Source organism: Schistocerca nitens, chromosome 2, assembly GCF_023898315.1.
Source record: "Schistocerca nitens isolate TAMUIC-IGC-003100 chromosome 2, iqSchNite1.1, whole genome shotgun sequence".
Classification (NCBI taxonomy): Eukaryota; Metazoa; Arthropoda; class Insecta; order Orthoptera; family Acrididae; genus Schistocerca; species Schistocerca nitens.
Window position 1 is genome coordinate 644,951,857 of NC_064615.1, and position 576,716 is coordinate 645,528,572.

Sequence of the window (576,716 nt, forward strand, 5' to 3'; positions counted from 1 at the left end):
GACCTGGATAAACTGAAAGAACCAGAGGTTGTAGACAGTTTCAGGGAGAGCATAAGGGAACAATTGACAGGAATGGGGGAAAGAAATACAGTAGAAGAAGAATGGGTAGCTCTGAGGGATGAAGTAGTGAAGGCAGCAGACGATCAAGTAGGTAAAAAGACGAGGGCTAATAGACATCCTTGGGTAACAGAAGAAATATTGAATTTAATTGATGAAAGGAGAAAATATAAAAATTCAGTAAATGAAGCAGGTAGAAAGGAATACAAACGTCCCAAAAATGAGATCGACAGGAAGTGCAAAATGGCTAAGCAGGAATGGCTGGAGGACAAATGTAAGGATGTAGAGGCTTGTCTCACTAGGGGTAAGATAGATACTGCCTACAGGAAAATTAAAGAGACCTTTGGAGAGAAGAGAACCACTTATATGAATGTCAAGAGCTCAGATGGCAACCCAGTTCTAAGCAAAGAAGGGAAGGCAGAAAGGTGGAAGGAGTATATAGGGGGTTTATACAAGGGTGATGTACTTGAGGACAATATTATGGAAATGGAAGAGGATGCAGATGAAAATGAAATGGGAGATAAGATACTGCGTGAAGAGCTTGACAGAGCACTGAAAGACCTGAGTCGAAACAAGGCCCCGGGAGTAGACAACATTCCATTAGAACTACTGATGGCCTTGGGAGAGCCAGTCATGATAAAACTCTACCATCTAGTAAGCAAGATGTATGAGACCAACGAAATACCCACAGACTTCAAGAAGAATATAATAATTCCAATCCCAAAGAAAGCAGGTGTTCACAGATGTGAAAATTACCGAACTATCAGTTTAATAAGTCACGGCTGCAAAATACTAACGCGAATTCTTTACAGACGAATGGAAAAACTGGTAGAAGCGGACCTCGGAGAAGATCAGTTTGGATTCCGTAGAAATGTTGGAACACGTGAGGCAATACTAACCTTACGACTTATCTTAGAAGAAAGATTAAGAAAAGGCAAACCTACGTTTCCAGCATTTGTAGGCTTAGAGAAAGCTTTTGACAACGTTACCTGGAATACTCTCTTTCAAATTCTGAAGGTGGCAGGGGTAAAATACAGGGAGCGAAAGGCTATTTACAATTTGTACAGATACCAGATGGCAGTTATAAGAGTCGAGGGGCATGGAAGGGAAGCAGTGGTTGGGAAGGAAGTGAGACAGGGTTGTAGCCTCTCCCCGATGTTATTCAATCTGTATATTGAGCAAGCAGTAAAGGAAACAAAAGAAAAATTTGGAGTAGGTATTAAAATTCATGGAGAAGAAGTAAAAACTTTGAGATTCGCCGATGACATTGTAATTCTGTCAGAGACAGCAAAGGACTTGGAAGAGCAGTTGAACGGAATGGACAGTGTCTTGAAAGGATGATATAAGATGAACATCAACAAAAGCAAAACGAGGATAATGGAATGTAGTCAAATTAAATCGGGTGATGCTGAGGTGATTAGATTAGGAAATGAGACACTTAAAGTAGTAAAGGAGTTTTGCTATTTAGGGAGCAAAATAACTGTTGATGGTCGAAGTAGAGAGGATATAAAATGTAGACTGGCAATGGCAAGGAAATCGTTTCTGAAGAAGAGAAATTTGTTAACATCGAGTATATATTTAAGTGTCAGGAAGTCGTTTCTGAAAGTATTTGTATTGAGTGTAGCCATGCATGGAAGTGAAACATGGACGATAACCAGTTTGGACAAGAAGAGAATAGAAGCTTTCTAAATGTGGTGCTACAGAAGAATGCTGAAGATAAGGTGGGTAGATCAGGTAACTAATGAGGAGGTATTGAATAGGGTTGGGGAGAAGAGAAGTTTGTGGCACAACTTGACTAGAAGAAGGGATCGGTTGGTAGGACATGTTTTGAGGCAACAAGGGATCACAAATTTAGCATTGGAGGGCAGCGTGGAGGGTAAAAATCGTAGAGGGAGACCAAGAGATCAATACACTAAGCAGATTCAGAAGGATGTATGTTGCAGTAGGTCCTGGGAGATGAAGAAGCTTGCACAGGATAGAGTAGCATGGAGAGCTGCATCAAACCAGTCTCAGGTCTGAAGCCCACAACAACAACAATAATATTCTTGAAAAGCACCACCCACCACTTGTACTAAACCTTCAGAAATTCTCAAATTAGCCGGTGAATCCGTAGATGGTGGTATAAGGGGCGTACAGTATAAGAGGCCACGCTTTTCTACCCGAGTTTTGCGATAAGTAAGCCACTCCTTCCTCGATCTGACTTGGCCACGTAGGAATTCTTCATACCTGTTATGTGATGGTCTCGTAGTTTTATGTCCCCTTGCAGAGCGCTTTCGGATTCTGGAATTTCAAATGTACTGTCTATTTTTTACCTAATGAAGTCGGAAGATGTTTTTGTGTGTAAATAATTTCTGCACAGGATGCTATTATGGTGCATTTATTCAAGAAACACTTTAAAATGAACTTGTTCACACTGATAATTACCTATTATCGGCACGAGTGCATGGTCTACCGCATGACTAGATCGAAACGCATCATTTCGACGACAACCGACTTTGGCGCACAGTCTGTAACTGAAGCATAAATTGGTATAGTTAATATAACAGTGTACATCTTCGGCTATGCCAAAGTTATTCATTTATTTACTAATATCAACGTTTCCTGGCATTGTAAAATTGCTGAAAGATACAGTTTATGACTCGTAGACTCCCCGTAATTTCAGAGCGGCAAAATTCAGCTTTCGTCAGCAAATATTTATTAATAACAATTAAATCATGCCAGAATAATCGTACTTTCCCTACGTATCTCCTTGCTGACGTCACGAGCGATTTCAGCATCTGCACCGCATTCCACTGGCCCTGAACGCGACAGATGGCCAACTGCCTCTGGGAACATTGCAGTGCTTATGCATTCACGTCACGTATGTGAAATGGCAAAACTGGAAATAAAGTAAAATGCTGTCTTACCTGTAAATTACATCCTGAACAGTAATTAACGAAAGTATGGAGTTTACAAGCCACTTGCGGGCTAGTGATGAACTCAGTACCTTCACTTAGCCCCACATGCATTTGTAGTTATAGAACGTATAGTCGTGAAGTAACGTCGGAATTATTGGACGACATTCCACTAGCGGATCGTCGACGAATGTGGTTCTAGCACGTTGGACGACCCGTTCATCTCGTTTTAAGTACCAAAACACAGATAGGGCAGATGTGAAGAGATTTCTTTAATTTACAGGGTACCATAAAAAGCAAACTGTGAATACTTATCGACGTCGGAAACCACCATCCAATTATGCTATAGAACATAAAAATTACATGATGAGACACCCGCCTTTGCAGCAGTCATGTCAGTCTTCTCCGCTGGAGATCGTGGTAATCAGCTGCAGTCAGTGAATCACAAGCAACCAGCCCAATGGCGAAAACTTCCGCTTACAGTCCATCAGCGTGCTGCCTCGCGTAGGCAGGGTCCTCAATAATTTGACACCTCTGCAAACACGTTGAATGACGTTTCTGGACATGCGTCTTTTCCTCAGCTTGTTTCATAAGATTCATTCGACAATCTTTCGATGATCGTCTGTGTTCTGCTGTTACACCTTACAGAGAAGTAATTCACAACAGTAATGATTCCTAATATTTGTTCAACGAAATATACTAGTAACACTGCATTAGTGAGTTTAAAAACAGCATCTTCATTGTCTCTGCAGAGCGCGACCGAGGATTGTCATGAAGAACGAAACACATGACAGCTATTTTATGTGGGCTGCACGACATCAGGCGAAATTACCATCAGGCCCTCGTACTTGGCAGGAAACACTGTTTTGAAGCCATCTTTACGTTTTCACAGTGCGCTCAGAATTGAAAAGAGCAGCAGGCCACGATCGACGGGCATACTAGAGAATTACCAAACACGTCTGTGGAAAACGTCATGGGATTTTCACAGTTGTTTCCATTCGCTACCGATCGGAACTTAATTTCCGAACGTCCCTCGTATTTAAACATACTTCCCTCACCGAGATCCTCTCATAGTGATTTGAGCTTTAATTTATTCACAAGACTTTAACAATTCAAACAGTGGCAAGTCTTGCCCTTTAATTGTTTAAATACTCTTTTGATCGCCTATTACATTTCGTTCGCAAGCTGAGTTGTATTTCATAAATTTTCTAACACTGGCGTGCCTCACGTGTCTGTTCCTTCCTAAATCTCTCCATGTAAGACTATCCGACGTTGTACTATTTCTGTGGCTACAGACTATATGAACTTTAAGTTATGAATCAGTAACCGATGTCGCTGGCGAAGAAGAAACACTCTTTTAAGTTACGCTGATGAAAAAGAAGTCAAATTTAATAAACTGAAACAATATTGTGTTTATATAAAGTACTGAAAATGATTCCCGTTTTGTCAGTGTTCTACAGACTTGTTGGTGTCCGCTACGAGTGGGAATTCCAGTGAAGTTTGATAGCACGTACCAGTAAAACGTGAAATTTATAGGACCGTCGACCAGGTCAACTGAATCATCCGTACGAGGATGAGGATAATGTTTCATCACAAAAAGATCAAAACTGATTATTAATATAAGCTTCGTATGAACTGCAAGGCCAATGAAGTCGAATTCACTATTTTCTGTTAAAGCAAAACTCTAAGTCAACTGGAGATCAGAAACCTTAGGACTTAAAAGGAATTGACAAGCCACTGTCCAGTGCTTGGCTATGAGCAGGTCGTATTTCAGAATTCTTTTCATTTTCAAACCCTTTCGTGAATGCCGTATGGTAAGAAAGACTACCGATACAACTCCTTATGACTTTGAATCCAATTATGGTCTCCTGGTCACTACGCTTGGTATGATTTGGAGGAAGTAATATTTTTCCATATACGTACTGGGATTGCGCTCTCAGAAATTTGTAGGGCTCTACGTGATACATCGCTCCTTTCTCGTAATGTCTCCAAATGTATAAGCTATGGACAAATATGCGGCTGTTCTATGTGTCTCAAGAACCTATGCAAATAATCAAATATAGTAAAGCACTCCAATAACATTGTTTTGATCAAATATTGTATTTGGGAAAAATTTGACCATTTCGGAAGATGGTATAGCATTGTCAAGGTGATCGAAAACACAGTCTTTCTCTTAGGGGCCCCGAAGGGTAGCCGCGTGGTCTAAACGTCTTGTCACGGTTTTCGTGGTTCTACCCGCCTCCCCCCGTCCCCCTCCCCCTTAGGAGGTTAGAGTCCTCCCTCGGGCATGGGTGTGTGTGCTGTCGTTAGCGTAAGTTAGTTTAATTAGAGTGTAAGCCTAGGGACCGATAACCTCAGCAGTTTCGTCCCATAGAACCTTCCCACATATTAATTAAAATTAATTTCTTTTAGATCGCTTTCTTAGCCTTCCTGTTATGTTAACGACGTAATGGATCCTTGTAACCGAACAGTTTTTCAAATAATTACGATTGTTGTCCAGAAAGGAAGGTCCGATCGGTCGCTAAATGGAAACCACAGTGAAAACCAGACACGTTTTATTTGCAACAGTTAGATATACCTTCCACCTACTTCTCTACATAGTCGCCGCTCCAGCTTCGAGTTTTGTCGTAGTGCTGTATAAACTTTCCAAAATCCTCGTCATAGAAAGAGCGGCCTTAGCTTTCGGACAGTTATCTGCACTGGTCTGCAGTTCGTTGTCTGTGGAAAATTTTTGTCTTCATAGGCAACGGTTCTTGTGAGCAGAGATGAGACTCAGGGGGAGCCAATTACGGACTGTATCGTGGGCGATCAAACACTTCTCATCGGAAATGCTGCAGGAGCGTCTTCATTTCCCCTGCAGTGTGCAGCCGAGAATTGGCATGAAGAAGGAACTGCTCGACAGTTGTGTTATGTGGGCTGCATGACACAGGCGAAATCTCTAACCAGGCCCTCATACTTGGCGGGACTCTACTACCTACGCATCTTAACGTGCTCGCTGTTCACTCAGAACTGAAAAGAGCAACGCGACACGATCGACGGGCATGCTAGAGACACTGCCCAACACATCTGTGCAAAGCTTTGCCGGATTTTCTCAGTGGTTTCTATTTCGCGACCGATCGGAACTTACTTTCTGGACAACCGTCGTATTTGAGTATGGTCTTCCAAATTCGACAGTTACAAAACGATAATATAACCTGATGCTGGTTTGTACGATCACATATGAGTCACGTTCTATGACCTCTTCGTGGCTTGTTCACTTGTTCAACTACTGGTAGCCAGATAATGGTACTCTCTTTCTGATGTCACACATGGTCGGCCTCCCCAGGTCTTCGGGATACAGTCTCGGTCTGTATCCGAGGAACGACAGAACGATTTACATTAAGCCAGTGGTCCACATGAGTTTGTGACTGTCCTGCTTCCATTCTTCCTGCTCTTCCACCGCAGAGAACCTGCAAGGCGTCTTCTCAGTGCCATGGTTCATCGTCTGGGACAGTGTACACAGCGATTGTGAATATGGGGCTACCCGCAAGCACTAATCCGTTTGATAGATGTCCAGATATCATTGTTGACGTGGTTGTCCGTTACCCGGAAGCCATGTTCCGTGCAGAACATTATCGTACGGTTATCTGTAGGCAGTCTGTATGATTATATCGTAAATGTGACACAGCACGGGAAGCTTTTAAATTTGGACACCAGCGTAGTTCTTTGTTATTCATGGCACATGCGGTGTGCGACAATGTGTGCTGTGAGGAGGAGAGAGCATAATTGAGCCATTAAACGCTGTGGGCTTCGTTTACGATGTTGCTGTTGTTGTGGTCTTCAGTCCAGAGACTGATTTGATGCAGCTCTCCGTGCTACTCTAACATGTACAAGCTTCTTCATCTCCCAGTACCTTTTGCAACGTAAATCCTTCTGAATCTGTTTTGTGTATTCATCTCTTGGTCTCCCTCTATGAATTTTACCCCCCCACGCTGGCCTCCAAATCTAAGTTGGTGATCCGTTGATGCCTCAGAATATGCCCTACTAACCTATCCCTTCTTCTAGTCAAGTTATGCTACAAATTTCTGTTCTCTCCAATTCTATTCAACACCCCTTCATTAGACATGTGATCTACCCATCTAATCTTCAGCATTCTTCTGTAGCACCACATTTCAAATGCTTTTATTCTCTTCTTGTCTAAACTATTTATCGTCCACGTTTCGCTTCCATACGTGGCTACACTACATACAAATATTTTCAGAAAAGACTTCCTGACACTTAAATCTATACTCAATGTTAACAAATTTCTCTTCTTCAGAAACGCTTTCCTTATCATTGCCAGTCTACATTTTATATCCTCTCTACGTCGATCATCGTCAGTTATTTTTCTCCCCAAGTAGGAAAACTCATTTACTACTATGGTTTATGATATTGCACAAAAATTGATTGTTTGTCACTGTGAATCTAAGTCAGTTTGGATACTCAAGTGGCTTTAACAGCTTATTGTGCTATTGATTCTATTTGATTAAGCCTGTGACTAACTCGTGTTCGATCAAGACTTTGTTGTTGATTTTATGTGAACGAGATATTGTTATTGTTTGAGAAGTTATTCGGACATGAGTGAGGCTAGCTAGGTAGCGTTGTTGGTAATTGGTGTTTTAGTTGTCTGGTAATGGCAGTAATAGTAGACAAATGTTTAGTTAGATGTCACACTTACTGATGCTGATTAAGGTTTAGTATTGTTTGACACTGTAGTCCTACAGCTATTATTCCTGGTTATGACTGAGCGCCAGACAGTGTAAATTGTTATGTTGTTGCCCGATTCAGCCACATAGAGAAAGATGGAATTTGTTCTGGATTTGAAATATTTCTGTTATTGTTGCAAGGACAAATGTGCTGTTGTTTAATTTAGCACTACTTAGAGAATTTTGGATAGTTAATAGAGTAACTATTATGTTGTGCCCTATGTCTGCATACTCCCAGCCCGAAACCCACTCCACTTCAGTTTAGGCTAAAGTTCCATATGCGTCTATTTAAATGGGACAGCTGCTTTTCGATTTAAAATTACATCGACTAATTCTCGTCTCGAAAGAAAACAATATACGGACCTCACAGATACTTTTGATTAAAGTATGTACTATCTTTTCAAAATGACGCACGATACAAGGTGATGGGTGAATTTAGAATCTGATCAACACGAGGCAAGCATGCTATTTCTGGCCGACATGTCTCGTTACAGACCCCCCATTGTACTTCGCATATGATCATGTTCCCCGAATACACAACAAAAGTGCACACTTTTTGCACTGTAAAACTGCAGTGCCACGTGTTAACGTGGTGATAAGTGATACAGCCCGTTGTTTTCGATGCTGATAGCGGGAGAGAACTCGCAGATTTGCGTTTTTGCAATGTAAAGTGCGGCACTGATGAACGGCCACGCTTACCCGGTAACGCTCGTGCGGTAATGCTTTTATGTGGCGCAGGGGCCGCGCGGCCGGACGGGTAATGATGCGACCCCGGCTTGCGAGGGCACCCGCGCGCCGTTAATTGCACGCTTCTCCCGTAAATCTGGTCCGGCACTTAACCCGCCAGTGCGGTGCAGATACGCGGAGGTAACGCGGCCACGGCTGCGGCTTCGCAATGGCCCGGCTGCAGGGCGGGATTGGACGTTTGCTCTCAGCGATGAAAAGGGACCCCGACAAGTGCAAGTCGTTCGGTTCGAGTTAAGCGCACCACACACAAACGTTCAGATATGAGAGGCGTTCAATAAGTAATGCAACACGTTTTTTATCTGAGAGTTTCACTTGGAAAATAATGCGGAATATTTTGTGGAACATTGTGCAATATTCCAGCATCAGCCACTATAGTTTCAGGAAGTTCTGTTCTATGTAGCATTCAGTAGTGTTCTGAACACCAGCACCGAAGGGCCTACTCCGCACCAGGGATCTATACTATCACCGAGGAATATAGATCTCCCCAGTAGATCAAAACTGGTCATCCAAAAATAAAAAGTAGTAACTGATACGTGACCACGACTGTTTTTACTAAGTAAATTCAAATGGCGTCTGTAGGTGAGGAGCGTTCCAAGCAGAGAGCTGTTATTGAGTTCGTTTTGGCGGAAAACCAGAGTGTCGTAGATATTCAAAGGCGCTTGCAGAATGTCGACGCAGACCTGTCAGTGAACAAAAGCACGTTGAGTCGTTGGCCGAGGCATCTGTCATCATCGCTGACACACTTTTCCAGCAGTAGGGATACTTAAAGGTGTGTGGCAGCTGGGTTCCTCGACGCCTAACACAAGATCATAAAGAGCAACGAAGGACCATCTGTGGGAGGAAGAGGCGATTAGTTCTTACGTCCCGTCGAGTACGAGTTCATTAGAGACGGAGCACAAGCTCGGATTAGGGAAGGATGGGGAAGGAAATCGGCCGTGCCCCTTCAAAGAAACCATACCCTGCATTTGCCTGAACCGATTTAGGGAAATCAAGGAAAACCTAAATCAGGATGTCAGGACACTGATTTGAATCGTCGCCCTCACGAATGCAACAACTGTGGGAATTGCTTGCTCGTTACGAGGCTAATCGTAATATTTTGTCCAACATCGTCTTAGCCGGTAAAACATGGGTTCATCAATTCGAATCGGAAAGAAAAGGGGACTCCAGAGAATGGAGCCACACCGACTCCCCTTCGAAGAAAAAGTTCAGAGCCTCATCTTCAGTCGATAAACTCATGGACACTACCTTCTATGACTCTGGAGGGGTTACTGTGTTTTCTGGAGGTGTTATTGTGTTTGATGTCCTCCCTCGTGGTGCTACGAGCAACTCTGAGTAAAATGAAGAAATGACTTCATAGTGTTCTTCGCCACAAAAATGCAAACGAAATTTCCCTTCTCTATGATAGCGGATGGCCTCAAGTCGGCTCACCCGAGAGGAGACCACAAAACATCACTGGGCTGTTATTTCCTATCCACCCTACAGCCTGGATCTCTCACCTTCCGACTTCCATCTGTTTGGCCCAGTGAAGGCTACAATCCGCGCGAAGCAGTACCTAGATAATGGGGAGTTTGTTGATGGAGCAAGACATTGACTCCGATGTCGACCAGTACAATTGTAACATGCGGGCATAAAGACCCTCCCAGTACGGGGACGTAAAGCTATCACATTGAACGGCGAGTAAGTTGCAAAGTAGGATTTTGTTGCCAGAAGAATGGGGAATAATATGGTGCATTCGAATTCTGAATAACACTAACTTGCTTTCAGAAAATACGTGTTGCATTACATATTGAACGCTCCTCGTACATATAACCACTAATGCAAACACACACATACACACACACACACACACACACACACACACACAAACAAACACAATTTATTGCTTTTTTTTGGAACAATATTGTCGAACGAAGAAAATAGAAATACACTGAAATGGAGCATGTTACACCAGTCTCATATTTGTTATACTTTTTTCGAGATGTTCATTACATTACGGTGCCCCACTGAAACTGTTACCAAAGGTACGAGCATTCAGACTAGGTTTCCGAATATGCGTGTGGCTCGAAGCATGAGATAGTTCCGCTGTTACTCTCTGCCTAGAGGGTGTGTCTCCCATGCGTCGTCATGCACAGTTTCTCTCACATTTCAGCAGGTATTTGTAATTTCCTTCTTGGAATTCGTAACTGGAGTCAGCAGCGGAAACAAATACTACTCATTACTCCTCTCATGCGACGACCAGTTTCCACGGAAAGCGTCGGTTTATTTCTTGTCACAATTTTAAGTGCCCATTCGACAGAGCGGTCCCAGATTAATCTAGTGCGATATTCGTTTTATCGATATGAATGGAGGGGGACATCAAAATACGAAGAATAGCCTAGTACTCCAGCAACGAATGAGCAGCGCCCCTGTATGACCCTATAAAGTGGCACGGGCCACGGCAGTGCTGTCACTGCTAGGGTGCTGGTTATTATTCGTGTTTTACTGTTCCTGTTAATACATATCCCTGAAACGAGTAAAAAACTAGACCAATTTTGGGCTGCTCTGTCGAACGAGTATGTGAAGTTCCGATTTAAAAAATATCATTTTCCTTGTAACGGGAAGCAAACCGTCGCTTTCCGTCTACGCTGAGCGTGGTATGAAGGACGTGGAGAGTAATATTTGTTTAAGCTGACCCCAGCTACTCTTAGCGAAAACGAAACTGCAAATATCTGCCGAAACAAAAGAGAAAATGAGCCTGACGACTCCCTGTATAAGGCGGCGATCAATAAGTCTGAGGTCGTTGCTGTACCTTTCATGCAACATAGCGCGACACCGATGCTGTCATATAAGCACCGACATACAGGCAAGGGATTAGTGTAGCATTGGTGTCTTTCTGACTTACCTGCGGTAAATGGGGAATAGTGAACCATGTTGACTTTATTACCAAATGCATCCATACAATGCCAACGTGCTGTTACTATTTTCCTGGTTGCCGAAGAACAAACACCATTATACATATGAAGAAAGTGTATGGGGCACCAAGTCTGTCGAAAATCGGGAAAAGTGGTGTTCCTGTTTCATGATAATTCACTTCCCCCTGTCGCAAATTTCGTGACGTAGAAGTTACGCCATCTCAAGCGAGAGACACTGGAGCACCCGCCCTACGGTTCCTTAAGAACGGCCTTGATGGGTCAACGATTCCTGCCGGACGATGATGTGCAGCAGGCAGTTACGGACTTATTCAGGCAGCTGAACACGGTGTTGTGCCTTCGACTTAGGGCGTCGTTGGTATGATTACCTGAATGGTCACGGTGATTTTACCTGATTGGCATACCGATTCTGGACTGTTCGGTCTTCGAACGGAAACGTTTCGATCACCCCACTTCATTACGCAAAACATGGTAGTATTGAACTTCCAGTATCCGGCGGCGCTGTTACGGCTCTACAAGGGGGCATAAAACTACGAGAGCATCTTCACATAACAGGTAGGAAGAATTCCTACATGGCGGCTCACTGAGTCAGATCAAGGAAGGAGTCGCAGAACTCGGGTAGGAAAGCGTGGCCTGTTATACAGCACGCCCCTTTATACCACCATCAACGGATTCATCGGCTAATTTGAGCATTTCTGGAGGTTTGGTAAGAGTGGTGGGGATGGGTGAGAAGTTCTTTCAAGAATATTATCTAGAATGGGTAACTGATAAAAAATTTCCCATTTATTATCCCATAATTAGCTTCTAAACTAAATACAAATCTTCAAAGGTTCTATAATGACGACGAATTTTTATAAATAGGCTTTGGCTTTCGAACTAGCAATCACGATGTTGTAGTGGCCCAGGTTGAGGTCTCTAATGTGGTCGGGATGAAGAGTGTGTCGTGCAGAGGAACAGGCCAGTGGGCGCGCTGGTCGCTAATGACACAAGATTTGCGGAAGAAGAATTTATTCATTACAGTTTACAATCGTGTATTCTACTCAGTAATGGCATCTATGCCGTCGCCAGTGCAATGTCGTGGCCTTGGAAATTGTTAACGCTATCTCAGCGAACTGCGCCGGTCATCACCAGCGTTGTACGGCTCACGTAATGACGATGTCGTGTAGGTGGCAGGTCTGGGAGGCGAATGGCTTAGCCCATGTGACAGGCTAGCTTGACCAGGACGGAGACTGCGAATTATCTGAGCACTTTCGTTAACGTCGAAGGGGGTGTGCTCGTGTAATAGTCTCTGAGCAGCTCTGCATGGTGTGGAGATGGTCCGCAGTATAACCTTCGTACCAAGGAAGGCCGGGGATGTCTCTGATTGCCTACAGGTACCTCCGGGGGCAGCAGAGGTTAATGCACCCTCAAAATATCGTGGCAGGTTTATAGTGCGACAAACACCATGAGTGCACCTCAGGAAGCAATATGCGGAAGTCTTCAGTTCTTCTCATCAGTGGTTGCGAGGTTGGCAGCTTACAGCGACCAGACAGGTAGCATTCTCGGAGGCGGAGGATATCGTGGTGAACAGTAGCAGCCAATCACAGGCTCGTGATCGTAAGTGGTGTACTGTAAAATAAATATTGCGTATTTTGTTGTTACTGCTTTGAAACAGTGATGTTATATCGGGCTTACGATGAGCGAATGTGGTCTACTTTTCTGGGCTAATCAGTGGTCTTCACCTCTCTCTGTTTCACAAGAATGGCTTTCAGGGAATCAGTTCGTTCTTTTTTCAGCCGTATCAGCAGGCAGACAGGTGTCCTCGTGAAACTTTTACTCTCTCTTACGAAATCCTTCTCAGCTGTTACTGTGACGTGATTGTTTCAGCTCGCTTAGTACAGTTGTTGAGTTAGCAAATCAAGATTCTCGCTCGCCCGGAGTGAGGCAATCTCTTTTCCACAGCGTCTACTTTGTACCTATTTTTCGTTTTGTTTGCAAGAGATCGTTGACCTACTTCTCCTGGCTTGGAGCTTGCTGGAGATGAGGACATGTTGGCATGTGTCTATAATATATTTCTGCTGTGCAACAGTGTAAATAAATCAAGAAATCTCATTATCTGCAGTACATTTGTTTCCTATTGACCAGTCTCCTTGATGATACCACTTGTAGGTGACGTGTACGTTGTATTCCGCTCAAATATGGTTGTTGTGACTCGTGTCAGCTTGCCCCTTGTCTAAAGACTCGGCTGAGCCTTCGTCTCGCACCTTGCGGAGATGAACAAATGCACGACCAAATGCTAACGGTAAGGTCGTAGGGTAGGGGAGCAGACCGTCACACTAAGCACGGTAAATAACTCGCTGTAATAAATTGGTTTCTCAAGCAGTCGTGCAGTAGGAATTTTTCTAAGAGTTTTGCGAAAAGTTAAAGTACTGAGCGGCTCCTAGCTGCCACACACGAAGCAGCTGGTTCTTCGTTACCGAATTCACACATTTAGCAGTGCGATGTCGCAGTCTTTCAAGAGTGTCAGGTATATTGGGGATAAAAATGCGGTATTTACATAGCCCCACAGATGAGAGTCACAGGAGGCCTCCGGCGATGAAGTTCGTCTTGTGCTCCTCGTCTTCCAATCCAACGTCCTGGAATGGTGTCAGTCAGGTAACGTCGCCGGTGGCTTCCCAGGCCTCCACACCAAACACCCTGTGACATTTGTCCGTGCGATTACGTAACAGATGCGTTTCTATCCACCCTATGCCTGACATTCTTGAAAGTCCACGACATCGCATTGCTGAAGCTGTGAATTCGGAAACGAGAGACCAGCTCCTTTGTGTTTTGCAGGAAATGAGCCACCGTTCTAATACTTGTCGTGTAACACAAGGTGCTAACATTGAACACTTAAGAATTTGAACTTTTCTCTTTCCAGGAACGTGGTAATTGAGTTTTTATCTTTCATAGTTTCGAAACAATAAATGTTTGAAATCTTTTCCTTCTTTTTGAATAGCCCTATATAAACCTCAGAAGAATATTATTTAACCTATTTAAGTTGGATGTAAATGACTCAGGAATATTATTTAACCTATTTAAGTTGGATGTAAATGACTCAGTCTAGTTCTACAAAAGGTTGTGTGAATGAAACTTAAAACATAATGCCTACAATGCTTCAATTAAAATGCCCACAATGCTTCAATTAAAACAGCAAAGAGCAAAATTAATCCTGAGTATAAAACTATATTATAAAACGTTAGTACAAGTAATATTCTTAAATTACAAAATGGGCTCAAATGCAATAGGATTTACTGTTATATAATTTGACAGAAATCTTTAGCAACGAAAGTTAACCAAATTGGACCCGGCAACTATCTGAATGAAATCACATTTAGTTCAAAACTAAAACACATAAGAAACGCTGCGGCACAGCGGATAATTCAGAATAACAGTTCACACAGTCCACAATGTATGCGCTTATCAAGCATGTCCTACCAGTACTGATGACAAAGGTTTCGTATTCCCGCCTTGCCAGTGAATTATGAAGAAACAATTATTAGATCAAGTTTGAATGGATGTCTTCAACCAATTATGAGCGACGTGCTTTTCGGGCACGTAAGTAGGTGCAGAAGCCAATTATACAGACGATCCGCCGGACGCTGTGACCGAGCGGTTCTAATCGCTTCAGCCCGGAACCGTGCGACCACTACGGTCGCAGGTTCGAATGCTGCCTCGGGTATGGACGTGTGTGACGTTCTTAGGTTAGTTAGGTTTAAGTAGTTCTCTGATGTTAAGTCCCAAACAGCTCTGAGCCATTTGAACCATACAGACGCTCCAGACGATACTCAGTCTTGGCTAATGCCAATAATGTCAATGTCTCACAGAAATTCCAACATTTGTCCTTTGATTGCCATCCTGTACGTATCGTTGGTAAACGACTGAGAGCGAGCTTACGCGCATCGTCGTTAACAGAGCCTCGTGCTCCTTGGCGGGACTCCAGGGAGGCGATTGCTTAGCTATACACGGATCACGTAGTATATCAATAATTTACAATATTTAGAACATGATAGGATTCAGTCTGTATAACAGTTAAGTGTGACGTTCAATGCCCATAGCTGGCGTTCTTACTTATCATGTGACAGCTTTATTGTAATAATGAAAGCGTTTACGAGAAAACGAACTTTTTTCATAATTTCCAGTAATTTTTTTCATTTAGTGTGCTGATGTAAATTCCATAAATTTTTAGTACAATCACTATTAAAGTGTTAATGTGCGCCCCTCACTGGCGTTATCACCAGCGTGTACGTCGGCTTTTGATATCACACTTCGATAAATTATTCTGTTATTTCGTAGTATTCTGGGATAGCCACCAGACGATATGTTGTGAAATCTTCCATCTGCGGTGCCCTCATCCTTTGTCATCCCTCCAACCGTCACAGTGCCTACCCCACCACTCCAAAAATCCCAGCAAACAGCTCTCTGCACGGTCTGCTCCAGCCACGCACCCAGCCAGGCCACCTCTCGTGTTTACAGAAGACACCCGCTGACAGCGCGGCAAACGAGCGTCTCCTCACAAGCACGGAACCCACCCTCTCAGCTGAAGGACTCATCATCAGTGAACAAGACGGCTATAAGCCAGTACGTGTAACGCTGCAAAACACTTATTTCCGAACTTCATACGTGCAACAAAATCGAGAGCCGTAAGATCCTCTGTCTTTTACAAATTAAAATATATGTTACAGCGTAGACTTTCTCGAACGGAGTTCATTTCAATGAAATTCTTTCGGGTGTGTTACCACGCCGTATATGTCACCCTCATGAAGGCTACCTGCAGTAGAAGCTTAAACGTCGATAGTTTTCTCACATACGACGTGTCAGACAACCAGAGAAATAAAAACTATCCCTCCTCTTAGACCACTCTGCAGGACTTCATATGCTCTTTTCGGAATTATTGTGCTACATAACGAGTGCTCGTAGATGGTGTGCGTCGAATTTCTCCAACAAGTCCATTTCGAGCCCTAACGTGCGTGAGTACATCCAGGAGCTGACGTCAGTTTCGAAATATCTTATCATAGACGTTTAAAGCTCCTTGTCCACAGACAAACGAAATTCGTGTTGCACTGCTGTCAGCCTAGTCACTTCTGACAGAAGCAGCAAGAATCAGACCTAAAAGAGTAGCATGATTCTGTTGCCTAATGGCACATTTCCACTTGCTACCAGAATATTCAGTGGTCTCTGTGGTGGCTTTACAGCGGGCGTGCACGCGATACACGCCATGTAACGCCGAAAATGCTGCCACGCCAATTCAGAAAAGTTACACTTGCTCTCTGTTAACTTACAAACGTTTGCCGAAGGGATGTACTAGTATCAGACGTTGACCCCTATATCTTTTGCGCTCTTACAGATACAAATGTAAAGAAATTGAGTCACCACTTATTATCGTGAGCTCAGCGATTTTAGTAATTTACATATACCTAAAAATTTTGAGTGTGTTCTGTAAGATATTTAAATAGAATTTTGCGTTGCACGAAAGATATTAGAGTAAATATGAATTATTTTACCATTATTCTTCCGATATTCTGTTGAGAATGCAAAATTAATTGAGTATATACACTGTCCAACGGAAAACGTGAAAGATCCATAAGATGTGGTCGGATATCAATGTAACTTCGTAGACACACACCGTCGACGTTTGTTCAAATGATCAGAACTGTAATTCTCTACGACATATAGAAAAGCCACCAGACAAATTTAGTGTTATTCGTGTTTAGTGTTGTTAGCACGCCCGTTAGGATACATAACGGATGTGAATGCCGTCAGATACTGACTGATAACTGTCTACATCTACATCTACATCTACATGATTACTCTGCAATTCACATTTAAGTGCTTGGCAGAGGGTTCATCGAACCACAATCATACTATCTCTCTACCATTCCACTCCCGAACAGCGCGCGGGAAAAACGAACACCTAAACCTTTCTGTTCGAGCTCTGATGTCTCTTATTTTATTTTGATGATCATTCCGACCTATGTAGGTTGGGCTCAACAAAATATTTTCGCATTCGGAAGAGAAAGTTGGTGACTGAAATTTCGTAAATAGATCTCGCCGCGACTAAAAACGTCTTTGCTTTAATGACTTCCATCCCAACTCGCGTATCATATCTGCCACACTCTCTCCCCTATTACATGATAATAGAAAACGAGCTGCCCTTTTTTGCACCCTTTCGATGTCCTCCGTCAATCCCACCTGGTAAGAAGTAACTGTAACTGTGAAGGACACGAAGATGCCTCGTGTTCTTGTTATTTAATAAAATTGCTACTAAATAGCCATATACTGTTATTTTGCTTAACATTTTAAAGTTACATTTACATTTTACATTTTTGCATATTCATTTATCGATTTCACTCTTTTACTACACTGTTCTACGTGATATCGTTCACAGGCTTCGTTACACAGTTCACATACACATGTTGAGGTTGGGTCGTGATAAGTTTTGTTTTTGCAAATAAGGTGATGAAAGCCGTGAATTGAAAATCTGGTTACGACATGTCGCAGCTCTAAGTTTGGTGCTGTCCATGAGCGGTTAGTCATTGCTTCGGTGCCACAGAAGTCAGGCCATACTTTTTCACGTTTTTCCTCCATGATCCACAGTTTATTTCTGGAAGCCCTGGTGTGTGGCATCATATATCGAAGTTTGATGTCTTCAATTATGAATGTCTCTCTCGCTAGCAAGTACACAAGTCAAGATCATGTTGTCTTTGAGAGACATAGTGCTCTTTTTAAATAAGTCGATTTTACCTTTTCTAGTGTTTCTAGATTTTTTTCTGTCAGGTAGTCCCGTATAACTTCCATGCCATAGGCCAGGATTGGTAAGAATTGGGCATTGAATAATTTCATGGCTGTTTCTAGACTGAATAGGCGGATGTTTTTGATGTCCTGAAATGCTCTTATTGCTTGGGCTTCACGTTCTGTTGTATGTTTTGTGAAGCATTTGGCTGTTGGTTGCAATGTCAACCCTAGGTATTTAAAGTCTGATGAGATTATAATTTTTTGACCTCTGATGTTGATTTCCGCATTCTTGGATGTTTTGCTTCCTTTTCTGAAAATCACCATTTTTGTCTTTGTTATGTCTATATGTAGTTTGTGTTCGCTGCAGCATTTCTCAGTTTTCTCAATATTTTTCTGCAGGTTCTGTATATCTGTTGAACCTACGGCTATGTCGTCAGTATATGCATTTACGTATACATCTTCTTCATTTTCTCCAATTCGCAGTACTTCTTCAGTGGCAAGAATGAACAGCAAAGGGCTCATTGGGTCACCCTGTAAGACTCCGTTCGATTGCAGAATGAGGTTCGAAAAAGAGAGGTTGTCTGATAACGTGATTAAGTTGTATTCGAGAACTGACTTGATTATTCTTGCCCATACACTATCTTCTGCCATTGTGTTTTCCAGTTTTCGGACTATGAGTTCTCTTTCCAGTAGGTCAAAGGCTTTGGTAGAGTCTATGAACACTGTGTAGAACGAAACTTCCTGGCAGATTAAAACTATGTGCCGGACCGAGACTCGAACTCGGGACCTTTGCCTTTCGTGGGCAAGAGCTCTACCTCTCCCATAGCCTTTCTTTCAGGAGTGCTAGTTCTTCAAGGTTCGCAGGGGAGCTTCTGTTAAGTTTGGAAGGAAGGAGACGAGGTACTGGCAGAAGTAAAGCTGTGAGGAGGGGGCGTGAGTCGTGCATGGGTAGCGCAGTTGGTAGAGCACTTGCCCGGGAAAGGCAAAGGTCCCGAATTCGAGTCTCGGTCCGGCACACAGTTTTAATCTGCCATGAAGTTTCATATCAGCGCACACTCCGCTGCAGAGTAAAAATCTCGTTCTGGAAACTGTGTAGAACATTTGTTTCTTTTGTAGCACTTTATTGGTGTTGTTTAGAAGAAGACAGTATTATTAGTATTATTGGCACCTGATATAATTTGATAGATGCCTCATTATGAGTCTCCATCTGGCCAGCAGGTCGAAATTCATGCGGTATTCGTATGTAACAGTGGCCCTATCTTTGGTTGCATGGGAACGTGAGGCCAGGCATACTCGTCTTCAAGGTTCCGGCTGACTACATCTGGCCACCACAGGGGAGGATCAACGCAATATGCACAAATAACGTCCTGAATTCATCAGATCTGCGCATGACATATGGAGAGCAAGTAACGGACAACCTGCATAGTTTTGCGTCACCCTGGATATTCGTCCGTGGCTCTCAAGGACAGCATTACGGAATAAATTATCATCCCAGGTGGAGGCTACCGCGAATACCATAACATAGACGACTCTGTTTGTTATGGTGCCGTACGGAAAAGTATACGCTGTTGATGAATTGTGTCACTTCGTGTTCAGAGAAGAATATCGGTTCCGCAACAACCCGAATGACCATCTTCGGCGAGTATGATGGAGACATGAGGAGAAGTCCCATTGGTTCATTGTTTTGGAGAGTCACAATGGTGCTGTTCTGACGTCATGGTGTGAGGAGCCAAGGGTCAGTCTAGACTATGCCCCGTAAATGATGCTGGGAACGCAACAGTACAGGATGAGTTCAAATGGTTCAAATGGCTCTGAGCTCTATGGGACTTAACTTCTGAGGTCATCAGTCGCCTAGAACTTAGAACTAATTAAACCTAACCAACCTAAGGACATTACACACACGCATGCCCGAGCCAGGATTCGAACCTGCGACCGTAGCGGTCGCTCGGCTCCAGACTGTAGCGCCTAGAACCGCAAGGCCATTCCGGCCAGCACAGGATGAGTAATTAGAAATAAAATAGCCTTTTACTGTAGGAAGTTTCGTCACTTTTTTATTAGATAAGAAAGTCATGAAATCATTATGGAGCGAGAAGCTATTTCATTTGTAATTACTAATACCAAGATCTATCTTCGACAGCTCGGACGCCAATTCGGTCCCACTGCCAGTATCCAGGATATCAAGGGTAAGCTACAGCAGTTGTGGGCAAGCCTGCCTCAGGAGAGGGTACATCGGCTTTACAAACTCCTTTCCAACCGAATCAGTGCATGCTTTCAGCCCAAAGTTGATGCAGCCACGTAATCATAAGTGCGCTCATATTGCCAAGCTCTTTGCATATTTGAATGGATTTTATAATTGTTGAAATATCATAATACATCGTCTCAACTAGTGAAGTTTCATTTCATTTCCCCATCCCCTTCTGGGTAGCCGTTTTATTTGACAGCTGGTGTATGTGTTTACATACAACGTTTCATATACTTCATAGACATGCAGGTAAGGATATGTAATGTAAACATGACTGAAACAGTAACACAAAGAGGCAGTGTGGCAGTTAACCAAAATGTAGTTCATACAATACGTACAATACACCTTACTAAGTGATATTAATCCATCTGATGAAGGAGATTCACCACGTAGTGGAAATGAAAATTATATGTGGCTGCATACAGTAAATTGTACTATGAACTTATGTTGTGTGTATTGTGCATTAAACCGCGGGACTAGAAAGGACGGAGAGGCTTCGTCCTGCCGTAGCATTCAGTGGATCACAATCCGACAACAGGCTACAGCAGTTCACGCACCCCACTGCTGCCTCACGCCGAACCCAGGATTATTGTGTGGTTCGGCCCCCAGTGAACCAGAGAAGCCCCCCCCCCCCCCCCCCTCCCCCCGGGAACGTTTCATACCAGACGAGTGTAACTCCAAATGTTTGCGTGGTAGAGTAAATATGGTGTTCGGCTACGTAGTGACAGTGCTTGCGCAGCAATCCCAGACACAGAAATAAGGGAAACCAGCACGCATTCGTCGAGATAGATGGGAAACCGCCTTAAAAACCATCCACAGGCTGGCCGGCACACCGGACCTCGACACTACTCCGCCGGGCGGATTCGTGCCGGGGACCGGCACGCTTTCCCGCTCGGGAAGCAGCGTTCTAGCCGGGCGGGCGAACTGATATTATTTTCGTTTCTTTCGAATTTGGGCCATCCAATATAACGCATTCATTCAAAAATTTATCGAACCAATTGCATGTCTGCGAAGACGCTCCATACAGTCCTATCTTGGTTGTCAGACAACAACCAGATTTAGTGATCGTCTTAGAATCTAAGACACACATTTCAGCAAAGAATGGTAGTAAATCCGAGAATTACCTTCTTACAAATACGAAACTGGTAATAGGGTCGTGTCGACCTATGCTACTCCAAATATTTACTAGCGACATTATATGCTCTCAGTTTTGTGGTTTAAGATACCAGGTGACAATTGATCCAACCCCGACTGTTTCTAGATGACTGATGTATGGCGAACCAACCTTTAAGATATATGTTAAGTGCTGTGCACTACTTCGTACACAACGGTAAGGAGAGGTGGGTTACAGAATGCTGCAGCAGCTGTCATCGTAGGAAAACTGCACAGGAGCTGAATGATTAGCGAAGAAGTAAATACAATAAATGCAAACTTTGCTTTACGAATGAACATACTGCAATTAATCTTCATATATCCATATTGAAATTGGATGATGGTGGGACATCAGCTGGTATAATAAATTATTTGCCAAATAAATATTAAATCTTAAGTACAGCTGGAGAAGTTTCATTTTTAATAAATATACTGCAATTAAGTCCAGCTAATACAACAGCAACAAGGGCATTACAGGGAGAAACTCTCTTAAGTTACGCATAAGTGATACCGACAGGATTGTGACTTGGCTGTGTCTGGATGGGCGACTTCATTGCGACTGCACTGCTCCTCGTTGCGAATGGGCTGTGTGGATGCCGCCGACCATCCTGTATGACGGTGGCGAGGGCGCTCCTGGTACAGAGCCGCTGGACGGCGCGGCTCAGTGGGGGTGCACCATTGGGGCCGACGGATCCACCACGACCGCTATCGGCGTCTGGCGTAAACTCGCGTTCCCATTATCAACCGTGGGGTGGGTGGTGACAACTGATGTGGTATCGATTGTGGTGGTATCGATTAAGATGGTATCGACATGTGATTACACATTATGTACACACACTACTGGCCATTAAATATGCTACACCACGAAGATGACGTGGAACAGACGAAAAATTTAATCGACAGGAAGAAGATCCTGTGAAATGGAGATGATTAGCTTTTCAGAGTATTCACACAATGTCGGCGCCGGTGGCGACACCTACAACGTGCTGACATGAGGAAAGTTTACAACCGATTTCTCATACACAAACAGCAGTTGACCGGCGTTACCTGGTGAAACGTTGTTGTGATGCCTCGTGTATGGAGGAGGAATGCGTACCATCAGGTTTCCGACTTTGATAAAGGTCGGATTGTAGCCTATCGCGGTAGCGGTTTGTCGTATCGCGAAATTGCTGCTCGCGTTGGTCGAGATCCAATGACTGTTAACAGAATTTGGAATCGGTGGGTTCAGGAGGGGAATACGTTACGCCGTGCTTGATTCCAACGGCCTCGTATCACTAGCAGTCGAGATCACAGGCATCTTATCCGCATGGCTGTAACTGATGGTGCAGCCACGACTCGATCCCTGAGTCAACTGATGAGGACGTTTTCAAGACAACAATCATCTGCAGGAACAGTTCGACGACGTTTGCAGCAGCATGGACTATCAGCTCGGAGACCATGGCTGCGGTTACCCTTGACGCTGCATCATAGACAGGAGCGCCTGCGATGGTGCACTCAACGACAAACCTGGCTGCACGAATCGCAGAACGTCATTTTTTCGGATGAATCCCGGTTCTGTTTACAGCATCGTGATATTCGCATCCGTGTTTGGCGACATCGCGGTGAACGCACATCGTAAGCGTGTATTCGTCATCGCCATACTGACGTACCACCCGGCGTGATGGTATGGGGTGCCATCGGTTACACGTCTCGGTCACCTCTTGTTCGCAGTGACGGGACTTTGCACAGTTGACGTTACATTTCAGATGTGTTACGACCTGTGGCTCTACCCTTGATTCGATATCTGCGAAACCCTACATTTCAGCAGGATAATGCACGACCACATGTTGCAGGTCCTGTACGGGCCTTTCTGGATTAAGAAAATGTTCGATTGCTGCCCTGTCCAGCACATTCTCCAGATCTCTCACCAACTGAAAACGTCTGGTCAATGGTGGCCGAGTAACTGGCTCGTCACAATACGCCAGTCACTACTCTTTATGAACTGTGGTATCGTGTTGAAGCTGCATGGAAACTGTACCTGTACACACCATCGAAGCTCTGTTTGACTCAATGCCCAGGCGTATCAAGGCCCTTATTACGGCCAGAATTGGTTGTTCTGGGTACTGATTTCTCAGGATCTGTGCACCCAAATTGCGTGAAAATGTAATCACATGTCAGTTCTAGTATAATATATTTGTCCAATGAATACGTGTTTTTCATCTGCATTTCTTCTTGGTGTAGCAATTTTAATGGCCAGTAGTGTTTTATACACCTATTCGCATTCCATGATCAATGTTTCACGTTCGAAGTATCGGTCAACAGTTACTCGACAGAAAAACTGAAAGTGCTATGGATGTGGTAACCGCTTTCCATACTGCGTTAGGATAGTGTATGTGTGTACGAATTATGTTAATTTTTAAATTAATTCATAATAACAGCGTTCATTATTATTTCAGTTGATGTATTTGCTCGCTTTGAAATTGGTATGAGCTATTATTTGATTTGTTAGTAAAATGACGTAATGTGAGGGAGATTGTGTGGTGGCGAATGAGAGAGAGTAGGTGGCGCAGCTCGCGTGCGGCCGATCGGCTGGCGGCGGCGGCGGCGGCGGAGGTTGAGCGCGGTCGGCTTGCGGCGTCAGAGCGCTGGGCGTCGCTGCTCGGTAATTGCCGCAATGCGGCTGGCGGGCGCCGCGACGCCGCGCGCCGGGCCTGGCGGGGCCGCGCGGCGCCGGCAGCGCCGTCACTTTGCAGCCGGGGCCCTCGCTGCCAGCCTCATCCCGTCTGACAAACTGCGCCGCTACTCAAAACTACGTGCTGCACGGCCACCCGCCTTCGCAAAACACAATTATCCCTATTTTCCTTTTGCGCGACGCAGCGTGAGTCATCGCATTTGCGTCAGCCGCTGTCGGTGCTCTTCATTTATTTTATTTACGATTTCACCGTCAACATGGCTTCTGATTTTCCTGCACTTCATTTATTTGGTCAGTCTGGAAGGTTACTCCTTTGTGTACCTATTGCTGTCATTAGGGCTAGAATCCATATGATGGCATTGCGCGCAGCGAACGTCGAATGTAAACAGCGGAGAGAAAGTGCAGGAGTGGATTACCAAATTTGTCTTTCTATATAACAGCAGAGCTAGATTTCAACTACTACATAGCCACCTTCCGTGATAAAAAATAAAAAAAAAACGAAAGAAAACATGAGAACCACCGACAAGTATGACATAGCTGACATGCGCAAACATAAGCACCACACAGTTACATACCATATAGAGCAGGTGACATTACTCAGAAGTACCACATAGTGAACGATGTCAGTATAGATCGTAGAGGAGTCTAACACGAACTGAAGTCGTTCCTTCCACGGTTGAACACAAAGGAAAAGTGACGTCAGACCCATGGGATGCTCACTACCGAGGTGGCGGCGGAAAGTTAGATTAATGTAAAGCTATATGATTTTTAAAACTTTTAAAAAATTGTACTGAGCAATAGAACACAAGTAATGGTTAAACACGGATAGAAAATCGCTTGTGTGGAGCAACTAGCGTAATCCGCTCAATGACAGTATGCAGGATAGTATGTCACGTATTTCTCCATTACAAACTAATTGAAGAGGATCCCTTTACAGTATGATACAACGTGAAAATACAATGTTAAAATAATGCACCAAAATAATAAAAATTTAAACGAAACGAAAACCGTAAAATAAACTAGGGGTTATCCCCTTCTGGACGTAAGCTAACAATGTACGCATCGTAATAATACATCAGGCCCATCTCTGGCGTTACATTATAAACATGTAGAACATAGTAACATTACAGTGTTGGCCACTCGCGAACCCAGAGATCCCGCGCATTTTAATATATCCACGTTATCACTAAACCCAGTTGTTCTAACACATTTGATTCCCCACAAATCTGTTAAATTCCTTTGTTTTGCTTAGTTGTTATTTTTTATGCGCCACTAGCTGACCTCTTTTTTCCGCACAATCAGCTTAACAGCTCATGCACCCAAGATGTTGACACGGATACTGTACAGAAGAAAGGAAAAGAAAATTGAGGATGTGTTAGATGACGATCAGTTTGGCTTTAGGACAGGGAAAGGCACCAGAGAGGCACCTTTGACGTTGCGATTGCTAATGGAAGCAAGACTAAAGAAGAAACGTTCATAGGATTTTTCTGCATGGAAAAACCGTTCGACAATATGAAGCTGTGCAAAATGTTCTAACCGGTCGCGGTGGCCGAGCGGTTCTAGGCGCTACAGTCTGTAACCGCGACCGCTACGGTCGCAGGTACGAATCTTGCCTCGGTCATGGATGTGTGTTATGTCCGTGGGTTAGTTAGGATTAAGTAGTTCTAAGTTCTAGGGGACTGATGACCTTAGAAGTTAAGTCCCATAGTGCTCAGTGCCAAAATGTTCGAAATTCTCACTAAAATATGGGTAAGCTATAGAGAATGACCTTTAATGTACACTAATGACAAGACCCAAGAGGGAACAGTAATAGTGGAAGAACAAGAACGAAGGGCTTGGATTAAAAATTGTATAAGATACGAATGTAGCCTTTCGCCACTTCTGTTCAGTCCATATATCGAAGAAGCAAAGACGGAAATGTAAGAAGTGTTCTAGAGTGGGATTAAAATTCAAGGTGAAAGGATATCAATGGTGAGATTCGCTGATCCCATTGTTATCCTCAGTGAAAGTGAAGAATTACAGGATCTGCTGAACTCAATGAACATGCTAATGAATACAGAATATGGTTTGGGAGTAAAGCGAGGAAAGATGAAAGTAATGAGATGTAGGAGAGAAGAGATCAGTGAGATACGTATCATCAGGACTGATGGCCACAAAGTAAATGAAGGTAAGAAATTCTATTCCCTAGGCAGCAAAATAACCCATGATGGATGCAGCAAGAAGGGCACAAAAGCAGACTACAATTGGAAAAAAGGGAATTTCTGCCCAAGATAAGTCTTCTAGTAACGAATAAAGATATTAGTTTGAGGTATGAATTTCTCAGAATGTACATTTTGAGCACAGCATTGTGTGGTAGTGAAACGTGGACTGTGGGAAAACTGGAACAGAAGCGGACTGCAGCATTTGAGATGTTGTGCTACAGAAGAATGCTGAAAATTAGATGGACTGATAAGGAGAATCGGCGAGGAGACTAATATATGGAAAACACTGACAAGAAGAAGGGACATGATGGTATGACATACATTAAGACATCACGGAATAACTTCCAAGCCGGCCGGAGTGGCCGAGCGGTTCTAGGCGCTACAGTCTGGAACCGCGCGACCGCTACGGTCGCAGGTTCGAATTCTGCCTCGGGCATGGATGTGTGTGATATCCTTAGGTTAGTTAGGTTCAAGTAGTCCTAAGTTCTAGGGTACTGATGACCTCAGAAGTTAAGTCCCATAGTGCTCAGAGACATTTGAACCAATAACTTCCATGGTACTAGAGGGAGCTGCTGAGTGTAAAAACTGTAGAGGAAGACAGAGATTGGAATACATCCAGAAAATAATGGAGGACGTAGTTCACTAGTACTACTGTGAGATGAAGAGGTTGCCACGGGAGAGGAATTCATGGAGAGGTGCATCAAATCAGTCTTTGGACTGAAGGTTACAACAGCAACATTGTGTACCAGCGTGCGTACATTGCTTCACCTACCTATTAGCCAAATGTCAGGGCCACAGAAGCAGATGAAGCAGGAATGCCAAGAATCGCTCTTCCTTTCTTGGATAATAATACTCACATCCAGCTCATCTGGTGGACGATTCTGTCGCGGAAGCTGTGCACCTCATTATCTAGCTCATCGGGCCTACACTCTGCAGAGAATGCCGAGTCGAATTGGAGCGTCGAGCAACACAAAACAGAAATCCTAGTTTCATCAAGTACGATTACGATGGAAATTTCTCAATAAAGTGGAGCCATAAACTACACTCCTGGAAATTGAAATAAGAACACCGTGAATTCATTGTCCCAGGAAGGGGAAACTTTATTGACACATTCCTGGGGTCAGATACATCACATGATCACAATGACAGAACCACAGGCACATAGACACAGGCAACAGAGCATGCACAATGTCGGCACTAGTACAGTGTATATCCACCTTTCGCAGCAATGCAGGCTGCTATTCTCCCATGGAGACGATCGTAGAGATGCTGGATGTAGTCCTGTGGAACGGCTTGACATGCCATTTCCACCTGGCGCCTCAGTTGGACCAGCGTTCGTGCTGGACGTGCAGACCGCGTGAGACGACGCTTCATCCAGTCCCAAACATGCTCAATGGGGGACAGATCCGGAGATCTTGCTGGCCAGGGTAGTTGACTTACACCTTCTAGAGCACGGTGGGTGGCACGAGATACATGCGGACGTGCATTGTCCTGTTGGAACAGCAAGTTCCCTTGCCGGTCTAGGAATGGTAGAACGATGGGTTCGATGACGGTTTGGATGTACCGTGCACTATTCAGTGTCCCCTCGACGATCACCAGTGGTGTACGGCCAGTGTAGGAGATCGCTCCCCACACCATGATGCCGGGTGTTGGCCCTGTGTGCCTCGGTCGTATGCAGTCCTGATTGTGGCGCTCACCTGCACGGCGCCAAACACGCATACGACCATCATTGGCACCAAGGCAGAAGCGACTCTCATCGCTGAAGACGACACGTCTCCATTCGTCCCTCCATTCACGCCTGTCGCGACACCACTGGAGGCGGGCTGCACGATGTTGGGGCGTGAGCGGAAGACGGCCTAACGGTGTGCGGGACCGTAGCCCAGCTTCATGGAGACGGTTGCGAATGGTCCTCGCCGATACCCCAGGAGCAACAGTGTCCCTAATTTGCTGGGAAGTGGCGGTGCGGTCCCCTACGGCACTGCGTAGGATCCTACGGTCTTGGCGTGCATCCGTGCGTCGCTGCGGTCCGGTCCCAGGTCGACGGGCACGTGCACCTTCCGCCGACCACTGGCGACAACATCGATGTACTGTGGAGACCTCACGCCCCACGTGTTGAGCAATTCGGCGGTACGTCCACCCGGCCTCCCGCATGCCCACTATACGCCCTCGCTCAAAGTCCGTCAACTGCACATACGGTTCACGTCCACGCTGTCGCGGCATGCTACCAGTGTTAAAGACTGCGATGGAGCTCCGTATGCCACGGCAAACTGGCTGACACTGACGGCGGCGGTGCACAAATGCTGCGCAGCTAGCGCCATTCGACGGCCAACACCGCGGTTCCTGGTGTGTCCGCTGTGCCGTGCGTGTGATCATTGCTTGTACAGCCCTCTCGCAGTGTCCGGAGCAAGTATGGTGGGTCTGACACACCGGTGTCAATGTGTTCTTTTTTCCATTTCCAGGAGTGTAATTTACGCATAAAAGGATTCCTACTCAAAATAGTAGAAAGCGACATTCTCATCCGAGTTTATTCGAGTATTTCTTGTGTGACAGCATTTCACAAATGCATCGTATTCTTTTAATACATATTATACTTCTAACATGGTATTGTGCTTGTGTAGTCTTAATATGTATTTTGCACAAGTTTTCTGGAAGTCTGCATAAACGAATGTATTTCGTTTTTCACAGGATGAAGCGAATAATACTGATATTAGCTCCGGCAATTTTATTCTGTTATTCAGCCGCAGACCGTACAGTACATCAAACACAGACGATCCAACACATTATGCCTATTTGCTTAATATCGTCTTGTTCCACCTTCGAAAGGTAATACAGCGGCTATTCTGCGTGTAATGGCTCAAGGAGCGAGGAAAAAGTTTCCGTTCGAAGCCGCATCGTCCAGAACCCACATACCAGGCAGGCAAAATCACCGTGACCTTTGCGGTAATCCACCCACCGACGCACCAGGTTGAAGGTATCTGTTTAAAAAAACACTTTGTCCTGCTGTGTGAAGAAGTCCGTTACTGCCTGCTGCACATCGTCGTCCTGCAGGAATCGTTGCCCCTAAAAGGCATTTTTAAGGGACCCAAAGCATGGTGATCGCTTGGGGATAGATCAGGACTACAAGGACAGTGCTCGAGTGTCTTCCACTAGAGTTGATGTAACTTCCGCATTATCATGAAGCAGCAGTGCCCGTATTCGAGCACCATTCCGAAACAGTGGTATTTGATAGAAACGCTGCCCCATTGACATTCTTCGCTATTCGAGGGATGTCTACTAACTTTTGTACTGGATCGGTCTTCTGGTATCGTCGTGAACACAGACTTATTTTTCAAGACTGTGCCTCACACGCTTTGTGTGTGTGTGTGTGTGTGTGTGTGTGTGTGTGTGTGTGTGTGTGTGTGTGATTTCATTTTAGTAAATACTGACAGACTGGTAATAATCAATACCACCAGGATGTCCTGCATCTACATCGTCTACTACACAAGCCACCTTGCGGTGTGCGACGGAGGATACTTTGTGAATCATTGGCACTTCCAACCTTTCCTGTTGTAGTTGCGAATAGTTCGCGTGATAAACGATTGCCGGGAAACCTCGTTTTTTGCAATATAGACATAGGAGGAAGCAATATACACTCCTGGAAATTGAAATAAGAACACCGTGAATTCATTGTCCCAGGAAGGGGAAACTTTATTGACACATTCTTGGGGTCAGATACATCTCATGATCACACTGACAGAACCATAGTCACATAGACACAGGCAACAGAGCATGCACAATGTCGGCACTAGTAGAGTGTATATCCACCTTTCGCAGCAATGCAGGCTGCTATTCTCCCATGGAGACGATCGTAGATGTGCTGGATGTAGTCCTGTGGAACGGATTGCCATGCCATTTCCACCTGGCGCCTCAGTTGGACCAGCGTTCGTGCTGGACGTGCAGACCGCGTGAGACGACGCTTCATCCAGTCCCAAACATGCTCAATGGGGGACAGATCCGGAGATCTTGCTGGCCAGGGTAGTTGACTTACACTTTCTAGAGCACGGTGGGTGGCACGAGATACATGCGGACGTGCATTGTCCTGTTGGAACAGCAAGTTCCCTTGCCGGTCTAGGAATGGTAGAACGATGGGTTCGATGACGGTTTGGATGTACCGTGCATTATTCAGTGTCCCCTCGACGATCACCAGTGGTGTACGGCCAGTGTAGGAGATCGCTCCCCACACCATGATGCCGGGTGTTGGCCCTGTGTGCCTCGGTCGTATGCAGTCCTGATTGTGGCGCTCACCTGCACGGCGCCAAACACGCATACGACCATCATTGGCACCAAGGCAGAAGCGACTCTCATCGCTGAAGACGACACGTCTCCATTCGTCCCTCCATTCACGCCTGTCGCGACACCACTGGAGGCGGGCTGCACGATGTTGGGGCGTGAGCGGAAGACGGCCTAACGGTGTGCGGGACCGTAGCCCAGCTTCATGGAGACGGTTGCGAATGGTCCTCGCCGATACCCCAGGAGCAACAGTGTCCCTAATTTGCTGGGAAGTGGCGGTGCGGTCCCCTACGGCACTGCGTAGGATCCTACGGTCTTGGCGTGCATCCGTGCGTCGCTGCGGTCCGGTCCCAGGTCGACGGGCACGTGCACCTTCCGCCGACCACTGGCGACAACATCGATGTACTGTGGAGACTTCACGCCCCACGTGTTGAGCAATTCGGCGGTACGTCCACCCGGCCTCCCGCATGCCCACTATACGCCCTCGCTCAAAGTCCGTCAACTGCACATACGGTTCACGTCCACGCTGTCACGGCATGCTACCAGTGTTAAAGACTGCGATGGAGCTCCGTATGCCACGGCAAACTGGCTGACACTGACGGCGGCGGTGCACAAATGCTGCGCAGCTAGCGCCATTCGACGGCCAACACCGCGGTTCCTGGTGTGTCCGCTGTGCCGTGCGTGTGATCATTGCTTGTACAGCGCTCTCGCAGTGTCCGGAGCAAGTATGGTGGGTCTGACACACCGGTGTCAATGTGTTCCTTTTTCTATTCCCAGGAGTGTATTTGTTGACTTTTAGGAATGTACGCTCTCTGAACGTGGACAGTAAACCGCATCATGAAGCAGAGCGCCTCACGTGTAACGTCTGCCACTGGAGTTGTTTGATCAGCTCTGTGACGCTATCTTGCTTCCTAAACTTACAAGTAACGACAAGCGCTGAGCTTCTTCGTGTCTTTTGTATTTTCACTATGAATCCGAACTGGTATGGATCCCCGAATGACGAGAAACATTCAAATATTGTTCGAACGACGGTTTTATAAACCACCTCCTTTTTTGATGGGTTATATTTCCTGAGGATCCTTCCAATGAATCTCAGTGCAGCATCTACCTTTTCAGTGGTTATTTTTATGTCGGCGTTTCACTTTAAATCGCTCCGTACACATACTCCTACTTACTGTATCGAAGTAACTGCTTACTGTGATTGTCCTGCAATCGTGTAATCACACAATAGAGGGCCTTTCTGTTCACGTGTACGCAATATACTGAATTAGTTTATGTTGACGGTCAGTTGCCATTCCCCGCACGAAGTGACAGCTCTGAGCAGGTCTTCCTGCACTTTGCTGGAATTTCCTATATTTGTGACTTCTCTGAGTGCAACAGCATCACACGCGGAAAGCCTCATGGGTCTTCCAATGTTCTCTTCTGTGTCTTTCATATTGTGAAAAATAATGCACAGTTAACACTCCTTTTGGATACGCCTGAAGATTTCCCTCCATTGAGAATGACATACTGTATGTTGTCTACTAGTCAAAATCGGAGAGATTAGAGCCCACACAGGGGCATACCGACAATCCTTCTTTCAATGAACAATACGAGACTGGAATAGAAGGGAGAACCGGTAGAGGTACTCAAGGTACCCTCCGCCACACACCGTCAGGTGGCTTGCCGAGTATGGATATAGATGTAGAAACTTTTCTGTCTAGTCACACAGTTGTCTTACATTCCGTAAGCTCGTATTTTTCTCATTAGGTGCAATGCGGAACTGTATCGAATGGCACACGAGAGTCGAGGAGCACATCTGGGCGCCGGTACATCCTGTCCTCTGGGTCTCGTGGGGTTTCACACGACCGTTGTTTCTGGAAAGATAGATGATATCCAGCGATCATAGGCCTTGCAGACCACGCGCAGATTCCATAAACTGCCTCATTTCCTTCCTGTTTTGTGCCCGGTTCCTCCAGGTGTCTTCAATCACCATGGCTGCTAGGTCCTACGCCAGGTCCTCCATCCAGCGCTGCCTTGGTCGTCCAATGGGGCGTTTGGTGTTTGGTTTCCCCTCTAGTGCCATTTTCGCCTGTGTTCCATCTGCCAGACGTGCTACATGACACACCCATTGTATTCTTTTGTTCTTTACCTTCCGTGCGATAGTTGGTTGTCTCATCTCCGTTATCTAAAACTGGTCCCCATATCTGCCTCACTACTCTTCTTTCAAACAGTAATTGTTTTTCCCTTTATCGCTTAGTCATGCTCCATGTTTCTGAGCCGTACATTGCTGCTGGGCATATCACTGTGTTGTAGATTTTCATCTCACTGTTCGCTGAGATAGATTTAGAGCCGAGCGTCTCTCTGAGGGAATACATGCATTTCATTCCCACTGCTATTCTTTCCTTGATGACCATTTTTATGTTTTTGCCCGTGGTAAACCAAGATCCCAAGTATTTGAACTGCTGTGCTCTCTTGAACCTCTTGCCCTCTATCTAAAGAAATTCTTCCTGCTCTTGTCTTCTTCCTAATTGCATGACCTCTGTTTTGTCTTGATTCTCTTTGAGCCCTATCTTCTGTGCATAATTGTGCAATGTCATAATAAGGGAGCATAAAACGTTTTACAACTGAACAATGTCAGAGACAGACCTGTGATTTCGTGCGTCTGTTCGATGACGCTTGTTGAAAACTGGAATGACCCGCGCTTTTTTTCCAGTCATCAGGAAAGCTTCGCCTAGACCTATAGTACACTGCTGCTGAAACAGGCAAAGTTCTTTGCCATGCTCAGTGTGGAATCGCGTTTATATCTCGTCACGTCCAGCGGCCTTCACTCTGGGGAGCAATTTCAGTTGCTTTTCTAACCCGTGGTCACTTATTTCGATATATGTAATTTTGTCATTCCGGTGAAGATTTAAAAGAGGCACTTCCGTGCGATATTCTTCTGTGAAGCAGGTTTAGAAAAAGGAGTTTAGTATTTCGGCCTTTCCTGCGTCGACCTCCTCTTCAGCTCCATTACGATCACAGAGTGTCTGGACGGATGGACTCGATCCGTTTAGTGATTTAACAAAGAAAACATCTTAAGATTCTGTGTAATGTCAGTAGACAGAATTGTACTTTAGAATTCGTGACATGCTTCACGCATGAGTTTCCTTGCGCAAATTTTCGCTTCGTTTAGGTTTTATTGGTTTTTGAGGCTGTGGCTACGTTTAAAATCGTAGTGAAGTTCTCTTTCCTTTCGTAGCATCATCCTAATATGGCTGTCGCACACGTCGGGTCTTTTACATCCCTCACAACATTTCTCGGTAAATACCTTCCTAAATCGTATTGAACAGTGCACTGGAACTTTGCCCATTGGTAACGCTGTTCGTGTCGGAGATGAAAGTTTCGTGTCGACTGTTTAGGTAATGGTTCAAATGGCTCTGAGCACTATGGGACTCAACTGCTGAGGTCATTATTCCCCTAGAACTTAGAACTAGTTAAACCTAACTAACCTAAGGACATCACAAACATCCATGCCCGAGGCAGGATTCGAACCTGCGACCGTAGCGGTCCTGCGGTTCCAGACTGCAACGCCTTTAACCGCACGGCCACTTCGCCGGCGTTTAGGTAATCTGATATCTGTTTCCTGGTGCTCTTTCCAAGCGGAAACATTGCTTTGTTTTCTTTTTACAGACGTATTCACTGATGCTATAACTGATTTATGATCATCGATACCCTGTTCTAGGTTGACTATGCCGAAAAGATGGAGACTATTTGTCACTAGCAGATCTGAGATGTTACCTTCACAAGTCGGTTCTCTAATTAGGCGCAGTTAAGAAGTTGCTCTCGAATCACACCAACACGGCCATAGAGTAAGCTACAAAAATTCGTCCATATACTTGCTGTCTTACTGGAATAATTTGAACAAAGCGAAGACTGAAGTTTCAGTGAATGTTTGGAAAGCAAAAGCGATTCGCTACCTAATGAGATCTCGCACTACACATATCCTGTGAAACTAATTACAAAATTCTGTTCCTCTACCATAAATTGTTATCAGACATTCTCTTGTAAGGCCAGTAAAACAAAAGATATAATAACGTAGTTCACTGAAAAGAAACTCAGTGCGACAGAGATTACAATTTTCAATTTGGTGATCGCTAAAAATACTGAAATAAAAGGAGACTTTAATACGTTACCTCGTGACAGTACAGTCACTTACGTTCTTTCGTTACAGTACACAGCCATAAACTGATATTATTTGCCTTGGCTTTTAAGGAAGCTAGACCACCTAATAAGTGACGATTCGTTTCCTGCCTCCAAACTGAAAGGTTTACTCTCTGTTATTCTTCTTTTACCTGACACAATTATATACCGTACATCACCAACATCACCAGAAGTATCGACTTTCCCTGTATCACCACTACCATTAAGGCAAATAATGAAATATCCAGTAACATTCGATTTATTCGCAAATTAACTAAAAATTGTTTAAATACCTTTACACATACTGTCCTGTTATGAGAAAAATATCGCTTCCGTTCATGTATGGATAGTATATTTCCTTCAAAAAAGTAGAGAAATGACGAGAAGTCACTCTAGAAATACACACAACTTTTATTCATGTCAAAAAAGCTTCGAACAGAATGAAGAGAAAAAAACTATGGGACATAATGACTAAACCTAGCTAGCCTGTACATCTTACTGAAGTTGTAAGTTTATACAAAGAAACAAAAAAATAATTACAAAAATGATAATATAAATTGATGTTTATAAAACTGAAGAACTCACTACCAAATAAAAGATTTAAACAAGACTGTAGGCTGTTACCAAACTTATTTATTGTATATGCCGCTTGCAACTGTTATAATTGCAGATATTTTTATAGGTGACTCAGGACAGTATACGAAACAACATTACATAACTATTTACTTTATTTGTAGACAAAAATTATAACTACTCGGTGTAGTATTATTTAGGTTGGTTAGTACCTCCGAGTACATCTGGCCTGCTTTGCCCTGGGCAGCAGGTCAGTTGTTGAAGTGTGGATGTAAAACGAATACTCTAGACTGACAAGTGTAGTCCAGTTGGTGATGCAATTCCGACGGTGCAGCAAACATCAGGTAGCAAATTATTTGGCGTGTTTGTTGTAAAATTGTTAGAGACAGATAAAAAACAACCAACACATTGATATGTGTATATTTTAGAGCACCACATGTAAAAAAGTCAGGCTTTTCTCGATGCTATAATGCGTCTCTTCAAATGAGTTTATGAATTTCTATTACTTCATACCCTGGGCGTCTTCCATAGTTAGGGACCGTAACGTCACTACCGGGTGAGCTATGTAGGCCATAGTTTTTGTCTAGCAGAACCAGTGCTAGCGCGTAAGGTTGTGTATATATATATTACATATGTAAATAGGCGCTGTTTTGTGTTTAATGGGCGTCTTCTCCATGAGGTAAGTCAAATAATGTCTGTGGCTTAGCTCTTTCAGCATGCAGACAGTTGTATGCAGCCATGGTTTATATATTTTAACAGTATTGGTTTCCTTCTCCAGATGATTTTTTATGCTGTTGACCTTACCTGTATTTTTAAAAAAGTCACATTTGATCTTACCATATGAGAGTTCTCTTATATTACCATCACTGGCTTTATTTCCATCACTGGGTAGGTAATGTTACCACATTACTGTAAACCTTCACAACTTAGCCTTTTGACTGTTTCTCTCATATGGCTACTAATAATAATCTTGTATACGACCTAAGTCGTTTCCGTTTGAGGTACAAACTGGATCATCATCATTGTTCCGTATTTTAGCGTTACAGATGCACTTGCCCCATTCCGTCCTGGATGTAATTTTATATATTTGATTCCTCGTTTCACGGGATGATAATGAACTAATTTTATGCATTTGATTCCTCATTTGATGGGATGATAATACACAAATAGGTCGATAATTATTAAATTTTATATGTCATACTATGGGAGATCGTACACACTTTATTTACCATTCTCCCCCCCCCCCCCCCCTTGAATTTCTGTTTATGGTAATCATATATGTAGTGGTCTTCGTAATTTTACTTGATCGTCTGAAGGTGCCTCTCAATACAGGTGAAACGCGCCGAAAATGAAAAGACTGATAAATCCATCTTTATTGCAACCACGACAGCATTCTCTCTACAAACTTACCTGTCCTTATACCTGTTACACCCTCTATAAATGGTTTGCTTCAGAAGTGGAGACAAAAAGTAAATCTGGGTATACAGATTAACAGAAATATATATGTTAGTATACTTATGTAGGCAGATGAAGCAATAATTCTGGAAAAATGTTAAGGTGAGTTACAAGAAGCAGTGAATAAAGTACATCATTTAGAGAAAAAAGACTATAATTTCCTTATGTCAACAAAGGAAACTAAAACAATGGCTCATCGTGGGCAATACCTCGCCCACTGAAAAATAGTAATAGATAACAAAATACATGAACAGGTCCTCATTTTAAACTTTTTAGAATGCTACGTAGGCTATCATATGGACAATACTATACAAAAGAAGATTAATAAATATCGATCAACATGCAGTAAACAAAAGATGCCAAAGAAAATACGGAAACAATATTAAAATTTCATAAAATCATGTCTACAGCTGTATTGTTGTATGCAAGTGGGTCAATGATCCCAAAAAACGTGATAAAAATAAAGCACTAACAGCAGAAATGATATTTCCAAGAAAAGTAAGAGGTGTTACCAGCGGAGTCAACTAGGTAATTAAAATAGTTATGAAATGATCGGAGAGAATAAAACATTTTGGAAAATTCACCTACAAAGAATGAGTGTACAGAGAATTCCATGTCAGGCCATGCTTCACCATCCAAGAGAAAGGTGGGACCCACGAATAGTTAGAATGATATGGCACTGAAAATGGAAGACACAACAGGAGCAGATAGAAGCCTTAACCTTGAATTGAAAAAGAGAAAGAAGGAAGCATCGAACGGAGATGCATCGCAATGATCAAAACAACAATCCATTATTAACCGCAGAACTACGTATGGAATTGTTTTAGAAAAGAGAAACATAAAAGGAAACAATCATAGGTATTGATCTTTATCGTAACGGATAAAGGCGTAGTAAAGCGATAACAGTTCCTTTAAGCTGGTTGCCACACGCTTGAGTAATGCGGGTTGCCCATTCGGAAGGCGACTCCCACGTGGCTAAGCCATGTCTCCGCAATATCCTTTCTTTCAGGAGTGCTAGTTCTGCAAGTTTGGCAGGAGAGCTTCTGTAAAGTTTGGAAGGTAGGAGACGAGATACTGGCAGAAGTAAAGCTGTGAGGACCAGGCCTGAGTCGTGCTTCGGTAGCTCAGATGGTAGAGCCCTTGCCCGCGAAAGGCAAAGGTCCCGAGTTCGAGTCTCGGTCGGGCACACAGTTTTAATCTGCCAGGAAGTTTCATGAATACAGTTTATGCTAGGGAACAAAAATCAGGCGATTATTGTGGCAAAATCAGGTTTTCGCGACACAGTTCAATCACTATTTATTGTCGTTGTCCTTTTCTTTCACACGATGAAATTAGCACTGGTGAGACGGTTTACAGTCTTACTTTAATAATAATTTGACTCCGAGCCCCCAATAGCAATAAATTACTCAATCAATTCGAACAGAACCTCAAGTCCCACTCTTTGATCTAACAGTTTTGGCGCGAAATCACAGTACGCCACATGTTTACTTATGACGATGCATACCTCGTAAATCGTACTCACACAAATAATCGTAGCACTTCCTGTTCACCAAATATATGCTTGCACGCTTCACTACTAAACAATACTCTTTGTCGAAATAAATCGTCAAGAAATGGAATTCTCAAATGACCACATGGGCCACCCTCAAGTGGGGCTCACTCGCCACCCACCCTCCAAAACGACTGACCAACGACTCACCCCTGGTCAAGATGGCCGCTCGCTTGTATAGGCTCGGATGTCCACCCCCTGGCTGTGCAAGTACCAATCTCACCATTTAAGGTTACAAATTTTAATACATACATCCCTCGATAGATATAAGTACTCCATCGAACTGCGCTAAAAAGTACAAATTATCTACTATGTTACATTAATTTGTAGGGTTATCCAATAGCCCATAAATCAAGCTTTAGTTTTTGAAAAGTCTCGCCACTTAGCCCAAATTTGTTTGTTTACATCTGCGCTGCAAAGACTTAACATAGAACTGCATATAGCACCGTTTTTAGACGTAATCTGTAGCGATCTACACATTCCGCTGCTCAAAATCTTCATATCTATAATAATTAATTAATTATAGGTGATAAATGTTAATAATAATTTGCAAACCATGAACACTATTGCAAGTTAAGTGTATAGTATAACTTAACTAGTTTAAAATACGTGTGATGCCACATAAAATATTATATAGTGCTGTTCTTTTCGTTATGAATTTTCTATTGAATTTTGTTAAGAATTTTCCCTCAAACTTTGTTTATTGCTCTTGATGGGCGCAATTATTTATGAAACTTAACATATGACTACGGCACTCGATCCGCTATGACGAGAGGTTTTTTAAGAGTGCTTGCTCATCCCTGTAAGTTGTTGTTTACTATTTTTATTAATCTTTCAGTATTCGTGATATTAACCGATTTTGAGGTTACTATAACTTTTCCGTCACGTGGCCTGAAATAAAGATCGATCTTTCAGAAGGTGCATTTTGCTGACCACAATCCACTGCCGCATCGTTCTTCGTGAGCCTGCGAAAGGCAAAGGTCCGGCACACAGTTTTAATCTGCCAGGAAGTTTCAATTCTATAGCGTTTCAGGACGGTAATTTCAGAGACTGAACAAATGTGGCGGATTCGAGAATGTAGAATTTTGAACGACTGTAACTATATGCTATGGCGAAAGTTAAGGGATTTCACGTTTCGTCATTGCCGAGAGATGGATATAGTTCGTTCGTAGACTGGAGGCAAGGAATACTTATTATGGGGAAGTGACCTATGCTGCGAGAACACCACAACTGCCGTACGGGCAAACTAAGTATCAGTATCCCATCCAGCAACTGAGAGCAGCATGCAGTGATTTAGGTAGATTTTGTTCTTGTTAGTTGCTCGAGTAACTAATTTCTGTGTTCCTTTAAGGTTAACCAATTTAGTGGAAAGAGTAAAAGACCCGGTCGTGCCTGCACATTGTGTAGCAATTGATGTAAAAGGCTCCCTGCAAAAGGATCGTTACAACTTCATAAAACAGCCTGTAGTTGATCCTTGCGAAGTAGCTGTATAGCACTCCAGTCTGAAAAGATACAACATCACCGTTGCCATTAGGCGTCGAAAAGCTCCATACCCAAGTGATCTCACTGATATATACTCGTACTCGCTCAAACATATTCACATATTCACTCATTATTTGCCGACAGATGGTCTCTGCTAATGTTTCCATGGCCACCTCCGCTTTCAGTTTCGATTGAACATGTGTTATCTTCATATGTCATGCATTAATCATAGCATCAATACTCAAGTTGCTTCCCTGTTTTCTCAATGCAGTCTTATATTAACCATGTCTTTAGCTATAAATAATATTCCTTGCCACAGTCTATTACTGATATTCCATCAAAATACTATTAGCTTCAGTATAAAATAAACAGTCAATCCAGAGAGCAACATTCATTTATTCATTAATTGTGGGAAACGGCTTCGGTCCATGCGACTATCTCCAGAAGCTTCTTGATGACGCCTGGAGCCGGCTGATGGAGCTGTTGTGCATATAAAAGATGCCAGTCGACAACGGCTCACTTCTCGGCTATTTCTGTTATACTGTTAAATACGACTGTTGTTGATCCATTATGAAATTAATATTTTCAGTTTTGTTAAATAATTGTAAACAAGAGTAAATATTTCAGTTAATTAGCCCAACACCGATAACAGATACAAAGGCCTAATATGACATAGTCTGAGTGTGGCTTATTGTATTGTCTTTAATGTGCAGAATCATATTACGATAATACACGAAGCCTTATAATTCACCATTTTTATGATGTACTCTACGAGGATATATGTAGCAAAGTCATTGCAGCAATGTTTAGAATAAACGTTTAATATACTATTTCAAGTAAAAATAATAATAATAATAATCTGGAATTTCGATGTCAAATATTACGATGGTGAATGTACATCGTAACTACAGTATAACAAGCTTATTCCGTGAGAATATTGTGAATCTGAGAAAATAAATTACTATCACCAGCTCTACACATCAAACTGATTCTAATGAAACAGTTTGGAAATGGAGATACGAGAATATTTCTGCATGTATGTCTACGAGAAGTTTCCTTATCTATATTAAGCGAACGTGAAAGGAGACACGTTCTCTTTTTCTAACTCTGGCAATAGATAAATGATGGAGTCCTACTTTTAATGAAAACTGACTGTAACAAAAAGGGACTCTGAGAACCACTGTTGTTACTAAGTCCTCAGACGACAAAAAATATACACATTATATTTCTGGCGTAGTCAGCATGACAGAAAAGTTCACAATACATTTTTCTAGAACTTATCTTGATTTTTTCGTGAATATTTCAGTGTTATGTGACCAATAATGAGAGAAATTTCATCAAGACATCGAACTGATGGAAAGGCTTTATCAGGTACAGCGAAACACCAATGTGATAAGAGACAACATACTTGAAACTTCGCCGACGAGCCAGTCCAGTTCAGAAAATCTATTTAATTGCCTTATGAGATGAGAGAATGGGACACACCATTTCTGTTTATGAGCATGTTCTCACATTCCTTTTTAATAGTAAAAAAATACTTTACTTGTCATTTCCCATACATGTACTCGGCTCATTTTCTAGTTTTAAATGATGTCATTTGCTGTGAGAAAATTCTGTATGACAGAAAAGCTGAGGACTAATATGTATTCATTAATTGTTTCTTGTAGATCCCCGAATAAGGTTGCTTGTCACGAGGTACTACATTACAATTAGTCCTGGAGTTGGTGAGGGACAAGTTGAATCACATCTGCTGAAAAGCAAGAGTGTTCCCTGATGTACTGGTTGTTCATGGCAGCATTTGCATTCCTCCCCCCCACCCTTCCCCCCCACCCTCCACCTCCTTAGGCGTCTTCTGTCCTCTGACTGGTCTGATGTGTGTTGTGTTGTTGTTGTTGTTGCAACACAACACAACACACATCAGACCAGTCAGAATTCCTCTCATGTATCAAATCTTCACCTCTACGTCCTCAGTTATTTATTGTATGTATTACAATGCTTTCCTCTACAGGTTTTACCTCTACAATTTCCTCTAATACCACGGAAGTAATTCTTCCAGATCTTAACACATGTCCTGTCATCCAGTTCCATCTTCTTTGTATGTGTTTTCCATACGTTCCTTTCTTCGTCGATTCTGCTAAGAACGTCCTCATTCCTTACCTTATCAGTCCACTTAATTTTCTATATTCTTCTGTAGCACTACACTTCAAATGGTTCGATTCTCTTCTGTTACTGTTTTCCGATCCTCGATTATAGAATTCTGTCTGGCTGTGGACTGATTTTGCTCTGTCTCTGGCTTTACTGAGTAGGACTTGGAAATTTTTCTGGATACACCAAGTATACTATCTGCTATTCAACAGATTGTTGAATCGACTTGGGAAAAAAAGAAAAAGCAGCACTGCTTGATTGACCCAAACAAGGGTTCGTTTGATAGGACAAATCCTGAGGCATCAAGGATTCGTCACTGTGGTTATGGAGGAAGGCTTGTAGGGTAAAAATTGCAGAGGATGACCATAGATTTGGCTAAAATAAGCCAATTAAAGTGGAAATTGGTTGCAGTACTATGCAGAGATGAACTGACTTGCACAGGGTTGACTAGGGTGTAGAGCTGCATCAAACGATTCTTTGGACTGGTCACCACAAAAACCAGCACAGTGATTTGGAACTACCTTTCGAAACATTGTAGTTCTTGTCTACTGATATAATCATTTGTCCCTCGTGTAACCAGCAGGGAGTTCACCAATCTTTTTCAGTCACATTTTGAACAATTCTTGCGAGTTTCTTATATTTAACTGTACGACGACAATATACATAAGCAGTTTAATTCATGATAATATAATAGCAATAACAATAATATAATCTTCCTGATTGAAGTTTTCGCTATCTTATTTGATTTTCTGTAGATAATGATGATTTTCTGAATCGCTGTAACCGTAGCATCGACCTGAAAGTAATTACAAAGCTGTTTTCCTAAAATTCCATTTCGCAATGCTCCTGCAATGGCATGAATGCTTACTAATGCTAACATTTCAGGACAATAGATTGTTTATTTGCATATGTTGGCACGATGTACGTGGAAGTCGGTATCGAATATGAGGGTGCGGAAAGATACTGGACCCCAGAAAGTAAACTTCGTACACAAAAAATTTTGTTTCATTTTCCTGAGTTGTCGACAATTTAAAAGAGAAACTTGAAATGAAATTTAATGTCAATTTAAAAAAAAATAATTTGCTTGCAAGGCCCCACAAAACTTACGGCAGTTAGAGAAACTGAGACATAGAACATTCAATCAAGTAATTAGAATTGCCAAAACAGTGTTCAAGGTAATTCGACAAAGTTTTAAAGTGAAACAATTTTCAATGGAAAATTAGATTTATTTTACCGTGAATGCAATTAAAAGATAGGATTAAACATCAATGATTGAAAATAATAACAGAATTATAATCTTTTCTTCTGTAATAAGGCCACTGATTTAAAACTTCGTTCAAGGTGGGCTTCTCATACTTTACCGTGTTATTTACAATTTACAAAGTCCACTCATGGTAGTGGGCCACTTTACTGCAACATACAGACACCATACGTCTAACTGCATTAAGGAATACCCAGTCCATGAGACTCTGAACATGAAATTCTTGCCAAATATAATAACGGACTAAGAAATACTCGGTACACCACTGCGCATGAGAATGATAACGTATGTGTATTACCAACATGTACACAAGAAAAGTTCAGGTAAGGCCACAGATAAAACTTGGCGAAAGGCCTCAAAATCTATGAGTTCGGGAGAAGTAACAAAATAAAAGGATGGCTCACCACATGAAAAATGCATTATTAAGCCATTGATAGTCTCCTACACTGTGACACTAATTTTATTTCGCCACAGCGTGGCCCAGGACATTACAATAGAACGGGTCTCCAATGAAGAAACTATTAATTCAGCTGTAACGAATGAAGGTTCACCAGATTAAAAAAAAATGGTTCAAATGGCTCTGAACACTATGGGACTTAACTGCTGAGGTCATCTATCCCCTAGAACTTAGAACTACTTAAACCTAACTAACCTAAGGACAGCACACACACCCATGCCCAAGGCAGGATTCGAACCTACGACCGTAGCGGTCACGCGGTTCCAGACTGTAGCGCCTAGAACCGCTCGGCCACACCGGCCGGCTCACCAGATTTAACATAGTCCAGTTACGTGGATGAAAATACAGTGAATCATCAGTGAAATACGCCAAGTAACCTGCGATCTGGAGCCCATGCGGTGGTAACCTCCCGTCCATTGCCGCGTACCACACGAAAGGACGATCACTGCTGAATTACTGCACCACCTCAAGGTCCGTCACAGCCCAGGCCATATGGTGTATAAATATTGGGTACGATCTGTCCGTCACACGACGGACCGCTCCAATCATCAAGCAACGAACACCAGGCCACATACCGAGCAAGACTGCCTCCCGAATTTTCTTAGCCGCATCTTCGCGTGCATCCCAGCGGGCACCATAAAATCCGTCACCGAAAGACAAAGTAAGAAAGTCTGTGGCCACCCCCGTCACTCATCGGTGTAATGAAATCCATGCACATATCGTGAATATGATTAGCTTCAGCTTCTGAAATGGAAATAAGTGCTGGAGAAGGACTCGAGCCCGTATTTCCCGCTCTTTATGAGCAGTCGCCTTAACCACTTCGGCTATCCGACAACACCTCCAATGCCCCTCGAAGTCTATAGTCACAGTCCATTCACTCACACGTTCACGAAACCAAGCACAGGAAGACAAATCTTAATTTGTTTCTCCATTTTAGCACTTCTTTGAGTGATTATATCATTTATGGCGACAGTACCTTTGTTTGTGAAATAACTGCTTTTATTACAATACAGTGACCTTCAAATATGCATGCATGTCTGTAGGAGTCTGTGTTGTAATGAACGCAGTTACTGGACAAACACGTACACTGTCGCAATTAAAGATGTCGTCGATATGAGTCTGTCCAAGTTCAGCTTGTACTCGCATCCGAAAATGATCATCATTAACCGAAATTTATGACGTGATGTAGAACATTGTGATCCATAACTGGAGTGAAGAAAAAAGAAGTTTCCTAGAGCATTGTGGATTATTGCTGCACCCATGTCACAACTCGTGAAACGAAAAATCCTTACTAGAAATATTTATACCGATACAACATAAATTCGACTTCGGAAATTGTAACACAATTTGATTTGATGATAGACAGGTGTGTGTCTCACACTCCCACAATGTGGATGGCAGACCTCATCTTTACTCGATCTGCTGTGAGACCATGAAAACCCGAATGATTTTGAATGTGGCAACACAGAAGGACAACGATGCGACTTACTACAAACTCACAATATCGTCCAATGAGCAATTAAGATGTATAAAGTTGGCGTAATCTCACAGGAAACTGCGTGGTTTCTTATCTGATTGCACTGGGCAGTGTATTGCAAAGCTTACTCAGGAACAACTTCGAAACGGAGTGTAAAGTTTAAATGAAGAGCCAATGAGCCCAGTCGAAGTTTCAGACTGCATTTTCTGCATGCGGCTAAGACCAAATACGGCAAAACGATCAGTCTCTAGATACTGGTTTGTCATATCATTTTGTCTTGTTCAAGGTGTCTTATTACGACAAGCAGGGTATGTGTAACCACTGACTGCAATTTGATCACACGCGGCGTGGTGGCATTTAACCACTCAGTGTAACAATATGGTCGTTTGTAGTGCTTCAACATCGGACCGCAGGTGCAGACCTCTCTGCGTAGACCTATCAAAACTGCTACTATGAGCAGTGCTGGTAGCACTCCACTATTGCATCGACTGCCATTCTTCAGTAACATAGCAAGTAGCAACGAAAAATGGCCATAAGAACTCAATCGCTGGCAGGCTGAGGGGCAATATGTAGTATTTCAGGACGAGGCCGGTTTCATTTCGTCCTGTAACGTAGACTGGGTAGATGTTTAACGCCACCGTGGTAACTACAAGCTGGAGGTTTACATTGTAGAGATGGTTGGTTGGTTGGTTTTGGGGAAGGAGACCAGACAGCGTGGTCATCGGTCGCATCGGATTAGGGAAGGATGGGGAAGGAAGTCGGCCGTGCCCTTTCAGAGGAACCATCCCGGCATTTGCCTGGGGTGATTACATTGTAGAGAGTCTAAGCGGACAAAGCAAGTGATTGTCTGGGAGAGTGCTGGATACAACACAGTATTTGGCTCGTTGTACTGAAGAGCAATATGAACAGGTAGCTGGAGGAGTGTGAATTTAGGTACTGTATTTCTCTGAGGCAACTGGGCGTCCCATACGCCATCATGTGCAGAGTAATGTGATAGTCTTATTCACGAAACGACAGATACAACTTCTCCTCAGCATTTAAACACTGTTAGGTAAAAGTACCCTGGCGCAAATGTCAATACGAACTCCACCACTGGATGTTACGAGCCGCGCGGGATTAGCCGAGCGGTCTGGGGCGCTGCAGTCATGGACTGTGCGGCTGGTCCCGGCGGAGGTTCGAGTCCTCCCTCGGGCATGGGTGAGTGTGTTTGTCCTTAGGATAATTTAGGTGTGTAAGGTTAGGGACTGATGACCTTAGCAGTTAAGTCCCATAAGATGTCACACACATTTGAACTTTTTTTGAGTTTTTACGAGAGATGTGGCTCTGAGCACTATGGGACTTAACATCTATGGTCATCAGTCCCCTAGAACTGAGAACTACTTAAACCTAACTTACCTAAGGACATCACACAACATCCAGTCATCACGAGGCAGAGAAAAATCCCTGACCCCGCCGAGAATCGAACCCGGGAACCCGGGCGCGGGAAGCGAGAACGCTACCGCACGACCACGAGCTGCGGACTACGAGAGATGTACCTGTCAGTATAAAAGGAGGAAGAAAAGCAGTGACTTAGAAAGTGAACTGTTCACTGGTTGTCACCTGCGACATTTCAGAATTTCTAAAGGTGGTGAAGTTGACTGTAAAAAATACGATTCTGAAGTGGAAACGTGAAAGAATGACCGCAACTAAACCAAGACGAGAAAGACCTCATGCACTAGTAGACAATCACCGGTGAGCATTCTGGAGGGTGGATAAAAAATGTTACATGAAATCACCGGATGGAATCGTGTTCTGGGAAATGCTATCAGCAGTTCAGCTGCCGCAATGACTGTAGGAAGTGAAAAAGAATCTTGTACAGTGGTTGTGCAGGCGCATCATATTCCACACGTTCCTGTACTCAACATCACGCGATCCTTAAGGTGGTATAAAGAACGACCGCACTGGAGAGTGGGTGACCGGGAACGAATAATTTCGAGTGCTGAATCATGGTATACCCGACTGCGAGGGAAGGATTTGAGTTTCGCAAATTCATGCAGAGTGCCGTGAACTGCTCTCCCCTTCTTCTACTTACGGAAATACTAAATGCGTAAGGATATGAACGTATTTTAAAGCATTGTGCACTGCGTACAGTAGGGGAACACTTCGGACGTGAAGATTGTTTCAGAATGACAATGGATCCTGTCATAAAGCAGCAATGTTTTGTGCACAATAACATTCCCACTATATCTAATTTTAACCTGTCCATTTCCCTTTTTAAATTTTCTAACCTACCTGCCCGATTAAGGGACCTGACATTCCACGCTCCGATCCGTAGAACGCCAGTTTTCTTTCTCCTGATAACGACGCCCTCTTGAGTAGTCCCCGGCCGGAGATCCGAATGGGGGACTATTTTACCTTCGGAATATTTTACCCAAGAGGACGCCATCATCATTAACCATACAGTAAAGCTGCATGTCCTCGGGAAAAATTACGGCTGTAGTTTCCCCTTGCTTTCAACCGTTCGTAGTACCAGCACAGCAAGGCCGTTTTGGTTAGTGTTACAAGGCCAGATCAGTCAATCATCCAGACTGTTGCCCCTGCAACTACTGAAAAGGCTGCTGCCCTTCTTCAGGAACCACGCGTTTTTATGGCCTCTCAACATATACCCCTCCGTTGTGGTTGCACCTACGGTACGGCTATCTGTATTTCTGAGGCACGCAAGCCTCCCCACCAACGGCAAGGTCCATGGTTCATGGGGGGTGTAAGTAGGCTGTTTATGTTCTCTTATTGGCAATGTTACGTAGCGCTCTGTATGAAAATCACTGGCTTTGCTGTGTGCAGTCTGTAGCTAGTTTGCATTGTTGTCTGCCATTGTAGTGTTGGGCAGCGGCAGCTGGATGTGAGCAGCGCGTAGCGTTGCGCAGTTGGACGTGAGCCGCCAGCAGTGGTGGATGTGGGGAAAGAAATGGCGGAGTTTTGAAATTTGTAAGACTGGATGTCATGAACTGCTATATATATTATGACTTTTGATGATATTAATGTAAATACATTGTTTGTTCTCTATTAAAATCTTTCATTAGCTAACTATCCCTATCAGTAGTTAGTGCCTTCCGTAGTTTGAATCTTTTATTTCGCTGGCAGTAGTGGCGCTCGCTGTATTGAAGTAGTTCGAGTAACCAAGATTTTTGTAAGGTAAGCGATTTGTGAAATGTATAGGTTAATGTTAGTCAGGGCCATTTTTTGTAGGGATTTTTGAAAGTCAGATTGCGTTGCGCTAAAATTATTGTGTGTCAGTTTAAACACAGTCATGTATAATACACTCCTGGAAATTGAAATAAGAACACCGTGAATTCATTGTCCCAGGAAGGGGAAACTTCATTGACACATTCCTGGGGTCAGATACATCACATGATCACACTGACAGAACCACAGGCACATAGACACAGGCAACAGAGCATGCACAATGTCGGCACTAGTACAGTGTATATCCACCTTTCGCAGCAATGCAGGCTGCTATTCTCCCATGGAGACGATCGTAGAGATGCTGGATGTAGTCCTGTGGAACGGCTTGCCATGCCATTTCCACCTGGCGCCTCAGTTGGACCAGCGTTCGTGCTGGACGTGCAGACCGCGTGAGACGACGCTTCATCCAGTCCCAAACATGCTCAATGGGGGACAGATCCGGAGATCTTACTGGCCAGGGTAGTTGACTTACACCTTCTAGAGCACGTTGGGTGGCACGGGATACATGCGGACGTGCATTGTCCTGTTGGAACAGCAAGTTCCCTTGCCGGTTTAGGAATGGTAGAACGATGGGTTCGATGACGGTTTGGATGTACCGTGCACTATTCAGTGTCCCCTCGACGATCACCAGTGGTGTACGGCCAGTGTAGGAGATCGCTCCCCACACCATGATGCCGGGCGTTGGCCCTGTGTGCCTCAGTCGTATGCAGTCCTGATTGTGGCGCTCACCTGCACGGCGCCAAACACGCATACGACCATCATTGGCACCAAGGCAGAAGCGACTCTCATCGCTGAAGACGACACGTCTCCATTCGTCCCTCCATTCACGCCTGTCGCGACACCACTGGAGGCGGGCTGCACGATGTTGGGGCGTGAGCGGAAGACGGCCTAACGGTGTGCGGGACCGTAGCCCAGCTTCATGGAGACGGTTGTGAATGGTCCTCGCCGATACCCCAGGAGCAACAGTGTCCCTAATTTGCTGGGAAGTGGCGGTGCGGTCCCCTACGGCACTGCGTAGGATCCTACGGTCTTGGCGTGCATCCGTGCGTCGCTGCGGTCCAGTCCCAGGTCGACGGGCACGTGCACCTTCCGCCGACCACTGGCGACAACATCGATGTACTGTGGAGACCTCACGCCCCACGTGTTGAGCAATTCGGCGGTACGTCCACCCGGCCTCCCGCATGCCCACTATACGCCCTCGCTCAAAGTCCGTCAACTGCACATACGGTTCACGTCCACGCTGTCGCGGCATGCTACCAGTGTTAAAGACTGCGATGGAGCTCCGTATGCCACGGCAAACTGGCTGACACTGACGGCGGCGGTGCACAAATGCTGCGCAGCTAGCGCCATTCGACGGCCAACACCGCGGTTCCTGGTGTGTCCGCTGTGCCGTGCGTGTGATCATTGCTTTTACAGCCCTCTCGCAGTGTCCGGAGCAAGTATGGTGGGTCTGACACACCGGTGTAAATGTGTTCTTTTTTCCATTTCCAGGAGTGTAGTTCTAAGGGGACGTTTCAGGGGAAATTCATTTTGAGACCACGAAAAGATTAATGAAAATCGTTGTTTGTAGCACACCTCTGTATGAGTTGGAAGAATTGACAATTTGGTGTTAGAGGAGATCGTAGATGAGTCGAATGCTTCGATCGAGTCGATTGAACAAGCAACGAAGACGCCCCGCAACGAACCACAGAGGGAAAAATGTCTACTGAAGAGCATAATGAAACAAAGGTGAAGAGTGGTTGGGCAGATACTACGACATTGAAAACAATAGTGAAGGTATGGCATAGGGGAAGACCCGCAGTGGCAGCCCGAGACACAGCGGATGGGAAAACATATGGAAAAAACAAAAACACTACATGCCACCGAGCCTGAAACGGCGTAATAAAGCCGTTGGGATTGAAAACAGTCTCAAGCCGTCTCAGAATAGATTAGTACATTTCTTGTATGGTTTTAAAGGCAATCTTATTCCTTTCCTTCAGCAAAATAGTGAGAAGTTCAGGTAACGACGATGGAGGTGGCTGAGGATCACGCAGCCTTCTCTACAAAGTAGATCACAAAGGCTCAATAATATAGATAACTGATTACAGTGGTATCGAAGGGAGATGATAAAATTAATCTTAGTTCTCACAAAACCAGCCCTGGACGACGCGAGCTGTGTAAGCACAGGTCCTGTCATCTTGGGACACAGAATCAGCTTTGGGGTACAAACATTGTACCACAACACAGACCTCATCAGCCAAATTTGTCACACAGTCCTTAACAGTAATGTGACTTTTCAGAGTACGAATCGAATAGCACGGCATAGCTGCCAGAGTCATTACCGAATCCACACCGTGTAACGCTCTTGGGATATCAAATCTGCCAAAAGTTGGATACAGTGCGCAGCAAGACTCATTTGACCAAATGACTTCCTTCAGTTGCACAACAGTCCAGGTTTTATGGCTTAGGCACCACATTATCTTGATACGTGCATCTGCGTCTCTAATGTGTGGTTTTGGAATTCCGGTTCCCTCTGCAATTTACTGCTTCTGAAGGTCTCTTCGTTTTGTTTCGGTGCCGACATGGTTTGCGACCGTGACATTCAATTCTGCATCCAATTCTGCATTCATAGCGGATGATGTCTGCTCTTGAAACACCAAACACTTCGGCTCCGTTGGTTACTGCAGCAACCGCCACATGAACACCAACAATTTTCACACGTTGGAACTCACTTGGGTACGACATAATGCACTTCCAGCTACACAGAACACTCTGTTCTGACAACAACATATTGAGGCCATTGCAAAGACGTCCTTCGTGGTAAAATACAACAGCGCAACTTGAAGGCTTGGCCAGCATCTGTATTTATGTTGAAACACGCACTTCTCGCGGTTTTTCCGTATACACAGTGTTTCAGAAGTGATGGTCAGTATTCAGGGACATGACAGGAATGATCATTCTAAACAAAAAAGTCAAGTAAACATGCACAAGATCTATGAGCAGTTCCTGATGTTCGGTACTGTGAAGCAGTTCTCTTCTATTCCTAGCTCTTTGGTTTCCATATTTTGTGAATTGGTAGTACGGATCAAAACAAGAAAAAATAACCAGTAAACATGTTATCTAAAATGCATACCTTAACAGCTATTAGCACCTGTTCATCTTCGGTACTTTGGAACACGATTCTTCTAATGAACAAGGCTCATAACGTTTAAGGTATGCATTTTAGAGCACATATTTACTGGACTTTTTTTTCTTGTTTTGATCCATACTACCGCTTCCGAAATTCATAAAAGCAAAGAGCTTACAGTAGAAGAGATTTGTTTCACAATATTGAAGATCAAGAATATCTGATAGCTCTTAAGGTATGCCTTTTAGAACCCATGTTTACTTGAGTTCTTTGTTCCGAATAATCATTCCTGTCATATTCCTGAATACTGACCATCCCTTTTCAAACACCCTGTATTTGTTCAACTATTGTATGGGCACATAAGTCAGATCGTCGATGATGAGGAATGCAGTAATTATGCTGTATTAGAATGGATATTTCGCACGTAATAGGGAGCTGTATTGTAACCTACCTTAGAGCTGAGAACATAGGAGATCGCTGCAGTTGTCATCTTCAGTAAAACGTTTGCAATCGCAATGACGTGATTATAAAAGCAACTTTTTGTAAATTGTTGGAAGTGATCTTGATCGCCCGGAGAAATTTATGCACGAGGAAGCAAAATCTTGTAATTGTCTTTTCTTGCTGCAACTGTTTTGGTGTCGCGCCGCAAAGACTAATATGCAAAACTTATTACATATCAAAAGATTCATAATTATTCTGTAAGTACTTTTAAGGTAAATTTCCGCGATGGATGCCGAAACGGTATGAATATTTAATCAGTGCACGCAATCTTCTGCTATTTAACAATTTGCAACTATATTATCGTATCATTTCGCCCAGAGTAATGAATCAGTTATTGAATGTAGGTGGAAAATCTACATAAGAAACTTATTGCATTCCAATAATGTTAAGGTAGAACTAAATTGAAGATATCAAATATAAAAATTCATAAATATTAAGAAAATCCTGTTCGGTATCAACAAGAACGTTATTTTAATGTTCCACGAACTGTAGAACATGGAATATATTTTTAAAAATCTAATTCAGCTTTGATAACTTCTATAACATTTCTTCATGAAAGTCCATATTTGATGACGTTACTGGATTTATTCCGCTTCTTCCATGCTTTCTGTTTTTAAAGTTGAGTCGTATAAGATGAATCAAATGCGTTTCCAGAGCTTCATTTTTTTGGGTTGGTTCGAAAAAGCGTAACATGAGACTAGCTTCCTACTGGATGAACACTGACAACTTCCCAAAAGTATCTTCAAATCGGTTGGTAGAAACGACGTTTAACAGCGTAGGAGTGACGTAAGGCAGTCCTCATCTCTTCAGTTCGTCACAGTAATAAGCAGTGAGACCAAGTGGGCTGCAGAATTCATAGTTCTATGATTACGTTTATTGTTGTGTTGCTTTCAGAGTTTTAGAAGCTCAAATGCCTGTAGAGGACATCTTTCCGACGAAATTACACACCTTTTTTGCTTTTCTGTTGCATAAAACGGCGTTACCCTTCTTTTATTGATGTATTTAGCAATCAAGATTGACTATAAATGTAACCACTTACATTACAGCTTGGTTGTGTTCTTCAGACAGCACTACGGTAGTCGTGCCACGCAGTGTGGTCAGAAACAGTCAGAAAACTCTTTAATGGTGTTGCAGGGTAGGGTGTGTTGAGAAATAATAAAAATTTCCATACGTTGCTCTGTTTCGGAGTTAATTTGCGCTGAAGTTAGCCAATCGGGCCATTGCGCGCAGATTCAAGTAACCAGCCAGGTTAAAAATAGTGTCAGTTATTCTCATACCATCGATGATATCGCAATAGATTGGTGAATCTTTGGCCCGGGTTTGATCCTTACTACCGTCCCATGTCCAGTTTTTGTATCAGTCTGTTGTTCGGTTTTACAAAACCGAACGAAGTACACTTTTGGCAACACCTTTGATGGCGGGCTGCATCAATCTGCGCTCGTAAGGGCCTGACTGACTAACTTCAACGGCAGTTAGCGCGGAAACTGTGGAACGGAACTAACTTTTTTCTTAACAATTATTTCTCAGCACAACCTGTTCTGCAATCCCTTACAAGCTTTTCCGACTGTTTCTGACAATCCTGTGTATTCAATAAACCATTAAGGAAGTGCACCAATTCTGCTGTCATATTTATGATGTTCTGGGAAATAGTGTCACAGTCGGTGCACAGAGGACTGATATCCCGTAAACAATGTTACAACCAAAAGAATCCAAGATAAATAATGACTGTCAAAGTCGCATTATTTCTTGTGGGGTTCAGTGGTGTCAGAGATGCACTTCAGTATATCGGCTGTTAATAATTGTCATAAATATGTGAGAATTCTGTAATAAAAAGAAAACCCTGATTTCTGGAGGAATCAGCTCACCTTATTGTCATACCTAGTGGATTGCCGATGATAGTGATGTATTTACTGGACACATATTGCCCTTTCGAAGGCCACTTGCAAGTGGCCTGAACAAAAAAAATGGCTCTGAGCACTATGGGACTCAACTGCTGTGGTCATTAGTCCTCTAGAACTTAGAACTACTTAAACCTATCTAACCTAAGGACATCACACACATCCATGCCCGAGGCAGGATTCGAACCTGCGACCGTAGCAGTCGCACGGTTCCGGACTGCGCGCCTAGAACCGCGAGACCACCGCGGCCGGCAAGTGGCCTGAACGATGGTTTCATAAACAACATAACGACGCCCTAATGTACCTGCAAACGTTTTACTAAAATAACTAAGAGGCGATAACCAAAACAGTAACTCCGGAATAAGCAATAGATAGCTTGACACCTTTTGAAATGTCATATCTCAGACTTTTAAGAAGAGCAGAACACCTCCGTTGCAGTATTTCCAACTGTGGGATGATGAGCATTTCAGTGACGTTCTTGCACTGCTAAAAGAACCCGTCACGCCAAGTGCAGCGTATCTTTGGAATTTCCTACATGCTCCACTGATCCTTTCTGATTGCGATTTCAAAGATACTGATAACACTCAAGTGACGGCGAAACTAAAGCCATGTCAGGTATATCCTCTGAAGATTAATTACGTTACTTTTGCATCTTTAGCACATAAAATACATACATACAGGCATACTCCTCGATATTTAACGATTACCACTGGTTCAAGTAGTTGATTTCTGGTTTGCACTCAAGTAACAGAGGGTATTTTTGCCTATTTAAACTCAATGCATCATCAGTTCAAAATGTTCCAGGGCTGATTTTATTCCTGCCGTATAAGCGACGTCAGCGCAGTAACTACGGTGACAGATTAAACTAACAACTGTAAACAGCAGATGTCCATTTCAGCCGTCTGTTGAGAGCAACTAGTGGTAAATGGCTGGCGTCCGACCGGTACACTGGTGAGTGCTGAGTAACTGTCCATGGAGACCTAAGCTAAGGTCATCCGTCTGCTATTCAACACTCTGGACAGAAGATGTATACTTGATCTGTCTGCATGCAGAGTAAATTTTGTGCGCAAATGTGAGGAAGTGTTCGGTTTACGTAGCAAGTCTCTGAGACGGAACATGGAAACATGTGCGGTATTCACCTAGTGGGATGTGGGAAACGGCGTAAAAACGACATGTAGGCTGTCCAGCACAGCTTCCATTGGCTGATAATACGCCGGCTGGAGGCTACATGGTAAGGGCATACCTCCCCATCCTGTAAGCAGTGGTGTTAATACGCGTGGCTACCCAGGTGAGTCGACAATATTTTCTTAGCGCTGTTGTGTCAGAAATAACAATGGAGCAAGGAGATGACCATGTATAAATAACATGTTCAAGACATTTTCCAGAATTTTTGCGCAATGGGTGCTCAAAGTGTGCCTCCCACATATTTAACTCCCGAAAAAGAAACGACGATGCGTAAGCGCCTGTTACGAAGTGACAAATGAATACCGCCGTTTTCTTCAGAAAAAAATCATCGCAGCTACTGAATATTCATTTGATCAAAAAGAACCTACTGCAAAGCAAGGAAGTGGAGACTGTCTCTCTGCTGGTTCGCGAAGACCGAAGAAGATGACAATTTAAAGCTGAAAATTATCCCAAAGAAATACTTTACTTTTAGTATCATAAGTTTATATGAACGTATGTGCGCTATTTTCCAGTTTGGGTAGAGTATGTAGAGCACCTGATAATATAAATCTACCATCTTTTCTTTTGACTATGTTTTATTGGCCCCTTGCCTGCCATCGGGCCTCAGCGCCTATCCGTGATCTTTAATATCTTCTCTATCAATAACTTTTAATAATTTGTGGTCCGCCAGCGGTAGCTGAATGGTGCTGTCATCATCATTTCGGTCAGAGAGCCGGTTGGCCTCTGTAATAAAAAACTAAGTGGAAGGATCAAACACCGAACTTGAACAGGATGTCTTGCGACGTCCGCAACGACCAAACACAACGATCAATAAAGAACAAAATGAAAAAAAAAATGGTCAGCGTGACGGATTGTCAAACCTCAGGGCCCGGGTTCGATACCTTGCTCGGTCGGGGAATTTTCTCCGCACAGGGACTGGGTGTTGTGCTGTCATCATCATCATCCTATCATACTCATCGACTGCAGGTCGCCGACGTGGCGTCAGATTGATAGAGCGGCACCCGGCGAACGGTCTGCCCGACAGGGGGCACTAGCAATACGATTAAATAAATAATTCGTCAAGTTAGTCACAATTTTGGAAAACATTATAAAAATTTATGTACAATTTTGTGCTAACGTGTTGATGCTCGTTGCCTCCCGTATGGGCCTCACAGGGCCTTGCGGTTAGAAGCAGTTTTTCAACAACCAGATGTCTGTCTGCGCAGCGTCTGGTAAATCATTTACTATTGTTGACTAGCGCTGTTATTCTTTCAGTATTCAACAGTTATCCTTGTGGTAAGCACAAGTTGATTTTGCTGCATTACTTCACAACAGTTGTCTATTCTACAAACTGAAAACGTTACGGAGAAGACGACTATCAGATGAGGAGATTAGAGAGTTGGTGCAGCAGAGCAATCCTCCGATTCTTAACACCCACATACTGAATGTGAATCTTGCAGTGATGATGATAATGAGTTCAATGTAGCTGAAAACTAAAAACTACAACAAAGTTATGATCATGAAAAAACACTTTATGAAGACGGAGAGGAACAGTTTAGTGCAAATTCTTTTGACAGTGACATAATTTTTTTTTCTCATAATGAGAATGAAATATGGGCTATGGTTCCTCAAGCTGGAATTTCTAGTAAGTGAAGCAAAACGGCTGTACTGAAAGAAGACCATGTATCTACAAGTTATTCGATTGGGAACTGTGATAGTGAAGAATCTTGTTTTATGTTGTTCTTAGGTGAATTCCTCAATGATAAAGCGTGTATGTGAAACAACAAGTATGATAAAATCTTTTACGAGGACTGGGTAAATATAGATATGCACGAAATGAGAAAGTTTCTTGAAGTTTACAGGTCAAGAAATGAAGATATTAGTCGGCTTTGGAGTGTTCAGAATGACCGACTGCTGTTAATTGGAAAAATGTCTGCCACTCTCAGGGTTTTGGGCTTTGACAACGCATAAGCGCGATGTGAACATAGGTGGAGTGACAAACTGGAACTAATGAGAAAATATTTTGAAATGTACAAATCTTTAACATATTGCAGCGTGTCAGCAACTGTGAAATGTACAACAATTAAACAATTTTTTCAGCAACTGAAGGCTGAAAAAATTGTTTAATTGTTTAATTTTGAAATGTGAGTAATTACCTTTAGGCACTTCGACATTCCACGATGCCTGACCATGGAGAAGAGGTAGTCACATACAGAGGCCACTCTCCACTTCGGCAATACCTCAGATCAAAATCTGGTACGGAATAAAGTTATGAGCCGTTTGTGACACTGCAAAAATGCTACTGATGGAAGAGGAAATTGTATTTGGGGAACGAGGAAGCAACTAGAACCGTTCAACTTGACGAGAATGTTGTGAAAACCCTGGTGACTGAAATTGAAATGTTTGGACTTAATACCACGTGTGATAATTTTTTAACATCTCCCGATTTAGATCATTACTTTTTCTCGAAAGATCTGACACTAGTCGGTGATATTCGAAAAATAAAAGTTAACCCGACTGCCGTTTTAATTACACCTAAAGGACATGAAATATACTCTACATTATTTGGTTTCCAACCAGATGCAATGATAGCGTCTTATGTTCCTAAGTGAAACAAAGATGTAACCGTCATCAGCTCTTCTGAAGACCAAGCAACGTGGCATTATCACAAGTAAAGAAGTCTGAATTTACAATGACATACACTGCCACAAACGGCGGTGTTGGCACCATGGAGCAGAAGACACAATGCTACAGTGTGAAGAGAAAAACTAGGCGCTGGCCATTGCTGGTTTTCTCCATAATGATCGATGTAAGTCTATATAATATGGATGATGCTGGCTACGGATAAAGAAATGAGTCGTCGGATTTTCCTCATCAATCTGGGAAAGCAACTAGCACTTGCAAGGAAGTCAATGAATTCATTAGTAGTACCAGATTCAGGAAGGGTAGTGAGACTACCAGCTAAGAAAAGGTGAAAACGTGCATATTTTGTAGAGAAGAAAGATCGATAAAGTGAAACTACTTGCTGTAAGTACACCAAACCTATGTTCTCGCAACATTTTGCTATTGTCTGCAGACACTATGCAAATTTCCAATAAGAAAAAAAGCTACGAGTAAATGTATAAAAATTGTGTTTTTAAAACGTAACATTTAAAAACAGAAAATTATTTTAAAAGAATTTATGCCTCAAAAGTGGTTCACGTTATAAGAAGTCAAGGTAGAGTCACTTTATATCAATTTAAACAACATAGGGCTTAGAGACCCGACTGGTAGACAACGCTATACAGATTTTCTGTTAACCACAGCATTAATCCAGTCTCGAATATTTTTCGAGTGGTAGTGTTTGTTAGAATAGTTTTTTTTTTTTTAATGGGAAACTTCCAGATCTTCCACCAGGCATTGAACTTCTGCAGGTTTTCGCGTATTTTGTTACAATTTTTAAGAGATACAGATTCTCTGGAACACACAAAAACATCTTCCAGGAGCACACGCACGGAGTATAGCGCACCAAGACATTTATGTATATAATGAACAAACTTTCTGGTGGGAGATTTTCCTGAAACATATGCATGCACTACCTGATTCCATACCATAGTAACATTCAGAGGCTCTTGTAGTTTACAGGGCCCTCGTAACATACAGTATTCCCAAAGTCAGAGACGACACGGATCAGTAACTATCACCAATTGCACGTTGTCTTATTACCAACAAAACGAGCTCTGCGTCCAGGCCGTGAGGACCCAAGGGATGTCTTCTTTATTGCAGCCTCATCCTCCGCTTTGCGACGTCATGCAGAAGCTATGTGAAGGATCATGTGATCACTGCACCTCTCTCCCGGCCTTTCTACAGACTGTGCAGACCGTGAGGCCGCTGCTACTTGATGAAGTAGCTCCGCAATTGGCACCACAAGGTTGACTGCATCCCCGTAATAGTCCTTCCACATGCTAAAATATTCGTCATTATCATGAACTGAACACAAGTCATCTACTTGTCAGCCATCCACGCTGACCACTCAGCTTCAGAGTTGGACAGCTACTATCACTCCACGTTGTAAAGCCTGTTTCTCTACCATACGTATTTCCTCGTATTCAAATTTTTCAAGAGTTAATACGATCTAGATCCGTGTACTTTTCCGCAACTTTGTGCGAGCTGACAACGTTGCCGTGGCTACTGCAGAACGGGAGCGTTGCCAAATGGCCGGTGGCGCGTCATTGGAAAGCGCGCAGAGCGGCGCGGCGCCTTGGCGAAGAGTGCAGCGGCGGGTGCCAGCCGGCGGCGGCGGCGGCAGCGGTGGGCGGTGCCGGCCGCGAGAGGCGGTGGAGGCGGAGGAGGCGGTGGGCGGGCGCCTGCGCCGCCATTGACGCCGGCGGCTGCGGCAGGGCGTAGCCGGGCCTGCGCCGGCGCCGCCGCACGTGGCCCAGGTCACGCACCGCCCCCGCCCACTGGCTCGCTGCCGCAGACGCCGCCGCCGCCGCTACCCGGGGGACGACCCAGCCCAGGCGTCTTAAAGTTAGGCCAGTGCAAGAGTGTGTTTCTTCGTCACAAAGTACTGGTGGTGCTGCTTAAAGTAAACAATTGTTGTAATTGCAATATCCCACTACGCAATTCATCGCCTATTCCATCATATCACAGATAGATAAGCGTTCTGTATTTGAATGTATCGTTCATAGTCTACCACAGGGACCTACTTTGGGTCCTCTGTAGTTTCTAATGACAACTACATGATTTTCTACTTTCAGCGACAAAAACGTAAATTTGGCCTTCGTTATGTGATACAAGTGTAGGCGTAACAATTATGATGAGTCCCCAGACTGCGGAAAAACTTTTAATTTTTTTAAGTAGTGTCAAAAAGTTTGTAATTATTTCAACAAAACTCCACACTTATAGTCCATCTGTGTTTTCAACATATCTGTAAGTAATTATACAGGACTTATCAGGAGGAAAGTTACGTGCTTTGAGGAATGACAGTGTTAGTGATTCTGAACAAAAACATGTTCTTACCAGTTTCCGAGGAAACTTATGAAAACAGTGGGGAGCAGAACAGATGTAGGATGTTTGTCAGTGGAACACTGTGATGTAATATTTTATTTCATTGTGTGCATTGCCCCGAAAATGATGTTTTTAAAGTCCACCGTCAACTGCTCCACATTTTGCAGATCTTTTAGACACCTGTTGCTTTGCTAATCTGAACTTATCGATACGGTGCCTTACTTTAGCACCCTTCTTAAAATACAAGCGAGGAGTTCCTCGTTTTCTGAGCTTGTGGACTTCGCTTTTAACAAAGCCCCACAAACAGTCTTCTAATGAAGTGTAAAGTATTCGCATATGAGTGCTGATGAAGGAGGATAGACGACTGGCGTTAGTTATTTTCAAACAGCTGTGTTTCGGATATGATTAAGAAAAGGTATTGTTCATTTGAGGCTCTTTGTTCTGAATCACCAATAATATCACCCCTCAAAGCATTTGCCTTTCCTCTTGACCCAGGAGATATACAAGTGCTATTTTTTTCTTTCAGTCTCCGATCAGTTCCAAAATTAAAAACACAGTGAAAGTCCAGTGAAAATTTGTTCTGATGTGGCGAGCAGTGACTCTAGTTTGCCCGTCTATCGTGTCACGTTGTATTCCTCACGTCTGAGCTCAGTGAGCACGTAAAAACATCTAAAAAGTATTACCTCCTGCCGAGTGTAAAGTCATGCAGATGGGTTTTGCCCGATTTCATGCTGTTCCTTCTTCATGACAATTCTCGACTGCATAGTGCAAGTGCACCAAAGATACTCCCGCATTGTTTCCGATGGATGGTGATAACTCATCATACAGTCTGAACTTGGCTCCCTTTGATTTTCACCTCTTCGCTCACATGAACCGAAATGAAGTCAGCATTTTAGTTCAGGAAATGGGCTGTAGACCAGCGTAGGGAATTAGCGGAAATCACAGACGGCTGCCTTCTATGGTGTGGACATGGGAGAGTTTGTAATAAGCTACGACAAACGTCTAGGTCGGAGCGGCAACTATGTGCAGAAGTAGCTTCAAGGTGTAGTTAAATGTTGTAGACAAAACACTCCTGGTTTCACTGTGGTTTCCATTTCGTCATTGATCTGAAAACAAAAGCCCTATGTACATGTGTCTTTTTGTCTCTCTCTCTCTCTCTCTCTCTCTCTCTCTCTCTCTGTGTGTGTGTGTGTGTGTGTGTGTGTGTGTGTGTGTAAAAATGGCTGATCGGTATTTTAGGGAGTGTCCATGGGTGATGCGGTTATGCTGTTGAATGTCACAACGAAGTAGTAAGACCATAAAATTGTAACTAAACGGGTGAAAACGAAGATCGACCTTTGGTCCAAGGTCTATAGCAGCTAGTCACAGATTGACAACATGGTGTGTAACTGAAAGAAAACAAAAAGAAAGGTTATTTAGCGTCGGAACTGTTCATGAAGTTAAAATATGTACTGAACTTGAAATCTGTTCTTATACGTATTTATTAATGTCCTTTTGCCTCACGTTAGTTGCTTACTCTCCAACAAGTAATATCAGTGAGGATTATTGTACCAGCAGCAAAAATTAAGCTCTCCAATGGGCTTAAGAGCTGACTGCATGGGTTTAACGTGAGTGTAGAAAGCAAGCAAATATAATGGATCCTTTGTATCAACAAAGTTTTGGTTTCAGAGCTTCCAGTGTTCAGTTCTTCCTGTTCATGAATGACTACTAAAACATCAGACGAACATAATTTTTTTTTAAATCTTACGTTATAACATTTCATAGACAGTTACTCATTTGTTTTGAATTTATACAAGAGTACATCTACTATCTCTTTTCACATTTGTAAGCTTCGTCTCGGTAACAAGGACTAAATCCCCTGGAATTTAAGGCAGCTCAGCCCTCGACAAGCGTTTTTCCTGGAATAAAAGAGGCAAATTAATCTTAAACCATTTTCAAAGTAATATTTCGCTAGTTTTTTTTTTAATTTTCTGTACATTTACTACTCGGTTTCTGTTCAGTCCATATTTTTCATGAAAACTGGAAGTTGTGAAAATTAATAATTGTGACACGAGAGGAAATAAATGATAATGTGGCACAACATTCATTAAACATATGTAATTTTTCAAAATAAAACGCACTCCGGAACTTCTAGGTTTAAAAAAAAATTGTAGAGCAGAATTTGTGTATAACCAGACAAATGACAGTAAGCGAAACTAACTAAATTTCTGTTTCTTATACGTCGTGTGGCAAGTGGGATTGCTCTTAATGGAGGATAACAGAAGAAGCTGTACTAATGATATTCGACACGAATACTGAGTGAAATTTTATAACACCATGCAATGTTCGCTAAAGTTTGGGATATTTAATGATATGAATATAGAGCGAAAATGTATAATACTATTTCACGTTCACTAATACTTGGGATATTCAAATCGTGACCTATGAAGCACAAGGTGCTAATAGTAAAAAACTATCCTGGTTACTAGACTTCTTTTCAGCTACAGTATTTACTCATATTCAGCATTATATCATCTGCTTCAAAGAAAAGTTACTGTCAACGAAAAAGCTCGTTCCATGTCGCCATGTGGCACTCTGTTCCTGCTGCAGTGGGGTTGTAGAAGCCGTATAAAGAACTCCCTACGCCTGGTAACGAGCTGGGCAACAACCTCCTACAAGTCCTCCCCCGCTCTTCTTCCTATTTGGTGATACCAGACACGTCGCTAAAATGTAAAATTTGCTTTATTCATACCACTATTACACAGTGTCCACACTGACTTGACTCCCGAACACCATGCATCGACCAACAAAGCTGAAAGTCGACTCTCGACTTTATTGAAGAAGCTGGTTCGACGTATACATAAAAGAGATGAAAAATTAAAGAATCTTATTAATTTTTATACTAAAATATTACCAAAAGAAATCAGTAATTAATATTCCAGCACTAAACGACAACAGTGACAATATTATTCAAGTGAAAGGTACTTCAGACAGTCATGTCTATTGCTGTCAACAAAATTGGTCACAGTGCTAGGTAACTATAAAGTTCACTTATTTCCGATGTCTTCACAGCAATGATTTCGGCGAGATGTTGCCTACCTGATCTGATACCGTTCCCAGCTAAATTTTACGGAAGGAATTTTATAACTGACAGAATCAGAGATTTACAATGAGTTACGGAGATCAGAAATCACTAGTTCAAATACAGTATTTTTTATGAATGACGCATTTCCATAAAAAGTGGCAGCTTACGTAAATGCAATTCTAATCCATTGCTAAGGTTTAAAACCAGTTAATAAAATTTACTTCCAGCAAAGTTTTAAAGATACGGAAGTCATTTGACAGTATGATGGCGGTCCTTTAGTTTAAGTGGTGCAGCAATCGGCAGACAGCTTCAGATTCGAACTTAGCAGATACCCATCTAATTCATGCAGCCTAGGGGCTACAAGATGGATTTGCCCGTAATTCTGGATGAAGTGTCGGGAAGGGCACAGGGTGAAATGCCAATGACAGCAGCGACAAGTGAAGCCAGGTCCTGTGTCATCCTTCGCTGTACCACAATGAAGAACTGTGGGCTGCTACTGCCGTCCCGTATCTCCCCCACACTCAGTGGCGGGCCTCCTGCCTATTTCTTTCTCACCAAGGACCCACTCTTACGCCTCTTCCACTATTCGCTGCCCCCACCAAGAAACGCCCTCATTGGTGGTCTTTCACCCCATACTCGTTAGATACTGGCGTAGATCAGAATAGCAGAAAAATTAGTATTAACTATGTTTATCTAAAATTAAAGTCTTGTTGTTGTTGTTGTGGTCTTCAGTCCTGAGACTGGTTTGATGCAGCTCTCCATGCTACTCTGTCCCGTGCAAAAATTCTTCTTCTACCAGTACTTAATGCAACCTACATCCTTCTGAATCTGCTTAATGTACTCATCTCTAGGTCTCCTTATACGATTTTTACCCTCCACGCTGCCCTCCAATGCGAAATTTGTGATCCTTTGATGCCTCAGAACATGCCCTACCAACCGGTTCCTTCTTCTTGTCAAGTTGTGCCACAAACTCCTCTTCTCCACTATTCTATTCAATACCTCCTCATTAGTTACGTGATCTACCCATCTAATCTACAGCATTCTTCTGTAGCACCACATTTCGAAAGCTTCTATTCTCTTCCTGTCCAAACTATTTGTTGTCCACGTTTCACTTCCATACATGGCGACACTCCATACAAATACTTTCAGAAACGACTTTCTGACATTTGAATCTATACTCGATGTTAACAAATTCCCCTTCTTCTGAAATGCTTTCGTTGCCATTGCCAGTCTACATTTTATATCCTCTCTACTTCGAACATCATCAGTTATTTTGCTCCCCAAATAGCAAAACTCATTTACTACTTGAAGCGTCTCATTTCCTAATCTAATACCCTCAGCATCACCCGACTTAATTCGACTACATTCCATTATCATCGTTTTGCTTTTGTTGATGTTCATCTTATATCCTCCTTTCAAGAAACTGTCCATTCCGTTCAATTGCTCTTCCAAGTCCTTTGCTGTCTCTGACAGAATTACAATGTCATCGGCGAACCTCATTTATTTCTTCTCCCTGGATTTTAATACCTATTCCAAATTATTCTTTTGTTTCCTTTACTGCTTGCTCAATATACAGATTGAATAACATCGGGGAGAGGCTACAACCCTGTCTCACTCCCTTCCCAACCACTGCTTCCCTTTCATGCCCCTCGACTCTTATAACTGCCATCTGGTTTCTGTACAAATTGTAAATAGCCTTTCGCTCCCTGTATTTTACCCCTGCCACCTTCAGAATTTGAAAGAGAGTATTCCAGTCAACATTGTCAAAAGCTTTCTCTAAGTCTAAAAATGCTAGAAACGCAGGTTTGCCTATCCTTAATCTTTCTTCTAAGATAAGTCGTAGGGACAATATTGCCTCACGTGTTCCAACATTTCTACGGAATCCAAACTGATCCTCACCGAGGTCGACTTCTACCAGTTTTCCCATTCGCCTATAAAGAATTCGCGTTAGTATTTTGTAGCTCTGACTTATAAAAGTGATAGTTCGGTAATTTTCACATCTGTCAACATCTGCTTTCTTTGGGATTGGAATTGTGATATTCTTCTTGAAGTCTGAAGGTATTTCGCCTGTCTCATACATCTTGCTCACCAGATAGTAGAGTTTTGTCAAGACTGGCTCTCCCAAGGCCATCAGTAGTGCTAATGGAATGTTGTCTACTCCCGGGGCCTTGTTTCGACTAAGGGCTTTCAGTGTTCTGTCAAACTCTTCACGCAGTATCGTATCTCCCATATCATCTTCATCTACAATCTCTTCCATTTCCCTAATATTGTCTTCAAGTACATCGCCCTTGTATAGACCCTCTATATACTCCTTCCACCATTCTGCTTTCCCTTCTTTGCTTAGAACTGGGTTTCCATCTGAGCTCTTGATATTCATACAAGTGGTTCTCTTTTCTCAAAAGGTCTCTTTAGTTTTCCTGTAGGCAGTATCGATCTTACCCCTAGTGAGATAAGCCTCTACATCTTTACGTTTGTCCTATAGCCATCCCTGCTTAGCAGTTTTGCACTTTCTGTCGATCTCATTTTTGAGACGTATATATTCCTTTTTGCCTGCTTCATTTACTGCATTTTTATATTTTCTCCTTTCATCAATTAAATTCAATATTTCTTCTGTTACCCAAGGATTTCTACTAGCCCTCGTCTTTTCACCTACTTGATCGTCTGCTGCCTTCACTACTTCATTCCTCAGAGCTACCCATTCTTCTTCTACTGTATTTCTTTCCCCCATTCCTGTCAATTGTTCCCTTATGTTCTCCCTGAAACTCTCTACAACCTCTGGTTCTTTCAGTTTATCCAGGTCCCATCTCCCTAAATTCCCACCTCTTTACAGTTTCTTCAATTTTAATCTACAGTTCATAACCAGTCGATTGTGGTGAGAGTCCACTCCTGCCCCTGGAAATGTCTTACAATTTAAAACCTGGTTCCTAAATCTCTGTCTAACCATTATGCAGTCTATCTGATACCTTTTAGTATCTCCAGGCTTCTTCCATGTATACAACCTTTTTTCATGATTCTTGAACCAAGTGTTAGCTATGATTAATTTATGCTCTGTGCAAAATTCTACCAAACGGCTTCCTCTTTCATTTCTTACCCCCAATCCATATTCACCTACTATTTTTCCTTCTCTCCCTTTTCCTACTCTCGAATCCAGTCACCCACGACTATTAAATTTTCGTCTCCCTTCACTACCTGAACAATTTCTTTTATCTCATCACACATTTCATCAATTTCTTCATCATCTGCAGAGCTAATTGGCATATCAACTTGTACTACTGCAGTAGGCGTGGACTTCGTGCCTATCTTGGCCACAATAATGCGTTGACTATGCTGTTTGTAGTAGCTAACCCGCACTCCTATTTTTTATTCATTATTAAACCTACTCCTGCATTACCCCTATTTGATTTTGTATTTATAACCATGTATTCACCTGACCAAAAGTCTTGTTCCTCCTGCCACCGAACTTCACTAATTCCTACTATATCTAACTTCAACCTATCCATTTCCATTTTTAAATTTTCTAACCTGCCCGATTAAGGGATCTGACCTTCCATACTCCGATCCGTAGAACGCCAGTTTTCTTTCTCCTGATAACGACGTTCTTCTGAGTAGTGCCCGCCATGAGATCCGAATGGGGGACTATTTTACCTCCGGAATATTTTACCCAAGAGGTCGCCATCACCATTTAACCATACGGTAAAGCTGCATGCCCTCGGGAAAAATTACGGCTGTAGTTTCCCCTTGCTTTCAGCCGTTTGCAGTACCAGCACAGCAAGGCCGTTTTGGTTAGTGTTAGAAGGCCAGATCAGTCAATCATCCAGACTGTTGCTCCTGAAACTACTGAAAAGGCTGCTGCCCCTCGTCAGGAACCACACGTTTGTCTGACCTCACAACAGATACCCTTCCGTTGTGGTTGCACCTACGGTACGGCCATCTATATCGCTGAGGCACGGATGCCTCCCCACCAACGGGAAGGTCCGTGGTTCATGGTGGGGGGGGGGGATTAAAGTCTTATTTAGTACTAAATATAATAACATAACAGTTTATACAATACCGTGAAGGCTTCTGCTTGAATTTGCTTCTCAAGTTTTTCTACACTTATTCTAAGCCGTCATTATTTGCAGACTTCAGCTGATTATCTCTGTATTTCATAAAGGTCAGGAAAAAAAAATATTGATTCAAATATAGCTGAACCTTTACTACCACATAAAACAATCGTGTCCTGACGTTAAGAGCGTTTTCATCAAAGAACATATTTTTATATGCTAGACTCGCTTGTGCAAAGGTTTAAAGAAATATTAAATTGAGATTCATGATCTTCTGTTCGTAAAGATCCGTTCACAAGACTTAACAAATAAATTTGAAATTTTATTTTTCACCACCTATATACAATGGTGTCCAAAAATAAAACACCAAAAGAAAATTTTGCAAGGTTGCGCTTCTTTTACCACAAAACAGTATTAAAAGGTGACAGTAACGCAGAAACAATGTAAAGAATACAGAACCCAAACAACTGCATGATGCGTAACGGTAGACAAAAATGTTCTTCGCCTCTTCCTCATTAACGGTATTGCACACAAATTCTGACAACTGGTTAATGTGCTGGATGTGGCACCTGTGGCACGGATGCAGGCCTGACAACCACGATGCATGCTGTGAATGGTGTCATTAGTCTCATGATGCAGTAACGATCATTCTTCCTGTAGAACTGCTCGCGGTCTTGGAGAGTGGTTGGTAGATGCTGATGGGATGCAAGCTTTGCTCTATGGGAATCAAATCGGGAGAGCGAGCAGGCCACACAATCTGTGCAGTATGTTCTGTCCCCAGTAAAACGTCAACCCTCTGTACTCTATGAAGTCGGGAATTATCGTCCATCAATACGACGTCTCTGCCCCACAGCACCTCGCAACAACCGCAAATGAAGTCCCAAAATCTCGTCACGATACTTGACAGCAGTTAAACCTCTCCAGACTAAATCGGGACTCATCTGTGAATAAAACATTGGCCCACTGTTGAACCGTCCAAGTGGCTTGTTGATGACTCCACTATTGACGTTTCCTTCTTTAAAGACGCATCAGAGGTAGACATACAGTATGTCTCCGACAGTAAAGGCCACTCTGCCGAAGCCTTCTGCACACCGTTTGCCTCGATACTACACATGTAGCTGATTCTGCACGCTCACATGCCAGTTGACGTAAAGTAATAAGGCGGTGCTGTCGTGCCTTTACAGCCAAATAACGGTCTTCTCTTCTGAAGTCACACGTGGTTTGCCCTGCCCTGATCTTCTTGATACAGTTTCGGTTTCTATAAACTATCGCCACATCCGAGAAATAACTGAACGATTCACATTACGCCATCGGGTCTCAGCAGTTTGCGACTGCCCTGCATCTTTCCTTTCTATGGCCCTCCACTGCAGAGAGTCTGGTAGGCATCTTCTCTGTGCCATACTGCACCATCTGTGACTCGGTACACGGCGATTGTGGATGTGGGACGGCCCGCAAAACACTACCTTGTTTCATAGGCACACTGACGTCATCGTTAGCATGGTTGTCTGTTGACTGCAATGCTATCTTCCGTACAGAACGCGATTGCATGAACATCTAGTTGACAGTATGACTATATCGTAAATTAGACACAGGAGGAGGAAACAGCGGTTTGTCGCTTTAATTTTCGACGACAGTGTATTTGTAAACTCGTACGAACTAAGCTCCAAGAGGATATGGTGTGGAGTAATAATAGGTATTTGAAACTAAAAAAGTAGCTGTACTATGGAAGAAAATCTATAACACAGACACTCTATTCGGAAGTGTGCTTTACACGTCTCTGAAGTTGAGCGTCTTGCTGGATTTTTGTTGATACATATTGTACACTGCGCGAGATAACGGGCGACTTGTGGAGCCCTGGAAATATTATAAGTTCGAAGTCGTGTGGCCGCGGGGGGAGGGGGGGGGGGTGCGTTCCCTCGGCGGGCCGCCCCCCTGCAGCAACCACGTGATGTTGAACGTTAGCTGAGCATGAGGGGTAGCCCCAGAGCGTGGTCTATCGGCCGCGTGGCTGGGAATTCCATGGTGACACTGTGTCGATGAAAGAGACTTGTATGCCGAGAGTGCCAAGGATGGCGGACTCTATGAAACCATCATCTACATCTACATGTCTACAGGTACATGGATACTCTGCAAATCACATTTAAGTGCCTGGCAAAGGGTTCATCATCGAACCACCTTCACTATTCTCTGTTATTCCAATCTCGTATAGCGCACGGAAAGAATAAACACCTATATCTTTCCGTACGAGCTCTCATCATGGCAGACATTTCACAGTTCGTTTAGAAATTAATAGTAGCCAGATGAATCATGATGTCTCAAAAAGAAACATGTACATTACCATTATTTGCATAACTATTCTGATGGTGTAATAAGATTTTCAATATCTTTATTAGTTTAAAGTTTAGTATCTGATTGTAAATTATACAAGTAACACCCAGCAACGAATTTCCGAAATCTACTCTCTTCATCCGATTTCTTCGATCGATGTAGCTTTAGAAATCTATTAGTGTAAACCTAAATTGGTAAGAATTACAGGCATATAACTTGAATAGCCCCCCCATGAACCATAGACCTTGCCGTTGGTGGGGAGGCTTGCGTGCCTCAGCGATACAGATGGCCATACCGTAGGTGCAACCACAACGGAGGGGCATCTGTTGAGAGGCCAGACAAACATGTGGTTCCTGAAGAGGGGCAGCAGCCTTTTCAGTAGTCGCAGGGGCAACAGTCTGGATGATTGACTGATCTGGCCTTGTAACATTAACCAAAACGGCCTTGCTGTGCTGGTACTGCGAACGGCTGAAAGCAAGGGGAAACTACAGCCGTAATTTTTCCCGAGGACATGCAGCTCTACTGTATGATTAAATGATGATGGCGTCCTCTTGGGTAAAATATTCCGGAGGTAAAATAGTCCCCCATTCGGATCTCCGGGCGGGGACTACTCAAGAGGACGTCGTTATCAGGAGAAAGAAAACTGGCGTTCTACGGATCGGAGCGTGGAATGTCAGATCACTTAATCGGGCAGGTAGATTAGAAAATTTAAAAAGGGAAATGGATAGGTTAAAGTTAGATATAGTGGGAATTAGTGAAGTTCGGTGGCAGGAGGAACAAGACTTTTGGTCAGGTGATTACAGAGTTATAAATACAAAATCAAATAGGGGTAATGCAGGAGTAGGTTTAATAATGAATAAAAGAATAGGAGTGCGGGTTAGCTACTACAAACAGCATAGTGAACGCATTATTGTGGCCAAGATAGACACAAAGCCCATGCCTACTACAGTAGTACAAGTTTATATGCCAACTAGCTCTGCAGATGATGAAGAAGTAGATGAAATGTATAACGAGATAAAAGAAATTATTCAGGTAGTGAAGGGAGACGAAAATTTAATAGTCATGGGTGACTGGAATTCGTCAGTAGGAAAAGGGAGAGAAGGAAACATAGTAGGTGAATATGGATTGGGGGGAAGGAATGAAAGAGGAAGCCGCCTTGTAGAATTTTGCACAGAGCATAACTTAATCATAGCTAACACTTGGTTCAAGAATCATGAAAGGAGGCTGTATACATGGAAGAAGCCTGGAGATACTGACAGGTTTCAGATAGATTATATAATGGTAAGACAGAGATTTAGGAACCAGGTTTTAAATTGTAAGACATTTCCAGGGGCAGATGTGGATTCTGAGCACAATCTATTGGTTATGAACTGCAGATTGAAACTGAAGAAACTGCAAAAAGGTGGGAATTTAAGGAGATGGGATCTGGATAAACTGAAAGAACCAGAGGTTGTAGAGAGTTTCAGGGAGAGCATAAGGGAACAATTGACAGGAATGGGGGAAAGAAATACAGTAGAAGAAGAATGGGTAGCTCTGAGGGATGAAGTGGTGAAGGCAGCAGACGATCAAGTAGGTAAAAAGACGAGGGCTAATAGAAATCCTTGGGTAACAGAAGAAATATTGAATTTAATTGATGAAAGGAGAAAATATAAAAATGCAGTAAATGAAGCAGGCAAAAGGGAATACAAACGTCTCAAAAATGAAATCGACAGGAAGTGCAAAATGGCTAAGCAGGGATGGCTAGGGTACAAATGTAAGGATGTAGAGGCTTGTCTCACTAGGGGTAAGATAGATACTGCCTACAGGAAAATTAAAGAGACCTTTGGAGAAAAGAGAACCACTTCTATGAATATCAAGAGCTCAGATGGAAACCCAGTTCTAAGCAAAGAAGTGAAAGCAGAAAGGTGGAAGGAGTATATAGAGGGTTTATACAAGGGAGATGTACTTGAGGAAAATATTATGGAAATGGAAGAGGATGTAGATGAAGATGAAATGGGAGATAAGATACTGCGTGAAGAGTTTGACAGAGCACTGAAAGACATGAGTCGAAACAAGGCCCCGGGAGTAGACAACATTCCATTAGAACTACTGATGGCCTCGGGAGAGCCAGTCCTGACAAAACTCTACCATCTGGTGAGCAAGATGTATGAGACAGGCGAAATACCCTCAGACTTCAAGAAGAATATAATAATTCCAATCCCAAAGAAAGCAGGTGTTGACAGATGTGAAAATTACCGAACTATCAGTTTAATAAGTCACAGCTGCAAAATACTAACGCGAATTCTTTACAGACGAATGGAAAAACTGGTAGAAGCCGACCTCGGGGATGATCAGTTTGGATTCCGTAGAAATGTTGGAACACGCGAGGCAATACTGACCTTACGACTTATCTTGGAAGAAAGAGTAAGAAAAGGCAAACCTACGTTTCTAGCATTTGTAGACTTAGAGAAAGCTTTTGACAATGTTGACTGGAATACTCTCTTTCAAATTCTGAAGGTGGCAGGGGTAAAATACAGGGAGCGAAAGGCTATTTACAATTTGTACAGAAACCAGATGGCAGTTATAAGAGTCGAGGGGCATGAAAGGGAAGCAGTGGTTGGGAAGGGAGTGAGACAGGGTTGTAGCCTCTCCCCGATGTTATTCAATCTGTATATTGAGCAAGCAGTAAAGGAAACAAAAGAAAAATTCGGAGTAGGTATTAAAATTCATGGAGAAGAAGTAAAAACTTTGAGGTTCGCCGATGACATTGTAATTCTGTCAGAGACAGCAAAGGACTTGGAAGAGCAGTTGAACGGAATGGACAGTGTCTTGAAAGGAGGATATAAGATGAACACCAACAAAAGCAAAACGAGGATAATGGAATGTAGTCAAATTAAGTCGGGTGATGCTGAGGGAATTAGATTAGGAAATGAGACACTTAAAGTAGTAAAGGAGTTTTGCTATTTAGGGAGTAAAATAACCGATGATGGTCGAAGTAGAGAGGATATAAAATGTAGACTGGCAATGGCAAGGAAAGCGTTTCTCAAGAAGAGAAATTTGTTAACATCGAGTATAGATTTAAGTGTCAGGAAGTCGTTTCTGAAAGTATTTGTATGGAGTGTAGCCATGTATGGAAGTGAAACATGGACGATAACCAGTTTGGACAAGAATCGAATAGAAGCTTTCGAAATGTGGTGCTACAGAAGAATGCTGAAGATAAGGTGGGTAGATCACGTAACTAATGAGGAGGTATTGAATAGGATTGGGGAGAAGAGAAGTTTGTGGCACAACTTGACTAGAAGAAGGGATCGGTTGGTAGGACATGTTTTGAGGCATCAAGGGATCACAAATTTAGCATTGGAGGGCAGCGTGGAGGGTAAAAATCGTAGAGGGAGACCAAGAGATCAATACACTAAGCAGATTCAGAAGGATGTAGGTTGCAGTAGGTACTGGGAGATGAAGAAGCTTGCACAGGATAGAGTAGCATGGAGAGCTGCATCAAACCAGTCTCAGGACTGAAGACCACAACAACAACAACTTGAATAGTACATGAGTTATTGGAGGTCAAAGTGGCCGATTACTATCGATCGCGTCAGGCTATAAGTACTCCACAGTTACACGGAAAAACGGTAGCAGCAAGCTTATAAATATATTTATTCATGTATGTCTTTGTTTATATCCGATATATACTATTCATGAAGAAATTGGTCAAATATTTACTGTGTTTTAGAAAGCACAGAGACATTAGGCTACTGGCCTACTTTTGCCTAATATTTAATTTGTTTATGTATTTAATAATGTGGGCTAGAGCGAGTTTATGGTCCAGCCGTAGGAATAATTATTTAATTTCAAGTTATTAAAATGTAAATCCAGTATTTCGAATGTGTTTTAATATGTTTGTGAGTGGCGTCGGCTTCAAGACATGGCAGGAGCACTCTAGCCAATCACAGCGTTCGTTAATGGAGAGACTGTGTGGAAGTGGGGGAGGAACCTGGAGTGTGGCACAGGACAAGGGAAGTGCTGGACGCGACGGCGCGACTGACGCACAGTCATGAGGGAGACTTGGAGAGCGTGGAGCGGTTTGCACGTGTTCGCGAGACATAGAAATACTTCAGAGTGCCGATTTGTGAACTTTTGAGATTTCCAAGGTTTCTACAGTGAAGACGTAGTATGCGTTTAGAAGTGAACATCTGACGAGCTTTGTTGTCGTTCATAATTAATTACGTGCATTAGGAATCTATTGTTTCCCTGTTATTCAACTTAAATTTTATTTAATTGCTGGATCATCGACACCGATTAGTGTTTTACATTAATAAAGGGCATTCTTAATGGTACTTCTGCTATCGTAACCATCATTTAAAGTTGTTAAAATAGTACCTGCAGAATTTTATTTAATTACCATCTTTCATTTATAAATTTCTACGTTACATTCGCAATTGCCGAATAATAGGCACCTTTGACCATTCGAACCATGTGTATATTCATATTTTATACTGTAGACTCAGCATTATTTGGCTTGTAATGCGGAAACCACGAATCCCAGTCCCTAGACAACGAAACCAGCCAAAACTCTTAATATTTCAACTTTGAGTCGGAGGGTACATAGTTGAGGGCCACTCATCACATTTTCTTTTTGGAAACCCCACAACTGTAAATACATGTTGTACGTTTAACGTGATCGGATCATCCTTTTCATGCTCTCCACTAATTGATCAAGATGTCGCTACTCAAAGCAGTAGCTCTCTTCGATGGCGGCCCTACAAGGGGCAACCAGTGCGTTGGAAAAGTACTTGCGACGGTGCTATCCGCAAGCACAGCCGTGCGCGTTAAAGCACCCGTTTCAGGGACGGGGAGGCACTCTAGTGCCCCGGTTCGAATCCGTCCAGCGTGTTAACGGTTAGAGCTCGTGTGTCGAACAGCTTGGACGTGTTCTTGAATAGGAGATTGATGACCTCTAATCCCCTTATACCTAAAGCCAGCAGTGGCGACGATGCAGTAAAATTTTCAGCTAGTCCCAGATACACTCAGTAGTATTATCTCAGCAGATAACGCAGACCATTCCAGTCATTAAGATTTCCGATATCTGAGGAACACATCATTTTCATGAATGAAGAGTTACTGTTGGTACCTACACTGCAAACTCGGGCAATAGATTAGAAGGCCCTGCTCCAGTACTGTACAGACCTCTTGTAACATTAGTGTCTCATATTACTAAGAGAAGTTGGTTCCTTTGACCACATTTTTGTGGAGGCCGATAAAGAATCTCATTAGGAAGAGCGGAGAACCACTGGAGCTGGGCGGTTCTCGCAGAAATAAGGCTGCTGCCTGATTCATACTTTTGTTGGCAGTGCTGGCGTCTCTCCTAGACGCGAGCGGAAGGCGCTGTCCCGTCGCACCCATTTCCAGAGAAGAACTGAGCGCGTCATTTTCATCTGTTATGTTCGGACATCCCATGTCGAGGAATTGAGATGCTACGTGACCGGCCTGAAAAGGTCTGTTTTCGCTCCAGAATTTAGTGTACTCATTCGAGCTGAGTCGCAGCGCCACCGAATTTGCCGCAAAGAAGCCGATCAGTCGATGTGGATTTGCTCCATCGCAGTACCAACCTCTTATTTGTTAAGGTGCGTTATGTACGCCAAGAGCGGGAAGTTTCTGCAGCGCTCTCCTGATTATTTTCATCGAATAAGCGATGCTCACGTATGTCACATTGGCACCGTCAGTGATTTGTCCCCACCATACGGTATTTTCGAAAGGTACGCGGTTGAGGGCCGTAAATTAAGATTCTATGTCAGTCTGGTCTTGACCAACGTGATGGGCCTTGATTGCCGCCAGCCGTAATGGTCACTCGTCTGCTGGCCGAGTTTTGGATCTAATGACGACACGATTCCCCTATTTTGTAGAAATGTAAGGGTCGCAACTGCTGTAGCGTGATCCATTTTCTGGGCAGCTTCGTTACTTGTATATTTCGTTATGAAGCTCATGTTTATTTTGGTTATAATATTTGGGATCTTGTTGTTGTTGTTGTGGTCTTCAGTCCTGAGACTGGTTTGATGCAGCTTTCCATGCTACCCTATCCTGTGCAAGCTTCTTCATCTCCCAGTACCTACTGCAACCTACATCCTTCTGAATCTGCTTAGTGTATTGATCTCTTGGTCTCCCTCTACGATTTTTACCCTCCACGCTGCCCTCCAATGCTAAATTTGTGATCCCTTGATGCCTCAAAACATGTCCTACCAACCGATCCCTTCTTCTAGTCAAGTTGTGCCACAAACTTCTCTTCTCCCCAATCCTATTCAATATCTCCTCATTAGTTACGTGATCTACCCACCTTATCTTCATCATTCTTCTGTAGCACCACATTTCAAAAGCTTCTATTCTCTTCTTGTCCATACTGGTTATCGTCCACGTTTCAATTCCATACAAGGCTACACTCCATACAAATACTTTCAGAAACGACTTCCTGACACTTAAATCTATACTCGATGTTAACAAATTTCTCTTCTTCAGAAACGTTTTCCTTGGCATTGCCAGTATACATTTTATATCCTCTCTACTTCGACCATCATCAGTTATTTTACTCCCTAAATAGCAAAACTCCTTTACTACTTTAAGTGTCTCATTTCCTAATCTAATTCCCTCAGCATCACCCGATTTAATTTGACTACATTCCATTATCCTCGTTTTGCTTTTGTTGATGTTCATCTTATATCCTCCTTTCAAGACACTGTCCATTCCGTTCAACTGCTCTTCCAAGTCTTTTGCTGTCTCTGACAGAATTACAATGTCATCGGCGAACCTCAATGTTTTTACTTCTTCTCCATGAATTTTAATACCTACTCCGAATTTTTCTTTTGTTTCCTTTACTGCTTGCTCAATATACAGATTGAATAACATCGGGGAGAGGCTACAACCCTGCCTCACTCCTTTCCCAACCACTGCTTCCCTTTCATGCCCCTCGACTCTTATAACTGCCATCTGGTTTCTGTACAAATTGTAAATAGCCTTTCGCTCCCTGTATTTTACCCCTGCCACCTTCAGAATTTGAAAGAGAGTATTCCAGTTAACGTTGTCAAAAGCTTTCTCCAAGTCTACAAATGCTAGAAACGTAGGTTTGCCTTTTCTTAATCTTCCTTCTAAGATAAGTCGTAAGGTTAGTATTGCCTCACGTGTTCCAACATCGTTAAATTTGACTCCGCGAACCTTCCAGATAAGCAGACCTTGTTGCACATCCTTCACATAGTCTTCCACATTTTGTGGTATCTCCCAACATTGTTAGCGTTATTCTGTAACTTGATATTAATTTTGGAGGACTTTGTTCCCTGTTAACTTTTTTGTGATTTTTCTGTCATTAAAGCAAATAAATATCTGTTAATATCGATTTTGACTTAAATTCCAACTTCCTTTACATCGTCTTGAAACCTGTCCATGATGAAGCACCCTATTAATAACAAATATAACCTGGTGCATACCTGAACTTGTTATCATTGTGCATGAGAGCCAAACACAAAGACCCTTTACAGTCAGTGCACACCGTTATCTGTATGAAATAAAAGACACGATTATAAATATACGTTTACATGAAAATGCATGTTATTACTAATTGCACTATTATCTAACAGTCAATCCAATCGCCGTTATTATCGATTATAGATTGTCACCTTTTTGGCATGTTTTTTACGGTATTTTCTGCCTATTCTCTCGGTAACGATCTCCATATCGTCCTGATTTTATATGACAGCTTCTTCAAGGTATATACTGGCTTTCTCTTGAGCTTCATCGTAATATATGACCAAACATTTGCGACTGGATTTGCATCCCGAGACACTGCAGCGCAATCCATCGTGGAAACCCCATTGTCTTGTTTTCACGCTGTACGGAGACGGCTGCGATGTTTCGGATCATTGTCCTATAGAAGCACCCAGTTTTCCGCGTTAGAACCAAGTAAGATTTGGTTTTTGCTTTAAAAGACGCACAATATCATTGACCTGAGTTTTTGTTGTCGCGCACGGTATCCCTCTCTCCGGAAAATCATTCACGTTTCTAACCTCTGAGAATATTTTTACCCACTTCGCAACGAATGTCTTTGACGTTCTAAGAATTTTAGCAGCAGCTTCATATGATTGTATGATTTACAAGGAACACTGCCTCGTAACGCTTCAGATATTTTGCATTCATTTTAAATTGTAACCAACAAAATAAAACCTTCAACTGTCAAACGGTTTATCTACACACTGAGTGAGATCAGTACCAGAGATATCGCTGCGGACGTTACATTTGAAATTATGGCGTACACTTTGTTGTGGAACTGACTGTATATTAAGAATTCAGAGAAAAGAACGAGCATTGCACTAGCTCGCCCTGTATGATCAAAGATTTGTTTTATAAAGAGCATTGCACTTAATCTCGTCGCTTGAGATCGTGAACCAGGACTCAACTTCCACTTCAGTTGGTCCATTACACAATCCGAAACATGAACTGAGCCACCTCCTTCATGAAGGCGTGAGGTGCCATGCTTCAAACGTGCTTTGGAAGCTGTCGCTTACACACTACGATGATATCAGGCGTCAGGCGAATTGTCCACTCGTAGAGCCCACACCATTGACCCAGATCCCGTTCCAGATATTCCATCGCCCATCTTCTTTGTGAATAACGGGGGGCTGCACATTTGTACTGCTCTCTGTAATCGACGTTTAGAGTCGAGAGTGATGGCAGCCAACTTTGGAAACTGGTGCATACAGTTAGGGTCGACACATCCCGACCAGTTAAAAAAAAAGTAAAATAAAAACAACAGGGTTAGCTTAGGATTCAAATGGAGGGAGTTTGTACAAATTTGGGACTCAATTTAAGTTTTATTTAATTTAACGTGACAATATTTTTGATGACAAAAAAATGGATCTGAGCACTATGGGACTCAACTGCTGAGGTCATTAGTCCCCTAGAACTTAGAACTAGTTAAACCTAACTAACCTAAGGACATCACAAACATCCATGCCCGAGGCAGGATTCGAACCTGCGAACGTAGCGGTCTTGCGGTTCCAGAGTGCAGCGCCTTTAACCGCACGGCCACTTCGGCCGGCCCTTTTGATGACAACATAAATACACTTTCAATAAAACAAAATATTTCTGCAGCCCGTAAACAACGTCAAACAGTGATCCACACAATCGGTAAATTAAAAAGTTGAATCCAACCTTAGCCATAACATACACTACTGGGCAACAAGTTATCAATTTACAATGACTTACATAATCAGTTACTTCATCTGAAGCAGTAAAACATAAGATGAAAAGCTAACTCTCAGACCTAGTATCATAACACACAACAAAAATCTGTTTATTCACATACAACTATCAACGAGAAGAACTGTCGACAGTTATGCTCACAGCTTACTTTAAACAAAGCACTTTAGGGTTAATAGAATTAACCTGGGTCACAGTATGTAGTTAACAAGTTGATCTACTCTCACTCATAGTGCAATCGCCCGCACTCCTGTGTGCAATTAACAAACAATCAGAACTTGTCACTCGACAACACAATGGTACAAACTCTGTGAGTAACAAACACACCCAGTGCACCACTTGTATAGCTCACTGTGCACTGTATCAACCATTAAAACACCTGCGTGAAACAGCTGCGAGAGCACTCGGGCAATGCTCCTTTTGATTTGCAGAAGCCCCTTTCTCCGCCTCCACTGGGATCGCTGTCGGTCTGGCCGGAAAAGGAGCAACCACTGCACGAGGCTTTTGTGTCCACACAGGGACGACAGCCCGCGCTGATAGCACTGCAGAGCACCAGTTTCGTAGGCTATCGCTCTCGGCTCCGCTGGGAACATGTTTGTCTCCGTGTAGGAACTGACTTCAACATCTTCAGGCGCAGCCCGCCGTCACGGATACTTTGGCCTCCACTCCAGTGCGACCAGTGACGAAAAACCGCGGGACTGTCCGCTGTTTCCACTGCGGTGACGGTGCTGGCCTATGGAAAATGTTGGTGGTTCGTCTTGCCGCAGCTGACTGGCCATTCCGCCGGACGTGCGTGCTACCAGCGTGCCACCAGCTACCACAGCATCATGGACGCTTGCTGCGTTCTATCAGGATAATCAGTGTGCCATGATTATGATGGTGTCATTGACCAGGAAGAAGAGGCTCGTTTTTAATGTTTTGTGACTCAAGACAGTTGATTAATGTTTGAATTATGTTACTATGGTGTTTTGCAAATTAGCGGGAAACATCCATCACCAACAACCACCCTCTCCATTAAGTGATAATGCTTACGAATTACAGAAGCCCCTATTATCCGCCGGGCGGGGTAGCCACGCGGACTCAGGCGCCTTGTCACGGTCCGTGCGGCTGCCCCGTCGGAGATTCGAGTCCTCCCTCGGGTACGGATGTGTATGTTGTCCATAGCGTAAGTTAATTTAAATTAGATTAAGTAGTGTGTAGGCTTAGGGACCGATGACCTCAGCAGTTTGGTCCCGTAAGACCTATCCAAATTTCCCTATTATCCCATTCTGTAGACGCAGAGTTCTCTTCTGAGCTGCAGTGAGACTGTGACATTCACTTTTACCTCCATTACACAGATGGCTGTGTAATGTATTTTGATCAAAATTGAAATAAAGCTCTCCAGTCGATAAAAACAAATTGTGAAAGTCACCTTGGTAGGAAAAATTTTCTGAGTGACACAAGTTCCATGAAAGACACGGTTAATGTGGAAATCTTAACTTATTCGTAAACACGACTCTCGAGTCGGTCTCCAGGAATAACAGTGCTAACATTTACACTCTCTGATCAAAAGCGTCCGGAAAAACGCTCTGTAATGCAGAATTGACGACTAGATGCCACGAGAAGTGGACTCGCCAATATAAAAGGAGGAGGGTGGATTGTCAGGAGAGAGAAGCGTTAACACCCGACTTTGAACGTGGACTAATTATTTGATGTCACCTGATAGCAAAGTCATCAAACAAATTTCAAATCTAAAAGAGCCCAGGTCGAATGTTAGTGATATGATTGTGAAGTATAAACGCGAATGAACAACAGTTTAAAAAAGACCAGACGGATCTTATGTACTGACAAGCAGGTATAACCGAACATTGCTGAGTATGGAGTAACAAAAAAAAATCACGTGAAATCAGCGGAAGGAATCACTCGTGAGTTCCATAGCGTCATCAGCAGTACAGCTGTGTGTAGGGAGTTAAAACTATGGGAAACAATGGTCGACCAGCTCCTCATAAGTCACACATTTTCGTAGTCGGTGCTAAGCGACGCTTGAGGAGGTGGAAGAAGCGGCGCCGTTGGACATAGGATGACTGTAAACGAGTGGTTCGAGTGTTTAGGTTCGGCGAATGGCTGCAGAATTTTACCTGCCATCGCGTGTACTACGGAGTAGGCGGTATTGCAGTATAGGAATAATTTTCGTAGTTAAGGTGTGGTCCTCTTATCAACTTAAGGAAGTGCTAAATGCAGAAGGATATGAACACATTTTACAAAAAAAATTTTCAAATGTGTGTGAAATCTTATGGGACTTAACTGCTAAGGTCATCAGTCCCCAATCTTACACACTACTTGACCTAAATTATCCTAAGGACGAACACACACACCCATGCCCGAGGGAGGGCTGGAACCTCCACCGGGATCAGCCGCACAGTCCGTGACTGCAGCGCCTTAGACTGGAATACATTTTACAGCATTGTGTACTGGGTACACCTGAAGAATGATCGGGTATTTGTATCAACGTGACAATACACACTGTCATAAAGCAGCAACGGCGACACAATCGTTTTCCGATAGTAATATTAAATGGTGTGCTCTGATCAGAGTACCAACCAGAACCCAAAGGATCACCTCTGGGGCGGTATAGATATCGACTTCACTCCAGACCCCAGCACCGAATATCACTATCTTCTCTCGTTTCGGCTCTTGAGGAAAACTGAACTGCCATTCCTCCAGAGATCTTGAGACGTCCCGTTGAATCTGTTCCCAGCAGAGGTCAAACTGTCATGAACATGAAAGGTGCGAGAAGAGCATTCTAATGTCCACTAAAAGGTGTCCTGATACTTTTGATACATTAGAAGCTTAATCCAAGATCACAACAGACACGTAATGGAAATAATTTAGAAATTGCAGTTATTGCCGGTTTCTACTCGCATTTGACCGATTTTTGATTATGAATAAATGTTTGGTATAGTAGGTGTAATTTTATTTGTTAATTCTTGCTAAACCAAACTCTAGCAGCAGCTGAGTAATCCGTTATTGGTAAAACCGATTTCGCAATCTAAAGTTGCATTATCAGGTACATTCTGAATAGAAAAAGAGATATTGGAGGAAAAATTTAAAAACAAGTTTTTGACAAGAGCTCCAGTGGAACCAGTACATAACTTCCATGATGTTTCGATGCTAGGCGATTCAATCTGGAACCGCGTTACTGCTACGGTCGCAGGTTCGAATCCTGCCTCGGGCTTGCATGTGTGTGATGTCCTTAGGTTTAAGTAGTTTTTGGTTCTAGGGGACTGATGACCTCAGACGTCCCATAGTACTCAGAGCCATTTGAACCATATATGAAATGAGCAATAATCCTGAAGAGAATAGGGTCCGCAATAAGCAAATTATTCACAATCAAATCATTTACAGCCGAATGTAGAGAATGTTGGACGCCCCCATCACTCTCATTCATATTGTATAAAAACGTCCTTAAAAAGGAATGTAGTCAAAATAAGAATGGCGGAATGACGTAGGCAGCCATGGCAAATGCCTCAAGTTCTATAAGAAATGTGCAGAGCAATACAATAAAGATATATCAACCAGACTGATCACTGGATAAAAGTCATAAAAGTCTGCTGTAACATGCTCACCACAAGAAAAATTACCGTATTACCATGTGACGCCATGAAATGGACAGTACTATAAAAGTACTAAAATAGTATAAACTATAGCGAAACATAGGAACCCATAATGAACGTTAGACACATGCAAAATGCAAATGTCATAGAATGGAAGAAAAATCCATCCTGCCTCGCCGCCTCCGCGCTTCCCTGTCAACCTGACACTTGACAGTGCGGTCATTATACGAGGGCCGTTCAGAAAGTAACCTCCGGTTGATTTAAAAAAATACACCAAGTTAAATAAAAATATTTTAATATATACATCTTACAACTACATCTTTGCACTATTTTTCTACATAGTCTCCATAGCGATTGAGGCACTTATCGTATCTCTTCACAAGCTTTGAAATTCCTTCTGCATAAAAATCACCCGCTTGTGCCTGGAGCCAACCTGTGACCGCATCTTTGAGCTCTTCGTCGTCATCAAACCGCTGTGACCCGAGCCATTTCTTCAAATGCATGAAGAGGTGATAATCACTTGGCGCCAGGTCTGGGCTGTAAGGTGGATGGTTGATAACGTCCCACTTGAAGGACTCAAGAAGGGCCGTTGTTCTGCGAGCAGAGTGAGGACGGGCGTTATCGTGCAAAAAAACGATACCGGAAGTCAGCATACCACGGCGTTTGTTCTGTATAGCCCGTCGTAACTTTTTTATTGTTTCACAGTACACGTCTTGATTAATGGTCGTACCACGTTCCATGAATTCAACCAACAACACCCCTTTGGCATCCCAAAACACCGTTGCCATCAGTTTTCTGGCAGAAAAATCTTGCGAGGCTTTTCTTGGTTTGGTAGGCGAATTTGAATGTGCCCACATCTTTGATTGTTCTTTTGTCTCAGGGTTCACGTACTTAATCCAGGTTTCGTCACCGGTCACGATTCTGTTTAACAATGGTTCTCCTTCGTCCTCATAACGTGACAGAAAGTCTAATGCAGAGGCCATTCTTTGAGTTTTGTGGTGGTCGGTAAGAATTTTGGGCACCCATCGTGCACAGAACTTACGGTAACCCAATCTTGCTGTCACTATCTCGTACAAGAGAGTCTTAGAAATCTGTGGAAAACCAGTAGACAACTCCGACATTGAGAAACGTCGATTTTCACGAACTTTTGCATCAACTGTCTGAACGAGTTCGTCAGTCACCAATGATGGTCTGCCACTCCTCTCTTCATCATGAACGTTTTCTCGTCTACTTTTAAATAAACGTACCCATTCACAGACAACTCCTTCACTCATAACTCTTGGTCCGTACACGGCACAAAGCTCACGATGAATAGCTGCTGCAGAATATCCTTTAGCTGTAAAAAACCTTATGACAGCACGCACTTCACATTTAGCGGGGTTTTCTATTGCAGCACACATTTCAAACTGCCACAAAAACTAAACTAGCGCAGGTACGACGTTCACTCGACCACGGCTTGATGCCGACTGACCTGTTGAGTGCGTGAACGCACAGATGGCGTCGCTACTCCCCCCACAACCCGCACTGTGACCAATCGGAGGTTACTTTCTGAACCGCCCTCGTACATCTGGTATCGTCCTGTGCTTGTTCTCGCCAAGATATGGCGGATGCATACTTGCAGACATAGGGTTTTTATCCTTCTGCTTCTTTTGTTTGACATTCTTTTTATCTTCCACCCGTCTTATTTTCATTATTGTTTCGTTATTTCACTACAGCTTATATGATTTTATTAGTTTTGTAGTACTGTCCATTCCATGGCCCTACACGAAATTATGGCTATTTAGTCCGGATGAGCATGTAACAACAGACTTTATTTTATTAATTCCCTAGTCTGGTTGACGTATTTTTATTACATTATTCTCCATGGTTTTTTCAGAACACGGTGCAATTGCTATGTTTGTTTCCTTCATTCCGCAATTCTAATTTGACTACCGCTCCTTGTAAAGACGATTTAATACAACTTCACTGAGAGAGTCATCCGATGATCCCTCCAGTTTCTGTATATGACTGACCTGAATGTGAGTACTTTGCTTATTGCGTACCCGATTCTCTTTAGCCTTACGTCCATTTCATATATTTAGTTTTTTCACATCCTCGAAGTTACATATTGATTTCAGTGGACCATTTGCCAAAGATTTTTTTCTTTTAATTTTTGCTCCAGTTTCCGGTTTTCTACTCAGATGTACCCTATGATGCAAGCTTAGGCTGCGAAAACGATTGTCTCAATAAAGGATTACTCAACAGCTACTGCGGGTTTTCTTAATAAGAATGCTCTCTTGGAGCTGTGGTTTCCCACAGGATAGAGTGTGTTTATTTCTTAAGCAATGATTTTCCAATAGTGATAATAACCTGTTGTATCATGATAAAAAGAAACACTCTTTAGAGATTAAAATAAGACGCTGAAGACCACTCTATATCGACCACTGGAATCTGATAATATGTGTCCTAAATTGATGTGATCAAAATAGCAAAGCCGCGACATAACGGTCCCGAGAGGAGCCATATTTAGCGATAAGATCTGGCCAGACGTATATATTACGTAAAGAATAGCAATGAGGCAAAGCTTTCCGTGAAAGGCGATCATTAGCGTTCAAGGGCCTCGCAACGGATCTTAATCATTAGAAAGTACTTAATATTCACAGCTATCCGTTCCATGCATATAGATTCTTCAGCTGATGCCGTTAGTTATCCTTGCTGTCTATAACCTAGCAGTGGCGATGTTTCAATAAGTAGCAGTTGGCTGAGAAGCGAAGCGCGTCATTTTACACCGTTCTTGCAATGTCAGCGAGAGTACAGTTTCACTACTAGAATTTGCGGTTTCTTATTGAGCAGTGAACTTGAGCTACCTCTGAGATATTATTAGCTTATGTGAAGTGTCAGTGTCCGAAACACCGATAAAACAGGTGTTATATTAAAGTATGGATTGCTTGCTTGCTGATCATAATGCAATACTAGTATGGCTGTACCTCTCTCTCTCTAACACACACACACACACACACACACACACACACACACACCACACACACACACACACACACCCGCGCGCGCGCGCTTTGTTTTACTATTCATGGTAATTTCACCAGTTCTGTGACAGCCTGCACTATGGTAATTCTTCGTCTGTTTCACTTCTCCTCAGCCTTTAAGTGTACCATTGCTCTGCGATAAGTTTCAAAAACATCTAACAAGTCATTGGCGGTGGAAGAGTACTACGACTACTGACATGTTCTTACCGTCACTGAGCCGTACGTTATAGCCGTATAGCCACGGTTCGCGCGGCTCCCCCCCCCCTCCCCCCCCCCCCCCCGATCGGAGGTTCGAGGCCTCCCTCGGGCATGGGTGGATGTGTTGTCCTTACCGTAAGTTAGTTTAAGTTAGATTAAGTAGTGTGTAAGCCTAGGGACCGATGACATCAGCAGTGTGGTCCCATAGTAACTTACCACAAATTTCCAATTTACCGTCACTGAAAGGAAAACACGACCAATTTCCTTTAAAACCTAACAGCAGCATAGCGTCCGCGTAGCTCAAAAGCGCATCTCTAGTATTCTATTCGTCCGCCGTCACTGAATTGCTCTGGTAAAACTCAATTGCTCTGCTCTGGTGAAACGCGATGCATCGTAGAAAAACAGAGAGAGGTCAGGAAATAGTAGCACACTAATTTTTTAATGAAAACGGTACCTTAGTTCAGCGATCAGTTTCATTTCTTTGATAGTCTGTCGTTATTATTTAAAGCTTGTATTGGCTCTTCTGTTGTGAAGTACACCCAGATGCCATACCATGTGGTCCTACAATCTCTCCTGATGAGGATATTCTTATTTCATCATTTCGTACTTTAATTAAAAAAAAAAAAGCCTTCCGTACCAAATGCTTCCTGATGTCTCTTCGTATGATTTCCACGGCCGGTGTTGCACTACTCTTAACTATTGCATTTAGATTTTCACTCTTTGGAATTTCTGCCTCGGTTACTTGTCGATACCGACTACAAACAGAGCTTTCGATAACTTCCTTCCTTTGTCTTTCGCCTATCATCTGGAATTCCACGCAAGACACTATTTCATTTTTTTAAAACTTGGTTTGTAGTGAGCCCACTCACTGATATCCTGTCTATGGCTTTTCATCTCATTTAATTAATGTTTAGTAATCCCTAAGCTGCACCTCTCTCTCTCCGTTAGTGAACAACCATCATTTGTTACATAGTAAAGACAAAAACAGTGCTGGTAATTACTTTCCTTATATGTCTCCTACCTGATGGCGTAGAAGCAGATAGAGTAGTGTGTAAATGTCCCTTAAGACCTAAGAACCAACATGACTAACGGTACCGGAATACAGAAGGCAATGGAAATCACTGCAGTAATCATTGGAAGTACTGACAGGCCATCTATAAGAATCTCATGATTACCAATTCCTTCTCAAAAATAATTTTGATGATAAAATCAGTGCCTCTTTTAAGTCTCCGTGCGCAGACTGACATGAAGGGAATTATCAGGAGGTCGAAGACTAAGACATACGTTCTACGAATTTGGGGGCGTGGAATGATACAAATTAAATGTTGTTCGAAAACTGGAGAGTCTAGAAAGAGAGATGAACAAACCGGAAATAGTCACGTGGAAAATGGACAGAGATTTCTGGTGAGGTTATTATAGTTTAGTAACCATAATGTTAATGAATGGTGGAACATGTGTTAACGTTGCTATGAATACAACCATGGATAACAGAGTGAGCTATTATGAGCAATACAGTGGCGTTATTCTTCTCCGGTCTGTAACTAAGCCAGTACCAACAACCGTTATAGAGGCTTACGTGTCCACGTTGGAAGCTGATTACAATGAAACGGAAGGAATTACACTACAAAACAGCTGAAAACATATGCGTACGGTAACGAAATTATGATATCTTTACGTGACTGACATGCTACTGTAACTGAGAAAATAGGACGTAGAGTTAATAATTAATATCCACAGGCGGAGGGAGATGAGTAAATAATACGAAGAGAGGAGGATTTCGATTATAAATTTAATTCTGGACTGCAGACCACACCAAGGTACTGGCATAAGCTCGTGGTATTAGCATAGCATAGATGAATTGCTGGCAGGAAGTCTAGAATGTAGAGAGAAAGGAACATACAATTGACAGAATACTAATGATCTAGGAAGAGTGGGACGGAAATTCTCTGAGACAGTGAACAATGGACACAGTAAGTGCGTCTAGAGTAGTTCAGTAACAGTTTTCTATGCCGTATGTTGTCTTGGTGATAAAGTGTGACTGAAGAAGAACAAGACTGTTAATATTTGAAGACATTTTCCTTAGTTGTTGTATATGTTGATCAAGGAGATAAGAACAAATACTATCCTTCTCTGGCAACTGAAAAGAGGAATAAACATGAAAGCACTCTACATTTGTACGTAGAAAGAGAATTTAAATGTGCTGCTAGGAAAGGCTACGTCTCTCATAGCAAAATGTGACTAGATAGACACTTAAGTTTTATATTATAGACCAGTGATAAACTGTATTAATGATAATACATTTGTCTGCTCGAACAAGCTAATCTCCAAAACCACCGACGAGTGAGGTGGCGAATTGGTTAGCATACTGGACGCGCAATTGGGAGGACGATGGTTCAAACCTGCGCCCGCAAAACTTTATGTAGGTTCCATGGTTCCCCTAAATCGCTTTAGGCAAATACCAAGATGGTTCTTTTGAAAGGGCACGGATGATTTCCTTCCCCAACCTTTTCTAACCCGATGGGACTGATGACATCGCTGTTTGGTCCCCTTCCCCAAATCGTAAACCAACCAACCAATCTTCAAAACTACTAGACGAATTGGTTCAAATGGCTCTGATCACTATTGGACATAACTTCTGAGGTCATGAGTCCCCTAGAACTTAGAACTACTTCAACCTAACTAACGTAAGGACATCACACACATCCATGCCTGCGGCAGGATTCCATCCTGTGACCGTAGCGGTCGTGCGGTTCCAGACGGTTGCGCCTAGAACCGCTCGGCCACCACGGCCGGCTACTAGACGAATTTTCGTGGAGTCTGCACAGGTAATTTGAGCGTAGCTTGAGGCAACACATATGCTTTTCTTCACCAGAAACGGACCACGGAAAAATAAGATATCGTATGTTATCCAAGAGCATTGTGTCTGCCTGCTTTTCTGAACACGCTAAACTCCTAAACTATTACACGAGTTTTCATGGGTTTTCAGAGGTAACTTGAGCGTAGTTTGGGGCAACATATAGACAAGAAATATGTAGACAAAAAAACATTCATTGCAGCATGAGTCCGGAAATGTATTGTTTGCAAGATACGGCCTTCGAAACGGTGATACTTTGAGGAAAGTTTTCCTTACCGCAGGTAGTGCCGTAAAGGAAGATATTAACAGGAAAGTAAATTCCGAGACGAGGAGTACAATGAATATTGTGTTTGACGTTTTCCACGTTGTCACATCAAGAACTGGCAGAAGTACACTACACGTACGGTAAAATGGTTCAAATGCTTCAAATGGCCCTGAGCACTATGAGACTTAACTTCTGAGGTCATCAGTCCCCTAGAACTTAGAACTACTTAAACCTAACTAACCTAAGGACATCACACACATCCATGCCCGAGGCAGGATTCGAACCTGCGACCGTAGCGGTCACGCGGTTCCTAGAACCGCTCGGCCACACCGGCCGGCACGTACTGCAAAGCGGACGGAATTGCTGTGCCGATTCGTCGTTTGTAACAGGAAGATAGCAAAGATGTCCGGGTTGGAAGACAGTTGAACGGTTCCTCCGCCGTTCCTACATTCATGGGAAGTTCTTGGTTTGCACAGAGCACGACCAGGACCTTCAACGCTATACGCCGAGGAGGGAATTCCGGATTCTGTGCACACGACTCCTACAAGCATACGAAATTTACCGTTGCAACTAAATGTTCCTCATCCGACACTCGGGAGACTGCTGAGAGAGCAACAGTTCATACATGTAGGAAGGAACTTTGCACCGTACTTCTGGACAACATAGGCACTGCAATATCATATTTATCCACCGAAACCGGACAAGCCACTTACAGTTAAAAATGTCTCCCCTGTTTGGGGACTTACATACAGGATGGAAGAGTGCAGGACGTATACACATAGTTGGCGACTTACTGAATTTTGCGTGTGACCATGAGACACGCTCGGAAGTCTAACGGTAAGGCGACCGCTCGATTTCCGGTGTGGCACAAATTTTCACTGTGTCGTTCCATTACACAGGTGACAGTTGTCCATACTCACAGCTGCGAATACATTTAATTTATTTCATAATGGCTGTAGCCGCTGCAGAGCCTGTTCCTTCGGTTATTCATGCATGTCTGAAGGAACACTGCATCAGACTTCTGAACAACACAGGCACTATAATATCGCATCGCGCAACGTGACGTCCACCCATGACCCTTCAACGTATGAAATCATACGTATGGAAGCTGATCTGGCTTTTGTTGTATGAGGTGGCATGTGTTGAAGACACAGTCCTATGGTGTCAACATGAACCGCAACTTACTGTGGTACATCCTGATACGGCGCATTCATCAACAACACGTTATTGAGCAGTTCTTGATAATGAGGCCTATTTAATGCTTTTGGTAGTATGTATGATGACATTAACTTATTTGCCAATAATGGCAGTCAATACGTTGGTTCAACAGTGCTGAGACCCTCTTATAGCAGTTTCAGGGGGATTTTTATCAACCCATGCATATTAATTACGATAACACTCAACATTATCTGTTGTGAATCCTGTCAGGACACTAAATGATGGATGTGCAGCAGTGCATAGACAGTGTTCATATCGGTAACTAAACTTCTGCTCGCCTCTCCCACAGTCAAGGTTCAGATATAGATTTTTCTTTTTTTTCAGATCCGAATCTGTTGGAAATTTTGCCTTATTTTCATGAGAACTACTCAGTGATTTCTATGCCACCTGGATGTTGAACTTCAGCCATTCTATCGTGCCAGACACAGATGCTCACATTTTGTTTCTTCCCACTACAGCATGGCTGCTAGGAAATGTCACTAGAACACGAAAAGAAAATACTTTTCAATTCCTCTCCTTCATAAGCCTATTACTTCATATACTGACATAAAGTTCAAAACAAGATATCAGTGTGCAATTCTTTGTCACATGCAGACCGATGGAAATTTGTTTGCCAAACTACAATATGGCGGACGATGCAAAGCACGTGTATTTGCAGACACGCTGCAGTTCTATATTCAGAGACCAGATTTCTACATCCAGGTTGTATAGAGAGCACTGGTACTACTATAATGAATCTCAGTGATAATGTAGAATAATTTTGTTTAAATAACAAGCAAAGATATTGCCAATGAAATACACTGTGTTGACTAAAGGCTAGGCCATGTTGAGTGTCCATAGATCCTATGCTGTATCTGTGTCGTGAACGTTACCAGGGAACATTTTCTAATAACTAATCAGCAAAAATAGCTTTTCAGAGGAAGTTTTGGATTAAAAAGTTACAATACAGAATTTCAGAGCTACTGTGTAACCGAATGGGTAGTTCGGAAAACGGTGATGTCCACGTCTTTCTCAAATTTCATTTACCAAAGATAACTGATCAGTTTATCTAAACGCAACATTTGGTATAACAGGGGACTGTATCCCACGAAGAGAAGTGCTCGTTACAACGGTATCCAGTCAGAGAAGAGGTCATGTCCATATAAACAAGCGTATAGTGGATCTGTTCCAACAAAAGAAGAACAAACTAGACGATATAAGGAAAATCCTACAATACATACCTGAAGAGCACAAATGATTTTATAACAGCATCTGTCAGTGGCTAACAGAGGATGGACAAGATAATGATGAAGCATATCCACCATTGCCCACTTTGCAGTATTTTCCCTGTAGTTATACTATGGGTATATTACGAACAAACCTGTACAATCGTAACACGTTATTTCATTGCTCTAATGAATATCAATAATATAAACTTACATAACACAACCCTTCCGCTGCCATCAGAACGCTAGATGACTCTTCAACTTCATCAGTTTCCAAAAGGGGTCGTCCACAGTATATATGGATTCGATTACTGACTAGTGTCGATGGCTGGAGTATATTGTAAAAGTTTGTACTCTTTCACGCTGGAGGCAAATCCTTCATGGCAATTTCATGACACTATTCGTAAACCTGTTGATGTGTCTGCTCAAAAATTAACTTTCTGGGTCATGAGCCCATTGGGGGAGAGTAAAAAGGAATCGAAAGAATTCAAATCGTTGAGACATTCAAAACGAGAGAATTACATCATTACAGACAATCGACATTTGGTGTAAGTAAACAACTAAATATAGAGGTTTATAACCATGCTAAATACTGTGTTTTAGTTTCAAATCAACTGATTTTAACTATATGGAAACAAGTTTATCTGGCAAATGCAATACAACAAAATAACTATATGAAACAAGCAACATTGCATATTTTTGATTCAGATGTAATACTTTCACAAATAATCTACCTCAAAACAAAAGTTTTAAATGATTTTATTATATAATTGGTTGTAACCTACAATTCACAATAATAAAGGAACTTATGACGACTACTTATGATTGTTACTTTGAAACACATTTCCAATAATGGCAAAGCCAGAATGTTGGGCCTATCTTCAAACATGGAAGTTTAAAGCCCGTTTTTGATTAAAATCAGTTCTGGAAATGACATTTCTCCACAAATGTTTGTGATCATAAGTTACAGGTACTTTCTTAGAAGGATATTTGGAAAATAATTGTTCACATTATACAGGTAATGTTTAGTATGAAATAAGGTACGCAATAAATCGTTTTTCTGCGAAATCGTACTCATTTCAAACTATCGAATTCCCGAATTCTTTTTTTCTGACCAGTATCTTACAAAATAATCACAGCTGTATCTTTTACAGGTTTAAAGGCACACCGAACTAAAACATCTAGATGATAAAAATCCCTGTTTTTTTTGTTTTGTTTTAAAATGGAGAAATACTTGTTGCAGAGGCGCGTCCCGGGCCCCGTATGACTCAGGCGCCACGCCGCCCTATATCTGGCAGCGTCGCAGTCGATGAGTCACGGGCAAACTGCAGCGCCGTTGCGTCATCGCGGCGAGGCAGCGCGACCTGCTGAATCACCTGCAGCGCACATACGAACACAAACTCACTCAGCACACGAAATTTCCTCCCAGTCTCCTGCACGTGACTGCGATTCCTGAAGTGAACAGTGACATTAACCAGCCCCTAAATATTATGAAGAATGACTATCCATTACATTACACTAGATCCCTGTGTCCAGCATTTCATACACATAATAACCGACTGCAAATCAGATGGAAATAACCCAGAAACTATCCATTATCCTTGATAAGATATTATCAATTTTTAAAACAGAAATTCCGGAATGTACTTATCAGTACTAAGCTTTTGTATAACCTGGAGTCGCCCTCTTAATATAACGCCTGGTTCACGTGATCATATATAAGGCAGGAGGGGTAGCTCTACAGATTCATACATTCATAAACATGGGACTCTCAATCTAAATGCTACTCGTACTGAGTCGTTTGCACTCGATCGTATAGCATATGTACAAGTCAACAGTCAAAGTCGTTGTAAGGCACGGAGTACATGACATGTACTCAGTGTTATTATGACTCTTCTAAATACCAATTATGGCAAAACTTTTCTTCCTATTGTGCAAGGTACCTGAGATAGACGAGTTATCCTCTGACTTCAAGTAAAATAGAATAAGCCTTAAATCAAAGAAGGCACGGCTGATAGGCGTCAATATTACCGAACCGTTAGATTACTAACATTACTGTATAATACATGTCAGCGTAACGTACTGTCATTTTGTATTCTACAAAATTTTTGGAACATATGGGGCCATACTCAGCCTACAATTAATCTTAAAAGCAGAGCCGTACTGGAGTGATGCTGCGCCAGTCACAAAAATGCCAAACCTGTGCCTTTCCCCGTAAAACTACATTACTGCATTGTTTCTACAAAGCTTTAGCTATTTTTATAACTCAAAAGTACGTCGTTATTGTACTGCTTGTGAAAATGCTATAAGTTGACTCTAATATGATACATAATAAAGAACTGATATAACGATTCTACTAGATGATGTTGTCACACAACATGGTACGGATAAAGCATAACAGGGAACCGTTGTCATTTAGGGATGGTTCAAATGACTCTGAGCACTATGGGACTTAACTTCTCAGGTCATCAGTCCCCTGGAACTTAGAACCACTTAAACCTAACTAACCTAAGGACATCACACACATCCATGCCCAAGGTAGGATTCGAACCGTCGACCGTAGCGGTTGGGCGGTTCCAGACTGAAGCACCTAGAACCGCTCGGCCACCAGCGGCCAGCGTAATTTAGGAAAAACATAAATTCATCAGTAGGAATGGGGCCATATACATTGCGCTGTGTCAACAAAAGAATTTGAAAATTACGTGCCCGCATCTCGTGGTCGTGCGGTAGTGTTCTCGCCCGGGTTCCCGGGTTCGATTCCCGGCGGGGTCAGGGATTTTCTCTGCCTCGTGATGGCTGGGTGTTGTGTGATGTCCTTAGGTTAGTTAGGTTGAAGTAGTTCTAAGTTCTAGGGGACTGATGACCATAGATGTTAAGTCCCATAGTGCTCAGAGCCATTTGAACCATTTTTGAAAATTACGCCTACCTGCAACAGGAAACAGTTGCGAAAGCAAAGGATCTGCAGGTATCCATACAATTGCTTGATGACTCTCATGTTGCACACGTTACTATCACAGCCCGTTCTCACAGAGGTGTTCAAGATGTACAAGTCAGAAAAGATGCAAACCAGATTTTCCTCATTGTGAGAAAACAGAAGGAATATTTTAAGTTGGCACATGAGTGCAATTTTGTTAACAGATTTGCAGGCTGTCAGTTCTCTTATTTGTAAGTGTATTTTTACCTCGCAGTGGCTTCCCATCCTCGAGTAGGCTGCCTTGATTGCCTGCAACTAATCTTCTGAGTTGTCCACCCATCCTCTTCTGAATATGGCACAGGCACTCCAGTTTTCCAACAGTGCAGTCTTTTCCATAGGGCTGACTTTAACCACATTCTTGAAAGCACTTGACTCTCCATATTCAAAATACAGCCTCAGGCTCTGGAGCGCCCTCCCTCTATAACTCGTGGCTACTTAGCCATCAGCATCAGCTACAGTGACTGAGGCCTCCACAGTGGATCAGGCGCCATCACCGTCATCCAGATCGGTAGTGATGTATCGCTTTACAGTATACTTTTATTTATCATTGGCTTTTCTAACGTAATGTAGCACTTTTACTTTTGTTATTAAGTGCAAACTCTGATGATGGCACGTAATTAAAAGGCCAAACCCTCAGAAAATAAGATCGGCTGCGATCAACACTGTTTTTTAATAATATTATGACAATAAAGATCGCTGTTCTCCAACAATGTTATATAAAATTAAGAAGTGAACAGAGCATGAAAATGGCAGTTTAGGGGGAAGTAAAAAAAAAGTGATGCAACTAATATCAAAGATATAGCAGTTACTGCGACAGTTCCTGGATAAAGAGGGGGCAACCTTCATTGCATAGAGTTTCAATAGTGGTTAGTGTTGCCACTGGAAAAGTAGTAGACTTACAGGTGATGTCTAAATATTATTCTGCATTTTTCTTGCACAAGATATATAATAATGCATGTAAGGAAACAGAATGGCAAGGAGCTCACAAAGCTCTTTGTAGCAGGAATCACGTAGGCTCCAGTGGTGGAATGGAAGTTGCTGCTATAAAACTCATTTCCCACAGGTCGTTGTGAAAGTATGAGGTAAGATACATGAAGCATTTTGAAGATGGTGGCTCTACTGCTTTCAAGATTGTCGTTGAAAGTCACCCCTACGAAAAAGACTGCACTATTGGAAAACTGCAGTGCTTGGACCATATTCAGAAGAGGATGGGTGGACAACTCAGAAGATTTGTTGCAGGCAATAAAGTCAACCTAGTAGAGGATGGGAAGCCACTGCGAGATAAAAATAGATTAACAAAGAAGAGAACTGATAGCCTGCAAATCTATTATGGCGCTGCAGTTAGAAATAATTTCACAGATTTGGACAGCATGAGGAAGGCAGTATGGGTCATTTGGTTTAATCACGTGTCAACAGACACATCAAAAGGGCCTATATTCTAATGAATGGTGCAAATTTCTAAAAAGCAAGGAATGTGGGGAAGCTTACAGCCATGAAAATAACCTTCCTTATGAGGTTTCAGTGCCCATTAAACCAACTTTTCGAGCACTGGGTTCACCAGAACTGCTAGAAAAATGTCTATATGGCAAAATACAGAACACAAATGAAAGTTTCAATTCTCTTATTTAGAAGAGATGTCCAAAGACTGTATTTGTTTCCAAGCTGGTAGTGAAGCTTTGGAAGCTCCAGCAGTATTTAATAATGGGAATGTAGCAGGACTTCACATTGTTAGCAAGTTGGGCTTTACCCCTGAAGTATTTACTAAGCAGACACTGCAGATAATCGACTAGCAACGAATCGCGAAGGGCGAAGACTTCACTGCAGGATATAGTTGCAGTGGATGATGAAGAGCAACCAGAATATGGATATCAGCAGTTTTTGGTAACTTGTGATAAAACATTTTAATTAATTTCATCCGAACTTCGAAACGATTTTTCTGCAAGGTAAGGTTTTCTCCTTTCAGGAACACATGCAGGGTGTACATAAAGCCGGGAACACTTTCAATTATTTACTGCACAAGAACTAAACATTGAACAGATGTCATACATATTTCATTTTGAAGCGAAACTCTCAAACGTTTTTTACAAACATTCGATATGCGAACCACGAGTGACCCGGTAGGTAGATGTCAATACGGAAATGGAATTCTTAGTATACCCGTCCTAGCATGGCATCGTTGACTGTGGCAGTCGCTTCCCGTAATCTCTCCCGTAGCTCTGCTACATCATGTGGTAGAGGCAGTACATACACCAGATCTTTAATATGCCCCCACAGAAAAAAGTCACACAGAGTGACATCTGGTGATCGGGGAGGCCATTTCATGAAACAGCTGTCCCCTTCTGTAGTGCGGCACCTGCACTCGCCATGTTTACGACTAGCGTTGACTATCGGCAAATTACCAAACCTGCGACCGCAGCGCTTGAAAGTATTCCCAGACATTATGTGTACCCAGTATATCGGATACTTTTACATGGAAGAAATATTTAATAGGGAAAATAATCTAATCTAGACATTATAAACAGTTTTATGACTGATAATATACGGGAAATTTGTCCCTAAAAACGTTCAAATACAAAATATCACATAAAATAATAGAAATAATTTACCGAAAACTTTATGCACTTAATTGTACATTCATTAGTGTAGGTTACTTTCGCATAGAAAAAAATTTGCCAAATTGCCTTGGAAATAATGGAGAAATGTACCTTAAAATAATAATGCAACAATAATTAAAAATTCATTCACAGAATTAAAATTTATTAACAACTGTGCAAAAATTATTTAAGGCATATTGGATCCCTATACATAAGTATGCAAATTTTCAGCGAGGTTGTACAAAAAACGACAGAGGTGTGGATTCTTTTTAAAAAAATATTTATTCTTCAAATACATCATACAGGATAAACCTCTATCTAATACATTAGTGAGTCCTAATTTGTACTTATTACAATTACACTTACTGCAGCTTATTTGTTCTAGAATGTGGTGTTGTTCCTGTTTCCACTATGGGCATTATTTGCTGTGTCTTTGGGTTACTAGTGTTTTACTTATCTACTACTTACTGCTTGTCTACTCTACCTGCAGCTTTACAGGTGTGCCAGCGTTTATAACCTGCATTGTTGGCCGTGCCCACCGAGCTAAGCCCAGTCGGCATGCCCCTGTCACCGGGCTGTCCCAAAATAGTGAATCGCTGCAGTACTATGCTAATGGAATTATCCTATCTTATCCTACGTCCAACCTAAAACTAAATTCCACAGTCATGTCCGGTGAGTGTCTGAATCGGTTAGAATGTACACCCTCCTCCCCTAATCCTAGACGTGGTGGATCCCAGCTGTGAAGTGGCTGTCCAGGTCCACACCTCGGCGGAACAGGATAGGTGTACGGAGTCTAAATCAGGTATGATCTATTAATGATTGTTCCTTAGCAATTCCTTTATAACTTTGCTTGATATTTCATTGGAAAGTTTATTCAAGATATCGAAGTGGTCCTGTTGCCTGAGCAGGTGGTACGTTTCGTAATTTGGTAGATGTTGTCTCAAATATGCCGTTACATCGCCGAAGAGGTGACACTCATACACCACTTGGTCCTGGGAGCCTAGTGTGGCCCCACAGTCACGCGTTCGTGTAGCCGGGTCCATGTCCAGTAAGGAAGCGCAGCAGTGCTCTTGATGGCTTAAGTATTGTAGCCGTAATCGCTCCATGATGATGGGCAGCAATTTGTATATTCTACGACCCGTTTCATCGTTGTCCCACTGTTCCTGCCATAGCACCTCCCCCCCCCCACCCCCACCCCCTACATCTAATTTCTGATTTGTTCCCCACATGAATCCCCATTAGTTCGATTATTTTGTACTGCTCCTTTTTTACCCAATACCACACCGTCTGTTCCATAATCTTTCTTCAATATAATGCTCCCCTTGGAGTAGTCCTTTATGTCCCTACAGAGCGCAGGAGCATATTTCGCTGCACTCTTCTTAAGTCTATGGCAGGCATGAACCTCGTAAGCCTGTGGGCCCAGACTCTTGACCCATATCCTACAATAGATGTCAGAATGCTATTTTGGTAGAGTTTTATTAACTCTGGTGGCAGTGGAATCGTTTGTGACCAATCGCAATCAAATTATTGAGCGTTTCTAGAGATCTTTGCGTCACGGTGTAAATATGTGATGTATAGTTCCACCTCTCATCGACGACTACATCTAAGTATCGGGCCTCATGGCGCCGAAGAACTGGTGAGCCGTCTATTCTTACTGTCAAGTTCCTGACAAGTTGTCCCTTTAGTAGTAAATATGTGGACTCGCTTGATGAAATTTTCATTTCGATAGTATCGCACCATGTAATCTGAATAGATATGGCCCTTGCAATTATTGGCTCCAAGTCTTTGCGGCTACGACCGCCAACCTACAGGAGGGGGTCATCTGCGTAGGCTATTCCGTATAGCACATCGTCGCTGTTCTGCAAGTTATCCAAGAGGGGTTCCATGTTAATGTCCCAAAAGAGTGGCCCCTGGGCAGAGCCCTGTGGACACCCCTTTGTGATCTTTTTACTGATTCTCCCGCTAAAGGACGGTAGCCAGACCTCCCTATCCTCAAAATAGCTCTTACGACAGTCGTATAGCGGCCCTGGACACTCCTTCTCCCGCAGGTTGTCACAGGTTGTCAAAGACACCACTGATATCCACCATGATGCCGAAAACGTATTTGTGTGAGGTTGAGGCACAGACCTCCGCAGCCTGGGCGATGGCGTCAGACGCCGATCTTCCCTACCGAAAACCGAACTGCCTGTCACTCATCCCACACAGCACGCGGTGTGCTGAAATTCTGTCTGCTAGCAACCTCTCAAAAAGTTTCCCCAGCACGTCCAGTAAACAAAATGGCCTGTATGATTTAGCTTCCTTTGGATATTTATCTCGGCCTTTCTTGATTATCACTACGTTGGCTTTTTTTCCAAATGGGCGAAAATTTCCTGAACCTCAAGCACTCATTGTATAACTTAGGTGCCACCAGCTGGTGGGGGGCAGAAATTGCACCACCTCCGCTGTGATGCCGTCTGGGCCAGAAGCTTTGCCCTTCCTCAGGGCCTTTATCTGGGCAGCCACCTCCTATTCAGAGAAGGGATATACTATATTACTGTTCCTGTAATCCTGTTGATCTTCTCTTCTAATTCACTGTCGCACTTCAGAGTCATCTTCCTCTCCATCGTCAGGCAACACGACTCGGAGGAGGACCTCGTTAGTCTCCTGCCAAGTTTCCGTCATCCGGCCCCCGTCCCTGACGGCAGACAACGGCATGGGTGATCTAATTTTTTCCCATACTAACTTTGATGGGATGCCCCACGGGTCTGTAGCCAATTGGCTTTTAAAATATTTCCCCCAGCTTTCTAGCCTGACTGCCCCTAGCTCCTGTTGGAACTGCTCTTTCGCCTCCCTGTATATTTGCAGCCAGCATTGCTTTCCTTCCCTGAGACACTTCGCTGGTAGTACCTTCTCACCCTCCTTACAGACTGGCGCATCTGTCCGAATTCGGCTGACCATGGTGACGGGGAAGCCGCAACGGCTCTCCTCCTCGTTGGCATGGCTGCTTTCACAGCCCTGATCACTGCCTTCACCAGCTCCTTAGCGCATCCCTCCACATTGTCGTCACATCCTGGCAATGTCGGTATGTCACACTCCCTCGCCAAGTGGTCCCAATCGGTCTTGTTATAGTTGAGCTGTGTCTGGTAATCATGACTGCAGCCCTCGGTTCCACTTCACTGTGGATTACTTGTCAGTTGGCTGCTGCGAAGGGGATTCGCCCAGCTTGGGAGTATGGCTTCTGCAAACAGAGCACATCCAGTCTCCTCTCCTCCACCACTCTTCGGAGTTCCTGCATGACTAGCTTACTATTATGTGTGTTAATCTGTCCTACGTTTAAATGGCTCACGCGCAAAATGTGTTCTAATGTGTGACTATGGCCAGTTTTTGCTCCAGTCGTGCGGTAGTCTTCCATTTGTTATGACAGATTGCTTGTAAAATACATCTAAATCAAATTTTTCGTTACGTCTTTGGAAAACTTTTTTCATTAAGTCTCGCAGGGCTTCGAAGTCTGTGGGCATATTCATCGTCTTTAGCTGTATTCTGTCCACAGCCTCCATCACCGAGAAGTGACGTCCCTACCGAACTCATAATCAACACGCACCTCATGTCCCAGAGCTGTAGCGAGGAGAGCTGGTTTCTCCAGGCACGCTAATTGTATTGCATGTTCTAGGTTTGGGTATACCCTTTTGGGGTCTACACCCAAACCTCTCTGGGTAGATGAATTTATAGATAAACTCGTACTGCTAACAGTGTTAACCTGCACTTTCTTTTTACTGATCGTATCATTTTGTTTTATCGTCGGGAGACATCCTACCACAGGATGCCCTTTCGGTTGTTCTAGAACTTCAAACGACATTAGTCCCCGGTCTGAGGGAGAGGGAGCAACTGTCCGAACACAAGCGTCCGTTTGCACACATGCATCTTTCATTTTCACTCTTTCAGTTTGTGTCTTGGTGAATCTTTTTATAAATTCCCTGAATCTGCTGGCCCTTAATGCATCCCTTAACCTGTTGCTTGGGAACTTTCTTTTAGGCTTCCTGTATATAGGATTAGCCTCAGCTATATTCGGTTCTTGCAGTGAGCCTCTGCTCTAGCATACTATAGGTAGTGCAGTTTCTTCAAATGGTTCAAATGGCTCTGAGCACTATGAGACTTAACTGCTGAGGTCATCAGACCCCTAGAACCTTTTTTTTTGTCATCAGTCTAATGACTGGTTTGATGCGGCCCGCCACGAATTCCTTTCCTGTGCTAACCTCTTCATCTCAGAGTAGCACTTGCAACCTACGCCCTCAATTATTTGCTTTGCGTATTCCAATCTCTGTCTTCCTCTGCAGTTTTTGCCCTCTACAGCTCCCTCTAGTACCATGGAAGTCATTCCCTCATGTCTTAGCAGATGTCCTATCATCCTGTCCCTTCTCCTTATCAGTGTTTTCCACATATTCCTTTCCTCTCCGATTCTGCGTAGAACCTCCTCATTCCTTACCTTATCAGTCCACCTAATTTTCAACATTCGTCTATAGCACCACATCTCAAATGCTTCGATTCTCTTCTGTTCCGGTTTTCCCACAGTCCATGTTTCACTACCATACAATGCTGTACTCCAGACGTACATCCTCAGAAATTTCTTCCTCAAATTAAGGCCGGTGTTTGATATTAGTAGACTTCTCTTGGCCAGAAATGCCTTTTTTGCCATAGCGAGTCTGCTTTTGATGTTTTCCTTGCTCCGTCCGTCACTGGTTATTTTACTGCCTAGGTAGCAGAATTCCTTAACTTCATTGACTTCGTGACCATCAATCCTGATGTTAAGTTTCTCGCTGTTCTCATTTCTACTACTTCTCATTACCTTCGTCTTTCTCCGATTTACTCTCAGACCATACTGTGTACTCATTAGACTGTTCATTCCGTTCAGCAGTTCATTTAATTCTTCTTCACTTTCACTCAGGATAGCAATGTCATCAGCGAATCGTATCATTGATATCCTTTCACCTTGTATTTTAATTCCGCTCCTGAACCTTTCTTTTATTTTCATCATTGCTTCCTAGAACTTATAACTACTTAAACCTAACTAACCTAAGGACATCACACACATCCATGCTAGAGGCAGGATTCGAACCTGCGACCGTAGCGGTCGTGCGGTTCCAGACTGTAGCGCCTAGAACCGCTCGGCCACTCCGGCCGGCTGCAGTTTCTTCCTGTGGTGTTACAGCTTCTCTTACCTCTCGGCATGCATGGGATACATGTCACGGTTCTGCCGCAGGTTTTTCTCGTGTGATCTTCGGCCCCACACCTGGAGTAAGCCGGCTTTCTCTCGCAGTGTTTATGAACATTATACAAGCCGCCACAATTGTAGTACCGGGGAACTACTAAATAGACCCTAACTTTAATCGCATGGAAACCCATGTAAACTCTACCCAAAGTGGTAAGCCAGCGCCACTTATTCCTCGAGACCTCGGCAACGTGAGACACGATATCGAGTTCCCGTGGATTTACAAAGATCAAGACTGAAACCAACCTCCTTACCACTGCTGGTTTCTCTTCTCCAAAATTGACTCTGTGCTAGGCTTAAGAGGTCGTGGTTTTTGTACTACCTTCCCATTCTCATTGAAAGCACTCAACTTAAGTTTAAACTTCAAAAAGCACGGCATACCTTTGATCAGGTCTTAAGATAGATATGGAGTGATTTTCTATAGGGACTTCAGTACACATTTTTTGACTGATTATCCAAAGACAGAATGTTAAATGGACTTACTCGAGTCTTTCAAACTTTTACAGACTATATACGAGTATTCCAAGTAAATTTCATGGTAACAGAGGCACGGTCACAGACAAAATCTTCATTGATTATTTTCTACCTGAATGACACCGTATGAGTAAAATGGCTGTCAAATCATGATGCACGTGCATGGGTAATAATTCTGAAAGCAATCAAGATACAGCCATATCCTAAGGTAGTGAACAATGGATTCAGAGATACGACGAGTGCACTTCCAATGCAGATATTTAAAGCGAATGCCGATGAAGAAACTTGACAAAAAGTGTATAATATAGACAGTTGGAACGACAAATATACAAAACATGTCTCCAAATATTTATAACATCCTGTGATAGATGTATAGATGTTTCCTATTTCAAAAGTAGTCACACATGCAGTGCCAATAAGAAACCAATTTTTATAACTGGTAGCATTAGTATATTACGAAGAAGGAAACGGGATCTGTACGATATGAAGATTGGTTAAAGAATTTCACCACCGACAATATTGCAAAGTGTCGAGAAATATTGCTGAGGGATGTCATCAGATAGGCTTTTCTTTTTTACATCAGTCTTCTGACTGGTTTGATGCAACCCGCCCTGTGCAATCTTCTCATTTTAGAGTAGCCCTTGCAACCTACATCCTCAATTATTTGTTGAATGTATTACAATCATTGTCTTCCTCTACACTTTTGAAACTTTACAGCTACCTCTAGTACCATGGATGTTATTTCCTGTTGTCTTAACAAATGTCCTGTCATCCTGTTCTTCTTCTTGTCAGTGTTTTCAGTATATTTCTTTTCTCGTCGATTATGGAGAATCTTCTCATTCCTTAATTTGTCAGTCCATCTAATTTGCAACATTCTTCAGCAGCACCACATCATAGGAACTTCACAGTTATCTTCCTTGTAATTATGATTTCTTTTCAACCTCTGTGATCGCTCCTTTTAGAGATGTAGATTGCTCTTCAACTGAACTGCCTATTGATCTATTCATTATCAAAGTATCTAAAACCTCAGAGAACTTCATACTTATCACTTAATTCCGTAGTATTTCCACATACTATTTCCTTGCGCTTTAATTCTTCCTGAATGGCCTCTTAAACTTCGAGCTTCACACAGGCTAGAATGAATTAGACCACGAATATAGAAAGCTCTCAGAATAAAGTAAAAAAAAAATAGTGTAGCGCTAACGAACTCTGTCTAGATTTCGCAACCCAAAGAGGGGCGCTTGCCCATAAAGTCTGGCTCCCTGGTGCTAGAATCTTGCTGATGCAGCATGGTACTAGACCCCAGCCAGCCACAATACCTCTGGCTGTAATTTTATACGCCACAGCGCAACTGTGATCCTATGATCACGCACTTACCATAGGGGGGGGGGGGGGATTCTGTCATAACCTACCCGGGCACAGTTTTTATAAATATTATCCGCTGAGCCCATTATAGAAGCTTGTCTTCGGTTAACAGCTGATGCCATGTCATTCTCGACACCGGCCATTGGCCCCATGTGGCCAACAGCTCCAGCTGTGTGTAATAGCATCATCAGTCAGCCAGTGGCCTACGTGATGGTTCCAGGCCTCGACCTGGTGCCGCCAAGAAAAGATCTCTGCTGGGGTGGTTGTCTACATCTGGTGCTTTGGGCGCCTGCCTCAGAGAGGTCCTGGCTCTGGTTCCTGTGCACCCACAAGCTTGCATGACAGCTGGGAGTAAACAGTTGTCTAGTGTACAACATTGTCTGCCAGACCCCTGAAACAGCCTTGTGTCTACAGGAAGACTGCACCAGTCGCTGCTATTCCAATGAGTGGGCACCTTCGCCTGGCGTAATTACGCTGTTGCGAGCCAAGCACACCACTCTCTGTTGTACCAAGGCGGCCACAGCTTCCTGGGATGACCGTGCGCTCCACTAAGATGTAACCATCATCCTCACTGCGGGAAATTTGCAAAATAAGGAATGATATCGACGATATTGCCTGACATTATTAGTCATCTTTATGTGATTTAATATTATCAGGCGATCTTTATGTAATTTGTTAAAATTAAGAAAGAAATTTACATAAGACAGTTAAAATATGATGACTAGCAACATTTGGTTGTATGTAACAATCATCTTCAGATCATGCATATATTGAATGCAAGCTGAACACAAAATGGATGTACCAGTAATAATCGTCGTGCAATGACATACATTTGTGTAGGATGTAACATGAACAAGCGATCTAGGCATTAAAAGCGTTTCGTATTTTTTTTAAAAAATTTTAATAAATCGTATTCCTAAGCGAGCTCGTCTCTTTCCACACTCATTGTGGTACTGGTAAAAAAACCATCGTCCCTCACACACTATCCTGGGCAGTAATGGGCATTTCATGGTCCTCACACATACAATCCTATTAGATTTTATATCAGAAGGAAAGCTCTGCCATTCAGATTAATGTGTTGGGCATTGCTGTCGACTCTGATGTAATCATTTGATGTGGCAAGAACCATGTTAACACAGATAGTGGGTCCCACCATTGTAAAGTGGCGGAGAGCACAAGCAGTTAATAACACTGTAAGCTATTTCCATTGTCACCACAGTTCAATGAGTAGGGTTATGTCATGCAAGAAAATAAGTCAGACCTTATGTTGTTGTGATTCCAGCCACGTCATGGGAAAATCCACATGATGACATGTTACTGAGCCAAGAGGATTGAGAACCACAGAGTGGCATTTGATGGTGGACATGTAGGCAAGGTATAAGTCAATATGTGAAGATAACTGGATGAAATGAACCACCTACACATTCCATTGCAAAGGATAACAGAGGCCTGTAGACCACATACATGTTTGCTATTAACATTTAAGGACCAATTGGGCAAGTGCTAGTAGGATATACATATATACAGGCAACAGTAGATCAACTTTAACTTTACACTTCTACAAACTTAAGTCCATCACTGCTTGGTGCTTGGACGAAAAATGTCTCTAAAATCTCAGCAATCACAACCTCAGCAGAATCACAAAATATATAGATAGTCTATTAACTTGGCAAGGAAATTCAACACCAGTATCTCTCTTCACCTCTACACTTTTCTAACAGTCGCCCAACATCACCACAACCCAAGTCCGTCATTGCTTGGTGCTCAAAAGAAAAACCAGTCTCTAAACTCTCGTCAGTCACCAACCACAGCAGAATCATGAAATTCGAAGAATGTCTATTATCTTGGGAAAGAATATAAATACCTACTTGTCTCTTTACCTCTATACTTTTTTATAAAAATCGCTTACTTTCTTAGTGTAACAACAAAGAACAACAGGCCTCGAATGTACACTTTCACACCCCTGGAATGCCTCCTCACTCAAACAATCACCTGGCACACAAGACACAACAATTCCATTAACGTTTTTCTGAAGCACTGGATTTCAATCTCTCATTAAGAAACAGAAGTGTCCTCACATCTTCAAATTTCAACACAGTCTATTGTTCATGGCTTATGTTCATCACATTTTCAGCATGCAATTCAGCTGCAGAGAGCATTTGTCGATCAGTGACTGCAGGCACTTCACACATTAATTATCCCATGGATCGACTGATCATACTTCCATACTGTGTGTTCCATCAATCCATCATCCCAACGTCCACCTCTGCCTACTACATCTGTTTTGACCAAAGCAGATACTATTCCAACCTTCTCTACCTCTTCTATAATCTCCATTTCCATTGTGATTAGGTTTTTCCTCCAGATTTCTCCCCCTTCCGTTGCCAAATATATCATCTCATGAAACTTATCATTCACAATCAAATTTCCTGCTTCTCTTTGCCCTCGTATTAGGATAAACAAACTGAATACCATTCCGACGACAACCATTCCCTCACTAGTGACATGGAAACTCTTGTAATAAGTTTTGAAAACCCTTTAAGTCATTTTTCACACACCCAGTAATAAGAGTTTGGCATAAAATTGAAGTAAGATTCATATGACAAATGTGAATTAACTAAGCCGTACTCTAAAGACTTTATATAAACTCTTTTTTAACGACATCTGTTCAAAGCAAAGCTCTGCTGAAACCAGAATGACAAGAATTTTTGATTACAACTACAGACTGCTTTGCTTAACTCTGCGTTGTTCTCCCGCAGACCAGTATTCAGACAAGAAGAAATACCTACATTCTTCATATGGCTATTTTTAGTAACGTATACATAGACACAGCAGAAGATATCTTCCAAGTAACCAAATACAAATTCAATATTATCAACAGTAGGCCAAGCTTACCTTAGAGCAGAGCCGGCCACGGTGTGCCAAACTTCACGCGCGCAGTGTGTGCCGGCTGCTTGCGCACCAAGGCCCGGCCTTTCACTCGGCTTAGTTCCGTCGTTCTCTAAAGCTTCCGGAACAGTACGACATTTCATTTAGCACTGCTGTGTAGCCTTTTGCTGTCGGCATAACTTTCCGAGTTTTGGCAGAAACGTGGTGTCAGCGCTCTTTACCCTTCTCTGTTTGTTCATGATATGAATGACGTTCACAGGTCCAGTAGCTGTTTGCACAAAAAGAGGCAATGTAGTGATCTATCGTCACAATGCTTTAAAATGAATAGGAATGACAGAAGAGAGGCAAGATAACTCACTTCGCATAAATTATGTGTAATGCTTATTTGCTACAAAACGGCATTACAGTACCATGCAGAAAGAATTTCAACTTTAAGAGCAAAAAATTACGACGATCGACGGATGGAATTCATTGTTCTGTTCATCAAGAAGCACTTCTGGCTACATTTGCAGATATGGGTCACATGAAGAAACTGGTGGTACGAATAGTAAAATTTCTGAAGTCACATCCATTATTTGTTTTCAGTTGCAACAGTTTTCAGTGGAAATGAATGAGAAGTTTGAAGAGTTCATATATTACTGCATAGTCCGGTGGTTTGGCCAGTCGGCATGCCTGGAAAGATTTTTCGATTTAAATCACGCTATTGTTGAATTTATGAATGAAAGTCGAATGCAGGAACGAAAGTTAGAACATCCTAAATGGAAAGCAGACTTTGCATTTTAAGTATACTTTACTGCAACTACCCACAGTTAAACTTCGCAAGGTAACTGCTTCCTTATTTGACTGGGATGCATTTAAAAAGAAAATCATGTAGTCGAAGGGATACATCCTGATAAAGACAATCCGGTTCCTTAAGATCACTGGCGGTACAGAAAGCGCGAGGTTTGAAGAATTCGTTGTGACCCCACTAGAATTATAACGATAGTTTTATGAAGGTTTTGAGGACGCTTTCAGTCTTACATCTGGTTTTGAGGTATTTTTGAGACAGTTTGCTTTCTCAGTTGAAAGCACCCTTGTGTATGTACAGATGTAGCTCAGTGATCTACAAGGTAATTCCAGTTTTATTTATAAATAATTTTACGTTAAAACTGTCCAGGATGTCTACATTGCTTTTTTCGGGTACACTTTCCAAGTCTCGATTATGAGTTTGCAAAAGTGCTACAATATTTCGTTGACTTAGTTGTGAGAAAAACCTTTTTTCGGTTATGAAACTAAGTCACGATAACGTGGAAACTTCCCTTCGAAATTCTGTAAAATTATCTACGTTTGTCTGAATGCCGACAGTCTGTACCAGATGAAAATCATATTGTGTCATCAGTGCGCCGAAAGTAGTTAATTAGTACTGAAAACATGTTTTTTGTGACCTAAGTTGTTGAGAAATGTCAAATATAAAACTGAGTCTTATGCAGTACAACTGTACCACCGTTTAAATGCGGGGTGTTCAGTGTTTTCGCCCCTTCCCCCTCCAGGGCTCAGGCAGCACGGCGTTGCGGTGGGGGACATTTGAAGCTAGACTGAGGGCTGAGCGCTTTGGCACCTGAGTCTGGACTTGGGCCGCGAGCCGAAATATTGTCCACTTCTGTCTGAGAGTGTATACACTGCTCTCACAGGTAGTGATACAATAAAAACTGGTATTTCAGTGATACTGAGCATGTAAACATATAATGCCAAAGAGAGCCATTTATTAAATCCATATCAGCATCATATTACACAAGCCACTTGACAGAGTGTGACGGAGGGTTTTTCTGGTGCCAGTAACTGATCCCTCCAACCCTGCACGACTTGTGAATTGCGTATGGAAAGAAAGATTGACTGCAAGGGTCTGTATTGTGGTCATTCCGTGAGACGCAGGAGGACAAATTAATATGGTTTGCGACCCTGCCCAGAAGGCACTTTCTCGAAATATCGGTAGTAAACCTCTGCGTGGCGCACAACCCATCTCTTGTAGCGTCGCCACTGGCAGTTGTTGAGCATCTCCGTAACACTCGCGCCTATGAAACGTGACGTAAGACGCCGATCTTTGGTGGAACTTCTCTATCCTCTCTGTCAAACCTGGTAAGGATCCCAGACCGATGACCAATACTCAAGAACCAGTCGAAAAAACGTCTTGTAAGACATTTCCTTCGTATGTGCGTTACATTTCCTTAAGACTCTTCCAATGAATCTCACTTTGGCATTTGCTTTTTCTACTATCTGTTTTATTTGGTCATTCCACTTAAGGTCACTCTGGATAGTTACCCCTATATACTTTACTGTTTCTAGCAGCTTGTCATTAGTTGTGTAGTTATACAGTAGCGGACTTTTTTGTCAATGAAGCGCAATATGTCACCTTTATTTACGTTCGGAGTCAACTGCCAGAGCCTGTGCCATTCATCAAACCTCTGGGGCTCATTCGATACTTATATTCTGGCGTTGCTACTTTCTTATAGACAGCCGCATCATCTGAGAACAGTATTAAAGATCTTCCGACAATTGCTATTAGATCGTTTGTGAACAGTAACGGTCCTACCACACTTCCTTAGCGTACTCCGGAAATTAGCTTTACATCTGTCCATTTTGTTCCGTTAAGAGCGTGGCGCTGAAATCTGTCTCCAAGGAAGTCTTCAATCCAGTCTTAAATATCGTCCGACACTCGGGAAACTCTTTTTCTTCTTCTTTTTCTTTTCGATAAACGGCAGTGTGATGAATCTCATGGAGGAAAGCGAGCTGAGTTTCGCAAGATTTTTATGTCGGAAAGAGTAAAATTCGCGACTTATCACAAGCATGACATTAATCGTTGGTGATGGTCTTTTTATCAATTGACGATGGTTTTCTTACACATTGAGAAGGGCTGAAAACTTTTTCCACCCATGCCAACTGTTATTCTGTGGCATTCTGTAACCTATGACGTAGCGTTTATATTTGCACCGGAAGATATAACTTGAGAGTAGCGAAACCGGCCGTGTGAGTTTACAAGTGATCTGAACGAACACAGCTACAGCCGGCCATTGGAAATTTCATTCAGTTTCTTTTTAATAGTTTTAACATCTTCAGTAAACCTGTTCACTGCATGAATTGTTAAGCAATGATGTATCACGAAATTTGGTACAGATCCGAGTGGAGGGTCTGAATCAGAGGCTCAGATGGTTCTGCGACCGTGTTGGCTGCAGATTCCTCCACTTGCGCCATAGGCTGGTGGGGTTTCTGGTTCCTCTAAAGAGGTCAGGTGTCCACTACCCACAGGAGGCGGCTACACGGGTAGCAGGAGCTGTGTGGCGAGGACTGGGCGGTTTTTTAGGTTAGACAATCTCGGGAAAGATCAAAAAGGGTTTCAGTCTCAAAGGGTACACGGCAAAGAATCGTCGAGAATCGACCAAGCAACAGTCGGTATTGTAGTCGTAAATAGTTGTAGTTGTGTTGGAAAAGTACCAGAGCTTCAAGCGCTGATAGGAAGCACTGAAATGAAACCGTTATAGGAACAGAAACCTGGCTAAAGCCGGACAAAAATTCTGCCGAAATTTTTACAGAGGCGCAAACCGTGTTCAGAAAGGATAGATTGAATAAAGTAGGTGGTGGTGCCTTTGTGTCTGTTGGTAGTAGTTTATCTTGTAGTGAAGTTGAAACAGATAGTTTCTGTGAATTACTATGGGTAGAGGTTATACTCAACAGCGGTACTAAAATAATAATTGGCTCCTTCTACCGACCTCCCGACTCAGATGATATAATAGCTGAACAGTTCAAAGAAAACTTGAAAGTCATTAGAAATAAGTACCCCACTCATACAGTTATAATTGGTGGAGACTTCAATCTACCCCTCGATTAGTTGGCGAAAATCCATGGTCAAAGCCAGTGGTAGACAGAAAACATCTTCCGAAAAAATATTAAACGCTTTCTCTGAGAATTACTTTGAACAATTAGTTCGTAAGCCCACATGAATTGCAAATGGTTGAGAAAACACACTTGACCTCCTAGCCACAAATAATCCTGATCTAATAGAGAGCGTCATGACGGACACAGGGATTAGTGAAGACAAGGTCATTGTAGCGAGACTCAAAAGCATATCAACCAAAGCCACTAAAAACAAACCCAAAATATATCTATTTAAAACAACAGATAAAAATTCGCTTGATACCTTCCTAAGAGAGAGTCTCCATTCCTTCCAAGCTAATTATGTAAGTGTAGACCAGATATGGCTCAAATTCAAAGATACAGTATCGACAGCAATAGGTAGATTCATACCGCATAAGTTAATAAGAGACGGGACTGATCAACCACGGTACACAAAACACGTCACAACACTGTTGCAGGAGCAACGAAAAAAGCATTCCAAATTCAGAAGAACGAAAAATCGCCAAGACTGGCTAAGTTTCGCGGGAGCTCGAAATTTAGTGCGGACGTCAATGCGAAATGTTTTTAATAGTTTCTACAATGAAACATTGTTTCAAAATATCCTAGACAACCCGAAGAGATTCTGGTCGTATGTAAAGTACACCAGTGGCAAATAACAGTCAATACCGCCACTGCTCGATAGCTATGGAAATGTTACCGATGATGGTGTCACTAAAGCGGGGTTACTAAATACAGTTTTCCGTAATTCCTTCAAGAAAGAAGACGAAGTAAATATTCCATAATTCGAAACCAGAACAGCTGCTAGCATGAATGACATAAAAGTAGATATCTTTGGTGTTGAGAACAACTCAAAACACTAGAGAAAAGCAGGATGGTATACCAATCAGGTTCCTTTCAGAGTATGCAGACACAATGGTGCCTTTCTTAGTAATCATATAAAACCGCTCAGTTGACGAAGGGTCTGTTCCTAAAGACTCGAAAGTAGCACAGGTCACACCAATATTCAAGAAAGGAAATAGGAGTAACCCATTGAATTACAGTCCATATCACTGACGCCAATTTGCCGCAGGATTTTGGAGCATATACTGTACGCTAACATTATGAATCACCTTGAAGAAAATGGCTTATTGATACGTAACCAACACGGATTCAGAAAATATCATCGTTGTTCAACACAACTAGCTCTTTATTCCCATGAAGTAATGAGTGCTGTCGACAAGAGATCTCAGATCGATTCGATATTCCTAGATTTCCAGAAGGCTTTTGATACCGTTCCTCACAAGTGACTATTAATGAAATTGAGTGCATACTTGTATGTGTGTGACTGGATTCATGATTTCCTATCAGAGAGGTCACAGCACGTAGTGATAGACGGTAAATCATCGAGTAGAACAGAAGTTATATCTGGCTTTCCGCAAGGTAGTGTCATAGGCCCTCTGCTGTTCCTGATTTATATATATGACCTAGGTGATAACCTGAGCAGTCATCTTATATTGTTTGCAGATGACGCTGTAATTTACCGTCTAGTAAAATCATCAGACTATCAATTCCAATTACAAAATGATCTAGAGAGAAATTCTGAATGGTGCGAAAAGTGGCAATTAGCACAAAGAGAAGTGCGAGGTAATCCACATGGGTACTAAAAGAAATCCGATAAATCTTGGGTATACGATAAATGGCACAAATGTAAGGGCTGTCAATTCGACTAGATACCTAGGAATTACAATTACGTGCAACTTAAATTGGAAAGACCACATAGATAATATTGTGGGGAAGGCGAAACAAAGAATGCGCTTTGTTGGCAGAACACTTAGAAGATGCGTCAAACTCACAAGAGGGACAGCGACATTACATTTGTCCGTCCTCTGCTGGAATATTGCTGCTCGGCGTGGGATTCTTACCAGGTAGGATAGACGGAGGACATCGAAAAAGTGCAAAGAAGGGCAGCTCGTTTCGTGTTATCGCGCAATAGCGGTGATAGTGTCACTGATATGATACGCGGGTTGGGGTGGCAGTCACTGAAACAAAGGCGGTTTTCTTTGCAGCGAGATCTATTTAGGAAATTTCAGTCACCAACTTTCTCTTCCGAATGCGAAAATATTTTGTTGACACCCACCTACGTAGGGAGAAATGATCATCACAATAAAATAGTAGTAATGAGAGCTCGAACGTAAAGATTTAGGTGTTCCTTCTTCCCAAGCGCCATTCGAGAGTAGAATTGCAGAGAAGCAGTTTGAAAAACCCTCTGCCAGGCACTTAAGTGTGAATTGCAGAGTAATCATTTAAATGTAGTTGTAGATGTAGATTAATTTACATTCGGAATCCATGATAACGTCGCTAGATTTTACCGAATTCTTTACTGCAATAAATACGCCGCCACCATTGGTGAATACCGGATCCTTACTATAGTGTTCCGATCCTAACCTAGGATTTAGTTCCTATTCACTTCCGATTTCAAACAACTTTCTGTTCCTAATACTATCTTTGCACTGTAATCTTCAGTAAGCGATACTTACTAATGCAATGTGATTCGAATATAGACTGGTGCAAAAAAATGAGTACACCAGGAAAGACGACATCGATTCTGATCCAATGACGGCATATGCCACGTAGTAGATGTGCTGATAATGTTTTCAACGTCGCCGCCCGCAAGAGATAGCTACCACAATGCCATCTATGTCCACGCTTTTATAGGGAACACTCACAGCCATAAGGGCTATTGGGGTGCAAACGTGTGAAGCAAGCAGGCAACCGTGTCACGGAGAAGGACTTTTGCTCCATACAGCCAACTCGGCGGGTGTGAAAGGGGTCAAACTCTGGCCTTCCTAGTGGCGGAATATTCTTTCGGAACACTGCCACACAAGTTGGAGGTGCTGCTTCAGTTATGCAACGATGCTGGTGTCAATGGTCACGTGAACATTGTCACACATGTAGACGAGGTTCTGGAACGACCAAGCCGCGCAGACGCTCGCCATGATCGTCGTATTGTAACGGCAGCATTGGCAGAGCGTACAGCTACCACAGTAAAGGTAAGAGGGCTTGGAAGCCTAGACGTGACAACACGAACTGTCGGGAACACAGTACTAGCAATGGAACTTCGAGCATACACACCTCTAGCAAATAGAGATCCTGGAAACCAGCTCGCTCTATTCCATTTATGAGATTCATAGCACTGTAGACAACGGTGTTCGGGCTGATGCCGTGTTGTTTGACTTCAGGAAGCATTTGAAATAGCCCCGCACTGCCTTGTAGTGAAACAAGTAAGAGTTTATCGACCAAGTTAACGACTGGATTCCAGACTTCCTTGCAGAAAGAACTCAACTCGTCGCTCTTAACGGAACAAAATCGACAGACGTAAAGGTATATTTCCGGAGTATCCCAAGCAAATGTGATACAACCGTTATTGTCTACAATGTATGTAAATGATCCAGTTGAAAGCGCCTGATGCTCTCTAAGACTGTTCGCAGGTGAAGTGGTTTTCTGTAACGAGGTAACAACACCAGAAGAGAGTATAGATGTGCAGAATATCCTACAGAGGATTGATTAATAGTGCAGGTTCTGGCAGTTGACCCAAGAGGTGAATAAATGCAACATATTTGACATACACAGCAAAGGGTATTCACCATTGTGCACTACACCATTGATGACAATGTGACAGAAATAGTATCTACCGTAAAATATCTAGTAGAAATTATTCAGAGAGGCCTTAAGTAGTGGACCAGATATACCAAATAGTAAGAAAACCAGATGCCTGACTGAGCTTCATAGGAAGACTCTTAAGACAATGTAGCTCACCCGATATGAATGTGTTTTAGAAGGCGCTTGCTCGACCGTTTCTTGAGTGTTGTTCATTAATCTTGGATCCTTAACAGGTAGGACTGATAGAGAAGATCCAAAGAAGAGCGATGCGTTTCGTCCCCGCATCGTTTGGTCTGCGCACATAGTAACAGAAAAGCTCAACAAACTACAGTGGCAGGCGTTACAAGAGAGGCGTAGTGAACTACGGAGAGTTTTGCTATTGAAATTTCGAGAGAGCACTTTCCAGGAAGAGTAGGACAACATATTACTTCCTCCAACATCCGTCTCGCGTAATGATCATGAAGAGAAAACTCGAGGAATTTGAGCCAGTACAAAGGCTTACCGGCAGTCATGCTTCCCACGTGCTGTTCGGGAGTGGAGTGAGCTAGTGAAGATCCGTTAGTGGTACCAGAAGTGCCCTCCACCACGCGTTATTAGGAGTTTTCGGAGTATAATGTGGGTGTAGATGACGATGTAGATGTACGCCGCTGCCAGCCGGATGCCTGACAATGGCTTTACGTCTGCGAGACAACACAGCCACTCCTACTCCAATGATGCAGCTCGCCACTATGACATGCTGAGGTGGCTACTAAAATGTGGGGCGTTAACACACTCAGCCAATACGCTACTGTACGGATGATTTGCAGAACAAAATTGGTTATTATTAACTGAGTGACAAGCAGACTGCACTTGGTATACCTACTTACCACTACTGTAGTTAGTCACTCAAAAAATTCCTAAAATAGATTAAAAGGCGACAATATCATTTCGAGCTGTGTAAGACAGATAGTTAAGTGTTCTCAAGCTAGATGTAGCTTTTACAACATTTTCTTTTTGCAGCAAAAATTCAGTCTAAGACTCTTCCATTCTTCATCAACAGTTGCAATATAGCGAATTTTAATGTCCATTCTACATTAAAACGATGATACTGAATGAAGTTTGCATTTCGATGGAAAACAGTCAATACTCAAGAATAACACTAAAAAAGTTTGATACTAACAACAAATGGGTTAGCTTAAACCCTCAGTTAGAATGAAGTACTAAATTTATCGACTGTGGTAGCAAAATGCAAAAATCAGCGTGAATTATCTACAGACCAGTTGAATTAGTGAATTAGTTGATATTCATATTATGCTGTCGACGGGTGGTGTGCAGGTTTCCACGACAGAATGTTTCAAGATGTTGTTGACATTGCATGGAACATGAAAGCACAGTGTTCTTTTAAGTCATTCGTACTTCTATTACTTGTCAGTAGGACTTAACTGATCTAAGAGTTATCGACTTTGGCTCCAGTCACTGTTTAGGTATTGAATAAAAATCATTAGGTACTGCAGGTGAAAACCTCTTACACACAGAGCATCTAAATATGGCTGTAAAGCAGCCTCTCAACAGGTTCACCCTATTTACCTCAGAATAGAATCGTTCCTTGTAGATGGAAGAGTCATAAAAGATTAACGGCATTAGAATGCGGAAGGTAATGGAAACCACTGCACTCATGGCTCAAAATTGTATCCACACGACTATTAATCTTTTAAAATGCGCTCTTGATGACCATATCCATTGTAACATGCACCAGAGGCAAACCATCGTCAACTCAGGATCCTTGGATGGAGCTGCCAAGAAGGATGTTGCAAGGGTGTTAAAGAATAAAGCACATGTTATTCGAATCAATGGTGGGTTTGAACGCCAACCTAAAGCACCTATTCCGTGTATCCTTTATTTAGTTTTTTCGAATACCAGTTGTCAAGAGTTCTGCATATTTACCTCCATCAGTAAAAATGTCTTTAAAGCTATAATACGTCAGTCTGGATTACTAAAGAAGTGAATTTATTGAAAATATGACTGAGAAGACATAATATGGCGCAATGCCATGTTATAATGTATTTTCAGTAGACATGAGAATAATATTCTACTTTTGTGCTCATATATTGAAATTTGCTATTAAAATAAAACAAAAGAGCTGTAGCAAATGGAAGATCGACACTGAGTTGATAACTACATGTTTACTGCATCACTGAATCACATAATAATTTAGTAACACAATATTTATTATAATCAATCACATCATCATACATAACTGATAAAATGCTTTTCATGAACCATTCGCAATAGCTATTTAAACAGATAATGGAGTGCAGTTATTGATCTGAATAATGTACTGGAAGAGGAGAAACATACGCTTGTAACGAAACTTTAAACTTCAGTGCCAAATGATTTTCGATGAAGAGCTGTGAAAATACTTAAAAAAACAAATCGGTTGTTTACATTGTCTTTAATTCTTCAGTTTTACAATGTGAACATTTTTCAATTAGAGAGAAACCGCTCTTTACAAGTAAATACCATTTAGCTGGATTGCATCTGACACATCCCAGTTCAGCGACAGATAAATAATAGCCAAACCCTTCATCATTCCCTTTAGTGGAATGTTTGTTAATTATTGCACAGTGGCACATCTCTTCTTGTAGTATCTCTTTGTATAACTAAATTATAACTATATTGCATTACTTCGGTCATCACAGAAGGTTTAAGCTTGGATAACTAGTAAATTCTTTTTGTTCTACTCATTCCTTCTGACTAGTTTTCGGCTTATTGGACTATCTTCAGGGAACAACTGAAAAGTGTTGGCTAGGTACACTAGTTCTTAGGTAACCAAATATGATAAACAAAAACACAACCCACTCACACAGGATGTTCAGCACCAAACTTCTTTCTCAACGTTGTCGATTACACTTCAAGCAACGGAAAATCTAAAGTGCAATAATCAATCCAACTTCGCAATATTACAGTTGTGTAGATTGTATGGTTACAACATTAAAGTTTGTGAGGTCACGATATTGGTTGAGAAACTGTTGAAACGATTGCTTTTCATTTATGTTATGCAACAAACACATACTTCACCAACAAGAAGCTCATAGCTCCTAAAATGTGTGTACTTCCTAGACTACGCAAGGAAGGCCAACCTTTACGACCTCTCATGCCAATCTGCATGGCACCAAACTACAAAATTACCACAGACTTACATTTCCGTATCAAAACAAAGACAGAATTGAAATATACATTTGTAACTGTAAATTGAGTGGATCTTATTAACAGAACTAAAGACCTCCCTATTCCACATACTGCAAAACTAGTATCTTTTGATGTTGTCAGCTTATTTACAAATGTACAAATCACAGAATGCCTCGATATTTTGAGAGACCTACTATACAGAGCAACCTCAATCTTATACAAGCAGAAGATGTAATACTGGTAACACAGACTTGTTTACAACAAATTTTTTGTGAGTTCGAAAGCACTCTATACAAATAGCTAAAAGGCTTGGAAGTGGGGTCTCTCCTCAGTTTTCGTTTAGCACAAATCTTCATGAACCATTCCAAGAAATGGATCCTATATAACAAACAGTTCAGTGATAATATAAAACGTTTGTACATATATGTAGGTAAAGTACTGTTTGTGGACTGGTACCAAAAAACTATGGAACACATTCCTAGAACATCCTAACTTGCAACATGCATTTCACCATGGATATTGGTGAAAAATTAGTTAACTTCTTAGGCATCAACACGTATATCACTAGCAATATACTTAGCTTCAAAATTTACAGGTAATTTACAAGTAGGAAAATATGGATATTTGTGATAAGATCTTATGGGACCAAACTGCTGAGGTTATCGGTCCCTAAGCTTACACACTACTTATTGTAACTTAAACTAACTTATCCAAAGGTTAACACACACATTCATGTCCGAGGGAGGGCTCGAACCTCCGACGGGGGAAGCCGTACGAACCATGACATGACGTCTCAGGCCACGGGGCTGTGCCATGTGGCAATCCACAAGTAGAGACACAGTAAGAACCTTATGTTCACAACACTCAATAACACATAGACATGGTGTCCTCCATTCAGTGATGCATCATCTTACATCCATACTAATGTTGGCAGAGAATTTTCAAACAATGGTCATATCACTGACGTAAGTTGGAATATTGTACGAAACAAAGAAGAAAAACGTTGCCCTAGAGTATGCCCCCACCCAGCAGTAGATGTCATACCTAAATTCATTTCGCGAACTATGCCAAATTAGGAAAAGTATTCGAAAAATTATCCAAAAGTCTAAAATCCAGCAACTATAAAACTTCATTATATGTAAGAGGCACTACAGTTCATATTTTATTTAACAGCAAGGGAAAAACTGAATTATTAAGTAACAGTGGAGATTACAAAATCACTTACAACGATTTGAACAAACTGTATATTGGTGAAACAGGCAGGGTTATAGCAATTAGGTTTGAGAGACGACAAATTACTCTCTCAACGATTTGTCATAAATATTTTGTATGAAATAAACATTTTCGTTACAACGTTACGCAACTGGTGAGAGGCACCAGAAAGTTAACTGCCTGAGCGAGCGTTGATGAAGCTAGAAGCATGAGGAATTATTATGGTTATTAGTTCTTGGAAACGGCGTCTTTGAGGTTGAAAGCAAGTGGTGGCGAGCCATCCCTCATTAAATCTTGTTGGGCAGGCCCATGACCGCATAGTGGCCGACAGAGCACCCCGTAGTCGAGACGGGTTTCCAACTGGACAATGTCCGCTTTACCTGCTAGAAGCATGATGAATTATTATGGTTATTAGTTCTTAGAAACGGTGTCTTTGAGGTTGAAAGCAAGTGGTGGCGAGCCATCCCTCATTAAATCTTGTTGGGCAGGTCCATGACCGCATAGTGGCCGACAGAGCACCCCGTAGTCGAGACGGGTTTCCAGCTGGACAATGTCCGCTTTACCTGCATCGGCGCCAGCCAAAAGTTGGGCTGGGGGCGACGGACTGAAGGGACGCGTCTACACACTGGGGTTGTAAATAGGGCATTGTGGATTGCGCCGCGCCTAATAAAAGCTTACAAGTTTTCGTGTTCGCCGAAAACAGCAAATGGGATTGTGACCCACTCCCATCAGCCGCCTTGGTCGTTAAGGAAACGCTGGTTTCTGGGAAACATTTACAGATAGAATCTTTATTACATCACATAGGTAGGACTAGCTTGCTCCAAGACACAGGCAATTAGGGTAAACAAAATTGTTAAGGCTTTCGTGGCCACTTGTTGTCAAACTGCCTATCGGCTTCTGTCTCGGGTTCTTCGGCCGACGTTCATCTAATAATTTTACTGACACGAGTGGCTGCCATTATCAATGCTTCACCTTCTATTGCTGGTGGTGGACTGGAGCCAGGCTCGCGGCCGCGGACTGTATGTACCTGGCGCGCCAACGTCCGAAGTCTTCTCCGCGGTCATTTCCGGTGCGGTTCTCCTCTTGTTACCCGTGACCGTCGTTCGCTGCAGTACGGGAAGCCAGGATCCGTTTACCTTAAAGCTTACCTCTTTATTGTTGAAGCTGTTCCCATGTTTTTGTATTTCTCCAGCTTCTATGAACAAGCACGTGTGATACTGCTTCTCTACAAAATGGTTCAAATGGCTCTGAGCACCATGGGACTTAAGTGCTGAGGTCATCAGTCCCCTAGAACTTAGAACTACCGGGTGATCAAAAAGTCAGTATAAATTTGAAAACTGAATAAGTCACGGCATAATGTAGATAGAGAGGTACAAATTGACACACATGCTTGGAATGACATGTGGTTTTATTAGAACCAAAAAAATACAAAAGTTCAAAAACTGTCCGACAGATGGCGCTTCATCTGATCTGAATAGCAATAATTAGCATAACAAAGTAAGACAAAGCAAAGATGATGTTCTCTACAGGAAATGCTCAATATGTCCACCATCATTCCTCAACAGTAGCTATAGTCGAGGAATAACGTTGTGAACAACACTGTAAAGCATGTACGGACTTATGGTGAAGCACTGGCGTCGGATGTTGCCTTTCAGCATCCCTAGAGATGTAGTCGATCACGATACACTTGCAACTTCAGGTAACCCCAAAGCCAACAATCGCACGGGCTGAGGTCTGGGGACCTCGGAGGCCAAGCATGACGAAAGTGGCGGCTGAGCACACGGTCATCACCAAACGACGGTGGAGCGCCATCCTGCATAAACATCGTACCTTCCAGCAGGTGTTTATCAGCCAGGGTGGGGATGATGCGATTCTGTAACAAATCGGCGTACCTCTCACCCGTCACGGTAGCAGTTACAAAACCAGAATCACGATTTCCTCGAAGAAAAAAGGCCCGATAACCCGTAGATGTGGTAAGTCCAACTCATACCGCGACTTTCTCGTCGTGCAATGGAGTTTCCACGACAGTTCTAGCATTTTCGGTAGCCCAAATTCTGCAGTTGTGGGCGTTGACAGACCCTCGGGGCGTGAAATGAGCTTCGTCGGTCCACAACACGTTACTCAACTAATCGTCATCTTCCGCCATCTTTTGAAACCCCCACACCGCAAATGCCCTCCGCTTCACTAAATCGCTAGGTAACAGTTCACGATTCCAATGGATCTTGTACGGATAGCATCGGAGGGTACGCCTCAGTGCCAACCAAACAGCAGTGTATGGAATGCCGGTGAGACGTGCGACTGCACGAGCGCTGACTTCCCCGTGCATAGACGAACCCTTTACAGTCTCCATTTCTTCCTGAACTGTCTCAGCAGCATTAAGCCTTGTGCTCGGTCGGTCACTACGGGTTTTACCGTCTAAACAACCCGTGGCTTCGAATGGCTTCGAACTTCGAAATCATTCTCGCCACAGCTGCATTTGTCAACGGACCTTTACCCGTTCGAATCCCCTTCCTATGGCGATAGGATCGTAACGCTGGTTGGTTGGTTGTTTGGGGAAGGAGACCAGACAGCGTGGTCATCGGTCTCATCGAATTAGGGAAGGACGGGGAAGGAAGTCAGCCGTGCCCTTTCAGAGGAACCATCCCGGCATTTGCCTGGAGTGATTTAGGGAAATCACGGAAAACCTAAATCAGGATGGCCGGACGCGGGATTGAACCGTCGTCCTCCCGAATGCGAGTCCAGTGTCTAACCACTGCGCCACCTCGGTCGGTTCGTAACGCTGAACTAGCACATTCCCCATTCTGATAATATAGCTTCACTATAAGCGCCTTTTCAGGTAACGTCAACATGCTGCGACTGCTGGAGCATCTGATTATCTCTCTCATCACAGCTCCTTTCATACACGATTGTCATGCGCAGTCACTGACGTTTTGCTGTCCAGCGCCATCTGTCTGACATTTTGTGAACTTTGTTTTTTTTTGTTTTTGTTCTAGTAAAATCCCATGTCATTCCAAACACGTGTGTCAATTTTTACCTCTCTATCTACTTTATTCCGTGGTTTATAAAGTTTTCAAATTTATACTGACTTTTTGATCACCCGGTACTTAAACCTAACTAACCTAAGGACATCACACACATACATGCCCGAGGCAGGATTCGAACCTGCGGTCGCGCGGTTCCAGACTGTAGCGCCTAGAACCGCTCGGCCACTCCGGCCGGCACTTCTCTACAGCCAGAACTTCCGTCTCGGCTAATTTAATTTCGTGGTCGGTCTCTCTCAGTGCGTGCTCTGCCACGGCCGATTTCTTCACCTGCCCCAGCCAGCAATGTCGCTTATGTTCTTTGATCCTGGTGTTGATTGATCGTCCAGTCATTCCGACATAAACTTTTCCACGTGTGCATGGTATACGGTATATTCCCGACATTGCAAATGGGTCCCTTTTCTCCTTTGCCGATCTGAGACACTCTTTGATCTTCCCTGTCGGTTGCCGGCCGAAGTGGCCGCGCGGTTCTGGCGCTGCAGTCTGGAACCGCGAGACCGCTACGGTCGCAGGTTCGAATCCTGCCTCGGTCATGGATGTGTGTGATGTCCTTAGGTTAGTTAGGTTTAACTAGTTCTAAGATCTAGGGGACTAATGACCTCAGCAGTTGAGTCCCATAGTGCTCAGAGCCATTTCCCTGTCGGTTTGAAAATCGTCTTCACGCCATCTTTGCGCAATATACGGCCGATTCTATCCGTCACTCTGGGAATGTATGGCAATAAGGCCGTACCCGAAATTTCTTTCTCTGATTCCTTACTTCGCCGAGTTTTTGGCTCTGTTACACTTCTGATATAATTGGTGGAGTACCCATTGCTCCTCAGAACACTTTCCAGGTGTTGAATTTCGCGTCTGAGGTATTGCGGCCCACATATTCGTCCTGCTAGCGTCACGAACTTATTAATCATGCCTCTTTTCTGGCTCGGGTGGTGGTTTGGTAGTTTATGCAGGTATCGGTCCATGTGTGTCGGTTTTCTATACACGCTGTGTCTCAGGTTTTCGCCATCCCTTGTGACTAGCAATCTAAAAATAGCGATTTCTTGATCTTTTCTACTTCCATGGTAAATTTTATGTTTGTATAGAGGCTGTTCAAGTCCTTACGAAGTCAGCGAGCTGTTCTTCATCATGGCTCTACCAAACGAAAGTATCATCGGCGTATCTACACCACACCCTAGGGTTGCAAATCGCCAAGTCAGTGCCTGCGCTTCGAATTGTTCCATGAAGAAGTTGGCCACCATTAGACTAAGACGACTACCCATGGCGACGCCTTCCAGCTGTTCGTAGATCGCCATTCCACGTGAAACAGCTCGTGGTGAGACATGCATGGAAGAGCTTTTTGATGTCTTGCGGGAAAATGGAACCGATGTGCTCCAGAGCGGTTCTGAGTGGCACTTTCGTAAACAAAGAAATAACATCAAAGCTGACCAGGATGTCGTTTGGTGCAAGGAGAAAAGGGACCCACTTGCAATGTCGGGATTATACCGTATATCATGCACATGCGGAAAAGTTTATGTCGGAATGACTGGACGATCAATCAACACCAGGATCAAAGAACACAAGCGACATTTGCAGGCTGGGGCAGGTGGAAAAATCGGCCGTGGCAGAGCACGCACTGTGTGAGACCGACCACGTAATAAAATTCGCCGACACGGAAGTTTTGGCTGTAGAGAAACACTATCACAGGCATTTGTTCAGAGAAGCTGTAGAAATACAAAACCACTCGAAAAGCTTCAACAAGAAAGAGGAAAGCCTTAAGGTAAACGGATCCTGGCTTCCCGTACTGCAGCGAATGACCGTCGCAGGTAGCAAGAGGAGAACCGCAACGGAAATGACCGCGGAGAAGCCCTCGGATGTTGGCGCGCCAGGTACATATAGTCTGCGGCCGTGAGCCCGGCTCCAGGTCACCAACAGGAATAGAAGGTGAAGCTTTGACAATACCAGCCACTCGTGCTGGCGAAACGTCAGTAGAATTATTAGATGAACGTTGGCCGAAGAACCCGAGACAGAAGCCAATAGGCAGTTTGTCAGTTAAGATAAAGATCTCTAAGATTGTATCTGTTCGCTTGTTGCTGTGGGAAGTGACGTGACTTCAGAGAAGAACACATTCTCCCACCGCGAAAACTTAAAAAAGTCAGTAATTGGCTGTTACTTTTTTTTAAGAGAAGCAGGTCTCTTAAGTCTTGCGCTGGTTGGTCGCGCTGGCGTTTAGGAGGTGAAATTTAGCGCCTCTAAAGCTCTGTGGTTGACTCAGGACTGAATGGAGGGCGTTGTCGTTCGTGTACTGTGCGGAAAAACGGGAATTTTTATCTGAAGAGGTGCGAGGCATTCTGGCTCGGGAATTCGTTCTGCGGGGCACTCTGGCTCTGGACTTTGGTCTGTAAGCAACTTCTGGTCGAAGCTCTTGTAGGTGTAGTTGGTAATTGGGACTGTCCTAAGACTAAGTCAACCTGCGAGAAGTCAGACTGGGGAGCCTATGGTGAAGTTTTCACTGTACGGACATTGTGACTTCAATCGTCTCGGACTACTCGTTTGCCGAGGGCATACTTATTCGAAATGGTTTACCAGTCTCGACGTTCCGCATCCTTGGGCGCTCTGCTGTATTAGTGAGCCTAATTGGTCCTTGGCACGACCAGCGAACGGGTGTATCACACACTAAAATCTTCCGTGATTTCAGGGCACTAATAGGGAGTAGATTGCTATCCGTCTGCCACTTTCTCTCAGCTGCACCCGCATAGCCTAATGTAGATTGAACAGTCAAACCCTGCTCAGCGTCAGAACAATTAAATATCGCGTTATTCGCATTTTTTTTAGGACCAGTGCATTTAACTCATCTTTGCCACCCAGAATTCTTGTCCATAGAAGTCTTAAATCACCTGTTAGTTGTTTACTATCTTCCAAAATAATCTGTTTAGGTTTAATTAGGCCTGTCTTTGTTTCTTTTGTTTTATGTGTGTTTCTAAAAATTAATGGTGTCAGTAGACTAAATTTAGCCTACGTTCTCAATCAAATCATCACTTGAACATAGTCAGCCCAAGTGTTAACTTTCAATGTGTACGACTCTGCTAGGATATCATGCATTTTTGTGCCAGCTGCCAAGAGTAAACATTCCATTTAGCGGACCCTGTCAGAAAAATTTTCGTAACTATTCCATTTAGCGTACCCTGTCAGAAGGATAAAATTTCGTAACCATTCCATTTAGCGTACCCTGCCAGGATAACTTTAGTTTCAGCATTCCCTGTCAAATGTTATCTTGCAATTTAGCGTACCCTGTCAGGATTCTAATCAATCACTTTTAATTTAAACTGCCCCCAAACAGTGGTATCTTGCATTTAGCGTATCCTGCCAGGATATATATATATATATATATATATATATATATATATATATATATAGTTTTCGCTAACTTGCAATCAGTGTCCCCTGCCATTATCTCTTACTTGATTAATGTTATCTTTCAGGCTGTCTGAATACAAATGCAGCAGGAGATTAAGTAAGTCAGACTCCACCATTGCCAAATATGTGATGAAGGAAGGTCATAGGTACCAAGTCCCAACAGAAGTTCTAACCATGGCCAACAAAGGGAGAAAACTAAGCTTGTCAGACGCATAAGAGGTAAACAAACATTTAACTCAAAGTCCCTAGCTAGTTATAATTGATCAATTACAGCTGAGCACATTCAAGGGATGCAATCAACCGGCCCCATATTCACAGACCATCACAGTGACACATGCAGCTAAGCAATATTGCAACCCAATAGAGATTCATGGTCCTTATCTTGCTTACCTGACATTCATGTTATATTGTAACAATGTAACTTGTAATATTGTCATATTGTGTACCATAATCATGTACTGTGTTTGAAACTGTCCATTGCTTAAACTGTAATTTACAATGGGAAACATTTTTATTGCACAAATTAAGTGGCTAGTATTCATTAAGACAGGTATAAGCCAATGTCACAACCTCACAGTCTTTAACGTTATAACCATATAACCTCCAATACTGTAATATTATGTGCATGAATCATTCATTGCGTTTAATGAGGTCCATTGCATAAAGTGTAATTTACAACATCAAAAAATATATTTGGTGTATAAAATTCTGTGCAAGTGGATCATATCTTTGTTTGTAAAGTTTGTTTACCTAATAACTGGTGTCACTTGCAAACGCTGGTCGGTTGTTTCCTCAATATAACAGAATAAACAAAAAACTAGTTCGAAGTAAACAAGAATCAGTAGAACAAGAGCAGTTTCCTTTTTATTAAACCTTAAGTGTGGAATTGCTCTACCAAGAAGTGACAGAAGATTCCTTATATATCATTACAGAATATTCACAACTGCACATAGAGCACATGTTATTACCACTGCAAACAAACCACCACAGACTACAAACTGCAAAGTTATTACAATAATAAATATCTATTTGTAACTAGTGTATTTTTCGTACAAGCACAGTACATATTTCATATATTTTGTTCCCTTCTAGCATACACTCTACTTTTCAGTATAGTTTACCTTTTTAAATAATTGATTATACAAATATTATCCATAAATACTAAAGTGTTCGAACCCAAATGACAATATTTATGCAAACAGTATCTTGCAGTTCTAAAAGATGGTGTTAATGCTTATGGTTACAGAACAGTGGCACATAGTTTGATATATCCCATATAGGATTATGAACTAAAAATAATCAACTGGCAAACAGAAATTATGCTGTGCTTTTGTGCTTCAAAACTCTTTGACATGAAGTGTATGTTACCATTTCGACGTAACCGTGTTGTTACAAAGTCAACAGCTGTTTGAAGAAGTGATTAATAAATATCTTACACAATTTTTCTCGATCACTGTTCCATTCTCTCACAAGAGAAATGTGGTATGTTGAGTATCTACTCTTAGCACTCAGAATTTCCATTTATATAGAATAATAATATATTAATAAGCTATTCAGTGCTACTGTATCATAATTTTCTAGAACTAGTCTTTTATCATACTGAAATGAGTATTATTTCATAACTTGATTATTGATTACATTCTTAGTATATACATCTCTGGTTACTTGCTTGTACTCCAATTTTATCTTTTGCTTCATTTCACTCTCAGTTAATCTAACCATAGATTTGTCATTTAAATTTTCAATATTTCTGTACTTTAAATGAAGCCTTTACTTTCATCTCTGTGCTTCTATAGTTTTTCTCAAAACAAAACTTTTGGTCCAGTCAAAGCCCGGTTTGTAATCCATTTATTATCTCCTACTTCATAAGTCCATCCACCTAGCATATGACCCATATACATGTTAATTTCACCATTGTCAATATATACTACACTGTTTGTTTCAAAATACATAACAACTTTTCCCAGTTTATCTAACATATCATACAATTTGAGTCTTACATTTAATGTACTGAATTTTGCTATTAAAATATTTGTAGATGTATTGTTTTCTACATTATAATCTTGAAATTGTACTTCACCTGTACCATATGCTCATTAATAAAGTATGTATCTATATTATCTAATCAATCACCCAACAGCATGTCATAGCCTTTTTGTAAATCTCCAACATATCAAGTTTTACTCTTATTTTGATGTCCTACTTTTTCCCATATCAAATTCAGACGTATCTTAGCAACAGCTCGTTTTCCTAGGTTTACTTTTACTCTATAAATATCACAGTCAATAGCTATTTTTTCTTTCCTATAACTTATATACAGCTTATTAGTTACTAAATTATGGGAACTAGTTTCAAATTTTATTTTGACTAAGTCTTTAAAATAGTTCATAAACACCATGTTGGTTTTATTCCTAGAATTCCAAACATTGTAGACATCTATAATTTTATATGTTTTCTTTATAATTTTATTAGATTTATCAGCTGTACAAGTTCCAATAATACTTGTTTTATTAACATTGTGATCATCTTTATTTATTCTTTCTTCTGCACATTGTACACAGAAAGGAAACAACAGTTTTTAATTTTTATCAGTTCTTATTCTTGCAGGAAAATCAGGATGATACAATCATCTAGGTGCCACTACTTCAAATTTTATAATCCCATAACATTTTTTATAATAATGTCTTGGTTCACATATTTTTGTTGTGTGTCACTCAGGGTAATAATCATAATATTGTACTGTTGGATAAACACTATATACATCGATATATTTCATTTTTGTGTTTCACTGCCTTCTTTACCTCTTAATTTTGTTGTATCTCTTGGATTCAATGGTTCAAGAACTTCAGGTAGGTGTTTTAACTTAGTTTTCTATACACTGCTGACTTAATCTAACAACTTTGTCATGTACCTAATAAATTACATCCTGAATTACGTATTTATGTACTTCTTGTTAATGTCTTTTGATATAAACCATGTATTGACTATCGGTTTTCGTTGTTAATCTTTTCAGTTTTAAAATAGTTTTATAAATATGCCAAAAACAGTCATGGTATGCATAAACAGTACTGGCTTTCTTGTCAAAACTGTCTACTTCTGCTGCAGTTCTATTTACTTCTTCACCATTTAGAGCAGATTGAATATTATCATTATATAAACTATTTAACCAAACTATTAATTATTTACTACAATTTTCCTTCTCTCCTTCATCTAAGATTGTAATTCTTATACTATGTAACTGTTTAGATCTGTATATAGCCAAGCAAACTCCATGAATTTTTAAATAACAGAATGGATCTATATTAGCTATGTCTAGGAATTATTTTTCTTGGCTCTAAACAACCTCTTATTAATATATCTATATCAGAATTACAGTACTCATTAAATTCTTTATTCATATGCACACATAATTTTTGACTATGCCATCTGAGAAACATTTCCATATCTTTCATTTTCATAATATTAACAGAATAATATTTGGTATCAGAAATCGGTCTAATGCCACTATCGTTTTGCTCTATATAGAATAAACGACTTTTCTTTAATTCTCTAGTGGCAACTTCTGCCAACAAGTGCTACAGCAACAACAAATGTATTGGGAAGAGGTAGAAGGCACTGTATTAAGACTTGGTTCAAAAAATGGCTCTGAGCACTATGCGACTTAACTTCTGAGGTCATCAGTCGCCTAGAACTTAGAACTAATTAAACCTAACTAACCTAAGGACATCACACACATCCATGCCCGAGGCAGGATTCGAACCTGCGACCGTAGCAGTCGCGCGGTTCCTGACTGAGCGCCTAGAAATTAAGACTTGTACAAGATTTCTAAGTGATTTCTTGTTTCCAACTACAGTGCCCCCATTCTTCTCGATCTGCATCACAGGGTCCCACAATGCTGAGGACACCATTTCACCGTCTGCAAAACGGCTTGGTGCGGAATGGCTGCCTCAGCGACCTTGTGTACGCACTGCTCTGTGTCAGTCTTGTACGGCATTGGAGTTGTGTTGTCGTCAGGATGCCAGTAGTTGACTCAGCAGTCTGTGTCCCTGCTGACTCAGCGCCGTTCGGTGTGAGCTGCAGGACACCAGCTGCATGCTTCTCGCTGGTGTGGCTAAGGTCGCAGCAACAAGAGCCTGTGATCCGAAGTTCAAATCTGTGGCCCTCGCCTTCGAATGCATCCAGCATGTGTTGGAAGCCAACACGACTGCCTGCAGTAGCGAGTCGTGAAGTGGCCTGCCGCTGGCTGGCTACAAACCCCACGTTGGCCTCAGAGGGTCGAACCAGTGGCCTTCCGTGGACTGGAACGCTGGCGCTCCATCTGCTTCTATGTGTAGCTGGTGGTGTGACACGCCCCACCATTCAGGAGAGCTGCCATACTTGAATGACTCTCATTAGAAACTCATACCTATTTATATATGGCTGTGCGCCTCTGTTTTGTCGTATGCGCCACTTCTCTCACGTACTCCAAACACACTAGGTTGGCCAGTGGGTCCCTTCTGCCTGTGATTTGCGACGTACAAAACCGCTACATATACTATTTCAGGAATTTGACGATCCTGTGGCCTCTATTCTACTTCGCAAATGTTGGTATGCGTAACTCACTGCATTCTGGCCCGCACCTGGCTGTAGCTTGTGCTCAGAACATTGCACAAATTTAACTTTCCCTATCCTAAACAGCGGTGCCGCAACATTATCCCCCTCTTCCGAAAGACCTGGTCCCTGGGTCGTTCCCTAACTAGCTCTTAACTTGTTTAGGTCGGGACCTATGGCATATTCTCTTACTATTAGAAAACTTAAATGTGGTCTAGTGCTCCTTAAAACCATGACATGAAACAAAACGTAAAAATTTCCTACTGGACGACCACTGCTCGATCAACCCATTACCTACTCATCTCACGCCCTAGGTATCCAATCCACTGGGACTTGGTCTACCCTTCGTTCCCTCTAGGAATTCGCTCTCCACATAATTAGAAAGAAAACAATATAACAAAGTTAAGGCTCCGACGACACTTGGCACAGAGGTGCTCAAAATGGTCGTTATTTGCCGTTGCATTTCCCTGTACTGAGCGACATGTTGTGCAAACTGCTCAGCTGATATGCACCCCTCTTGGTCTAAAATTAGCTGGTTTACGGATCTCAACAGACCTGGCTCCAGAGTTTGATTTAACAAGGTCTGATTCTACCTTGGAAAAAACTCTAAAGTGGCTTCTGGCCAGTACAGCTGTGGCTCCATAACATTCAATTGCGTGACTCCTGAAATTGGAACTGGTAGGTGAAAGGTTGGTCCTATTATGTTAAACTTATTTCCATTGATTAAAATTCCGCTCCCCTCGAGCTCTATTCATTTCGCTTCTCCAAATACTCCCCACTCAAAACTACTTGGTACTACTATCAAATTCTTGTAGGTGGAGAAGATCCAATGCATCCCGACCCGTTGCAAGCTCAATTTTGGTTCCACGGTGTCCCTTGGAGAGTCTATTACTTTCCCCCTGGCATAACTGCACCGTGTTTGTGTCCGAATTGGTACTTACCACCCTGGCTGGACATACCGTTACCTTCCCTCTATGGCAGCTTCGTAATGCCTCCTTTGCCATCTCGGCGTACCAGTTCCTAGCTGCCGAGATCAGCAATACCTCTTTAGTTTTCACTTCCAAAAACTTGCACAACGCGCCCCACTTCACTGGATATGGGTGGACCGTGTAACACAGAAATCTCGTGTTCTGCCCCATAACCGGGAATTGGACCAAAATATACACTCGTGCGCGGTCGGTTGTTACCCTTACTGTTGCAACATGGTAGAAAAACGGCAAATTTGGCTCGCTGGGCTCCATTACTAAATATAACCCTGACGGTAGATCCTTCTGCGTCTTGCGCAACACGCGTAAATATTGGTCTTGCGGAAACAAATCGGTATTTATCTGGCCTTGCAGAGCGTGATGAAGCGCTTCTTGCAGATTCGTTATTACTCCCTGCACATCCCACACACTGTCAGCTACTCCTTACAAAAGTGTGGTTAACACCGCCCTGCTATCTAGTACTTCTAGATGCCCATGTAGAGTTCCCAGGTTACGATTTATTACGTCTTCCGACGCCTTAGCGCATTCCACTACCTGCCCTGCTAATGAGCGGAGCAACCGTGTGTCATTCAGGACTTCCCCTTCCAACGTTCCTATCTGAGCTGCATGACAAGCTTCCGTTGCCCTACTCTCCTCTGCGAGTTGCCTCACTGCTTCCACCGTGTTGTTCAGTTATTTTATATCGCTTTGGTCTGCGGTTCCAAAAACTGTCTTCAAAAATTTTACCCCTGCATTCAGCTGTCTTCGTTTCTGTCTTACCCGTGGCACCGCTTCCTCCATCCGTCCTACCTGCTTCTGTAGTGTCTTATAAGCCTCATGCAATTTTTATACTCCCTTGCAACCTCCTTCAGCATTTCCTTAACCGCTGTCTATATTGCTCCATACTACTTGAAAATACAATAATGTCATCCAAATAGACCAGACACTGCCGTGGTTTCAGACCTCTCAAGAGACTGTCTAGCAACCTCTGAAACGTCGCCAGAGCGTTTTTCAAACCGAATGGCACTCTAATGTATTTGTAAAGGACTCCAGGAGTAGAGAAAGCAGTTTTGGGACGATCCTCTGAAAGCCGCCTCTAACTAATGATAACCATTTGCAAATCCATCGTAGAAAAGTACTGGCACTGTCCTAAGTGACCCAAAGTCTCCCATGTGTCTGGATTGGGGTATGAGTCCGTTACTGTCTTATTATTGAGGTATCGATAGTCACAGTAGAACCTGTATTTCTTAATTCCATCCATATATTTTTTAGGCACAACGACAATGTCCACTCCACAGCAATTATTACTATGCTCTATAATACCGTCCGCAAGCTGCTGATCAATGAAATCCTCCACAATCGGCTGCAAATACCTCGGTATTCTGTTTGGTTTGCGGTAGACAAGTGCTGCATTCCCTGTTGGTATTCTTTGTTGAATTAATGGAGTGGCTGGTGACGGCCCTTGTGGAAAACAACAAATCCTTAAATTCCAACAATAATTCTTCCATATGCTCTCTTTCTCCTCCTTTCAACTGCTTAATTTTGTCACGCTATGCAGTTCTATCGGCAGTTATTGAAAGCTTCGCCTAGCTCTAGAACGCCAGTCTTCGTCATCTGGCATATCCAAATTGGTTACTAAAATTCCTTTCCTCAAATTCGAGTCTACAGCGCTAAAATTATCCACGTTCACGAGGACTACTCATCCGTCGTTCCGCTCCTGTACGCATACAACACTACGTTTCACAACACAACCCAATGGACGAAAAACTTCATTATCCTCCAATGGTTCAATAACCCAAAGCGACTTCCCGATGCAATAGACACACTCATGCGAATTAAGCCTTAATACTAATGTACGCGGTCCAATTGCTTTGTTCATTATGTAGAACGCCTGCATTGACAACAGTTTCCCCTAGTTTAAATAACATTCCACCGAGCTCCACAGTTCGTTGTCCAAGGTCAATTTTGGCATGATGTTGATGCAAGAAATCTGCTCCTACGATCATGTCATAGCCCTCTCTTACCCCTGGTAATACCTCCACGTATGCATTAAATCGGGCTTTATCTATTCGAAAGTCATCTGTCACTGACCCCAAAGCCGTGATCTCCGCGTCCTCCACTCCATGCAACCTATAACGTGGTGGGTCTAGTTTCCTTCGTCCCATTATATTCCTAGTAGCCACTGACACTTGAGTCTCTGTGTCCAACAAAATCTTAAACTCTTTAATTCCTATGGATCCTACAACTGAACATTCTACCTCTGTATATGTATTCGTAGCATTTAAATTAAACGGGGGCTCCCTTAGATGGGTCTTGGGTCCCCTCTGCCGTTTAACCCTTGTCCATCGCTCCTATCTTCACTTCTCCTTCCTCCCTGCTGCCGAATGTCACTCCTTTCTTAATTCCTCAGTGACTGGGTACTTTGCCTCTGCACATGTCCCGTACGACCACACTTAAAACATTTCCCACCTGCTGTAAACACTGTTTGCCTCTCGCGTCCCCTTGTTGCCACGTTTATTTCCTCCCATTGAATTGCCAGCTGAATGTCCGAATACAAATATTTCGGAGTCCCTTCACGCACTTTCCGTCACATAAGCACCGCTAATCCTCTTTGCTTGGCCTCCTGCAACAGAACACTATTCGCTTCATGCTCTGACCCAACTCGTAAATATACTCATTAATTTCCCTTATCCTGTCCGCAAATTTCTCCATCATCTCCCCCTGTCTCTCTGTCATTGTACCTAACCCCTCCTTAAGTACCAAGCACTATTCTGTTTTTTGTACCTTTGTAAAAGCCCTTCTTTTAACTGTTTAAACGGTCCTGCCTTCCTTAAGGCCGCAGAACACCTTACATATGTTTCATTTCACCCAATTAATCTAATCATGGCTATATGTAGCAACTGCTTATCAGACCAACCATTCATCACCGCTGAAGTCTCTATGTCCCCCACAAACGAACGCACATCGTCAGATGCCTTGCCAGAAAACCCAGTAATCAAATGCACAGCAGCTGCATCAATCTCCGGCAGCGTAGGCAACAACGACTGATCAGATGCGGTTTCCCGCCCACTTCTAGATGTTAATTCATTTCTCAACTGCGTATTTTCTGCTGTCAATTGTGCTACGTTTTCCAACAAAATCCGAACTAATTTAGGTTCCGACACACCTCGTGTCCCTGACTTTGCCATTGTGTTCCTTTCCTTCCCAGTTAGTCCCGAAACAAAACATTTAAGTACAAGAATAACCTGACTCCCTACACATCAATATCACCATACTCGGTAACATCATACTCAAACAAATACAAAAGTAATTAAATGCTACGAAAAAAATCTTACTGCCCCAAATACAGTAACACCTATTCTAACTAAAAAATAATAATATTCTTACGCAAAACATCTAAAATAGCTTGACATGAGCCATACTCTAAAACATACAAAGGCAAGCAAACGTCCAATACTCAAAAGAAAACTGGTCAAATCTCACCACATCTAGTGAATGTAATGCAGGCAGAGGGCTCGAACGTTGTACTACTGGGCAGATGACGTACACTGTTCTGACACCAAATGTAGCAGGGAGAGGTAGAAGGAACCATATTAAGACTCGTCCGAGCTTTCCAAGTGATTTATTGCCTCCAACTACAGTGCCCCTGTTCCTCTCCATCTGTGTCACTGGGTCCTGCAAATGCTGAGGACACCACATTGCTGTCCATGAAACAGCTTGGTGTGGATTGGCTGCCTCAGCGACCTGTGCAAGCACTTCTGTGTGTTGGCCTTGTACAGTAGCGTAGTTGTGGAGCTGTCAGGATTCTCGCAGTTGACTCAGTCATCTGCGTCCCTGCCGACTTAACGGTGCTCGGTGTGAGCCGCAGGCGGCTAGCTGTGTGCTGCTCGCCAGCGTTGTTAAGGTCGCAGTGACAACAAGTGCATCATTAGAAACCTGCAACTATTGATCGCCACTGTGTGCCTCTGTTTTGCCATACATGCTGCTTTTCATCACGTACTCATAACATGCTAGGTTGGCCAGTAGGACCCTTATGCCTGAGATTTGTGACATGCAAAACCCCTACGTATACTCTTTCAGCAATTTGATGGCCCTGTGGCTTCTATTCTACTTCACAACTGTTGGTATGCGTAACTCACTGCAATCTGGGCCACACATGGCTTTAACCTACAGTCGGAATATTACACAAAACTAACTTTCCCTATCCTAAACCGTGATGCTGCCACAGTTCTTTCAAATCACATGCTTCTGGGAAGCTACTAAATGGATATTTTATAAAACCCCTTTTATCTTCAATAACATCAGTTTAGTCGCTGTGTAGAGCATATATGGCTTTCTTGTGTTTCTATCAAAGCACTACAGAATAAATTCTGAATTACAGCCGTTAGCATAATGAGATATAAATGTATAATTTCTGTTTTCTCATATATCTTTCACCTACAGATTTCATCTTTTGTTTTAAATTTATATACCCTACCACCATTAAAATTGTGAACTATTATGAGATTAGGAATATGTGTTCCTGTTTCTTGTAGAGCTTTACCATCAAATCACATGTACTTTTCAATGAAGGTACAAGGAATTCTCTTTCGGAATTGTTTCTTTCCAATACTTAAATTTTTTTCCTGTGACTATCTATAATACTGCATTTCGAATACTTAACAATGTAATGATTTCCCAGTCGTTATTAAGATAACAAAAATTGTCACCACCTTTCTGACAACCTCTGAATATATATTCTTCACCAGATATTCTTTCACATACACTACCTTTTTGTATTTTACAGTGCATGTAACATTTACGATTTATAAATTCCAGTTCTAGATCATTGTTTCTAAGTATTTCAAAGCTATATTTGTTTCCTTCAGATCTCCAAGAAATCCTTTTATAAGGTGATGTTTATGCATTCTTCTGTTACAATTTTCACGATATATCCTACTTTACACAAACTTCTGTTCTGTAATATACATTTTTTTTCTATTTTGCATTTATATTCATTCTTCTTGTTATATGTTTTACTGAATTTATCACACAAATATGTTGAGCCTAAGAATGCTGACACACTATTAATTACATCAAAATGGTAATAATTTTAATACATATCCATTTTCATTCCTTCCTCAGAAACATGATAAATAACTGAATAGTTATTTTCAGTGCATATAACATATATTTCAATATTGTATAGTTCCTTAACATTTAATATCTTCTTTGTTGTATTCATATAATTGTTTTAATAATATGAAGGTTAACTGCTTTTATAAATTGTACTTATCTCCTTCACTAATTTTTTTAAATTTTACCAGTACTTAGGGTCTCTGCATAACATAAAATCAGTGTGATATGTATATGATACCATTATTGCACTAGGACAACACAGTTTATCAATATCATTAATTTTAGTGATCCCTCTTTTAATCTTTTTATCATCAGCTACATTTATTATCTTGGCTGTCTTTTGAAACTGCTAACATTTGAATATCAAATGTAATATTTGCTTTATCAATATACTCATCTGGAGTTTATGTATCTGTGATGTTATTGCACAAAACTTGAACAAATTGTTTTGTATTATTTGACCTTTATGTACTGTGGAAATTGGATACAGCATTTTTGCATTACCTGTTGTTACATTCAACTTACCTTATTCTCTGAAGTTAGTTTTATATTTAGCTACTTGTACCACAGAATTAAGTCCTTTTGTTATATAACCAGTTTTCTCACTAATGGTATTGTGTCTATTAATATTAGCATCGTAAAGACAATTTTTTGGTTCAACAGATCAAGCTTTCAATTTTTTATTACATTTAGATATTATTCCTGCAAGCTCAAATAAATCGTTTTTTGATAGTTTGTTCTCTTTTACTTGCTAAATCAGTTTACTACTTTGATGGATGTATTTGATCTTGTCTCACAATTTTTTCTTGTTTTGGTGATCGAGTTTTTTCAAAAACATTATCATCAGAAGTGTAAAAATAATTTATTTTAGGTTCACAGTTTGGCCTTGTCTTAGACTTTTGGAATAATTCATGATTAAATTGGAAATATGGAAATTCTTGTAAAATAACTGAATTAATTATAATTGCTTTAATTTTAATAGTCTCTAATATGAATATCATTAGGTCTAGCTTTGAGTTCAACTACTCTCATATTATTTAGAGTCCCTTAGTATAGGTACATCATGTAGGATAATTAAACTAACTATATAATCTTTACTTGCTTTCTTGTAATTAGTTATATTATTTCTCCAACAATAATAAATTAGTTGGGCAATTGTGAAGCGATCCATTTTATACTTCAATTTAATAAAAAAAGCTATCAAGTGATTGTAAAAGGGGATATCCTGATATTTCTTATTTTTACATTTGTTATATGTATTTGAATGTTTCTCTTTACATGGAGGATTTGACTAAAATCGATCTAAATACTTAATTACTTGACAGTCAACATATGTTTGTGTTATCAGTCTCAGACCGTTGTCCATCATTTTCCTTCAACAGCAATACCTTAGAATCTTCTTCACTTAGAATTCATTTTAAATGATTTTTATAATAATTTACAGACTCATGTTTCCCAGCCTCCAACACACTTACCTACCCACCCTTCCCCCCAGCCCCCCAAAACACAGCCTAACACACACACACACACACACACACACACACACACACACACACACACACAAATACTCTTTCTCTCTCTCACACACACACACACTCTAATACACACACACACAAACACACACATTCACACACACACACACACACACACACACACACACACACACACACACACACACACACACACACACACACACACACACAAGGAACTCGTTTTCAGTTGTATGCTGTTATGTGAGTGTTGACAGCATATTGTGCTATAGCTACCTATTGTGTATTTCTGAAAAGTAATATTATCAATAAATTTTTCAAGTCTAAGTATTTACATATCTGTCACCATCTGAAGACTGCACACAGTGTGGAGTCTGATTCAGTTGTCACTGCTTTGGAAGTCACATGATGGCTTCCATTTATATACATATACTTTCTATTATGAAAAAATAAAATTTTCTAGTTTATGCAGTCTATCTTTAAATATAATTTTTTATCTCAGAAACTAATGACGATGGTCTACGAAAATCAATACCAAATAATGATAAATTAGCTGTTCCTGCTCTGAGTATATTTTCTCGTGAATTCAATAGATTCATACAAAGTATTATCCTTTAAAAACATGAGGATTCATTAATGTGCTAAACACAGTGTTTATTCCAGTAGGCAATCTAGAAAAACGCCTGTTTCTAGTGCCATCCATTTTATTTCTAAAGCTACATTACTCCACCTGTGCACAGAAAAAGTCATTTAAGAATATACATGTTTTACCTGAGTATATGATAACTACACCATTTAATTTAAAATCTCCTCATGATCCTGCTACTATGGATATCCTGGTATTCATTATAATGTATTCAAATTCATTTTATCATATTTTCAACAAATAATACAATTTCAATACTTGCATTAGATTTTGTCAGAATAATAGCTATGAAAGAACAGCATGAGGTCAGATGTAGGCATAACAATAAGTTGAAAAAGCTTATGTCACGAATTCCAAAGGTGAATGACAATGTATCTAACACTAAGCATAAATTCTCCAAGCATTTAGTAAATTCAACTAACATCATTTTCAGTGATAAAGAAGTAAGTTTGCTGAATAAATGGCTTCAACATGATATCACCCCACTTCTGAGTGAAAATAGTATTAAAGAGTCAATAGTAGGCACCAAAATAGCCTGTGATACTGCAAAACTAACTCAGAATGATCAGATTGCCATAGGCCACAAAGTTAACGATTTTATCACCAAACAAATAGAGAAAGCAAATGATAATAATAGTATAAAGCACGATGACATTACAACACTTAAAAGTGTTAACAAGAGACTAAGTGACAATAAAGCTTTAGTAGTAAAAGCAGATAAAAGCAAATTATTAAATATCTAAATTAAATTCAGATTCCTGATACTGCTGGGTTTGCATCACTTGACATCACAAACCTCTACACAAACATACTGGTCATAGAGACAACAGAAATAATTAAAAACAATTTACTTAAACATGAAAATTTGGCATTACCAGAAATATATGAATTCATTGATCTATTAACACTAGTACTATCACACAACTATTTTTCTTTTCATAACAAAATGTACCAGCAGAAACAGGGCCTGGCTATAGGTAGCTGCCTTGCCAGTTTGTTTGCTGATATTTTCATCAATAACTTCGAATGTAAATTTTTTAAAGAAAACCCCCAGATAGTAAACAAAATAATTTATTACAAAAGGTATGTTGATGATATAATAATCTAATTTGATGTCACAGCAGAAGAAATCGATAACCTTGCAAAAGCAATGAATAAAATGCATGAGAACATCATCTTCACTGTAGAACAACAAACAGAATTGGGTTTAAATTTTCTGGATCTCCACATAAGTAGCACCAACAACAAACACAAATTTCAAGTATACAGGAAACGAATATACACATATAACACATTTAATATATCATCCTGCCACCTGGATAAACGTAAGATGGCTTCATACACAGTAATTCTAAACAGAATGCACAAAATACCACTAGAACCAACTGACCAAGTAGAAGAACTAAACACCATCAAAGCACTTGCTTACAATAATGGTTACAATCCAAAATTAATAGATGAACTAAACTCTAAGATAAATCCCCACATAACCAAATACAATAAAAACAGCATTAAAGAATACCACATTAAAGCCAAAAGAGAAACATCTAAGCTTGCCATTTGTAGGAAAACTATCATATAAAATAGCAAACCTGTTCTGATGAACAAATATCAGAATCTGCTACTATACAAACAACAAAATAAAGGACAAAGCTATCCATAACATTAAAAATAATACCAAAACGTACAGTCAATCAGGAATATACATACTTAACTGCAACTCATGTCCAAAAACATACATAGGCCAAACAGGGAGCAACTTCAACATACTGTTTCGAGAACATATGGATTCTCCTCGGTTAAAAAACTTAATTAAATCCACATTTGCCCAACATGTAGACGAAGAAGAACATCAAGTAACAGACATATCCCATAACATACAAGTTCTCCACCTAGTCAACAAAGGAAAAAGAATGAACCTCCTAGAAGAAATCGAAATTTATTCACATAAACATGTATCCCCTTCTGACATATTTAACGACCAAACAGTTACCAAACCGAATATTTCTGAAGAACTTCGACACTCTACTTATCAAACAATTTACTGAGCATGCTCTGGAAATAACATAATTTAATATAAACCCAACAAATGCGTGTAATAATATACAACATAAAATTCTTAATTCCATCTTTGTTATATTGTAAATATATGAATTGCTGCTTTGTATAAATATGTTATTTTAGTTTATTATCTTCAATACTGCCTAAGTATCGAAAAATCCGAAATTGTATACATCGTATTTAGAATACGTCTATCACCCAAGTCAATGTTTAGTAAGCAGTAGCTTATCTAGAACCTCAAAACTTTCGTAAAATATAACTCTGTCCATAGATAAACTGCTTGTATGTGAACAAAAACTGTTAGTCGACAACATGGTGGATAACGCAGTGCGCCCATGCAAAATACATGACAAAAAGTGTTTGTGTTGTTACAATAAAGAAGAAAGGTCAAGAGAAAAACAAGGAGAGGAGAATGTAAGTAAAATGAACAACTGATAGTGTGTAACTTTAAACTCGCGAAATTGAAGTAAATGATTGGAATCATTGCTTTTGCACAGGCCAGCTGCAGCATCCAAACTGCTGTCGACATTGTTCCACTGTAGAAACTGAAGATACATGTAATTTGCCAGCTGAAGGTGGGTGCAAACCCGAACTGCATATTGGCATAAATAAAACGCATTAAAAAAGTGACTGGTCGCTTCATTTTTTATAGTAAAATATAATCATTCAAATGATACAGATGGAAGAATTGGAATTATGTTTGTTATAGATGGCCATGTTGTTGTCGATAATTCTTAACCATACAAATATTGAATTGCATCAGTTCGCTTTAGAGATAGTTCTAAATGTTAGCCTAGGATATATTACTGCTGTATTCCACGCATATTCTAAAAATATTTCAAGATATATATCATAAGCAAAGCTTCAAATAAATTTGTTTGATATTTTGGATTACTATCATCAGTTCCAAATAGTGAATCTCATCTTTCTCTACATGTATTTTTACTGGATCATTAGTCTTATTCGGAAAAATTAATGATCTATTATATCACCTTTCCCTTATAAATCACATACATATCAGTGAGTAGAGCTTTTATATTTATATACTCTTATTTTACTTGTGATTAAAGGATCAGGGGTATTGCTGTCATGAACAAACTTAATAAAAGTATATTTTTGCCTTACACAAAATACAGCTTCTGCTACTTCTAATACTTTTTGTTTGATCCTTTATAAGCCACTTTATACATTTTTGTTATACCATTCATACCAATTTGTACAGTAGTTAACAAATGCATCTCTTACACCAGATCTGGGTCTGTTCATACCATTTACAGTATCTTTACTCAATTCACACATTATCTCAAGATTGTGTGCTAGCTGAAATAACATTGATGATTCTCTTAATACATTATCACTCACTTGAGTACGTTTTGCATCACCCTGAATGAGTAACAATAATCATTCAAATATTTTTTGCTTTACTGCACTCATCAACAATTTTACAAACAATGATAAAAGAAGGATCTACATTTATAACACTTAAAATATTCTTATATATATCATTACAATAGTTGGCGATGAAAAAATTGCAAATTACATCCTTCAGTTTGGAGATCACGAAAGATAATTAAAATAATTAGTGTTTTCCGAAATGAATGATAATGCTGTGGGAATAATACAAGGAATAACAAGGAAATACCACATACTGCAGAACAAACGGAAGAGTACAATTTTAAACCAATATTCGTTCTTTTAAAATTGTTTGATGATGAATATGAATATACACTCCTAGAAATGGAAAAAAGAACACATTGACACCGGTGTGTCAGACCCACCATACTTGCTCCGGACACTGTGAGAGGGCTGTACAAGCAATGATCACACGCACGGCACAGCGGACACACCAGGAACCGCGGTGTTGGCCGTCGAATGGCGCTAGCTGCGCACCATTTGTGCACCGCCGCCGTCAGTGTCAGCCAGTTTGCCGTGGCATACAGAGCTCCATCGCAGTCTTTAACACTGGTAGCATGCCGCGACAGCGTGGACATGAACCGTATGTGCAGTTGACGGACTTTGAGCGAGGGCGTATAGTGGGCATGCGGGAGGCCGGGTGGACGTACCGCCGAATTGCTCAACACGTGGGGCGTGAGGTCTCCACAGTACATCGATGTTGTCGCCAGTGGTCGGCGGAAGGTGCACGTGCCCGTCGACCTGGGACCGGACCGCAGCGATGCTCGGATGCACGCCAAGACCGTAGGATCCTATGCAGTGCCGTAGGGGACCGCACCGCCACTTCCCAGCAAATTAGGGACACTGTTGCTCCTGGGGTATCGGCGAGGACCATTCGCAACCGTCTCCATGAAGCTGGGCTACGGTCCCGCACACCGTTAGGCCGTCTTCCGCTCACGCCCCAACATCGTGCAGCCCGCCTCCAGTGGTGTCGCGACAGGCGTGAATGGAGGGACGAATGGAGACGTGTCGTCTTCAGCGATGAGAGTCGCTTCTGCCTTGGTGCCAATGATGGTCGTATGCGTGTTTGGCGCCGTGCAGGTGAGCGCCACAATCAGGACTGCATACGACCGAGGCACACAGGGCCAACACCCGGCATCATGGTGTGGGGAGCGATCTCCTACACTGGCCGTATACCACTGGTGATCGTCGAGGGGACACTGAATAGTGCATGGTACATCCAAACCGTCATCGAACCCATCGTTCTACCATTCCTAGACCGGCAAGGGAACTTGCTGTTCCAACAGGACAATGCACGTCCGCATGTATCCCGTGCCACCCAACGTGCTCTAGAAGGTGTAAGTCAACTACCCTGGCCAGCAAGATCTCCGGATCTGTCCCCCATTGAGCATGTTTGGGACTGGATGAAGCGTCGTCTCACGCGGTCTGCACCTCCAGCACGAACGCGGGTCCAACTGAGGCGCCAGGTGGAAATGGCATGGCAAGCCGTTCCACAGGACTACATCCAGCATCTCTACGATCGTCTCCATGGGAGAATAGAGCACCTGCATTGCTGCGAAAGGTGGATATACACTGTACTAGTGCCAACATTGTGCATGCTCTGTTGCCTGTGTCTATGTGCCTGTGGTTCTGTCAGTGTGATCATGTGATGTATCTGACCCCAGGAATGTGTCAATAAAGTTTCCCCTTCCTGGGACAATGAATTCACGGTGTTCTTATTTCAATTTCCAGGAGTGTATTTATTATATCACTGTAGGAAAATTAAAATATTTACAGAAACAGCTTTACAGAATGGAAGATAGACATCCAAATTGTGATGAAATGTTAAGACTTCATTATAATACTCATTAAGTATATTTATACCAAGGAATGACACAATTATTTGGTAGAATTATTTTATTATTTTTATAATGATACACACAAGAATTTATTAATGTATAATCACTCTTAATCAAAATTGAGTCATCTTACAAATTTTGAACAGTTCTACACACTGAACAAGAAGAATGATCTTCTATAGATTTATCACACATTCAATATGAAACATATGTTTACATTTGATTTTGACACACTGATAAGTTTGATCAATTACCACAATGAACAAGTGGCCGCTGAAGCATCCTTCAGCCTTTGCCATCAGCTACCTTTAGTCTTTCCTACAAATTCTTAAGGTTTCATAATTCATTGTATGGAAGATTCTGATAAATTTGGACAGCTTACAATACTTTCCCAATTAACTTAATTTTTAAATTATATTACAAAATCCCTAGATAATACTTGATTACTTGATATATATTATCCCAACTAACTTTATCTTGGAATTCTCAGATAAAATCACCAGATGATATCTGATACATTGATTATATGTAATGAATGTGATTTAGCTTGGACCTCTCTTATAAAATCTTCAGACAGTTTATGATACTTTTGATATTGTTCCAGTTCTATTTATCATTAAATTCCCTCACAAAATTTTCAGATAATGTCCAGTCAAAATCAGTAAGTGGACTTTTCTTTATTGTATAATTAGTAAGTGTATCTCCATATGTTTCTTTTGTTAATTACAATTCCTTCAATTGTTAAAATTCAAGTTTTTGCACACTAGATGAATGTTTTGAACACATTATTGTTCTTTCACTGTTATTTCATTATTTCTGTTACTGTCAACATTATTACAGTCCTTGTTGTTGTTAATAAGGTCAATAAGAAGTTGTTTTCTCAATTCAGAATAACCTTATATTCATAGTTGGTTTGCTCTACCTTTTAATTTGCTAACTTTTAACCTCTTCATTTATAAAGGTTATTATTATAATATGGAAAATATTTAAACTATTTATTTCAAGGAAAGAGATATTTGAAGAGACTGAGCGAGGTATCGCAGTGGTTAGACACTGGACTCGCATTCGGGAGGACGACGGTTCAATCCCACGTCCGACCATCCTGATTTAGGGTTTCCGTGATTTCCCTAAATCGCTTCAGGCAAATGCCAGGATGGTTCCTTTGAAAGGGCACAGCCGACTTCCTTCCCTAATCCGATGAGACCGATGCCCTCGCTGTCTGGTCTCCTTCCCCAAACCAACCAACCAACCAACCAACCATATTTGAAGAGAAGATTGTACTGATCACTAATGCTATTGTTTATTTTACTTATTATGGTTTAAAATGAAAAAGAGCATTTACTACTCTCTTTTTAAAACATTACAACCTGCAATATACTGAAATAAGGAGACAAGGAGAAATCAATGTTAAATTTTACTGAAGGAATAATTGAGAATAGAGTGAAACATAAATTTTAGCTCTATTCTGTATATCGTACATAAAAAATATATTTTGCTTCACTATTTAGTTTGTATAAATTATGAATATTCTTATGAATGTGGATTGATCGTTATCAGGATAAAATAAAAATAGAAAACATGAAATTCTTCATATTCTACAATGCATTTATATACAGATATTTTTCATTAAAAATTAAAAATTTAATAAAAATTGTTTCCATTAAATGTAACCAAATCCAAGTACATCTGCTAAAGCTGTTACTAGATCAGAAGTACCATTAGAGAACATATTTCAGAATAACAATAGAATTGTTTGTAACAATAAAGTATTGCTTGTGATAATTGATAAAGAGAATAAGCCATCGTTTAAACCAAAGGTTGTGGCTGAAATTTAGGAATTGAAGAATACAGGAGAAGCAATTTGATGTCATGAGAGAGAGAAATACAGAAATTTTATAAATATTTATGGAGTGGCATTTTTCTGCCACTTTCGAACATGCAGCCACACATTATATTTATTAATGAAGCAGGTTTGCATTCATTACAAAATGAAAAATGAGGTTAAATAAAGAATTTCAAGATTGGGTTTGTGAAGAAGTTTTACCATCAATTATAAAATGTGATCAGTTTAAACAATAACAAACAACTGAAAATATACAGTAGCAAACTGAAGATCTATAGATTGATAAAGAAATGTCTATTTGTGCTGAAGACAAGGAAAGAAGAAATTGAGAAATTAAAAAATTAAAAAGACAAGACAAATTTCTTGTAAAACTAATTTTCGAAATGCAAACAGGTGTCATTGTTCCTAACATAAACGCTGATTTCAAAAAAAGTTTGTTATTCTACAGTTTTTTAATATTGACATTGAGTATGATTACTATGTGATTAGATGTCAAAGAAGAAAGTTAAAAATATCTTAAATGTACTTTTGGAAACATATCGAAATTGTGAAGAGATAAGATGAATAGGATATAACCCAAAGTCAATTAACTTGTATAACAAACAAAAGAATAATTCTATCAGAATATTAATTGTTACAGAAATTACTTTTCATTATATGATAATCACTGAATAAAAATGGTTCAAATGGCTCTGAAAACTATGGGACTCAACTGCTGTGGTCATTAGTCCCCTAGAACTTAGAACTACTTAAACCGAACTAACCTAAGGACATCACACACATCCATGCCCGAGGCAGGATTCGAACCTGCGACCGTAGCAGTCGCACGGTTCCGGAATGCGCGCCCAGAACCGCGAGACCACCGCGGCCTGCATAATCACTGAACAATGACTTTTACTAGATGTAGGAAATCTGTCATAAAATAAATTTGTCCTTACTAATCCCACTATAATATCAATTATTGAATCCCAGGAATAGAGTATATACTTCATTGCCTTTATTACTTAAAATGTTCTTAATAACGTATATTTCAAGATATTTTGTCTTCTGTAGTTAATAATCATAAAAATTTACTTATAGTTTTTCTCTATCCAATGCCTTTAATTCATATTCAAGTGAATTAGAATGACTAACACCTACAATTTAAAAAATTCCTGTTGACTGATTAGTGTGTATCCTTTATCAAAAATTCCTTTGAGTTTAATAGTTGCATCCTTATCCCCTGTATTAATTTTTGATTTATCATTAGATACAAATAATCTGATAAATAACTTGACTTCATTTCTATTGTTGAATGCTTTTCATTATTGTAGTCAGCAACCAATTTCTCAAGTATGAGTAGTTTAGTCTATTTATTATTAACCTGAAGAGCAAATTCTTCCAAATTTTTTACTTAAGTCCTCTTGTAAATCTTGCTATAATAGATGTTATTAATTCAGCAGAGGTTGAAAGTGAATGATACTATACTTTTTCATAAGTCTTGAAAATATTTATTATAAAATTCTTTACCATTCTAATGTTCTTGGGCATTTTTGCTTTAAAATATTTCAAAAGATTCTGCAATATTTTGCCAGTTTTATCTTCACTGGAATAGCAGAAGATAATTCTGAAAAAACGTTGATTGCAGTTGATATTTATCTGAATTCATTGTAAAAGTCCTTTTAAGTTGTCAGAATCCTTTCTACTAGACCAGCTTCCTATAAAACATCTTTACCGAAAGAAAAAACATTAATTCTTTCATAAATTTTTCATATTGGTTTACGTAATTCATCAATAACTTTTTAATGAATATTATCACCTAGTATTTCTTTAACAAATTTTCTTCTTCTATTTTCAGATGTTGTAGAAATTCCTTTCTTCCTGTTTTGTTGATGTTCTATTTGGTCGATACGAGTCAGTAAATCTTTTTTTTTTTTACATTTTAGACAGCACATATGATTGCCTGAAAACCAATTAAAGTTATAAACAACAAAAATTATTTACTCAGGTACTGGAAAAATTGTAACTTTATCTTTTAATTATAAAGTTAGAATATTGCATTTATGCAATATTGTTATTGATTGGTGAGCAGCAGCTATTTGCTAAAGGTTTTCAAACACACATATTGATATATCAAAATAATTAAATGAGAAATTTTATTTTTACCAATAACAACAACAGTCTTATGTTTTAATACATAATCAAAATTATGTGTTTCTTAATCCTGACAACTCACAAAATAAATTCATTTATTTTTTATCAAAAATCTACTTTTCAATGTCGTAATTAATTTAATACATGATTAAGAGTTGTATTGAGGTTATTTCTCTTTTTATAGAAGTATTCTCTAGCACAATCATAAACTGTACTTCCTGTATTGAATTGTGTTAGAAGATTTTCTTATTCAGCTTTTGTAGCGACACTTTTTAGTTATGTTTGTTGATAGAGTTTCTTAGCTGTGTTAGAAAACTTGCATACCTGTATTCAAGTTTCTTGAAGACTGTTTAACTCGTTTTCTAAATATTGTTTGTTAACTACATCACAGCCATTTACAGGATCTCATATGTCTAACAGTCTTCTTACTATAAAATAAATATAACTTTTGGATGCTTTAAAAAGTCATGTAATTTACTTTGAAACTACTGAATTGCATTCTCTACGTATGCATCAACTAATGATTTTAATTTTGCATTTATATTTTGAACATCACTTTGATTGTTATTTAAATGGTTAGTGAACTTTTTTTGTTTTTGAGTTTATTTCCTTTTTTTATTTTATTAATGTCTTCAATATTCATTCCAGTTCCTTTTCTACTTTTTTAGTGTTTTTCACATTTGTCTTATTTTGGAACATATCTATTACTAGATTAAAAATTAAATTTCTGAAAGTTTAAGCTGTCTGTAGACTCTGTGTTATAAATACATGACATTAGTCTTAAGACAAATATACGCAAATGGCTACCAATTAGATCATTAAAATTTTGTATTCGTTGTCTATTATAGTACAACTCACGTGATCCCAGACATCAAACCAATTCTCCAGCAAATTAGCGCCAAATAAATCAAATGCAATTTTTTATTTATAAGAAATGTAATGTGTGCTAACATGATCAGATGTATCATAGTTTACAATGCCAGATTTATTTTCTCTGAGATGATAGGGTAATTCAGCAGTCATAAAAATATAATGAGGGCATAAATATTACATTTTTAGGAAGTTTTACTATATCAATATTACATAATGCATTAGGATACACATAGATTACTTTCAAACATTTTTTTCATGGCCTTTCTTCTGTATTGCTATATTACATCTTTTTTGGTTTTTCTATTTCTGCATCCCCTTCTGTCCCCTGTATTACTGCTTTTGCATTACCAGTTGCTCCACTGGCTAATGAACCCAAAGTTGCTAGATATGCTGACGATGCCAAAAGTAATGGAATACAAGTCACCACATGTTTTGTAGGTCCTGAACATTCTTTCTTTTTTGTTAGATATTCAATCATTTTTAGGATAGGAATATCTAGTGTCATGAGTAAACTAGCACCAGTTTTTTTATCACTCTGACAAGCTCTGGAAGCTTCATTTCTATCTCTCTTTCTTTTTTGGGCGTCAGTAAAAAAATAATCAATGCTATGTAACTGATTATCATTTAGTTTACAGTTAATAGAGTTTGGTTTAATTTTGCTACTAGGTAGCAAAGTGTAAACAGTAATAAAATTATTCATTTATACAGCTAAAAATTTTGTATTGATTTGAAAAAATTAATATTTTAAAACCTGATAAAATTACCTTATTTTAAAAAATTTATAATCCACACACATTTTCATCAAGATGCTGTTCACCCATATTGTTACAGTATAAAGTGAGCACTGGTACACCAGTCAGAACCGACAGATAAGAGAAGGCTGTGAGAAGAGATAAGGCAATCACACATTGACCGACCTCTCTCCAGGACGACAACGCGACGGCAGTGGCCTCTAGGTGAAGACGACATAAGTGCTGCGCCCAGCTAGTTGCAGCCCAGTTCGATTGCAGCTACAACAGTAGCCACTTCGTTAGCCAACTCATCATAGCCTCTCCTTTAGTAATTTCTATGTAGCACAGGTAGAGATCAGTGATCACTGCAGTTCAGTTGACATACTTTCGTTAGTAGCGGTCGCTAGGACCAGAAGTGTTACTTGTGTTTGTCAGTTCTCATCAATACACATTGTTTGATTGTTTGTCTAGAAAATCGAATATGCAGAATTCCTGGACACAACAACACGGTGACGAGATGTATGAATAACATGGTTCTGATGGTATAGGAGCAATGACATGGTAACAACCTGTTAGCACATCGAACACGGAGCCACCAGCTGCAATAGATTATCTCTGTTTTGTTTTTTGTGGACTTTTCTGTTTATCTGGCGCCTTAATTCTATCTTGTCTTTTGTTTGCAGGGGTGTGTTTGCACGATTTAACAGTGTCTCTTATAGTGTTTTTTTTCTATTCATAGTTTTCAGGTGGGCATTGCAGAAATTTTCTTTGCTTGTGAGCTTATTTTTGTTGCTTGCATTGTCTGTTTATTGCATTTGCCGATTCCAAAATGAGCAACCCACCTATGCCCCTCCCTGCTCAGGTGCCTCAGCTGCAAGCGATAGATACCATGCAGCTAACACAGATATTTCACTTTCAGGTGCAGCAGATTGCATCCCTTCTAAAAACAGTAAAGCAGCTACTGGTCAACCAAGCAACAAATGAAGTGTGACCACGCGATCAACATGCAACAACTGTAGCTCCAAGTGCCACACCACCTTTTCGCGAGTTTAACGAAAAACAAGAGGAATGGTTCGAGTGGTTGCAATAGCCCACATCATTGCTCACAAAGTATTAGGTACTGTGAAACTACATTCCTACTTGTCACTGGGAGGAAGTGCTGTCTTTCGCCTCATTCAGAAATCGGTCCCCGACACAACTCCGAATGAACTTACCTACGATTAGGTTGTAGGTTCTCCTACTAACTATTATGACCGACAAGTGAATGTGATGGCAGCTAGATACCATTTCTTTCGTTACAAGAAAATGTCCGATCAAACTTGTCGCGAGTGGGTAACAGATTTGTAACGTATGATGAGAAACTGCAAATTCAAATCTGCTTGTCATTCTTTATATCAGATGTTATGTTGCGTGGTGTGACCATATAACCGATGTCAAACTTAGCGAACAGCTTTCGAAACAGTCTGGTCCATCATTTTATCACATAGTGCAAATTCTTGCTGCCGTAACAGCCGATAAATTTGAGAGGCCATCAAATTGTTGGGTTGATTCGTCCCTTGCTCACAATCCGCCCAGTAGGCAGCAACAGCAGGCTCACTCAGCCACGTAAACAGTTCTCTAAACAGGCGGTTGCATCAGTGAACAGAATTCAGTCATGCTCTCGGTTCTATTCATCGCACAAACGCCAAGACTGCCAGTCCAGACAGGCACAGTGCTACGCCTGTGTCAAGATAGGTCACATACGACCATACCATTGCAATGGAACAAACGTAAGAATACGGCCACTTACAAAAATTTACTTACAAGGCCTATGTAATCAGTGTAGGGCATTGAAGGCCTGTTGCAGGCATTAGCAAAACTATCAATCAAACAATTTCTTCAGTGCTACACTAGTCCTACGAACATTTTATTCATTTGCGTCTTAGTGGAAAACGTCTGAAATCTCAGTTGGACATGGGTGCCTCTGTTACATTACTGAATTGTAATACATATGAGCTGTTAAGCTCCCCACGCCTGTCTAAAACTAGCATGCACCTGATGAATTATAATGGACAAGACATTCTCGTTTTCGGAAAATGTATGTGGCCTGCCATGTATCGTTCGCATATGTCAAGTGTGACTTTCACTGTACTATAATCACAGGACTGTGAGAACACATTTGCCTTTGATTCGTTTGATTTCTCTGCCTTCAAATTCATGATAATGTGTTGTCAGTTACTGCATTCAATGCCAGAAACAAGTGTAGCTATCTTGCAGAATGAATTCCCTGAACTCTTTTCTGAAGTTTTAGTTGTCCATATTACTAAGAAAGACAATGCTGAGCCGAAATTTCACCGAACCAGAAGTGTTCCCATTGCATTACGTGACAGAGTGGCTGCTGAAATTTAATAATTGCGGGATAGCCGTGCTATCGCGCCAATGCAAGCTAGTCAGTGGGCAAGTCCATTGGTTTTGCTCCCTAAACTTTCAGGTCTCACTCGTCTCTGAGTTAACTTTGAGTCTACAATCAATCCACAAACTGTGATTGCTACTTATCCATAGCCACTCCCAGAGGATCTCATGGACAGATCAGGCACTGGTTGCTACATTTCAAAAATTTATTTGCGCAACACATATTTTCAAATACCACTAGATGAAGAATCTCAAACCGTGTGTGTTGTGAACACTCATTTGGGCTTGTTTAAATATTTGCGATTGCCATTTGGTAGTGCTTGCGCACCCGCCATTTTCCAATGGTAAATGGAACAGCTGACTGCTTAAGTACTAAACTGTTTATTGGTCATGTCACAAACAGTGAAGGTGTACATTCCTTTCAGTCACATTTGTTAGTCATACATGACTTGCTAGTTCCCCACAGTGTCATAGAACTGCAATCAGTATTAGGGAAAATGAACTATTATATTCGTTTTATACCGAATTCTGCACAAACCGATGCTTCATTCCATCGCTTGCGTCACAAGAACATCCCCTTTGTTTGGACAGATGAGTGTCAAGAAGGTTTTCAAAAACTTAAATATACATTGCTCAGTGATCGATGGTTGTTTTACTTTGATCCCCACAAACCGTTTGTGTTGCAAGTTGACTCTTCCTCTTACAGAATCGACGCAGCGATTTTCAAAGATTTGATGATAAAGACGGACCTATTGCTTTCGCATCAAAAGTCCAAAGCACAGCGTAACTATTCACAAACAGAGAAAGAGGCATTGCGTATTGTGTATGGTGTCACCAAATTCCACCACTATTTGTGTGAAAGAAAATTCTACTTAGTAACGGATCACAAGCCATTGCAGTTCTTGTTTCATCCGATGAGGCCAGTTCCTGTACAAACTGCCCAAAAACTGCAACGATGGGCTGTGTTGTTGTCTCAATGCAGTACGAGACTTTGTATCGTCCAACAGCTCAACATTGTACTGCACACGCACTTTCACGTCTTCCGATTGGCCCTGATACAGACATTGACTCTTCTGCTGCATCTTGTTGTCACATCGATGTACACGATTCTGAATTGCTTCAATCCTCTCCTATGAGCTACAGAAAAATTGCACAGGCCACGGAAGCTGATGTAGATTTCAATATTTTGCTAAAATACATTCGTATATCTTGGACTCGCTCATTGCACAGCACAAAGAACTCCGTAACGCGCAGGTGCTTTGCACGTTGGCACAGCGGACAGTCACGTGTGTTGATCCCCACAGCTTTTCAAAAAGAAATGTTGGAGTTACTTCACCAAGGGCACTGGTGCATTGTTAGTACTAAACAGTTAGCCCAATGACACTGTACTTGGCAAGATATGGACACCCAAATAGAACAGATGACGTCACAGTGATACACATATGTGGAAAATCAGTCCGCTCCGCCACAAAAAATTTTTTTTGCTTGGCGGAAGTCGCAATCGTAATGGCAACGTGTGCACATAGAGCTTGCAGGACCTTTTTGAAACATTCATTGGTTGATTGCAAGTTTCCTTTCTGCTGTGCTAATGAACTCGACAACATCACGTAGCACAGTGCAGGTGTTGTCCTCAATTTTTGGCCTCGAAGGTTTGCTTGAAGTCATAGTGTCGGCAAACGGACCTCAGTTCACGTCAAATGAATTTGAAACATTCTGTGAACGCAATGGCATACAGCATCTAACTAGTGCACCGTTCTATCTACAGTCAAACGGCGAGGCGGAACGTTTTGTCAGAACCTTCAAGCAGCAGATGGCCGAACTTCGCACCGCACACCCCAGGGATCAAGCAGTGCTACTGTCTCTCGCTTCCTATCGATCGAATCCACGATATGGACCATCGCCGGCTGAATTGGTTCACGGCCGCCGCCATCGGAAACTGCTCCACCTGCTCCACGATCTTCAGCATCCGGCACTTATGTCGTCTTCACCTAGAGGCCGCTGCTGCCGCGTTGTCGTGCTGGAGGGAGGTCGGTCTGCGTGTGATGGGCTGACCTCTTCTCACAGCCTTCTCTTCTCTGTCGTTCCTGTAGTCCCGGCGCTGACTTTACGCCATAATATTCCTCCCCCCAAAGCGACTGACCGTCGTCGTTCATGGAGCACGACAAGAAGAGGGGTTGGGGGGGGGGGGGGGGGGCGGGCGGGAGGCAGAAGCGTGAATGGTCTGATGGACCGGAAGCTGCGGCTGGTGTAAAAGTCCACCTCCTGAGGCCCATTCCAAGATCTAGAAGGTGTCGGCTTTCAAAAGAATTGGCATTCATACTCCATCTGGCATTCCATCATTATATTTTCCTTTGTTTTCCTATTTCGATTAAAGCAAATGCCACGAAGAGGACATAGAAAACTTCCTACTCATTTATTTCACAATCAGAGCTCATGCTCTGATTCTAATGACCTCGTCGTTGAAAATATCACGAAAGTTACAGCAGTATATTTCTGGTGACACAAGCGTTGTTTGTTATTGTGGTCTTCAGTCCTGAGACTGGTTTGATGCAGCTCTCCATGCTACTCTATCCTGTGCAAGTTTCTTCATCTATGGTTCAAATGGCTCTGAGCACTATGGGACTCAACTGCTGAGGTCATTAGTCCCCTAGAACTTAGAACTAGTTAAACCTAACTAACCTAAGGACATCACAAACATCCATGCCCGAGGCAGGATTCGAACTTGCGACCGTAGCGGTCCTGCGGTTCCAGACTGCAGCGCTTTTAACCGCACGGCCACCTCGGCCGGCTTTTCTTCATCTCCCAGTACCTACAGCAACCTACATCCTTCTGAATCTGCTTAGTGTATTCATCTCTTGGTCTCCCTCTACCATTTTTACCCTCCATGCTGCCCTCCAGTACTAAATTGGTGATCCCTTGATGCCTCAGAACATGTCCTACCAACCGATCCCTTCTTCTAGTCAAGTTGTGCCACAAACTCCTCTTTTCCCCAATTCTATTCAATACCTCCTCATTAGTTATGTGATCTACCCATCTAATCTTCAGAATTCTTCTGTAGCACCACATTTCGAAAGCTTCGATTCTCTTCTTGTCTAAACTATTTATCGTCCATGTTTCACTTCCATACATGGCTACACTCCATACAAATATTTTGAGAAATGACTTCCTGACACTTAAATCAATACTCGATGTTAACAAATTTCTCTTCTTCAGAACCGCTTTCCTTGCCATTGCCAGTCTACATTTTATATCTTCTCTACTTCGACCATCGTCAGTTATTTTGCTCCCCAAATAGCAAAATTCCTTTACTACTTTAAGTGTCTCATTTCCTAATCTAATTCCCTGAGCATCACCCGACTTAATTCGACTAAATTCCATTCCACAAGCGTATTCTGCATTAAAATGGCACTGAAAAGTTCAAGTGGCCGAGACATCATTAGCTCCCAGAAACATCGTCACCCTTATCAACAGCATTATCAGCATATGGCAAGCCATGCACTTTCTCCCTCTCCCTCCACTCACCAACCATCACCTTACCTGGAATCAGACCATAGTATTGAGCAGTTAATTGCAATGTAGTGACATAGCAGCTGTCTTAGCTGTGCTCACTAGGATCCACGTCACCCGATTGTTTCCTTCTATGTTCAGAAGCATTTATCTAAAAAATTACGTTAAGTGTGTAACTTGTAGTATTTCTACACCTAAGATACGTGACACACACACACACACACACACACACACACAACACACACACACACACACACACACACACACACTCAAATGTTATGTCACAAATTTGAGGTTAAGCAGTACCTGTGAACGTCCATATTTCGATCTCTGTAACGCACTTACAGCAAAACACAACATCTTAATTGTTCTTGTCAAGTGGCATAACGGCGTCTCCAAGTCTAAAAGACTGCAAAAATGTTCCAGTACATCAAAAAATGAATATATATATATATATATAAGAAGTGAGGAGAAAATAATATTTTGAATAGGAACCCATGTCCAGAAACGTATCAATTCCAATCTACAATAATTTCAGGTCAGATGTTTACCTCATTTACTTCTCACATATAGTGTTTCACAGCTACGGGGTCTGCGTGGTGTCTGTTGCGGAACAGACACCACGCTTTAAAAAAATCAGTTACTTGAGGAATCGATTTAGGAGCAACGCCGTACAGTTATCATGTAAGAATTTGAAAGAAAACATAATGAAATATCCATTCATCACTTAAAACATTTGTTTGTATTAACACTTAAACATTACGTATTTACATTACACGGAAACGAAACAGAACTCAGCATGCCGTAGGTACAGAACAGTACTCATGCATTATAGCAGTAGCTCGATGTAGTGATCACCAAAGTTGTAACATTGTACCTACGAAGCATGTTATGATACATACTCTCCATCCCACATGGTATCTCTTCAGTTTCTAGCGCATCGGCCAGAATTCGTGCCAGCAGATATATATCGGAGTTGCACAGGCATTGAGTAGGTGTTGCAGCAAGACAGATATTATGTGACATCATGTGACTGTCTGAGTTAGTACGCGCGATGCTGTCTACCCTATTGCATAAGGGGACAAACAACTCTGAGTCTTTTCTTTGTCCTTCAGCGGAAGTGGACGGGATGAGACACAAATTGGTATATGTGATGTGTGTGTGTGTACAGACAAACAAATGATTACAGTTTCAGAAAAAATGGATGAATTGTTTAAGAGAAAGAGCATCACAAATTGAGCAAGTAAATTACGCGTCGGTCCACCTCTGGCCCTTATGTACGGAGTTAGTCGATAAGGCATTGCTTGATAGTGTTGTTGGATGTCCTCGCGAGTGATATCGCGGTAAATTGTGTCCACTTGGCGCATTAGATATTCAAAAGCCTGAGTTGAATGGAGGGGAGCTGCCCATAATGCTCCTAATGTTCTCAGCTGGGGACAGGTCTGGCAACGGTGGTGATAAAAGTAGGATTTGACAAACACGGGGACGGGCAGTAGAAACTCTCGTCGCGTGTGGATGACCATTATCGTACTGAAATGCAAGCCGAGAATTGCTTGCCACGAAGAGCAACAAAACGGGGCTTACAATATCGCCGATGTACCACTGTGGCGTAAGGATGTTGCGGATGACAACTAAAGAGATTCTGATACCCAAAGAATTATCGCACCAGACATCATTCCTGGTGGTCTGACCGTAGGTCGAGCGGGAGTCAAGAAGGAATCTTACCTCTGTCTGGGGCGCCTTCAGATAACTCACTAACTGGGGTACAATTGTCTTCGGTGATGAGCCACGCTTCAAACTAAGTGCAAATGACTACCGAATTTATATCTGATGACGATCTGGACAGCGGTAGGATACAATCTGCCTCGCCAGCCATGCGGCCTAACAATCAGAAGCGGCGGTCTGGGGTGCCACATCCTGTCTTAGCTGTACCTATCTCTTTGGTCGTCTCCTGTGGCACACTTATAGCACAGTGGTACGTTGCCAAAATCCACGCCTTGTTTTTTTGCCCTTCATGTCAATCCATCCTGCGCTTATATTTCAGCGGCGAGAGTTTCTACAGCTTGTCTTCGTACTTGCCAAACCCTACTTTGTAGAAAAAGGTCTCTGGATCTCTCCTTTGTTGAGAACGTTTGAAGCACTATGGGCAGGGCCCTCCACCCAGCTCGGGATTTCGACGCTCTAACGCGCTCTCATAAAGCAGTTTCCGCTAGTTTATCATTTATCTGTACATTTTCTCATGCTTGACACGCATTTAGAACAGCAAAACGATTGGAAAGGATACCATCAGCTAATGATTTTTGTTGATACGTCAAACTGCGATTGTCCGTATCAGTTACATGACCACTGGAAGTGTTGAGCTGTTGAAATTTCCCAAAATCAACATTTCACCCAGTATTATTTCAGTCGGAAACCTAGGAAGGATTCAGATAAATGGAGTAAATTTCTCACTACTTATCTAAGTACCTGATTGCTCGAAATAGCACACTAAACGTTGGTAGCACACTTTCTTATAGATAAGAAACGAGGATTGCTATGGTTTCAGAGCTCCTGCGCAGAATGAATGTAGTCTCAGAGTGTTCAACCCAGCAGATGTTAGGTCAGGCGGCTGTGGCAACTGCAGGATCGCATGCACTGCACCAGTTATCCGCTACGGCGGTGAACTTCCGTGGCACTCCCGAACTCGCACATGTCTGGCACTCGCGTGCTCTGTCCCGTTAAAGTTTCGGATACCACACGTGCACCAGGGCTGTAGGGCAACAAAACGGCAATTGCGCGACTATAACAGTCTACTTTTTCGCCGTTGCGTACGTTGTGTTCCGTCCTCAGTCCTAAAGTAGGTTTAATGGCGTTCTCCACGCTATTTTATGCATTCCGTCCAACCTCTTTCGTTTCTGCATTATTTATGCAACATTCATCGCCTTCTATAACGCCACTTTTTCTTCAGTCACCCAACTGACGATTCCTTGATTCTGCAGTTGTGCCCTATCTACTGATTCCTTTTTTTGGTCAAGCTGAGAAAAAATTTTTCTTTTTAGTAGTTCGATTAAATGCCTCCTTTTCAATTATGGGATCCACTGGGTAAACTTTTGTTGATATTCACCTTAGCTTCTAATTAAGGCGAGGTTCTTTCCGTTCAACTGATTTTCCGAGCACTTTGCTGTCTCCGACAGAGTTACAGTGTCATCGAGAAATCTCAGAGCTTTTAATTATTCTATCTGAACTTTAATTCACTTTCCCAACCTCTCCTTGGTTTCCTGTATTTGCTCAGTTAATGTACAGACTGAATGATATCCGGGAGAAGCTACAACTGTGTTTCATTCCAGTCTCATCTTAACAGTCGCACCTAACCGTGTTGAGCAATTTTCTCCGCAATATTAGTTTCTGAGTTTACATACGTTTACCACTATGACACTAATGTTATTTTAAAACGTTGAGGAATATGGAACATCGATCTCGACCGAATCTACTGCGAAAGCAATCACATAATTTAAAGGCAGGCGTACATTTATATACATCCACACAGATGTTAAGATAGGAGTGCTACTTGAAAAACGCACGTCATCGAAATCAGCTGATCATGTGACATAAATGACGGCGATTGTGTAACAACCGAGTCTGAAACTGGAATTCTCTTATATGAATTTTTGGGTGTGGCACTGGATATGAAAGAAATTTCTTGAGTAATATGTCCCTCGGACTGGACTGTACCGTCTCTCATAGAATTAGCTACTGTATTCTACGCCAAATGACTGAAATTTGGTAGCTTACAAAAGATCAAATGACAGAAACGAAGATGCGTCCAAAACTAGTTAATGTGCTAGCATACGACACTAAAGGGATAGATTCTAGTGCATATAATGCCAACAAATAAGGGGTAAAGTGTAGACAATTGAGAACATGTAGTGGAGCAAAATACGCAGAAATGAAGACTGAAGCGCCGTTTGAAATGAAGCGTAAATAGTAGCACACTTCCAGTTTGATGACTGTTGTCCTGTGCGGCTCTGGAATTCCGTATCTTTAAGATCTACAGAGATAGACATCAATTTGTTTCCTAATTATAGCATTTTCTTCTATCTTTCACCAAAAATTTTTCTCTAATAAGCAACACAATATTACCTTCAGCTAGCTTTCACTATATTGTACCTCGGGATGCTGTACAGCTATTACGCCGTGGATCTCCTTGGGCCGTGTGAATTGAGGTGTGCGTCTGCAGACCTTAGCAGCAAGTCAGTCTGGTTAACACTAAGTCGACATCTCATCTGAGGTGACTGTGAAAATCAACATCAGACAGGTAAAGAGAATATCACTTCTGCAGGGCACGGAATGTCGTCAAAATGTTATGCTTTTAAGGTCCTGCCATCAGTGTGGAAGAACCATCGTCTTTTAGTATCATGCTATTCACTCGTACGCCCATTTCGTAGCTGTAAAGGTCTTTTCTAGGAAACAAATGTCTCAAATTACTCAAAGAAGGGTAACTAAAAACACTAATCGGACTCATTATAAGGACTTGTTGAAAACGCTAGGGATTTTAAGTACGCCATATGAGTACATTGGCAATCAGTTAAGCACTATAAAAATGGCATTGATAATAACTGCCAAAAATAGGTCTGTCCACGATTACTGAACAAGACATAAACTGTACTTACAAATAAGTAAAGAAGTCATAAATCTGAAGACTGTTACGAACACCACAGTGCTTTATCAGACGTGGTCGTCCTGGAGGTGGTACTGTACGTCGCTCCCATCCTCCGAACTTTCAACTGGCTTACCCATCCAGTTACAGGAGGGCCTACAGCGGTATACCGAATCACGACGCAACATCCACAAACAATGACATAGGTGAAAGTAGTGATAAGTGCAGGCAAAAATTCTAGGACTGGTCGGGGATAGAATCCGTGGATTTGGAAGCTCGCATTTTTTCGCTGAGCCAACGAGGCTGAACTTACACTTGCCAAAAAGCAATAGACATGAAATTCAAAACAGCATTTTCTACCAAGGAATAATTTCCCAATTAGACTAAAAGGATAACTAAAACAGATTTATTTAAAAAGACAATTAAAAAGTACCTGTCAAGCAGTACCTTCTACACTCCTGGAAATTGAAATAAGAACACCGTGAATTCATTGTCCCAGGAAGGGGAAACTTTATTGACACATTCCTGGGGTCAGATACATCACATGATCACACTGACAGAACCACAGGCACATAGACACAGGCAACAGAGCATGCACAATGTCGGCACTAGTACAGTGTATATCCACCTTTCGCAGCAATGCAGGCTGCTATTCTCCCATGGAGACGGTCGTAGAGATGCTGGATGTAGTCCTGTGGAACGGCTTGCCATGCCATTTCCACCTGGCGCCTCAGTTGGACCAGCGTTCGTGCTGGATGTGCAGACCGCGTGAGACGACGCTTCATCCAGTCCCAAACATGCTCAATGGGGGACAGATCCGGAGATCTTGCTGGCCAGGGTAGTTGACTTACACCTTCTAGAGCACGTTGGGTGGCACGGGATACATGCGGACGTGCATTGTCCTGTTGGAACAGCAAGTTCAAAAATGGTTCAAATGGCTCTGAGCACTATGGGACTCAACTGCTGTGGTCATAAGTCCCCTAGAACTTAGAACTACTTAAACCTAACTAACCTAAGGACATCACACACATCCATGCCCGAGGCAGGATTCGAACCTGCGACCGCAGCGGTCGTGCGGTTCCAGACTGTAGCGCCTTTAACCGCTCGGCCACTCCGGCCGGCACAGCAAGTTCCCTTGCCGGTCTAGGAATGGTAGAACGATGGGTTCGATGACGGTTTGGATGTACCATGCACTATTCAGTGTCCCCTCGACGATCACCAGTGGTGTACGGCCAGTGTAGGAGATCGCTCCCCACACCATGATGCCGGGTGTTGGCCCTGTGTGCCTCGGTCGTATGCAGTCCTGATTGTGGCGCTCACCTGCACGGCGCCAAACACGCATACGACCATCATTGGCACCAAGGCAAAAGCGACTCTCATCGCTGAAGACGACACGTCTCCATTCGTCCCTCCATTCACGCCTGTCGCGACACCACTGGAGGCGGGCTGCACGATGTTGGGGCGTGAGCGGAAGACGGCCTAACGGTGTGCGGGACCGTAGCCCAGCTTCATGGAGACGGTTGCGAATGGTCCTCGCCGATACCCCAGGAGCAACAGTGTCCCTAATTTGCTGGGAAGTGGCGGTGCGGTCCCCTACGGCACTGCGTAGGATCCTACGGTCTTGGCGTGTATCCGTGCGTCGCTGCGGTCCGGTCCCAGGTCGACGGGCACGTGCACCTTCCGCCGACCACTGGCGACAACATCGATGTACTGTGGAGACCTCACGCCCCACGTGTTGAGCAATTCGGCGGTACGTCCACCCGGCCTCCCGCATGCCCACTATACGCCCTCGCTCAAAGTCCGTCAACTGCACATACGGTTCACGTCCACGCTGTCGCGGCATGCTACCAGTGTTAAAGACTGCGATGGAGCTCCGTATGCCACGGCAAACTGGCTGACACTGACGGCGGCGGTGCACAAATGCTGCGCAGCTAGCGCCATTCGACGGCCAACACCGCGGTTCCTGGTGTGTCCGCTGTGCCGTGCGTGTGATCATTGCTTGTACAGCCCTCTCGCAGTGTCCGGAGCAAGTATGGTGGGTCTGACACACCGGTGTCAATGTGTTCTTTTTTCCATTTCCAGGAGTGTATATGCCGAAGGATTGCTTAGAAGGAACTGCTTGAGTGCGAGGTCTGAAAACGCAAGTGATGTTTACGGCATTCAACGACCCGCGTATTGTGGATCATGCAACCACAATATTGGCTGCTAATGACAACAGGGGGTGGGACTGAAACAATCCAATTGTGAGCACAGCATGAGGCTACGGAGCGTAGTTGACCCGCTTAGTCGACTAGTAACTCACAACCGTGCTACAGTGCTAGTGGTGTGGGTCCAAAGTAATGGCGACGATGAACGAAGCAAACATTGCATTATATCTACAACAACAGTTGCCAAAGCTGACATTCCGTCAGAAAGTAACCAAAGGAATTTCACAAAGTGTGAAACAAGTGGCGGATGAAATATTAGCGTTTCTACAAACTGAGTCAGTGGAAAGTGTGGTGTTGTATACGTTCGACTGCAAACAGTGTACATGAGGAATCCAATGATGACGATAAGTGACAGTGAAACGGGTATCGTACTAAATATAATTACGTACAAGGAAGATCATCCGCAGCACAGTAAAAAGCAATTATGAAACGATTTAGAATAAGTCCGCAGCAGTATGACCCGTTAAAGGATAAGAAAAAATATGAATATTCAAGGAAGGCCAAGGCGTACTTGTTACAAAGACTGGTGTTTGCGCGTTTCAAGGATGCTCGATGCGATTTACAGGATTTGCGTGATAGCGACCTATTACGTCATGCAAATCAAATTGCGGATGCTCGATACAATTAACACGATGTGCATGATAGTAACCTACTACGTCATGCAAATCAAATTGCGCGCGACATCGTTTTAATGATTTCAAGGGAAGCATTGTATGGTCGCAAAACTTCCGACAGAATTGTAAAACGGATCATATGACATTTCAAAGAAATCGTCAACTTCACGATGCACAGCAAGCTGCGGAAACAGCCCGAAAATTTGTAGACGAGATAAGCAAACTAATGCTATAGTTCAGTAAGGAAGCTGTTTTCAACACCAACAGTAGGCATTTGTATAGGAAATGTCTATGAATGTAACCATGTAAATCAGAGGTGCCAAGAGAGTTGTATCAGGATGAACTCAAGTCAGTACCTCAACGCATTCGTATACTATTATGCCTATTGTTAATCTATTTTCGTCACAGCAAGCAAGATTGGGAAAATGAGCGTATCAGAACTACAACTGTGGTATGAGCTTCTTTTTTACCATTAGCTGGTCAAATTAACTTGCTTCTGCTTCATTCCTGGTCTGCGTATAAAAATCATCCCCCTTTAAGGCGAACTCTTCGTCATGAGAAGTATGTGACATTGCAGTTCATACCACTGGAGTAATTCACCGTCCGGATGTTCGTTTTTTTCGGTGCCTATAATACATATTAGCGCACTATCTGTAGCTACGTCTCAAAGGATAGCCAGTTTGACCACAAACTTCATGACAGACTGTTTCGCATTCGGTTCCATCAGCTCTCATTACCCTGTTACACCAATGCGGATCTATATGCATACTTCAATAGTGGATTCCTAGCAGAACATTCCTGCACGGTTTGTAACTCCCAAGGGGTTGATGGTGCAAAACTTTGTGATCACTGTGGCGCTCCATTTTTCATTCGGTGTTCATGGTGACAGTTAGTGGTTTGTTTGAAACATTCCTTGAATGTCTACAATGCCCGTTTTCTGAAATATAATATATACAGCCACATAAGGTTATTCTTTGCACCTCTCAGACACTGATTTTCTGTCACCCTCCAGATGCACATGGTGAGTCAATAGCAGCTAACATTTCTCCTAACATAATTGTTAACACAACACTTTTAAATGAGCCTTACTAAAGTTCAAATTTACGATCTCACTCTGAAGGGATTCCTTGTTAGATAACACAGAACAAGAGTTTGCTAAAAGTGTTTCAGCAGTAAATAATAATCTAACATCTCGCTCATTTCTCATAACCTTTTTTCCTTAGTTTTCTTATCTGGAAAATTTAATTTCCTAAGTTCTCCGGTCATCTTACTATAAGTGGAGATCAACAGAATTTTTCAAGTACACTAAATCTTTGCTTTGGTCCCGATGTCAGCGACAGTGAATATATTGTCATGTTATGAAATAGTGTGTTTGTTTGCACTGACTACTAGTGACAAATGAATTAGTAGTGAAGCATTACCACTTTACATTATGAAAAACCTTCTTTTATGTCAGCATTGTACCCTACGGATAAACTGAGTGAGATTTCTGTCAAGCGAGCATCTTCATGTCGTGGATGAATATCACATCAATTTAAAGGAAGAATCCTTTGCATTAGATAATTATTATCAAGAACAGTATGGATGATAATCACTTCATGTTAATAATAACAATAATTACGATTTGACGCCTAAGAGTCCATTCATCCGTGGTCGCTTTGCTCTCCGTGAACGAAAACTCGTTACAGTAGCTTTTGCTTTTGGTGATTTCTGTGATCCCGTTCTTGACACCATTAGTGGTTTTCTAATGAATTCTCAGTGTGGGCAATGTGTGACCTAAACTTTTAGTCTGACTTGCTTCAGTGGTGTATGGGTCAGTCATATGCCAGGTTTCTGATGTCCACCCGTTTACTAAAGAACTGGCCCTTAGAACATCAAGTTGTAGCAATCTTAAAAACAAATGCTTCGAAAGACACAAACCTTTAGGAACGCCAAATTAAAGAATTCAATAAGTATAACATTTTTAACAATCAATCCAGCATAAAATAACAAACTTATCAGCTGAATTAAAAGATACAATAAATTGCATAGTCGAATTTTCCTTTCGAATAACCACACTACTTTATCCCAGGAGGCAACTGCATTTCAGATAGTCTGGCAACCAGCCAATGCCAGAAACACACAAAGCAAGCAACTGACAACGCATTGAAGAGAGAACGAGGCCAAACGAGTAAACACCCACAATTCAGCTAACAAGTAACCCACTGCGATAACTCCAGACATGCTCTGGCGTCGAGGAAACACCGCTTGAATAGCTTTGCTGGTAACGCAACAGCCGCCTGGAAGCTCGAACACACCCTGCCGAACAAACTCTTCAGCCGCCGTGAACACACTGTAAATTCCCTTGAAACCACAATCGACAGTGCCACCAACAGGTTACAGTCACCCAAACAGCTGGCTTGACTAGGTATGGCATCCGCGGCTGCCACGGCCGCAGATCGTCATACCACTTGCTCCGGCAGTCACTCGCGGCATCTCCATCATTGGCCTACCACGCACACAGCTCTTGCTGTCCAGTCCCACTCTGTTTACACGTTGACTTGCATCCGTGCAGTTTCGACCTCACCTTGGCCAGGAGGCTGATGGCCATTTCTAGCAGAAATGCCAACAGACCAAAAGACTCCGAAACGTTCGTTATTAACTTCTGGCGTAGCCTCACTAGAATAATGCAAACCTGAGAATGCTTTTGTTTTTCGAGCCATCAATTTCTGACTGGTTAGATAAGGCCCGTCACGAATTCCTCTCGTTTGCTAGCCTTTTCATCTCAAACTAGCACTTCCAACCTACATCCTGAATTATTTGCTGACTGTGTCCTGATCTTTGTCGTACTATACAGTTTTTAGTCTCTACAGTTACCTGTAGAGCCATGGAAGCTATTCCCAGATATCGTGTCATCTGGTCTCTTTTCTTGTCAATGTTTTCAATATATTCCTTTCCTCGTCGACTCTGCGGAAAACTTTCTCATTTCTTACTTTATCAGTCCACTTAATTTTCAAAACTCTCTTGTAGTACCACATCGCATATGCTTCCATTCTCTTCTGTATCGGTTTTCCCAAAGTCCATATTCACTACCATACGATGCTGTGCTACAAACGCACAGTGTCAGAAATGTCTTTCTCAAATTATGGCCTATGCTTGATACTAGTAGACTTCTCTTGGCCAGGAACGCCTTTTTGCCAGTGCTACTCTGCTTTTGATGTACTCATTACTTTGTCCGTCATGGCTTATTTTGCTCCCTAGGTAGCACAATTCCTTAACTTCATCTACTCGTACTTCGTGACCACCAATCTTGATGTTAAGTTTGTCGCTGTTCTCATTTTATGCTGATTATCATTACTTTCGTCTCTGTTCGGTTCACTCTCGATCCTTAGTCTGTACTCATTAAACCGTTCATTCCCTTCAACAGGTCCTGTAATACTTCTTCACTTTCACTAAGGATAGCAATGTCATCAACGAATGTTAACATTGATATCCTTTCACTCTGAATTTTAATCCACACCTGAACCTTTCTTTCACTTCCGTCATTGCTTCTTCGACGTATATGTTACCGGCTAAACCCGATGTTAGGACGAACTACTTTCGCCTAGGTCACAATCGTTCATTCTGTTACTGATGGGATAAAACAGTTTAGCATAGGTCGAATCGGTTTATCCTAGTTAGAATTTACATGCTTTAGAGTGAGCTGTTACGTCCTAGTCTGAACTAATTTCACCTAGTTTGTATCTTCTATAAGCTTTTTAAAGTAAACTGAATAAAGGAATAGAAATAATATTGTCAGTGTGATTCATTAAAGTTATTTATTAACTAATCAGTAATTTCACATCCATGACTAGATCAGCTTACATATATCCATCCACAGAAATCACCTTACCTGCAATTTGCTTAGTTACTTATATATATATGCAAAGTTTACTTTGAAGGCACGTAAAATTGCAGAGTACTTTGTTTTTCTTACAATTGCAATTGTTTGTTGTACAGTTTTTCATGCAGCTGCATTTCACGAAGCCTTGCCCTGATTCAACAGAATGTTTTGTTTCTTCAGTCCTTAAAGATATTTCAATATCCTGGTTAATATCTCCCACTGCTAAAAACTTCTGAACGCAGACGTCGAAAGTAGTTTTAAAAAATAAAAAAGAAGTTAAAGAAATATGTTTTAATATTATGTTACAAAAAATTACGGAAAATTTTAATAAAATTATACCTGCAATAATGTTTTTGAAGTACGTGATGTTTGGTGCCAACTTTGTTGAGGCCCTCATCAGTCTTTTGAAGTATTACTCCAATTATGTTTCGAAGGTCACCTCTGCCTTTATCTACATCTAGAATAGGTATGGTTACGTTGTCTCCAATGTCAGCTGGTGGGTGGGATTTGTCAGAGGAAGCTTTCATTCTTTTAGCTTGTTGTTAAAAATATTCTGACGCAATTTTTCTAGGATTTTGAATGTCTTTTGTGTCAATTTTCACAATGTTATCATCATCACTGTCTTCGTACTGTTCAGTATTGCTGTCATCCTCGATTCCCTTCTTTAGGTCATCTTCATCCTCAATATCATTTATGATTTCTTGAGGCAACGAGGAAGTGGAAAGTCCCACTCTAGGTTCGATTACGAATAATACTTTGTAAGGTGACTATTTTATGCCAGAGGGGTAAGCTCAATTTTTCATGAATTGGATATACCTTAATCATTCCAACCACTTCATCGAATTGTTGTTCTTTGACCAAGAACTTATCATATTTTCAATTTGTTGGTCGGCACGTTCAACAGAACCCTGACTTCGGCTGTGTCTTTGTTGTCCATGCACAATTTTCAGTTCTGACCAACGCTTTGAGAGTTCACTTATAACATTATTCACAAATACCCTGCCATTATCAGATTGAAGAATGCACGGCGCCCCTACAGGTAGGAATGTATCATTCAAATGATAAGCCACTTCTTCAGCCCCCTTTGATGTCAACGCACGAAGGAGAACAAATGTTGTGATGTGGTCCTGGTAAACTAGAATAAATTTTAAATTCCCGTCTGGTTGTGTTTGGATATCAATCAAATTGACTTTTCATCTGCTATTCATTTCCGAATGGAGAATTGCCTCTGAAACTAACATTCTTTTCTTTTTTGCCTTCACACAATGACACACATTGATGAATAGAGGCATATCATTTCCTTTGTGATGTTGGCATATTTTTTTATGTCTCAGTTAACATTCCGTCGCGACCACCATGACCCACAGCTACATGAGCTGCATCAACCACATCATAAAGTTCATCCGCTGGAACAAAGTATTTTATATTCCCTTCACACCGTGCAATGAGTTTTTTCACATGTCCAGTTTTCAAAACAGCAAATCGTTTCAGTCGCCTTTTTTGTAATGATGTCCTTTTCTCCAACCTTTTCGCGTCTTCTACTTGTTTAACCAAATACGCATATTAATCTACTGATAACAGATTATAATGAGAAGACTCTTTGCTTTCACTCTGCAAAATTTGCTCCAGAAACGTTTCTCTCCACAGCTTTTGATTTGCTTCTCTACTATACGAAGGATAATCCACGATGAAACGCCTCACAATAATTATACTAGCATTACAATATAATCTTTAAAACGCAACCAGCAACGTAACACGTGCACTCGTCGATGCAAAATACCGTTATAAACAAATAAAAATGCGACCGAAGAGCGGTTGAGAGACGCGAGGGGCGAGCCAGAGATGATACGTTGATTCTCCGTTCGTACAGGTAGCGACATGCGTTCCGACTAGGCAAAAGTAGTTCAGACTAGGACGTACCAGTTTATCCTAAAGACTGTAAATTCTAAATAGGATAAACCGATTCGACCTAGGCTAAACTGTTTTATCCTATCGGTAACAGGATGAACGAGTTTGATCTAGGCGAAACTAATTCATCCTAAAATCGGGTTTGGCCGATAACATATACATTGAACGGCTGGAGCGAAACTCTACATCCCTGTCTAAGACCTTTTCCAATCCTTCACTTTGTTCTTGGACTTCCACTCTCATTGTCCTCCTCTTGGTTCTTGTACTTACTGTATGTTTCCCGTCTGACCCTCCAGCTCACCGCTACTTTTCTCAGGATTTTCTTGCACCATTATCAAACACGTTTTCCAGGTCGAGAAATACTGTGAATGTGCCTTGATTTTTCTTCATTCTCGCGTTCGTTAACAATTATTAACCGCAACGTCAGAAATGCCTCCCTGATGCCTTTACTTTTCCTAAAGCCAAATCGATCGTGACCTAAGACATCCTCAATTATCTTTTGCATTCTTCTATAAGTTATTCGTGTCAGCAATTTGGATGCATGAGCTGCTAAACTGGTTGTGCTACACTTCTCGCACTTGCAATCTTGGGAATTGAATGGATGACGTTTATCCGAAAGTCTTGTGATAGATCGCTAGTTTCATACATTCTACACTCGAGCTTGAATAATCGCTTTATTGCCACTTCCGACGGTGATTTTTAGAAATTACGACTGAATGTTATCGATCCCTTCGGCTTTATTTGATTTTAAATTTTCCAGAGCTCTTATAAATTCTGATTCTAATAGTGGGTCCCCTATTCTTCCCTATAGACTTTTGTTTCTTCTATTACTTCGTGAGATAAGTTCTCCCCATCATAGAGGACCTCGATGTACTTTATCCCTGTATCTGCTCTCTCCTCTGCATTGAACAGTGGAATTCCCATCGAACGCTTAATGCTACAACAGCCGAAGATTGTATTGAGTTCTCTGTTTGCTGAGTCAGTCCTTCTGGCAACCATTTCATGGTCGATTTATTCACATTTTTCATGCAGCCATTTAGTTTCCGTGCACTTCCTATTTATTTCATTCCTAAGTGACTTGCATTTCTGTATTCCTGAATTTCCCCGAACATATTTATAGTCCCTCCTTTCGTCTAACATTTGGTGTATTTCTCCTGTTATCCACGGTTTTCCGCAATTACTTTCCTTGTACCTAAGTTTTTATCTCCGACTCCTGTGATTACGCTTTTTATAGACGTCCATCCATTTCAACTGAAGCATCATTTGAGGTATGCATTAATGTAGTATCTGAAGGCTCAGAAAACTCCGAGCGTATCTCTACATTTCTTAGTAATTCTGTATCCCTCTTCTTTGCCCAGTGCTTCTTCCTAGGTCTCTTAAACTTCAGCCTACTACTCACGATTAACAAATTGTGATCTGAATCTACATCTGCCTCTGGGCACGCCTTACAATCCAATATCTCGTTTCTAAATCTCTCCCTGACCATGATGTAATATAACTGAAATTTTACTGTATTTCCCGGACTTTTCCTCTTGTGATTCTTGAGCAGAGTATTTTCTCTTACCCACTGACTTTATTGCAGAACTCAGTTAACCATACTCCTCTCTCATTCCTACTACCAAGCCCACATTCTCGGGTAACACTTTGTTCTCGTCGTTCCTCTATAAATGCATTCCAAACGCCATGACTGTCACAATTTCATCTCCCTTTACATACTGAATTACCTGGCGAAACCGTGCGACTGCTACGGTCGCAGGTTCGAATCCTGCCTCGGGCATGGATGTGTGTGATGTCCTTAGGTTAGTTAGGTTTAAGTAGTTCTAAGTTCTAGGGGACTGATGACCACAGCAGTTGAGTCCCATAGTGCTCAGAGCCATTTGAACCATTTTTTTGAACCTGTCGAATAACCACATACTCTCTCTGTCCATTCATATTCTGCTAGTGACGTCGGAACGTCGGCATGTATATCTGAACTATTGTTGTTGGTGTTCATTTGCTGTAGATTCTGTTGAGGACAACCCTATCATTGAACCGATTACAGTAGCTCCCTATCTATTTTACCTGCAGCTATATCTAGATTGAGCCAAACCATTTCTCTTTTCAGATTTTATAGCTTCCCTATTACGTTCAAACTTCTGACATTCCTCGCCGACTCGTAGAACGTTATCCTTTCATTGGTTATCCAATCTTTTCCTCATGGTCATTCTCCCTTGGCAGTTCCCTCCCACATGTCCGAGTGGGGTAGTTCGTAATCCTTTGCTAATAGAGAGATCATCATGACACTTTTTCCTTTACAGGGCACATGTTTTGTGGATACACATGATGTGTCTTTAATACGGCATCCTCATGGCGTTTTCCATTGCAGATTCTTCGCGTTTTAGAGGGAGTTTTCCACCCCTAAGTGTAGAAGACTTTGAGCTTAGCTGTTCCTTCGTTGTAATAACTGGACCCTGTTAAACTTTTGCGTCTGCAAATTCCTTAGCAAGACCTTTACAGACGTAACGAATCGTAGAAGGTTCCGTAAATTGGGAGACGACGGCCTTACTGACATTAAGAAACGTTTAACAAAATGTTTCAGCGCGGGTCGAATTGTGGTCAGCTACCTACCTCCATTACAATCGCGCACCTCCCTCCTGTGGGCGATTTGGATGTTGGCCTTAGTCCGCTTGCAGTTGTCCCTAAGTACACCAGGGTCCCTGACTTCCGGTAAGACGTCACTGGTGGACCATAAATTGGAAATGGGGTAGTTATAACATAAGTTTAACTGGCTCCATTTAAAGATATTCATGGGCAGCAGAGTTGAAGGCGAAACAATTGCAAGGCAAGGACTGATCCCACCTAGTCTGATCCTTATGGTGATATGGTGTTTGCGTGGCGTTTAAATTCCTATCTACTCTCTTAGAGAAGAAGGGCTGCGAATAATATGAATTTGTGGTTACATACCGAATAGGACTTCGAAAACGCCGGCTGAAGTGGCCGAGAGATTCTAGGCGCTACAGTCGCAGGTTCGAATCCTGCCTCGCGCATTGATGTGTGTGATGTCCTTAGGTTAGCTAGGTTTAAGCAGTTCTAATTTCTAGGGGACTGATGACCTCAGAAGTTAAGTCCCATAGTGCTCAGAGCCATTTGAACCATTTTGAACTTCCGAAACAAAAATTCTGAAACTAATTAGACCAACAGACGGCAGCATTAACTGTGACCATAGTCTTCGAAGAACCAAAGCTGTAAAAGATTTTCTTTAGACATTTAATATTTATGGTTTCAGTTATCCCTCTCATAGGCTCTAACCATGAAAAACGAGAAGAGCCATCTATCTCAATGAATATGGACCTACTCTCTTCGTTCGATGTAGGAACGGGAACCAAATAGTCAAATTTACGCTCCATGAATCTGGACTATCTGAGCGATGCGAATAGCCCTTGTGTGTTAGCATAGGTTTTACTCATGTTACACATAGCGCTGTTCCTAACCAATTGCTTAATATCATCATCCATACCCTTCCAACTGAAATAATATTTTGTTTTATTTCTAGTCTTGAAAATCGCTAAATGGTCACCCACTACTGACTCAGGTTAGTAATTAAATATGACGATTACCAGTTCCTTAGAAAGCACTATCTTCTCCTTGCCATCCATCGTCTTCATCCACCTATAACAATACTCAAGACCACTGACATAGATTTCTCAGTGTGTCTAATAAATGGATGGTAAAAGTCCGGTAAACCAAGTACCGGGGCGTACCTAACGCTAGCTTCAAATTTTTGAACACCTCCTGTTGTGACTCAGACCACTGACACCTACACCCTTTTCTTTGCAACTCATTTAGCGGGACTGCCATCTGCGCATAGTCTGGAATCAAGTTACAAAAAAAATTTCACCATCCCTATAAATTTTGCAACCTCTTTAATGCTTTTGGGTAGAGTAAACGTCATGACATGCTTCGCACAAGACTGATTTTCTTGCACACCTCGGCTAAAAACTGTGCGACCGAGAAAAGATATTCCTTCGTGTGAAAAACTACCCTGATATTCTTATGTGTTCATCACTCATTTTACTGGAAATTACTCATTCACTAAGTAATGATACAAGAATTTAAATTTTATTGTATTAACTATAACGGGAGATCAAAATATTACCGTTCGAAGGCTGTCCCGTCCAGAACCTACATGCCGATCAGGAAAATCACCATGTGAATTGAGGTAATCATCTCACCAATGCGCCAGGTTGAAGGCATTACTTTGGTAAAACACCGTGTTCTGCTCCATGTGGAAGTCTATAAATTCCTGCTGCATGTCCTCATCCTAGAGGAATCGTCCACCCTTGAAGTCCTTTATAAGAGGAGGAAGGTGTGATAGTTTCAAAGGAAGAGATTAGGACTACTGGGCAGATGCTTGAGTGACTCCTACTCGCGTTGCCGTAACTTTTGCTTTAAGGCATTTACGATATGGTGTCATGTATTATCATGAACTTCTCGCACCAATCTACTACAGTAATGTCCGCCCCCGGTAGCTCAGTGGTCAGCGCGACAGACTGTCACTCCTAAGAGCCCGGGTTCGATTCCCGGCTGGTTCGGAGATCTCCGCTCAGGGACTGGGAGTTGTGTTGTCCTAATCATCTTCATTTCATCCCCATCGACGCACAGGTCGCCGAAGTCGCGTCAACTCGAAAGACCTGCACCCGGCGAACGGTCTACCCGACGGGAGGCCCTAGCCACATGACATTATTATTATACTACAGTAGTTTTCGGCAGACACTCTACCCCATACACATTAATCCTTCTCCAATGGATGTCTACCATCATTTGTCTTTCGGCAGCCAATAACAGGATAACAGTACCATGGTTGTTTTTTGACGCATTCGCTAAAGTCGTCGTCTTACTTCACATTTCCGCACTTACTTCAAGGACGTTGAAAAGACACGAATGACAGACTGTTCCCTTGCCTGCATGTTGATGCTTATATACGCACTTCGAAGTCGCGCAACACCTTCAAATGGAAACATTTTGGTCGCACTGTAAAACAAAACAAGAACGACATACCATGAAGGAATTACCGGAATTGGACGGAACTCCGTATATGTGATATCCTTTGGAGGCAAACAAATGATTACAGTTTCAGAAAAAAATGATGATTTTTCAATTTACAAATTGAGCAGTACAGTAGCTCGTTGCTCCACCTCTGGACATTATGCAAGCAGTTACTCTTCTTGACATTGATTCATAGAGTTGCTGCATGTCCTGAGGAGGCAAATCGTGCCAAATTCTGTCAAATTGGCGCGTTAGATCGTCAAAATACCAAATTGGCTCAAAAATGGTTGAAATGGCTCTGAGCACTATGGGACTAAACATCTGAGGTCATCAATCCCCTAGAACTTAGATCTACTTAAACCTAACTAACCTAAGGACATCACACACATCCATGACGAGGCAGGATTCGAACCTGCGACCGTAGCGGTCACGCGGTTCCAGACTGAAGCGCCTAGAATCGCTCGGCCACATCGGCCGGCAGAATACCGAGCTGGTTGGAGGTCCTTCCCATAATGTTGCAAACTTTCTCAACTGAGGAGAGATCCGGCGACATTGGTGGCCAAAGTGCAGTTTGGCAAGCATTAAGACAAACAGCAGAAACTCTCGTTGTATGCAGACGGGCATTATGATCTTGCTTAAATATACGCCCACGATGGCTTGCCATGAACGGCTACAAAACGGGACGTAGAATGTCGTCATTGTACCACTGTGCTGTAAGATCTTCCGCGAACGACAACGAAGTGTGTCATACTGTGAATGGAAACGGCACACGAGGCCACCAGCTTGGCGGGCGACAGCGAGGTTGGTATCCCGTAAATGTCATCACAGGTCAGCGGGGCTCATTTCGAAGAGAGACTAGTCAGTCACATGTGTCTAGCATTTGACCTTGTTAGTTAAGCCAAAGGTACGTGTTAAAACATCTGGAAACCGTTGAGAACCTCGTACAACTGTTTCACTTGTTCGTCACATAAACGATTTAATGATGTACACTCTAGGGTTTTCTACAACATCACCTGCAACATGCTTGATTACCCACTGCGATCTACGCTCACAACAGGCAGAACTTTGACTACTAAAATATTTACACGAAATTTTATTACCAGCTCAGTTTAATAATGGCCCCACCCATAAGGCGAAATAAAAATCAAAATGAAAATTCCACGTAAAGTCTTGTATTCGCATCTTTACGTGCAGACTGCCTTTCAACTGCAGAAGGGAGAAATTAGCAATAAGGCATTGATAGGAAGTAAAACACAGACTTTAATTTGAGGTAGACATTTGGCACAATGTGAGTTTAAAGCACAGCAATTCATGGTAGTGAAACGTGGACAGTAACGAAGCTGGCAAAGAAGAAATGAAAGCATATGAGATGTGGTGCTACACAAGAATGTTGAAAATTAAGTGGACTGATGACGTAAGGAAAGAGGAGGTTCTAAGCAGAATCGGTGAAGAAACGAACACACGGAAAACAATGACAAAAATAAGGGACAGGATGATAGGACATGTGTTAAGATATCAGGGAACCTCCGTGACACTACAAGCTGTAGAGGGTAAAAACTACAGAAGAAGACAGAGATTGGAATATGTCCAACAAATAACTGAGGACGTACGGTGCAAGTGCTTCTTTGAGATAAAGAGAATGGTACAGGAGAGGAATTCGCGACGGGCCGCTTCGTCGTAAGACATGATAAAAAAAGTCTGTTATTCCCCAGGAAATTCACAAGTCACCTTGAAACGGTTATACCAACTCTCATCAATAATTGACACTCCATTTTTATAGTTCACTGAAGTGCGAATTGATCTGCAGGTTTAATTCCTTCTGGAATTGTCTGAGTAATCCCATCCGCCCGAAGCGTCACTTACCCAAGCATTGGGGAGATGGGTGCGAGTGTAAACCACTACGTTTGGATCACACTGTCGTGGGTCTGTTAATGCTTCTCGTCTCCCGATCCTCATGTCAAATAACCCTTTCCTCTCTACATTGTCTAGCCAAGTGACCGGTGCTACATCAACGGTAACACATAAATGATTAGTGCTACCCCCGCTTTGTTTCAGTACTGTTGCCCTTAGCCCCGGGATCTGAACCCTCTCGTCTTCGCTTCGCGTCGCACAACATAATGCTCGAATGCTGTTAGCTCACCTTCTCTAGCTCAGTAATACTCAGCGAGCGAGGCCAAAATATTTGCCTGGAGAGATCTGCAGGTTTAATTCCTTCTGGAATTGTCTGAGTAATCCCATCCGCCCGAAGCGTTTCCACACCAGCCGGAACCTCGGTTACATAGTGAGAAAGTTACTCTTCCTCACCCCGTACTGGGTAATAATATGTATCTCTCAGTTCATGTATAAGCCCGTCGGGCATATAACAAATACAGACCTTTTTTATAGAAATGATCTGTACAATTCCCTACTGCCATAGCCTCATCAATATTACAACTGAATCAGACTGTAGCTGAGGATACAGCCACCATAGCAATTCATTATAATCAAATTGAGATACCTTACACTTAAGTGTTCCTTAATCGCAATCAAGAACCATAAAAGTTTTTGTATTCGTATTCGTCGAAGAGTACTAACAACCCTCAGACCCTCTGAAGAAGGTGAATAATAGATGAGATAGTCTAGTAAAACTACTAAAGAAACACGACTGAGCCGGTCTCAATTGTAGTAGTAAAATTTAGTGACTAACAGTAATATACTATTTACATCAAGCAAATTCTACAGTATGTGGCGGATACCTAGGCTAAGCTCAGAAAATTCTCCACTCTTTCACCATATTCAGAATCTTCTCTTCTCTTACTTGCGCTAACTCTCCCGGTTCCAATATCTAATCCTTAATATGGTGAAGCAGGAGATGTTAGGGCTGGATTGAGCGGTAAGTGATCATAGTTTTAAAACTTTTCTTTTATAACAAGCCAACCCTTTTTACTACAAACGACCTTAAGAAACTTGTAACAGAAATGTGTAAATTCAAACAACCTGAATAACAACAAATGTTCTCTAATAGACTAAGGCCTTCTGAATCAAGAAAAACGACAGGAATCATTACACTAAATTAGAATTTAAAATCAGGTAACAGGCACCAGAAACACTAATCAGAACAAGGAAAACAACTAACACAGTAAATTTACACTAGGGTATTCTCGCTGGCAGTGGCCTGGCGAAGTCGCAACGATTTAGCAACGACTCCGCTCGCATGGCTTTTCAGACTGCGCAACTGAATGACGTCTTGTGACGGCCCACTCTCGCCATGCTTCCACAATCTTTGAGCGCCTGACATAGGGAAATGGAAAACTCCTACGTACCACATAGTCTGATGGGGGGCACCTTAAAGCACACAATTTAAACGTATTATTGGCGTTAAATAGAACCAAATCATTTCCCTTTAAAGGTATTAGTTTTAACAAAACAGTACCATTAAACGGTCAAGACCACAGCAAAACAAGTTCACAAGAGTAAATATGCAAAAGTAATTCTCTGGTTCCATCTTAGTAGCAATAAGAAACTGTCTCCCTCAGGCATGACTTAGTCTGGGATATATAGACTCTATCGACCGTCCTTCGAGACCTTTACCAGTAAGATACTGAAGTGATAAATAGTACAATTGGACCGGTCAAGTTAAACGTGGAACGACCTTGCCCTTTACCTTGTTAGTGTCTTTATTCACGGCACCAACATTTTTAAGAAAGATCTGTTCCCCTAGGTTCAATGACGTGGGACTCTCCCGGCGTTATAGAGGTGAGCTCTTCTCTCACGACTCATTCTTAAATGTTTAATTGACTGTTTCCAAATATCTCGAATTTGTACAGTATTCACCCTACCCAGCAGCAAACATTTAAGGACCACTGATTGGAGAAGGGTAAAATAGGCTTGAAAGAAAGTTTTAGATTGCCCAGGGCAGCCATGTGCACTTCATGGACAGCGGTGTCAATCATATAGCTCAGACAACACAAAGTCGTGTCCCATTAAGTGTTGTCGTTTTGAAGAAACTCGATGAGAGTTGCACGGAAATTTCGGTTAACGCCCTGCGCAAATGAGGAATACGGGTAGTGAAGTGTCCCCGTCTCGAAACAGATGTTTTTAACGCCACTGATGTGTAAGCGGTTGCATTATCCGACAATAGGGTCGTACATCATTCGAACATTCCAAAAACATCATTAAAATATTTGATAGTTATCGGCGAGTTGATGTTCCTCACAGGGAAAAGTGAACAAAAAGCATATATGTGTCTACGAACACGAGCGCGAAGCGGTTCCCATCTTCTACCCTAGGAAACGAACCGATAAATCTATTTCCCTGTTAGTCCTGTGCATTATGACCTCTACAACGTTGGAGGATATTAAACCTTGCTGCGTGTTCAACGCTGGTTTACTAAGACAATATGTCTTACAGGACTTTATCAACTCTGCTTCTCCATCCCCTTTCGAATAAAAGTCTCGTAGATCTGCATCCTGGTCTTAAAATTACCCAAATGTTCTTCCACAGGTGGCTCATAATAATACTTAAATTATCACAGTGTCAGTTCTAATGGCAAGACAATTTCATTTTCGTAGTGTCCCCGGTCCGGACAGCCCAAGATTCACCTTCAGAACATGAGGCTTGAATGTGTCCCCCTTCTCGAACGCACTTTAATGATAACCAACTTGGGGTTAGCGTCTAGTTGCTGGGCAACGTCCTTTAAAGGAAGAGCAAGCACCGTGAAACCAGGGCACACCTTTCATCTGCTTCGATGCCAGTCACCTGTGAATCTTCAAAAAATGGTTCAAATGGCTCTGAGCACTATGGGACTTAACTTCTGAGGTCATCAGTCCCCTAGAACTTAGAACTACTTAAACCTAACTAACCTAAGGACAACACACACAACCATGCCCGAGGCAGGATTTGAACCTGCGACCGTAGCGGTCGCACGGTTCCAGGCTGTAGCGCCTAGAACCGATCGGCCAACCTGTCCGGCTGTGAATCTTCATCTTCCTGCCTTTCTCCCTCATTGTATTTACTCAAAATGTGGCTCATACCATCCGTCAACACTCTCCACCCCACAAATATATTAACCCTAAAATAATAAGTGGATTCTCGCAGTACCCACCTGGCTACACACACTGCTCACCTTGGCCATTTGAGCATCCAACTAAGGACTTCGTTATCAGTTTCCAAATGAAAGGTCTGGTGCTCTAAATATATTTTAAACTTCTCTAAGGCAAATAAAACAGCCAAGGCCTCACGTTTTCACCGAATCTTAGCTTCCAAGAAGCATAAGCCACTAGCCTCCGCCCGTTATGTATTCCTAACGCACAACGGCCTCTCCAGTTGTCAAAGTGTCCTTTTGGACAAGGAACTCCTTTTCGAATTCGGGCATCGCCAGCATGAGTGCGCTTGCCAGAGTCATTTTTAGACTTTCAGATTATGCCTGCTGGGAGAGAGCCCACTTCAATTTTCCCCATTTTTCTTAAGCTTATTAAGGACAAGAGGGGCTGTTAATTGAGAAAAAAGGGGGTCGAACATTCGGAAGATTATTCAACACTGAAGTAGATAAGCGGAAGACAGTCGGCAGAACAATAGAACAAACTGCTCCGAAAAAAAGCCAACATTTCCTAAAGTCCATTTAAATCGGACAAATTAGGTTTGTATCAATGCTTAAGCATGTTTATTTTAGCTAAAGGTACTGCAAAACGAACTGAAGTTTCTTTACATCCCTCTCATATGTGTATGCGTTTTCGTTTTCTCTTGTGCTATTCCTAACACAATCTTTCTTCTCTTATTTTGGACGAAGAAAGTGAAGAGTGCAGCTAAAGGTCTCTTAAAACTTGTTATAATGTTGCTCTACGTTTAGGAAAAGCTGTGGAGCCGTTTAAGAAAGGGTAATCGGTAAAGACCAATTTCCTTGGGCATTAATAACCACTTCAGGTGTATTTAGTTTTTAATTATTGGCTCACTACTGGTTTCGTGGCACTAAAAACACCTATTCAGATGTAAATCTGAATAACAAATCCAGAAGGAATAACAACCATGATATATATACTGGTTTGGTAAATTATTAAGATTTAAAGAAAATTTATGAATATTAAAAACTTTTACATAAGAATATCAAAATTTTAGTATTCACATGACTAAAACATTACAGCGGAAAAGCTCGGAACCTTTTTACCAAAATTCCTTGTGCGTCAGAATGAAACACCGCTTGAATATATCTCAGGGTTGCTGTTTCTTCTGGATTTGTTATACAGATGTTCACCTGAAAATGTGACTTTAGTGCCACGGAATTGGTAGTGATCGAGTAATAAGGGAAGTAAATACAGCTGAAGCGGTTATTAATACCCAAGTTGATTACTCATGGCAATGGTTGCTCTACCTATGAGGTTGTCTGCGAAAGAATATTTTGTTGGACGAAGCACAATGAATCCTACATTAGCTCCAGCGTATAGCAGAATATCACTTCCCAGTTTTACAGTATATCAACGGGTCAATGACATTGTAGGAATGTGCATGAAAAATTGGTAGCCAGAATTGAAAACCTCTTTGCGTACCCCACCCACTGCATTTGAGTCCACGGATATTGGTAACACTACTCAGTTTGCCATTTGTTTGCCTGGCGGGACGACGCCCTACATGCAACAGGACAGCTCATTAACGTGCTACAGTGCTGAATGTTTTAGAAGCTGAAGGAATTGGACTCACTGGGGAAAAGTAGTTTTCCGTAATCAGCAATGCGCAGTAAAGTAAAAGGGTTTATTGGTCTAGCGCGGAAAATGTTTAACATGTTGAATTTTCCTTCAGTTCATTGTTTCGCACACCATGAGGCTCTTTCTACAAAAGTTATCGGTCTTCAAGACGTGTTGAATGTAGCGACGCGTCTCGTGGACTAAATTCGTTTGCAAAGCCTCATTCACCGTCATTTCAAAGAATTTTTGAATAGGAGTATCTAGATATCCCCTATCTTGCTGAGGTAGGCTGGTAGAGTAAAGCAAATGTGACTTAATGAGTTTGACGATAACGCCACGCCGTAGTTCAGTTTTTAGAGGACAGTGAATGTCCTGAACCACTTTTGCGTGAGCCCGAATAGACAGTTGATTTCGGATTTATTAGCAGACATTATGGGGGAATCTCCAAAGAGAAAATAATCTTATCAATCATATGGTCAGCAAAATTAAAGCTTTCCAACACAAACTTCAGATCCTCAAAAATAAATCTTCAAAGGGAAGTATTCTTCCATTTCCTGAGCTAGGTAAGCTGTATGTAAATCTTACGTTTAATAAGGCAGACTAATTTTTAAAAGTGCGTTATTCAAAATGGTATTAAGGTTTTGTTTGACAGTATCTGTGAGGGGAGGAGCACGCTTTGAAAATACGTCGAAATGCTACAGTTCACTGAAAATGAGTTCACCGACCGATACCAGGTAAAGTAGCGGTATGTTACTAACAGCATAATAAAGTCGATTTTGTTAAATGTACAAGTGTAACACTACGCTAAAATTAGAAGTTCACAGTACCTGTTTATTGAAACATATCGCCTTTTAGCGCTTCAAAGTAACTTTATACATTACTGACATTTACTAACACTTGGTTTTGTTTTTGTTCCGGGATATCATTAATTTGTAGCCAACAGTTGAAGTGTTTGTAAAGCCCTTTTCGATAGCAATTAAAAGTGCACCTCCAGATTTTCATTTCATGCTAGTCGATTTGCAAACCGATGAGCACCGAGAACATTTATTTTACAATACTAAAGGTTTGCCCTAATTTTACAGGAATTTCCTAAGCTGTACTGAGAAGCAATGAAGATTACTTCTATTTTTTGTTACAGATTTATATCTCAAAGGCTTCTTTATGTTGTGTCTCTTATGAAAACTAGATGGCGTGCAGGTATTTCTGACTGTAATTTAAAAAATGCTCTTATAATTTCTGTCAGCCGATTCCTTGTTCCAGATCATAGCATCGTAGTTGCAATTACAAAAAAAAAGGAGGAAATACAAGAAATAATTTTCTGTTGAAACCAAATTTGAATTATTATTATTATTATATTTATTGTTTATATCTCTCTCGCATCGGTAATCCTGTAAAATAGAACCAAGTTCTCTGCCGCTGCGCATAAACATTTGACAATAAGCAAGGAAGCAGAGGTTACATTTGGGAAAGGTCGAGACTGGCGGAGCGATCGAGACAAGCGTAAGGAAAGAGAGAAAGAGAGAGAGAGAGAGAGAGAGAGAGAGAGAGAGACAGCACTCTTGGGCAAAGTTGTGGAGTGGGGGTTTTCACGGCCGTCAACGTAGCAGGCTCGTCTTCTACACTCTGCACTACACGATGAGCTAATGCAACCATCATGAGGAAACCTGCACAATAGAATTGCTTTATTATCTGTCAGTCTGTCCGACTGTTGTGAATCCTTTTTCTCAGGAACGGGTAGAAGTATCAAGTTCAAATTTATAGCCGGCAGCTGTGGCCGAGCGATTCTGGGCGCTTCAGTCCGGAACCGCACGACTGCTACGACCGCAGGTTCGAAACCTGCCTCGGGCATGGATGTGTGTGATGTCCTTAGGTTAGTTAGGTTTAAGTAGTTCTAAGTTCAAGGGGACTGATGACCTCAGATGTTAAGTCCCATAGTGCTCAGAGCCATTTGAACCATTTCAAATTTATATCAATGAAGTCTGTGCTTCCTGGGCAATGTAAAAATTTTAAGCATCTAAGTCAATGCGATGTGAAGCTTAGCCCATTTATGTCAATATTTTGAAACCCGCAAACTCAGCCATCAAGACACTTTCCGTTGACCTAAAATCATAAAATTTGGGAAGAAGCAACGTTTCATGCTACAAGTAAAGTAAATAATCGGAAAACTGTTAAATTGTAAGTATTTCACACAAAAATATTTTTTTGACATTTGAACAATCATTGCATTCATCATTCGTCAAAAGCGTAACAGAGGAACGTTGCTGCATTGTGAGCGTACAAACTGCGGCAGGAGATTGGAGAGGCAGTTTCCCGCCGCAGAGCAGGTGGCTCGCGGTTGCTACAGGGCCGTGCCGAGGGACCAGCGAGTACGCGGAGTTGGAAAAACCCGAGTGGACGCATGGGCGCATGGGCGGATATGGGCATGTTTGCGCTCTTGGAGAAATTTATATGCCACAGAAAAATTGATGAAAACATAACTAAGTGAGACACGGAGGTGCGAGTTGACACTCATGTACAGAAAAATATGTCAAGCTAAATTATCTAGACGCGCCACAAAAATATGTAATATTTTAAACGTTATTGTTATCTAAAAATTGTAAATTTATGAAAGTTCAAAAGCTAATATCTCGGCAATTCTTTAGCCGATGAATATGAGCAAAAAGTCTTCGGATGCGGCTAGTAGAGCTGCATTGATCAATCACAGCCGATTTACAATAATCTGTAACATTTTTGAATGAGATGTCGGAATATGAGATTCGACTGAGAGAAATTGTATTTCTAATAATTAATCAATTTAAAGAGACGAAACTATCGGCATAATTCTAAAGTTTAAAGAGGTAGATGAGTAATTAAGCGCCGCGCGGGATTAGCCAAACGGTCTAGGGCTCTGCAGTCATGGACTGTGCGGCTGGTCCCGGCGGAGGTTCGAGTCCTCCCTCGGGCATGGATGTGTGTGTTTGTCCTTAGGATAATTTAGATTAAGTAGTGTGTAAGCTTAGGGACTGATGACCTTAGCAGTCAAGTCCCGTAACATTTCACACACACTTGACATTTTTTTTGGGGTAACTAAGTATGTATTTTTATTTGATTATTATGTTAAGTATCAAAAATCCGGGAAAACTAATATCACGCCACAAGAACATTATTTGTGGAAAAGCGGAGGCAGATACGGAAAACTGACCCTTAAATTGTTATTGCCCGGAAAATTTAAAAAATTTTCCCCATATCATATATGTTTTTGTGTTTAGTTTTAGAATATTCGTAATTTTTGAAACTTCCTGGCAGATTAAAACTGTGTGCCGGACCGAGACTCGAACTCGGGACCTTTGCCTTTCGCGGGCAAGTTCTCTACCAACTGAGCTACCCAAGCACGACTCACGCCCCGTCCTCACAGCTTTACTTCCGCCAGTACCTCGTCTCCTACCTTCCAAACTTTACAGAAGCTCTCCTGCGAACCTTGCAGAACTAGCACTACTGAAAGAAAGGATATTGCGGAGACATGGATTAGCCACAGCCTAGGGGATGTTTGGAAGGTAGGAGACGAGGTACTGGCGGAAGTAAAGCTGTGAGGACGGTGCGTGAGTCGTGCTTGGGTAACTCAGTTGGTAGAGCACTTGCCCGCGAAAAGCAAAGGTCCCGAGTTCGAGTCTCGGTCCGGCACACAGTTTTAATCTGCCAGGAAGTTTCATATCAGCGCACACTCCGCTGCAGAGTGAAAATCTCATTCTGGAAATATCTCCTAGGCTGTGGCTATGCCATGTCTCCGCAATATCCTTTCTTTCAGGAGTGCTAGTTCTGCAAGGTTCGCAGCAGAGCCTCTGTAAAGTTGGGAAGGTAGGAGACGAGGTACTGGCGGAAGTAAAGCTGTGAGGACGGGGCGTGAGTCGTGCTTGGGTAGCTCATTTGGTAGAGCACTTGCCCGCGAAAGGCAAAGGTCCCGAGTTCGAGTCTCGGTCCGGCACACAGTTTTAATCTTCCAGGAAGTTTCATATCAGCGCACACTCCTCTGCAGAGTGAAAATCTCATTCTGAAAATTCGTAATTTTTGTCAAACATTGATTTGAGTTAAGCAGTCGTTTCGATGGTGCATAGTACGGGCATTTTCGGTGACTGAACAATTGGTTCTGAGCGACGCTAAGAGCCGGACGTGCCGCATATCTGGGGGTAGCAGTGGGTTGGTAGCCACATTGAAATATAATGGTTTAGAGCAGCAGACAAGAGGATATTTTGTGAATTGTGAACAGAATGTCGAGTGGCATGATTGGGACATATGAAATTTATAGTTCAAATGGTTCAAATGGCTCTGAGCACTATGGGACTTAACATCTGAGGTCATCAGTCCCCTAGAACTTAGAACTACCTAAACCTAACTAACCTAAGGACATCACACACATCCATGCCGGAGGCAGGATTCGAACCTGCGACCGTAGCAGTCGCGCGGTTTCGGACTGCAGCGCCTAAACCGCGTGGCCACCGCGGTCGGCTGAAATTTATAGTGAAATGTTGCAGCATCAGTTGTTAAAGGCCGTCCTTATGTAAAATCCCTCAGATTGCATTTGACTGTTTAGTGAATACATTGGAGAAAAATAAACCACTTGCTCAAATTACAAATCAACGTCAGTGGCTCAATATTTCAAATTTCACCGCAGTACCTGCCTGCACTATATTTTTATATTTTATTTCATCTAAAAAAATGAGTTTACGACAGGTATGGTCTGGCGCCCTGTGACCAAAAATGTAGCCAAACATTGAGACCAGCCAAATCTCTGGGCCTCTCAATAAGGTTTGTTTTTCTTTATTGAATTTCGATTTCCCCCGAAGGGGGCGGCTGGCAGCAACTTAGTATGCCGCTCTTCAGCCTACAGACTTTGTTTTAAAAAGGAGAAGATAATATATAATAAAAAACAGGTGACAAAATCGGCGACAAAGGGTAACATGGCGAAAAAATCGTGGAACTTAAAACAGAGAACAAAGGGATGATGATGCGAATAAAATACATATGAAGCAGACAGGTAAAATAATAGACAGACAATTAAAAAACACGGCGACGGTCTGGTTTCTGTTCGCAAAAGACATAAAATTCACACCCTGCGACAGCATGGTTTCTGTTCGCAACATGGGAAAAGACGAAACGACGAAACAACACTGAACAGTCACTGGAACACTGCACTAAAATATTGCATACCACAGCCGAGAGCAGGTGGGGGGAAACTGGTCAGATGGGAAAATAAAAAAGGGGGGAAGGTGAGGAAAAAGGAAGGATGAGGGGGAAAAGGAGCCAATGGAGAATGAGGACCCATCAGAGAGGTGGGGGGGGGGGGGGGGGGTGCTGGGCAGACGGGACAGGGAGTGGGGAAGGCCGAGGAAGGGAAGACCAAAGGATTCGGGGGGGGGGAGGTAGGTAGATGTTAGGCGGGGAGAAACACAGGATGGAAGGGGGGAAAGGAGGGAGGGTGAGGATCAGAGTTGATAGGAGTGATAAATGGAAGGAGAGAGGGCATCATCTGGGAAGGGGAGTTGATGGAAGCCACCTTGGGAAAGGAGATGAAGGGTGTACAGATGGAGGGTAGGGGGGACAATAGTGAAGACGTGGCAGGAGGTGGGGATGGGAGAGGAGAGGAGCACCCAGGGGGTGAGGGGGATCAAGGCGGCAGGAGGTGTAGAGTATGTTGATATGTTCGAGGTATAGGAGCAGATGGGGTAAAGGAATTAGGTCATAGAGGATCTGCATGGGGGACGGGAATCATATACGGAAGGTGAGGTGGAGTGCATGATGCTCAAGGATCTGGAGGGACTTATAGAATTTGGGGGGGGGGGGGGGGGCAGATATCCAGGCGGGACTGGGATAACAGAGGGCGGGACAGATTAAGGATTTGTAGGTGTGGAGGATGGTAGAGGGGTGCAACACCCATGTCCAGCCAGAGAGGAGTTTGAGGAGTCGGAGGCAGTTGTGGGCTTTGGATTGGATGGAGTGGAGATGATGGATCCAGGTGAGGTGACGGTCAATGGTGAGGCCAAGGTAGGTGGTGGGGGTGAGGTGGACAGGACAGGCGCAGACGTTAAGGGAGAAATCCAGGAGCTGGAAGGAGCGAGGGGTACGACCTACAATAATTGCCTGGGTATTGGAAGGATTGATTTTCAGGAGCCACTGGTTACACTAAGCGACAAAAAGGTCAAGGTGATTCTGGAGAAGGCGTTGGGACCATTGGAGGGTAGGAGCAAGCGCGAGGAATGCGGTGTCATCGGCATATTGCAAGAGGTGTTTGGAGGGGGGGGGGGGGAGAGGTTGGGGCATATCTGCCTTGTACAGGAGGTAGAGGAGAGGGGGAGGACAGAACCCTGGGACATACCTGCAGAGTGTTACAAGGTGTGGGAATTGGCATTATGGATGGTAACATAGGAGGGGCGGCGGGAGACGAAGGAGGGCTTCAGATGGATGTAGTTGACAGGAAGGGCGTAGGTTCGGAGTTTAAACAGGAGACCGGGATGCCGGACACGGTCGTAGGCCTTTTCGAGGTCGAGGGAGACAAAAATGGCGGAGCGACGAGAGTTAAGCCGAAGGGAGAGGAGATGAGTGAGGCTGAGTAGTTGGGCAATGGCAGAGAAGGAAGGTCGAAAGCCACATTTGGTGTCAGGGAGGAAGTGGTTTTGGTGGAGGAGGTGGTGGATGCGACGGATAAGGATGGATTCCAAGAGCTTGCTGAACACCGATGTGAGACAGATAGGACGATAGGAAGAGGCATCAGATGGAGGCTTGTTGGGTTTGGCGAACATCAGGATACGGGAGGTTTTCCACAGGTCGGACTAGAAGCCAGTGGCAAGGATGATATTGTAGAGGGTGGCAAGGACTGAAAGGAAGGAGGGAGGGCATTGTTTGAGGTGGCGGTAGGTAATGCGGTCGTGGCCGGGAGCAGTGTTGCGTTTAGTGTGGACTGTGAGGCGCGAGAATCGGGAATCTCAAAAACGTCGGTGTTGAAAGTGCTACATCAACATCGACTGCACCCGTACCATATTTCTATGCACCAGGAATTGCCTGGCGACGACTGTGAACGTCGCGTACAGTTCTGACACCGGGCACAAGAGAAATTACTGGACAATGACAGATTTTTTGCACTCGTTCTATTTAGCGACGAAGCGTCATTCACCAACAGCGGTAACGTAAACCGCCATAATATGCACTACTGGGCAACGGGAAATCCACGACAAGTGGAACATCAGCGACCTTGGCGGGTTAATGTATGGTGCGGCATTATGGGAGTAAGGATAATTGGCCCCCATTTTATCGATGGCAATCTAAATGGTGCAATGTATGCTGATTTCCTACGTAATGTTCTACCGATGTTACTACAAGATGTTTCACTGCATGACAGAATGGCGATGTACTTCCAACATGACGGATGTCTGGCACATAGCTCGCGTACGGTTGAAGCGGTATTGAATAGCATATTTTATGACAGGTGGATTGATCGTCGAAGCACCATACCATGGCCGCACGTTTACCGGATCTGACGTCACCGGATTTCTTTCTGTGGGAAAAGTTGAAGGATATTTGCTATCGTGATTCACCGACAACGCCTGACAACATACGGCAGCGCATTGTCAATGCATGTGCGAACATTTCGGAAACCCAACTACTCGCTGTTGAGAGGAATGTCGTTACACGAATTGCCAAATGCGTAGAGGTTGACGGGCATCAGTTTGAGCATTTATTACGTTAGTGTGGTATTTACAGGTAATCACGATGTAACAGCATGCGTTCTCAGAAATGATAAGTTCACAAAGGTACATGTATCACATTGGAACAACCGAAATAAAATGTTCAAACGTACCTACGTTCTGTATTTTAATTTAAAAAACCTACCTGTTACCAACTGTTCGTCTAAAATTGTGAGCCACATGTTTGTGACTATTACAGCGTCATCTATCACAAAGCGAAAAAAGTGGTCCAGGTAAAAAATTCATATTTCGTTACGTAATACACGAATATGTAATAAAAATGGGGGTTCCTATTTAAAAAAAACAGTTGATATCCGTTTGACCTATGGTAGCGCCATCTAGCGGGCCCAACATAGCGCCATCTGGTTTCCCCCTTCAAGGTAGACAAGTTTTGTTCTTTGTAGTTTTTACGTTTGACGCTTATTTCGTGAGATATTTGGCCCGGTCACGATCAATGGACCACCCTATATATATATATATATATATATATATATATATATATATATATATATATATATATATATATATATATATATATATATATATATATATATATATATTCGTAACAAACTCTTTAAACTTCAATGTGTAGTTCCCAGTACTGTTGTAACATTGGGACTCGTCAGCATTTACATTATGCTGATAGCACGCAAATATAAAATTTAAGTTATAGCCATGTTTACTGGGTGTTGTGTGATGTCCTTAGGTTAAGTAGTTGTAAGTTCTAGGGGACTGATGACCTCCGATGTTAAGTCCCATAGTGCTCAGAGCCATTTGAACCATTTTTAGTATCTTCCCAGTATCGATTCGATAACAGACAGAAATCGTTGAGGTTCTCCATTTTCAGGATTATACATATATCAGACACGTAATTGTACGGTGTGTTCAATACGAGTATCCTTGCTGATTTTGACTAATAATTCTACCAAGGGATTAGGCGATTTCGTAAGTAATTCAGCGATACACTCAACCTGCCCAGTCATACTCTTCGCCTATTTTACATCTTATTGCAATGATATCACGGCCATTACGGAATTAGAGAATTAACTCATTTTCGTAAGGTTTGAAGCTCCTCTTATTGTTTTCCGTGTTTGTGTTTTACAACTGGATTTTTTGAAAATTAGCAGTATGCACAAACAACTACTCTATTTTTGTATTTACCCAGACATGTTTCGACACCTGTGTGTGATCTGCGGGTCAAATTTTTATTTCTTAGAATTACATCGTTCAATGAACGGCATTATTATACACATGGTTCTGTGCTCTTTTTGTCACTTTTTGACAGCATGTCATCTGTAAAATTTTTTCCTCCTGTTGCGTGTCTGGTTGGTGTCTCGATCAAGGGCTGTTCGGTGCACTGTTTCCACACAGTTTTTCACACAATTTTCGCTCACTACTTCACTTCACATGCACTTACAGAAAATGTGGCGAAACCTGATCTGAGCAGACACTACTGATTCCATTCCTTGGAAATGAAGAATGGAGTCATTGATCGATACACCAACCAGACAACGGATACAGGGATCAGAGGACACAGGGTTGTCATAGCGAGATTGAATATTGTAACCAACAAAGCCTCCGAAAATAAAAGAAAAATATACCTGTTCAAAAAAAAGATAAAAAATCACTTGACGCCTTCCTGACAGACAATCTCCTCTCCTTCCAAATTAATAATGTAAGTGTAGACCAGATGTGGCTTGAAATCGAAGAAATAGTATCGGCAGCAGTTGAGAGATTTATACCAAATAAATTAATAAACGATGGAGCTGATCCTTCTTGATACACAAAACGGGTCAGAACACTATTGCAGAAACAACGAAAGAAACATGCCAAATTTAAACAGAGGCAAAATCCCTAAGAAAAGCGATCTTTATTGAAGCTCGAAATTTAGCGCGGACTTCAATGCGAGATACTTACAACAGCTTCCACAACGAAACTTTGTCTCGAAACCTGGTAGAAAATCCAAAGAGATTCTGGTAGTATGTGAAGTATGTTAACGGCAAGAAAAAATCTATTCCGTCTCTTCGCGATGGCAATGGCGATTCTATCGAAGACAGTGCTGCCAAAGCAGAGTTGCTAAACACAGCCTTCCGAAACGCCATTAAAAAAGAAGACGAAGTAAATATTCCAGAATTCGGATCAAGAACAGCTGCCAACATGAGTAACGTAGAAGTAAATATCCTCGGAGAGTGAGGCAACTTAAATCACTGAATAAAAAGAATTAGGTCCCTTTCAGAGTATGCTGATGCATTAGCTCCATATTCAACAATCATATACAATCGTTCTCTCGACGAAAGATCCGTACCCAAAGACTGGAAAGTTGCACACGTCACACCAATATTCAAGAAAGGTAGTAGGTGAAATCCACTTAATTACAGGCCCATATCACTAACGTCGATATGCAGCAGGATTTTGGAACATATACTGTGTTAGAACATTATGAATTACCTCGAAGAAAATTGTCTATTGACACACAGTCAACATGGGTTTAGAAAACATCGTTTTTGTGAAATACAACTAGCTCCTTATTCGAATGAAGTGTTGAGTGCTATTGACAAGGGATTTCAGATGGATTCCGTATTTCCGGATTTCTGGAAGGCTTTTGATACTGTACCAAACAAGAAGCTTGTAGTGAAATTGCGTGCTTATCGAATATCGTCTAAGTTATGTGAGTGGATTTGTGATTTCCTGTCAGAGAGGTCACAGTTCGTAGTAATTAACGGAAAGTCATCGAGTAAAACAGAAGTGATTTCTGGCGTTCCCGAAGGTAGTGTTATAGGCACTTTGCTGTTCCTTATCTATATAAACTATATGGGAGGCAATGTGAGCAGCCGTCTTAGGTTGTTTGCAGATGAATCTGTCGTTTATCGACTAATAAAGTCATCAGAAGACTAAAACAAATTGCAAAACGATTTGGAAAAGGTATCTGAATGGTGCGAAAATTGGGAATTGACACTAAATAACGAACAGTGTGAGGTCATTCACATGAGTGCTAAAAAGTGTTCGTTAAACTTCGGTTAAACGACAAATCATTCAAATCTAAAGGCCCTAAATTCATCTAAATACCTAGAACTTACAATTACGAACAACTTAAATTGGAAGGAACACATAGAAATTATTGTGGGGAAGGCTAACTAAAGACTGCGTTTTATTGTCAGGACACTTAGAAAATGTAACAGATCTACTAAGGAGACTGTCTACACTACGCTTGTCCGTCCTCTTTTAGAATACTGTTGCGCGATGTGGGATCCTTACCAGGTAGGACTAACGGAGTACATCGAAAAAGTTCAAAGAAGGGCAGCACGTTTTGTATTATCGAAAAATATGGGAGACTGTGTCACTGAATTGATACAGGATTTGGGCTGGACATCATTAAAAGAGAGCTGTTTTTCTTTGCAACGGAATCTTCTCACGAAATTCCAATCACCAAATTTCTCCTCTTAATGTGAAAATATTTTGTTGACACCGACCTACATAGGGAGAAACGATGACCACGATAAAATAAGGGAAATCAGAGCTCTTGCGGAAAGATATAGGTGTTCGTTCTTTGCGCGCTGTGAGATTGGAATAACAGAATTTTGAAGGTGGTTCGATGAACCCTATGCCAGGCACTTAAATATGTGTTGCAGAGTGTCGATGTAGAAGTAGATGTATACACACGCAACAGGACGAAAAAATTTTGAAGAAGACATGCTGTCAAAAAAACGACGAAAAATAGCACTAAAACCGATGTATAATAATGCAGTTCATTTAACGGTGTTTGTTTTAAGAAGTAAAAAAATTGATCCACAAAAGGGGACACATAGGTGTCGAAACAAGTATTTACAAAAACAAACTAATTGTGTTTGCGTAAGCCTGATTTTCTAAACAACCCAATTTTAGAGAATTAAGTTTATTTAAGCACTGAGGCGTAATATCTTGTGAACAGAAATACGGAAGTGGTTGTTTTGCTAAAGAGAACTATTATATAAACAAATATTTATTCAAAGAGGAGCAATTTCATTATTTAAAAATCTTTGGAAATTTGTGGTTGAAGTATACACATATGCACGATTAGACATTCGTCTCTACGGCCTTATGAGTATTAGTTCGAGCCTGCGTGTGGTCCGGCTCCGTTGCAATAGGCCATCATTGTATTGTAATTGTAATTTACTAATATTTTCTCCCCCAAAAACCGGAGACGACTCCACTGATACATGCTAGAGTGTGCTACCAGTGTAAGTGGCGACGCATGTCTAACGCAATAAATAAACTAAAATAAGCTTTTCAGGAGTGCGGCGTGCAACAGCAGCGTTATGGAGTGCCGAGGCTGCAGCTGCACACCGCTACCATTTGATCACTAAGGCGACTACATCATACAAGTAAAGTTATTAAACATAGGCACAGCTAGATAGTACTAAAAGCTTAGATCCATTCAAAGGCACTCTTAATTAAGAAGAGACATGTCTTTGTAAAGCACATTAACATTTAACGTAACATTCAAGTAACATTAATTCCAACTGTAACGTTTCAAGTTTAATCACAATTTAAATTTCTCTCCCTTCATTTTTCTCTCGCCATACAAAAAGCCGCACTCACGTCCGCCAGCTGCAGCTCCTGTGGGCCAATGGACAGTCAAGCACCTCCCGAAGATGGTGTGTCGTTTCGACTGCGCTTGCCCCGGTATCCATGCTCTTGATCTCGAGTACATACTTCGGTTCATGATTGAACAGGCCCATTCCGTCACCCTTGTCACATACCTTTTGGCCATACTGAAACAGAACAGGGGTCGTATTTGCGACAGTAAGGAAATGGAAGAGTTGTATAAAAAATATTCTCTTTACTAATGCCATCGCTGTCAGCTCATCCCTCCCACAACCAATCCCTGCTACCAGAATATGGAAGAGGATATAGTGGGGCTGGGTTGAGCAGTGAGTGAACATACTTTTAAAACTTATTTGTCAACATGTCAGACATTTTATGATACTACCAGTCTTTCAAGAAACTTAGGATACCAACGTGTTAAAATCCACCTAGTGGCAGAATAAAAAGAAATTTTCGGTTGTAGACTAAAACCTTCTCAATCAAGGCAAAACGCGGGAAATTTGACAATTAATTAAACCTAAAATCGAGATAAAAGGCCCCGAAGGTACTAACCGTAATATCAAAAAGAAATAACATTATAAAATTATGCTGGGACAACCCACGGGATGACAAAAAATTGAAAACACATCACAAATTCAAAAATGTTAACTGAATCTTCCGTTGGTTCTTTGTAGAACAAAATCATAATAAATGAAAATCACCAGTTTGCTTTTGTTCTACAGTACTATAGAACAAAGGCGAACTGGTACTTTTTATTTATTATAATGCTGTACTGTAAAACAAATGCAAACTGGTGTTTTTCATTTATTAATTCAAAAATGAATTGACAGCACACTGGTTAGAGCACCAAACTAAATACAATCCAGCTACGACAATGAGAACATACGTATGAAAATTTGCTCTGAACAATCCTGTCCACTTCCAAATAACACAGTGACAAGAAATCATAAATATAAGAGGATTTGAGAAGTTTCATTACAATTAGCAATTACAAAAGTGCGGAAGATCGTTCAGAAATAACTTCCCAAAACGGTTCTATGCCTTGCACTCGAAACCGGCGTTAAGGGCACCAACATTTAGCAGAAAATGCAAGGTTCGAAACTCACTCATTCCAAAGGGAACCAGAGCGATAACTGAGTTACATTAGATAGGAAACACCAAACTATAACAAAGATTTTCTTTACTTAAACGTGGTTAAGTTACTTCACAAGAGATAAAATAAAATAATCCGATGGTTCATTGAGTATTACTGTACAACTGGTCGAAACGATTACCATGCAAGTATTCAGAATTAGGCGCAATCTATTAATAAAAACTTAACAGCCACACAATAATAAATAATCTCTCTTTTGCATGACGTGCACGATACCAGTCGAACAACATGCACCAGAAATCAGCGAGGCGCTGTATGACGACGCACTCACACAGCTCGAGACGCCCAAGAATTCCCAGGTACAGACAGCTGTATAGCAAACAGCACCTCGGGGACAGCATACTCTTCTTCTTTTCGTTCACCGACTAGACCACAGTCACTCAGCAAGGCCGTATCCAAAGGGAGTCCGCCATCCCAATCTGCAATCTGCTCACCTGAGTGATATCAACTATGAAAACCAGTTCCAATACGGAATGGGGGGGGGGGGGGGGTGTAGCTGTGGAAGAGATATGTCATGACAGCACATTACAAAGTCCCTTGGTCAGTGCCTCTGGGCACGCCTTACAATCCAATATCTCGTTTCTAAATCTCTCCCTGACCATGATGTAATATAACTGAAATTTTACTGTATTTCCCGGACTTTTCCTCTTGTGATTCTTGAGCAGAGTATTTTCTCTTACCCACTGACTTTATTGCAGAACTCAGTTAACCATACTCCTCTCTCATTCCTACTACCAAGCCCACATTCTCGGGTAACACTTTGTTCTCGTCGTTCCTCTATAAATGCATTCCAAACGCCATGACTGTCACAATTTCATCTCCCTTTACATACTGAATTACCTGGCGAAACCGTGCGACTGCTACGGTCGCAGGTTCGAATCCTGCCTCGGGCATGGATGTGTGTGATGTCCTTAGGTTAGTTAGGTTTACGTAGTTCTAAGTCTAGGGACACAGATGTTAAGTCCTATAGTGCTTAGAGCCATTTGAACCATTTGAACATAGTTCCTTCGTTTCTAAAAGATTTTTCAGTGGACTGCTTGAATTCGTCCGAGCTGGCAGCACCCTTCGTCTCCCCCTCCTCCTTTCGTCCAAAATCTATTTACATTGTTGCAATACTATAATAAGTTAAGCCTGCTATTTCATGCTCAATTAAATCTTCAAATATGTACTCAATCAAGGAGTATCAAATGACTGAACATACACTTGTAAAGGAAAAACACACAATCTCACAATTTGTTGAGATGCTTTATATTTCATTTTAAAACAATGTAAAACAAACCGTTTTTCCAAATTCTATACTGACTTCGGTTAGATCTGCGTGTTGATCCGCTGAGCTATCAATCCCTGCATTCAGGAGGCGAGGTTCCCTGAATCCATCCGCAGGCAACCTTGAAAATAGTTTTCAGTTGTTTCCCACTTTCAGTTTAAGGAAATGGCGAGGTTGGTCCATTACTATAGACCACAGCCAATTTCTTCTGAACACCTTTCTTTCGTCACAGATTACAATTCCCTTGCAAGTGCAGCCCTTCTGCTGAAATGGAAAGAACTGCATCTCAGGTGAGCGAAGCATCTCTTCGGAGACTTTCGGCAATAAAATTCGTGTGCTAAATAACTGGTAATCCAAACGTTCTTCATTTAGGCTCTTGCTGGGATATTCTTTAATGCAGAAAATGATCTTTTTTACATTGCAAGAAGTGACACATGCATACTTAAATAAGGTTCGAATGTTTCAAATGGCTCTAAGCACTATGGTACTTAACATCTGAGGTCATCAGTCCCCTAGACCTAGAACTACTTAAACCTAACTAACCTAAGGTCATCACACACATCCATGCCCGAAGCAGGATTCGAACCTGTGACCGTAGCAGCAACGCGGTTCCCGACTGAAGCGCCTAGAACCGCTCGGACACAGAGGCTGGCACTTAAATGAGGAAATTCGGGAAGGTCTAAGGTGGAATAAATCGAAATCGTTAGCATTTTCGCCACACAAAATTATTCTAACTTCTCTATTCTAAAAGCCCTGTCGGTAATAATCACGGTGTCGCAAAAGACTAGCGCTCGTGTGCTCCTGATCACTTCCTCAACTCAAATCCAAACTGAAAGAGAAAGGGTGTAAAATGATCTTCGATGGTGAAGGGAGATTGGAACATGACTACTTCTTAGTAGTTTGTCATTATACAGCAATACTAAGTGAAGGGATTATATCTCAGCTTGATGAAAACTCCGAGACCAATTTCGAATAAAATGGTAAATTGTTCTTTAAGGAAATTTCCAGAATAAATGAGTTGTTGTAGGGGCCCAATTTAAAAAACGGATCTCCCCTTCGGAAAAACCCTGATTACGTCCTTGCACCCAGGCGTCCGGCCAAATCAGTTCTTTCCGGCTGCCCAGTCGTACTCCCAGTTGTGCCCAATGTGTCCAGTTGGTCTCGCACGCCGGCTTCTGGCCAGCACTGGGGACGTGGTGCGACCACTGACACCACTCTCATCGAGTCGTACTGCCGCAGCCGCAACTATATTCTCTTGATGGAGTGGCATCAACCTTCCTACAAAGGAAGTGGATAGGGAGAGGGAGAGGGAGCGGGAGAGGGAGATGGAGAGGGGGGGGGACACTGCACTCGTCGGCTGTCTCTTGCTCCCTGTCCACCTGTCCACCGTTGTTATTCCCGGCACTCGCTCGCTGTGCCTCCGTCATTCAAGTACCACATACTGAGCCCAGCGCTGCCCTGTCCACCTGTTCTTAAATTTTGCATGGCTTGCATCCACGGCCAAACAGGTTACCTCAGCCACCATGAGATCTGCAGCGTCACTCTTCAGTCGAGATAACCAGAGTCGTTGAATTATCGACAAATCACAGCAAAAAGAAGCAAAAGTTTTCATCACGCATCAGTCTCACCATTAACTGCAGCAAAATAGTTAAAATTCTCAGCTGTCTGAAGCCCCGCAAATGAAGTTCGTATGGGCACTAAAAATCATTGTCAAGTATTCTAAGTTTAACTAAAAGCTAAAATACGAGTCTGTGCTCATCAAAATTAATCTGAATCCAGCGACTGGCACCTGACGTAAGTTAAAATGTTCGCCGGCCAGATTATATAGACTGCCGCCAAGTATACCCGCCCACTTAGTATGAATCGCTAAAGACATAAACCTCGAATAACGAGTGGTTACCAAGAAAAGATTGCGTGCATGTTGCTGCTCACTCCAAATATATTTCATGGCGTCACTCTCTACTGAATTCATCTTAAATACTAATGAGCACCATTCAAAATTAAGGCACTCTGCAAACAGAAACATTAGAATTGTTCCAAAATTACAAAGATCATTTTGAAGCCTATCATTTCAAATGCAACACAGTATGAATTACAGGTTTTTATAAAACTTCCTCAACACATTTACACATGGTTTTACAAGGTGAAATACTTAGGTCAAATTTCAAAATACGGATGGTCAGATTGAAAGCAGTGTAACTTTCCACCCTCTCTGTACATACTACTTCACGCAAATGTTTTAATTTTTTATAAGCACCTCCAAAGTGATCTGACATAACTTTTATTAACTGACACATACATAATAATTACTTCAAGTTATCTAATAGTTAATTGTAGGTAGACATTATGTAGTATAATTAGGTGAGACAATAGGTAGTTCCTGCTGCATCCATATCATGCGTAGGTTGTGGAGGATGTATTGGTGTGGCACATTTGCATATTGTTGTGCCGCAAAATGATGCACTCAGCACGGCTGGGAAAATTAAGATATTTCCCACGGGTGCTGCGACGAGCTGCAGCAGTGGTCAAGCCAACAGAGCAAGATGTGTAGCAAGACAACCCGATGCGACGAAAACCGCTGTTCAAGCACCGAGACTGCAGCAAAACAAGCACGGTCTGTAAGCCAGATAAATATTTATCATTGCCAGTTAGAGATATCGCAGTCTGCCTATAAGCTACGTGGAGTGATCTATGACGGTCTGCTGTCTTCGCATCCACTAACCTACAAGTTCCATGGGTACAAGGTTTTGTTCTGTGGACTCAGACGCTCATAGCCACGGCGGTGTGTTCATGCAGAGTCCAATGCTGAGCAGCTGGGGCTCTGCAACCGGATGCCTTCCTGGTGGCCACTGTTTCGTGACTTGGGACCCACAGCCGTTCGTCCGCTCCTATTTGTGCCAGGGGAACCACCAGCCGCGTGAACTGTTCCCGCGGTCGAGATCATGCACACCCTGGCCGTCTACTTCCGAGGCTGCTAGCGACCACTAGTTACTGTCCAGGCTCTGCGAGGTCAGCAGCCTTGCACTGACGCTGGTGCTGACACCGCTGCTTATCTCACTGCCACGTGCGTTCAGGTACGAGCCACGTCCTGGCCAGCAGCTATGTAAGCGGGCGTGTGTTACAGACGACCAGCGACCGCTGGCAGTTTTGAGTGACGTCACAGAATCTCACATATAATCCACACTTCCATTTTAATATTGTTGTTGTTGTGGTCTTCAGTCCTGAGACTGGTTTGATGCAGCTCTCCATGCTACTCTATCCTGTGCAAGCTTCTTCATCTCCCAGTACCTACTGCAACCTACATCCTTCTCAGTTTGCTTAGTGTATTCATCTCTTGGTCTCCCTCTACGATTTTTACCCTCCACGCTGCCCTACAATACTAAATTGGTGATCCCTTGATGCCTCAGAACATGTCCTACCAACCGATCCCTTCTTCTAGTCGTGTTGTGCCACAAACTTCTCTTCTCCCCAATCGTATTCAATACCTCCTCATAAGTTACACGATCTACCCATCTAATCTTCAGCATTCTTCTGTAGCACCACATTTTGAAAGCTTCTTTTCTCTTCTTGTCCAAACTATTTATCGTCCGTGTTTCACTTCCATACATGGCTACAGTCCATACAAATACTTTCAGAAATGACTTCCTGACATTTAAATCTATACTCGATGTTAACAAATTTCTCTTCTTCAGAAATGCTTTCCTTGCGATTGCCAGTCTACATTTTATATCCTCTCTATTTCGACCATCATCAGTTATTTTGCTCCCCAAATAGCAAAACTCCTTCACTACTTTAAGTGTCTCATTTCCTAATCTAATTCCCTCAGCATCACCCGACTTAATTCGATTACATTCCATTATCCTCGTTTTGCTTTTGTTGATGTTCATGTTATATCCTCCTTTCAAGACACTATCCATTCCGTTCAACTGCTCTTCCAAGTCCTTTGCTGTCTCTGACAGAATTACAATGTCATCGGCAAACCTCAAAGTTATTATTTCTTCTCCATGGATTTTAACAGCTACTCCCAATTTTTCTTTTGTTTCCTTCACTGCTTGCTCAATATACAGATTGAATAACATCGGGGAGAGGCTACAACCATGTCTCACTCCCTTCCCAACCACTGCTTCCCTTTCATGCCCCTCGACTCCTATAACTGCCATCTGGTTTCTGTACAAATTGTAAATAGCCTTTCGCTCCCTGTATTTTACGCCACCACCTTCAGAATTTGAAAGAGAGTATTCCAGTCAACATTGTCAAAAGCTTTCTCTAAGTATACAAATGCTAGCAATTTTAATATTATGACTGCGAAAGTAATTCTTACGTTTTCAGAACGAAAACCACTGAACCGATTTCGATGAAATTTGGCATGGAGGTGCATCAGAGGCTGCTATAGATAGGTGTATTATATGTTTGTTTGATTATTAACATTTTTAAGTACAGTACGCGTGAGTGGGAGCCAAACGACTCTGGTTCGATGGTCGACAGTTTATAGTTTATTCCGTGAAAAGGAAATTCAACGTTACTGCTTGCTACTTCATCTGGCAAAGCTGGAGTTTTTGTGGAGATACACCAATAAAATCCACCGGTTCGCCCGACAAATTTAAAACTGTTAGGATACGCCTTGAAAACGTAAGTCTGATTAACGCTTAGATCAAAGAGAACTCGAGTTGCGATAGTTGCTCGACCGCAACAAACTCCGATGCAATCTCAGGTCCGCCACACCTTAAGAAGACGCAGAAGGTCAGGCCGCTTTAAGAAGTAAGAGACTGTAGAACAGTCAAAAACCCGTCACATTTTAGGCGCTAATCGTCACGCGTCTCTTATAGCTTCCGAGTCACTTGAACTCACAACTGCGGCGCCATTTAAAAACTGTTCGACAAATAAAGAGGCCTCGTACCTATTATGTGGAACGTGGTAGGCTTTTGGTGAGGCTGGATTTGAAAACGATCTTTAAACAGACTATGTTAATCATAAATTAATCATCTTGGGGAAATGGATAAAAAATGTAGGCATCACAACGCACTAAAACGGAAGGAATAAACGGTTGGTATGTGTTGCTCTGGTGACAAAATCTTACATCCTGTACTAGGTGAGCCAGCCAGTAGAACAACTATAAACTCTACATCTGTACGAATGTAATGAATTGAGACATCTTTTAAACACAATTATAAATATACACTCCTGGAAATGGAAAAAAGAACACATTGACACCGGTGTGTCAGACCCACCATACTTGCTCCGGACACTGCGAGAGGGCTGTACAAGCAATGATCACACGCACGGCACAGCGGACACACCAGGAACCGCGGTGTTGGCCGTCGAATGGCGCTAGCTGCGCAGCATTTGTGCACCGCCGCCGTCAGTGTCAGCCAGTTTACCGTGGCATACGGAGCTCCATCGCAGTCTTTAACACTGGTAGCATGCCGCGACAGCGTGGACGTGAACCGTATGTGCAGTTGACGGACGAGGGCGTATAGTGGGCGTGCGGGAGGCCGGGTGGACGTACCGCCGAATTGCTCAACACGTGGGGCGTGAGGTCTCCACAGTACATCGATGTTGTCGCCAGTGGTCGGCGGAAGGTGCACGTGCCCGTCGACCTGGGACCGGACCGCAGCGACGCACGGATGCACGCCAAGACCGTAGGATCCTACGCAGTGCCGTAGGGGACCGCACCGCCACTTCCCAGCAAATTAGGGACACTGTTGCTCCTGGGGTATCGGCGAGGACCATTCGCAACCGTCTCCATGAAGCTGGGCTACGGTCCCGCACACCGTTAGGCCGTCTTCCGCTCACGCCCCAACATCGTGCAGCCCGCCTCCAGTGGTGTCGCGACAGGCGTGAATGGAGGGACGAATGGAGACGTGTCGTCTTCAGCGATGAGAGTCGCGTCTGCCTTGGTGCCAATGATGGTCGTATGCGTGTTTGGCGCCGTGCAGATGAGCGCCACAATCAGGACTGCATACGACCGAGGCACACAGGGCCAACACCCGGCATCATGGTGTGGGGAGCGATCTCCTACACTGGCCGTACACCACTGGAGATCGTCGAGGGGACACTGAATAGTGCACGGTACATCCAAACCGTCATCGAACCCATCGTTCTACCATTCCTAGACCGGCAAGGGAACTTGCTGTTCCAACAGGACAATGCACGTCCGCATGTATCCCGTGCCACCCAACGTGCTCTAGAAGGTGTAAGTCAACTAACCTGGCCAGCAAGATCTCCGGATCTGTCCCCCATTGAGCATGTTTGGGACTGGATGAAGCGTCGTCTCACGCGGTCTGCACGTCCAGCACGAACGCTGGTCCAACTGAGGCGCCAGGTGGAAATGGCATGGCAAGCCGTTCCACAGGACTACATCCAGCGTCTGTACGATCGTCTCCATGGGAGAATAGCAGCCTGCATTGCTGCGAAAGGTGGATATACACTGTACTAGTGCCGACATTGTGCATGCTCTGTTGCCTGTGTCTATGTGCCTGTGGTTCTGTCAGTGTGATCATGTGATGTATCTGACCCCAGGAATGTGTCAATAAAGTTTCCCCTTCCTGGGACAATGAATTCACGGTGTTCTTATTTCAATTTCCAGGAGTGTATAATGCATGTTTTCAGATTCGACGTACAGCAAAATAAGAGTAGCACACTCAATATGTACCGACATATCAGTGCTGTATAATTTTTTATACATACATCTTTACACCGTTATATACAGACATTTATACATTACTAGCTTACTTGCTCGTCATCAATCATCACAATGAAAATACTGATATGACAGCTCAGCCACCGTTAACAGCTAGTGAATTACAGTTGTCTCTTTTATGTTTCTCTGACGCCTCATTTGGTATCAAGCTGACACTCTCTCACCACAGCACTGCTCACCCTCGCCCTGGGATGGTGATTCACCAACATTCTGACCACAACCTGTCCAATACCACCACCCACCACAACATCTTGCCAACCCGGCCATAGCAGCTGGCGTTAAATGTTCCTCTGTGGCACTGTTACATCTAGTGTCATGATTGATTATTAGCATCTGCGTCTGGGACAACGAACATGTCTTCGACAGCAACGTGAAGTCCGTCGGTATGTATGTGGTGAGTGACTGTTTATTTTGGCCGTTTCCACTGTAACCTCTGCGTATAAACTTTTATTCGTCAGAATCGGCATGTTAATTCATTAGTGGATTACTAGATATGACAGTATACATAGCCATCTTGAGATATGTGAAACCGTGCAGGGTCGTTTTCTTTTGTTTATGGTCACGACGCATAGTCGAGTCATTCAAAAGAACCTTAGAATGGAGTTCGCAAAACTGCAGGACCCTTCAGCCCTATCACAATTTAAGGGCAAATGTGAGGTACATGGATTTCGTTCAGTGAGGTGCCAGTATTGTAACGTAGCAATACCATGTATTCAGGATGTGCCATCTACGTGTATTATATCCTGAAGATATGGCCATAAAGCACATCAGTGCTCTCAGTCGCATCGGGTTATGATGTGTCGTAAGGGATAGTAAATTTTTCCTTGTATGCCTGTCTGTGTGTTTATGTTTGATATACTTCATTTATATTGTGTTCTTGTGAGGTTGCACAAATACTAGGTGTAAATGTAATTGTTGTTTTATATACAGTATTAGAAAGTGAACAGAGATGATGTTCTGATATTATTTGGTATAGTTGGTGCCGTATGGAACGAGCAACTTATTTTCGTCTCAGCGTGGGATATGGCTCACTGAGTTTAAATATGTGATACTCGTCAGGTGCTACTCTGGTGGAAGTTTATGTTGTAAAAAGTGTTATGCTAGTAGTATATTTAAGTTTATCAACTGAAGACATAGAATCTGAAAATGAGACTACGATCATTCTGTGGCACTTTATCTTAAAGGCCCGTCTTGATCACACAAACTTTTATCTTCACTACTACCGGTTCCTGCTACTGCTATCTTCAGTTCCTAAAATATTATGATGTAGGTATCAACGTCAAATTATACAAGGAGGAACATTGTACTTGCTTGCAATATACTCACATGATACCTACATATATAATTTGACTTCGATACCTACATCAGAATATTTTGTTACCTGAAGGTGATAGTAGCCGAAACATTCATATCTAAGTATCCATCTCGTCATTTTATTTTCTTCTCTAGTTGTCTGTTGGGTTTCATGTAATTACTAGAGGGTGAACAGGTTGTTTCAGATGCCTCAGGGCGAATTTTATCGGCAGAAGTTCGTTCTTAAGGAAGCACTGTGGATACAAATGAGAACGGAAAATATCAGTAATGTTCAGGTACAGTGTTAGTAGTTTCCCGCTTGACACGTTCACGTCGTTTAAATATCTGACCGTAAGGCTGCAAAGTGATTTGAGATGAAACGAGCATGCAAGAACTGTTGTAGGGAAGGCGAATGGTCGACTTCGATTAAGTGGGAGAATTTTAGGAAATTGTGGTTGATCTATGGTGGAAACCGCATGTAGGACGCTGGTGCGAACTATTCTTGAGTACTGCTCGAGTGTTTTGGATCTATACCAGGTCGGATTAAAGGAAGACATCAAAGCGATTCAGAGGTGGGCTGCTAGATTTGATACCTGTAGGTTCGGACAACGCATAAGTGTTACGGAGATGCTTCAGAAACAGAAACTAGAATCCCTGGAGGTAAGGAGCGTTGTTTACGAGCAACACTATCGATAAAATTTAGAGAACCCACATTTGAAGCCCTGTGGTGGACGATTCTAATGCCGCCAACATGCACAGCGCGTAAGAACCACGAAGATAAGATATGAGAAATTAGGGCTTACGCGGAGGCATATACACATTCGCTTTCCCCTCGCTCTGTTTGTGAGTGGAACGGGAAAGGAAAGGTAGAGGGTACCCTTCACTACGTGCCGTACGGTGGGTTTTGGAGTATCTTCTGTGGGTGTAGATGTAGATGTAGAATATGTCTAAGCAAGCACGAGTTCTGAATGAAGACCAAGAAAGGAAACTAGACTAGCGTACAGCGGCTTCAGAGGAAGTGGAGAAAAGAGAGAAAGAATGGAACGCTTGTTTGTTCAGGAGTAAAGCGTGCTAGGGTACTGGGGAACCGTGAGGTATTAAGAAAAAAGAGTGCTTGTGTGGGAGCAGACGGTGCATACAGGTGTCAGGAATAGAAGGCTGTGAAAGGACATAAGCCATTGTCTAGTTTATATCTCGATTCCATACCCCCACAATACGTCACACTAACGTTTGCCTAGATAAAGCTGTCAACAATTTCAGGGATGTGGAAAAATGGGACCACTGCCTAGACACACCAACCACCCCTACAGCTGGCCAACCCGGTCATTACATCTATGTTTTATAAAATCATCTGTAATTTTGTATATACGTGCTGGATTTGATTTGTAGCTTATTACATTGCCTGCTGAGATTATCAGCTTTCACTTGGTATTATGTATGATGTGATTATTCCAGTGGTTTAAATGTTATTAACGTCTACTGATCAGCATAATATTTATAAGTAAAACCCGTTTTAGCTTTTTCGAAACAAGAAAATTACTTCATGAAATACACTACTAACCATAATAATTCTAACACCATTTCAGTAGCATTCTGTAAATATAAACGACGCACCAAGTTTACTACATGCTTGAATACCTATATGATTGGCTTTCAGTGCAACAACATTCTATCTATAACGTAAGATAACGCAGGGGATTTTTCATTCAGAAAACAGATTCGAATGTTGATTATTTGCAAGGAAATCGTGTTATGCCTCGTCACAGAAGGAGTAACATTTCACAAGCATCTGTTGGAATTCGAGAGCAGGAGGTTTGTAGTTCCACGATACGCAGTCCACATTAGTTTTTATCCCATGACTATCATGAGATAACGGAATCGGTGGGTTTGGGAGGGCACACTCAACGCCATGCAGGATGTCTGTGGTCCCACAGGACTAGCACCCAAAAAGACAGTGCAGGATCGTACAGTTACATCACGCACTTCGATTGAGAAAATGGGTTTGTTCATGGCAAGACAAGTATCAATGCAGATGGTGTGACGATGCCTGAAGCATTAAAAACTGGGCACAGCAGTAGAAATGCGTCTTTTTTTCATACGAACCCCTGTTTTGCATACAGCAACATGATCGGCGTATTAGTGAAGGCTACGAGGAGACTAAGAGTTGCCAGATATAATTTGTCATTGTCATACGTGCAGAGCACCTTGCGTGGTGGTATGTGGTACCACACTTTACACAACACAGTCTCTGCTCGTTTGCATAGCCAGTAGCTTGGACAGCAGCAGCTACATTTCTGACACTTTAAGACCATTGCCTGCGTCCTATCTTCGAGGTCTTCGTGGTTCTGTCTTTGAACAGGGCAATGCAAGTCTGCATGTTGTTCCTGCTGTCTCGACGTAGATGGTGTTCGATTATTTCTCTGGCCAGAACGTTCTCCAGCTCTAATATCCAATGACAGTGTATTATCCTGGGTTGATGAAAGACTGGCACGCTACAACTCGCTAACTGCTACAACTCATAAACTCTTTTATAGAATTGAAGCACCATCGAATGACGTACACACATCTGTCATCCAAGATCATTTTAAATCTTTGGCCAAAAGCCACTGTTGCTGTCAGGGGAGTATTAAATTTCGTACCCTGTATTCGCCAGAGCACCTAAAAATTCAATCACGCATTCACCCATTTATAGTTTGTGTGCACAATATGTAATATTTCGTTATGTTACGTCATTTACAACCTGTACGTAGTTCGAGATTTGCTATGAGTCTGAGTGCTGCGTCATCCGAGTGCAGTCTGCCATGTAGCCAGATCTCTCCTCCTCTCTGCCCTCTCACTTTCCCCTGTGATTTCAGCAATGAGTCATGTAATATCGCCAGATTTCCCCCCTGCCCCGACTCCTCTAACGTCACAGGTCAATTGCCCTGTGTATTAATTAGAGGAAATTTCAAAAAGTGGTGGGAAATTCTAAATATCCCAATTATACTGTAGTATTTTTCCTACACCTCTGACGTCACAGGGCACTTCTGCTTTTAGTCTAATGATCTTGTTGGCGGGAAACTCAAAAAATCCAAGATGGGCAATTTTTCCTTTGCTGGAAGATTTAAAAAATCCAACATGCCATTGAACTGGTTTACGTTAAAATGAATGTTCTGTTGGAACAACTGTCTGGAGTATTGCAGTAGCTCTTGATTCTTTCCAGTACATTTTCAACTGTAAGGGAATACCGGTTGCATCCATTCGAGTCTGAGCACTTCTTCTTTGGGCTTAAATTATTATGAGTTTCTGTAAGTTCTTTTGTGTGTTGTTTATTACCAATATTTTGCTATAGCCTATGCTTGGTTTTCTTAAAATTTCCAGCACCTTTTAGTCACCTCTTCAGAAACCCTACCCTCGGAACTGCCAAATGTATTGGAGACTCCTTCTATCACTGCAGGAATGTGACGGGAATATGCCCTATAATTGTCAACAGTTGGCTGTAAATGTGAGAATCTGTACTAGAAAATCTTTCTCTTAGACCTGTCGCTGAATGACCATACAAAAACTGTGATAGTTTCCTGTCTTATTTATCAAATTTCTTACAAATCTGTTCTATAACATTATAAGATACATTTGGTACTAGTACTGATCCAACAAATTACAGTATTCTTGTCAGTCACTAACTCATGCTGTGATGAATTCGAAGTTATACATCACTTCGATGAAGTTGCATGCTGAACACTAGCAATACACATTTTGTGAAGGAAATAAATTAGAGTTATCAGGCTTTCAACCGTACACATTCAACTACTTTCTAAAGTTAACTGAATATTGTCATGTCTCCATGCTCGTGTGTTAACTTTATCTTGCAATACACAACATTTAACATCTCCTACAAAGAGTACTACCTTACCCAGTCACACAGTCATTAGTACATGACGTTTAGCTCCAACCTTCGATATGTTATAGTAAAATTGCAACATATTGCATTTTAGCAAACTGCACACGTTACAATTAAAATCGTAAAAAAATTTTGTCTATAAGGGTGAGATTCTAGCGGCGCTATGTGCACATTTCTCGAGTCACATGCTCGACAGTTATTGTGAGCACTCCTGATGAAGAAGTGTTCCGTTCTACTTCGTGACGTTAGTACAATTTCTAGAGCACACTGTTAATTTCAGATCTCAAACGCCACTGCCTGTATAAGAACATGCCTGCCAGTAAGCTCACTTTCATCGTATTGGCCAGTGATATGAGTATTGATAATATCCACCTGCTTCACATAAAATATTTTTAAGTCTTAACTTGGTCTGAAATATCTAAGAGTAGCCTTCATTAATTAGGTATTATTCATACCCCTTGTTTCATTTACTTCTTGTGTATAATTATGTGTGGAACTTTCATAGTTACTGTGATTTTGGGTCTGTGGTGGAAATGGTGACATTCGGCCATCACTATGTGCACATTTCTCTTGCTTGACATTTATTGCAAGTTGGGATGAAACTTCGCTAAGAATTTCAAATGAGGTATTATTCTTAGCTACCACTCCCGAGTCCCAAAATAAGTAGTTCTTACACACTTTCCCATACGTGGTTTCCACCTCATTTTCTATTTCTCTCGTGTGTTCGCAATGACAACATGAGTAACTTCATTTTGACGTTTCCCATTGTCGTTGACTGACTGCATGCCTTCGGATCTTTGCACAAACGAATTAACATTGCTCGCAATTTTCAGCATCTGATTTATCCTACTTCTTAAAGTGCTACAACCTGTGCTCTTAAGCGTGTTCGTTCCAGTATCACAGCAAGTTTCTAATGATACCAACTCCCTGCTTATGGCTGTACCAACAGTTGCCAACAGCTTCATAGGCCTAAGGACGTTTCCTTTCCTTCCAAACTTCCCAGCTCAGTTATCTGACCATCTCTCTTACACTTTCAAGTGGATATGTTGACCTGTTACCATCCTAGTGGCCCATCTCTAAATTGGTTAGTTAAATATTATATGGCCTACTTAGAAACATCTGACAAAAGGGGTGAGTCTCTGTGATTGGTGTCAATAGGTTTTAGTACACCTTTCCTTAACAGATGCACAAGGCTTTCCCAGAGTCCTCCCAATAAATCTAACTCCTCCATCTGCAATCACAACTACTTATTTTCATCTTATTTCGAATCGCATCTAAGTACATTCTCCACAAGCCATCACACATCGTATCAGAGTCACTGCTAGTGATTCTCTTGTCTATTTCACTCGAAAATGGACTGAGGACAGAACTTTTGTGTGCTTCCTCTTGATTCCTCTTGGCTTCACAGTCCTTACACGAGCCGTATGTTTGTAGCAGTAAATCGCTCTGCAGTTTGTCGTAAATATCGATTCTCTAATCCTTCTCAAAAATGTTTCACGAAAATAACGTCTTCTTCCCTCGAAGGATTACCATTTCAGTTTAAACAGAATTTCTATAATATTCATGTGATTGTCAAACCTCAGATGACAAATCTAGCAGTACGCCTCTGAATTTCTTCGATGTCTTCCTTTAATCCGACTTAATAACGTCCTACAACTTTTTCGTTTTCTGTACATCCGTCAGAGTCTGCGGAAAACGTTTGAATTCGAATATACTGGAGGCAGACGTACTGGTTCCAAAACCACTCGTTTCAGTCTCATTCCTTCATGGTATCCTTCTCAGAGACGTATGATGTCTACATTTCGCGAAATTTCCAGGCGACATACATCATCCCATACTACTTATGGGCAACACTTTCTCATCGTGCTTATGTACGTTCAGTTTCATCGCTTGGGTGTTTGCATTACCATGTCCGAACTGAGACATGAATTCTGGGTCAAGCAGACTTCTCAGTTATGAAAATTTTACATACGTGCTCACCATGTAATCTCACCGTTAACACACCTTTCCAGCAAATGGAAGCCCCACCACCGCCGATCGATTCCTATCACAAAAACGAATTGCAGCTACAGGAATAGGTTTCACTGGTCTATTATTCACTATAAATGCCGACACTGACAAAAAATGCTAATTATCTCTCTTTAGCGCTACTAGCCCTATTGTTCGCCTAGAACTCCCTTCGAATGCAACTACTGACAAATTTCTATCACACCAAAGTCTACCTACGGCAAACAATCTTTGTTAGTTAAAGAAACATATCGCCGCATAACGTGCAGAATACATATTTTCGCTGCACTGTAATGTAACTGCTTTAACATGTAGAGACTGTTAATTAACCTCTGGAAAAGATCGCGATTTCCCGCTACAAGATTTATTTGGGAGGACAGGTGGGTAGTCCTGTTATCAACCTGGTGTCGTGTATCTCCTGAATGTTGTTAAAACAGCTCTAATACTTCGCGTACAAGCTTCTCGCTAGAAACTTGAATTTCTATACATTCTGATGCCTAAAAGTAGATCAGAAACAGTATCATTTTAAAAATATCGTAAGTACTTTATGAAAAGGTTAGAAACAGAATCTGGGAAATAGAATGCACTTCAGTGTTGATAAGTCACCCAGTTACAACGCGTTCCTCCTCCAGCAGCAAAGTATACTGCTATCCAGATCTAAGCAGGATTAAGTGAGAAATCACATCTTCTTAGAAATGCAACTGCATTGCTTCCTGAAGTGCAGAGGCAGTAGCCGCGAGCAGTGTCACTGTGGCCAAGGCTTCTCATAGTTAAATATGCTTGTGACTTCATCAAAGTTCTTAGACTGTAACAATAACGAGGATGAAGCAACAAGCATCCGCCAATTTTGTAACTGTGTGAGGAGTTGCACTGTATTGTGTATTGTGGGTGACGTCAGATGTTCTGCAATAGTCGGGTGCAAGGGCTGGTCGTCAGTTTGTTACCGGCTGGCTGGACTCGGCAGGTGTCAGCAATGGCGGCAACTGAGACCCTGGTTGATGCGTTTTGCCTATACAGCTGGTGTCTGTTGGTTAGCGGCTCTTACCAGCATGCTGCCCTGTTGGTGTGGCCCTTCAGTGATTGCGGTGGCACAGCGTCCAGAGACCTTGCGGGTGGACCACGGGGGAGCACTCCTCCAGGTGTTTAGATAAAGATAGAAACGATCCTGTCCTGTACCAATGGTGATGATAACCGCACGAGTGTGCTGGGAATTTGGGGTAATAGGATGAGGGAAATTATTTAAAATTAGGACAATTGGGTTATCCCATTTGAAACTGAGTTCTTGGATTTGACAAGTGACCTTTTACGTCAGGAAAAAGTCCAGTGACCTTCTCGGATTCTACACTCATAATACGTAATTTGGCAACCATACTGATTCAGGTTCGCCATCTTGGATTCTTACAACATGGAGCAGGGGAAACCAGGAAATCTCACAAACATCTGGACCGCACCTGTATCCCCAGATATGCCACACACGCTGCTCCCATATCCACAGGTCCACCATCTGGGATCGCCATCATCTCAATAGGACAATAGCTCATCTTGGATTTTTTATATTTTCCGCCATTAGGACAACTGCCCATCTTGCATTCTTTCAATTTATCACCAATGTGGCAAATGGTTTCTAAGCACAAGTGTCTTCTGACGTTAGAGCTTTGAGGAAGAACAAGTGGTCTATTTTCAATATTCGACAATGTTTTGTTAATTTCTCCCCAATTTATACATAGGTCAAATGGCCTGCGATGTCAGAGGTGAGAGGGGTGAAGTGGGCAAGAAACCTGGCAAAATTGCATGAATCTTTGATGAAATCATATATGATCATGAAGGAAGAGGGGAGAAATAGAGGGAACAATGCAGACTGCCTCAGACCATCAGAGTCCCCTATTAATATGGTATTAAAATTATGCCTTGCAATCTCGTTCTTCTGTACAGTACATGTGAGCACTGATGTCTGAAACATTGCGGATTACTTTTTTTAATGAAATATTTCTAAAGTCTGGTGTGTACTGAAAGCTTTTGTGACACCCATAAGATGTAAAAAGGTTACAGCTCACTCTAGTGTAGCGCTGCTTTAAGAAGGAAAGACTGCTGTAGATCTCAGAAATTCAAACATCAGCAACCACAGTCAAACTCTACGATAAATGTAATGTCGTATGTTGCTAAATATTCTCAAGACATTGAGAAGCAGTTATTTTTACACATTTTTGTAACATTCATCAGGCTGCTAATATGCAATTACTCCAAAGACAGTTGGAATGGCTGTTTATGGTTCAGTGGGTATTAGTCTTCATGATATGACAACACGAAAAAGATTGCCTTGTGGGTAACCGTCGATAACAGTTTGAAAACCAGACGTCGTAGGAAAAGGCTCGTTGTAATTGATGTGTCGCTCACACGACACAGGGAGAACAGTGATCAAAGTTAAGGAAAGAAACGTCTGCCTAGACGATAATAACAAAATCACAATTACAGTGTTTCACAGGCGTGAAGACTCGACAGTATGGTGATTCCAGTTCTGGCAAGCAACATAGGTAGGATCTTCTTAGACAAATACACTTCACCGGAAAATATTCTGAGTCTGATGAAGTTGTCCCGAGTAACGCCAGTATAAGAACAGAAAAATCTATCCTGGATATAGTTTGATTGCTCCAAGGGAAACAACGAATTCTAAATTCAGCAGCGTCGGTTCCTACAACGGACTTCGGGAGTGTCATAAGACGACGGGGTGAGTAGCTCCTGCCCAGAGGCTAGGGGAGGCTATCGAAGCCGGAAGAACTGGCCTGTGGCGGAATAATCGCGGCATTCTTTTCTGAATACCTATGCGGCGACACGAATAGGTCTCTTAGAAGGGGTTGCCTCCGCTAGCTCTGTTACAGCCGCTTGGTGTCCGTCCGTTACTAAGACAGGGTGAACTCGTGACGCTGTGGCGTGCAGGGGCCATGTAGGCTGCACGCGCGCCAGAGGTGCACGAAGGGTTATCGGTTGCTTTTGCAAGGATGTCCGACATAGCACTAATGTAGGTACAGGAGTCCAGTAGTTCAGATTCGGTTCTGCCCACGATTTAAGAAAGAAAACAGAGTTGAAGGTACTGAAACAGTTTGACAACCATAGGCAGCAAAGTGTACATATAGTTCAGAATGGTAATCTTTCTAGGACAATACTGTAAGGTGTTACGAATAAAAAATAAAGACGTGGTGTGCCTTGATCATTTACTACACTTCAAATACGAAAACGCCTCGGCAACTAGAGTGCCAACAGACTGCATAACTTGTTCCAGCTTAAGCTCCCAAAGACGATTAACGCAAAAGCGGTCTAAGTTATCGCCGGCCGCGGTAGCCGTGCGGTTCTAGGCGCTCCATTCCGGAGCCGCGCTGCTGCTACGGTCGCAGGTTCGAATCCTGCCTCGGGCATGGGTGTGTGTGATGTCCTTAGGTTAGTTAGGTTTAAGTAGTTTTAAGTTCTAGGGGACTGATGACCACAGCAGTTGAGTCCAATAGTGCTCAGAGCCATTTGCATCATTTTTGGTCTAAGTTATCGAGGAAATGCCTTTTATTTTCTGGACTTGAAGGCATTCATCATTCTTAGTTCCTTACTAACAGGTTACTGTCTTAGCTATATTCAGTAATCTTGGCAGTATTTTCGAAAGAACTTAGTTTGTATCTTTGATACTGCTATTGCACACACAAGCCTTTGAGCCAAGAAGTTTGCTATGCATCTTTCAGCCGAGGTTGGCAATAAAACATAATAGTGAAACTCTCTCGCTGGTGACAGCGCGATAAAATGTCCGACCTGTCAACGTAGCCACTCATTTTCTGAGAGGCGGCATGTGAGCACAGAGTCTGGCCCGTTTGAAGCTGGTACGTCCTCTGAACGTATCGCAGAGTATTGCGTTTACGTTTCAACTGTGTTTCCTTATCGCTCATGTGCTGCAGGCGTGTTTTGTTCACTCTGCAATAAATTCCCAATTTCTTTATACTTTCTTTGTGCACTGAACCACACGTTCGTGGATCAATCAGCTACGACACAACTTTCTTTTACAAATGGTATAGAGATATTTTGCTTATTATTTTGCCCTAAATTGCTAATGTATCTGTTCGATTTCATGATACAGCTACATGTACATGATTACTCTGCAATTCACAGTAAAATTCATTGCAGAGGGTTCATTGAAGCACATTCAAGCCATTTATCTACCTTCCCATTCTCGAACATCGCACGAAAAGAGCGAACACTTACATCTTTGTGCACTGAACCACGTGTTCGTAAGTCAGTTAGCTATGCAACAAATCAAGTAAATTGTTTACTGTTTCTTTCACTCTTTACAATGTTACACATGTGATTTCCTTTCTATTTTGCTATAAACTGCCGATTTAGGTGTTAGATTTACTTACACATGATGAATAGCACATTCAGACAGAAAATAAATTTTGCACACACCACACTTCAAGAACATTTAGGAAATTTACAAATGGCTCTGAGCACTATGGGACTTAACAGCTATGGTCATCAGTCCCCTAGAACTTAGAACTACTTAAACCTAACTAACCTAAGGACATCACACAACACCCAGCCATCACGAGGCAGAGAAAATCCCTGACCCCACCGGGAATCGAACCCGGGAACCCGGGCGTGGGAAGCGAGAACGCTATCGCACGACCACGAGATGCGGGCAGGAAATTTACACAAATATTGACTGCATACGTACCAAATTTGTGTTACTTACACAGAACACCGTGCTCTACTTGTTAAATTATTCACTACTGCTTCATTTATTACATGGAGATAATTATTAAGCTGTCAATATAACCATTAAATATCATACTCTCCATTCCAATATATGATACAGTCTATAACTAAAAGTGATACATTGTTTCCTACATCCTAGCTACCAGCCACACAGATAGTGTACTGCGGGTTGCCTCTCTCCCCACTCCCCAGCAACACAACGCTGAGAGACACACCTCCTGCAATAAACTCGTTGCTGAAAAAGAAGTTTCTAAACAAAACCAAAAAAAGTAGTACGCCAAACGCGGACGAGCCAGAAAGCTACGTCTGTGACCAAAGCTGTGGCTAGTACACGAAAGGAAAGGAAGTTGAGGAGACTGATTCTGAACCGACGTCTCTTTGAATAATGACGACAGCAAGAATGTTATCGATCCCTTGGAAGAATCCACCTTAGAGCCAACTGTAATGACTTATACAGCACATGTAAGTGAAATACGTTATATGTTGGCTAAATTTCAGGGGGGGGGGGGGAGTAATTCATACAGCTGCATATGTAAATGTGACGTCCAAAGGTGTTTGAAAATGTGGAAATTACACCTGTTCAGTCTGTGAACTGGGATGAAATAGTTTTAAAATAGATGAAGAGGATATTTTTCTTATTAATAACAGTGGTCCAATAGGGAAATTGCCAATTCGTCATATTGCTACTGGAGTGGGAAATATCAAGCGAGGACTCTGCTTTGTGTTTATCAGTTCTGTCGAAATTCATAAAATAAAATAAGACAATGATTCTCTTTCTTGCAACTCTTCTTTTTGTATTAGTATCGGCATATGAAATATGATTGTAAACAGTTGATAAACATTGCTGGTTGATTCTACACTATTAAAATTATGACAAAAAATAAATAAATTTCTGTTATTGACGCTGACGTTCATTTTATCACTGCAAATATCCTAGAAATATAAAGCCTTACACAGAGAAATCCGAGTTATGCATATGTATCCTTGAGTGTCTTCTACATCTAATTTTTAAGTCTTCAACCTTCTATCTTCAGTGTACACAACAATATCACGTGTGTACCATATTTTAAACCAGTCGTATCGTGTTTCAGAGTTTCACTTCAAAGAATGATACTCTTTCTTTAAGTGTACATCTGTACCTTTAAAAAATTAAATACAGTGTTATTTTAAAACAGCTTATGATCTCTAAGAATAATATCTTTTATTAAAAGTTACTCTTTTCCTTTCAAAACACTGGAAAACTTTTTGATTTCGTATTATACACTCCTGGAAATGGAAAAAAGAACACATTGACACCGGTGTGTCAGACCCACCATACTTGCTCCGGACACTGCGAGAGGGCTGTACAAGCAATGATCACACGCACGGCACAGCGGACACACCAGGAACCGCGGTGTTGGCCGTCGAATGGCGCTAGCTGCGCAGCATTTGTGCACCGCCGCCGTCAGTGTCAGCCAGTTTACCGTGGCATACGGAGCTCCATCGCAGTCTTTAACACTGGTAGCATGCCGCGACAGCGTGGACGTGAACCGTATGTGCAGTTGACGGACTTTGAGCGAGGGCGTATAGTGGGCATGCGGGAGGCCGGATGGACGTACCGCCGAATTGCCCAACACGTGGGGCGTGAGGTCTCCACAGTACATCGATGTTGTCGCCAGTGGTCGGCGGAAGGTGCACGTGCCCGTCGACCTGGGACCGGACCGCAGCAACGCACGGATGCACGCCAAGACCGTAGGATCCTACGCAGTGCCGTAGGGGACCGCACCGCCACTTCCCAGCAAATTAGGGACACTGTTGCTCCTGGGGTATCGGCGAGGACCATTCGCAACCGTCTTCATGAAGCTGGGCTACGGTCCCGCACACCGTTAGGCCGTCTTCCGCTCACGCCCCAACATCGTGCAGCCCGCCTCCAGTGGTGTCGCGACAGGCGTGAATGGAGGGACGAATGGAGACGTGTCGTCTTCAGCGATGAGAGTCGCTTCTGCCTTGGTGCCAATGATGGTCGTATGCGTGTTTGGCGCCGTGCAGGTGAGCGCCACAATCAGGACTGCATACGACCGAGGCACACAGGGCCAACACCCGGCATCATGATGTGGGGAGCGATCTCCTACACTGGCCGTACACCACTGGTGATCGTCGAGGGGACACTGAATAGTGCACGGTACATCCAAACCGTCATCGAACCCATCGTTCTACCATTCCTAGACCGGCAAGGGAACTTGCTGTTCCAACAGGACAATGCACGTCCGCATGTATCCCGTGCCACCCAACGTGCTCTAGAAGGTGTAAGTCAACTACCCTGGCCAGCAAGATCTCCGGATCTGTCCCCCATTGAGCATGTTTGGGACTGGATGAAGCGTCGTCTCACGCGGTCGGCACGTCCAGCACGAACGCTGGTCCAACTGAGGCGCCAGGTGGAAATGGCATGGCAAGCCGTTCCACAGGACTACATCCAGCATCTCTACGATCGTCTCCATGGGATAATAGCAGCGTGCATTGCTGCGAAAGGTGGATATACACTGTACTAGTGCCGACATTGTGCATGCTCTGTTGCCTGTGTCTATGTGCCTGTGGTTCTGTCAGTGTGATCATGTGATGTATCTGGCCCCAGGAATGTGTCAATAAAGTTTCCCCTTCCTGGGACAATGAATTCACGGTGTTCGTATTTCAATTTCCAGGAGTGTATTTAGATCACCTTGCCTTAAGGCATTTTTCCGATGAGAGTCGTGTAATTAAGAACAGCAGCAGAAACATGTATCTGGACCTTCCTTTTCATATCTGGAGGGTGTGTCTTGCCCTTGCTACAAGTATTATTACATAATGCCCCAGCCCATCGCCATCAAGGGAATCTGTGATAACAGAACTTGACGGTACTCGACGGCAACCGATACAGTCCAAGTAGTGACTATGATCTGTATATTTGCGGCTGCACTGATGATAAATATGAAAACAATCTTTTCCTAAAAGACACACCACAAAATGATGGTTGGCTGTGACTCAGTTGTCGCTACTGCAGTAATTGAGCTGAATAGTATAGTTCCTGAACTGCAAAACCATCAGGAGTCAGATTTATCAAAATTCTGTGGATCTTCACAATAAAGCTGTTATAGTAACTGCTGCATTTCTTCATATGTTCGGTCACGAAGATGAAATGTGATGTAACTCGCGAAATATTCATCCAGGCAAAACTGTATGACATAAAACTAACCAAAGACAGTTTAAATTCTTTGTAAATTTTTCTTAATTAGTACTTACGAGACTGCATCGGACTTCACCTGCGTCTTTGATAGTCTGTTCCTAGATAGTAGATGCAGTCTGTTTTTTGTCCCACATGATAGCATCATTCCTTGTGTAATACATGGTTTACTTTTAGACTTCTGTTTGATTTGAATTAGCTTTAGAGAAAAACAATTTTCAAAAGAGGAAGTAATTTTATGAATGAGTGCTTTCTATTTTCCATTTGGGTTAGAAGTATTGTAAACCTCTATTCAATTCTTCTCTTTAAGCAATCTCCTAAAATTCTCAATTTTCGATTGATTTATTATCCATCTGTACTCAGATTTAATAGATTTTTTTTTATCCTGGTAAGTTTCAACCCTTGACACAAGGTGCTGCACGTCATGATCAGATAATCCATTCACAATTAGTTTTGTGATATGACGTTTTCCTAGATTTCTCTACAAAAATATTATTAATAGCAGTATCTGAGCATTTACGTACCCAAAGTTCACAGTAGGAATTAAATTGAATGAAAGTGTTACTGTTTGAAATAATTCTTCCCAGACAGAGATTTTCAATAAATCCACATGACAATTACTAGAAAGCACTATATCCTTTTTTCTGTGGGATGGGACAACAGAGCTTCCATGTTTTTTGGTCAAGAGTTTAAAGTTTCCTGAAGGTGGTCTGTGTATACTTCGGGACACCAGCAGAAAACACAGCTAGGCAGATATGTAAGTACTCATGTTACATACTTTTCACCCATTTCCGTAATTTTTCTGCTTTTCTGCGTATTTCATTCATTCACGCAAAATCCACCCCACTGTTCCCGACGTCGCATCGGCGCCATGATTCAACCAATCTCAAAGCTCTATTACCAATTTTTTTTATCGTTGCTATTAAAGTACACCCTGTCCATCTTCTGTTTTATAACTGCGACACCCTAGTGCTGATCATAGGGAAATATTCTAGGCTGCCTCTATTTGTTAATAACAAACTACATTAAGTCACATCTACAACCAACGTCTATCTGTTAATAACAATTTAACAATACGTCATTCGCTGCACCAGCAGATGTCACAACCACGCAGGTGTATAAGTATCCTCATTCTTTCCAAATGTCTCACACATTTTAATATTTTCCACACATCTACGCATTTTACACAATTAAGTAAGTTCCGTGGTCTCAATACCATGTCTCAGCGTCACGGCACGTAAACGTCATTATGCTATCAGTCAATCACAATTCTACATGGTCCCGATTTATGTTTTGCCGCCATTACATTACTGGTGTGTGCAATGTCATGGCGTATATGTTAGAGACAATCCCAGTGAAAAGCATGTCGCCTGCAGGTTAGCCCACACCTCGAAATCCAGCATATGGGGCATAGCTACAAATACTGCGCTAGTAATAGCATAAAAAGCGCATAATATCGTAAGTGTAATGTTCTCCAGCAGGGTGGTTGACACAACAGGTACAGATGCTACACCGGTTCTGGCCGGGGGATCTCACACTTGCGATAATAACGCCAGACAGACCCAAACGCATCTGCGGAAATGTCAAAGACTGCTACATATATATACCTATAGTAGAACCAACTGTCTCTGCATTCGCAAGTCTAGCGAACCAAGTGAGATTCTATTACGATTTTGAACTCTTTTTAGAGTGAACGTAGCCGCCACCAAATTTCTGGTTGCAAATAGGAGAGTTCCGAGTTCCACATGTCTGCACAACACTAAGCCAGACCATTTCCCCAGGCGTGGAAGAGAAATCTGAACTGCTTAAACAATATACTGGCGTGATTGTCTCGAATGCGAGCGACGTGATGGGTCGCACACAATCATTTAGGAAGGGAGATTCTCCCCACAGAAAACCAGTCGTAACTCACCGACGCCTTTTCTGATAAACATTGCTAACAGTTTAAGCGCTAAGCTCCTCCTTTATCCCCAGACCTATGAGAAACAAGCACGTCTTCCTTCGACAACCACCGTGCTTTTAAAACTTGCGTGGATACTCTATTTCCAGCAAGGCAGAACACCCCAGTGGAGTGAAGACATACAATTATAATTCCGATATTTAAGGACAATAAACCTTGAAATGTTATTTTCACATGAGACATTATTACAAATATTGTGTAAAATGGGGTGAAAACAGTCATGGGGTGGCTATTAATATCGTGTCGGACCTCCTTTTGCTCGGCGAAGTGCGCCAACTCGATGTGGCACGGACTCAAGAAGTCATTTGATGACCACTGCATAAATATTGAGCCATGCTGCGTCTACAGCCGTCCACAATCTCGAAAGTGTTGACGGTGCTGCATTTTGTGTACGAACTGACCTCTAGATTTGGTCCCACAAATATTCGAAGGGGTTCTTGTCGGGTGATCTGGATGATCAAATCATTCGCTCCACTTATCCATAATGATCTTCAAACCGATCACGAATGTTCGTGGTCCGGTGAGATGGCGCATTACTACCTATGAAAACTCCATCGCTGTTTGGGGACATGAATGGCTGTACATAGTATCTTGCCAGCCGAACTTAACCATATCCAGATAATGATTGCTTCAGTTGGAATAGAGGCCCCATTCCATTCTATGTAAACACAGCCCGCATCACTATGGAGCCATCACCAGCTTGCACAGCACCTTCACAGTATAAGGTGGTAAATCTTATTCGCAAAAATCTCCTAAAACTTGCATATGGTGTTTTCCTCCTATAAGACACTGCTGCATAATCTTTTCAGGTTAATCTGTTTAAGGATCTTACTTTTATGACAGGGTTTGCGATAATGATGTTTTCCATCTATTAACGCAAACCTAATATGGACCTCAGACGCACTAGTAAATCCCATAATGTTGTCTCAGGCTTGGTCGCCACACTACGTAGCAGTGAGTCTTTTGTTGCTTGTAACACAGCCCTTACGTCCTGGTACTAGTGGTTTCCGTCAGCACGCTGGTATTACGTGAAATCAAATAGGACAATACAATTTTGGTTCAAATGGCTCTGAGCACTATGGGACTTAACTTCTGAGGTCATCAGTCCACTAGAACTTAGAACTACTTAAACATAACTACACCTACATCTACATACATACTCCGAAATCCACCGTACGGTGCGTGGCGGAGGGTACCTCGTATTACAACTAGCATCTTCTCTCTCTGTTCCACTCCCAAACAGAACGAGGGAAAAACGACTGCCTATATGCCTCTGTAAGAGCCCTAATCTCTCTTATCTTATCTTTGTGGTCTTTCCGTGAAATATGAGTTGGCGGCAGTAAAATTGTACTGCAGTCAGCTTCAAATGCTGGTTCTCTAAATTTCCTCAGTAGCGATTCACGAAAAGAACGCCTCCTTTCGTCCAGAGACTCCCACCCGATATCCTGAAGCATTTCCGTAGCACTCGCGTGATGATCAAACCTACCAGTAACAAATCTAGCAGCCCGCCTCTGAATTGCTTCTATGTCCTCCCTCAATCCGACCTGATAGGGATCCCAAACGCCCGAGCAGTACTCAAGAATAGGTCGTATTAGTGTTTTATAAGCGGTCTCCTTTACAGATGAACCACACCTTCCCAAAATTCTACCAATGAACCGAAGACGACTATCCGCCTTCCCCACAACTGCCATTACATGTTTGTCCCACTTCATATCGCTCTACAATGTTACGCCCAAATATTTAATCGACGTGACTGTGTCAAGCGCTACACTACTAATGGAGTATTCGAACATTACGGGATTCTTTTTCCTATTCATCTGCATTCATTTACATTTATCTATATTTAGAGTTAGCTGCCATTCTTTACACCAATCACAAATCCTGTCCAAGTCATCTTGTATCCTCCTACAGTCACTCAACGACGACACGTTCCCGCACACCACTGCTTCATCAGCAAACAGCCGCACATTGCTATCCACCCTATCCAAAAGATCATTTATGTAGATAGAAAACAACAGCGGACCTACCACACTTCCCTGGGGCACTCCAGATGATACCATCACCTCCGATGAACACTCACCATCGAGGACAACGTACTGGGTTCTATTACTTAAGAAGTTTTCGAGCCACTCACATATTTGTGAACCAATCCCATATGCTCGTACCTTAGTTAGGAGTCTGCAGTGGGGCACCGAGTCAAAAGCTTTCCGGACGTCAAGGAATATGGCATCCGTCTGATACCCTTCATCCATGGTTCGCAAGATATCATGTGAAAAAAGGGCGAGTTGCGTTTCGCAGGAGCGATGCTTTCTAAAGCCGTGCTAATGCATGGACAGCAACTTCTCTGTCTCACGGAAATTCATTATATTCGGACTGAGAATATGTTCGAGGATTCTGCAACAAACCGATGTGAAGCATATTGGTCTGTAATTTTGAGGATCCGTCCTTCTACCCTTCTTATACACAGGCGTCAACTGCGCTTTTTTTTCCAGTAGCTAGCTACTTTACGTTGGACAAGAGGTTCGCAATAAATTCGAGCTAAGTAAGGAGCCAATGCAGTAGAGTAGTGTGTGATGTACTTACGTTACTTAGGTTTAAGTAGTTCTAAGTTCTAGGGGACTGATGACCGCAGATGTTAAGTCCCATAGTGCTCAGAGCCATTTGAACCATCTCCTAGCCTTCTTGAACGACTTTTTAACTTTCGTAACCATAATCGTAATGACAACATCATGATCACTAATCCCTGTCTCAATACTGACACCGTCGATGAGATCTGGTCTGTTCGTGTCTACCAGATCTAAAATATTTCCATTACGCGTTGGCTGTCGATTTAGCTGCTCAAGACAGTTTTCAGATAATGTGTTCTGTACCACCTGTAATGAATCCATAGACATCCCAGTCTATACTACTTAGGTTGAAGTCGCCTCCGACTAATATAGCATGATCCGGGTACTTATGCCATACGGAGTGTAAACTCCCTTTGAATGATTCTAGAACTGTCACGGTGGAACCTGGTGGCCGGTAATAACATCCAACATTTAACTTTATTTCTCCTAGCCCTGTTAAATGTGTCCAGATAACTTCACAATCACACTCTACTTCGACCTCAGTAGACACAATATTTTTGTCAACTGCAATGAAGACACCACTTCTTACGGTGTCTAATCTGTCTTTCCTATACACGTTCCAACCCTCACTAAATATTTCAGAACTTCCTACCTCAGGGTTCAGCCAGGTCTCAGTCCCGAGAATAACTTGCGCAGCACACGCTTCCTGGAGGGCAGTAAATTCAGGAACTTTATTCCGAACACTGAAAATTTACTGCTAATATCTTAATAGCTGAAGTGTCTTTACACTGAGCGCGTCTTGATTTCCCTGCCTGCACGTCGACTGGTGAGTGTTCATCAGGACACCTCGCACTACTGCCTAGCCTAAAAATACCCCATGTGCACCCCAGAAATACTCTGCTACCCGAGTAGCCGCTTCCTTTGTGTAGTGCACCCCTGACATATCTAGGGGCGTCCTACAATTCCCCACCCAATAGCGCAAGTCTAGAAATCTGCAGCCGAGACCGTCACAGAGTCGACGAAGCCTCTGCTTGAGACCCTCCACTCGGCTCCAAACCAAAGGACCCCTATCCACTCTGGGAACGATGCTGCAAATAGAGAGCTCTGCTTGCACCCCGCGTGCGAGGCCAGCGGTCTTCACCAAATCCGCCAGCCGCCTATACGAACTGAGGATCGCCTCAGAACTCCAGCGACAGGCATCATTGGTGCCGACGTGAGCAACTACTTGCAGACGACTGCACCCCGTACGCTCGATAGCCGCAGGCAAAGCCGCATCCACATCTTGGATGAGACCCCCCGGCAGACAAACCGAGTGCACGTTGGAATTCTTTCCACCCCTGTACGCTACTTCCCTAAAGCCGTCGGCACACGGACCGTGCATCCGGTCGTTGAGCGTTGTGCGTGCTGAGTTTCTGACGTCATAGCGTGGAATAGCACGCTCGGGAGTCTTTCCGAACGTGCGGGGCAATATCTGGTATGTCAGATATTCTGAGCGTGCGTCTGAGCGTTGATCAATGAGACGTCATAACGCCACTCCGTCACAAGCACGCCGTCTCCCTTCAGTACAGAGTTGTGAGGCGCCATATTGGCATTCATTTCAAGCCTATATGTATATATGCCGTTTCTGAGCACCAGCAAATTGAGAATCACTGCAAAACCCTTTGTTAACTGTATGATTCATTCCACTAAAATAATGAGAAACATCATGTTCGTGACAAAAGAATTATTGTAACTTGCCTATTATGAGAGTAGGCTATTTGAAGGCAGCTACACACTGAAGATCCATACAAAACGCATTGTTCTTGGTACAATTTGTTATAATTAAATTTCAGTTAGTAACATATCTACGATTAAGGTTTTCAGCAAGCGGTAAGATACTATGATTAGATACAAAAGGTGTGTTGTTTGTTTAACAAGCCGGCACGGTAGCTCAGCGTGTTCGGTCAGAGGATTAGCTACCCTCTGTAACAAAAAAACTGAGTGAATGTATCAACAAAGAACCTAAACGGGTGTCATCGGACATCCGCCCGAACAAATTCAACGAACAATATAGGACAAAGTGAGATAGAAAAAAGCGTAATGAGTAGCGTCACTGTCCTGAAACGTGTTATTCTTTTGGCGCGGTGGTTCGCGGCTTGACACAACCAAATATTTCTTGCTAACATTCGTGTTTTTATTTGGTTCTGATATTTTATTATTGGTTTAATATACGTATATACTATAATATTTGATGTTATGTAAATACAAGTTAACCTTTTTTTGAGGGGTGACTTTGTTCGATTGGCTTCATCTAAAGGACAGCTTGCGCTACTTGTGTAAAGATATTTTTCTCCTTTTTCTTTTACGCTTCATAATTCACATGTTGCAAAGATTCTGCTACTGGGTAGGAACAATGATCAAGTAAGACTGACCTTGGGGTTATACTAAAATATGGGAATGATGAAGTAATGTTTATCTTATGCGGAGAAGTATTCCAAATTTTTAACGCACTGTTTGTAATGGAACTTTTATAATCCTGTGTCCTTATTGATTGGACATGGTACTTTCCTTTTCGTGGACGATGGAGGAAATGTGCGTTTTAATAGAGCTGACTTGGGGATTTTACGCGAGCCCATTGAGTAAACAGTGTGATTTACGAACTAGAAACATCCCTCGACTGCCGCTGGAGTGAGATGCGATCGCGTATACCACGTTGGGGCCCACGTACGGTATGCACAAGTCGCATCGTTCCTGAGCGTTCAGCAGCACGTTGAACTTGACACGCTCAACGTTAACGTTCGACAGCACGGCCCGTGTGCCGACGGCTTAAGGGGCTCCATCACCCGCCTAACTTTGGAGCTCCCAATAACCAGCAAGCCTTTGCCCCCGTGTGCCTGCTCGGGCCCTGCTGAAGGAGCGGCCACCTGCCCACTGACAGGACGAACGGGCGAGGCCAGCCGGCCACCCTCCACATTGACCCTCCGCCTCGTGCGACGCGAACGCGTTACAGTCCGCCACTCACCCTGAGGTGGGAGCGGCCCCCACGCGCCGGGTACATTACAAGGTGCCTCGGCGGCTGAGTCAGCGGACGCAGCAAGCGACTCCTGGGTTGTCTCAAGCGACGCGCCAGACCCTCCGCCGTCGCTGCACCTCGAGGCAGCAGCCTGAAGGCGGCTGACCGTGGCCAACAGCACGCTCAGCTGCTCGCGAACCGCGGCCAGTTCCTCCTGCGCCCGCACACAGCACGCACACACACTATCCATCCTACTGCTAATATCTGGACGTATAGAGTTGCGACAATTAAAACAGCAAAATGCGACTGCACAGTTGCGTGACCAGCGCCAGATTGAGCTGCGATATATGAACAATTACTTATGAACCAAGCAATCAAATGACCACGACTACGCCACTATACAGATATTACAATGCGATCCTACCCCTGTCTTAGTACAAATGATGACAACCACCTACGCCATGTTACACTCTACTGCTACTAAAATTTGATACTACCCCTTTCTAATTCGAAAATACGCAAAGATCCGAAACGCATAGAGTAATTTGAATTAAACCTGCGGAACTAATACAAAAACTGAATACACCACTAGTTTCTGCTACTGCTGCTCGCACACGTCACTCTGCAAGCACAGATGAAACTTCACTGGCCTCTGTCTGCTACTAACCTAAGGACATCACACACACCCATGCCCGAGGCAGGATTCAAACCTGCGACCGTTGTGGTCGCGCAGTTCCAGACAATAGCGCTTGGAACCGCTTGGCCACACCTGCCGGCAATACACTTTTCACTAAAACTTTACTGAGATGTGGTATTCATAGCCGCAGTAAATTTCGTCTAAGACAAAAGAAATTTTGGACCGGTAGACCGATTCCACATTTTTCTCGAAAGATCACGAAAATCCTAAACACAATATCAAACATAAATAATTAGAGATGCATTGGCCAATCATAGATTTTTATTTGCAACACATTATTGACATTAGCACTAGGTGGTGGTACCGTTACACATTTGGAACAACTATGTTTTTACCAGTAATAGCTGCGAATGCATAATAAAGCGTGATTCACAGCCATTATTCTGTAGGAAGTAACGAGGCCAGACGAAATGATTTCAGTCATCTGGCAGAGTAACTTTCAATTATACAATCAGAACGGATACGAAACAGTTACCAGCATCGCGGTTTTTCTGTAGTCGATTCCCATGTAAAAATTATAGCCACACAGCACTTAGTTTTATAAACCATTATACATCCAGATTGTCTTTTTGCATCCTCCCATTACCGAATGAACCGTTACGACTACAGTCTTCCACAGCATGTACACTCCCAGCTAAAAATTAGACACTTTTCTTTTTTTGAGTCATAGATCTTCTGACTGGTTTCCACGAGTTCCTCTCCTGTGCCAACCTCTTCGTCACATGCAACATCCGCCCTCAATTATTTCTTTGATATGTCCCAATCTCTGTCTTCCTCTACAGTTTTTACCCTCTAAAACTCCCTCTACAACCGTGGAAGTCATTATTCCCTGATATCATAACAGATGGCCTATCTTCCTGTCCCTTCTCCTTGCAAGTGTTTTCCATATATTCTTTTTTCTTCGATTCTGCGGAGAACCTCTACATTGCGTACCTTATCAGACTACCTAATTTTCAACGTACTTCTGCAGCACCACGTCTCAAATGCCTTTAATCTCCTCTGTTCCAAGTTTCCCACTGTCCATGTGTCACTGCCATACAACGCCGAGCTTCAAATGTACATTCTCAGAAATTCCTTCCTCAAAGTAAGACCTATGTTTAATATTAATAGACTCCACTTGGCCATGAATGCCCTTTTTGCCAGTGCTAGCCTGCTTTTTATGTCGTCCTTGCTCCGTCCGCCATGAGTTACTTTGCTGCCTAGGTAGCAGAATTCCTCAACCTTTTCTACTTCAAGATAACCAAATATAATGTTAAGTTTCTTGCTGCTCCCATTTCTGCTACTTCTCATTACTTTAATCTTTCTCCTATTTACTCTCAGACCATATTCTATACTCATTAGGCTATTCGTTGAGTTCAACAGATCCTGTAAATCTTCTTCACTGTCACTGAGAATAGCAATGTCATCGGCGAATCTTATGAGTGTTATCCTTTCCCCTTTAATTTTAATTCCACTCTTGAACCTTTTTTTTATTTGCGTCATAGCTTCTTCAACGTATAGATTAAAGACGAGGGGCGAAAGACAACATCCTTGTTTTACACACTTTTTAATTGCTCCTTCTTGGTTCGTGTGCGTGTTGTATATTATCCTTCTTTCCCTATACTTTAGACCTATTTTTCCAGGATTTCGAACATCTTGCACCATTGTACACTGTCGAACGCTTTTCCCAGGTCGACAAATCCTATGAACGTGTCTTCATTTTTTTTATCAGTCTTGATTCCACTACCAACCGCAATGACGGAACTGCCTCCATAGCAACTGTCTATACCCAAACTGATGGTCATCTAACGAGACTCAATTTTCTTTTCCATGTTTCTGTATATTATTCTTGTCAGCGACTTGGATACATGAACTGTTAGGCTGGTTGTGAGGTAATTTTCGCACTGGTCGGCTCTTGCAATCTTGGGAGTTGAGGGGATGGTATTTTCCCGAAAGTCTAAAAAAAAAAAGTGTTTGAAATCTTGTGGGACTTAACTGCTAAGGTCATCAGTCCTTAAGCTTACACACTACTTAACCTAAATTATCCTAGGGACAAACACACACCCATGGCCGAGGGAGGACTCGAACCTCCGCCGGGACCAGCCGCACAGTCCAGGACTGCAGCGCCTTAAACCGCTCGGATAATTCCGCGCGGCTCCGAAAGTCTGAGAGTATGTCGCCAGGCTCATACTTTCTACATATCAAAGCGAATAACCATTTTGTTGCCGCTTTTGCGTCCCTTACTCACTGTTTCACTGGAATTTGTTTAGAATTTGCAATATGCTGAGTCAGACCTTCCAACAGTCATTTCTCTTAAGATTTCTTCACATTTTTATGAAGCCACTTCGCTTTAGCTTCCCTGCACTTCCATTCTTTCATTTATAAGTGACTTGTGCTTCTTTATACCTGAATATCACCGAAAAATTTTTATTTTCTTCTTTTTTGATCGATTAAAGTATTTCTTCTGTAACCCAAAGTTTGTTTGCAATTACCTTCCTTGTACCTACGGCTTTCTTTCCAACTTCTGTGACTGCCCTTTTTAGAGATGTGCACACCTCTTCAGCTGAACTGTCCTGAGCTACTCATTATCGCTGTATATATAGCCTCAGACAACTTCAAGCATATCTCTTCATCTCTTAGAACTTTCGTATCCCACTTCTTTGCGCTTTCATTCTTCCTGGGTAGTCTCTTAAATTTCAACCTACTCTTCATCATTACCAAATTGTGATCTCAATCAATATCTGCATTGGTTACTGCTTAGAATTCAATACACCTGAATTCGGAATCTCTGCCTGATTATGACGTAATCTAACTGAACTCTTCCTATATCTCTCGGCCTCCTCCTGTGATTCTTGAACAGAGTACTCGCTTTTACCATCTGACATAAATCAGATCTCAATAAGACTTTTTCCTCTGTCGTTCCTGCTACCCAGCCCATATACTCCCGTAGCCGATTTTCCACTCCTTCAGTTACAACCGCATTCCAATCTCCCATTTCCACCGCCCTTTAAGAGCTGAATCATTCGTTCAGTATCCTCATCTACTTTCTCTGTCTCTTCGTCTTTTGCTTGCGACGTCGTCGTGTGTATCTGAAGTATTGATTTCTGAGTTGGTTTATTTTCGATTCTGATGAGAACAACCCTACCAGTGAACTGTTCACAGTAACTCACTCTCTGTCCTATCTTCTTTTTCACAAGGAATCATAGTCCCATTATTCAGTTTCCTGCTGCTGCTGATATTACCCTGTACTCGTCTGACCAGAAACCCTTATCTTCTTTCCATTTCACTTCACTGACCCCGACTATATCTAGATTGAGCCTCTGCATTTCCCTTTTCAGATATTCTAGCTTCCCTACCACGTTCAAACTTCTGACATTCCACGCCCCGACTCGCAGAACGTTATCCTTTCGGCGGTTATTAAGTCTTTTCTTTCTCATTGTCATCTCCCCGTTGGCAGTCCTCTCCCGGAGATCAGACTGGGAGATTATTTCGTAATTTTTTGCATAATGAGAAATCGTCGTGACCCTTTTTCACTAACAGGCTTCTGCATCCTCATGCTGTTGATTATTGCTGATTTTTCCGTCTTTTAGGGGAATTTTTCAACCCTAAGTGCATTACGACCGGACTACGCCGTCGCTAATAAACACAGTTAACAACTAACGCTATGGAGCAAACAACGATGCGACACACACGAAGACACGAACGAGACAGAGGAAAGATTGTTCCGAATTTAGTGACGGTTTAGTGAGCCGATAAACTTACAACTTTCCCGCTCTAACGCCCCTAGATCACGAGTGCAACCCACGTAGCACCTACCTTTTCTAGCTTTAGGAATCATAACCAAAGAAAGCCGTGATAAAAAGCATGTAAGTCAGTATTACTAGCGCAGTAGACAAACTGCAGAACGATCTAAGGCCTACAAATAAATAACCTTTAATAGATAAAAGTTCCCTTGACGCACATTGTCTTCTTTAAGTGTCGGGAGAGTACAGTTTGTTCTTTATCTCTGCCAGCAAGACAGTCAAACCCTTTAGAGATGCGTGATTGTTCTTTGCGTTCTCATATTTACAGTCACTAGAATATTTTTGTATCATTAATACTATCAAACATGAACTTCTGTGAAAATATACTAGTTCGTTTAGGATGAATAGACAGTCATCGCACCTAGAGATAGTTCACAGTAGAAATGCCAGCATAACTGTTTGGTAGCTCGTGTAATCAATTTCCAGGTAAAATAAGTAAAAGAATAGGGATATAGATTACAGCAGCATAATTAATAACCGGATGTGATTACGTGGAATCTGTGCACAGTCACACAAGACAACAGTATTAAATTCTCCGGAAAATCCTAGTTTAGACAGCACGTCAGTTTGTCTTAGTATTCGCAAAAGTTTAAGAGAAACACTATAATGTATCTTAACATAATAATATGACCACCGACTGCAAATGCTTTCTTATTATAATGACTATTGGCTCTAGTAGCAAAAAAATAATTGGCTAAAGGTCATGATGGCACTACCAATGACGTGATATTGTGGTCCCACCTTCTAAATGTGACTGGGCTTCCAATACAATTACACTATATTGTGTATGGTGCCAAGAGGATATAGCAGGACCAATGGGATGGAATGCGTGTCCAGCAACGATAAGCAACATGCACTCAAGAAGGCAGCACTTTCGATTATATCCTCTAAGTGCAAATATAATTACATCCTGCGGACTGTGTCTAGGTGTGATTACTGTCTATTCATCCTAAGTGAACTAGTGTGGGGTGTAATATTTTCACAGAGGTTTCTGTTTAATAGTGTTAACAATATAAGAAATTCTAGTGAAAAAATGGAAAGAACAATTACGCATGTCTAAGGAGTCTGACTGTCTTGCTGGAAAAGACATAGAAAAAATTATACTATTGTGATACTTAAAGGAGATAACTTGTGTCGAGGGCACTTAGACCATTATCTATTAAAGGCTTTTTATATAGAATCCTAAGATCGTTTTTTAGTTTGTCTGCTGCACGAGTAATGCTAAATTAGAAGTTTAACTTGACTTTTTCTGGTTATGATTCCTAAAATTAGAACACGTAAATGTTATCTTTTTAGCTGGATGTGTACATTTTGTGGAAGACTGAGGTTTTAGTGGATTATTTGATAATGAGAAGATCCAATACATCGATAGTCTTCTTTCCATAAAGACAGTCAGGATATGTGATGGTTTATAAAACTATGCGGTGCATAAAAATAGTTCTGACTTGTAAGCTGATCACGCAAAAGAAACAACACCTGCAGCTGTTTCGTAGCCGATCTGATGGTGGAATTCAGAGTTACTTTTTCGAGTGACTAACATCATTTCATCTACCCTCGATGCTTCGAATAGAACAGAGACTGGGAATCGTGTTTCATTGTGTACTCGTCGCTATGGCTAGCGGTAACATAATCCTTCCAGATTTATTACGATTCCACCATACAGTGCTAGTGTCTGTACAGTACTGTAAGTAAATACCGATTCGCCATACAGTGCTAGTGTCTGTACAGTGTTGTAAGTAAATACCTATGATTGGCTTCCTAATCTATAATTATGTATAACATGCATAGCATCTTTAGGATTTTCGTGGTGATACGACAAAATAAGGGATTTCATCGAAAGTCAGAGACACTTACTGGATTTGATTAATGGATGGGATATAATTATCATGAGAACAAATTCCATAGATATCAGTTTTACTGACAGTCCAGTAGTTGCATATGTTTATTTCAGAACAAATATTAGACACAGTTTTATTGAGCTTTTTTAAATGCTCCCCAGAAATCTGGGTCAAGATCATCACGTGAACATGAGGTCTCTCTTCTTAAGACACCTTACGGGACCTTGTGCTACTCACAAAAACAGTGCTAGAGACGAACACGTCAGTCGATCCCTAACTTCCTTTTTTATCTTCCATGAAACGTACTCTGACTATGAATGTTACTGCTTAATAGTGTTTTCGGGAAAAGATCGTTGTGGAATTTGACTGCTACCAAGTCCTGCCTTACGTCATCTGTTCTTTTGGGAAAGGTCTTCCATTTAGTAAGAGTTGCGTTGCATGCTACAAAATATTAATTGCGATTAAGTGTGCCCAAAAAATTATGAATCGACATTAAAGGATTTCCTTGTGTGCCTGAAACCCATACTAGGTTGGTTAATAGCTGTGGAATATCATTACAGCAAATCCTAACTTAAACATATGATCCCTAAACAAATTACACATCGGAGTCCTAGAAGTGGAAAATATCACATGCACGTATAATGTTACGAAGGCGAACCAAAGAGTACGTTTTATTTGTAGAACACTTAGAAGATCTGACATGATTACTAAAGAGACTGTCTATACTAAAACTGTGTATCCTCTACTAGAGGATTCTTTGTGGTATTGGATTCATACCAGATAGGAGTGACGGAGGACAGAGAAAGTTCTAAGAAGGACTGTTCGTTTTGTACCATCTCAAAGTAGGGGGGGGGGGGGGGGGGGGAGAGTGTCGCGGATGTCACACGCGAATTGAGGTGGCAATTATTAGAACAAAGTTGTTTTCCCGTTGCGGAAGAACTTTTGTTGATACCCACCTACACAGGAGAAATTATCATTGGCATAATAAAGAGAAATCAGAGCTCCCACGAATAAATGTAAGTGTTTATCTTTCCCGCACGCTGTTCGACAGTGAATGGTAGAGAAATCGTCTTGGGTTACAGGATAAAAACCCTGCAGGACACTTCAGTGTGAATCCCGTGTAGATATATCTGTAGAGCCATATTTGTACTACACATTTCATTTTAATCATTCCATACATATTTTGTGTTAGACATGACATTTTAAATATTTCGACTAAGGACCCAAAAATCTTTCAGTTACAACTTCCTAAGCAAGACTGTAACGTTAGACCCTAGTACTCCATTCAACATTTTGTACAAACTGTTGATGAAATTACATTGATATGTCTTCTTTAGTGAGCCAATGAAGATAGGAGCGAGGCCGATAGTGTCCCGTCATATTTTTGTAAACAAATTTCAGACAATCGATAACGGCTTTTTTTGCACGAAAATGAGCTGCAGAGTACTGAGTCTGTGAAACTATGCATTATACTTTCGTGCAATGTTGTCCAACACTGAACATAACTTCCACATTTTGACACTGATCTGAAAACGCTGCCACGCTGTTCGTTCCATTCAAGTGTGCTATACCCTGAAATACCTCTAACGGTTCATGTAGCTTATTGTACTTGTGGTACCACAAGAATATCCTTCCCTTCGCTATTGCATTCGCTAGTCTCACGTGAGAAACGTAACTGTCCGTTCCAAACACTCTGACATACTTTTCGCAATCATTTAGTAAGATTTATGTAGGCGGAATTAACACGTTGTCCGACTATTCTCGAATCTTACCCTACCGAAGCACAACGGTAAGATTATTCGTTATGCAAGGTGTATCGCTTGTAGCGTCTGACACTGCACTTTGATGTGCGTCTTAACGCCAGGTTTCTGATTACTCAATGACACCGTGACCGGACCCGAAATTATTCGATAGGTCTTCCCTAAAACTCTTCTTAAATCTAACAGGTAATGATGCTAGACTGACGACCAAAACTCGAGGATTCGCCAAACGAGAGTTCGTAAGCAATTTCTTTATCAGGTTTAATCCATTTACTTAAGACTCTTGCAAAGAATCTCATACTTACATCTGGTTTTTACAACAACCAACTTTATTCTTAACTATTTTACGGTAGCTGCTGTTTCTAGTGATTAACTTTTGTTACTGTAATCTAAGAGTAATGGAACTCTCCATCTACTAATATGCAATACGTTACATTATTTACCAAGAGGGTCAACTGCCAGTCTCACCAGCAGATTTCCTGATTCTCGTTAGAGCCTTCTGGGATCGCTGGTACCCAACAGACAGAAAAGTTAGTAGAAAGCCTCACAGAGCCTCCAACGTTATCTACTACAGTTTTAATGTGGAGGGTATTACGTAGTTTTTGTAACAAACGCATAGGGGTGACGGATCAAGTCATGAGGATCTACTGTTGCAGACAAAATGTTTGCTAACGCTTCTGGGAGACGCTGGGCGTCTATTATAAGGAGCGACCAAAAAGTTTCCGTTCGAATGCCGTACAGTCCAGAATTGGTATGCCAATCACACAAAATTTTCGTGAACATTGGAGCATTCATCTCACTCCCGCACCAGACTGAAGATACCTATGTGGTTAAACACCGTGTCAGGCTACATGAAGAAATCCGTAACAGCCTGCTGTACATCCTCGTCCGACAGGAACTGTCAGTCCTCCATCGTCTTTTCTTAGAGCCTAGGCTGATAATCACACGGGGAGAGATGAGGTCTATTGCCAGGTGCTCGAGTGTGTTACACCTGAGTTGGCGTAACTTCCGTGTTACGACATTGGCGTTACGGGGACGTCCGTTATCGTGAAGCAGCAGCACCCCTTGGCGCACCAGTCCACAGCAGTGGTTTTCGACTGACATGCTACCCCATGCAGATTCTTCATTCTCCGATGGAAGTCTACCGGTGTTTATCCTTCGCCGACCAGCCTGTTTGGACGCATTTTCTAATAACGACGCCGTAGCTGAAGTTTCCGCATTTACTGCACTCATGTCGGAAAGACAGCGTTGCCACCCTAACCCCTTGTCTGTATGCTGGTGCCTGTACGCACGCATCAGCGTCGCGCCATGGTGCATATACGCTGCAGCAACACCCTCAGATGGAAACTTTTTGATCGTCCCGTATATTATTGGGTATCTTCCTGGCAGATGGCAGGACGTGGCCATTCTGTGGCGATCGTATGCAATTTAAGTTACCTAGGATCCAGGCTTGAATTCCGCGTTAAAAGGGGTGTAGACCCGACAAAATTAAAATGCTTGCTTCGTCTGTAGAAAATCTTTCTCCGCTTGGAGACGTCATTCTCGAGGTTTTCTTGTTTAAATTCACTCTGTCAACCGTCAATTTACTAACGTAGGTGGTAAGCAGACGGACGACACCTGATTAGTAGACCTTCTAGTTAAGTGGAATATGGTCGTCACAGGACCGGCGAAGTCAGTAAAAAGACGACTAGCGTCGCCGTAAAGCGTCAGCGAACATTTTTTTCTGTAATAAACGATGCTCCCAAGAAGTGATCTATCACTCATAGACGTTTGATGGAACGAAACAGCCTGTATAGTGTAAACAGAAATGCCACCATAACATTTCCTCAGTCTGCTTAGGAAATTACTTTTAAAATAATAGATTTTATCCCATTATGTTGAGGACGTGTTCTGTCTGTTAGGAAGTCCTGAAAGCGGAGAAAGGGAGGATGGTCTGGGTTTATCTTCGTCGACGGCCATGACGCCATTAGAGACGGAGTCCAAGTGGCGTAAGGTAAGGATGCAGAAGACACCTCTTAATCACAGACGAATAAGAGCCCAGTGCGTTTTCACCGCACACCTCATTCGCTCCTCCGAACACAGTAACAAACCTGGTAAGTTCAATTGGTTCAAATGGCTCTGAGCACTATGGGACTTAACATCTGAGGTCATTAGTCCCCTAGACTTAGAACTACTTAAACCTAACTAACCTAAGGACATCACACACATCCATGCCCGAGGCAGGATTCCAACCTGCGACCGTAGCAGTCGCGCGGTTCCGGACTGAAGTGCCTAGAACCACTCGGCCACCGGGGCCGGCTTTACAGGACGCCCACGTAGAATGCCTTACAGAAGTCAGCGGTGCTATCACAGACCGCAGCTGAAGATAACTCACAGAGAGTGAAAGGAACGAAAGTGACACAGACGTCGACACCCGAAGTCTCCTCCCTTCTCCTCTTCCCCATCCACTCAGCCCGTGACGTCGTCGTCGTCGCCGCGCGGCATAAAGCCCGCCTTGGAGCTTGGGCGGCGTCGCCGACAGGTGGCAGCAGCGGTCGGCGGGTGCGCGCGACGGCGCATGCGCGAGCCCGGAATTCGCCCCCGCGCACCCCCACCGCACCCCCCCGCGCCGCGCACCGAGGGCTCGGCTCAGCGCGCCAGCCACAGCTGCCCTCAGTTATGGCGGACTCCTGCTTCCAGCTTCCCGCTCCATATTAGCTACCAGCTACTTTACTACTCGTACTCACACCATACTACTCTACTGTCGCCGCGCCGCTCCGCGCCGCGCCGCCCGCCCAGCGCAGCCAGTGGAAGTGCAGCCGGGCCCCTGCTGAGTACGTCTCGCCGGTCCCCGCTGTCTCTCGATCAAGGTAGGAGGGCCGGCCGCCGCCGCCGCCAGCCAGCCAGCCAGCCAGCGCTTATCGACTCGGGTGCCCGCCCGCGCGTCTCGCCCGGAGTCGACGTCGCTTGCCGCCAGCCAGCTGCTGCCAGCACAGGGGCACACAAACAAGCTCTCCGCGCAACAAGCACCGCCGACTTACCCGCCTAGCAGTGCACTCGCTAGCGCTAAACTGCCGTCTCCCACTCTTCTCCTCCAACGAGAGTCTCATTTCTCCCCGACAAGTCTCTGTACCCGAATGAAACTGCAAGGCGAATTTAATCACAACCATCTAATGTTGTTGCTTCCAACCACATTTCTGTCCTCAACATATCTCCATAAAAGGACATGACGAACCTCTCTGGACAGCACCTTGCACTTTAGGCTTCCTAATAACATTTCGGTCAAGTAAAATAACTATCCTTCTTCACTGCTGTTAACAAATTTCCTCTAGTCTGATCTCAGCTCCTCTTCTCTTTTCACTGAGAGTAGTTGCAATGATTGACAACACCCCTAATCGCAGTAGGAGGAGAACACACGACTCTTTATATTCCTGTACGTTTACAGGGACAATACGCAATCTCTTTGCAATTTGGCCAGATCACTGGTCCGATAAGAAGCAAATTCTCAGACTGTACACGCAAAGCTCACCACGCACACGTAAACGACCTTAATTTACCAAAAAAATTCAATGTCATGTATGCTTCCACATCATGAACCTCCTTTCAGCTTCTCCCACCAAATCTGACGTCAACAAGCAACTGTCACATATCACTGAGTCTCTTTCCTCGCTAAGAATGGGTTACGCCTTATTCGTAGTGCGTTTGAGGTCTCAAACTGACTTTGTACGACATTGCTGTTTAGAGTAATAACAAAGAATAAACGTATGGCTTTCGCTCATGACTAGTATGAACTTTGTAGCAGTTTGGTCATTCGCTGGGTAAATTATATCCTATTTGCTTTTCTAATGCTGTCATGGCGACAGGGGAGAGTGTTACGTGTTGTAGCGAAGCGAATGCCAGACCACACCGCGTGGCTCGGCCGTGCGCGCAACTCCTGGGGCGCAGGTATGCGCGTTTTAATCTCAGCCAATCAAACCGGGCCGCGCCAGACAGTCGTAATCCCTCGTCACATGGGCGGCCGGCCGCTGCCAGCTGAGCCGGCGATTCCTGTCAAAGCTCTGTGCTTGTAAAGCTGCAGGCAGGTCACCTATGTGTACGACGTACCTTTATTGTCTCTGTACAGTCGCAAGTCCCGAGACAAATTCCAAATGGCTCTGAGCACTATGGGACTTAACATCTGAGGTCATCAGTTGCCAAATTACAGACTTCCTAATTCCTAACTAGTGATTAAGAGAGTACTTTTGAGGCTGTAGTTCGAAATAGCTAGAGATACGTAAAACTAATGTCCCCAGGATTCTCGAATAATGATGAATTCAAAGGGGTGTCGGAAGGGGATATGTACTCTTTCTATGCAGTAGTTTTAGATGTGACATGCTCCACTCATTCTTTGTCCCTGATGATTGTTCAACTGTTTTCGAAAATACAGGTAAAATACCGGAAATGCACAATACAGGGTTGCTTGTTTTATTGTGCTGGAACACATTTACTCTTACGTGTGAAGTAACCGTGCTACTGTCTATTCCCGTAATATATCATTTTGACACCATATAGAAATAATATTCAAGTGATCTCCCAGCTAATAAACGAAAATCCACTCAAAAATCAAGTGAGTTGCTGAATTTTCCATACGAAGGTGTTTAAATCCCTATGATTAATGTATTATTTCTAGCCACATGCTAACTTTTAAGTCTAAGAATAGTAATGTACTTATAAGATGAGGTGATTCCACACTGATGTGTAGAACTATCGTGCTACTTGAATATTTCAACACATCTCACTTACCTACAACATTAAGCACCTTTTGAGATGATCATCACATCTAGAAATGGAATGAAAAAAAAAACGAAGAAGAATTTTTGTACTACCTTTGCCATGCAATTTGCTAGTAATTCATTCTATTCTAGATAGAGCTCCAAGTTTCAACTGTCATATTGCTCTTATTGCTTCTGTGCAGCGCTTAGGCTCAAAGTTTTCAGCTCCACTACTTTAGCAAATCTCTTAGAAAAAGCTTCAGCAATGGCTAAATTTGCATTTTCAATACGCCCTGCCCAAAAGATCGATAGGATGAGTAAGAACAGTGGAATATATTTCTTCTGTTCCTGTTTTGTACCGACAAACTGCACCGGTATACACTCCTAGAGTAATTAAAATTCATCTGAACCTTTACATTCACATCTTTTTAATGCAATTAAAATGAAAACTGCAGCGTAAAACAACTGTTTCCGTGCAAAAATGCCCTCGGTGAATATTTTTACCTACAGCATGTTTCTGTGAATCCGGGGTCCAGAAGATCAGAGGCAAATTCTCAGCAAACGTTTGAAGTATCGCTTTCTTCGCAACTGCACTGCACCTAAGTTTAATTGCTATTTCCGATATACATTTCGCAGATTCAACATCCAGTCTCGCATGTCAAGAGGGTTAGAGGAGCAGGTGCTAAAGGAATATTGCATGTGTCCGCTGATGAAATTCCGTTTCATCGTGTCCATTGTGGTACTGGGTTTACAAAAAACCGTGATTTACCAGGGAGAGACAGCTTCACTTTGAATGCAATGGCGTTTAAAATGATTAAAGCAGAAAAAACATCTTGGTTCGGCAATGAAAGGACACCGTCACCTTCGCCTTCAACTGAACTTGGAATATAGAAAACAAAATGCCAAATTCACAGATATCTGAGGAGGTTTTGAACATAGTTTTGGAGAAACTAAGACAGAATACAATTTCACTGTAGAAACAAAATCTTCAGATCAACAGCAGCAAGAAATGAAATATATGATATAGTATCATTCATATTTTAAGTCTATATAGTTACCTATTGCGTTGATTAGCACCCTGTAATCAGTAATGCAATAAATAAAATGTACACTACCTGTCACTAAAGTGACTTATCGGCGGCAATTTCCGCAAGCAACCGTTAGTCCCAGCCACAAAAATTAGTTAAGCAACTATAGAGAGGATCTGCAGTACAGTTACCGTTTATCACTTTGTTAATTGCAGAAGATACTTTAAACTAACTAGTTATTTCAAGAAGTGGTTTGTCCATTGTTATTCATTTCATCTTTCGTCCTTTCCTTCTTCATGGTACTCGTACGCCGTCTGAAGTAGTATGCTTGCACCAACAACCCTGAAAATATATTTTTAGCTACAACAGCTAAAGTAGACCAAACGAATGAAGCGAAGAGATAATAGCAAGTACGCACGGCAAAAGATATTTGTAGAACACCTGTGCTACGAAAGGATCAGCTGACAGAGAAATCTGTTAGGCTGTCAGTTACATCACTCAAAGAAATTACACCAAGAGCAAAATTTGTACAACTGTTGGCCTAGGCGCTTCAGTCCGGAACCGCGCGACTGCTACGGTCGCAGGTTCGAATCCTGTCTCGGGCATGGACGTTTTTGATGTCCTTAGATTAGTTAGGTTTAAGTAGTTCTACGTTCTAGGGGACTGATGACCTCAGCTGTTAAATCCCATAGTGCTCAGAGCCATTTGAACCATTTTTGTTGGCGTAGGTTAATATAAGAACATGTAGAACAGATTTTTGATGTATACTGCTGTGCTAGATATACAGAGATAAGAAACTATAGAGCAAAATAAAGAACTATCGTAAAACAGAAAATAAGTATATATAAATCGTATTACTGCAGCTGGAGGAAGAAATTTGTTCTGAAGCAATCTCTCACGGCCGTGGATATCTACTTCTAACGACTACTAAACACGAATCCACAATACAGTACTAAAATGGCTTGAAAATGAGTTTTTGAGTATCATTTCCTACGACTTTTGAAGCAAAGAAATTTACTTTTATATTGTAGTGATGAAGCCAAACAGAAATGCTTTGTGTTCGGGTATTGCTGCTCACCCAACCACAACCCCACCTCAAGAGAATATTCCATTCTCAAAAATTCATTTTTTCGCTAATTTACAGTACTCCAAAAGTAAATTTTTCAAAGGGTTTCTATTGCTCAGTTGCTGGGACTAAAGAAAATTACACAACTGTATACCCTACGACGTACAGCAGGGGTGTGCTGCAAATACATCCATACATGGTGAGTAAGCTACAAATTTTATGGCAGGGAGTAATTTTTGTACCCGTATTACAGTTTCCTACCCGAATCGAGCGAGAGAAGAGTGATTCTTTGTAGTTCTCTGTGTATTTTCTTTTCAGGCTTCTTTTAGCATTACAATAAAAGCTTTAGCTGTGTTGGTTTTGTGAACCATGACATTATCGAAGACTCCGTCTGGTAACCATATCTTGGAATTATTTCCTAATGTTTTTGATATTCTTCCTTCAGGTGTCAGCTAGAGGAAATTTCTCAACATCTTCTTGTGGCTGTGAAGACAAGGCGCAGCCTTTTTTTATTCCAATACATTTGTTTTATTTCACTTCGTGGATTTATTATATTTAAACGGTCTCGACCTAAATGTGTCGTCATGCGGGCCATACCTTGTTTCAAAAGTAGCACTTCAGTATGTCCTCAAGCGCTCATCGTCGTCACTTAAAATCAGACATTCTCCTTCCCTGCTTTGTTTTGACAGTCTTCAGTTCCGGTCATGCGTCTGCCGGTGGCGGCCTCTCCGGCACCGCGAGGTGCTCCTGTCGGCACCGCAGAGCGCCGCGACCAGTAATTACTGGTAATGCGGCGGCTGATGTGCACCAGTGACGTCACGCCGGCACGGCCGCTCGTTACCAGCTGATGCGCCCTCCGCTTATCGCCGCTTCCTAACGACGTCGCACCGGCCCTCCACTCGACGCATGCACTCGTCATATCAGCCGAGCACAGAGACCACCTCGAGGTGCCGTCTGCGCACGCAACGCACCGTAACGGAATTCCGCCCAGGATATCGATACAGCGAGGTGCTACGATCTTGTTCGAGAACGCTCATGCCAAAAAATGTTTACCTGAGACCACTTGTAGGTCTTCAGAACGCTAAACAAGTCTACCTCTACACTTATAACTGTCTTTATGCAAGAAGGTCCCGCTAAACGGTGTATTCTGTTTGGCAGTTGGTTTCAGTAACCTTTATCTACATCTACATCCATATACAAACTCCACAAGCCACCGTACGGTGCATAGTGGAGGGTACCCTGCAACACCACTAGTCTTTTCCTTTACTGTTCCACTCGCAGCGAGCGGTGAAAAACGACTGTCTATATGCCTCGTTATGAGTCCTAATTTCTCTCACCTTACCTTGTTCGTCCTTACGCGAAACATATGTCGACGGCAGTAGGAATCGCTCTGCAATCAGCTTTAGAGGCCAATTCTCTAGATTTTTCTCAATAGCGCTTCTCGAAAAGAAAGTCTACTTCCCCCTCCTCCTCCTCTCTCCCCTACCCCACCTCAAGGGATTCCCATTTGAATTCCTGAAGCATCACCTTAACACTTGGTTGTTGCTCGAACCTACTGGTAGAAAATCTAGCAACCCCCTCTGAATTGCTTCGATGTCTTCCTTAATCAGACGTCTTTAAACCCATCTCTGTAAATAGTTTTTTTACTGTCTTATTTGCTAATGAGAAAAGTGTAACTCTCAGTATGTTCTTATCAGGCAATGTAAAACGATTTATACATTTTTCAAGAATGGCGTGACACATAGTGTTACAATATTTTTCAGTCCTGTTTATTTTTTTAAAAAAATTCAGTGTTGTGTTTTGTTGTTTTCGTAGCCATCAATTCGCAAACCAGTTCGACGCAGTATTCTCCGCCAGCCTACCTTGTACAAGTTATTTCATATCCGGACGGCTACTGCAATTTTTTGAACCAGCTTGGCGCTTTAAATTCTTGGTCTCCCACTACAGTTTAGCCATCCACACCTTCCCCCATTACAAAATTAGCTACTCGTTGATGACTGGGGATGTGTCGAATGAATTTACCCCCTTTTATAGTCACGTTGTGCCATAAAGATCTTTTTTAAATGACGTTTTCCGGTACCTCCTCATTAGTTACACGACCTACCCATCTAATCCTCACCATTCTTCTGTAACACATTTCAAAAGCTTCTATTCCATTCCTCTCTGTACTATTCACTGTCCAACTGTTACTTCCAAACAATCTAAACAGTTCCAGAAAACACTTCCTAAAACATAAATTTCGATTTGTGCTAACAAAGATATCTTTTTCAAGAAAGCTTTTCGTGCTGTTAGCAGTCCACATTTAAAGTCCTCTATACTTTTACCATTGTCAGTTATTTTTCTCCGACATAACAATTACTTGACTAGTACTTTTCTACTTTCAGATCTTTATTTTCAATTTTAATTCCCATTGCATCTCCTTATTAAGGCCATCACACTTCCCTATCTTGTTATAGCTTAATTAGTCTGAAAACATCTTTTCAGTGCCCTGTACGCACCCTTCTAGTGATCTTCCAAGACCTCTACCGTATCTGATGAAATTGTATCTCATCGGCAAACCTTCTTGCTAAATTAATATTTTTTCAAAGTGCTTCTTCGTTTCCTTTACCGTATGCTTTCCATTACTGTGTGGTACAGATCGCGTGACATGGAGGACAGGCCACAATCCTGTGTCCCACCCTTCAAAGCTATCGTCCCCCTCTGTGTCATTCGATTCTAAGAACTGCACTCTGCTTTCTCTACAGCTTGTAGACAATCTTTGGTCGTTTTATCCCTGATAAACTAAAAATCCCAAAGGTCGTACTCCAGTCGACATGGTAAAAAGCAATGGCGTGAGTTATTTCGCCTCGGTAACAAGCGCTTGGATATGAACTACTTTAAAGCTTAGATTGCTACCGCTTCCATCCGAACACTAGATGAAAAACAGATTGAAATTTGTGATTTTGGGGGTTTCCACGGTGCCTTATTGTTCAGTGGTTAACAGTTAATGTGCGAGGCAGAATAGAGAAACCATAATCCATTCTTGGACCCCACCTCGTCGCTGTCATCCAGTAATATGAGACAATAATGCCTGTGCGTAAGATAACTCGTTTACAGCACAAATGTGCTTTTCTAAAATACAAATTTTGTGTGACTTTTAAGGTCCCTCCTGGTATAGCGCAACGAATAACTGGAAGATGCACCCTCCTCGTTCCGTTTAATTAATCTCATATTCACTGTACAATGAGAGACGAAGGAATACTGTAAGTTAAGCCCATCATTGAACAGACTTGTAACAACGAAGTAAGAGCAACTGAAGTGAAATTGAACTTATAATAAATCGGAACAAGCAAGGCAAAAAACTATTCTTCAAATATTGTAACGATAATTTGTCGTACTACCTCAAACTAATCGTTTTACGTCCTCACTTTCGAACGTTACAGCAGGATACTTTTTTAATTTTTAATGTAATTCTTCTCATTCACATATAAGCGTGGCCTTAAACTTGGAGAGTTGAACGGAGCTTCTACACAGGCTGTATCTCCAAAGATGAAGCACTATCAGCGAATATTCTTAAAAGTTTGCTGATAATTGCTCTTAGTCTTTAAAGGGACAAGAATCAATCAATTTATCACCTGCGCAATCACTGTGTGCTCATCTCCGCAAGGGAATTAATTGCAAATTAAACTGCAACCTGCTTTCAGGACTAAGAGCTTAATCGCCCGTTCGCTAAGCTACGCCACAATCGTTCGTGTCAGTAATTACTTCCGACCTTGGTTTAGGTGGCTACTTCAGCAACATCGTTGTCTGTTACATTCCTCTGCCACAGGCAATAGACGGGAAGTAAGTATTTTGTGTGATTCACGAAACGATTTGTTTAATGATTTTGATTGTTTTGGATATCGCTCTTCAAACCATTGTAGTGGGAAGTTAAAATTAACAAGCATCATTCCTACATAAAAATAGAGTCTGTAGTGTAACATCCCATCGACATTTAGAGCATTAGAGATGGAACGCAAAACTGAGGTGTGCAAGGACAGTGAAAGGATTATCAGCATTTGAGAATACGGGAAGGAAAGGGCAGCTGTAATCGTGATGGTGTGACGCGGATTTGAGCTCAAGCTCAGTGTCTTAAAACCTGCGAAACTTTGTTCAAAACTCGTCAGTTCTTGGTATAGATAAATGAAAGGTAAACTCAAATTATATCAAAATTTTAGAGTACAATGTCACCAGTGGTCTACTTTACAGAAAGCTGAGCATCCATTTCCAGTTATTATTGTATTCTTTCGAAAATTTCTAAATATTGATGTGAAATAAATCGACACTTTCTCTTCACATGTTCCAAGACGAGTCCTATGTCCTCGAAGACTTTCATGTACTCAACCATGCGAAGTAATTTTTTGGCTAATTAACATTATGCTAGTACTTTCAGTACGGACTACTGTTAGAACTACAACGAATTATTTTTTATACAAAGCAGCATTTCTATGATTTCCTTTAGTGGACGTAGTTCGTATTAACAAGGAATATCGATCCTAGTATTTCTTTCTGATTTCAGTTTCCTTTGCATATCTAGTTTTCACTTTATTATTATTGACAAGTGTGATGTCCCGCAATGAATGCGTGTCAGCTGAAAACTAACACATGCTTCCAAGGTTCAGAACACATTCTGTTGACCTGTACACAAAGTCCTTCTCAGCAGCCGAAACGCAGCTAGTAGTTGAAATTTTGGTGAGTGGACTACGATACTATCTCTATGAATCTATGTTGCTTCCCATTCCCGAACAGTCACAGACATTTGTCTATTAAACTGTAACGTGCTCCTCTTACATAATTACTGCTCACTATCAGTCACAGTGAACAGATTTATGACGGTGTGGGCCGAAGTTATCACAGTAAAATTCTACACCTTTTTTTAAATAAATTTTGCGCAGAAAACCAAACTTAGTGTTTTCTCACGGGGAAAAATACAGATCAGTGGGAATATGTGAACAACAGTGTGGATGTTATGAGGATATCGTAAAAATAAAGATTATTCAAAAAAATCAGAAATAATAGCAGCAGCATAACTGTTCACGTAAAACGGGCTTTACATCTTACGTTATCGCCTACAGAGTTTTAATGGTAATATGATACATACATCGTGTCTCACATTTTATGTGGTGTTCTAGCAGATATTTGTAATTTCCTTTTTGCATCGTGTATCTGGAGTCAGTCAAAACAAATGCTTCTCATAACGTCTTTCATGGGAAGCCCATTGTCGACGAAAACCATGGGTTTGTTTCTTGTTACAAACGAAATGATTTTTCAAACAGAATCTTACATGCCTTTTCGATAATCGGTCCGAGAGTAGTCACGTGCGATATTCGTTTTATCGATATGTCGTAACAGGGGCAGTAAATCTCGAAGAGTGGGCAGTGCTCCAGCAGCGACAGCAATGCCCTGGACCACGCTGGTCGCTGTATCCAAGCGTGCAGCGCTACTGAGGCGCAGCAACATTGCTATTTTTCGTGTTTTACTGTTCCTGTTAAAACATATAGTAGATGAAAAAAGTATCACACTGGACTAATCTGTGACCACTCTGTTTAATAGCCACGCAGAATTCCTGTTTAAAAATAGCTCTGTTTGTAATGGGAAACAAACCAACAATTCCTGATGAAGCTGTGCGTGACATGAAAGACGAGCAGTAATAGTATCGGTTGATTCCAACCTCCCACCTCACGTTACAAAACGAAATCGAAAATATCTGCTGCAACAATACAAAAAATGCAGCAGACGACTCTTAATAGAGACACCAGGTACACATTATTCCTTATAGAAGAGAGCAACAACGATAATACATCAGATTTTTATAGAAAGGTAGGTTATATACTACTCATAAATCTCTAAAACTTACTAATGTGTACCTTAGTATCATTAGCATTAATTATGTTCCGAAAATAATGCCTGCACATCACAGAATGAAGATTGAGAAGCTAGCAGTAGCTAACACACGATGAATTACTTCATTTCCAACATACAAATCCATTTGCGATGTCAACGTACACAATCGGCAGAGTTCTCACGGTCTTTCTCATTTTCAACAGGAGGTAAATTCTTTATTCTTCCTTCCTTATTTACGACTGAAATCTAGTATTGAAGAAACGTCAATGGCCAGGAAATGATGAGAAATAACACAACACCAGTCACACCTATTGAAAAAGTCAATATGATAAATCAGTGTTCTCCCACCGCCTCGAATCCCAAAGAGTTCTTTCTTTCCAGCAACGTTCTTGCAGGGTTGGTCGGCGTGAACTGAGCACTTTCGTTCAACGGTCAAGCAGCTACTCATAAACCGGACATTACTTACACAGTTGCCAGGTATTGTCTCATGTAAGCCGTTACAATTTTATCAAGATTACGAAAAACTTTTGTGCAGCCATGAATTACACTACTGGATCACGATTTCCGTACATCTGAACGAGTCTGAACATCGCCTGGTGAAAACTAACTTGTTGGCTTCGTGTGACGTGCAGCATAATTTGCTGGTGCTGGGTCATGTTGCTAACTGTGAGGACGCGCGGGAACCTTTCGCGGCGTGTGGTAGCCACTGCAGTGGGTCGTCGCGAAACTGTGTCCAGGTGTTTGCTCCCCGCAATCGAAGAGGTGCTGGGAAAAAGCATTATGTGTAGTGACGGAGAAAACATTCATTTGTGGTCTAAAATAAAAAAAAGTTGTTATTGAGTTAATAGCGCAAAATTCTGTTTCTTTTAAGGGTTGCTTCTGCACGTAAGCTTCGCGTTAGACTATGCAAATACGACGGTACCGTTTTTACCTGCTCTCACTAGACATAATCTGTTTCTGTTCCACGAATGCACCTTTTTCTTATTATGTAATGTAAGAAAAGAGTGAGTGTATAGTAACCTCTAGCATAAAACCGTACGTGTAACCAATCCATGAACTTCCATCGACTGCATTTCACTTTCTTCGCGATAGCTTGCTTCATCTCATAATGACAGAGAGCTATTATTTTTTATTTTATGTCTATCGAACGCTAATTTAAGAAGAGGATAAAGATTACACAATGTTGATAACATCAGCTGATATCTGACATGGGCTCAGGATGAAGTTTCTAAATCTATACGCCCTCAGTGCAGCACTACATCGATGTGTTATATGAACCATTGGAAGGTACAGAAGGTATGATTACACAGAAGACAGCTAAAAAATAATTTGAAGGATTATGTACGTAACGGCGAGGTACTAGAAAGCATTTTGTCGTAAGTTCCTATGGGACCAAACTGGAGAGGTCATCGGTCCCTCGGATTACACACTACTTAATCTAATTTAAACTAACTTATGCTAAGGACATCACACACACCCATGCCTGAGGGAGGACTCGAAACTCCGACGCGAGGAGCCACGCGAACCGTGGCCAGATGCCCAAGACCGCATGGCTACCCCGCGCGGCAGAAAGCATTTGTGAGGAACGAAGTGTGTGGGAGCCCATACGAGAAGCAAAGGTCATTTATTACGTAGACAGTGAGCACTTAATCTAGCCAGGGAATCAATAAATGAATGGAGAAACTGTAATTATTTAAAATAGGTTAAAGAGGTTTGCATGTGTGGTCTCAGCCTGAAGACTGACTGGCAGCGTTAACGCCTGTCTGTTACCTCTTCTCTCTTCATTTCCTCATATGGGCCTACTCTTACCCCCTATCTAATACCTGGAGTGTTTTAGTGTAGATATTCCCTTTATCCTCTCACCTTACATAATTCCATTAGATTAACTAGAAATCTGTTGTGTCGATAGAGAGGCAAATTAAATTAATTTCTTCCCTCTTTCGTTGATAGTGGAAACATTTGTTTACCTTTTCTCCTAATAATAAACTGATTTGTGACGCTTGCTGTTTTTAAGAACTTTTCCATGCTTCTCCAGCGCCATAACTGAAACGCCACGTTACCGGGACGTGCAAGACCTAGCTCCAGACGAAGCACTTGATAAATCTCTTTTTGATATCCACATTTAGACCTCTGGATGTATGCAGCATCTTTAAATTGTAATAGGTTTAATTTTCCTGATCATTTTTGGTCATTAAAGAGCAGAATTTGCCATATGAAGCGATTTTACTTCCTAAGTACTCAAAAGAATTCACTTATCTGGTTGATACATCATTAAACTCAAATGTTTACTGCGAAGTGTTGACTATTACAATCCACAATTTGGTTCTTCTTTGCAATAATTATCGTGTTATACTTTCTCTTTAAGAAATTTGCTTAATCTTGCTAACATTTTTTGTAGCTTTTCTACATTTCATCCGTGACAGCCATGTCGTCATCAAATCGTGTCGTTTTGGTTTCTACTGCGTCAGTTTATATCACTTTCGTATCATGTTCACATTTCTCAATGTCTTTCATAATATACAGGCCGGACAACGCTGATAACAAGTTACATCCCTGAACTACTACTTTCTGTACGTAAGTCTCTTTCATTACGCCATTTGTATATATGTGCCTCTTTGGTTCTTATACAATTCGTATACTATATCTATAATATTTTATATAGTAAAATTTGGAGTAATAATTAAAGTTCACGTAGAATAAATAAAGAGTTTGAGGTTTATCGATGACGTAATTTTGTGAGAGACAGCAAAGGATTGGAAGAGTAGCTGCACGGGATAGAAAGCGTCTTGAAAGCAGGGTATAAATTGAACATCAACAAAAGTAAAACATGGACGATGGATTGTAATCGAATTAAGTCAGGTGATGCTGAGGGAATTAGATTAGTAAAGGAGACAGTGAAAGTAGTAGATGAGTTTTCCGATTTGTGCATTAAAATAGCCGATGATTACCGAAGTAGAGAGAATATAAAATGTAGACTTGCAATGGGAAAAAACGATTTCCTGAAAAGAGAGATTTGTTAACATCCAATATAGATTCAAGTGTTAGTAAGTGTTTCCTGAAAATATTTGTATGGAGTGTAGCCATATATGGAAGCAAAAATTGGACGATAAGCAGTTTACACAAGTAGAGAACAGAAGCTTTCGAAACGTAGTGCTACAGAAAAATGCGAAAGATTACGTGGGTAGCTTACGTAACGAATGAGGAAGTACTGAATAGAGCTTAGAAGAAAAGAAATTTGTCGCACAACCTGACCAGAAGAAGGAATCGGTTGGTAGCACGCATTCACACCAGTGAGAGCAAGAGATGAATACTGTGAGCAGATTTAGAAAGATGTAAGCGGCAGCACTTATTCGGAGATCAACAGGCTTGCACAGGATAGTCTTCCAACTGAGGATCACAATAACAAAAGAAACTATTCGTCTATGTCAGTACCAGGGATAATCGTCGTAGGAAGTAGAATCACCTCAGGATGACGAACAATCATCCGATGTAAGAAGCAGAAGTGCACGGTAAATCATCATAGTCCAGTTCAAATTATCGAGTTTTTTTAGAGCATCTGTGAATACAGTAAACAATGATTTCCTTATGTCTGGGACTTCATCTGTAATGAACTGCTGCAGGAGAAAGATGGAATGAAAAAAAAAATCCGAATACTGATAAGAAAATTACGTTATTCCATTCGGCATGTTTAATGACATGTAGGTTCGATAGAATTTAAAGAGACGTGGCGTGTGTCGCTTAAGGGGGGCCTTTAATACCTGTGCTTTGGCCGCTGCTACTGATGGAGCCGGCAACCCGCAGGGTGGTTGTTGTGGCGGGGGGGGGGGGGGGGGGGGTCTTCGTGCCTGGCTTTAAGTTATTACGGGCTGGCCGACGGGCCGCTGCGGTTTGAGTGGCCGGCGTTATCGCGCGGTTAAAGCTGGCCGTCGCTATGGAGACCAGGGCATTACAGCTTCCGCAGCACGGCACAACAGACAACAGCCGGATGCCGCCTCACCAGTACAGAACGGGCGTCTCTTTTGTCCCACTATGCTTCCGAAGACGCCTTGTCATCAGCAACCAAAGCCCTGCACGAGACTTTCTCTTCTGAGCGTCCGTTAGAGCAATAAATAATCAGAGCATTACAGAAACAACTGGACACATGACAATATGTAAACGTACAGGGAATACCGCTGTACATTTTCACATTTTGTGATGCATTTCTGTAGTCCTGATCCCATTTTTCATCCCTTTTGGCCTGTACTATATACACTGCTGGCCACCGTAAATGCAACACGAAGAAAGACAAGAGGTAGCACAACAAAATTTATTTTGTAGATAACATGTTGACCAAGTATCAAATGATTACGTTTACAGACGTCTGTGACATGTGGTTCCTGCCAGAATCAGTAGCCAGAGTAGCCGCCATTGTTGGAGATCACCGCTGCCACACGTCTCGGCATTGAGTCAAAGAGACGTTGGATGTGTTCCTGGGGTACAGCAGCCCAAGCAGCTTCCACACGTTGCCAAAGATCATCTGGTGTGGCAGCTGGGGATGTAATCTGGCTCACTCGTTGAGCAATCATGGACCACACGTTTTCTATCGGCGAAAGATTCGGAGAGCGAGCCGGCCAGGGAAGCAATTCAATCTGGTTATTGACGAAGAACCTTTGGACAATGCGTGCCACGTGTGGTCGCGCATTATCCTGTTGAAATATGGCTGTGGCCGAGCCCTGAAGGTAAGGAAGGGCAACTGGCTCCAGCACCTCGGATATGTAGCGCCGGCTATTTCAAGTACCGGCAATGCGTACTAGAGGCGTGCGAGAGTAATATCCAATACCGCCCCATACCATAATACCCGGTGCAAGACCAGTGTGGCGGTGCATAATGCAGCTGTCCAGCATCCTCTCTCCACGGTGTCTCCACACTCGAATCCGACCATCGTGGTGCTGCAGACAGAAGCGTGCCTCGTCAGTAAAGACAACGTCATTCCATTCTGCCGTCCACATCCGTCATCACTCCATTGGCGACGGAGACGTCTGTGGTTCTGCGTCAATGGTAGACGAAGCAATGGACGTCTTGCGGACAGACCACTCTGCTGTAAACGGCGTCGAATGGTACGCGGAGACACTGGATGATGCGTTACAGACGCAATGTGCTGTGCTATGGTTCGGGATGTCACTGAGCGATCCGTGACTGCCATGCGCACAATTTGCCTATCAGCACGTGCAGTGGTGCACCGAGGTGAATGCGATCGACCACGTCAGTCCGTCGTACCCTCCTGCATCCAACGGTCACATATCCGCATTACAGTTGTTTGGTTTCGTCCAACACGACTAGCGATTTCTCTGTATGATAATCCACAATCTCGGTAAGCCACTATCCTTCCTCTGTCGAACTCGGATACTTGATCAAAAGATGTTCGCTGTTATCTACGAGGCATAACTGATCGTCTTGTGAAACAACCACAAGGTAAACATACGTGCCGAACGTACACTCGTCGAAATCGCCAAGCCTTAAATGGCGCTATGAGGTGGCGCCACAGGCGTGCGTGATGTGCGTCTGCGCTGAAATTCTAATCAGTTGCATATCTCATCGCTGCAAACTCATGGTGTAAATTTCACTTGATTCTGATGCTTCCTTCAGGGTGTTGCATTTACGGTGGCCAGCAGTGTACTTTACAGGGGCACTTCACGAAGTCTCTAAAACCTCGACTGCCTGCTGAGGACTTCTAAGTGTTTTAAAAGTGACTTCCGTGTACTCAACACTATTTCATACCAGGGAACCATGTAGTGTTCCTAAAATATTGACAACGGTGTTTGTCTGCTGAGACATTTGCATGAACAGCAGCCTATGCGTTTGATACCTGTTGTGCCAGCCAATATGAAGTTGCCTCAAAGAAGGCGTAATATGTTATTACCAACATATTAAACAATAAATAGTGTTTTTCAGTCAAGACTTTTCATTTCGTCAACATATTTAACCTTCTCCATCATCCCTGGGTGTTTGTAACATCATTACGAATCACCTTACATTAAACTGAATGTTTGTTTGTTCGTGTTCTATGCTTTTCCATAGCAGTCATCAGTTAGCGATGAAACCTTGGTGAGCTGTTGTGTGTGAAGCTGAGAAGGTATCTGAGGGGCGGGGATAAAGCTATTTACCACCTATAAGGGTAGAGATTAAAAAATGATGACACGAAGGTAGACTCAGAAACATCTGTGGAAATTTTAATCAAAGTCTGTGTATGCGTGACTCATTACGTGTATAATAATATGTACACAAAAATTGAAGGGGTAATATACACCAACCACCCATACAGGTGGGCGTGAGAAGACGTGACATATAAAAATATTCGATGGCAACTACTATTTGAATCAGATCCACAAAATTCTGGGTGGATAAACTTATTGGTGACAGTCACGATGATGGGGTAAGGAGTGAGTTTAGTGGGGGCTGCTAAGACGGTGACAGATCACCATATCTCTTTAACACCTGCAGGAATTTGTACCAAATTTGACACGCTTATCTTTTGCTGTCTGTTACAGTAACATATCCCTAGCAACACTATGGCTGAGGGGTCCGGTGAAAATGTGTGACATAAAATCGAAACTCAACAAAGCCTGGAGCAATCAAATTTATTATGTAAATGATTCCACCTTTGTGTAAAAAGGCTGGCCGGTGTGGCCGAGCGGTTCTAGGCGCTTCAGTCTGGAGCCGCGCGACCGCTACGGTCGCAGGTTCGAATCCTGCCTCGGGCATGGATGTGTGTGATGTCCTTAGGTTAGTTAGGTTTGACTAGTTCTAAAATCTAGGGGACTGATGACCTCAGATGTTAAGTCCCAAAGTGCTCAGAGCCATTTGAACCATTTTTGTGTAAAAATACTGTGTGCGTAAGATATCCATACAACCGCTACGTGTGGGGGGTGACAATAAGAGGTGACGATGAGAAGGGGTGACATGTAGAAACGTTCTAAAGCGATCTGTTGTTGTTCCTTTCCTGTAGTTAGTTGGTTTAGAACACTTCAAAAGTACGAAGTGCCATCTGTCCCTTAATTGAGATGTTCAGTGCAACAGCCAAATCATGAGAATGAGCACTGCAGCGAACAAATAATACTGTCGGCGTGCCTTGTGGCCAATGATCGTGCCTCACGGCTCAATATCACGGAGACAGTTTTATCGCCCTCCATAGAGTCATGTGGTGTTAAACAGCGGAGAATGAGACAGTTATCAGCGAAAGTACGTTATCGAGGAACGGCATTCAGTTACTGACATAAATTCTTGTTTCCTCAGAATTCCGACCAAATTTCAGGGCTAAATTCGGTAGATAAACGGATAAAATACGTGTACGAAGATGCCTGGAATATGGTACATGTATGTGAAATATTTCTGCAAGTGTGAAACATGTGGCACTATGTACATGGGTGAAGCCACAGGAAAAAGTTAGTTATCTCATAAAAACCCGCAGTACCTTATTCAGAGCGTTGCAGAGATACAGTGGTTGATCAGAAGCCGTGGGAGACCAGTGAATGTAGCATTGGCCGCCAGTTGTTTAAAGACTACGTGATGTGCTTGTCATTGTACAGTCCTTCTAGAAACAGTTCCCCAATGCTCCACAATGAAATCAGTGGTGATTTGACTCGCAGTAGAGAGCTCCATGTGGCCCTACGAAGGTGACGTGTCTTCAGTGCGTCACCCCCTTTTGGTCGTAAAGTGCAGCGTTTCACGCGTGTGGAAACACTGTGTCTGAGATACTGAAGACTCACCCTAGACATAGCTGAACTCTGAAACTCTACTATATTGGTAGTACACTGTGGCCCACACATCTTGCAGGAGTTTTTTATCCCACGTTGAAAGTCGGTTAACTGGCGACGTACGACCGTGATTACTGCCCACATATCTGTCACAGGCTGCTCACACCATAGTCGGCAATTAACCGCAATATTAGTGCTCCGTTGACAGTACACTATCAAGTAGGGCAACCCTTCACCTGGCTTTCTGTAGTTCACTTTACTACCAACAGTGAGGAGACGGGCTGCGCTTACGAAATGAAGGCACAATGGGTATGCCAACAGTGTTCCAGGAATATTTTTCATTTCTTATAGGTGAACTCTCCGCAATATTACTTCATTTGTAGCCTCATACGAATAGTTCGCAGAGTCATCAATTTACACAAAACGAAGGGAAAAATTTTGTTGGGGCACTAATCCACTTCTTGAAAATGATGAATTCCTCAGATTTTGAATTGTTTCCCTAAAACGGAGTCGAAAACAATTGGACGTTCCTATGATAGGTTGATAAAATATTATTGCTTCTGATAAGCGTGTGGCATAAATTAATTCTTCTAGGTGTAATCACAGATAAATATGCATACTTTGAGACCAGGCGAAAACGCATACCTTGAAACAGTTTCTTACGTACTGTATCTCCAGTGTTGCATAATGAGACCGACCATGTGGAACTTCATGCATCGCTATAAACATAACGCATTTCGACCATTTGCTAATGTTTGCAGTCAATATTTTTTCGTGGCTAACTGAAAACTTTTGTCTGCCGGTAAAGCTCGAACAACGGGGTAATCTACGCTGAAACCCGAATACGTACAAACCGCACGACACTTCTCACTTACTAAGGTAAGTTCTTTAATATGCCCGGAAGAGTCCTACAGCACATTTACATTTTATTGCATTAAAATACGAGGGTCGGAACTTTAATAGTGGCAACTATTTATTTATAGCTCGTAAAAAATAGATACGTGTTTCAAAGTGTTAGTGACCTCCAAAGTAGTCACCAGCACTGTGTATAATCCGTTGCCAGCGCTGTGGAAGTCGTAGGACACTCAGCAGTTCCAGTTGTGTTGACAGTACGAGAGGCGCGGTCTATTGCCCGGCGAATTTGTAGCAGTTCTGAAGCGAATGACGTGAAGTATTTCCTTCAGTTTAGAAGTCGAGTTGAACTCACGAGGGCTTAAGTTAGGGAAGTGCAGTAGATGGTATAGTACTTAGCAGCCCCATCGAGACAAACAAATCAGTAACAGCTTGCACTGTACGTTCTTGAGCATTGTCCTGCAAAATAATGGTCAGGTCCTGCAGAAAGTCACCACTTCTATCTCTAAGCTGGTCGTAGTTTATGTTCCAAAAATGAACAGCATAGAGACAGAAGTGATGACACTTTCGGCAGGACCAGACCATTATTTTGCAGGACAATACTCAAGTACGGACAGTGCAAACTGTTACTGATTTGTTTGTCTCGATGGGGCTGCTAAGTGCTATACAACCTACTGCACTCCCCTGACTTAAGCCCTCGTAACTTCAACTCGATTTCTAAATTGAAGGAAACCCTTCACGGCATTCGCTTCATAACTGCTACAAATTCGTCGGGAAATAGACCGCGCCGCTCGAACTGTCAATACAACAGGCACTGCTAAGATTATCCTACGACTTCCACATCGCTGGCAACGGATTATACACAATGCTGGTGACTACATTAAAGGTCAGTAAAACTTTCAAACACGTACCTATTTTGTATGAGCTGTAAATAAATAGTTGATACTATTAAAGATCCAACTCTTCGTAGTTTACAAAAATAGTACTTAAAAACAAAGAACTACCGCAAGGATGCTTACGGACACATTTTGATACCGCAAACGAGCCCAACAACTCTCTGATATTTTTGATACAGCCTGTAATGATATCGGAAAACTATTCTTTAATATTAGTAGAGGAGATATAGAAACCGAGAGGAATATAAAGATTATAAGGCTACTGCTTTAATATTACATCAAGAACGCTCTTGCATCAACACTCGTACTATAAATAGTGAATGTGTAATTCACACTGTACTGAATGCGATCACTGAACTTGAAAAAAATGTAGAGTTAATGCTGAAAACTATAATTGTTTCTGTACGGTTTGCTTGCGAACCTAAAAGAGAAATGATCAAGTGTGTTGGACTCTTACGAAACAGGACTACAGGCGAAAATCGAGCTTACACATAACATGGCAGCACAAATGGTCACAGGTTCTTTAGAGTCGCGAGAGAGGGTCACTGAAATGCTGAAAATTTTGCGCGGGTGCACACTTGAAGGGAGACTTCAACTATTCCTCGATTTGAGAAGGACTATTAAGTAAAGAAAGTATGAACATACCAGAGAGCTTTACATAATACTCCTGCAAGGACCACTAGACAAGCAGCGCGCAAGAAACCCTAATACGTTGTGCAATGTTTACCTCCTCGGCCATGTACTCCAACGTGGATTGTAGAGTATCAGTGAAGATGCAGAAATGGGTGAGCTCGAGTTTCGGTCCGTCACAGAGTTTCAACTTTTCATAACGGTTCACTTTCACAGAGATATTGCACAGAATGGAGGTAAAGAGCCAAACTAATTAGAATAATAAATTGCTTTTCATTTCTAGTTCCGTTCCTAAACAAAAATATTTTTTTATGAAAGTAGTGCTCTCACGACTGTTCGGAATTTTAAATTATGCTAACACTTTTCTCAGCCATACTAAAGCATTTATTTTCAAGATTTTCATAATACGGTGACCAGATTCCATTCATTTACCGAAAGTAACATCCAGATACAAATTAAGCAAAGTGAAAGGTAATTGAGACCTTTCTCTTTGTTTCCAATTACATGCTTACTTTCTTCGGCGTATTTTTCGTTTCCTTCTCATCTGACTCTTAATGTCATTTCGCATGTTATGTGGTACCCTTTTTACACCTTTCGCACGCTTCGCAACCTACTACATACCGCGATAATAAATATGGTTTCTCGATTTAAGATAAAGACGTAACGAACAAGGGATAGTACCTAAATTTAATACAGGAGAATATTGCAGAACACACAATCATGATATTACAGTACTGAAGTCTTCTGATGGCCTTCTAAGCCAAAATAGTTTAACAAATTAAACTAATAACGTAGAACGTACATAATATTGTGCTTTACATTTATAACAACATTTCAGAGGCATGACACTCCTCGTACAGGAGACATACTTGTAATAGTTGTAGAGAACATGTTAGTATTTTCATTCTTATCATAATCTTTGTCCTGCCTGTCTGTTTCTCTACTTTTCAGGTAGATGAACGTGTACAGTATCTGTGGTAAAGAAATAGGAGAAAAAATAGTTTGTCTGAACAAGAGGGATACCGCATTCTAGTCTCCTGTATTCTAAATTAGCTTCAGCAGGTTTAACTTCAGGTACTTTCTCCCACAGACACTCTCATTATAACCCACTGCAGTGTTCAGACCAACCTTCGGATATATAGCACCTTTACATTTTCTCCCTTGGGTCTCACTCGTTTAATGCTGACTTTTAGTCCAGTTGGACAACAAAAATCGCAAACATAGAGAAATACAGTTCACGTAGTGGTAATCAGCAGATAAACGCTAAGTCAACAGGATTCGATTATCCGTCAAAGAGTAAAATAATTGTAATATGCACGAAACACACTTTTTTCTACATGGGTAACATGTTTCACGAGATTAGGGTTAACATTTGGCTCATTCTTCCGCAGTCATAACACAGGGTATCGTATTTACAGACAAATATACATATAACTTCGTATCATCAACTATATTGAATACTACCTAACGATAGTATCTTGGAATATTTAATGGACACATTGATCTTGTTACATAATCAGACGCGTACCTCAGTTCGATATCACACAAAATATTTCTTGTACTTGGGACACAAAGTTTTTCCTTCTTAACAGACTCGAATTTTCCCTGCTGAGAACGCATGATAACTTTTTCAGGGATTTAATGACCATTGTCTGATAGTATTGAGTATCTGTATCTCCTCTGTGCTAGTAAGCGATATTTATCGTTACTGCAAGGGCTAAAACAGCAGTGTAACGGTAGAAAGAAAAAGTTTTTAAAATCGGAATCGTAACTCTTTTTGCATCATTTGTAGTTACAGAGTGCCTTAATTTCTCGAACGCATTGTAATTTCAGCAGAGTCGAACATAGTTACAGTAACCGACAATGTGACAACGTGAGATCTGTCTACGTCTCTAACATATAGAAGACTATTGCGTTGGTTTCATTTCGTGAATAGTTCCACACCCCCCCCCCCCAGTCCTATCAAGGTTTTCGTGAGATCTGTCTACGTCTCTAACATATAGAAGACTATTGCGTTGGTTTCATTTCGTGAATAGTTCCACACCCCCCCAGTCCTATCAAGGTTTTCGCGAGATCTTCCACAGTCATTAAGTGGATGCTGAAACAAGGAATCCTCCCTCAAAGATTCCCAGTTGGGATTCCCTCTGCCCAGCACCCAGCATTTTGGGATACTTCGCTGGAAAGGACGAAGACCTTCATCAGAGAGCTCAGCTCTCACAAGCTAAGAATGAAATACGGAAAAAATAATAAAAAAACAAATAAAGGAAATTCATTTTTTTGGCATGTGTTTCTATTAGGGATTATGTACAAGAGAGAAAAGGGCCTATATATACAGCATCAGGTAGCAATGAAAAGAATGCATTGCTTAAAACAATGAATTCGTGTCCGAGAGGAACAACAATAAAATATCAGTTGGAATGTTCTTGCTTAGGTTTTCTGTGGTTTCCCCAGAACATCTCAGAAGTATATCGAGGTCATTTTTTAAACGAACTCATGTCAGTTTTCACACCATTTTCACATCTCCCCCAGCCCCTCCCTCTACCACCCCGCCACTAGGAAGCAGTAGTCTTCACAACCACTTTATAGTTTTTTACACACCGTATTAGTGGTTCATTTCTCGCTCAACTAAATTCGAGCTGCAACAGAAAATTTCTGTGCACTTTTAGAGTGAAAAAGCAAGATGTTAAAGCGATTGTAGTACACGTTAGTAAAAGATTAGAATTTAGAGGTTCGAAAATACATACCCAAATCATTATAGTATGATGAAATATAAAGAATCCCTGGAAATTACAACATAGTTTCTCCATGGATTGAAGTGGACAGCGTCATTGCAAGCAATGAGAATAACTGAATATTACACACTACCTTGCATTCTCTGAAAAACTTTGAATAAACAGCCATTGAGGAGAGATTTTCAAGTCAGCCATGGAAATCTAAAATATCTGCGGAATAATCTTCTAGTATCCGTCCTCGCTGGTACTGAGAAACCTTAGGCACCCAGAAACATCACAACTGTTAGAGCTAGGAGGGAAACACGAATAGCTCTGAATCAAATACTTTTAATTAGTAGCAAAGAAGAGGCATCCGCAACTGATCGCCAGTGACAATCGAGCAGATGCAAAACACAGCGGTTGAAACCGTAGCAACGCTTGCAATCTCCTGCGTCATTCATAGAGGGCAGTGCCGGAGTCGCTGCAAATCGCCGGTGATAAGACCGAAGCAGCTCAAAACGGTATGTCTCAAAATCATTACATCATGCTCTCTAATCGTGTAAGAAATCCGCTCTTTTCAAAGGTCACTTTCTATTTATTACTATTTTTGTTTTAAAACTAGCGCAAGATACATCACATTGAACTCCATTTTTTTCACTGCTCCAGTGTAGTTCTAAACAAGTTTCCGTCAATATTTGTACAACTAATTTTGAGAAAAATGAGCTCTCTGTTAAATAATAACTCCATTAAATGTCCTGTACATACGCTCTGGAATCGTATTTGATTATCGTAGCAGATGGTAAGGTCTAATTGTGTTTGTATTCTTCCTGACATTCCTTAACATATTCAAAATGACTAAGTTTTGGGATCTTTAATTGTTGTTTTTCTTTTAGGCGTTTGTTTCATGACTCTTAACTCCGCTGTTGACATAATGTTAAACACTTGCAAATATCTGTAAAATTAGTGTAAAATTATTATCACAGATATTTTGCTGAATCGAAGTTTCTCTTAACAGACGCAGTTGGTATTTAAGTTTTTCTTTTTTCCATTCTTCGGTTCAGTTTCAGTTTGTACGCCACAGGTTGAGAGACTCGCAAGGGCTATAAAATAGTATTAAACATTTTTCAAAACCTTCAAGTGAAAATATTAATGATTTGTTATATCTAGTTTTATAGAGAAATGGCGCCTGTGTTGACATTCTTGACGTAGTGTTTGAAGGTAGCATAAATCGCTGTGCATGAGTATTTCATATAACATATCACGTCCGATAGCGGCAGACATTATAGCAGAACAACCTACACGTCGTCAACGTCAAAATCCGTCTTATGATAACTTGCGAGGTATACCTGTGGGGTGCGCACACTAGCTCTATGAAATTTGGAAACTGTTGATGTATTCATATATAAATACTAGCTGACATGCCCGGCGTAACCCGCGGATCGTCTTTGTAGTGGAGTATCGAAAAAAATTTATTTCCTTGTGTTCATGAAAACATCTTTGCAATTTTTAAATACTCGTACAAAGAAACATGCATAATGTTCAGTATCCAAATTAAGAAACATGATCACGTGTGGCCGCGCGGAGTGGCTGCGCGGTTAGAGGCGCAATGTCACTGATTGTGCCGCCGCTCCCGCCAGAGGTTCGAGTCATCCATCGGGCATGGGTGTGTGTGCTGCTCTTAGCGTAAGTTAGTTTAAGTAGCGTGTTAAGTCTAGGGACTGATGACCTCAGCAGTTTGGTACCTTAGCAATTCACATTTTTTTTATCCCTGATGTTTCTGCATGCTGGACGCAGCTACTTCGCGTGTCTACAACGCAATTTTGTAAAAGTCTCTATGGCAACGTCTCTTCATGGCTTTATAGACGGCTATCGGTTTCACCTACAGCCGTTTGCGCTTCGCAGTTGAAAGTTGTAAAAAGCGTTGCTATGTGTCAGGGATTACCTTAAGTTGACCAGACAGTAGGAGTGTCTTAGTAGTTCATTTGCAGCATTTTTTCACGTACCTCAGTGTTTATGAAGTCATATCTCTTGAACTATGTGTCGTATAACGACATATTTGTGTAGTTACATTCGGCGGTATACAGTCTGTTAAGTAAGAGCATGGTCGGCCTTGCACACAGATAGTAAAAGATATCACCTAAATTCTTTCAGTCCCATAGAGGGAAACTTTGTCCTTCATGCAATGTCATAAAACATTAGTTTACTTTCAATTCTTGACTGAGATACGCAAGACGAGGCATGAGTGCAACTCACGTATCGCGTTTTCTGACTTTACTTCTCTGTACCCACACAAATGTCCAAAAATGAGTCACACCCCGGCTTCTAAATGTCTTGGCAAGTAAAAGTCATGTGTACCAAAGTGGATAACACACTGCAAATGGGTTAAAAACATGTATGACTCTGACAATGCCCCACTCAAGGCTCTTCTTGTGTATCTCAGTCCAACATTACAAGTAAACTGATGCTTTATGTACATTACATAAAGGATAATGGTTCCCTCTATTGGAATGTTAAAGAGTTATGGTGCTATCTTTTACCATTTGTGTGTAATGCCGACCACACTCTTACGTAACAGACTGTCGATGGATACTGTGAGCGAAATATGTTGCGAATAGAGTTAATAGCAAAGAAGTATTAAATTTAAAGGTCATACATGACGCACAGTTTTTCACACAGCTCAGTGTTTATGGCGTCATACCTTCTTATCTACGGGTGATACAATGATGTAGCAGGTATATTCAGTGGAATATGTGGATACTGTCTACAAAATTTGTTCCGAATATAATTAGTATAACAAGAGTGATAAGTTTAGAAGTCATGCTCAATGCGCCATTTTTCACGGACTTCATTGTTTTGACGTCCTATCTCCACAGCGATTGTTGCCTGACAATAAGGATGTGGAATACACACACACACACACACACATACACACACAAACACGCTTATTGTAAAGAATGTGATGTCTGAGAAAGGAGTTCAGTATTTAGCAACAAAACATTTTTTCCATTGGCCCAATAACGTAAAATGTCTGACAGGTATCGAAGCAAGTTTTAAATCTAACTTAAAATAATTTCTCCTGGCAACGCACACTACTCCTTTGACGAATTTGTATTTGAAACTAGGTAGCCAGTAAAATAAAAGCCTTTTTTTAAGTGTAGTTGCACGAGTATGACTAAAAAACAATGTTTTCATTAGTGATTACACAGGTAGTGAATACATAGCCTGCAAACTGACTCGTTACACATTATTTCGATAGAAAAATCGTTCGAATGGTCTATGGAGCACTGTACAACATAATTAAAGGAACACTTTGTCGGAACTCTGTGACGCGTAAGTCTGAAATTTGACTCAAAGGTGCGTATAACATTCCTTTCTAATGGTGCAAAAGCGTGGCGCCTTGCGACGTCATGCTCCGGCTACACGACGCTTAAAACAGTAAGGTGTCGACGCATGCGGAAAAAAGGGCCACATTTCAGACTTATGCGTCGCAACTGGTGGAAATTACGGGGTTTCGAAAAGGTAATTCTTTAATTCTGTTGCGCAGTATAACTTAATGAACTCCTAAGTGAAAAATACCTTCTGTAAACAAGCGTTGCTAAACTGTTCTACACGGTATCTTTTCAGCCCATGTGTAGTCAAACATAAGATGCAGAGTATATTCTTAGCAGTTTGGAAACCTGGAAGAGGAAATAGCAGAAAGCAGCTTGCAATCTGGTAGTAAGTTACATCTAGACAGCTTTGTCGGTACAACATTAATGCAGTTTAGTTTTCAATTGATGACTCAATGTAGACTGACGTTTCTCAAAGTGATCGCACCTGGAGGTTGCAGATATGTGACTCCACGTTTGCTGAACAGATAACTGAATGACGGTGACAACATCAGGTATAGTTTCATCTCATCGACTAAACCAACCGAAGTTTTGGCAAGGTTTGTGGTCAATAAAATCGCTCTATCGTTTGATGTCGGAAGATGAATCTCATTTTAACACTTTCCAAATTTTTAAACACCACCTAATCACCCAATAACCATCCAAAGCTATCTGTCGCATCTTATTCATCCTGCACATGACTTTCATTATTCGATGTACAGTCCATCAATGTGATTAAACATATCCTTTCGGATATTTTAGAACCCGTGACTATTAATTGAATGTAAATATATAAAAGTGCAACCAGTCGCTTTTTTGAATATTTCTTTATTATTCCATGAACCGGTTTACGAACCTTTTCAGGTTCATCTTCAGTTGCTTTTCTGAAAGTTACATCTCTTTTTCTAGCACAATCCTAGACGCTGCCTTGCGAGAGTATGGCCGGCTTTTTTCGTTAGTGTCCATCTGTCTGTTCCATTTTGATGGCTGGTTGGTACATCACTTCGCACTTTTAGACAATCTGTATTCCTTTAAGCTGTGACAGCGAAACTTTGCTAGCACACAGCATATACTATACGCCCTAAGTAGACGATTTGTCGTTTGGTCCTCAAATCGGCTCACCTTGGAAGTCATATTTGAAGACGAAAGTCGGTCGTTGTCTGATAGTGGCCAGCTAATCCTACACCAAGATAAATAAATATTGTAGGGTACTCAAATTGTGTGTTTTCATTTATTAGATTTACCAGTGATGCATTGATTCATGGAGTGGTAACTGCAAAAATGATCCATTTCAAGGCACAAATAGTCAACAATCTCTTGCCGCGATCAGTGAGCAAATATATTCTCATTTGTACGTAGCTGTTAATCTAGCATTCGTCAGGAACGATGTGTTTTATGTTATGTGTCGAGACTTCATCAAAGATGTCTTTTAATCTATGAAATTTAGCGACACAACTCTTTGTCATTGCCTCCTTTCCAAACCATTTGAAAGTCGTTTTGTTTTCGATTAGGATAAATTGGTCACTGTCCGACAGTGATCATCGTACATCTAGATAAATTAGTTTTGTAGACCATCCACACATTACGTTTTCGATCGTCACAATTTCAGAAAAACTCTACCAATAATGCACTGATTCATGTAGTGGTGTGTCAAAATCTACATCTACATGACTACGCTGCGCTCCATACTTAAGTTCCTGGCAGAGGTTTTTAGTTTGAGAGTCACACTATTTCTATACAGTTCCACTCTTGAAGAGCGCTCGGAGAAACCGACACTCACATCGTTCCTTACGAGCTCTGATTTCTCGTACTTTATTACGGTGATCGTCTCGCAACACAGGATTGCTACAACGGAATATTTTCGCATTCCCAAAAGTTGTGACTGAAATTTCCTGGAAAGGTCACGCTACAACGAAAAACGCCTTTGTTTTAATGACTGCCACCTCAACTCACGTATAATGACCATTACAATCTCTCTCCTGTTTCTCTATAATACAAAAATGACCTTAACTTCTTTGAACTTTTTCGATGTCCTCTGTCAATCCTATTTGATAAGAATCCTATACCGCAGAGCAATATTCTACATAGGACGGACAGTTTTAGCGTAAGTAGCCTCTTTAGTGAGTATGTTGCACCTTCTTAGTGTTCTGCCAGTAATATACACTCTTCGGATCACCTTCCCCATAACGTTATCTATGACACAGATTCGCTTTAAGTCGTTCGCAATTGTAATTCCTAAGTATTTAATTGAACTGACAGCCTTTAGATTTGTGTGATACGACGTACTACCGAATTTTAATGGATTCCATTTTGTACGCATATGCATGACATTTTGCTTTTCACTATGTACGATCAATTGCCAATTTTCTCATCATACAGGTATCATGTGTAAATAATTTTGCAGTTGGTTTTGATATTCTGATGCAAACAATCTATGAGGTCTCCTCAGTTTGTGTCCTAATTCATTTACAGAGATTAGGAACAAGGGAAGGCCTTTAACATTTCCTTGGGGAATGCCAGATGTCACTTCTGTTGTACTCATATAGTCTTTACCTGAATAAAACGTCAACAGTAGAATGTGCTTATATTGTTACCTCAAAAGAAAAAAAAAACAAAAAAAAAAAGAAAACAATAGCAATCCATTTCCAAACATTAGTGACATATTTGACCCATCTGGAACAAAGTTTCCGTGAGTGACGCTGATAATCAGAATTCTTAAACCTTGTAGTGTACATCTCTGAAATTCGCACAATAACTGTACACCAGCGCCACAGTGACCCTCAGTTATTTGCTGGTGAAATTTGCCGAGTATAGAATACTTTGTAATGAACTTGGTCTCGCAAAAATAAAACGCATTTTATGTAATCTCTGTCGTCCAAAGTTCGAGATGAAGTGGAAACAGCCGTGGAAGCTTTTAGAAGATGAAACTTGAAAGTGATCCGGATTTAACGATTTTATTTGCAGTTTTATTAGATGAAGATACTATTCACTAAATAAAATGCACGTAAAATACAAATGTTTTGAGGTATTCTCAATTACTCCTAAATCGATTCATTTACTATTTACACACTCTTGAAATACGGACTATAATGTTATCGGCAACTTTCCAGCCTCTTCTGTTAGGGACAGTTGTTTTGCAACGATAATCATTCTTACCGTGAACGAGTATATTTTCATCAGCGCTGTCTGAAATTCGGCAGATTAATCACTTTCGCCACTGTTCGCAATTGCTGCAGGAGCATCAGCTTCACAATCACTATCATCAGGAAAGTCATTTGCGTGAATTTCACGACTGAGGTACTCTTACAACGTTTTCCGGTACTACTTACCATTAGTACAATGTCATTCCTACGTGCCATTTTCACACAGATGTACTTCACACTCATCGACATATCAGTTACACAGGATCATAGTGACTCTTCGAAAAATATTTGTGTCACATTAATTAAACAACAAAGTCGGACAATTTCGAACGTCCGTCCACTACTGGGTGTCACTCGGCGCTGAATTTACGTTACTGTCAGCGGGCTGTGTACGTGCAGTGTCACGTGCACAGTAAAAACAGAAAACTCCAGGGTCACAGCAATACTGGTGTACTCTTTTATGGTTAACTTTTTATGGCTTAACCTTGGACAAAACGTACGATTTGTATTTTCAGTAGTTGAAACTGCCCTTCTTTTGCTGGCCGGAGTGGCCGAGCGGTTCTAGGCGCTACAGTCTGGAACCACGCGACCATTTTACGGTCGCAGGTTCGAATCCTGCTCGGGCATGGATGTATCTGATGGCCTTAGGTTAGTTAGGTTTAAGTAGTTCTAAGTTCTAGGGGACTGATGACCTCAGACGTTAGGTCCCATAGTGCTCAGAGCCATTTGAACCATTTTTAGCCCTTCTTTTCGGGCCACAGACTGCCAACAATGACTTCCCGCACGCAAGTGAGCGAGTATCTTCTCATTCGCTTGGAGATGTTAATCTAGGATTCACCGGGAATGATGTTGTGTTGGACTGACACTGTTTCCTCGTGTAAACATAGCGTCACGGCGCAGAAAAAAAAATAAAACTTTTATTTCGCCGCTCGTTAAAAGCCCACCTGTCTCCGTCGATGGCGAACGTGTCGCGGCGAAATTACTGGCGAAAAGGTAAACGGATATATATGATCGCCGCAGAGAAAAGTCGCTGTAAACCGCTTGCGGCCTTCGTGCAAAATTCACTTTTACGATGACGCTCGTGGGTAACAAACGGCACACGAGCAGCGGGCGACTATGCCCCGTGGCGACGCAACTACCTGCGTATTTGTCGTGCGGTCCATGTTTTACGAAGGCTGTGCAGGCCGCTCGGTGGCTTTATGGGCGCCACGGCCGTTTCATTTGCCACCAAAAGAAAAACATGTATGGCCCCCGGCTGGTGTTATTAGGCCAACAGCAGTATTAAGAAAAAGAGGGGAGGAAAGCAAAATACGTGGTGGAGTTTCTCTGCGAACTTTAGCGAGTATTAATGCGGCGTACGAGGTAATGAAAGAATTTTGTTGGCCTGCGACGTCTAAAATGCAACACTCAAGGGAGAGGGAAGGAATTGTGTGACGGTAGCCACTGACACATAGAATGCGCGGGTAACCGTTTTACGATTACTGCGTAGTTGGCTGGGTGTGCCGGCGGCACGACATTCTCCCGTTATTTTCTCCATTCACGTGTTCATTTCGGCGCGTCGGCGTAATTAATGGCGAGTTGCTGTGACCGAAAAAGAAGTTAGAGCAGTTGCGCCAGAGGTGTAAAATTGGAAAAAGGAAGGCAGGTAGTATAGCAACGGTACCACGTCTCAGATTTATCGCCTCGTACTGTTCGCCTGGCAGCAACTTCAACGTCGCGGCAGCAGAAGCACAAAATTCACCTTGTACCAGGATAAAGGGGGTGGGGGGCCAGTGGGGCGGGGGTGGATGCAGGGGAGAAAGACGAGGGGGGCGACGGCTCGTTTTTATTTTCGGCATTAAAAGAGTGTTCGCAATTCTTCCGGGCGGCGGCGTATTTCACTGTCAGGGCTGTAAACAGGCTAAGCCTGCTCCCGGCGCCGAAGTTGGCGCCAGCTCATTCCGTCCTTATTCCTTCCTTGTCCGCCGGCAATAGCCGCTCTATTGAGTTTCCCAAACTTTAAACCTTTGCGTTGACACGAATCTTGGCAAAGTTCCGTTATAAATCCGTAGCTCGCCTGTATCAAAATCCGTTTCTCACTCATTACTTAATAATGTTACCACTCCGACTTACAATCTAACCTTCGCGGACACTCTTCTATAACTAGTTTCCTTGTAGCGCTTCTAGTAGAAAAAGTAAGTTGACAGCTATAAATTATTACAGGGTACAGAAAGTGGCCTATGGCAGCGCTACCGATTCCAGTTGTAGAAGCTGTGCTCTCTTACATGCCCATAGGCGGCCAACTTGAGTAAGTGCCAAGAGCGGATTCATTTTCTGTGCTGTATAGAGATAAATATAAGTATTACTAATTTCTTTTTCTGTATGACATCAGATACACTACGCCTATATCATGATTTCTTATTGGAAGATAATTTTACACTGAGGTGACAAAAGTCATTGGACAGCGATATGGACATTTACAGATGGTGGTAGTACCGCGTACACAAGCTATAAAAGGGCAGTGCGTTGGCGGATCTGTCGTTTGTACTCAGGTCATTCAAGTGAAAGGGTTTCCGACTAGGTGATTATGGCCGCATGACTTTGAACGTGGAACGCTAGTTGGAGCTAGACGCTAGGTACATTTCATATTGGACATCGTTAGGGATGTCATTATTCCAAGATCCACAGTGCCAACAAAGTGCTTGAGAATACCAGATTTCAGGAATTACCTCTCACCACGGACAACGCAGTGGTCGACGGCCTTCACTTAACGACCGAGAGCAGCGGCGTTTGCATGTAGTTGTCAGAGCTAACAGACAAGCAACACTGCTTGAGATAACCGCAGAAATCAATGTAGGATGTACGACGAGCGTATCCGTTAAGACAGAGCGGCGAATTAGGCTATGGCAGTAGACGACCGACGCTATTGTCTTTGGTAACAGCACGACAGCACCTGCAGTGCGTCTCCTGGGCTCGTGACCATATCGGTTGGATCCTAGACGATTGAAAAACCATGACCTGGTCTATTGAGTCCCGATTTCAGTTGGTAAGAGCCGATGCTAGGGTTCGGGTGAGGCGCTGACTTCACGAAACCATGGGCCCAAGATGTGAACGAGTCACTGTGCAAGCTGGTGGTTGCTCCTTGAAGATGTGGGCTGAATTTAAATGGAATGCGCTGGGAACTTGGTCCAACTGAACTTATCATTGACCAGCTGCAGCGATTCATGGATTTCATGTTCCCAAACAACGATGGAAGTTTTATGGATGACAATGCGCTGTTACTCCGAGCCACAACTGTTCGTAATTGGTTTGAAGAACATTCTGGGAAATTCGAGCGAATGAGTTGGCCACCAAAACCGCCCGACGTGAATCCCATCGAACATTTATGGGAAGTAATCTAGAGGTCATTTTGTGGACAAAATCTTGCACTGACCGCACTTCCGCAGTTGTGGACGGATATACAGGCAGCATGACTCAATTTTTCAGCACATGATTTCCAAAGAATTGTTGAATCCATGTCGTGTCGAGTAATGACTTCCAAAGAATTGTTGACTCTAGGCCGCGTCGAGTAGCTGCACTACACCGAGCGCAATGAGGCCCAACACGGTATTACGAGCTATCCCACGGCTTTTGCCATCTCAGTGTAATCTTATCCATCAGCATTTGATTGAAAAAGTCAGAAATATGCGTATCTTCTGTTAGCTGACCCTCGTTTATGAACGTCATACGATGAATATGTGTCTACTGAATAGCACAACGTTTCATAATCTGGCCACAATTGCTTTAGATGTGTGTATTGGTTTAGAAGCCTTTCACCGTTTCGTCCCTTGTCTCCTGACGGTACTTTTGATGCCGAAGTACTTTTGATGCATGTGGTGCATCAAACGAAAGTATTGTTTCGTCAAACTAGAATCAAGTCCAATTCCGAAATCAGTGTCTTTACTGCATGAAAACACGAAGTACTAAAGCGACTTTTGTAGCGAATAGTAACGCACAGCCAGAAAAAAACTAACCTCCTTAACGGAGACGTCAGCTATGCAAACATTACAAACATAAGACATAACGAAAACCTGATAAAGCTCCACTTAGGCGGCTGAATCTGCCCTCAGCGGTCTCCCAGCCACTCATGCCATACGAGTTTATTTCATATCTCTACAAAATGTTAAAAATAGATATGTGTATGAGCCGACTGATTCAAAAATAGATATGTGTATGGGCCGACTGGTTCCAATTGTGAGTCGTTGAAACTGCAGTCATCGCATGCTGAGCTTTATTTACTTATTTCGTATTACGACATACACAGTTTTATGTTTCTGCAGACTGAAAGCAAACAAATATTTGTTTACAAAATAAGAGAGTATACTTGTGATGTGTTACGACAGTGAAAGGAACCTGTAACCACTGGAGACAGTGCCACAAGTTCCTCCAAAACATCGTAGCACAACACACACAAATGTCATACTAACGAATGTAAATCCACCTTATGATGGAGGTTTAAACCTTTGAAACGAGTCGTGGAGATAAATAAACAGTGAATGGTAACAGTCAACTTGTTGTTTCATTTATGAAAGCAAGTTGCCAATCTTTGCCCTACTTTGAAAGCTTATCAAGTTCCGACTGATTATTTGTGCAGATTCTTTCATTGTAGGTATCTGCATCATGTGTGAGATTACTATTAAAATTATTTGCAAGTTCATTAATACGAGGGTTCTCCAGAAAGTAAGTTCCGATCGGTCGGGAAATGGAAATCACTGGGAAAATCCGATAAAGCTTTGCACAGATGTGTTGGGCAGTGTCTCTAGTATGCCCGTCCCGTCGATCGTGTCGCGTCGCTCTTATCAGTTTTCAGTGAAGGAAGAGCACGTAAAGATGCGTAGGGAATAGCGCCTCCCGCCAAGTATGAGGGCCTGGTTAGAGATTTCGCCTGTGTTATGCAGCCCACATAACACAACTGTCGAGCAGTTCCTACTTCATGCCAATTCTCAGCCGCACACTGTAGGGGCAATAAAGACACTCCTGCAGCGTTTCCGATGAGAACTGTTCGATCACCCACAATACAGTCCTTAATTGGCTCCCCCTGAGTCTCATCTCTGCTCACAAGATCCTTTGGCTATGAGGACAAAATTTTTCCACAGACAACGAGCTGCAAACCAGTGCAGATAACTGGCCGAAAGCAGAGGCGGCTGTTTTCTATGACGAGGATATTGGAAAGTTGGTACAACACTACAACAAAACTCGAAGTTGAAGCGGCGACTATGTAGAGAAGTAGGTGAATCTAACTGTTGCAAATAAAACGTTTCTGGTTTCCACTGTGCTTTCCATTTCGCGACTGTACTCGTATACAACATGAACAGGAAGGGTCCCTACACACTTCCCTGGGAGACAAATGAAGCTATTTTTTCATCTGTCTGTAAGTTCCCATCCAGGATAACAAGCTACGTACCTCCTACCAAAAGCCCTCAGTATAGCCACAAATTTTACTTGATACGCCACACGACCGTATCTTTGATAATAAGCTAACATGTTGTGGTACTGAGTCAAATGATTTAAAAAAATCGAGGAATACTGCATCTACCTCATTGCCTTGATCCGTGGCTTTCAGTACGCCATGTGATGAAATTGTGAGTTGGGTGTCGTATTATCGATGTTCTCGAAATCCACACTGGTTGGCATAAGGAGATCATTCTGTTCGAGACACTTCATCGCGTTTGATCTCGGAATATGTTCTACAATTCTACAACAAACTGATATCGAGAATACTGGGCACTAGTTTTCTGGATGACTTCTGCTAGCCATATTGGAAACGGGCGTGACTTGAGCTTTCTTCCAACTAATTAGAACGGTTCTTTGTTCAAGGGCTCGACGATAAGTTATGGTTAAAGCAGAAGTCGACTCAGCCATAAATTCTGTATGAAGCCTGACGTGAATTTCATTGGGCCTTGGAGCTTTATTCACCTTTTGCGATATCAGATGTTTACCAACAACACTCACACTAATATAAAATCACTCAACTTTCAATTGGTGCGGGAATTAAATTGGGATAATACCCCTGGATTTTAGTTTGTAAATAATAGTATGAAAACGGAGCTCATTGTTTCTGCTTTTGCTTTGTTATTTCAGTTTCAGTCGCTGTCACGTCTGTAGTGCCTATTCACTAACTTCGGTACCACCAGCAGTTCCTACATACGATGAAAGATTCTTTGAATTTTGTGACAGAGTTTTAGATAATATTCTCCTTCGGTAGTCACTTAAGGCTTCATGAATTGTCCTCTTGGTTATTCTGCCACAGTTATCATAAAAGGCATCATGCATTGTCCTCTTGACAGCCGATAGCGTCTCGTTCAGTATCTCCGTAAATCCTCAAATAGGCCCGGGGTACTTGTCGCTATTAAATCCAGAGAATTCCCGTAGTGAATAGGCTTCACAACAATCTGCTTTAGGTAGTCCTCAAATGATGCACTTGATAATGTTTCGCGGGACGCCTTGTCACAACGACCACTAACAAAATTGGAATTTTACCTATTGATAGACGATTAAAGTCTCCTCTAACAATGACAGTGTGATTGGGGAACTTACGTTGTAGTGAACTTACGTTTTCCTTAAAATTTATGGTTACATCTGGAGGTGAGTATGCGGTCGATAAAGGGATCCGATGGTATTGCTGATACTGAGTCTTGCCCAGACAATGACACATGCAGTTTCAAAAAAATGGTTCAAATGGCTCTAAGCACTATGCGACTTAACTTCTGAGGTGATCAGTCGCCTAGAACTTAGAACTACTTAAACCTTACTAACCTAAGGACATCACACACATCCATGCCCGAGGCAGGATTCGAACCTGCGACCGCAGCGGTTGCCCGGTTCCACACTGTGGCACCTAGAACCGCACGGCCACTCCGGACGGCTCGACGCAGTTTCAGTTTCTGTCTCGGTCGATGTGAGTCTCTCCTCCACCGCGATAAATTTACATCTTCATTTTATTGTTAGACTATTTTTCGTCATACGCTTAAATTTTCCCCAAAAATTTCCTTTACACCAATTTCAGGCATTAATCAGCTTTCTGTACCAAGTATCATGTGAGCTCTACTGCTTTTTCGGACGCTTATAACATTCGTACTTTGTTACGAACAATTTGACAGGTAATCTCTTGGATTTTAATACTCTCGTCAGTAGGAGAATTTTCTCTGTATCTTATATTAATTCTGAAGTATCAGTTACGTCAGTATCGTCTGTAAATCCTTTTATTTATTTATCAATAAAAATATTTACAAGCGATCTTGGCGTACAAGATATTACATGAGAACAGAAGAACGCAGATCGTCCCCGGCAGCTGACACATTGTCAAATCTTTGTATCCCATAATGACGCTTCCAGGTCCACTGCAGCTATCGTTATCTGAAATGAATGGACCCTAAGCTAAATGATATTAAGTGCGTAATAAGATGAACTACATAGGTGCCGCTACAGACCTATTCATGTCTCAAACATTTATGATGTACCTGTATATATGCAGACTGAAGCGTCGAATGAAAATTTGTTTTGAGAAAACAGATGCAGTATTATCGTTGTTGCAGCTCTAACTTAAACTTGTCACTTAATTCTTTCTTTTTCTTCTTTTTCCTGGCCCATTCTCGTGTGTGCACGGTGTCTTCATGTTAATCTAAATCTGATGATATTAGTGGCAAAGGGTGGCGCGATGTCGTTCTTGTCGCCCACGCCCCTTCCCAGGGTTGGAATTTGTGTACCCCATCCGTGTGCGTCTAGTGTTAAACCACGTGAAAGTGCGTGAACGTTTTGAAAACATTTCTGAAAAGTGTAACTGAAGCGGGACTTGGGTACCAACCCAGTATTCATTCCGTCGGATGTGGGAAACCACCCGGAAACCACATCCAGGGAGACCGGCACAAAGACCCCGGTTATTTCGCCGGGCGTGTTCAATCCGGGGCCGGTGCACCTACCTGAATCCTGGAAGTGGCGTGACAACGTGCGCTGCTATCCCGACGGGTATTTCAGGCTTAATTAACTTGACGAAACATATCTGTATTAAATCCAGAATAGAATAGAGGGAATTTTCACGATATATGGCACACGTCACCTCTGACCAGTTTTAGCACACTAATGATTCCTTGTTAGAAGATGTTAAGGGGTTAATAGATATTGAGAAACAAGATAGTGATCTGATCGTTTTACCATAAGAGCTATTCAGCACCGCATAATGCAACAGTTACTGTAGAAGTAAATTTATCAACGTTTAACTTTGCACAAACGTCTTGAAGTGTCCTGAAGCCTAAATCAGAAATAGTTCATATAAAGGTGATAAGTGTTGTATTATACAAAAATTGCATGGGACACATGATAATAATGTCTGCCAGATCAGTTAAAGTTGGGTCGAATGCCAATCGATACAATTTAACAATTATCAATAAAGCTAAACAAGTCAACTTCGACATAGATATTGAGAGTCACAACAAATGTAATTTACAAACCTTAAACGATGACAATATGGGAAGACAAAAAGCATATTGTTGATGAAGTACGACCTGTGTGGAAACAGAAGATTGCGTACTTAGTCCCAGTATTAACACTGAACACCCAAACGATTTCAAAGTAAGCTGTGACAAAGCTACAGGACTTGAAACTGTATACTGCGTTCTGCTTTCAAGTGCAAAAGGCAGCTGAGCTAAACACATGCAGAATAGTTTGTCGACTCCTCGAATATCATACTTCGCCTTCCTCCTTTTCAGACAGTGTAGTTCATATAAGCGATCATTTATTGTTTAGATAGTTACCAGTACTACGTAAAACTGAGCAAAACATGAAGTAACTACAACTGTGAATAAGATAACGTATTAAAAACGCTATACAGTGTGGTAAGACAACTGTCAAACATATTTCTAGGTATAACAGTAGAGCCAATTATGCAGGGTGGGACAAATACAAGAGCCCGAACGTGTGGGTACGATTGGACGTGAATTTGTGGCTGCATTAAGGCAGGAGGAAAGGACCTACAGTTACTTCCAATAGGATGCAGAAACTGCTAATACAGCAGGCCGAACCTCGGAGCACATTTTCACTGCCTCCACGCCCGACAGAGTTGTTAGCAGAGGTCAGTCTGATCGCGGCCCTGGCTGGCCACCCATGTCACCAGATCTGTCAGTGTGCGATTACTTTGTGTGGGGAGCCGTCAAGTGTAAGGTGTATCGCAACTCTCACAGACTTCAAGAACACCAGCAGAACATTTCTGATGAGACTGAAGCAAATCGAGCAGTCCAGCTTCGATCCACCTTCAGCAACTTACTGACCAGGACGCAAAACTGCCAAGAGATGAATTGTGGTCACTTTTAACATCTACTATAATCGGGCTAGTACTCTATTTCCTTTCCTCTGCTGTATCCTGAAACTCTATTCTACGGGCCACTTTAATTTCCTCCATCCTGTTCTGGTACTGATAACAGCAGATTGCAGGACATACAGGTGAGACAGAAGTTAAAAGAATAGGGACTGGGAGGAAATGACTTAATTCCTTTCACTCCTCTAGGAGTATAGGGTATGCAGGAGAACTCGCCATCCACCTGTGTCTTTGGTCAGTTCTGCCCAGGTCTTGCCAACTCCACTTCCTTCCCCTCCCGCCGTCCTCTTCGATGTCGCTCTAGGCCTGGCTCTCTTCATTGTACTTTGGGGATTCCATCCCAGTGCTTTCTTTTCAATTGCTTCATCTGGCTTGCTCGATATATGCCACGGCCATAACCACTTTCTCTCACACTTCTTTTTTTCTACAGCTGTCTGATTTGTTTTTCCCCGGGCACACTCATTTCTTACTTTTTTTTTATTGCCACCATATCTTCCTTCAGCGCCGGAGACTCCTACTTATCAAACTCTGTAACTGTGATGTTACCTATTTATCTACTTTCGAACTTTCACTGCCGTGCAGAAGGGCAGCTTTGGCATTTTTAATACGAATTTTAGTTTTTCATGTGATGTTTCTGTTTCTCCATATTGGGTAAAGTTACCTGAAGGAGCATTTTTTTCTTATTTATGCTGTTCTTCACACCTTCTCCAACGCCAACTTCTTTCACCATACTACCCAGATACAGCAATGAATATAAATCTCCACTTGCTGTTCCCGTACAAGCAGCTGAACTTCCTCGTCCCCAGAATTTATTTTCATTTCCTTTGTTTCACCCATGTTTATCTTGATCACAGCAGTCTCTGCTTTCCTTTCAGTGAATTTAATTTAGCTTTCATATCTGTCAGCCTTTGTGCTAATAAAACTACGTCGTCTGCGATATCCACGTTCGTGGATCCCCCATTGAATTCATCGTCTCCTAACCAATGTGACTCTTGTCGTAACTGAATCGAGGACAAGTAAGAAGATCGTTGGTGACAAAATACAGTCCTGCCAGATTCCAGGTTTTACCTCTATTGGATCTGTGAGATTTTCCTTTGTGGAGCACACAATATTTGTGGTCATCATACAGATCTCTGATGATATTTAGGATCTTCTATGGTAATCCATACTTTCGTAACACCTGCCACAGCACTTAACGTTTCACAGAATCTAACGCGTTTTCATAATCCGTGAATTCCAGGTACATTGTTGTCTGGAATTCTTTGCTTTGCTCTAGTAATGATTGTAAAGGTATTCATAAGATCAATACAACAGTGTTATGACCGAAAACCGGCCTGCTCTCTACGCAGTCGATTTTCAACTGAAGCTTTAATCGTGTTTAAAATAACTCTGGTGAGCACCTTGCCGGGCACTGACAGCAAGTAATACCGCGACAGTTGCTACAATCGGACAAATTTCCTTTCCTTGGGAGCTTTACCACCAGTCTACTATTCCAATCCTTTGCGGATTTCTCTTGGAACGAAATATGCTTCAGCAAGCGTTGGAGAATTTTAATAGTATTTTCAATATCTGCTTTTAACAGCTACGGTGCTATGTTGTTTAGGCCTGGAGCCTATGCATTCTTAGGTTTCTCAAAGTACTCCTAATTTCGCCCATCGTGGGACACTGCAGAGTTATATCTTCATCTGCTTCGACTTCCTCTGGAAAATCCCTCAACTGTTCCTCTTGACTGTCTTTACGATTTAACAACTCCTTGAAATGCTCGTCCCACCTCTGTACGAGGAAACAAAGGAATCTAAAAGAAGAGGATACCTCTTTGGGTAATAGCGATGGAGACATAAGGAGATTGAGAGAAAGTTTGAATATCTGTGAGAAGACTAGAGTCATTCCTGCTGTTGTAATCTGAAAAAAATAACTTCCTACGAGACTTGGAGAGTTAGTGTAACGTAAAATACCGGAAGAAAGTCGGTCGGGTTCTATAAGGCAACAGAATTCCCTCTGGTTTCTTTTCAAGAGGTACGGTAAGTGTGCCGGCCGGAGTGTCCGAGCGGTTCTAGGCGCTACAGTCTGCAACCGCGCGACCGCTACGGTCGCAGTTTCGAATCCTGCCTCGGGCATGGATGTGTGTGATGTCCTTAGGTTAGTTAGGTAGTTCTAAGTTCTAGGGGACTGATGACCTCAGAAGTTAAGTCCCATAGTGCTCAGAGGCATTTGAACCATACGGTAAGTGTGAGTTACATGAATGGATTTTTTTATACTGCTCACTGGGAAAATGGTGATTATATCATTGGTATCCTTCAGTTAGAACTACTCCAGTAGAGTTGTGCGGTTTATATTCACAGGTTTCATTGGTATTTCCTGCGGAGATGGCTCGTGCTAATCTTGTCAGCTGTGTTGTCCCTAGTCGTTGGTGTGGAACAACGAGAGTACACTAGCTGCGGAAAAAAAGGACACAAAGCAAACAAACGAATGCGCTATTTTCATTAGGCTGTTAGCCGCGCACTTGCCGACGGCTGCGGGGACGATTTTAATAACAATAAACATAACAGAGAGTTAGGGAAGCAGGGTTAGCGCGCAGGAGGCACCAGTAGCGCCAGCGCCGGCGCCGGCGCCACAGCGGCCGCGCCGCCCAAAATAAGGTGTTGGTGTCGCCCTAATTACGCAATTAAAACTTGGAATTGCTTCACGCTCATTTAAACTTGCTTGCGTGGAGCGTAGGACGGCAGTAGTACCGCCGGCCGGCTGCAGTTTATTCGATGTGGGGGGGTGGGGGGGGGTGAGGGAGGAGGGGGAGGGGAGGGGGAGACAGGACAGAAGACTTTGCCTTCGCGAAGTGGCCGGCGGCGCAAACCCTGTACCCTACTGTCCCCGAACGTAGAGGTACTCCACCACAGCGGCCGATGATACGTCACGGAACACAGCGATGGAACTGACTCTTCGTGTTCGTGAGCGTACGCTTGCGTTGTGACAGAGAGGTAGAATGTGGAGAAATGGGCGAAGGAGGTAGACGGATAGAGGTAGATAGTTAGAGAGAGAGAGAGACGGTGCTCCCAGCATGGAGGGACGCGAGCCGAGAGGGAGTCGTAAATTAACGGCACTTTATGACACCAAGCGCAATTACTGCCGCGTCGCGTCATCTCGCCGGTACCGTTCTGTACTCGTGTTCCGCCCTCGAATGCGTCGAGGGAGGAGGGAATGGATCAAGGGGTGCGGCTGGAGGCGATCGTGGCGTTGCCTCCAGTGTGTGTAACGAATGGTTCAGAGAGAGAGAGAGAGAGAGAGAGAGAGAGAGAAACAAGGAGAGTGCCTACAACACAACTAGTAATAAAACGTTTGTTCAGAAAATATTCTGAAGAGAGGGCAGTATGTGTATTGTATCGTTTCAATAAGGGCCGTAGATTCTGCTAGCGTTTGATCAGCGAATTAGTGATTTAATAAATTCGGTGTAGACAGGAAATTACGGTTAACGAGCCCAATGCTGATGGTTCACAGAGCGTGCCTTACTTTGTTATTTAGACGTTCGAACCGAAAGTAGCTCACAGCCTTACTCGCCATCCTCCTGTACTTTTATCCGTCCTTCACAATGTCCTCTCCCGCTGCCAGAAAACGTATCTCTTCCTGAATTCCATCTTTATTCTGATCTGCCTAGCAGTCTTCCTTCTTATGATATCTGCCAGTAAACACTTTTTTTCTGGTTCCTCCTTATGGTACCGATGGAAGAGGTGCACTGACAAGACACTGCAGCCGTGTTCGGGCAGACAGAGGTTCAAGTTCCCCTTCCTACCCACTACGATCTTAAACTTTACACTAACGGCCTCCACGACGGAATATTAAATTCTAAGCACCTCCCTTTCTTCCCACTTACTGGGTAATTTTGATACATGGAGGCAAACTGCAGAAACTGTCTGAGAGGACAAGGAGCAGAAAATACAATATGGACGTATTATCGGTAATTCGTTCCAAGTAAGGTGGAAATAAAAGATCTTTGACCGTATAGTGTTTCAGCTCGACACACCACTCTCAAGAGCCACTGGTTACCAGTCACCGCCCACGCACTAAGGCTGACCTGAGGCTGATGGCTTGCAGCCATATGGATAATGGGAATTCTCCGTAGCCCAGAGGTGAGCGTCGTGAAGGTTGACTATACCGCCACTCGTACAGGTACCCTCATTCCTGGAATAACAGATAACAGAAATCTCAGTAGCGTGGTGGCCGTCGCAACCAATGCGAATGCGTACACTATAACGCCTCCACTCGTTGTAAGTGATACAGATAGTGATAACTGTGGAGAATGTCCCGCACAGTGGTCTGGCCTATTTCATTTAGGTGGCACCTGTCTGGTAGTGGTATAGGGGTCGTACTCTACAGCGTTCCAACACCTTTTATGTCCACCATCAGGTGAGTGTTCCTCCTTTGGAACGTATGTACAGCCACATGCCCATATGAACTCTTTTTACCCTTATCCTCTCAGGAATCCTTTCCTGTAGTTCGTCACCATTTAGCGCAGTCATCCTGTAAATGTGTGAGGTTCACCCACTCCTTCTGTCTGGCCATAATGACCACTGCTAGATCTTATCATTCCACACATTCTGAATCTCTTTCTTCTTCGTTCTGCTCTACCGAACCGAAAAATTTCCTCATATCTTTATCTTATAACGTCGTTACTATCGTTTGTATTTTCTTTTTCATTATAAAAGTCTCTCATCCATATGATAATATGGAAGAGATGACGGTTTCTACATTCTTATTCCTATTTTTTAGGGATAATCTTATGACAAAAAAATTTCTAGAGTTGTGGAAAATGTTGTATGGTCAAGCATTGTGACGTTTTCGAGAACGAAGCGCTGCTTTATAAAAACCAACATGGGTTCCGCGAACAGGGACGCTATAAAACTCATATCGCTCTGTTCCTCCATGATATCCACAGCGCCATAAACAAAGACTCTCAGGTTGATGCCGGGTTCCTTGAATTCAGGAAGGATTTGACACCATCCCGCACTGCCATTTAGTGAAAAAAGTACTAGCTTATCGAGCGTCGGATCAGATTTGCGACTGCACTGAAAACTTCCTTACAGATAGAAATCAACACGTGTCACTTACCGGAACAAAATCGGCAGATCTAAAAGTAATTTCGGTAGTGCCCTAAGGCAGTGCGATATGACCGTTATTGTTTAAAAGGTACACTGATCAGCCAGAACATTATGACTACTATCGATATAAAGCCGTCCAGGCGATAGCAGCCTCACTTGGCGAGGAATGACTGCTAGTCAGACACACGCACCGTGCGTGTAGTATAAGTGAGCCTACTTTCCGTGTATAAAATGAGGAAAGCGCGATCTATCTGAGTTTGACCGAGGGAAGATGGTGATGGATAGCCCGGAGGCTCTTTACGAGCGTTTCATAAACTGCATGATTGTCCAGTGTTCGAGGAGTGCTGTGGTGAGTGTCTTCAACACGTGGCGAAACCAAGGTGAAACCATGTCCAGACATTGTGGGGTTCGGAGGCTCCCTTCATTAAAAATATCGGACATCGTAGGCTGGGCAGACTTATAAAACAGGACAGGCGGTGAAATGTAGCAGAACTAACGTCAGACTTCAGAGCTGGGCAGAATATAAGTGCGTCCGAGCACACAGGGTACCGAACAGTCATAACGATAGCCTCTGCATCCGACAACCCATGAATGTGCCAATGTTTCACCCACGATATCGGCAGTAGCGATTTATATGGGCACACGACCGTCGGCACTGGACGTTGGCGCAGTGGCAGAACGTTGCATGGTCTAATGAATCCCGACAGCTTCTTCTTCATGCCAATGTGAGAGCGCGAATCCGTGGTCTTCCAGGGGAACAGCTCCTTGACACGTATACTGCGGGAAGGAGACAAGCTGGCGGCAGCTCCACTATGCTCTGGTGAACATTCACGTGGGCATCCTTTGCTCCAGCTCGTGCAAGGTGACATGACAGCCAGGGAGTATCGTACGCTGGTTGCAGACCACATACATCACTTCATGACGATCTTGTTTTCTGATGGTAATGGCATTTTTCAACAAGATACTGCGCTATGCCACAAGGCCAAGAATGTGATGGAATGGTTTTAGGAACACAGTGGCGCGTTCCAATTGATGTGCTGCCCCCCTCCACCCCCTCCCCAACTCGCCAGATCTGAACCTGATCGAACACATCTAGGATGCGATTGAACGTGGTGTCAGATGTTATCGCCCCCTCCTCGGAATTTACGGGAATTAGGTAGCTTGTGTGAGCAGGTGTGGTGCCAACTCCTTTCAGCGCCCTACTAAGACCTCAGTGCTTCCATGCCACGATGCGTCGTCATTGTTCTTTGTGCCAAAGGTGGATATACCACTTGTTAGGTAGATGGTGATGATGTTCTGGCAAGTAACAAGCATTGCAAGCCCCTTAAAACTGTTCACAGATTATGCGGTTGTCTATAAGAAAGTGCCACCGGCTGAAGATACTATCGATTGGCAGAAAGACCTACAGAGGATTGCTGGATGGTGCAGTCTCTGGAAGTTGATCCCGAAAAATGGATGTAACATACTGTGCATACATAGGAAAAGAATTCGACTACTGTACAACTACACCATTGATAAAAAATTGATGAAAAACGTGTCTGCCATAAAATATCTAGGAGTAAGTACAAGGAGCGTCCTTAACTGAACGGCGGCATCAACTAATAGATAACAATTTATTACGCAAATAATGGAAACATCACTCTTTTAGGGGAGGAAGGTAAGGTTTAATAGCCCAGTAGAAGACTAGGTAGTTTGAGACGAAGCACCCGTTCGGAAAGGATAAGGATGAGGAATGAAATCGGCTGTGTCTTTTTCATAGCAATCATCCCGACATTAGCGTTAATCTGTATGGGGCAACTACGTAATATCTGAATCAGGATAGTTCTATCGGTATATGAACCCCGGTCCTCCCGAAAGTGAGTCAGTCTCTTAAACATCGCCCACATCGCTCGAAAGAGCTTCATAATCAGAGAGAATTTATTCTTACTAGTTCATCGAAGAAATTATCCATACAGAAAAGTCTACAGTTGAAAATACAATGAATTACGAAATAATGCTGCGACTGACGTTGACCAAACGTGATCATTTTCCACTGAGTAGTAAACGAAATCATACTGACGGCACCATGTGAGATGAGGTACTGAATTAATAAATGAGCTACGAGACGAAATACAATACTTGGAACTGTCTTATAAATAGAGAATCATCTCACTCAGAAACGTATAACGTTGAGAAAAACAAGTTGAGTCCCTTACTGAAGTTACCTTTGAAAATGTACACCTAAATATTAGCCCAGAATCGGTGTAGCTTCTTTCGTTACCATGTTTTTATGCAGTATATTAATTATGAATGTCCTAGCGTCGCTTAAGGGACAGTAGGGTCACCAGCCAATAATTGTGAGATCAGGTATGAGCATGAAAAAGTTTATCTGCAACTTGATCTAACACTTTCATATCATTGCCCCACTTCTCAGTTTAAAGAAATGTCGGTTCAAGTACAAATTATTTCCATTATATGTAAACTGCGCAAACTCATCAGATGAGTGCAGCCCTTAGTAATGCAGCATTGGTTCGTTATATTGCCGAATATTACAAACATAAAGACCTTAAATGAGGGAACTGTCTGTGCTCTGTCATAATTTTCTTTGTGGGTCGCTATACTGCAGTGCGTAACAAAAATAAATATCTCAACTTTTAATTAATTAGCGTATGGTGCTGTTGAACTTTTGAAACATTAACGTGACACGATTAAATCTGTACCTTTTTCATTTGTCCTGTAATGAATATTTTAAAAAATTAATTAATTTTTCAGAATTTTTCTTTGTCTCTCCCTGTATCTTTCTACTTATGTATCTGTCTACAACATACATACATACACACGTCAATCAGACACAATGACCAGCGCATGTGCGTAAACGCGCGCACACACACACACACACACACACACACGTATATATATACATCCATATTTTTTTTTGTTTTTGTTTGGGACAGTGGCCAACACAAATGACAAACACAGCCATGCCTCCTTCTCCACCCCCCCCATACATACCCAGTTACATACGTATATATATATATATATATATATATATATATATATATATATATATATATATATATATATATATATATCATTCATTTTTTTTTGTTTGGGACAGTGACCAACACAAATGACAAACACAGCCGTGCCTCCTTTCCCCCCCCCCCCATACATACCCAGTTCTGAGCAAAGAGCTTGGACTGCTTCCCTTGGTCACAAGGGAAATGTCAGAACCGGTAATCCCCTCCCAATCAACACAGTTCTGACTCTCCCTGCCACCTTATCAGTTCACTTAGTTATTCGCTGAAAAGAAGTGATATTTTGTAATTGACCTGACCTCAAACAGGCTGCATTACCCGATGGACCTGCGATTGTAATTGCTTTCTCAGTTTTACAGTATCTGATAACACCTCCATAACTGGAAGACGAAAGGCTGGGCGGAGAAATATGTCTTCGTCCGCGGCCTAATTCCCGTAAGACAAATATCAGCAAAATTAAAACCTGTCTATCTTATGTTTCTTGGTTGAAATTTTTCGGAAAAAAGGGTGGACGACGATTTTCTTTGAAATAAGCTGTAAATTGTAAAAGCTGAGGACCACAAAGCGAGCTTTAAAAATGCACCTGATTCGTAATGTGTTTGAATATAGGACTAAGGTAATTTTCGGACGGGAACAGCAGCTCTACACGGGACAAAATTCAGTGATTTAAATATTTTGCAGGTAAATAACGAAATATGGGAATTTTTGTTTATACCTGTCTAGTGTGTCTTACTGTGTGATATAGGAGTTTGATAATGCCAATGGTGTTCTGTTTGTCAGAGGGGCACGTTACACCCGTTGTAACCTTGTGTCGACACAGCTTTCCCTCTAATTACCACTTATTTCCTTTAGTTTTTCAAACCCTTTCTATCATAGAAACCGCTTCTTCAGATTGTCTACGCTAAAATTGACATTTTGGATCTCAGCTAGTTTTTAAATCACGGAGAGAGATGGCGTGGTGGTTAGCGCACTGGACTGGCATTCGGAAGGACGAGGTTTCAAACCCGCGTCCAGATATCCTGATTTAGGTTTTTCGAGATTTCCTTAAATCACTTCAGGCAAGTGCCAGGATGTTTCCTCTGAATGGGCACGCCCGACTTCCTTCCCCATCGTTCCCTAATCCGATGGGACCGATGACCACTCTGTTTGGTCCCCTCCCACAAATCAACCAACCAATGTATTTAAAATCGTCACTTTCTTCAAAGCGTTTAAGCTCAAGTCATCGTTTGAGACATAAGTAGAGGCTGTTGACACTGCAAGCGAGATCAGCATTATTTTGGTGTATAAACATAAATTTCAGATCCGAAAGTTGGAACTGTATCCATAGAGCGTGCGTCAGTAACAACTTTCGATTTACTTCCAGCACCGCTTCCGACAGCTAAAAGTTCGGATTCTTGCTATCGCTATCCTTCAAATTCGGGAATTCCGTAGAAAGACAGCTACTCGGTAGCAACGATTATTCTCTTACTTCCACATTAACACAGCCCAAGAGTTCGTCAGTCCGATCTTTAGCCCTAACGCTTCTGAGTTCATCCTCAACAACTGAATAGTCTCCCTTAAGCTCCTGTCAAAGTGGCCTCACCTTCCCTTCGTTACGAGGCACTCATATGTTACACGCAATTTATGGTGAATTTCAGTAGCGCTAGGTCTTCTTGCTTTTAGTAATCTAATCACAGGTATTTATCTCAGCTGGTAGAATTGTTACCGCAGCACTCATTTTATCGCACAGACCATCAAAGGAGACAACCATGAACAGACGACACTCTAAAGGTTACGCCACCAATTCTACTGTGCATATGTGCACCAATTAATAATATTAGTTGATTTTAGACCGTGGTTGACACCTAATTTCAAGTTGAATTTTGTATTTAGTAAATACTGTTGGTACTAAGGTAGCATTCCACAAATCCCATTATCTATGTTTAGACTCCAGCTTTGTCGTGAATGGAAAACATTGTTTGTATTGACGTTTGGAAATAGGCTGTGCTTGTTTCCAAAAGCTTTGCTTACTTTAGCTTCCGAAACAACACTTAACGACATGTTCTAAAAAATCCAACTGCCAATAGCAATGTTTGAATATGGGACTATGGTAATTTTAGGACGAGAACAGCAGCTCTATACGGGAAAAATTCAGTGATGTAACTATTTTTCAAATAGGCCAATAAATAACCGAATATGGGAATTTGTGTCCATACCTGACTAATGCGTGTCCCGTGATACAGACGCACGTTAATGTCAATGATGGTCTGTTTGTCAGAGGGGCACGTTACGCCCTTTGTAACCTTTTGATGTTACGGGATGTGTGCTAGGTTCTACGTCGACGCGGAGATTCATCTCAGCTTTCCATCCAGTTACCACACGTCAGCATCAATACAGACACAATACTTCTTCGAACAAGTACTCATCACAATTATCCATACGATACAGCTAAGCCCTCAATCAAAGATAAACTACCTCAAATAAGAAGTAATGCGGGCATTGTCCCTGATGTTCAAGATACTGAGAGTGATACAGGTATGTCCCGTAACAATAAAAGCCTGGATATCGTGGTAATACACCACATCATTGTCGGCACAAGTTTCAGCTCTTCCTGTAGTTTTTCTTTGTGTTACTTCCTAATGCATCTTCAATGGGTTTATTTTGAATCAGGTGTCTATCATGTCTGTGGTGTCACCGCCAGACACCACACTTGCTAGATGGTAGCCTTTAAATCGGCCGCGGTCCGTTAGTATACGTCGGACCCGCGTGTCGCCACTGTCAGTGACTGCAGACCGAGCGCCGCCACACGGCAGGTCTAGAGAGACGTCCAAGCACTCGCCCCAGTTGTACAGCCGACTTTGCTAGCAATGGTTCACTGACAAATTACGCTCTCATTTGCCGAGACGATAGTTAGCATAGCCTTCAGCTACGTCATTTGCTACGACCTAGCAAGGCGCCATTATCATTTGTTATTTATCTTGGGATGCATGTACAGTCAGACCGATGTTCACCAATTATGGATTAAAGTTAAGTATTCCAGCAGCTACGTACTTTTCTTGATAGTATAATTACTTTACCTTGTTCCAGACCTCACGCCAGTCTGCGTGAGCTTAAACGCGTGCCTTTCGGTCTCCCGTCCATTGTGGATTGGTTGTCTTGGCAGTCCACAACAATGTCCATTTATTTTTACATGGGTTTGTAAGTGCCCCGAAGGTATCCCTCATTTCTTATTTCTCACTTTGTTCTCCCATTCATATGCTGTTCCGTGCTCTTCTAGATGAATATTCATTATGGACACTGAAGAAAGATGTAAGTAATGAGGATTAGCAGACACGGCATTAGCGATAAACTGAACATCTAAACTGGGGACCACGAGCTAGACGAAGTTAGGAATTCTGCAGACTAGGTAGCAAAATAACGTATGATGAATGAAACAAAGGGGACATGAAAAGCGGACTACACTACACAAACAAAGCATTCCTGGAATGAGTAGTCTACGGGTATCAAGAAATAACCTTCATTACAGGAAGAATGTTCTATGAATGTACGTCTGGAACACTGCGTTTTATGGCGGTGAATTATGGGTTGCGGAAAACTGCAAATGAAAAGAATCTAAGTGTTTTAATTCAGTAACCTAGAAGGATGTTGCAAATCAGGTGAATTTATAACACAAGGAAAGAGGGCACAACAATGCAGGCATGTATATTGGGGGTTGGCAGGATAAGAGGGGAAGGGTATCGTGTGGCGTAGTAACTATTTCAGAGAAAGAGTGGCTTGACTGTAGATTCAATTGGATGTAAGTTGCAGTGATTAGATGGAGATGAAGCAGCTTGCACAGCATAGACTAGCATCGACAGGTACATCAGTCCACTATTAGAACTCAACACCGCAGCAGCAACAACGGCATGTTGCGTCTCTTGTGTAAGCAAACACGGTAAACAGTCTATGACACACAATAGGCTGCGTGGGCGCTTACTGGAATCAGCAGCAGTAGTTAGAACTGTTCAGATGTGTTGGATGCTGACGTGCTACAGCAGTCTACGGTCGCTGCGTGGTGCTGTACATTGTAGCCGCTTTATTAAGGAGGACTAATTGCAGGCCGACACTACCTGCATCACGCCCCGACGCCAATGACGCCCCCACGGAACCTGTCGCCTATCGCTTCTCCTTCGTTTGTGATTTACCTGTTCCTTGCAGTTCATCCAGCCAAAGAATTTATTATTATTTCCACGCCTGGTTGTTAGATGTTAGGCCGATTAACATTCCTCCCTCATCAACAAAGGAATTATGCTCTGAACTGTTAACCTCCGACAGCGTTTGTACTGTTACTATTTTGGTTTGTAGAACCCCCCTGGAGAGACGTGCGTGCTAAAGCGCCGCTTTCGGGCGGAGAGGTTCGACGGTCCCGGATCGAATCCGCCCTGAGGATTAACGATGAGGGTCGATCTACCGGATACCATGAATGTGGTTTTTAGGGGTTCCTCTAATCCCACTTGGTAAATACCGGGCTGGTATCCAAATTCCGCCTCAGTTACTCGATTCGCAAACATTTAGAAAACTTCGCTCACTTTCGCTTGAATAACAAGACACGCAGGTGGTTGGGGTACCTACATAACTTCCTGGTGGTAACGGGGTGGTGACAGGAAGGGCGTCCGACCAGCCCTTAAACTAACCATGCCAAATCCGTTATGCATATCCTGAGCCGATGCGCGGAAAGACATAGGAAAAAAAGAGATTCTTGTGATTTGTAACGGAGAGGGATAATGCTTTACTGGGGCATCCATCGTAGGAACATACACAGACGGAAAAGAACAGTAAACAAATTTAGAGGTTTACAATTCGCTCAATATTTGTTGTTGATTCTGTGCTTACAGAATACAAGAAACGATCACATTTATAGGTCAATACACAAGCAGTTCTGAGGTATCGACCAGTGCTGAAGCACCCATACTAGTACGTGTTGTGGCTTCCATCGGTAGCAATGCAGGTGCTGACTCTGCATCCAGGTGATCGTACAGATAGCGAATACTGTCCTGCGGTGCATTACGCCATACCTGCTCGAACTGTATAGGTAGTTTTGTAAGAGTTGTTGGTTTACGAGTCGCACGAGTCACTTCTCGTACCGTCATATCCCACATGTGCTCGACTCGAAACAAGTCCAGGGATTGTGCAGGCCAAAGAAGTAGCTGCACGTCTTGCAGAGCACGTTCAGCTTCACCGGCTGTGTATGGGCGAGCATTATCCTGTTGGAACAAAACCTCACCTTCCTGTTATAAGAACGGAAAAAGAAATGGTCTAAATACATTCTGCACGAACCGAGCGCTGGTTAACGTCCCTCCAGAAACGTCATAGGTAACACAAGAGTCGTAACGTCAGTGTCTCGAACGAATGTGCTCTACGAGACTGCGCTCACCAAGTGTACGTAGTATTCGCAAAACGACCATCAAGTGAGTGCGGGCAAAATTGTTGACATCACTGGACACCACGGCTCAACATTCGATCTTTCAAGTGATCCTCTGGCGGCACCAGTTTAGCCGTGCACATCGATGCTGCGTCGTGAGTGGAAAAATTTCTAAAGATGTTCGTGCCCGTAGTCCCAGTGCTAATAACCGGTTCGTGTTGAAACGTCTGGAATCGCAGCCCATCTTAACTGTGTTGTGGTAACCGTACGATCTACCACTGCTGCCGTTACTATACGACGATCCTGGCGGGAGACTGTGCTGCCTAGTAGTCCAGAACCTTGTCTACTGGTGTGGGAGTGTCCACGTGACCACCGATACTAGCGTCGTTTCGTAATTGACGCAGCACGTCCAACTTGTGTGGCAGTTCTCCGAAAGGCCATCCCGCCACTCGCAAGGCCACAATTTGACCGCTTTCAGACTAGCTTAGTTGGCTGCAGCAAGCACTAGTGCGTTTTCGAGTCATTATTGCCTGCTTGCTTCACACGTTTATACCATACTGAGCCTTCTGGCTGCGAGTATTCCTTATCAAAGGGTAGCCACAGATGCCGCTCTGGTAGCTATGTCATCACGGTACGTGTTGGCAGACGACGCACAAACCATTATCAATACGTGTGCTACCACAGGTGGTATATGCGTGTGTCAGATCAAAATCGACGTCGTCTTTCCAGGGGTACTAATTTTCTTTTCAAGTAGTGGTTGATGAAAGTATTGCTATTCTTATTTTCCTACAATACTATTTGTGTACTACGTTAGAATTTGGCCTCAGATATTGACGGCACGCAAAAGCCGTACGCCGATTCTGTGAGACACGTAAACCTGAGGAGAATATGGTGAAGAGATACACAATGCAACATATTTTGTCTCTTGATCGTATACTATGCGCTATTATGTTGCAATATTTCTCGTACTTGTATCATATTTCTGTCACATATAGAAACAGTGAATATTGCTTCATTCCGATATATCTGATGCCGACTTACGGCCGAAACTAAACTGATATGTGATGTATAATACATTAAAAATAACTACTATCGTCACTGAACGTATCAGAAAAAACTCGTCCTGTCGACGCTACCTAAGCGCCACCATTTTATTTGTGCCTATACTTACACCTGAACTCCGAAAGCAACCTAGAGGTGGGTTTCGCTCGGTATTTCTGAACCAGTTTCTCCGCTTCTCATTTAACCCACCCACCGTGAGTGCGAACAAATACTGTCGTTACTACCCTAAATACAGAGCTACGTCTTCAGGGTAAGAACCTCAGACTCGAAAAATTTAAAGAACCACGGAGCTTCCACCAGGCTGTTAGTTTAAATAAGTAATGTATTAGTCACCACCAACTAGTGAGGATTTGGGCACACCGCCCTCGTAGCTAGTACAACACAAAAATCTTTTTTTTTTAAATTTGGAAATTTGTGGTAAGGTTTTATGGGACCAAACTTCTGAGATCATCGGTCCCTAAGCCTACACACTACTTAATTTAACTTACACTGACTTACGCTATGGACAGCACACACACTGATGCCCGAGGGAGGACGCGAACCTCCGACGGGGCGAGCCGCACGGACCGTAACAAGGCGCTTCACACCACATGGCTAGCCCGCGCGGCAAAAATCATACGCTACGCACAGTTACGCAGAGTATATTTCTCAATGGATGTGCCCTTGGAATTTATATTGAAAGTGCATACTGTTGTGTATACGTGGTTTGTGGATGTTTATTCCGAGGCTGTGTCCATTGACAAACATCCTATGCGTAACTGTACGGCATGTTATTTCTGTTATCAGTAATACCTACCAGGATAATTTGTCCACCTATATTGTGCTAGGAAGAACTATACACGCTAGGAACACTTCAAGTGGTTAGTAAAGTACACAATTAAACTGACTGCCTGGCGCAAACTTCGTCTTTTTTCAAAATTTTACTCAATACACGACCAAATATTTCCACTTTTGTTTCTGTGGTCATAACGCAACTTACAGTTTGCCGAAAGTTGTGTTACTTGCTCACACTGTAACGTACGTTCTCAAAAATGGACAACGACTTCTTGTACCGTTTCTTACAGAGTTTGGTTGCGAATTTTTGTGTCACTCTACCGCTTAGTCAAGAAATACGGGACGAAGAGCGCACCTCTTCTTTGAATCACCTCCAACTTAGCAAGTCTCATATAATCAACCAGTCTTCATGACCTGATCCAAAGACGGCTTCGTGAGACACGTCCTTCGTTTATCGATAAAAATCCCTTCAAATTATTCCAGTAAATCAGAGACTGGCATTATCAAGACTCTTCCTGTGAACGCGATAAATTATTCTGTTTGTTACATAATTGGCCTACCCACTGTCGGTAGGGGAAATGGTGTTTGAACCACCTAGAGACTCTATGCAGTTTTTTTCTGGACCCTTCCCCTCGAAAGCTAGTGTGATTTCCAGTCAACACTTTCCCTGATTGGAACATCTATGTAATAGAACGACAGACACGGTACTTATAGTAGGTGGTTGTTAGCAGACAGTGCTTGCGATTGCTTCAAAACGCTTCGGTAGCGGAAAAAAAGCAATCAATATTTAAGTTTGCTTAGCAGGTAGAGTACTATCAAGAACTGTGTGAAGACACAGAGCCTGAAATATCACGGTACACTTATTGTCCTCTAGGGAGATAATCACAGAACATTTCACCGCTCATTAAATAAATAAACCAAATATAAAAATATCTTATGTAATAAAAGTGACGTATGTTAGGCTCACATATGACCTGACAACATCAGCAATCTCCACAGCTAAATCTGTGTGTTCTTACCTTAAATCGATCCGAACATAGAGTCCTAGGAACTTGACAAGTGTAATAGTTTCCAGCGACTGATCGCAGATTGCACAATCAGCTTTTTATCCAGTTACGCTGAATGCATTACATTTATTTACATAAGGATGATTTTCCAATTCTTGCACCCGGTTCTGAAAATCTTCTACTGCTCCTGCAATTTGTATCATCTTCCTCCCAGGGTTAATTATCTTCTATTAGTTCTGTAAATCTGAACGACTCTCGAACGACGTGACTTAGCTGTATACAAATGCAATGACGTTGAATATTCTTTGGAGAGCATAAAACGTTTTCTACCATGTCATTTTATGCATAGTGTGAACAATAGCGACGCTATTAAACGTTATTGAAGTATACTGGAAGCTTCTTTCTCTGTAGACTATCTCCACCCATTAAGTTGATAAACGGCTGCCTGTTTCTTTTTACTTTTTGCCACACTGGTATCATGCCCGTCGTGAGAGGCCGTATAATTTATTTTTGTGACATCATAAAATTGTTGTAGATCTTTCGGACATTTTACTTTTATTTCTAACTGGTTTCCAGCACGGTGCATGAAGCAGTGTGTTGCACAATACCATAACGTTACGAAATCACCCTCGAAACCAGCAAGAAGCTGAATTATAATATCCAAAACGTGTGTAAAAATTCTGTGAAGGCAGAAAAATAAACTACACAAACAAACTAAAATGGGCATGTAGCCCGATACCGGTATCGCTAAACTAAAACTAAACAAGCGTCAAGCAACATTAATCATCTACATAAATGTTGTTTATCAACTTCATGAAGGCTGTAGGACAGTGAATACAAATTCCTCCATTAAGAATGTCGTGTTTCCTTTCACGTATAAGTCTTCAGTTCAGTCACACAATTGTTCCAATTTTTCATGCGCACGTGCTTTGTTGTCTACACAAAGCTGGTGATCTGTATCGAAAGCCTTCCAGAAATAAGAAAGGAAAGAAATCGATACGGTGTCCACTCCCTGCATTCCGTTGGACCTGGTAGACGAACATAGCAAACTGAGTTCCATATTAACGGAAAGTGTCTTTCTACACAGCGGTTTTTCTCTCTCTTCGAAAACATCACCATGCCCGCGAACAAAATATATTCACTAAATCTACAGCAAATTGTTGTGAACTGAATATAGTCAGAAGCACCCGAGCACATCTGTATGGAGCGAATGAACTGAACAATAAGTTGTAATAAGCAATACCTTTCCACGCTATTTTCACGTGTGATCGCAACAGACCAAAAGTTGTGTTGCACAATTGTGCTCTGCGTGTGCCCAGCGCGTGACCGACATGATCGAACCGGCTCGGGAACTGACAGTCATCTGAAAGGGAACGTTAAGAAATGTAAGAGGCAACTGAAAAAAACTTCACAAACCAAGATAGCCAAGAAGCATTTTATTGGATGACCGGTTTTGACAGAGCTATGCAGTCAGCGTCCGATTCGCAACAGGATGAACAACAGTTGACAAGTAAGTATTTTAGGGTCGTGATATAATCACTTGATAAACTGACTTGTTACATAACCTATGGAATTATAAGATGCTTTACGCTTTTGAATTTTTTCAGTACGTTATTCATCAGTGTTACAAGTCGCTTCACATTGCATATGTACACCGCACTACTACGGAGATCTATATATTTCGGAATGTCCAGTGTAGAAGTATTATGCACAAACATAAAGATATCCATATTGCGCAAACTGCAAGTGTTCATGTTCACTACCAGCTGGTCACTAAAACTGAGAGAAGTAGTGTAAACGCAACGACAACGTCCACCAGGTAATACTGTGGCGGCTGGTTAGATTGTCGTCTTGTATATAGCGTAAAGAAGATACACAATTTCGCCTAATTGGTAATACATTATGAAGGATGATTTTTATTTACATTATAATACAATTCGAATCAGAAAAATGTAGGAGTTTCTACACGTAATCGACTTATGTAATTACGATAATTTTGTAGGATACAATATGTTGAACATACGCTAGAGAACAATGTTGCATTAGTAATTTGCCAAATGTAGAGAATATTTAAAACAAAAATTCTTCAGAAATGGTGACTTTATGGTCCACTATATGCGATGTTCATAATTTACATTTGAATGCCTATAGCTGTGTTCCTCACTTTTCATCATGATGGCTATAGAATATATGTTTATTAATTTTTTTTATTTGATAAAAGCAGTGCTATACATAAAATGCTATAAATAGATCACCATTAAAAGTAGAATGATAACCTTACACAATTTAACTGTAGAATTACAATGTTCATCTGTGTCTTGTTCGTCGCCCGATGTCTAGGTACACAGCGGGCATGTGAGTGGAAAGAAGGTTCATTATGTTCCATCGCTTCAAATGGAATTAAAATTTTGTTTAGTTTAACTTTGAAGTTATAAAGGAAAAATGTAAATGTAAGTAAGACATCGAAATACAGAAAATGTTTGTCAACTATGTCATGTCACCCAGTATCTAGGCTAAAGAACAAGTCTAGAAGAAACCATACCACTTCATCTCTCAACCAGTATATACTGCTTAACGGTTTCATTATATCTATTGACGAACATCTGAAGAAGAACATCTACACTTACCTATAGTATAATGTCGACTACGTACGTATTTATGTTGGTCAGTCGACGCCTAGATGAACTGAGTAAATTAAAAAAAAAATAATAAGGTCATATTTTTTAAAGACTGACATTGTTATACACATTAAAGAAATTTTAAGCATCTTACACCTAAAACAACAGTCCATCTATTACGCAAAAGTTTTGAAAAACTATAAAAGTTTCAGTAAAAACGTAACATACAATTTAACGTCAACACCATATAAATTTTGTCTTTAACTGAACTCACCTAAATGTCGTGTGACGAAATTAAATAGATATTGACATTATTCCACAGGCAAATACAGGTGTTCGTCTTCAAACGTTCGTCATTATTTGCTATGAAGTCGTTTAGATGCGTATTTTGGTTAGGAGATGACTTAGTCTGGTTTCTCCTAGGCTTGTTCTTTATCCCAGATACTGGATAACATATACGTTTGATGATTTATAATCTTATACGGTACATGTCACGTCAGCTATTTGCTTATAAGCACTCCATAGATGCTAGGATTTCTGCTCTTAACATTAATATAGGACGATTTTTACTTGGTGACACCCCACTCCTTTTTCACCAGGATGTTGGGTGATATGTAGTCTTATCTTTAGTGACAGACAAATTTGCATGGCGTATGTTACCACCAGCTGGTTGTTTCCAAACAGTCAGAGGCGCTGGATGTGTTCGCTCCTCACCTGTCATGTGAGGTTTTGTCACTGAGTGGCCCTCATAGTCAACAGTATATCTGATAACATAAGATTCTCTTCGAAATGACGTCAGACTGAATTCGTCTTCGTTGTATGTCTTACGATAGAAGCCTACCGCCTATATAACGCGCCACGAAGTCGGTAATACGTTCTCTCGATCTTGTACAGTTTATACATACCTGTGCTTTTCAATATTTGTGTTTTCTTAATTCCACTTTGGCATCAAGTGACATATTACGAAGTCTGTTGTAATAAGGTAAACACAGATGTTAAAAATACATCAGAAGCGTCCCTTCTGTCTGCAAGATGTTTTATTTGTCTATAAGATGTAAATTAGGGTAGCAGTTGTTTATTTCTCTTAATGTAAATCATGTCGAGGAACGACAAAGAGCGCTTACAACACAATTAATTATTGAAAACATACAATTTAATAATTGTGGATTATTGATTTAGATATACAAAAGTATTAAACAGTTTTCGAGAACCTGTAAGTTCGGACAATATATCTCTTTTTTAACCTAACATTGTTCTATATTTCGATGTATTACTTAATTTATATTTTTTATATGAATGCTGAGTACGATTAAACATCATTTTAACTCCATTTGATGAAATACACTCCTGGAAATTGAAATAAGAACACCGTGAATTCATTGTCCCAGGAAGGGGAAACTTTATTGACACATTCCTGGGGTCAGATACATCACATGATCACACTGACAGAACCACAGGCACATAGACACAGGCAACAGAGCATGCACAATGTCGGCACTAGTACAGTGTATATCCACCTTTCGCAGCAATGCAGGCTGCTATTCTCCCATGGAGACGATCGTAGAGATGCTGGATGTAGTCCTGTGGAACGGCTTGCCATGCCATTTCCACCTGGCGCCTCAGTTGGACCAGCGTTCGTGCTGGACGTGCAGACCGCGTGAGACGACGCTTCATCCAGTCCCAAACATGCTCAATGGGGGACAGATCCGGAGATCTTGCTGGCCAGGGTAGTTGACTTACACCTTCTAGAGCACGTTGGGTGGCACGGGATACATGCGGACGTGCATTGTCCTTTTGGAACAGCAAGTTCCCTTGCCGGTCTAGGAATGGTAGAACGATGGGTTCGATGACGGTTTGGATGTACCGTGCACTATTCAGTGTCCCCTCGACGATCACCAGTGGTGTACGGCCAGTGTAGGAGATTGCTCCCCACACCATGATGCCGGGTGTTGGCCCTGTGTGCCTCGGTCGTATGCAGTCCTGATTGTGGCGCTCACCTGCACGGCGCCAAACACGCATACGACCATCATTGGCACCAAGGCAGAAGCGACTCTCATCGCTGAAGACGACACGTCTCCATTCGTCCCTCCATTCACGCCTGTCGCGACACCACTGGAGGCGGGCTGCACGATGTTGGGGCGTGAGCGGAAGACGGCCTAACGGTGTGCGGGACCGTAGCCCAGCTTCATGGAGACGGTTGCGAATGGTCCTCGCCGATACCCCAGGAGCAACAGTGTCCCTAATTTGCTGGGAAGTGGCGGTGCGGTCCCCTACGGCACTGCGTAGGATCCTACGGTCTTGGCGTGCATCCGTGCGTCGCTGCGGTCCGGTCCCAAGTCGACGGGCACGTGCACCTTCCGCCGACCACTGGCGACAACATCGACGTACTGTAGAGACCTCACGCCCCACGTGTTGAGCAATTCGGCGGTACGTCCACCCGGCCTCCCGCATACCCACTATACGCCCTCGCTCAAAGTCCGTCAACTGCACATACGGTTCACGTCCACGCTGTCGCGGCATGCTACCAGTGTTTGCGATGGAGCTCCGTATGCCACGGCAAACTGGCTGACACTGACGGCGGCGGTGCACAAATGCTGCGCAGCTAGCGCCATTCGACGGCCAACACCGCGGTTCCTGGTGTGTCCGCTGTGCCGTGCGTGTGATCATTGCTTGTACAGCCCTCTCGCAGTGTCCGGAGCAAGTATGGTGGGTCTGACACACCGGTGTCAATGTGTTCCTTTTTCCATTTCCAGGAGTGTAGATCATAATGAACCTTGTTTTCAGTCATATCCCCGTTGAGTACCTATACATCGGACGACGAATGCGATGTAGATGAACACTGTAATCCCATGGACCAAATTATTGCCATTATACATTTAACTGTGATCTGTTTATAATGCTGTACGTCTAAAACTGTTTGTACAAAATTTCAAAAAATAAATAAGTAATATATTCTCTGGCCATTATTATTAAAAATTTGGAACACAACTATAGACATTCACATGTAAATTATAAACATCATGCAACGTGCACCATTATGTACATCAAGCCTGAAGAAACGGTTTATACTGTTGAAGGTAGGAAGTAATATCATACTGGTGTTAATATTTAGGTAGTGTAATGTAAAGTTTTGTCGTACTGATATCTTGCTCATTCAAGCCAGTTTCTGTTTCTGCCATGTTTTAAAGTACAAATGTAGGTCATATAAGCAGTTAAAAAAAAATTGTCACGACGCGAAGGTTCAAGAAGAATAACTCTTAAGACAGAGTTGACATTGACTACGGCTAGGTGTGACATTCAAGCTCTAGTACACTTATCTGTCGTAGTCAAGGCCCGTTATGTGGTGCGTTTAGTTAGTTTGCGTAAACAGAAATTTATGTTCATACGGCTTCAGGTCTCTTATAGGTGTTCCGCGGTCCCACTAGGTTTCATCCATGCACCCCTTTTAGCGTGCTGCCTGTTTCTATCTTGACGATGAACGATGGTAATTGGCTGTTTGGCACACTATGACTGTTTGAAAAACCTGTGAGTACACAACTCGCAATGAATATATGGCGCTTTCTCTTCTATTCTCAGACCGTTGGAAATAAGTAGTGTGTTAATTTCTTGTACACATCACCTGAAGATGCATCTCTATTGATGCGGAACCGGTAATGACTTTTTAATAAAAGTATTGTCACAAACAGGGCATTTTTTAGCTGCGGTTGCCCGACATTTAAAATAATATGTTCAAGCCTGTCGGTGAGGGTCAAGGGAAGTCACAGACTGCAATGAACCAAGTAGTTTCAAGTGGTTCGTAACATGAAGTGACGGTAAGAGCTGCCCTCAGTCGTTTCAGTGTTTCTAGAAGTAAGCTACAAAGGAGAAAAACCAACATTTTTTGTAGGTCCTATTTTGAACAAAACTAAATCCATTGTGAAGGATGTAAGGGCGATACATGAACTTTGGACAGACAATGAGGATTCATTGAATTACAATTAGTTTTTTTTCAGTTTGAAAATTATGGAAGTATTGTTTCGCTACCTTGTGTAGTGTGAAAAATCAAAAACTTTTTCATTCGTAAAATTTACGTTTCTACTGTAAGCCTTTATTTAAAATATTTATTGTGCCGTAGTTTTGACACATAAACAGATTATATGTGCTTTTGAGCCACAATAACCCGTTTTTACCTAAAAACCTACGTTTTGTATTGTGGCCTGTACTAAGCGGTACATTAATTGACAACAAATTAAGAGAATTGTTTGTTGCTGCGTGTCATTTTGGTCAAAACTCCTTTTTATACCATTTACACCAGAATAATGGTTCAAATAAAGGTTTAATGCAATTATAACTCATTTAAAACTAACGAAAAAAGTTTTTATACCAATTTTTGCTTAAGCGGCCAATACTACCCGCCGTCCTTTACTGTTGCGAAATGCGCTAAAGCCTGTAGAGGATCGAGAATAGTTGCAGAAACTGGCAGCTGACTCCAAAACTAAATAAATATAACGTGTTTGGCATAAAAAGGCAATGATTTCGTTTAGTCCCCGATTACATTGTAAGCTAAGAAACGGCAACAACCATGACATATCTAGCAAAAAAGATTTGCAACGATCTAAAGTGGGAAGACGACGTAAAACTAATTGTAGGGAACGCAAATGTCAAGCTTAGAATCATTGGGAGAATCTGAAGGAAATTTTATCGTCTGCCAAAGAAGTTGCTTAGGAAACACTTGTTAGGAAAACTTCAATAAGTTGGAGTAATAGGAAAAATACAGAAGACAAGAAGAAAGGGGTGTTTCTTCACGGGTTGGCTACTGGCGCTGGGACGGAGTTGCTATCCAAGCTAGTGCTCACATGTTCTATGACAGATCTGAGGATCTTACTGGCCTGGAGAGGACCTCAGAATAACGCAGACGGTTAGAGAGCGCACGCAGTGTGTGGAGGTGCAATGTCTTGTTGAGAAATGGTTCCTTGGTACTGTCGCATGGGGGATAACACATGAGGACGCAGGATGTCCGTGATGCACCGTTGTGCTGTCAGAGTGCCCCTAATCACTACCAGCCGTGACCTGAGGTCGTATACAATGGCACCAGGAGTGAACACTGCTGTACTGATCCAAAATATCTGAATAATAGGACGCCTCCTCAGATCACCGTCGAGCGCGCCGACGATGTTCATCCAGGGTAGTGCAGGGCCACAGTTCAACGATGAACACAGTTCAACGGAATTCATCGCCTTCCATGTGTCCAGGTCACGGCACCAGTCCAAAGAAAGAAGTTTGTGTTGTGGTATTACCGACAGCATATACATGAAGTGGCAAGTTTCTAATCCAGCTGCTGCTACTCTACGACCAATAGTAAGGCTTGACACAGGTTGTTGCAGGGAGTCCATCACTTGTCCTTGCATGCAAATGTAATTATTAAGGGGGTTGGGATGTGCTTAGTGCATAATATGGCGATGCTTCCTTGTGGTGGTTGTACGTTGTCGGACGAAACCGTGACAATGAGTATTCTCATGCATTCTTCTGACAGGCCAATGTCGCATCCGAATGTTCCAGAAATGTGGGTATTACACGATTTGACCAGCCAACCAGATGGAGAAAGACAATGTGGCTCTTTCTGATTCTATTCAAAGGTTTTAAGTAACACTACCCAGATCACTACCCATATTTGTGCATTGAAATGTATCATTGGCAACAGGGAAAATTTGTGCCAGACCGAGACTCGAACCCGGATCTCCCGCTTAGCGCTAGTGGTACCCTCAACGGCCTTGGCCATCCGAGCACAAATCCCATCCCACCCAAATTAGCAACCTGTTGCACACTACTAGCGTAGCGCCACTTACTCATAAACCCCTCACTCGCCATTTTGGATTCCAGCAAGTATCAGGCTTAGTGTGTCCACACTGAAAGAATGGATCATTGGTCGCAAAAAATTACACACAGACACACACGCGCACACACACACACACACACACACACACACACACACACACACACCTAAACAGGACTGGGAAGGGAATATTGGTACAGTTGATTTATGAAAGTATAGGGGGTGGATCTCAGCCCACACATGGTCAAATGCTTGTGGTCATGGGTAGGAAACGTAAGACTTTTTTAGGATAAATCCAGAAAATAGGTTCCCCTGCATAAAGAGTATCTCCAGCAGTTTAAAAAATACTGAAACAGTCACTCATAAGATGGAGTTTAACACTCCAAATATCACACATACCAGATATCATAAAGAGAAACAAACCATTGAAAAGAGTAACATGGGGCATTTCGCAGACTTAACAACCCACCATCAAACCATGCAATCAATAAAAAGTATAATACAGCTACTAGAGGTTGAGCTCCAATCTTTGAAGTGCACAGTAGTTTGGGTTACTGAGCACTGGTGTAGAAACACGGAAATCCAACATGTAGAATTATCATTGTATGAAAGGGCAGACTCTTACTGCAGAACTGCTTCAAGGGGTGGAGGATCTTGCATTTATATCAGAGAAGAAATACATTTTAAATAAAGACATGACCTCAGTAATGTAAGTGAAGAAAAACACTTTATTGAATTAACAGGGCTTGATATCACCAAGAAATTAATCATTTTGTGTGTGTATAGACATCCCAGTGGTAGTGTAGTCACTTTTTTCAATAAATTAACACAAGTTATAGATAAATTGTCAAGTACAAAGGTCAGCATAATTCTGTTTGAGAACATTAACATCATATTAACATCATAAATTAATCCAGCAGCGCCCTCATAAATAATCTTCAAAGTTTTGGCATTTCCCTATTGGTCAATAGTGCAACAAGGGTTACTACAATGACTGCATCAGTAACTGGCCATGTGGCCAAAAATATGGAGAGGGAAAAATGTGATGTTTCTGTAAAAGATCTCAGACTATCAGACCATTTCTGTCAAATAACAGTAAAATCAGGCATCGAATCATTCCCTAAACTACAAGCCTACAAATGACATCTATCACAAATCAAAATAAAAGATTTTTCGAACTAGCAAAATTTCAAACTAGCAAAACAAAGCTGAGATGAACTGTATAAGGAAACCAATGTGAATATGAAATATGCACAAAATATGAACTCAATTTTCAAACTCCAGTTGTCGAGCTCATTGTAAAGATCTGTCCAAAACACGGGGGATTTTAAGTGCTCCGTGTGAATACATTGACCAGTCAGTTGTACACATAAAAAATAACATTGGTAATTATGCACAAACAGCTCTGTCCATGGCCATGGAACAAGAGCTAGACTCAACTTACATTTACTAAGTAAAAATAAACATTAAACTTAAAACAGCATTTGCACAAAGGAATAAAACTGTACAACAAATTACCAAAGGAGATTAAAGAAATTGCAGAAATTCACTTATTTAAAAAGGCAGCTAAAAAGTATTTGTTATGCAATACATTTTACACATTGACAGGTTACTTAGATAAAACAGGGTAGGATTTGGTAAAAAAATTAATACAAATAAATAATAATAATGATTATAAAACATCCAACGTTCCACATAACATCTCCACACTGTGTTTCTTTCCTTCTTTTTTTCCTTTTCTAGGAAAACTTACCCCCAAGTTATGCATAGCACAATACTAACATCTGTTCCTCTTTCTGAGCTCAGCGTCTCACTCATTATAGAACGACGCTGACTCAGTTTTTCAGGATAGCAAATGGGATGTTGAGGTACAGAAAATTCGCCAGAGATCACCAGAGGGTGTGTGTTTGTGTAGGAAGTGAGTGAAGAAGTGTTATGAAACAATGTGTGTAGCATGTGTGTAGTGACATTATTTCATAAGTTATTTGTAAAAATAGTATTGTCCACCAGGAGTAAATCTAATGATTGTCTCTCAGTAGAAGTCTGTAAAGGTTTGTGTATACGAATTAGATTACTTCAAATTGTTCTAAACTTGGAAATACTTTGACATGTCCTATATCCTTATAAAAAGAGATCTACGGATGAATAAAGCTACTACTGCTACTACTACCGCTACCACTACTAAAACTTGTACCGCACATATTCCGGAGAGGAAAGTGATACTGATGTGCTGTTTTCACAGAACTGACCGGTAGTCAGGGGCTCGTAATGATAGCCAATACACAGATTGTAATAATACTTAGAAAGTGTATTTTTTAAGCTGACATGCAGTTTTTAAATCTAACAATGCCTGTTGATACTAAAAGATTCAAAGTAGGATGTCAGTGGTGTTGGTTGCAGGATTCTGGTGCGGGACCTTTAAGATATACTGTAGCCTATTTTGAAAAGTTCCCTTCACCGCCACTTGTGTAATACCTTCCGTAGCACACACGAAAGAACAACACAAGGGCGTACACTAGTTACGTGGATTATGACCAGTAAGCAGACAGCTGACCATCACAGGTTATGTTCAAAATGACCACCAGCAGCGGCAGTACACCAGTCCTGCCTGGTATGGAACGACTGCTGCACCGGTGCTACCATTTCAGCTGATACGCCGGATTAGGCTACAATAATACGTCACTGCCTCTCATTGGGTGTAGTTGGTATGTTCTTGTAGACAGCGACTTTCAGATTTCTTCACAAAAAACAAATTCCACAGGCCTCAGATCCTGGGAACAGGCTTGCAAAGGTACAGGTCCTCTGCGCCCAGTCCAACGATTTCGAATCAATTCATGAAGACACGCTCAGTAATTCGTGCGCTATGTGCTAGAAAGCCAGTTTGTTGTTACCAAAGGTTCCTTCTAGCCTGCAGAGGACCGTCTTATAGCATCCGTAGCATAGGTGGAAGTTGGTCTGTTTAGAGGCTCCAATATTTGAGTCTTGGTGCTGATAGTTCACTGTTCCACATCTAACGTTCACACTTCATGGACGCTGTCTTTTCACCTGGCAAAGCCGACGGTGATTGTCAACAGAATAATAATGCACGTTTTGGATATTTACCTGGCCAACATAGAGATATGTGACTTCGTCACTAAACAAGGTACATGATACATCTGGAGTATTCTGTCGTAGTGCAGAAGTTCACACAATTCTCACAACCGTTTCCATTCATCTCCTGATGGAGGGAGATGTTATAGGAATGGAAGCTATGTCGATAAAGAATGCTCAAGTCACGTACCTGATCCACCTCATTTCCTAGTGGGCTTGCACAGGAACTAACGTGCGGATCAACTACAGCAGCAGCAAGAGCATTAATTTACTCCCTCTTATGTCGTCACTTGTTTCCTTCTGTTACATTGTCTAGGTGTTGCACTACCACTTATATGTGACTGCTTGTAGAGGTTGATAAACAATTAGACAGATGGTTGACGTCCTTTGGGATATTTTGCCGCATTCACCGTACAAAAACGAACTGCATTCATTCTGCACTCTTCATACACTATGAGCACTTCAGCGTTTCCTGCATTCGTAAATCCCATAGTTCACTCACAACTACTGCTTCGACTGTCACACACTAATTGAAACGGAAATCGCAATGCACTCAAGTAACACACAGACACGCTGTAAGCGAACGTAACAACATCATACCTAGCAACTACGCAGGCTGAATGACACAAACAAGTGCCGGTGTGAAAACTTTTCAAACTACGATACCTCGTATGCGACTCACACTAGAATCCTGCGACAAACACCACTGACATTCTAATTTACCCTACGTTTAGTCTGTTGGTGTCAATAGGCATTGTTCCGTTTATACAAATGTATGTTTGCACAAAAAATACATTTTCTATATATTACTACAATATGCGTACTGACTAAAAGTACCAACCCTTGACTACCAATTTGCAGTGCAAGTTTTACGTGATTCATCCTGTATATACCTCCAAATTCTGTCAAATTTTGATAACGCTGCCTCTTACAGGTACGTGCCGTCCCCGACCTCCTTGTCCTTCACAACGATCGCTCAACATCCGATGCTGTTTAGGCCCCTTACATACGCTACTAAGCCTCCTAATAACGCAAAACTAACTCACTCTGGTTCAAATACTAAAAATCACAGATAATTGTGACCGTTCATTTACGTAACTGCAGATGCCGTGTACGTCTACCAATCTACACGTATATCAGGTCGTATCTCCTGGCAGATTTTTTTTCTTTTTTTTTTTTGTCAGGTGGTATACAATGAAAGAACTCTATAAAAAGGTCACACAAATGAGAAGTCTCCTTAATGTTCCGGAAAAGGCAACCAACAGGTTCCATCACGATCATTTATTTATGCTTGCAAGGCGTTTGCTCTTTCCAGAATGAAATTTTCACTCTGCAGCGGAGTGTGCGCTGATATGAAACTTCCTGGCAGATTAAAACTGTCTACCGAACCGAGACTCAAACTCAGGACCTTTGCCTTTTGCGGGCAAGTGCTCTACCAATTGAGCTATCCAAGCACGACTCACACCCTGTCCTCACACCTTTAATTCCGCCAGTACCTCGTTTCCTACCTTCCAAACTTCGCAGAAGTTACCCTGCATACCTTGCAGAGCTAGCACTCCTGGAAGAAAGGATATTGCGGAGACATGGATTAGCCACACCCTGGGGGATGTTTCCAGAATGAATGCAGAATGCAGGAGAGGTTCTGCGAAATTTGAGAGATAGGAGACGAGGTACTGGCGGAATTAAAGGTGTGAGGACGGGACGTGAGTCGTGCTTGGTTAGCTCAGTTGATTGAGCACTTGCCCGCGAAAGGCAAATGTCCCGAGTTCGAGCCTCGGTCCGGCACACAGTTTTAATCTGCCAAGAAGTTTCGTTTGCTGTTTGTTGCCATTAGGTCCTTCTCTTACATCTGACAGGGAATATCTTATTTTTTACATTGCAGGTACCACGATACATATGTTGCAAGAGGTATGGAATCCATTGTTTGGATATAATTTTGTAGTAAGGTCTTATGGGACCAAACTGCTGAAGTCATCGGTCTCTAAGCTTACACATTATTTAATCCAACCTAAACCAATTTACGCTAAGGACGGCACACATACCCATGCCCGAGGGTGGTCTCGAACCTCCGGCGGGTGGAGCCGTGTAAAGACGCCCTAGACCACGCGTCTACACTGCGGGGCTTGGAAATAATAATAACATGAACATTGGAAACAGAAAAAGAAACACGGCTTATTTTCATTAGTTTAACTGTGGGCATGGTTTGCAGCGAACGGTAGAGCAAAGAGATAAATGGTCGAATATGTTAATTCGATAAGGAAATGTTATGAATGTTGCAGAAGACGTCTCTCAGCTATTCATAACCGCCGGTTATTGAACCCTGGGCAGCATAGCTGCTTTAGAGGGGCACAGAAGAAATGTGAAGGAATTTGCCTGCACCTTGTTTTATGACTGGTCATGGTTAGGATACTAGAGAAGTGAGATCGTGTATTGCAATTATGATTAGAATATCCGGGAAAACTCACTAGCGTACACGGACATCTTGCAATTTTCCACATATCGTATCTTCTTTTATTATGATAACAAGGAACTTGTTCCTTACTCGCACACAGAGCACTTTATCCAACACGGATTGCCTGCAAATTGGACGTTTCATATCAAATTTTTATCTCCATGCAGCTATCGTTACAAGATCCGGAAAACAAAGTGCGAAAAGTGAGAGGAAAATGAAGGTTACGGATGGAGATCGGGCAAGCAGTTAAGTGGGGGACGCGGACCACAATCCACGAGGGTGTTTCTGCTTTCTCTACTCCTCCCACGGCCGCCGTATGTAAGAAGATGCGCGAATTCCCCGCCGCCTCCGTGTACAACGCTGCAAGCCAAGCAGCCGCTCGTGTGCCATAAATTATGGGCGGAACATGAGGTAACGTTAATTACAGTCCTCACGTGCAGCTTGTTACTCGCGCTGAAATATCTGGCAATTATAACTTCCTTAATTTATTACCCCACGTGAGGGATTGTTGGTTAGCCTAAACTTCACGCGCTTCTGCAGAAGATGTTGCCTAAAACATGGTCACCACGCGAGTCATGAGCGGAAACTGGTGTACGAATGCGGACAACAAAGACTGCTGCAATTGTCGCTAACGACATTATTAATTTCGAAATTTGCATTACATTCATTATTTACTGAAATTTGATGCATGGAAAAGAACATATAAAATGTATGAAATGTAAAATAAATGAATTTTGAAGGGGGAAATTTTGCATTCATATGTTTCACCATCACGTCAGCCAGTAACTAAATACGAGGGCATTGGTGTTTCGTCCCATGACTTCACACTCGGTGCAGAAATCGATTCTTCTACGCTAAGATAATTACATAACTACCACTTCGAACACAAGTTATCCGTATTAGTAGATTTTATATGTTTGGCAGTGTGTGGTGTTATACTGTACGAAAACAGAAATTCCCTGGGGCATAGATGTGTGTGATGTCCTTAGGTTAGTTAGGTTTAAGTAGTTCTAAGTTCTAGGGGACTGATGACCTCAGAAGATAAGTCCCATAGTGCTCAGAGCCATTTGAACCATTTTTTAAAAACAGAAATTTTAATTAGAAAGATAGACAATGGAATATCGACAGTATTAAAAGGAAATATTGCTATGCACCGTAAACATGACACGTTGGGTTGCAGACGAGCACGATGAAAAGCCTGTTACAAACAAGTTTTCGGCCAAAGCCTTCTTCAGCAATAGAAGCGCCGTCGCATTCACACAGCTTTGTCTGAATGTGTCAGCGTTTCCCTTTCCTGAAGAAGACTTTCGCCGGAAGTTTACACGTAACAGTCTTTTCATCGTGTCCGCCTGCAATCGAATGTGTAATATTCACATGAGTGGCAATCTATCCTTTTCATAGTATGGTTAATTAGGAAGAGAGCAAGATTGTTATCGATATATCACTCTTGTTTTCTAACAAAACAGAAATGTGCTAGAAATTATCCCACTAAAAAGGGATGGAGAGAAACTGGTGTCACAAAAAATTAATTTACTTTACTGCTTACGGAGCGTCAGTTTGTCGGCCACCAAACTACAAAATGCGTTCAAACGACTAATTAACCAATAAACAGGATTTTCAATTTTTCATTGTCTTACTGGTAGATGCTCTGCAGCTTACCCGTCTCCACATCAAATACGTACCACGAGCTGCTTGGCTTTTTTGTCAACATCATTCGACTACTCTTAACGTACTCCTTTGCTTCTTCTTTCCGTGGTGCTATTGCTTTCGCCATCCACAGACACCTGTGACGGCCCTTTAGTATACACTGAAATTCCGGATCATTTCCCAATATTATTTTGCTCTCTGCCATACATCGAATGTAGAGATCAGCTTTTTCCCTCAACAGAGAGTTTTTGTTGTTTTCCTGTGTAGTGTATTTCATATACACTCTTTTCTTTTCAGTTGCTATTTAGTTTTTAACATTTTATACATGTTTTTTCTTTCTTCTTCCGTACTCGGTGTTAAAGTGCTAACTTTCTCTCCACAATTTGTTACAAGTATACAATTTCCAAACGCCTTTATTAATGGTGTGTGATATAACAGTTGTTCACAAGGGAGGTTCCTTAAAATGGAATACTGTATTCTAGAGTGCTTTCTACCTTCTCCTGTCACCTTTCTAAATAACACTGATCTGTTATGTAGTGCACGCTTCTAGCTTTTAGCAAATGCTCCTGCTGCTAATCGTAGGTTCATCTTTTTTTACGACCTTAAAGTAAATAAAGTTTCAAATAATCTGTTCTCTTCATGTACCTAACGTGATTTCCACCCCATCAGCAGAAAAGAACATCATTCATCCATTACGTTCTTAACGATGCTTCAAGATTCCTTGTCTTCTAGCGCAGGCTATACGCTATCGGGTCAAAAGTATTTGGGCATCTATTAGTGTACATTAGTCTTCTGTGTGTTCAATTTTTGACTTTATGTCAACCTCAACACTACTCCGGCCACTTTCAGTGATGCATGCCTACAGAGGAGTGACATTCCATCATTCCTCAAGAGCCGGAATCCGAGAAGGTACCGACGATGGACGCTGTGGTCTGGAGCGAAGTTGAAGTTCTGACTCATCCCAGAGGTGTTCCATGAATTCAGTTTGGGACTACGGGCAAGCCAGTCCATCTCAGGGATGCTGTTTCCACAAACCATTGCCTCACAGATGCTGCTTTATGATAGAACTCGTTGTCATGCTGATACAAATAATTATTGCCTCTTAACTGTTCCTGTGCTATATGCAGTACTCAATGATGTAAATTTTGCTCTCGTCCTTCCGCATTTAGTCTTTTCTTGAGCGCAATAAGAGGACCACCCGGTAGTCACGAAAACATCCCCGTAACGTGACGTATGTAGCCGACTGTGGGCAGTGCACGTGACGGCGGACAATATTCTCCATGAATTCATCACTCCAAACCATTCCGTTCCAGTTATCCACCGTCGGGTTATCCCTTATCATCACTTAGCTTTGAAATTTGTAGCTTATGTGGAGCTGCTTGACCACTGGATACCATTATGTCTAAGTCCATACGTGCACTGTTCTATCAGGACTGCTGGTAGAAATTTAGAACTCACCAGCGAGCTTTTCAGCAGATATCATGCAATTTTTACAACCACCCTACTCAATGTTCGTCGGTCCCTGTAAATCAGTACATGAGGTCAGCCTCAACTTTGCTTAGATATGGTTGTTCCTTAAAGTTTCCACTTTTCAGCCGTATCAGCAATAGTGGACGTGAGTAGCTTTAGAAGCGTTTAAATGCCCACTGATGGATTTCCTACTCAGGCGACCTCCAATGAATAGTTCACATTCAAAGCCACTTGGCTCTCCTCATCGACCCATTCTGTTGGTATTGCTTCTCTGCTACGCCACACTACTCTCCGCGTCCTATTATACTGCCCTCCCCCCCCCCCCCTTCCTTTCGTGACATCTGTGGTCAATTTCGCATTAAAAGTGAGCTGTATACTTTGACCAGATACTGTATATCTTTCCTTCATTGTCTTTTCCAAACCCTAAATAATAATGGGGGCTCCAAACGACATATCTGCAATAAATTTCAACCGTTCATGTCTGTTCTCGGCTCATTGTTTCTTTCCTTAGGCATTTTGGCACTCTGTCTGTAAGGCAGTAGAGCTGTTTCCTGCCAAACGCTTTAACGGATAACTACTGCATAAGAAAGAAGAGGTATTTGTGTGTGAACATGCTGCATCCTGGAAGGAATACTTCCACAAAAATGGGAGAGGTGGTGTTCAAGAGATGATACCTTATATGGTATATATTTGTTACGCCTGTTTTTAGAGTCTGACAACAAGCAGGTAATGCATTTCCTTTAAAAAAAATTGAACAAATAGATACTTCGAAATGACAGGAACACATTATGTAATTCTCACAGAATCCTACATCAGTATCTACAGTCTACCATTATTTCGTACTCAAAGTCCTAAATGCATTTAAACATTCTTTCTACGTTTTTCATTTTTATGGTTCGCCCACTTTTTTTTCTTTACGTCTTTCTCGTTCACATTTTTGTTAATTGGGTATCTGCGCTTCAGTTATTACAGGATAAATCAGTAATATATTTTAATGTGTTGTCCTGATCGTAGTACTGATACATGTGTATGTTTTTTATAAGGTTTGAGATGGTGAAGAATACGGAGAAGCGATCCTGATTTTGGTTACATACTTTATTTGCGTAGATCATGAGTTGATAAAATGATATTTCTTGCCTTGATTGTGCCAGCAATCATCTTCACATCTAAAATAAGCAAAAATAAATATTTTTCAAAGAAATATCAACTTACTCACGATATTTGCAGTATAAAAAGAAAGATAAGTGCAGGCAACATACCATACAATATCGTCAGAGAGTCTAACATGTCACGTGTAGTACGGTCAAGCATTGAGTCTGCAGAGCTATTGTGTGTTTTGTGATTCTGCTACTTAAGGCGAAGACAGACGTACATCTGCTTGAGATTAACACTGTACGCAAAATTACATAAAGAAATTTATGATACTAAAACAAAGTCAACCAAAATACACCAGAAAAACTTTTGGTAGACTAACTTAGTTTTGTGAAAGAGTTCAACAACTGAAAATAATAAAATGTAGAGATAGTATGTGAGAAGACTGTTGTCTGTATCTTTCCTAACTGCATCACAGAACACACAGAACTTGTAATGCCTCAGTACTTGAGTATACAACATGTGACGTGTTACACTCTGTAACTATGTTTTATGGTATTTTCTACGTCACTTTTTTCCTTCTTATACTGCGTTCGTTGCAAGTTTGTAGAAGGTTTTTTCGAACAATAGGTTTTTTTCTTCATTTTAGATCTGAAGATGACTGATAACACAAACGAAACTTGTCACTCATTATATTAAGTCGCAAATGTGACGAAGAGAATATATATGTTTATGTTACCAAGTGTCAGTCCTGATGTAAGAAAAAGCGTGAAGCCCATAATCTCGCTGTGTTACATAAACATACAAATAAATAAAATACCAAAATGGCGATGTACATCTGAGACGCAAACATCGACGGGAAACATGTCTACATATTATGCCTCCATCTAATCAGTTTAATTGAGACTTTGGTTACCATTTTCTGTATTGCGTGGTACGATCCACAAATGTATTAAGTTCAAAATTGGCAACGAAAGCACAGGGCAATTTCGTCACACAGAAGCATACATCACCTAAGTTGTCACCACATTTCACGTTTTAATAACTTTAAAACCTTTTCATAAATACTCTGACAGAGGTCATAAGAAATAAATCTTTCGTAAACTTCACCAAATAGGAACAAAAATCTTTCTATCGTAGTGCAGCAAACCACTAACGGATAGAAAATGAGGCCACAGCCAGAAAAAAAAAGAATGAAAAATGTAACAACCATCGGAAGATGGATTTATAAAAAATCCGGAACCGGTCATGCTTTGATCCATATAAACGTTGTTAAGCCATACTTGTGACTGGTTGCTGTGTCAATTATAAACCTTGTGCACGTATATGATAATACTTTGGTAACTGTTATCAGGAATCACTATTAATATTGGAAAACAACTAAGCCCATTTCTAAGGTGTATTCCACGATTATTTAGTCAACGTACCTTTCCACTTCTATAGTAATTAGAGGAATTCATTTTAGAGAAAATATAGATCATAAAGTTTGTACATACAATGCACAACACAATTAAGGGATCACATTTCGAAAACCTGTAATTGTCGCCCATTATGACGCAGAAGTTTGAAAATTGGCTCAAAGGTGCCACAATCGTCCCCTATGATGGTGCAAAAGCGTTCCGCCATGCGACATCAGCCTGAGGGTCAGTGACGCTTCAAACAGTGAATCTGTCGACACGTGCGAAGAAACATGTAGAGCTCAGAACTTCACATGACATGAAACGTGGTTAATGATGTCACCACAGTTGAACCCAGCGCTACCGAAGACGTGTCACACGATGTGAAGGTCGCCGTACCTCTCGTATCTACATTGAATCTTTTCCTTTTTTTTGTCTCTGCGGTGGAGGCCAGAACCACGAAGCCCTGCGTGAAAATTACGCGGTTTTCTTTTGAGTGGCCGACGTAAACATTTCAGATACACTGCCGTACAGAATCGACAGGAAAAGGCTGCAAGGTGAGGCATAAAAGGCTTCAATAAGACCTCATTTTTCCTTATTGCATTAATTCAGACATTTCGCTGTCGAAAACGACGGTTCGCAGCGCAATCTGCAACAGGACAATGTTCTTGATGACCGTAGCCGTTGCTTTACACCCACAGGTGTTGCGTCTTCTCTAAAGACATTGTGAGACTGCATTCCCACTGAACTTGGGCACTCCCCTTTGGAGTGGAGCGCGACCGCAACTTTTGCTGGCTGGCTGGCTGCAGCCGCCAGGGACCGTTCAGAACCATCAGACGAAATATGATCGTGACCTGAAACAGGAAAATGGCATGATTTCAACACTGGGATTCGCGATTCTTACACTCATCACAGAGGCTTCAAATGAAAGATTGAAACGTAGGTGAGAGGGGATGTCACGACCTTCCCATCCTGTGACATGTCCAATATGGCGTTAAGCAGAATTGTGGTGAAATCTGGTGACAATGTGAGATCATTAACCCAAAGCTCTGGCTTTTTTTCCGCATGTCTCGACGCCTTGACTGTTTGAACCGTCAACTAGCCCGAGGCTGACATAACAGGGCGTCTCGCTTTTGCACCTTTACAAAGGAAGGTGGTAGGCACCTTTGAGCAAAATTTCAATCTTACGCATCGCAGTGGGAGCCACTTTCGAAAAAGTAATCATTTAATTTTGTTGCGCAGTGTAGATTCCTAGCACCTAAAGAACGTATTTTTAATACTGTCCGCAGAAATATCTCTCTGGTGGTATTTCCTGCTTTAAAATTCGGAAATCAAGATTACTTGTCAACACAGACCCATGATTTGGCGACAGAGAGTTACATTTTGTACAGACTGATGGTCTCTTGCCCGGCTCGTGTAATCTTATTTGATCGCGAATGTCTTTTAATCTCCTGCTGAAACTCGCCCCAGCGAGACGTTCTGTCGATTCCCAACAAATCCGAGATTAGTGAGAATTATTTCCAGCGGAGGAGAGCACGCTGCTTGCTTCCTTGGCCGTCTAACCTCCCCCACAAACCCTCGTCCCCTATCCCCCGCCAACCTCCCTCTGCTGCGTTATATTCCCTCCCTCTGTTCAAACAGCTCGCGACACTCATATTTCAGAGGAAAACTTGCCGGATAATTTCATTTCTTGCAATACAGGGCGTGAGAAATGGAGAGCCGCGGCAGATATAAAACCTTCTCGTCCGCATAAATAACGAAAGGAAGATAAGTTTATCTCAAATAATGGCGCCGTTTATTATTTTAATTGCAAGTGTGCACCTTTTTTTCGCTCCTTTCAGATGGGAAATTTCGCACAGTGAGCGCTTACATTCGTTGTGGCCGCCATGGCAAGAGCACTTTACACAACGCGCGGGTGGAATTTAAGACCTCTCTTCCACGGGGCGACAACTCCCTTTGAGGAATAACGACCAATATATAAATGAGCTCACAGCTATCTCGGGCAGTAAAGAGGTTTTATGACATACGCTACGCGTTTTAATCCACCTGCGCCTCATGAAAGATAACACGATTGCATTACCTCAGAGAATTTTTGCAAGGAAGTTTCTCCCATCCGGACACGTACAGGCAGACTTTTTCTCCGGAAGTACTTGCGCCGATACCAGTCGGCCGCCTTGTCCAATCACGCGGCCCGCTCCCATCTAATAGGTAAATTTCATTTAGAAGTCTAATAAGAAACAACTTTATAATGTTTGAATAACGTAGCTCCAAGTTGCTAACACTCCATTAGAATTCATTGAGGAAACTTGCCCGCAACAACGAGACGTGAACTTGCAGAATTAAGGTTTTAGGGCCTTTTAAGAGCTCTCCCGAGTAAGGGGCGAGAGTGCATACTGCTACGAGGGAGTGCTTCAGTAGATTATACCCGGGATTTTGCCTTTATTGCTTCCATAGTCCGCAGCGTTCCAGCGGCGTGGCCATCGGAGGATGGAAAAAAAAGAAAAAAAGAGTCAGGACGGCGCATCGCGATGAAATATTAAAGGCCGCAATTCCGCGCCGCCGCATGCTGTTGCTGACAATGAATGCATCCATTATTAGGTATATATGACCCATCACTGTGGGACAGTTCTGAAATGGTGCTTTCCCGCTCTCCAATTAGGGAATTTCCGGCCGTCACGTGATTAAGCCGGGTGCAGCAATGATTGATTGGAACCACGGGTCACCGTATATCGCAGGCGTGTGCGATGGGCGCTAGGTTCCGATACTCGTACACTTAAGTCTGGAATGAAATCTCTTGCATCTTTCTGCGTGGGTGACACTTGATACATGGAACTAGGGCAGGAAAAGAATACCGCGAATGATGGCGGACGCTATTTCAAAATTTCTAAAAGTTACCCTCCACCTTCTCACTTTCTTTTGAATATGAGAGAAAGCAGAGGAGATTAATACCTGCATCTACTTCAGATATAAATTTAAGAAGCCACAACAGTTTACTATATACCTCTAATGCTTCAAATGTTTTAGCTAAAAAGTGCTTTCTATAAATACACACCGAATTAAAATTTTCAGATTAATTTTGACGGTTAAAATTAATTACCTACACCATGTTCAAAGGCTTTTCCGTTATTATTTGTATCCTCTTGCACATTATAAATTCATTGCCCATCTGTCTATTATACGCTAAATTATTTAATTAGACAAACCAGAAGTGGCCACTCATAAAGTATCAGAGAGAGATTTCAATCTCTTGCAAGTATTCAATGTAAAATTGCCAAATCGACAACGTTTACTCGAACTAGTACGTAAAATAAACAGCGAAAAGGTCGAAGGTTATTTTAGTAATTCGGATGAAATCTTTCACGGTCCTTCTAATATTGCGATGTGTACCTATTTAAATAAATAATATGTCAGAGAGCACGTTGCATCGTATTTTAAATACGGTTTACTTCGTAATTTTTGAAGGAATGTGACCGATTTCGCAGATGTACGTCCGCCAGTACCTCTCCCCGACTTTTCAAACTGCACAGAAGCCCTGCTGCATACCTTGCCGGACTAGCAACCGAGGAAGAAAGCATGTTACAGAGAAATGACTGATCAAGAATCGAGGGGACTGATAGAAATCTGATTTGTCACCAAGCAGAGTAGGTGAACCGTTTTTGTACCTTCCTAACAGCTTTTAACTTAGTGCCCTTCCAGCAGTCGAACCCAGAACCCTAGGGCGGATCGTCAGTCATACGAGGATTGCCTAGCCAGCAAAATCAGTGCCCACTACAGGCAATATTCTGGGTTGGAATATCAGTCCGATATACAGTTTTGCTCTGTCAGGGAGTTTCAAAACCCCACCCCACCGCTGCAAAATGATATGCGAGGGTTGGAAATAAATAGTGGCAACTATTTATTCACAACCGATACGAAAGAGTTACATGTTTGCACCTGTTACTGTCCTTCAAAACAGTCACCAGAATTGTGTGGAACCCGTTGCCAGCCATTTGGAAGGCGTATTACATCGTTAGCAAAGCCCGTTCTGTTGATGGTGAGAAAGGAGCGTTCTACTACCTGCCGAACCTCTGGAACAGTTTTGAAGCGAATGCCACGAAGTGGTTCCTTCATCTTCGGAATCAAATCAAAGTCGCAAGGACTTACGTCCGGGGATTATGATGGATGGTACAGTACTTCCCAGTCCCATCGACCGAACAGAGCAGCCACAGCTTGCGCTGTATGCGCCCGCACATTGTCGTGCAAAATGATGGTGGGTTGCGCAGAAAGTGTCGCCGCTTCTTTCGCAAAGCTGGTCGAAGGTGATGCTCCAAGAAAAGCTTTGCGAAAGAAGCGGCGACACTTTCTGAGAAGCCCACCATCATTAAGCACGACAATGCGCGGGCGCATACAGTGCAAGCTGTGGCTGCTCTGTTCGGTCGATGGGACTGGGAAGTACTGTACCATCCACTATACTCCCCGGCCTGAAGTCCTTGTGACTTTGATTTGATTCCGAAAATGAAGGAACCACTTCCTGGCATTCGCTTCAGAACTGATACTGAGATTCGACAGGCAGTAGACCGCTCCATTCGCACCATCAACAGAACAGGCTTTGCTAACGAGGACGTCTGGAGCCCGTCTTCTCACGACCGTACATTCTCGTGACCAGCGCTGCCAGTAATCATGTACGGTAGCTACATTCCTGCCATGTCCTTTTGCAATATCGCAGAAGAACCACCAGTTTTTTGCAGCCCTACTACACGACCTCCTTCAAACTCAGCGGGAAGTTGATAGTGTGGCTTTGTCGCCTTAAAGGCATTCTTGACCAACATCAACTCACCACATCCAATCTCAAGGACAACTAATGGTCACGAGAGTTCCAGCGTGTATTTAAAGCAAGCCTGATTCACATCCTTACAGTGGCGCCTCTAGCGCCCCTCTTATGTGACTGATGGGAAATTTAAACAGACATCTTTCAGATGTAGAAACACGCGTACCATCTGTCGTTTATGTCGGCCAACTCCTCCTTGGTGTTTCGATTTTTTTTTCCGTATATGTACAGAGGCTATGACAGATTATATGTCACTTTCAACAGTGATAATTTTGACGTGTCCCTTGCTCTCAACGTGGGCAATTCTATCTATAAAATGGTGAGTTCACAGAGTTAATTCAAGAAATACAGAGAATCACCTCAGAATTCTCGAACTTCTATACCGATAATTTTAAGTACACGAACATGGGTCGCATAAGCGTATCTACGACGGTTTTTTGTTGTTGTTTTTTTTTGGGGGGGAGGGGGGTAATCAGTCTTCTGACTGCTTTAATGCGGCCCGCAAGAATTCTTATCCTGTGCCAACCTCTTTATCTCAAAGTAGTACTTTTTGCAACCCATGTCCTCAATTATTTATTGGATGTATTCCAGTCTCTGTCTTCCTCTACAGTTCTTACACTCTAAAGTTCCTCGAGTACCGTGGGAGTCATTCCTTCATGTCTTAACAGATGTCCAATGATCCTGACCGTTCTCCTTATCAGCGTTTTTCACATATTACTTTCCTTTCCGATTCTGCGCAGAACCTCCTCATTCCTTACCTTATCAGTCCATTTAATTTTCAACATTCGTCTGTAGCACCACATCTCAAATGCTTCGATTCTCTACAAATTTACGACGGTTGGCGATCTCAAAACGTCGTCGGTACACCTGGTGGCGCGATTACTAGCGGTTCGTATCTGTAAGTTTGGATGTTTAGTGTTATTTATATTAACTGGTACCCGCGTCCTAACGAGGAAACTTTGTTCTGGTTCCCACTGTCCTCAGTCGGTGCAGTGAACCTAAAGTGAGCTGCTGTTTGTGTACTTGGCATCTACTCAACGTAATTCGTAGTCAACTGTTGTACCAAACGTAGTATGTTATGGAACAATTCTATGCATATGTACATGTAAAACGTTGTGTACTGTGAATTATCATGCGTAGAACATGGAACACTTCACGTGAAATGAACATGCAGACCTGCACTTGACCTTTGATGCTGCAAGAACTACGGAAGGAACGTGGCCTTTGTTCGCAGAACGCTATCCGGAAAAATGAATACCAAATCAGAGAACATTTTCTGTTGTGGCTCGTCGTCTCCATGAAAGGTGCAAATTAGATGGAGATTACCATGTTCGATGTCGACCATAGAGTGTACGCAATCCTGGTTTCGAGGAACGAGTACTACAAATGTTCGACTACCATCTTTCAGATAGCGTACGCTCCGTTGCTCATGCTCTAAATACTAGTTCTAAAAGTTTTTGGAGAACTCTGCGTGATCATCACGAGCTTTTTTAAGGTGCAGGACCTTCCATCCACTTATTTTCCAACCCAGAACGAATTTTCCGTATGGTTTTTGCAGGAAAGAAAGCTAACTCCCTACTTTGCAAACATTGTTCTGTGGACTGATGAATCGACTTTCATCCGCGAAGAAATGTTTAACAGTCGAAACTCCCATGCACGGTCCCGTGAAAATCCTCAAGGTACTGCTACCACTATATTCAGGAACGGTTTTCTATTAATATTTAGGCTGGAATTATTCACAACCAAGTGGTGGGGGCTTACATTCTTCCACACCGTCTAACTGATCGTGTTTATCGCGTATTTCTCGAACACATACTTTCCTGTCATCGTCTCCTAACCAGAAGACGAATGTTCTCCCTATTTCACAAATCGATGGAGAAGATTCTTGGACAGACAATACCCTGGGCGCTGGATTGGGCGTAATGGACCTGCCCGCTGGCCTGCAAGATCCCCACATCTCACACCTCATGATTTTTATCATTGTAGCCACTTGAAGGCTGTTGTGCATCAGAATCATCTAACCACTGTAGAAAAACTCGTAGCTCGAATTGCTGTTGCTGCAGGAGACGCCCGCGATCACGCCAGTGAAACATTACCCGATGTTCACAGTTCCGTGGTGCGACGGTTTGAGTTATTTTATCAAGTCAACAGCGTATACATCGAGTATTTATTGCAGTAATCACAACGTACAGTGATGTTTCCACTAGAAAAAGCAAATGAGCTTTGGCGGTGTGTACCGCCTTAGCTGTGAGTCCGAAACCATTTCAAAATGATTGCTGTATCCATCCTATCATTCCACAAAAATGATGCACTTATTTCTGAAACTACCGGTATAATTTGTCTTAACTCCCGTACGAGAATAATGGGATTACTAGAGGTACTGTGCGAGTGGGTCCACCCAACTACCGCCTGTGCCATCTAGCCTACCGTACAACCAGCGCGGCGTCTGGGCTCTGACGACTCGGCGCGCCCCGGTCCCCCTGCGCCTGGCCCGCCCCGTCACACGGCCACCCTCCGGCCTCCGCCTGTCATCAAAACACTCAGACACTCTGCCGGCTCCTAATCACGGCCGCTTGTTATGCGCCCGCTTTGAAAAACGGAAAAATGATACTGGTGATTCGCCGCCAGCGGACGACCTAAGTGTGAAGGAGAGAGAAGAAAAGAGGGAGCGAGGCGGAAGGAGGGAGACAAAGAAGGGAAGCGAAGGAAACTCGCATCAAGCAGACGGTAGCGGGAGAGGAAAAGCTGTTTGTGGGAACGGACGACTGCGAGTCCACAGCTGTTCCCAGTCCTCCCCGAGCTGGGAGAGAGAACCGAAATATTCGCGAGGCGAGCTACGAAGTAGCCTGAATCTCGGAGTGCTAATACAATTAATGCAGCTGAAGAGGGCTCGGATCCTGGTGCTATTGGGCGTTTATATTTTGAACATTATCTTGTGTTTTACAAGCTATCTCTTCATGTACTCGAATTTACGCAAAAAGTGTTCAGCAAAGTCAGTTGATCAACTTCCAGATGGTACTATGAGCAGAATTTTGAATCGTTCTGCTGCCAGCAAGAGCTAACTTAATGATGTTCTGTTTGCACTTAGGCAGTTGATACCATACACATAATGCAGACACCCAGTATTTAACAAATTGTTCAAATGGCTCTGAGCACTATGGGACTTAATATCTGAGGTCATCAGTCCCCTAGAACTTACAAGGGAACCTCCCCATCGCACCCCCCTCAGATTTAGTTTTAAATTGACACAGTGGATAGGCCTTGAAAAACTGAACACAGATCAATCGAGAAAACAGGAAGAAGTTGTGTGGAACTATGAAAAAATAAACAAAATATACAAACTGAGTAGTCCAAGTGCAACATATCCAACATATAGGACTCTGTCACACGAAGAACGCCGTGGTCCCGTGGTTAGAGTGAGCAACTGCGAAACAAGACGTCCTTGGTTCGAGTCCTCCCTCGAGCAAAAATTTTACTTACTTTATTTTCGCAAAGTTACGATCTGACCGTTCATTCATTGACGTCTCTGTTCACTGTAATAAGTTTAGTGTCTGTGTTTTGCGACCGCACCACAAAACCGTGTGATTAGTAGACGAAAGGACGTGCCTCTCCAATAGGAACCGAAAACATTTGATCGCAAATTCATAGGTCAACCGATTCCTCCGCAGGAAAACACGTCTGAAATATTCTATACGACACTGGTGACGGCATGTGCGTCACATTACAGGAATATGTTGTCGACCCACCTAACTTGCACACTTGGCGAATGGGTAAAAAGATTCTTCTACCGTGCCCGATTTGGGTTTTCTTGTGGATGTGATAATCACTCCTAAAAAGTGATGAAAACATTGAGTTTGTCGCATAAACGGCAACAAATGAATGCAACAGTTTCACAGTCGCACAGTTTTCCCTGTGCTCTGTCAAAACAAAAGTTTTTAACGTTTTCAAGTTTTTCCGTGTGTATACCGTCAAATCCTGCATGTGTCCAAGCAAATCTGAACATGTCCTGGAATTTTGGAGAGCAAAGTTGATCATGTCTGAGTGCATGAACTTTGATAATTGTCGGAAAATAAAAAATTAAAACTTTTCATTCGAGGGAGGGTTGAACCAGGGACCTTCCGTTCCGTAGCTGCTCGCGGTAACCACGGGACCACGGTGCTCCTCAGTGAACAGGTACCTTAATGTGACACATCTTGCACACGGACTACTCAGTTTGTATATTTTGCTTATTTTTTTCATAGTTCCATACAACTTCTTCCTGTTTTCTCGAGTGATCTATGTTCAGTTTTTCATGGCCTATCCCTGTGCCAACTTATAGCTAAATCTGAGGGGGGTGCGATGGGTAGGTTCCCTTGTTAGAACTACTTAAACCTGAGGACATCACACACATCCATTCCCGAGGCAGGATTCGAACCTGCGACCATAAAGGTCGCGCGGCCCCAGACTGCAGCGCCTCGAAGCGCTCGGCCACACCGGCCGGCCCAGTATTTAACAGCGCCGCTTTTTGTCACTGAAATACGTTGTTGGGCCGAACGTGTAGTTAGCAGTGTGGAAACCTAGGTAGGACTTACTTGCAACAAGCATCAAGTCCGGTAAATACAGCATCTATTCCATGCAACACAACATAGCGTAAGTCGTACCATTCACATCATTTAGTGTTACAGTTGTAGATACTGAACGTCCGTTGATTCGTCTCACACCAACACCATGTTTCGTAGAGCTGAAGTCACCACCTATGTGATTCATGTAAAATATTAGAATCTTTATTTACAAAAACAGTACTTTTGTCAAATGCCTGAAACACTTTAAAACATTTTCCCGATCATCGCTTCAAAATAAAACTTCACGTGACAGTGTCATTATCCGCGTCGACACCAAATTATTTAACTGCACTATCCAGCAATCGCGAGACCTTATTCGCAGTACGTTTCACGCAACGCAGCGTATGGCCAGTCATGTCTTTATACCCTGCAACTGCCTACTGAAGATCCCCCTTTCCATTCCTAATCACACATCACGCGTCCGCTATTCGTTTTCGCTTGTCACGAATTCCAACATTCAAACTAGCAACAAGTAATAATCCAAGCGCTCACGCATCACGCACATAGTATTGTAGGACAAGATCTCATCGAATACTCACAATAGCTATATGTGGTCAGAATTATCCATTCCCCATGAACTCTTTCCTGCAATGTCACGTGCGAAATTCAACAATGACTATAACGTATAGCGATGGAATACCACATCAGAACGCACTGTCGGAAAATTGACAGTTTTTAATGCGTTTTTCACTGCCACTGTAAATGATACTACAAGGATGTGCAAGCATTCAAAAAATGGTTCAAATGGCCTTGAGGACTGTGGGACTTAACTTCTAAGGTCATCAGTCCCCTAGAACTTAGAATTACTTAAACCTAACCAATCTAAGACATCACATACACATCCATGCCGAGGCAGGATTCGAACCTGCGACCGCAGTGGTAACGCGGTTCCAGACTGTAGCGCCTAGAACCGCTCGGCCACAGAGGCTGGCTTTGATTATCACTATCTTCCTATCCTTCCAGCAAGCAGGGTGCGGTGTTTATAAACAGTTCGCTTCCTTTAGCTCTGTCTTGATATAGATCTTATATTAATATTGTTTCCAAGTTTACTTCTCTAGTCATCAGATCTGCCATAATATGATCCATCCATCTTCTTCTGGATCGTCCTAGGACCTTTCCCCTGCACACTTCTATCTCCAAGTATTGTTTCGTCAGGAGATTACCCTTCATTCTCTTTACATTTCCAAACCACGTGGGCCTTGCAGTACTCTGCCTCTTAGTTGGTCAGATCCACTTCCATCTCTCCTCTGATGTGTTTATCCCTAACTTCATCTCTTTTTAATCTTGTGCAAGGCTGATCGCAGGAACTTCATTTCACATGCTTACAGGTTGCTAAAATCAGCCTTGTTAATTACAAAGCAATCGAAGCTGTATGTCATAATCGCCAGGAGATCCACATTAAACGTGATCTGTTTGGCTCTCACAGGAACTCCCTTCTCAAGTTTCCGCACTTGATTTAAAAAATGAGATCCGTCTCCTACTCTGTACTTGTACTTCTCACTTTTACTTCTAGTCTAAAAGTTACATTCCTTGATACTGTACTTTCTAGGTAATTAGAAACTTTCACACTTTCAATTTTCCCTCCGGGTAGTCAGGTAGCCCCGTGTAGATGTCCTGCTCATAATCGTTGCTACAGCTTTACCAAACCTGCACGTTGGAATAATATCATAAACTCAATGAAAGGCAAGTTCGTGTTGCATTTACCTTCTCTTATTTTCAGAAAATATTCACTTTCTCCTACTACATCCTTCTTTACACCTTCAGATGTTGCAATTAGATACGCACAACCCAAAATAACGTGACCTGAAGCCAGGAGATCATTCATTGAATTCTACAAAAAATGGTTCAAATGGCTCTGAGCACTATGGGACTTAACTGCTGAGGTCATTAGTCCCCTAGAACTTAGAACTAGTTAAACCTAACTAACCTAAGGACATCACAAACATCCATGCCCGAGGCAGGATGCGAACCTGCGACCGTAGCGGTCTTGCGGTTCCAGACTGCAGCGCCTTTAACCGCACGGCCACTTCGGCCGGCTGAATTCTACACTAATTAACTAAAATATTATGATCATCTGATTAATAGCGTGTTGATTCACTTCCGGAACACAATATAGCAGCGTTTCTCCGTGTCATGGATTCGGTAATTCTTGACAGATTTTTGTGTGTGTGAAATCTTATGGGACTTAACTGCTAAGGTCATCAGTCCCTAAGCTTACACACAACTTAACCTAAATTATCCTAAGGACAAACACACACACCCATGCCCGAGGGAGGACTCGAAGCCGCGCGGGATTAGCCGAGCGGACTAGGGCGCTGCAGTCATGGACTGTGCGGCTGATCCCGGTGGAGGTTCGAGTCCTCCCTCGGGCATGAGTGTGTGTGTTTGTCCTTAGGATAATTTTGGTAAAGTAGTGTGTAAGCTTAGGGAGTGATGACCTAAACAGTTAAGTCCCATAAGATTTCGCACACACTTGAACTTGAGGACTCGAACCTCCGCCGGGACCTTGACAGATTTCCCAAGGTATGTGGCACAGGATGCCTACACACAGAGCGCTAAACGGAGGTGTGTGTATCTTCTGAACGAACACCGAACAGCGTAAAGACTTCCGGTAAAAGATCGTCATTTATTTACAGTGTACAGTCTGAAGGTGCGGTCGTACGAAAGTATCCTCCGCAGGGTCCGTCCTGTTTCATTCTACCTGTATTCTCAATTTTTTAAAGATAAATTAATTTTTAAAACTGTTCCTGATTTTCGAGACCGTTTCCTACTACTAAATATAGCCAAATCAATGTTCCGTAGCTAAATAGTTGATTTGGCGGATTTACTGAAGAGTCAAAGTAGTTAGAACCAAAACCGATTGAGTTCTAAATCCAAGGTAGTTCAAACGCTTACATAACTTTAACAGCAGATACATGCCATCTAAATTTTCAGTGCTTTTCTTCAACTTCTAACATACCAAATTTTAGAAAACACGTTCTGAACTTCTCATTCTGTATTCAATCATCAGATTAGAGTATCTATAACACCAAAAGCAATATCCAAACAGTAATGATGACAATAATAACAATATTAATAATTACAGCATGTAAGATACATAAATAATAATTAGAACCAGGTATCTTTAATTTTAATGCTAGCATTAGTATACTTTAAGCAAGGACAGATAGTTTCATTACAGGTTCCTTGGACTGGGCTATTGGATTAGGAAATACATGCACCAGTATAACTTTTTTTGTACATACAAACAAAAGTAGGGAAATATTACTACTGTTTCGGTGGGTAGACTATTTACCACCTTCTATTTTTAAATATTTGCATAAATATTTACAAAGTACAATTCCATACAATTACAAACAAAACTGAAATTATTTCTCAATGTCAATAATCTTTACCAACAGCCGTACACTTTAAAATATTTTATTTTATTCTGAAAGCAACCAGGTTCGGCAATTCATTTTGCCATCTTCAGGCCCCATACGCATGGGAGCTGAACAGATTTTACTCGCATTTACTGAACTATCAGTATTGAAGAAACTAGGCGTGAATGCTAGAGAACCATCAGTTTCTTAAATCATGGTTGCAAAGTACCAAGACGATTCTATACAGAAGAACGGAAGAACTGGTAGAAGCCGACCTCGTCGAAGTTCAGTTTCATTTCTGGTGAAATGTAGGAATCTTAGAAGATAGTTCGAAGAAGGGCATACCTATAGCATTTGTAGAATTAAAAAAGGCTCTTAGCACTGTTTACTGCACTACAGTCTTCAAAATTTTGAAGTTGTCAAATATAGAATACGGGATCAAAACGCTATTTACAACTTCTACAGGACCAGACAGCAGTTACAGTAGTTGAGCGGCAAGAAAAGCAGGCAGCATTGGAGAAGAAAGTGAGACGGTGATGTAAGCTATCCTAAACGTTATTCAATGTGTACACTGAGCGAGCAGTTCAGAAAAGTAAAGAAAATTAAAGTTAAGAAAGAAGAAATGAGAGGTTTGACGTTTGTCGATGACATGATAATGTTTTTAGAAACGGCAAAAGACTTGGCAGAAAAGTTGAACGGAACGGATATTATCTTGAAATGAGGTATAAGGTGAATGTCAGCAAAAGTATAGTCACGTTAGTTGCGGCTGACAGAATTAGCTCATGAGATGAGATACGAAGAGTAGTCGATGAGGTTTGTCACATGGGCAAGATATCTGATAAAGGCCTAAATAGAGACGTAATATACTGCAGACTGACTACAGCAAGAAAAAACATTTCTGAAAAAGAGGAATTTGCTAACATCGAATATCAATTTAAGAGTTGTGAAGCGGTATTTGGTGGTACTTCTCTCGAATAAAGAGAACGGAAGTGAAATGCCGTCGTTCAGTAGTGCAGAAAAAGGGGAGCAGAAGCTTTTGAAATGTGGTGTTACAGAAAACTGTTCAAAATTAAACGGGTAGGTCAAATAACTAACGATGAAGTGCTGAATAGAACTGGGAAAGAAGAAAATTATGGCTGAAAGTGACTGAATGACGGGATGAGTTGATAGGACACATTATGGCATCAAGGAATTGTCAGGATAGTAATGGAAGGAAGTGGGTCGATTGGGTGGGTAAGGGGGGGGTGGGGGGAGATGAAAGCAAATGGTGCAAATGACTCTGAGCACTATGGGACTCAACTGCTGAGGTCATCAGTCACTTAGAACTACTTAATCCTAACTAACCTAAGGACATCACACACATCCATGCCCGAGGCAGGATTCGAACCTGCGACCGTAGCGGTCACGCGGTTCCAGACTGTAGAGCCTAGAACCGCTCGGCCACTCCGCCCGGCAGATGAAAGCAACAATTGTAGAAGAAGTCCACGGCTCGAATAAGCAAGCGGGTTCAAATGGATGCAGATTACAGTAGTTACGCAGAAATGAAGAGGCTTTCATAGGATACACGAGCATGGAGAGCTGCTTCCAACCAGACATCGTACTAAAGAGCATAACAACAACAACAACTCTGACGAAAACAGCTATTACTAAAGCGGTCCCAAAATACTTCCGTTTTCATTTTATCCTCGATTCCGTTAACAACAGTTACTGAGTTTCTTCGAAGATGATTGCTTCGTACTGATAATGAATGGTTTCACTAAATATACTGTTTAGTTATTCACTTGCCTTGACTGAGTGAATCCATCATGCAAATATTTTAGAGATATCCCAAGCAGTGCTGCCACTATAGTAGTCCATAATTGCGGAAGTGTTGTCGGTGCAGGATTTTGTGCACGAACTGACATCTCGATTATGTCCAATGAACGTCGGCCGATCTTGGTGGCCATATAATTCGATCGAAATGTCCAGAATAAGCTGCGAACCAATCGCGAACAACTGTGGTCCAGTGACAGGGCGCATTGTCATCCGTAAAATTTCCTTCGTTTTTTGGGATCATGAAGACAATAAATTGCTGCAAATGGTCTCAAAGTAACCGAATATAACCACTTCCAGTAATTGACCGTTTCAGTTTGACCAGATGCTCCAGTCTATTCCATGTAAACAAAGTCCACAGCATCATGGAGCCACCACCAGCTTGCACAGTGCCTTGTTGACAACTTGGGCCCATGGCTCCGTGGGGTCTGTGCCACACTCGATCCCTACCAACTGAAATCGGGACTCATTTCACAAGGCCATTATTTTCGAGTGGCCTATGGTCCAACCAATACGGTAAATGGAAATGAAATGAGCGATTGGTGTCATTGGCCGGAAGGCCCCTTGCGGTGCAGGTCCGGCCACCTTGGTGCACGTCTTATTACATTCGACGCCACATTGGGCGACCTGGGCTCTGGATGGGGATGAAATGATGAAGACAACACAACACCTAGTCCCTGAACGGAGAAAATCCCCGACCCAGACGGGAATCGAACCCGGGCCCGTAGCACGGCAGTCCATCACGCTGACCACTCAGTTATCGGGGCGGACACCAATATGGTCACGAGCCCACGAGAGGTGCTGCAGGGGATGTCGTGCTGTTAGCGAAGGCATTCGTGTCGGTAGTCTGCTGCCATAGGCCATTAACGCCACAGTCCGTCGCACTGTCCTAATGGGTACTTTGTCGTACATCCCGCACTGATTTCTGCGTTCATCTCACACACTGTTGCTTGCTTGTTAGCAGTGACAATTCTACGCAAATGCCGTTGCTCTTGGTCGTCAAGTGAAGGATGTCGGCCACTGCGTTGTCTGCGGTGAGAGGTAATTCTTGGCACACTCTCGACGTTGTGAATCTCGAAATGTTGAATTCCCTAACGATTTCCGAAATGGAATGTCCCACGCTTCTGTCTCCAACAACCATACCGCGTTCAAAAGCTGTTAATACCAGTCATGTGGCCATAAACACGTCGGAAACTGTTCACATGAATCATCTGAGTACAAACGACAGCTACACATTTCCTACCTTACATACGAGATAACAGCGACGCCAGTATACGTACATATCGCTATCCTATGACTTGTCACCTCAATTAGTTGTCATGCTCCTTCAACTGCGCTGCGACGGAGGCACCATTTGATCGTTACTAATGATGAGCGCTTCTAGGCGCTTCAATCTGGAACCGCGCGACCGCTACGGTCACAGGTTCGAATCCTGCCTCGGGCATGGATGTGTGTGATGTGCTTAGGTTAGTTAGGTTTAAGTAGTTCTAAGTTCAAGGGGACTGATGACCACAGAAGTTAAGTCCCATAGTGCTCAGAGCCATTTGAACCATTTACTGATGAGTGGTGTCTGCACCAATAACGTCTGTGCTCCATTCGGGAACTTAATTTGATATCCTCTGAGTGCTATCAAATATATCCTATAAATTCCTGGGGGCTTCAGTAGTTGCGAGAGCACTAGGTAGTAGAGTCAATTCTTGGGTGCAGAACGTGAGAAAATGTAATTCCAATGTATTAAAAAGAGTCTAAGTGTATGGAATGAAATGAGAAATTGTTCACCGAAAGAATTTGATGTGTTTTCATACAGAAAAAGGCATAAAACTCCACCCCGGCACGATGCTTTATTCATCCCTAATCAGTCGCCCTTTTGTTTGCTCACGTGATAATGTTTACACTTTCAGCGCTGTACGAGCGCATGAGCCGCATGCAAACATTGTGTTTAGTACAGCAGCACGATATGGAGCGTGTGCGTGTATGAAAGTATCTGTGTCGGTACGTGTGTGTGTATCTATGTGTGTGCACACAGAGAGGAGAGCTGGTGTTTACATCGCCTATTCCACTTGCGGTCGTAGCCACTTACGGCGATTTCTTCAAGCACGTCGTTTTTTATTTCCTTCCACACGTGTTTCCCTTTTTTATTAATTTTTTAGTATTTCCAAATAAGTCTTCAAATAATCCTTCATAAAATGGTGTTTTCGTCACGAAGAGGTAAGCGCGATGTTTAATAAAGTAAGCTGAACACACGGCGCTTAGAATTTTACGCAGCACTGCTAAGTGGTAATGAATGGAAGACGAGTACGAGAAGTGTATTATATCCTGTTCACACACCGGGCAGAACTAAATGAAGACTAACGTAACAAAATTTTTATTTCAGCTTGCTACCAAGTGGTGCACCATCCAAGTAATCTCAAAGAGGGCGCTTGTGGAACTTTTGTGCAATCGTTTCTTAATCAAGCAGTCCACGCATGAGCCATATTAAGTTTATATTAACGAAAAAAGTCATAATTTTCATAACTCGAATCTATACTGCACCTCTAGTAGCCGATCAAGATAGAGGTGTCATATAAATACGTCATTTTTGCATTGTAATGCTATTAGTAAATCAATTAATAAAGTGGTTAGAAAATAGTTTTATAAATGTATTTAACAATTAAGTATTTTCGTCATCAGAACATTCAACGCCAATAATAATATATTTCATTCGTAATATAAAATTCAAAGTGGCGATACAGTGTATGATGCGTACAGGGTAATTTGAGAGATATCGAGCAGCAGCAGGGTGTCCTAGCCACTGGAATATTTTGATGCTATTCGTAAGAATTTCATATATAATTGTGACATTGTTGTGTTTGCAGAATAGGTATATGTTTCACAGTTCGAATTTTGAATGTGGTAGAGCACGTGCTAAGAACTCTGCATAAAATGCATGATAACGCCCTTGATTTGACAAAAGGAATGCAACACAATTTCTTGATGAATATGTCCGTGGACCAAACGTTAAAAATAGTAAAGGAATTCTGTTAGCTACCATTCGAGACGTAAGAATCATTGGCATTAGAACTTTGTTTTATGACACTGCCTTTTACACTTACGTATCGTGTCATGCAACGTGCAGGTGTGACACATTTTGGAAATTCAGCTTGACAATCTGAAGGTGCAGTAGCTCGTCTGAACCGAAACATCAGATGACAAAGACCAAGAAATGGGCGGCTGTGTATACGGCACTCGGAGCCTACAATTCCCCCCACCCCCGCCCCCTCCCAACCCAACCACCAACACCAATCGCTACGATGTTTATTCCCGCCCAATGCCAGGCCCTTTTGTGGTACGAGAAACACCCTGTGTAGCGTTGTCAGCTTAGCCTACAGCTGCCTTAGATGTTAAGAATTCCTAGCCAAATATATCGCAAACTAAGAGCAGTTTATCTTTATGGCTGACAACATAAATGATTAGTTTATTGTGGAGTTAGAAACATTGCGATTTTACCAATTTATCCTCCAGGATAATTCCCACTGTGTATTCGTCAGGAAGGAACGTTGTAGACGAAAAATTCACATGAAAGACTTGAAGCGAGGCTAGTTGCTGTGGTGATTCTAGTGAACACGGGTTCGCAATTTCACTTCATCATTAGCCTTGTCTCTACTTGGGTAACAGTGGCCATACAAAATTGAGCTGCTGTGAGGGATTAATTTCTCGCAGGTAATGTCATCGTGTAACAAACCATCTACATTGGTCTCATAATCTGAATTATATGGACAATACCAGAGTTGAACTGGGGAGAGGAACTGCAACTCGTCAGCTACCACCAAAGACTTTTCTAAGCCTCATAACTACTAACAACGGCGTCGTTGAAATGTACGCACAGACCATGCTAGATCGTTCTCAATGATATGTGGCAACCAGGGGTACCTGGGACCCTTATACACTGTTTTGTTGTAGCTTGTGAATGAGAACTATTCTGACGAAATAAATTCGGCAACAGGGAATATCTTGGCATCAGCTGTTCTAGGTACAGAAATACGACCTAATGGTGACGTATGAAAATTTGTGCCGGACCGGTACTCGAACCCGGATTTCCGACTTAACGTGAGAAGTCACCTCAAATGCTGCGGATATCCCTAAACGTCTCCCGTACTGACCCAAACTTCCGCATGTGACACTGTCTGCATCCCCGAACCACAGTCTCCTTCATGAATTCGGTCCGACATAAATTTTCATTTGTCTCTAATAGCTGGTATATAACACAGCTGATGCTAAAATATTCGCAGTTAGCGAATTTGAGTCGAATTAATTTCGGACGGCTCTCAGTCGTCGTTAATGTATGATTATCAAGACATGCAAGCAAAGAATTATTAGGATTTTCTGCACTCTATAGTTTTTTCTTAGTTGACTACATACGGCTGTTTAATGTTGAAAAAGTGTTTGTGATTAATAACTTTATTACGATCGCCATTAGCGGATGAAAGCCTCATACGTATACTGCACAGCAGAACAACCTTGGTGGACATAGACTTGTTACAATTTATTATTTTTCATCCAAAAAGTATAGTAAGCAGCCGAAAATGACGGTCCTTACACTAAAAGGAATTAAAGAAGTCATGCTACTTAAAAGCGAGCAGGAGTCACAATCAAAACTTCTGCTAGTGAACAACGCATACTTGTTTTTGAAGGCATGTTGCCATTTTTGCTTCATTTTAACTCGTCTGTAACCATGTCCTCTAGAGAGATTGTTAAGTGTCCTCTGCACTTCCTCTAATGGCTTTGGTTTGACCAAGATGGATGTCGGCTGTAAGGCCATCGTAGTGCGCCTTTTAATGGACTGTCCAACAAAGCAATTTCAGCTTTTCGTCGTTTATACGAGAAAATCACCTTTCGCATGTGGTTCCTTATAGTTAATACTTTGGCATTGTAGTTATGTTGTTGTATGGGATGCAAATTCGCCTCCGCAGTTGAACTGTCATCGTGGCTAATTACAATGCGGATGACTCGGTTTCGAGTCCCACTGTTGCCAGAGATTTTTCCTTAGTGAAGGACTAGAAAGTTGTGCAGTCAGCCTATACACGACAACTGAGTAGCTACTTCATAGAGTGGAAGTGATACCAGTCTGCTAAATCCGACAACGGCCGAGAGTGCTGTGTGCTGACCACCACTCCCCTATACTACATCCATACGACACCATTGACAGAGAATGACACTGCGGTCTGTCGGTCCCGCATGTCACATTTATGGCCAAAACGGCGGTGTTTATCTCATTATGGGATACAACTTCTGGCTAGCTGCTTTGTTATCTTGACGGACAATGTTAAAATATAATAGACTTTACGAAGTCCAAAATGATTTTAGTATTGAATCGATGTATGACATTGTAGACCTTGATGATGGTCACTGACTGAAACAGGTCGCAATAAAGTGAATACTGATAGAGCAGCGTGCCATGAGTTTTGATCGTTTTTAATTTTTAATTTGTTTTGAATTTGTATCTCCGGTGCCAAACCTTCCGTAACGACAATGAGGAGCCTTCAACAGGTAATGCAACACATTTTGTTTTTAAAGCAGGATGGTTTTATTCAGCATGTCAATACACCATACTATTCCCCACTCCTTTGGCTACAAAACTTTTGTTTTCAATAGAGTCTCCTTTAAATGTAGAGCCTTACGTCACCTTACTGGGAGGGCCTATATGGCCCGCATGGTACTACTCTATCGATCGAAGTCGGAGCAAACGTCTTGCTGCATCAATAACCTCCCCGTCATCCACGTTATGTTTCCTGCGGGGTGCATTCTTCATTGGACTAAACAGATGGGAGTTGTAAGGAGCGAGGTTAGGCTGTAGGGTGGATGAGGAAGAACAGTCCAATGACGTTTTGTGAGCTACCGTCGGGTACGCGGACTTGTGAGTCCTTGCGTTGTCATGGAGAAGGAAAAGTCCGTCTGCATTTTTGTGTTGACGATCACACTGAAGTCGTTTCTTCGACTTCCTGAGGGTAGCACAATACAGTTTCGGTTTCATCGTTTCATCATGAAGGGGGACGTCAAGCAAGCCCCTTCAGAGTACCAGAAGACCGCAGCCCTGACTTTAGCAGCTGAGGGTGCGGCTTTGAACTTTTCCTTCGGAGTGGAGGTGGTGTGGTACCACTCCACGGATTGCCATTTTGTTTCCGGTTCTAAGTGATTAACCCAGGTTTCATCGTCTGTGACGACTTTCTACAAAAAACTGTCACTGTCAGCTTCGCAGTGCGCAATCAATTGCACAGAAATAGTCCTTCGTTGTTCTTTATGTCTTCTGTTAGGCGGTGAGAAACTCAGCGGGCATACAGCTTTGACTACCCCAACTGGTGGACGAGTGTGTCAGCACTACCAACAGAGACGTCCCATTGAGCAGACAGGTGTCGATTGTGATCCGATGATCACCTCTAATGAGAGTGTCCTCACGTTCCGACGTCGGAGGAATGACAGCTGTGTGCAGTCGGACGACACGCGGAAGATGAACAGTATGGCGGGACCTTGTTTCGATAAAGGCAGACGCCTCGACCAACGACTACCCGTTCTTTTGTTCACTGCCAAATCTCCGTAGAAATTCTGCAAGTGTCTATGAATATATGCAATGCAGCTGTATGCCAGGAACGCTCCTCTGTTACAGACCTCGGTTTGAAGGCCAGGTATAGCACCGCCACTGACTGGAACTTCATGGAATTACAAGGGCTGAAGAGAAAATTCTATCTACGCACTAGCGGTATACGCTTCACAGATTCTCGTCGACAAATACCAGCGTATCTCCTGTCTCGGCCACAGAGGGTATCTACAATGAAGATGACGTGGAGGTGCCGCCAGGATTAAGTAGCATTTTGGAGGTTAAGAGGGTGGGGAGGGGGAGAGGGGGGGGGGGGAGGGAGAGGAGCCTCGAGCGTCTGGTGGCGCAAGTTGGATGAATGGCCGCAAACGGCGCAATTACACGCCGGCGTGGCGCCGCCGCCACACGCCAGGTGAGCCGCCACGTCACGGCTGCACTTGGCAGCGCCGGACGGCGCCGCGTAACCACACCTACTGTAACTACAGATGCTGTACGCACGGGGGACTTCCTTTCTGGGGCGCAGCCGTCAGGGTTCCGTGAAGCGCGTTAACCGACTGCCAGCCCATTCCCGGCCTCTTTAGTTCACTACAGTAGCTACAAGCAGAAAACCGGCTGTTCCCTTCCTCACTTGCTACGAAAGCAAAGCGGACTTAATCAGAATTTAACCGAAGTGCATGCTTTCTCGATAAAGAAAAGAGGAATCGATACTAACTGAGACTAAAGAGACGAATGCAACAACCGTTGAGTACCTACATGATGAAAAATATTGATGTAACTAAACCTTTAGTACGTTTGCGGTTGGTATTTCAACCACGACGCCTAAGGTTCAAATTCTCTGTCACCTGATGTCTGTGAAAGACCCTATCGCATTCAGCAACTGCACGGGAAAGACCTGTGGGCATCAAAGCAACCACAATAAGCTGACATTATTTTCTCAACAAATGGAAGCATTCTTACTTTCTGGTTTATAAAGTAACCGCATAGCATTCTCAGTTTTCAGTGTAAGGACTGCTTCATAATTTTTCTGGTAAGCCTTTACGTTCACAAAATGGCTCTGAGCACTATGGGACTCAACTGCTGTGGTCGTAAGTCCCCTAGAACTTATAACTACTTAAACCTAACTAACCTAAGGACATCACACACATCCATGCCCGAAGCAGGATTCGAACCTGCAGCCGTAGCGGTCGCGCGGTTCCAGACTGTAGCGCCTAGAACCGCTCGGCCACCTCGGCCGGCTTTTACGTTCACAAAATTAAGTCTATTTATTACTCTGATTTTATATTGTAATACAGATATGCTGGCTGTGAGCTGGCTCCAATTTCACTCCGACTACGGCTGGTCACCTTCAAATGAATTTTTTGTCACGTGTGTGCAAGAAGACAATTTTCAAAAATGGTTTAAATGGCTCTGAGAACTATCGGACTTAACTGCTGTGGTCATCAGTCCCCTAGAACTTAGAACTACTTAAAACTAACTAACCTAATGACATCATACACATCCATGCCCGAGGCAAGATTCGAACCTACGACCGTAGCGGTCACGCGGCTCCAGACTGTAGCGCCTAGCCGAGCGGGATTAGCCGAGCGGTCCAAGGCGCTGCAGTCATGGACTGTGTGGCTGATCACGGCGGAGGTTCGACTCCTCCCTCGGGCATGGATGTGTGTGTTTGTCATTAGGATAATGTAGGTTAAGTTTTGTGTAAACTTACGGTCTGATGTCCTTAGCAGTTAAGTCCCATAAGATTTCACACACATTTGAACATTTTTTTGTAGCGCCTAGAACCGCTCTGTCACTCCGGCCGGCTTAACCTCAATTTTCATTCTGTTTACTAACAACTACAGTTGTGAAAAAATACTTCTGCACAAGCTATATTATGTTATGTGTTACCTCAGTATCTACTTGAAGCTTCTGTTAAATAGTTTCTAAGCTACACAACCGCTCTCAGATATTATAGGCAATTCTACACAAGCTGACTCCCACACTGATATAACAATGTTAACTTTTTGTGAACAGTGAGCTGCATAGAGGAGGGAAAACCGAAGAAGGAGTTTTCAGTCCACGGACTGGATCGAATTTTTATGGGAAGTCTGTAAATTTATAAAATTAAATCGATTTATTATAGTATTGTAGTGTGCTACACCACAGATACGTTAACAATAGCTTATCTTTAGCTGCATACAGGCGTTGATATAAATCAATGGGGACAATTGTAAATGTGTGCACCGACCGGGAACCGAATCCTGGATTTCCTGCTTTCATGGCAGGCACATTTTCAACTGTCCCTCTGACTTATATCAACGCCTGTATGCAGCTAAGGGTATTCATTTCATTGTAATTTCATTCTAACGAGCTGCATGATCACCGATGGTACATGTTCTTTCGGACATGTCCGAAAGAACAGATACCATCTTAATATATGTATAGTTAAAGCTCACCGGCCATTTAATCATCTTCTTCTGTGCGGATGCACTAATAGTGCCCGAACTCTTACAGGAATCGGCAGTAAATCCGCGAGTAATGAGTATGCTGGGCAGAAGGCGTAGTATACCGTTAGCAGCAGACATTGTTCTGTTGATGGTGCGAATGTAGCGGTCTAAAGTTATGGTGATTCTCGTGTACGACTGTGATGGTGTTATCCTATCGCATTATGTCCCTCCGCGGCAGACCGTCGATACACAGTATTACTGTCCGTTTTTGGAGCATCACCTGCGACCAGCTTTGCGAAAGAAGCAGCGGTAATTTCTGCGCAACCCACCCATCATTTCGCACGACAATGCGCGGGCACATACAGCGCAAGCTGTGGCTGCTCTGTTCGGTCGATGGGTCTGCGAAGTACAGTAACATCTACCATACTCCCCGGACTTTAACTCCTTGTGAGTTTGATTTTATTACCAAGATGATGAAACCACTTCGTGGCATTCATTTCAGAACTGTTCCAGAGATTCGACAGGCAGTAGACCGCCCCATTCGCACCATCAACAGAACAGACTCTGCTAACGGTGTACTACGCCTTACACATCACTGGCAACGGGTTCTACACAACGCTGGTGACTACTCTGAAGGACAGTAACAGGTGCAAACATGTAACTCTTTTGTATCGGTTGTGAAGAAATAGTCGCCACTATTTAAGTTCCAACCCTCGTAAAAAGTTAGAAAAGGAAATTTATTCAGTGTTTATTGCGATTTAGTGACAATTTTTAAAGGAAGTAGTAAATCTTTAAGATTTTATAAATATATTTTTGAGGGGGGGGAGTCAGCACTTCAACTCGAGATCGACTCGCCACTGAGCTCCTCTAAGCACTCCATCACCCTCGTGGCCATCCGCTATCGCGCATTATCTTGTTGAAAAATATGCAACTGCCGTCGGGAAACATGATCGCCATGAATGGGTGTACGTGTTCTGCAACCAGTTTACTATAATCGTTTTCCATCATGGTGCCTTGCACGAGCTCCGCTGGACACTTGGATGTCCACGTGAATATTCCCCAGAGCATAAGAGAGTCGCAGCGAGCTTGTTTCCGTTCCGCAGTACAGGTGTCAAAGAGCTGTTTCCCTGGGAGACGACGGACTCGCACACTTCCATTGGCGTGATGAAGAAGGTATCGGGAATCATCAGACAATGGAATGGTCTACCGCTGCGCCAACGTCCAGTCCCGATGTCCAGACGCCTGTTTCAGTCGTACTTGCCGATGTCGTGGTGTTAACATTGCTACATGCTTCGATCGTCCGATGCGGAGGCTCTTTGTTAGGAGTGTTCGGTGCAATGTGTGTTCAGACCCACTTGTATTCTGCTCGGTACTGAAGTAATGGCCGGCCTGAGTGGCCGTGCGGTTCTAGGCGCTACAGTCTGGAGCCACGTGACCGCTACGGTAGCAGGTTCGAATCCTGTCTCCGGCGTGGATGTGTGTGATGTCCTTAGGTTAGTTAGGTTCAAGTAGTTCTAAGTTCTAGGGGACTGATGACCACCGCAGTTAAGTCCCATAGTGCTCAGAGCCGTTTGAACCTGAAGTAGTGTTAGCTCCGCCCTACTTCGTCGCATGTTCTGTTTTACAAGTCTTCCAGCCTACGACGACCGACATCTGAAATGAGCGTGTCCGCCCGACAACACGACGTCTGGACGCCGTTTGACGCTGGGTTCGCCACGTTTTGAAGACACACTCACCACAGCACTCCTCGAACACCCGACAACCTTGCGGTTTCCGAAACGCTCATTCCGAGCCTCCGGGTCATCACAAGCTGCCCTCGGTGAAACTCAGGTGGATCGCGCACACGGACAGCACGCTCACTGATATTTCATTCAACGTACGTGTGACTGACTAGCGTCATGTGACGCTGCTATCGCGTGGACGGGTTTATATCGATAGTACTTCGGTGGTCATAATGTTCTGGCTGATCAATGTAAGCGACGATATATTATGCCAAGTATCTTTTGTCACACTCATCCAACAAATAATGTGACATAACAGTTTTATTTGAGGCTTGGTCTGCAGGATGCGAATTAACTATTTTCGCAAATCAGGTCACTTGGGTCATCAGCCGATTAGCAGTGGTGTTTTAACAGAGTTGTTCTGAAACAATGTTTTGAGAAGGTTCTACCCAAAGATGATGATGAGGAGGAGGCCTATCGAAACGTTCTTTCACCATAACATTTTTCCTTGGCTCATAACATGAGAATATTTCATCAATGAAATTAGATGAATTAAGTAACACTCTCATATAATACACTCCTGGAAATGGAAAACAGAACACATTGACACCGGTGTGTCAGACCCACCATACTTGCTCCGGACACTGCAAGAGGGCTGTACAAGCAATGATCACACGCACGGCACAGCGGACACACCAGGAACCGCGGTGTTGGCCGTCGAATGGCGCTAGCTGCGCAGCATTTGTGCACCGCCGCCGTCAGTGTCAGCCAGTTTGCCGTGGCATACGGAGCTCCATCGCACTCTTTAACACTGGTAGCATGCCGCGACAGCGTGGACGTGAACCGTATGTGCAGTTGACGGACTTTGAGCGAGGGCGTATAGTGGGCATGCGGGAGGCCGGGTGGACGTACCGCCGAATTGCTCAACACGTGGGGCGTGAGGTCTCCACAGTACATCGATGTTGTCGCCAGTGGTCGGCGGAAGGTGCACGTGCCCGTCGACCTGGGACCGGACCGCAGCGACGCACGGATGCACGCCAAGACCGTAGGATCCTACGCAGTGCCGTAGGGGACCGCACCGCCACTTCCCAGCAAATTAGGGACACTGTTGCTCCTGGGGTATCGGCGAGGACCATTCGCAACCGTCTCCATGAAGCTGGGCTACGGTCCCGCACACCGTTAGGCCGTCTTCCGCTCAAGCCCCAACATCGTGCAGCCCGCCTCCAGTGGTGTCGCGACAGGCGTGAATGGAGGGACGAATGGAGACGTGTCGTCTTCAGCGATGAGAGTCGCTTCTGCCTTGGTGCCAATTATGGTCGTATGCGTGTTTGGCGCCGTGCAGGTGAGCGCCACAATCAGGACTGCATACGACCGAGGCACACAGGGCCAACACCCGGCATCATGGTGTGGGGAGCGATCTCCTACACTGGCCGTGCACCACTGGTGATCGTCGAGGGGACACTGAATAGTGCACGGTACATCCAAACCGTCATCGAACCCATCGTTCTACCATTCCTAGACCGGCAAGGGAACTTGCTGTTCCAACAGGACAATGCACGTCCGCATGTATCCCGTGCCACCCAACGTGCTCTAGAAGGTGTAAGTCAACTACCCTGGCCAGCAAGATCTCCGGATCTGTCCCCCATTGAGCATGTTTGGGACTGGATGAAGCGTCGTCTCACGCGGTCTGCACGTCCAGCACGAACGCTGGTCCAACTGAGGCGCCAGGTGGAAATGGCATGGCAAGCCGTTCCACAGGACTACATCCAGCATCTCTACGATCGTCTCCATGGGAGAATAGCAGCCTGAATTGCTGCGAAAGGTGGATATACACTGTACTAGTGCCGACATTGTGCATGCTCTGTTGCCTGTGTCTATGTGCCTGTGGTTCTGTCAGTGTGATCATGTGATGTATCTGACCCCAGGAATGTGTCAATAAAGTTTCCCCTTCCTGGGACAATGAATTCACGGTGTTCTTATTTCAATTTCCAGGAGTGTATTACAAACATCAAAAAATAATTAATTTTGTGAAGCCGAAGGGAACTTATGGGTCAAAATAAGTATTGTTTTTCTCTGGATCTGTCAGTTGAATAGGAGACTGTGAAATATGCCTGTAGCTTCGATGAATTTTCGAATGACTCTGCAGAGAGGACTTAAGAGTGTTTTCGCAAGTTTTGGAATAAGATTGCGCCTAATTCATCCAAGTTCCCACAAAAGGAGCAAGCGTAAATACGATGAACCTTCAGGCTCTACTGACCTCCAGGAACTACGACCATACACATGTAGCTAATGTAAAGGACAACGAAACAAAAGTAACACAGACGTAAAAAGTAACTAAACTTCTCATTGTTTCCAAAGGAATCGCCGTAACTGTCAATACATTTATCCAACAATGAAACAAGACAATCAACGCCTTCATAGAAAACATTTGCGGTAGCCCACGGAAACATGATTGAACCCAGGCGTGCGTCTTTTCATTCGAAGCTTATCAACGGCCACGAATGTCTTTCTTCAGCGCAGCAAGAACGTGGAAAATGCATGGGTAGGGATCGAGACTGTATGGAGTATGTGTAAGGGCTTCCCAGCGAAACCTCTGCAGCGTAGTTGAAACAACCCCCGCAGCATATGAGCGGGCATTATCTTGCAACAGAATGTTGCTGACGGGCCCAGATGTTGCCAAGTTGGTTTGGGCTATGCTGCAGAAGTTCCGCTGGGAAGCGGTTACTCATCCTCCATGCAGTTCCGATCTCTCCCCATGCGATTAGCATGTTCTTGGTACGCTAAAGAAAGACATTCGTGGTCGTTCATTAGCTTCTGACGAAGAGGCGTACGTCTGGGTACATTCCTGGTTCCGTGATTAACCGCAGACATTTCTTCATGAGGGCAGTGACCGTCTTGTCTCACAGGGAGAAAAACGTGTAGACAGTTAAGGTGATTATTTTTTAAATAATAAACAGTTTCGTTACTTTTACTCCATCTATTTCGACTTTCTTTAGCTGTTCATTGTAGATTCCGACCTTGTAGTCCTTTCTAAAGTAGCTTAATTGTGCACTGTCGTCCCTCTGTGTACAAGAACCCCGTTCAGTCTGCTAAGCTCACTCGAGGAAAGAAATTTCAGAAGTTGAAGGAGGTTCAGTTGGTTAGTAAGCTGGTAGAACACAGGCCTAACGCTACTGGGGAAGGTGCGTATCTTTTTCCAGCGTGAGTGTGCTGGAGTGCTATTGTTCTTTTGCCTTCAATGATGTCTCAAAATACGTGTTTTTGGCAGTTGTACCTAACATTTCGTGAAAGCCGTCAAAATACACGTACACGGTAGTAAAAATTGTGTTGAATAACGCACTTGATTAAGCAAACGTTTTTAAGCATGCAAGATTCTTCTTAGCAACTGAAAGTAACGACACATGTTTCACTCCCATACTTCAAATTATTCGTTTGTGGAATCCTCGCTAGGGGGTGACACTTACGTTTTCATATTCTAGTGAACGCTAACGACACATTCACGTTGTTACATGGTTGTATTACTATGGATACAATTGCTGATACCAGAAACCGTGGAGTATTTCAACACTTCCGTCGATTAATGACGCATCAAACCATTATAGGGAGATATAGAGAAGGGAATTTGGGAGTGTGAGTTCAGACGCTCTGTAGATTCCCTCTGGTGTAAGGAATGAAACGTAGAAATCGGTTACAGAAGAATATGACTCCCTTAAACATTTCATGGTGTATCCTAGAGAATAATTTCTATCTGTTTGAAAAATATCACTGGGTAGCAACATTTCTAGAAACGTTCACTGTCGTTATTTCAATCTGTGCGGATAACTTAATGAACATTTAAAATTTTTGTACATTGTACTGAAATATATTTTAATTTATGCTTTGGTCTGGCTCAACCTTAAAGCTTCATCTGGTACAGAGGTACATTCTCTTCAGCTCAGTGCGTTATTCTCCCCCTTTTTTCGTATTTTCACGAAATGGAAAATTGCATTTACTGACGTTGATGAATTCAGTATTTCCTTCTAACTCCAAATTTACTTCGTGATTTTTCGCTGCGCGGCAGTGAAATGACATGAACAGAGCCGTGCTGGGCCGTGGACAAGCCGCCCCGTCACCAGAATTATTTCGCGGCAGCATTTACTCGCGGACCGTAAACAGGATCGGCAAATTGGGTAAAACTGACAGCGCAGGTAACGCCCGTGTTTGATCCCCGCCGGTACACGACAAACCTTTTTCGCAGATTATGCAGGGATTACGGACGGACGCCGCGCACACCAAACCAATACGCAAGGATCGCGTATTTAGTTTATCGCGCACCGGCCGAGCTTTAGCCGCAAAACATTATTCCGCGTACTGCCAAATTAACGGCTTAAGCCCCGCTGACAATTTCGGCGTGACCCCTCCCACGTGAAGTGGCAAATCCGCCGTGAAACAGTGCCAAGCGCACAGTCGGCACACACAACTGCGTGCACACGCCCCTAGCGCGTAAGGAGCGGCGTCGGATTATGGCAAGCGTGCTGTCGTAGCAGTCCACAGCGTCCAAGAGTCTTCTCACAGTAACTCACACTTTACTTTTCTGCAACGTATCTGGGCCGAAGCTTACAGCAGTCCCAGGTATGCCTATTCTCATAGATTTTCTGGTAGCATCCAGGATTAAATCCAAGCGAACAGTGGATACGAGGTACCCTTCGCGTATATCGTCTTGAAATTACGTATGTAGCTGCCCTTTGTACAGTATTAATCAGTTGCGACCAAAGATCTTACAATACTCTGCTGAAAATACAGTGTAGCTGAAAGCGTAGTCCTGTCACATATTGTCTGTACATAGAGCACAGAGTGCCGTAACAAATTTTATAACCAATTTTAACTAATTAATAGCAAATCAAAAGTGAAATTCGTAGGCAACATGTCTGAACTATTTATATTAGAACAGGAGTTTGACAGGGAGATGGCCTATCCCCGTTACTGATCAATCTGTATCGGTGAAAGTTATCAGAAACTGGGAGTTACTATTGGCAGGCAGGCTGTAGGTAAATAAGGTACATTTACGTTGCTTGGCCTTCTTAGACGACCAAGAAATTTACTTCAACTATTGAAAAGAAGCGGTTTACTCCCTATGTCAATTTTATGAAACTGCAGTTAACACTGAATTCCAAGTTTCATATATGTAGATGGAAAGAACTCCTTGGCATTTAAATGGACAACCACATATCGCAAAAACATCTCGGATACACAGATTTAGATACCTTCAGAAAATCATCCAGCCATCAAATGGAATCTTGAAACAAATAAATAAAGACAATCTAAATTACAAAAAGCTACAGACTAACCCGGCACAGCAACAACAGTCAAGAAATCAAATATCCCTGGACGAGACGCCATCATACTACAACATAGTATCAAACTGCAAGCACTGAGCACATCAGTAACCTCTATAACTGGAGGAAGATTGGTAATTCACGAACAGAAGAGCAAAAAAAATTCATGATAAAAATGTTTGGATTATTCTGGATTGGTGGAATTTGAACGAAAAGTAATTCTGAAGCATTACGTCAACATATTAAGAAGCTCTATGATATTTAGAGGAAAAAATATCTTCAGTTTACATTTTCAGAATATCAGGCTGTCGAAACAACACTCAATCTTGTATCTCATCTGAAGTTAAGAACAATTGGCTGCTTGAAATTGAAAGAAAGTTCAGGAAAATAGCATCACAGGTGAAAAGGTGCAGGATAGAGTTGTATTCAGTATATTTTGTCGAGAATCATTAATCTGCTGACTGACGGAGCACTGGAACCAACAGAATGTGCACAGAAGAATGCAAAAGTGACATCGTTGGGACATGAAGGGATTTTGGGAGAAAAATAAAGGAAGTTCGTCAGCCGAATAAGTTGGATCACTCTCCTCAGCTGGGCATAACGATGAAAGTGTTTAGTTAAGCTACTATGCGTAAAAATTGCTCTTCTTAATTTAGTTGAAGGTTACCAGTGACTGTAATTAATAGTTTAACTGACTTATTTGCGGGGCGTTTCATACAATGAAAATTCGTTCTCTGGTGCTTAAATGACTGAGGTAATTCGTTTACCTAAATAACGCTACTGTTAATACAATGCTTCCAACAGATTAGGAGCGGAATCTGAACACATTCTGTGCAGTTAGTGTTGCTCTGTTACTTGGCTACTTCTCACAGCTGCATTTTTTCGGAATTTCTTCACAATCTGACACTCTTAGAGCTTTTAATTGATTTACACATTCTTCATTATTGATGATGGTATGAATTTGTCCCAGCCCATTAAATGGATTACCATGCGTTATATTAACATTTACAATAGCCAAGTTACAACCCAGTTCGGTGGCGTTGTCTTCACAATAACAAGTTTCAGGCTGTATATATGAGGGCCTTATTGATATATGTCGTTTCACGTACATTGTCTTTCTACGCCTGCATATATATATGAAACTCACTTTTAAGTTGTTAGTGGAGGGTACTTACCGCAGTACCATATACTAGGGTTCCAATCGTATATGTAGCGTGAGCAGACTAACTTCTTAAATCCTTCTAATCACGATGTAAGTAGCAAGACATGGATTTTGGAATCACTATGGAAGCGATATGTCGGCAGGCGAAGTGTATTTTTAAATTTATCACAAAATACTGGTGCTTGAAACTTGGTACGAAGGTTTCGCTGAATAATTTTTCGTCTGTCTTCAACCGTCTGCCAGTCCAATGTTTTCAGTATTTCCGTGACGTTCCCGGTGAGTCAAACTAAACGGTGACTGAATGTGCTGCCGTGTTTGAATACGTTCAGTATTCTCTGTTAATCCCATCTGATGTGGGTCCCACATATTTGAGCAATATTCTAAAATGAGAATCACAAGTGATCTGAAAGCAGTTCGCTGTGTATACTAGGTGCATTTTCTCAGTAACCTGCCAATGAACAGGAATCTTCGGCCTATTTTGCCTACTACTCTCCCTATCTGGTCAGTTCACTTCACCACAAGCTGTTAAACTCAAATATTGGTATGAGTGGCTCGTTCCATTTCCGACTCATTGATGCTGTAGCTACAACGTACTATTGTTCCGCGTCCTGTGAAGCGTAGAAGTTTATTTTTATGTACACTGACAATATTTTCACAACTTTCAAGTCTTATCCAGATTTGGCTAGATATGTGTGGAGTTTCAAATAATACCACGCGATTATAACTAAACTACAGCTACACTCAGAGCTCCAGTATGTGCTGTAATTATTGTATGGCAGAGAATTTTAGAAGATATTCTGTTGCGAGAATGTGGAACAGATTTACGCTGGAAAAAAAAATGAGTTCCAGTTTTGGCAACCCGGCGCAAAACTGCTATTGCGAATGCAAGAAAGACGTATAGAAATGTTTCCATATATAATGGATTATGAATTCGACGTGGTCAGAGAAGGTCCCAAAAATGAGAAAGGCATAATCTTGATTTCATTATGAACCACCGTTTACACTGTTTGTTGAATAAGAGCTCTGGAGATGTCGACAAGAGATTGCACAGCGCCAGATTTGCATATATGGGGCAAAATTGGGACCAGTTTTCCTCCATCGTAAATTGGTTCCGCATTACCATATTCACCGCGTTTCGCTGTCAAACGATACTTACGGCCGCAGTGTATCTTCGTAAGTTGGTAAAATTCAATTATAACCATCCGGTACTTTATTTTACTTAACTGCGCCATATGAAAAACGTCTGAGGTCACTGTTAATGTTATCTGACACGTCATTAACTTACAACTTGAACAACATGTGTCCCAACACACATCTCTGGGGCACAACTGATCTTACTTCCATTTCCGTCAATAATTCTCCAGCAAAGTTAAAGCCAGCGTCTTCGTTACCAAGAAATCCTCAGATCAGTCACAAATTTTATTTGATAACACATATGATCATCGTTTCCTTTGTAAGCGTTGGTATGATACCGAGTCAAATGCTTTTCAGATATGGACTACTGCATCTATCTGATTGCTACGATCAGTAGCTCTCAGGATGACACGTGGGAAAAGCACAACCTGCGTTTCTCATCTCCGATGTTTTCGGATTCCATGCTAGTTGGGATGAAGGAGTTCATTCTGTTACAGATACGCTATCGTGTCAGAAGAGTCTACCACGGATGGGCTTCAATGAGATGGGATGGCGGTTTTGTTTATCACTTGTGCTACACGTCTTGTCTTGTCTTGTGACCCATGCTTTCTGCTAACCACTTTGCACAATTTTCTGTCACGGAATCTACGGTGTGTCATGGATAAAGTGAGAGCTAGTTTAGCTGTCAGAATTTAGAGTCTAACCTGCTTTCCATCTGGTCGTGGACCATTACTGAATTCAGCTGTTTCTCAGCGCCTCTGACACTACGTAGTATCTGTACCTCTCACTTTTGCAGTCATGCGAGAATTAAACTGGGGCAGTACTTCTACATCTACCTTGGTAAAATAACACTTCAAAACAAAGTTCAACACTTTTGAATTTGCTTTGTTATCCTCAATTCCGGTTCCTCGAGTGCCTGGGCACTAACTTTAGTGCCATTGACAGCCTTCACATACAACGGGAATTTCTTTGTATTCTGCGAGAGATGGTTCGATAAGATTTTGTTTTGTTCACGTATTGTCCTCTGGAAAGCCAAATCTCTTCCATCTCTTCCAGTAAGCGTCTCTGTCTGTCTGTCTGTCTGTCTCTCTCTCTCTCTCTTCTGCTCTGTGCTCTGATGTACATCTATTACGGGGTAATCGCTGTTTCTTTAGAACTTTATTTGAAGGTATTGCATGCCACCGAGGCTCCTGCCATCATGAACTGTTCCACTAAGTACACTTCTGTCTAGTCCTTGGTCAACAATTCCATAATCTCGAGTCATTGCTTATCCCCAAGCTCCTGCGTACAGGAACATACACTCCTGGAAATGGAAAAAAAGAACACATTGACACCGGTGTGTCAGACCCACCACACTTGCTCCGGACACTGCGAGAGGGCTGTACAAGCAATGATCACACGCACGGCACAGCGGACACACCAGGACCCGCGGTGTTGGCCGTCGAATGGCGCTAGCTGCGCAGCATTTGTGCACCGCCGCCGTCAGTGTCAGCCAGTTTGCCGTGGCATACGGAGCTCCATCGCAGTCTTTAACACTGGTAGCATGCCGCGACAGCGTGGACGTGAACCGTATGTGCAGTTGACGGACTTTGAGCGAGGGCGTATAGTGGGCATGCGGGAGGCCGGGTGGACGTACCGCCGAATTGCTCAACACGTGGGGCGTGAGGTCTCCACAGTACATCGATGTTGTCGCCAGTGGTCGGCGGAAGATGCACGTGCCCGTCGACCTGGGACCGGACCGCAGCGACGCACGGATTCACGCCAAGACCGTAGAATCCTACGCAGTGCCGTAGGGGACCGCACCGCCACTTCCCAGCAAATTAGGGACACTGTTGCTCCTGGGGTATCGGCGAGGACCATTCGCAACCGTCTCCATGAAGCTGGGCTACGGTCCCGCACACCGTTAGGCCGTCTTCCGCTCACGCCCCAACATCGTGCAGCCCGCCTCCAGTGGTGTCGCGACAGGCGTGAATGGAGGGACGAATGGAGACGTGTCGTCTTCAGCGATGAGAGTCGCTTCTGCCTTGGTGCCAATTATGGTCGTATGCGTGTTTGGCGCCGTGCAGGTGAGCGCCACAATCAGGACTGCATACGACCGAGGCACACAGGGCCAACACCCGGCATCATGGTGTGGGGAGCGATCTCCTACACTGGCCGTACACCACTGGTGATCGTCGAGGGGACACTGAATAGTGCACGGTACATCCAAACCGTCATCGAACCTATCGTTCTACCATTCCTAGACCGGCAAGGGAACTTGCTGTTCCAACAGGACAATGCACGTCCGCATGTATCCCGTGCCACCCGACGTGCTCTAGAAGGTGTAAGTCAACTACCCTGGCCAGCAAGATCTCCGGATCTGTCCCTCATTGAGAATGTTTGGGACTGGATGAAGCGTCGTCTCACGCAGTCTGCACGTCCAGCACGAACGCTGGTCCAACTGAGGCGCCAGGTGGAAATGGCATGGCAAGCCGTTCCACAGGACTACATCCAGCATCTCTACGATCGTCTCCATGGGAGAATAGCAGCCTGCATTGCTGCGAAAAGTGGATATACACTGTACTAGTGCCGACATTGTGCATGCTCTGTTGCCTGTGTCTATGTGCCTGTGGTTCTGTCAGTGTGATCATGTGATGTATGTGACCCCAGGAATGTGTCAATAAAGTTTTCCCTTCCTGGGACAATGAATTCACGGTGTTCTTATTTCAATTTCCAGGAGTGTATTTTGAGTTCCTCTTAGATTCGTATTACATGACGGCCTAGGCAACTCACTTATCGAACACAAAAATCTCTGTATTTGATTTAGTTCCTGTTCTTGCTTTGGTAATCGGTCTTGCTACAATTAACTCATGGCGTTGATATCAGTGTCGACATGGACATGCTGTTTGAAACGATCAAATCATAATTCCAGTAACATACAAGTTCGAAATTTTTTGTTGCCTAGACAGCTGCATGAACGTCCGGTCGTTTAGAGATCCTGTATGCCTTTTCAGAGAAAAGCAATCCAGAAAACGATCCATCTTTTCTTCGATAACACAATACAATTAATACTCAAAACACAGCATAATAATATTTTATATTACAATTTGATTTTTTCTGTATTAAGAAAGTACCAATTTTGGATTCATTAAATTGACACTCTTGTGATAATTTCACTCAGATTTAATTTACAGAGTCTGCATACTGCTGCCAGGTGTTTAGACATATTATCAGAATATCGATAGCTAAATTCAATTGAGTTCAGACAAAATGTAATGCACCTTGTGCCCGTCGCAACAAAGTTTATGAAATTACTTTAAAGCAGAAGAACATTATTTATTCGTATGACGTGATTTCCGGTAGAGCTGAGAGTCACATCTACTCCCACTTTATTCTTTCTCCATCAATAATAAGAAATTTTAGCGAAAAATCACTCATTCAGAGAAGCAGGAAGAGAGTCATAGACCCCACAGTGAAACACTTGTCGAGGAAGCAATGTGTCCTTCAGAGATTTTGCAACTAATCATAGTTTGCATAGTTAATCCGTTTACGTCTCGAACAATATCGCTCCGTCATTACAAAGCTGCAGTCTCTGTGAAGCATGCGCTTCAGGCTCTATTAGTGAGAGGATTAACTCTGACGCCAAACATTCTGTCGGTTGTTTGCATTTTCACGGAACCATTACTGATTGAGAGATGCTCCAGTACTTGCTACTCACGGAACAAATTTCGTTAGTCAGTCTGTAGCACGTTCGACACCAGCTTCAGTCAGAACACTTTAGTAAAGCTGAGATGAGTGTCATTACAGAGGTGATAATTCAGCAGCTACGCAACAATCACAGCATGGTTTTTCCAATAGACTAATCCCCTTTCATTATGGCTACTGCCATTGCGTCATCCATAGACCGTTACGTATCGAAAAAAATGGTTCAAAAGGCTCTGAGCACTATGGGACTCAACTGCTGAGGTCATTAGTCCCCTAGAACTTAGAACTAGTTAAACCTAACTAACCTAAGGACATCACAAACACCCATGCCCGAGGCAGGATTCGAACCTGCGACCGTAGCGGTCTTGCGGTTCCAGACTGCAGCGCCTTTAACCGCACGGCCACTTCGGCCGGCGTTACGTATCGGTTTCAGAAATGTATGTATGTATGTATGTATGTATGTATGTATGTATGTATGTATGTATGTATGTACGAGATCTAATAAAAGAACAGTGATCGATGCGGACTGTAATTAATGCAGTACGGTCAGTAAGTTACAGTCTAAATGATCACTGCGGATTGCGGGTAGTTTTCATGTTACGCAGATGACTGGCAATATTAGGTAATTTTCTTGTCATTATGAAGATCGTTCAGAAGATCTTCAGAAGAGAGTCCTTCGTCAGCATACCTTTTAGTGTGGGCCGCATTTCCCAGAACTGGGCGCAGTTTGGTTCTCGGGAGAAGGTCTTAATGCTCGCAAAGTATTCAGGCAAAATTCCGTGGACTAAGTGACCAATATATTCCCAGAACGTGTCTGAAAAATGTTCTTATGGTTAGTGAGTATACTTGTGTTAGTGCAACAAGAAGTCTTGCCAGGGGGGAAAGCAGAGACTGTACAGTTTGTGAAAGAGAAAACAAGTCCTCTTTACAAATAATATGCAGTCTAAAAGGTCATTTATTGAAAGGTCGAAGTTAAACCTCTTTAATTCTATTAAATGAAGACTTTGTGAGGCTCGTTGCAGAACCTCGTAACGGACAGAGAACAGGTTTTTGGCGTTCTGTAAAACATGCCGCAACAATCGTGGCTTTTCCATCACTTCAACTTAACATAAAAAACGAGTGTTATATTTTAGTCCAGTTAAATGTAGTTACCCACAACTCTGGTATTTTAAGCTAGGAAAAGTTACTTGTGATGGGAGATTGGAATTCGATAGTAGGAAAAGAAAGAGAAGGAAAAATAGAAGGTGAATATTGACTCGGGGAAAGGAATGAAAGAGGAACCCACCTGGCAAAATTTGGCACACAGCAAAATTTATTCATCGCTGATACTTGTTTAAGAATCATAAAAGAAAACTGTATACGTGGAAGAGACCTGGAGATACCAGAAGATTTCATATTCATTATATAATAATAAGACACAGATTTAGGAATCAGATTCTGAACTGTCAGACATTTCCAGGCTCAGGTGTGGACTCTGACCACAATTTATGGGTTTTGAAACTGAAGAACTTGGAAAAAGGTAGGAAATTAAGGAGTTATTACCTGGAAAAGTTGAAAGAACCAGAGGTTATTGAGAGTTGCAGCAGGAGCATTAGGGAGCGAATGGCAAAAAGAGGGGAAGGGAATACAGTGGATGAAGAATCGGTATCTTTGAGAGATGAAATAGTACAGGCAGCAGAAAATAAAATAGGTAAAGAAAACAAGACCTAATAGAAATCCTTGAATAACACAAGAGATATTGAATTTAATTGATGAAAGGAGAAAATATAAAAAAATGCAGCAAATGAAGCAGGCGAGAGGGAATACAAACGTTCAAACACGGAGCTTGACTGGAAGTGTAAATTGGCTAAACAGGAATGGCTACAGGAAATATGTAAGAATTTAACAGCATTTTTCACTACGGAAAAGACAGATGCCGCCTACAGGAAATTTAAAGAGGCCTTTGGGGAAAAGAGAAGCTGCTGAATGAATACTAAGAGCTCAGATGGGAAACCAGAGTTAAGTAAAGAAGAGAAAGCTGAAAGGTGAAAGGAGTACATAGAGGGTCTATACAAGGCAGGTAAAACTGAAGGCAGTATTATGTAAAGGGAAGTGCACCCAGTTGAAGATGAGATGGGAGATACGACACTGCGAGAAGAGTTTGAATGAAATGGCGCTGAGCACTATGGGACTTAACATCTGAGGTCATGAGGTCATCAATCCCCTAGAACTTAGAACTACTTAAACTTAACTAACCTAAGGACATCACACACATCCATGCCCGAGGCAGGATTCGAACCTGCGACCGAAGCGGTCACGCGGCTCCAGACTGAAGCGCCTAGAACCGCACGGTCACACAGGCCGGCCGAAGAGTTTGTCACAGCACTGAATGGTCTAAGGCAAAACAAGGCTCCTGGAGTAGACGATATTGTATGAGAACTACTGATAGCCTTGGGAGAGCCAGCCATGACAAAACGCTTCCATCAGGTGTGCAAGATGTACAAAGGGCGTTCAAAACGTTTTGCACAGTAGTCTCTAATTTTTTTATTTATTGCAGAAGGAGAATGAAATTTTCGTGAATATACTTGGAACATGTTAACAGACTCTTCCGTCGGTTCTTGGTAGAACAACATTATAATATTTTATACTTGGAACATTTAGCTATACACTGAGCCTACTCGGTGTAGCCTCCAACACCTGTGACCCATCTTTCTTTCCATGATGGAAATGCGCTTTGGTAAAATTCTGGGGACTGACTTTTACACCATCGCTTGATGCAGGAAATAAGGTCTTTCTCACTATCAAATGTTTTACCGCACAGGTGGGCCTTCAGACGACCAAAGAGATAAAAATCAGACGGAGCCCAGTCTGGACTGTAGGGAGGATGCGGAACAATTCCAAACCATTTTCCCGATTTTCTCCTGCGTCATAAGGACTGTATGGGGTTTGGTACTGTCATGGTGTACTCTGACGAGCTGATCTTGAAGCTGTGGTCTGTGGGTCTTGATGGCACATCGCAGCTTGTCCAGTGACAAACAGTAACGATCCCGGGTAATTGTGGAGCCAGGTTCCCAAAATGTAATTGAAAATTACACCACACCGTTCCCAGAAGAAGGAGGACATCACTTTTCGGCGTACTGTTCCGAGGTGAACACGGATGATACCGCTCCATGGATTGGGTTTTGCTCTCAGGTTCGATTAGAAACAACCTTGATTCACCCTGGGTAATGACGCAGTCAGAACACTGTTTCCACTCTTCAGTAAAGGTCTTCATGAGACCCTCGCCCACATTCTTCCTTATCGTTTTCATTTCTCTTGTCAATGATCTAGGCACCCAAAAATGATTCAAATGGCTCTGAGCACTATGGGACTTAACTGCTGTGGTCATCAGTCCCCTAGAACTTAGAACTACTTCAACCTAACTAGCCTAAGGATATCACACACATCCGTGCCCGAGGCAGGATTCGAACCTGCAACCGTAGCGGTCGCACGGTTCCAGACTGTAGCACCTAAAACCGCTCGGCCACTCCCGCCGGCTAGGCACCCAACGTGCACAGACTTTTCTGTACGCTAGTGACTGTACCAGTGATACATCACTACTCAATGACAAGCGAGTCATTTCAGCAAACTGTCGTGTCGTCACACATCTGTCATTATGGATGATTTTATCAGTGGTCTCCCTATTCACATCACTCACTGCCGTCGATGTATCGTGGATTGTTCAGTTGAGAGAAATCACCTTCTTTAATCCTCTACGTGGCCGTGCTGTTCTAGGCGCTATAGTCTGGAACCGAGCGACCGCTACGATCGCAGGTTCGAATTCTGCTTCGGGCATGGATGTGTGTGATGTCTTAGGTTAGTTAGGTTTAATTAGTTCTAAGTTCTAGGCGACTGATGACCTCAGAAGTTAAGTCGCATAGTGCTCAGAGCCATTTAATCCTCTGCAACCACCGCCGGATACTGCTGCGATCCCCATAAGCAGAGGAACGGTATCAGTGACCGTTGTCGTAACCTGACCTCTACTTGACAGTCTATTATGGCTCACCTGTAAATAAAAGATAATACTTTTATATACCAACTTATAGCTAAATGTTCCAAGTATGTTCACAAAATATTTATTTCTCCTCCTGCAAAAAAAAAAAAAAAAAAAAAGAGACGACTATGCCAAACTTTTAGAACGCCCCCTGTATGAGGCGAAATACCCTCAGACTTTAAGAAGAGTATAATGATTCCAATTCGAAAGAAATCAATTGCTGACAGATGTGAAAATCACCGAAATATTAGCTTAACAAGTCATTGTTGCAAAAAAATAACACGATTTCTTTACAGAAGAACAAAAAAAAATTGGTAGAAGCCGATCTCGCGAAAGATCAGTTTGCATTCCGGAGAAATGTAGGAAAACGCGAGTCAATTCTGTCCCTACGACTTATTTTAGACGATAGGTAAAGGAAAGGCCAACCTACATTTACAGCATCTGACAATGTTGACTGTAATACTCTCTTTGAAATTGTGAAGACAACAGGGTAAAATACATAAAGCGAAAAACTACTTACAACTTCTACGCAAAACATACGGCAGTTATAAGAATGGAGCGGCATGAAAGGGACGCTGTCATTGAGAAGGGAGCGAGACAGAGTTGTAGCCTATCCCCTATGTTACTCAACTTGTACAATGAAGGAGCACTAAACGAAAGAAAAAAACTGGAATAGAAATTAACGTTCAGGGAAAAGAAATAAACACTTTAGGTTTGCCGGCGTAATTTTCATTGTGTCAGGGACGGCAAAGGCTTTAAGAGAGCATTTGAATGGAATGGACATTGTCTCGAAAGGAGGGTATAAGATGAACGTCAACAAAAGCAAACCAAAGATAATGGAAAGCAGTCAAATTACATCAGATGATGCTGTGGAAATGAGGTTATGAAACGAGACACTTGAAGCAATTGAAGAGTTTTGCAATTTAGGCAGCAAAGTTACTGATGACGGCCGAAGTAGAGAAAATGTAAAATGTAGACTGCAATGGCAAGAAAAATCATTACTGCAGGAAAGAAATTTGTTAACATCGAATATAGATTTAAGTGGTAGAAAGTAATTTCTGGAAGTATTTGTCTGGAGCGTAGCCATGTATGGAAGTGAAACATATACGATGAACAGTTTAAACAAAAATACACTCCTGGAAATTGAAATAAGAACACCGTGAATTCATTGTCCCAGGAAGGGGAAACTTTATTGACACATTCCTGGGGTCAGATACATCACATGATCACACTGACAGAACCACAGGCACATAGACACAGGCAACAGAGCATGCACAATGTCGGCACTAGTACAGTGTATATCCACTTTTCGCAGCATTGCAGGCTGCTATTCTCCCATGGAGACGATCGTAGAGATGCTGGATGTAGTCCTGTGGAACGGCTTGCCATGCCATTTCCACCTGGCGCCTCAGTTGGACCAGCGTTCGTGCTGGACGTGCAGACCGCGTGAGACACCGCTTCATCCAGTCCAAAACATGCTCAATGGGGGACAGATCCGGAGATCTTGCTGGCCAGGGTAGTTGACTTACACCTTCTAGAGCACGTTGGGTGGCACGGGATACATGCGGACGTGCATTGTCCTGTTGGAACAGCAAGTTCCCTTGCCGGTCTAGGAATGGTAGAACGATGGGTTCGATGACGGTTTGGATGTACCGTGCACTATTCAGTGTCCCCTCGACGATCACCAGTGGTGTACGGCCAGTGTAGGAGATCGCTCCCCACACCATGATGCCGGGTGTTGGCCCTGTGTGCCTCGGTCGTATGCAGTCCTGATTGTGGCGCTCACCTGCACGGCGCCAAACACGCATACGACCATAATTGGCACCAAGGCAGAAGCGACTCTCATCGCTGAAGACGACACGTCTCCATTCGTCCCTCCATTCACGCCTGTCGCGACACCACTGGAGGCGGGCTGCACGATGTTGGGGCGTGAGCGGAAGACGGCCTAACGGTGTGCGGGACCATAGCCCAGCTTCATGGAGACGGTTGCGAATGGTCCTCGCCGATACCCCAGGAGCAACAGTGTCCCTAATTTGCTGGGAAGTGGCGGTGCGGTCCCCTACGGCACTGCGTAGGATAATACGGTCTTGGCGTGCATCCGTGCGTCGCTGCGGTCCGGTCCCAGGTCGACGGGCACGTGCACCTTCCGCCGACCACTGGCGACAACATCGATGTACTGTGGAGACCTCACGCCCCACGTGTTGAGCAATTCGGCGGTACGTCCACCCGGCGTCCCTCATGCCCACTATACGCCCTCGCTCAAAGTCCGTCAACTGCACATACGGTTCACGTCCACGCTGTCGCGGCGTGCTACCAGTGTTAAAGACTGCGATGGAGCTCCGTATGCCACGGCAAACTGGCTGACACTGACGGCGGCGGTGCACAAATGCTGCGCAGCTAGCGCCATTCGACGGCCAACACCGCGGGTCCTGGTGTGTCCGCTGTGCCGTGCGTGCGATCATTGCTTGTACAGCCCTCTCGCAGTGTCCGGAGCAAGTATGGTGGGTCTGACACACCGGTGTCAATGTGTTCCTTTTTCCATTTCCAGGTGTGTAGAATAGAAGCTTCCGAAATGTGATGCTACAAAATAATGACGAAGATTAGATGGGTAAATCGTGTAACTAATGAGGAGGTTATGAATGAAATTTGGTGAGAGAAGAAATTTATCGCACAACTTGACCAAAAGAAGGGATGGGTTGCAGGATATATTCTGAGACGTCAAGGGATTACCAACAGGGTATTATTGGAAGGAAGTATGGGGGGTGGGGGTAAAAATAGTAGAAGAGGACCAAGAGATAAATACAGCAAGCAGATTCAGAAAGATGTAGGCTGCATTAGTTTTTCGGAGATGAAGAAGCTCGCACAGTGTAGAGTAATATGGAGAACTGAGTCGAACCAATTTTTGGGCTGAAGACGACAACAGCATTGGGAATGATAAATGTGATTTAATATAACTGTTTCTTCATTCGTTTCATCCTTGGCGAAAACAGCACGTTTTAATTAAACGCCATATAATTACAAACCTTAATTACCCTCTAGTAAAATGGTGATGGTGTGATTAGCAGTTTCCTAATGTCTCTACATGTTCAGTCAGAACGTTGATTACGACGGTAACTCGCAGCACGTGTTGAACGTTTGTGGTGTTTTGTGTTGAGACAGTTAAGAAATGCAACCAATAGCAAAAATTAAAACTAGTCACAAAACAAGTGCGACCGAATTGTTAACGTTTGAATTAAATTTGTCTCTTTAAATAGCTCGAGTCAAATAATACATTTAGAGATCATCACTGAAGCAACGAAATAAATAGACAAAATCCCGTTTCCATTAGTAATTCTATCAATAAAGAAGAGTCGTGATAGGAAAAATCTCTGTGGAACGCCAGCATCCCATATTCTGCGTATATTGCATAAAACGTGGAGTTTACACTCATCGTCTTCGTCAAAAGACTCACGCATCCTTGGCGATAAGTTTTGCTACTGGCATGAAGTTATGTGACGGTCAGTTCTGTATCACGTGACGCTACTCCGGTCAGTAAAACTTTTCTCAGTCACGTTATCTGCATTATTCGTTGATTTATGTCGCTATTCTGTCATTACTGGTGCTACTTTTACGTCATGGTGCCGATTATTATTGTTTATTATCTTGTTTTCAACTATTACACCTTGTCACTTTGCGAGACACCGAAACTGATTTTTAGATTAACCGATTATCATAATTCCCTGAATATAACATTTCAGCGTTGCGCTAAAGGCGATGTCTTCATCATCATATTATTATTATTAATTTTGCTATGACCTATTAAGCCAAAGAAGTTTTTTTTTTTTTTTGTTGGACAAGTTTGACCGGACTCGGTATTCTGTGTGTTAGCTGATTCATCACAGTCCTTGAGTGAAACCGATACCTGGGTGCGAACGTGTCAGACAAGAGGGCCTATTGCAGTCCGATTCAGAAGAAAAGAAAAGAAAAAATAGTAAATGATTGTGCAGCGTGTGCCTGGAGGAATGGTCAGTATTCAGGGATATGAAACGAAGGGTTATTCCATGCAAAAATTTCTAGTAAACCAGGGCTTTAAAAATACAAATCTTGATAGTTATTAGCACTTCTTCATCTTCAGTGCTCTGAAACGAATCTCTTCTAATGCAAACCCTTTGCTTTCCGTATTTTGATAGATTATAGTATGGACCAAAACAAGAATAAATGTCCAGTAAATACGGGCTCTAAAGTGCGTACCTTAAGAGTTGTAAGCAAATCTACATCTACGTGATTACTCTGCTAGTGTCAATTAAATGCCTGGCAGCGGGTTCAATGAACCACCTTCAAGCTGTCTCGCTACCGTTCCACACACGAACGGCGCGCGGGAAAAACAAGCACTTAAATTTTTCTGTGCGAGGCCTGATTTCTCATATTTTATTGTGCTGATCATTTTTCCCTATGATGGTGGGTGTCAACAGAATGTTTACGCCATAGGAGGAGAAAAATGGCGATTGAAATTTCATGAGAAAATCACAGCGCAATGAAAAACACCTTTCTTTTAATGATTCCCACTCCAATTAACGATTCATGTCTGTGGCACTATCTCCGCTATTTCGCGATAATACAAAACGAGCCACCCTTCTTTGAACTTTTTCGAAGTCATCCGCCAGTCCCACCTGATGCGGATCCCACACCGCACAGCAATACTCCAAAATATGTCGGACAAGTGTAGTGTAAGAAGTCTCTTTAGTAGATCTGCCAATGAATCGCAGTCTTTGGTTTGCTCTATCCACAACATTATCTGTGTGGTAGTTCCAATTTAGGTTATTTGTAAGTTTAGTCCCTAAGTATTTAGTTGAATTTACAGCCTTCAGATTTGTGTGACTTATCGGGTAATCGAAATTTAGCGGATTTCTTTTAGTACTCACGTGAATATCTTCACACTTTTCGTTATTCAAGGACAATTGCCAATTTTTGCACCGTACAGATATCTTATCTAAATCATTTTGCAATTCGTTTTGATCATATGCTGACTTTACCAGACGGTAAATGACAGCATCATCTGCTAATAATCTAAGAGGGCTACTTAGATTGTCTCCTATGTTGTTACTATAGATCAGGAACAATAGAGGGCCTATAACACTTCCTAGACGAACGCCGGATATTACTTCTCTTTTACTCGATGACTTTCCGTCTACTACTACGAACTGTGACCTTTCTGACAGGGAATCACAAGTCCAGTCGCACGAATGAGATGATATTCCATAGGCATGCAGCTTGGTTAGAAGACGCTTGTGACGAACGGTGTCGAAAGCCTTCTGGAAATCTAAAAATATGGAATCAATTTGACATCCCCTGTTGATAGCATTCATTAGTTCATGAGTATAAAGAGCTAGTTGTGCTCCGCAAGAACGATATTTTCTGAATCCGTGCTATATGTCAATAAATCGTTTCCACTAATGTGAAATACATTTCTTCTATTCAATAGGTGCTTATAGCTCTTCAAGAATGCATTTTAGAGCCCTTGTTTTCTAGACAGTGTTTTGCTTTGGTTCGTACTACCTCGTCCCAAATTTTTGAAAACAAAGAGCTTGCAGTAGAAGTATCGAAGATGAAGAAGTGTACATAGCTCTTAGGATATGCAGTTTTGAGCCCATGTTTACCAGGCATTTTGGTTTCGAATGAGCGTTCCTATCATATTTCTGAATATTGACCGGTCCTCCTGCGACACCCTGTATACAGAAGGAAATTATCAGCAATCACAGAAGTCCATTACTTCTAGTACGCCCTGCTACTCATTGGATAAAAGTCGCTGAAGCAATTGAGCAGAATTCGAAGTTTTTCATTTTTTAATGAAACACTGAACTGTATGTTAGACACAGCAGCACTTTTTGTTTTGGCGTTTTTCGATTCTGAACATTTGGTTACCCCTCGACGTATGATAGTGGAATTTCAAAATTTTTCGGCAACGAAATTAACGGGGAATTAATTAACAACAGGCGCCGAAGGCGTCCGCGTCTGCATAATAAGAGTCCAAATTCCACCGAGATTACGGCCGGTGTATATATACTGCGAAGCTTATGGCGCGCGCAGTTTTAGTGGCTGCGCTCATTGTACCATTTCAGCCGGCATCCAGCCAGCTGGAAAATTAACTATCACACAACAATGGGCTACAGTATGATAATGAGAATGCGGCAGGTAAGCCCGTGTGGCGAGTGTATGTATCGGGAGGGGTAATTAACAATAATTACACGGTAAAGTCGGATCACAGCGGGCGTTTTGCGAAACTCCCCGTCTGCCACACTCCACAGCGCTCGGTTGTAGCTCAGCGCCGAAACCGATGGCAGGCCACAGGGTTCAAATGGTTCAAATGGCTCTGAGCACTATGCGACTTAACTTCTGAGGTCATCAGTCGCCTAGAACTTAGAACTAATTAAACCTAACTAACCTAAGGACATTACACACATCCATGCCCGAGGCAGGATTCGAACCTGCGACCGAAGCAGTCGCTCGGTTCCAGACTGCAGCGCCTAGAACCGCTCGGTTACGACGGCCGGCTCAGGCCACAGGGCTCTGGGTTGCCTGAACCTGTGTGTCTAGTTATTAAATGTTTTCTCTTTGAGATAAGATACTGACATTAGTAGCTTAACATCTGTTTCTCTCAGTCTGTTAATGGGCAGTATCACAAACAACGAAGTTTTAATTCTAGAAAAGCATAATAATTTCGCAGAGAAAATAAACAGCGAGGAAAAAAAGGAAACGCCAGCAGAGACAAAACTTTCCTTCCGATAAAGTAAATCAGATTTTGTTTATAAGACAATAACTTACAAAGTGTGATGAATGTTCGAAAGCTTTGTACACACACTCATGCACTCACGCACGCTCGCGCGTTCTCACACACACACGCATACTTACGTAGCTCTTTGGCAATAACGGTGTGTCTCCACTGGCATTCGAAATTCCGATGCAAATCAATCAAGTGCTGAAAAGTGGTTGTTCTTAAAGCACTCCGTCTTCAGGCCACAAGTGGCCCATTGGGACCTCCCGACCGCTGTGTTATCCTCAGGTGAGGATGTGGATAGGAGTGGCGTGTGGTCAGCACACTGCTCTCCCGGTCGTTATGGTGGTTTTCTTTGACCGGAGCCGTTTCTGTTCGGTCGAGTAGCTCCTGAATTGGCATCACGAGGCTGAGTGCACCCCGAAAAATGGCAACAGGGCATGGCGGCCCGGATGGTCACCCATCCAAGTGCCGGACTCGCCCGACAGCGCTTAACCTCGGTGATCTGACGGGAACCGATGTATCCACTGCGGTAAGGCCGTTGCATGTCCTTCTTAAAGGTGACACAAAATGTTACTTATTTCTTGGAATATTAATTGAGGGCAGATATTATCTGTGTTAGCGACTGGATCCCGCCAGTTATGCCACGAGCTCACATGATTCTGATGTCACAACCCCTGGTACGCTTGAAGATCAGTTGAATGTGACATAGGGATCCATTTTTTACGGTATGGCAGTGTCTGTATTTTACAGCGTCTGTATAGTTCAATACAGTATCCCTTTGGACATGCACGCATGGAAGTTTGGGCTGACGGCGAGTCGTGCGCAGATACCTAAAGAGATTAAGGAGAGATATCGTGCGAAAAGGGAAATCCGGGTTCTACCCCCGATCCGGCACTCTACGAAACAGTTGCACTTGTATTTCTATTACCATTGTGCGTTTTATATTCTCTCTAATTCTGACCATCATCAGTTAATTTTCTGCCTAAATAACAAAACTCGCCTGCTACGGTGGTCGTCTTATATTCTAATCTAACTCATTCAAAATCACATGATTTGATATGAGTACTCTCCATTGCTCTTCTTTTGCTTTTGTTGGTATTTGCCTCCTAACCTCGTTTCGAAGTACTATTCACTCCATTGGTCTGAAATCCCTTGTCATGTACAGACAGAATTACAATGTCATCGGAAACCCTTAAAGTCTTTCACTTCAGCTCCATGAAATTCAAGTCATTATCCAAATTTGCTGTTACTGCTTACCTCATGTACAAGATGAACAACACAACAAATAGGCTACAGCCATGTTCACTCATTTCTCTGTGCCATTGTCCTGAATGAAGTTCCAAACCTTTCTGCAGTGTCTCATGAAGTGAGGGCAAGCAGTACTGTTGATGGTCATCCTCGTTTCGGTTGGGGACGTTAAGCTCGGCGCGCTGCTTGGCGCTCTCATACAGGAGTAAGTTATGTGCCGGCACTGGGCTCCACCCTCTCTTTTTTCCCACAATCTCCAATACGATCATTACACTGCACTACACACACACACACACACACCATTACAATCTTAAACGCCCGCTAAACCCCCTGGGCAGAACAGGTAATAGGGTTGTGGAAAGGGCCAAGGGTTGAAGTCAGTTTCTGCTTCTAATTGTCCTTTATTGTAATTTAGTAACTCTTTCACCGCTGACGGCCGCAAACAAGAAACCTTAACAAGATAAAAATACAGTTAAGATAGCAATAAAATAACTCAAAAAAGAGCATACGCAAGGTGCAATACAAATAGCTGAGGGCCACAATTAATTTCCAGAATTTTAGAATATATTACCATTGGCCTTTAAAGGCAGAAGGCTAACTAGAAATCTTAAAAGTATTAAACATTCAATTAAGATAGCAATAAAATAATTTAAAACCCAAAAGGCAAAATATACAAGGTGCAACACAAATGTCTGAGGGCCACAATTAATTTCCAAAACTTCAGAATATATTACCATAGACCTTTAAAGGCAGAAGGCCAGCATGTTTAACAACAAGAAATTTTAAAAATTAACAAGATAAAAATCCAGTTAAGATAGCAATAAAATAATTTAAAGAAACAACATATGCAAGGTGCAATACCAGTGGCTGAGGGCCACAATCAAACTTCAAAATTTATTAGCATAATCTTTAAAGGCAGAAGGCCGTAGTGTTTAAGCTTCAAAGATAAATTAAAAAAACAATTTTGCAAAATTTTAAGAAACAAACAGTATCCACGAGCCTAAAATTTAAAATAGCTGACAACAGATAACTAAACACAGGTGGCACTCAGAAGGCCTCCAGGGAGGTCGGTCTGCCCTCGTTCACTCAGGTGACAGGTGGTGAGCCCAACTGTACTTGACCTTTCGGAACACAACCAGGGGGCAGCCACGGACTGACGACACAACAACTTGCTTCCCCTCAATCAGTACCTGAGAACCCCAACCGGCAATGTTACAAACGCCATAATCCACAATGGAGTACGTATTAGCTGTCAAAATTACACACCATGTTGGACAGCGACAACAGGTGAGGAAAGGTCGCTGCCTGAAATTACGTTAGTGCCCAGGGCAGGTAACCAGAGCACTAACGGCCACAAGACAGAAAATTTCACTGATGCACTCAAATCGCAGTCGACCAAAATAGTTAATTGCACCGCATGGCGGCTAAATCTCAGCGGTAGAACCACTCGGTGTTGCTCACCGGAAAACCTCCCCAACAGCAAACCACTGAAGCGAACCACCACAACATGAATAGACGTGGCTTGGGTAGTTGAAACCACTACTTAATTTCGATGTCCTGAATCGGCGAACCACGAAGCTCGTAGCGATCGGACAGCTCCACACACGCTGCCACAATCTGCAGGGACTGCCAGTGGCCCAGGCCGACTGCACCGCACGGAGAACTTCCCTCGTCTGCAACAACCGACCAACTCACTCCAGACCCCCTCTTATTTTTTCCTTTATTGAGTTTCGATTCCCCCTTCAGGGGGCGGGCTGGCAACAGCTTACTACGCCGCTCTTCAGCCTACAGAATTTGTTTTAAAAAGATGAAGATAATAAAAAATTACAGTTGGCGGTAAAATCGGTGACTTAAAGGTAAAATGGCAGAAAATTCTGGAACTTAAAACATAAAACACAGGGTTGATGATGCTAAGAAAATACACAGGAGGCAGAAAAATAACAGACAGACAATTAAAAAACACTGCGACGGTCTGGTTTCTGTTCGCAAGAAATATAAAATGCACACCCAGCGACAGCATGATTTCTGTTCGCAACACTGTGGATAGACGCACAACACTGAACACTCACTTAAACACTGCACTAAAAAGTTGGCAGAAATATGACATACCACAGCCTGGAGCAGGTGGGGGGGAAACTGGACAGATGATGGGAAAATAAAAAAGTCGGGGGGGGGGGGGAAGGAGAGGAAAAGTGAAGGAGGGGAGGGGGGAAAAGAGACAATGGAGAATGGGGGGTGCTGAGCCGACGTGCCAGGGAGTGGGGAAGGCAGAGGAGGGGAATACAAAAGGACTTGGGGGGGGAGAAGGGAGATAGGGAGATGTTGGGCGGGGAGAAAACACAGGATGGAAGGGGGGAGGAAGAGGGAGCCCAGGGAAAGGACAGAGGAAAGGAGGGGGGTGAGGATCAGAGTTGATAGGAGGGATAAATGGAGGGAGAGAGGGCATCATCCGGGAGGGGGAGTTGATGGAAGCCACCTTGGGAAAGGAGATGTAGGGTGTAGAGATGGAGGGCAGGGGGGATGCAACAGTGAAGACGTGGCAGGGGGCGGGGATGGGAGAGAAGAGGAGTCACCAGGGGGTGAGGGGATTCAAGGCGGCGGGAGGTGTAGAGGATGCAGAGATGTTCGAGGAATAGGAGCAGATGGGGGAAGGGAATGAGATCATAGAGGATCCGCGTGGAGGACGGGAGGCGTATACGGAAGGCGAGGCGGAGTGCATGATGCTCAAGGATCTGGAGGGACTTGTAGAATTTGGGGGGGGGGGGGGGTGCTCCAGACCCCCTTGCCGGAAACTATATGCACCAAACCAAAGATGGTACACGGCCCAAATATCGATACACATCACTGCTGTCACACGTAGAAGGAAGAAAAACCACGACGTAGCCACGACAAAGGCTGGAAACCAAACACAGATAGGCAGCGAAGTTCACGAAAATGCATACTTGTAAGGGAGCACGGCTCACAATCATGTACAATTAACAGATACACTTACACACACAGCTCACATACTTCACGAAGGAAAGGTGCTTACGGGCGCAGAGGATAAGGAAAACGTATCTAATTGCCGCTGAACATTCCCATTGGGCTGCCACAGCCATTCATACCGTACAGCTTTACTTTACTCAGAAAAAAGTGCAACCTATGTTGTGCAACACTCTTTAATTGTAGTTCGTTTGAGACAGAAAAAGCATATAGCAACGGAGAAAACTGTATTTACCACGTTAAGGGAATCAGATGGAATATTATCTAGTGTTACGTTTTTGCCCTCTACTGCCCAGGGATTTTAACAATTCTGTCCTGTCAAACGATTTCAGTCGTGCAGTACCAAGGAATATTCATTTAACTACTTTTGAATGCATTACGGGAACAGCAGTGATCAATGCCTTATAAATAATTACTATTAAAAACAGTCTTGATCACGATTTATTTAACAAGGTGACCGGTTTCGACCACTACTGTGGTCATCTTCAGACCATTGAGTAGGAACCTCTTTCTGTTGGAGAATCACTACTCCAACAGAAAGAGGTTCCTACTCAATGGTCTGAAGATGACCACAGTAGTGGTCGAAACCGGTCACCTTGTTAAATAAATCGTGATCAAGACTGTTTTTAATAGTAAATATTCATTTACTCTGCTACAAAAACAGGCCGTTGTCTCTTTTACATCTAGGCTACATATAGGGCACTGTCTTTTTAGCCAATCATCTTTTGAGCGACAAACCACTTACGGTGAGCTATTTTCTAATCCAGTGCCAAGTTTTGCTCCCTTACGCTTCGGTGTCTGTTTGTCATCTGGGCTATCAGAGGTTTTATCCAACGTAGCCCAGGCTGTAGAACGAGTTCTACAATACTAGCCGTAGCAATATTGCGAAAGGCATTTAATTTTCGATCGTGGATACCGGCTGCAGTAAAAATGCTTATCGACAAATCACGCGTTGACGTGCCACTTGGGTTTGGGGAGATGAGCCTACGCCAAATCGAACCACCTTGCGCACTGACGACGAGGGCTGGTGAACCGGTTTCCGCAGTAGTCGGTTCTAGGCGAGTTCTCACAACCAACTAGCCACCTAGATAAATATCGAGCTGGTGCCCAAGCTCGGTCTTAGACAGAGACTAGTGCTTTATCTGAAAACTACCTTAAGCAGTTAAACAGAGAACCGACTCGTGGCGATAACACATTAGACCTTCTGGTGACAAACAGACCCGAACTATTTGAAACAGTTAACGCAGAACAGGGAATCAGCGATCATAAAGCGGTTACGGCATCGATGATTTCAGCCGTAAATAGAAATATTAAAAAAGGTAGGAAGATTTTTCTGTTTATCAAAAGTGACAAAAAGCAAATTACAGAGTACCTGACGGCTCAACACAAAAGTTTTGTCTCAAGTACAGATAGTGTTGAGGATCAGTGGACAAAGTTCAAAACCATCGTACAATATGCGTTAGATGAGTATGTGCCAAGCAAGATCGTAAGAGTTGGAAAAGAGCCACCGTGGTACAACAACCGAGTTAGAAAACTGCTGCGGAAGCAAAGGGAACTTCACAGCAAACATAAACATAGCCAAAGCCTTGCAGACAAACAAAAATTACGCGAAGCGAAATGTAGTGTGAGGAGGGCTATGCGAGAGGCGTTCAATGAATTCGAAAGTAAAGTTCTATGTACTGACTTGGCAGAAAATCCTAAGAAATACTGGTCTTATGTCAAAGCGGTAGGTGGATCAAAACAAAATGTACAGACACTCTGTGACCAAAATGGTACTGAAACAGAGGATGACAGACTAAAGGCCGAAATACTAAATGTCTTTTTCCAAAGCTGTTTCACAGAGGAAGACTGCACTGTAGTTCCTTCTCTAGATTGTCGCACAGATGACAAAATGGTAGATATCGAAACAGACGACAGAGGGATAGAGAAACAATTAAAATCGCTCAAAAGAGGAAAGGCCGCTGGACCTGATGGGATACCAGTTCTATTTTACACAGAGTACGCGAAGGAACTTGCCCCCCTTCTTTCAGCGGTGTACCGTAGGTCTCTAGAAGAGCGTAGCGTTCCAAAGGATTGGAAAAGGGCACAGGTCATCCCCGTTTTCAAGAAGGGACGTCGAACAGATGTGCAGAACTATAGACCTATATCTCTAACGTCGATCAGTTGTAGAATTTTGGAACACGTATTATGTTCGAGTATAATGACTTTCCTGGAGACTAGAAATCTACTCTGTAGGAATCAGCATGGGTTTCGAAAAAGACGGTCGTGTGAAACCCGGCTCGCGCTATTCGTCCACGAAACTCAGAGGGCCATAGACACGGTTTCACAGGTAGATGCCGTGTTTCTTGACTTCCGCAAGGCGTTCGATACAGTTCCCCACAATCGTTTAATGAACAAAGTAAGAGTATATGGACTATCAGACCAATTGTGTGATTGGATTGAGGAGTTCCTAGATAACAGAACGCAGCATGTCATTCTCAATGGAGAGAAGTCTTCCGAAGTAAGAGTGATTTCAGGTGTGCCACAGGGTAGTGTCATGGGACCGTTGCTGTTCACAATGTACATAAATGACCTGGTGGATGACATCGGAAGTTCACTGAGGCTTTTTGCAGATGATGCTGTGGTGTATCGAGAGGTTGTAACAATGGAAAATTGTACTGAAATGCAGGAGGATCTGCAGCGAATTGACGCATGGTGCAGGGAATAGCAATTAAATCTCAATGTAGACAAGAGTAATGTGCTGCGAATACATAGAAAGATAGATCCCTTATCATTTAGCTACAAAATAGCAGGTCAGCAACTGGGAGCAGTTAATTCCATAAATTATCTGGGAGTACGCATTAGGAGTGATTTAAAATGGAATGACCACATAAAGTTGATCGTCGGAAAAGCAGATGCCAGACTGAGATTCATTGGAAGAATCCTAAGGAAATGCAATCCGAAAACAAAGGAAGTAGGTTACAATACGCTTGTTCGCCCACATCTTGAATACTGCTCAGCGGTGTGGGATCCGTACCAGATAGGGTTGATAGAAGAGATAGAGAAGATCCAACGGATAGCAGCGCGCTTCGTTACAGGATCATTTAGTAATCACGAAAGCGTTACGGAGATGATAGGTAAACTCCAGTGGAAGACTCTGCAGGAGAGACGCTCAGTAGCTCGGTACGGGCTTTTGTTAAAGTTTCGAGAACATACCTTCACCGAAGAGTCCAGCAGTATATTGCTCCCTCCTACGTATATCTCGCGAAGAGACCATGAGGATAAAATCAGAGAGATTAGAGCCTATACAGAAGCATACCGACAATCCTTCTTTCCACGAACAATACGAGACTGGAATGGAAGGGAGGACCGATAGAGGTACTCAGGGTACCCTCCGCCACACACCGTCAGGTGGCTTGCGGAGTGTGGATGTAGATGTAGATGTACTCAAAAGATTTAAAAAATTTGTCACATTTGAAAATGAGATGATGACTGACTGATAGGGTACATGAACTCCGTCCCTGCGGAAGTGGTGACATAAGGGATGGCTTCCGGCCACCATGTGACTCTAAACGGAGGTGATAAAAGTCATGGAATACGTGCTGACATCGTGCTGGGTTTCCTATCGCCCGGCGTACTGCAGCAATTTGACGTGGCCTGCACTCCACAAGTCGTTGGAAGCTTTCTGCAGAAATATTGAGCTATGCTGCCTCTACAGCCATCCACAACTGCGAAAGTGTTGCCGTTGCAGGCTTTATTCACAACCTGACGTCTCGTTTGAGACCCATGTCGGGCGATCTAGGTAGCCAAGTCATTCTCTCGAATTGTACAGAATGTTCTTCAAACCAGTCGCGAACAGTTGGGGCACTGTCATCCATAAAATGGGTACCTGAAATCGATGAATGGCTGTAAATGGTCTCCATGTAGCCGAACATAACAACTTCCAGTCAACGAAAAGTTCAGTTTGACCAGAGAACCCAGTCCACATCGTTGTGAAGCCACCACCAGCTTGCACAGCGCCTTGCTGACAACTTGGCTTCATGGCTACGTGGCGTCTGTGACAGACAGGAACCCCACCACCAGCTCTTACCAGGTGAAATCGGGAATCATCTGACTAGGCCATTGCTTTCCAGTCGTCGAGGTTCCAGTCGATACTGTCACGATCACGGGAGAGGCGCTGCAGGTCATGACGCGCTCTTAGCAATGGCACTCACGCCGGTCGTCTGCTGTCATAGTCTATTAACGCCACTTTTCGCCGCATTGTCCTAACGAATATGTTCGTCGTACGTCCCACATTCATTTCTGCAGTTATTTCATGCCGTGTTGCTTCTCCGTTAGCGCTGACAACTCTACACAACCTAGGCTGCTCTCGGCCGTTAAGTGAAGGCCGTCGGCCACTGCTTTGTCTGCGGTGGGACATAATTCCTGAAAGTTGTGTTCTCGCCACACTCTGGACACTTTGGATCTCGGTATACTGAATTTCGTGTTTCCGAAATGGACTGTCTCATTCCTCGTTCAGTGTCTGTTAATTCCCATCGTGCGGCCATAATCACGTCAGACACCCTTTCATATGAATCACCCGAGTACAAAAGTCAGCTCCGCCAATGCACTGCCATTCTATACTTGTGCACTTGACACTAATGCCGTCTGTACATATGCATATCATTATCCTATGACTTTCGTCACCTCAGTGTAACCTATTCCTCAACTCATATAAGAATGCTGGCCTCCTGGAGCAACGGGAAAAGACTAGAAATAAAAGCAATTATTTTCTTCGTACTTCTCGACTATGGTTGTTGCTTTTCAAGTAGCGTTCGAGGTGCACTGCTATTATTCAGTATAGTTTTCCCACTACCTAATGCCACGTCAGCTACCTTCAAGAACATAGAGGCGCTTTTCATAGAAAATAGCCTATTTTTGGTCATGACTTCGGCGATTGTAGCCTCCTTTTCTTTTCTCTCCCTTTTTTATTTGCGCCCTAAATTCCTAACTAGCAACGACCGCAGGAAGAAGGGGACTCCGCTTAACATCCTTTTTAAAAGTTTTATCTTGAAACATGCTCACATTAGAAACTGTCAACTTCATTTGTTGCATGAGAAGAACCCCTTGACAGCTCCCTAATCCCAACCCACTTTTTGAACGTATTTTGTCTGCGAAACACACAATACCCTTGTCCGTCGTTTCTGGAGTAGAGCCGCGTCATGTGTGATCCTCACCAGATAGAAATGACGCTGAATGTCGAAAAGGATCAGGGAAGGGAAGCGCGTCTTGCACTGTTGTGAAGTCGGGCATAAAGTGTCACGGTCATGATACGCGAATTGAGGCGGCAATAATAAAATAGACGGCAGTTTTTTTGGGCGTGGACAGTCACTGTTATGACACTTGATTTGAGGCGGCAATAATTACGTCAACGGAGGTTTTCGTTGCGGCGAGAACTATTCGCTTAATTTCAATCACCAGTTTCTCCTCCAAATCCCGACATATTGTTGAATCCCACCTACACAGGGAGAAATGACCGCTGTAATGAAATAAGAGAAAATAGACTTCGCACGCAAAGAATTGGGTGTTTATTTATCTCAAGTGCTATTCGCGTGTCAGACGGTCGATAAATGGTGGTTCTATGAATGTTCTGCCAGTCACTAAAGTCTGAATTGCAGAGTAGTCATGTAGATGTAGATGTGGATGTAGATGTTCAGGAGTAGTAATGAGACCACGGGAGGGACGGAGCGAGCTACGCAAATCACAAATTAATGCTGGGTGGCTCTCAGGCGGCGGCCGCAGCGCCGCAATCATTGATGACTCTCGTGGGAGGCGGTGCACGCGGCCGGGCCGCCGCCGGCGCTCCCACGGCGCTCAGCCACCCTCCGCCACTCACCCACCAGCCCGCCCGCCCACGCGCTCACTTGCTGACCGGTCCTCCTCAAACACTCACCCACCCCTCCGTCCGGCTGCCGGCTGCAAGCCGCGCCTCTGGATGCTTTCTGGGAACTATCGGGCTCGATCGACGCGTTTTCTTCTTCGAACTTCATCGGCAAAGTGAACGCTGAAACTGCAGTTTGCAAGAGGTAGAGCGCTTAACGGCAGCGCTATTCGTCCTTTTTATCCTTTTTTTTATTTTACTAGCCTTCCTGGTGAGATGGGCACATCTGCATGTAAATCGAAGAACACACTCCGGATATTTCATGTTTTGGTACCACGACTGGTAAATTTCTACGACATAGCGACAGGTTTTGTGCGTAGTGTGACTGCAGCATGACGTTCTAATATTACTGTCCCGACTTCTAAACAGTTCTACCACACAGTGTTTCGTCAGCTGCCTACTTACTTGGACGGTCTCATAGGTAACCAAAAATTACATCAACACCACTATCGTCTAAATTTAACAATAGCAGCATTACATAACATGTGCACGTTATCTGTAACGAAGTACTATCTAACAAAACTCTGCAACAATATTCAATCAGAGAATGACAAGGTTTCAAAGTGATACGAAGACTAACAATTTGCTTTAAATGTGCAGAAATGTGTAATTAGATACTCCACGAAATGGGAAAAGCAGTATTTTGTAATTACAATATGAATGAGTGACAATTAGAATCCGATTTTACAATTAGAATAAAAAAGTGTAAAATGTTGCGTCTACAGAGACAGAAAGATCTACCATTGTATGATTACACGACTGCAGAACAGTCGCTTGAAGCAGTTACTTCCATAAAAAAATCTGGAAGTACGGTTAGGGAGCGATTTGAAATGTAACGACCAGTTACAACTAATCGCAGGAAAGACAGGTGCAAGAGGGAGACTCATTGACAGGATTCTCGGGAAATGTAGCCCGTCAACAAAGGAGGTAGGTTACAAAAGTCTCGTTCGAAAAATACTTCAGTATAAGCAGTCACTATGGCATGAAGTAGGTTTCATAGAGGAAATAAACAACATCCAAAGCAGAGCAGCACGTTTCGTTATAGGTTTATTTCGTTAGTACGAAAGCATGGCAGGCGGCGCAAGAGAGGTGTTCTGCATCACAGCGAGGTTTATTGTTGAAATTCTAGGAGCACGCGTTTCTAGAAGAGTCAACAAATGTATTGCTTTTTCCTAAGAATGCACCGCAAATAGACTACGTAGATAAAATCAGAGAGATTCGAGTCTTATCGACAGTGGTCCTTCCGGTGAACCAATTGCGTCCGGAACAGCAAAGAGGCTAACTGACAGTGGTGAAGTTCACTCCACCGCATAGAGGAAGGCAGTTTGAGGAGTACGTGGAAGGTGTAGATGTAGACACTTGAGTATAATAATTCGGAGGGATATGAGATGGAATAACGACATAGACTCATTAGAGGGTAAGCTATGTTGCAGACTTGGATTCATTGGAAGGATACTGGGACTGTGGCATCAGTCTACACGAAGTTGACTGCAACAAACGTCTGTGAATATTTTAGAATATCGCCCAACTATGTAGAACCCATACCACATAGGCCTAATGTGGATACTGGTCGTATGCAAAGAAGGGCACCACGAATGGTCATTTCTTTGTTTGAATCATGTGAAAATTTCACTGAAACTCTGAAAACCCTGGATTGACTAGAATTTGGCAATAAATAAAAGTTATCCTACTAAACATTATACACAAAATATCAAGAACGAGTATGTAGTAAAAATTCTACATATATTCTTCGGATGCCTGTGTATCGCTCCCTAATGGATAGCGAAGGCAAGATTAGACTAATTACAAAACGCACAGAGCCATATAAGCTGTCATTCTTCCAGTGCTCCATACACTATTGAAACAGGATGAACTCGCAACATGTGGTACCATGGTACGCACCCCTTGCCTTGCACTTAAACAGTAACTCAATGACCATTTATTCTATTATATACAGGGTGTTACAAAAAGGTACGGCCAAACTTTCAGGAAACATTCCTCACACACAAATAAAGAAAAGATGTTATGTGGATATGTGTCCGGAAACGCTTAGTTTCCATGTTAGAGCTCATTTTAGTTTCGTTCTTCCACCAACGCTCAATGGAGCACGTTATCATGAATTCATACGGGATACTCTACCTGTGTTGCTAGAACATGTGCCTTTACAAGTACGACACAACATGTGGTTCATGCACGATGGAGCTCCTGAACATTTCACTCGAAGTGTTCGTACGCTTCTCAACAACAGATTCGGTGACCGATGGATTGGTAGAGACGGACCAATTCCATGGCCTCCACGCTCTCCTGACTTCAACCCTCTTGACTTTCATTTATGGAGGCATTTGAAAGCTCTTGTCTACGCAACCCCGGTACCAAATGTAGAGACTCTTCCTGCTCGTATTGTGGACGGCTGTGATACAATACGCCATTCTCCAGGGCTGCATCAGCGCATCAGGGATTCCATGCGACGGAGGGTGGATGCATGTATCCTCGCTAACGGGGGACATTTTGAACATTTCCTGTGACAAAGTGTTTGACGTCACGCTGGTACGTTCTGTTGCTGTGTGTTTCCATTCCATGGTTAATGTGATTTGAAGAGAAGTAATAAAATGAGCTCAAACATGGAAAGCAAGCGTTTCCGGACACATGTCCACATAACATATTTTCTTTCTTTGAGTGTGAGGAATGTTTCGTGAAAGTTTGGCCCTACCTTTTTGTAACACCCTGTATATTAAGCAGTGTGTATCTTTGTATGTCGAGGATATCCTCCCAAGCACATTGACCGATTTCAACCAAATTTGGGCGAGGAGAGGAAGGTATAGTCACAGAGAGTGGATGGAAGAAATTGACAATGAGAAGGGCCGGAGGAGATGAGGAGACACAGAGAGCGGGGAGGAGGAGACTGACAGATAGAGGTGGGAGAGTGAGGTAGACAGACAAAGGAATAGAGGGACGCAGGGAGGGAGAGGACGGGATGTGTTTAATTTATGTGTCGAACGCATATGCAGGCGAAGCCGCAGGGAAGAGCGTATTTCTTTAATAAATCTCTACTTGCATATAAATACACACCCTGAAAACCAGACACAAGCTGTATTCTGAAGAGTTCATGATCAAACTCTATTTTTAGCGTATTTATTCGTCTGAACTTCGTTCTATCATGTCAAGATTAGTACAATTTGCTGAGGCTACAATGACAGTAATTAACCCTCCATTATGGAAACAGTGATCGGAGTATTATTTCACAGTTTAATGTGTCGGTATAATGTTTTGACACCAGACGAAGTTGATGGCCATGTAATGTGGTGATGTGATTTGTTGTTTTAGGGTGCTAAACGGAAAGATAATCCGCGTCTATGAGTGATAAGTTGATTTTATCAGGAGCGAATCACGTACCTCAGTCGACAACGCTCGACAGTCTCAAGAAAACTGAGTGCGCGGCAATGATTGAGAAAATGAATGATAATTAACACTCGATTTTGATATGCCTGGGAACCACGAGTGGATTGAGTTCATGATACCGTGATGGAAGATAGTGCCAGTCAGATCCATGTGCATCTGGGGTGAATATCCAGGCTCAGGACTCGGGCCTGTATATCTTGTGTTTCGCGGGTCGTTGCCTCACAGTTCGACACGAAAGCCCAGTCAGCTGTGAGCCCTGCGCATACTCTCTGTCCTTCCGATCACTTACATCTTCGAGTTCTCCCACCGCAGCAATAGCACCACTACAACAAAACGAAGGTTGGTTTACCCAATCCAGGAGGTGTTGTTTGGTTTGTGGGGCGCTCAACACTGCGGTCATCAGCGCCCTTTCAAAGTCCCAATTCTTTACACAGTCCATTATTTTACACTTTACAATCTAGCCATTGTCACGAATGATGATGAAATTATGAGGACGAAACAAACACCCAGTCCCCGGGCGGAGAAAATCCCCAATCCGGCCGGGAATCGAGACCAGGACCCCGTGATCCAGTGGCAGCAGCGCTAGCCATTTTTTATATCAAAAATTTATCTAAGGAACAAAGTTACACATTCCAAATACGTACTAAGTGCATGTTCTAACCATGCAGTGATCTAAACAAAAACAGTTTGTCCTTTTAAATTATGCTGATGTTGAAGAAATACAACGGAAGATTGTGTTACTGACTAAATTACAAGAAAGATTTAATGTGAACATCAAGAAAAGTTTCTTAAAGACATTCAAACTTCTTCAGACATGAATAAATAAAAAACTGCACTTTGAATTACTCGTACATGTGCTCCAATCGTTACAGAAGCATATATAGCACTTTATGAAGGATATCACCCATTTTTTGAGATAATTTTTAATATATTAATGTACACAAGGAAATCGTCCCCATGAGAGACAGGTTAGGGGAAGAAAATGATCTTTAACCTTCTCAGCTCAGTCAGACTAGCTATGAATACTTCACACAATTGTAAGTCACCAAAGTTATGCACAATATGGAAGATTTATGCCCATCGCTCATATAAACAATTTAATAATCATATTAGACACTCTCTTAAATACTTGAGAATGGCGGAAAACAGATGTTATAGAGTTGACTAGCCTTCCAACTACACTTTGTGGACATTAATGGAATTTTAATTATATGAATTGATCAGACCTATACAATAGATCTTTCACTGGAAAACTGACTTACACATCACAGTGCAAAAATGAACAGGGCAGTTTGCTAGCCATTGAATATTACATTATATCAGAAACAATCCTGTAGTTTTAACCAGTCGATAAAGATATTTCCATAAAAACTGTCAATTTTCATATTTATACTATAAGCCAATAATGCAGCTTTAACGTTTTGTGTTTTGACACAGTTAGACACACAATCTCACTGTCACGTAAGTTCTGTACATTAGCTTATATAATTTCAAAATCTACTTTCTGAAGTAGAAAGAGCACACACAAAAAATTTACAGTACAAATTTAAATAATATTCTTAAGGTAACTACAATACATCACTGTCAACACAGTCCTCTTTTTTATATTAACCAATGCCCATTCTTTCAGATATAACTCTTAACATATTACCAAACTGTTTCTTGTGATTCGAATACCTACTAATTTTGAGGTATTCACACAGCATATGTATCATAAACTCTATGGTGCTGTCGGAACCTAGTTTGTTAATGACGTAACTAACAAAATTTCCCAGCAACCAGTGCACGGCCTGTGTAGCAATGACAACAATATATTCTCAGGGGATGTACTTGTAATCAGAGCTATTTGGTCTCGGATCCACTTCCAACTATATATGTGACGGCTGCAAGTGTAACTATGAATTATTGTGTCAACTACATGGCATTGTTGACATAAATTTGTTTCACAGAGTCCGATTGCATACAGTCTTTCATTGGTGCCAACTATTTTGTTAACTGTCTTGTACCATTAGACGTGAGCACATTAGAACTAACGTTGTTCCAAATCTCAGTCCAATCAGTGTTTGGAAACTGTCGTTCTATTTTGTTCCTTCCTTTGCTTTTCTTTCGTTCCAAGATTATGGCTCTTGATGTTAAGTGTCGTGACTGTCTTATTTCGCACTTACATAACTGAACTCAACATAGAAAACCCTCACATGCTGTAAACGACTGTTGATATTCTGCAAGTCAATCGGGGGAAGCTGCCTTCGAGGTTTAATGATCTCCAAAAGTTGGCTGGTTATGCTTTCTCGCAAGTCTCTTATTAAGTTAACTTACATTTTGGTAAAAAGTGCAGGGGCTTTATCCGTTACATCAGTTAATCCTAGTACACCATTTTTAGGATCTAATGTGGCTACTTTAGCAGGTACTCTGAACACTTCACCTATCACAAAAAGTTTGATTTTGGACATTATTCTCCTCGCTATCATTCTCGGTATTGGAAACAGCTGGGTCGCTGACCTTAGCAAGGGTGCATGAGTTGATATTCTTTGTCCTTTGAACTTCGTTCATACATCGTGTTAAATTCGCTATATGGCTCCTTGTACTTCATCTGCTGCAACTGTCTAATTTACGTCATTTTCATGGGGCATGCTGTCAGGGTGATCCCAAGCGTTTTATATTGTCGGACTAATTTTGCCCACTCAACATTGATATTATCAAAACCTCTGAGATTTAGCATCTTACTTTTTTTTCGTTTGCATTGACTCCAGATGCTCTACAGTACGTATCAAACACTGTTGCTAGCGTGGTTACCTCTTCATATTTCCTTATACTGTCCCCTATATCGTCAGCATTGCCTCTTGTAACTGTTTTATGTGCTGATAATGTTAAGCCTTTTAATCTAGCATAGACGTGTCGGAGGAAAGGTTCCAGTGAAATGGTGAAGATCGACATGGACAGAGGACTTCCTTGAGGAACACCTCGTGTTATTTTTATCGGCCTGAATTGTTGACAATTCACCGCTATTTTTGCCATTTATTCCAGTTGCCGTATTCTGAATCAAGTGTACGGCCCTATGGTTGAAACGTATTTTCTTCAACGCCTGTAGAAGACATTCGTGATTTACTACATCGAAGGCTTTACAAAAATCTAAAAAAATAAAGCTCGCTTTGTTTGTTACAGAAGTTATTGCAGTGATATCCCTGAATTCTGCTAGATTCTGAAAAATGGTTCTGCCTTGCGCGCAGTTCTGATGTTTACTAATAATTTTACCTGTATAGCATTAAATTCTCTTGTTTACTGTTCTAGCTATTCATTTATAACCAGAATTCAGCAGTGAAATTGGACGAAAATTATTAAAATCTTTGTTTCCATTAGTTTTTGGCACAAGAAAAATTTTACCCTCTTTAAACTCAGCCGGAAGCATTTTACCCTGAATAACTCAATTTCCAATGTCCTTGATTTCCGCACCCACTCTTGGCCAGTAATGCATGTAAAATTCTGCTGGCAGACCATCCGGTCTTGGGGTTTTTTTGGTGGTGACGCATACAGAGTCTTATACACGACCTCTCCACTGTTATTTTCGATGTCATATTCTGTCAGCTGGGGGTCTAGGATGTCAAGGAATTCTTCCAAGGATGCATCAGTACTTTGATTTACAGAATATAGCTCGCAATAATAGCGATAAATCTCGTCCATGATATCCTTCCGGGTTCTGAGAATCGTACCGTTTTTTGTTCGAATTTCAGCAATAAAAGTTCTTCTTCCACTTTTCGTATGATTCACTAAATGTTACAGGGAAGTAGTTTCGACTTCTGACACCGAATTTGCCTTCGATTTTAGTTTCAACCCTTCCATTTGATTTCTCTTGATATTAAGTAACTTGGCTTTTACTATTTTGAAGCCTGCTATCCGAAATGAGGAACCTGCTGAGACCTAATCATATAGATCTCTCAAAACGGAATAGTATTATTCTATAGTGCATTTCATTTCTCTTGCGGTCTGGGCACTGTATTGAATAAGGACCTTCCTCAACTTTGGCTTCGCTATTTTAACCCACCAGTCCATAATAGTGGCATATCTATTACGAGCACGCAGACATATTGCCCTTGGTGCTTTAATCAGGTCTTCTAAATCCTGATTTACTAATAAGGAAATGTTCAAATTCTACTGATTGTTGAATCAGTTCGGCGAAGTGGCTGTCTTGTTAGATTAATGCAAGCTAAGACACTTGAATGGCTTCTACTTTTGTCACGGAAGTTTCAAGATTTGTAGATATATTTAACTCTCAATCCTGCTACGAGATGTTGCCACAACGTAAGTGAACTCAGCAATGGAGGGGTATTTGATTTCCTTTATATCCTTTACTTCTAAACCAATAACTAGTTGTTTTAGTTCACTTGAGAAATTAAAATTAGGTAACTGATCTTTTAGTTTAAAACACAATTAAAATTGCCTCCAAGTAATAAATATCTTGGCATTTTCTTTAACAAGTATATCAGTTCATCTTTGAAGAAACGTGCCCTGTCAGCTCCGTGAGAACTTCCTGAAGGGGCACACAAGTTGATGACAGTCACATCAAAAATATTTAGTCCTATTCCCCTTACGCATTCCAGTCGTTCCCCTCACTTACTGGAATCCCTTCCCTCACCAAAACAGCTTTCCAACACTTGTTTCGTAAGACACATTTATTAACTGGTTTGACCGGAATTACTAAATCCAACATTAGAACTTCTTGTAACAGGGCAATAACAGTCGCGGTTTCGTACAAAAATTCCTTAAGTGCCGATAATTTCAAACCGGACGTAATTTTATTTATGTTTATAGTGGTGACAGAATAAGATTTCGTCATTGCACTGTCACTATGTAGTTGTTTTGATGAAGTAATTTAGTTTCCTGTTGTTCAGGGTTCAGTAGAATTATAACAGTTTTCTCGGGAGGGGATAACACTACAATCAGTTTATTAGTTACTGTCCCGTTTTTTTCTACCTCTGAGGTTTTCTCTTGTATCGCTAGGAGACTGATTTCCTTGTAAACTTTGTGAATTATCCTCCAGCGATTCGTATAGGACCGTTTCGTACTGAACATTCTTTGGGCTTGGGTCGCCCTTTCCAGATTTTCCCTTCCCTTGGTTACGAGCTGCCTTCACATTAGGTTGCGTTTTTATTTTACTTCGCGGCTCATCTCGAGCAGCAGCAGACGCTTTCGTAATTTCTGTTGCTGGCGCCTGGCCTGCTGCGTTGACCATGATTTCAGTTTGGCCACCACTTCATCGTTCTTTACTACTATCACTTACTTCCTGGTCGAGGGAAACAAATGGAGACGGCAGTTTTGCAACCTCTCCCTGAATTTGTTTACTAACAGATAGCTGCTGATCTTTGCAATCAGCTACTTCACCTGTTGTTTCTTGCAAATTATTACTGACTACACCCCCTTCATTTTCTGGTACGTATGTTTATTAACTTTCTGTTCTTCAGTTTTCATTCGCATTCTGCCTTACGGTTCCTCTGTCTCCTCATCGCACTGTTTTTGCTTCCGAATTGAGGGAGTTGTACAGGACAGCTGATCCTCTGAACAACTATCAGTTGCTTCAGAGGTCGATTTATCGGTTGCACTTCAGCTTCACGAGTAGCGGTAACAGGGTTTCCTTTCGTAGTTAACGGGGGTAACAGACAGTTATCTTGAAGGAGCTCTTCCGGGCTTTTCTTTGGTAACAGATCTTTTAAGGTAAGTTTCTGATGCTGTGTTAAATTACTTTTAAGAACAACATTTCTCCGTGGACATTCCTTTCTGATGTGGCCGGTTTCGTTACGTATATGACATGTAGCTTCCTGATACACAATTTGTGCCTTATACCCACAAACAGTTATGTGAATATTAGTCTTAACGTCCATCTCTACACAGCGGAACCCGTTGAAATATCACACTTTAAAGCGAGGTGACCATCTTTCAATTGATTTACCGACCCTGTAAATGGACCGCCACAAGTCGTCGTAGATATCTTTTGCTAATTGCTGATAAACGCACTATTTCACTCCCATTTACGGAGCTTGTTAGCACTTGATGTTAGGTTGGCGCCATTACAAAATATTGTATTGTAGTAATCGCTGCTGCTTGCTGGATCGCTGCGGTGTCTCGTTGCTGATGCTGGCTCTAAATTTGGTTGTCTAGGGTAAACACATGAGGTTCCGTGTTTTTCATGTGCTTTTGATGATAAAGAACGAGCGAAACCAACACGTATGTAAACATCAACCATTTATTACTTTGGTGGCCATATTGATTCCACTGTCCACCAAAGACCATAACACAACACAAAGTAGTACTTCCTTTACATGTTCTTTGACTTGTTTTGCCAAACAATAACACAGAAACACACTTCACCAAAGTGACATTCCGACTGCTCTACTGCCTCCGACTGGTCTCTCGACCCTCCTCGCTGCTTGTATTTATAACATTGTCAAAGAACTACTAAAAAGAGATATAGTTTATAAGTCACATGTACATCTGTTATCATAATTTGTGCAGAAAAGTTATTAATTTGCATCGAGTGACATAATTTAACATGTTATTAAAATGACAGACAGATTTGTTGACTTGACAGAATAATTCTTTGTTACAAAAAGGTCGTTTTTTAGAAGTTTGTCAATTGACTTCTCTAATTTGCATAAATAAGTAAGTAACGTGAATTATGAAGAATTACATTGGTTTTCTTCTAAAATAGGATTGATTACGTGAATACTGAGTGAAAACGCTCCTAGTGAACAAATAGGTTTCACTGGGTGATTTTTATTTAAGGAGATCCAAAATACCTAAGTTGGCCACTATTTTTCGTACTTCATATTCATTATTTAAGATAAACTTAGTGTTTTTACATGATGACATTTGCTGTATCAGTGATCAAGTGATATTAACTTTTGTGTGGGTTAATTATTTAGTATAATTTAATGGGTTGACTGTTTATGGATACATGTTGTGCAATCATTGTTAACATACACAATAACTTTTCTATAATCATAAATACTCGTTAAACTGGTTGAATTTGGAAGGGATCGCATACTTCATTAAAGTAAAGCCTTTGATATGTTCTGTTACAATACCCCCCTCGGGTAATATCATTTACAGAATGTTAATGATATTAGCCGACTAGGACAAATGTGTCAATTACTATGCATAATGTGTATGTATACAACAACCATTACACCGTTTCAAAATGACTTTTTCCTGAAAATATTTTAGTTGTGTTGTTTCAAATGCACTTTGTGTTATGTCAATCAGTATGACAGCATAATAAAAATATTTAGTAATACATGAAAGTAAAAATAAAATGTTAATCTTTGCTCCCAGTGAGCCACATGGAAAATGATCAAAAACAGACACAAATATATCACATGCGATTTTAAGATATATAAAAAAAATAAATATGTAAATTATTTCAAAGTCAGCTCTCATTGCGTCACAGATTAGTCAAGATAATTGAAGGAACATAAATATATTACATAGATGGACAGGTCATATGTCCATAAGAAAATATTGCCTGTCTGCTCTTTTTGAGTCACATAAAGAAAATGAAAACCCAGAACATAATTATAAGTATGGACATGATATATAAACACAAACACTAGAGAAGTCACATGTATGAATATAATATGCCTTTTTTTTAAAAAAAAAGAAAATATTAAAAAAAAATTTGTCTCCCATTGAGACACATATTCAAGATAGTACAAGAACATATGAATACTAAAATTGGACACTTAAATTGGTCACAACATAACACAAACATCAAATTTGGTAAACATCTGATTGGCTGTAGAAAATTGTCCACAAATCTTATGTCTAAGAAAACAATAGTAACACAATGATGGGTCTTGCACAACAATTTTTTCATTGTCTTTTATATTTGGTGCAAGTATGTCCCATATTCAACAATACAAAAAGAAAGTAATAAATGTTGGTCACCTTCTTGCCCATTGCAAGTAAAGAAGATATCACAATATTTAATATTCAATGGTGACAATAAAAATATAAAAACATTCTCTCAGAAATCTGGAACTTTTCCAGGGTCTGTAGTATGAGTGGTAGTTGCTATTTGACACACCCAGTAAAAATCTTTGCTGATAACATGCTTTATAGAAAATGGGTAAGTAACTGTATTCAAAAATGGAAATGTGCTTAATCATGTTTATATGGTTTCAATTCAGTGATGTTTCTTAATCCACATAACCTTCTTGATCCGGGAAAGATAAGTCTATACGCATTAGGATGTGGGCTTTCTTTTATTTCAAATGGACAAATGTCAATGTTTACTTTAACATATAGATAACCTAGCTCAACATCTTTGTCTACTTCAGTATTTTCAAACAATAGATCATTTTCAATTCCTTTAGTTCCTAAGTCTAATTCCTCTTTCCTACACTTAGACACATCCCTCTCTGTTTGCAAAGCATTGACATTTAAACATAAACCTTTGTTTTCATCTGTTCCTTTTAACACTGTGTTGTCACTTAACAACCTACTGTTTTCACCCCCTTTTTTATAAAGTCCACTACGGATTCTTGTCCACCATGTAGGATACAAGGTTGCACTTACCTTTGCTAATTCTTTCCAAAAGACATCTTTGTTTATACAGTTTCCATAGTTGTTCCACAAAACTTCTAAAAACTTTTCCCCTTTTTCTTGAAAACACACATTTACATTCCATCCCTTTATATTTTCTTTAATATTATTCTTATTACCATTCTCATAGATTAGCATTTCATAGTTCCCAATAGGCAATAGCTTGTCCTCAGATACACATTCCCTAGTCTGCATTTCACTTAAATTAACCTCATTATTTCCCATGTTTGTCACATCACTTACCTTTACCACATCACTTTTCAATTCTACAAATACTTTTATTTCTTCCTCCACACTCTCATCAATAACATCACTTGATTTAGGATCATTATTTAAATGTCCCTCTATTACTTCTTCCTCCTCCTCAACAACAACCCCATCTGCAGTTTCCCCCCTATGTATCTGAATCTCAGCAATTGAGTCTTTGGCTCCATTAAACACTTCGTCATCCCCCTTCTTATCAAATAAACCCCCCAAAATAGATTCTACTTGTGGTGTGTCTGACTTGTTATTCACACCAGTATCCTTTTCAGCCCAACTATGGAACTCTGCAATACCTTCAACTTCTGCACTTTCACCAACTACCTGTGCTTGAACACAGTTTTTATTAACTGTATCACTTTTACTCATAGTATCCCAAAACCTTTTATTAAATTCTAATTTATTCATTCTAACAACTTCAGTATTTTCATGGTATTTACTCTTTACATTGTATCCTCTCCTTTTCCAGTTTCGGTTATGTGTTGTCCTGTCATAATATTGTCTAGCCCCAAAACTACGGACATCTAGTGGGACTGTCCACCGTTTCCCGGCTGGTTTCCTCGGTCTGTCCGTTTGTAGCTGTCGTTTTGTTCACTAGTTTCAACAAACCCCCTTCTATCTTGTTCTCTTCCCCAATACCTATTTCTATCATTCCTGTTATCTCTCCTCCATCCTCCCTCCTGCGTATTGTTTCTGAAATCATTTTCATATCTCCTATCTCCCCTATTTGGAGCATTATTTCCAGAATTTTCAAAGTCTCTCCTCCAATAATAATCTCTATTTACATTCCTGTTCCACCCCCCATACTGGTTGTTGCCAGAGCCAAAACTTTGGTTATTTTCTCTTTCCAAGGCCCTATCTAATCTATCTACAAATTTCAGGAACTCTTCCATTGAATCGTCTGGTCCATGGACCAATTCCCACTGCAGTCTCTCTGGTAATCTTCTTTTTAAAACATCAATTTGTGTCATAATATCAAAAGAATTATTTAAGTGAGCAAGTTTTTTCAATTGATCTCTGCAAAATTTTTGCATTCCCCCAACTTTCCCTCTATACACTGGTCCATTTAGAAATTCTGACTTTAATCTGGCTTGTATGGCCTGTGACCAAAATTTACAAATAAATTTGGCTTCAAACTCTTCAAACGTATTCCAAGAATCATTATTCTCATTTGCCCAGGATAGGGCCTCCCCTTCTAGAAACCGTTTTACTAACTTAATTTTTATGTTATCTGACATTCCTACAACAAACATATCTTTACATTGGTGAATAAAGTCAATAGGGTGCAGATTTTCACCAGGAAAGCATTTCACTTGGATGTGTCCATACATTGTATTTTGATTGTAAAACATTTGTTTTGACATCAATGCATCTTCCAATTGTGAATATTTAGTGTGCATATTTTCTACTTTTGTATCTACATTAGTGGTGTACAGATTGTATTCTTGTTTAAGGTTTTCTGATGTTTTGTCTATTCTCTGATCTAATCTTTTAGTTTCAGTATCTACTCTGTTGTAGATGACAGCAATGCTGTCTGTGTTCGCTTGTATGTTTTCATTTAAACTTTCAACTTTAACTTGAAATTCTTTTCTGAAGTGTATCAACTGTTCGCTAGTGTTCTTGCTGAGGGTAGTTTTAATTTCCTCACACTTCTCATTGAGATGAGTACTTAATAGATCAAAATCCAAACTTAACTTATCCAGTCTATCTGTGTTTTCTTCACTTGATTGTTTAAAATCCAAACTTAACTTATTCAGTCTATCTGTGTTTTCTTCAAGTTTCAAACTTACTTGTTCACTTAATTGTTGAAAATCCAAACTTACTTTCTCACTTGATTGTTTAGAATCCAAACTTAACTTATTCAGTCTATCTGTGTTTTCTTCAAGTTTCAAACTTACTTGTTCACTTAATTGTTGAAAATCCAAACTTACTTTCTCACTTGATTGTTTAGAATCCAAACTTAACTTATTCAGTCTATCTGTGTTTTCATGTTTCAAACTTACTTGTTCACTTAATTGTTTAAGTTGCGAGTTTATTTGCGTTGCAAACCCTGCTAGCCACTCTGTTAAGTTTAATTGTTCACCATCCCCTGGTTCAATTTTTACATTTCCTACGATATCATCACTCTCAGGTAGAGACATTTTCACTAATAATTATTTTAAATGACAACAACAAAATACCTTGCTTTATGCTATGATGTCGTGATCGGTGTTCTTGTTGGCTTTCTTCACTTCTATTCAGTTTTATCGAAGCTGAAGTCTTGATTGATGAAATCCATTGACATAATCCAGACGTTAATCTTCCGAGCGGTGTGATGATAGTTCTTCGTAGTCGCACAAACACACTTTATTTATTTATTTTTGACATATTTTCACTGTTGCCACAATGCACAAATAAAATTTTTTGGAGTGCTAAGCACTTACGAAATTTATCGCTGCACTATTATCATCGATGCACTTAAAGATCCCGGACGAGCCCCCACTTTTGTAAATGGACCGCCACAAGTCGTCGTAGATATCTTTTGCTAATTGCTGATAAACGCACTATTTCACTCCCATTTACGGAGCTTGTTAGCACTTGATGTTAGGTTGGCGCCATTACAAAATATTGTATTGTAGTAATCGCTGCTGCTTGCTGGATCGCTGCGGTGTCTCGTTGCTGATGCTGGCTCTAAATTTGGTTGTCTAGGGTAAACACATGAGGTTCCGTGTTTTTCATGTGCTTTTGATGATAAAGAACGAGCGAAACCAACACGTATGTAAACATCAACCATTTATTACTTTGGTGGCCATATTGATTCCACTGTCCACCAAAGACCATAACACAACACAAAGTAGTACTTCCTTTACATGTTCTTTGACTTGTTTTGCCAAACAATAACACAGAAACACACTTCACCAAAGTGACATTCCGACTGCTCTACTGCCTCCGACTGGTCTCTCGACCCTCCTCGCTGCTTGTATTTATAACATTGTCAAAGAACTACTAAAAAGAGATATAGTTTATAAGTCACATGTACATCTGTTATCATAATTTGTGCAGAAAAGTTATTAATTTGCATCGAGTGACATAATTTAACATGTTATTAAAATGACAGACAGATTTGTTGACTTGACAGAATAATTCTTTGTTACAAAAAGGTCGTTTTTTAGAAGTTTGTCAATTGACTTCTCTAATTTGCATAAATAAGTAAGTAACGTGAATTATGAAGAATTACATTGGTTTTCTTCTAAAATAGGATTGATTACGTGAATACTGAGTGAAAACGCTCCTAGTGAACAAATAGGTTTCACTGGGTGATTTTTATTTAAGGAGATCCAAAATACCTAAGTTGGCCACTATTTTTCGTACTTCATATTCATTATTTAAGATAAACTTAGTGTTTTTACATGATGACATTTGCTGTATCAGTGATCAAGTGATATTAACTTTTGTGTGGGTTAGTTATTTAGTATAATTTAATGGGTTGACTGTTTATGGATACATGTTGTGCAATCATTGTTAACATACACAATAACTTTTCTATAATCATAAATACTCGTTAAACTGGTTGAATTTGGAAGGGATCGCATACTTCATTAAAGTAAAGCCTTTGATATGTTCTGTTACAACCCCGTAGTTGGAAAGAGCTTCCTTAATCTTATAATTTTTAATTTCAATAGGAAAATTCAACATACGAACGGTTTTGTAATCAATTTCAGCTCTATAGTTGGAAACCTTACTTTTATAACCATTTCATCGTTCCACTTTCGCAACACTTTATCAACAGTCGCAGCACTGAATAACTTGATAAAGACACAGTATTTTTCCTGATCCAGTTGCCATATATGGACGCTTTCAGAATTACCTGCGTAATCCAGACATCTATTTCCAGCGATGTCTGCTGAACACGACGGGATTCCTTGTCAAAGTAAAATACCAGAGTATTCTTCCTGAGATTTGTCGCTATTGTAATCCAGCGACGAAATGTCGGTTAGACGCCCGAAATTCCAATTAACAGAAGCACGACCAGAAGGAGCGATCAGATCACAAGGAATATGAACGAACACGGAGATTAACGCACGGGCAGCAGTCGGCGAAGCACGGGTACAGCGATGTAAACACAGAAGTGCAGCGAGTGGTCACTCGCTAGAGCGGCTGAAACGGAACTACGCCACTATACCACAAGTTGCAGACAATCCAGGGTGTATATTTACTTTTTTATATACGAAAGAAGAAAACATTACTACCATTTCAGATGTTTTTTTCGGCCATAAGTAATGGTTCTCGCTACTGTAAGAGATTTTGATGTGTTAGGTATTTCACACAATCGCGTATTCTTCATCAAACACTCAAGACAAAACATCAGTGAAAAAAATGAGTTCACTAAGGAGGAAGTGCAATGAAAGAGACGGAGACCGGTTTCTTGGTCAGAAAGTGATTGCTATAATTCTGTATGACACGCATAAAAACGTTATGTTTTGCAGTTTGAGGAAGAACAAAAGAGTCAGTGTATTTTAACCTCAGAAAAATGCTGTGTCAATCAGTTCCTTGTTACGTCTAATAACGTAGATATGACGTGAGGCGTGTCTCATTCTGGAAGGTAATATACGGGGTGAGTCACCTAACATTACCGCTGGATATATTTCGTAAACCACATCAAATACTGACGAATCGATTCCACAGACCGAACGTGAGGAGAGGGGCTAGTGTAATTGGTTAATACAAACCATAAAAAAATGCACGGAAGTATGTTTTTTAACACAAACCTACGTTTTTTTAAATGGAACCCCGTTAGTTTTGTTAGCACATCTGAACATATAAACAAATACGTAATAAGTGCCGTTTGTTGCATTGTAAAATGTTAATTACATCCGGAGATATTGTAACCTAAAGTTGACGCTTGAGTACCACTCCTCCGCTGTTCGATCGTGTGTATCGGAGAGCTCCGAATTACGTAGGGATCCAAATGGAACGGTGATGGACCATAGGTACAGAAGAGACTGGAACAGCACATTACGTCCACATGCTAACATCTTTTTTATTGGTCTATTTCACTGACGCACATGTACATTACCATGCGGGGTGAGGTACACGTACACACGTGGTTTCCGTTTTCAATTACGGAGTGGAATAGAGTGTGTCGCAACATGTCAGGCCAATAGATGTTCAATGTGGTGGCTATCATTTGCTGCACACAACTGCAATCTCTGGCGTAATGAATGTCGTACACGCCGCAGTACATCTGGTGTAATGTCGCATCAGGCTGCCACAATACGTTGTTTCATTTCCTCTGGGGTTGTAGGCACATCACGGTACACATTCTCCTTTAACGTACCCCACAGAAAGAAGTCCGGAGGTGTAAGATCAGGAGAACGGGCTGGCCAATTTATGCGTCCTCCACGTCCTATGAAACGCCCGTCGAACATCCCGTCAAGGGTCAGCCTAGTGTTAATTGCGGAATGTGCAGGTGCACCATCATGCTGATAACACATACATCGACGCGTTTCCAGTGGGACATTTTCGAGCAACGTTGGCAGATCATTCTCTAGAAACGCGATGTATGTTGCAGCCGTTTGGGCCCCTGCAATGAAGTGAGGACCAATGAGGTGGTCGCCAATGATTCCGCACCATACATTTACAGTCCACGGTCGCTGTCGCTCTACCTGTCTGAGCCAGCGAGGATTGTCCACGGACCAGTAATGCATGTTCCGTAGATTCACTGCCCCGTGGTTTGCGAAACCCGCTTTATCGCTAAACAGGTAGAACTGAAACGCATTCTCTGTTAATGCCCATTGACAGAATTTCACTCGATGATTAATGTCATCACCATGTAATTGCTGATGTAGCGACACATGAAACGGGTGAAAGCGGTGACGATGCAGTATGCGCATGACACTACTTTGACTCAGCCCCCCGGCTCTCGCAATGTCGCGTGTACTCATGTGTGGGTTCATGGCAACAGCAGCTAACACCCCAACTGCACCCGCTTCTCCTGTGACGGGCCTGTTACGGACCCGTTTGCGTGCTACGACCATACCTGTTGCATACAGTTGGCGGTAGATGTTTTGCAATGTGCGTCACGTTGGATGCTGTCTGTCCGGGTACCGTTCTGCATACACCCTGCGGGCTTCAGCTGAATTTCGTCGACACTCGCCATAGATGAGTATCATCTCCGCCTTTTCAGAGTTCGAATACACCATGGTCGCCGACCGTGGTCTGTGTTTGTTACAACACGCAACTGAACGTCGGAGGTTTCAAGCGTCAACTTTAGGTTACAATATCTCCGGATGTAATTAACATTCTACAATACAACAAACGGCACTGATTACGTATTTGTTTATATGTTTAGATGTGCTAACAAAACTAACGTGGTTCCATTTAAAAAACGCAGGTTTGTGTTAAAAAACATACTTCCGAGCATTTTTGTATGGTTTGTATTAACCAATTACACTAGCCCCTCTCCTCACGTTCGGTCTGTGGAATCGGTTCGTCAGATATAGTCTTGTAATTTTATTAATTTTTTAATTATACCCATATTTGTACCTTCAACTAATTGTTTTTGTAACTGTATTAACTTTTCACTATTTTTTTGTGTCTGTAGCTCTAACCATTACTTAATTTTAGTTACTGCTAATACTTTTTTCATTTTCTCAGTTTATTCTCCTCCGTTCTGAATTAGTTCTATTGCAATTATTAGTCTCTCCTTTAGTTCATTAATCACCCATCTCTTCGGTTTAAATTGTTCATAACAAAAATCACTATCAGTATCACTTTAGCAAATTTCAATCTAATTGTAGCTTCCTACGATAATCACTACCAGCATCACTTTAGTAAATTTCAATTTAATTCTAGCTTCCTACGATAATCTATTAATTATTAAGCTTACTTCTCTCTGCTGGCAGCATCGGCCTCTTAAATCACTCCCTTTTCCCTTATTTCCACCCTAAGCTGTTTCAAATACGCTAATTACATTTCTCCTCGTACGACAGAGGATACACAGTGACACACAGCCGTCACTGTTTTGGTCATATTCTCCTTGCACCGAATACCACTAATCCATTTTCTATACTCCCGCAACCTCAGGAAATCTCTAGCAGTCGCCTTTCTTTCGGCACTCGCGGTGTCACACACAGGGCGCGCAAAATCTCGGACACCCCTGTGTTATGTCACTTGGCGGAAGCAGCGGCCAGTGCCCCTCGCGGCAGGTAGTGCCTAACAAAGGGACAAACCAGTCTGCCACCCTACTTCAGGCTGCTCAGCGGAACGCGTCAGAGCTTTTAGCAGCTCACTGCAACATCCAGTCTTTACCTGCACATTACAAAGAACTTAGCCTCCTCTTCAACCAACTAAACTACCACGTAATCCTCTTATCCGAAACGTGGTTGAAACCACACATATCCTCTGCATCTATTCATCTCCCAGGGTACACATTTCTTAGGGCAGACAGATCAAAAAAGCGAGGTGGCGGCGTCGGCGCGTATATACGAACAGATCTCAAAGCGAAAGTCTTATGTACGTCAAATCCTGCTGAAGAAAAAGAGGCTGAATTCATGTTCATTGAAATAAATATACAAAGTCGGAAATTCTTGACTGGCGTCGTGTACAAGCCGCCAAAAATAAGCTCAATGAGTTCCTTCCAGTCGGAATTACATTCACTTCAGTGTCAATACGAACATGTCATCGTAATGGGTGACTTGAACATAGACCTGCTAAGAGACACTCCCTCCGCAATAAACCTAAGAAGACTGTTTAGTTGCAATAGCATGAACATTCTTCCATTACAACCTACACACCATACGGCGCACAGTCATACTCTTATAGACGTAATCGCAACGAAACAGACTGACAAAGTAAGAGATGTTGGTCAAACATCGGCCCCTGGCCTCTCAGCACATGATGTAATATTCCTGGCCTACTCTGTGCAGCCCCCAAGGATCAAATCGCGTTACATAACTTGTAGGAACATGAAACGTATTGACCTTGACGCTCTAACAGCCGATTGCTCAGAAATCTCATGGCATCAAATAACCAGAAAACCCACAATCGACGGCAAAATTAATGAACTTGGTGATAAACTCACTGCCCTCTATGACAAACATGCACCTGTGCGCACAATCCGTGTAAGAAAATCTCCTGCTCCATGGCTGACAGCTGAATTACGTCAAATGATGACTAATAGGGATGCTGCCCACAGGCGTTTTAAGGCAGATCCGAAACCCGAGCGTTTCGAAGAATATAGAAAGCTACGGAACAGAGTGAAACAATGCATTCGCAATGCTAAAATCAGGCACGCTCGCTCCCTTGTATGCAGCGATCTGACGCCCACGACTCTATGGAAGAATCTCCGTAGTTTGGGGGTCGGAAAGGCAAAATCGGAAACCACTTTTCATGTGTCAGCTAACGAATTAAATGAATTCTTCTCTGCACCTCTGAATACCAGCACAGCTGATAATTACCGTCCACAAGAATCCCTAAACAGGATAACTAACAACGATACCTTCCATCTAAAACATGTAACAACAAATACGGCAAGAAAAGCAATAATGAGAATCTCTTCTGATGCAATAGGCAACGACAGTATCGGTATAACCATGATTAAGAATGTTGCCGATATCTTAGTGCCTGTCTTAACTGACATATTTAATTTTTCCCTCGTGAACGGAATATATCCCACTGCATGGAAAAGAAGCCTAATTCGACCCATCCCTAAGATCGAAAACCCGCAACTGCCTAGTGATTACCGACCAATTAGCATACTGCCTGCTGTTTCCAAAGCACTTGAATATATTGTTCATGACCAAATCACTGAACACTTGCATGAATTCAGCCTATATGACAAATTTCAATCCGGTTTCCGTAAACATCACAGCACAAACACTGCTCTAATTAAAGTAACTGATGACCTGAAATATGCCATCGACAATCGAAAGGCAACAATATTGACGCTACTGGACTTCAGCAAAGCTTTTGACACTGTTAACTTTGACATAATGCTCAGAAAAATGCAACAGCTTAATTTCTCTGAAAGTGCAATGAGATGGTTTGAAAGCTACTTAAAAGACAGACAGCAATGTGTTGTCTGCGTAAATGAAAAATCTTCCTGGAAACATGTTTCCTCGGGAGTGCCACAAGGATCAGTCCTAGGACCACTTTTGTTTTCTTTATATGTCAACGATATTTCATCGGTTCTGTCCTCCTGTAAATATCATTTCTATGCCGACGACCTCCAGCTCTACCTAAGCGTCAGACCTGAAGATGTAAACACTGCAATCGCTCAGATGAACGATGATCTGTCTTCAGTAGTGACATGGGCGAAAAACCTGGGGCTTAAACTAAATGCAAAAAAGACGCAAGTAATCTTAATAGCCCATCAGAAATTAATAAGTTCAGATTTCCGCGAACGGCTACCTCCTATTCTGCTCGACGGTACTCCAATACCATATCAGAAAACAGTGAAGAACTTGGGTGTAACTTTGGATGAGCATCTCAACTGGGCGGAGAATACAGTCGCAGTGTGCCGAAAGACGTCTGCTTGTCTCTATGCTCTCAAAAAGTTTCGGAACATATTTCCACAGGACTTGAAACGCCAGCTCGTGCAAGCACTCGTTCTACCGAACCTCCACTATTGTGATGTGATTCAACAAGGCATGAGCAGTGAAAACAAAAGACGGCTAGAGCTAACCATGAATGCCTGTGTGCGTTACACCTGCAACATTCGCCGATACGATCATGTTAGTGCTTCATACTCCCAGCTAGGGTGGCTGCGGCCGGACAAATTGCGCGACTACCACACTCTATGTCTACTCCACCGACTCCTCGAGGCGCAAACACCCCAGTACCTTGCTTCAGAGATTAAAAACCTGTCATGTCATCACAATCGAAACACGAGGTCACTCTTATTTGGTATCCTAACTGTGCCCACTCACAAAACAAAAACTTTTGCAAACTCCTTCTCAGTTGCCGCTGTCCGCCTCTGGAACAAACTGCCCCTTACCTTGCGCAAAATTCAATCTCGTGCTGCTTTTAAGAAGAAGTTGAAGCATTTCCTACTATCATCCTCATAAAGTTCTCCACAAAATTAATGTACAAGGACAATCCCCTCATCTGTCAAATGGCAAAGCTAGCGTCTCCTATGTTGCTCCTGAGATGCCTTCCTCTTCATCTATCTCTATTAGCCACGCAATATTCTTTTCCTTTATATTTCCTTAATTATGTTTCATCATGTCTCTCTATTCTTCTCCTCCCTTCACCATGAGTCTCCCTCATACTCCCTGCTGCCAGCACTCCTATCTCAAATCTGTCTGTTCAATAATGTCTAATTATAACAGTACTTGTGATCTAAGATTATAAACTCTATATGTATGTATTTTTTCCAGGTGTACCTTTCAAATTGTTTATTTCACTTTTTGTACTAGATGTAGTTTAACATGCCTACTAAAACATATGAATGTAAAATAAGTAGAATGTCTGGTTAGATGTAAGAGGGGGCCTGATGGCCCTAATCTTGCCAGGTTAAATAAATCAATAAATAAATAAATAAATAAAATAAATTATTTGGTGTGGTTTACGAAATATATCCAGCGGTAACGTTAGGTGATTCACCCTGTATATCCGCTACACCTATACCGGCATGAAGCGTGATTTTCCTGACTTTATACTACTTGGTTTTAGCATACAAGTATTGTGTACCTCACTACCTGAACTGATCCTCTGTAATGTACTTTCCTTTTTCAACCTTTGTAATCTACCTGACTAAAGCAGCTAAAGACCTAGAAGATATATTCGAATGTCGTTGTGACTCTGTACATGTACACTGAGATGGCGGGTGGGGAAATGAAAACAGCTGCAATTCTCTATGAGAGGTAGAACGGCCAACAGTGTGCATTAATGTTGTTCGTGCTTAGTGTTGCTACTGTGCGTGGTAGCGTAGGTAAGTGAAGGACATAGTGACCCCACGTACTCATTTGAGACAGCCTTATCGGCAACGGACACACTTGGAAAAGAGGCTCATTACGTATCTCTTTTTGGCCGGCTGGATCGTACTACGTCCGGATGTGGATAGCATTGGAATGTGGCGGTGGTCCGATGTTGGACCGGACGGGGTCGTGAGGGCACTTATAAGCGTCGTTAAGATTATGGTCGACAACACAGGAAGAATCGCCATATTAGTTACTAAGCACATTGTAACACTTTTACATCTGCGCTTGCTTGTCTTAGACGGTGAGTGTTCATCTCAGCAAAAGGTATCGTCAGGAACGCCCTAGTGAAGTGTGATAAGACCGCCCTTGGCCACTATACGCATAACTTAGTATATGTCGGATAGAGCTAGCAGGCATCTGCGACTGTCTCCTGATGACAGGTGTCGCATTTTAGTGACTACCGAGGGCTACAGCATTAGTTAGACAGTATTTCTATTTGGAGTGGTGAGTGACAGGTTTCTCTAAATGTGTAACAGTGTAAGATAAAGCAGAATGAACAGGGCAATCAATCTTGTAATGTTCTAATATACTGTTAGTGAAGTGCTACTTGACACAGTATTGTCCAGTAAATATGTAGGCATAATGTTTCAAATGGCTATGAAATGGTACGAACATATAAGGTCGGTACTACGGAAGTGAAATCGTCTGTTTGGCAGAATTGTAGGTAACTGTAATTTATCTATAAATGAGGCCACGTACAGAAAACTTTTGCGACCCGTTCTTGTGTACTCCTCGAGTGTGTGGGTTCCGCACCAGTTCGGATTGAAGGAACACAGCAAAGCACCTCAGATATGTAGTACTAGAATTGTTATCGATAGGTTCAGTCGAAAAGCGAGTATTAAGGAGATGCTCCGTGGACTTAAATGGAAATCACTGGAGTGGAGAAGACGTTCTATTATCGAAAGAGTATTGAGAAATTTTAGAGAAGTGGCACTTGGGACAGACTGCAGAACGAATCTGCTACCATCGAGGAGCATATCCCTTAAGGATCGCTAAGACTAGGTAAGAGAAATCGCCTGTCATTATGGCCGAGTGGTTCTAGGCGCTTCAGTCTGGAACCGCGTGACCGCTACGGTCGCACGTTCGAATCCTGCCTCGGTCATGGATGTGTGTGATGTCTTTAGGTTAGTTAGGTGAAAGTAGTTCTACGTTCTAGGGGACTAATGACCTCAGATGTTAAGTCCCATAGTGCTCAGAGCCATTTGAACCGATTTTTAAGAGAAATCAAAGCTGGTACGGAGGAGCATAGACAGTCTTTGTACCCTCGCTGCATTTCTGACTGCAATAGAGAAGGAAATTACTAGCAGTGTGTAACCTCCCCCTCACTTATCGACCTTAATGACAGTGAAAGCAATCGTCACCGAAGTTAATTTGTCAGTAAAGAGGGAGGAAGGGGTTACATCTAAATGAAAGGAAAAATGCAAATGAAACTGGTGGAAATTAATTTTGAAAAGGGGTAAAGTTAATAAAGAAAGTAAATGTGCGGCCGTTACGTTAACAATTAACTACGGGTAATTAGATATTTGAGATTTGGGGAAAATTACGGTCGCCAGTCCTATGGACAACTACCACAATAACTGAGGAAGAAAGGTTATTGCACTTATAATTAGCACTAAAAGCGTGGCAACTGAAGGTTGACACGTGTAGTGTGAAAACTGAAAGTTTGTCAGAAGTAATAAATTTCACTACACTCTGACTTAATTTAGCAAAAGAATTAAATAAACCGGAAAATCGAAAGTTAATTTAGTGACTGAAGTACGGAGCTTTCTTTCTGAGTCACATCGTATTTCAGTAAAATACGGTTAGTCTTCGACTACCTCAACAATCATTTCAAAAGCTACTTGAATCTACGCAATTTAGAAATAAGAGATTTAACTTTGATCTTGAACTAAATGATTCTGAACAATTAACAACAGTAAAATTTAGTACGTACCAAGCTGAGCTGCAGTCACAGGTAAGCTAAAATACGGTAACAAAACTCGCACTCTTAATTTGTGCTTGTGTAATCTAAATATTGTAGCCAACTATGGATACCTTAACTGAACTTTGAAATTAAAGCAGTGAAATCGAATGCTATTACTTTAATGCTGGAGTTTGAATTTCAACGACACTCGGATTCATTCCGGAAAAGGAGGGACCCTGCTTGGTAATGCAATTGGGACAATGGGCAACAAAGGTTCATGCAAAGTTGCTGTAATTTTTTATGCAACAATTTTAAAAGCTGAGATCTGCCATACAGTTCTAAAGCTTTACGTGCTTCCAGTCTTCCTTGTTGGTTGATTGAAGGTTTGAAGTCGTCGGTCGAGGAGGTGGCGACAGTCACTCATTGTGGGCCGTCGCTGTTGCAGAAGCTGGATGTTGGCGCGCCTTCTTCTCGACACTGTCACCAGGCGAAACGGGCTCTTGATGTGCGCCAGCTAATGCTTCCCGCCCGCGACACCGTGTCAGAAACTAACATAGCAAGTCGAGCGCAATTACATGCTACCCAACCCCGAACGCGACAGAGTTAACACTCTCAAAGATCGTAAACACTTTGGTTCTCCACACGACCTATCCATGTAATCGTTCGATAGCATAGTTTTCCCTAGGCAAGACCCAGCGTAAAAATACAAATAATATTTACAAAACAACCAATTATACATCGTCATAAATGCATATATATATATATACAAATAGTAAAACAATTACAATATATAAAGACACAGAAATGTTATATCTTCAAGTAACAAAATAAGGAAAAAGATTTGCAGTGCAATAGATGGAAATAGGAGGATATGCATTTCCGGCCTTATAAGTGGTACAAGGTACCCTCCAGTATTTACGATATTGTGGTTATGTATGTACACCGGTGTGCACAAGTTGAGGACGAGAGCAGCTTTCGCTTGATGTGTCTCTGTAAGTAACATACATAGAAAGAACTGCTGAAGTGTAATACAGTCAGTAACTGGGAGAAATATGCAATGAGACGATCGGAAACGACACATTGATTCAAAGACAATAATTCTTCTGAAGTCACCGCGATACATGGTGGTCTGTGGATACGAAAAAAGGCGGGATATAGTCATTAATAGGGTGCGTGATGACCAGTGAATACAGTGCGTGTTCTGCAACGCGCTACCCCTCTGGCCACAATGGTAAGGAGTTTGTATGGTAAACTATTCGATTCCTCCGCCAAAGCGTTTGACAATTGATCGATTGTCATTGGTAACGTGTAGTGGTGCATTGCTCGATGCGACTGACGTCGGAGGAACTGGTATGGCCGTCTATTTGCCGAAAGTTCTCTCCCTCCAAGAGATCCTCCACCTGTGCAGTTCGATGCGGTTATGCGTTGTAATCTATCAAAATTATGTCAGACCTGAATTCACTCCTGTAAAAACGCACATGCGAAAGGAGTAACTTGCCACAGTAGCATTGACACATCTGTGTAATGTGTTCAAAGATTTGAAGGTCAGTACACCAACACAACATTATGCCTCCCCACAACGTAACGTCTGGGCCACCAACACTGTCATGTCCGACAGTTCTGGACGTACATTGGCATGGTAAGAGGTGGGGTGACGTAATGCATCCAAGGAACATTGTCGGATATATTTGTTTTGGTGGACCAGGTGTTTTGGCGTAGTGAGGTCTAACGTTGTCTGAGCGTACCTCCGAAACTTTGGACAAGACAACTGACCTGTCAACGATATTGTGCATTGTACTTTTCTCCCATGAGCGTCATTTATGGAGTGCATTCGGACCTGATTTCATTTATATGGGCAATAATGCGCGACGGTATCGAGGAGCGCAGGTAGAGCAGTTCTCGAAACGAGAAGAGATGGATTTGTCTGCCAGTCACCCTGATTTAAATCGCTTCAAGCACTTTTTGAATACGTTGGAAAGACTTTTACATCTACATCTACATATATACTACGCTAGCCACCAAGCGGTATGTGGCGGAGGGCACAAATCGCGCTAAAGTCATATTTCTCCCCCTCTGTTTCACTCGCGGATAGCGCGAGGGAAAAACGACTTTCTGAACGCCTCAGTACGAGCTCTAATTTCCCTTATCTTTGAATGGTGATCAATGCGCGACAGTTGGTGATAATAATATATGCCCTACATCCTCGGTGAAGATCGGATTTAGGAGTTTAGTGAGCTTCCCTTCCGTTTAGCGCGTCGTCTATCTGCAAGTGTGTCCCACTTCAAACTTTCTATGACATTTGTAGCGCTCTCTCGATGGCTAAACGTACTAGTCACGAATCTTGCTTCTCTTCTTTGGACCCACTCAATCTCTTGAATCAGACCCAACTGGTAAGGGTCCCATACAGACGAACAATACTCCAAGACTGGACGAACTAACGTATTGTAAGGAATTTCCTTTGTTGAAGGACTGCATCGCTTTAGGATTCTACCAATAAACCGCAATCTAGAGTTCGCCTTGGCCGTTACTTGTGTAATCTGATCATTCCATTTGTGATCTTTTCGAATAGTCACACCCAGATACTAGACGGATGTTACCGCTTCCAAAGAATGGGCATTAATTTTGTACTCGTACGTTAATGGGGATTTTCGCCCTGTTATACGCAGTGGGTTACACTTACTAATATTGAGAGATTACTACCAGTCATTACACGACGCATTTATTTTATGCAAATCCTCCTTGATTTGTTCACAACTTTCGTGTGACACTACTTTCCTGTAGACTACAGCATCATCGGCAAACAGTCTTATGTAGCTGCCAATACCATCAACCATATCGTTTATGTAAATCGTAAAAAGGTGCTGACCTATTACGCTGCCCTTGAGCACACCTGAAGTTACCATTATTTCTGTTGAAGTCACCCCATTCAGGATGACATACTGCTCTCTGTCTGTTAGAAAACTTTCTATCCAACCGCATATGTCATCAGACAGACCGTAAGTGCGCACTTTTGGAGCAAGGGACAGTGCGGAACTGAGTCGAACGCCTTTCGAAAGTCGAGAAAAATTGCATGAACCTGATAGCCGGTATCTAGAGCCTGTTGTATATCATGCACAAAAATGGCCAGCTGTGTCTCGCATGACCGCTGTCTCCTAAAACCGTGCTGGTTTCTGCAGATGAGCTTCTCGGAGTCTAGAAAGGTCATTGTCTGAACACAAAATATGTTCCATGATTCTACAAGAAATCGATGTCAGTGAAATTGGCCGGTAATTATGTGCATCCCATTTTCTCCCATTTTTATAGATTGCTATGACCTGGGCCTTCTTCCAGTCGCGTGGAACTTTCCGCTGTTCCAATGATATCTGATAGATAATAGATAATAATGGTGCTATATTTGTAGCATAGTCAACAAGTCAACATATAATCTTATGGGGATACCGTCTGGGCCAGGTGCCTTCCTGGTGTCTGTTTTACAACTAAACATTATGTCAGCCATCCTTGCGTTTGTTCTCTACCGTAAACGAGTTTTTCAAAGCTAGATCTAGAATTTCGGCCTTTTATTTATCATCATCCGTTACATTACCCGTACTGTCAGCAAGAGAAGGTATTGAATTAGTTGTAGCGTTCATAGATTTTACGTACGACCAAAATTTTTTGAGGTTATTTTTAGAATCTGCAGATAAAATATTGCTTTCAATTTCGTTAGAATAATCTCTCATTGACCTATTGACAGCTGGTTTCATTTCGCATAATTTCTGTTTGTCAGCGGGAAAGTGACTACGTTTAAAACGACTGTGCAAAATTCTCTGCTTTCCCAGCAACTTACTAATATGTTTGTTATACCAAGTTGCATCCGTTCCCTCCCCTACATTTTTGCTAGGCACATACTTCTCTAGCAAATGGTGGACAATCCCTTTAATTTCCGACCAAAGGTGCTCAATATCTTTGTGTCCCACGGTGAATGCTTGGAGATGACTATGAAGATATTCCTTACTGACACCTTTATTTGCTTTCTCAAACAAGAAAACTCTACGCTGTTTCTTTGGTTTTTTTGCAACTTCCACTGACATGCAAGCCACAACGACATTATGGTCGCTAATACCTTCTTCTAGATTAACTTCCTCCCATCCCGAGTTGGTTTTCTAACCAATTGCTCAAGGTGTTGCAGCACGTGCACGTGCAGCAAGAACCATCCTACAGCTCCCAACCGTGCAGGTAGCGGAAAGGACAGCACTAGCTCAAGAACGATGTGGCCAGTTTGAGAGCACGTTGCTGAGCATAGATTGTCGTCCGTGGTGATCGAACACCGTATTAAGAACCATGTCCCACATTTTGTAATGTCCGGGTGACCATCATGAATCACGGTGACTCCAGTGTAATTATTGTTATTGAATAAAAGTGTCGTTTCTATTCCTCTCACTGCGTTGCCGTGTGTACTACACTGTAGCAATTATTTCTATGTACGGTCCAAGTTTCATCAAGCTACGTTACTTAACAGTGACACATAACGTGAAAGTTGCTTTCGTCCATAAGTTTTGCACATCGCTGACGAGGTAGACGTTCACGATGTGATAGTGAGGCCGCATTGGTGGTATTCCGCTAAGTTCGCTGTGACTCAGCATACCATGGTTAGGCTCAGAACGCAGCGCGGTACCAACTGCATGAATGGCCGGCCGTTGAAGCTGACGCCACCCGGCTGCCGCCGCTGTGTGTAGCTGTAGGCTGGGCGTGCTGTCTGTAAGCGACGCGGCGCAGTGTGGGCGGCGCTTGTCCTGCGAGCAGGCAACGCCGGCCCGCAATTATCGGCTCGTTATGCTAATGAGCGACCGACTGTCGGACCGTCAGGTAATGGCTCAGTAAATAGCGGCGGTACCGCAGCGCAGAACAGGCCGGTGTGCCCGCGTCACGCGCGGCCACGGACGAGCTCTGCCGCGGCCGGAGATCGGACAGCCGTTGCGCAGCCAACGGCTGTCGCTGCCTGCACGCAAACAGCTGCAGAGAAGACACAGCCAGAGCCCGACTAAGGAGCCAGAATACCTGTTGGAACAAACTGATGTCTGCTCAGTGTGGTACACTTGCTTTGTATCAGACGAGTATCGGTATCTAAATTAGTCGAATAAATTAAAAAATAAAAGGTCAAATGTTTTTGAAATTATTTGTCTAAAAGTAAGAAACGAAACAGGTTACAGGATCATTTCTACATATGCATCCACGCACACACACCACAAGGCATTGTACGGTGCGTGGCAGAGGGTACCCCGTACCACTACTAGTCTTTCCTTTTCCTGTTCCACTCGTCGATAAAGCGAGAAAAAAACTACTATCTATATGGCTCCGTGTGAGCCCTAAATTCTCGTATTTTATCTTCGTTGTTCTTACGAGAAACGTATACTGGCGGCAGTAGGGTCTTCCTGCAGTCAGCTTCAAACGCCGGTTTCTCAATAGCGTTCCTCCAAGAGAACATCGCCTTCCCTCCAGGAATTCCCATTTGAGCTCCCGAAGCATCTCAGCAACACTTGCGCGTCTTCGAATCTACCGGTAACAAATCGAGCCTACCAATTGCTTCGATGTCTTCCTTTAATCCGACGTGGTGCGGATCTCAAACACTCGAGCTGTACTCAAGACTAGGTCGCACTAGCATCGTATACCCCCGGTCTCCTTTACACATGAACCACATTTTCCTAAAATTCACTCAATATACCGAGTTCAACCATTCGTCTTCTATACGACAATACAAGCTCGTTCCATTTCATTATATCTCTGTAACGTTACGCTCAGATATTTAAACGACGCGGTTGTGTCAAGCAGAACGCTACTAGGGCTATATCCACATCAACTTACATTTTTCTACCAGCTGCAATTCATTATACCTACTAGAAAATTTTGTCTAAGTCATATTGTATCCTCCAACAGTCACTCATTTTCGGCACCTTCCCGCAGTTCACAGTATCATCAGCAAACAACTGCAGATTGCTGCCCACCTGTTCGCCACATCATTTATATATACAGAAAATAACAGCAGTCCCATCACACTTCCTGGAGTACTCCTGACGATACTCTTCTCTCTAATGAACATTCGCCGTCGAGGACAACATACTGGCTTCTCTCACTTAAGAAGTCTCAACACGCCTTTGAATTACGCTCCAAATCATATACAGTAGCCGAGATACACATACGTTAGTGATGTAAGGAGCTCACTTTGTGAGATTCCACCAGGCAAACATCCTCTTACTACTCATTAAATTTCTAAGATACTAGGTTAAACATTGAACTTTTAGTTCTCATTTGCTGAACTTAGTTTCGAGTATCATTTAAAGGAGAGTCAAATGTCTCTAATCTACACTGTGCAAGACAATTAAAGGATCAGTTTGTCGAAACCTCGTAATTATTTCCCATTGCGAATTATAAGTTTGAAATTTGGCACTTGTGGGTGGCAGAAGAAACCATTTCAGACACACCATCGCTCATAACCGAGACGAAAAGGCCGTAGCGGTGGCATAAAGGATATCAGTCAAACCACCCCTTTCCTTGAGGCGTTGATTCCAACACATTTCGCGATCGAGAATGACATTTCGCAGTGTGATGAGCACCGGCACGACGCTCTTTGAAACATCTGACGCTGTAGACACTACCCAAGGATATTGCGCTCAGTAACCATACTGAACGTGATCGCATCCCTTTCAAGTGCGGTACGACAGCAGATTTTGCTCTGGTGTACAGGGTGGAACCACTAGACACCATTAAAATGTAGTCAACGAAATTTGAATGCAATCCAAAGCAGTAAAGGGTGCTTTTGCATTCTCAGCCCTCTTGCTCCGCGCCCATCTGTGGCGTGATTACAGATGGCTGTGATATTCACACGCCCCTGAATAAAACGGCAAAGGCTTCTTCTCATATTCCCGAGTTCGACGAAACCCTCGGTGCCACCCACTCACCTTTGTTGGGCAGTTTAAAAACGTACCTGAATCTGGACACCCTGTGATGGACCCCTAGGCCGTTGCAGCCAGGCAACCCCTTTTAACTCCCCTCTGATTCAGGATATCCTAATAGCTAGCACAATAGCAGTAGCATAGCCTGTCTGCAGGCGCCTAGAACTCCCATCACGAGTTCTGTCAGTGCAGGTACATATTTAAAGTGCGGATGGCACCGAGGTTGCTGCCGAACTGTGTGGTCTGAGATGGTTCTTTTGGCGTTTTATTCACGTGTATGTCAATGTCGCAACCCTCCGTGACCACGCTTCAGGAGCACGAGACACAGGCGGGCTGAAAAAGGGTAAGTACCCGTTGCTGCTTCTGATCGCGTTCAAATTTCATCGAATTGTTTTGAAAGGGACAGAGTGGTTCCACCTTGTACACCAGAGAAAAATTGTGGTCACTCACCAAACGGATCCGATCACATTCAATGGGACTGATGGCCCACGATGTCGTCGGAGAAGTGTTTAAGCTCCGGTAGGTGTCAACAATGTCAAACACGCTCGTCACTGTTGCTTGTCACAATTCAAATTGTCGTTTTTCACTGCGATATGTGTGGGAATCAACACCCCAAGACATGTGGTGGTCTCGTTGACGAACTTTATGCCACCCCCAAGGACCTATCCGTAACGATTCAGAGCGGCTGTGACTTTTAAAAGTTTTACTCGGCCACTCATAACAGAACTGCGTGATTTGAACGCTGAGCGCCGTGGCTCTGTCCACCATCAGAGAGGCGTCAGTGTTGGTAATTGGAACTGTGACGACCTTCCTATAGTGTTACACGTCCACGTCACCGTTGTGCAGAATTGTGGTGCAATTTGGTGCCAATGTGACGTCATTAACCTACCTTACACCTCTCGTGAACTTTTGAGCTCTGACCTTCTTTTGGCACCTGTCGATACCTTACTGTTTAAAGCGTCGTCGAGCGCGAGGGCGACGTCACAGGTGCCATGCTTTGGCGTCATTACAAAGGGGGCTGTAGGTACCTTTGTGCCACATTTTAAACTCATGCATCTCAATGGGAGACAATTACGGGATTTCGAAAATCAATCATTTAATCGCCTTGCGTATCGGAAACGAAGAGAAAGCAGAGAAGTTTCTATTTACGTCGTGATTTGGTATGTTTTGACACATCATTTACACAGTTATCAGCAGCTATTCGTTAAATGTTTCAGTTTTACCTCAAGTCACTAGTTAATTTGACTTAGTTACCTTGATTTCTTTCAAGCAATTAAATCCTTTTGGCAACACTAGACCTCGCGCTGATCGATTGGATACCCCATTTGCCCATATCCCATCCTTCGTTTGGCTATGAAAACTCGGACAAGAATCCAGTGTGCAATTCCAGGCTGTCTTGATTGCGCTTCGCTCAAAAATTTGAGCAAATAAGGATTGCTGATAAATAACCGAATCGTTAACAAATACATCTTATTAAAAAAGTTTATTTTATTGCCTTCACCGGCTTGATGCAGTAAAATATACCTTTTAAAAGTATTTGTGGCTGGCTACTTTCTACGTGAACATTCGTTAATTGAATAAATCATGGAGTTCAACAACATTCATCATAGATAAAATAAGATAGCCAAAAACCATTTTGTATCACCCATGTGACTTCCGTGGTTTGCAGTTTTTAAAATCAGGAACCACTTTCTCAACGCTGTTTTGATCGGAGGAAATAGATAATATAGCCAGCTCTCTAAATGACATAAGTTTCTGGAGATCTTGCCCCACAGCTTGTACACACTTGAAGAACGTCATGATTACTGCCAAGAGCTGCTGATAAAATTTCCTTATGAATGACGTTCATTAATCCATTTACAACAGTATAATAGGTATTATAATAATATAATTGCCATCATATAGAAATACAGAGTACGACAGGTACAAATGCAGAAATTTCTATTGGCAATTGAAGGTGGTGTACCGACCAACTTTGCATCAGTGTTGACTTCATTTGCAAGCTAATAATTATACCTATTGTTGTTGTTGTTGTTGTTGTGGTCTTCAGTCCTGAGACTGCTTTCATGCAGCTCTCCATGCTACTCTATCCTGTGCTGTACGTACTGCAACCTGCATCCTTCTGAATCTGCTCAGTGTATTCATCTTTTGGCCTCCCTCTACGATTTTTACCCTCTAGTGTGTAGAACGCCTCTGTTACCAGCGCAGTGCTGACTGTTGATGTAACATGAGTAAGTCCACTCTCTTCATAGGGCATCGCTGACCATGTAAGTAATTTAGCTTGTAACGGGTATAAGAGCTTATAATTTTGTATGTGGTAATTATCATGTGCAAACGTCATTGTGTTGGTTGCTTTTCCTCTGTGTAGAACATTCTTCCCGCAAACACGTCATAATCCTTACGACCCGATGTTTTCCGCATGTTCGTAACTATACCACTATGCCTGTTATTGTGGATTAACCGTACATGTTTCCACACTTCAGTACCTGATCCGCTGCCCATGGAAAAATAATCATTAATGGCTTGCTGTTGCCACGTGTACTTGGAGGTACTAATGAACCAAAAGATATACCACTCCAAAGAGGTATAAGTAGTATATCTTTTGGTTTGGTAGTACCTCCAAGTACACGTGCCAACAGCAAGCCATTAATGATTATCCTACTCCTAATAGGTATAACAGCAGTTGTACGGAATGGACAGTGTCTTGAAAGGAGGATGTAAGGTGAACATCAACAGAAGTATAACGAGGATAATGGAATGTGGTCGAATTAAATCGGGTGATGCTAAGGGAATTAGATTAGGAAATGAGACGCTTGAAGCAGTAAATGTGTTTTGCTATTTGGGGAGCAAAATAACAGATGATGGTCGAAGTAGAGAGGATATCAAATGTACACTGGCAATGGCAAGCAAAGCGTTTCTGAAGAAGAGAAATTTGTTAACATCGAGTATAGATTTAAGTTTCAGCAAGTCCTTTCCGAAAGTATTTGTATGGAGTGTAACCATGTATGGAAGTGAAACATGGACGATTAATAGTTTAGACGAGATCAGAATAGAAGCTTTCGAAATGTGGTGCTACAGAAGAATGCTGAAGATTATATGTTTAGTTCACATAACTAATGAGGAAGTATTGAATAGAATAGGGGAGAAGAGGAGTTTGTGGCACAACTTGACTAGAAGAAGGGATCGGTTGGTTGGACATGTTCCGAGGCATCAAGGGATCACCAATTTAGTATTGGATGGCAGCGCGGATGGTAAAAGTCGTAGAGGGACACCAAGAGATGAATGCACTAAGCAGATTCAGAGGGATGTATGTTGCAGTAGGTACTGGCAGAGGAAGAAGTTTGCACAGGAAGAGTAGCATGGAGAGCTGCATGAAACCAGTCTTTGGACTGAAAACGACAACAAAAACAACATCAACATCTACTACTGAACAGGTGACACAACGGTACAGATTCGTTTCACTGTGCATGGGCGGCCACGTCGCCCGCGCACCCACCGTATCGGAAAGCGCCGCCCACACTGCGGCTTATTCGCGCTGCCCGGGTCACAGGACATGAGCGGCGGCTGCCCGGGCGCGGTGAGGAGGGAAGAACCCCAGGCGGCCGCCGCCGGCGCTCACAGAGCCAGTGAGCCCCGGGCCGGCCGCCGGCCGCCGTCCGCCGGATGTGCTCGCAGATCTAATTACCAACTCGGCCGGTGCCCGGACCCGCCGTTGTCGCGCCTCCGCGCCCTTTCATGCTGCTCCGGGTCGACGCTGTTGCGTCCTCCGTCCATTCCACCCAGATGGCAGGACTCCAGCGTGTCCCGACTAGCCCCACCCCACATCCCTTACTGGCAGCCTGTATCCACACAGCCTCTATTTGCACACATCATTTCCTCTCTAGAAAGGAGACTAATGGAAGCTGTACGTCGGTATATGATCCACCATGACCTGACCAGTTACATTTTTTTAGGGGAAAAACAAAAGAGAAACGAGCGATCTTTTCAACTTTGGGTGATATAACAGCCCATTTCGGGTTTAGGTAGCGAGAGGGCGAGAATCTCCAATTGTTCCAGAGGTAGGATAGTGAGAGAAAGAATGGAATAACGATTCTCTAAATGTTATTCATTATGCAATAATGACAATAAATGACTTACAATTCGGGGGCGAAACGCTCATTCGTGAATTGCCTACTCCTGCTGTCTTTCTAGTACGTATCTCACTCAATATTTTCTTCTCAAATGAGTCTCCACTTGACAGAAGTCTAGTCAGTGTTTACTCTTTCCATCTTATGGCACATCATTACACTGTACATTCAACGACTCTCGATGTATTCCACCTCGGTAGTAAAACACTACGCAACACAGTTAAAGGATCACTTTTTCGAAACCCCGTAATTGTCTCCCACTGCAACGCAGAAATATGAAATTTGGCACAAAGCTCCCTACAGTCTTCCTGTGTAATAAATAGTGCAAGAGCGTGGCACCATGAGACGTCACCCTCTGGCTCGATTACGCTTTAAACTGCAAGGTGTCGACGATTGGAAGTAAAAGGGCAGGGCTCAGAAGCTGCTGTGAATTGTATCGCGTTGGCACCTCTTTGATTCCAGATACCTACTTCACAGGCTATCTCCGTACGGATACGTTTTTAAAGATATCAATAAAAGTGGACGGGTGCAACCAAGTGTATTGCCGAACTTGGAGTCTGGGAGGGACGCTTTGATGTACCATTAGTTACACAAGATGTCAATGTTGGACCCGAGCGTGATCACGCCACAGGATGGCGCGAAACAGTAGGACAGAAGAGCTATAAACATCCTTTGCTGTTTCGGATCACTTTCAAATTTCGTCGAATTGTTTCGAACGGTCCTGTGCTGTAGACCAAAAGTTACGGCCGTGCTTCACTCCAAAGGGCTTTGATTACGTTCAGTGTGTATGCAACCCTACAATGTCAGAGAAGGGTTGAAAGATCTGTGGGCGTCAACAGTCTCAACGTTCATCGAGAACGCCACGCTGCTCCTCATCTTAATGCTCACTGTTGTTCTGGACCGCTAGAGTTGCGGATATTAACGCCCGAAGGAAAGGGGCGTTTTCATTGAGACCTTTCATACCATCCCATGGGGCATTTTCGTGTTGATTCTCAGCGGCGGTGTTTCTGAAATGTTTTTCTCGTCCACCCATAAGAAATCTGTGAGTTTTCAACACTGGGCATCCCGATTATTGTCTCCATCGCAGAGGTGTCAAACTGAGGGGTGAAAAGCGTATAAGAGGGGATATGATGTCCTCTCCATCTCGTGACACTTCTACGGTGCTGGTGGTCAGATTTGTGATGAAATGTGGTAACTCTGTGCTATCATTAACTCACCTAAGACGGCACTTGAACCTCTGAGCTCTTACTTTTTTTCGCAAGTGACGTCACCTTGTTGTCTGAAGCGTGTTCGAGGCCGAGGGCGATTCCGCAGGACGCCATGCCTTTGCACTATTACGGAGGAAGATTGCAGGCATGGTGCATTACAGCCATATTTCGTACTTCTGTGTTTGCAATAGGAGACAGTTTCGGGGCTTCGAAAAAGTGATCCTTTAACTGTATTTTGCAGTATACGCTGCCTGAGAGAAAAAGTGAACCACCCGGAAAGGGAAGAGGAAAAGAACTGAAAGCATATGAGATGTTACTGCAAGGAATGAAATGACAAAGAACTTGGCAGTAGAGTCCACTAACCAGTGCGACGTTACACGTCCTCTGGCCTCCATACATGCACTCTTCCGGTTGCGAAGGGTGTCGTGACGCAGTTGTCTACTTTCCTAATGCAGTTGGCCGACAACTGACTTAACTGATCTTTCATATTCTGCATACTGGCACTGAGACGGGGTAACGTCCGAACTGGTCACACACACATCCTATACGGGGAGATCCCTGATTCTTGCTGGCTACCGGAGTACCTTAACATCAAGCATGTAACTCATAGAGACAGTATTAGGCAGGTGACTGACAAAAGGATGGCCCATAACTTGAAGACGCACATCGTTCTTATAGACTGGCGTAAGAACTACGACAAAATAACACCTTCGAGGATGTGAGAAACAACGAATAACCGGGACACATATAAATGTGGAGTACATGCCGTAAGAAAGCTGTTTTCATGTGATACTTGTGTTAAAACTGGGAAGGTACTATCTCAGACATTTAAGGTTAGCGAACAACGGAGACGCGAATACACTTAGCCATTCCCCCTTTAAATCGTGTTTGAATGAAACACTGAAATAATGGAGAAGAAAACGCAAGAACGGGAGAATATGAGTATGTGATGACACACTCATATCCCTAAATTTCGCTAATGATCTGGTCGTTTGAAAAGAAAACGACGTACATGGTACTCTATGTGATCAAAAGTATCCGGACACCTGACTGAAGATGACCAAGTTCGTGGCGCCCTCCATCGGCAATTCTGGAATTCAATATGGTGTTGGCCCACACTTAGCCTCGATGACAGCCTACATTCTCGCAGGCATACATTCAATCAGGTACTGCAAGGTTCCTTGGGAAATGGAGCTTATTCCTCACGGAGAGCTGGACTGAGGAGACCTATCGATGTCGGTCGGTGAGCCCTGACACGAAGTTGGCGTTCCAAAACATCCAAGAGGTGTTGTATAGCATACGGGTCGGGACTCTGTGCAAGCCAGTCCATTACAGGGGTGTTATTTTCGTGTAACCATTCCGCCACAGGTTCTCTATCGTGTTGAAAGATGCAATCACCATCCCCGAATTGCTCTTCAACAGTGGGAATCAAAAAGATGCGTAAAAGCATCAATGTATGCCTGTGTTGTGATAGTGCCACGCAAAACAACAAGGTGTACAAGCCCTCTCCATAGAAAAACACGACCACACCATAACACCACCGCCTCCGAATTTTACTGTTGACACTACACACGTTCACCAGGAATTCGCCATACCCCCACCCTGCCATCAGATAGTCACATTCTGTACCGTGATTCGCCACTCCACACAAAGTTTTTCTACTGTTCAATCGTCCAATGCTTACGCTCCTTACACCAACCGAGACGTCGTTTGGTGCATTTACCGGCGTGATGTGTGGCTTATGAGCAGCCGCTCGAACGTGAACTCCAAGTTTTCTCGCCTCCCGCCTAACTGTCATAGTATTTGCATTGGATCCTAATGCAGTTTGGAAGTCCTTTGTGATGGTCTGGATAGATGTCTGTCTATTACACATTACGACCCACTTCAATTGTCAGCGGTCTCTCTCAGTCAACAGACGAGGTCGGTCTGTACGCTTTTGTGCTGTACGTGTCCCTTCACGATTCCACTTCACTGTCACATAGGAAACAGTGGACCTAGGGATGTTTAGGTGTGTGTAAATCTCGCATACTGACGTATGACACAATTGACACCCAATTACCTGACCACATTCGAAGTCCACAAGTTCCACGGAGTGCCCCATTCTGCTCTCTCGCGATGTCTAATGACTACTAAGGTCGCTGATATGGAGTACCTGGCAATAGGTGGCAGCACAATGCAGCTAATATCAAGTATGTTTTTTTGGGGTGTCCGGATACTTTTTATCACATAGTGTATCTCCAGAAATCTTAAAGAAAAATATGAGATGTGGGGTCTGACAATAAACTTCACAAAGATTGAGTACTTGATTGTCGGAGATGAACAGGAAGATAGGTCTATAGTAAAGCGCGTCCGATCATATAAGTATTCAGGTACAATCATTTCGGACAAGAACTACGGGAACGAGTAAATGAAGCGCAGAATAGGAAAGACAGAGGTGGCAACTAAGCTGCTGCATTACATTACATCGAACAGAAATACATCAAAATATTTGGAAATGAGGAAGTTCAAAACTGTGTTTGAGTGAATTGTTCTGTATCGTGCTGAACTGTGGAAAGTCTCCAGGGTCCATGTGAAGAAATTAAAGGCAATGGAAATGGAGTTATGGAGACGAAGTTATGAAGGAACAAGAAGAGACAAAAAAAAAGGAATTGAGATGATGACAGTGATATTGTATAAACGCCTAACATGGTATGAACATCTTAGAACAATGACCCTCTAAAATGTGGCACTGGAGACTTCCAAGATACAGAAAAAAAGGAAGAAGACGCCGACTACACAGGAACCAAGGAGGGAGTCGTTCTATGTAAGACGGAACCACGTAGGAGGAGGACAAGTAAGACTGAAAGAGATGAAAACTTGAATGCGAGAGCCGCGCGGGGTTATCCGAGCGGTCTAGAGCGCTGCAGTCATGGTCTGTGTGGCTGGTCCCGGCGGAGGTTCGATTCCTCCCGCGGGCATGGGTGTGTGTGTGTTTGTTCTTAGGATAATTTAGGTGTGTAAGCTTAGGGACTGATGACCTTAGCAGTTAAGTCCCAAAATATTTCACACACATCATTGTCGCATAGTGCAGAAAACACTCGCAAAGTAGAGTGACACTCTATATGGTGGTGAAATCGCGTTTAGTGGGTTTGCAGCCCACGGATATCCTTAGACAAACGTTGAATCCTCCGGCTGGTGTCAACAGTGTCAATGACTGTGAAGAACATAGCCCTGTTACACATCTCACTGCGAAATGTGTGAGAACGAACGAGCCAAGGGAACCCTAGGGAAGATGTAGTTTCATTCACGCTGTATACAACAACTCCTTTGGATTATTCGTGTCTATTCCGAGCGGCGGTGTAGCCGAAACGCTTTCCTCGGCGCCCCATAAGAAACTCGGACGGTTTCAGCGCTGGACTTCACGCTTCTGACTTCCGTTCCAAGGGCGTCAAGAGAACTGGTAAGATGAGGGTAGAGATAAATGAGGCAACGTTCCCATGGCGTGACACTTAAACGTCGGCGTTGTGCGTACCGAATGATTTAAAGTGGAACAGCCACATAAATTAAACGTGGGTCAGGCCGACGCCGGACTGAGATCCACTGGAAGACCCTCATGAATTGTAGCTCGCCGAAAAAATCCTTGTTCGACCAATACTTGAATATTGTTCGTCTGTCTGGGATAAATGAAATACAGAAGATCCAAAGAAGAGCAGCACGTTTCGTCATGGGTTCAATTAGTAATAGCGACGATGTCACGGAGCTTACGTTCCTAGAAGAGTCAACCTACATGTTACTGCTTCCTTCATATATCTCGCGGTATGAGAATGAAGGAAAAATTAGACAGTCGCAAGTTCTCATGGCTGTTTACCAACAATCATTCCTCCCTCCAAACATTCGCTACTGGAGAAAGAAAGGAGAGAATTGAATGTGGCACATAAAGGACCCACCCCCCCACAACTTAAGGAGACTGGTTGAATATAGATGTAGACCTAGTAGAGCTAGCAATAGCGAAGTTATAGGAGGTATCTTTGAAAGTAGCTTTTAAAGGGGAACTGATGACAAAACACAACAGCAAAACTTTCCCTAACTTATTTTCACCTGCAACTGTCCCCTCTTCTAACAGTTGCAAATGATGAATCTGTGGTTTAACATCCTTTCGACGATGAGGTCATTAGAGTTTACATTTCAGGTCGCGGTATCTTGAAAACCATTAAAGTCAGAATAAATATTTGTGTGGTGTTCCTTCTTCATAATAGGCTACACCATTACCTCTTGATGTTTATGTGTTTTCTCCTGATGCCTGTGAAAAAAAGTATGAAAATGCTGTTTTTATGATTCCGTGTGCTCTACGATCCATTTATCAAATAACCAATTTAAGCAGAAGCTTTTATTGACTATCTAGAGCTAAGCGAGAGAAGTTAAAAAAATAGCATTAAATGAACAAAAAAGAATATTATTAACATTCCTATCGTCTCTGACATTGACAGATAACAATAACTAAATACCGTTATGCTTATTACGGCGGATAGAGCAATGCTCACTATCTCGCCCGTTATATGGACCAGTTAAAGTGAAAAATGCCCGAAATTGTGGGTGCCAAGAGCTTTAAATGTCAGATTGAAGAGCCCTCGCGCCCCACCCCCCAACCCTGTGGCACCTTTTGACCCAGAACCCTACAGGACAGGCTTCAGACACGTTAAATGACCGAGATAAAACGTATTAATGCGCGACATTTGGGGTGCTATTCTCCGCGCGATCATCTACGATACGAGAGGTGCGTGCCCTCCCGTGCCTTTAGAAAGGCGAGTCGCGGGCCGATAAGGAGTGAAGGAGAGTGAGTGCAGCTCGTCCGGTAGGCGTCTCTGAAGACCTACTCGGCGATATTTTTCACCTCCCATTCAATAAAAGTTTTCTGCCGACAGCGCACCGTGGCCGCGTCTTCCGTGGAACGCCTCGTTCCCACCTCCTTCCGAGGCAACTCCCTCGCTGCCAGCATTCTCTCTCCTCCCCCCACCCACTTCTCTTCCTCTTTCTCTCACTCTCTCTGTGCACATTCCTCCGTAGCGTGTCTCGAGAGACGTTCTCGGCTGTTATCGCAGAGGGTGTTACAAGTAAATAGGCGTGATTCATCTCAACGAGCGTTTCCCGGTGCAGCGATTGCTCGCTCCTGATAGCGCAGCAATGCGTTCGCCGCACACTACCCTCCCCTCTCCCCTCCCCCTACCCTCCCCATCGAGTCTCTCCCAGACTCCCACCCAACCAACCACCCACATCCTCCCGTCCCTCCCCCAGGCACTATCGCCTCCTCTGCTGTTCGTTCCGTCGCTGCATAACTTCATAATTATTCATCTCGGCCTGGAATCGTATCAGGGTCCACACGCACGTCTGGCGAGATCACGTCGCAGTCCGCGGCGGAATGCCGCGTGGCGGGCAAATCGCTTAAATTCCGTTTTCGTCCCACTGCGGGTTCCACCCGGTCCTATCTTCCGTGCCGCGCTCGCTCCTGCGTCTTCTCCATCAGAGATAGCGATGATTAATTTCTGGCTCCGAAACGCGATGCTGGCTGTGTAATAGATGTTCTCTGGCGACCTCGCCCCGAGCTTGGGTACTTGCGACGTGTTGTTCCTGTTTCGAGGGCGTGTTTTCGCCTTGATAAGCTCGTTAACTGCCGTACTTAGCCGTTTCTCGAGTTCTCCAAATATGTTTCGCAGTCGGTTCCATTTTGCCTCCAGTAATTGCGTCTGAACTCATTGACGCTCTACAGACATCAAAATATATTACTGAGGGAAAGTATCAAAACCTTAGCCATGTCAGGCAGTTAAAGTACCGGGTGATCAAATAGTCATTATAAATTTGAAAACTTAATAAAACCCGGAATAATGTAGATAGAGACGTAAAAATTGACACACATGCTTGGAATGACATGGGGTTTTATCAGTAAAAAAAAACCAAAGGATTACTAGACGCGTGAAAGATCTCTTGCGCGCGTCGTTTGGTAATGATCGTGTGCCAGCTGCCACTTTCGTCATGCTTGGCCTCCCAGGTCCCCAGACCTCAGTCCGTGCGATTATTGGCTTTGGGGTTACCTGAAGTCGCAAGTGTATCGTGATCGACCGACATCTCTAGTGATGCTGAAGGACAACATCCGACACCAATGCCTCACCATAACTCCGGACATGCTTTACAGTGCTGTGCACAACATTATTCCTTGACTACAGCTACTGTTGCGGAATGATGGTGGACATATTGAGTATTTTCTCTAAAGAACATCATCTTTGCTTTGTCTTACTTTGTTAAGCTAATTATTGCTATTCTGATCAGATGAAGCGCCATCTGTAGGACATTTTTTGAACGTTTGTATTTTTTGGTTCTAATATAACCCCATGTCATCCCAAGCATGTGTGTCAATTTGTACCTCTCTATCTACATTATTCCGTGATTTATTCAGTTTTCAAATTTATACTGACTTTTTGATCACCCGGTATATTCCCAGCGTCAAATACGGCTGTACGTATTCTAGCATTTCATATGCAGAATTCCCGTGGCTGAAGTTTAAGAGAAGAAATGTACAGTTTTATGTTCAAGAAGATTTGGGTAATATACTACTTGCTCCCACATACGCCTCGCTAAACGTTCACTACTAAATGGTTCAAATGACTCTGAGCACTATGCGACCTAACTTCTGAGGTCATCAGTCGCCTAGAACTTACAACTAATTAAACCTAACTAACCTAAGGACATCACACACATCCATGCCCGAGGCAGGATTCGAACCTGCGACCGTAGCGGTAGCTCGGTTCCAGACTGTAGCACCTAGAACCTCACGGCCACTCCGGCCGGCGTTCACGACTAAAAACGAGAAAAATTAATATTCATATGAGGCGTTACCGGTAATCATCCTTTCCACTCGCTGTTAGTGGATGAAACAGCAAAGAGAGAGAATATCTACATCTACATCCATGCATGTCAAACCAATGTGGATTGCATAGCAAAGGGTACTACCTACTATGTCGGTTATTGTGGCATTTTCCCGTTTCATTCACCACGGAGCGTGGACGAAAATGATTGCTTAAATCCTTCTGAGCACCCTAACATTAGATTAACCTTCTCTTCTCGATCCCTGCGAGAGCGACACCTATGGGATTCAATCTAGGAATGTATTTCATCACTTAAGGTTTGTTCTTGAAACATACTAACATGTTTTTTTCACCTGTCTGCATATTCAATTTTTTCAGCATCTTCGCAACGCTCTTCCATGTGTCAAACAAATCTCTGTCCAGTCTTTCTCCCCTTCTCTGTATACATTCAATACGCCTGTTAGCTACGTTTGGTACAGGTCCATACACTGGAGCTATATTTTAGGATGGATCGTGTAGATGTTTTCTAACCAATTTCCTCTGCAGAGTGATTGCATTTCTCTGGTGTCTACCAATGGAGCGAAGTGTACCGTCTACATCACTTAGTGGTACCGTAACTCCACTCCGTTACACGCCGTAAGGTGACTTTCAGAGTATAGATGTTGATGCGGAATAAGATCGCACCTCGGAAACGAAGACGTAATTCAGTGACTGAAATCATTCTATTCCTTAAAACCGACGCGAACCATGTATTTTTCAGCTTAGTCGCAGTACCAGAATCTTCATCCGTCTTGGAAAAATCGTAAAACGCAACAAAAGTTGTCTTTGTCTTTTCGCTTTGCTCATTCTTTGTGAGCATACCTATTTAAGAGAGACATGACTTCCGGTCGCTCGTCTGAAATCTAATGCGTTACAGTACAATGACAATGTTGCAACAAAAATGGACGTATCTCTAAAATATAGATGCTTAACCACATTCATGTACTGCTGGTAATATAAGTTGAAAGTCATACACTCTACCGATGTTAAAAACATATACACTGCCTGAAAAAAAGTGAAGCATCCCGAAAGAGAGAGTGAAAATTTACGGATTGAGACGGTATGTGATCTTATTGTAGCTGTTCCATAATCGAGACAAGTTTACAAACAAATTGTGGTATTGGGTTACTTATGAGAATGGTGTTGTACCTCCTCGATTGTGAAGGATATTGTAGAGACGTTGTGTCCTCTCTCGAAAAAAGCTGGACCACAACTGTTCCTAAATGGTCCCTGACATTCTGATTTGTGACAATGGGACGAGACTGACGTCCGAGCTGGTCCCTCACAAGTCGTGTCGGGGATATATCTGGAGATCTAGCTGGTCACCGCAGTACCTCGACATCAAACAGATTGTCCATAGCGACACGTGCAACATATGGACGAGTAGTGCCCAGTCGATAAATAGACCCACCACACTATCGCATGCGAGAAAACTCGTGAGGATGCACGATGTAACACTGTGGCGCCACAGTTTCTTCGATCACTGGCAGTCATGGTGTAAAGTCATACTCGATGCCCTCTCACAATGATGCCAGCAGTAACACCGCTGTTCTCTCCAAAACACTGGAAGAATAGGGCTTCTCCCGCCGGCATATTCGCCGAAAATGATCACCCAGAGTAGTGCAAAACCGTGATTCACCGCTGAACGCAGTGCGAACCTATTTACCAGCAGTCCATTCTTTACATTCAAGGCACCACTCCGAACGCAACCACTTGTGTTGTAGTGTTAACAGTAGCCTACGAATGGGAAAGTAATTCCCTATTTTGAGCCGGCCGCGGTGGGCGAGCTGTTTTAGGTGCTTCAGTCCGGATCCGCGCGACTGCTACGGTCGCAGGTTCGAATCCTGCCTCGGGCATGGATGTATGTGATGTCCTTAGGTTGGTTAGGTTTAAGTAGTTCTTAGTTCTAGGGGACTGATGACCTCAGATGTTAAGTCCCTTAGTGTTCAGAGCCATTTACACCATTTGAAACCTATTTTGGCATATTCTTTTCTTCTTCCAATGATGCGGAATGACACAGAATGTTTCAAGGTATTCATTACTTATTCTGGAACGGTTGGCGCATTTGTGAAGAGGTTACGGAGTGTCTGGTGCACAATACGGCGACCCTCCCTTGCAGCGGTCAGACAGTGTTGACCTGAACATTGTCGACGAATATGTCTGCCTTCAAGTTTCCGTGTAGTCCACCATACGCCACTGTCCCATTCGAATGCCCCACAAATCTCGATATTGCAAAACTCGATCAGGCAGTCAAATGCAGACCTGCAATGTGACACTTTCATACTCCGTGAGCGGCCGATACGGGCGTCCCACACAAGTACGTGGTATCTCCGTGTCCTGTGCATTAATCACTGAACACATGAAGCTCTTCACTCCACTTACGTACACTAACAGGCCTGGCATAAACACTAAACAAGAAGACCTCTAATTCATTTTGTCACAAAATGTTACAACTCCAATCTTTTACATACCAGAAGATGGCGTGTACATTCATGAAGTTACAAAAAAAAAAAAAAAAAAAAAGTGGCTCTGAGCACTATGGGACTCAACTTCTGAGGTCATTAGTTCCCTAGAACTTAGAACTAGGTAAACCTAACTAACCTAAGGACATTACACACATCCATGTCCGAGGCAGAATTCGAGTCTGCGACCGTAGCGGTCTCGCGGTTCCAGACTGCAGCGCCTAGAACCGCACGGCCACTTCGAAGTTACATATACTCCAATTATGTCTTCCAGGCGCTTCACTTTCCTGTCAGGCAATTTATGTCCGAATAGACACATGAAATGAACAATATTCATACGCCAAATGATACATATTTTATCATCTTTCATTTTTGTCAACACACATTCTAGCTACCATAACAGCGGTTCATATTGTACCTAAATGAAACAAATGTAATAATTATCGGAGCCATAGCACATTAAAGTCACTATTTTTACATGTTAAGCCTGGATTACAAACACGCATCAGCGTTTCACCTCAAACCGCTATTCCAGTTCCCCACTCAGTCATTGTAGTCGTTGTGGTCTTCAGTCCAGAGACTGGTTTGATGCAGCTTTCCATGCTACTCTATCCTGTGAAAGATTCTTCATCTCCCAGTACTTACTGCAACCTACATCCTTCTGAATCTGTTTAGTGTATCCATCTCTTGGTCTCCCTCTACGATTTTTACCCTCCACGCTGCCCTCCAATACTAAATTTGCGATCCCTTGATGCCTCAGAATATGCCCTACCAACCGATCCCTTCTTCTAGTCAAGTTGTGCCACAAACTCCTCTTTTCCCCAATTCTGTTCAATACCTCCTCATTAGTTAAGTGGTCTACCCATCTAATTTTCAGCATTCTTCTGTAGCACCACATTTCGAAAGCTTTATTCTCTTCTTGTCTAGACTATTTATCGCCCACGTTTCAGTTCCATACATGGCTACACTCCATACAAATACTTTCAGAAACGACTTCCTGAGACTTAAATCTATACACGATGTTAACAAATTTCTCTTCTTCATAAACGTATTCCTTCCCATTGCTACTCTACATTTTATATACTCTCTACTTCGACCATCATCAGTTATTTTGCTTCTAAAATAGGAAAACTAATTTACTACTTTAAGTGTCTCATTTCCTAATCTAATTCCCTCAGCATCACCCGATTTAACTCGACTACAGTCCATTATCCTCGTTTTGCTTTTGTTGATGTTCATCTCATATCTTCCTTTCAAGACACTGTCCATTCCGTTCAGCTGCTCCACCAGGTCCTTTGCTGTCTCTGACAGAATAACAATGTCATTGGCGAACCTCATAGTTTTTATTTCTTCTCCATGGGTCTTAATTCCTACTCCGAATTTATCTTTTGTTTCCTTTACTGCTTGCTCAATATACAGATTGAATAATATCGGGGATAGGTTACAACCCTGTCTCACTCACTTCTCAACCACTGCTTGCCTTTCATGCCCCTCGACTCTTATAACTGCCATCTGGTTTCTGTACAAATTGTAAATAGCCTTTCGCTCCCTGTATTTTACTCCTGCCACCTTCAGAAATTGAAAGAGAGTATTCCAGTCAATATTGTCAAAAGATTTCTCTAAGTCTACAAATGCTAGAAACGTGGGCTTGCCTTTCCTTAATCTATTTTCTAAGGTAAGTCGTAGGTTCAGTATTGTCTCACGTGTTCCAACATTTCTACGGAATCCAAACTGATCTTCCCCGAGGTCGGCTTCTACCAGTTTTTCCATTCGTGTGTAACGAATTCGTGTTAGTATTTTGGTGCCGTAGCTAATTAAACTGATAGTTCCGTAATTTTCACATTGTAAGTGTACAGTGGAGTCCATGCTGTTAATTATTGCTTATCACATACTCCTTTCCTCGCCGATTCTGCAGATAAGGTCTTCAATTCTCATCCTACCAGCTTACTTCATTTTCACTGTCCTTTTGCGAGACCGCATCTCAAAAGTGTTGGTTCTCTTCCACTTTTCCCATGGTCCATGATTCACTTCCACACAATGTGGTTTCATGGAAAATTTTTCTTGTTTTGGTACGATAAACCGACCACCAAAATTGGAAGAGTTTTCTTGTAATTCACTCCGTATTTATCGTTTCATTGCAGCAGTAACTCAAAATATGCATATTTGTCGAACGCTATAGTGAAGAATTAGGACAAGGCATGTAGGCACAGCACCCGTAGCTCATTGGGTCACCATCTAACTATAAAGTGAGTCACTAAACAATGTAAATATAGGGTACGTCATCGTTTACTGTCAGGCGGGCCAGCGAAGAGATCTTACAACGTTTATCATCCATACCTAATACAAAAGTGGATGTAAATATGTATGCATGTTCCACATCTCCTCCTAAAGTACTGGATGAGTCTCAAACAAACTTGTACCACTATCACTTAGCGTCTGCAAAGAACCAGTGTGGATTTAAGAGCCACCTATACGTCAAAGGAATGAAGGGACAGTTAAACAGAAGCTAAACTCATGACACGAAAATGTCTCGACTATACCATATTCATTCACCCTTCGACGACAGTACTCGACGACTTGCAATAATCTTTACACATAATTTCAAACCTTCACTAGACTTTCTCTTGATGACCCCACTCCCCAATAAATGACGAAAAAAAAAGTTTATCGCTCATTAAATGTTAGCTGTTCAGGCAATAAAACTGCCATATCTGGCATGACGTTTTGATTTTTTACTTCTTTACTAATAACTCTATTCGTAACACATTTTTTAGACATGATTCGTATGTACCACTGAATCTACCTGCAAAAATATATCAATACATGACACGTAGTTCAGGAGACATAAGTTTATAAACAGTGAAGTGTGTGAAAAATGCGGCATCATAAATGAAGTTTTATTTTATTATGTCTTTACTACTAACTCTATTCGTAACACATATAGCAGACAGTGTCCACATATACCACTGGGTGTAACTGCAAAATTATATCACTGATTGACATGCTGTTGAGGAAATGTGACATCAGAAATACTGTGCTAAGTGTAAACGAAACTGCAGGGCGAAATTCGCCAGATAGATGTCAAATATACGTACAAATATGTCTGAAATATCTTAAATGCATGTGACAGGTTCGTATGCGGTCGAAAAGGCGGATAAAAAGCTCCTCCTAAACAGATGGATGGATTTCAACCAAAGATGGTAAACATATTGCTTCCCAAATAGAAAGAAATACTGCAACTTCCTACTGGAGTGGGGCGATAATATGGAGAGAGAAGGGAGAGGAGGACATACAGGGTGTTTCAAAAATGACCGGTATATTTGAAATGGCAATAAAAACTAAACGAGCAGCGATAGAAATACACCGTTTGTTGCAATATGCTTGGAACAACAGTACATTTTCAGGCGGACAAACTTTCGAAATTACAGTAGTTACAATTTTCAACAACAGATGGCGCTGCAAGTGATGTGAAAGATACAGACGACAACGCAGTCTGTAGGTGCGCCATTCTGTACGTCGTCTTTCTGCTGTAAGCGTGTGCTGTTCACAACGTGCAAGTGTGCTGTAGACAACATGGTTTATTCCATAGAACAGAGGATTTTTCTGGTGTTGGAATTCCACCGCCTAGAACACAGTGTTGTTGCAACAAGACGAAGTTTCCAACGGAGGTTTAATGTAACCAAAGGACCGAAAAGCGATGCAATAAAGGATCTGTTTGAAAAATTTCAACGGACTGGGAACGTGACGGATGAACGTGCTGGAAAGGTAGGGCGACCGCGTACGGCAACCACAGAGGGCAACGCGCAGCTAGTGCAGCAGGTGATCCAACAGCGGCCTCGGGTTTCCGTTCGCCGTGTTGCAGCTGCGGTCCAAATGACGCCAACGTCCACGTATCGTCTCATGCGCCAGAGTTTACACCTCTCTATCCATACAAAGTTCAAACGCGGCAACCCCTCAGCGCCGCTACCATTGCTGCATGAGAGACATTCGCTAACGATATAGTGCACAGGATTGATGACGGCGATATGCATGTGGGCAGCATTTGGTTTACTGACGAAGCTTATTTTTACCTGGACGGCTTCGTCAATAAACAGAACTGGCGCATATGGGGAACCGAAAAGCCCCATGTTGCAATCCCATCGTCCCTGCATCCTCAAAAAGTACTGGTCTGGGCCGCCATTTCTTCCAAAGGAATCATTGGCCCATTTTTCAGATCCGAAACGATTACTGCATCACGCTATATGGACATTCTTCGTGAATTTGTGGCGGTACAAACTGCCTTAGGCGACACTGCGAACACCTAGTGGTTTATGCAAGATGGTGCCCGGCCACATCGCACGGCCGACGTCTTTAATTTCCTGAATGAATATTTCGATGATCGTGTGATTGCTTTGGGCTATCCGAAACATACAGGAGGCGGCGTGGATTGGCCTCCCTATTCGCCAGACATGAACCCCTGTGACTTCTTTCTGTGGGGCACTTGAAAGACCAGGTGTACCGCCAGAATCCAAAAACAATTGGACAGCCGAAGCAGTACATCTCATCTGCATGTGAAGCCATTCCGCCAGACACGTTGTCAAAGGTATCGGGTACTTTCATACAGAGACTACGCCATATTATTGCTACGCATGGTGGATATGTGGAAAATATCGTACTATAGAGTTTCCCAGACCGCAGCGCCATCTGTTGTTGAAAATTGTAACTACTGTAATTTCGAAAGTTTGTCCACCTGAAAATGTACTGTTGTCCCAAGCATATTGCAACAAACGGTGTATTTCTATCGCTGCTCGTTTAGTTTTTATTGCCGTTTCAAATATACCGGTCATTTTTGAAACACCCTGTAGATTGACAGATACAGGGAAGAATGAGACGTACAGATGTATGGGAGATGAGAAGGTAGGCAGAGAAAGGGGGGGGGGTTAATGTAAGGTGTGGACAGAGAGGGGGAGGAGGAGGTGGACAGAGAGATGGAGAGGAGTATGTGGACTTAGAGGGGGTGAAGTGGAGTGTAGTGAGCAGGAGCACATGGACTGGAAGACAGGCTGGAGCAGACGGACAGAGAGAAGATAGAGAAACGAATGGGCAGAAAGAGGAGCAGGAGAAGACAGACCGAAAATGGGTGGTGGGAGAGATGGACAGAGCTCTGAAGAGAAGAAGATGGACTGAGGTGTGAAATCTTATGGGACTTAACTGCTAAGGTCATCAGTCCCTAAGCTTACACACTACTTAACCTAAATTATCCTACGGACGAACACACACACCCATGCCCGAGGGAGGACTCGAACCTCCGCTGGGACCAGCCGCACAGTCCATGACTGCAGCGCCCAAGACCGCTCGGCTAATCCCGCGCGGCGATGGACTGAGGTAATGAAGGAGGAGTGGACTAATGAAATTTGAATAAATATATTCTGGGTCAGCGCCGATTACTAAGCTAATTTGTAAATAGCGTGCGCTAATAACCGAAGTAACTGGTGGCAGAAAGCAGAGTCAGAAGGAGATGTAGGAAGGGAAAGACAGGAGAGGTAGATAGATCCGAAAAAGACGAAAGAAAAAAAAAAAATATCAGCGATCGGTACGCCGAGTTATACTACCGGAAAATAATAATTTTTTACAGCCGGTGTTCTATAGAAACGAGCGATTGAATACTTGTGCAAATAGAAGCGGGGCGGTGACAGGCAGGGGGTCGCGATAACAGGTGGGAAGACCGGCGGGAGCGGCGCGGCGTTGTCGCAGGTGCGGCCCGCCCTGGGCAGGACGAGCGGGCGCACACTCTCTCTGCCGTGTGGCGATTACACGGACCGTGTTTGCACCGCTGTCTCAATATTTACCGGCATTTTGCGCCTGTTGAACCGGATGTTTTATTCAGCGGGCGAAGAACAATTGTCGCCCGGGAGACGCGACAGAACAGAATAGGACGGACTGCGAACCCGCCGTGTCGGCAGGTGGTAGGCGGGGCAGCGAGCTGCGAAATTCGGACTCGCACTGGCCACGCTTTTCCGGTCGCTGCCGCCGCCGCTCCCCAGGGGCCTCCGCCATTCCGGGAGCGGTCCGTCGCCCTCTGGTAGCGATTGTTCTCCGGCGTCCACTCATACTCTATGCAAATCTGTCACATCAATAAAGTCATTATTTCGTGGCATTTACTTGTAACTGTGACCACAGATTAAATATTCACTTAAAAACTTTTCGCGCTAGAGCGCGCCATTGTGGTTCTCATGTGATCTGTTTCTCCTTAGTGTGAAAAAGTGATCATTGATATTGCCATACCACTTCCAGCAAGTCATCGACCTTACTCTACTGCGTATATAAAAAAGTTAACATATATTTTTAATCTCAAACTTACTGATTATAACAACGCTCAAAACTGTTGCCCTGCCGCTTTCAGTATCAGGCCACTTAGCGGGGCACGCCGACAGCGATGTTGTTAATATTCGTTAGTCCAGTCAGTTTTCTTTTTTATCCTTTATTTTTACTTCATCCCCCTCACCCTATGTGGGATAGGGGCTTTCAGCCGTACAGTATTCTGCTCTGCAGCCAAGGATAATTTTAAAATATGTAACGAGAGTAAGAAAAAGCTAGGACTCTTTTCTATTTTAAATTAAAATTCAAAAAGGGACATCTGTAAAATAGAAAATATATACAGTTTCTTTTTTTAAAAAAATTGGAAGATGTTCCTGCGTGTCGCTATTACTGGTGGACAATTCGAGTGATTAGATTTTACTCTGCTTCGAATTGTCAAGGGCTTGTTGCGTGACTCTGGTGATTAGAGCTTGCATTGATACTGATACTCTCGCTGCGTTCCTAGATTCAGTGCTTGGCAAATAATCGTTAAAGGGCTGCCTGGATTGTTTAACTGGTTATTACATTAATAATGATTCAACGAATCTATTTGGTACCGGATAACGCAATGTGGAAGGAGGTGGGGGGCGGGGGAGTTGCACGACACTCTCATGCTCATGCACACATGAACTGAGTAACAACTACTATTTTAAAATAATCTATTCAAAACGAATTTTGGTGTTCCTCTGTGATTTAGGCGGGGATAGCATAGCAAATTATGATGCGATCTTACAGTAAGGGATCTGATGGTACGGAAGCAGACACAAATATGCATAGTTAATACACAAAAATGAAATACATCCAACTACATCCGTCACTTAAACACTCACAAAATCTACCATGAATTGCTGCAAGAACGATCGTATGCAACGACGAATCAATCACAACGTTTCATTAGCATCTTGTCATTGTAAATAAATTTACTCAACTTCTTTGATCGTTCTTGGATGGTAGGAAATCTTCACAGAACACACACGCAATTCCTACTCTGTGTTTCCACAAGAACGCTCGTTAGTTCACCGACTGAGCAGCCAAGTCCATATGGGATCTTGGAAATTATTGGCGGCTCCTAAATACTCACCATCCGTGACCGTTCTTCGGTTTTATACTATAGTTCCACAGGAAACTCCTAACATAATTTTATTCAGGATGCCGCTGGCCGTTTCTCTGAACACTACTGCGCCCGTGGCAGCGTAGTGTCAAAGACCAACACAGAAAACAACAAGTTAAATCAACTATTGACACGCTAAATTCGTTAAATATTTCATACTATTCACACGCCAAATTAGTAAACTAAAAGTACGATAATACCATAATTACCATTTATCATACGTCTACGACACTGTTTGAAGGTTGCACAAAGGGGCAAGCCCATGCTACCAATAAAAGAGTTACAGATTATGGAATTTAATAAAATTAAATAAGTAAATGCTCACTGACTGAGAAACCAACTGAAAAACCATTGTTGATGCTGAAGGTACTACAGGTTTAACAACTTCAACCTGGATTACAAAGCTCTCGAAGCTCAGGTTAGAGTAGTGAGTTCTAACTATGCAGTATACTCAGAAAAAAAATTGAAAACGTAGTCTTAATGTAGTCCTACCTGTGATGACGGTAGCAAACGATGGATTAGTGACCAAATCTATGATATAATTTATCTCATCCTTTTGTTAAATTAGCCAACTGCTTGTCGGAGACCAGCAGAGGTTCCATCCATATACCCAGCCATCCAGGACCCGAGTGACGAAAAATGGCAGAACAACCTTAACGGTCATCCTGCTCATCCTTGAAAGGAAAGGGAGGACTTGCTACAAACCCCCGTATACTAATCCACTACTGGTGCATCTTTTCCAGTCTACCTACTAGAGTTAGATTGGCTCCAAACGTAACAGCCGGGCCGAGTGGCCGAGCGGTTCTAGGCGCTACAGTATGGAACCGCGCGACCACTACGGTCGCAGGCCCGAATCCTGCCTCGCACATGGCTGTGTGTGATGTCCTTAGGTTAGTTAGGTTTAAATATTTCTAAGTTATAGGGGACTGATGACCTCAGAAGTTAAGTCCCGTAGTGCTCAGAGCCATTGGAACCAACCAAACCTAACAAAACATGCATCTTTGCATGAGAATGGTCCCACTCACAGAATCACACCCAAAACAAATATCCATTCTGACATTTAAGAGAAACGTAACAGAAATGGGAAGAGAAGGTGCATTAATACATAATCTGATAAACACAGCAGCGTCGATCTCTTCACTAGGGATTCTTGATACCATAGTAAATAGTTACAAAGATCGATCTGCAATTACTGATAAAGGAATTCTAGGTACCTTGGGACAAAGTAATGGGATCGAACAACCATTTACGTCTCAACACATTGCAGAATGGTGCAGTTCTTCTGAGAAAAGCCACTGAAGCACTACACTTTCACTTACTTTCACTTAAAATTTGAAGGATTTGCACTGGATGAGAAGTATGTCAGGTTGGGGAGTATGATCCATTGGACTGACCGGTGTGGGTCAGTTAAGTAGTGAAACTATTGAGATGATGATAGGGGTTGACGGGGATAGTGGGAATATAGGAGGTGGGAAACACAGAGGATGAGGAGGAATTTGGTGCTTGGGTAGAGTATTGGTAACAAAAGGAAAGGAACGGGAATGTATCGAGAGAGAAAACGAAATGGGAGTCCAGATGTGGAGTGGGATAAGCGAGGAAGAGTTGAAGTTTTGCGGGGGATAAGTATCGTGGCGTATCTCACCTTCTGGGAGAAGAAGTTTGTAGTAGTTGTGTTGGGATACGATATGTTTGTCAAGGCGTGGCAGCGTACAAAGGTTCGTGTCAGAGAGGAGACAATGGAGTTACTGGGATCTAGTTTACGAATAGTGTAGGACATACGGACGTGTTCGATGTGGGTGATGAGGGGGTTCCGTCAGTGTGTGGTGCGCGTTGCTATAGACCCTTCCTTCAAGATACCACACGGGAAGAAGTCTTAAGACCTGAAATCGGAAGTACGCGGGGACCATAATCGTTTACAGATGATTAAATCACGAAACGAATCGTTTAATATGTGAACTGCGCAATGCAACAGAAGTCATACGTCCAATACAAGTTGTATTAACGTCTTCGTTTGTTGTCGGTAATAGGCCCACCTGTGGTGCTGTCTTGTGGTGGCAGATCGACTGAATACAGTGCAGCTCCCATATGCAGCCAGCTTTAGTTTCATGTGAGCGACTACGCGGGCGCACTGCAGTTGCTACAGTTCATTCCGCTGATAACACTTTGTGAAGTGGATGTTCTGGACTTGCCTCTTGAATTTTTTCCCAGGATTTGTCCTTCCAAGACCTTTTTCCTTTTTTTATGAAATTGTTGTGTAGAATTATATGTCCGAGTAATTAACTTTTTCTTCTCTTTATCATGTGAATCAGTATCATTTACTCTTTAATTCCTTTAGTATCTCACCATTAGATTTCCTTTCAGCCAGGAAGTTTCTGGGGCGCTTCTCCATATCCACATTTCTACTGTTTTTAATTTTTTTCTTTTTCGGTGTCAGAATCCACACTTCCCAACACTAGTTTAAAATACTCCAAAAAACACGTTTTGATGAATTTATTTCTTGTTCATGCGTTGTTGGAGTTACTTGTCAATAAATTGCTCTTGTTTCTTTATTCTTGTTTAGATATCGTACTTCGTCTTTTAGTATCCATTACACATGTGTTACCGTACTTCAATGTAGCAAAATTTATTTACTTGGATGAGTATTTTATTTGCTATCTCAATGCTTGGCCTTATTTGTCTGTTCGATTTATCTGTCGTAATTATTTTGGTCTCTATATTGTTTACTTTAAATTTGTGGTTATCCAAGGCGTCAGATGAAATTTTCAACATATACTTCATGTCTGTTTCAAAATCGGCTAATACTGCTATATGATCAGCACACACGCTAAGCTTTTTGTAAGTAACGTAACGTCCTAGCACTAAACTGAAACTAGCTTCTTTCCCACAGTTCGAAAATGGAACAAAACTCAAAGAAAATTGGGCGATATGTCACATTTTGCCGACTTCTTTAACACTTAGTTTACGGATGTTGCTCCTTAGCGGTTTATGACACAACAATGTTGACACACTACGGTCTCATGTCCACACTTAACACTCACCGCTCGCAACTGACTCGCCGAGTCCGCATCTATTGTTCACAACTGTTAGTTCACGCCCTCCCATAGTTAATTTACTGACGTCTCTACGTCCCGGGAATAACATCCGCCTAGGTACTTTTTGCCTGGACTGTGTATCTATAATGAGGACTCGCAATTCATACGGTAGCATAAGAATAATGAAGTATAAACAATAAGTATTGCAGTTTATGTCTGCGCTTTACATAGGTTTGTCAAGCAGAAATAGTCGTTTTGTTTGAGAGAGCCTTTGCCAACTTTTATGGTATCGGAAGTAAGATTTTCCTCACAGCATGTCAAGCATATCAATATGTTTATTTTTTCTTCTTTACCACTTTACAAATAGTAATTGAACTCATATTTCTGTTGCAGGTAAGCAGATATACTCTTCCCCGTCCCATCTGATGGTGTAACCTAGGTTTCAGCTGACTGTGAGTATATTAAGTTATTTCGTCGCACTTTGAATCCCTTAAGATATTATAACTAAAGTAAGAAAGTCGACAGGTATTCATCTTAGATAAAATGTTGAGTGGTTATTGTGACACGTAACTAATATAAGTAATAAGTTTAACGTATTTAAGACAATGACGCAAATCTGCTAGAGGGCTTCTGAAATCTATAGCTCTCCACTAAATTCATTTTTACATTTTAGGACAATTAACCTTCCATTTCTTGTGACCACCAGAATATGGACCATTTTACTTTATTAGCTCTCAGCCCTTTCTGCAGTCCGCAATGTCATATAGAACTGGGGCATGGTATACTATTGATAAATGATTTGTTCATCGAGTGGGAAAGTTAAGATTGAAGGCGCACATCAAAATATTCAAAGAAGAGCAATGCTTTACGCAACTGATTTGTTTGGTAAATACGGGAGCGTTACGAGTTTCATCATCCATCTCCAGTTATCAAGGACCTACACTTTTGATTAACTTAAATAATTGATGACACGGGCTTCTAGTGGTCCTGTTCTGAAGGAAAAATCATCGGTTCCGGAAAAGAAACTAAATAAAAAAAAGTATAATTAGTTACAACCGAATCGTTGCTGTGCGACTACTCCTACGCAATAGTGATCGAAAGAATTTTTACAAACATTTAAAACTGTAAAGAAGTTAGTACAATTCCAGACAGTGAAGTACATTTTTTATTATATTTAATTTTTTTAAATTACAATGGCTATAGACAACGGTCGCCAGTTCACGGTGCGAGCGACCAATATTGTATGGTTGTTAGTTTGTAAAAGTATTTACGCAATAATTAATGCAAAACAATCGGTCGGGAACGGGCTCAATAACACTGACTCGAGCTCAGATCCAAACTCACACTTATAAACACAAAATAAATCTAATCCTGAATTCCGTAAAGCATATTGCGCTAAGCTTATGCACTTGACTGAAAATTATTTGACTGCGTAATAAATAGCTTTGTGCAGTCTACCATAATGCCTACTGTTAATATTTCTACTACTGTAATTGTTTCTAAATAAATATTTTCTGTTAAGCAAATTGTATCTTATAAGGGCGTTTGTCTTTTGGAGGGTGGAGGGGGAGGGGAGGGGGTTCATCAGCCATCTGACTGGTTTGCTGCAGCCCCCCAGGAATTTCTTTCCTGTGCCAACCTCTCCATCTCAGAGTACCACCTGAAATCTACGTCCTCAATTTTTTGCTGGATATAGTCCAATCTCTGACTTCCTCAACAGCGTTTGCCCTCTATAGCTCCCTCTAGTAGCCTATAAGTGATGCCCTCCTGTCTTAACAGATGTGCTATCATCCTGTCTCTTCTTCTCATCAGTATTTTCCACATGTTCCTTTCCTCTCCGATTCTGCGCAAAACGTTCTCATTCCTTACCTTATCAGTCCACCTAATTTTTAACATTTGTCTTTAGCACAACACCTCAAATGCTTCTATTCTCTACAAATTTACGAGGGTACACAATTAAATCAAGCATTCTGGTCTACAATAATCTTTCAAAACTCACTGAAATTACTTTTCATAATCACTGAGCATTACCTACAATCTTTAACTAACAGTCTCAATTATTTTTTAACTATTGATAACTTTCACTTTTTGGAACAAATTATCAAAATTAAATTAGCTCAGCAATTTTAGTCATTTTATCATCAACAATGACACTCGGTTTTAATTAGTAATGACGGGCCAAGACCCATCTTGGTAATCGTTCAGGTTTAAGCACTTGTAACACAGCGTTAGAGTTAAGTTCGTAATTATTCATAAAATGAAATACCTGTGCTGGCTACCGTTGATACACTTCAATACAATAAAGTTAATCTGGTCTTACTTCAGTAAGTGGCTGCTGGTGCTGCATAAGGTAACAATCGCCGACAATGCGTGGCAACAGGCTGTCCTTAGTGTCACCTTGCAATAAATCATTTTGGGCCCACAGTGCTCTTCTTTCATATTTATTCCTTTTGATGCTTTTTTCATTGTGTAGTGTTACCACTGTAATTATGCCTGATCGTAACATACACTTCTTCCAGTTTGGTGCCTTACAATGTGCTTCACACAGTTCTTCCAGTTTGGTACGTAACAATGTGCCGAACTAAATGCCGCTAGCAACCACCTACGCCTGTGCTCTTCCATCAGCTCTACTGCGTAAGAGCTCGCGCCGGACGCAACTTCACTATGCGCGTCGTCTCCCAGCGACGATGATGCTTACTTCAAAAATACTCTTTGACTGTTCACTGCAGCAAACCGCCCTCACTAGACCAGTTTGTTTACTAGACGTTATTACTTAATACCTTTTAAAAATTTTGCATTTAAATCACATAATCATATTCAGTCATAAGAAAATATTTAATAAATAGTGACAAAATATATACTGCATAAAAAGTAACTCCATTACTCAAAATTACAACATTAGTACAGCTAAATTATCTTATGTTAGACAATGTGCTGTGTTACACAGAGTCAGACACTACAGCAGAGCCGTCGTTAGTCAAGAACAAAATTACTTCTAACTCTCCGAGACCTTTCATTGCAAAGAGAGTCAAGAAACGTTTTGCCTCCTCCCACACACAGCTCGTGAGATGACCATAACGGCCGGCCGCAGTGGTCTCGCGGTTCTAGGCGCGCAGTCCGGAACCGTGCGACTGCTACGGTCGCAGGTTCGAATCCTGCCTCGGGCATGGATGTGTGTGATGTCCTTAGGTTAGTTAGGTTTAAGTAGTTCTAAGTTCTAGGGGACTGATGACCACAGCAGTTGAGTCCCATAGTGCTCAGAGCCATTTGAACCATTTGACCATAACGGCGAAGGAAGCACAAGAATTCGAACTCACACTAAGTCTTTCGGCAGTCGTTGCTACCGCGCACACTCGCGAGAGGAAAGCTACTCGTCTACAGAAAACGTCTCCAACGCACACCATCAGGTGGATTTCGGACTAAATGACCAAAGGTTAGCGACTACATCGCCGGAGTCTAGCCCAAGCTCGGATTACGTAAAGAAGGGGGATGAAGTCGCCTGTGTCATTTTCAATGAATCATCCCCACAATCATCTAAAACCACCATAGGGATACCAAGGAGATCTGAATCGTTAAGTCAGGATATGGGTATTAACCCCCGTTCCTCACGATTAGTTTTGAATGAATGCCGAAACATGGTTACTGTACAATGAGTGAGACGCTTCTGTATAACGTATGTCACAAATTTAAGCATTGTACTTAACAGAGTTGAACCATTATAATAATGAAATTATAATAATAAAATGGTAAATAACTGAGAAGTATTTGGTGGAAACCGCAAAACAACCACTGAAATTCATTGCCACCATCTTCGTAACACCACAGTGCGATATCAGTTTGCGCTAAGGACATTTTCCTATGTGTACATCCTCATGCCCAGAGGATGACATTATTTATAAGAGGAGTAGCTACGCATTTATTATGTTTACATAGTGAAACTAGAGCCACAGGTACCTCAGTACCATTATCTCACTTAATGGACGAGAAGCCTTTCAGGAATAATACGTTAACTGAAACTACATTGTACTCTGGAACTGTAATTCTGACCAAATAAATGGTTTACAATTTCACATCATCCAACCACAATGTTTCCATATCAGACGAAATCGTCCATAACGGCACACTCGAGGCAACAATGTCACAAATAAGAATCGTCTTCTGAGAGAAAAGTGCTAGGAAATTTAATTATGTCTTCCACAGCATTTTACTCCGCTTCAAGCTACAGCTTCATTTCTTCGTTACAGAGTATAACAGCTTTTGAGCTACGTCTTGGAGGAAGTATGGATGTCCCACACATTGTTATCTGCTCCAGATGTTGCTATAACCAACTCACTTCTTATGGTTCTAAATGAGAGTATCCTGTGTATATCAGATGAACCTCCCATATTCAGCGTTCCGTATTCCGGAACCAGGTCTCAATGCGGCCTCCACATTCACATTTCCAGTTTCGTACTACAGTAACAGTGAAATCAAAGTTCTGACTGAATAGAATATGCTTAACTGCCATGGAAAATTAAACATTTTTCATAAAAGCGACAATTCCATGCAAGACGACCACAACATTATTCAACCTTCTGTGCATTTCATTTTTAGTGAAAACAGTGAAAATAATTAGGCCTCCTTAGTCCAACTCTACTAAAACCATAGATGTTAGAGGTATTATAAGTTTCAAAATTCAATCTTAGCTACCTACTTTGGCACAAAGAAGCAAAAATGTAACGTACCGCATTATTCGTATGACGCACAGGGCACAAATTTTTTAAGTAACAATTTTTGAATGTTTCCTTAGCATACATGAGAATTACATAGAAAAAGGAGACGTGTTTCTTCTTCGTAGGACAATCTATTTTTTTATGACTGTTGTTAGACAAATGCCTCGTAGATGATGCAGCTTTAATGTGAGGTGAATAGTAACTATTTACCTTCCGTTATCTGGACCCTCAACATCGAAAAGGAAGGAATATAAGATTTCACGACTAATCAGCTTGGAGTTTATTACGAAGGTACACCAGCATGAAAACGAAGTAGCTCGTGGGAAGAAAGAGGTGTGTCATAAAAGTTTTGTTTCGGACATCACGGCTAGTCATCGGGAACATTTTAGACTACGCCTTCCCACCTTCTGAGTCTATCCTTCCTTGATGTGCTCTTAGAGCTACAACCTCGAGCGATAAGCACGTAAAACCATAGAGGGTGGTAATAAAAGTTTTGTTTTGGTGATGAATTAGTGTGGCTTTAAATTTTGCCCTAAGCTTTATGAATCCGTGAGTTATATGGACCGAAAGCTGTTTAGAAGGTGTCAAGATTACATGTTTTTAAGCGTTTATGCATGGACAAGATGCAGTAAAAAATGAAATTCGCACAAAGTTGGTTCTACAAACCGAAAAATAATGAACATGACAGTCGACTAAGCGTTCTTGTAACGTCACGTCGTCAAAGATCATTGAGAGGAAACGAATCAGGTCAAACTGGGCGCTGCCGACGTTTGAAAGTAGATGCCTTACAATTACAGAGCTCCATGTCATATGCCACTTTCATCAATCACTTTTTGATGAAAACATGTATTTCTGTGACGTCGCAACCCCCCTTAGACACCGGTATTCAGTTCGGATTAGCTTTATTTTTTTTTTTTTTCATACAGGGAACCACTTGAGTTGTCCTAATCTTGCTAGTGAAGGTGTCATCTAAAGGTTCATACCATAGCAGCTAAAGGTAATTCCGCTCATAGCTTCCAGAGTGGTACGTAGACAGGAAATAATACTCCGATTATCTTAAGCTTCTTGAGCTATAGATACAAAATTGTTACGAAAAAATTAGTCTCTCTTTACTGTCACACCACATACTGGTTTCCATCTCAGCTGATACGGGCTCGCAATGGAAAACGTAAATTCGAGTGGACACATGTACATCTGAGTCTCATTGCTTTCGCTGAGGTTTGCAGCATTTTAAACCATGAGCCACTTCATTACGTCTCGCAAAATAATTGGCATATGAAGTTTACTACTCTGAACGATGAAACTGGTGAAAGTATTTTACGAAAGAAACTGTCATTTTGGAGGATGATAACAAAGCAATAGGAGACACTGATAAATTCTTTTTCAATTTGGGCATCAGCTAAACCATGCAGTCGTGCGATTCTGTCTTAATGATATCTTTTAAAGATTAAATTTTTTAATATCGCTGTAATTACTGTCTTCATACACTTTTGTTCTTGTTATATTCCATCACATTATTACGTAATGTGGCCGTTAGTTATTCAACTCACGCGATGTCAGGTCATATTTTGATCTGGACGTCTATTTCAATGCTGCGGATTAGATGCACCATAAAATTGATTGATCGATGGGGATAAAATCACTGAAGACGCAGTGAAATGAAGTTATATCAGTTATATCAGTTAGATGTTCTGAGCATACAATGAAACTAATGTGTCGTGCCGACTGAAAATCTTTTTCTGCTAGGATTCGGACATGGATTTCCCAATTGCCTTGAGCAGGCGCCTTAAGCGTTAGGTTATCTGAGCGCTCAGCTAGACATATTTCAAATTACACAATACGCCGTTTCACTTTGGAGATATTTCTGTATCTGCAACCGTCCGTCAAGGGCCACCCAAAGATCAGATAGGTTTTCATTCCAGTGCACGATCAGTAATAAGCTGATAATTTTTATGGTTCCATACCTCAGTCAGTGAAAACGGAACCTTTATAGAATCACGTTGTTGACGGTCTATCTGTTTATCTGGCTTGCTGGCTGTCGACTTGTTAAAAACCCTCATTCTCCGGAATAGCTAGCCGTATCAACTTGATAATTGTGTCACATACCAAGGTCTTAAGGGTTTAAAAAATTGAAGCTTTGAAGACGATCCATCCAAAAGATACTGCCGTTTGTGTCACATATTTCCACACTCGGAAACTCACTCATCAAAACCTAGAATCATTAAATTTGGTGTGATGCAATATCCGACGGTAAAAATCAAGAAAAAAATCCAAAATTGTGAATTTGTAATTATCTCACACGAACAAAAAATTTTTGTCATTAGGAACCCAACTGTCTGTCTGTCCGCCGTCCTGCAGAGACCGCTTTCTCTCATGAAGTGCTAGACGTATTATCAAGTTTGAAATTTGTGTCGCATACAAAGGTCCTTGGCGACGTATAAACGCTTAAGTTTCTAAATCAAAGCAATTAAAAGGTACGACAATTTCTGTCACATATTTTGATGCTCGCAAACTCACGCATCAAAACCCATGGGATACCTTCTGCTCATCCAGTGTCATGAAATTTGGCAAAAAGTAAGGTTTCACAGTACAACTAAAGAAAAAAAGGTAAGGAAATTGTGAATGAGTGATTATATCACGCGGTAAAAGTATTTCTTTTGTCATTTGTTATCTGACTCCCAAATTAAAATTAAAACATTCTCGAAAGTCTTGGAATTCCCGAGATCGATGTCTTGCCAGTATCAGTGTCGATAACAGGCAAAAATCGTCGATATTCACGATTGCCAGCATGGATGAACTGTCTGTATACATAATTAAGTTTGTACGGAGCCTCCAGAGCACGATTCCTACTCGCTACTGGCCAAGTTTTGTATTTCAGGCACCCTTAATTCGTAGAAATGCCCGTATGTTAACGTGTATCTCTTAACTATTTTTAATAAAAATAATAAATGCTGGTAATGGCTTAGAAACGTAGTATACCAGTAACATAAATTGTGAAGAACGCTCTCCTGCGGCCGTATGCTTATGTTGTTTTTCGCACGTAATGGCAACGTCAAAATATTGATGAGAGAGCCACAACAGCGTTTTTCGTAGTCGTAACACGTAGACAGGCAACTGCATTAACCGTCATTGCATAATACACTTTGTGTTTTTAACGAAGGTAATAAAAGCATTTCCATAATCGCATGATGCAGTTAGCGCCGATACGAAACACCCCCTACCGAACGCGGATGCGCCGCCCGTTCGAGCAACGTTCCGAAACGAAATTTAGTTTTCAGGAAGCCGCATCCGGTCCCATTATCTGCTTATCTTTCCACTTCGACACTCCAGCAGGGACAGTGATAGTTTTAGAAGATCCATGAAACCCTAAATTGATTTGTCCGTAATCTTTGCTTTTCATTATATTACTTTTATCTGCGTTTGAAATACGTGAAATGAAAAAAAAAAAAACTCTAGCTTTCGAACGTGTAGTTGCAGATCTTTTACATCAAATAACGGTAACTCCTCAGACAGTTGAACATTCATTCTCTTACAATCCCACCTTTCGCACTTTCGCCAGACTTCAACCTCAGAAGATTCTGAATTGCAATTTCTAACAAAATTACTGGAAGGAGAATTTACCACGGAAGGAGAGTTAAGAAATTGATAAGCTCTGTGGGCAAAGTAGCGTATGTGAGTACTCTATAATTGTAATGCGGTGGAAAAGTATTCAATAAAGCATTTAATATCCATCGAGATCACTAAAGCACTTATAGATGTTCACGAATTCCGGCTTCAGTTCGGCTGGCAGGTCTCTTCCTGCGACAGCTGTAGGTGTAAACCTTACGCACTTCATACGTCGTTCTGCGCTACATACGGTGTATCTAGTACTGAAACAAGGGGCAATAAATAGTTTGTTCAAAAAGAAGATAGTTGCAGGATTTCTCCAAGACATAACTTCTCGTATTAAATGGATGAAAATATTACTTATCACTAAACAAGTGGTCGTGTTAACAGCTAAAAAGAAACAAATTATATAAGAAGCAAAAAATTCCTAGGTAATTACTCACAGAATTATGAAGGGTTCCGCCGGCCGCGGTGGTCTCGCGGTTAAGGCGCTCAGTCCGGAACCGCGCGACTGCTACGGTCGCAGGTTCGAATCCTGCCTCGGGCATGGATGTGTGTGATGTCCTTAGGTTAGTTAGGTTTAAGTAGTTCTAAGTTCTAGGGGACTGATGACCACAGATGTTAAGTCCCATAGTGCTTAGAGCCATTTATGAAGGGTTCAGAAGATATTTCTTTTGTAAATATACACATTTTGTATATTATTAACTAGATGATTTATGCAAAGGAACATAATGCAACAGATCGGATACCACTAATACGTTTCTCCGATTTGAGAATGTCATCGGCACTTCAATTAGTCACTGTTTTTATCGAATACAATTTCCCGTAGTTACGATAGTCTTCGTCATATTGTATTGTGGTAATTTTTCAGCCATTATTTGTGTCATATTTTCCTGCTGCTTCTTAAATTTTACTTTTCTGTGGTGTCATTCAGTGGTGTATTGTCTGTGCTCGTGATCATTATAATGGCAGTTTCTTATGAAGAGATGCTACTTCTTCAAGAAAAACTTAAACTTTTTAAATCAAAGAAGAATACTGCTTAAGTTCTTTGTAATCATGTAGCAGACTATCTTTCTCTTTTACCTTTCTCTGACTAAAAAAATATTGATTGATTTCTGACACATTATGAGGACAACTGTGACGAAACATGGATGATAAACGTCATTCACATCTTCCGTTATCACATATAAGCTTTCTTCACTTGTAAATACGCTTTCATTGAATGCTGAGGGCCTGTGCTTATAATCTCAATTGATTCATGGCTCCGTAATATGTCTTGTCAAGTTTTACGAGGGCTATTTGTTTATTAAGGTCAGACCGGTAGCCAAATGGAATCCGCGGCGAAAATCAAAACTGTTTTATTTATAACAGTTGGCTATGTCTTCCAGCTGCTTCTGCACATAATAGCCACTCAGATTTAGATGTTAGTCGTAGCGTTGTACCAACTTTCCAATGCTCTCGTCGTAGTAGGCAGCCACCTGTGCTTTCCGCAAATTCTGTATGCTGGTCTACATCTCGTTGTGTGTGGTGAACTGTTGTCTTCATAGCCAGCGACTATGTTGGTAGAGAAGGTACCTGGAGGGAGCCAATTCCGGCCTGTGTGGTGAGTGATCAAACACACTGCATCGCAAACGTTGAAGGTACCTCTTTAATGTCTACGCTGTGGAGGCCGAGAACTGTCATGAAGAAGGAAATACTTGATAGTTTCATTATGTGGCCTGCATGACAGAAGACGAAATAACTGGTGGGGGACACTACTTTCTAAGCACGCGACGTGACGGGATCGACGGGCATACTAGAGACACTGACCTAAACATCTGTGCTTAGCTTCATAGGATTTTCACTGTGGTTTCCATTTCGCGACCGATCGGACCTTAATGAACGAACAGCCCTTGTAAAAAATATGAAAACAAAGATTGGTAGGAGAATAAAGAAACGGTATTTTAATTGTGAATTTTATACAGAAGATTCCAAGTAGCAGTTCGAAAAGCTTCTAAGATATGGCAGAACGTAATATCTTTTAATAGCACTCCGAAGCCCTGAGAGATCAGTTCCACAGATGAAACTTGAAAGGAGGACAGATTACGGAAGGAAGATATTTAAATCATATATTCCAATGAAAAATGTGTGTTTCTGGTACTCGGATTCCACAGACTAGAATACAGTTTTCAGATGCGATTTAATGCTCTATATGTACCCGATGTGAAAGCCATTCTTGAACTCTTCGCCGATTTCGAACTCACTGTCAGCGCGAGTGAAGGGGACGTTGGTCTCAGGCCAAGTGTAGTTACTCCTTAAAATGTTATAGCAGCTGCTGGACTTATTCAGCAAGGGAATTCTTCCAAAGAACTGTAAGAACTGTAACAGACCCCAATTTAAAGCATCCCGGCATGCGTACAATACTGATAAACTGCTTAAACATTTTTCCATTCAAAATCCGAAGTCACCAGGTCATATGCGGATTCGCTGTGCACAAAGGGCTGACTCGACGAACTGGATTCTGGCAGTCTGGTAATGAAGGATTTGATGTTTGCTGCAAGTAGTGAACAGGTGAAGCACACTTCCATCTCAATGGATTCATTACCAAACAAAACTGTGCTTCTAGAGTTCCGAAAATCCATAATTGTGTGATGTGATACCACTGCATTCTTCCAAAGTTACTGTTTGGTCTGCGGTATGCTGCAATAGAGTTTTAGGCCAGATAATGGGTGTTAATGGGTGTCAAGTTAACATTTTGGAACAGTTTGTCACCACACAATGTTTGTTGGAGGACTTGCCGGGAACAGAGTGGTTCCTGCAACATGGGTCCCAACCACGTCGCACCGAATGGATGCTTCTCTTTCGAGCTGAATGTTTTGGGAATAGAGACATTGCTTTACATTATCCGAAATATACCGGGACAGACATGGATCGGACTACATACCCGCCCTCTCTGAATCCTTGTGAGTGCTTTTCCGGGCAAATTGGAAGACACTATCTATTAGAATTAACTACCACTATGGAGGAGCTTCAATCGTTGATCTTTGTGGCAGCTGAAATCGATTCCGTGGAGACACTACAAGATACGATGGAAAATTTAGTTTTTCGTTTGCATCACCCCTTTGTGGCAAGAGGGGAACATTTTCAAATAATTCTGATGTGGCTCCAAAGACTGTTTCCAGAGGATGAATTTACTTATGTATACTAATATGAGCTGTATAGCGTACAGCGTCATCTGCTAACAGCCAATACTTCGAAATATTTTGTATGAAAACGTTACAGCTCTTAGAACAAACGTAAAGCTTGTTGCATTCTCCTAGCATCCTTCGTTTTCATGTTCTTTACCTTTTCAAACTGGGGAGTCCTCTTTGTTAGACATTCTGTAAATACAACAGAGAGAAAAAACTAAAAACTTCCAGAGTCTTTGCTACGTAAATATTCGGCAGTTAATTCTTTGGCGAGTCGAACTTTCGTCCTATGACAGGGACTCTCGTCCTATACCGGGACTTTCCGTAGCCATGAGCTTCCTATTGACCGAATATAGTGCTTAACTTTGTCTACTTGTCCCTCAATGCCAAATTGTTGGAAGTTTCATAAACAATGAGCGGATTCTTAACTTAATTTTCTATACCAAAGAAAAACCGTGCAGCGGAAGTCTACTGAACTTCAGATCAACCGATCAGGGTTTACAGTTTACTAAATATTTCCTAGTGACTCACTCACACTTTGTACAGAGGAGGAAAGATGTGCTAGTATACACATGGTTACGAAGTTGAAGGAACCAAGTATTTGCACGAATAACATTGATTTGCAAAGGTGGAATGTACTGATGTAGTGCATTTAACATGAAATACATATAAAATCATGACACTATGATTTCTTACAAGCAAACTGCAATAAGTAAACCATCATTATAATTCATCGAAGAATGGACTGCCTAGAGAAAGCAACATGGACGCGCAAATCCTCACACACAAAAACTGAAACTCACAGAGTAACCAAAAGCAAAGTTTACCTTTTTCTAGTAATGACTGCATTCCCAAAGCCGATTAGTGGCTCGTATCGAAACGAATTATGAAAGTGAATTGTCCAATTGAATCTAAGAGAAAAAGTAGCGGAAATATCTATCGCGAAAATGCCTTACTGCTTCTAACGATAGAGGTTAGTCGTTATGGAGAATCCCAACTCAAAGCTGTACAAATTCCCATCCAAAATCACCGTTCAAATGGACATAGAAGCAGCACGTCGCAATTATATGTGACCATAGAGCAGCGACTGACTAGTCCTGAATAAAATGTAGCCTGCCTCTCACCTGCCCACAACGATCGGACAACCTTGGAGGGGGTGAAACTGACCAGTTACGAAGATGAATTTGTCGGTGGTACCAGCATTTTCTCCGATCAAAAGAAAAGAGACACAATAACGTATCCCTTTACGCCTCACCATTTTCCATTCGGTCGAACGTCCAAAATTTGAACATGGTGTCCCTAGCAACGTGGACACGGAGGACCCAATCACGTTGCCACTTATTTAAAACTCTTGGACGGACGAGTTTCGTAATTGACTGACACCATGAGCCAGTTTCAAGATTACATCCACCTGTCTTTCTCAGACTTCTACTGCAAAATTAAACCTAGAATATCCATCTGAACTCACCCACTCAAATGCTTTGTAATTAAACACACATTCATTCAATCCAGTGTCAATTCATGCCTAGGTCAGGTGGGTAGAAGAACCTACCGTGTTAAATATCACATGGCTTAAAAATGAGAATAAAACACACTCAGTTTCAGTTCTCAGACATGGAAAAGTATGAAAAAACGCACACAGAGAAAGAATGCTCTGCCGAGTTGATCAATTACGAAATTATAAAGACACAAAATTAAATTAAAGGTCATTAATTGTCCCCTTTCAGAACATTGAAAAACGTTCAGGAAAATAGCAAGGCAAATGAGTTACACAGAATGATTCAGCTACCCCTATCGATAATAAAAATGTTCAAATGTGTGTGAAATCGTATGGGACTTAACTGTTAAGTTCATCAGTCCCTAAGCTTACACACTACTTAACCTAAATTATCCTAAGGACAAACACACACAACCATGCCAGAGGGAGGACTCGAACCTTCGCCGGGATAAGCCGCACAGTCCCCCTATCGATATCGTTTTAAGTTAACCGGTATGTTACATCTACTGTTGAAAAACCTAGCGCAAAATTTTCATATTCTTTAGCTTTCTACGCATAACTATTAGTCCTACAGAAAAAGTCAACAGGCCGTTTTGAGTAAATTAATGTTGTTAAATTTTGTACTGGAATACGTTATCGCTGAAGGCCACGGTTGTAGAGTTCTTCAAGAAAAACGCACAAAAGTGACCTTCAAAGGCGCCTTCACCCCCACAGTCACCTCTCACCGGTCAGAATTTCTAGTATGCTGTTCGCGGCACCCCCTCCGACCACTGTACAAAAACTTCTGACTACACGAACTATTCTCGATATTCGATCGCTATTGGTCTCTACTGATTGGGCTACTACGGCACCAGGATAGCCAGCTATTTGTTAACATCACCAATTTAAACGTGCCCGTGAGCATAAGGGAAGGAAAATGATTTTTGTAAACATTACCCTAAAACTAATCACTGTGACAATTCGACCGAAACTTAGCCCTTAGAAGCACAGTAGTTTCGTATTTTATGCTGTTAAGATTCACGAAACGGATAGGTAAATTTTACACAAATGTGAGTTTTACTGTTTATAAGTGCTCGACTAAGCCGGATGAGAGAAATAATTTGTATACAGTGGTAGGAAGGAATGCCGTAAACAACATGCTAGAAATCCTGACACACTGAAGTGTGAGCGTGGAGGTGTGTTTTCAGGTCACATTTGCGTATTTTTCTCTAGTAACTCGAAAATTACGGCATCTGTAACGAAAACGTGTCACTGTACAAAATTTAACCACATTAAATTTTCTACAAAAGGTTCCCCCTCTTTTATTCTGAAGGACTCATAGTTTGCGCTTCGTGAGAGAGAAAATACGAAAATCTCAAACGGGCTTTTTTTTTCTTTCTTTCTTTCTTAGGGCAGCTATAACCTTGCAAGTTTCTTACTTAAACGAAATCGGTACGGGCAGCTGAATCACCTTGTATGAATAAGGAATAGGCGGTTATGTCTACGACATGAGGGAGAGACGACGACCATGATTCCGAGATAACTGCTTTGGTAGCTACATAAGGAAGAATATTCGAGAGAATCTTCTTGGGACCCTTGCTTTATGGTAGTTTAACGCGAGAAATATAGTGGAAAGAAATGTAGCACGTCTTAATCTTTTAAGTACACCGGACCGCTCTCTGAGACGTATCACTTGCTCTGTAAAATAAAAAACAAGAGAAAAGGAATAAAAAACTTGCTACTTCGAGTGTGCGAGCGGGTTTTTCGGGAGCCGCAGCGCTGCTTCGGTGGCAAGTGCTGCGCGAAACTGCAGAACAAGTGCCACCGCCCTCTATGAGACAGGAGCGGTAATCCAGCCTGAGACCTCTGCGAAATCTCGTATCCAGCTGCTAAAAGGACGGCACGCCCGCGGCAGTCTCTGGATCAGCGGTTTGCGGGTCTCCGGCGCCTGGGGCTGCCCTGTGCCCCCTGCTGAGGACCTGCCGCACTGCAGACGACGGCAGCCGCCCATAAAACGGCTGTTGCCGACACTGCAATATACAGCCATGTCTCGTCCTTCCCAGTGTAACACGGCCATTCCCCTCACGCTGATTTCAGACACATCTTCGGTAAATTTATACGAAGACTAACCAGAGGCCTACAGCCCTTGTAAAATATCAAGGAGAGTCGTCTAGTTTTAATTACTACCTCGAATAAATCAGGCTGTCACAATGGGAATCCGAGGTGATGTTAGTTCACTTCCGCACACTCACTCTCCACTTACTCTTCTTTGCGACACATTCTTCCCATCGATGGAGTACGAGAGACCGGTGCACATTGAAGAACGGTGCACGTTTACTCAGATAACTTTTCTAGGGACACATTCTTACTAGAGCACACCGACAAGGGAAAATTAGGACTGACGTCTGTTGAGGGCACTGACAAACCTCACGCCACCAGCTGAGTGAACGTCTTAGCGCGAAGCCGGCCGGAGTGACCGAGCCTTTCTAGGTGCTACAGTCTGGAACCGCGCGTCTGCTACGGTCGCAGGTTCGAATCCTGCCTCGGGCATGGATGTATGTGATGCCCTTAGGTTAGTTGGGTTTAAGTAGTTCTAAGTTCTATGGGATTGATGACCTCAGATGTTAAGTCCCATAGTGCTCAGAGCCAGTTGAACCATCTTAGCCCGAAGAAAATACATGTGTTTATTTTTACTCGCATCTCGAACCTCCTAGAAAGCGTACCTTTTAAATCTGACAACAGATAAATGTATGACCGCTTACAGGAGGATAATGTACCGGTACATTTGTATGGTTCAAATGGCTCTGAGCACTATGGGACTTAACTTCTAAGGTCATCAGTCCCTTAGAACGTAGAACTACTTAAACCTAACTAACCTAAGGACATCACACACATCCATGCCCGAGGCAGGATTCGAACCTGCCACCGTAGCGGTCACGCGGTTCCAGACTGTAGCGTCTTTAACCGCTTGGGTACCCCGGCCGGCGGTACATTTGTAAAGGCCTGTTAGTTACTACTGTAGTTTCGAAAATAATTCGAACATAGCGATAGGATTGATTTACGTAGTACTGTGGAAGTAGGTGTGCACACTATTTTGGATTGCCATCTCAGCTGATACCCGAGTCAAGGTAACTTTAAGACAATAGCAATTGGAAACTCAATCTAAAAAATATGTAAGCGTAAGAAAATAAAAGGTGGAAGTTGCTAAATTTCTATTTAAACCTAATAAATCTCAAGCAGAAATAATTAATTTTGTGAATGCAAGGACTGATAAATTCAAGAAACTGCTAAAAGAAACAACAATGAAACATGTGGATAGGCCTTCTTTTGATGCCATCATTTGTGTTCTGTCCACAGGCAGGTTTTAACGTGGTAATTCTTCACGCTCTTCTGTTTTTTACCATCCCCCTCACATCGACATAATTTCCCATTCCCTTTATGTCGTCCATCGTCTTACAAGTCCTCCTTCCTCTCTCTCTCGTCAGACATTGTGGTCTTTCCAAAGCGTCTATAGCAAGCACTCCCGGCTCAATGAGTGTTCCCACCCAGTTCTTCCTTTCTCTTGCAAATTGCAGCAGTCTCATGGTTCAAACGGTACAACCAATCAAAGAGAAATATGAATGAGTCCAGTGCCTTAGATGTGAAACGTGCGCTCACCATGATTGTGCCAGATAAACACATTATTTTTTGGTGACGAATAGACCTTTATGTAACATTCGTACTTTTATGTAGGCTATAGTATACTGACAAGTGAAAGTTGGACACAGAAGTTTGCTTACTGCTCGTAAAATTGCTGTATTTCATTCTGTCAATTGGTATAAGACTGTAATTATGTTTGCACTCCGTCAAGAAAAGATTGTAAAGTTTTTTACTGTATTTTTTTACTCATTATTGTGTTGTATGGTAAGCGTAAACGTGCCCCAGTAGGTGAGTAAACCTGCCCCAAACCTGGGGCACGTTTAAGCACACGTCTTAAGCTTATATAAAAATATTTTACTCTCACAAATGTAATACTGAGTTAGAAGTATATCTACCAAGTTATACGTTAATAACCATGTTGCAAGAAAAAACCGGTTTTAAACACGGTGCATCTAACAAAAACAAAAACAAAATATTAACAATTCCGAAAAGAAATCCCTGTAAATGTGCCATAGTTTCCCCTACTTTGCAGAGACCTCGGTTGTACATCTCAGGATTTAGGTTATTCAGGACGCAGTCTACATCGCCGCCGTTCTGGAAATGTTTGCTACGCAATGATTTCTTCATCCGAAGAAGCAGGAGGAAATCGTGCGTGCCATATGTGATGGTATAAGATGGCTGGATTAGGGTTTATAGTTCGCTAGCTGTATGGATTCCATTACGCCGGCCGGTGTGGCCGAGCGGTTCTAGGCGCTACAGTCTGGAATCGCGCGACCGCTACGGTCGCAGGTTCTAATCCTGCGTCAGGCATGGATGTGTGTGTGTGTTCCTTAGGTTAGTTAGGTTTGAGTAGTTGTAAGTTCTAGGGGACTGATGACCTCAGATGTTGAGTCCTATAGCGCTCAGAGCCATTAGGATCATTAGCTCTAGGAATCAGTTGACCGAGATCCACAGTGTGCACGTGTCCAGCCAATATCTTGACCTCTGTGTGCTGTCACATAGCAAGAGCTTCATCATGAACAGAAACTAATAAAAATGCCGAGGTCACCACTGAGTTACCAACGTGGATTAAACACAGCTAAGCAAGGACAAGATTCTCTTTTATTACAATTTTCACATCCAAGATATAACACATTTTTGATTAAGTTTACGTCTTACACTACTAGTGTTTGCATTAAAATGTCCAGATCATAAAGTGTTCCTGAAAAGCGAATGCCAACACGAACGCAGCAAGGTATGTGATATACGACATCTCACCTATGTCGTGCAGTGCTAATATACGAGATCTACACTCTAGATTGCGAGTGGCGAGGAAGGAGCGTCGCGAGTCCGCTGCTCTCGGCTGCTGCTGTTGTGCTTTTGCGAGAGGCATACTAGCCTGATCAATCAGTTCTCCCAGCCGATATTTGAGCCAGCCAATCAGAGGTCCGTACCATCTTTTACGCTACTTTAGCTTTTACACCACAAAGGAATTATCCGAGAGTGACGGAATTCGGTTGATGTTACGTAAATGTACGGACAAACACATAATTACAGTCAGATAATTCGGATGATTTGTTCAAGAGAGAGAGCTTCTCAAGTTGAGGGAGTCAATAACGCGCCGGTCCAACTCTGGCCCTTATGCAAGGATTTATTCGACTTTGCACGGATTGACCGCGTTTCTGCGTGTCCTTCTGAAGCGTGTCGTGCAACATTCTGGCCAGTTGGCGCATTCTATCGTGAAAATCCCGAGATGGTCAGTGGGCCTTGCACACAATGCTCCAAACGTTCTCAATCGGAGAGGGACCCGGCGAACCTGCAAGCAAGAAGACAAGTAGCAGAAACTCTCGCCATTATCTCGCTGACATATAAGTCCAGAACAGCTTGTCCTGAAGCGCAGAAAAATATCGTCGACTTACCGTTGTGCTGCGATGGAGCCTCGAATAACAGCTAAAGGGATGGCACTATGAAATGAAATGGCATCCCAGACCGTCACTCTCGGTTGTCGAGCTTATGGCGGGTGAGGAAGCAGTCACGTTAGTATCCCCCTGCTGTCCGAGGCATCTGCAGTCACGTCTTCGTTTTATAATCTCATTGACAGGAGCAGAACTCTTTCAGTAATAAGTCCCACTTCAGTCTTAGACCCGATGACCAGCGAAGTCGCGTCTGGAGACGGCCCGACCAGAGGTGGGATATCATCCCCACTGTCGCCTACCACACCGCCCGACAACCAGGAATGATGGTCTGCGGTGTAACTTGTTTTCATAGCAGGACACCTTTGGTTGCCGTCTCCCCCACCCTTACAGAATATCGATCCGTTGACGATATTCTACACCTCTTTTGTTGCCCTTCGTGATAAGCCATCCTGGTTCTACATTTCAGTAAGTTAGTGCTTGCCTGCACGTGCGAGAATTTCTATTGATTGTCTTTGTGCTTGCCAAACCCTATCTTGCCCAGCAAGGTCCCCGTATCTTTCTCAGACTGAGAATGTTTGGAACATAGTGGGTAGGTCCCTCCAACCATCTCGGGACTTTAATTGTGTAAGGCGTCAGTGGGGCAGAATATTGCACGATACCTCTCAGGAAGAAATGCAACGACTCTGTCAATCAATATCAGGTCGAATAGCTGCTTGAATAAGGGTCAGATGTTTAACAACGCCTTATTGACTTCCTGAACTTGTGAATCTTTGTCTTGAATAAACATTCAATATTTCTGAAACTGTATTCATTTGTTTTACCTGAAAATGGGAATCACATCTACCGATTTCTCTTACCTGAAATTGTATTAACTGCGGTTTTGAAAAAAAGTAATTACCCTTTCCGCAAGAGATGGTGTGAAAGCGACTCTCTTTGCCTTGAATTTAGGAAGTTGTTTTTTTATATTAAATATAACATGCACAATTTAAATACAGGGCCATGATTCGTTGCCTCGTTTTTGGCGGTCCCAGATACTTTTTAAGAGGGCGAGGTCAAATAGACTGTGGGCTCCAATCCCAGGGCGATTAGCTGGCCCAGACCGTCACTTGGCCTCCCTCCAGGCTGTATTTACCTGGGATACTACTCATGTAAACAGACACTCTGGCTCTCCATATCTATTGTCGGCATATACCAGAATACCTGCTTCCTTCCACACTTGAACCAGCACTCACACAATTTCTGAGCATAACCCAGCGCCCAACATTAAACTTGTTGTCTACTTACATTACACATTTTATGGGAATAAGGGGAGTAAGGCAAAAGTCGATAAGCCAAAGAAGCAATAAAAGTGATTATGTCTTGTGCAGAATGAGCTGGAAGATGTCGTGGAGAAGAAACATCGCCTTGAACAGTTTCCTGCAAGACAGCATACCTCGTCAGATTGTGGTAGTAATGTATCGAACCAACAAAAACTGAAGGACACAGAGAGTAAGAAAAGCAAGTCATGGATGACAGACGACATCCTACAACTGATCAATAGCAGAAGAGCCTTGAAAAGTAATGAGCGGTCAATGTACAGAAAATGCGTAATGAAAAATAAGAACTGAATGCAAAGCATGACCCAGTCAGCTTCTACAAGAAAGTAAGGGAAGTAGCAGGAATTTACAGCAATAGAGATAGTCGATACCTGAGAAACAAAGATGGTGGTGTCATCCCTAGTACTGAAGAAAAATTGATTTACTGGAAGGGATAAACTGAAATTCATCATCGGGACAGGAAAACTGTTGATCATGGTGTCTGAGAGATGTGTTAATATGGATATCACAAGAGCAGCAGTAGAGCGTTTCATAACAATGTCAAAGAGAGGGAAGGCTCAAGGTCCTGACGAAATGCACACCAGACACTACAGCTGCTCAGCGACGAAGTTGCCTTCATGATTGGCTTGTTCAACAGTGACCAGCAAAGCGGCATCATACCACATGACCGGCTCAAATCAGCGTATGTACCACTCTTCAAAACTCTTTGTGCAAGGCGCAGCAATGACTACAGAATGATGAGTTTCATGAGATATGCCAATACACTATTCCTTAAAATACTCCACCTGAGGACATGATGTACATGGAGGTGAGGTTTATAGACTCGCAGTTTGGATTCAGAAGTGGTTTTGAGACCCGGGAGACGTTGCTCAATATTCAGGTATTGATTCAGCGATGTCGTAGTGTATATGACGATGCTAATGCTTGTTTCATCGTTTATGGAAAACCTTTGACACTTTTTAGCATGTAAGGTAGACGCACATCTTACGTGAACTGGACCTGGATAGTTTGTCATCCGATTGATTGGGAATCTGTACTAGAACCAAAGTGTTGGTGTGCGTGTCGTTAGTGACGTATAGATTATGAAGGAGTTCGACAGGGCTGCATTCTCTCCACATTACTTTTCAATACCTATTCTGAAAAGATTTTCCGACATGCTCTTGATGTAAAGTAGCAAGAAATTTGGTTAATGGCCTCGTGACCAATAACATCAGATACGAGGTGTGGCTAGAAAAAAACCGGACTAGTACTGGTGAAACAATAAAACGAATGCAATAAGGCTGAAAGTCGCGTGGCCTGTCACGTGACTCTCGCTCCGCCTACTGCTCGAGTTTCATCTGCCTCCTGCACTCAGTCTGCCCGTGGCGTCTGTTTTAAGTAGTTGACGTTTTGTCTGTGCGTCGGAAAATGTTGAGTGTACAGAAAGAACAGCGTGTTAACATCAAATTTTGTTTCAAACTAGGAAAATCTGCAAGTGAAACGTTTGTAATGTTACAACAAGTGTAGGGCGATGATTGTTTATCGCGAACACAAGTGTTTGAGTGGTTTAGACGATTTAAAGATGGCCGCGAAGACACCAGTGATGACACTCGCACTGGCAGACCATTGTCAGCAAAAACTGATGCAAACATTGAAAAAATCGGTAAACTTGTTCGACAAGACCGCCGTTTAACAATCAGAGCAGTGTCTGAGTTAACAGGAGTTGACAAGGAAAGTGTTAGGCAGATTCTTCATGAAAGTTTCAACATGAACAAAGTGTGTTCAAAAATGGTTCCAAAGTGTCTCACAATTGAACAGAAGGAACGCCGAAGAATGATTTGTTCTGACATCCTGGAAAACACTGAAAGTGATCCCACCTTCTTACAAAATGTCATTACTTGCGATGAACTGTGGTTTTTTACTTACGATCCCGAAACTAAACGCCAATCGATGCATTGGAAAACTCCTGGTTCTCCACGACAAAAAAAAGCACGAATGTCAAAATCGAAATTCAAGGCAATGATGATTGTTTTTTTTTTTTGACATCAAAGGGATTGTGCACATTGATTGAGTACCAGAGGGACAAACAGTGAATCAGCATTACTACATTAGCGTCCTGGCTACCCTACGTGAGCGAGTACGGAGAAAACGGAACGGTTTGTGGAGAAAAAAGTCACGGATCCTTCACCAAGACAATGCCCCAGCTCACAGTGCGTTGTCAGTGAAGACGTTTTTGGCAAAACACAACATTCCCATCTTAGATCATCCACCCTACTCACCTGATTTGGCCCCCTGTGACTTTTTTCTTTTCCCTAAAGTCAAGTCAGCTTTGAAAGGAACTAGATTTGAGACTGTTGAAGCAGTAAAAGAAAAAGCGACGGAAGTAATGTATGGACTTACCGAAAATGATCTGCAGCATTGCTATGAACAGTGGAAAATTCGTATGGAGCGGTGTAGAGACCGAGGAGGAGAGTACATTGAAGGAGATAACATGAAATTGTAAATAATTGTAAATAAATGTTTTTTCCAGCATCAGTCCGATTTTTTTCTAGCCGCACCTCGTATGCTAAAGTCACTGCCTTACTAGGAACCTGGTTGGAAGAGCTGCAAGAACTGCTAAACGCTGTTACCCAAGAGTACAATGCCATTGGGTTACGTTTAAAGGCCAAGAAGGCAAAACCGATGGTTGTCAGTAGAAACCGTGACGACAAACAGTGCACTCCTGCACTCGGAAACGAAAATGTCGAAAGGATACCGTCCTGTCTATCTCCTCCTCGTCCCTCTTCCAGCCCGTCTCGCCCTCTCCCCTCGCTCTCTCCATTTACCCCCTCCCCCTCCCTCTGATCATCTTCTCCTCCCCCCCCCCCTTTTACCTTTCCTCGTTACCACCCTCACACCAGTGGGACCCTCATAATCCTTACTCCCTCAGTCCTTCTTTCTAGACAGCAACTAATATATGTACCAAATTAGGTTGAAATCGTTCCAATGGTTTAGGATGAGCGTTTTATCAGTGGCTTTGCCCGCATACACACATGTTAAATATATTTCACATAAATGTAATACATTTCTCAAGAGTTTGTAGGCAAATTTCACCTTTATCCCTGCCTAATTTCACTCTGAAATTTCATTTTCACGCACTGCAATGTTTATGACGTTATATTCCCTAAATTATGTATCATGCAGTGATGTAACTTTCCATGTACATCCTGTGGTACATGTGTTTACTGTCTGAGAACAAAGCTGTGAACAAAGTTAGCAGTATTTTTCCGTTCATTATTTTGTGGGGCATGTTAGCAAGAAAAAGTGTCGTAAAACTTTGAAACTTTCGAAGGTAGGTGGTTCTTACCCATACAGTGATTCTTTCCAAACAGTAAGTGTGTACCAAGTTCGGCTGAACTCGGTCCAGCAGTTAGAAGCAGATGTCAAACATACATTCACACTTACATGTGTGCATTCATTTTGTAAGATGGTATGTACGGATATTTTTACTTGAAATTTACATGAAAAACTCCTCCTGGAAAGTTTGTAATTTCTGCAAATGAAATAACTGTATTAAAACTTGGGATAAGCTGTGGGATACTGCTTGCTTCTATAAAACTCAACTGTCCTTCTGAAACGACCTGTATAACGATTGCAGAAAACAACGTTGTTCTAAACAAGAGGGGAATTAAGAAGGACACTGTGGCCTTCACATTACTAAGCACTATTTCAGCTGGACAACGACGGAGAGGGGCAGCAACACGGACTAATGAGCGCACCACCACGGGATTATCCTAAGGAATCCTCGCAGGCTGCTAATTAGGTTGGCTTTCCAAACCGTCCAGGTCAGGCTACAGTTCCAGTGTTTCGGTATTGTTCTAAGTACCTCAGTCTCATATACAATAACTTGATTAGGTATAAAAATTCGTTTTCCACTTTTTGAAGCTAGTACACCACCATTATTTCCTGATTGAACTGCACTAAGTACGATACTTAATTTCGTCGTTAACAGAAACTGTACTTCTTCGCATCAAGAGAGGTAGACTATGATATTTTCTATCAAAATTTACACAACCCATGTTCTTATTTTTGGTCATTGCCTCAATGTCAAAGCATTATGAGATGTACCACGTGGTAATTGAAGTGCAGTTACTCACGGATGTCTAGGGTGGCCTGTAATTGTCGTATGGCAGCGAAACTAGGCTGATATTTTAATGCTTTAATGCGGATCCGATTTAGTCTGGAAAAATTTGTTCCAATTTTGGCTACCAGATGCTAATATGGCGCTATGAAAGCAAGAAAAACGTTTAGAAATGTTTCCGTATGTAATAGATTAGGAATGGGACGTGGGCAGAGAGGACAAGCAAGTGAGAAAAGCGTAAGTTGATTTTATTACACAGGTCTGCGACATAAAAACTGTTTGAAATTTATCAAGTGATTTTTATAATGTTTTCAACGCTAATTTCGGGAAAAATATTGAAAAAATTCAACCACGTACAGTTATTTCACAAACTGCTGGTCTAGTTTTAGTTTTTTTCGATATTTCAGCACTCAAGTGAGTTGAATTTTGGTTTCTAGCATCTCCATAAACTGTTATTTAGCCGTCTTTATACCAGATATACGTAAAATACAGAGTAATTAGTAGAAACCAGCAGTATTTTCGAGTCAGTGCCTGACTGTCGCGCGGTCCCTTCCCCCGCCATCACCATGCAGTGATCTTCTGCTATTGTCCTTCAGTTCACACTACCTCTTCACTCTGTGCTGTTCACGTGTTGTTGTTGCTAGTGCTTTAAAGTAGTGACTGTTTTCTTGTGTTGCGAAGTTGTTTTATGAACAACTGAGAATGGCTACCAGAGGATGTATAAACTCGCCAGATTGCTTCTGCTACATTTGAGGTCGTTAAAAGCAAGAAAGAAACATTTCCAATTTTGTTGAGAAAGTATATTTGGCATATTTTGGTATAAAGTTAGGCGATCAAGATAAGCCTTGGGCCCCTCCCAAAGTTTTTTCAGTGTGTGTTCAAGAACTGAGGCAATAATTTCAACGTAAAAAGCAATCCTTACGTTTTGGAATACCAGTGGTTTGGAGGGAGCCCAAAAATCATAGTGATAACTGCTATTTTTATTCTTACGTACGAGGTTTGAGTTAGAAAAACGAAAAGGATATTTCTTACCCTAACATTTAGTCAGCCATTCGCCCTGTTCCTCGTGGACCTGAAGTACCAATACCCTCTCCTCCAGATTCTTTGGATGATATAGATGATCACTAGCCATTGGCTCAGCAAGGTGATAGTGAATAAGGCAGAGATTGCTACGATCCTGGCACAACCAATCCCATTCTATTGTCACAATCTGAACTGAACGATTTAGTTACAGTTTTAGGCTTTTCTAAAGAATCGGCAGGGGTTTCAGGATCTAGATTGAAAGATAAACATGTGTTGGCTCCGGGTATATCCTTTTCTTGATATTGATCGAGGGAAAATGAGTTCGTATCTTTCTTCTCTCAAAAAGGTGACCTGGTGTTTTGCAGTGGTGTTCCTGGACTCTTGGCACGTTTCAAAATAAAAAAATGGTTCAAATGGCTCTGAGCACTATGGGACTCAACATCTTAGGTCAAAAGTCCCCTAGAACTTAGAACTACTTAAACCTAACTAACCTAAGGACATCACACACACCCATGCCCGAGGCAGGATTCGAACCTGCGACCGTAGCAGTCCCGCGGTTCCGGACTGCAGCGCCAGAACCGCTAGACCATCGCGGCCGGCACGTTTCAAAATAGAATATGCTCTTGATGAGTGGAGACTTTTTATTGATTTTTCAAAAAGAAGCCATAAAGCAGTACTTCTACACAATGGTAGTAAGTATGCTTCTATACCAGTTGGAAACTCGCTTCACTTAAAAGAATGTTATGAAAAACTTGAACTGGTTTTAAGCAAACTCTGCTATTCAGACCACACATGGACACTATGTGGTGATTTAAAAATGATTTCAATGCTCCTTGGTCAACAAAGTGACTATACGATGTTCCCTTACTTTCTCTCTGAATGGGACAGTAAAGACAGAAATCAACACTACAGAAAAAAGCTTGACCCTTGCGAAAAATCTTACAGGGTTGAAAATGTTGAGAGGAAAAGCCTTCTGGATCCCAAAATGGTGCTACTTCCACCACTTCACAATAAGTTGGTACTGATGAAACAATTTGATAAGGTATTGCCAAAAGAAGGGGAGTGTTTAAGATATCTTTGTGGACAGTTTCCCGGTTTATCTGAGGCAAAGCGAAAGGAAGGAATCTGTGTCGGACCAGACATTAGAAAACTAATGACTGATCCCAACTTTGTGGACAAAATGGAAACAAAAGAAAAGGAAGCATGGACATCTTTTAAACTAGTTGTTACCGGTTTCCTAGGAAACAAAATAGATCCAAACTACAAGACAATCGTCGCAGACATGCTCGACAACTTTAAGAAGCTGGGTTGTAACATGATCAATTTTCTCCACTCACATCTTGACTATTTCCCTGCAAACCTTGGTGATGTAAGTGAAAAGCAGGGTGAAAGATTCCACCAAGACATCAAATAAATGGAAAGAATATCAAGAGAGATGGAACGTCAACATGAAAGCGGGCTACTGCTGGATGATAAAAACAGATGATCCTCAACGAGGCCATTGCCAGAAAAGCAATAAAAGAATCTTTGACAGAAAGCGAAAGCGTTATTATAAGGACTCATGAGCTTAAAGAGAAATGGAAGTGTACTGGAAATGTAGTTTAGAGCATGATTTATAAATAAAATATAGTTTTATAACTTTGGAAAAAATGTGATAAATTGCTTAAATTTTGTTATTATACCCAAAAATACTCCCTTTTCTGAGAGAAAACATGACGTGATAGTAAAGAAAAATGGATTGCATTTTTGAAATCAGCGCTGAAAAGTACATAAAAGTGAATTATCAAATTTCAAACAACTTTCAAAAAATATTTTTTGCAGACCTGTGTTATTAACGACCAAAACCCTTTCAGACCTGAATTTCTTCTGGAGGAATGAAAATTTTTCTTTATGCTGTGATGCTTCTAGGTGATTTTTTAATGATTTTAGATGCATGATTTATACAAATATATGTACGCATTTTGAATACATACTTTCAACATTTGACTTCTTTTTACGGACGAAAATAAATAATTTTGAAATATTCACTTTTGTAATAAATAAACATAATTCAATAATTACCATGCAAAATAACAAAAATAATGTTCAACTGGTCAATGGAGTATAGCTAACTAAAAACTTCCTTGAGTTCTGGCGGTCACAAGCTGCTGCGAACTGGTACTTTCACTTGTTGATATTTTTATTGTGATGCCCAACAGGTGGGAGCAGTTGTACACGATAAAAAGATTGAACATTCACAAATGCGTAAATGGGATTTCCAGTGAGGAAAAATATTTCTGTGGCAGCTAATGCACACTAAATATTAATGTACACAATTGTAGCCAGAGGGTATGAAGGGGTTAAACAATTTATTCAATAGTAGTACTTCAGATGTCGGTAACACGCTACATCCGGTCAACAGCTGCTCGCAGCAGTTCCTGTTCAATCCGAGCAACGTGTGCCTCTATACTGTCCTTCAGATAATGTAGAGAACGAACGTGTTCCTGGTAAACACGTTCTTTTAAGTATCCACAGAGCCAAAAGCCACTTGGATTCAAATCAGCTGATATCGTAGGTAACGAACCGACAAAAATTCCGGAGAGACATATTCGTGGAAGACTGCATTAAGCAAATCCTTCACCGGCCGAATGACAAGAGGTGTGGCCCCATTTGACTCGGTAACTGGGAGACGTCGCGGTACATCTGACATGCCCTCTGAGTATAGTCTCTTCCACAATGAAAGGAACGAGAGTAAAATTCCTTGTCAATACAAACCACGCAGTCACATCCGGCGATTGCAGTGGCTCTTTGTACACAAAAGGCAGTTTAACAGTACCGCAAAATCGGCAGTTCTGTGTGTTCACTGCACCCTGTAGTGTAAAATGTACCTCATCACTCCATAGAATATTGCCCGATCACCTGTCATCGACTTGATCCGTGCCAGAAACAGAAGAGCAAATATCACAACGTGGCTGCGAATCATGTGGTTTGAGCTGCTGACAAATCTGAATCTTGTATGGTTACCAATGTAAAATAGACCGCAAAACTTTCGGTACTATTGACCACGGGGCGGACAATTCTCGTAACACTGCACAGGTACTAGCATTACGCCTGTCACGTGTTGCAAAGTCAGTTAGAGCAACTGCAGTTTTGTCAGTAACTTCCACCGGGACAGGACGCCTTTGTCTTCCAGGTGCCAGACGGAGCTCACCCATGTTTTCGAATTTCACGATCATTTTCTTTAAATCATTTTATGATATCGGGCCTATCCTCAGACTTTTCAGTCGACGACGCTCTCTCAATGCACGCACCACTGTAATTGCAGTTCCCATGAAACAGTTTCTCTAACACGGTTTCTCTTCTCGATAGCCATACTATTCACTCACCTTATGGCTTGTCAAGTGACAGCATGGATGTCATACCGTCATAGAAACAGTGTACACAGCCATACTTGCGCCTGGTGGCTGCAACTGGAACTAATTGTTCTTCCAGCGTAAATCGGTTCCGCATTAACATAGATACCAAGTTTCGCTGTCATACGGTAATTAGAGTACATACAGGATCTCCGTAGTAGCTATACTTTAAATATCACTATCAAGTATTTGTGCCTACGTGCAGCTGTTAACTGTCCAAGGAAAATTCCTGGTCCTCATGTTCTTCAGTGGTAAGACAGTGGACTTGCTCTCGGGAGGACGGCGGTAGAAATACCCATCCAGCCATCCAGTTTTGGGTTTCTGTGGTTTCAGTAATGCAGTTAAGGTAAATACTTTGGACCGTTTCCTCCCACAGACTACCCTGGCTGCACTAGACATCTGCCACTAACGATTCGTCGTCGACGGGACGTATGACGCTTAAGACTTATATAATCTCAGCGCTAATAGTTCGCGAGGCATTCTCATATCGAGAATTCAATGAAAGTTAGTTGGAATTTTACTACATTATTTTTAAATATTCCTTATTCCAGAGAAACTTTGTGTATACACCATGAAATAGTAATTGCTGCCCTTAATTCCACGGTTAAACTCTAAACCTTGTTCGTTGTAACTGAATGGTTTGGCTGTTTCGTCGGGTATGTCGTTGACGGTGATCCTTGGATGCCTATTCCACATGTACTGTTTCTGTAACTACTTCGAAAAATCGTTGTAAAGTAGTTGGAAATTATTTTTAACAACGCAGTGTTCATTATTTCACTGTTCTGTTCAGTGTTTCATCAGGTTAGGAGGAACCACACTGTCATAGTGTTACTAATTTCTATGAAATATATATCAAGAAAATCACCGGATCTCAAAGCGTTGATACATTTAAAATCAGTGGCTACATTCTATTGCTTTCCCCAGGGTGTAAAATCTTTCTAGTACGTAGTTTCTCCCTGTGACACGTCATGTATTCTTTCAGAAACTTATTTTCTATTATCTGAAAAGCCTTACTTTCCTATACTTCAGACGCTTGAACTGTCTACATAAGTAAAGACTCGGATTTCGAAAGTTGAAATTAAAGATCGTTGTTGTCAGCTGCTCTTCATACAGTCCTTTAATATGTGTCTTTCAGAGACACGATACAAGGATAGTATCTTTGAATTATATTTGAGTTTTTAAAATCTTGCTGACCAAATGTTACACAAATTTAAGTTATGACTCTTTCTCTATTTTCATTCGTACACTTTTATCTGCGCTACTTTAGTAACTTTTACGTGTTCACTTGGAACAAAACTGTTTTTCAACTGTATCTACTACAAGTTAAGTACGCTTTGTTGAAATAACTGTAATAACTATGTGACACAAGCAAGAAACCATGAGAAGGAATTTTTTTTTTATATAAGATTTCATAAACAAGTACCAAACTTCTAACTCTGACGCAACAATAATGAACCACCCGCTAGGAGGCAGGACTGAATTTTAGTTTCTTCCATTTCTAGAAAGAATACTTCTCCCACACACAGGTGGCTCATATTATTCAGAATCTGATTTTTGTTTCTTTTCTGGGGCAGATATTTTCTGACACTTGAGTCTTGTTAGTAGCCTCAAAAGTTGCGTTATGATAGGTCTGTATCTGCTCTTGTCACCTGCTTCGTGTACGTCTTTCGCATATACTGCTCTTAGTGTTATGAAAGCTTTGAAATTCTTCGTAACTACGTTAACCGCATTCCATTCAAGGTCAAATAAAGAAACTTCGGTGACGCAAAGATACAAAACGAGGATGTAATAGGATCGAAAACACACACATTTCTATATCTTGACTTACTGCTACATTTACCTCTGCTTAAAATAATTACGCTATCTGAATAATAATATTTTTTACTCACCTGATAGTGTTACACAGTTATTCAGTCTTCAGACTGCACGTGTGGGATTTTAAGTGAAGTGGTCACTGCAAAGTGAAACAGAACAATATGACCATCTGGATAAAGCCACTTTTCTCATTCAACATCACTTCTGCATTCGAGCACTCCAGTATCAAAGCCACACTAACAAGGGAACCTCCCCATCGCACCCCCCTCAGATTTAGTTATAAGTTGGCACAGTGGATAGACCTTGAAAAACTGAAAACAGATCAATTGAGAAAACAGGAAGAAGTTGTGTGGAACTGTGAAAAAATAAGCAAAATATACAAACAGAGTAGTTCATGGTAAGATATGCAATGTCAAGAAGACCGAGAACGCAGGAGCGCCGTGGTCTCGTGGTAACGTGAGCAGCTTCGGAGGGTAAGGTCCTAGGTTCAAGTCTACCGTCGAGTGAAAACGTTAATTTTTTTTTTTCAGTTTATGTGACAAACTCTTATGTTTTCATCACTTTTTTGGGAGTGATTATCGCATCCACAAGAAAACCTAAATCGGGCAAGGTAGAAGAATCTTTTTACCCCTTCGCCAAGTGTACAAGTTAGGTGGGTCGACAACATATTCCTGTCATGTGACGCACATGCCGTCACCAGTGTCGTATAGAATATATCAGATGTGTTTTCCTGTGGAGGAATCGGTTGACCTATGACCTTGCGATCAAATGTTTTCGGTTCCCATTGGAGAGGCACGTCCTTTCGTCTACTAATCGCACGGTTTTGCGATGCGGTCGCAAAACACAGACACTAAACTTATTACAGTGAACAAAGACTTCAATGAACGAACGGACAGATAATAACCATGCAAAAATAAAGAAAATAAAATTTTCACTCGAGGGAAGACTTGAAGCAAAGACCTCTCGTTTAGCAGCTGCTCACGCTACACGGGACCACGACGCTCCTGAGCTTATTTTGTCCATGATGTTGCCTATGCGACCCGTGGACTACTCAGGTTGTATATTTTGCTTATTTTTTCACAGTTCCACACAACTTCTTCCTGTTTTCTCAATTGATCTGTGTTCAGTTTATCAAGGCCTATCCACTGTGCCAACTTATAACTAAATCTGAGGGGGGTGCGATGGGGAGGTTCCCTTGTAAGTACATTTTCCAAATTGTGCTGTTGATATATCGCGCTTATTGTAACATATGCTTGTACTTCATTGCATAAAGTTGATTGTATAACACAGAATGAAGACAGAAGATGAAATGACAATCACGTAACTATACTTAAACAATTCATGTCATCCAGAATGCTTCTGTAAAGTTTGGAAGGTAGGAGACGAGGTACTGGCAGAAGTAAAGCTGTGAGTACTGTCCGTTAATCGTGCTTTGGTAGCTCAGTTGGTAGAGCACTTGCCTGCGAAAGGCAAAGGTCCCGAGTTCGAGTCTCGGTCGGGCACACAGTTTTAATCTGCCAGGAAGTTTCAATTCATGTCATGTAGAGTTTTTATTGCCCAAATAAATAATTCAAGAGACTGGCAATATTTTATTTTGTTTGTGGGGTTTTCTAGCCTATTATATCAATGTTTTGTTGTTTCACGTGACCAATGTTGCCCTCTTAGACCATTGTCATTCAAATGTCTTCTGTGGTGAGATGCACAATTTGACAAGTGTCTGGCTTTTACCCCCGTTTTTGGGATCCGCTATTTGTATTCTAAGCACGTTTTCCTGCGATTCAGAGCTCACAAGGTCACGCACTTCCGTTGTTAGTGGCCGGCAGGCAGCAACCCAGAACTGCCTTTTGAAGTCACTTTCCATTTCTGCTTCTTCCAGTTGTTGCTTACGAATTCTGTTGCTTATGTTGTCATGAATCTTAAAGTCTTAACCACTATACTTCCTATGTAGTCGTGCACTAACTGTTCTTAACTCCACCACTTAATGTCTGCTCTTCATATGCAATGATGAAACTTCTTTCGTTGTCACTGCCATTTTCGACTTGAAAAATGTACAATACATTGACATTTCATGACCACTTCATTCATCTTAAGAGTTCTCTGTTACGTTGGCGTCCCTGATAAGAAATTTTCTGCACATTCATCTAGTATTTTTTACAGGTCACAGTTACCGTTATCAAATAGTAGCATTATTTACTGCTTTACGATCCTCTCGACTATTTCACTTCCTCATTTTTCCTATAATCGCGTTACTATAAAACAAGTACGCCAAAGATCTGTGAATGTAAATGCATTAACGTAATCATTTGTACGTTAAACAATTACGAACCATACATTGCTCAATAAATCCATTAGAGGCGTGGTATTCATATCCATACTAACGAACAGGTCGGTATTTCAGTTGCTGTTCATTAGGCTTTATGTCTAATGACTAAAACCATGTATATATTATTCCGTTTCGCTCAATAATTTCACATTCTTGTATTTCTTTTTTCTCTCGTAAGGGAAAGGAATAAGAACGAACGAAAACTTCCCTTATTAAATATGAAACTATTAGCTAATTGAATTTCTCTGATTTACGTTACAACTAATCAATTAAACAACGTAATGGGTGTTAAGCAATAATAACTTCTGATTTATTAGTAATGGATATTCTTGAAATTTTTTTTTTTTTCCTACTTCACTTTCGCGTGAGATTTCCGTTGCTGTGGCCAGTAACAACGATAACACTAATTACATGCATTTTCCAGCGTCGAACACTTCATGAATAGGAAATGTCGAAAAACGAAACGAATTAATTGTATTTGATACTTTCAGTTACATTCATATCTCATTTCCCTTTTTCTCTATTTTTATTTTATTAACTAATCCACCAACAACACAAAGCTTTATACTAAAATAATATTTCGAAGCTGCGTTATTGAAAATGTCGAGTTTATTTCCCATTGAAATACAAACGTGTCACGATTTAATTACGTGACACATTCAACGACTTCTATAACATGTCCACACGTTCTCAGGCAATTCTGCTAGCGTTTTACCTCTATAGACTTTGTTATCGGCTAACCGCACTTTTATGAAACTTGATTACTTTTTATTCCCTGTGTTTAGAAGTATCCCACATTTTCAGTCTCTCAGCTTCTTCCTGATCCTTTGTGTCAGACGATATCGCAGTAAATTAAATTAGCTGTCCATCCTCCACTCCTCAAGTATTTGTTTAGGATCTGGTTATTAAATAAATAAGGATCTGACGAACACTCTCTTCTAGCCACACTATCCAGTCAGCTCCCTGCAACTGCATCCGATTTTACCTGCTCATTGCCCTATTGTACATCTCTTTATGCCTTAATACACGCTACAGCAATTTGTTTCATTGGCAAGGAATTCCCAAAACTCCGTTTGTTCCGTTTTTCTGACTAATGTCATTTCAATTGATATTTGAAAAGCGCTGTATTCCATGTGTAGTCATTCTTTTCAAGATTTACACCGCTCTATGATGCAAGCGTAAAGTCTCTGAAGTCTTTCCGTCAGTTCATCGCCAGAGTGTTATGCTACTAAATGAGCATCGACACGTCTGAAATCGCGCACTGACTCAGCTGGGCCAGTCTGCGGCTAATATCTTCGGCTACTGACCGTCTTATTAAATGTTGCTTCCTTGATAATTGATTCATTTCACTTTTTTGGATAAGCTTTCTGGCGACGCGCTGTTTGCGTGGTTATTAACCTCTGATCCTTTACTACTCACTGCTTATTTCTTTTTCATCTCGAAAACTTGAGAGTGCTTTTCGTTCTACTTGCACCGCCATTACCTTACTGAACTTTTTCAGTTCCTTAATTTCTTCTTAGAGGAATGACTTCCTCCTAATGAATGTAAACGAATATTCAAGCGTACGGAATAGGTTCACAGATACGTGAGTTTCTCGAAGACTTCTTAAGTAATAGAAAACAATATGTTGTCCTCGACGGCGAGTGTTCATCTGAAAGGAGACCACACGGCAGTTGGAGTTTTGTATCTTTTTTATACCTATATTACGTGAAGCTAAGAATTAAAATATCAGTGTCCCGTAACAGTAGCATACAACTCCCCCAAACTATCGATAAAAGCGACTTCAAAGTTTTCAGAGTGTTTTTAAAACTCTAACATCAGTTTGTTATTTCTAATGGCAGGACGTTCACCTGACACATGGGTGGGCTGGGATCGAGTCAGGTCCGGCGAAAATTTTTAGACAAAACTCCAAGTCGTACAAGCATTTCTATCAATCGGAAATACATAACACTGAAAAAATTTATTATAATGAATTTTTAATGTAAGCAATGTACATTAAAATTATTTTATAAAATATTGATAGTTAAAAATTTATATTTGCAATGAAAACTGTATTTTTTGTGAAGTATGTAACTAGGAATAAGAAAACGTGAATTTTTAACAAAAATGACAATGCAGTATGTATTAATCAGCATATATTTGACGAATTCTATATTTAAATGGTTTAGGTATTCGAACTGAACAAAAAAAGAACGAAACGAGACACTATAACAGAACAACATACAAGCCTAACGAATTCTCAGATAGTGTTAAAAATATATGAAAGGAAATTCGTTCTGACTTTGTTTAAAAGACAATTGGCCAGTTTTGTTCAGCTTCCTGAATCACATTCTTCTTGGCTCTCTGTATCTGAATTGCTAGCATAAGATCGCCTCGTTTTTTTTCTTCTTTTTATTACTTGGACTAACAATATTTTCTTGAAGGTTGCAATGTTTCTAATTAAATTTAATGTCATTCCCTGTCTTAACTTTGATTTTTAAATGCTTTTGGAGCCCCTTTTAACGGTGAGCGTTGAATTAAGTTGGACGTTACTAATATCGTGATGCTATTCGTCGGCTGCCATTGTTACAGCCTTGAATGCACATCGCATGGCCGATAAAAAAAAACTTGTATGTATTCTAAATTCAGGTTCCGCAATCTGATACCTTTTCAAGAATCACTGCAACGTCAAGCAAATACTGGCATTGAATTACTGACCTTTCTTCTCTCGGTCATGCATCACCCTGTTAGCAACGAGCCAACAATCACTGATTACGTCGACTGCTGTCGTAGCTCCTGTCACCAAGATGCTTCCGTTTTGTCTTCTTGCTAGTAATCAAATACAATCAACTTTTAACATTCATTTCAAAAGAAAGAGGAATTATAATTCGAACCAGAGATCATAAGACACAAGCAGTACCGGCTTCTTCCATCTTTACATATTTTACGCTTCATTAGAGCGTGGACGATCGTTTAAAAATCCTACCACAGAGCCATGCTTCCTATCGAAAAATTGACTTCACTTGACGCTCGGAAAACTAAAAAGTCTATTTTCTCCAGACTTTTTGAAAAGTGCCCCAGGGAAGTGTTCTCTTTATTCATAAATTTTCTGACGCATAGAGTGAGCAAATATCTGCAACTGTTTGCTGATGACACTGTATGATTATCATGATGATGATGATGATCAGAGAAAAGAGAGGGTGAAACCCGGTGCCGGTACATACTCGTAGCTTACTCCTGGCTAAGAGCACCAAGGGCCCACCAAGCTTAACGTAAACAGTGTCACATGCCCTGCGGAAAGTATCGTTGTTGCGCAAGTGCAGGAGTATACAGTATGGCTTAGACAGTATTTCTGTTTAGTGTTATGAATGGCGGCTTGCTGTAAATGTAGAAAATTGTATGTTAATCCAAATAAGTAGGCAAACAACCCTGTATTTTTCGAATACAGTAATAAAGGTGTACTGCTTCAGACAATCACGTCGATTAAATCTCTAAACATAACGTGGCAAACTGATAAGAAATGGAAATAGCACGGTAGCAGGAAATGCTAATGGTCTACTTTGGTTTATTGGGAGAGTGTTAGGAAAGCGTAGCTCTTCTAGAAAGGAGACTGTGTGTAGAAAGCAAGTGTGACGTATCCTTGAGTACTGCTCGAGGTTTTGGGATCCCCAGCACGTTGGATTAGAAGAATACATGGAAGCAATTCAGACGCGTACTGCTGCATTTGTTACCGCTAGGTTTGACCAACACGCGAGTCTTACTGAGATGCTTCATGAACTCAAGTGGGATCCTCTGGAGGGTAGCGACATTATTTTCCCGTAGCGGTACTGAGAAAATTAGGAGAACCGGCATTTGCCGCTGACTGAAGAACTAGTATACTGCCGCGAAAGCACATTTCGCTTAAGGACCACGAAGATCTGAGAATTTATGGCTCGTGCTGTGGCATATAGGGAATTATTTCTCCCTCGCTCTATTTGCTAGTGTAACACGAAAACAACTGGCAGTGGTATAAGGTACACTCCCCTCTACATCAAACGGTGGCTTACGGAGTGTGTATGTAGATGGAACGATAAATTTCAACTGTAGCTCACATTTTTTTGTCTTTCTTGACTTTCACTCTCATACTCTTTCATTTCTGTAGATACTGGAACCAACGTCCCTATCGCCATAATTAATTTGTACTCTTCACAGGCCGTGCGGTTAAAGGCGCTGCAGTCTGGAACCGCAAGACCGCTACGGTCGCAGGTTCGAATCCTGCCTCGGACATGGATGTTTGTGATGTCCTTAGGTTAGTTAGGTTTAACTAGTTCTAAGTTCTAGGGGACTAATGACCTTAGCAGTTGAGTCCCATAGTGCTCAGAGCCATTTGAACCATTTTTACTCTTCACAACAGATACACGTTCTGAGAGAAGACATTTCAAACTCCGAAGCAGAAACTCTTTGTTTTCCACAGCTGCAGAAGAAGAGGTTTGTCTCTCGACGAAATGTCCCAAACTTTCCTCTCCTATCACCTCCTGTTGTCCTCTACACCCTCAATAATTTTTTTTATTTCAAATTTTCGACGCTTACGTATGAGATATATAATGCCAAGCGGTTGCAGTAATTTTTCGTGAATTTATTAGCAAATGCAAACTACAGCAAAAAACAGTCTTATTAAAATAGGAAGTGTAACAAAAAGGTTTTTTCCTATCGGCAATATTAAAACGTTACCTTAAGCGCATGAGTTACCTTCTTCCCAAGAGAGAGATTAAATCCGTCAGCTTTTGGAAGATAAATGGTGTTATCGAAACAGTGGAACACATCAAAATGTTTTCCAAACAAAAACGGTCAGGTTCGAGAACTATAACAATTTGGTACCAACTTACCTTTAAAATTCTGAATCTGAGATTGTTCCCTCAATTTTATGTCAGATAGCAATCAGTGACACAAACTGACGGGAAAAAACGCAAAACCAAAAGTAATCGAAGTATAATAATGAAATTTGTGGAATGTGTTGGGCTAGGTAACATATTTAAGTGATTTTCAACACCAGATCACAGGTTAATAAAAGCACGAGCTAAGCCAAGGAAAATGTGAAATTCTGGTATATTAATAACCTGTGTAATCGGCAGAATGTTGAATGCAAGCGTTCAGACAGACATGCTGTGTGATAAACAGGTGCCGGAGGTCAGTTTATGGGATTGAATATCATCCTTGTTGCACTTGGTCGATGAATACAGCAATGGTTAATGCTGTTTGTGGATAACGCTAGAGTTTTCTTCCGATGACGTCCGACATGTGCTCGATTGAAGACAGGTCTCGTAATCGAGCAGGCCAGGGCAACATGTCGATACACTGTAGAGTATGTTGGGTTCCAACAGAGGTGTGTAGGCGAGCGTTGACCCGTTGGAAACCATTCCATGGAATACTGTTCACGAATGGCAGCACAACAGGTCGATTCACCAGATCGACTTACGATTTTGCAGTCAGGGTGCGTGGGATAACCATGAGAGTGCTGCTGCTGTCATACGACATCGCGCCCCAAACGGTAACTTCAGGTGTAGGTCCAATGTGTCCAGCACGCAAGCAGGTTGGTGGCAGGCCCTCAATTGGCCTACTTCTAACCAACACAAGGATATTACTGCCAACAAGACAGAATGGGCTTTCATCAGAGAACATAACAGACCTCCATCCTGCCCACCAACTAGCTCTCGATAGAACCACTGCAGTTGCAGATGGTGGTGGTTTGGGGTCAGTGAAATGCGCGCTATATGGTCTCTAGCGTGGAACTTTCCTTGGAGTAACAGATTTGTAAAAGTTAGTTGTGCAAATTGCTGCTCGAATTGCAGCTGAAGATGCAGTACGATTCACCAGAGCAATACGCCGAACGCGATAGTCCTCCCCCTTGGTAGTGCCACGTGGCCGTCCAGAGCCCCGTCTTTTTACCACCGTGCATTTTCGTGACCTCCGGCGCCAGCAATCATGTACAGTAATTGCGTTCCTGTCAAGTCTTTCTGCAATATAGCAACTCTTTGAAACTCCGTGAAGTGTTCATAATGATGTCTTTGTCGCCTTAAAGGCATACTCGATTAATATCAACTCACCACACCCAATTTTAAAGGCAAATAATGCTCAAGACCGTTGTAGCGTGTATTTAAGGGGACCACACCCTGCCTAACACATGTTAATTTAGGCAAGTATTTGACCCATTTCTGAAAAAACTGTTTGATGCAGGATCTTAATATTTTATACTGTATGTTACATGATGCTAACAGAATCAACTGTACTAAAATCTACTTTATCCATTTTATAGTTTTTTTAAGAAATACTTTTTTAAATTTAGTAATAAAAAATATAAAGTTTCTTCTGCAGAAAATATTTTTTCTGAACTTCCTAATGAGGAAATATTAATGAATGTAGTACAAGAGGTTGATTTTTACGTTACTCATAGTCACTGAAAATTTCATTTATTTATCTACGATAGTTTCTGATATAATGGGGCATATGTACTGAAAATTTTAGTTTGCGAGAAATTGGCTTTAAAGAAAAAACTTTTTGAAATTTGTTACTTACAGTTAATTAAAACTCTCCTGCTGCATATGACGGCCCTTCTTTGGCCACTAGCATGTCTTCCAGCTTCTTTTTCACCTTCCTGGATGTTTGTCTTGCTTTCTTGGCCATATTAGATGCAGACCTGTCTGCATCGGCTATCCTATTTTATCGCATTGTTGCAGCCCAGTGATCATATTTTCGCCATGATTAACTCCCAGCTTTTTCAGTACCCAACACTTTCCAATATTACCACAACTGAATGGAATAACAGAATCATGAACTCCTAGTTTCATTGCATGCATGCCTACAAATAAAGTTTTAGGAAGGCGGTTCAAAATTATGCTGTTGAAATATTCATTTGGGTTCTGTGTCTGCCCATGCAGACATTTCCTTAGAAGATCAGGATGAGCAAGTCTCTGAAAATAGGTTTAACTGCTGCAATAACAACAGCAGGAAGAGAATGCTGGTGGGAATAAGATTCTCCAGTTGCCTGAGCCCTATTGTATTTGCACCACGAATTTGCTCCTGATGCACACAATCCATGACATGGCTTACCATCAGTAGAGGACTTATCGAAGAATATTGCCCAAACATCTCTCTTCATTGCCTCCAGATTTTCTTTATTTCTCCTAATTGCCTGCCCATAGTATACCTGCAAGTTTTCTATAACAACTACTCGGCAATCACACTTGAACAAAACTATACGCGTGTTTGAAAACGTGTTGTTTACTAACAGCAGAAAGAAACGAATACCGACTGTTGCATTCCAAGGACAGCCAACACACTCTGGAGTAAAAAAAAATCCCTAATGTGCAATGTAGGGGATATAAAGATCTAAAAAATATGCAGAAATGTGGGTGACAGAAACGTGGGCGTGGCACATAAACACACGTGCTAAGAAAATGCTCTTTAAATGCTCGTAAATTTTTTTTTCAGCAAACTCCTTTTCGGAGTACTTAAATAAAACCTTAATCTATCGAAATATGATGACAACCGAAAATCTATTAGCGCCACTCTTATGCGACTCGTGAGAAATGTGAACCCTTCAGCTGTAGAAACACGCTTGCCAAGTTTTATTTATGTCGCACAACTCCTTCTTTGTGTTGCGATTTCTTTCCTTCAGTGTGTTAGCTAGTAAGTTCGACATTGAGAGATTGGATAAAATGCGAGATATTACGCGAGATTTTGGAGGAGTGTGGCTCGTATTGTGGGTCAGGTTGGTTCAAATGGCTCTGAGCACTATGGGACTTAACTTCTGAGGTCATCAGTACCCTAGAACTTAGAACTACTTAAACATAACTAACCTAAGGACATCACACACATCCATGCCCGAGGCAGGATTCGAACCTGCGACCGTGGCTGTCGCGCGGTTCCTGACTGTAGCGCCTAGAACCGCAAGGCCACCACGGCCGGCTGTGGGTCAGGAATACACCGAATAATAAGAGCGCGAGTGCTGTTTCCTTCGTTGCTGGATGGAATATTCTTACTGATTATTTGTGCAGTTGCTGCAAACATCACTCTTCGTATTGCTGTAGATAAATACAGAGATGAGTCAATGTAGCTGGTACTCTAGTGCGCTGTGACGTGCCTGTGGAGAGCGCCAAGGGAGATACATCACATACGCTGCTATCGTATGCATCACACCACACCTATTGCTAAATTTGCCGTCCTCACTAAAACCAGGATTGTCATGGATAAGGACAGCAGCAGCCTACATTAATATGGGATTATTCACGAAGCGAAGCTAGAAGAGCTAGGTGATACAGGTAGGCAAATAGTAAAACGGTAGACTCCATCGCTACTAATTTTAGAGATTAAATTTTCTTTCGGTGAACTGCACGGTCTGGCGACCAACTGGCGCCGCTGAAGGTAGCTCCCTTCTTTAAGCCTTATAGTCACATAAGGGATTCCAGGGACACAGCGATCCTATCGCAGTTACCTGGGACACTCCTGGCAGTACCCTACATCTACACCTACATGGATACTCTGAAGTGCGTGGCAGAGGGTTAATCAAACCACTTTCAGAATAATTATTGACTCTCAAACAGCACACGGGAAAAACGGACAGCTATATGTTTCCGTGCGAGCTCTGATTTCCCTTACTTCGTTCTAATGATCGTTTCTCCCCGTGAAGGTCATCGTCAGTAAAATATTTTCGCATTCGGAGGAGAAGGTTAGTGAGTGGAATTTTGTGAGAAGGTCCCGCCGCAATGAGAAACGCCTTCGTTTTAATGATGTCCACCCCAAATTCTGTATCACATCCGTGACACTCTCATCTATCCTTTGAACCTTCTCGATGTACATCGTTAAACCTATCAGGTAAGGATACCACACCATGCAGCGGTACTCCAAAAGAGCCGGCCGGAGTGGCGGAGCGGTTCTAGGCGCTACAGTCTGGAACCGCGCGACCGCTATGGTCGCAGGTTCGAATCCTGCCTCGGGCATGGATGTGTGTGATGTCCTTAGGTTAGTTAGGTTTGAGTAGTTCTAAGTTATAGGGGACTGATGACCTCAGAAGTTAAGTCCCATAGTGCTCAGAACCATTTGACCATTTGACTCCAAAAGAGGACGGAAAAGCGTAGTGTAGGGAGTCTCTTTAGTAGATCTGTAGCATCTTCCAAGTATTCTGCCAACAAAACGCATTCTTTGTTTCGACTTCCCCAAGAGATTTTCTATGCGTTAATTCCAATTTAAGTTGTCCGCAATCGTAATTCATAGATTTTTAGTTGAATTTATGGCCTTTAGATTTGACAGATTGGTAGTGTAACCGAAGTTTAAAGGATTCCTGAGAGCACTCATATGGATGACCTCACACTTTTCTTTCTTTAGGGTCTTCTGCCAATTTTCGCATCATAGAGATATCTGTTGTATATACTTTTGTAATTTGTTTTGGTCTTCTGATGACTTTACTAGACGATGAACGTTAACATCATTTGGAAACAGTCTAAGACGGGTGCTCAGATTGTCTGCTGAATCGTTTGTATAGATATGGAGCAGCAGAGGGCCTATAAAACTACTTTGGGGAACACAATAAATCACTTCTAATTCACTCGATAACGTTCCGTCTGTTACTACGAACTGTGGTCTCTCTGACAGGAAATCACGAATCCATTTGCATAACTGAGACAATATTCCACAAGCATGGAATTTCGCTACAAGCAGTTTGTGAGGTACGGTGCCAAAAGCCTTCTGGAACTCTAGTAATACGGTATCAATTTGAAATCCCTTGTCAATAACACTCACGACTTCGTGTGGGTAAAGAGCTATTTGTGTTTCACAAGAACAATGTTTTCTAAATCCTTGTTGACTGTAAGTCTTCGATCCACTCAAATGCCTGAGAATCTATTCTATATGCTATGGTCCTAGTTAACAATCCGCAGTCGGACACTGTTTCAAACAATTTCCAATCATCTAGGAATATAGAATCTGCCTGGTGCCCTTTGTCCATGTTTCGCAGGATAGCGCTTGGGAAAAGGATTACTGAGTTTCGCTACGCACAATGGTTCCAAAATTAGTGTTGATTTGTGAACAGAAACATTTCTGCCTCATAAAATTGTACCCAAGTATTCAGGTTACTGTCTACATGTAATAGGATGAATAGTTCAACATTATCTATGACTATGTATTGCCGTTTCCTCTGTATTTGCATGTTAAACATGCTGTGGACTCTCCCATCTTCCAGTATGACAACAGTCGTTTATGCAGAGCTGCACGGATGCATTACTGATGAACACTCAGGAACCACATCGTACCTTGACTGACCCGCTAAATCATCCCAACTTAATAGCATCGAAAATGACTTATGCCAACTGGAACAGCAGGTGGAAGATAGGTGTCATCATCATTGCATCACGCTAACTGTTCGTGTAATCGTCAATGAGTGTCTTCAACTGGGAATGGCAGACCTGAAGTAACTTGTGTATTCTCCTCCTCGCCGAATGGAGACCTTTATCGAGTGTTTCGATGGTGTTGTCGGTGTTAGGGTGATGTTTCCTGATGCTGACTGAATTTTTTTGTCCGATGTGTTTATCAGCTAAAATTGCAACCGCGATATGATAACCGTAGAGGGAACCGTGCCACAGGTGACGCCAGATCCACGAGAAGAGGCTGCTGGCCATTGGGAAGTGGCCGGAGAGATCGACGTGCACCCCTTGACCCTTGGAGACACGTATGCACACAAAGTTGCTCCGGGCCTCGCGTTATCCCCCTGTGACCCGCCAGCTGCCGCCACCCTACACGCGCTTCCCCGTTCCCCTCCCCACCCCGTCACTTCCCCCTCCCCCACACACTCTCTGGGCCGGATTAAGCCTCCGCCAGCGGGCGCCTGCAGCTCGGCATTTGCCTCTTGTCGTCCTGCCGCGTAGTCCGTCTTACCAGGTGCCAGACTCGCTGCCTTTGCTTTAGCCATAGAGAAAACCTGTTAAGGGTCTAAATGCTGTTATTAACGGTCTTCTTAAGGAGTAACACCACTGTACTGACCTAAAAAAGCGTTCTCCGGACAATTTTTTTGGGCAGAGGGAAAAGTGATACGGAAATAATACTAAGGGTAATTACTAAGCATTTATATAAAAATATTACAATTTTTTTTCGGAAAATATTACAAATGGCAACACTGCAGCAATTCGCCCCAGGCCTATTGAATTTGAAGCTATCTGCGACTCGCACTATAACTGCTGTTTTTTTGAATCTGGAAGAGAGGATAAAATGTATGTAATCTACATGAGCGTAATTAATGAACTTGGTATGGGATTTAAGAAACATTGATTTTCGTCTAATTGGCGAGTGTTTGAAAAAAGTCGTTTAATTTTCACCAGCAAAGGACAGTCATATGTTGATAACTTTTGTTTAAAGTAACTAATCAAAAATTCCCTACATGGTTCACTTTGTAGTGTTATTTCAAAGTCATGATTAAATTTTCAAATAAAAAGATTTAAAGCTGTTGGAGCTATGTTGCATCCCGTTTTGAAACATCATATTCCGAGAGAACTACGTCTGAAGTTTTGAAATGTGCAATAGACATTCTGGTATAGAAAACTTTTATCATTAATCTTCTTACCCATGACTGGCCTGTCGTACTGTTGCCACTGCGATCGAAATCATACGCAGTAGTTTATCATAGAACGATTGAAATGTCGGTCTTGGCAATTCCGATAACGCACAAAACTTTACAATTCCATTTAGCCCTACTCCAAACAGTCGCGTTCCTTATAAACCTAATAATGGTATAACAACTCCGCAGTTTGGAGAAGAAATAATTATTGCGAAGCCTAAGCCTAGATAATTTCGTTCTTGAAAAGTGATGGTTGCATTGCATTCAAGTTTTACACTTCACTCGTTGATGTATGACACAGAAAACAGCAAGAAAATATACTAATCCTGTAGTTCAATCCGTTATGCACATCAGTACATTGGTCACAGCCTTTCGATTTCGTAGCAGAGGCATTCCTCCTGGCCTCATATTTATTCCTCGGACGCATTGATGGCATACTGCTTCGACGCCGTGTTGGATACCATGTTTTCGTACCTTTTCTGACGTTTCTTACCATTTATTCTCAGTTGAAAGACAAAACTGCATCATCCAACATTACAATTACACTGCCAAAGTCAGTACTTCACAGTATTCTACAGTTTTGTTACCAGTAAAGCGTGGTGAGTTTAGTTTGTCGCATCTTCTATAATGTAGATTATTCTGTGTTCTACTTCCACGGCTGCCCATTAAAACATTCCATTGACAGAAGATGTCAAGTGTCGTCTTGATCCCATTTATCTCGACCAACCGAAATATATTTTTGCAGAACCCAAACAAAAAATGTATCAACCAATGCTGTTTAGTTACCAGAGGGATATTAACCAGCACGAATGCCTTACTTGTAACTTCCTTCATTAGCAAAATACGTACAGCAGCAGTACGTCTTCTGCAGATAGCACCCTATACATTTATTCGGTAATCCATTTCCTCTCCACAAGATCTGTTCAAAAAAAGTGTCACAGGGTACGATTCACGTAAAAGTGACCTATTTGAAAGCATAACAAAAACTGATTTTGACTCCCTTATACTAGGACACATAGCAAGTACCGGGTATAATGTAACTCGGCCGTTTGCTGGAGTCCAAAGTTAGCAAAAAGAAATAAAGGAAAAGGCTCATCGGTCGTTCAGTCAATCGTCTTCAGATGAAGGTTTGTGTGAGTACAACATACAGGTCCATAATTAAAGTTCCAGTTTCAGAATGCTGTAGAAGGAGAATCAATGTTCAGAATGACGTCAAATTTGAACAGCATATTACTGACGCAAGGGTGAAACGTCACGGCATATATATATATATAAAAATTATGGAAGTGTGATTACGCATGTCAATCACATCGCGATTACGGGCAGCATGGGGTTCACGCCTGAGCCTCAGGACGCGCGTTGGCAGCCCATGTCGGGTGTTTCAAGCGTCAACTTCGCGTCTTAATATCTCGGGATGTAATGGTAATATTGCGATGCAATCAACGCCATTGTGTATGTGCTTTGTCATGCTATGGATTGCTGAAGAAAAAATATATGAGGTCCATTTAAAAAAAACGTAAGTTTGTGTTAAAAACACATATCCTTTCACTTTAGCATGTTTCCAAATATGTACATTCATGGGCCCCAGCCCTACATTGATACCGGTGAAAGTCGTTTTCCAATAGCTGTTATTGTTCCAGAGATATTTTGGTTGGACAAGATAGCTGGGACACCCTGTATAATGCCGTGACTGTACATCGTTTTGTGATCCAGATGGATTGGTCATGGAAGAAAAGTAAATTGACTTTCTCGGTCTCCTGATTTAACGTTTGTGGACCTTTTCCTTTGGGGATGTGTGACAGACGTCTGTCGCGATATTCCTACAATTCCAGAAAACATGCAGGAATGTATCATGTTTGTAAACCTACGTCTTTAGGCAACACTGGAAGCAGCGGTAAATTCCTTCACCCTACACGTGGACCATTGTATCATTTCCGATACTCTCTATTTAAACACCTTTGAACTTTTAACTTCTTTTCTTAAGCACGACAGGTTACACTACCTCAAAATGGAATGAAAGATCCAAATTTCTGTTTCTTACTATTTTGAGTTTTGTGTTTACGTGAATTGCACGCTGTGAAATGTTTTTGAGCAGGTTTTGAGTAGAGGAAGTGGATTACCGAAAAGAAAATATGGGGTGGTGATTAAAAAAAGGTGTAGACTATACTCGCGTTCTTATCGTGGTAACGAACAAAGTTACAAGAAAGGCATTATACCGCCCAATGACCCCTTGATAGCTGAACAAAATTTTATTTCTACATTCCTATTATTTGGCTCCTGGAAAAAATGGTGCAGTGACAGAAAAAGAAATCGCAGCTCCACAATATAATTAATGTAGAGTAACGAAATTTGTGGAACACGTTTTACTAGGTAACATCGCAAAATCACAGGCTAATGTAAGGGTGCGATAAGCTACAGCAGATGTAGAATTCTCCTGCCGGCCGGAGTGGCCGAGCGGTTAAAGGCGCTACAGTCTGGAACCGCACGACCACTACGGTCGCAGGTTCGAATCCTGCCTCGGGCGTGGATGTGTGTGATGTCCTTGGGTTGGTTGGGTTTAGGTAGTTCTAAGTTCTAGGGGACTTATGACCACAGCAGTTGAGTCCCATAGTGCTCAGAGCCACTTGAACCACTTGAATTCTCCTAAATTATTATCCATTGTAACAGCTAGAATTTTGAACGCAATTATGCAAACGTGCTTACATTCTATTGTACAGGTGCCGGATGTCAGTTTGTGGGATGGAGTTTCATGCCTGTTGCACCTGTTCAGTCAGTACAGGGACTATTAAAGCTGTTTGTAGACGACGCTGCAGTTGCCGTCCGATGATGCCCCATATGTATTCGACTAGAGACAGCTCCGGTGATCCAACAGGTTAAGGCAACATGTCGACACTCTGCAGAGCATGTTGGGCTATAACAGCTATATGTGGGCGATCGTCATTCTGTTGGAAAACACCCCATGTAATCGTGTTCATAAACGGCAGCTCAACAGGTCGAACCAGCAGATTGTCGTAAAACTTTGCAGTCAGGGTGCGTGAGATAACCACGAGAGAGCTCCTGCTGTCACGCGTAATCTCACCCCAGGCCATACCTCCAGGTGTAGGTCCAATGTGACTAGCATGCAGACAGGTAGGCTGCAGGCCATCAATTAGCCTCCTTCTAACCAACACACGGCCGTCACTGGCACCGAGGCAGATCCAGCTTTCAACAGAGAATGCAACAGACCTCCATCCTATCCTTCAAAGACTTCTCGCTTGATACCGCTGAAGTCACAAATGGTGGTGGTTTGGCGTCATTGGAATGCACGCTACAGGGCATCTACCTTGGAGCTGTACCGAGCGAGGTGGCGCAGTGGTTAGCGCACTGGGCTCGCATTCGGGAGGACGATGGTTCGATCCCGCGTCCAGCCATCCTGATTTAGGTTTTCCGAGATTTCCCTAAATCGCCTCAGGCAAATGCCAGGATGGTTCCTTTGACAGGGCACGGCCGACTTCCTTCCCCATCTTTCCGTAATCCGATGAGACCGATGACCTCGCTGTTTGGTCTCTTCCCCCAAATCAACCCAACCCAACCCAACCCTTGGAGCCGTCCTTGAATTAACCCATTTTAAAAAGTGCGTTGTGACCCTGTGGTACCAATTGCTGCTCAGGCTGCTACTGCTGATGCACTACGATGCGCGAGAACCATACGCCGAACACGATGGCCTTCCCTCGCGGTAGTGACACATGACCGACAGAAGCCCGGTCTTCTTGTGACCGTACTTTCTCGTCACTACTGCAGCCAGCAGTCATGTACAGTGGCTACATTCCTGTCAAGCCCTTCTGCAATAACGAAGAAGAAACGTCCAGCTTCCTGCAGCCCTGTTACACTACCTCGTTTAAAGTCAGTGAGGTGTTAACAATGGTGTCTCTGTCGCCTTAAAGCATTCTTGACTAACATCAAGTCATCACGTTACAGCGTGTATTTAAAGCAAACCCGAATTGCATCCGCATAGTGGCACTACTGGGATGATTGTTATGCGACTGGTGCGAAACTTGAATAGACATCGTCTTTCAGATGTAGAAATACGGATACCATCTTTCCTTTATGAAACGAAAAACCTTCTTGTTGTTGTGACTTTTTTCCGTCGGTGAAGTTGGAGCGATCAAGATAAGTAGGATAGCCAACATCATGGTAAAGCTGTCATGAATACGAAGCTTGCTTGGAATAATGCAGTGACTTTTTAGCAAAGTCCTTTGCTTGCCTTCTTCCTATATTTGAAGTGATATAAAAAGCCAGTTGTAGGAAGACGTAAATTTCAAAGTGAAAAGAGAACCTTGGTATTTTTCACACTAAAAGATAATTGTCAGAAATAACACAAGCGGTAATTAATTTAAAAAATCATTATACTGACTGGGGATTGAATTCAGGATCTTTGGTTAATTAATCTGACACCTAGTCACTGAACCACCGAGCAAGATGTGTTTTTGTTTATGCGTCTGTTTAAAGTACGTGCTACATTCAGATGAGGAAACGGGAACAGCCACAAAACAGGTTTTAGGGTGAAGGTTTACCACGAACCGCTTCTACCAAGTAAGTGACCCAGGTTACATTCTGCACTGCTTTTCACAGCTATTGAAAGCTATTGAAATTCCTGTCTTAAGTACAGATTCCGGTTTTCCGTGATTTCTGTAAATCGCTCAAGACAACTGGTGGAGTGGTTCCGTTGAACGCACGGCCGATCACCTTTCCATTCCTTTCCCTAACCGAACTTGAACTCTATTCGTAACGCCTTCATCGTCGATGGGACATTATACTATAATCTTCCTTCCATCTATTTTCCTATAGCTATTAACGCCGGTTACAGCCTCTTCTTTGGTAGTGGAACGTGACTGTTTTAGGACTTCCTTCTGTTCCACAAGTCCGAGGTGAATAAACTACAGCTGAGCCGCACAAGGAACTAATGCAACTATAGACAAAAATATCGAAATGTGTTCGATCGGCGGGACTCGAACTCGGGACCCTGCCCCAGAGCAGTGGTTGTCGACCTTTCTGAGACCATTACCCTTAAGTATAATCAATTATAATCATATACTGACGGGTACCACGACCCCTCCCCACATGCCATGAGCCGGCCGCGGTGGCCGAGCGGCTCTAGGCACTTCAGTCCGAAACCACGCGCCTGGTACGGTCGCAGGTTCGAATACTGCCTTGGGCATGGATGTGTGTGATGTCCCTCGGTTAGTTCGGTTTAAGTAGTTCTAAGTTCTAGGGAACTGATGACCTCAGAAGTTAAGCCCCATAGTGCTCAGAGCCATCTGAACCATTTTTACCCTACAGGAAGTCATCCTTTCCTGGGCGACAGTTCATACATCGCGAGGAGGCATCAGGTGAACCAGTCATATTTCTTCATTTCTGCGAATTCCGAGTCATGAAAGAAGAGGCTGAAGTAAAGAGGAAACGGCGTCTGTTCCCGATGACGCGAGTGCTTTTTTACCGAATGTAAGCCAATGTCCCGTTCGAAAATAGCATAGTGTAGCTTTATTTACACCGCATACTGTACCCCAAAATCGCGGAATCAGATGGATTGACACAGTACTTCCGGCAGTTTCAAGTCTAACGACTGTCCTTTGCTGATGTAGAATTCCAAGTTTCGTCCTTATGTCCATATATTTCCATGTGCCACAACTTGTGCAAGACCAGAACTGAAACTTGGAAATCGATTTCTGCTCCTGAGTGTACTAAATTGAGAGCTAGCTCAATTAAATATCGGTGCTTCGAGCACCATTTGCTAAAAACGAGCAGTATCTGTAAATCAGTTTTTTCCATTTTCGTCAGCACAGTGAAGTTTGGTTATCCGTAACTTTATAACTCCTTTTCGTAGTAGTAAAAGTGTATGAATTCCTTATGGTTATCGCTGAACTTGTAAGAAGGAGGACGACTAGATTATTGAAAAAGAGATGCTGAGACTATTATCCGCGTCAAGTAATGTGCGTGAAAATGATTTACTTCATTCACATAGATCAAAAGGATTGTGGAAAAGGTGACAAGTGATCATAGGTGGTACATACTTGTACATTAGTATTTTGTAATCTTGGTGTGACAGTAAAATTTTCGAATGAGTACAGCCATTACGTTTTCCTGTGCACAGAATTAATGGACGTTATGTCACCAATTGCTGATTGTAGAGAGAGAGCAGGTTGCATCAGTTTACGTTTTACCCAACTACGCAGGATAGTTGTTTGTTGCTAAGCATTTCGATTTTGTCACATAGGAACTTCAGAAAGTAAGTTACACGTGCCACATGTTAAGAGCGTTGCGCAACTGCTAGAAGACAGTGAATCTTCCGGGTTTTCTGCAGAGACAGTTCTGCTGCGGTGAGGATAACAAGTGCCACAGGGTGTGGAAGTGAAATGGCGCGGCATCTGGCAACGTGTTCTGAAGTACACGGGACAGTACAATTCTTGTGGGCAAAACGTCTTAATTGTACACGTTCACCACGAAATTCTCGCTGTATATAGACCAAATAAAATGTCCGGCTCTGAAAAAATGAAATGGTACCATGATATAACGAAGGACACACAGACGTGACTGACGCTCATCACAGTACAGTTCAGATCTTGCACCATGCGAGCCAAGCTGAAAGAAGTATGGTGGTGTGAAATAAATTTCCAGCGATGAGAACGTTCATTCAGCGATTATCGAATACTAGTCGATTTCTGTTGTTGAGAAATTAAACGACTGGTAGAATATTCCTACCACTATTTGCAGAGACCTGGTGACTATGCTGAAAAATGGTGTCTTTTATCCGAACCATCCGTGTGTGTGTACTTGGCCTGACGTAATTGTAGCACACTTTCTGAAGTTCTCCCGTAATACAGCGAATATGTCGTTATTTATGTAGGCATATCTGATTCTATCTAAGAAAGACATAATAAACATGTCCTTCATTAAATAACGCAAATGAAGATTTTTTGCTAAGTATGTCACTACTTTTTCCTACTCATCCACATTAAAAAAAATACTTCAAAAAGAAATTAGTAGACTGACAGCCCATTCACTGCTCAAATGCAGCAGAATATTTACATGGAGCGAAAATTGGCTATCGGGTTTGAAATCTGATACTCAAACCCACATTTACGGACACGATACTAAATGGTTTGCGTTACTAACCAGAAAACCAGTATACGCAAATCAGCCAATGTAAACAATATAAATGTATTTTTGTGTAATACACGCGGCGCCTCTCACACTGTTCCTGGGGACCGTATATGAATGAACTAGTAATATTTGTAACACAGGAGTACTAAATAGATAATAGTGGGACGTAAATAGTCTCATATTAACTCTATAATCCTGTAGTCAATGCCTGTAGGAATTTTTAATTTAAAATTTGAATCAATCCTTATTTAATGGTTTTATTTGTTTTAAATTGGATTGTGCTGTTGGAAATTATGATTTTCTTTTATTCAATTCTGGCACCATGCATTTCGGGAAATAATGCACATTTTCAGGTGGGGTTTCCATGGACTGCGACATTTGTGAGTGACGTTTGCGTTGTGTGAGCTGCTGCACTATCCTATCACCTTTACTGTGAGATATAAACACGCGTAATTTTGTTATAAAATGCAGGTCGTTCTATATAATTAATAACAAAATTCTAAAAGATTTACCCAAGATTTAATTGTAGCCTTCTTATGTAGATAAATACATATTAAACATCGCTTATACAATTCAGAGAGCAAGATATATGTTAATAACGGAAAGGTAAAATAACAAAGTCACGAAGATATGTTACATACGGCCGACAGAAATGTGACAATATGGATTGTCCACAGAGAATGTTTACAATTATTTAGTGTTTATTAGTTGCAGTGATACCTGTTTCACTGTATCACTACTTTATTTGCGTGTGCAAAGGTCGTATCGAAGCATCTGATAAAGTTCACTAAGTCACTATCCATTTTTCATCGCATATCTTTTTCTTCAGATTTTTTTGCGATGTGAATATTCTTTCAGATGTTCCAACAGACCCGTTTTATATGCTTTATTTAGTCATGAAATAAAGAGGTTGCACCTTCTTGTAGTAACACATTTTTGTTTCGCATTGTCCACAATCACATTTCACCACGGTTGTGGCATCGACAGCGGGTTTTTATCATTCATTTTTTTTTCCTGAAATACATAAGTTTACTACGTGAGGAATGTATGGACACTTTTTGTTGTTTATATTACGTTATTGTGTACTTTATATTGTTAGGACCTGTGGCTTCCTGCGGAAATCAGCTATAAGTCTGTATCAGTGCAGCATGTCATCTAATACACAGGGGTGTTAGAGCAATTCAATTATGAATTTTATTAAGAGTATTTCCCTACTTTCCTCCGAGGTCCGTTCTAGGTGCACCCAAGTCAAGTGCCTACGCATCACTTGCAATTGCGGCTTTCTGCAAACAGGCAAATAGGTGACGATGGGACGCTGTCTCGATACTGACAATCAAGCGAAGTATAACAACAAGAAGATCTGGGTCTTGACTTCCAATAATCAGGAGAGTGTTGAAGGGAATACTTCCAGATTAAATTATGGCATGAGCTCCTAAACAGCGACAAAGGGTTTCCCGTTTTGCATGGGATCCTGCTAATTCTTTAGTAAAAAGCAGAGGGATAAAGTAAGGACGGCTCCTTTGTCTGTCTACTAGAGCTTACTTTCGATGTATATGTATGTTAGCGGTGGTTACCTCTGGTAGTCAGTGGTACTAATGTCGATTATGCGTAGTATATTTTCCTGTATGGCCCCTTATGTGGTCCGCGCCAGCTCAGCTACCAGTTTAGATCGCGGAGCATCAGCATTTCAGGCTGCAGTTCGAGCTTTGAAAATTGCAGGAGAAATGACATCCGCAAGAACAGTAGTTTTCGACGAATTCACTCCGCCTACTTGCAGCGATTGATTGGAACACTTTTAGATATAACGGCCGGTACCTGCATTAAACGAAAACTTCATCAGTGCCATGTGGGATAGTATAGAGTTTCATTTAAATATATATATGGCTCTCGAGCAGGAGCCAACTGCCGTGTGTTAGCTGGGAAAACAAGTTTTCCGCTCTGAGCAGCGGAGCTGCAAGTGGCGCGCCAACCGCTCTGCCATTTTAAATGCGGAAATTTTTAATAACAGCATGGCGGCCCTGTGCGGCCACTGTGAATTTCAAAATGACGCGTCCCTCCCGCGGCTCCGCGTAACGTTGTTGTCTCTGCGCACGGTGTTAAATTAAATGATACGGAGTGACGTGTGAAAAACAATTGCGCGTCGGGCAGGCGGCGCGTGGCCGTGCCCAGTACAGTGGAGAGCGCGCAGCGGACGCCAGGATGGGATGCGCTGGGGTGGGGTGGGTTTGGGGGTCGCGAGCTGCGATCCTAGTAGGCTCCGTGCAGCGCGCAGATGCGTGCCCGCTGCTGAAAACCGGGAACAAGCAGGTGGTCACTGTAAGACGAGGGCCAGCTCTAGATATTTTTGCATCATAGGCGACAGACGTATTTGGCGCAAGTTACAACCGGAAAACTAGCTATATTGTAATATTATATTATTCACTGCATAAAATCATGTTTATAGAGAAAAATCTTTGCGCCTGCGTCAAGAAACGGAAATTTTAGAAGAATGAAACTAAAAAACACACCCTATTTAATTAACCAGGTGTGATAACTGAGGACTGGAATGCGTCAGGGAGACTGTCCATCCCACCATCTGTTTAATCTGGTTTTGGAAAGAGCACTGGGAAAGATACAAATCTTGGAGACAGGAATACAGAGATCAACACCTTGACCTATGCAGATGATGTAGTTTTAATAGCACAGAATGAGCAAGACCTGGTTCAAATTGCAAGAGTGTAAATCGAAGAGGAAATTAGAGCAGGCTGGTAAGACAGATATTTGGAAGGCCACAAGAGTTTAAATACCTTCAATCAGTACTCAGTGTAAGGAGTGAGACAGACCAGGAAATGACTGCAAGAATTCAAGTTGGAAACACGTCAGGGTTTGCACTCAGAAAGCTGCTCAAGTCTCGGCTTCTATCAAGATCCAGGAAGATTAGGAACTACAAGAAAGCAATAAAAGCAGTCGTCATACAAGGAGCAGGGACGTGGTCTATGTTACAAAAGATAGAAAGAAAACTTCTCACATTTGAGAATGCTGTCCTGAGACAGATTTTTGGACCAATAAAGGATGAAGAACTGGAGAAAGAGGAAAAATCCGAACTATAGGAGCTGTACAAATCACTGGACATGGCGGGTGTGATTAGAGAGAGGAGATTGATGTGGTGTGGTCACGTAATGCGTCGAGATTGCCAGATCACCAGGCAGGTGGTGGAAGACGACATCAGAGGCAAAAACCCGAAGGGGAGGCCACAGCAAGAGAAACTGATAGGATCAGAAAGGATATGAGTATGATGGGACTAGCTGGAGAAGAATACATTGACTGAGGAAGACAAAGGAGGCTGATTGGAGAGCACAAAGCCCGACTGTGGTTTGCGTGGCAAATGTAGTATGTCAGTAAGTAATTAAGTAAGATAGCTGTAACAAAGAACAGATGAAATGAATGGGTGGAACATGTACTGAAACGACAAGAAACGTCGGTGAAGGCTGAGCTAGAAAAAAAAATGCAAGATACGAGACCTGCTCGTAGGCCAAAACCGAGATGGGTGGATGAAGCCAAGAGAGATCTCGAGACCCTAAGAGATCACGAGAACATGGCCAACAACGGAGACCAATGGGGGAGACTAAGGGGAGAGGCAATGATCTGGCGTCGGTTCGTGTGGCCAGCTAAGCAGTAATAGGTTTTTAAAATTATGGCACTGTGAAGGTAGCATGCAACAGACGTCTAACTGGTAGATATCCAAGTGATTATCAATTCAGCCCAAAAGGAAAAGCTAAGTAGAAGTGATACTATCCACATTCTGCAGTGTCTGGAAATACTACCCATCGTACACTTCACTGAAAAATCACTTTTAAGTGTCGGGTGCTTGTAACCAGGTAAAGTTAAGCCTCATGGAAGAAGCAGAAACATCCACCAGGAGATGTCATAATTCTACGGCGTAAGGCTTGTCGTTTATCGAGAGTGAGGAAGATTGTCCCACAACATTTGAAACTGTATTGGTGTTAACACTACGACTGTCACATGAATGTGCAATAGATGGGCTCAGAGAGGCCTCACTCGGCACCAATTCTAATGCCCCATCGAACTAGCGCCCTTGAAGACACAAGTATTGTTCGCTCGGTTGCGCAGCAGCGTAAAACTGTATCACATTCCTTGGGTCAGGTAATGGGTTCATCTGCAGAAAGACAAATATCTAGACGAACTGAGCAAGATCTTAAGCACCTCAGGTTTTCAGAATAGCCAGGACTGTTGCAGCTTTCCTTAACGCAGCTGCTTAGTGAATCGCACTGACAGAGGCGCACCCAGCGGTAACAATGAATATGAGATTGGCGCAACAAATTCTTTCCAAATGACTCCCTATTTTACGTATTATACCAAATTGCGTTTCTGACGTGTTAAGGGCAGAAGCTGTACCACATCTTCTGGGTCTCGTGCCACTAACTTCCAAAAAGAGAACACAAAACCACTTATAGCCCATTCTGGCCTGATCTACGTGGATACAGAGAGTGTTTGACTGTTGCCTTGGCCAACACATTTTCCAGAGCTCACGGCCACTGAAAACATCTGGTAACGGATTGCCAAAAGACTGCCACGCTACCATTCGCCAGCCATTACAATTGATCAACTCCCACATAGCGCTGAAATGACGTTCCTACATTTGTCATGTATGCTCAACACGACTCATGCCCCCATACTGCCAACTTGACGAAGGCTATGCTTCAGCTGTTTGGTTGGGTAACAAGACAACATAGTTCGCACATCCTGGATCTTTCAGCGTGAGATTTTCACATTTTTGACATCCTCAAGAAAGATAGGTGTGGACGTCGGTTTTACTCAGGCGAGGAAGTGCAAGAGTGGATGCGCTTGTGGATCCTTCAGCGGCCGACCGCTTTCTACGAAACAGGAATTGATCGTCTCATCTCCAAATGCAATAAATCTCTTAAAGATTGTGGTGATAACTGTTGAATGGAATCATTCCATGATCTCGTTGTGGCGGGTGATCTGTTTACATTTGACTGCCCCTTATATTTTAAGCCACCTAAAAGGAAGAGGTGTGATTAGGGTCTTGCGTATCGTAAACAACGTCTTCCTTAGTGACAAGGCACAGGCTCTGACTCAGGAAGGATATCGGCCATGTCCATAGAAGGGTATCACCTCGGAACTCACCTTAACTGATTTTAGGAAACTACTGGAAACCTAGATCAGAATGAGAAGCTGTGGCTTTGAACCGCCAGCCTACTGAATACGAGTCCAAAACAGTCCGAGACCACGCTCAATTTCAGTATACTAAAGATGCCTCAGTAGCGTAAGGCGAAACGCAACTATCAAAAGGAAAACTGCATTTATTCAATCTCACTTTAAGGGACATTGATCACAAGCTTAAAACAATTACTATAATTTTATTAGCAGATGTGACATCCAGAGCAGTAACGTTGCAGATCAGAAGTTATGTTATTAAAACGTTTCGACGTTTACTTACTAATAACAAGGGCAGCAAACCAGTAGCAAAGGAGGAGTAAAACGTCATTCTGTACAACAGTTATAATTCTTTCACTTTCTGTTGCTTCAATTGCACGCACGTAGCATACTTCCATATATTTTAGTCATCCGTATAATGCATAAATATTGTCATATAGTACAGAACAGGCGGACGAAATTGTGCTAATGAAGAAGACGGCGTAACGAAACAACTGTATCCACTCGAAGAGTAACATAATGGCCCAGATGCTGTCATTGTAACTAAATAGGCCTTTTACAAAGTAATTTGTGACAGGGTGAGTTCTGCCTCAACTATCTTTAATTGAATAAAAGCCACATAGTTCAACAAGATGCACTATGCACACAGTAACATTGAAAACAAGTATTTTCTGTTCGTCTCTATTTCAGCACGTACAAGTCCTTCGAGCATATTTACACTCACTTCACCTACGCTGAAGATTACGTCTTGACGAATCGTTGGAACAGAGTCTAGCTGATGATAAAACGGAAGCATCTCGCGTTTTGACCTTCCCATTCGATTTAAATGTGACTCATGGGGAGGAATTAGGGATATGCACCTAGTGTTGCTTGTTGTTTCCCAACAGGGACGACAGTGGAGGAGTGTGTCGCAACCCCACTTTACCCCTGTCTAGTCATATACCCCAAATGTTACCTCTACATACTAGAAATTTATCTGTTATGTGACCCTCTTATCCAAACATAATCCATTGAATGAATTTTTCTTCCTATGATGCTATTTCCTGGTGTCCATTCTGCGACTTTGGCTGACTAAACCACCATTAATTCGTCTTTAATGTTCATTTCTCCTCATCCGCTTAATTAGGAAATTTGCAGCCCGTTGTGTGTGCTCTGGGCGTCTTCCCATTGAAGGAGGGGGTGGGGAGGAGAAGGTGGAGGTTGTGATTTGTGTGTGGAGGGGAGGGGGCAGGTTGTGACACTCGGGAAAAAATGACGAAGGGCGGAAGAAAGGATAAGATGAAGAGTGAAGGGGGAGGGAGAAGAAGTAGGAAGAAAGAAGAATAAGGAATTGAACTGGAGTGTACAAAATTTGGAAGAGGAAGAAATGTATTAAAGATAAACATGAAGATATCTGGAGTGGACTGAGTCGATCAACAGTTCCATAACAGCCATCATTCACAAGTATTGATATGCTTGTTTCTTGTTTTCGGCTACTACATATAGCCACGCCTATTATTCCAAATGAGCCAATGTTACGAAAGAGTAGAGTCTGTTGCGGCTCTTCAGTGAACGGCAGTGAAACGAAAAGAAAGATATTGACTTCATTGTTTTAAACAACAAGGCTTTGAACAGTGTGCTGATCTATCTTTTGACCTCTATCATATAAAATAATTAATGTTGAAATACGTACCTTTCTCTTCATTATAAAGTCGTGTTGATTATAATAAGCGAACTAAGCACGATGAGAATTAATCCAGAATGGGGATGAAGGGGTGGGGCACAAAAATTCTAATTTTATCTTTGGCACCAGTTACCCGAGATACGTCATTGCCTCTCTTAAATTTCGATTAGTTGGCTCACAAAACAATAAAGCCCTTACGTGAATTTCAGCGAAAAGGTCAATTACGTAGCAGTCAACTGGTCTGTTTCCAAGCTATTCCGGAGTAAATTCTACATCATTATAACAGGCAGTGACGTACCAACTAGCTTTTAGTATAGGGCAAGCGAACCTACTCGCTGAATTCGTCTAATGTAAATTAGACATATGTCTTTCATCAAAGCCGTTTCGCTTACAGATATACTAACAGTTTGGTAGATGAGCTAGGCAGTTAGCACTACGATGTTCTACAAGGAGTAACAATTTACTTACTTCAATATTAAAGTCGTTAACATGGGCCCAATTTTATAAGTCCTGTTTCTTGGAAATATTTTCGTTCCTTTAAATTCGAGAATAACATCATATACTTGAAGACATTAATTCTACTTTGCTTTCGGAGCTCTCATTAACAGGAATTCAGACTTACTGTGGGCTACAATATGAGTCTGAAAGAAGAAGACACCACTTATACAAAGTCGCATATTTGCTGACGTGCCGCATTCGTTTTGTCGATGGCTCTGCTTGTAGCTCATGTAAATCTCTAAGTGAATTTGGTGGACGAAACCGAATCTTACTCTACACCCCCCTCTATATCCTCCCAATACTTTGAAGTGAAAGGGAAGTGGGTTGGTCAGTCGCCCCACCCACCGACTCCTCACTTTATACGCCGTTAATATCAGGAGAGTAAGTAGCTGAGGAGTTCCTGAGTAAAGATTGATCAGTGCCAGGGCTTGTGTTAAGGCCATGCGAACGGCTTCTGACGTCAGCGGGTAGCCGACGCTCGCCAAGTCTGCGGTAGGGAAGACAAACTGCTGGCCCATCAGAGCGGCGTGACTTTCACTTACGAAGCCGCGGATGGTGCCTCATTCCAGCCAGCCTCCAGCTCAAGGCTCCAGCCACCTCGCAGCCCGCCCCTTCGCGCCTTCCGCCCGGCACGACATCTCCCATCTCCTCTCGCAACTCCGTTCCGGCGCGAAAACAGGCGAGCCGGGTGTAGTCTCGGCGCCTTGCAGCACGCCCTGGCGCCGGGTGCACTTCCGACAAGGGAGGCGTAATCTCCTCACAAGCTGCGCACAGGCCCGGCCCACCGCCCCTCTCCCCTCCCCCGCCCCCTTCCAGGCTCTCTCCGGCGCAGTTCTCTCGCACACTGAGAAGAGTCACACAGTCTTTGTTCACGTGGCAGAGCAGCGATGCTCTCACGCACAAGTAATAGCGCTTTGGACTCACCGTTTCACACCAGATGTAATTGCCAGCCTTTTAACTAAAGAAAGGACATAGTGGCTGGAAAAATAGGACTGCCTGTAACGAAACAATATGCCATTTTTTATCTTTCAGCTACACCTCTCATTGTATGGTAATTTTGACATTTCTTGAACAGTTTTCTACTTGTAGGTAGTGACTGAACTGTGTGGGAATCGCAACTTATTTTCACACCTTCTGTCTTCATGTTGTTACCGAACTTTTAGTTAACGATGGTTTGTAGGCACACCACATAAAAATCTTAGTCACCTCCTAGGAGACGTGTCACTAATACTAAGTGACACCCCCTCTAGCCATAAGAGGGGACGTTTATGACATTGACCGAACATAACAATTTCCAGTCTGTTTATTATTTAGCAGAGGAACTAATGGACAGTAAATACCCAAAGATTCAGTGATGAAACGCACATCCAGTTGAAGCCACCCACTGACGATTACACTGATCAGCCAGAACATTATGGTCACCTATAAAACAACCGGTATGTCATCTTTGGCACGGATAATAGCGACGACGCCTCGGAAGCAGCGAGGCCTTGGCAGGTCGCTGGAGGCACCATATCTGCTCACACAAGTCATCTCAAATGTGTTCGTTCCGGTTCAGGTCTGGCAAACTGGGGAGAGAGGGACGGGGAGCGAGGCAGCACATCAATTTGAACTCGACACGCCACTGTGTTCCTCGAACCACTCCATCACACTCCTGGCCTTGTGACATGTCACATTATCTTGTATAATGGCACTGCCGTCGTGAAGCATGATCGTCATGAAGAGGTGTGAAGAGGTGTACGTGTTCTGCAACCAATGTACGATACTCCTTGGCCGTGTTGGTGCCTTGAGCGAGCTCCATTGAACCCATGGATTCCAACGTGAATGTTCTCAAGAGCATAATGGAGCCGTCGCCAACTTGTCTCCCTCCCACCGTACAGGTGTCAAGGAGCTGTTTCCCTGGAAAACGACATATCGGGATTCATCAGACCATGCAACGCTGAGCCACTGCGCCAACGTCCAGTGCCGATGGCCAGGTGCCCATCTGAATCGTAGTTGCCGATGTCGTTGTGTAAACATTGGAACATGCATGGGTTGTCGGGTGCGGAGGCCCATCGTTAGGAGCGTTCGGTGCACTGCGTGTTCAGACACACTTGTACGCAGCCCACCATTACAGTCTGATGTTAGTTCCGCCACAGTTCGCCACCTGTCCTGTTTTACTAGTCTACATCTGTTGTGAAAGGTGTCCGCTCAACCCCAACCACCCTTGGACGTGGTTTCACCTTTCTTCCGCCACCTTTCTTCCGCCACTCACTACAGCATTCCTCGAAAACCCGAAAAGTCGCGCAGTTTCTGAAATGTTAGTGCCGAGCCTTCGGGCTGTCACAACCTGCCATCGGTCAAATAGATCACGTGCCTTCTCCATTCTGCACAAGGACAGCAGTCTCACTGATACTACATGCAGAGTGCATGTGTCTGACTAGCATCCATTCCTTGCCAGATGACGCGGCTATTATCTGGATGGGTTTACATCGATAGTAGCCGGTGGTCATTATGTTCTGGCTGATCAATGTAAATCCTATGGAGCTTCCAGTTTCAGGGACGTTAATTACTACCTTTCACAACCTTTTTTTAATCTTCCCAGGCATTTCCTGTGGTATTGATATCGAGTAATTTAGTGACCAGCTAGAGGTGTTTGGGATTTCGAGTGTTCGTAGTGTTCGTCAAGCCAGGGACGTGAGCGTTCAGTACCGCGAACACGGGTTTTGTCACCTCGGAAGACAGTAGTGCCTAAGGCAGGCTCGTCCAACTGTGCCCCTGGGGCGCTAGCGCCCGCGATCGCCCGCAGCCAGCGCCCCGGGCGGATTCGTGTGTTACTGCAGTGGCCGAGCCGCACCGCTTAGCCGGCTGTGCGGAGCGCCCGAACGCCAGCCGATAGATATATTTGTCCGCCCATTTTCCCTTCGGGCAGAGGACGTCTCACAAGTGCTTCAACTAGAGCTGATTGACCTACAGTGCCATATCCGCCTGAAGGACCGCTTTCTTATGTGTAAACTTATAAACTTTGGATGACTTTTACAGCTGTCTTCCACGAGAGAAATATCCTCTTTTGCACAAGCACGCGACCAAAGTTCTCTCAATGTTTGGTTTCACGTATATTTTTGAGCGCTTTTTCTCTGTGTTAAAGCTTACTAAAACTAAGAACCGTTCATTCCTTGGCGATGTGACCAATTCTTTGAGGTTAGCAGTCTCACGGAATATTGTACCAGTCCTAGACAAAATCGTTTCCTCGAAAAAGAAAAGCGTGTAAAATGTTACTTGTCTTCTTTTACAATGTTTACTGTAAGAATTAAAGAGCTTTATAACCTTAATTCTATTTTAATAAGTTTTCAAACGTGGTCAATTAAAATTATTACGTACAAAACAGCAAACTAAGGATTCGATTTCTAAACTCTGAAAAGGGATACACAAAATTGTAGCACGAAGCGTAAAAAAAATACTTACTTGTAACTACTAACAGTAAGAATGAGACTCTATATTCCTTACATTAAATTATTTCTAAAATAGAATATTTTGTTTACGTTAGATCTGAACGCGGGACAGTCCAGCGCAGAGCAGTGCTGTGCGGTCTCACTCGCTCTGTAGCTCTCTCTCTCTCTCTCTCTCTCTCGCTCTCGCTCCTATGGCGACACTAGCGACACACGGTCGCGGACGGGGCGCTGCACTACACTGTGTTGCGCCCGCCGGGCGCAGTTCTTGGATCAGCCTTGCCTAAGGCATACTCAAGAAGGTTGTGACGAAGCAAGCTGGGGTAATTTGAATACCCTCTTGTTTTGCCTCATTAAATTGGTTTTTTCGCTTTTTACAATTTACCATTAACATACGTGAATAAAATCTGTATTTTCATAAAAGAAAAGGGTTGGCCCAACGTTTCAAAGAATAAAACACCAGATCTAATTTTGTGCTTAGTTTTATGTATGTAATTCATTTTCTAATTTATTTTGACTATCACTAGTTAGTATCGATCGTCATAGGGTGAAATCAGTGACTATTTCGTAACTTAAATTCCATTTTTGACCTACAAACAAGTATAAATTCTGTAATAATTGTACACGCTTGGAGGACGAAATGCTAGTAATCTTAAAGTATTTATTTAGTTATAGTCCGAAACATGTTAGCAAAACCAGCCTTGAGTTAATTCCAAAGTAATTAAACTGTTTTGTCAAAAGTATTGTTTGCGTAACTATATTTGTTAATTTCACGATTTAAACAAATATTTTGGCCTAACTCTTGCAGCAGAAGAAACTGTTAAAACGATGGAATTTTTTGCAGTTAATTTAACGAGTTAAGTTTTTATTGTAAATTCTGTAAATTTCGCTTCAAACAATGCGTAGTTTCAGCACCTATTATTGTGGTGATATATATAAGGGCCTGATTTTTGGCCACGAGACAGTCAGTCCACGGCGGAGTTTCAGACGAGTAACCTATGCTGGTTAGAACAACAACAATGCTTCATCTTAACAGTGCAACAAGTGTTAAACAATTAGGCCGTGCTTAAAACAATAACAGTGACTGTTTCCATACGTACCTGTTTATTCTTCAGTTCTATTTCCATATGTAACTGTTTATTCTTCAAAAACTGTGGACTTTGTGCTTAGGTTTTACTGCTCGTAGATGTTCAACAATAAACTATTGTAACAGTATGTGGAGTTTTGCCTGCAAACTATTAATGAGGCTTATGGAAAGTTTAAACAGTAGTACCCTGGTCATGCGCATATAACTGTGTAATATTGAGGGCTGTGAACAGTGACATTAAAGTACTGAAAAACGTAACTGTGTATCTGTCGGCTACATGATTTGCAGTAGTCAGTGTCGGAATCCACAACCCATTTTTTTCAGCCAGTGTAGCAATGCAGTAGGTCGACAACGAGCCGGTTTCTGTGTTGCAGTGCTCATCTAAGACTTGCAGCTACATGTGCCGCCTAGAGAAACGGCCTGTTGCTAGGTGCCTGACTTCAAATGTCCATTCCACGCAGTTGCCTTGGCAAAATTTGCTTGGAAATTGGTACAGATGGACCTGCATTCAACGACAACCGCAGTTACTGTCAAGCAGTTACTGTCTTTAACAAGGCGTGGCACTCGTCTACCATTTTGTGACCATTCCTCCGTGCACAGTGTTACGGGACTGCGATCGTACACTATTCTTGGTAGACACGTTGGACAGTTCACGCTGATACACCAACAAATCGGGCAAATACAAGAAATGTATTCGCAGTTGAGAATGCGAATCAACTTTGACTGTATGCTGGAATAACGACAGAGAAATTCCGAAGGAACATCGTATCGTACTTCATAACACAGGAACTGCTATTTCGTATTTATTCGCCAGTTCACGGCCCTCGCTTTCAATAAATATGTCCTTCTTTGACGAAAATATACTTTACGTACAAGTACAGGTTGTGACACATGGAAGACGAAATATGGAAGTTTGGGTCTGGACGTGATTCGTGCTCGGATGACCGAAGTTGTTAAGGCGATTGTTCGCGTAAAGCGGGAAATCTTGGTTCGAGTCCCAGTCCAGCACAGATTTTCACTGTCGTCATTCCAATATCCAGCAGAAGGTGGTGCGTATTCCCAACAGCTAACGCATTTACTGCATTTCTTGGCGGCTGAAGCCTCCGCAGTAGGAACATCAAATCGTACTTCTCAGCGACACACTGTGAAACATCCTCAACACCTTGTAAGTGTCAACCGTGGTCAAAGCTGTCTTCTGTACGGTTGTGAGTGCGTTATTAAGCTAAGTGAAATTTAACGTGGCAAGTCCACTAAGTCACGATGCGCAATGAGGTGTATCGTCACTGATCGTGACAGATGGTCATTGAAGATTAAAAATGAGGAGACTACAACTGCAAAAGTCACTGTAGAATTGATTGTTGCACTAGGGAATCCATTCAATAACAAAATAAACCGACGGAAACTCAATAAGCAGGACACTGCAAGGTAATCTGGATTTCCAAATCCACTCATCTGTGATGCAAAGTAAATTTACCCAACAGCGTTTCGCTATATCTGTCTCGTCTTTTTTTCCAAGGAGTCCCATTTACGTTCCACGAGCATTTCTATTGTACCTTCATTAAGGTTTCACTGTCTTGCTACTATCTTAGCAGCAACTCTCTGAATTCGTTAGACATATGTTGTTACAGATACTGTTTATCGTCCACCGTACACGGTAATGTACCTTATAAGGGACTGATGTAGATGCGGAAGACAAATACACAATCAGAAGTAGTCACAATTACGAAGAAACAGCGTACATAGTGAATCACAGCTTCGTTTGCCGAAAGTGCCGTATCGAGGTAGTCATTATAAGTTTTTTTTCTGTGCTGTCACAATTAATAACATGATAAGATGATTGATATGTACAGGGCTATTACAAATGATTGAAGCGATTTCATAAATTCACTGTAGCTCCATTCATTGACATATGGTCACGACACACTACAGATACGTAGAAAAACTCGTAAAGTTTTGTTCGGCTGAAGCCGCACTTCAGGTTTCTGCCGCCAGAGCGCTCGAGAGCGCAGTGAGACAAAATGGCGACAGGAGCCGAGAAAGCGTATGTCGTGCTTGAAATGCACTCACATCAGTCAGTCATAACAGTGCAACGACACTTCAGGACGAAGTTCAACAAAGATCCACCAACTGCTAACTCCATTCGGCGATGGTATGCGCAGTTTAAAGCTTCTGGATACCTCTGTAAGGGCAAATCAACGGGTCGGCCTGCAGTGAGCGAAGAAGCGGTTGAACGCGTGCGGGCAAGTTTCACGCGTAGCCCGCGGAAGTCGACGAATAAAGCAGGCAGGGAGCTAAACGTACCATAGCCCACGGTTTGGAAAATCTTACGGAAAAGGCTAAAGCAGAAGCCTTACCGTTTACAATTGCTACAAGCCCTGACACCCGATGACAAAGTCAAACGCTTTGAATTTTCGGCGCGGTTGCAACAGCTCATGGAATAGGATGCGTTCAGTGCGAAACTTGTTTTCAGTGATGAAGCAACATTTTTTCTTAATGGTGAAGTGAAGAGACACAATGTCCGAATCTGGGCGGTAGAGAATCCTCACGCATTCGTGCAGCAAATTCGCAATTCACCAAAAGTTAACGTGTTTTGTGCAATCTCACGGTTTAAAGTTTACGGCCCCTTTTTCTTCTGCGAAAAAAAGTTACAGGACACGTGTATCTGGACATGCTGGAAAATTGGCTCATGCCACAACTGGAGAACGACAGCGCCGACTTCATCTTTCAACAGGATGGTGCTCCACCGCACTTCCATCATGATGTTCGGCATTTCTTAAACAGGAGATTGGAAAACCGATGGATCGGTCGTGGTGGAGATCATGATCAGCAATTCATGTCATGGCCTCCACGCTCTCCCGACTTAACCCCATGCGATTTCTTTCTGTGGGGTTATGTGAAAGATTCAGTGTTTAAACCTCCTCTACCAAGAAACGTGCCAGAACTGCGAGCTCGCATCAACGATGCTTTCGAACTCATTGATGGGGACATGCTGCGCCGACTGTGGGAGGAACTTGATTATCGGCTTGATGTCTACCGAATAACTAAAGGGGCACATATCGAACATTTGTGAATGCCTAAAAAAACTTTTTGAGTTTTTGTATGTGTGTGCAAAGCATTGTGAAAATATTTCAAATAATAAAGTTATTGTAGAGCTGTGAAATCGCTTCAACCATTTGTAATAACCCTGTATTTAGATGTGTCGGAAGCGTTTGACCGTGAACAGTGTGAGTGCCATACATAAAAATTAGAATTACTTAAAATATTAATACAAAAAACAAGTGTGAATTCAAGAAAGAATTCTGTCAGCAAGAATTCTGATAGCAAATTTTAGTTTATGCAGTAGGGGTATATTTTTTGGGCTACTTCTTTCCCTTATACATTTATATGCCATTCGCTTGCCATTTACCAAACAGCGCCTATTTCATAGTAAATCCTGTTAAACAGACAGCCACGGACGAAATTTGCAATAATAATGTTGAGGTATATATTAAGGATATATTAAGTATTTCTCTCCAGACAGAAGATCCCTGAATTTTGGTGGCAAGCAGAATTATCAGTTCTGTTCAACGAAAGGACTCTTATAAGCAATAAATGTAGCCACGAGTAGCACTCACTGAATAGAGAAGAACGTTCCTAATTCCCGCTTGCAGGTACTGATGATAACGCCAATGTTCCTTATGCTTAGTTGTACGTAATGATGAAAATTTCAAGAAAAAGGACATTTTTTTGAGTTTCTGAAATTGCTGATCTTCGCAAAATTTCTAGTTTCAGAATCAAACATATCTACAACTCATGACATTTGGCATATTTGCTTTTAATATCTTAAGACAAAGTGTCTACTGTATAAAAATGACCAGATTAGGTGATACAACGTATTAACTTTAAGTTATCTTGTAGGCGCCTATACCACTCTCCTTGTCTTTTATCTCATCACGACGCGTTGATTTCACAATCACACAATTTTGAAAAGTGCATAAGAATTTTAATTTTTTAAGTAAGGTCTGTGACTATTTGTAAGTCAGTTTTACGCATTTTGATGCCTTCCGACCTTTTAATTATTTAAATGTAATTTTCTGATTTCAACACCACCATTGAAATGCCTGAGTGTAATTGTTAAAATGACAATTTTCTCTTCATTCTATTTACACTGTCTGACAAAAAAGGTGATTCAGCCAGATGACATGGTCAGATGTCAATGTAACTCCGTATACATCATCGACAGGTATGTAAATGATTGGAGTTGCAATTCTGTAGGGCTGCCAAAACAGCACATCAACGTTTTTCGTTTTTAGTGTTGTTACTAGTGCCGGTAGGACATATAAAAAGCGTAAACCGTGCCAGATGTTGAGTGATCACTGTGAATGACACGGATACGTCGCATATAAGTGTAAGACAGAGTTACCAGCACTTGACAAAGTTGGAAAGGGATCTTATTGTTAATCTCCATTTGGTGACCTGGTCGAACTGTGCAATATCCAGATTTGTGGTATTCGGATACGACAGTGGCCCCATGTTAGGCTGCATTCTAAGATCGGAAGCATGTGTGAACCAAAAAATGTCTATCCAGGTAGAAAGGATCTCAGACACAGGCAGGTGTAAAATCGACCAGGAGAAATTCACACATAGATGCTACAGTTTCTTGTGTGCCAGAAAAGAGAACTATGCCAAATCTAAGAGGTCAAAAGGAATTTCGGAAAAAAACGAGGATGGAAGAAACAGGTAATTTCAATACGGGAACGTTTTATGCAAACATCGAGTCTGCCGTAGGATTCCAGAGCAAACACCGACCCAGGGAAATAACATCGTGGGCGCAGGAGCGAAGAAGTTTGCGTGATGAGACAGTGAAAAAGGACTGGACGGAGATAAAGATAGAAGGGAAGAATCTGTTTCGAATTAACGTGGTCTACAGATCATGTAAACAAATGGAATAAGAAAGAATTACTGTAGTTTCTAAAAGGTACTAGAGGAATATTAAAGAGACGAACGCAATGGCATAGCATTTGCAAAGATCAGTGCAAATCTGCCAAAAAAAAAAAAAAAGACTACGGAAGCGATGCTGGTTTACGTCCAGTACCACGAAGATAAAGGGTAAAGGAGCGCAGTCTCCGTGGTGTTCATATTTACGTCTGCCCCATTCATCATCTATAAGTTCCACTGAAAATGTCAACGTGAATCACATCCCCGATCATACATTCCCAAGGGCTGCCGAATACTGTTCAAAGAATTACACAATGCCTGTTAAGAAAGAAAAATATATTTGATAAAAATCGTTAACCGCACAGAAAAATATTCTCCCAATCGCAAAATTTCGTTTGTCAAAAATGAGTATTATGTGTTTAGTTGGTTATCGACTATTATGGGTATCAATGTTACTTGAGGTAGCCCGTGCACATGCTCCAAATTATCTTTCGTTTTCTGACAATGTTCTTCCAGTCCACAACAGCACTCAGATGCGTGGATCCACGTTCACATTGTGTTTCTGTTTATTCCATCTGCAGACTGAATAATCTTGGTGATATTTCAGACATCTACATCTTTTTTAACAATATTGATTCATGTGATATTTGACCCTAGTAATAAAACTTAATTTTCCATAGCTCGCATTCCCAAGGGGAAGTACCTAAAAAGTCTTTGAAATTCGTTAATTGTTGTTGAATTACATCAATAACATCCTTTTATGGGGTACTGATGTGTAAGTAGGGTCTAGAACCTGAAAATATCACTTAGTGCACTCATATCAATGCCAATGCACTTTCAGTAACGTATAATACCGACTCAATGGCCTGTACAAAAAATTTAAAATGCAAATGAACTTCATTATTGTTCATTTTTACTCTCAACGTGTTTCTCAAAGAGATTTTAGGGTGTAAGTAAGGACGTGAAAATGGAAATATTGACTATGACATTCACTTTGGAATTGGAATCTACTACTCAGTCTTATATTTTTGTTTAACTGTAAAATTTAAAACATATATAGAATCTGGTACAATAATTCACTCAGAAAATAAGGATTTCTTTCAAAATTTTAGACTGACTAGACTAAACCATTTTCAAGGGGGGTGCATAAAATACGCCCCATAGTATTGCGAGGGTCAAAACACTTTGAATACTAAGTGTGCTTGGAGGAAAACTGCACACATCCTTAATCGAAAGTACTAGATTCACATTATTACAGTTATTCCAACACTGGAATTAAGACTCGGAAGTAGTGGTTTGAATTGGTGTCAAAACTTTCCCAGCAGCTTACCCATCATGAATAGCAGTCATCATCATCCGTGCAGCATTCAGGTATGCACCAAAGAAACAATTAAACTAAGGAAACTAAGTAATTGGGCACCATAAGAAAGCATGTATGCAAAATTTGAATGGAATATCTTGAAATTTTCTTAATATCTGTACAAGTCTAAAATGCGCTACCACCTATATCGTGGTAACACATAACCCTGTTTACGACTCCAAGTCGTAGCAGTTAATGATAAAAATGAGGATACAGTTTCAATCAAGGACATATTCTGAAGAAATGAGATCTAGAAATTGCTCAGCTGCTTCGCTTGGCTAAATTTATTTCCTAGTTCCATTCTATTAATTATAAAACAGTTTCTCGGCACGAACGGGGCTCACGCAGAAGCGCTGAATTCATAAAATCGTCAGCCATGCTGCCGGGCCGGTATTTACACCTACCCGCCGGTGGTAATCCTTTGCGACTGGAGAGGATTTGTCGTAATCTCTTGCAGGCCCGCCTCTGAAACCCGCTGTCAGCGAGGAGGAGATTTCAGGATTACAGACATGAATAATAAAGTACGATCTGTGTGAATGCCTCTCTTCTGGCGCGCTAGCCTCACCTGGCTCTCCTATCAGTTAAATATTTACTAAAGAGAAGGTATCCGGCGCCGGAATACGTGTCAAATTATCTCGGTGCATCGCCCTCCACCAAACGTTTGGAATGTTTTGTCCGCAGAAAATTTGTTGCTTCTCATCTATTGTACGAATTGAATTTAACTGAAATTAGGAAAGAAACTCTATTGAGCAGTGTCTTCTTGTCTGAGGGCATTGGGTAATTCTAAACAAAATTGTCGTAACAAAGACAAACTGTTTAAGTACTTTTAGACTGCATGACGCCTGGTATTTATACAAATTTGAAGAAAGGGATGTTAGGATTTAACGACCTCTCGAAGTGGATTGCACAATTACGGAATGTATTTACCGCGTCCTTTCTAATGAGACCATTCTCGGATTTCGGTTAAGCGATTTAAGAAAACAATGGAATGCCGAAAACTTGATGAATTGACGGAAATTTGATACACCGTTGTCTCGAATGGCAGTTTACACTTTGCAACAAAGTTAAAGGATCATTTTTTCGAAATCCCGTAATTGTCTACCATTGCGACACATAAGTTTGAAATTTGGCTCAGCGATGTTTACAACCTGCTTACCCGGAAATGTTCCGAAAGCGTGGCGTCCTGAGTAGTCGGTCTCGGTCTCGGGGACGCATCAGACAGCAAGGTGTCGACTTGCGAAAAGAAGGCCACCCTTCGGAAGCTCATTTGAGCTATAAGGCGGTAGAGGGGTTAATGATATGACATTGGCAAAAAATTTCACCGCAATTCTGCCCAACGCCGCCGTGGAAGTGTCACACAATGACTCGATGAGAAGGTTGTCACAGACCTTCTTACCGATATTTCACCCGTTCTTTTGGCGTCTCTGCGACGGAGGTATAAACCGAGACGAACAGCTTTGAAATCACACTGTTTCCTTATTAGTAGCCGAGAAAAACATTTCAGACACACCACCGCTCAGAATAGGCACGAAAAGGCCTCGCAGGGTGATTTAAAGGACGTCAACGACGCCACCTCTTTCCCTGGCGGCACTTACTTCCACACATTTTGCAGTCAAAGCCGACAGTTCACAGTGCGATGAGTGACAGAACGATGTTCTTGACAGCCTAGGACGCTGCTGACACCCTCTGATTTCGGCCCTTCTTTAAGGACATTCTAATTGTGCACGAGCGGTTCTAGGCGCTTCAGTCCGGAACCACGCGGCAGCTACTGTCGCAGGTTCGAATCTTGCCTCGGGCATGGATGTGTGTGACGTCCTTAGGTTAGTTAGGTCTAAGTAGTTCTAAGTCTAGGAGACTGGTGACCTCAGATGTTAGTTAAGTCCCATAGTGCTTAGAGCCATTTGACCCATTTTTAAGGACATTATTTGGTTGCAGCCCCATTCAACGTGATCGCATCACTTTGGAGTGCAGCGCGACCGCAATTTTTGCCCTCCTCTACAGGCTGGAGCCACTAGTGGCCGTTCAAAACCATTCCACGAAATTTGAACGTGATCCAAAGAAACAAATGAAAACTATGCGTTTTCAGCCCTCCTGTTTTACGCTGTGCTATGGCGTTGTCACGCGGGAGTTCATCATTAACATATTCATTAACAAAACGGCGCAGCATACCTCTAAGACCCCAGTTCGGAAACACCCTCGGTGCCACCCACTCAACTTCGTTGAGCACGGAAATGGAAATTTGTGTTAAGGTCTTATGGGCTCAAACTGCTGAGGTCATCGGTCCCTAAGCTTACGCACTACTTCATCTAACTTAAACTAACTTACACTAAGGACAGAACACACACCCATACCCGAGGGAGGACTCGAACCTCCGACGGGAAGGGGTCAGGGGGGCCGCGGACCGTAACAAGACGCCCTAGACCGCCAGGCTGTCCCGCGTGGCCGTTGAGCACGTTATAAATGTTCCACTCGGAAACTTCGGCCCCAATCCAGCTTGACGACTGCTCTAGCAACCGAAAAAAGAAAAAACCCCGCCCAAGGGGTGTTGAACGGGTTGCCCAACCTTTTCAAAACCTCCTGTATGCAGTAAAGAAATATTGGTGTTTGTTCAATTCTGAATGTTCTCTCATTGTTTAACATTCTCAAAGGGACGAAATCGTCAGATATAAAAGTTCCCGACGGGGATGATACAAGTTCTTTACTTATTACAATACAACGAAGTTACTGACAAAGAAAACTCCCCATCGCACCCCCCGCCCCCCCTATATAGTAGTGAGTATAGTAGTGAGATGACACAGCGGATAGCCCGTGGAAAACTGAACACACATCAAGCACGAAAACGAGAAGAAAGTGTACTGAAGTGTGAAAAAAAGCAGAATAGAAAACACTGAACAGTTCACGTTAACAAGTGTAATATTTAAAGATGTGATGGAGCTACCGCGTTATGGTTACGTGGTCATGACGTTGGAATGTGAAGCGGGCCACCTGGGTTCAAAACTCCCTTGCTCCGTTTACTTTAATTTTTTTCACAAAATTATGAACTGTACGTTTGCTCTTGAAATGCTTGTTCTCTTATGTAGTCTTGGCAGTTGTCACACTATACGTTGATTATAGAAGATGAGCCATGTGGCAAGCATACATTACCGTCGCAAGTAAATGTGATGAATAGTTAGAGCAGGCGAAATACCACACAGACATCTCATGGAAATGAAAACAACAAACAAATGGGTGCGAACTATGTTACAACAAAAGAATTCAACAGTCAAACCATCCAAAACGGAACGAAACATCAAAAACATTAAAAACATGTTTTGACAGAACACAATCAAAACTGTGTGACTGTGAAACTGTTGCGCTCATTTGTTGCAGTTTATGTGACAATCTATTATGTTTTCATCACTTCCTTTGGAGTGATCACGTTCACATTCGTACGAACACCTACAGCGGGCTAGGAGGTATATCTCACTCACTCACTAGGCGTACAAGCTAGGTGCGTCGGTAAGAGATTCGTATAATATGACACATGTACTGTCACAATGCCGTATATGACCTCCTGAAGCGTTTTGCGGTGGGGGATTCGGTTGACTTGTCGGTTTGTTATCAAATGTTTAAGATTCCTATTCGAAAGCCACTTGCTTTCGGTTGCTAATAGAGTAGTTGTGCAGAATTATCTGTTATTATAGGTCCCTCTCTCACACCTTGCTGTTGCAAATGGACGTTACTCCACGGCACAGACACAAATTTGAATGAAGCGAACAGCGGAAAAAAAGAAACGGACGAGAGTGCTTCCAACACGAGTTGTTAGCGTTGCAGTGCAGCACCGTTACCATTTAACCACGAAGCCGTGTCTTTTAGAGAGTCCTCTAAGTTACACTTCTTGTGATTGGACCGTTCACTGTTTCTGTTTTCCTTGATTTTCACAGTTCAGTACCACATCCTCCTGTTTTCATGCTCGATCTGTGTTCAGATTTTGACGGACAGTCAACTGGGCCCTCTTTCCACTAAATCTGAAGGACGTACGAGGGGGGGGGGGGGAGTTTCTCTTGTGAGAGGACAACGACGGAAACTCCGTGAGGCTGTCCACAGACGATGCTTTTGTTTATAGGGGAGTTGCACACAATAGGTCACTAGTGCATTGACTAACAAGTAGGCATGATATAAGTACATGGAGCATATCGCTCGTAACTACAGAAAGAAATGTATTAGTGTCCGATCATGGTATTGGTGTTTAACCACTCGAAACGATAACAACAGTAAAATACCCAGGGGTAACCAGCTGAAGCGACGTAAAGTGGGATAACGACATGAACACAGATGAAGGAAATGTAGAAATCAGGTTGAGAAACAATAGAAGAATGTTCACGGTAAGTTGTAATCAACTAAACAAGTGACTTACATGACACTCGGTTGGTCTATTCTTGCGGGATAGGATCAGTACATGAAAGACACAGGGAATACCCAACAGTGAGGGACGCTATTTGTCACGTGTTCGTTTAGTAACTGCGATGGCATTATGGAGACGCTCGTCAAACCCCTATGGCTCGAGTATCATGTCGTTTTTGGAAACCCAGAATCTACTCTGTAGGAATCAACATGGATTCCGGAAACAGCGATCGTGTGAGACCCAACTCGCTTTATTTGTTCTTGAGACCCAGAAAATATTAGATACGGGCTCCCAGGTAGATGCTATTTTCCTCGACTTCCGGAAGGCGTTCGATACAGTTCCGCACTGTCGCCTGATGAACAAAGTAAGAGCCTACGGAATATCAGACCAGCTGTGTGGCTGGATTGAAGAGTTTTTAGCAAACAGAACACGGCATGTTGTTATCAATGGAGAGACGTCTACAGACGTTAAAGTAACCTCTGGCGTGCCACAGGGGAGTGTTATGGGACCATTGCTTTTCACAATATATATAAATGACCTAGTAGATAGTGTCGGAAGTTCCATGCGGCTTTTCGCGGATGATGCTGTAGTATACAGAGAAGTTGCATCATTAGAAAATTGTAGCGAAATGCAGGAAGATCTGCAGCGGATAGGCACTTGGTGCAGGGAGTGGCAACTGTCCCTTAACATAGACAAATGTAATGTATTGCGAATACATAGAAAGAAAGATCCTTTATTGTATGGTTATATGATAGCGGAAGAAACACTGGGAGCAGTTACTTCTGTAAAATATCTGGGAGTATGCGTGCGGAACGATTTGAAGTGGAATGATCATATAAAATTAATTGTTGGTAAGGCGGGTACCAGGTTGAGATTCATTGGGAGAGTCCTTAGAAAATGTAGTCCATCAACAAAGGAGGTGGCTACAAAACATTCGTTCGACCTATACTTGAGTATTGCTCATCAGTGTGGGATCCGTAGCAGATCGGGTTGACGGAGGAGATAGAGAAGATCCAAAGAAGAGCGGCGCGTTTCGTCACAGGGTTATTTGGTAAGCGTGATAGCGTTACGGAGATGTTTAGCAAACTCAAGTGGCAGACTCTGCAAGAGAGGCGCTGTACATCGCGGTGTAGCTTGCTCGCCAGGTTTCGAGAGGGTGCGTTTTTGGATGAGGTATCGAATATATTGCTTCCCCCTACTTATACCTCCCGAGGAGATCACTAATGTAAATTTAGGGAGATTCGAGCGCGCACGGAGGCTTTCAGACAGTCGTTCTTCCCGCGAACCATACGCGACTGGAACAGAAAAGGAAGGTAGTGACAGTGGCACGTAAAGTGCCCTCCGTCACACACCGTTGGGTGGCTTGCGGAGTATAAATGTAGATGTAGATAGCGGACACTGCAAAAGACGTGTTTAGGATCATGGTGAAGTTTACGGTTAAGAATGAGAGAGCTTCCTATCCAAGAAGAGCTGAAAAATATAGAGGGTAAATCACGTGAGACATCATTCCCCTTTTATTTCGTGAACTGTTCCAGATACCTAAACGAGGTTTTTAGCCAATGCTGCGTTAAGGAGCACCGATTTACGTTATATGGTAAAGAGTCTTAACTCTTATATCGATCGAGATACTGAAGCTAGTATGATTTCCTAAATAGAATGACATATTTTTAATAGCAACCGAAAGCGCTTGAAAAGACGACTAAACTGATGTAATGCCTGTTAATTTTGACGTTGAAGCTCTTCGCAAAACAATGCTAGAAATATTCTAGAACTGAAAGGCAAATCTGCCCGAATCGGCTATTGTGCTGTTGACATGCTCATGTCAGGCTACGTCACTGCATGAATCATTTTGACTGTTGAATTGTTGACAGTGCAGAACTAACTAAAAGAGGAACTGTGTCGTCTATGGGCAGGTCATTTCTGCTTAAACATTCTTTGCAAAGAGTTCTGCTGGACATGCTACTTTTAGGGGCGAATGTCGTAACGATACGGCAGTATAGTGCTGTAAATCCTGATCGTCACTGTCTATCCCCGTCGGAACTTGCACGAATTGTTAGATCAATAGTGTGAACAGGTAGCTTCAACGACAAAGAGAAGACAAGGAAAAAGATTACAACAGTCAGAGCACATGAAGAAGCTCTTCTGGCGTTGACAGTTATCAACCCGTATGAAGGAATAAGACGTTTCGCCAAGGAACATGGTATCAGCCAGACCAGTGTCATTTGAATCTCAAATCTACATAATTTCCAGCCTTATCATTTGGCACTACATCAGGTACTTGGAAGATATGATTTCAGACATCGTATGGAATTCTGTCTCTTTGCTCTGCAGCACATGGGAGACGCCACTATGTTTTTGTAATGTGTGCTTTAAAGCAATGAAGAAACGTTTACAAACCATGGTTGTGTAAATTTGTGTAGCATGCCTTACTGGGTAGCTGAAAAACCCACACTGAATTCACCAGGTACAATACCAATGGCCGTTGAGAGTATAAACATGCTTCGGCATCGTAGGAAATTTCATTGTAGGACCTTACTTCATCCCAAAGGTGTTGTTGTTCTAGAAGAGACATCACCGGATAAGCGACAGTGTACGTGTTTCCAAAAAAGGAGGGCCGTCTAACACTTTCCGTGTAGCAATGCAAATAATCAAACATTTTCTGACCGTCCAGTAAGATGGAATGCTGCAGTACAATGGGCGGCCAGGACCCTTGATTTGACTGCTCTTCATTTTCTATGTGTAGCATTGGAAGATGAAGTCTACCATGAAGCGCCGCCGATTCGCCACAGCATGCAACGGTATATTATCTAACGTATTTTCATCTATTCATCTATCTCTCGAACGGCGATTGCAAGTATGCCTTGCAGTACATGGTACTAAACTTGAGTACATGCTGAAATACAGTGTAAAACTACATTTCGTTAAGAAATGTACTTATTTTGTGAATGACATGTCGTCAATCATTATGACTAAATTGTTAATTTATTTTAAGTGTGTTCCACCTAGTTACAATATACGGTAATATCTAGAGACGCATTTGTTCGAAAGTAGGTGTTTTTGCGTTTAAAATAGTTTTACCAAGCAACACCCGATGGACCAGAAACTACCATGTGTCGTAATTCCATACACAAAAGGCATCTATGTCGTATAAGAACTGAGGTTTCATATTAGTAGGTTAGGTCTGTCTAGCTATATGTAGTGACGACGACTGGCATGAGAACTCTGCTTGGTGGTGTTTACTCGCAATAGCCGACCTAACCACGTCGCCTTCCAATTTTAGTACATTTCTCGGATTATTTTGCGAAAGAATTCATCGTTAATATTAACAACATCTGTATCAGCGTAATAGTCTTTCCAAGAAGTGCCGAGTGCTGTTGTGAAAATTATACCGTTCCATTAAAAATACCATATAGTAAGGTGTTCTAAAATTGACACAGCCAAAACTTCCCCAAAAACGATACACACAGTTTATTAGCAACAAATCATATCTATCACAAATGATCTCGCTGTTAATTATGCTGCCATTGTTTAGAAATAGTAATTCATAATTTCTTTTCCCATTACAACTTCACCGTTGAATGTAATAAATAATTTCGATACACATCACTTTCGGATTGAAAATAAATGTCCTCACAGCTCGCGAAGATTTTCCCCAGTTACACCAATATTGACTATGTCCCCATCAAATTAATTTAACATGCACAGAACATTCTTCTCTTTCGGCTCTGTTATCCATTACAGCGATATTTTTTAATGGAGATAATATTTAAGCAGTCACCATAATCCTTAAATATGATTCACTCCATTCCAAAACGCGAAGGCTGTCCGGAAAGTAAGGTCCGATTGGCCGCCCAATTGAAACCACTGTGGGATTCAAAAATGTTTTATTTCCAACAGTTAGCTACACCTTCCAGCTACTTCTCTACATAGTCGCTGCTGCAAGTTAGACATTTGCCGTAGTGTTATGCCAACTTTCCTATATCCTTGTCACAGAACGCAGCCATATGTCCTTTTCAACAATCCTCTACGCTAGTATACAGCTCGCTATGTGTGCCTATATGTAGTCTTCAAAGCCAACGGTTCATGTGAGGAGAGATGAAACTGAGTGGGAGACAATTACGGGCAGTGTTCTGCATGATCAAACAACTCCCATCGAAAACGCTGCAGGAGCGTCCTCATTGCCCCTACTAGGTGTGTCCGAGAATTGTTACGAAGAAGTAAATGCAAGACAGTTATGTTATGTGGGCTGCATGAAATCAGGAGAAACCCCTCACCAGGCCCTCATAATTGGCGGGAGACACTACTGTCTTATTTGCTACTGTCTTACACCTTACGTGCTCACTGTGAGCTCAGAATTGAAAAGAGCGACGTGCCTCCGTCGGAGGGAGAGCTAAAGACACAGGCCAACACATCTGTGCAAAGCTACATCGGATTTTCACTGTGTTTTCCAGTAGTTTCCATTTCGCACCCTATCGGACGCTATTTTCCGAATAGCCCTCGTATGAAACAGTTAATGCTACTGTTGCCAGTGACCCAGCCACCAGGCACACAGCACTGTACTGCGGGTTGCCGCCATTCCCAGACATCAGTAATACAATCGCGGAAGACCACATCCCCAGCAGTAAGCTCAGTGCTGAAAAAGTAATGTTTCCAAACAAAGGATGAGCAGGCCAAACCAAAGATATCCAGAAATCGATGCATGTGACCAAAACTACGCAAGTACACAAGAAAGACAATAAACTGAGGAAATCGATCCCGACTGTGACAGCTCTTCGAAGAATGACGACAGACCATTTGATGTCGACTCCTTTGGAGAATCTACATTAGACCCTACTGTAATGACTGATAGATCACATGGACGATGAAAAGATTATGTTGTTGTTGTGGTCTTCAGTCATGAGAATGGTTTGATGCAGCTCTCCATGCTACTCTATCCTGTACAAGCCTCTTCATCTCCCAGTACCTACCACAACCTTCATCCTTCTGAATCTGCTTAGTGTATTGATCTCTTGGTCTCCCTCTACGATTTTTACCCTCCACGCTGCCTCCAATACTAAATTGGTGATCCCTTGATTCCTCAGAAAATGTTCTACCAACCGATCCCTTCTTCTAGTCAAGTTGTGCCACAAACTTCTCTTCTCCCCAATCCTATTCAATACTTCCTCATTAGTTATGTGATCTACCCATCTAATCTTCAGCATTCTTCCGTAGCACCACATTTCAAAAGCTTCTATTCTCTTCTTGTCCAAACTATTTATCGTCGATGTTTCACTTCCATACATTGCTACACTCCATACAAATACTTTCAGAAATGGCTTCCTCACACTCGATGTTAACAAATTTCTCTTCTTGAGAAACGCTTTCCTTGCCATTGCAAGTCTACATTTTATATCCTCTCTACTTCGACCATCATCAGTTATTTTGCTCCCTAAATAGCAAAACTCCTTTACTACTTTAAGTGTCTCATTTCCTAATCTAATTCCCTCAGCATCACCCGAATCAATTCGACTACATTCCATTATCCTCGTTTTGCTTTTGTTGATGTTCGTCTTATATCCTCCTTTCAAGGCATTCCGTTCAACAGCTATTCCAAGTACTTTGCTGTCTCTGACAGAATTACAATGTCATCGGCGAACTTCAAAGTTTTTATTTCTTCTCCATTGATTTTAATACCTACTCCGAATTTTTCTTTTGTTTCCTTCACTGCTTGCTCAATATACAGACTGAATAACATCGGGGATAGGCTACAGCCCTGTCTCACTCACTTCCCAACCACTGCTTCCCTTTCATACCCCTCGACTCTTATAACTGCCATCTGATTTCTGTACAAATTGTAAGTAGCCTTTCGCTCCCTGTATTTTACCCCTGCCAACTTCAGAATATGAAAGAGAGTTTTCCAGTCAACATTGTCAAAAGCTTTCTCAAAGTCTACAAATGCTAGAAACGTAAGTTTGCCCTTCCTTAATCTAGCTTCTAAGATAAGTCGTAGGGTCAGTATTGCCTCCCGTGTTCCAAAATTTCTATGGAATCCAAACTGATCTTCTTCGAGGTCGGCTTCTACTAGTTTTTCAATTCGTCTGTAAAGAATTCGCGTTAGTATTTTGCAGCTGTGACTTATTAAACTGATAGTTCGGTAATTTTCACATCTGTCAACACCTGCTTTCTTTGGGATTGGAATTATTATATTCTTCTTGAAGTCTGAGGTATTTCGCCTGTTTCATACATCTTGCTCAACAGATGGTAGAGTTTTGTCAGGACTGGCTCTCCCAAGGCCATCAGTAGTTCCAATGGAATGTTGTCTACTCCGGGGACCATGTTTCGACTCAGGTCTTTAAGGGCTCTGTCAAACTCTTCACGCAGTATCGTATCTCCCATTTCATCTTCATCTACATCCTCTTCCATTTCCATCGCACTTGTATAGACCTTCTATATACTCCTTCCACCTTTCTGCTTTCCCTTCTTTGCTTAGAATTGGGTTTCCATCTGAAATCTTGATGTTCATGCAAGTGGTTCTCTTTTCTCGAAAGGTCTCTTTAATTTTCCTGTAGGCAGTATCTATCTTACCCCTAGTGAGATAAGCCTCTACATACTTACATTTGTCCTCTAGCCATGCCTGCTTAGCCATTTTGCACTTCTCGTCGATCTCATTTTTGAGACGTTTGTATTCCTTTTTTTCTGCTTCATTTACTGCATTTTTATATTTTCTCCTTTCATCAATTGTATTCAATATTTATTCTGTTACCCAAGGATTTCTACTAGCCCTCGTCTTTTTACCTACTTGATCCTCTGCTACCTTCACTACTTCATCCCTAAAAGCTACCCATTCTTCTTCTACTGTATTTCTTTCCCCCATTCCTGTCAATTATTCCCTTATGCTCTCCCTGAAACTCTGTACAACCTCTGGTTCTTTCAGTTTATCCAGGTCCCATCTCCTTAAATTCCCACCTTTTTGCAGTTTCTTCAGTTTTAATCTACAGGTCATAACCAATAGATTGTGGTCAGAGTCCACATCTGCCCCTGGAAATGTCTTACAATTTAAAACCTGGTTCCTGAATCTCTGTCTTACCATTAGATAATCTATCTGAAACCTGTCAGTATCTCCAGGCTTCTTCCATGTATACAGCCTTCTTCTATGATTCTTGAACCAAGTGTTAGCTATGATTAAGTTGTGCTCTGTGCAAAATTCTACCAGGCGGCTTCCTCTTTCATTTCTTAGCACCAATCCATATTCACCTACTACGTTTCCTTCTCTCCCTTTTCCTATTACCGAATTCCAGTCACCCATGACTATTAAATTTTCGTCACCCTTCACTATCTGAATAATTTCTCTTATTTCATCATACATTTCTTCAATTTCTTCGTCATCTGCAGAGCTAGTTGGCATATAAACTTGTACTACTGTAGTAGGCGTGGGCTTTGTATCTATCTTGGCCACAATATTGCGTTCACTATGCTGTTTGTAGTAGCTTACCCGTATTCCTATTTTCCTATTCATTATTAAACCTACTCCTGCATTACCCCTATTTGATTTTGTGTTTATAACTCTGTAGTCACCTGACCAGAAGTCTTCTTCCTCCCGCCACCGAACTTCACTAATTCCCACTATATCTAACTTTAACCTATCCATTTCCCTTTTTAAATTTTCTAACCTACCTGCCCGATTAAGGGATCTGACATTCCACGCTCCGTTCCGTAGAACGCCAGTTTTCTTTGTCCTGATAACGACATCCTCTTGAGTAGTCCCCGCCCGGATATCCGAATGGGGGACTATTTTACCTCCGGAATATTTTACCGAAGAGGACGCCATCATCATTTAACCATACAGTAAAGCTGCATGCCCTCGGGAAAAATTACGGCCGTAGTTTCCCCTTGCTTTCAGCCGTTCGCAGTACCAGCACAGCAAGGCCGTTTTGGTTAGTGTTACAAGGCCAGATCAGTCAATCATCCAGACTGTGGCCCCTGCAACTACTGAAAAGGCTGCTGCCCCTCTTCAGGAACCACACGTTTGTCTGGCCTCTCATTAGATACCCCTCCGTTGTGGTTGCACGTACGGTACGGCCATCTGTATCGCTGAGGCACGCATGCCTCCCCACCAACGGCAAGGTCCATGGATCGTGGGGGGAAAAGATTATATCTTGGCTAAAGTTCGTTTAGGAAATAGGCATTCGTACAGCTACAGATGCGTTTCCATCGCACAAAAAGTACTGGGAAATGACCTAGAAATTATGTCTCTAAAGCCTGTGGACAAGCTGTAAATACGAGAACGCGCTGGAAGGTAATGGCTCCAAACTTTTTAAGCGTAAACTGTTGAAACTATTTAAATAAAATTAGCGTCATTAACATTCCAAATCTTTATCATTCGTGTCTACGTATTTGCAGCCCACCGCTGCTAGAGGGCTCCGAATTGTAGCGTGTAATATGGCGGTGTGCAACGTAATTATGTCAGTACGTGAGAAACATCGTACTGTAATCGAGATTCTAATTCGAAGAGTTTGTCCACAGATCGACCACTCTCTCGTTCCGCAAGATAACGCCAGAAGACACACAAGTGCTGCCACTTCTGGAACTACTCGACCCCTTGGATTCACTGCCATCGATTGCTCTCCATAGAGTCCTCAATTAGCCCCGTAGGATTTTCACCTGTTTTCATAACTTTATGAACATCTTCGAAGACTTCACTTTTATACTGATGAAGCGGTGCGAGTAGAGGTGAGACTGGCTCCGTGAACGAAGTCAAACATTCTACAGTTATAGTATCAACAAACTAGTCTCTAGTTCTAACAAATGTGTTAGTCGCGAGGGTGACTATGTTAAGAAACAAATATGGAGACATGAAGAATAAAAATGTAGAATATTAATAACGTCTATTTTATTTGAAAAGCTTTAAGTTTATTCACATAAAATAATCGAAAGCATTACTATTCAGCACGCCCTCGTAATTTCCAAATAAATGAAAAAGACATACCACTTATTATTAAAAGTGGTCTGATGTTGCTGCTGGGGTGCTTTGTTTTCGATGGTCCTGTTAATGTTCCGTATCTCCTATTTTTACCTGAGTGTCAAAACGTTACGTATGACTGCAGACATTTCCTACCCATTGTTGTTTAACTTTACATTATCAAAAATGAGGAAAACGAGTAAGGAGAACTCAGTAGTTCAGTCTGACATAGGTTTCACACCAAAAAAACGCTAGAAAAATCCCCCGTAGAAAAATCGCAGCTATAAAAATCTATCGGTTCATGTTTCCTGCGCATCATTTTTTAGACCTCACTTTCAAGCTTCAAGTACTTAACAATATCACATATGCATCATATTTTAGGGAGTCGTTTTTTTTTAAGAAATTCAACCCAAAAAATTATACACTCTTTCTTGCCATACATTTGTAACTTTAAAAAATTAAATATGGTGTCATTTTAAATTAACGTGCCGGTATATTAACTAAAAGTTACAGTTTTCTCCTAAAAACCACTCTTTTCCTTTCAAAACTACTGACTAGTTTTCTAACATATATCATATGTACATCACCTTACCATACTTGTTTCAGTATCTCGCTTGCTACCAGAGAAATTTCCATACAAAATATTTCTTCCTCCTCAGCATACTATCAATACCGGTAAACCTCTTTCCGACATCTGGAACCGTTCACGAAATACACTGAAGAGCCAAAGAAACTGGTACACTTGCCTAATACCGTGTAGGTCCCCAGCGTGCCCGCAGAAGTGCCGTAACACGACGTGGTATGGACTCGACTGATGTCTGAAATAGCGCTGGAGGTAACTGACACCATGAATCCTGCAGAGCTGTTCATAAATCTGTAAGACGACGAGGGTGTGGAGATCTCTTCTGAACAGCAAGTTGCAAGGCATCCCGGATACGCTCAACAATGTTCATGTCTGCTGAGTTTGGTGGCTAGCGGAAGTGTTTGAACTCAGAAGAGTGTTCCTGGAGCCACTCTGTAGTAATTCTGGACGTGTGGGCTGTCGCATTATGCTGTTGGTAATGCCCAAATACGTCGCAATGCACAATGGACATGACTCGATGTAGGTGATTCTTACGCACGTGTCACCTGTCAGAGTCGTAGCCCGCATCTCGTGGTCGTGCGGTAGCGTTCTCGCTTCCCACGCCCGGGTTCCCGGGTTCGATTCCCGGCGGGGTCAGGGATTTTCTCTGCCTCGTGATGGCTGGGTGTTGTGTGCTGTCCTTAGGTTAGTTAGGTTTAAGTAGTTCTAAGTTCTAGGAGACTTATGGCCACAGCAGTTGAGTCCCATAGTGCTCAGAGCCATTTGAACCATCAGAGTCGTATCTGGACGTATCAGGGGTCCCACATCACTCCAACTGCACACGTTTCACACCATTACAGAGCCTCCACCAGCTTCAACCGTCCCCTGCCTACATACAGAGTCCATCGATTGATGAAGTTGTCTCCATACCCTTACACGTCTATCTGTTCGATACAATTTGAAACGAGACTCGCCAGACCAGACAACATGTTTCCAGTCATCGACAGCCCCGTTTCGGTGTTGACGGGCCCAGGCAAGGCGTAAAGCTTTGTGTCGTGTTGTCATCAAGGGTATACGAATGGGCCATCGGCTCCGAAAACCCATATCGATGACATTTCATTGAATGACACTTGTTGATGGCGCAGCAATTTCCGGGAGGGTTGCACATCTATCATGCTGAATGATTCTCTTCGTTCGTCGTTGATACCCTTCTTGGAGGATCTTTTTTCGGCCACAGCGATGTAGGAGATTTGATGTTTTACCGATTTCCTGATATTCACGGTACACTCGTGAAATGGTCGTGCAAGAAAATCCCCAGCTCACCGCTACCTCGGAGACACTGTATCCAATCGCTCGTGTGCCGACTATACACCAGGTTCAAAACTCACTCAAATATTTACAACTTGCCATTGCAGCAGCAGTAACCGATCTAACAACTACGCCAGACACTCGTTGTCTTGTACAGGCGTTGCCGACTGCAGCGTAGTATTCTGCCAGTTTACATGTCTCTGTATTTGAATAGGCTACAGTGTAAAAGGAGGGTTAACATCTAACGCGACTCGCCCTATCTCCTTACACAAACGTCTCAACCAAAGGTCCGTTACTGGGACAATCAGAGACGTTGGAGGTTATACGGAGCGTTACCGATAGTTGACGTTCCCTCGCGCCTTTCGCTAGTGAAATGAAACCTAAATTCGAAAAATGACAGTGTTATGAGAAGGACTTGCCACCACAGACTGTAAGGTGCCTTTCTGTGTATAGATGGAGATGTAGGTGTTGTAGGTGCACTATCTCAAGACTCGACAAATGAATGTCCAGCTACTCGGCCGACGCCAGATTCCCCGGTTGGATGCCTGCCTGCAGAAGAAGTGCGACGGGCTGCACAGGCTGCCTACCCCCTAATGCGGCACCGCCGTTTTGCGCTGCAGCGTTTACGTCCACCGGCGCTGCTTCAGTGCCGAAGCGAGCTCTGGTGCTAATTGTATTCATGTCCGACCCCGTCGCTGTTACGCTTTCAGCAGCCGTGGACATGTCTCGGGCAAACGCAACCACACGCTTCCACCAGCTGCGCACACCCTACGTCACGATCGCGCGAACACTAACGGAAAAATACTCAAAACACCAAGAAGCAGTTGTACGACATAAACGGAAGTTGCTAGGCGAGTTTCTGCAACTGATAAATGATGTCGCGCCAGCCGCATAAAAGTGGCGCTAGCAGCGTCACTATGAGCATGAGAATGTGGTTTGCATTGAACACACCCTGTAACAGTCGTGATCACTAGTTACCTTTCACGTTGGACATAGTGAGCTGCTGATTGTCAAGAATGCCTTTACAGCGACAAAGACGCCATTATCAACATCTCATTGGCTTTGGACGAGGCGTGTAATAGCGCTACTAGAAGACGATTGTTACTTTTGCTATATTGCAGCAAGACTTTGCTGGATCGAAGCCACTATACATGACTGCTGGCAGCATTGGTCACGAGATTGTACGGCCGCAACATACCCGGGCTCCGGACCACCACAATAGCATCCCCGAGGGGGAAGGAGCATCGTGTTCAGCGTATGCCTCTGGAGAATCGTGCTGCATCTGCAGCAGCAGTTTGAACAGCAGTTGGCACCTCAGTGCCAAATCGAACTCTTGCAAATGTTACTTCAAGGATGTCTCCGGGCCAGACACTCTGAAGCGGTCATTCCACTGACGGAAAACCAATACCATTTTCGACTCTAGTAGAGTCAAGTGAGAGCGCATTGGAGGGCAAGTAGGAAGTCTTTTGTGTTTTCTGATGAAAGCTGGTTCCGCCTCGGTGCCTGTGGGAGCCGTGTGTTGCTTAGAAGAAGGCGACTCGAGAGACTGCAACGTCTCTGCCTGCGTGCCAGACACGCTGGACCGACATCTGGAGTTACCTTCTTGGGTGCGATTTCGTATGACAGTAGGAGCACTCTCCTGGCTATCCCACGCACCCTGATTGCAACATTGTACGTCAGTCTGGTGATTCGACCTGTGGTGCTGACTTCGAGAAAACTATTCCAGTGTATGTTTTCAGCACATAACGCTGGTGTAGCGCAACATGCACAACAGAGTGCTAACATGTTCCCTTGGTCTGCTCTATCACCAGATCTGCCTCCAATCGAACAATGAGACATCATCAGATGACAGTTCAGCGTCGTCCACAAACAGTATTAATCGTCCGTGTATTGACCAACCAAGTGCAACAGGCATGGATCTCCAACCCACAAACTGACATCCGGCAACCACACAGCACAATGGATGTACGTTTGCATGCTTGCGTTCAATATTCTAGCGGTTACACCGGTTATTAATGTACCAGCATTTGACATTTTCTGTAGCTTATCTCGCCCTTACATTAACCTGTGTTCTTGCAATGTTAATCACTTAAACATGTTACCTACGCAAAGCTATTTCCGAAATTTGCTTACTTCACACACACATATATACGTATATATATACAGGGTGAGTCACTTAACGTTACCGCTGGATATATTTCGTAACCCACATCAAATACTGACGAATCGATTCCACAGACCGAACGTGAGGAGAGGGGCTAATGTAACTGGTTAATACAAACCATAAAAAAATGCACGGAAGTATGTTTTTTAACACAAACCTACGTTTCTTTAAATGGAACCCCTTTAGTTTTGTTAGCACATCTGAACATATAAACAAATACGTAATCAGTGCCGTTTGTTGCACCGTAAAATGTTAATTACATCCGGAGATATTGTAACCTAAATTTGCCGCTTGAGTACCACTCCTCCGCTGTTCGATCGTGTGTATCGGAGAGCACCGAATTACGTAGGGATCCAAATGGAACGGTGATGGACCTTAGGTACAGAAGAGACTGGAACATCACATTACGTCCACATGCTAACACCTTTTTATTGGTCTTTTCACCGACGCACATGTACGTTACCATGAGGGGTGATGTACACGTACACACGTGGTTTCCGTTTTCAATTACGGAGTGGAATAGAGTGTGTCCCGACATGTTAGGCCAATACATGTTCAATGTGGTGGCATCATTTGCTGCACACAATTGCAATCTCTGGCGTAATGAATGTCGTACACGCCGCAGTACATCTAGTGTAATGTCGACGCAGGCTGCCACAATACGTTGTTTCATATCCTCTGTGTGTTGTAGGCACATCACGGTACACATTCTCCTTTAACGTACCCCACAGAAAGAAGTTCAGAGGTGTAAGATCAGGAGAACAGGCTGGCCAATTTATGCGTCCTCCACGTCCTATAAAACGCCCGTCGAGCGTGTACCTCACCTCTCATGGTAATGTACATGTGCGTCAGTGAAAAAGGCCAATAAAAAGGTGTTAGCATGTGGACCTAATATGCTGTTCCAGTCTCTTTTGTACCTAAGGTCCATCACCGTTCCCCTACGTAATTCGGTGCAATCCGATACACACGAGCGAACAGCGGAGGAGTGGTACTCAAGCGTCAACTTTAGGTTACAATATCTCCGGATGTAATTAACATTTTACAATGCAACAAACGGCACTGGTTACGTATTTGTTTATATGTTCAGATGTGCTAACAAAACTAAAGGGGCTCCATTTAAAAAAAACGTAGGTTTGTGTTAAAAAACGTACTTCCGTGCATTTTTTTATGGTTTTTATTAACCAATTACACTAGCCCCTCTCCTCATGTTCGGTCTGTGGAATCGATTCGTCAGTATTTGATGTGGTTTACGAAATATATCCAGCTCTAATGTTAGTTGACTCACCATATATATATATATATATATATATATATATATATATATATATATATATATATATATATATAGTGTAGAGTGTGCGTGTAGAGTAAGCATATAAGAGTGGAGAAGTAAACGTGTCGTGACGGTTGTCTCAGACTGCTTCCTCCCACGTCAAATAAATGTCACTCTCTCCATGATGGTGTAGTGTCCCGTGGGTCTCCGTACGCCGTCCAGCGAAGTAATACACCGACGCTTATAATACGTACACTGACGCTTATGAGCTTTTGCTTGCGTAATAAGTGACTCGAACGGTAGATACAAACGACTACATAGTTCTAAAGACTTCATTTTTTTCTTTAATTTCGCACATTGTTTTCTCGTGTTCGGTCGTCGTCAGATTAGGCATTCTTTTTATTAACAATAGCTGATAGACTCAGTATTTTGATTGTCTTGTAATTGTCTTGTGGATTCGTTGTTATAGTAATCCACAGACTTCCACATTCTACGGACTCTACACAAACTACAAAGACTGACTCCTTAACTAGCTGTTTAAAATTTGCACAGTCCATTCACAAAGTATAAACATACCTTACTCTGTGTAGTTAAACGGACAAAATGGTTTTATCTTGAAACTGGGGTATTATTACCGTGCTTCCGTATCCGCTGCAATATTCAGGATTAATAATTCATTTACCGCATTGTATAGCAGCCAGCTGTATTAGTAGCATTGTTGACTTCAACTCGGGTCTATACACAATGGTAAAATAATTTCTGTTCTCGTAGCTGTCACTTCAACACTTCGTTCCCAATTAACAAAACATCATTTTGTTCGAAAGTAATAGAAAATGAATCTATATTTTGGAACATAGACTCCATAAACTTTTTGATCAAAATTTGATGAAGAAAAATCACCCAGAATACCGTAGTTTACTTTCCCTAATTTCCCATATGTATTTTCAAGACTCAGTTTCTTCGTGTTGAATTTCAAACCTTATTTCAGAATGCTGCCTAAATCATCAAGTAATCACAATTATGCATCAGTTTGGTCTTAGAAGAGAAATAAAAATTTTCTAAGTAACTTTTCACAATTTCTCGAAATATTATTACAAAGAAGTTGCTACACACTGACAAGATTTCCACTTCTAAAACATTACTCCAAAACCTCAATAGTTCTCATCTAATCTTGACATGAACTTGCCACCTTTCATAACTTTACAATTATTAGTAAATTTTATTCGCTTGTCTTCCTTCTTAGCTCAAGGTCTGGCGGGTTGCTTCAGGATATCATGAATGGTCGACTGGTGTCGATTCAGTGTCAATGCTGTCCAGCGACTGTTTCTCCGGCATCTGAAGACCGGTCCTTCCCCTCCTGCCAAGCCCCTCACGAGTAACATGAAATATTAGAAACAAAACTTATTTTAAACACTCTCACATTCCTACTGATACATGTACAAATTCGATTAATATTACAAAATTAATTAACAGTTACATTACGTGTATCATGGGGCAGAAAATTTTCGATGATACGGCCCATAAACTACCATATCATCACAGTGGGTAAGTCATTTCTTAATGACAGTATTAATAACAGTCACCATTTTTATTCAAGGCACAATATATACAAATCGAGTAGCGGAATGTGATTCAATAAAATACATAAATTTACTAGAGATTACTTACAAGCAAACACAGAACTGGATAAATTAAATGTCCCTGATCCAAAGTCCAGTCTAGGCTATCTGGATTGCTGGGCATAGTCCAATCTGTAAAAGTCAATCAAATATTACTTGATGACCACTACTGGGAAATTGGAGGACAATCACTCACAGAACACAGAGATAAGCGCTGATCACTTCATTTCACCGGAGTCACAAATCAGCTGGCTTCCGTGGAGCCATGCAACCTCCTAAACACCAGCTGAGTGGAAGGTTACTTGTCCCACTTTATTTACGTACAAGGGGCTGCTGTAAGGAAAGAGTAGAGCAGTATTTGTGTCATCTGTCCGAGGCTGCCTTCTGCGAACCTGGCCGTAAACATTTTGCTCTTGTTGTTGACGTCTATCGGGTAGGCAACCTGGCAGACCCAACTGTACCAAAGGAGCGCATCAGCCCCAGGATATAGTAAAATCAACTGTATCAAACCCTGGCAGACCCGACTGTACCCAAGGAGCGCATCAGCCCCAGGATATAGTAAAACCAACTGTATCAAACCATTAGAACTTCTTGCTTCATTTTCGGAAACCTCGGTACATAAACAAATAAAGACTAATGAACAATGCTTCTGAATTATATCCTGTGGTGTTCCACGTCTTCGTCCCGAGAGACGAATGATGGTGGCTGATAGGACCACCTGCCAGTTGTCTCCTGTCACATTTCCCAAAAAATTTTCCTTCATTTCTTAATATTACTCTTCTTGCCTGTAATCATCGATGTTACAGCAAACTTATGACCAGTGGTTACATCCAAATTAAAACTCACTTTTTACCGTACTGTATGTCACGAAACACTGCTGTTCCACGGAAAGCAAATAAGTGCTCCGCGAAAATCTAATATTAAAATGGCGGTTTTTCGACATTTTGATGATACGGATTGCTTTTCTTAAAATTTTATTATGATGTATGTGTCCGCCTCCGTAGCGTAGCGCAGCGGTTGCGTTACCGCTTACCACGCAGGGAGCCCGGGCTTAATTCCCGGCAGGGGACTGGGCGTTGTGCGTCCGTCATCATTTCAATATCATTGACTCGCAAGTCGCCGATGTGGCGTCACCTAAAAAGGACTTGCAATACGACTGCCGAACTCCCCAGAATGGGGCCTCGCGACCAACAATGCCACACGCTCATTTCATTTCTTTTTATAATTTTTGTGATATTAGCTAAGATTTAAAAATGAAGTACTCACTGAATAAAACAACTTTTTCTCATTTTTTAAAAAAATTATTAACCTTAGAAATAAACCAGGTGTTCCGCCAAAGTATCAGGCTTTTCAAAGCGTTCCGTCGAAGGAAAAATTTGAGAGCCCCTGCTGCAACTGAATCTAAAACTTGGGGACAGTTATTAATAGCTCTGAGACTGTACTGACAAGGGAGATCTCGAAGTGCACAAATTAATTTGAGAAGAAAGTTAACAATAATATCACACAAATTACGGCCCACAGCTCCGGTTTTAATCGAATCACTGTTCCATTTTATAGGAGGTACGTCGAATCATTAGAAGCTCATACATTATTAAATGTGTGAATGACCTAGGAATGTGAGAAATTTTTCCAAAGCCGGTATTCAGTACAAGGTTTCCTTCTGGACAGCATGCGAATCTGGACAGACAGACGAAAACTAACAGAATGCATTTTTCCAAAAATATTTAGCTAAAGATAAACCAACAAGCAATGTCGGACTTGTTTTCTCGATAGTTACGTAACGTATGCGAAGTCATTGTAGAGTCATATGCCTCGTTACCATTCCGTGCTTCTACCTGCACATGTGTTGTAATTAACGGTAATGGTTGGTTTATACCGGACTGGCACAGTGCACTGATAGCTTTAGACTACTCGCTTAATGATCCTCATTTCTTGTTACCAGTGATACTTTACTGAATGTGTGGATAGCCGAGCATTGCAATTGTATAGCTGTCGTAATGGCCGCTTACTTTACGGGCCATAAATGCTTCACACGGACCTCAAGACGGTGCAGGATTAGTTACAGCGGCTGACTCCTCCATTTCCATATCCATGCCTTTACGTTTGTTAGCTATCTTACCGCCATATACCAGGTGAGTCATACGTGACGTTTCACCCCTCTTATGTCATGAATAGTTCTAGGTATCGAAACGAGGTTTGATGCAATTGATAATACTCTAAAAGTTACGTAATGTTTCCTGTTGATAATTCTATGAATTCTGGTATCAAAAACGATATTCAAACAAGTATGGTTTTCTATATGGAACGGTGTACCTTTCGTAATCCATTCAGTAACTTGTTAATTCCGACGATGAAACCTTTCGCAAAATAATCCAAGTAATGTACTAAAATTGGAAAGCAATAATGGTAGAATACGTAATGGGGTGTAAACATCGCCAATCAGAGCTCTCATGGTAGGCCCCGTCGTTATATGTAATGAAGCAAGCCTGCGATACGATGAAAATACTGTCTCCATTTCTTGTACGAAATTGGTATAGGGTCAGCTGTGATTCGTGTATATGAAACTTTGGCATATGCTACTTTCTGACGCATCCCACCGAGATAAGAAAACAATTTCAAATGTGTGTTCGTTCCCAGGTTTTAGTGGAAACGACGACAGTTTCTTCAGGCAGTTTTACATTAGAAATCTCGACATTGCTGCTTACTTGTCGAAGCTTAAACACATAGGTCCGTCGTTCTTTCTTCATAATGATAAACAGCATTATTCACGCGTAATAAGAAACTATTGCACTAAATTTCTTAGACCTGAAGAAAAATAGTAATAATACGTGACCGGTCTTTGCCAAGAGACGTCTGAGTCTTAAAGGTAAAAAACTAGCTGCTGGAGAGATGTATCTACAGATACTACGCGAAATTGTAATCAGATGGAATGCATATGAAATAAACTAAACATTTTATTCAGAATGACTGACGAATTACACCCAAAAGTTAATACTTTTCTTAACTAAATGTAGTTTTACACTTTACTTAAACATGTACTCAGTTGTCTACCATCCACTGCAAGGCAAACTTGCAATCGCCGCTCGAGAGATGATTGAACAGATGAGATGAGAGTATATTGGGTGATACTCTTTTGCGTGCTGTGGCGAATCGACGGTGCACATCATGTGCTGTAGTTCGGGCATCATGACAGACTGCATCATTCAGTGTTACATAATTTTGCATTACCGTGGTTTGTAAATGTTGCTTCGTCGACAAAGTTCACACATTAGAAAAACGTAGTGTCATCTCCCAGGCGCTGCAGGGCAAACAGACAAAATCATATACGGTATCCGAAATCATGTCCTCCGAGAACCTGATGCAGTGGCACATGATATGCGTGGAATTAATGTCAATCCAAGATGCGAATGACACTAGTCTGGCTCATCCCACATTCCTTGGCAATGCGTCTCGTGCTACCCTGCTGACTTATAAGCGTCCTCGCCAGAACAGCTTCTTTATGTGCTCTGTCGGTTGCAGTCTTCGTCCTCGTCCCCTGATTGACTTCGAAGTTCCTGTTCGCAATAGTGACTCAATTATTTTGCCTTGGGCGACGATTAGCGACGATCGGGATAGACACCCCCATACCGCCGTATCGTCTCGACAGCTATTCTTTGATATTCACCGTATGAAAGTAATATCTCTAAATACTGCTCATTGGCGTTCAAGTATGCTTGCCAAGAATATTGAAACAGAAACTACCTGCCGATAAACAACGCAATTACTGTTACTTACGCGGTGAAGTAAAATGTTCAAAAAACTTTGATACAGCGACGTAGACTGGCATGAGCGTGTTTACAACGCAATAGCCAATACCGAGCATTTGCCATTACGGATGTACTATAAGCTTTGATAACGGGAAGATCTGGAACGAATCAGTTGTGGGCTTTATTGGTATTAACTTAGTACTTAAGTAAATTAGGAAACCAACCAACTAGAAAGATAAACAATCGTCGTTGGTCGGGTAAATAAACTTGCTAACGGCTGGAAGAACTGGAATAATGCATAGTTGTGGAGATGTGTATGTGCCATTGGAAACGAAACCGTAGTCAAACTACAGGAAGCAGTTAAGGATAGCTACAGAAGCGATGAGACAAATCCATTTGCTGTTGCGGTACACATTTTTGAGCCAGGTCTTCAAATTCTATCTGATATGACTGAGATCCTGGCTACCACGAGCGGTTACTACTACAGGCTGTGAAGAGCGACTATATGGAGCGTTAAAAGCGCCAATACAATATTTTCAGTCGGGAGGACGAGTATGTGAACTGATTGACATATGGGTTCCACTACTAAAGAAGATGTGTGTACCAGTATTCCACCGTGGAGAGATAACAATAGTGGATGACAGTAACCGCCGGCCGCTGTGGCCGAGCGGTTGTAGGCGCTTTAGTGTGGAACCGCGCGACCGCTACGGTCGTAGGTTCGAATCCTGCCTCGGGCATGGATGTGGGTGATGTCTTTAGGTTTAAGTAGTTCTAAGTTCTAAGGTACTGATGATCTCAGACGGTAAGTCCCATAGTGGTCAGAACCATTTGAACCATTTTTGACAGTAACCGTCAACGGCCATTCACGTGAGAAATTCGAAGACATGTTATAACTTACCTGCACTCTCCAGTTTATTAATGGTTTTAATGACACGTGTATCTAATCTTCCTTATTTAATGGAAAGGTAGCGATTCCAAAGAACGATGCTAACTGAAAGAATGCAGATGATTATAAACTGAACGCTACTGCACAGATATCCGTCGTGGTCAACAACGATCAAAAATCTGCAGTAACTTAAATGAATTACAGTATCTACCAATAATTTTGGATAGAGAACCGAAATAGAATGAAATTTAAATTGTAGCCCCAAAACGAGCAAAAGATAAGATGACTGTATTGACACTGAAGTTATGTAATAATTTTCAGTGTAAAGGAAGACAGTAGCCGGAAAAAAACTGCAAACGCGCGAGTTTGACTAAAAAATCTAAGTACAACCCAATAGCTCTAAAATGACAATTAATGTACTGAAATTACTTGCAATTAATAAAAACCAGTAATAACAAGCCACGCGAAAGATATTGGGTTACGTTATTCACTGTAATGCTATCTGTTGTCAGGTATAGTAAACAAATACTAAAGAGAAATCACTATTTCATAATAAACTTATTCAAGCAAAGTTCGTATTGATTTCGCTAACTAATAGTAAGCACTTCGACGACGGCAGTCTTACGATAACAATTGCACATGAAATATTTGCAAAATACACAACATAAAAGTATAAAAGTCACTTTGCTTGAGTAAGGATCAGCACTTAGCCATGGACTGCTTGATTTAATTTAACTGCAAAAGTAATTACTTTTTCCTTCATTGAATTATCTTTTTCACTTTTCATTTTCTTGGTATTTATAAGGAAAGATTAGAATTTTGCTGCTGGTTAATGGATTGGGACAATCAACAGCATTTGAAGGTTAGTTGTTAAGTTAAAATGCAAACCACACACCAAGCACGATCTCTTGTAGGAATCCGAAATAGCGAGTAAGGTTTCACGGGCAGGTGACGCTACGCTAGTACTGTGTCACAGGCTGGGAATTTGGTTCTGCTGCCCATCGTGCTCGGATAGCCGAGGACGTTAAGTCGAGCGCTCTCGTTAAGCGGGAGATCCGGTTCGAGTCGCGGTCCGCCACAAATTTTCACCTGTTATGACTGATTCGTTTCGCTGCCCAAATGGGGCTAGCGTCATTGAAAATCTTTTGAATCGGATTAGGGCTAATCGCGCTACGTGGAAGTGCGAATACGGTAACCTTCCACATTCTCAGTGACGTCGGTAGAACTGCGCACGTGCTGGTAGGGGCATCTGGCGGTGCATGAGCGAGTGCAGAGCGGGGCGGCAATATGTGGGCGCTGCCCTGTGCAGAACGCGCAATAAACACGGCGCCGCGAGAAGAATGCGCGCGCCACGCGAGGCTGCTGCGGCCGCAGCCCGCAGCGTTATTGCGCGACACGCGCGCCGCACGTGCGCTGCGACGCCCGCGCGTGCAGGCTGCCGCTAGTGGGCTCAGCGCAGCACGTGACCTCTGGGCTCCGCCGACGGCACTTGTTCTGTCCTCCCCCTCCCCTCCTCCTCGCCCCCCCCCCCCCCCACTAACACACACCCTACAGCAGAGCGCACTCCGGTGGCCAGGGCACCGCTATGTTCATTCACCTCGCGATTAGCTCTTTTTTGGTGTCTCTTGTTCTCTATAAAAATTCCACAGACCACTTGCTATAGCTCGATCTGTTTCTCGGTGAGGTCCGGAGTGCCGTTGACAATGGCGTCTACGTGACGGCATTTTCTTCCACTTCCGAAAGGCAGTTGATACAGTTCCACACTGTTGTTTGACGAAAAAAATTCATGCTTACAGATATTGGACCAGATTTCTCATTTGAGGCAGGACTTTGTCTCAGACAGAACTCGACATGTAGTTCATTAAAGCATTAAGCTACACGTTGTAAAGTACAGCCTGCCAGGCTTCACGCGTGCCGAGTGTGTGGGCTGTTTGCGGGTCAAGGTTCGGCCGGTCTTGGCTTTGGTCGGTCCTTCTCAGAAGTACCAACTACACTTGTAAGTAGGCTGTTTAGGTGTAAGTAGGCTGTTTAGGTTTTTATGTTGGTAACGCCACGTAGCGCTCTGTATGAAAGTCACTGACTGTGCTGTGTGCAGTCTGTGGCTGGTTGGCATTGTTGGAATATTCTAGTGTTGGGCTGTTGGATGTGAACAGCGCGTAGCGTTGCGCAGTTGGAGGTGAGCCGCCAGCAGTGGTGGATTTGGGGAGAGAAATGGAAGAATTTTGAGAGCGGACCATCTGGACGTGTGTCCATCAGAAAAAGGAAATTTGTAATATTGGATATCATGAACTGATACATATACGATGACTTTGGAACATTGTTGAGGTAAATACATTGTTTGTTCTCTATCAAAATCTTTCATTTGCTGACTATGCCTATCAGTAGTTAGTGCCTTCAGTAGTTAGAATCTTTTATTTAGCTGGCAGTAGTGGCGCTCGCTGTATTGCAGTAGTTCGAGTAACGAAGATTTTTGTGAGATAAGTGATTCATGAAAGGTATAGGTTATTGTTAGTCAAGGCCGTTCTTTTGTAGGGATTCTTGAAAGTCAGCTTGCGTTGCGGTAAAAATATTGTGTGTCAGTTTAGTGTTGATCAGAATAGGTAAAGAGAGAAATGTCTGAGTACGCTCAGTTCTGCTCAGCTGTTTGAAAATCAAAGAATGTAAGAGGTTTATCAGCACAGTCATTCATTAATTTTTCTAAGGGGACTTTTTACACTGTGACTTTTTATTTAGTTATATAAATACGTGATGTCCCTTCTTTTGAACATGTCCGAAAGAACAGACACCACTCACTCATGTAATTCGTTCACCTCGATGGGCACTGAATCCACAACCTACAGTGCGAATGCACATTTACGTCCGACCTCCAGCAGGAATCTAAATATTAGACAGCGTGGAGGACATACATGAAGACTTTTGATAGATGACACTAGGTGGCAATGTGAGTCAGTGAGGGAGCATGCCGAGATAGCCCGCGCATTTGCGATAAACTGTGTGTCCAGATGGAGCAGTTATTTACATAACTGACTAGTAAGAAGGAGAGTTCAAGTTTGACTCCCGGTCCAACACATGCTTACACTCATCGCCACTGATTCTGCATAAAGTCCCGATGCAGCTCATATCAACTGTTCCTCCACTTACCTTTTCTTTCTTCCCTCTTCCCGCTTCAATTTACGGAATTTAATTTATTATTGGGATGTGCAACATTTCGCTCAGCACAACTCTCCTCAGTTCACCATAAAGAGTTGTTTTCGCTTCGCTGTTTGTTCGTGGCATAAAGGATGTTCACAGGCCGAGTGTCTCTCGAAAAAAAAAAAAAAAAAAAAAGAACCGGCAGCTAGTGATCTATTTCACAAATCTTTAAAAATGAATGAGAATGACAGAAGCGAGGGATAATTCTCAATATCTATTAAGCTTCGGGTGCTGCACATTTGCTATGAAACGACATTACAGAATCATACAGTAAGAATTTAAGGATTTAGTTGACAATGAAAGAGCCAAAACATACGACGATCAACAGAAGGGGATTCATTATTCTGTACATCAAAAGTCACTTCGTCCTAAATTTACAAGCAAGCGGTACGTGTAGAAATTGTCGGTATGAACAGTAAAATTTCTGATGCCACACACATTATTCCACTGTCAGTAACAACAGTTTTCGATGAAAGTGAACGAAGAGCATAAAGCCTTCATGTGTTGCGCCAAGTACGTTCGTCAAGTCAAGGAGCACGCCTGAAATGATTTTTAGATTTAAAACTCGCTATTTTTGAAGTTTTGAAGGAAAATGGAGTGCAGGAACGAAAATTAGTACATCCGGAATCGAATGAAAACGTTGCATTTTAAGTGGGCTTGACTGCACACTGCCCACAGTACTGTGAGAAACAACTTCTTTCCGATTTCATGGGGATTCATTTAAAAATAAAATCGCGTTCTAGAATGGTTACGTTCTGAGAAACACAGTCCAGCACCATAAGCCCACTAGCGTTAAAGAAACGCGAGAAATAATTCATTGTGACATTAAATGTGCTACAACGACAGTATCCTAAATGTTTTGAGGACACTGCCAATTTTACATCTGTTTACGAGCTACTTTCAAAACCGTTTTCTTTTTCAGTTGAAAGCGCCCTTCTGCATATTCAGATGTAGCTGAGTGGTCTGCAAGCTAATTTATATTTTAAAGACAAATCCTTTTACGTTACAACCTTCCAGGCGGTCTGAGTTGCTTTCCTCAGATCGAGTTTCTACATCAGCATAATGTGGTTGCTAAAGTGGTACAGCATTTCGATCGACATACTTGCTTGAAAGACTTTATTTTCTATTATGAAACTGTATAAGGCACGACTACGTGGCAAAAGATTGTGAAAATCTGTCAAATGACCTGTGTCTGTCAGTAGGTCGACAGCTTGTACCAGATAAAAATTATGTCTTCAGTGTGCCAAAAATAATTAAATAATATCAAAAATTTGTATCGTTTCTAATCTACGCTGCTGAGAAACGTGAAATATAAACCGAGTCGTATACAGTGCAACTGCCCTGCCATTTAAATGCGGCGCTTTCGCTGTATCCCCCTCCATGTCCCTCCACGCGCTGAGTATGGCATGGCGCGAGCGGAAAAATGCAGCGAGGCTGATCACGACGACATTCGCGTCAGGGCATGGCTCCTGGGCCGAATTTTTGCCGCCGCTGATGGAAAAGTGATTTTTGGGAGTATCCCAGTCATAGGAGGTTGGGTTGGGTTGTTTTGGGGGAGGAGACCAGAGAGCGAGGTCATCGGTCTCATCGGATTAGGGAAGGATAGGGAAGGAAGTCGGCCGTACCCTTTCAAAGGAATTATTCCGGCATTTTCCCGGAGCGACTTAGGGAAAGCACCGAAAGTTAAGTCAGGTTGGCTACACGTGGGACTGAACCGTCGTCCTCCCGAATGCGAGTCCAGTGTGCTAACCACTGCGCCACCTCGCTCGGTCCCATTCATAGGACCGATACTGCTTCCAATATACAGGGTGTTTCACAATGCAATTCTTATTACAAGCTTCTAAGGGCTGTAGAGGGGTCTCAGCACATAAAGTTTAGAAAAAAAAAACTATGTTCGAAAACATACTATTTAAATTAGTTTCAAAGAACTTGCATAAAGGAGATAATGTGCTCTTCCTGCGTGCTGTACAGAAGCCGATGCCGTGAGTAATGTTTCCAATACTCGATTGTGAGCTCCTCTTCTACGTGACGAAGGACGTCCTTCAACTCTCCTAGTTTCGAACGATGCAGTTTCTCGGAGCCTATGCTGTAAGTAGCCAGTCTAACACGGTATGACGACGGCGCCCTCCTCTCAGTCTATTTGCGAAGAGTGAAGTGGGAGATTTGAAAGTGATCCAGTCTTCAAACGTACTTTATATGAAAACAATACACATACGGACATGGGTTCCTTAACAAAACATTATCTATTAAATCCCCTCTACAACTACTAGAAGCCATTAATGGGAATAGTGGGCCAACTTCTATGTTAATGATCTAGTGCAGGGGCCTAAAGACTCACTAGCACCGCGGTCAGCATAGTAAGCGTACTATGACTACATAAGTGCGCAGGTTCAAAAATATCGTTCCGTGAGATAAGTTATTATTCCTAATATGCTCTCACCATTTTGGGAGCGAATGAAAAATGAAAAAAAAAATTACAAGTACATACGGTGAGACCAAACGTCCATCAGACCAATGGAGCACTGCACGCTGTCCATGTGCCGCGGACTGTGCATCCCTGCTCCAGTGGATAAAGTCGGTAACGCTGTGAGGGAATTTGAGGACGACGCTGCTGTTTCTGGGAAGACTGCAACGCCAGAAAAGTGCAGCAAAACGCAGGAAGAATGTGCAGCATCTAAGACTGTTGCGGGGACCGGCTATTGAGCCCGAACGTACAGTAACTAAAAATAACATATTGCAAACACGTAGTTGAGGAGATCCACCACTGTTCGAGTGCGCTATTGGTGACGAACCGCTGGGAACAGCAGCTATCGTAAAGTTCCTATGAGTTACCGTCGGGAGTGACCTAAAGTGGAATGACCCCACAAAACAAACTGTAGGAAACGGAAATATCACGCTCAACTTCCTTGACAAAATCTTAAGGAATGTAATATATCCACGAAAGGAATGGCTGATAAAACACTTATTCGACCGATTATTGAGTAGTAGTCATCAGTCTAAGAGGCTTACCAGCTTGATAAATACAACAGAGAGAGAAGTGCCAAAGAAGGGTCGAACATTTCATCACTCCATTGTTTAGTCGACGCGAGAGCGTTAAGGCGGTGCTCATCGAAGTATGGCGCAGAAACTATAAGAGCTGCGTTGTGCATCACGAAGAGGCTTGCTGTAAAATTCCGACAGGCATTCCAAGAAGACTCGGGTAACATATTGCTTCTTCCCACTCGACTAATAGTCACGACGACAAAATCAGAAAAATTAGAATTCATACTGATATTTACCGACTGTCATCGTTACCACGGACGATGTGCAAATGGAACAGGAAAAGTGGAAGCGAAGTGCCACACACGATAGGATAGTTTATAGTGTAGAGATGTATATATATCGGCCACACCACATGAGCACAAGATAATGCTATTACGATGCGAAGCGCAGCGTTCCTGTAGCCCACGAAGAAGTACACATATACTACTACACTCTACACGAAAATCCGACAGTATAGAACACTTCTACAATATGACTGTCAATACACGATATTCAATGAGTATTTGATTTTCTGATCTGAGGGCTGTTCTGCATCTTCCACAAGTCCTGTCCACTGCATAATATAACGATATGATCTATATTTTGAAGTTCTTGTGTTATCTGTGTTTGGTAGAAGATATTGTTTCTGATGATCATCGGGACAAGTGACATAGTCACAGGGTGAGGCAACGTACTGTATAAACATGTTCCGACCGACTTGTATTGCAGTTTATACACTGATGGTGGTAGCATAATATTCATCGATCCTTTCCTACTTTGTTCGAATGGTACTCTTTGAAGTTGAGTGCACAACAGCTACAGCGTTACGTGTAGGAAGCGATGAGGTGAGAGACGAGAGACACTGAGGGGAGGTAAACTGCCCAGTGAAACGGCAGACACTCTGAACAAGCACAATATTCGCGTTCCGAAACTCTTCTGGAGCCGATAATGGCAGTTTATTTTCTTTCCACAACGCATGCAGCTGTGTTAAACGAGTTATCCTAACAAAGTATTATCAGCAATCAATATGATCCTTCCAGCAATAATAAGTTGGCTAAAAGAATTCGGGTAGTAACGAAGCATTTATTGTCTCTCAAACGACAACGTGATTGTAACCTTGGTTAAAACAGACTGTAGTTTCAATTTTAAAGAAAATTCGTCCTCAACAGCAAACAGGCTATGGGACAGGGTTGATTCCACTATTTCCCCAAGTAACTCCGACTAAAACGCATGCGTTCATTTTGCACCACGTTGTGACAGCCGGTCGAGTTCTCTGATGTGTTGTTTCCTGATTGAGGTTCGCCTTCACTCTAATACGTGAAATATTCGTGGTCTTCCGTTGTTTATCTAGAGCTGTTATACACAGCAGTTCACGTGGTATTCATAACTTGTCTGAACTGAAGTATTTGTACTCATGACGCTCGGTATAGTCGGCTCATTCAGGGGACGGACAAAAATAAGGAGACATGCAAAACGCAACACATTACTAGTATGACACCGTATAGACACTCTATAGAAAGCCCGTTGGCATTCAAAAGAGCTTCCAATCGTTTCGTGATGGCTGGGTAAAGGTCATGTACGTTTTTCGCGGTTTTCCGTGGAATATTACGTCCATCACATAATCCTTGGCAGTAGTACGACCTCGGCGAGGAACTATGGTATGCCACAATACGGCTGCCTTAATCACTACCGAATCCTCGTGTTTCACACTGTTTTCAACTTCTGGGCAAGTTTGCACACCAAGATGCGAACTGGACCAGGAGTTGAAAACAGTGCGAAATACTGCACCATAGTCCCGATTTTATGGCTCTTGCACCCCGTTACGGGCATTTTCATAAGTGATGCCTGGGTTTGGACCTCCAGTTCATCCTGCAATTCTCTGATTATATAGATCCCTTCGTGATGTTTTTTGGTGCTGACAGGTTTCTAATGTGCGACATTCAGTTCTGCAGTGACTTTTGCAGTTGTCTTATTATTCGTCACAGTCTTCGAAGACTGAGTGTTACGATCGGTCAACACACCCTTAGGTCTGCGTTGTAACTTAGCGGATGATGTTTTTCCGCTTTGTCTGTATGCAGTACAGATCTTTGATATTGTGCCTGTTCAAATATCAAACACTTCTCTTCCCTTGGTTACAAAAGCAGCAATAGCATACGAGCACCAACAGTTTGCCCACGTCATTCTTCCCTTTGTTCCAGCATAATGCACTGATAGCTACAAAGAACAATGTTCTGACTGCGTTAGGCATTTGCAACTATTGAGGAAACTGTACAGGAGCCGCTCGTGGTCAAATACAACAGCCCAACCTGTAGGCTTAGCTACCAGTGTTTCTCTATTTTTGCCCAGTCCCTGTATATCTCACTTGTATTTGTATTATCGACGTACTGCGTTTCAGTATATTATTTTTTTTATAACGCTATGTCAACCAGTTGTTGATTTGTAATCGAAACTGGTCGTAAATAGAATTTTTTTTGATACAGCAGCTTTGACGCTTCGAAGAGGTCATTCCTGAGTCATTTGAGTACTGTGGAGCTCTGCACTGCCTGCAGACAATATTGTCAAACATTGCCTGAAAAAAAAAAAACACACAGTTTATTCGCTTACCTGTTTACTGCTACAGAAAAACTGGAAGTTATGCAGAGATATCTGTTGGTAAAATCCAGTTAAATGACGTTCAAACACCCGGACCCTGAGTAAACATAATATGAACGCATGACCTGCACTACTAACCGAATCTTGCAGGATTACATGTGATTCAGTGGAAATAAAAAAAAGTGTTAAAGTTTTTTTCGGTGTGTGACAGATAAAAAATTCATTGTTTCACTCAAATATAATCCAGCCGGATAAGGTCTCCTCCGAAAGGTAACAAAACAGTTGCGAAATAATGCCGTCCGTCAGAACACAGCAGGCGTTGTATGTGTATCACGAAATATACTGTGCGTGCCTACGCACTTGGTGTGGGACTTAATCGGCAGGGTGTGGAGGCCGGAGCGCCAGCCAGGCAGTGTTTCCCTTCATAACAGGCAGGTGGTGCGCGGCAACAGGCCGCGGGCGGCAGAGGAGGGGCCGGCAGCGGCGCGTCGACCGCCGGCTCTCGCGTATTCTCGCGTTATTTCAACACCTCCGCCGTCAAAGGTTCGCAGACGATGATATTCATTCAGTATGCAGATTTATCTCTCTCTCTCTATCAAGCAGTTGCGAAAGGAGCAGAATGATTTGGCCCTTAAACGGCTCTGAGTAATACGATAACAAATATTCTATGACCATGAAACAGGTACAGTTTGTGTGTGGCTTCTATCTTGAGAAAGAATTGTGAATGACAGAAAGCACCAGGTTTCGTCACTGAGGTCTGTAATTAACATTTGAAGCCAAATGACACGTGAGGATAGCGATTCGAACTCGTTCGCTATGCCGTCATAGCAATGAATTTTATTTTAATATTTCACATTTTTTTCCATTTTTATGGCGTCTAAAGATATTGTTACTCAATGATAGTTCACTCTAGCTTCAAATGGTAACAGATATCGACATAGTGGGATAAATGCCTTCACAGTCACTAGAGTGAAGTAATTAAATATGAACAATATACTCATTAGAAACGTTACAAAATATATTTCAATCATCTTTATCAAAGGTAAATACGAACCACACTTCTTCAACTTACTGCACGCCTGCTTACGTAACAATATAACTGTCCAAAACGGATAACAAATCTTCGCCGGCCCCTGTGGCCGAGCGGTTCTAGGCGCTTCAGCAGGGAACCGCGTGACTGCTACGGTCGCAGGTTCGAATCCTGCCTCGGGCATGGATGTGTGTGATGTCCTTATGTTAGTTAGGTTTAAGTAGTTCTAAGTTCTAGGGGACTGATGACCTTAGATGTTAAGTCCCATAGTGTTCAGAGCCATTTGAACCATTTGAACAATACGTTTGCATTCAAACAGAGCACTAATTAAGTAAAAAATCATAGCAGTTACAGGAAAATGTATGGCCCTATGTTAATAGTGCTATAGTTCAAATTTGCAAAATGAAATGAAGACACCTGGCGATAGCATAGACGTTCTGAGACCTTGCTGGGGAATGTAAGAGGAAGATCAGTCTATCTAAAGAAGTGGTTGTCAAAGTTTCTTATTCAACAGCCAAAACTAGCATTGTCGAGCGGCACCTATGCCGCCATTTTTTTACCGTGTCTTATAATTCTTTCCCTTCTTCTTATCAGTGTCTTCCATATGATGCTTTCTTCATCGATTCTGCGGAGAACATCCTCATTCCCTACCATATCAGTCCACTTAATATTCAACTTCGTTATGTAGCACACTAGCCCGGAATGTCCTCTTTCCCTACGCTAATCTGTTTTTTATGTCCTCCTCACTTCGTCCGTCATAGGTTATCTTTCTTCCATCGTAAGAGAATTCCTTAACTTTTCAAACTTCATGATCACCAATTTTGACGTTAAGCTTTTCGCTACTCTCCTTTCTGCAGATTTTCATTACATTCCTCTCCTTCCGGTTTCTCTCAGTCCATATTCTGTGCTCATTAGACTCTTCGTTCCGTTAAAAAAGGATCCTGCAATTTTTCTTCACTTTCACTGAGGATACCAAAATCAATCCCTCCCCCCCCCATGAACCATGGACCTTTCCGTTGGTGGGGAGGCTTGCGTGCCTCAGCGATACAGATAGCCGTACCGTAGGTGCAACCACAACGGAGGGGTATCTGCTGAGAGGCCAGACAAACATGTTGTTCCAGAAGAGGGGCAGCAGCCTTTTCAATAGTTTCAGGGGCAACAGTCTGGATTATTGAGTGATCTGTTCTTGTAACATTATCCAAAACGACCTTGATGTGCTGGTACTGCGAACGGTTGAAAGCAAGGGGAAACTACATCTGTATTTCTTTCCGAGGCCATGCATCTTTACTGTATGGTTAAATGATGATGGCTTCCTCTTGGGTAAAATATTCCTGAAGTAAAATAGTCCCCCATTCGGATCTCCGGACGGGGACGACTCAGGAGGACGTCGTTCTCAGGAGAAAGAAAACTGGCGTTCTACGGATCGGAGCGTGGAATGTCAGATCCCTTAATCGGGCAGGTAGTTAGAAAATTTACAAATGGAAATGGGTAGGTTAAAGTCAGATGTAGTGGGAATTAGTGAAGTTTGGTGGCAGGAGGAGCAAGACTTCCGGCCATGTGAATACACGTTTACAAATACAAAATCGAATACGGGTAAAGCAGGAGAAGATTTAATAATGACTAAAAACATAGAAGCGAGGGTAAGCTACTACGAACAGCATAATTAACAGATTATTCTACCCAAGATAGACACGAAGACCACGCCTGCCACTGAAGTACAAGTTTATATGCCAACTTGCACGCAGATGATGAAGAGATTGAAGAAATCTATTATGCGATAAAAGAAATTATTCATATAGTGAAGGGAGACGAAAATTTAATAGTCATGGGGTACTGAAATTCGATAGTAGGAACAGGAAGAGAAAGAAAACTAGTAGATGAATATGGAACGGGAGTAAGAAATGAAAGAGGAAGGCGCCTGGTAGGATTTTGCACAGAGCATAACTTAATCATAGCTAACACTTTGTTTAAGATGCATGACAAAAGGTTGTATGCGTGGAAGAGGCCTGGAGACAATGGAAGATTTCAGATAAAATATACAATGGTTAGACAGAGATTTAGGATCCAGGTTTTAAATTATAACACATATCCAGGGGCAGATGTGGACTCTGACCACAATTTATTGGTTATGAAATGTAGATTAAAAATTAAGAAACTGTAAAAAGGTGGCATATTAAGGAGATGTGACATGGATAAACTGAGAGAACCAGAGGTTGAAGAGAATTTCAGAGAGAGATTAGGGAACGATTGACAATAAAGGAGGAAAGAAATACAGTAGAAGAAAAGTGGATAGCTTTGAGGGATGAAATAGTGAAGGCAGCAGAGGATCAAGTAGGTAAAAAGACGAAGGCTAGCACAAATCCTTGGGTAACAAAAGAGATATTGAATTTAATTGATGAAAGGAGAAAATATAAAAATGCAGTAAATGAAGCAGGCGCAAAGGAATACAAACGTCTCAAAAATGAGATAGACACGAAGTGCATAATGGCTAAGCAGGGATGGCTAGAGGACAAATGTAAAGATGTATAGGCATATTTCAGTATGGGTAAGATAGATACAGGTTATAGGAAAATTAAAGATACCTTTGGAGAAAAGAGAACTATCTGCATGAACATCAAAAGGTCATGTGGAAAACCGGTTCTAAGCAAAGAAGGGAAAGCAAAAAGCTGGAAGTAGTATATAAAGGGTCTATGCAAGGACGATGTACTTGAGGGTAATACTATGCAAATGGAAGAGGACGTAGATGAAGATGAAATGGGAGATATGATACAGCGTTAGGAGTTTGACAGAGAACTGAAAATCGAACAAGGTCCCGGGAGTAGACAGCATTCCATTATAACTACTGATAGCCGTGGGAGAGTCAACAATGTCAAAACTCTACCATCTGGTGAGCAAGATGTATGAGACAGGCGAAATACCCTCAGACTTCAAGAAAAATGAAATAATTCGAAACCCAAAGGAAGCAGGTGTTGAGATGCGAAAATTACCGAATTATTAGTTTAATAAGTCAAGGTTAAAAAATTCTGACTCGAATTCTGGATAGACGAATGGAAAAACTGGTGAAGCCGACCTCGGGGAAGATCAGTTTGGATTCCATCGAAATGTTGGAACAAGCGAGGCTATACTGACCCTACGACTCATCTTAGAAGATAGATTAAGGAAAGTCAAACATTTATAGCTTCTGTAGACTCACAGAAACCGAGCGAGGTGGCGCAGTGGTTAGCACACTGGACTCGCATTCGGGAGGACGACGGTTCAATCCCGTCTCCGGCCATCCTGATTTAGGTTTTCCGTGATTTCCCTAAATCGCTTCAGGTAAATGCCGGGATGGTTCCTTTGAAAGGGCACGGCCGATTTCCTTCCCCATCCTTCCCTCTCTAATGACCTCGTTGTCGACGGGACGTTAAACTCTAATCTCCTCCTCCTCCTCCTCACAGAAAGCTTTCGAAAATGTTGACTGGAATACTCTCTTTCAAATTCTGAAGGTTGCAGGAGTCAAATACAGGAAACGAATGGATGTTTACAATTTCTGCAGAAACCTGATGGCAGTTATAAGAGTCGAGTGGCATGAAAGGGAAGCAGTGGTTGGGAATGGAGTGAAACAGGGTTGTAGCCTATCCCCCATGTTATTCAGCCTATATGTTGATCAAGCACTGAAGGGTACAAAAGAAAATTCAGAGTAGGAATTAAAATCCATGGAGAAGGAATAAAAAGTTTGAGGTTTTTCGATAACATCGTAATTCTGTCACAAACATCAAAGGGCCTGGAAGAGCAGTTGAACGGAATGGACAGTGTCTTGAAAGGAGGATATAAGACGAACATGAACAAAAACAAAACGAGGAAAATGGAATGTAGTCGCATTAAATCAGGTGATGTTGAGGGAATTAGATTAGGAAATGAGAAACTTAAAGTCGTAGATGAGTTTTGTTATTTGGGGAGCAAAATGACTGACGATAGTGGAAGTGGAGAGGATATCAAAAGTATACTGGCAATGGCAAGGAAAGCGCTTCTGGAGAAGAGATATTTGTTAACGTCGGGTGTAGATTTAAGTGTCAGAAAACCCTTTCTGAAAGTATTTGTATGGAGTGTAGCCATGTATGGAAGTGAAACGTGGACGATAAATGGTTTAGACAAAAGAGAATAGAAGCTTTCTAAATGTGGTGGTACAGAAGAAGGCTTGAGATCAAAAGGGTAGATCACGTAACTAAAGAGGAGGTACTGAATAGAATTCGGGAGAACAGAAATTTGGCGCATAATATGACTAGAAGAAGGGATCGGTTGGTAGGACATGTTCTGAGGTGTCAAGGGATCTCCAATCCAGTATAGGAGGGCAGCGTAGAGGGTAAAAATCGTAGGGAGAGATAAAGAGATGAATACACTAAGCAGATTCAGAAGGATGTAGGTTGCAGTAATTTCACAGAGATGAAGAACCTTGCACAGTATAGGGTAACATTGAGAGCTGCATCAAACCAGTCTCTGGACTGAAGAACATAACAACAACAACAACAACAATCAATGTCATCAAGGAATCTTATCACTGATATAATTCCACCCTCTATTTTAGTTATAATCTTGAAACTTTTTTTTTATTTGCTGCATTTCTTCTTCAGTGTATTGACTGAACAGTAGGGGCGAAACATAGCTTCCCTGTCATACACTCTCTTTGACCCGAGGGCTTCGTACTTGATTTTACGCTCTTATTTTTGTTCTTGGTTTTTGCTCATACCGTATATTACCCGACTTATCCCATAGGTTACTCCCTCCTATTTTTCTCAGAATTTCGAACATCTTGCACTGGCAAACTCTTTCTCCAGGTCGGCAAATCCTATGATCTGGTCTCGATTTTACTTCAGGCTTGCTTCCATTATTCATTGCAACGTCAGCACCGCCCGTCTTGTACCTTTAGCTTTCCTGTAGCCAAACTGATTCTCATGTAGCAGATCCTCAATTTCCTTTTACAATCTTCTGTATATTGTTTTGTCAGTACCTTTGATGAATGAGCTGTTAAGCTAGTTTTAAGGTACTTGTCGCATTTATCGGCCCTTGCTATCTTCGGAATTGTGCGGATGATGTTTTTCCCCAAGTCCGAGGGTACATCGTCAGTCTCATCTGCTATCAACCTGGATAGCCACTGAGCTGCCACTTCCCTCCATTGATTTAATAAATTCCAGTGGAGCGTTATCCATCACTTTTGTCCGATTTGATCTTAAATATTCCAAAGCTCTTTTAAATTCTGATTGTAATACCGGATCCCCTATCTCTGTCTAACTATGGCTGTCTTCTTCAAGTAGTTCTGCTAAGTGAAATCATTGTAAAATACATCTGGACCATGTGAATTCCATAGCAAATTACCACACTGTTTTTAACTGTATTTCCTACGAATATTCCCTGCAATGGCATTAAATTAACGTCACATCTTTTACCTTATAGAATCAAAGGTTTCTCTTTTGCGGGGGATGTTAGTCATGGGATGATAAAACCTTGCAAGCCTCACTTTGTGGAAAAATCCATTTTACTCGCTTAGATCGTGTATACGCGTTTCGTTTGGATCTGTCATCCCTCATTCCCTATGTAGCGTCTTAGTAAGTGTCTGTTTTTGTGATATCACTTTAAAAATTGTACTCTGTTTAAAATTGTACTCTGTTTGTGCCCATTGTCACCATGTGTAAGAAAGCATTAGGAACTTTTATGTATCTCTTAATCTGTAGTCGTAATTTCCAACTGATTCTGCCAACCAGCAGAAGTTTTACATGTTTTCTTTCTTTATCACTAACATGGTATGTAAGCTATCCTAGCGTTCCACTTACAGCATTAGACTATCATAACTATCACACACAATGGACACTGCTACCCTGTCTGGTCATGAGTTCACATACTCTCTATTCACCCCGCGTCTTTTCTTCCCTTTGGAAGAACAGTGTTTGGCAAGGAGTATTGTTTCATTTGAATAGTCTGTTGATGGCATCATTAACGATGATTTTCTAGTATCATTTACTTTTCTTACACGAACACCGCTACTCTCTTATTTTATTAAATTTCATGTAATGCAGAAAATTTCGTGTAATGCAGACTGAGAGCTGTTTTTACTGTTCCGCTCGTTCTTGAAAAGTGAGGTATATCGGTTCAAAATACTTACCATGAAGGAGTGTAACGTCGCATCTGAGGTATTTAGAATGTGCTATTTGTTCTTTGGAAACATAAGTAAATGTTTTTTCCAAGTTATAATATCGTTGCTGTGGAATGGTGTCACAGTTATAACTTAATGCCAATTTACAGACTAGGTGAAGAGTTCGTTGAAGATCACTTTCATCTGAGACTAGTAAGACCTGATCGTCATTTACAAGAAAATGTGTGTTTACTAATGTACGTCGATGTAGCTCAGCATGAATTTCGTACTAGTAACTAACAATCTCGTTGCAGAATGTCGGCGTGAGGTACCTCCGCACAGGGTGATCAGAAAGTCGCGTACATTAGTATCAAAAATAGAAGTAAACCGCATAATGATGAGTTTGCACACAACGCTGTTCACCGTAAGTCCAAAGAAAGTAGAGCTTCCTACTCGACTACGCGATACGACTCACCACACTCCAGTTTTCTGACTGTGCAAGGTATTTTCATACAAGACAAGCGGATTGAACGAATTCTTCTGTTTCGAGTACTCACGTATCTACTGACGTCAGAAGACACTGTTCAGTTCTGCGCTTCCATGGACGTGAACAAATAACCAGAACCATGTAAAATACGCCAGGCACTGTTTTTCTATATGGTGCCTTCGGTTTCTGTGCACTACAAAAAGGGTACGCTCGAAATTTTAACTTCTGCATTGCTTTTTGAGCACTATCATTTGAAATCTGAGATTGCGCAAACAGTCTCCTCGAAATTCTTGAATTTATCCGAACTAGCATCCATCAAAATGACTATGTTCTCTTCAAGTCTGTAACTGACCCACATCAACGCAAACAGGTGATTAACCTCTTGATTGTTGAATTTTTCGGATACACGCTATCTGGTATTTACCAGGAAATGCGTCTACAAGATGTGCACACGAACAACTGTTACATAATGGAAACTCATTGTTTTTAGGAAAACCACACTTTTACCAAACAAAGAACTGTGGAATTCTACAGACATCATGTGATCTGTACAAGTTGCAATGTCATCTCAGTTTGTTGTCGGTAATATCTGTGGTACTATGTTGCGGTTCGTGATCAACCGAATGTAATGCAACTATATTTGTCGTGTACCAAAACTAATGTTCTGTAGTTTTGATACGGTATATGAATGATAGTAGATGGCCAGATTAGAGCTAGTATTGGTAGCATTGGTAGGGAAATAAATATAGATGAATGTATGGGAGAGAAACTGGGAGGCAGCGACTTCTCTTTGTTTTTTGTTTGGATGTTTTGCGCGTAATTAGAACAGTGCACCGTTCAATATTAGTCCACTACATCTGTTATATCCTATCCAAGTACAAACTGCATTTTATAACTGATAAAAAATTAGTGAATCGCGTACCTTCAGCGCAATTATGTAACCACAGGAGTTATGGTTGATGCAAATGTAGTTTACGAGCCCAAACATAAAAAATATATAAAATTATTGTTGTTTTGTACTTAATAGAACATTCTTCATCATGGCCGAAGGCAAGAGTTTCCTATTATTAACAATAAGTGTGATAGTTGGCCATGAATAACAGACATGCTACAAGCTCGATCACGTAATGAAGCGATATTTGACAAGTTCTTGTTTTGCGTTTTTTTTAACTGACTTCTTATTCTAGGAAATTATTCTTTCTAGCGGTATATCTTAAACCCGATCTTTTTTTAAAATTTTTGGTACTTCATTCCTCTGTTTTCCAATATAAATCAATAATCATCGAAGAAAATCCGAATTAAACATTGACAGTTTCAATTTTGCTGTAAATGTTGTTTATTTTTAAGAAACATTTGTGAGGATAATTATCTAGAGCAAAAATTTTCTATAGGTTATGTGACCTGTTAAATATTCTCACTTAGTTTTTAGATGGTTTACTGCTTCTGATTTCTATGGGAATCGATAGAGACACTGATTTCCTTTGCAAAAAAGTGATCGGAAAGAGGTAACACCTAATAGGTATGCAACACACCTAATGTACAGGTAATTCGGTTACAATTTAACTGACCAAAGCTATTAGGAAAACCGGAGTAGTCAACTCTTATTTATGGTAGTCTAAGGTAGCCTGCGGTACTTTTACGACTCTATATGCAACTCCTGTTTACAGACACATTTACTTTCATGAGCTCGATTTTTCGATCGCGTTGTATTTTCGCTAGCACTCGGTGTAATAAGGTCCCAGATTCGAGAGACCCAACAGAGGTCTTCCGCTGCCGCCGTCAGCCCAATCCCGCACTGGCCAGCCGCAGAGCTCATGTGGGCGCCGGCGAGTGGCGACCTCGGCGCGACACGGGAACCATTTCGGCGCAGCGAAAGGGGGCGGCCTGGGGGTGGGGGTGGGATGCCTTTCTTTTATGCATGAAGCAACCCTAGTTCCCGGCGCCGAACCGAGTCTGCCAAGTGTCTTCTTGTTAAAGGGTACTGCATCCGCTATCAGCGGGCGGTCGAAGTGTAAGGAGGTGTGAGGGCAGAAGGAAGATGTGGAAAACGAAAAAAAGGGGGAAAAAAGAGTGGGAGACTACAGCGCCGGGGAATTGGCAGAACGAGGCCGGTGTCGGGTGACCAATCCGCAGCCCTCGGGAGAGGGGGCTGGAGGCCGTTACTGCCCCCACCCCCACCGCCGATCGGGAACATTTGTAGGGGCGGGAGGTCCCCCAGGGAGCCGTCGGCGGCGCCGTAGAATTGCAGAACGCGATCGGCGGCGCGGGCGGCTCGGGCGGCCAGACCGCAGGTGAAGTGCAGTCACAGTCACGAGACAGGGCCCTCCGCTGCGTCATCACCGACAGCCCCGGGGGGATGCTCCGGGCAATGGCTGTTCCCGTACCCTCAGGGCGTTCCACGTATGGTAATGCAATTAACGAAACTGTAGTCTCAAGCAGAGTGCCCGTAAGGCACATTCCGTCCATAGGCAGGAAGACGATCATACTTTCGTACACCAGAGTTGCCAGTGTTCCCTAATTCTCTCTCAGTGAAATAGACAGTCAGGATCCCAAGCGATAACGTTCGAAATAAAATATATGTCCGTCTGAAAAGCCCATTGTTTTCTTCTTCTGCATTTCTAGTACCAAACCTTTAGCTGTTTCGGTGGCCATCTCTTCCATGGGCTTATCATATTTATTCGGCATACTGGATTATAATGTAACGTAGCCTGGCGCAGTCCTTTCTGTTAAGATGTTCCCTCCATTTTCTTCTGATGCCTTCAGTTTTATTTCTTAATTTAAATATATTTAATTACTTCCTACCGGGCGACCTGGGTGGCCGTGCGGTTCTAGGCGCTACCGTCTGGAGCCGGGTGATCGTTACGGTCGCAGGTTCGAATCCTGCCTCGTGCATGGATGTGTGTGATGTCCTTAGGTTAGTTAGGTTTAATTAGTTCTAAGTTCTAGGGGACTGATGACCTCTGCTGTTAAGTCCCATAGTGCTCAGAGCCATTTGAACCCTTTTTGAACTTCGTACTGACCCTGTTTATTAATCTGCCCTCTTCTGGTACACGATCTCACTTTCCTCAGAAAGAATTTCTTTTCAAATTCTTCGATCTTACTTCCTTGTCGTTTGTAAATGACCCTCGACTCACTTCCATAGACTAGAGTGGAGACATCCGTTACTATACAAACCATAGTTCGCGTATTTTTTCTTAGGCCGTGCGGTTCTACGCGCTACAGTCTGGAACCGAGCGACCGCTACGGTCGCAGGTTCGAATCCTGCCTCGGGCATGAATGTGTGTGATGTCCTTAGGTTAGTTAGGTTTAATTAGTTCTAAGTTCTAGGCGACTGATGACCTCAGAAGTTAAGTCGCATAGTGCTCAGAGCCATTTGAACATTTTTTTTTCTTATTTTGTGTGCGTCGAACCTAAAGTACCTGTTTATTGTTACACATATTTTTCTTATTTTCGCCAATTTTCCTTCGACACCTTTGTCGTACTCGTAATTGATACCACATACCATAAGATTAAAATGACTGACATGTTCTATTACTTCACTGTTCACAAACTGTTCTCGTTCTTATCGGTCCCTTCCAATGAAAGTCATTGCTTTAGCTTTCTTTGTTGATATACCCATATTGCAGTCTTCAGTTATTTTGGTTAGAAGGTAAATTTCTTTCCGCAGGTCGTTCTCTTCCTCCTTTAAAATTAGTGAGGTTGCATATGAAACACAGATAAGAAAAATTTCTTTGTGTATTCTAACAACAGCATGAAACTTGCACTCCACCATTTTCCTGTCGTACCTTTACCAAAGCCTTTTTCCAATACATGCTATTATGAAGATTTCTCCGACTAAAAGTCCCTGACTCTCTCCGACGCAGAGTAATTTACATATCGGTATGAATTACGTAACTGCGACCCTACATAAGCACCTGCCAGCGTAATGTTAATGTCGCGCTGCCACGTGGAGCCACTCATCAAACAACAGAATTAAAACAAGAAACTGCAAGGAATAAGAAACTGTCATACCGTGTAAGCATCGATTACGACTCTTCGTTTTTAAACTTTATATCATTCTCAAGGAAATATACGGAGCAACACAGTTCTAGCGTGGCGCGCCCGAGAGTCATCTGTCTAGATAAAACACAAAACGACGAATGTCTTTAAATGCTAATTTTCCTCGTCACGTTCTGTGCCTATTCTTCACGGTCTTCGTCTCATCGTCACCACTTTTCTGAGTACTCAGTCCCCCGACATAAACTCCGGGAGACGGCTCAGATGTTCTTTGCCAGGTAGTAATTTGAAACGTATTTTAACACTCAGATTCGTAAAAGCTTTTCCCGATGTGTTCTACTTTATCTAGCACTCAGCAACCGATCCATTTTTAACATAACTTTCTTGGGTTATAATCAATATTTTAGGAGGAATAAAACAAGTCACTTTAGTTGGACAGTTACAAAGTTAAAAAAAAATAATTTGTAGCGTTCCCCAAGAGACGCTGATAGTTCCCTCCTGCGTAAATCCTGCTGCCTAAGAAAAGGCTTCCGGCACTCACTACACTATACGAACTGTGCCGAGTGAATCAGTGGCACAGGGTAAAGAACGAACGTCCCGGCGCCTTCTTAGTCAGTGGTTACCGCCGGCAGTTTCTTGCCACTATATGGTCAGGGACGGTACCGTAGCTTGTGTATAAAAACAAACAGTTTAATTTTTCTAGGAATGCGCGTAAATTATTAGCCGAACTATGTAGTCTAAGTTTAGTACATCTCGGATTTCTCCAATCAATCTACCTAAAATTTGCATTTCCTAAGACAACTTTTATTTGATTGTTCCACTGTGGTTCGGTCGGGAAGCATACTTGCAGAAATGTTATGGTTATAAGCTCTCCAGTGACCAAACGTCAAGGTTCGAATCCTGCCTCGGGCATGGATGTGTGTGATGTCCTTAGGTTAGTTAGGTTTAAGTAGTTCTAAGTTCTAGGGGACTGATGACCACAGATGTTGGGTCCCATAGTGCTCAGAGCCATTTGAACCATTTGATTTCTTGCATGTCTCACATTTTCTGGCATTGCACCAACAGCATCACCTGCGGACAACTACACAGAGTTTATATATTCCAGGTCGTTAACAAACAGCTGCTACGTGGCACTGGACTCGGCACCTGATGGTTCGAATTCTGGTTGTGAAACAAATTTTCGTGGCAACTATTTCGCTGATGACTACAAGGTAGAACTTTAAGCCTAATGTCCATGTTTACGACACTTTGTGGAAGTCTTCAACGTCGTGTTTCATGAATTGACAGCCTGTGACTGTTGATAGCGATACTTCGTTATGACGGGAACTGTAAGGTCTGTGGCCCCTCTTCATGCTCTTGGAGAGGAGTAGAAAGTGAGATTAGCCCCTGCCCCGCCCTCTCGCCTTTCCTCTCAATCGCTCAACCACTTCTTTCATCACTGTCGTCATCATCACCGAGGAAAACAATGATCGTACTAAAGGCACACATGGCACATAAGTAACACGTCGGGCACAGTTGAACTTCAAACTTGTTAGACAAGATAGTGGTATTGATTTATTATAAAAGTACTTTCAGAATCCTATAATTAAGGTCTGTGTGGATAAAGGAGCACAAATACCCAGATTTCAGACATTTGCATGGATTAGTTTAAATGTTCAAAAACTTAAAATTTTGAATGCCACATAACACATAAAAGCTATATCCTATGACTACAGGGTCACTGAGCCACAGCTGAATTCAATCAACTCGTAAAAATACCTGGAAGTAACAGTTTACGAAGAAATGAAATGACCCCGTAAGTCCAATCGTAGGTAAAGCAAGTGAGTGGACTTTGGTTCACTGGTATGAAACTGAGAAAATGCAGTTAGTCTGCCAAGGTTTAAATGGTTCAAATGGCTCTGAGCACTATGCGAGTTAACTTCTGAGGCCATAAGTCGCCTAGAACTTAGAACTAATTAAAGCTAACTAACCTAAGGACATCACACACATCCATGCCCGAGGCAGCATTCGAACCTGCGACCGTAGCGGTCGCTCGGCTCCAGACTGTAGCGCTTAGAACCGAACGGCCACTCCGGCCGGCAGTCTGCCAAGGAGTCAGTTTACAAAACACTCGTGCGCCGTATCCTAGACTACTTCTGAAGTGCGTGGAACCTCAACCAAACGGGACTAACAGGAGATACTGGACGCATGTAAACGTTTACGAACGGTTCCACGTACGTGTGGCTCGCGGTGCAGCTTTGCGGAAACGGTGAACAACCTGAAATTTGGAGACGCGTGAAGATAAGTGACAACAACACCATTTCTAGAGTAAGTATCAAGTAAAGAATTTAAAAACAAACTACACATCCCTACGTACCGTTCCCACGAAGACGACATTAGACTAACTACAGCACGCATGGAGCCATTGATGGGGTGAAACCACTGTAACGTCAAAAAAAAAAAGAAAAATAAAATAAAATAAAAGCATTTTCCTGACAGTCTTTTTGGGAGGAAGGAAAGAGGACGAGAAATTGTAATGGGGATAATTACTTATCACGTATTTTAGTATAATACAAAAAAAATTTGGCGAAAAACATTACAAAACGATGACAATGCAGCAATTCTACCAAGGCAACTTGAATCTGAGGCAATCTGCGGCTTGTACTATAACTGGTGCCACTTTGAACGTGGAAGAAAAAAAAAACCTATGGAATCTACATGTTTCTAGCTAGTGAGCCACTTAGGGGTTTTAGAAATATTGATTTTTGTGTAACTCGCGAGTGTTTGAATAAAGCCGTTCGATTTTTTGTTAGATTTATACTGCCTGTCACTTTGTATTCTCGTATCCTGAGAAAAATGCGTTTGCACTTTGGAAAGGGGTTATAGACTTGAACAAATGAAAATAGTTGTAAGTTTATAAAACTCTCACCCTTAATCTGAAATCCCAAGTCTGACCAGTCGTACTATTGCCGCTACAATGTAAATCATATCCATTAGTTTATCATAAATCAATTGAAATATCGTTCGTGGCAATTTCATGAACGCGCCAAACCTTGCAATTTTGTTTAGATCTCCTGCAAGCAGACGCATTGCTAGGTCGATTCGACGTTTGGTTTCGTACGCGTTCTGTCTAAACATACTAATTGGTATAAAAATTTCAGAGCAGTTTGGACGATCAATAATTGTTAAGAAGCCAAAGCCTCGACGAACTCGTTCCTGCAACGTGATGCTGCATTGCACGTTTTACATTTCAGGTGTTGAGAAGTTACAGAAGAAACGCTAAGAAAATTTATAATCGTATACCTCACGTATTGAATAGGATTGGGGAGAAGAGAAGTTTGTGGCACAACTTGACTAGAAGAAGGGATCGGTTGGTAGGACATGTTCTGAGGCATCAAGTGATCACCAAATTAGTATTGGAGGCCAGCGTGGAGGGTAAAAATCGTAGAGGGAGACCAAGAGATCAGTACACTAAGCAGATTCAAAAGGATGTAGGTTGCAGTAGGTACTGGGAGATGAAGAGACTTGCACAGGATAGAGTAGCATGGAGAACTGCATCGAACCAGTCTCAGAACTGAAGACCACAACAACAACATACCTCAATCCGTAATTCATATCAAAATCCTTGTCACTGTCGTTCAGCTTCTTAGCAGAGGCACTGACTCCTACCAAACTAGTCTGAGCCTCACATCTATTATTGGGAGGTTTTTTTACCACTCATTCTTTCTTGAAAGACAAAACTGTGTACAGTAAGATCATAAATGAACTTTAGAAGACAGGAAACGAGTCCAGGTGCTACAATACGGGACGTCCACAGTGTACAACACCACAAGAAGTCCGATATCTCACCATCAGTGCCCGCAGACGGCCACGGAGTACTGCAGGTAGCCTTGTTCGGTACCTTACCGCAGCCACTGGAAGAGTTGTCTCCAGACACACAGTCTACAGACGACTGAACAGACGTGGTTTATTCGCCCGGAGACCTGCAAGGTGCATCCCACTGGCCTCTGGTCACAGAAGAGCCCGTAAAGCCTGGTGTCAAGAACACAGTACATGGTCATTGGAATAGTGGTCCCAAGTTATGTTCAGGGACGTGTCCAGGTGTAGTCTGAACAGTGATTCTTGCCAGGTTTTCATCTGTCGTGATCCAGGAACCAGATACCAACCCATAAATGTCCTTAAAAGGGACCTGTAAGGAGGTCGTGGTTTGACGCTGTGTGGTGGGATTATGACTGGTATACGTACACCCCTGCATGTCTTTGACAGAGGAACTGTAACAGGTCAGGTGTATCGGGACGTCAGTCTTCACCAGTATGTCCGCCTTTTCGGGAGTGCAGTGGGTCCCACCTTCCTCCTAATGGATGATAACGCACGGCCCCACCAACCTACTATCGTGGAGGATTACCTTGAAACAGAAGATTCCAGGCGAATAGAGTGGCCTGCCTGTTCTCCAGACCTAAACCCCATCGAGCACGTCTGGGATGCTCTCGGTCGACGTATCGCTGCTCGTCTTCAAACCTCTAGGACACTTCAGGAGTTCCGACAGGAGCTCCGACAAGCACTGGTGATGTCGGGTACATGCGCAGGAAACAGTGGCGTTTTTTAGCACATGTGTTTCGGAATGATTTTCTCAACTTATCACCGATACTGAGGACTTACAGATCTGTGTCGTGTGTGTTTCCCACGTACCAATGCTATTGGCTCAAGTTTTGTTTAGTACCACGTTGTGTGGCACCACATTATGCAGTTATCCTTAATTTATGAGCATGAGTGTGTATCTAGTCACTAGAGGGTATAGGCGACGTGGCGCAGGTAGGCCGCGTTGGGTCATCCTAGGTGCTAGAGGAGAAGCTCAGCCTACTTTTTCTATTCAGGAGTTGGCCTTTTTGCCACGTATTATGGAAACCTCAAAGCATCTTTTCGGCCAGTAAATAAAGATTTTTTGGGAAGTACGAGGGCTGTCCAGAAAGTAAGTTACGATTGATCACGGAATGAAAATCACAGTGAAAAGCAGAAATATTTCATTTGTAACAGTTAGCTACACCTTACAGCTACTTCTCTACGTAGTCGCCGTTCTGACTCAGACATTCGTCATAGCGTTGTACCAACTTTCCAATACCCTCATCGTAGAAGGCAGCCGCCAGTGCTTTCCGCCAATTTTCTACGCTGGCCTAAAGTTCGTTGTCTGTGCCAAAATGTTGTCTTCATAGCCAGCGGTTCGTTTGAGCAGAGATGCACCTCAGTGGGAGACAATTACGGGCTGTATTGTGGGTAACCAAACATTTCCAGTTGAAACGATGCAGGAACATCTTCATTGCCCCTGCAGAATGAGGCTGAGAATTGTCTTGAAGAAGAAACCGCACGACAGTTATGTAATGTTGGTTGCATAGCTTCAGGGGAAAATTCTCACCATGCCCTCGTACTTGGCGGGAGACACTATTTTCTATAACATCTTTACGCGCTCACTAAGAGCTCAGGAATGAAAAGAGCGACATAATTCTACCTAGAGTCATACTAGTCACACTGCCCAACACATCTTTGCAAAGCTTTACCGGATTTTCATAGTCGTTTCCATTTCGTGACCTATCGTAACTTACTTTCTGGACATCCCTCGTATAAAATGGAATTTTCCCTTATAGTCTCATTCATTTCGCGCTGCGTAACGGATGGAATGGGAAGAAAATCTAATATACACTGCGGGAAGTATCCTCTACCACGCACTTCACTTTGGTTTGCAGAGTGCGGCTATAGATACAGAGGGCAGTTTCGGCCCATTTTCGGCGACAATCTTAGAGCCGTGCGCTCTGTTGCTGTATTGAGAGCTTGCCGCTGAGATCCACGCTTCCCTTCTGTAGCAAGTGCAGCAGTAAGGAACCGCGCGTTGCATCATCTGCCCCTACCCCTGCCAGCCCCCCACACCGCCCCCCTCACCTCGCCTCGCTTCTATATTTGCCGAGGGCCAATTAGCAGTGCCGGAAGCGTAATCCCACGCAGACTCCTCAGCTGTTCGGAGCGGCGGCATAATTTAGCTCTCTTATCAAATTTATTTTATGTCCTTGTGTGGAGCTTAGCCAAATGAAGCTAACCCCACCTCCGTCCCTCCACCCTGCCGCACGCAGACAGACACAGCCTTACGTTCCACCGGCCGCTTGCTGCTAGAAGACTCGCAGGTCCCGGAAACTAATTTCAAAAAATAAACCGCTCCAGCCGGCACAACGTCTTCCGTCTTCCGTCTTCCCCCTCCCACCCCTCCTCGCCCTTCCTTAATTCGCAAGACTTCACCCTCCCCACCGTCCCCCCTCAATTAGCTAGCCGCTCTCGTTTTAATACCGTCGCAGCCGCCAGACTGGTCGGCTAATAACGGTGTCTTGCTGGCGCTGCGGTCACCCGCCGCTGCCGCTGCCACTGCTGAGGGGGCCAGCGCAGACTTCGCACTCAACGCTGATGAAACCTTCTGCCTCCCCCCAGCTTTCCATCTACGGAGATCCTCAGCAGCAGGAAGAAAAATAACACGCGGCCAGAGTGTGGCTCCCCAGGGAGCATGCTATACTTCACTGCGCGCAACAACGGTCTCTGTGTTTCTCGCTAAATTCTCAGTAACAACTCCACTCTGACAGATGGATTATACAGGCACTAGACGATCCGGACGTAAGTGGCCGAGCGGTTCTAGGCGTTTCAGTCTGGAACTGCGCGACCCCGACGGTCGCAGGTTCGAATCCTGCCTCGGGCATGGATGTTTGTGATGTCCTTAGGTTAGTTAGGTTTAAGTAGTTCTAAGTTCTAGCGGACTGATGACCTCAGCAGTTAAGTCCCATAGTGTTCAGAGCCATTTGAACCATTTGAGCACTGGACGAAAATACGGAAATACCGCGAGAAACGCACGCTTGAACATAAATGCAGACGCTATCAAAGCCTGCAGAAGTCACTGTTGAATTTGACCAGAACGGCACCTATGCAATGTTCTCAATACGTAATATGTTGCAAGTGTTAACCTTGTTTAGGACAGCATTCTGTGTAGTTGTGAGTTCATTGTGTCTTAGCTAATTGTTGGGGCTCCTATGTTGAGTGCTTCCGTATCGAAAAGTTGAACGGCATCCAGGGAAAGCGGGAAAACGTCATCCGCTAAGTCACAACGCCAACGAAAGTGTACGTTGAGTGATCGAGACAGATGGTCATTCAACAAGCTCATGAAGATAAATAAGAGGACGACATCTGCAGAAGTCATTGCAGAATTGAATATCGGTAGCCACGTCAGCATCAAAACAACACGAATGGAGCTTCATAACTATGGAAATCCAGGGCGAGCTGTATTTCCAAAACCACTCAGCAGTGAGTCGAATGCCGGCAACAGGATATCGTGGCTCCGGAACGGAGCAACGGTAGAAACTCAGTTCGAGAGACGAATCTCGTTTCTCATTGTTTCCAACTTCTCTCCGAGCTTGGATCCCAAGAGTCAAACATGGCAATAGGTCAGTGATGGTTTGGACAGCCACCTCGTGGTAGGTGCTCAAAAATGGTTCAAATGGCTCTCAGCACTACGGGACTTAACCTCAGAGGTCATCAGTCCCCTAGCACTTAGAACTACTTAAACCTAACCAACCAAAGAACATCACACAGATCCATGCCCGAGGCAGGATTCGAACCTGTGACCGTAGCGGCCGCTCGGTTCCAGACTGTAGCGCCTATAACCGCTCGGCCACCCCGGTCAGCGTGGTAGGTACTCCATGGGTCCCATGTTTACTGTACAAGATCGCGTTGCTGCCAAGGTTTATGTGATTATATTTTGCTCATCAGGTCCATCATATGGTACAATATTTGTTCCTCAGTGGCGAAGCTGTATTCCAAAACGTCAGTGTCCATGTTCACACAGCTTTCATCGCCTAGGACAAGTTTTATGAGTATGAAGATCAACTGTGGCACCTCCTCTGGCCACCGCAGTCAGCAAGTCTTAATATTAATAAGCCCGTGTAATCTGTTTTTGAGGAGAAGGGTGCGTGACTTCTGTCCAACTCCATCACCGTTAAATGAACTACCACTAATGTGCGGAAAGAATGACAATTTCTTCGAAACCCTGAAAACCCTACTTGAGCTGTATTTATCAATTACGAGATGACTGTAAACTGTTTTGAATGCCAGTAGTTTCCTTACACCATTTTTGGCGTGGTAATGTGTTTTGTTTTAGTGTTTCCAGATTGTTGGAATTTCCCAGAAGTATGTGTTTTCGCCACCATTCGTTGTGTCACCATTTCTGGGAGGTAAATGCAAAGTTCGATGTGTGATTATACAGTGTGTGGCAACGAAACTTACTCATTACAAAAGTAAATAAAGCAAATATATTTGTTGCTGTAAATCCATTACTTGTATTTCTACGTAACTGGAATACCCCACTTTTTTAGAAATAGTAACCAGCAAACGATTATCTCCATATTATCAATGCAATCAATTACTGAAATACTGAAGTTACGCTCGACTGTTCCGGGGGTAGGGTTATGTATACGGGCTATTGCAGTGCGAATGTTCTCCTTCGCGTCTGCAAAGCTCCTTAGACGATCGGTGGAAACAGTCCATGTAAAGTTGCATTTACACGGGCCTTATTTTACGACAATGTGTACCTGCCGTAGTACTGCAGTACTACATTGTTGTAGCCGGGCTGGAACACATGTTAATATTCGTGATGGAGCAGTTGTTGGAGGCTGCTGGAGAGGTATCGTCTAGGTGTTGCTGGTTTTGTCCACCAAATCTGAAGAACTTTTCCCACGTCTGGGCCATACGTACCACCGTCATTGTCTGTAAATACTTCCACCTCACTCTGTGACTCGCTTTCTCTTTCTCACGCCGACAGAGCTGCAATGTAAAGTCACATAATCTCAGCAGTGACACAATATTTTTCGCCTCAGTCCAAGAGACGACACGCGAAAGTGGAGGCAATCAATTTACTTGTTGTCTAGGAGAGTAATGAAGCGGGCAAATGGAACCGTGAATTCAATTCCCAGATATGCCAGCTTGGGTTTTGCGTTGCCCATTCTGTTGTTTCAGTGATTAATTTCACATTCTTGGGCCACGCCCATTGCATGCACGTTATCATCTGTATGTAAAAGGATATTAAGGCCCCCATTCGTTTTGTCAACGGACTGGAAGACAAGCAAAGTGAAAAAGTCACACTGCCGAACAGACAAACGTCTTACAGCCTTCATTCACAGATTCCAAAGACATCGTGTTCCCGCTCTTCCGTATGAATATTTGTTTATCAGAATTCGGTGTAAATAAATTTAAAAATTTCTGGAAGCCATAAAGGTGCGGAATCAATCTTGGTTTCGTTGTTTATTGACTTCTGAGCTGTAATCGTAACTGGAGCAGAAGGAAACTCGGATATGTTGGCAAAGTGAAGTTTTGGACATTTTACTTGGCCTTAATGTCCGTTTGCTTGGGAACAGTCGCTTTCATCTTCTTGCCAGACATGTAATTGGTGAACTGGATTGTGTAAGATGCAGAGATAAGACAATTATTTCCTTCAACATCAAATGATGTTAGTGATATTACTTTTACAGCTATTATAAGTTCTGATGACACCAAAAACTAAAAAAAAGATGTAATGACGTAAAGAAAAATAAAAGTTTATGTCTCATAACGAATGAAGATATAGTAGTGTACCAAGAATATTGGACCGCTAAGTGCAGTTTCCTTACTTCCTTGTAGAGAGGACTCAGTCTCTCAGAAGGGACGGTATACTCGTACTAACAGAAGTAAATGAAACATTGGGTTTCAGCCTGAACCTCACAGAAATATAAGTCCAACATCTATTCTAATACGCTTCCACCATCTTTTCTCACACATGTTTTCGGAGTTGGTTCTGAATTTCCATTTATTCATTTTTTTAATTTCATTACCTTTTTGCTCTAAAATTTGCACCAATTTTGTTTTCCGCAGCTTCAGCAATCGCATAACTTGCACTACTTGTCGATTCATTTTTGAATTGTATGTGCTTCCCGTTCTACCAGTATTCACAGAGTTGTTTAGCTATTGGAAACTGTAATTATGATACCGAAAATTAATTTCAAAAGGTCTTGGTTTGGAGCCGACTTCGTCAAAACAGTTGACGGGGAAGTTGTCGTCAAACTTTCCGTAGAGTATGTCTTGTTAGAAGAACACCAATATTTGTAATTGAAACAATATTTCATGAGATTAACTCGCAATGAAAATGTACGTAAGTTGATAACATTTCTTGAGGGTATTTTTGTTTCTGTCGTTGCAACTATAAAAATGCGTGAGTTTTTCACCAGGCGCGTTTCGCTTTATTGAGGTAAAGCTTTTGGCTGGTTTCTCACCTACAGAGGGAAATGCCGTCTGCTAGCACATAGTTGTTTTCCTGTATTAGACACTGATAATTTTGGTCTAATTTTTTGATGGTCTGGAGCACTGAGAATTTCTTATGTTTTCTCGCAGCACGCTTTTATGAACACCACTGCATTCTGTTTGTTTTAGCAAAAAGTAGAGAAGTGGGCGCCCAAACGCTCTATTGCTAATGATGAACTATATGAACTGCAGAGGTCTGTGTTGATGTAGGTACAAGTCTAAATTGTGGTAAGATATTTATGAGAATGTACGCCAGGAAAATGGCATTCTGCAGAAGTTAATTGTGAATTGGAAAGAAACTGGTAAAGATGAGAATCGAAGCGTTCGAGATGTGATGCTACAGGTGGATACTGAAAATTAAGTTTAATGATGATCAGTGGGCAACGGCCTTGCCACAGTGGATACACCGGTTCCCGTGCGATCACCGAAGTTAAGCGCTGTCGGGCGTGGCCGGCGCTTGGATGGGTCACCATCCCGCCGCCACGTGCTGTTGCCATTTTTCGGGGTGCACTCAGCCTCGTGATGCCAATTGAGGAGCTACTCGACCGAATAGTAGCGGCTCCGGTCAAAGAAAACCGTCTTAACGACCGGGAGAGCGGTGTGCTGACCCCATGCCCCTCCTATCCGCATCCTCACCTGAGGATGATACGGCGGTCGGATGGTCCCGATGGGTCGCTTGCGGCCTGTAGACGGAGTTAGTTAGTTTAATGATGATCAGTGAGGAGGTTCTCAGCAGAATCGGTACTGGAAAGGCGTGCGTGGAACCCATTGACAAGAAGAAAAACAGTGTTACAGGACACGTGCCGAGACATAGTTTAAAACGAGACTAGAAAAAGCTTCTACAAAAAAAAGTAGTAATTCGGATGTGTTTGTGTTCTAAACGGGATGTAATCGATGGACATTCACTCGAAGAACAAATAAATAAATAGAAACGACGCATCACGAAGAAATTATCCGAATTGGATGGAAATCGGTAGATGAGATATACATGTGCAAACAAAGAAATGACTATAATTTCAAAAAACTTTGATGATTTATTCAAGAGGAAGAGCTTCACAAATTGAGCAAGCCAATAACGAGTTCTTCCACCTCAGGGCCTTATGCAAGCAGTTGTTCTGCTTGGCGCTGATTGATAGTGTTGTTGGATGCCGTCCTGAGATATATCGTGGTAAAATTCTGTATAACATGCAGGTCACGTCGTAAAAACCTCGAGATGGTTAGAGAGCTCTGCCCATAATGCTTATAATGTTCCAAAAATTTACAATTGGGGAGAGATCTGGCGATCTCGCTGGCCAAGTTAGGGTTTGGCAAGCAGAAGACAAGCAGTAGAAACTTTCGTCTTATGCGGACGTACACTATCTTGCTGAACTGTAAGTACAGGATGCCTTGCCAAAAAAGGCAACAAAACTGGGCGTAGAATGTCGCCGAGGTATAGCTTGTGCGGCATAAGACAGTGAAAGTGGGTTCTCCAATGAAAAGAAATGGTACCCCAAACCAGGAGTGTGGTGAGAGTTAGGTTGATAACCCACCGATATCCGGGGTGTCTTCAGACGCGTTTTTAGCCTGGGATGTTATTCACTGGAGTGGAATTTTCCCCAATGATGAGTCCCGCTTCGATTTGAGAAGAGGTGACTGGCTAAGACGTGTCTGGAGAAGCGCAGGACATCGGTAGTATACCAAACCTACTGCCGCTCGCCACGTACACGTTTACGTCCATCACTCGCATACAGACAGAACCTACTCTCATAACAGAGGACGTCTGATCGCCGTTCAACCCTACAGTGAACTCTTTTACGGCACGAGAGTAGCTGTGCTTGTCGGTGTCGTGGTGTCTGTGGCTGTCCCGTCAGTACACGTGACCTTAGTCCTACTTCAGTCCCCATAGTTTCATGAAGTGCCGATAGGTGGCGGTACTATTCGTAGCCTTCAAAGTGCTCCTCCGTCACACAGCAAATGCAGTATTTTCCGGATTTTGTTTTCCTGGATGGTGTTCGTTCGGGCATTACTGGTCGAACAGTGCATCGGTCTTGACGTACGCTGTACTACTGAACGTCCAGAATTTCACCTGCAAGTTGGAATGTTTCATTGCCCACCGTGTCCAACATGTGCAGCAAACCGTCGATGCGTCCGTCCATCCATCTACTCCCAGGCCTACAATGCGATCCCATTCAAATGGCTGCAGTTGTTCAACGGTAGTACATCATAATCGGGAGTAGGTCACTTTGTCTTCTTCGTCATTTTACTCGACTTCCTTATAGGCCTACTGTAGTCGTGAAAACATGCGTCATTTTCTTACTACTTTATTTCTCTGTTTATCAGCGTCGTTCGGCCTTCCTGGTAAAATCTTCCATGCTCGCCGGGCGTTGAAGCAATAAATATACACACGTGGGCGGCGTTCCCTTCCGAGAGCTAAGCAGGTGGCTGACTGGGCTAGACAGTGTCTGCCGGCTGCCTGCTGCTGTCTGCCGGGGACAGAGCCCGGAAATGAGGCCCGCCGCGCTCGCATCGCCGTTGTGCGCACCTGTTTGCGGCGCAGGAAATTTGCCGGCGGCTGACAGTTATCAGCGCGGGCTACCCGCGGCCATTACGGCCAACTGTCCCGGCCGCAACGCCGGCATTATGAGAAACCTGAAGAGGAGCCGAGCCGAGCCGCTGTCGTCATTTAGCCGGCCAGAGTCGGCCTGCGGGGTTGGAGTGCCGGGAGGTGGGGATGGCAGGGGCGGGAATAAAGAGGGGCGCAGCTAGCCCTGCGGCCAGCGTAGCTAATGACCGCCCCCAAGTGCACCACCGCGCCCTCTATCACACTCGGCCGCCTCTCAGGCCCTAACTTGCCGGAGTTGACACACGCTTTCCCGGCCGCTGCATGCGTGTTATTGGCGTACGAGGAGCCGCGGACTCGGAGCTCAGGAGGGGAGAGAGGAGAGTTAGACAAGGAGGATGTACGAATGAGGCAACTGCAGAACTCGAGGGACACCCTCACGTTAAATGCTTGAAATTTCGTGCTACGCGAGGTGTATCATGAGCATAAACACAAATTTAAACTTGTACATCAAAATAGAGGGACGTTCAATAAGTAATGTAATAGTCTTTTTTGGCCATTCTCACTGTTGGTATTTCTTGTGTGACATAGTGGAATATTCGTGCTTCAGTCCCTATAGTTTCATGAAGTTCCGGTAGGTGGCGGTAATATTCGTAGCCTTCAAAGTGATTTCTGTTACGGAGGTGCGTACCAAGCAGAGTTTCTTTCGGTGGAAAATCAGAGCATCGCAGATAGTCAAAGGCGCTAACAGAGTGTCTACGGAAAACGGGCTGTGAACAAAAGAACGGTGAGTCGTTGGGCAAGTCGTCTTCCATCATAGCGACAAGGTCGCGCGAAACTGTCGGATCTCCAGCTTACCAACCGGCAGCACACAGCTGTGACACCTGTTATGTTGGAAGGCGCAGGCACTCTCATTCGATGACGCATCACAATCAGACACCTCCCTGCACAACTAGATGTCTCTGTTGATAGTGCTGACACACTCGTCCACATATGGGGTACTCAGAGGAATGTGCCATACAGATTCCTCGCACTCTTACAGAAGAAATTACGGAGCAGCTTAGGACCGAATTCCGTCCCATGCGCATAATATCTTCATGGTACGACGTCCGTTCTTTTTTCCCTTATCTTCTTCTTCTTCATTTGGCTTAGAATGCATTAAAGTCCACAAGAAAATATACGAGGGCAAGAGGAAATGACATTTGAAGTTCCGGAAGTTCAGCTGGTGTTAAAGGATGCATTCAGTGATGTATAACAAAAAAAAAAGGCTCTGAGTACTATGGGACTTAACTTCTGAGGTCATCTGTCCCCAAGAAGTTAAAGCTAGTTAAACGTAACTAACCTAAGGACATCACACACATCTAGGCCCGAGGCAGGATTCGAACCTGCGACCGTAGCGGTCGCGCTGTTCCACACTGTAGCGCCTAGAACCGCTCGGCCACCGAGCCGGCAGATTTATAACAATTACGTAACCAAGTTCAAAGAATTCCTTCAGACATCTCTAGATAAAAATCCTTCTGAGTCTATCACCTGTAGTGGAATGCTGCTGACAGAGTCATGTGTCTCGCGACAGTACAACAGGGCGAGGCAACGAATTCGGTAGATTCCAACGATAAATTCGACGCTGCATCAGCACATTACACGTTACACTCCACATTACTCTCGGTTTCCAAGTGTCGTCGCCTCGTTTGAACACAATAATGCAGGTTACGAATTCTTTGAAACTCCCTCGGATTATCTCGAAATGAGCGACAAAATTGAACAACTCGCTGCCTCGTCCTTCAACACTATCAACAGGAGTGCTGTACCTTCACTGTTTACCCGGCCTTGGTCGGAAGCGTTTTGATACCAGGTTATCTTGAAATGACTGACAAGACTCAACAACTCGCTGCTCTCGTCCTTGAACCGTATCAACAGGAGTGCTGTACGTTCACTGTTTACATAGCATTGGACAGAAGAATTTTGAGGTCAGGTGATGTTGAAATCCAGATTATATGCGCTGTTAGTAGCGTGTTCCTGTGATACATCATACTATAACACGTTCTTCAATGTTGAACGACGAGAGTATCATCCAGCAGTCCTGAAAGATCCCGCCGCAGAAACCTAAAGTAGCCCCGTCTATGAGATTTTCTTGGAACAATTAGTCGTCCAATAAGACGATCATGTATCATTCTTAATAATATATTCAGTGGTAATTGTTGTAGACATCAAATATCAACCCAAATGTGGGGCCTGTACTATCGCGTAATAGTGTAGTGTTAGCAGTTAGCCAACACTACGCACACTACTTGGTTGAGGAGGCCGAATGCACGCTATAAGCTCACGCAGGATGGTGTGAGGTCTGAAACAGGATACGTAATGAATGCTATAAAGAAAAGTACGTAGCTGCTGGAATACTTAACTTTAATCCATCATTGTTGTACATCGCTCTTGACGATACAAGTGAGACTCTGTAGATCATGCAATGTAATACTAATGGCGCCTTGCTAGGTCGTAGCCATTGACTTAGCTGAAGGCTATTCTAACTATCTGCTCTGCAAATGAGCGAGGCTTCGTCAGTGTGCATCGCTAGCTAAGTCGTCCGTACAACTGGGGCGAGTGCTAGTAAGTCTATCTAGACCTGCCGTGTGGCGGCGCTCGGTCTGCAATCACTGATAGTGGCAACACGCGGGTCCGACGTATACTAGCGGACCGCGGCCGATTTAAAAGCTACCACCTAGCAAGTGTGGTGTCTGGCGGTGACACCACAAATAGTACACAAGTAACGAGAGCGATCGTGCTGATAATGATACACCCCATATTAAACAAGGTAATACACTAATCGTAACATAACTTTGGATATGTTATTTACCCCTTCAGCACTAAAAGTTTCAAGGCTGTGTTAATAATAATTATAGAAAAGTTAATATGTTGGATTTAATGCTACAGCTATTCAATCATGACTGTGTCCATCCTAGTACAAAGCACAGAACGTTCATACAAAAATGTGGAATTATCAGTGAACTCCTTCTTTAGGATATTGTTCAACTTGTGTGTAACAGAGGCTTGATAGTAATTATGCCATCAAAATGTTGACCCTTCATGTGAGTAGTGGGACAACCTTCATTCTGCCCTACTGTGCATTGTTGCAAAATGTATTCAAGATGGCGGATCCAAGATGGCGGCGATAAATGTGGCAATGCTGCAATGATATCATGGCAGGAAGTTCAAATTCTGGCAGGAAAACAGATCAATTGGGCTACCTCCAAAAACTTAACCCCCTCCGCTCCCCTCCCCTCCCTCCTCCTCCCCAAGAAAATGGTGGGAAGTTCAAAGTTTTGGCAGGGGAAAAATGGCACTTGCTCTACCTCCACTAACATAAGCTAATGGTAGGAAAAAAGGTCACTTAGGCTACCTTCAATTCCTACGAATTAACGAGGAAAGGACTCAGCTGGAGCTGGGCTGCTGGATAGGATGGATGTAGGCCTTTATTTTGCAGGCAGTCCTTATTTAAACAATTTGAGGCAGTAGCTATGGCCAGTGTGTTCACCACAAGGTCTGGAGTCCAACTGATCTAGTGCACATCACTGCCACCAGAGACACTGTCCTCGCTGCTGTGACGTAATCCAAGATGGCAGTCTGTGTAAAAATGGTGGGAAAAGGACTCAGCCTATGCTGGACTGCTGGAGAGAGTAAGCAATGTACTTTATTTATTTTGGAACAGATTATTTAGGGACAGATTACACGTAGTTTATTTATTACACTGATACAAAACACTCGTCCTGAAGTGCTTGGGGTCACAGTAAATAATCTACGGACCTGAAAACTACTTGTAAATCACCTAGGTAATGCGGTACACTGATGTGCAGACACACAAACAACTCGTAAATTACCAAAATAATGCAGTACACAGCATACACACCAGAAAACTGCTCGTAAATGACTGAGATGATGCAGTACACTGATGTGCAGACACGAAAACAACTCGTAAATTATCAAAATAATGCATGTAAAACGCTCTGCAGACATGCTCACTAATTCTAAATTGTCAAAATAATGCAGTACACAGCATTCAGACATGCAAACAACTCTTAATTTACCGAAATAATTCATAGCACAGCCTACAGACTTGCTTGCAAAATAATGCAACAGACACACAAACAATTCGTAAATTGTCAAAAAGTAATGCATGTAAAAGACTCTGCAAACACAATCACAACTCTTAGTCAGCCGAAAATAAGACAGTGCACAAACACTCAGTACACATAAAAATGCTTTAGAACCATTGTCAGCCGCTATGTATCAGCAAACTGTTCCAACACTCACACATTCTGATTCCGCCGATACTGCACAGGCACTTTGCAGAGGCAGCCAGACGCAGGGGCATGACCCATCGCTCTCACGCCGCTGCTGCTCACAACCAGCAGGTGAAAGTCGCATACATTTTCGGGTATACAGTTAGATTTCTTCAAGTGTTTACTGACTGCACATGTCTATGTAAATAAGAGCCTAGTCACCCTCTGGACATTCGCATATTCACCTAACCACCATGGCTGAGGCTCCATGTCGCTTATTATTACAGTATACCAACATTGTCTTTTCCATCGCATCCGTCCACTGGTACGCTGTTGATCATCAGATAATGATTGACTGACATCGATTTTTTGAGGTGGAGAAATAGTTTTGGTGGAGGGGCAACACCTTCTGGGGATGGATAGTACCGAAATAATGACCATGTATATGACTGCAATATGAGGAATCAGACGAAATGGAATGCACAGCCATCAGCTATTCCCTTACTGTGACATATGAGTTTAAGTGTAGAGGTCATCAATCACCTTCATACTGCAGTTTGGAAAAGCTCCACAATGGTGCCAAACTCTTCCAGTTTCCTTATGTTGTAAATGTTAAATCATACAGTGTTTGTGGTGTGTTATGGTAGCAGCAGTACCTACATGATTTACACCATGCGACATCTAGTTTTCTGCTAGAGGCAATGGATCAGATTATGTTCATTTCAGTTTAGAATCTGACACAGACTTGGATGTTGTGGCGGAAAAACAAAATATATAGCAATGTACAAAGCGTGTTACAGTAGGGGAAAAAAATTTTTTTTTCCAACAACAACTCAGTGTCACAGGGAAGGTCTCTTGTGTCTTACAGCATAGTCTGTGGAATATGGTCATCCTCATACAGTACAGGTGATGAAACTTAACTGGTGTGTGCAGTGGATCAATACCTGTATATGTAATAGGATTGCCACATGTGGTCAGTGCTGCCACACATGCGGTATTTGTTTTCGATGTATGGATGGAGAGAGACGTGGTAAAAATCTTATTGAGTTCTCTATCAGATGAAGTTAGTTGAGCTACCATAGTTCATAATTTTTCTGTGTTTGATGGTACAGAATAACGACGATAGAATGTTGGAGTGATAGAGGTGAACTGGCCCTGTAAATCTGCTTCAGACAGCAGTCTCTGTATGTAGTTTGGAGAAACACCACAATGCAGTAGCAAAATACTTATCCATCTCCCAGTTCCTATACTGTCTTTTGTACTACCTCCTGTCACATGAACGAGCTTTGTTTAGCGCTGACCTTATACATCGTGCACAGCTGGCAGGGCTATGTTAACATGTTTCCATGTCCATCGAATGGTCAAAACAAAGTCCTGTCACACTAACTCAGCTTAGCCTGTTTCTACACTGGGTGCCGAAGGTGATAGATATAACTTTCTCTAACTTCTACTCAGTTCCAACTAAAATTGCAACGATCACGTGCACAAAGCTGTACGGATGGTAGTGCAGAGTGAGGGGTAGTTGCAAGATGCTAGGGACTACCTAAAACCATATTGGAATTTTACTGTAGCAGATAGATTCAGGAAAGGAGCCTCGTTTTGAGATATGGGAGTGAGAGAAATATGATTCACTAGTGGCCGTATTCAAAAAAGGACTTCTCCATAGGATCCAATGCAGATATGTGGTTGAATGGAAAGACTTGATTCCCAGACAGCATTTCTACCAGATAGAGTAACACTAGAGATATGAAAAGCCTTGTACATTCCTTACAACCTCTTACAACCTCAACCTGCAAACCATATACCGATTGTGATCCTTCTCAAACAATGTTCACCTATAACCCAGTGAATATATGACATAACCTCTGACATGTCATCGAGACAGAATGTGTTACACATACTGTAGAAATATCTAGTGAGAGCATGAGGCAGTTACAAATACTGGTTAATTACCACACTCCTTAGCCAAATCACTTTATAAGTTTCTAATATTATTATGAGGTTGCAGCATCAGCAACGTGTAACTGCACTGTATAATATACACTCTGGCGATCACCGTCTGTATTCAGAATCATGGTATTTGTCAGGAAAAAACACTTCATTTGGCAGTAATGCGATAACTCGATTTATAAAGCTGATATAGCGATCGTGTTTTTTAACATCTGGCAGCTTGTAAGACGATTGCACCTCTGTTTCTAAGACATAGTGGTACCACTTACAGGAAAAACTTATGAGACATGTCCACCCATTCCTGATTTTCGGTCAGTTTTATGTTGTATCGCCAGCATCAGTTAGTGGCGACGTATTATACTTAGTAGTAGGTGATGCGTGGTAGGTTCGCCATGAGCATCAAAGTATGCATGTGTGTTCCTATATGTGCAAAGGAAATGGCTATGTCCAGTTGTAAGAACGGTATGGATTTGAAATGCAATACTGTGATAGTAAAGGAAAAATATGTCAAGTCATAAGAATGGTACAGGTATTTCTATTTCCAGGGCCACAGCGATCAGCAGGGTGTACTTCCAATACTTCACTCATTGTCGAATGCCATCCAATTGAGAACACAATCATAATATTTAATTGTAATTGCAATGATAAAATAGATATGTGGCCAGTTTCCTAGAATGATTCTATCTGCACCGGTGGCCTGTGGCGGGAATGATTCACATTTCTGGCTAATGGTAGGAGCCTATTCTGTCTGTCTTGTGGTATATGTATGAGTGTCTGGCGGTCAATAGCTATATGAATGATGCAAATGGGGTGATTTTATATGGTGCAGGAATTGAATTGTATGTCTACTACATCAATATGGTAAACAGTGATATACTGTCGAGTTGGAGATCAGTTTCACACTCTAATATTCAAGCTTACATCCTCAGAGGCAGAGCAGTGTAATTGAGTAAGAGTCTTTCCATATTTGACCATCTGTAGGCCACTTTTGCAGGGTTTAACTGTCAGTGCAATATGGCGATCTGTACAAAATAGTTTTGCCACTGAGAGTCTCATCTGCAGAAAGAAAACGGCAGACAGTGCATCCACACTGACAGCATCAGCAATTTGGCAGGTAAATTCAGTAAGACCCTGTCAGAATGCTCCATTCGTTCACAATACATCCTTTGTGCTGGAACATAGGACCCTCTATATAATGGTGAGAACATGTGCGTTTTGAAGATGTTTGTTGAAAGGAGGACTTCATGATTTCGAGAAATGGTAACACGTGATGGACCAGGTGCCGTGTTAGGACCATCAGGATGAGTGCATTTGGCGTTACTCTGGGCTATTTTCGTAAACAGGTTCTGTTAGAACAAGAATTTCCATGCAGACAAGCTGAGACATCATGAAAGTTGCTACAAAAGTAACCATTAACTATTTATGCCACACTTTACAATTTCTGAAGGGTCAACTTGGCTATTACTTACATAGCCATGTGACATCAGTATAACATTGAGAACCTTTTAGATGCACCTGCGATGGTGAGTTGCTACGTGAACATTTCATGGCGATGCATCAGCCGTGCTGGGCAGGTAAACACATGCACGGCTAGATGCAGCTTGTGTGTCACATTAGGGTCGCTAGTAATAATGCACCCTGTGCTATTCTGGGAAGCATTATCACAGATTTCTATAGTGCGACCTGTGATGTCAGTATAACATTCAGAATCTGCATCTGATAGTGTGAGCCACTATGCAAACATCTCTGTCAGCTCTGGACTGGCAAGTGCGCCTCAGCCATGATGGTTAGGTGAACAAGTGCATGTCCAGAGGGTGACTTGGCTCTTATTTACATAGACATGTGACGCCAGTATAACACTCGAAGAATTCTAACTGTATGCCCAAAAATTTCACCTGCTTGTTGCGAGCAGAAGTGGCATGAGAACGATGGCTCATACCCCTGCATCTGCTGCCACTGAAAATCGCCTGTGTAGTGCTGGAGGCGTCAGGATGTGCACGCATTGGAAGAGTTTGTAGATACTTTGTCGTTGACGATAGTTCAAAAGCATTATTTACGTGCACTGGCTGTTTGTGCACTGCAACATTTTAGGCTGAATAAGCATTGTGAGCGTGGTTGCAGTGTCTTTTCCATGCATTATTTTTTGACAGTGTATGAGTTGTTTGCGTATCTGTAGGCTCTGTACTGAATTATTTGGACAGTTTAGAATTAGTGAGTGTGTCTGCAGAGCGTTTTACATGCGTTATTTGGATAATTTACGACTTGTTTTCGTGTCTGTACATCAGGGTACCGCATAATTACGGTGATTTTCGAGTAGTTTATAGGACTGTATGCTTTGCACTGCAGTATTTCGGTAATTTACGTCTTGTTTTCGTGTCTGTACATCGGTGTACTGCATCATTTCAGTGATTTACGAGTAGTTTCCAGGTCTATATGCTGTGTACTGCATTATTTCGGTAATTTACGAGCTGTTTTCGTGTCTGCACATCAGTTTACTGCATTATTTCGGTGATTTACGAGAGGTTTGCAGGTCTGTAGACTATTTACTGTGACCCAAAGCACGTCAGAGCGAGTGTTTCGGGTCAGTGTGATAAATACACTGTGTGAAATCCGTCCCTAAGTAAATTGTTCCAAAATAAATAAAGAACACCCCTTCCTCTCTCCAGCAGCCCAGCCCAGGCTGAGTCCTTTCCCCGCCATTTTTCCCACTGACCAGCATCTTGGATTACATCATGGCAGGGAGGACAGCGCTCTCTGGTGGCGGTACTGTGCTCTAGATCAGTTGGACTCCAGACCTCATAGTGAACACAGTGGACAGAGCCACTGCCTCAAACTGTTTAAATGAAGACTTACTGCAAAATAAAGACTTATTTCCATCCTATCCAGCAACCCAGTACTGGCAGAGCCATTTCCCCACCAATGCCTAGGAAGAGCTGATGGCCGAATGACTTAGGATAGTGAAGGTAGCCCAAGTGCCTTTTTCCCACCATTTTCTTAGATTAGTGGAGGTATCCCAAGTGCCCTTTTCTCACTGGCCAAAATTTGAACTTTCTGCCATTTTCTAGGGGAGGGGGGAGGGTGTTGGTGAAGGGGAGGAGGGGTTATTTAGCGGAGGTAGCCCTATTGACCTATTTTCCCGCCAAAATTTGAACTTCCCACCATGAAATCATTGCGATGTTGCCACATCTATCGCCACGTCTACGAGCCAAGAATGCAGAGTGGGGCAGAACGAAGGTTGTCCCACTATTTATGTGAATTGGCCATGCGGTCTAACGCACTACTTTCCGGGTGGGAAGGAGCGCCGGTCCCTGGCACGAATCCGCCCGGCAGATTTGTATCGAGGTCCAGTGAGCCAGCCAGTCTGTGGATGGATTTTAGGCGGTTTTCCATTTGCCTTGGCAAATGCCGGCTGGTTCCCCTTATTCCGCCTCAGATACACTATGTCGGCGATTGCTGCGCAAACAGGTTCTCCACATACGCGTACACCACCATTACTCTATCACGCAGACATAGGGATTACACTCGTCTGGTGTGAGACGTTTCCTGGGGGGTCCACTGGGGACTGAACCGCCCAATAACCCTGGGTTCGGTGTGGGGTGGCAGAGGGGAGAAGTGGACTGCCTGCAGTCGTCGTGGGGTTGGGAACCACTTCAGTGCGGTGGGGACGGAGCCTCTCCGTCGTTTCTAGGTCCCCGGTTAACATAACAGAACATAACATTCATGTGAAGTTCTTTATGCTCATCTCCTTTCCTGTATCGACTGTCAATGGTGATTACCGGGCGTTCCTGCGGCGCTCTCACGCTGACAACACAAATCCGCAAGGAAGTGCCTAGTTCTTCATTTCATTTTCTGTGTCAGTAAAGATACTGGAACTTGATATGTGTCCCAAAATGACAATGAACGCGCTAGGACTTTCATCAATGGGTTTGTAAGCGACGTCATTTGCGTGTGGTTTGATATTTATAGCAGGAATGCCTAGCAAATGCAGTGTGACATCAGTCTTCGAAGCGATTTGATTTGTACCATTTTTCTTCTGTAAATCACTTGGAACAAATCCTCCAAGGTTCTGTGACTTGTTCAGTCGTTGATTTTATAGCTAAAGGAGATTGCAGCTTTTAGTATACAAATGTGCATTAGATTCTTTCACCAAATACTGATCTTACGCAAGTCATCCAATAATTCGTCAATATTTTATAACGTTGTGAGCACAGAGAGCTAAAAACGTTCTCTGCCAGATGATTCCTCTCTAACCATTGAAAAAATATGCTGACGAAAATCTCTTCTTCCACCTGCATTAGTGGAACAAAATACTTACTGATCGGTGGGAATTGTAGTAAAGTATGTTACTAACTTCTGCCACATGTCGGTATCCAATAGTGGAGCCCAAATAAGAAGTGTAAGTTGTTCTAGCTACTCCTTCGAAACGTTACTTTATTTTTGTCGACTATGTATTTATTAGGATCCTGAATTAACACATATTAGTTTCCATCAGTGAAAAGTATAGTTTACATTCATCTCCTTCCTTGAACATGTTATCTGTAGTTGAACTCCTTTACTATCTCCTGTCGATATATTAAAATGTCGATTACGCTTCTCCTCAAACAAAGACACTGTGCAGCTACCACCTTCTTGACTCTCGATTTATCCTCTGCTTTATGATAAAGCATCATCAATTTTCTTTCGGTTTAGCGACTATTAGATTTATTATTGATTTTCCCCTTAGTGGCACCTCCTTACTGCTAATCTTACTAGATTATTGCTTGTATGCTTATAGTAATGGGGAAGATAATAATACTACGTTTTTTCATTAGTTTCGTGCCATCTCTAAAGACATCAGTAGTAGGAAAAAGAAGATATTTGCTGCTATCGCAAGGTTTAATCAAAAATAGCTCTGCACTACGTTATTCTGTACTAGAATTTCATCAAAGACACATGGCTATTCTCTGCTTAAAATTCAGACATCGTAATAGTTGACATCCAGCAGGCATGAATTATATTACGCCACTGTGGTGTCGATCTTAACAGAAAATGTAACTCCTGCGTGATAATAGTTAAATTGAGGGCATACAAATGTTACCAGTAGCAGGAAAAAGAAGATATTTTAATTTAAAGTCCAGTCGGCGATGTGGTCAGTGGAAGCTGAGTACACGATCGTAAGGAGTAAGATCAGGAAAGAGAATCAATTCACATGAACCATCCGGTCATTTGGCTAAAGAGGCTTAACGAAACCACGGCGTACCTAAATCAGGACAATCAGCCATGATTTGAACCTTGCGTCTACAGAACACGAGTAAAGCTTTTAATTACTGCATTACCTCAGTCTATAGTAGCATGCTCCACGTTCATCCACTACCATTGTTTACCATGAGAGCATCGAATATGGACGGTGTATGACAATTAGTAGCGAAAACTGAGAAGGGTTGCAGTGTACAAGTCTCGCGGTTCTAGGCGCGCAGTCCGGAACCGTGGGACTTCTACGGTCGCAGGTTCGAATCCTGCCTCGGGCATGGATGTGTGTGATGTCCTTAGGTTAGTTAGGTTTAAGTAGTTCTAAGTTCTAGGGGACTGATAACCACAGCAGTTGAGTCCCATAGTGCTCAGAGCCATTTTTTGCAGTGTACAACGACAAAAGCAGAAACTTCCAGTAAACGAAGATTAGCAAACGAACCATTTCAGAGATATTAACGATTGTGTGGTTAACTTCGGCCATGAAGTGTTGTCCTAGTTGGTATAAATAGTTTGAAATGTAAACTTTCAATTAAATTTTTTTCTAACTAGGCTCAAAATTCACCCATGTCCCTTAACTGGGAAACAGTACTTGCGTGTCAAAACCTGGGTCATTCTGCCCGTGATGTAAGAGGACGTCTAACACGCCAATACACTAGAAGATAAGCAGACCGAACGGAGACTGTAACTTGGCCTACAGGATCACGGGAGGTCGATCCAGGAAATTTTTCTCTGGGGACAACTGAGAAGTTAGTCGTACAGGTCTCTCTTTGATACACTAAAGGACGGCAGCAGCTAATTGTAGGGTTTCCTTCTTTAGTTTCGAAATGATTTGAGGATGTATGAAAAAATCGTTGATTCACAGCAAACCAGCGTGTGATGTTTTCATGTCGGCATATGCGACTACGACACCATAAATAGTTATAATTTATAGTAAACCGCATTATGTAACATGCTGAAGCAATATCGTAATATCTGTCAAGGAACCAAACGTGTGAAAATTGACACCGTATAGATGAAGACTTAATCGGAAATGTTCCATATCAAATACACCTGTACTCACTTGAACAATACTCCGATGAGCCAAAAGGTTATGGCTACCTTTCCAGAATGAATTTTCACTCTGGAGCGGCGTGTGGCATACGTCCCAGCTTCGAGTCTTGGTCCACAAGTAGTTTTAATTCACCAAGTATCAAAGTACCGCAACTCCGTTGCAGATTGAAAATTCTTTCTGGAAAAAATTCACCCGGATGTGGCTAGTTCAACCTTTCCGTATCCGCGACCCTGTTTTCAGTCATAATTTTCATCGCCCTGCCCCCTTTTCTTATAGGTAAGTAGAACTACTGTAAAGCTTCGAAGGTAGGAGCTGAGGTACTGGACGAAGTAAATCTGTGAAGGTGAGTCGTGTTGTGTGCTTGGCTAGTAGTTTCCGAAATACAAAGGTCCCAGGCTCTAATCCCTGTGCGGCACGCAGTTTTAATTTTCCATGGGGCTTCCTTATGCCCACCTGATTAAAAGCAACTTGGTCATACTTTGGAACGAAGTACAGCAACGATTCTACGTGACAAGGATTCTAGAAGTCTACAGTGCGTGTCTACGCACAGGTCACGCAGTTCAAATTACGGGCAGGTGGGTTGCGGGCCCGCAGTTGGAGTCGGATAGCCTTCCAGATGTGTTCCTTTGGGTTCAGATCAGGCAAAACTGGTGGCCATGACGTCAACGTAAGTGAGGCTTCTGAAACCACTGTAGGATGATTCAAGCATTGTGGCACGGACAGCTATTCTGCTGGAAGACGTCAGCCCCGTCGAGGAAGACATCAAGGGTGAAGGGACGCAGATGGACCACCGTACAGTAATACTCACGTTTTCTGCAGCGGTCATGGCCTCTCCTATTACTAACACTGGTCAGGAAAGAACCCATGTGAATTTTCACCATTGCATGATACTCGCTCCACCGGAATGTGTCCGTGGTGCGGCGCATGTTTCCACACGTTCGCCCAGATGATGGCGTGTCCGGAAACGACCATCAACATGGTGTAAAAAAGAAACGTGATTTATCCGACTAGGCGACATATATCCATTACTTCACGGTCCAGTCTCGTTGATACTGTAGCCACTGCAAGTGTAGTTGACGGTGAAAAGGAGTTGAAATGAGAATATGTACCAGTCGTCTGGTGTGGAACTCCTTCTTCAACAACATGCGATCAGCTGCGTTATCCGAAACACTCGACTATCACCAGCATTGTACGTTGTATTCCGTTGTCAGATCCTCCACAGATAATTGCCTACCCTGCACTGCAGACCTTCATGTTCTGTGATGAGGTATGGACGTCCGACTTCTTGTCGCCTACTCGTGGTTTCAGCATTCTTCCATAGACGCTCACGATAGTAGCACACGAACAGCCGACCAGCTTCGCCGTTTCCGAAATGCTCGTTCTAGGTTTTTGGTAAAGGATATAATTTTGGAAATGTCTATCTCGCGAATTAATCACGCGTTTCGATACGTCATCATCAGGACGTATCTGTGCCGAGAACAAAAGATACAACATCAGAAACGCAAATGAAAAATATTTTATCTATTATACAAGGTCTTCTGCTGATACTTACAATACAATACAAAGCGAAGCTCGTGAAAGTGAGTCAACTGCTGGAATGTCTATCCTCCGATAATGTACCAATAAAGGAAAAAGGAATTACAGACGCCAGATGGCATTAACACTCTTACAGACAATAAACTGAATATCGAATAATATAACTACCATGAAAAGAACTAAATCGACGTGTCCATTAACTGTTTGATGACGTCGCAACTAAAGAAAAGTCATACAAGTGTTATACATTATATATCACAGTGTCTTATTTACAGTGATTTATGTGCTCATTTTCGTGAGCTTCACTTTGTGTTTTACACTACTGGCCATTAAAATTGCTACATCACGAAGATGGCGTGCTATAGACGCGAAATTTAACCGACAGGAAGCAGATGCTGTAATAGGTAAATGATTAGCTTTTCAGAGCATTCACAGAAGGATGGCGACGGTGGCGACACCTACAACGTGCTGACATGAGGAAAGTTTCCAACCGATTTCTCATAGACAAACAGCAGTTGACCGGCGTTTCCTGGTGAAACGTTGCTGTGATGCCTCGTGTAAGGAAGAGAGAAGCCTACCATCACGTTCCCGACTTTGACAAAGGTCGGATTGTAGCCTATCGCGATTACGGTTTCTCGTATGGCAACATTACTGCTTGCGTTGGTCGAGATCCAATGACTGTTAGCAGAATATGGAGTCGGTCGGTTCAGAAGGGTAATACGGAACGCCGTACCGGATCCCAACGGCCTCGTATCACTAGCAGTCGAGATGACAGGCATGTTATCCGCATGGCTGTAACGGATCTTGCAACCACGTCTCGAGCCCTGAGTCAACAGATGGGGACGTTTGTACGACAACAACCATCTCCACGAACAGCTCGACGACGTTTGCAGCAGCATGGACTATAAGCTCGGAGACCATGGCTGCGGTGACCCTGGACGCTGCATCACAGACAGGAGCGCCTGGATGCACGAATGTGAAAACGTCATGTTTTCGGATAAATCCAGGTTCTGTTTACAGCATCATGATGGTCGCATCCGTGTTTGGCGACATCGCGGTGAACGCACATTGGAAGCGTGTTTTCGTCATCGCCATACTGGAGTATCATCCGGCGTGATGTTACATGGTGCCATTGGTTACACGTCTCAGTCACCTCTTGTTCGCGCTGACGGCACTTTGAACAGTGGACGTTACATTTCAGATGTGTTACGACCCGTGGCTCTACCCTTCATTCGATCGCTGCGAAACTCTACATTTCAGCAATATAATGCACGACCGCATGTTGCAGGTCCTGTACTGGCCTTTCTGGATACAGAAAATGTTCGACTGCTGCACTGGCCAGCACATTCTCCAGATCTCTCACCAATTGAAAACATCTGGTCAATGGTGGCCGAGCAAGTGGCTCGTCACAATACGCCAGTCACTACTCTTGATGAACTGCGGTATCGTGTTGAAGCTGCATGGGCAGATGTACCTGTACACGCTATCCAAGCTCTGTTTGACTCAATGCACAGGCGTATCAAGGCCGTTATTACGGCCAGAGGTGGTTGTTCTGGGTACTGATTTCTCAGGATCTATGCACCCAAATTGCGTAAAAATATAATCACATGTCAGTTCTAGTATAATATATCTGTCCAATGAATACCCGTTTATCGTCTGCACTTCTTCTTGGTGTAGCAATTTTCATGGCCAGTAGTGTATTATAAGTATAGGAAAAACTGCTGCGCTATGGATGATACATTTTTCATTACCATCTTTTGTGTTTTTTACTCTCGCCACATCCATATTGTGATGGTAATGATAATATATCGAAATAAGTGACGAGGAGTAAATTATTTTGCGACCAAGAGTCTTTCAAAATTGTACCTTGTGCCAAACCTGAATGGTCACCTGCCTCAGCCATAAGAAAATTTCTTAGTAAAATGGTAAAAGTCGTTTTTGTCAGTGGATTTCCCCCTCTGCGGTACTCATTGTCGCTGTAAGGACTCCCCATTCCAATGTATTGAGCTTATGCACGTGGTTGCCCTTGCATCAACGTGAGTTCATAATCATGCTTCTCAAGGCTCTGTAGCACGATTCTAGCCTTGTGACACGGACAGTTGCGCTGCTTAAAGTTATCACCCCCACCAGCCTCGTGATGTGCAGTGCCAAATTGTTCTGGATCACCATTAGACTTCATTGCAAAGTCAGAGCCTGCTAGAACATCGCTTTAGTAAACATCTCACAAACGAAGTTTTTCAAGGCATGCTTTCTGAAATGTTTTTGCTTCTATTACAACGCGCTTCCTCTCGTATCAATTTACGCTATTGATAATGATACACCACACACAAAAAATTAAGTTAAGCTTATCATGTTAACGTAACATCAACTCTGAATGAGAGCTCAATGATCAGAAGAGGCTTGCAATGCGTAGCGAATTATTTTTAAAATTCACGTAATTTAAATCTTGATTTGTGACTTGAAACAGTATTGCGTAAAACTTAAAAAAAGATAAATATTCATGCCCGATCCTTACTTTATATGGTCAAACAAATTCACACACACAGTAATGGTTCTTTAAAAGCATATCTTCAACATTATTATTCGTTTTAATTCGTCAAACTCATTATCAAATAAATGTAACACCTCATCACCTTCAAACGACAATGTTACCCACGTAAACAGTTTTTTTTTTTGTGTTTTAAACAAAGATGTAATAAGGCAAGGAAGAGAAAGGAATCCGTCTCTTTTTATAATCCGTTTTATATGACCAGTGTTGAAGCTTTCGACCGAACTATTTCAGTGGAGTGCTAGCTCGTGCAGTAAACACTGTGAAGTATGGGCTCTGCCATTGTCCACGCTTGAACTTCCCTTCCAGGCCGAACAAATTACGGTGGCGCAGCCAGCCCGATACTAATTACAGAGGGAATGACATGTTGACAAGCGGACCTGATGTTTAAAGCAACAGTGATACATGTTGCACAATTCGTCAGTATTGTTTGCTGGGTGCAGTGTGGCATTAATGATTCAGCTGCTTGAATATTTACTGAGGACCTCAATGGTTAGCGGCAGTAATAGATTTTCAACTCTGAGGCGTGGAATCAACAGCTAGATCCTTGGTAACGGAAGGACATCAAGCTTTATTTTTCATTTATCAGCAAATCTTTGCAGATACTCTTTAACGCCCAAATAAAAAAAATAAAAGTAAAAATAAAAAAAAACGAAGTTACCACTTTGGCCATTAACATCGTCAAAAAATCTTTACTGTCGCTTTAGGAACACATGTGTACACCATCTCCTGTATCTCTTCCGTTAATTCAGGTTTGTAAAATATTGCGGAGCAGTGCAGGAAATAAAGAACTGGTGTAACAGGAGGTTTGCAAACGACTCGATTTTGGATAAATTACTAGGATAAATTACTAGGATAAACTTCTAGGATTCCTTCACTAGCATCTCAGTCTAGTAACTGCTTTCCACGTCACTCGATTTATACAATTCCTCCACCTTGAAACGATTTGGGAAGACTCACAGCGACTTGTAATGTTCGTGAATTATTGTAGTGACTGATAATCGATCATGTTGTTAAACTGTATTCAGTCTTTTCCTCCATTTATTGGCATAATACTGCATCTATTTATGTTGAGTTTTATTTCTCACATTTCTCACCAAATATTGATCACATTCAAGTCTTTCTGCATTTGTTACAGTTACAATGAGGCGTTTTTTGTACATCACCTCGTCATTTATGAAGAGTCTTAAGGGGTTAAAACGTTACCTCCAGTTTGGTATTTTCACTTGTACATAACGAAACATCTGTACCCGGCACAACACAATGAAAACATCAGCACCATAAATTTCAGACGGGATACAAAACCTAGAAAAGCCAATTTATATTTCCGCCATAGGAACAGATGGTCACCGCAGGGAAAATCACTCAGTGGCGTATCTTGCGTTCTGCCGTGTTGCACCGACTCAATTGTATGCATACCGTGTGGCCATGATGCTTTTAGGTTTATACAACATCAAGTGATTTTAACGTCTGTCTGTACAATATTTTCTGCATGCTATGTGAATATATTATTTTAACTATTGCTGTACGCAAATTATTGAAATTGAACATCAGAACAGCAGAGTTTTACACAGAACATATCTGAGGAGAAAATAAACATTTCAAGTCCACCACATGACAGTATATGGTGATATTTATTTGCTAAGTTGAGTGATTTGTTGGTATGTTTGTTAATTAAACTGTGTAAAAAATAAAATTAAGACATAAGATAAAACACACATATTCACTTTATCGTCATAAAAAGAGTCCAATACTACACAAAACAATACTTTTGTCTCTTTTGCGTTCTCACAACTAGGCTTAGAGTAGACTGTATATTATGTCTTAGATTCTTTGTCATTACACATGATTGTCTCAAATAAGTGTTGATGTTCTTGATCTGAATGTGAAGTTCGTCATCATTATTTTCAGTTCTCATAATGTGTCGAGGGCCACATGATAATTATGTACTGACTGTCCGCATCTGGTTCCTGAAAGTATTCTAGGATCACAGCGTTGCAATAACAAGGAGCTGATAATTCCTCTATGTGAATGATGTTGAGTACACTAAGAAGAAGTATTTAGTATCTGACAAACGTGTTGTACTTAGCGTTCGTGAAAAATTTCCAAACTGGATGTTCTTGTATTGGTGGATTTTTTTTACCTTATTTCATGCGATAATCGTTTTCTTGCATAGATACTTGTATGCCAAATTCACTTCATACGCTTTACTTGAAGCTGAAGGGGACAGTTAAATTTTATACCTTTTCTCAAGGGTTGATAATGGTCTGGTAGAGATGTCTAACTCAGTGTTTCTAACATGTGTTGGTAAAATCTTCACTTGGGCATATTTCCAAACTTGTAACCAAATAGTATAAGGATTATGTATTGCCATGAAATGTTTAAGAGCACGTTAGATCAGTTTAACGTTTGACAGACTCTTACCTTTTTGGCCTATGGAAAACGGTGACCTAATCCTTTCCATCCCAGTTTGTGGGGTTCTTTCAAAACAGAAAACTAATTCTAATTTTATTGACTTCCAAGTGGTTCAAATGGCTCTGCAAACTATGCGAGTTAACTTCTGAGGTCATCAGTCGCCTAGAACGTAGAACTAATTAAACCTAACTAACCTAAGGACATCACACACATCCATGCCCGAGGCAGGATTCGAACTTGCGACCGTAGCGGTCGCCCGGCTCCAGACTGTAGCGCCTAGAACCGCACGACCACTCCGGCCGGCGACTTTCAAATATTCCTAATAGCACAAAATATTATTTTCATTACTCTTTCATACGTTGGAGGAAATTTTGAGATGGACAGATAATACTAAATGAGCAATAAATCGTTATTTAACAATAATGCCTTGATATCAATTCTTCATCTACTTCTCGTAAAATAATAGTACTTTTGGATCAAGTTTAGACAAATCCAAATGATACCTGTACGAAGACAACCTTTTGTAATAACGAAGCATCATCTAATTCATTAAGATAATCATTACACTTACTACAACTACTTGGGAAATAGATGGCACTGAAACACTTTCAGGTGCCATTTATTTCCTTGTTCCCACTAAATCCTCAATCATATCTCGCGCATTTTATATAATTATACAGTATTAACATCAGCCTCTTCATCGTTTTAAAACTGCAAAGACAGCTCCACATCAGATACATCACAATTCGGCATATACTGTACACCAGATTCTTGTTGTCTAATAACATAAACCTTGCAAGTACGTTTCCCACTGTTGTCTCACTTTATGGACCCTTTCTCCCACTGAATTTAACACCAAAACACAAAAGTTAATATACTCACTTATTTGTTTCGCACAAATGTTTGTCTCTAAATGTGACTGAATAAGAAATCGTCATATTTTATAACGACAAAAATATATGTTACCTATAATATTTCAAAACTGTCAGCTGAAACCGCTGCAGAACACATTCAACAGCTTATATTTGTCAAGATTAGTGTACGCTGGACGCATAGTCAGCTGTCATCTACTAATGCAACAAAAACACCAGAGGGTAGCATTACCACATTAAACCACTGTGCATTCGTAGATATCATTTCATCACTAGTGAAACGCAGTGGGTCAGTACGATCTTTGCGGGCTGGAGAGAGTTAAACATGATGGTTAATACAACGGGCGAAAAAAGTTTTCGTCTGAAGGCCACATTAAACCCTTGTTTGCATGTCGGTACCTATATACCCGCATCGGAGTAGCGCTGGGTTAAATATACGCTGCAGCAGCGCCCTCAAACGGAAACTCTTTTGATCGCCCCTTGTACATTTGGAAGGCCGCTGCCTTCATTGGTGCAGTCGAGTGCATATTCGCCTGCAGTGTTGGCAGCCCACATGCCACGTGGTCATGCAGAGTAGTTCCCAGGCGGCGTTTTGTTTAGGGGCGTCGGCGGCGCTGGGCTGGCTTTTGTGTGACGCCCCCGCGAGCAGCTGGGAGCTGGTGTGGCGCCTCGCAGACGTGTGAAGATTAACCGAGCAGCAATTCGGGGGACAGGGAAGGGGCCGGCTGTTCATCAGGCGGCGTATCGACTGCCGCGCTGCGCTCTGCTCTTTGTCCGCGGACTCGCAAGAAACTGCGGGGGAGCGAGCCTCCGTCTCCACGGCAGACGGCTGTGCGGAAACAGCTAATCAGCCGCGTAAACAATAAGCCCCTTGTCACACCGGATCCGCGTACTAAGGGTGCAGACTATCTCCTGACGACCATATGAGCTCTGTTCTGTGGGTAGGATCACAACCAGCATCCGCATGATATTTAGCTGCGACGCCGTTTCAGTACTCAGCACCTCAGAATAATCAAATATTGTTGTTGTTGTCTTCTGTTCAAAGACTGGTTTGGTGCAGATCTCCACACTAGTTTGTCTGGTAAAAGTGCTTTTATCTCTGCTTAACTACTGCCACATAGTCAAACGTTGATCTTCCTGAACGATTTTTGCCTCCATTGCCAAATTCATTATTGTACCTCAGTATTCCCATTGGATCCTTTATTGTATGATTATATGATAGCGGAACAGACACTGGTAGCAGTTACTTCTGTAAAATATCTGGGAGTATGCGTACGGAACGATTTGAAGTGGAATGATCATATAAAATTACATGTTGGTAAGGCGGGTGCCAGGTTGAGATTCATTGGGAGAGTCCTTAGAAATGTAGTCCATTAACAAAGGAGGTGGCTTACAAAACACTCGTTAGACCTATACTTGAGTATTGCTCATCAGTGTGGGATCCGTACCAGGTCGGGTTGGCAGAGGAGATAGAGAAGATCCTAAGAAGAGCGGCGCGTTTCGTCACAGGGTTATTTGGTAAGCGTGATAGCGTTACGCAGATGGTTAGCAAACTCAAGTGGCAAACTCTGCAAGAGAGGCGCTCTGCATCGCTGTGTAGCTTGCTGTCCAGATTTCGAGAGGGTGCGTTTCTGGATGAGGTATCGAATATATTGCTTCCCCCTACTTATACCTCCCGAGGAGATCACGAATGTAAAATTAGAGAGATTCGAGCGCGCTCGGAGGCTTTCCGGCAGTCGTTCTTGCCGCGAACCATACGCGACTGGAACAGGAAAGGGAGGTAATGACAGTGGCACGTAAAGTGCCCACCGCCATACACCATTGGGTGGCTTGCGGAATATAAATGTAGATGTAGATATAGAAAAGTTATGCGAGCTTCCCATCAGCTTTTCATTGTACTTGTGTAACACAACATTTTGAAATTTTGACTTTATTTTTGTCTGAACCGTTTTCATCCGCGTTTGAGTTCCTTCCAAGACTATACTCCAGTCAAATATTTTCAGGTAAGTCTGCCTAACGCATAAAGCTATAGTCAATGTTAACTAGTTCCTCGTTTCTAGAAAACGCTTTTCTATATTTTACACCCTCTCTACTTCGGCGTTAATTATTATTTATTTTGCTAACCAAATAGCAAACTCATTTAATACTTTCAATGTCTCAGTTCCTGAGCTAATACCATCAAAGTCGCCTGATTGAATTTGACTGCATTCCATTACCCTTGTTTTGCTTTTACCGATGTTCACCTTATAATCTCTTTTCGAGACGCTGACCATACTCTTCAACTGCTCCTCCGAGAACTTGCAATTTCTAGCAGAATTACAATGCCATCGACAAATCACAAAGTTTTATTTTTTTTTCCTGATCTTTAATTCCCCTTGATGAACACTTAACTAGAACAGAAGAAATGAATACTGTAAAAGATGAATGGGTAGCTTTGGGAAATGAGGAAGTGAAGGCAGTAGATCATCAAATAGGCAAAAATACAAGATAGAATAGAAACCTATGAATGACATATGAGACGTTAAATCTAACTCATGAAAGAAAGAAAAAAAAATAGAAATGCAGTAAGTGAAGCAGGCAAAAGTGAATACAGACATCTAAAGTGAAGAAGTGAAGAAGTGCAAAATGAGTAAGCAGGAATAGTTGCAAAAGAAATAGTAGGTTCTAGAGCCATGCATGAGTAGAATAAAGATAGATGCTGGCAATAGGAAAATTAATGAAGTCTTGGGGAAAAGAGAAGCACCTGTATGAATATAAGAACGTTAGATGGCAAGCATATACCAAAAAAAGATACGAAATAGAAAAGTGAAAGGAATATATAGATTGTGTACAAACAGAAACAAACTTGAAGACAATATTTCAGAAAAAGAAGTGGAAGTAGATGAAGGTGAAACGGAAGATATAATAATGCAAGAAGAATCTGACAAGGCGCTGAAAAACCTTAATCGAAGCAAAGGCCTAGAATATACAATATTCTGCAAGAATTATTAAAAACTTTCGGAGAGCCCTTTATGACAAAACTATTCCACCCTGTTTGCGAGATGGAGTACTCTTGGACTTCAATAAAATGTAATAAATCCTTTTCCAAAGAAGGCAGACGCTTATAGGTATTAATTTTACAAGACTATCAGTCTGGCTTCAAAATACTGACACGGATTATTTGCAGAAAAGTGCAAAACTTAATTGAGGTCGACCTAGAGGAAGATCAGTTTGGCATCCAGACAAATATAGGAACACACAAGGAGATATTGAACGTACGACGTAGCTTAGAAGACAGAATGAAGAAAGGCTAACCTTTGTTTACAGGTTATGTATATCGAGAGATAGCTTCTACCAATGTTCACAGGAATATCTTCTTTCAAATTCTAAAGACTGCCGGGACAAAATGCAGTGAGTGAAAAAGTTTGTTTCTAACTCGTACAGAAAGCAGATTGCGGTTGTGAGTGCTGAGGAACATGAAAGGCAGGCAGTCGTAGAGAAGGGAGTGAGACAGGGTTGTAGCCTCAACTCGATGTTATTGAACTTCTATATTGAGCAAGCAGTAAAGGTAAGTAAGGAAAATTTTTGAAAAGGAATTACAGTGCGGGGAGAAGAAATGAAAACTTGGTTTGTCTATGACGTGGAAGAGCAAAAAATATGAATAACTTCGTGAAAAGAGGTTATAAGGTAAACATCAGCACAACGGAATGTAGTCGAATTAAATCAGGTGATACTGAGACAATTAGACGAGAAAATGGAAAACTAAAATAGAAGGCGGGTTTTTTAATTTGGGTAGGAAAATACATGAAATACATGACATGGGTTAAAGTTGAGAGGATATAAAACGGTAATTGTCGACGGCAAGAAAAGCGTCTCTATAAGAAATTAACGTCTATTGTAAACCCAAGACTTAGGAAATATTTTCAGAAGGCATTTGTCTGGAGCTGAAACGTGAACGTGAACAGTTTAGATAAAAAGAGAACAGAAACTTTTTAATGTGGTGCTACAGAGAAATCCTTATTATTAGGCGACTAAATCGAATAGGTAATGAAGTTCCCAATCGAACTGTGGAGAAAAGGAATTTATGACACAACGTGATCAAAAGAAGGATCGGTTAACAGGTCACATCATGAGGCATCAAGGAGTTGTCAATTTGCTAGTGGAAGGAAGTGTAGTGGAAAATCTGCAGAGGAAGACGAAGGCTTGCTTACAATAAGCATCTTTAAATGGATATAGGTTACAGTTAACATGCGTAGATGAAGAGGGTTGCACTGGAAAGACTACCGTGGAGAGCTGCATGCAACCAGTCATTGAACTAAAATCGACTACAACAGCGCCCTTTAACTCCCGTATCAACCAAGATATTGAAGGAAGTATGTTTATTTAGTGAAACGATATAGATTTTTAATGGCTTTCGAAAACTCTCGATTTTGGCATTCAAACTTACCGCAAATGTATCCGAGAAATGTGGTGGTGAAGTTGAAAGGCAAGGCGACCGAAATAGGCTCTTGTGGGTCGATTTGTCCCACTGTAGGCTCGACTGGTATTAGGCTGAGAAGTTCCTAACTCTACATCTAGTCATTACTGGAAAGGCAGTCTCTACCGTTAGTGGTAGGGAATGAAAATTATTTTAAAAAGTATCCTTTACCGTCCTTGTCAACTGAGCAGTACACTACATCTAATGCGCGTGCGGTTTACGAAACGTTAGTAAACACCCTTCCTCCCAATCCTCACTCTAAATTTCGGTATAAGTAACAGTGCCGACTAGCGGCCCAGTGATCACATTACTTTATGGTAAGAGAACTGTCGTAGGTATAGACATTCAAAGACTTGTGGACGATGTATGCTACCGCAGTTATCTAGCAATACCGAGATGTCATGACATGTTTTCAAAATGAACGTTTAGTCCAGAAGCAGGGGTTTTACCTAAGTGCTTCATAAATCAAACATGTAAAGATTATCATGTTATTTACCTAGGGTAATAAAACAAGAATCGCTCTCAAAATAAACGAAGTTCTAAATTTCTGACTAGTTTCTTGTTTTTTTTATTTATTTTTCCTGCAAGCCTACTAAGTTATTTCTACGAGAAAAGCATTCTTTCAATTACGATTGCTGCTACTGTTAATTTTGCTCTCTTTTATTCATATATCGCCTGCCGTGAATCCAGTCTTGTTTAACAGTCATTCGTCTTGCGGAAAGATGGCGAGTGAGATTACAGAACCTGTACTCCAGATCGATGTTAACCACTAATACTATCACCATCGTATATACAGGTTTTTTAGGAGTGTAACTGCAGTTATTGTTTCATTGATTCCTCAATATGTATTCACTTCAGAGTGTCAGTTGCTTCTTTCCTTGAGTCTAACAGTTTCCCACAAAGGCGTCACATAATTTGCTACCTGATTTTTTCTGCACTGTCGTAACTCGACCACTAAAGGGACTACGGCTCTCAGTATAGACTAACCATCCTGCGTCCACGCGTCACACTTCAACACCTGACCCGCGCCCCCAATGGAAAATAAACATTAACAGCTTGTTTTTATTAGACTGAAAACGAAGTAAATACTAGTGTACTGTTGTTCACTATACTGTCCTTAGTCACCAGTAAAGATATTTGCACTTATATCCCAAACACCCAGCGTATTTCAAAAAAATAAAAAAAATGTTCAAATGTGTGTGAAATCTTATGGGACTTAACTGCTAAGGTCATCAGTCCCTAAGCTTACACACTACTTAATCTAAATTATCCTAAGGACAAACACACACACCCATGCCCGAGGGAGGACTCGAACCTCTGCCGGGACCAGCCGCACAGTTTATGACTGCAGCGCCTCAGACCGCTGAGCTAATCCCGCGAGGCCC